The 487,587-nt window shown below is 42.8% G+C and overlaps 4 protein-coding genes across 14 annotated transcripts in view; 3 read left to right on the top strand and 1 right to left on the bottom strand.

Moving 5' to 3' along the window:
* Positions 1-1,208: 1,208 nt before the first annotated feature.
* LOC134336800 (LHFPL tetraspan subfamily member 7 protein) lies at positions 1,209-365,353 on the top strand. Of its 2 annotated transcripts, XM_063031273.1 has the most exons (3): positions 1,209-1,847; positions 214,636-214,774; positions 363,526-365,353. In XM_063031273.1, the coding sequence occupies exons 1-3, from the start codon at positions 1,539-1,541 to the stop codon at positions 363,750-363,752; spliced, it is 675 nt and encodes a 224-aa protein (XP_062887343.1). In that variant the 5' UTR covers positions 1,209-1,538; the 3' UTR covers positions 363,753-365,353. The 2 variants fall into 2 exon arrangements, with proteins under 2 accessions (XP_062887343.1, XP_062887342.1); XM_063031272.1 differs by lacking the exons at positions 214,636-214,774; positions 363,526-365,353 and adding an exon at positions 60,614-62,130.
* Positions 184,510-185,913, top strand: LOC134336889 (small ribosomal subunit protein bS6m-like). Its single transcript, XM_063031497.1, has 2 exons — positions 184,510-184,655; positions 185,688-185,913. Exons 1-2 carry the CDS (start codon positions 184,510-184,512, stop codon positions 185,911-185,913), a joined length of 372 nt encoding a protein of 123 aa, XP_062887567.1.
* Positions 365,354-378,397: 13,044 nt separating the features above from the next.
* Positions 378,398-487,587, bottom strand: part of LOC134336797 (spermatogenesis-associated protein 22) — a 113,107-nt gene continuing 3,917 nt past the window's right edge. Inside the window, exons 1-10 of one of the 10 annotated variants that reach the window (XM_063031262.1) lie at positions 477,162-487,587; positions 475,288-475,423; positions 430,983-431,062; positions 425,098-425,229; positions 424,507-424,645; positions 417,462-417,554; positions 407,181-407,478; positions 402,308-402,437; positions 385,782-385,879; positions 379,624-380,184 (exon numbers count right to left, since the gene is read on the bottom strand). The exon at positions 477,162-487,587 is cut by the window's right edge and continues 3,917 nt beyond it. In XM_063031262.1, the coding sequence (XP_062887332.1) occupies positions 379,993-380,184; positions 385,782-385,879; positions 402,308-402,437; positions 407,181-407,478; positions 417,462-417,554; positions 424,507-424,645; positions 425,098-425,229; positions 430,983-431,019 (1,119 nt within the window). In that variant the 5' untranslated portion in view covers positions 431,020-431,062; positions 475,288-475,423; positions 477,162-487,587 and the 3' untranslated portion in view covers positions 379,624-379,992. The other 9 variants (XM_063031263.1, XM_063031266.1, XM_063031264.1 and 6 more) reach the window with 9 other exon arrangements.
* The window catches only part of aspa (aspartoacylase), a 47,046-nt gene continuing 32,466 nt past the window's right edge, over positions 473,008-487,587 (top strand). Inside the window, exon 1 of the mRNA XM_063031271.1 lies at positions 473,008-473,438. Coding sequence (XP_062887341.1) covers positions 473,200-473,438 — 239 coding nt within the window. The 5' untranslated portion in view covers positions 473,008-473,199. The remainder of the gene's footprint in view (positions 473,439-487,587) is intronic.

Here is a 487,587-nt window from a genome sequence, read left to right as displayed (position 1 = left end):
ATGATTTCTTTAGGCAGTGGGTCTGTTGTCAGTAATGGTGATGAACCTTATAATAAGCATTTAAATATGTTTTGGAACTTACTTGCAAGGTTCTCTGGAGTGGGACATGATAGTCTATCAAAATTGGTACAGCTGTAATGGGCTGAATGGCCTTCAGTGGTTCATAAGCACAAATGATTCTGCAGATGCTGGAAATCCAGAGTAACATACACAAAATGCTGGAAGAACTCAATAGGTCAGACAGTATCTCTGGTGGGGGGGGGGGGGGGGAGAGAATTAAAGAGTTGACTTTTCCAAAGGGTATTTCTGTTTTTTGCACAATTTTTTTATCTATTCAATATACGTATACTGTAATTTATTTATTTATTATTATTATATTTTGTTTTTTTCTTCTATATTATGTATTGCATTGAACTGCTGCTGCTGTTAACAAATTTCACGTCACATGTCGGTGATAATAAACCCGATTCTGATTCTGACTTGTTGAGTTCCTCCAGCATTTTGTGTGTTGCTCTGGCTTTCTGTGCGTTCTGTGACATTGAATTTCAAAGCTCAGCCTCATCATTATGCTGTCATGCTCACTGTTATTTTGATTAAATTATGGCAAAGTTATCAGGAAAATATGGAGAAGCTCACTTCATCTGAATTTATAAATATTATCTATTGTGCCCACCTTTTAGCAGTCAACACACAAATTTACTTGCTGAACGATAAGGTAAACGATTTTCTTTGTCTGACCACACAGAACACTATACAGTACCATAAATTGTTAAATAAACACAGGAATTTCCCTCTTTTATTAAAATAAGTCGCTCCGAGGCATGGGAAAGAGAAGTTATTTAACAGATCTGCAGAGGAACAACCTGACTGTTATGAGGAAAAGATGGGGATTGGGATGAGATTCGTTGTGGAGCAGATGGACCCTACAGGCTCCTTAACGTAAAGTCTGCTTCCACAAGGAGTTTTGAATTTATATTACTGGATTTTAAGTTCGGGGCGCTTTCAACAAATCATTCGCGATACTCTGCCAACATTTTAAACTTTATCTTTCATCCATCCCTTTAACCCAAGCACTTGGCCTCCGTGAATCTTTTTCCGCCCCCACCCCCGAGCGACTCCGCCCTCGCCTGCCACTTCGGGATTGGTTCACATGGAGCAGCCACCTGCCTTCGCCTAGCGGCGCTGACAAGCAACGCAGCCACGGAGCAGGAAGCGTCAAAGCAATCTGCCGCTACAAAGTGAAAAGCTCCCCATTCTCGGTCGGCAAAGAGAGAGAGACAGAGTCGGCAGCTGCAGAGTAGCGGCACTGACAGCAGGCACACTTTGCTTCCCCACTGGACTGCAACTCGGAGGACTGAAATGAAACCTGTGGATAATTAATATATATTTTCAAACATTGCGCGCAGAGCCCCGGGTGCTTAATTCCTGATCATTTTAACAAACTGACCTCACTCGCTTTTCATGTGAAGACTTGGAGGCAGCGGGGTGAGGACGGGGGGCTGAAAGAGGACGCGGAAACCTCCCCGGCTGTCTTCCAGATGCATTCGCTGCTGGATCGCAAAAAGGACGCTGGTGCCGAGCTGGGGTTCGCCGAGGTGCAAGCGGGCGGACTGCTGCCCCAAGTCCAAAGGATGTGGTCGGGTGTGGGCTGCCTCTGGGTCCTGCTCTCCTCTTGCCTGGTAGCGGTGTGCAGCTTCAGCATAATCTCGCCCGCCTGGATCGTCAAGGAGCAAGGCAAGGACTCGGTGAGCTTCGGGCTGCTCTGGCATTGCTCGGAGGCCGTCTACAACTGTTACACTTTCGGCAGCCTCGGGAGCTTCGCTGACATCCCCTCGGGGTCCTGGCAGGTAAACCATTACGGAGGGGCTGCTGATGGGGGTCTGTCGGAAGACAGGGGAAAAGTTATATTCACCAGTTGCAATATGTGTGTTACTTGGAAAGTCAAACTGGCCTGTTGAAGACCTCTCCAACTGCAAACCTTTTAAGATGTTATATATTAATGTACGTAGGCACGTGGATATAATACTTAACCCAGGACAATTAGTAACAGTTTTACACTTAAACAGGGAAAGCCAAGCTCAAATGATTTATGTATGTTATATATTATGTTTGCACTTGCCCAGAAATGACAACTCGTCGACGGATTTATGGATGGTTTAATGTCACTGAGTTCGGAAAACATTAAAGGAGGGAGGAAATAACGTCCAATGTCTCCGGCGGCTAATTGAAAGATCTAATTCCCCAGCACAATATGCACTACACTACTAACTTCCCTGACAACCTCAATCCGCGTCGTTTGAGCACTCGGTTTAAAAAATAATTACGACCCCAGTCCCTAAAGGTTAAAAGTGGAAAAGAGATTGCTTTTGTTTGTCTTGGAGGGTCCATGGCCCCGGCCCTCATTTGACACCGTCTATCCTCAGTGGCAGCTGAACTATCACCCGGTGATGGATTTTCCCTGGAAGCCTACATTCTACTAACGTGTACCGATTGCAGTTAGCTCTAGAATGTAAGTGGGTCGCGAGTCTCGTGTGTCGTTACAACCAGTGTCCCAGTGAGGATTGTCAGTCTCTGTGGTTAGTAACAGTTCATATTATTGATTATCGCCCTTAAAGGACTTGGGTTCGCTTGCGCTCTTCTTTCTGTGCGGCCCGTTTCCCGGACAAAATTACAACAAACAAACGGAGTTGAAAGGGTTAACTGAAGGGTTAGTTTCTTCTCCTGAAGTGTGCCTTGCGCCGGGTAATTTTACTTGAAACAACAGGCGGCGCCGTCCTTCACCCCGATCGTTGACCGGTCACAACTGCAGCGGGAGCGCATCTCAGCTTTACGAATCCTACCCAAAACTGTGATACAAGGGTTGTACCGAAACATCAGCAGAATTTAATATTTCCAACCCCGAATCTGCTTCCTTTAGTATTGGTTTACGAAAATAATTGTTCAGAATTTTTATTATTTGTACAATTGGATCTCGATTGTAAGGTTTTGCCCCAAGGGTCATAATTATTTCTGAATTACCATTTTCTATAAATTATGAATAAAAGTAGGTATTTTTCTTCATTTAGCAACCCTTTACAGGCAACATAAAGAGGCCAGATCAATAGATCTGGCAAAGCTCAGAGCATAGTGATATGTGTCATGTTAAATCATATCATCACCTCACTTGGATTTGTAGGAATGATGCACGGTGCTTCGGGATCATCAGTCAACCATAAACAAAATAGAGGGTTTGGCAAATATGTTTGCAGGAAGATAATAGTTCCTTTAGCCAAAACGTGACTGGACTTCAAACGACTATTACTGTTCTCCATAAAAGTCACCAGATTAATTAGCTTGTGTGCTGAACATTTAAGAACTGCATCGCTTAAAAGGTTCTGTGGACCAGGGTTGTGTACTTAAATGTTACACGTATGCCAGGAATGATACATAATTGGATTGAATGGGATTGGATTTTATTATATTGGATTTTCTGCGTTATGAATGGGTTCATAGTTATCAGGAGCTGACAGGACTTGTTACAATGGCGGGTGTGAGTTATCCATCTGTATAATCTGTTTATCTGCCTTTTGGGTTATTTGTTTCTCCTTTGATTCTGCTCTGTTAACCCTTTGAGGTGCACTATAGCATCTTGTTTCCAGCTTTCCTGCAAATCTCCGTTTGAAAGCTTCCAATTTGGCATTTTGATCCTACCATTGAGCGAAAGTACAATGTCACGAAAGGCGTTCAGAGTGACAAAGCTAATCTGTCCTTCCTTGCTTTTCCTGGCCTTTGGTACAGTAAATCTGAACATCCTCATTCACCAGCGCTCCTGAATTCGATTGTTTTTCTTTATTTTTTTTAAATGCCTGCAGGAAAATGAATCTCAAAGTAGTATAAGGTAACATGTGCTTATTTTAATAATAAAGGTTACTTTAACTTTGACAGCCAACCAGGTAGGTGGGACCACATTTGATTGATTGCGTTCTTATCTCCCCTGATTTGGCCAGACAATCAATTGTTTCTCTCTCTGTATCCACTGACCCATCCCCTCCGATTTCTCATCTAGGTACTCCCTTCCTTCACATTTCTCAGAATCAGAATCAGGTTTATTATCACCGGCATGTGTCGTGAAATTTGTTAACTTAGCAGCAGCAGTACATAATACAGAAGAAAAAATAATAGTAATAAAAAATAAATAAATCAATTACAGTTTATGTATATTGAATAGATTAAAATCGTGCAAAAAACATTAATAATATATATTTAAAAAGTGAGGTAGTGTTCGAAGGTTCAATGTCCATTTAGGAATTGGATGGCCGAGGGGAAGAAACTGTTCCTGAATCACTGAGTGTGTGCCTTCAGGCTTCTGTACCTCCTACCTGATGGCAACAGTGAGAAAAGGGCATGCCCTGGGTGCTGGAGGTCCCTAGTAATGGACGCTGCCTTACTGAGACACCGCTGCTTAAAGTTGTCCCAGGTACTTTGTAGGCTGGTACCCAAGATGGAGCTGACTAGATTTACAACCCTCTGCAGCTTCTTTTGGTCCTGTGCAGTAGTTCCCCCCCCCCCCCCCGCCATACCAGACAGTGATGCAGTCTGTCAGAATGTTCTCCACAGTACATCTATAGAAGTTTTTGCGTGTATTTGTTGACATACCAAATCTCCTCAAACTCCTAATAAAGTATAGCCGCTGTCTTGCCTTCTTTATAACTGCACTGATATCTTGGGACCAGGTTAGGTCCTCAGAGATTTTGACACCCAGGAACTTGAAACTGCTCACTCTCTCCACTTCTGATCCCTCTGAGGATTGGTATTTGTTCCTTTGTCTTACCCTTCCTGAAGTCCACAGTCAGCTCTTTCATCTTACTGATGTTGAGTGCCAGGTTGTTGCTGTGGCACCACTCCACTAGTTGGCATATCTCACTCCTGTACACCCTCTCGTCACCATCTGAGATTCTACCAACAATGGTTGTATCATCAACAAATTTATAGATGGTATTTGAGCTATGCCTAGCCACACAGTCCTGGGTATATAGAGAGTAGAGCAGTGGGCTAAGCACACACCCCTGAGGTGCACCAGTGTTGGGCGTCAGTGAGGAGGATATGTTATCATCAATCCGTACAGATTGTGGTCTTCAGGTTAGGAAGTCGAGGATCCAATTGCAGGGGGAGGTACGGAGGCCCAGGTTCTGTAACTTCTCAATCAGAATTCTCATCTAGATACTCCCCTCCTTCACATTATTTAAAACGGTGTCAGTTTTCATACATTCACAGCAACATTCTTCATCCTTTCTTGTTCCCATCCACTCTGTATGAATTACTGGACTACTTGTCCACTGGAGGAACAGAAGTGTCCTTTGGCCACATATTGGGAAGACCATGCTTGCGACCTTCAGATCCTATCACACTGACCCTCAATGGCACTCTTGCCACCTTGATGAGCATTTCTAGGCCTTTATTAAATAACACCCTGATCCCTGCCTCTTCAACACCATCGGACTCTGCCCCTTCATCAGCTAATCTACTCCAGGAAACTACCTACTAGGTTTTTTTGTTATTTGTGACCTTCACTATCCCTGGCTGGATGTGTTCATTTTTCCCTTTGGGAATTTGACATCTTGAATGCTGCTGCCCATGTCCAGACTCACACAAGATTCCTGTTTCATGCATCATGTGCATGTTGACTTCTTGGGCTCTCACTCAAACCGTGAAATTTTAAAACTCTGTCTCTTGTTTATAAATCATCCCAAGCTGTTATTCCTTCATGTCCCTCTTTGATCTCTCCCAATCTATGGATCTCTAATCATTCTAATTAATTTCTGAGTTTAATCTCAGCCCTAATGGCGATGTTGCTTTAAACTCTGGATTCCCACCCTAAATCCTTTCTCCTTTCTACCGCTTTTTGGTCCTCTTTTAAATTATTTGGCCAAGTGTTCTGTCATGTGCTGTAATATCTCTGTCGGTTGCTGTTGACTATGATTTAATGCAGTTTATCTGAAGTAATTCAGCATATTTTTCTAATTTAAAGATGGCAGCTAAGTACAAGATTTTGTTTAAGTGAAGTATAATATTAATACAATAACATGAAAAGGTGTATTGGGGTGGAGTCAGGATCATCTTCCTACTCCCTCTACTTCTGTATTGACCATAAGGTGGCAGTGATAGTTGCTACAATTGGTCTGAATTGCACTGGATTAGAAATCAATTGGATAAGGTTTTTTTTGTGTGTGGTTCAGTTAAGGTAACCTAAACTGGAGTATAAAAATTGACTTTGATTCTGGTGGTCCGCTTGTACAGTAGCCAATCACCAACCCTGGCTTGCTTTGCACTTTGGTAACACACCACAGCCATCAGTTGAATTTGTACCTTTTAAACAGCTTTTGAAAATAAGAAGTAGTCCTAAAAAAAGTGGGGTTTAAAAAAAATCTTGTGATATTAATTGAGCTGTTGTTTTATCTACATTGCACAATATGCAATACATTTTTCTAACGTGCTGCTCCCTGCAAGAAATTAGGATCAATCAGTTGAACTTGGGTGGCTAGGCAGCACAGCGGTTAGCACAATGCTTTACAGTATGAGTGACAAGGGTTCAGTTCCCACCGCTGCCTGTATGTTCTCCTTGTGACTCTGTAGGTTTCCTCCGGGTGCTCCGGTTTCCTCCCACAGGCCGAAGACGTACTGGTTGGTAGGTTAATTGGTCATTGTAAATTGTCCCCTGATTATACTTCATTGTCGCCAAACAATTGATACTAGAACATACAATCACCACAGCGATATTTGATTCTGTGCTTCCCGCTCCCTGGATTACAAATCAATAGTAAATATTAAAAATTTAAATTATAAATCATAAATAGAAAATAGAAAAATGGAAAGTAAGGTATTGCAAAAAAACTGAGAGGGAGGTCTGGATATTTGGTGGGTATGGCCCAGATCCAGGTCAGGATCCGTTCAGCAGTCTTATCACAGTTGGAAAGAAGCTGTTCCCAAATCTGGCCGCACGAGTCTTCAAGCTCCTGAGCTTTCTCCCGGAGGGAAGAGGGATGAAAAGTGTGTTGGCTGGGTGGGTCGTGTCCTTGATTATCCTGGCAGCACTGCTCCGACAATGTGCGATGTAAAGTGAGTCCAAAGACGGAAGATTGGTTTGTGTGATGTGCTGGGCTGTGTTCACGATCTTCTGCAGCTTCTTCCAGTCTTGGACAGGACAACTTCCATACCAGGTTGTGATGCACCCTAGAAGAATGCTTTCTACGGTGCATCTATAAAAACTAGTGAGGGTTTTAGGGGACAGGCCAAATTTCTTTAGCTTTTTCAGGAAGTAAAGGCTCTGGTGGGCCTTCTTGGCAGTGGACTGCACTTGGTTAGGGTTATACCAGGGGTTGCTGGGCAAGGCAGCTTGAAGGGCTGGAAGAGCCTATTCTGTGCTGTATCTCAATAAATAAATCAATAAACTCAATAGAAAGTCACTTATTTAAAACATGCTGCATTATTTTTAGTGTGAAAACCCTACCTGAACTCATTGCACAATTCATTCATATTTACTTTTCAAATTTTTTAATATATAAGAGCTAGATGTAATGCAGAGGTTTTATGAGGCTTTGGTCAGACCACACTTGGAGTACCATGAGCAGTTTTGGGCCTTTTGTATAAAAGAAGGTGTGCTGGCATTGGAAAAGGTCCAGAGCAGGTACTCAAGACTGATATGAAAGGTGCACCAGATGCTGGTGGCTCTGGACCTTTACTCACTGGAGCTTAGAGGAATGAGGAAGAGAGCTTATTGAAATCTATAGAATATTGAAAGGCCTAGATAGAGTAGGTGTGGAAAGGATGTTTCCTATGGTAGGGGAACCTAGGACCAGCCTCAGAACAGAAGGATATCCATTTAATACGGAGATAAGGAGGAATTTCTTTAGCCAGAGGGTGGTGAATCTGTGGAATCCATTTCCACAGATGGTTGTGAAGGCCAAGTCATTGGGTATGTTTAAAGCAGAGGTTGATAGGTTCTTAATTAGTCAGGATGTCAAAGATTATGGGGAGAAGGCAAGAGAATGGGATTGAGAGCAATAATAAATCAGCCATGATGGGATGAATGGCCCAATTTCTGCTCCTACATCTTATGGTCGTAAGGTAGAAACATAACAGTTCTTTTATTGGTGATTGTGAATTACAAGTTGATCCACCTGCTGTGCAATCCTATCCCCTAACATTGATGCACTGAACTTTCACTGCTCCATTTGATTTCTCCCCCTCTGGAGTGAGGCCACTCATCAGCATTCGGGATGATTGGTGTCTTCCTTTGGATTTTGGGCTTTCCTTACATTTAATTTCCTAACTTACTTATCCCTTTAGGCTTCTTGTCAGAGCACATGGGATGTTAACCTTGAAGGCATCTTCAGGACAATTTTCAGAATCAGAAATAGAATCCGGTTTTTATTATTACTAACATATGTCATGAAATTTATTTTGTGACAGCAGTTTAGTGCATTTTGTGTGTGTTGCTTAAGTTATAGTTATTGGTATTTAGTTAGTACCAGTTATTTAGTTGTAATTTGCTTCGATCAACAGAGTTGTTAGTAGTCACTAGGACAACTACCTCCATGTGGAATAAGGTCTGAAGGGATAGTTTAGGGGACAGCACGGGGAGTTGGGGGTCAGGTTAAGGTTTAGGGGTGGGGATAAGGAGGAGTTAGAGGTCAAGCTGGCGTCCAGCCCGAACTCTGCACAGTAAAAGGCTAGCGATCCCTGTAGACAGATGTCAAGTTGGCAAGACTGTGGACAAAGACCAGTGATCCCTGTTGTCAGTGACCCAGGCTGGTGGGCTTTGTGGATGCGTGCTGGTGACCGCCCAGGTAGACGAGTTCTCCTCCAGGTTGGTGGGTCCAGGGATTGGAGGTCCAAGGGGGCAGGAGGCATGAGGGCCAGTGGAACCCCCAGGGCAGTGAGTCATGATGTCAGAGGTCCTTGTGAGTCTAGAGCTCAAGGCCTGAAGTTTGGGGGGGGGGGTCCCATCATTGGCAAGTCTTGAGGTCCATACCAAAGATCAGGGCTTGATAGTCAAAAGCCTGATCTGGAAGCCAGAGGACTAATGCCTGCAAGTCCATGAATTTGCTGGGAGGCAGCCTGTCCTGGGGTGGGAGGCTGCTGTGTATATGTCTGAGTGGGTGGGTGGGAGGGTAGAAAGGGACTCGTATTGCTGCTGTCGTCTTGTTTCGTTGTTGTGCTGTTGTTGCTGCTTGTGTTGTTCTGTTCCACGTTGTGGGTATGCTGTGTTGCTGCCGGAATGCATGCCGGCTGGCTGCAGCACCTCCTTGGGTTGTGTTTGTTGTGAACACAAATGCTACATTTCACGGTGTATGTTTTGATGGATAGTGCTGTGCTGAAGTCTTAGATATACAGCACGCCCAAGGCGTTTGCACAGTACTGTCGTAATTTTATGTATTGCATTGTACTGCAGTCACAAAAAAAGAAACAAATTTCATGACATATGTGAGTGATGATAAACCTGATTCTGATATGGGTCTCTATTGTGCACTGAGAGTGGGAAGGGGGCAGGGAGAGGGGAATCATTGTTGGGGAAAAGGAGAAGGGAGAGGGGAGGGAGCAGGAAGCAGCAGAGAGATGTTCTGTAATGATCAATTAACTAATTGTTTGGAATTGAATTGAATTGACTTTATTATGTACATCCTTTATATACAAGAGGAGTAAAATCTTTATGTTACATCTCCGTCTAAGTGTGCAATGTGTAATTTATAATAAATATTATGTACAACAGGATGGTCAATATATCATAAAAATACAGTTGTATCAGTGTGAATTAATCAGTCTGATGGCCTGGTGGAAGGAGCTGTCCCGGCTCCTGTTGGTCCTGGCTTTTATGCTGTGGTACTATTTCCCGATGGTAACAGCTGGAACAGTTTGTGGTTGGGGTGACTCGGGTCCCAAATGATCCTTCAGGCCCTTCTTACCCACCTGTCTTTGTAAATGTCCTGAATAGTGGGAAGTTCACATCTACAGATGCGCTGGGCTGTCCGCATCACTCTCTGCAGAGTATAGTTCCCATACCAGGTAGTGATGCGGCCAGTTAGGGTGCTCTCAATTGTACCCCAGTAGAAAGTTCTTAGGATTTGGGTCCCCTACCAAACTTCTTCAACTGCCTGAGGTCAAATGACCTTGCCTAGTGTCTCAGGGCTGGGTGTGTCTGCACTCTAGCCACCACCGCCCCCTCTCCTTCTCTGCCACCTGTCCCACACCCCTCCTGTGGTGCTCCACACTCGCCATTCCCAACATCCTTTGCTCCCACCAGATTTATATTCTCGCTCTAAGCTCCACGTTGACAAACACCATACCGTGATAAGGTCTTGGGCATCCTAGCTATATATTTATGTGCACGGTGCTGTACATGTGATACATAAATGAATCCAAATATAGCTAATTTTCCCCATCCTCCGTGCAGAATGTAAGCAGGAGGGCATTCCTAAAGTAAAGCAAAATGGTCCAACTAACTAAGACATGGGAGCTCGGGCACAGAGGCAGTAATGGGCAAACCTTTGATTACCTGACATTCTTATTCAGGTCCATAAAGCTGTGCTGTGGAATTAGCTTATCTTGATGCTAACCTGGTGCTGGCATCATGATAGTCTCTGTAATAGTCGCGAATGTGCAACTCTTTAGTGTTTCTATATTTGTGAATAAGCCATCCCTTCAACCGGAATCAGATTTAGCACCACAGAAGATGGCTGCTTTGCCTTTTATTTCTCTTCTTCCTTTTGTGCTTTTATACCTGATTAGATTGCTTGGCTCTCTCAGTCTAACAGGACATCTGGGATCGCAATACTGTACCAATTAGCCAAATGCTGAAGGAGACGAGGAACTGCAGCTTTCCGATTAGGAATGTTTTCACTTTCCTCTGCCTTTTCTTGGGCTCAGGTTTAATCACTGGCTGCCATCACCAAGCTGTGGAAGCCTGATTTCATCCTATCAATAATTGCTCAGTTGATGGTGCTTTCACCCCTGGAGCCTGTCAATTCTGTGTTCAAGTCCCAGTCCAGAGATTTGAGATGAGCAGATGCATGTGCATGGATAGTTTTTAAATGACAGATGTTTCTGAAGGGCGCTGTAAATGATGGCATCTCTTTACTACACAGGTATAAAAGATAATACACAGTAAAGAATTTTATGTATCTTATTTCATGGTTGAGAAAGATGCTGTAATGCACACATGGCAAATGTTGGCCAAGTTCATCTCCCACTTAATCTCAGGCATTGCACAATATGCATTATTTATTACAGTTCAAGATAACTGTAAGTAGGTCTTTATAGAAAGGATGTGGCTCTGCAGATGCTGGGTGTTCAGTTGTATTATTCGGAGCTGAACGATTTTCCTTGTGCCTGCAGTCAAGCAAGAAAAAAGCATGTGCGACTGAATCAGAGTGAATGTGTTAGTGACAGTTCACTGAGGCTTCATCCATTCGCACAGAAAACTTCTCGGTGGTTTAGCTGTTGTGTGACTTCACGGTTTATCTGCCAGCGTGACCTTGCAGTACCCTGTAGCAGCTAGAGTAACGCTATGAAAGTGCCAGCCATCACCGATCGGGGTTCAATTCCCGCTGCTGCCTGTAAGGAGTTTGTACAATCTCCCTGTAACCATTTCCTCTGTCATTCCAAAGACGTTTGGTTCGGGTTCATGAGTTGTGGGCAGGCGCATAAAGTGTGGTGCCACCTGCAGGCTTCCCGGCACAATCCTCATTGATTTGAGGCAAAACATGCCTTTCACTGTATATTTCAATGTGCATGTGACAAATAATGCTAAGCTTTGTATACAACTGAAGCTTGTTCAGCAAACAAAAATTTTGAAACTCGTTCAGCAAACATCCAATCCTTTCGGAGATAGATGGCTGATATGATCTCAGTCATACAGATGGAGAAACTTAGATTCTTGAGAACCAACACAATTAAAAAATTTTTGGCTATCTGGGATCCATTTCTTGACTACCTGGACGAGGCCGGGGCTGGATGAGCAATTTCCCCCAGCTGATTTCTCACGGCCCTCATTTGAGATTTAATGTTTAGTATTTTTGAACACTTTGTACAATAGGCATCCCTCTAATGTTATGTCCCTTTTTTTTTGCTTATTTCTTTTTTATACATGTCTGAGCTGGTATGTTTTTGTTGATTTCATTGTTTTTTTTGACAATTTTGAAAATGAAGTATTTTTTTTTAAATGTTATTTTAATAGCTTATAGTCTGTCTAGGTCAACACTTCTTATTCCTTCTAGGTAGCCTCCAACCAGATGGTTTCAACATTGATTTCTTCAAATTCTGGTAAAATACCACCTGTGCTCTGCCTTCTCTCTTCTTCATTGCCAGACCTGCCAATTTTCTCCAGCATTTTGTGTGTGTTGCTTTAATAGCTGATGGGTCTCTCCTACAGCACTGCCAAAACAAACCAAAATCCTATCTGACCAGTTAGGGCATTGTTGCTGAGATTCAGTTTGCTACTGTTAACCAATGGTTCGGAGTAAATGCAGCTGTCCAGAGTGGAACTGTACATAGGGCAACTTGATCTCACCCAAGTTGGCAATGGGCCTGTGGTTTGGGTGTAAGATGGTTTGACTGAGAAAAGGAAATAAGCTGTACTACTTGTTTTCATTCATTACATTGAAATTGGAATTCAAGTAGCACTATATAAACCCAAATGGAGATTTATTCTTCTAAGGGAAAACGTAATGGCTGAGTGCATTTACCATTAGATGGATTCCAGTTTCATCTGTACATTAACGATCCATTAATCATCAGAAATTGATGTTTGCTACACCCACTTTCTCTTGTGGATTTTACCCAAGCCATTGCATCTTATTGTAAAAAGATACATTTTGTTGATCTCTTCAAATCCGCTTTCTTGTTCTGATATGATTAACGTTAGCATGTGAAGGGTCTTCTAATTTTTTCAGCGCTCCAATGGTTGATTCCCTTGGTCTGTTCCTATGACTTGGTTGAAAGTCTTTCACATTTAGATCAGATGGATGGGGACTCAGTTCCCACTCTATGACTGCCTTCAGGAAGCCACATTGGCTCCGAGTCCAAAATATCAGATGTTCATTATTAATCTCTCCTGTGCTATTTATAATCTTATGCCATTTGTTTTGCTTTCATACCCAAAGTCCAAAGAAGAAAAAAATTTTGGTAAAATATGTATAGAAGAATATTGATTGCCAGCCATATTCTCCTCTAGATGTTTGAAATCAGTGGACTCCACATACAGAAGCAGGTATATCTGCCAGCCAATCCCACCACACCCACCACCCCTACCCTCCCACAGGAAGCCCAAAGATCAATTTATCCACCAAAATTAGTTTCTATAACCAAACCTTGGTCAGGTGAATGCACAAGACACTATCAAGCAGGAACATGTTTCTTCCCACAAACAAAAACATTACGTATTGATTATACACCCATGAACACATGTTCACCCCATAAAAATCAGGAGGAACCACTATAAATAGCTGTAAGTTTATACTCCTGCACCTGGTTGTAGTGTGGCAGTGAGGGAGAGTTGTGTTTTGTGGAATGCTGTTCTTCTGTTGACTTGTTGAATGGGGTTGGTGTTGAAGCTTCCTTGGCTCAATGCGATCAACACACACAAAATGCTGGAGGAACTCAACAGCCAGGCAGCATCTGTGGAAAAGAATACAGTTGTTGTTTCAGGCTGAGACTCTTATTGGGACTGGGGGAGAAAAAGATGAGGAGTCAGAGTAAGAAATTGGAGGGAGGGAAGCAAGAACTGCAAGGTGATCGGTGAAACCGGGAGGGGTGAAATAAGGAGCTAGAAAGTTGATTGGAAAGAGATACAGGGCTGGAGAAGGGGGAATGTGACAGGAGAGGACAGAAGGCAATAGTAAAAAGAAAAGGGGGAGGAGCACCAGAGGGAGGTGATAGGCAGATAGGGAGATGAGGTGAGAGGGGGAAATGGGAATGGTGAAGGGGGGGGGCATTAACAAATGTACGAGAATTTGATGTCTGTACCATCAGGTTGGAGGCTACCCAGATGGAATATAAGGTGTTGCTCCTCCAACCTGAGTGTGGCTTCAATGTGACAGTAGGGGAGACCATGGACTGACACATGGGAATGGAAAGTGGAATTAAAATGGATGACCACTGGGACTGACATGTTGGATTGTGAAGTGGGATTAAAATGCCACTTGGGACAGTCGGTATAGCTTTGTGAGTGGCAGGTCTTGCCTCATGAGCTAGAATTTTTCAAGGAGATGACAGAAGAAATTGAAGGTAGAGTAGTGGATGTGGTGTACGTTTTTTTTAGCAAGGCACTTGACAATGTTCCCTCTGGTAGGGTCATCTATTCTAGATAGTCATGAGGTATGGGATCCGTGGAAGCGTGGCTGTGCAGATCCAGAATTGTTTAAATATCTTACGTAAAACCTAAAAAAAATTCAGCATTGTAGACTTGTTCTGGTGTTAGATTTTCATCTGCGACGATCTTGGCAAACTCATCAATGAATTTCTCTGTTGCTTTGTGATCAGCAGACATTTGGAAAATTTAATATCGTGCCTTTTCTTAAATTTCGACAACCAGCCTGCTGAATATTCACACTTGCCTTCAATTTTCAGTTTATTGTGATAGATCTTTGCCTGTTTCATAATCAGCATACCATTAAGTGGCATATGGTTGCTCCAACATTGACGAATCCACTCCTTAAATACACAATCGAGATTTTCATATTTCATCTTATTCAGTGTTTTGATATCTTTCATTAACTTTTCATTATATACAGTACTGTACCAAAGTCTTAGGCTCATATAGTTAGGGTGCCTAAGAATTTTGTACAGTGCTGTAGTGCCTTTATGTATTACGCTGTGCTGCTGCCACAAAGAACAGATTTCATGATAAATGTGAGTGATGATAAGCCTGATTCTAATATGGGTCTCTGTTGTGGAGAGTGGGAAGGGGACATGGTTGTGGAAAGGGGAAGGGAGAGGGAAGGGAGCAGGAAGAGACGTCCTGTAATGATCAATAAACCAATTGTTCAGAATCAATTGACGTTGCTTGGTATTTCAGAGCTGGGTGTGCCTGCACCCATGCCAACCACCCCACCCTCGCACCTGGCACTCCTTTGCCACCTAACATACACTCCACCCATGGTGCTCACCTTTCCGAACATCCTTTGCTCTTTCCAGATTGCTCCACGTTGACAAATACAGTACTGTTCAAAGGTCTTAGGCACCCTATCTATATATACAAGTGTCTTAGACTTTTGCATAGTACTGTATGTGAAGTGACTTCTCAGAACTGTCTGTGGTGCGCAGAGACTTGCACATCACCTCGGAATCTTCCCAGTGCCTTGTGGAATTTTCCATTTGTGACGCCATGTCAGCACTCAAAAAAAAAACTTCGGATTTCGGAGACTTTCGGATGTTGGATTTTCAGATAATGGATACTCAACCTATACTACCTCAAAAGGCTGCTCCTATCTGAAGTAATTTAAAATTAAAGTAATCATATCTACAATTTTACGTCTACTAAGTGTAAAACTATTGTGTGAATTGTCTCCGTTAAAACCTATTAAGCAAAGGCAAAGATTCCCTACCCTGAAGGTTTCGGGTTATGTAGGACCTGTCACATTTATACTTTGAAATCATGTGGCATCAATAGAGCTTTTTAAAGGTCAAGTACAAGGCTTTCCACTAATTGAGAATATGTTCCTTAATGGTCTTTGTTTCCCTTTCTGAGTGGAAGCACCAATTTATTGTCAATTATCTACTGAGTGATGGCTCTTTATACCGCGGAGTGTGATCTATGAGAAACTGTAAAGATGTTTGCATCCTTCAGAGAAAGAATGTCATCATCTCAGAGGTCTGTGCTGCATTTGAGTCTTTCTGCCAACAGTTAAAAAAGGTTGTTCTAAGTCATGGACCCACAACCATCACTCAGTTGAAGTCACATTGAAAGAAGTCTGTCTGCCATTTCAATGCAGTTGTTCTCAGAAAGCAGAGGGATGCATTTTCAGTGCCATTACTTCACATTGAGTAACTAATAGGGAACAGTGAAGATGCTTCAGAAACAGCCCTGTGTATTCATTAAGATCAGAAGATATATGTGGAAATAGGCCATTCAGCCCATCAAATCTACTCTGCCATTCAATTATGGCTGATTTATTATCCCCCTCAACTCCATTCTCCTGCCTTCTCCCCATAGCCTTGATGCCCTCACTAATCAAGAACCTATCAACCTCTGCTTTGAATATACCCAATGACTTGCCTTCCACAGATTCACCAACCTCTGGCTAAAGAAGTTCCTCCTCATCTCCATTCTAAAGTATCCTCCTTCTACTCTGTGGCTGTGCCTTCTGGTCGTAGACTCATCCTCTCTGCGTCCAATCTATCTAGGTCTTTGAATATTCAATAGGTTTCAATAAGATCTCCCTTCAATGACCCAGAGCAATCAAACGCTCCTTTGTGTTTTTACTCTTCCCACTATATGTTTGACTCACTGGCCTTGAGACAATATAAACCAAGAAATGACCATTACCCTTTAAGGGTTGTCCCTGTCCAATGCAACTTAAAATTAAAATCATCCTATCTACAATTTTACATCTACTAAGTGTGAAACTATTGTGTAAGTTGAGAAGGTTTTTGTAGTGTCCTCTATGAAGGTGACATTTGCTCGGGTGATGAATTTCCCCAAATAACTGCAGGAGAGCCAATTTCCCCACAGAAAGATCCCACAGAGAGGAAGGTGATGAGTGACTAGATAATAATATTGTTGGCTCACCTGTCAAAGTATTGTGAGAACCGCAGGTCTCTACTGTCCCTCAAATTGTGCTTAGTATCTCATTTTCTCTAAGTACAAGCCTAAGAGGTGTAAATTAAAACCTCCAGGACTGAACCAGCAGTAAGAATGTAAGTATAGGAACAGGAGTAGATCTAAAAACAAAAAATCCAGGGCCACACACACAAATGCTGGAGGAACTCAGCAGCCCAGGTACGGTCTATGGAAATGAATAAACAGTTGATGTTTCAGGCTGAGACCCTTCAGGAATGGAAAGGAAGGGGGAAGATGCCAGAATAAAGAATTGGGAGAAGGGAAGGAGGGTAGCTAGAAGGTGACAGGTGAAGCCAGGTGGGTAGGAAAGCTAAAGGGATGAAGAAGAAGGAATCTTAAAAGAAAACAGAGTCGACTGTAGGAGAAAGGGAAGGAGGAGAGGAAATGGGGGGAGGTGATAGGCAGGTGAGAAAAGAGGCCAGAGTGAGGAATGGAAGGGGGAGGAGGAGGATCTTTTTTTACTGGAGGAGAAATGGATATTCATGCCATCAGGTTGGAGGCTACCCAGATGGATTATAAGGTGTTGCTTCTCCACCGTGAGGGTGCCTCATTGTGGCACGAAATGAGGACATAGACCGACATGTTGGAATGGGAGTGTGAATCGGAATTCGAACATTTGGCCACCAGGAAGTTACACTTTTGGTGGATGGAGCAGAGGTGCTCAATGAAGCCACCCCCCGGGAGTAGATCTAGCCCTTCCAGCTGCCTCACCATTCATTATGATTATGGCTGATCATCTGCCCCAGAGCCATTTTCTAGCACTCTCAACACTCAGAAATCCAGTGATTGCTCTTTTGAACGACTGAATCTTCAAGTACACTTTCCACACTGAGCCTGTGGAGGGCAGAGATCCATGTCCAGGTCCTTACTACAGGAGCACACAACGTGAGTGTGAATGTCATTCATAAATGTGTATACCTGTTAGAGTTCTGTCTGGATGACAGAGTGCTATAATGAAGCTTTACAAGGCATTGGTCAGACTGCACTTGGAGTATTGTGAGCAGTTTAGGCCCCTTGTCCAAGAAAGAATCTGCTGGCATTGGAGAGAGTCCAAAGGATGATCCTAGGAACGAAAGCATTAGCATATGAGGAGCATTTTCACGGCTATGGGCACATGCTCACTAGAGTTTAGAAGATTGGAGTTAGTGGGGGGGGGGAGGGGAGATCATTGAAACATACCAAATATTGAAAGCGTAAACACGAGGAATTCTGCAGATGCTGGAAATTCATTCTGACGTGTCTATCCACGGCCTCCTCTACTGTAAAGATGAAGCCACACTCAGGTTGGAGGAACAACACCTTATATTCCGCCTGGGTAGCCTCCAACCTGATGGCATGAACATTGACTTCTCTAACTTCCGCTAATGCCCCACCTCCCCCTCGTACCCCATCCGTTATTTATTTATATACACACATTCTTTCTCTCTCTCTCCTTTTTCTCCCTCTGCCCCCCTCACTATACCCCTTGCCCATCCTCTGGGTTTTTCCCCCCCTTCCCCTTTTCTTTCTCCCTGGGCCTCCTGTCCCATGATCCTCTCATATCCCTTTTGCCAATCACCTGTCCAGCTCTTGGCTCCATCCCCCCCAACCTCCTGTCTTCTCCTATCATTTTGGATCTCCCCCTCCCCCTCCTACTTTCAACTCTCTTACTAGCTCTTCCTTCAGTTAGTCCTGACGAAGAGTCTCGGCCTGAAACGTCAACTGTACCTCTTCCTAGAGATGCTGCCTGGCCTGCTGCATTCACCAGCAACTTTGATGTGTGTTGCCCAAATATTGAAAGGCCTTGATAGGGTGAACATGGAGAGAAGGCTTCCTATAGTGAGGGAGTCCAGGACCAGAAGACACAGCCTCAAAATACAAGTATGTCCCTTTAACACAAAAATAGGGAGGAATTTCTTTAGATAGAGGGTGAATCTGTGGAATTCATTGACCCAGATGACCGAGGAGGCTAAGTCATTGGGTATATTTAAGGCGGAGGTTGATAGCTTCTTGATTAGTAAGGGTGTCAAAGGTTACGGGGAGAAGGCAGGAGAATGGGGTTGAGAGGGATAATAAATCAGCCATGATGGAATGGTAGAGCTGACTTGATGGGCTGAATGGCCAAATTCTGCTCCTTTGTCATCTGTTCAAAGTAAACTTATTATCAAAGTATGTACAGTACTTTGCAAAAGTCTTAGCCACATGTAAAGAAAACTTCTGCAAAGCCAAGATCTTTTCAAAAATAATGAAATGAAAAGTTTCTAAATATCAAAAAAAGTTACTATAAAGATCAGTAAACAGTAAAAATAAAACTAAATCGAATCAATATTTGGTGTGACCATCTTTTGCCTTTAAAACTGCGTCAATTCTCTCAGGTAGACTGTCATGCAGTTTTATAAGAAAATCGACTGGTAGGTTGTTCTAAGCATCTTGGAGAGCTTGCCACAGTTCTTCTGAAGACTTTGGTTGTCTTGCTTGCTTCTGTCTCTCCAGATAATGCCAGACAGCCTAGATGATGTTGAGATCAGGTCTCGGTGGAGACTGTACCATTCCAGGATGCCTAAGATTTTTGCACAGTACTGTATATGTCACCATATAAAAGTTCAAGTTTAATTGTCATTGAACCGTACATGAATACAGCCAAAACAAAACAGTGTTCCTCTGGAAGCAAGGTGCAAAACACAGTACAACAGTCATACACAGCACAAGGCACATTTAGCACATATAATTACACCTTCCTGAAGTTCATTTTCTTGTGGTCATTCACTATAGAAATTGTCTTATGGGCAAATGAATCAGCAGTCTGAGTGACATCTTAGGGTACTATAATCCCGAGGGCACCATGTGTGGAAAAAGGCGCTTGAATCCCTTGAACTTGGAGAGCCAGTTACATATAATGTATTGAAAGGCAAGTGAGAAACTAAGTGTCAGTGTGTTTGAAGTGTCAGGTACCCCGTGACGGGGATAAAGAAACCAGCAGAAATAGAAACCACTTTGGTATAATCTGCTAATATTTATTAGTAACTACGCAATACAGTAATATCAGTGTAAATAAATCACACAGGTTAGCAATGATTATATATAAAAGTAAGTGTGGAATATATATGTATGAAAACCAAGCTTCTTTAAGTCTAGGGGTAAAAAGATACAGTCTTACGATGTTGAGTAAAGTTCAGTTCAGTTTAGTTCGTGGTATTTACTTGAACAGTGATAGAGAGAGAGTGAGTTGAGTCTTCATGTGAGCTGTTGCCGTCGGTCTTCTTGTCATCCTCCGAAATCCTTCACAAGTCACCGACTGTGACTTTTACCCAGGGGGACCGGTTTTCCTGTGGTGGAGCTATCACCCCAGCAAGGGTTGACACATAGACAACTCCCCACCCATCAACCCCTTCTCCTTCACTGGAATAGCAATTTGGAATCGATCCACCTAATCGATCCTCCAAAACCCACTTTCTCTGTGGGCACAACAATTCTCATTCAGTGTCCAGATCATGTGTCTGAGGTCCGTATCATCTGACCTCCTATTTATTTCTCTGTGCTGAGCATCACCTGTCATTCAAAGAGTCCCTCCTTCCTTTGTCTGCAAAGAAATGCAAGCAGGCAACAAGTCCTTGAAAGTAACATCAATAATGTCCTGTCGGTCACCATAACAACTTTCAAGCTGCTCGGTGCTGTCTCCAAACCAACTCAGTAGAAATCCAAAGTTACTTCCAATGCCTTAAGGTGACAGTCCAACCGTTAATCTTCGTCTCTCTCTCTCTCTCTTTTCAAAAACAACATATTGGTGGTAAATAACTCTCTCTCTGTCTCTCTTCAAACAGTTAATAGGGGCACTCCTGGATCCCCTCACAGAAGGGAACTCAATCTTTGACAGCATAGCTAGAGAAATATGTTTGAAGTATATTTATTATCAAAGTATGTATACTAATTCAACCTTGAGATACATCTCCTTTTAGGCAGCCACAAAACAAAGAAACCTAATAGAAACCATTTAAAAAAAAAAGACAGTGGAACATGCAATGTTCAAAAAAAGAACAAATTGCACAATGATAGAGAGGTAAGCCAATAACGTTCAGAACTAAAGTTCATAGAAGTGTGTACACAGCCACAAAGCCAGTTCATTGTTGTAGCTGGTCCAGGAGCCTGTTGGTTGAAGACAACAGCCTCATTTCAGAGCAGAGATGAGTGAATCTCGCCAAGCAGTGAACTGAACACTAGTCCGTCTCTTGCCGTGAGCCCCAACACGGGGATCTTTTCAATCTGACCTGGTGCTTAAATGCTCCATTCCCCATCTGCCCCCAGTCATTATATCTATGAAATGGCAGCTCATTCTGAGGATAATTCGTACAACATTGACCACAACTTGCAATTATAAACACTGGAAAATATTGTGTTGTTTAGGTGCTTAACAACTGTTAACAAAATCTGAACCAAAACCATTTGGGTTTTGAAAGATTTCTTGAAGGAGGAAGAAAAGGGAAAGAATTGGAGATGTTTGGGGGCAGAATTCTGGAGCTTCGGGGATTTGGCCACCGAGTGCCTGATGATAAAAGAACAATTAAAATTGGGATTACTCAAGAGGTCAAAACTGGAAGAATGTAGACATCTAGGGGGATGAATAGTGTTGCAAGAAGCATTCAGTCGTAAGGATGCATTGACATGTAGTCACCAATTGCCTGTACTGCACTATCTTACAGAAGACAAATGAATGCTATTAAAGGATTTTTTCCTGTTTTTGAAGTGCAATGAAAATGTCATAATGTTCATATAGAGGTCATGACCTTTGTGTTAAATGTGAACAAAAATGTAAAATTTTTCCGACCTGCAATCTGTTTGAGAGGCACTGTCTGGGTACAGAATCCCGTGCCTAACAAGTGTCTGCCATGACTGAATGGGAGCAAGTGTGAGGTCGGCTGTTAAATTTTTCATGAATGCCTTTAAATTCTGTAAAGTGGTGAGAAGGCCTGTATTGATGTGCTAATTCTTTGGGATTGCTTTTCTCCCTTTTCAAAATCTTTGCAACCACTTTTCCATGTACGCCATTGGATAAAGCACAGCCATTAGCAACCACTTTTGCCTGAGGCACCACAAATTGCCAAGAACTGTTGATAGCTCTGATTTATGTCGCACCATGACATCTTTGATGAAGTACTTTGTATCTGGCTGAATTCATTAGCGTGTTTTGCTTCACGTAATTGTCGCTTGTATGATCTGAAAAGGTGAAATCTCAAGAGAAAGTTAGAATTGCTGTGTTTCCATTCCCCACTCTAGCCTCTTATCTCTTCTCACCTGCATATCACCTCTTCCTAGGTCTGTGAGACGGACCGTCATGCACAAGTTCCTGGACAACGGGGGCAAGAACGTCCCCAATGTCGCCCTCACCCTGTTGGCCAGCTTCGTATGTGGCTGCATCAGGTTGTGTGTAGAACCCAGGTATGTGGACACCAAGTACCACTATGTGCCCAGGTTCTACCTGTCGCCCTGGCTACGAAGGATGGGTCTGGCCCCATTCCCGCGCAACGCCCCAGTCAGCTGGTCGTTGCCGGCATACCTGTCCTACGTAGAAAAGTTCTTCCAGGAGAACGCCTTTGACCACAGGCCCATCAGGCAGTAATGTCCTGCAGGCACTGCAGGAGAAGGACGTGATGGACACAGTGGGATGGTTCCCTGAGTAGACCGTCCAGTTCATCTGGCAAAATGCCTCATCACCAGATCTCACCAACAGGCACCAAGACCTCGCCTGGCTGGTGGTGAGAGGGGCCCTCCCAGTCAGAGCCCTCCTGTACGCCCGGAACGTCGTCTCTGCACCCCACTGCCCACAGGAGGACTGCAGTGAGGAGGAGTCTGTGACCCACCTCTTTGCACACTGTCAGTTTGCAGAGAGAGTGTGGAGGAGGATGGACAGGCTAGTGTCACGTTTCATCCCCAGCAGCTGCGTAACAGAGGACCCTCTGATCTACGAGCTGTTCCCGGGGACGCACACGGAGACAAACATCCGGTGCTGCTGGCAGATCATCAACTCAGTGAAAGACGGCTCTTTGGTCGGCCCGAAACTTGATGATCTACCAGCACATGGAGATGTCCGTGGGAGAATGCTGCCGACTGGCACATTCTCGGCTGCAGGAGTACGTGCTGAGGGACGCACTGAAACTCGGTGCAGCCACCGCAAGGGCCCGGTGGGGGAGGACCACAGTATAGGTTTCTCCACCCGTGGGAGTGGGAGGGGTCGGGGGGCAGGGAGTATACCCCTCAACAATGATATGGTAAGCTGAACTACTGGAGTGCCACATGGGTGGCTATAAATACGGATATGTACTGACTATAATGGAAATGTATGGAAAGGATGGAAAGTTATTGAATGGTTTATTGTATATATTTATTTTTGAATAAAATATATTTTGAAATTTAAAAAAAATCACCTCTTCCTAGGTTTCCCCCTCCCTTTTCTCCCATGGTTCACTTTCCCCTTCTATCAGATTCTCTCCTCTCCAGCTGTTTACCTATCACCCAGCTATCGTCCTTCCCCTCCCCACCACCTTTTTATTCTAGCATCTTCCCCCTTCCTTTCCAGTCCTGAATATGGGTCTCGGCTTGAAACGTTGACTGTTTATTCACTTCCATGTGTGCTGCCTGACCTACTGAGTTTCTCCAGCATTTTTGTGTGTGTGTGTGTTGCTTTGGATTTCTACCATCTGCGGAATCACTTATTTTTATAATGAGACTGGTGGCAGTGCTGTGCTAGGAACCAACAAATATTTAAGCACTAGAAATTCTGCAGATGCTGGAAATCCAAAGCCACGCACACAAAATGCTGGAGGAGCTCAGCAGGTCAGGCAGCATCTCTGGAAATGAATGAACTGTTGACGTTTCGGGGCTGAATATCCTCCTGATTCAAAGTAATTCCTGATTCCATTAGGAATAGGATGAGTAACTAACAGAGGCGGAGAGTAGGACTCACTGGTACAGAGGATTAAGAATGCAATTTAAGCCTTTTGGTGTTTTCTATTTTAGAAATTTTCACATTTTCAAATCATTAAATTGCCCGGGTATCATCTAAACACTTGCCCTGTCAAGATCCCTCAAGGACTGGTAAGTTTCAAGAAAGTCAACTTTCATTCTTCTAAACTACAGATGAGTATGGGCCCAATCTGCTTGACTTTCCTCATAAAACAACCAGTGATGTTGTGGGGATGGAACTGGACTCTCTGACGGTGGTGTCTGAAAAGAGGATGCTGTCCAAGTTGCATGCCATCTTGGACAATGTCTCCCATCCACTACATAATGTACTGGTTGGGCACTGGAGTACATTCAGCCAGAGACTCATTCCACCGAGATGCAGCACAGAGCGTCATAGGAAGTCATTCCTGCCTGTGGCCATCAAACTTTACAACTCCTCCCTTGGAGGGTCAGACACCCTGAGCCAATAGGCTGGTCCTGGACTTATTTCCTGGCATAATTTACATATTACTATTTAATTATTTATGGTTTTATTACTATTTAATTATTTATGGTGCAACTGTAATGAAAACCAATTTCCCCTGGGATCAATAAGGTATGACTATGACTATTATCCCAGGGATCACACCTTATCTGTACTGCCTCCATTATATCTATATTGGTCCCTAAACAAGAAGATCAAAATTGTGCACATTACTACAAATACGGTTTTATGGGAGCAAGAATTACTGTTAGATTTAATTTTGTTGATTGAGGGTTTCAACAGCAAATGTGACATGGGAACTTTTATGTTTTAGAACATAAAGCATAGAACAGAACAGCACAATATGCAAGGCTTTTTGGCCCATGGTGTTGAGCTGACCGTATAACCTATTCCAAATTCAAACTAATCCTTCCCTCCCATGTAGCCATCCATTTTCCTTTCATCCATGTGTCTGCCTAATGTTTTGCACTGAGATAAATGTAAATCTAACCTAGGATCAACAAAGATCAACCTTATTCATCATGTACATTCACATGTATTAGGAATTTGCTGTGGTGTGTTGGCGGACATGCAACAAAAACAGCAGCTTCAAACAATTATAAAAAATAACGAATGCTATAAAAATAAATTTGGGAATTAAAGTACGGATAGTGAATAAAATGTGCATAAATACAAAATATGCCAGCATGGATTTTCAATGTGAACAGCATTATAAAAAGTGGTTTAAAGTGTTTGCAGTTCAGTGATGGGGGTCATTGATAGAGGGGGTTGGGGAGTTCTAAAATTGATCAGATTAACTGCCTAGGGGAAGAAATTTTTAAGATGGTGTGAAGCTTTTTGTTTTAATAGCCATATACAGCAGTGCTTTCTAAAGGGAGCTTACGGAAAAGGCAGTTTTCCAAAAATGGCAATGAGTGTCATTCAACCACTCAGCGTGTTCTTCTGGTCTCGTTGTGGAATGCCATCGTGTATGCTGTTCTGAAAGTTCCATTTGTTCATTGTTTCTCACCAATTCGCGTTTTTTAACAAAAAAGATGTTGGCAAAATCGCTGTCTGAAGCACTTATTCTGTATTTTGTTCCAGGAGGTTCCAATACTTAAGATAAACTAGGTGTTACTAGGCACTCTTTCCATTTTTAACATCTTTAAAATGACACTTTTTTTTTCCAAAAGAAGGATTTGATTTATTTTCAGGTGTGAACATTATTTAAAAATATCTAAATGTTGTGGCATTTGGTAGTCTAATAGTTAAATTAGTGAGTTTGCTGTTAGAAGTCTGCACCCTTAATCTTAATTAAAATCCCAGTGTGGCAGCTGGGCATTAACGGAAGTTAATTTCTTAAAAAAGTAACTGGATAGTCTCAGTAACCATGAAATTACTGCAATTTAAAACCAATCTGGTTCACCAGAGTAGGAAATCTGCTATCTTTGCCTGACTTGGCCTGTAGGTGTCTACGAGTCTTCTTGGTTCAAGGACAATGGGGGATGAACAATTAATCCTGATATTTCCAATGATGTCCACATCCTGAGAGCAAATAAATATGTTGCTAATGTAACTCTCAGGCTCGGCCAGCACGTGTTCGTCTGGGGGAAAACAACTTCTGGCCCTGCCAAACTGAGAAATCTCGTTTGTGTGGATGCTGCGTGATGTGTTTCCCGGTTACAAATCCGCACCGCAAAAATATCAGACAGTACACCATATGCAATTAAATGATTGAACTTTATAAATCTTTATCTGGATAGAGGGTTAGTAAAGAAAATTAAGAAGTAAAAGGGCCCATTTTAAGGAAAAAGTCTATTGCACATGGTTGGAGCTCACTGTTCATTCATTTGTTCCCGTTGACCTCCAAGCGTAGCCGGCCTTTGGACCCTCGCTCCTCAGTCCACTCCGTCCGGTGGTCTTCCAACTCGCTCCATTCGCGTCCTCTCTCTCCATCACTCCCCGACGAAAGTCCACGAAAATCTCTCTTCCAGACTCACAAGGAAGAACAACATTTCTCCCATGGGATAACATACATTCCAAAGCCCAGTTCTCTCTAGTCATAACCCAAATGTTGCTGCTACAGAGAAACCATTACATTAGCCTTAGCAGTGAAACCTTACACTAAAACTAGTCACTATGACTGCATAGTACATTATCTGCAATACATTTTAAGTGGGCTGAGTTATTCAGAAGAGAAGAGGTCTTTACATAGGTACCTGAGCTGGTGAGGGGAAGTCTTCCTTCCATACTCAATGTTGACGAATGTTTTTTTCCACCAAACTTCTGGGGTATAACTCCAACTCCCCTATCTCCTTACTGCTAATTAGCTTTTTGGCCTGTGTGTGACTCCAGACCCAGAGTAAAGTGGTTGATTTTTTTTTTACAGCCTCCAAAAACAAATCCCTCAGTTGCAGAAGACATCCCACTGAGTGAGGGCAATGGCAATAGCTAGTCAATGCTGGCTTTGGCAGTGACACTTGCGTATAAAGTGAGTGTTTTTTATGAGTTTTTTTATAAAGAATGTAGTACAGCACATGCCATTTGGCCCACAATGTTGTGGTGAATCAATTAAATTAATAATCAAAAAAAAACAACAACAGGAATTCTGCAGATGCTGGAAATTCAAGCAACATACATCAAAGTTGCTGGTGAACGCAGCAGGCCAGGCAGATGCTGCCTGGCCTGCTGCGTTCACCAGCAACTTTGATGTATGTTGCTTAAATTAATAATCAAAATGGCTAACTAAACTAATCTCTTCTGCCTCCACAATGTCCATATCCTTCAGTTTTCCTCACATTCATGTGACTATCTAAATGTTTCTGAAAAGTTCCTAATGTATCCTCCTCTACCACCACTCCAGAACATTCTGTCCAGAGCAAGGCAGGTCAATCCAGGCACCCAACACTCTCTGTTCTTTTTTTAAGAAACAACTTGCCCCTCACTTGCCCTTTGAAATTGCCCCTCTCACCTTGAATGCATGCCCTCTGGTAATAGACATTTCAACACTTGGAAAAAGATGCTGCTTACTCTATCTATGATTCTCATTACCTTATAAACCTCTAACACGGGTTCCCAACTGTTTTTATGTCATGGACTAATGCCATTAAGCAAGTGGTCTGTGGGCCCCAGGTTGGGAACTCCTATTCCGAGATCAGCCTCTGCCACTTCAGAGAAAACAACCCAAGTTTGTCCAACTTCTTATGATAGCACAAACCCTCTAATCCAGGCAGCTTCCTGATAAAACTCTTCAGTACCGTCTACAAAACCTCAACACACTTCCAATAATGGGGCGAGCAGAACTCTATGCAATGCTCCAGAGGCCGCCTAACTAGAGTTTTATAAAGCTACAATGTTCAATAGGTGCATTTAATGTTAGAGAAATGTATGCAATATACATCCTGACATTCTTTTCCTTCACAAACATCCACGAAAACAGAGGAGTGCCCCAAAGAATGAATGACAGTTAAATGTTAGAACCCCAAAGCCCACTCCCCAGCAGCAAGGCAACAACTCCCCCCCCCCCCTCAACTGGCAAAAAAGCATTGACCCCCCCCCCCACGGAGAACTCAAGCATGCAGCAAAGCATCAATAAAGAACCAGATTTGCAGTACCCCAAAGACTACTCACTCACCTGGTAATTCGACACACCACAGGCTCTCTCTCTCTCCCCCAATAAGGGAAAATGAGGTGTCCTCATTTCACAGCAAGAGAGGAGACGTAACAAACAACTTGCTGATTTACAATGTTAAAAGTCTGTTGTGTTGCTTTCTGTAAGCTTGCGCCCAGAGAGTCGGCCCCAGAAAGGCGCAGCTGTCCGGACACACAACCCCTGGCAGCTAACCCGCTGCTCCCGATGTTCCGTGTTCTCCCGCAATGCCTGTCAGGCTTCCAGACTTTTAAAATTAATGCTTTGACTTATAAAGGCAAGCATGCCATATGCATTCTTAACCACCCCATCAACTTGTGCACTATGAACTTGGACCCCCAAGATCCCTCTGCTCCTCAACTCTGTTAAAGGTCTTGCCCTTAACAGTGTACTGTCTCTCTAAATTTGACCTACCAAAATGCAATGTTTCACATTTGGCTGGGTTAAACTCCATCTGCCATTTCTCTGCCCATATCTGCAACTGATCTCTATCCTGCTGCAACACACATAAATTGCTGGAGGAACTCACAGGCCAGGCAGCATCCAAGAAAAGAGTACAGTCGACGTTTCGGCCGACACCCTTTGGCAGGACTGGAGAAAAAAGCTGAGTAGAACTAAAAGGTTGGGGGAGGAGAGAGACAAACACAAGGTGATGGGTGAAACTTGGAGGGGAAAGGATGAAGTAAAGAGGTGGGAAGTTGATTGGTGAAAGAGACAGAAGGCCGTGGAAGAAAGAAAAGGGAGGAGGAGCACCAGAAGGAGACGATGAGCGAGCAAGGAGATAAGGTGAGAGAGGGAAAAGGGGATGGGAAATGGTGAAGTGGAGAGGAGATGGGGGGCATTACCAGAAGATTGAGAAATCGATGTTCATGCAATCAGGTTGGAGATTACCTGAGTGGAATATAAGGTGTTGTTCCTCCAATCTAAGTGTGGCCTCATCCCGACAGTAGGGGAGGCCGAGAATGGACATTTGGAATGGGAAGTGGAATTAAAATGGGTGTCCACTGGGAGATCCTGCTTTTTCTGGCGAGACGGAGCCTAGGAGCTTGGCAAAGCGGACCCCCAATTGGGTCTCACCGATATGCCGATGTATTATATCCCACTGTATTATCTGCCAGTCATCTATGCCATTTTACTAACCCACCAATCTACATTTTCATCCTGGTAATTTAAGTACACACACTATAAACTATCCCATCCATTGTGTTTATTACTTTGCTCTTGCCTGTTTTTACTGGCCCTGACATCTACCTTCCTCTGCATCCCTCCACTTGCCGATCTCGTGCTCTGGTTCCCATCCCCCTGCCAAATTAGTTCAAACCCTCCTGAGCAGCACCAGTGAACCTCCTGGCCAAGTTCTGCCCGTTCAGGTGTGACCCGTCCTTTGCTAATCGCAGCTTTGAATCTAGAAGAAGTGAGAAAACAGGCTGTATTTAAGTTGCAGAGAAGGAAGGGGAGTGGAGAAAAGAAAGGGAACAACACACATAAAAGTTGCTGGTGAACGCAGCAGGCCAAGCAGCATCTCTAGGAAGAGGTACAGTCGACGTTTCGGGCCGAGACTCTTCGTCAGGACTAACTGAAGGAAGAGCTAGTAAGAGATTTGAAAGTGGGAGGGGGAGGGGGAGATCTAAAATGACAGGTGAAGACAGGAGGGGGAGGGATGGAGCCAAGAGCTGGACAGGTGATAGGCAAAAGGGATATGAGAGGATCATGGGACAGGAGGCCCAGGGAGAAAGGAAAATGGGAAAGGGGGAAAACCACAGGATGGGCAAGAGGTATAGTGAGAGGGACAGAGGAAGAAAAAGGAGAGAGAGAAAAAGAATGTGTGTATATAAATAAATTTTAAAAAATAAAAGAAAGGGAACGTTTGTGTACAGATCGAGTTGACAGCCAGAGACTTTCCCCGGGGTGGAAATAACTAATATGAAGGGACATAATTTTAAAGTGATAGGACAGAAGTATGAGGGGGATGTCTGAGGTAAGTTTTTTAACTACAGAGAGTAGCAGATACATGGCACACCCTGTGGTCGAGGCAGATACATTCGGAACGCTGAAATGATTCTTGGATAGGCGCATGGATGATAGAAAAATAGAGGGCTATGTGGGAGGGAGATATGGATGTGGATTTGTGGATTGCTTAACTCTGGAGCTATTGCAGAAGAGGAGAAAATCACATTGAGGATGTTTCATTATTTATTATTTACTGTCTATCTGTTGTCAGGGAGCTGAGTTATTCTTTTCAGATGTTACTGTGCCTTGTCATGGACATGAAGTAGTGACTCACTAAGAGTGAAGTCCATAAGGAAATGGAGAATGTCAAGTAGCTAAAGACTTGGTAGAAAATCCAAAATTCCTGGGGGTAATTAACACCAGACAGAAGAGAGGGGTGATGATAAATTGTCTTTCATTGGTGAATAACTCTCAGGCTGGTTTCTCAAGGTGGAATGGATTATATCATGGTTCAGGATTGAGCGCTGGGGCCACTCTTCCAGCGAGGTTTTTACTTCAAAGGTTTCAAAGGGACATTTAATGTCAGAGAAATGTATACAATATACATCCTGAAATGCTTTTTCTTCGCAACCATCCACAAAAACAGAGGAGTGCCGCAAAGAATGAATGACAGTTAAATGTTCGAATCCCAAAGCCCCCCCCACCCAGCTCCCCTCCCTCCCACGCGTAAGCGGCAGCAACGATCCCCCCTCCTCCACCGGCAAAAAAAAGAATCAACACCCACCACTGAGCACTCAAGCGTGCAGCAAGAGCAAAAGCAAAGACACAGACCTGCAGTACTCCAAAGACTACAGTGCTCACCCTGCATTCGACATACCACAGGCTCTCTCTCTCTCCCTAATAAGGGAGAAAGAGATGTCTCCATTTCACATCGAGAGGGGAGAATGTTCCTTTAATTTAGCAGGATTTAATTTGTCACTGGGCCATCCAAAGCATTGAAGCATGGTAGCTCAGTGTTTAGTGTAATGCTTCACATGACTGGTGCTTGCTGCAAGAAGTTTGTACGTTCTCCCATGGGTTTACTCCGGGTGCTCCGGTTTCTTCCCACATTCCTAAGACAGAGTGGTTAGTGTTAGCGAGTTATGGATTTGTAACCTTGGCTCCGGAAGCAAGGCGACCCCAGCACGTCCTCGGACTGTGTTGGTCAGTCATGCAAAGGGCACGTTTCACAGTATGTTTCGACGTACGTGTGACAAATAAAGCTAATCTAATCTTATCATCGCACTGTTTAATTGTGTAAAATCTCTGCACTAATTAGATGCAGTTAACTCCTTTAAAATGATGCTCTAATCACTTATGCATTGTTAATTGAACCAAATGGCGATTAGCTATAACGGGCCTTTCCTGTATTTTCTCCAAGATTTGCAGATTCCCACACTCAACGAGGTTTAAATTATTCATCGATTCCTCTTAGTGTTGATGCGCAGGGAGACGTCTTAACCAAGGGGGCCCTACATCTCAAGACAAGACACACAGAGAGGGTGTGGGGCTAGATGTACCCTCAGATTTCCGTGTGACTGATGACATTATTATCCTCACTGTGCAATCGGATTCGATTACACTGCACGCTGTGCAAGCTGTCAAGGCTCTAACTTCATACAGTCGACTGCCTCGCAAGATAACCACTTACCCAATGAATGAGAGGACTGAAGTTGTGATATCATACCCCCAGAATGAGTAAGAGTGGCAGAAAGAGTAAAGCTGCAAATGTGGTTATTTGTTATTTAAACTTTGAAGTATCCTTACATTTACAAATGAACTTCAAAGTAACAGAACTGGGCTGTATACTGCTTTGGTTTCTTTTATTCCCCTTGAATCGACACAACACTAAATAGCTCTGTGGTTAAGTGTCCATAATCTAGCTCTGCTCACATTCTTGTTCATCATCTTGTAGTTCCACTTTGCACTATGTTTGGGTAGTATTTTGAAATCTTTTTGGTGACAGCACCTTCTTATATGAATGCTGTGCCTACTGATCCCCATTCTCAAAATCTTTCAACACCTCTCCCCCCCCCCTAACACCCACACCCACCTCATCTCCCACAACCCAATGCTTTTCGACCTAGGTTGGCTCAGCAACTTCAGGGCCTTAATTGTAATTAGTCATAGTCATACTTTATTGATCCCGGGGGAAATTGGTTTTTGTTACAGTTGCACCATAAATAATAAATAGTAATAGAACCATAAATAGTTAAATAGTAATATGTAAATTATGCCAAGAAATAAGACCAGGACCAGCCTATTGGCTCAGGGTGTCTGACCCTCCAAGGGAGGAGTTGTAAAGTTTGATGGCCACAGGCAGGAATGACTTCCTATGACGCTCTGTGTTGCATCTCAGTGGAATGAATCTCTGGCTGAATATCCTGTGCCCAACCAGTACTTCAAATTACTTCAAATTGACTTCAAATTGAAGACTTGGTGGCACTTGAGTTATACATGGCATTAGACAGCATGGTGGTGCAGCTGGTAGGCCTCAGATATTATTAATTATTCTATTATTTGGACATGCAATGCAGTAACAGGGCCCTGCAGTTCAATGAGACTGCATCACCAAATTACACCTATTAAGCCGTACCTCTTGGTCAGGCTGGATGGAGAGCGAGGTGTCTCCCAGTGGAGGTTGGTTGTAGGGGGTTCATAGCCCGTTCCTTAGTTAGAGCCTTCAGCATTTTGGGCATCGAGGGAGAGAGGAAGAGGAGAGCCATCCGCAGTAGCACCGATGTGGCAGAGAGGGCCTCAAGATGGCTGTGGCTCAGAAGAGGGGAGCCATGGAATCATGAGTAGCTAGCTATCTGGACACAAGCTGGGGTCTGATCAGCCCCGGCTGGGTCACCTGGAGGAGGTTGTATGATGTTGACAGACCTGAAACACCCAATGATTTCAGGAACATCACTGAAGGTGTGTCCAGAGGCATCAGTAGATGTATGTACACAGTGGAATGTAGGAGGAAACTGGAGGAAACCCAAATGGTTATAGGGAGAATGTACAAACTCCTTGCATTCCTCCCACATTTGACAGTGGTGGAATTAAACCTGGATCACTGGTGCTGTTCTTCATGTCTGTGGGTCATAAACTGCCTTAACTGTACAGAAACTCAGACCTATTCATGTAGGTAGACTTGGCCACATTCTTCCTACAGGTATGACAATATTTCCACCTCTCGACTTAGTTTTCTTTCAAGGTACTTTAAGAAAACCTATTTTGTTGATCAGGCTTTTGGTTAGCATTGGATATCTCCACTTATCTGCCACGGCATAATTTCTTGCGTGGCAGTGTTTCCCTGAAGTCCGGCAACTGTGGTTCATGGTTCAATCTCAGTCTCCGCTGCCTGTGTGGGTTTAACACCGTGACTATTCACGTTTCTTCAGTTTGTTCTGGTTTCCTCCCTCAACTCAAAGATGTGGAAGTTGACAGGTTAATTGTCCATTGCAAATTGCCTTTAGAGTACAAGCTGATGAGTAATTCTGGGGGAGAAGGGGAATGCAGCAAGAATGTGGTGAACTATTGGAACGGGTGCTTAGGAACAGGATTTAGGAGCATTTGGAGAATCGTAGTCTTATTAGGGATAATCAGCGTGGCTTTGTGAGGACCCTAATTGGAGTTGTTTGTTTTTTTGAAGATGTGACAAAATAGATTGAAGGTAGAGTGGTGGATGTGGTATATATGAAGGGCCGATTGGCCTACTCCTGCACCTATTTTCTATGTTTCTATGTTTCTATATGGATTTTAGTAAGCATTTGATAAGGTTCCCCATGATAGGCTCCATGAGGAAGTCATGAGGCGTGGGATTCATGAGAAGTTGGCCACACTGATTCAGAATTGGCTTGCCTGCAGAATGCAGTGAGTGGTAGTAAATGGAACGTGTTCTGCTGGAAGTTGGTGACTAGTGGTGTTCCACAAGAATCTATTCAGGGACTCCTGTTCTTCATGAATATTATAAATGACTTGGATGAGGAAGTGGAGGGGCTGGTTATTAAATTTGCAAACAACACAAAGTTGTGGGTGAGTACAGGGATCTTGGGCTCCAGATACATAGATCCCGTCAAAGTTGCCATGCAAGTTGATAGGGTGGTTAAGAATGTGTGTGATGTGCTGACCTTCATTAGCAGTGGGACTGAGTTCAAGAGCCGCTAGGTAACATTGCCGCTCTATAAAACTCTGGCTAGACCACACTTTCAGTATTGTTTAGTTCTGGTCACCTCATTAGAGAAAGGGTATGGAAGTTTGAGAGAGGATGCAGAGATGATGACTAAGATGCTGCCTGGGTTAAAGAGCATGTCTTATGAGGAAAAGTTGCATAAGCTAAGTCTTTAGTATTTTGATCAATGGAGGATCAGAGGCGACTTGATAAAGCTATATACAATTATGAGATGCACAGATAGAATGGACAGCCAGCACCCTTTTCCCAGGATGACAATGACCAATACCAGAGGACATCCATTTAAAGTGACTGGAGGAAAATTTAGGGGGGATGTCAGAGGTAGGCTATATTTTTTTTTGCGGAGATTGGTGGATGCCTGAAAGCACTGGCTTGGGTGGTGGTAGAGGCTGATACAATAGGGGTATCAAAAAAAAAAACTCAGCGAGGGACATGAATGTAAGCAAGGTGGCGTGTTGTGGGCTGTGTAGGAGGGAAGGGTTACAATGATCATGGAGTAGGTGTATATAGGTTAGCATATCATCATGTGTGTTGGCGTGTGACCGAATGGTTAAGGCGTTGGTCTAGTGGTCTGAGGGTCGCCAGTTTGAGCCTCAGCTGAGGCAGCGTGTTGTGTCCTTGAGCAAGGCACTTAACCACACATTGCTCTGTGACGACACCAGTGCCAAGCTGTATCGGCCCTAGTGCCCTTCCCTTGGACAACCATCGGTGGCGTGGAGAGAGGAGATTTGCAGCATGGGCAGCTGCCAGTCTTCCATACAACCTTGCCCAGGCCTGCGCCCTGGAAACCTTCCAAGGCGCAAATCCATGGCCTCACGAGACTGACGGATGCCTATATTATCATGGACAGAAGGGTCTGTACTGTTCTGTGCTGCTCTGTGTTCTAATAAAATGCTTATGTAGGATTAGTGTCAATGGGTGCTTCATGGTCAACGTGGACTTTGTGGACCCAAGGTCCTTTGCTGTGCTTTGTGATGCTGATTCTACGACTTCGTGATGCTGATTCTACAAGGCTACAGCCATGCGTTGGTTGCAGACTCATTAACCTGAGCAGTTTGCAGAGAGTTGTAAACTTAGTCAGCTCCATTATGGGCACTAGCTTCTGTAGTATCCAGGAAATCTTGAAGGAATGATGCCTCAAAGGTTCCCACAGCTCATGCCCTCTTCTCCTTGCTGCCGTCAGGGAGGAGGTACAGGAGCCTGAAGGCACACACTCAGTGGTTCAGGAACAGCTTCTTCCCCTCTGCCGTCTGATTTCTGAATGGACATTAAACCCATGGACACTACCTCACTACTTATTTATTTATATTTTTGCACAACTGATTTAATTTAACTATCTAATATATAGGCGGGAGGAGAAGATGGCAGCGCGACGCAGCACGCTCAGCTCTCCAGTGAAATGATATCATATCTGTTAAATAGGGGCTGTGGACAATTCTGATTTGATGAAGACAGACGTGAGAAACAGAGGAACATCTGGAGAAATTTCTGAAATGCTTGGTTTCGCTGCCGTTGTTACTGTGCGATTGAGAATCTTCCAGAGGGAAGGCCCCAAAATCCCCGGCTTTGCCTGCTGCTGGCGACCAAGGCTGAGGTCGAAGCGTTCGGATAGAGATGGTGCTCGGTACTCGGTGTCGGAGGCTCGAAGTTTTCGGACGACTCAGAGTCGGACTGTGGTCGGGCATGGCAGGGAGAGTTTTCTTCCTTCTCCCGTCTGCGTGAGATGTGGGACTTTCGAGAAACTTTGAACTTTTTTACTGTGACCATGGACTGTTCTTCATCAAGTTATGGTATTGTTGCACTGTTGTAACTGTATGTTATAATTATGTGGTTTTGTTAGTTTTTCAGTCTTGGTTTGGTCTGTCCTGTGTTTCTGTGATATCACGCTGGAGGAATATTGTATCATTTCTTAATACATGCATTACTAAATGACAATAAGAGGACTGCGTGTCCTCATAACCTAATCTAATCTAATATACTTACTGTAATTCAGTTTTTTTCTATCGTTATGTATTGCATTGTAATGCTGCCGCAAAGATAACATTTCAGGACATATGCCAGTGATATTAAACCTGCTGCAGATTTTGAGATAAAGAAAGCAAGTTTCCGTCCTTGAAGAACTTCAATGACTCAAACGGCTTTTTATAACATTTTATGGTTTCTGCTGCTGAAATTTGTCATTTCTTATGCAAATTCCAGATGTCCTTATTCATTAAATTCTCCCAGCTGCTGTGGTGGGATTTGATCTGCGGTCTTCAGATCAATGGCCCAGAACTTTGGCTGTTAATCCAATAACCTAACCGCTACACTGCCAAACCCCTCAGGAACTGACGTGGCAGCATTGCAAATGCCAGCCACAACAGCGAAAGAGTATTGTGGAACAAATTGTGTTATATTGGCGATGAAGTCGATCTTCAATCTTCTGGCTTGGCTGAAAGGTATAAGAGGCTTTCATTTCCTGTATAAATAACTGTGGGCTTCTGTGTGATGCATGTAGTGCTGTCAGCTTTTATGTTTAGTGCACAATAATTGCAGGGGAACTAGAGGTAAAATAAATTGGCTTGCAGTTTTATAACACGTCATGATTGAACCCTCTTACAAAACAGTTTGTGTGAGATGGTGATATCAGTAACCTAAGAAAGCCTGCAGGTGAATGAATATAAATTAGATGCACAGATGTAAATTCTGTAAATGGCACAGATGAAGGATGTACTAAGTGGAGGCACCACATGGCTTAAAGCCTCTACCCTGCTCTACAAAAGCTGTGAACATGCAATAGAAGACTAAACTTGTTAAGATTTATTTGAGATCAATATGCCGAGGTGAATTACCAGGGTGTTGCCTGGACTGGAGAGCAGGTCTAATGAGGAGAGGCTGCGTGAGCTAGGGCTCCCTCTTTGGAGTGAGGGAGGATGGGAGGTGCTTGATAGAGGTATATAAGATGGTAAGAGGCATAGAGTGGACAGCCATCAATTTTTCCCAGGGTGTAAGTGACTAATAGGAGAGGGCATAACTTTAAGGTGATTGGAGGAAAGAATGCAGGGGGAGGGTGGTGCAGGGAATGACAGAGGTAGGTCTAATGCCACAGAGTGATGGGTGCATGGAATGTGCTACCAGGGATGGTAATCAAGGCACATCCATTCAGAGACTGTCAGACTGGCAAATGAGTGAAAGTGAAAATGGACAGCTTAAGTTGGAGGGAAAGGTTAGATTGAACATGGAGTAGGTTAAAAGGTTGGCTCAACATCATGGGCTTAAGAGCTTGTACTGTGCTGTGTTGTTCTGTGTTATCATACCTATCATTCAGCTTGGTGACATAAAGTATTCTCTGAAAACAGGAGACATTCTTACTTGTGTCATCTATTTTATGAACCTTTGAAATAGGTTAGAGTTACTTTCATATTGCAAACTCCAAAATATTCTTGAGTGGGAGGGTTGTTGCAGGGGTCATGTCAATTGCAACACTTATTTTGTGGGTGGGAAATGAAATTCTCTGTTGAAAATAAGGTGTGACAGAATTCCTTCATCACACCATCAATCTATTTCAAAAATTCATACTTGGATGACACTTATTTCCATCTCTTGCTCCACTGAGAAGGGTTGATGTAAGTTCTTATGGAAAGAGGCCATTAAAAAACCATAAGTCAAAGGAGCCATTCGGCCCATTGAGTCTGCTCTGTCTTTCCATCATGGCTCATTTATTATCTTTCTCAACCCCATTCTTCTGCCTTCTCCTCGTAACCTTTGATGTCCCTACTAATCAAGAACCTATGAACCTCTACTTTAAATATACCCAATGAGGTGGCCTCTGAGGCCATCTGTGGCAATGAATTTCACATATTCACCACCCTCTGGCTAAAGTTATTCCTTCTCATCTCTGTTCTAAAGAGTTGTTCTTGTATCAGTCAGCTGGAGGTCCATTTATTGGGAAAGTTCTAGTCAACCATTTACAATTGTTTAGGTATACTGACCCAAAATATAGCCAATAAAAATGCTGAGCATTTTTTTTCAAACATTACCCAACCCAACCTCAGGGCTATGGATTAGATAGCGAGGCTTAATATATGTGGTCAGTTTTCTGATGCAGGTTCACAGATGACCAGGTCTAATGAATTCAATTCAGAGTTTGTTGCTGAACTTATGTGCTCATTTCTCCTATTTTATTTCCATTCAGGACGAGGCCATTTGGCCAATTGATTCTATGCTAGTTCGCAGCGGGTCTGCATCAGTCCCATCCCCCTCTTATTTCACTGCACAGTAACCTAATTTCTTGCACATGGCCATAAGTTACCTCCTGAATTTTCTGCTATCCATCTGTACAGTTAACCAACCAAGCAGAATGTGTTTCTGATGCCGGAGCACACAGATGTGACTTGCATAGTCATAGGTCCACCTTGCAAACTCCATACGGTCAGCGCCTGAGGACAGGATCAAACCTGGCTCACAAAATTCAAACACGAGGAAATCTGCAGATGCTGGAAATTCAGGCAACACACGCAAAAAATGCTGATGAACACAGCAGGCCAGGCAGCATCTATAGGAGGAGGTATAGTCGACATTTCGGGCCGAGACCCTTCGTCAGGACTAACTGAAAGAAGAGATAGTAAGAGATTTGAAAGGGGGAGGGGGAGGGGGAGATCTGACATGATAGGAGAAGACAGGAGGGGGAGGGATGGAGCTAAGAGCTGGAAAGTTGATTGGCAAAAGGGATACGAGGCTGGAGAAGGGAGAAGATCATGATCATGATCCTCTCCCTTCTCCAGCCTCGTATCCCTTTTGCCAATCAACTTTCCAGCTAATTCACATTATGTGAAAATTACTTTCACATAATTCAACACTGAACCGAGCGTCACTAGCTAAACCCCCGTCATTGGTTGCCAACGTGTTCATCCCTGCTGTTCGCCTTCCTGTCGCATTTTCTCTCAAGACACATTTGAGTACAGGAGATGAGATGTTATGTTGGAGTTGCGTAAGACATTGGTGAGACCTAATTTGCAGTTTTGGTCACCTACCAACAGGAAGGATGTAAATAAAGTTGAAAGAGTACAGAGAAAATTTACAAGACGTTGCCAGGACTGGAGGACCTGAGTTATAAGGAAAGATTGAGTAGGTTATGACTGTATACCTTGCAATGTAGAAGATTGAGGGAGATTTGATAGAGGAATACAACATTATGTATTGACAGGGCAAATGCAAGCAGGCTTTTTCCACTGAGCTTGGGTGAGATTGCAACTAGAAGTCGTGGGTTAAGGGTGAAAGATGAAATGTTTAACGGAAATTGAGGGGAAGCTTCTTCCCACAAAGGGTGCGGAACGAGCTGCCAGTGCAAGTGATGCATGTGAGCTTGATTCCAAAGTTTAAGAGAAGTTTGGATAGGCACTTGGATGGCAGGGGTATGGAGGGCTATGGTCCGGGCGCAGGTTGATGGGGGTTGGCAACTTAAATGGCTGTTCTTTTCTAAGGTTCTATGACAGTACTTCAAATCTCTCCCGTTAGCACTATTTCACTTACAGTGTCCTGTAACCCGTTCTCTCACATTGTCCATCACCTCCGCTGTACCTGTCCTGCCACATGCTTGGGGAGCTTTGCAGTGGCCAGATAGCATATCAAGCAATACCTCCTTGGGAAATGGGAGGAAACGGGTGTACTTGGAGAAACCCACACCATCACAGGGAGAACATGCAAGCAGCAGCAGGGGACATGTTTTTATGATTTGGGGGGTGGGAAGTTTAAAGAGGGGCAAGTTTTTTTTACATAAAGTTCAGTAGATGCCTGGAATAGATTACTAGGAGTATTAGTGGAAGCAGGCAGTTTGAAGGACTTCAAGAGGCATTTAGATAGTCACATGAATATGAAAGAACAGAAGGATAAGGATGGTATACAGAAGGAAGGTGTTTTGTATAGATTAGCATCAAAATCAACATGGGCTGAATGACCTGTCCAATGGCTGTACTGTTCTATTTTCATTCCTTCTCAGATCGTGTTTTATTCACCTGAAATATTTGTTTGACTTGTTATAATGTACACCTGGCCAGCTTCCCTCACTCAAACATTTATCAATCTGTTCCTTCTGGTACTCATGTCCAAGCTTTGTTCAAATCCTATTTTTCCATCACACTATAATTCTCTGTTCATCATTAGTTTCTGGTTCAGCAAGAAATTAATTTATCGTTTAGCTGAAGACCTGACGCAGACTGGGAGATCGTTTTGCTGAACACCTACACTCTGTCCGCAAGAGAAAGCAGGATCTCCCAGTGGCCACACATTTTAATTCCACGTCCCATTCCCATTCTGGTATGTCTATCCACGGTCTCCTCTACTGTAAAGATGAAGCCACACTCAGGTTGGAGGAACAACACCTTATATTCCGTCTGGGTAGCCTCCAAGCTGATGGCATGAACATTGACTTCTCAAACTTCCGCTAATGCCCCCACCTCCCCCTTGTACCCCATGGGGTATTTATTTATTTATATACGCACATTCTTTTTCTCTCACCTTTTTCTCCCTCTGTCTCCCTCACTATACCCCTTGCCCATCCTCTGGGTTTCCCCCCCTCCCCCTTTTCTTTCTCCCTAGACCTCCTGTCCCATGATCCTCTCATATCCCTTTTGCCAATCACCTGTCCAGCTCTTGGCTCCATCCCTCCCCCTCCTGTCTTCTCCTATCATTTCGGATCTCCCCCTTCCCCTCCCACTTTCAAATCTCTTACTATCTCTTCCTTCAGTTAGTCCTGACGAAGGGCCTCGGCCCGAAATGTCGACTGTACCTCTTCCTAGAGATGCTGCCTGGCCTGCTGCATTCACCAGCAACTTTGATGTGTGTTGCAATGAATTTAAAAAATCCTTCTCCTTGTTCTTAAATCCTCTGTGGCTTCTTCCTTCCCTATATCTGAGATACCTGAGTAACACACACAGAATCCTGGAGGAACTCAGCAGGTCAGGCAGCATCCATGGCAAAAAAAAAAATGCTGGATGAACTCAAACAACACACACAAAATGCTGGAGGAATTCAACAAACCGGGCAGCATCTATGGAAAAAGAGTATACAGTCAACGATTTGGGCCGAGACCCTTCATCAGGACTGCTGAGTTCCACCAGCATTTTGTGTGTGTTGCTTGGATTTCCAGCATCTGTCGAACTTTCTCTTGTTTGTGTCTGGAGGAACTCAGCAGACCAGGCAGTGAGCAAACAGCTTACGTTTCAGGCCGAGTCCCTTCTTCAGGGCTGAGCTGCTTTCATCCTGGCCTCTAGAATATTTTTGAGTTTAATCACTGCAATTTAACGGATGCGTGTTTGGCTTCCTGGGTCCTGAGCTTTAGGATTCCTTTCCTCTTCCCTTCTCTACTTTAGGGAGCTCAAAAACCATTTCTCTCACTGGGCTTTTGATCATCTGCCCTAAATATTGACAGTGAACCATATAAAGATGTTTCGTTTAACAGTGTGCTTGCAAAGTGCTTTGAGATGTGAGCAAACATACTGTATAAGTACATGGTGTGGATAAACAGGTTTACTTCAGAGTCATGAGTTTTCTGATTAAAATTTCACCGGAGCACCTGATTTGTGTTAATCCTGTCAGGCTTGTAACCTTTTTCAAGATGCCGCTGAGCTGCGGTCTCCATTGAGATCGTGGCTTGGACTAAGTTGCTTTTGAAGTTGGTTTTGGTGGCAGAGTGCGGAGTAAGAGATCAGGTCAGGGATTAGGGACTGTGATATGGAGGAGATAGAGGGCAGACCTCTGCACCACGATGAAGGGCAGTGACACGGACAGGTGATGAAGGATATCTGCAGCCCAGACTCCATTCTGCGCTCGAATCCATGTGAGCAAGAGGCACGAGGAAGCGAGTGGGCAGGTCCGTTGGTGAATCTGGAGTTTGGGGTCCTGCCACCAGCTTGCCTGTGGGTCGAAGGCTGATCAGTAGTCCAGCTTTGGAGTGAGAAGGCCCTGTCTTTCCGTGCGTTGTGGGAGGGAGGAAAGGGGCTTGTTTATGCTGTTGTTGTTTTGTTGCTTGTGTTCTGTGTTGTTCTGCCGAGCATTGTGAGCATGCTGTGTTGGCACTGGAATGTATGGCAACGCTCGTGGCTGCCCCCAGCATATCCCTAGGCTGTGATAGTTAATGCAAATGACACATTTCACTGTATATTTCGATGTACAAGTGCTAAATAAATCTGAATCTGTGCTCTGAGAGAATCACTCCACTGTATAAAGTGCAATCTTTCAGAATAGCTAAGGCACTGTGTACCTAACCAGGCAGGTGTGAAAGTGTCAATGAAGGGTATTGGATTCTTCTGATACCTTGGTCAACCATCACTCAGTGCAATTCTTTTTCATTCTCTTTCCCTTTCTCCTATGGTCCACTCTCCTCTCCTATCGGATTCCTTCTTCTCCAGCCCTTTTCCTTTCCCACCCACCTGGCTTCATCTTCTACCTATCCTCTTTCCCCTCCCCCCACCCCACCTTTTTATTCTGGCATCTTCCCCCTTCCTTTCCAGTCCTGAGGAAGAGTCTCAGCGCAAAACATCGACTGCTTATTTGTTTCCATAGATGCTGCCTGACCTGCTGAGTTCCTCCAGCATTTTGTGTGTTGCTCTGGATTTCCAGCATCTGCAAAATCTCTTGTTTATTTTTACTTCATTGTCTTGCTTGCAGAATGATCCTGCTCGATATCCCTATGTTATAAAAGTGGCTATTTTAAAGAAATTAACTAATTGTATTGTAAATAGTTTGGAAGGTGTGTAGCTCAGGTGGCTGATGGTTGGTTTGAATTGTTCTCCAATCTTGGCAATTTACTTGAAAACGTTTTGTCACTGTGAGGTGATACTGTCAATACGCTGGTGATGATAATGTGTCTTCTGAATGCCTGGCCTTTATATACTTTTCAATCAACAGGCATTCGGAGGACACACCACAATCAACAGCGCACTGACGATGTCTCCTCGCACGGTGACGAAATGTTTGCAAGTAACTTGCCAAGATTGGAGAACAGCTCAACCCAATCACTAATTACATTGTGCTTTGGGATATTGCAAAGGTTTGATAAGACTGAATATAAACTCTTTCTAAAATATGTCCAGTTTGCTCCTGTGTAATTCCAGTGAGAATTGTTTCCTAAATCATTGGTAATTTTGGTAAGAAAGACTGGATGTATTTAGAATATTCGTCTTCTCCAAAGAACAAAGGATGGTTTACCCTGTCACCAGTGGAAAAGCAAGCAAGCTGGTTTGGGGTAAAAACAGGAAGAATATGGGAGAAACACCAGGCAATCCATTTAAAAGGTGTCGAGATTGAACAAGACATTTGCCAAGAATATATAAAACGTTACAGCACAATACAGGCCCTTTGGCCCATGATATTGTGCTGGCCCTTTAACTTTCAAATCAATCTAACCATTCCCCCCTACAATAGCCCTCAATTTTTCTATCTCCCATGTGCCTTCCTAAGAATTCCTTAAATGCCCCTATATGGATAGCAAGAATGCACATTAGAATTAGGAAGATTATTGAACACAACTGTACAAGAGGAGAATAAAAAGTGTATTAGAAATACAAGCTCTCAGCACTGATGTACAGAAGTTTCTGATCTGATGGTGTTGACAGTTTATATGTGTGGAGACAGAGAAATGACAGCACTTTAGATTTATTTTGATCTCCTGCAGTCTCTGCAGGCAGACTCATTGAAAACTGAAGTGCTAAATTGTACACGGCAGACTGTAGACGGGTGTAGAGTTGTTAAGATTTTTCTGGCAGTCAGGAATATTGCAGTAAATCAGCATCCCTCAAAAATGTGACCAATTATTGTACCAACTTAGAACTGCCAGCATTGTTGTGGTGGGAATAGCTTCTTGCAGAGTGCTGTCAGTCAAACAATGCTCCACAGTGTAGCAGTGAGTAAAAACTAAGAAAAGTATTGGGGCCTGGGAGACTGACAAAGAGGTTTGCTTGACACTGGTCTGCACTAAGGTTGGGTTTGTAGTAGATTGTTTAGTTAAGATCACAAACATTGTGAATCATGTATAAAGGCATCCGTTAGTCTTGCGGGACCATGGATCTGCACCTGGAAAGTCTTCACTCTCCAGGGCACAGGCCTGGGCAAGGTTGTATGGAAGACCAGCAGTTGCCCATGCTGCAAGTCTCCCCTCGCCACAACACCGATGTTGTCCAAGGGAAGGACATTAGGACCCATACAGCTTGGCACCGGTGTCGTCGCAGAGCAATGTGTGATTAAGTGCCTTGCTCAAGGACACAAGGGCTGGGGCTCGAACTCACGACTTTCAGGTCACTAGTCCAATGCCTTAACCACTTGGCCACGTGCCCACATAAATCATGTATAATGGAGACATATTTCTGTGACCACCAAACCGCAGGAGGATGCTCCACAGTCTCTGACTGAGAATTTTTTGTGTGGTCAGAAAAAAAGCCTTGAGTAGGGTGGATGCTGTCCTGTGCATTTCTCTTGGAGTTAAGGTACAGTTCAAAGAAAGTTTATTATGAAAGTCCATATATGTCACCATATACAATCCTGAGATTCATTTTTTTTGTAGGCATTCACATAAATACAAGAAGTACAATAGAGTCAATGGAAGACTCTTCCCAACAGGACAGCCAACAACCGATGTGCAAATACAAATTGAGAGAAAAAGGAAGTAATAATAATAAATAAATAAACAAGCAATAAATATGAAGAAGGTGAGTTGCAGGGTCCTTGAAAGTGAGTCCATAGATTGTGGGAACATTTCAGTGATGGGCAAGTGAAGTTATCCCCTTTGGTTCAAGAGCCTGATGGTTGAGGGGTAATAACTGTTCCTGAACCTGGAAGTGTGGGTTTTGAGGCTAATGTACCTTCCTGGTTCAACTGACTTTATTTCTTACATCCTTCACATACATGAGGAGTAAAAATCTTTACGTTATGTCTCCGTCTAAATGTGCAATTTATAGTAATTTATAATAAATAGTATGTACAACAGGGCAGTCAATGTAACATAGAAATGCAGTTGTGTCAGCATGAATTAATCAGTCTGATGGCCTGGTGGAAGAAGCTGTCCCGGAGCCTGTTGGTCCTGGCTTTTATGCTGTGGTACCGTTTCCCGGATGGTAGCAGCTGAAACAGTTTGTGGTTGGGGTGACTAGGGTCCCCAATGATCCTTCAGGCCCCTTATACACACCTGTCTTTGTAAATGTCCTGAATAGCGGGAAGTTCACATCTACAGATGCACTGGGCTGTCCGCACCACTCTCTGCAGAGTCCTGCGATTGAGGGGAGTACAGTTCCCATACCGGGCAGTGATGCAGCCAGTCAAGATGCTCTCAATCGTGCCCCTGTAGAAAGTTCTTAGGATTTGGGGACTCATGCCACCCTCTTCAATCATCTGAGGTGAAAGAGGCGCTGTTGTATTTTTTTTTCACCACACAGCCAGTATGTACAGACCACGGAAGATCCTCGGTGATGTAGATGCCGAGGAACTTAAAGCTGTTCACCCTCTCAACCCCAGATCCATTGATGTCAATAGGGGTTAGCCTGTCTACGTTCCTCCTGTAGTCCACATCCAGCTCCTTTGTTTTTGCAACATTGAGGGAGAGGTTATTCCCTTGACACTGCTGTGTTGGGGTGATAACTTCCTCTCTGTAGGCTGTCTCTTATTTGAGATTAGGCGAATCAATGTAGTATCATCAGCAAATTTAATTGGCAGATTGGAGCTGTGGGTGGTGACACAGTCATGGGTATACAGAGAGTAAAGGAGGGGGCTTAGGGCACAGCCCTGAGGGGCTCCTGTGTTGAGAGTCAGAGGGGCAGAGGTGAAGGAGCCCACTCTTACTAGCAGCAGTGAGAAGAGAGCAGGACATGGAGGTGGGAGGTTCTTGATGATGGATGCTGTTTCCTGGTGACAGTGCACAGTGTAAGGTGTGTTCAGTGGTGGGGAGAACTCTTCCCATGATGGACTGAGCTGTATCCACAACCTTCGTAGGCTTTTCCGTTCAAGGGCAGTGGTGTTTCCATACCAAGCCCTTGTTGCCCCCAGTCAATATACTCTTCGCCCTGCATCTAGAGAAGTTTGTCAAAGTTTTAGATGATATGCTCAATCTTCTAAGAAAGTTGAGGCACTTCCATGCTTTCTTCATATGGACCCAGGACAGATCCTCTGAAATGATACTACGGAGGAATTATCATCTCCAGCTCTGATTTCCCCGATGAGTACTGGCTCATGGACCCCTGGTTTCAGAGTATGTGGAAGTGTTCATTGCGCCTCCAGATGGATGGAACAAATACTAGCTTGTTAGGCTTGCTGGACCATACATTGAAGGAGACTTGAGGCCTTGTTGCTAATCTGAGATCATTGTTTAGATCGGAGGTCCCAAATCCTTTTTATGCCATGGGCCTCAACCATCAACTGAGGGGTCCCTGGTTTAGATAATGTGATTGGGATAATAAAGGACATAGGCACTTCCAGTGCCCATTCAATAAAATGCTAAATCATTGAAAGTGAAACACACCCTGAGAATGAAAGGCTGAATGTATGAAGAGAGTTTACTGGCTATGACTCGGTAGTCATGGAGTTCAGAAGGTTGAGGGGGTCTGGGAAGGATGTTTCCAAAAATGATCCCGGGACTGAAAGGGTTAAAGGGTGAACACGAGAAATTGTTTGATGGCACTAGGCCTGTAGATTAGAAGAATGGGGGAGGGAGGAGTGGGATCTCATTGAGACCTACTGAATATTGAAAGGACTAGATAGATTGGAGGTGCAGAGGATGTTTCAAAATAGAGGGAGAGTCTGGGACCAGAGGGCATAGTCTCAATACAAGACATTCTCTTCATTTCTGTTGTGAAGGGAATTTCTTTAGGTATAGGGTAGTGAATCTGTAGAATTCATTGCCATGGATGCTGTGATGGTCAAGTCGAAGGGTATATTTAAGTCAGAGGCTGATAGGTTCTTGATTAGTGAGGGATAGGGGGAGAAGGCAGGAGAGTGTGGTTGACAGGAATAATAAATCAGCCATCATTGAATGATGGAGCAAACTCAAAGCATCAAGAAGCTAAGTTCTGCTTCTATGTCCTGTTTAAATTCACAAAACTCTTGTACAGAGTGGATCCAAGGGCACAGCCTCAGAATAAAAAGGATGTCCTGTAGAAGTGAATTTCTTCAACTGGAATATGGTGAACCTGTGGAATTTGTTGCCATGGAGGGCTGTGGAGGCCAAATCATTTGGATGCATGAGCGGCTTGATAGGTTCTTGATTGGTGATGGTGGGGGGTGGGGGTGGTTTGAGGGTTGTGGGAAGAAGGTGGGAGAATGGAGCTGAGAAAGAAATCAGCCACGGTTGAATGGGGCAGACTCAATGGGAGGAGAGGTCTAATTCTGCCCTATATGTTATGGTTGCCACTGCTGACCAACATTCAGTGACCCCCTCCATCAGAATTTCAGATGTGTTGGAGGAGGGGTTGGAAGGTCACTTCCCTATTGTCAATTGGGAACTTGCCACCACAAGCGATTCAAAACCCTTTGGAAGAATCTGTCCATCGTCTATTGCATAACACACAAAGTACTCCAGAGTTAGACATCTGCAGTCTCACGTGTGGCCATCATCCGTTGACTGGACCACAACACGTAGAGAAACCTGGCAAGAAGAAAGCTGCTGTTCAGAAAATGAATTATAGCAATATTTAAAAAAAATATTGCTGAGTGAGTACAAGAAAATTCTGTGGCCTCAGGCAATTAATGTGCATTATTGAAAGCATTGCAATTTCTGCTGAAAAGATCAGACACCTTGTCTCGAGTATAATTCATCTGCAGACCAGAGTGCAGAAAGGGATACGCCTTTAAGAAGCATTCTCTTCCTCGATAAGCAGGAATTGAGCGAGTAAATTTTAACAAGGTGGCATTTGTTCCTCTGTTTTCCCCCATACTATCTATCCCTCTGGCTGTAATTGTTTTCTGAAAGCTGCTGTACCCAACCTAGCAAACACAAGCAGTGGGCACCTCTGCTTATCGGAGGTCTATCTTCTGTTTTTTTGTTTAACTCCAGTCCCCTGGGTCACACTGTCAGTGAAGCATCCACTCATTCTGTCAGATTCACTGCACCGAGCCGCCGCCGGCCCCCTTTAGAAGTGGCCGCTGAGGATGGAGCAGGCTTTTTTTTTCCCCTCCCATCACAATTCTGCATTAGCCCGATTTTGGAAACAAAACTTACTGTGCCAGACGCCGTAGGAGCCCCAGCTGCTCCTTTCCGATCCAGTTTGGGGAAGAAAAGGAACAAATGAGCTCCCTTCCAGTCGCTTGTCCCTGTATTGACTTCATCCAGGTGGTCCTGAAGGACCCAGGTGCTGGGATGGGAAAATTGATCTCACTGTTTCAGATAGTCACTGGAGGATTTTCTTGGTACCTTCCTTAAATTTATCCAATTAAGAGTAATGATCTTTGTCAAGAATTGTAATTGTGAAAATCGCTCGCCAGCAGTGCTCGAATAATAATTTGATGAGTGACAGATTCTACGCCTCAGGGTAACTTGCTAGTCGCTGAGTGTGGTGGCCCTCAAACTGAATCATTGTAATGCTTAGCACTCTAAAGCTGGATTGCCATCATCTTCAGCAAGCCGCAATCATCTGAAGAGCTGCTTCACTTCACCTGAGATCATCATTAGGGCAGGTGAGAAGGAAGGGGCTCATCAGCTCATTTGTTCTCCCGCTGGCAGCAGAATGGCATCTCGGGATTACCCCGGGTATGTAATTAAAACCCAATCTAAATCCAATTAAACATGGCCAATCTGAACCCAACCCGTCAGGTCCTATTGGACACGGGTCAGGTTGCCAGCTTTGTAAACCTTTCTAGCTGTTGTACTTTATGTGGGATATGGGGGAATGCTGGCACAGGTTGGGCACCTCTTATCCGAAATTCCAAAATCCGAAAAATTTTTTGAGCACTGACATGATATCACAAATAGAAAATTCCACAGGGCAGTTGTCTTGGTGCACCACAGACATTTCTGAGAGGTGATCTCACGTATGTAATGAACGGAAGTTAATGAAAAATAGCAAAACACTGCATAAAGTAAAAAAATGAAGATCACAACTGTGTATTGAAAGAATAAACTCGTCAGCGTTGGAGGGAATGTATGCCGCTTAATGGTATGCTGAACACGAAACAAGCAAAGATCTGTTACGACAAACTGAAAATTGAAGGTAGTTGTGAATACTCAGCAGAATGGTTGCAGGAATTTAAGAAAAGGCATGGCGTTAAATTTTTAAACATTTAAAAAAAAATTTTAAATAAATCGTTTGCAGATCATGAAGCAGCAGAGAAATTCATTGATAAGTTTACAAAGATCATCGCCGATGAAAATCTAACACCAGAAGAAGTCTACAATGCTGATTGTTTTTACACCTTATATAAATCCTAAAAAAATGTAGAATACAAATACTGTACTGTAACCTTTTAATCAAAACAGGCAGAGACTGAAAGCCTGCTTTTGTTTGCTGTTATTCAACATCTGATACAGGCGTCCCAATGATGCTATTGTTACCTTGCACACATTATATTCTCATTATATTAAAGGCATGTCATATTTTTTTACTGTAAGTACATGTGTGATGAACAAATGTAAGACAAACACTGCTTACCAGTAGCACATAAATACAGAGTCAGAAATGATGATGATCCTAAGCTATCTCATTATATATTCTGAAATCTGAAACACTTCAGCATTTCAGATAAGGGGTACTCAACCTTTATATGTTTCTGCACTGAGTTGCCCTTAAACTGTGTACCTTCCTGGGCTATTTCAAACGGCAGTTAAAAGCCAACTGTGTGTGTGAAATCACATGTACACTCAGTGGTGAATAAGCACTTCTTGGGCCTCAAGCCAGGTACAGGTATTGATCATAACCGATGTTTCGCAGAGCAACTCTGCCATCTTCTTCAGGGGTGATGCCTGGGCGTGTCTGGTCTTGTGGTATGTATATCAAAAGCCTTTGGCTTGGCACAAAAGTTTGCAGAGCAGCATATATCAGGCAGCTGGGACACACGTTGGAAACACCCCAGGGAGCACAGGAGGTGTATCCGTTTGGGCTACCCGGAGAAATCGGCGGTAGCAGAACATTGCATTCGCTGTGGCCATAGGATTGACTACTGTGTCGTGCCAACGGCTTTCGGGACCGCCTAGTAAAGGAAGCCATTGAAATAAAACTAGAGGAAAAGAATTTTAACAGAAACAAAGATCTCCCTCTAAGTAAGAAGCGGAATTTGATTGTAAACAAGGTGGGAGTGCGGAAGCCTGATTGGATTTGAACTAACTAACCGGGACAGATGGAATACAGGGATCTAAATACCACCGGGCTAGATATGCCCAGGCATCATCCCCGAAGAAGATGGCAGAGTTTGTTATCGAAATGCCAGTTATAATCGATACCTGTACCCGGCTGGAAGTCTGAGAAGAGTTTATTTGTCATGTATGCCAGGAAAGCACTAGATCCTTTTTTCACTCAGTGGCCATTTCATTAGGTACACCTGTACACCTGATTATTAATGCAAATATCTAACCAGCCACTCACATGGCAGCAACTCAACACATAAAAGCATGCAGACATGGTCAAGAGGTTCAGTTGTTCAGTCCAAACATCAGAATGGGGAAGACATGTGATCTAGTGACTTTAACCATGGCATGTTTGGTGCCAGATGGGGTGGTCTGAGTATCTCAAAAAATGCAGAAATCTTCTGGGACTTCCACACACAACAGTCTCTAGAGTTTACAGAGAATGGTACAACAAACAAAAAACATCTAGTGAGCGGCAGTTCTCTGGACGAAAACCCCTTGTTAAAGAGAGAGGTCAGAGGAGAATGCCACACTGGTTCAAGCTGACAGGAAAATGACAGTAACTCAAATAACCACACAGTGGTGTGCAGAAGATCATCTCTGAATACATAACACGTCAAACCTCAGAGTGGATGGCCTACAGCAGAAAATCACGAATGTGTTCTCAGTGGCCGCATTTACCGAATAAAGAGGTCACAGATTGTGGATTGGACATGGCAAGGTCAGCTTTGAGAGTCTGATAGATTTTTATAGGAAAAACAAAATACTGGAAATACTCAGCCAGATCAGCAACATCTGTGGAGAAAGAAACAAATTTAATGCTTTGGATTTGTGCACTGGTCTCAGACTAGGCTAAAATAACTTAAATCTCTTATCAGTACAGCTGGAAGATTGCTAATATAAACCATTTGTATTAATTATGCTGGACACTCTGTCACCAGTGTGCTGTCATACCCACAGCAGCTTACCTTAACCGCTATCTATTACTGTTCTAAGCTTTTCATTCCAGATTTATTTAATTAAGTGGATTTTAATCTGCATAGTAGTGGTTAGATTTGAGTGCAATTTATTTGGACAAACCCATATTCAACCAGTTAAATACTAAGAATCTTTAAGTTGCAGTTTGCAAGACAATCATCAATTCCTTGCAAATCGATTTTTGGAAACCTTTGTACTGGGGATACATTCACAGTTATGATTCTGATGGAAAGTCAATGACCTGAAGCTCCCTCTTTTGATGCTGCTCGGCTTGTTGAACACTGCTGGCATTTTCTATATTTATTGCAGATTTTCAGCATTTGCCATGTTGGTAACTGTATTTGTTTACAATTGTCTTTGGCCACTGGCTAGTGGCTAGGATTACCTCACTGACTCACTCACTCTCTTGCTGGAGGAACTCAGCAGATCAGTCAGTGTCTCTGGAGATGAATAAAGAATCAACGTTTTAGGCTGAGACCCTTCGTGAGGATCAGGACCTGTTAAAGGCACTCAGCCCAAGACATTGACTCTTTACTCCTCTCCATAGATGCTGCCTGACCTGCTGAGTTCTCCAGCATTTTTTGTGTGGGTTACTCTAGATTTCCAGCATCTCTTGTGTTCATGGCCTGGACGTCAGTTTATGCTTGATGACTCTCCTGAGATATTTTGTTATGTTCTTGGCTTTGTATAAACAAGTTGTTGCTGTTTTTGGACTGACTGACCCAGTTCCTGCTTCAGTTAGCCTATCAAGCCTTAATTCATATTTAAATACACAGATTTGTCTTCATGAAAGAGTCATCAGGGAAGGCTGATGAGACCAAAAGGCAGTGTGCCAACTTGCATGTGTAATTTTCCAGATATTTAAAAAGTTGTAATGGGTTTAACTACAAAAGTTGAAGCAGATCTCCAATGGGTTGTTTAAAACAAAAGTCCTTCGGAAGATCTGTACTTTCACCGAGCCAGAATCCAGTGGTTATGATCATATTGGTTCAGAATGACCAGTGCTTTATGCCTTAATAGAATAGGATAGAGGTTTTAACAGTGTGATTAGCATATACCCACATTAGATTTTGCGGATGCTGGCAATCTGGAACGCACACACAAAATGATGGAGGAACTTCGGAAGGTCAGGCAGCATCTATGGAGAGAAATAAACAGTCAATGTTTCAGGCTGAGACCCTACGTTAGGACTGGAAAGCGCAACAAGGAAGAAACCAGAATGAGAAGGTGGTGGGAGGGGAAGAAGTACAGGCTTGTATTTCTTTCATCCTCCACCTTCTTATCCTGGCCCCTTCCCCCTTCCTTTTCTGTCCGAATAAATAGATTAAAATATGCTGTTGTTCCCTTGCTGTCTAACCTCACTGGACTATCTGCGCTCCTCCAATTATGGACTTACTGAGCAAAATCAATCCCATTAGCTTATTTTCCTCTAATTATCAAGGCCTTTAAAATCTCTACTTCCCTATTCCTCTCTTTTCCTTTAGGACGTTCCTCAGAATCTAATTTTGACAACCCTCTTATCAAGTATCCTAATATCAAGGATTATTCAGTTTTATGTATATAAGACTCTGAGTAATCTAGCTCAGGGGCAGGCAACCTTAAGCACAAATGATTTTCTAGCATGTGTTATTCATTAATTTGAGGTAAAACATAACTAGATGTATTTAAATGGATAATACCCATACTTCAAGTTTTTATGGCAATTATCTGGCCCACCATCTGCACACTAATATGCGATCTGGCCCACAGAGGCAAAAAGGTTGCCAACCCCGATCTGTGGTTTGATATTTAATGTTCTGTGTGTTTTTTGGCATTTTTGCTGTTTGCATGGTTCGTTTTTTTCCACATTGGGTGTATCTTTGTTTTGTGGCTGTCTGTGGGAAGGCAAATTTCACAGTTATATACTGCAAATATATTCTGATAATAAATGTACTTACATTTTATTCAAAGATTTATTTACTTTCAAAGTATGTATGCAGTATTCAACTCTGAGATTCTTCTTTTCCAGATAGCCAAAAAACAAAGAAAACCATGAAAGTCAGTTCAAAGAAAAGCAGCAAGTCCACACCCGCACTAAAAAAGAAAGGCAATGCGATCATCACCCCCCAAACCCTCACTCCCCCACACAAAATGCAACAAGAACATTGACACCCAAATACCCCTCCCTCAACAAAAAAAAACTGAGAAAGAACGGGCGGCAACACAGAATATAAAAACCATTAGACTGAAAAAGTCCATAGTCCAGATCCATAAATGTAGAACCTTGGTAATATCCTTCAACATCATTGAAAGAGAGAGACACCATTTGAATGCAAAGGCCCACCCTACAGGCATAGCGATTGGCCACATAGGCTCCTTCTTCTATGTAGTGTTTGTCTTATGATTTTCAATTTTGTCTTGTACTTTTATGACTATATTGATTTATCTTCATTTTTACAATCTACATAAAGCACTTTGAGCCTGCATCTTAATGTATGAAAGGTTCTATATAAATAAAGCTAAATAAATAAAGGCATCCGTTAGTCTTGTGAGACCATGGATCTGCGCCTGGAAAGTCTTCACTCTCCAGGGCACAGGCCTGGGCGAGGTTGTATGGAAGACCAGCAGTTGCCCATGCTGCAAGTCTCCCCTCTCCATGACACCAATGTTGTCCAAGGGAAGGGCATTAGGACCCATACAGCTTGGCACCAGTGTCGTCGCAGAGCAATGTGTGATTAAGTGCCTTGCTCAAGGATACAACTCGTTGTCTCGGCTGGGGCTCGAACTCACGACCTTCAGGTTGCTAGGCCAATGCCTTAACCACTTGGCCACGTGCCCACAAATAACAAGTTATTATTATTATTCGAGTGTGTGTGTGTATGTGTGTGTATATATATATATATACGCGTGCGTGTGCATATGGGGAATGGGGGTAGGAAGAACTCTTGTTGACCGAACTTTTATTATTATTTTATTAATGTCTTCTTTTGTAATACTGTTCTGTAAAGTTATACCCTTTGTTAAAGGAGTTTCAGAAATAGAAAAGTGTAATTGACAAAAGAATCCTGAAAAGGGGTTAATCAGGCAGATCTTTATGGAAACAAAAAAATCGCAGAATTGGATTTCTATGTACACAAAACCTATTGGTCCTATTATTGCCAGCTTATTCAATCAACATGATGTGATTTTTTTTTTGATCTTGACAACTGACCTTAAAACCTTCTCATAGAACATAGAATAGTACAGCACAGTACAGGCCCTTTGGCCCACAATGTTGTGCCGACCCTCAAACCCTGCCTCCCATATAAGCCCCCACCTTAGATTCCTCCATATACCTGTCTAGTAGTCTCTTAAACTTCACTAGTGTATCTGCCTCCACCACTGACTCAGGCAGTGCATTCCACGCACCAACCACTCTCTGAGTAAAAAACCTTCCTCTAATATCCCCCTTGAACTTCCCACCCCTTACCTTAAAGCCATGTCTTCTTGTATTGAGCAGTGGTGCCCTGGGGAAGAGGCGCTGGCTATCCACTCTATCTATTCCTCTTATTATCTTGTACACCTCTATCATGTCTCCTCTCATCCTCCTTCTCTCCAAAGAGTAAAGCCCTAGCTCCCTTAATCTCTGATCATAATGCATACTTTCTAAACCAGGCAGCATCCTGGTAAATCTCCTCTGTACCCTTTCCAATGCTTCCACATCCTTCCTATAGTGAGACGACCAGAACTGGACACAGTACTCCAAGTGTGGCCTAACCAGAGTTTTATAGAGCTGCATCATTACATCGCGACTCTTAAACTCTATCCCTCGACTTATGAAAGCTAACGCCCCATAAGCTTTCTTAACTACCCTATCCACCTGTGAGGCAACTTTCAGAGATCTGTGGACATGTACCCCGAGATCCCTCTGCTCCTCCACACTACCAAGTATCCTGCCATTTACTTTGTACTCTGCCTTGGAGTTTGTCCTTCCAAAGTGTACCACCTCACACTTCTCCGGGTTGAACTCCATCTGCCACTTCTCAGCCCACTTCTGCATCCTATCAATGTCTCTCTGCAATCTTCGACAATCCTCTACACTATCTACAACACCACCAACCTTTGTGTTGTCTGCAAACTTGCCAACCCACGCTTCTACCCCCACATCCAGGTTGTTAATAAAAATCACGAAAAGTAGAGGTCCCAGAACAGATCCTTGTGGGACACCACTAGTCACAATCCTCCAATCTGACTGTACTCCCTCCACCACCACCCTCTGCCTTCTGCAGGCAAGCCAATTCTGAATCCACCTGGCCAAACTTCCCTGGATCCCATGCCTTCTAACTTTCTGAATAAGCCTACCGTGTGGAACCTTGTCAAATGCCTTACTAAAATCCATATAGATCACATCCACTGCACTACCCTCATCTATATGCCTGGTCACCACCTCAAAGAACTCTATCAGGCTTGTTAGACACGATCTGCCCTTCACAAAGCCATGCTGACTGTCACTGATCAGACCATGATTCTCTAAATGCCCATAGATCCTATCTCTAAGAATCTTTTCCAACAGCTTTCCCACCACAGACGTAAGGCTCACTGGTCTATAATTACCCGGACTATCCTTACTACCTTTTTTGAACAAGGAAACAACATTCGCCTCCCTGCAATCCTCCGGTACCAATCCCGTGGACAACGAGGACATAAAGATCCTAGCCAGAGGCTCAGCAATCTCTTCTCTTGCCTCGTGGAGCAGCCTGGGGAATATTCCATCAGGCCACGTGGACTTATCTGTCCTAATGTATTTTAACAACTCCAACACCTCCTCTCCCTTAATATCAACATGCTCCCATCAACCTCACTCATATTGTCCTCACCATCATCAAGTTCCCTCTCATTGGTGAATACCGAAGAGAAGTATTCATTGAGGACCTCGCTCACTTCCACAGCCTCCAGGCATATCTTCCCACCTTTATCTCTAATCGGTCCTACCTTCACTCCTGTCATCCTTTTTTTCTTCACATAATTGAAGAATGCCTTGGGGTTTTCCTTTACCCTACTCGCCAAGGCCTTCTCATGCCCCCTTCTTGCTCTTCTCAGCCCCTTCTTAAGCTCCTTTCTTGCTTCCCTATATTCCTTAATAGACCCATCTGATCCTTGCTTCCTAAACCTCATGTATGCTGCCTTCTTCCACCTGACTAGATTTTCCACCTCACTTGTCACCCATGGTTCCTTCCCCCTACCATTCTTTATCTTCCTCACAGGGACAAATTTATCCCTTACATCCCGCAAGAGATCTCCATTAAACAATCAGTGAAAGATCAAGTGATGACTGTAAACTGTGACTACTTTGGATTCCGTTGGGCTCCTTGATATCTACCTTCATGCTTAAGTTATACATTCAGTGGCTACTTTATTTGGCACACCAGTACACTTGCTCCTTAGTGCAAATATCTAATCAGCTAATCACGTGGCATGGTCAAGTCTTTCAGTTGTGGTTCAGACCAAACATTAGAATGGGGAAGAAATGTGATCTGAGTGACTTTGACCGTGGAATGATTGTTGGTGCCAGACAAGATGGTTTGAATATCTCAGAAACTGCTCCTCTCCTGACGTTGTCACGCACTATAGTCTCCAGAGCTTAATAACAGTGATTATTAAGACTTAATAAAAACATCCAGTGTCTGGCAGTTGAATTGAATTGAATTGCCTTTATTTCTTACATCCTTCACATACACAAGGAGTAAAAATCGTTACATCACATCTCTGCCTGAATGTGCAAAGTGCAAATTATAGTAATTCTGTGGGTGAAAATGCCTTGTTAATGGGAAAAGTCAGAAGAGAATGGCCAGATTGTTTCAAGTAGACAGGAAGGTGACAGTAACTCAAACAATCACATGTTACCAAAGAGTTTTTAAAACACAAAATACCCTGCAGATGCTGGGGTCAAAGCAACATGCACAACATGCTGGAGGAACTCAGCAGGTCGGGCAGCATCCGTGGAAACGAACAGTCAACGTTTCAGGCCGAGATCCTTCGTCAGGACTGAAGAGGGAGGGGGCAGGGGCCCTATAAAGAAGGTGGGGGGAGGGTGGGAAGGAGAAGGCTGGTAGGTTCCAGGTGAAAAACCAGTAAGGGGAAAGTTCAAGGGGTGTTGGAGGGCAGGCAGGGAGGGGATAGGCAGGAAAGGTGAAGAAGAAATAGGGGAAAACACAATGGGTAGTAGAAGGAGGCAGAACCATGAGGGAGGTGATAGGCAGCTGGAGGAGGGGGCAGAGTGAAACTGGGATGGGGGAAGGGAGGGGGAGGGAATTACCGGAAACTGGAGAATTCAATGTTCATGCCCAGGGGCTGGAGACTACCCAGACGGTATATGAGGTGTTGCCCTTCCAACCGGAGTTTGGCCTCATCATGGTAGTAGAGGAGGCCATGTATGGACATATCCAAATGGGAAACTTGAGAGTTTTCAAGTTTCAGGTTTAATTATCATTCAGCCATACATGAATATAACCAAACAGAACAGCGACCCGCTGGGAAAACTTGCAGAATTCTGTTCTAACGTGATTATTTGAGTTACTGTTACTTTCCTATCAGCTTGAACCAATCTGGCCATTCTCCTGACCTCTCACAGTAGCTCAAATAACCAATGACAACAGAGGTAAGCAGAAGAGCATCTCTGAATGTACAAAGTGTGACAAATTTCAAATCACATGCCAGTGATAATAAACCTGATTCTGATTCTGAAAACGAACATACACCCAATGGCCACTTTATTAGGTACAGGACGTACCTAATAAAGTGGCTTCTGAGTGTGCATTGATGCCATTTTATGGAATATCTTTTTTTGGCATAAATTTAAGTTTGAAGAATTATTTCCTTATGGTAGTTGCCTGTCAAATTGTTCTCCTCTCATGTTAATTAGCTATTAATTAAATTGCACACATCTGGATATCAGCTTTTGAAGCCCGAAGCAAATGGAACAATCAAGTGTGTCATACATTCTATCTCCTAATCTGCAAATCAAAGCGTAATGTCCCATTCAATCCTGTTTATTCCTACTCAATAGAAACACATTATCATTAAAATAGATAGGTTTGAAGCATATCTAAGAGATAACTTCTAAATTCAGATGGGTTTTGTCTAAATAGGAATAGATTCTTTCTGCCGATTGGTAAATAGGTAACTAATTAACATAAATCATCACCAAGATAATTTAAGGAATAAAAGCTGGATTCTTTTACCTGCTCAACTATTCAGTACATCATGTAAATCTTTTAGCTCAGAGCCACTTTCCAGTACTAACTCCATTTCCCTTGATTCCCTCACAATCCAAAAAATCTTTCAATTGATTGGCCTATAAATATGGACTGGGGAATTATTTATAGGATATAGAATGCCCAGAATCCAGATGGGGTTTTAATGGAAATGTGTATACGTTTTTGAGAGAAAGTTAAAGCATGAACGGGGCTGAGAGTTGGCACTAGGAAGATAGCTGTCTTTGTGGCTTCCTTCCACATTCTACGTATCAAGACAAGTCAAGTTTATTGTCATTTAACTACATACATGTGTACCATCAGATGAGCTGATCATGGATTACAGGAGGAATGAAGACAGGCTCACTCTGATCATCAAAGTTGCTGGTGAACGCAGCAGGCCAGGCAGCATCTGTAGGAAGAGGTGCAGTCGACGTTTCAGGCCGAGACCCTTCGTCAGGACTAACTTCCTTCAGTTAGTCGACTGCTCCTCTTCCTACAGATGCTGCCTGGCCTGCTGCGTTCACCGGCAACTTTGATGTGTGTTGCTTGAATTTCCAGCATCTGCAGAATTCCTGTTGTTCACTCTGATCATTGCAGTTGAGAGGTTGAGTAGTTTTAAGTTCCTCGCTATACACGTCAACAAAGATTTCACCTGGACTGTACGCACAGGCTGTGTGGCAAAAAAAACCACAACAGCGTCTCTTCCACCTCAGGTGACTGAAGAAGTTTGGCACGAGCCCGCAAATCCTTAAGACCTTCTACAGGGGCACCATTGAGAGCTTCCTGACTGGCTGTATCACCGCCTGGTACGGGAACTGCACCAACCTTGACCGCTGGGCACTGCAGAGGGTGAGACGAACAGCCCTGCTCATCTGTGGACGTGAACTTCCCTCCACTGAGGACATTAACAGCAGCAGGTGCGTAAAGAAGGCCCGGAAGATCATCGGAGACACCAGTCACCCCAAGCATAAACTGTTTCAGCTGCTTCCGTCTGACAAATGGTACCACAGCATTAAAGCCAGGACCAGTAGGCTACGAGACAGCTTCTTTCTACAAGCCATTAGACTTATAAATTCACAGGTCTGTGCATTGTCACGGAGTCATAACGCAAAAGATTCTTACTCCCTTGCGTTATGGGATGGATGTAAGATTTAGATAAATTCAAATTCAAATGAGAGAACGTTTCTGTGAAGTATAAAGCATAGTAGCACACCTTACACACATACAACACACAATAACTTAGGGAAGTAAGGATAAAATCTACAGATGAATTTCATATAAAAAAAACAGAGTAAGGTGTGTAAATTAACTATTGTAAGGTACAGAATATATACTACATATGAATGGGTGAAAAATACACAGGCACTGGGTATTCTTATTTTATGGATATGTACCTGAAGAAAGGATTGATTTCCATTAAGATATAGGAGCAGAATTTGGCCATTTGGCCCAACGAGCTTGCTCCACCGTTTTATCATGGCTAATCCTCTCAGCCCCATTCATCTCCCTTCTCCCTGTATCCCTTCATGCTCTGACCGATCAATCACTGCCTTCAACATACATAAAGACTTGGCCTCCACAGCTGCCTGCGGCAAAGAATTCCACAGATTCATCATTCTCTGGCTAACGAAATTCCTCTTTCAATCTATGGATTTCAATGAATCACTCTCATTTCCAGTGTCTATTACTTCAGTTATAATAAGTTAGAATGAATAATTTGTACCAGACAAATGTGGGAGGGAGAAGTCATTTAGATGTGACAAATATCCAGTGAAGTACTTGAATTCTTGAAATTCCAGTATCACAATATACACTTCCATTTATATTTGCAATATTGATTCAGTCGGTGCTCTTCTAAATATCGCTGCAGTGATGTAGTTTGCATTTTGTGGCCCATCAGGATGAGAAATGTGATGAATAATCAAATTGTTTTTCTTTATTTGCAATCTAATTTCATCCTTCCTTTCCTGGTGGGTCTTGACAAAACCTTGCTTGCTTGACAGGATGATAGTTGTCCTCTGGAGGGAGGAGAAGATGGCGGCGCGATGCGGTGTGCGCAGCTGTTCCGATTGAATGTCGATATGTTTTAAGTAGGGGGCCGTGCACAATCCGGATTTGATGGAGACAGCCGTGAGAAGCACGGAGGAACATCTGGAGCAACTTCTGAAATGCCCGCTTCGCTGCCGCTGCTACTGTGCGATCGAGAATCTCCGGAGGGAAGGCCCCAAATCCTTGGCTTTGCTTATTGCCTGTTGCCGGGGCCGGGGTTGGAACGCTCAGCAGAGATGGTGCTCAGTGTCGGAGAGCTGGTCGGAGGCTCGGAGTTTTCGGACGGATTCTGAGTCAGACTGTGGTCGGATGCTTCCAGGATGCTGCATTGGCAAGTTGGCGGCACTGGAGGTTACCCGTCTGTGCAAGATGATGGGACTTTCGAGAGACTTTGAGACTTTTACCATGCCATGATCTGTTCTTAACAAATTACGGTATTGCTTTGCACTGTTGTAACTATATGTTATAATTATATGGTTTTTGTCAGTTTTTAAGTCGGTTTGTCATGTGTTTCTGTGATATCATTCTGGAAAAACATTGTATCATTTCTTAATGCATGCATTACTAAATGACAATAAAAGAGGACTGCGTGTCCTCATAATCTAATTTAATCTATTGCTTGTTCATTGCAATCACTATTCACATACTAACCTTGACAGTGGCTATTAATGGGACACTCCACTGCACTGAGCATCATGATCAATTCTGTCCTTGGACCAGTCCCATACCTGCATTTCTCAAGGAGGTTTGTGCATGTTCATCAAATGAGGATATTCCAATAGCGTAGCAGTTAGCGTGTTCTTTTACTGTGCCAGTTGTAAGATCGAGTTCTGATTTCCACTGCGTTCTGTAAGGAGTTTGTATGTTCTCCCCTTGACCGCCTAGGTTTCCTCCAGATGCTCTGGTTTCCTCCCGCTACTCAACAACTTTTGAATAGGGTTGCTGAGTTGTGGGCAGGCTATGTTGGCACCGAAACCATGGTAACACTTGCGGGCTGCCCAGCACAATCCTCGCTGATTGAATTTGACACAAGTGACACATCTCACTGTATGTTTCACATACATGTGTGCACAGAAGTTAGTGCTCAGGGCGTGGGAGTTCAATTCTAGTATCCTCTGTAAGCAAGTTTGTATATTCCTTCCTGTGTGAACTCCCATACTCCTCTGGGTGCTCCAGTTCCTCCCACAGTCCAAAGATGTACCAGTTGCTAGCTTAATTGGTTGTTATAAATGGTCTTGTGATTAGGACAGAGTTTAAAATTGGTGGGTTGCTGGGTGACCCATCTCTAAGGGCTGGAAAGGCTGCACTGCATCTCTAAGTTAAATAAATAAAATATGATAAATGAAGGGTAATTTAATATTTAAGAAAGCAGATTCGATGTCTGGAGACACAAGAGATTGCAGATGCTGGAATCTGGAGCAACACACAAGATGCTGTGAAGGGAAACAGACCGATTACACTTCAGGACCAAACGCTTCATCTGGGTTAGACATTTGTCTCAGGTTTAGCTGATACAACCCTTGCCCCAGAATCGGAAGTTTGTAAATTCAATTAATCAGGAATATGCGCACCTTATGACTGGCTCTTTGTGGAAGCTTACTGTGTGCAATTTGGCTGTTACATTTCAGATAAAGAGCAGACAGTAAACATAGATAAGCACTGAATTGGTTTATCAGGGTTTGTGATGTTTATATTTTTTCACTGTTTTTTAGAGATACAGCACGGAATATAGACCCTTCTTGCCCTCTGAGCTTTGCCACCCAGCAATCCCTGACAGCCCCGATTTAACCCTAACCTAATCACAGGCCAGTTTACAATGACCAATTAACCTACTAATCAATATGTCTTTGGACTGTGGGAGGAAACCAGAGCACCCGGAGAAAATCAACGCATTCCACGGGGAGAACTATTGTGTATTTAATATTTAAGTAATGTTTTAGTGATCATCTGTGTGTGTGTATATGTATATATATATATATATACACACACACACACACACACACACACACACACACACACACACACACACACACACATATATATATATATTTATTGTATATAATAATAATTCATTAAGGGTTAATGTGTAAATACATGAATTGCATATATCATACTTTCACCTGATATGTGTGGGCTTCACTTAAAGTAAACATGAACTTAGACCCGCATTCCTGGTCTCCTGTGGCTTCTTTTGAATTAGTTTAATGGTTTGAAGTTACAAAGCATAACATTGCTGATGAGATATTTTTAAAAAACGAACCTGAGATGGCTACCGACCTGGAAGCACAGTGAGACATTTGAACTAAAAGAAAACATGCAGAGATGGTTGAGTTACAAACACATGTTCTTTAGAAGAGAATACATGGTTGAGTTTTAAAAGAAAAAGGTAGTAAATGGAAGAATTCAGGGTTCATAAACAATGACAACGGGGCGGTTAATATTTTTTTAAAAAGCAGAAGTGGCTGGCTACATTGGAAAGATAAACGTGTTTGCTTACACAACAGGTGACGGGATTTTATATACTGAGTTAGCTGAAAAATATTTTGAAGGAAATGAAATAGCTAATGAGAGAAGTGTACCAAATTTGCTGAGTTTAAAAACATATAATTTGCATTGAAGTTTAAATGCTCCAACCAAACCAGCAGAACTGAGCTTTACTGATATTGTCAAAGTAATGCAGGAACATTTAGAACCAATACCATTGTTGATTGCAGAAAGCTTTAGCTTTCATAAGTGGAATCAAAAAGACGAGGAGTCCATTTCAGCGTATGTGGCTGAATTTGAAAGCATTGCCAGTTTGGTAATAGTCTTAATGATGCAATGAGAGATCGTTTAGCTTGTGGAATCTTACAAGAAAGCTTTCAGAAACAGCTCCTAACTGAAGCACAGCTTACATTTAAAAGAGCAATGAAATTGCTGTTTCAATGGAAACCATAGACAGTGATGTAATAGAGTTGTAGTGAGGAATGAAAGTGAGTGTGAATTAAATTGAAGCTGGCCTGGCTGAACAAATTGTATCACCGTTGTGGCAGAGGCTCACGTACACCAAACAAATGTAGATTTAAAGGCAAAACTTGAAGAAAATGCAACAAAATAGGACACATACAAAAAGCATGTCGGGCAGACAAAAACAAGTGGACTGTATAGGGAAAAGGAAAAGATTTAAAAAGTCAAGTTGCAGTTTCAAAAATCTGCATCCTGTTGATGAAAAATCTGATGAGAGTGACACAGGACAGTGTAGCCTTGAGATTTACAGTGTAAAAATTAATAATAGATGAACAATATTGCTTACACCAGAAGCGAACAGCAAATTAATTAAAAAAGAATTGGACATTGGCTCAGAAGTTTTATTCATTCCACAAAATGAGTTTGAATGGCATTTCAAAGATACTAACTGAAGCCTGCAGAAATCCAACTAATAATTTATACCAGAAGAAAGATGTGGGAATGACATTCGTAACTGTGAAATACAATAACCAACAAACCACATTGAATGTGGTAAAAACAGAGGGACTAGCATTATGGGAGTGTGACTACTTGAGACAACTAAACTTGATTGGAGAAGTTCCATCCACAATCTACATCCCCTGCAATGAAGCCAACTGAAGGTGAATTAAGAATGGTACTGGAACATGCCACAACTGTCTCCATGCCAAACACCATGAACCATTGGTCAAAGAGGACAAACAGGTATTGGTGATTCTGGTTGGAAAGCATATTGGGCCACGAAAGGACCATGAAGCTTAGAGCAAGCGTGAATGTGACGAAAGCAGTGGTCCTGCTACTGCAGTTTTCATAGGAAACGTATCTGAGAAAAGTTGTGGAATGTTAATCAGGCATTTACTTGCGAAATATGGCTTGGTTTTAAGCTGGAAGAGCATTCAAGGAACTTAGGAAGGTTGCAAAGTTCGGCTTTTGTGAGTATAAAGAACCAGCGTGCCTTATGGTTATTGCATGAACTTCAAGTGGGAGACAGAAAGCTGCTTGTAAAATTAGATGCAAAGACCAAAGCCCAGCTGGATGAATGGAAGGCCAAAAAGAAAGGAGTCAATGGGGATATGAAAACTGTGGATTTGTTGTGGATGAGGGGACCAAGTGGAGAGATCAGATTGTAAAGGGAGTAATAGAAGAATTAATAACTTTGGGAGTCTCCTCTTGGCAGCTCATGGAGTACGGCTCCATCTTTTGCAACTTACTTTCCACTGTTAGACTTGTTTAAAGTTTGAAGATTTATTACTTTTGCTGAAGGATTTATGATTTAATTACGATGGCTGATACTCGATCTGGAATCAAATTAAGAGGTGGCAAAACTCTTCCCGAAGTTGAACCAACAAAGAAATCAGAGGAAGTCTCTACTTCAGAAAGAATGCTCTCTTTAATAGAAGCTATTAATGCTAAGATCGGTACGGTGGACACCAAGATCGATAAACTGACGAGCGCTAATGAAAAGCTTGAAAAAAACATTTTCGCTGTTCAGGAATCTTTGAAGAGTCTGGATGTTCAATATCAAATGCTTAAACAGAGCACTCATAAAATTGAAATAAAACAGGAGTTAATGAGTCAAACTATTAAAGAACAAGAATTGAAGATGTCTTTTATGGAAAAGAAAATTAATGAGGTTACTGCGGAGTTATCAAGAATTAAGAAGAAAACGATCGATCTGGAAAGCAGAAATCACAGGATAAATTTACACATACTGGGTTTGCCTGAGTATACGGAAACCGGTGAGCCATTAAAGTTCTTTTCGAACATGTTATATTCACTTTTTAGTGAGATTCTTGAAGCCTATCCGATACTGGACAGAGCCCACTGAACTCGATGTCCTAAGCCTTCAGCCAAAATGATATTATGTCCTGTGATATTATGTTTGCATTATTTTACAACCAAAGAAACTACTCTTCGGGATGCAAGGAAAAAGGATAAATTAATTTATAACAAAGTAAAGATTTGTATACTGTGGTTGAAGATTTTACCCCAGAGATTTATGCTGAAAGAATTAAATATCGGGAAGTCATGGCTGAACTTTATAAGATTAACTGTTGTCCCTCTCTGCATTATCCGGCTCATCTGATAATTACTCCACCTAATACTCATCCAAAACGGATTGACTATTTCACAAGCAATTTGAATAGTTAATCCTTAGCTGGGAGTTTTTTGTAACGGCTTTGATGAAAGTCCGCTCCACGTTTTATGAATGCCAAGACATGGACTTGGTTGACCTACTTAGGTCTGTTGTTGTTTGCTTTAATAGTTAATATAGTTTTGGATTTTATATATATATATATATATATATATATATATATATATATATATACTTATTTTTTCTTTGATTTGTGAGTCTTTAACATTAGTTGTAGTATATTAGTTAGTTGGATTTATCTTTTTTTGAATACATGGTTTCATATTTTAAATGAATCTAAGATGGCCGTCGTTAGGTGTTAACTATTGTTAGACACAATATGAAAATATTTGGAATTTGTTTATTTCTTTATGTACCCTTTGTTATGTCTTTTTGGTGGTGGTGACGTATTACTTTGTGAGCAGGGGCTGCTAACTGAAGACGGAGTCAAGGGTCAGAGTAGCATGCTGTCGGCCTATTGGATGATTTCTGAGTTTTCGGGGGAGAAGGGTGGGTCTATTAGATTGTATTTTTATATAATTTATATTTTTATTATATTAGATTAGATTTTTTTCGACTGGGCAGTCCCGAGAGGTTTTTTTTCATTCTGATCGAGTCATGCTTTTTCCTTTCTTCGGATTTAGTTTGCGCCTGGGCATTAACTTACTTTATAAAATTTTAAATTAATCTTTAAATATGGATCTTAATAAAATTAATGTAATATCTTGGAATCTGAACGGTATGAACCAACCTATTAAGCGCAGAAAGGCTTTTAAGAAATTAAAAACACTTCATGTGGATATTATTTTTGTGCAGGAGGCTCATATCCGTAGGCAGGATGAAAATCGTTTTTTTTAAATTTTCGAAGGGACCCTTATTTCATTCTTTATCAGTAAATAAAATAAGAGGGATATCTATTTTTATTAATTCTAAAATCTCTTTTGTACATTTTAATACTGTTACTGATTTAATTGGAGGATATTTAATTGTTACTGGTCTGTTATGTGGTCAAAAGGTGGCTTTGGTGTGTGTTTATGCACCTAATATAGGTAGCCCTGAATTTTTTAAGAAGCTATTTTATGTGCTGCCAAATTTAAATAAATATAAGTTGGTTATGGGCGGCGACTTTAACTGCTGTCTGAATCTGTCGATTGACAGATCGTCCACCAATCCGTCGCTTCCCAATAAAGCTGCGACCTGTATTAATTCTTTTTTATTAGAATACGGTTTGGTTGATATTTGGAGATTTAGGCATCCTAAAGTTAAGGATTTTTCTTTTTTTCACATATATACCATAAATACTCAAGAATTAATTATTTTTTGCTGGACACATGTTTGGTGCCCTGTGTTGCTGATTGTGCGTATGATGTGATTGCGTTGTCAGATCGTGCACCCGTGAAACTAACTTTGAAGTTCTCTGATAATATTCTGAAGATACCTCAGTGGAAATTTAATGCTACATTGCTACAAGATTCAACCTTTTGTAAATTTTATTAAAGAGCAAATTTCTCTATTTTTTGAATTAAATACAACTGAGGGAATGTCAAGTTTGGTTATTTGGGATACGATGAAATCTTTTCTTAGGGGACAGATAATTTCATACTCAGTAGGTTTAAGAAAGAAAACCAATGCAGAACCTTTAGTGATTACTAATAGGATTAAAGAAATAGACAAAGCTTATTCAGTAATGCCTAGTGAAGATCTCTATGAGGAAAGGGTGGAACTCCAAACACAGCATGATTTGCTTTTGACTTTTCCCATTGAGCAGCAACTTCTTAAATCTAAAAGTCAATTTTATATATATGGGGACAGGTCAGGCAAATTATTGGCTGGTCAATTAAAAGCAAGTATGGCTAAAAGACAGATCCTGAAAATACGTAGACCTGATAGAACCGAAACGGTAGATCCTTATGAAATTAATAAGGTATTTATGGAATTCTACTACAACCTTTATAAATCTGAATTTTCAGACAATATTACTTTTATGAATAGATTTTTGCAAAAATTGAATATACCTAAAATTTCTATCTAAGACATTAAACAAGAGGAAATAGCAAAGGCTATATCCTCCTCCCAACCAGGTAAGGCTCCGGGACCAGATGGATATACAGTGGGATTTTATAAGACTTTCACTGAAATACTTACACCTCACTTATGTCAAATTTTCACTGATTCTATTTCCTCTGGGAATCTTCTGAAAACTTTTTATGAAGCATCAATCTCATTAATTCCTAAAAAAGAAAAAAGATTTATCTGAATGCGCTTCCTATAGACCCATCTCACTACTGAATGTGGATTTTAAAATTCTTTCTAAGATCTTGGCTAATAGACTTGAGAGTATTTTACCTCGTGTTATTTCCAGTGATCAAACTGGATTTATTAAAAATAGATATTCACATTTTAGCATTCAAAGATTATTAAACATTATTCACTCCTCTCCATTTAAAGAATCTAAATGTGGTGTTTCTCTTGATGCAGAGAAAGACTTTGATAGGGTGGAGTGGTTTTTACTTATTTGAGGTTTTGGAAAGATTTAATTTTGGTCTGGGATTTATTTCCTGGATCAAATTGATCTATCAAGCCCCTATGGCTGCGCTTATAACTAATAATCAAAGATGTCCTTACTTTAGATTATACAGAGGTACTCGGCAGGGATGTCCTCTTAGCCCTTTATTATTTAACTTGGCTTTAGAACCCCTTGCTATTGCTCTTAGAGATTCCAATACTGTTCAGGGTATTAAGAGAGGGGACAAAGTATACAAGGTTTTGTTGTATGCAGGTGACCTGTTAGTTTATATTTCAGATCCTTGGAAATCTATTCCTTTTATGTTATCTATATTTTCTGAATTCAGTAGTTTTTCTGGATATAAATTAAATTTACATAAAAGTCAGTTATTTCCCATTAATAATTACTGGGATCAATATCATCAAGTACTTTTTAGTATTGCTAAAAATTACTTATCTAGGTATTAAAATTACTAAAAATTTTAAGGATCTGTTATAATATTTTCTCCCATTAATTGATCACACCCAACAAATGCTTTCTAAATGGTCACCTATGACATTATCATTGATAGGTCGAATTAATGCTATTAAAATGATAGTTCTACCAAAATTCTTTTATATATTTCAGGCAGTCCCTTCCTTTGTTCCTAAAACGTTTTTTGACAGAATAGACTCTATAATCTTATCTTATATTTGGAATAATAAAAATCCTAGATTGAGTAAACCCTTATTGCAGAAATTTAAAAAGGACAGTGGTATGGCTTTGCCAAATTTTAGAATGTATTACTGGGCAATTAATATTCGATATATTACTTTTTGGATTCATTATTCAGACATACATAATTAGATTAGATTATGAGGACATACAGTCCACTTTTATTGTCATTTAGTAATGCATGCATTAAGAAATGATATAATATTCCTCCGGTGTGATATCACAAAAACACAGGACAGACTAAGACTGAAAAACTAAGAAAAACCACATAATTATAACATACAGTTACAACAGTGCAACAATACCATAAACTGATGAAGAACAGGCCATGGCACAGTAAAAAAGTTCAAAGTCTCTTGAATGTCCCACGTCTCATGCAGACGGGAGAAGGAAGAAAACTCTCCCTGCCATGCCCGACCAGTCGTCTGAAAACTTCGAGCCTCCGATCAGCTCTCCGACACCGAGTACCGAGCACCATCTCTATCCGAACGATTCGACCTCAGCCTCCGTCACCAGCAGCAGACAAAGCTGGGGATTCTGGGGCCTTCCTTCCGGAGATTCTCGATCGCCCAGTAACAGCGGCAGCGAACTGGCGTTTCAGGAATTTCTCCAGATGTTCCTCTGTGCTTTCACGTCTGTCTCCATCAAATCAGAATTGTCCACGGCCCCTATTTAACAGAAACAACATCATTTCACCGGATGAATGTCCTTCATGGTTGGATTTGGAGGAAAACTCGGCGAAGGGTTTCTCTTTGGCCTCTTTACTTGCAGCTCCTCTTCCCTTTTTGTTTTCTAAGATTAATAGACAAGACTTTAATCCCATTATTAACATACATTAAGGATTTGGTTTCAGTTCCGTAGATTTTTTGAGTTAAATAATTTTGTTCTTTCTAGTAATATCCATTTCAATTATTTTTTTAAAACCATCAACTTTGGATAAAGCCTTTTTAATTTGGAAAACCAGGGGAATGACAACTTTTTCAGATTTGTTTTCAGGGGATTGTTTAATGTCTTTTTCTCAGCAAGTGGATAAATATGATTTATCTAAATGTACATTTCTTTAGATATTTACAAATTAGGAATTTTTTACATGGTTTGCTGCCAAATTACCCTTCTGCTTATCCACCTAGTATGACAGATGCTCTCTTTCAGCTTAAACCACTTCAAAAAGGGTTGATAGCTATAATTTATAAACAGTTATTGAATTTATGAATGATATCTAACAATAAAATTAAACGTGCTTGGGAATTGGAATTTCAAGAGTCATTTTCAGATAATCAATGGAGTAAAATTTTTCATTTGGTTAATAACTCATCTATCTGTGCCTGCCATTCCTTGATGCAGCTCAGGGTAGTGCATCGGGCCAATACGTCAAAGGATAAACTAGCACGTATTTTTTCCAACATCAATCCTATTTGTGACAGATGTAATATTGAGGTGGCCACTTTAAATCATATGTTTTGGTCTTGCATAAAGCTAGATAATTTTTGGAGAGATGTTTTTAAAACGCTATCAAAAGGCTTGGATCTGGACCTACAACCTAATTTACTTAAGGCAATCTTTGGGATTATCCCATCGGAAGCAGGAAATATTCCTGTTTTTGCTCAACGTATGATAGTCTTTTCAACTTTATTGGCTAGGAGAGCCATTTTACTGAAGTGGAAGGAATCGAATCTACCTACTGTCTTTTATTGGCTTTCCTCCATTATGTCCTGTTTAAGTTTAGAGAAAATAAGAAGTCGGACATTTGATACATCCTTTAAATTTGAGCAAACCTGGCGACCTTTTATTCAATATTTTCATTTGATTTGATTTATTACTCTTCCAATTTTTTTTTTTGAAGTTTTAGATTTGATCAGAAAGTCTTTCCTTTTTTTTTGGTCGTATCCTCAGAATGGACTGCCCAGTCCCTTTTTATTTCTTTTCTCATATAGTTTAGTGGGGTTCTTTTTCTTCTTCATTTAAAAATTTAAAGTTTTTCTTCTCTCTCCATGAATTGATAAGAGGAGAATTAGCTGTCTTCTTTTTTATTATATACTACATATTAGCTTAATACTATGTATGATTTTGATGATGACTATTTCACTTTCTGTTTGTATTGTTATTGATTTATATATTTGAGATAATTCTCCTCTTGTTTGTATATATGTTCTTTTTAAATCAATAAAAAGATAATAAAGAAAAGAAAGAAGGATTAATAAGAGGTAACTCCAGTGAACTAAATGGACCTTCCCAAGATCAAAGTGCACAGTTCAGAAGAAGAAAAATGAGGGAAGATTTGGAGAGAAAGGGTGGGAATGAGAAAGAGAATGGTGTGAAAGAGAGAAGGAACATTAAAAAAGAAGCAAATCCAAAGAGAGAAGAGGAGAAGAAAGGTGTTCAGAGCTGTCAGAACAACCTCCTGCAGTCTCAGAGTCAACTCCTACAACCACTATGGAGGAGACCGTAGAACCTGAGATTGTTCTCACAGCCACAAGTCTCACCTGCCAAGCAGAGTGACCTCCCTTGTCAGGAAAGATGCTATCCCACAAGAGTAAGAAAGCCTCCACAGCGATTAAATCTTTAAGCCTGAATGGGGCAATTTAAAGTTTACTATGCTCTGGATGTCTGTATAGTTGTATTATGTAGTATACTGTATATACAGTTGAAATACACTTGTTAATGAGTTGGAGTTTATAGCTAAACTGGGAGGAGTGTTGTGCATTTAACATTTAAGTAATGTTTGAGTAATTTTGTATATACAGGGCCTATAAAAATATTCACCCCCCCCCGGGAATTTTCATGTTTTATTGTTTTACAACATTGAATCACAGCGGATTTAATTTGTCTTTTTTGACACTGATCAACAGAAAGACTCTTTCGTGTCAAAGTGAAAACAGATCTCTACAAAGTGACCTAAGTTAATTACAATCACAAACGAGGGAAAGTCTGCAAATGCTGGAAATCCGAGCAACACACACAAAATGCTGAAGGAATTCAGTAGGCCAGGCAGCATCTATGGAAAAAGAGTACAGTCGATGTTTCGGGCCGAGACCCTTCAGCAGGACTGGAGAAAAATGCTGAGGAGTAGAATGAAAAGGTGGGGGAGGGGAGAGAGAAACACAAGGTGATGGGTGAAACTTGGAGGGGGAGGGGTGAAGTAAAGAGCTGGGAAGTTGATTGGTGAAGGCCGTGGAAGAAAGAAAAGGGGAGGAGGAGCACTAGAGGGAGGCGATGGGCAGGCAAGGAGATAGGGTGAAAGAGGGAAAAGGGGATGGGAAATGGTGAAGTGGAAGGGAGGGCATTACCAGAAGTTTGAGAAATTGATGTTCATGCCATCAGGTTGGAGGCTACCCGAGTGGAATATAAGGTGTTGTTCCTCCAACCTAAGTATGGCCTCATCACGACAGTGGAGGAGGCCAAGGATGGCCATATTGGAATGGGAATAGGAAGTGGAACTAAAATGGATGGCCACTGGGAGATCCGGCTTTTTCTGGCGGATGGAACGTAGACGCTCAGCAAAGGAGTCTCCTAATCTACGTCAGGTCTCACCGATCTACACAGGCCGCACTAGGAGCACTGAACACAGTATATGACCCCAACAGACTCAGAGTTGAAGTGTCACCCCATCTGGAAGGACTGTTTAGGGCCCTGAAAGGTAGTGAGGGAGGAGGTGTAAGGGCAGGTGTAGCACTTGCTCTGCTTGTAAGGATAAGTGCCAGGAGGGAGATCAGTGGGGAAGGATGAATGGACAAGGGAGTCGCATAGGGAGAAATCCCTGCAGAAAATAGGGGGGAGGGAAAGATGTGCTTGGTGGTGGGATCCCATTGGAGGTGGCGGAAGTTTCGAAGAATTATGTGCTGGGCATGGAGGCTGGTTGGGTGGTAGGTGAGGACAAGAGGAACCCTATCCCTAGTAGGGTGGCGGAAGGATGCGGTAAGAGCAGACGTGCATGAAATGGAAGAGATGTGGTTCAGGGCAGTGTTGATGGTGGAGGAAGGGAAGCCCCTTTCTTTGAAAAAGGAGGGCATCTCCTTCATTCTGGAATGATGCAGCAGAGACAGAGGAACTGAGAGAAGGATGTGGCATGTTTACAAGTAACAGGGTGGGAAGAGGTAGAGTCCGGTGGCTGTGAGAGTCCATGGGTTTATAATAGACATCAGTGGATAAGCTGTCTCCAGGGATAGAGACAGAGAGATCGAGAAAGAGGATGGAGGTGTCAGAAATGGACCAGGTAAATTTAAGGGCAGGGTGGAAGTTTTAGGCAAGATGGATGAAATCGACAAGTTCAGCATGGGTGCAGGAAGCAGCACCAATGCAGTCATCGATGTAACGTAGGAAAAGTGTGGGACGATCTCCAGTGCAGGCTTGGAATGTAGACTGTTTCATGTAGCTGACAAACAGGCAGGCATAGCTGGGACCCATGCGAGCGCCCATGGCTACACCTTTGGTTTGAAGGAAGTGGAAAGAGCCAAAGGAGAAATTTTTTAGAGTGAGGACAAGTTCTCCTGGGCAGAGGAGAATGGTGGTGGAGGGGAATTGGTTAGGTCTGGTGTCCAGAAAGAAGTGGAGAGCTTTGAGGCCTTCCTGGTGGGGGGATGGAGGTGTATAGGGACTGGACATCCATAGTGAAAATAAGACGATGGGGGCCAGGGAACCTGAAGTCATTGAAAAGATTCAGAGCGTGTGAAGTGTCATGGATGTAGATTGGAAGGGACTGAACTAGGGAGGATAAAACGGAGTTGAGGTATGCCGATATGAGTTCAGTGGGGCAGGAAAAATCTGAAACAATGGGTCTACCTGGACAAGTGGGTTTGTGGATCTCGGGTAGGAGGTAGAAAAGGGAGGTGCAAGGTGCGGGAACTATGAGGTTGGTATTAATTACAAATATAAAGCACAAAATAATTGAATGCATAAGTATTCATCCACTTTCATATGTCACACCAAATCATCACTGGTGCAGTCAATTGGTTTTAGGAGCCACATAATTAATTAAATGGAGATCACCTGTGTGCAGTTGTGGAGTTTCAATTGACTGTAGTAAAAGTAGACCTGTATCTGGAAGGTCCAACTGCGGGTGAGTCAGTACCCCGGCAAAAACTACACCATGAAGACAAAAGAACACTCTGACCGAATCCACAGAAAGTTTATTCGAAAGCACAAATCAGGAGATGGATACAAGAAAATTTCCAAGTCGCTGAATAACCCTTGGAGTACAGTTAAGTCAATCATCAAGAAATGGAAAGAATATGGCACAGCTGTAAATCTGCCAAGGGCAGGCTGTCCTCAAAAACTGAGTGACCGTGCAAGAAGGGAACTAGTGAGGGAGACCACCAAGAGACCTGTGACAACTCTAGAGGAGATACAAGCTTTGGTGGCCTGAGATGGGAGAGACTGTACATACAACTGTTGCCCGGGTGCTTCACCAGTTGCAGCTTTATGGGAAAGTGGCAAAGAGAAAGCCACTGTTGGAAAAAAACTTGCATGAAATCTTGGCTAGATTTTGCCAGAAAGCATTGTGGGAGACTTTGAAGTCAGCTGGAAGAAGGTTCTATGGTCTGATAAAACCAAATTTGAGCTTTCTGGCCATCAGACTAAAATGCTATGTTTGGCGTAAGCCAAATACTGCACATCAACATAAACACACCATCCCTACCATGAAGCATGGTGGTGGTTGCATCAGGCTTATGAAGGTAGAGGGCAAAATGAATGCAGCAAAATACAGGGAAGTCCTGGAGGAAAACCTGATGCAGTCTGCAAGAGAACTGCAACTCGACAGTAGATTTGTCTTCCAGCAAAACAATGACCCCCAAGCACAAAGCCAAAGCTATACAGGAATGGCTTAAAAACAACAAAGTTAATGTCCTGGAGTGGCCAGGTCAGAGTCCAGACCTCAATCCAATTGAAAATTTGTAGCTGGACTTGAAAAGTGCTGTTCACTCACAATCCCCATGCAATCTAACAGAGCTTGAGCAGTTTTGTAAAGAAGAATGGGGGAAAATTACAATGTCCAGATGTTCAAAGCTGATAGAGACCTATCCACGCAGACTCAAGGCTGTAATTGCTGCCAAAGGTACAGCTACTAAATACTAATTTGAAGGTGGTGAATACTTTGCAATCAATTACTTTCTGTTGTATACTTGTAATTAATTTAGATCACTTTGTAGAGATCTGTTTTCACTTTGACACGAAAAAGTCTTTTCTGTTGATCAGTGTCACAAAAGCCAAATTAAATCCACTATGATTCAATGTTGTAAAACAATAAAACATAAAATCTTCCAAAGGGGTGAATACCTTTTAAAAGGCACTGTATATTTGTTGATTAAGCATTCTCTTTTTAAAAATAATTTATTATGGGTTATATGTATAAATATGTGAATTGCATACATCACACTACCATATGATACGTGATTGCCTCACTTAAAGCAAACACGAGTTAGACACGCATTCCCAGACTCCTGTGTCTTCCTTTGAATTTAATGATTTGAAGTTACAAAACATATGAAGGACGTACAGAGATTCCTTAAAGAAGACGCTGAGGTTAAACTCCTAACTCTGATGCCAAGTCCATGTGTATATTCAAAACAGAAGTTGATAGTTTCCTGATTGGTCAGGACATCAAGGGATATGGCGAGAAGGCAGGTGTATGGGGTTGTGTGGGATCCGGGATCAGCCATGATGGAAGAGCCAAGCAGACTCGATGGGCTGAATGGCCTAATTCTGCTCCTATGTCTTATGGAGTCCCACTATACTACTATGACATGCTCTCAAAGTTCAAAGCAGATGTTTAATCAAAATGCTTATGTTACCATATGCTACCTTGAGATTTTTCTTGCAGGCATTTACAGGGGGGAGAAGAAATATCATACAATTTTGCAAAAAAAAGTGTAAGTAGACAAAGAAACAATGTGGAAAGCAAAAAGCAAAATGTGCAAATTTTTAAAAAAGCACAGAGAGCATGAGTTGTGAAGAGACCTTGAAAGTGAGTTTGTAAACTGTAAAAACAATACACAGTTGTGTGTGCTGTTATCTGTGCCAGCTCAGGAGCATGATGGTTGTAGAGTAATAACTGTTCCTGAACCTAGTGGTGTGGGAACTAAGGCTCCTGTAGCTCCTGCCTAATATTAGGAGTGAGAAGAGAGCCTGGCCTGGATGGTGGAGGTCTTTGAAAATGGATGATGTTTCATTGCGACAGAGCTCCATTTAAATGCATTCAGTGGTGGAGAGGTCTTTGCTAATGAGGGACTGGGCTGTGTTCAAAGTAGCCTTTTTCATTCCTGGACAATGATGTTTTCATAGAAGGCTGTGATGTAACCAGTTAGGATACTCTCCACTGTGCATCTATACAACTTGGTCAAAGTTTCTGTCAAGGTTCTGTTGCTTTTAGATGCAATATGCAACAAAAATTGGCTAAAATCAGCCATATTAAAAGGATGTATGAATTTCACAGGAAACAATTTTTGAGGACTATGGGTAGAACGCAGGGGAGTAGGCTGAGCTGCATTACCTTGGTATTGAGCTGGCACCGATTCAATGGGCTGAACAGCCATCTTCCCTGTTGCTAAAGCTCTGTCATTCTGGAAGCCCGTTTCTTGGTTGGCGGAGTGGCACCTCTGTTGGCGCTACTCCACAACTCCAGCTGCCGAGGTTCATTCCTGGTCTCGAAGTGCTCTCTGCACAGAATTTGCACATTTTCCCTGTGACCAAGTAGATATCCCCTGGGTGCTCTAGTCTCTTCCCAGATCCATTAGATGGTGAGGAAGCTGGAGGTAGGTTAATCAGCCTCTGTAAATTTTCCCCTAGTGCAGGGGGTTGCAAGAGACTCCAGGAGGGAATATTGTATTTTGCGTTGCGGGTTTTGTTATGGGTTACGGTAATTTGTCATGCTGGCGCAGTAGAAACAAATTAGTATAGTCACATCTTCACCTTTTGTGCCATTAGTTTAGTTAGGAGGAGAACAAGTGAATTAATATTTTCTGTTGACTGCTTATATCGTTATTTCACTTGTATCCCTAATATTATTTAACTATTCCTATGCTAGTTTCGCTGATATCACTAATTTTGATCGCTTGGCTTTGCTAGTTTTGTAATAAAGGACCAAACATGCTTTATTTAAAACTTGGAGTTCAGTTATTCAGAAGTGCGTCATACAGTGTCAATTCCCTCACTCAGTTTCTCACTGGTTCTTGGTGTGTTCTTCCATGAACTGCTACAGGTATGTGAGAGAAGACAGAAGGGTATGTGGAGGAATGGAACTGATCGTATGGCTATGAGTTCCATAAACGGGATGGGCCAAATTACCTCCATCCATGTTATGAGAAAATGGAGAAGATGTTCTCCTTCCCACCTAAAGAGGTCAAGTGCATTCTGTAATATCCTGATAGAGATCAACGCCAAGCTGACTGTCATTGGCACAAATGACTGAGTGCATCGTTGACTAAACTTGCAGGGCATCTTGCAGCCAGCACTGATGTCATCTGTTTTAAAGACAGATAGGGCATTGCTCAATGCAGAGTTCCCTAACGATATGGTACTATAAGCCCGACACAATAAGTCTGCTGCCACAACATAACTGTGCCCCTTCCCAATCCAGTCAGCCTGATCAATTGTTGAGTGAGATTGGCAATTTTGTCACAAATGACAGGTTGTTTTGATGGAGTGAAGTTGTACCTAGTGGGTTGGCTTGTAAGCGCCCAAATTAATTTCACTTGCGACGGTGACATGCAGCAGACAGAGGAGATCTTTTTCTCATCAGTCAGCTGAACCCTCGCCCTAGCACAGTAAAGGTCAATTCATTGACCTATTGCAGAGGATGCTTCGTCATTATTTTCGTTATTTACAGTTGACCAGCTAAATAGACTTTAGAAAATTGGTAACATAAATAAGTGCTTTACAGCTGAAGACCTGGATTACTAACTACACTGAGAAATTCCAGGCTGTTTGGAATAACTATTTGAGAAGCAATCTAGCTCACTGTATAATCTGTACAACAGCACTTCCTAACATTACAGCAAAAACAATGCTCAGATGGACCATCATTGCATAATTATTGCACCATAATCAGTCTCTGGCTCAAATCTTGTCATTTTGTTGCTTTCTTCCTCCTCTATAAAGAATTACCAACCTTTCAATTTTTTTTTTGCTGTTCAATTCCTCAAGGAAGTAAACTTTATAAGTGCAACACTCTCAGGGCAAGAAAATTTCTCCTGAATTCTTTATTGGCCAATATCTTGTCTATAGGCCACTAGTTCCAGGCTTTTCATTGGTTGTAATACTGACCTGTAACCTGTTATATCCCCAAAAGTAACAGACAACTGAGTTCCTCTAGATGGTTGCTCCAGCTTCCAGTATCTGCTGTGGCTTGTCCCTCAAAGGTCACCCCTCTTTAATAAAACAAGGTGCCTACACTGCTTTGTCTTTCTCAATGGTTGTAACCTTCCACTTCAATCTGCAAGGATTGTATATGGTGACATACATTTACTTTGATAATAAATTTACTTTGCATATTAATTCTTTTTTTTTGCAGCTTCTCCAACTTAACCTTTCAAAATATGTTTGCCAGTAAGCTAGTGCATAGAAATGCATCCTTGTCAGTAATTTCAAATGCTCTGTAAAGGATTGCTCCAATATTCACTCACTTAGAGTAACAAAGTGAAACAGTCTGTATGTGTTTCAGCCACCTTTATCTACCCGTCTCCTGCATGTATATGTCCTATGGACACATACAGCAAGGGCCTTCTGTCCCTCCGCTCTTCTCAGAATCCTTACGTACTGTACGTTCCTGTGCTGTGGTACGCTCCTGAATTCTATTAGCCTCACACGTGTTCTGGTTCAAATTTAATTTGCTACTTTTTGGTCCAACTGATCAGATCAACTTATCTTCTGAAAGTTCAGAGGTACAATTTAATGTCAGAGTGTATACAGAGTGTATACAATACACACCCTGAAATGCTTTTTCTTCGCAACCATCCACGAAAACAGAGGAGTGCCCCAAAGAATGAAAGACAGTCAAATGTTAGAACCCCAAAGCTCCCCCCAGCTCCTCCCATCTGCGCGTAAGTAGCAGCAAGCAACAATCCCCCCTCCCCCCCCAGCGGCAAAAAAAGTTGCATCAGCATCCACCACCGAGCACTCAAGCGTGAGCAAAGCAACAGTAAACACACAGACTTGCAGTTACCCCAAAGACTACAGTGTTCACCCGGCATTTGACATACCACAGGCTCTCTCTCTCCCTAATAAGGGAGGAAGAAATGTCTCCGTTTCACAGCGAGTGGGGAGACATAACAAACAACTCGCTGGCTGACAATGTTAAAAGTCCGCCACATCGCTTCTTTCGAGCTCTATGCCCAAGGAGCTGGGCACACAGCCGTAGATATTCCGACTCCCCTGACGACAGAGGGGTCTCCTATTGTGACTGACCTTCGATCCACCTGTCTCCAGAGGCCCGAGATCCTAGGCTTCCAAAGCTGAGCCGAATACTTAGGCTGAGTCTTTGGCGTGCCGAACAACGGCCAGTCCTGAAACCCCGAGAACAGGTCCCGTTCCCGCAAAGAACCGTAGTCAGCACGTAACTCCAGCTCCAGAACCCTGAATGGGAAAAATAAAGGTATTAAAGATGGAAATAGAGCTGTTTCCGAAGATGCAAGCAAAGGAGTTGTCGTTTAGCGCCATCATCACCTCACTCTGCCTTCTATTCCTTCTAAAGCTTTCCTCCCCATTGTAAACCAGACAGTCAATTTTCCATCTTCTGCAAATCTTGTTGTCATGCCTTTGACAGTTAGGTCTGAATCGTTAAAGCTAAGGTCTGAGTACTGAGCCCATGGAATTCCAGTGGTGGCAAATACCATTATAGTCACTAATTCCTTTGTTTCCTACTACTGAGTCAGCCTTTAATCCAATTCACTATCTCCCCTGGATTCCATACACCTTTACTTTCATCAGTCTGTTGTGTTGGGCCTTGTCAAAAGGCTTGCTGAGATTCATAGCACATAAAACAAGAACAATCTAACCCTGTTTGTTATCTCCTCAAAATACTCAATTAATCAGACATTGCTTTCTTTTAATAGAGTAATACTGACTGTCTGTGATTAAGCTGTGCCTTTCTGAATACTTTGGCACATCAGTTGTCTAGTCCTTGTGATCCTAACAACTTGTACCATCGTTTCCAGTACTTGCTGCCTCTGATGTCTTCACTCTTCCCTTGTGCATTGTCTGTCACTGACTATCATCGTCTTTTCATTGTGTAGTTAGGTTCCCTTGAATCTGAAAGACTGATTCTGCGAATGCTGGAAATCCAGAGTAACTCTCACAAAATCCTGGAGGAACTCAGCAGGTCAGGCAGCATCTTTGTAATGAGTCAATGTTTTGAGTTGAGACTCTTCGTCAGGACAATTGTGGCCCGAAACGTTGACTCTGTATTTCTCTCCATAGATGTTGCCTGATCTGCTGCGTCTCTTAAATCTTGCATGCTTTTTTAAAAATAATACAGGGTTAGTACTTTCTGAGGTCTTTATTTATTTATTTTGGAGATACAGTCGAGTAAGGGCCTTTCTGGTCCAAGAGTCGGGACTGCTCAATTACACCCTTGTGACCAATTATTCCACTGACCCTTACACCTTTGGACTGTCGGAGGAAACCCACGCAGTCACAGGGAGCACGTACAAACTCCTGACAGACAGCGGTGGAAATGAGCCCGTGTTGCTGTTGCTGTAATCATGTTATATGAACCGGTATGCTACTGTGCTGCATTTTTGGGGCCATCGTGATATTTAGAGCATAGGACATTACAGTCTCTTTGGCTCATAATGTTGTACCACAACCTTAACCTTAACCTACTCCAAGAACAATCTAACCCTACCCTCCCACATAGCCCTCCTTTTAAAAGTAACACACGCAAAATGCTGGAGGAAGATAGGTGGCATTGTGGATAATGAAGTAGGTTTTTAAAGCTTGCAGAGAGATTTAGGCCAGTTAGAAGAGTGGGCTGAAAGATGGCAGATGGAGTTTAATGCTGAAAAATGTGAGATGCTTCATTTTGGTAGGACTAATCAAAATAGGACATACATGGTAAATGGTAGGGCATTGAAGAATGCTGTAGGACAGAGGGATCTAGGAATAATGGTGCATAGTTCCCTGAAGGTGGAATCTCATGTAGATAGGGTGGTGAAGAAAGCTTTTGGTATGCTGGCCTTTATTAATCAGAGCATTGAGTATAGCAGTTGGGATGTAATGTTGAAATTGTACAGGGCATTGGTGAGGCCAAATTTGGAGTATTGTGTTCAGTTCTGGTCACTGAATTATAGGAAAGATGTCAATAAAATTGAGAGAGTACAGAGGAGGTTTACTAAAATGTTGCCTGGGTTTCATCTCCTAATTTACAGAGAAAGGTTGAACAAGTTAGGTCTTTATTCTTTGAAGTGTAGAAGGTTGAGGGGGGACTTGATAGAGGTGTTTAAAATTATGAGGGGGATTGATAGAGTTGATGTGGTTAGACTTTTTCCATTGAGAGTGGGGAAGATTCAAACAAGAGGACATGAATTGAGAGTTAAAGGACAAAAGTTTAGGGGTTACATGAGGGGGAACTTCTTTACTCAGAGAGTGGTAGCTGTGTGGAACGAGCTTCCAGCAGAAGTGGTTGAGGCAGGTTCGATGTTGTCATTTAAGGCTAAATTGGATAGATATATGGACAGGAAAGGAATGGAGGGTTATGGGCTGAGTGCAGGTCGGTGGGACTAGGTGAGAGTAAGAGTTTGGCACGGACTAGAAGGGCCGAGATGGTCTGTTTCCGTGATGTAATTGTTATATGGTTATACGGAACTCGGCAGGTCAGGCAGCATCTGTGGAAATGAATAAACAATCGACCTTTTGGGCCGAGACCCTTCTTCGGGACTGGAAAGGAAGGGGGAAGATGACAGAATAAAAAGTGGGTTGGGGAGGGGGGAGCCCTCCATTTTTCTTTCATCCATGCCACCTATCAGAGTATTTTAAATGTCCCTATTGTATCGACCATTACGTATTTGTTGCTGTCACCTGAAGTTAGCTGCGCGTGAATCACAGGGCGCCGAGCATCCCAAAGTCAGCAAAGCCCATGGCAGATCAAAGCTCAGGGAACGCGTTGCTGTCGCCCCGCACATCTTTCATTTGCTGCGTTGCCGTTTTCATTCTGTGGCTGTGCTAAGGGGTTGTTCGTCATTCCTTAATTGACAGATGTATCCTAAATTAGTATATCAGTATCTATTAGCTTGAGCATCTTGAGATATATGCAAATGTGCTATCCTCCCTGAGGCCCCCATGCACTTATGCAGCTCGAAGGGCAAATAATATGGACATTCTGCCCTACATTAGCTTCGTTATATTGCTCCAATATCTTTGTGAGAACATCCCTGCAGACAATTTTTCCCTTGCAATATTTAATATTCTCATTTACTGTCTGAGCACATTTGATGAATTAATGCAAATTAGAACACAATTCAAAGGAGAGTGACTTACTGGAGCAGTATTAGAGAGGATCAGACTCCTTTTTATTCACCACTTTGCATTTAACACTCAAAGGTGACCTTTATCCTGTCTGTCTGCCCTGCGTGCATGTACAAAACCCAAAGGTGAAAGGTCAATGTTCCAACATGGTTAAAGGGGGGAAAGGGAAGGGAGCAGGTCACATGTTCCCCACAGCTGCAATTTCAATTTGTTCTGTGATTGGAACTGCCGAACCGAGGGTTGTTTCCTGCCTGGTTATTAATGATTTCAGGCACATGCTGTGTGCCCACTGTCCTCCCCCATTTACAGAAGGTAGCTCGTAACCAGACTCTGTCGGGATCAAGACACATTACTTACAGTATTTACTGAGTTACACAAAAGTGAAAAAGGCTGTTCCCATTTCGTTCAGCGCCAAGGGAGGTTCTTTATAGAAGAATAGAAATAAGATGAGGTTCATAAGGCTGAGGTCGTTATTCTACGTTGCTGTCATAAGCTGATTTGTGGGATTACTCCATAAGCTTTAATAAATATAAAAGGACTAGAAAATTATCTCATTGCCCTTTAATTAGTTATATGAAAACTGTTAATAATTCCCCTATGATTGCAATAGTATTTCTCATGCAGAATAATAATAAATATATATAGTGTTAATAACCTTTAAGGGAATGCAGCTAATTAAATGTCCAGTGATGTTCTTGGCTTTTAAGTTTTAAGTCCAAAAAGAAAATCCACTATCATAACGGCTGTTGGCATAATCAAAAAGCTATTTTGTATAAATTCATGACGAGACTATCCTTCAATCTAATTCATTCTTTCCCGAGACCATTAAACCGTGGTTGTAGAGTATTATAGTACTAGGAACCCTGATGCCTGGTCCAACAATCTGGATGCTTCAGTTCAAATCCCACCGTGGCATCTGAGGAATTTAAATTCAGTGATTCCTGAACTAAATTTAATCAGCAAAACCGAGCTCTGAAATGGATCTAATTTTTTAAAGAAGTGGGTTCTTGCAATTACCCCCAGGGCTCACTAATGGGCCTCAGTGAAGGAAATCTATTGCCCTTATGTGGCCTATCGTGTCCTCAGACCAAAACCAATGTGGTTGACTTAAACTACCCATTGAAATGGCCAAGCAAGCCTTGAGGCTAAAACAATCTGTCTTCTGTCAACCCTAGCTTCAGATATGATAGGCTTGTTTCCAGCCCAATTTATCTCTGAAAGCCTCTCCTAAATAACAAGCGACTAATGTCTAAATTGGGAAATCTGTCTCCGAATTAGTCGAGCAGCAGCCGAACCTGGCTGCATTCACGGAATCGTACTTTGCAGCCAAAATCCAAGATTCCCACCCCAGTTCCTGGGTATGTTGTGCTAGTGGGAAAGACCTTCAGATATATAATCAGCAGAGCAATAGCCCAGAAGATTCAAGTTTCATGTCCAACATGGGCAAGGAAGCCTGTTCTTACAGTTGTCTCTCTGCTGATGAATCAATATTGTACGATACATTGTGCACCAAAGGCACAGTATGTTCCCTAGCTGGAGGTCTCCAATATCTGTCACCAAGACAGCTTAGTAGTGCCACCTCTGGGTGAGTTCTGAAGGAGATAGTTGCCGGAATGGACCTGTGTTAGGTGATGAGTGAAGCAGTATAAGAGAAAAACTGCTGAGACCTCTTTCATTTCATTTCCCTGGTCCAGCCTCACCAACCATGATGAACACTACGTAGTCCTTGTAAAGTAGCCTACTTTCTGGAACTCCTGGATGAAGGGTCGTGGCCCGAAAGATCGACTGTTTACTCTTTTCCATAGATGCTGCCTGACCTGTTGAGGTCCTCCAGCAATTGTGTGTGAGGTTGCAGGAGCTTCTTGGTCAGTTCTGGGCAGTTGAGGTTCTCCTGTGGCTCCCACGTGTTGTCAACATCACAGAAGCCTTTCCACTTCAGCAGAAACACCACGCATCCCCTCATAACCCTGCAATCCAGCACCCTCTCCACCATGTACTTCTCCCCCTCATCTAAGGAAATGTCCTGCAATTTTCTCTTCTCCTTGCTCACTGTACTCTGGGTGCAACCTGTGCCCTGTGGGGGAAGAACCATGGGCTGACGGGTGAAAGGCGAAGGTATTTTTATATTGTTTTCCAGCGCTGACTCCTTTTGCTCTGTGAAACCTGCCAAAAAAAAAATTCCCCATTCCCCTTGTCCACTCACTGACCAGCTTCACACTTCTATTGTGTTATATGGCACAACTGTACTGAATGGAATAGACTACTACCACGTTGAGGAACAGTTATCACCCCTCAACCATCAGACTCTTGAACCAAAGGAGATAGCTTCACTCAACTTCACTCGCCTCATCACAGAACTGTTCCCACAACCTATAGATTCACTTTCAAGTACTCTTTATCTCATGTTCTTGATATTTATTGTTGAGTTATTTATTATTGTTATTATCTTTCATTTGTATTAACACAGTTTGTTGTTTTTTGCACATTGTTTGTTCTCTGCCCTGTTGGGTGCAGTCTCTCATTGATTCTATTATGATTCTTGAATTTAATACTTTATACTTTATTGTCGCCAAACAATTGAGACTAGAACATACAATCATCACAGCGATACTGTATTTGATTCTGCGCTTCCCACTCCCTGGATTACAAATCGATAGTAAATATTAAAAATTTAAATTATAAATCATAAATAGAAAATAGAAAAATGGAAAGTAAGGTAGTGCAAAAAAACCGAGAGGCAGGTCCGGATACTTGGAGGGTATGGCCCAGATCCGGGTCAGGATCCGTTCAGCAGTCTTATCACAGTTGGAAAGAAGCTGTTCCCAAATCTGGCCGCACGAGACTTCAAGCTCCTGAGCCTTCTCCCGGAGGGAAGAGGGACGAAAAGTGTGTTGGCTGGGTGGGTCGTGTCCTTGATTATCCTGGCAGCACTGCTCAGACAGCGTGCGGTGTAAAGTGAGGGACCAGGTGAGATCATACATTATGTGCACACCCAGAAACTTGATGTTGCTAACTCTGTCCACGGAGGAGCGGTGTATATGCAGAGAGGAGTGGAATTTACCGAGTATGCCTGCAAGAAAACGAATCTCAGGGTTGTACATGGGACGTGTATGTACTTTGATAATAAGTTTACTTTGAACTGTGAACTTTTTGAACTTCAGAGTAGTGGTGGCACAGTGGTACAGCTGATAGAGCTGCCGCCTTGCAGTGCCAGAGACCCGGGTTCGGTCCTGTAGGTGCTGTCTATGTGGAGTTTGCACACCCTCTTTGTGTCTGCTTGGATTTCACTCTTGTGGATACTCCGGTTTCCTCCCCACATCCTGGACATGCAGATTAGTAGGTAATTAGCCCCAAAGCTAACAACTTGAGTCCCCACAGGGTCAGAATGAAAGAGGTGATTGTGGACTTTAGGAAGGTTCAAGCTGACCACTCCTCCCTGCACGTACACAGCTCCTCCGTGGAGAGAGCTAGCAACGTCAAGTTTCTGGGTGTGCACATAATGTATGATCTCACCTGGTCCCTCAATACCACCTCTTTAGTCAATGAAGTATGGCAATGTCTCCACTTCCTGAACTGAGTGAGGTTCCCTTCATCCCTCAATTCTAACCAATTTTTGCAGGCGTACCATTGAGAGTGTCCTGACCAGCTGCATCACCACCTGGTACGGGAATTGGAAGGCTTCTGACCACAGGTTCCTACAAAGGGTTGTGAGGACTGCTGTGAGGATCATCGAGATCTCTCCTACCCATTAGAGATATTTATCAGGAGTGCTGCGTACGCAAGACCCTTCGCATTGTCAATGATTCCCTCCCAACCGTCCCTCAATCTCTTTGACCCCTGACCATCAGGCAGGAGATGCCATAGCATTAGGAGAAGGATGGTTAGGATGAGAAACAGGTTCTTGCCCTAGGCTGTGAGACTACTGAATTCCCTGCCTCCGCACAGGCCTCACCACGTATGAAGTGCCAGTTGTGTTATACTGTTTGCTTTTTGACCTGAGTTGTAAATGCACCGTGTTGTCCACCGTGGTCCAGAGGAACATTGTTTTCCTTTTGGAGGTATACATATATACAGTTGAATGGCAATAAACTTGAACTTGATAAATTGTCCATAGTACGTCAGTGAGTGGTTACTGACTTGTGGAGGGAGTTTATGAGAGTGTGAGAGAATTAAACAAATAGCATTGTTGTGTAATTATAAGCTATTGGAAGGACTTGGCACTCAAGCAGCATCTGTGGAGGTAAGAGATGTGTCAGTTCTTCATGTTAACATTCTACATCAGGACAGTTACAGATGCAGCTTCACCCTCTGAGTTTTGGTCCAGATTCAAAGACTCAAAGTGTGTATGCAGAATAAAACTCTGAGATGTGTCCTCCCACAGGCAGTCATGAAACAAAGAAACTCCATGGAACGTGTTCAAGAAAACAGCCAATGAGCAAAAAAGATCAAATTGTGCAAACAGCGAAAAACGAGCAAACAGCACAGGGAATATCAAACCTCAATCCAGGAGCCCTGTAGTGTCGGTTTAGTTCAGTTAAATGCCGTGCCGCTAGCTCACTGCAGGCCGCAGGGACAGTCTTCACCGAAGCGCCCCAGTCCAAATTGATCGCCCCGATCAAACTGCTCTAAAACAGCAAGAAAAGAGTAACCAGAATCCAGGAAAACATGCAACATGAACCTCAAAGTCCCCCCAAAGTGAGCCTACAGCCTCGCCGATCAATCTTTTGCAACGTGGATCCCAAGACTCCTGCACTTTCCTCCGACAGCACCTAGTGAGAGGGAGAGGAAGACCGGTCAAATGCCGGCAGACGGCACCCAACACCCTCCTGTCTTCCACTCTCACCCTTATCAACTTCAACCTTGTTCAAGGCTCAGTCGGGGAGAAGCAATGGAGTCGATCATGGGTTTGTGACCTCAACGTCTTAATCGGTGAGAAGCAATGGAGGTTGCATCTTCTGCAGTCACTTTTGTCTCCATTGATGTGTAGATGACTGGTTGAAGGTCAGAGCACATTTGGTGGGCCAAATAGCCTGTTTCTGTACTGTATTTACATTTCTATGCTTTGACTATACCTGGGAGCACAAAGCTAGCCATCAGCAGGAGCACAGCTATGTTCTACCAGGGTAATAATGCACTGAGTTTGAAAGGCAAATTGCAAGGCACTGTTATGACTGTACAGTACATTTAGTACCACTGAACATGGATGAATTTCTACATATTATCTACAATTGACTCCTAACATTGGGAGTGGAGTGAAAGTGGCATCATTGCCCATTAACGTCTCCCATCCTCTGGTCATGCCCTGTGGCAGCCGGTCTTTTATTAAGCAGACACAAAGTACTGCAGATGCTGCAACAAACTGCTAGAGGAACTCAGTCAGTGAAGCAGCGTCTCTAGAGGGAAATGGACAGTCATCAACTTGAGTTCCTTATATCAATGGCCACTAACCTCATTCCAGTTCAATGGTGACCCCAGCCATTATCAATAAGAGACTGCCTGCCTGGCGTCAGTGATTGCATAGCCAGGACTTGTGATGTGCACCAGCTGCTCGTACAACCATCCACCCCCTGCTCCCATGGACTCACGTGACTCTGATCAGGGGGCTAAGCAGGTGCTACACCTTGCCCAAGGGTGACCTGCAGGCTAGCAGAAGAAGGAGCACCTTGCACCACCTTTGGTAGAGACATATTGCCACCCACCACCCTAATTAAGTAAGTGCTGTAAATACTCAGCTGACCGGGCAGCATCTGTGGAGAGAGAAACAGAGTTAATGCTTCGGATAGACGATCTTTCATCAGAAATGGGATAGCTAATAATTCCTGCAGTAACAGATTTAGGCAGAGTAGGTCTGAATAGAGAAGGCATGGTTATTCTAACATGTCTTCCCTCACTATTAGTATCACTGATATCACTATCAGTATCAGAATGCTGATGATTCCTTTGAAGATATAAACTTTAGTGTTAATTCTGACACTTCTGTGCATCTCACAGAGCAATTGGAATTTGTGGATCCAACACAATTGCTAAAACAATGGCCGCCGCTGGAAAGGCAGTGAAATTCCATGAGGTGGGTCACAATCAGGAGTTACTATTCATAAGGTCTACAAGACCACTGTACTCTGCCCATGGCCCACAGGGAACCAAGCCACCATTGGAATCCTACCTCACCATACAGGCTGCATTCATCCAGGGAACCCTGCCACCTAGGCCATGCCCTCTTCGCATTGCTACCACTGGGTAGGAGGTACAGAAGCCTTAGGTCCCATACCACCGGTTTCAAGAACACTCATTACCCTATATTGGGGTAGGGTAATGAACCAGCATGGATAACTTCAATAACCACTACTCTGAACTGATTCCACAACCTATGGACTCACTTTCAAGGACTCTACAACTCATGTTCTCAATATTATTATCTTCTTGTGCACATTGGTTGTTTGTTGGTATTTATTTATGTATAATTTTTCAGAAATTCTATTGTATTTCTTTATTTTTCTGTAAATGCCTGCAGGAAAATGAACCTCAAGGTAGTACATGATAACACACTCAAAGGCCACTTTATTAGATACATGAGTGGAACCCGATGTGGTCTTCTGCTGCTGCACCCCTTCTACTTCAAGGTTCAATATATTGTGTGTTCAAAGATGCTCTTTTGCTCACCACTGTTGTAATGCATGATTACTTGAGTTCTTGTCATCTTGAAAGAGTCTTGACTATTCTCCTCTGACCTCTCTCATTAACAAGACATTCGCGCCCACTGAACTGCCGTTTACTAGGCGACTTTTTTTTTTGCTTCTCGCACCATTCTCTGTATGCTCTAGCGAATGTGCGTGAATATCCCAGGAGATCAGCCGTTTCTGAGATATTCAAACCATCCTACTGTGGCACCAACAATCATTCCTCAGACAAAGTCACTTAGATCACGTTTCTTTTGCATTCTGATGTTTGCTCTGAACAACAGCTGAACCTCTTGACCATGTCTGCATGCTTTTATGCATTGACCTGCTACCATATGATTGGCTGATTAGATATTTGCCTTAACGAGCAGGTGTACAGGTGTACCTTAGAAAGTGGCCACTGAGCGTCTATGTATTTTGATAATAAATTTACTTTGACATTTAGTACCTAGCTTGAGAACTGTGTGGAAGAAGAAGAGACCGCAAATGAGCCTTGTGTAACCGCACAGTCCAAGGCAGCAGCTGAGTCTGAAGATAAAGATAATATTAAAAGAAATGGTATGGGCAGTTATTGGTTCCCTTGATAAGGAGCCCTTAGAAACAATTCTCTAGGGTCTTCCCTGGATAGGAGCCAAGCACGAGATTTTCAGCTGTGTTTGGCAGTGCTTTTCATTCTAAACCTCAGTGTGACATCCTTTAATGAAAATGCAACGTGTTAATATTTCATTATAAACTCCAACCTGTTATTTCAGTCAGCTCTTTCGCCACCCCCCCACGCCCCCCCATCTGTCCTGTTATTACAGATTCTGACTGTTCATTTCATTAACAGTTCCCATCTGCTGACAATTCATTTACTTCCACCCTCCTTTCAAGACGAAATCTTGTTTTTGTGACAGTGCCTGAGTTGCTGATTGCAGATTCTCCCGGAGTTTTGCAGCTCATAGAGTCTGAATCACAGCAGTTTAGGTAGCCTTCTGTCAGTTCAGTCGATGAAGATATAATTCAACCCATACCCATTGCTTTAGGGACTTGGCTATAGGTCCATAAGATCTTCTCTGTTCAACCGTATGCTTGCAGAATTGTCAGTCTTGAGATCCAATACAGTTGTTTCTGTAAAAGGCCACGGTGTCCCATAAGGTGATTCAATACATTACAGAGTCATGCAAGATGGAAGCAGGCCCTTCAACTCAACTAGTATATGCTAACCAAGATGACCACCCAAACTAACTCTACTGTACCGGCACCTGAGTCCTAGCCTTCTAACCCAGGAATTCCCAACTTGAGGTCCGCGGACCCCTCAGTCGATGGTAGGAATCCATGACATAAAAAAGGTTGGGAACCCCTGCTCCAACCTTTCCTATCATGTACCTGTCCAACAGTCTTTTAAATATCACTAATCTACCTACCTTAATTATTTCTGGCAGCTCGTTCCACATGCAGGCCACCTTTTGGATGGAAAAAGTTGCCCCTCAGGTTTATTTTAAATCTCTTCTCTGTCAACTTAAACCTCTGTCTTCCGGTTCTTGATTACCATATCTTGTTTATTGACCCTGTCTGCATCTCTCACGCCAGCATGGTCCTTCCTCCAGCATGTCTCTTTAGTTCTTCCACATCCATACTCTTTCTTCATGGACTGTAACACTGCCCCTTCATATGATACGCTAATTCTCTTTTGTAGGTTATTCCTGACTCCATTACTTGTCCTAAGGAAATATTACGTTTCTTCATGTTTAGGCTTGGCACTAACAAATGGGACTGAGCCAGCATGTGCAGTTGCTATGTGAAGTTACTAGCTGGTGAAAGTATTTTCTAATCTTACAGAACTTGCTGTGCATAGGGGTAACTAGCGATTTTGGAAGGAAATTTAGAGGGGGTATGAGAACACTGCTTGAAAAGGTAGGGGACACAAACTGTTCTGACACTTAAAAAGGTACCTAAATGGGCACTTGAAGGTTTTATCCTTCCGAGTTGGAGTAAGAAGAAGTAAAGTAATTCCAGTTTTTTGACTGACGTGCATATGATGGCTTGGATGGCCTTCTGCAGTTCCTTAAACTTCTATGATGCAGTAATTGTGTTCCTTTGTGAAGTTGCTAGGACTTGCAGGGAGTTTACATCGAAGTAACACAATGAGGACATTTCTACAATGACTTGAATCAATTGTTCTTTCCTTGATAATAGCATGACTACTAACAGCGTGACATTTACGTACCTTGACAAAGCCAATGATTTTGATTAATTGACCAAATATTCAATTGAACTAATCGCACCCCACAACACCACATCAAATAAAACTCCAGTAATCCGGTACATTTGTATTATTGGACTGGCAGATTTTCTGGATAACCGGATATTATTCCTACCATTACCCTACTTTTACTTTTTAAAAAATGTTACACGTTAGTGTAATAAATTTTGAGCAAAGCGAGGGCATTTGGAAAGAGAGCTCTGGTGAGTCTTAAAAGGCTCATGGGAATGGGGCCCCACTGAGTTTAAAAGAATTCTGGGAAACAGGGCCTGGGCAAGTTTCAAGGGAGCTTGGAAGTGAGGTCATAGTATGCTTTTAGGGGGAAAAAAAAGCACAAGACACAGGCCACATAGCTTAATAAGGAATGTGGAAACAGTGTTACAGTCAGAATCAGATTTATTTTCACTAACACATGCCATGAAATTTCTTGTTTTATAGCAGCAGTACAGTGCCATACATAAAATATATGCTAATAAATATACTATAAATTAAAATAAGATGTACAGTGGATTCCAGTTATTTCATCAATTGGTTAATTGGAGCAGCTGCTTATTTGGGAAAATTTTTAAGGAACAAAAGCTAATTGAGAAAATACCAGGATTCCCTTTGTTTATTTGGGACACTCTGCAGCTCAATAGGGACAAAAGACTTTCGCTGAACAGTTTCTAACTAGCATCACTTGCGTGAACTTGTGTGGCTATCCGGCGCCTCACTGTGCTTAGAGCAAACAGTCTTTAAATAGCATTAGTTGTATGTGCTTGTGTTCAAAAAGCAGTGATTTTTGTCACTAATATTTGGCGAGAAATAAGCAGTAAGACAATTCAGAGCTGTTTTGCTCAAGGGGGTTTCAAGCGTTCAGACTTGGAGGTGCCAGAAACATCTGGAAGTGAAAATGAAACTATTTCACTACTTCAACAAGTTGGGAACTATGAAGAAATTGAAGGTATCGACATTGACAATCATCTTGAATGTTACAATGAAAATTAAGACTTGGAGGATACAGTTGTCGAAAGCATTGTATGAAAGCAGACCATTATCTGTACTAAGTGTCTATGATAATTCTGTTCATTTACATTTGATCAAAAGAACACAGAAGCATGTTTGTTGTCTGTTGTATCTGATGATGACAGTGAAACCTGTGTGGGAAGTTTTTAAAGCTGTTGTGCTGGGACATTTCCACTGTCTCAGCCTTGGAAGTCAGAGTCAAGTGTTATGAGTAGTCGTCATGTTCTTGATAACCATGGCTTCTTCTGTGCCTGATCATGCCTTCCGTTCTCTGTGAAGTGTTACAGAACCGCCTTCCTGGCCATTGGATCTCACTGTACATCTTGTCTGCCCAGTCCGCTGGAACCAACTTCACATACTAAGCCAGGCATTTTCACGAGGAGATGAGGCCCACCAGCTACCCTCACCTTCTGCCTTTCAAAACGGTATACCAGGGTGTGGCCGCTGTCGCATTCAAACGGCTACTTGGAGCCACAGCTGAGAGCGGAGTGTCTGATGGAGACCAAAGCTGAGTGAGCTGAGCCGGAATGAACACAACAAGCTTCTGCACCAGAGATACTACCTCTCCCTGCACAGCCCGTGCCTGGCAACAAGGTACAGGAGTGGAATCCTGTGTGGTCTGCTGCTGCTGTAGCCCGTCCTCTTCAAGGTTTGACATGTTGTGCATTCAATGATGTTCTTCTGTCACCTTCCTGTCAGCTTGAACCAGTCTGGCCATTCTCTTCTGACCTGTCATTAACAATGCATTTTTGCCCCCAGAATTGCTGCTCACTGGAGGTTTTTTTTTTGTTATTTGCACCATTCTCTGTAAACCCTAGAGAATACTGTGTGTGAAAATCCCAGGAGATCAACAGTTTCTGAGATACTCAAACCACCCCATCTGGCGTCAACAGTCATTCCATGGTCAAAGTCGCTTGGATCATATTTCTTCCCCATCCTTATATTTGGTCTGAACAACAACCGAACCTCTTGACTATGTCTGTATGCTTTTATCTGTGGATCTTCTGCTACATGATTGGCTGATTAGATACTTGCATTAATGAGCAGGTGTTCCTAATAAAGTGGCCAGTGACTATAATGTAGTGTTCAATAAATGAGAAGTCAAACAATTAAGTTGGCAGAGAAATATTTGATACAAGCATAGAGGAAAGGAAGAAACAACTTGACTGTGTCTTTCCTCAGAACCCTGCAGGTTATTGTCTGTGAAAATCGCAGGAGATCAGCTGTTTCTGAGATACTCAAACCACCCCATCTGGCACCAACAATCATTCCACAGTCAAAGTCACTTCGATCACATTTCTTTCCCTTTCTGATGTTTGATCTGAACAACAACGATGATCAGTGGCCCATTTATCAGTACACTTGCTCGTTAATGTGAATATCTAATCAACCAATCATGTGGCAGCAACTCAATGCATAAAAGCATGCAGACATGGTCAAGAGGTTCAGTTGTTGTTCAGACCAAACATCAGAAAATACATATCTGATAGCACAGGGGAAGAAGCTGTTCCTCAAATGTTGTGTGTGTCTCTTCAGGCTTCTGTACATCTTTGACGGTAGAAACGAGAAGAAAGCATATCTGGCTAGTGAGGGATCTTAATGTAGGACGCTGCCATTTTGAGGCATTACCATTTGAAGGTGTCCTCAATGTTGGGGCCACCAGTGAGGTTAAAGGAAGCAGGAGGGGCAGAACAAAGCAAATCAGATACCACACCATCAGGATTTCTAAAAAATTGGACAGCATATTAGCGGGTCTTTACTTCATTTGTTAGCTTCACAGATCCTTAAATGTAACCCACTGGTGCCATGTAAGGAAAATTAAAAAACCCATGTCAAAGCTGCACAGGTAAATTTACAAACACAAGAAGGTCTGCAGATGCTGAAGGTCCCAAGCAACATACACAAAATGCTAGAGGAACTCAGCAGGCCAGGCAGCATCTATGAAGAAGAGTAAACAGTCAACGTTTCAGGCTGAGACTCTTCTCAGGTAAATTTAGTTAATAAATGCTCCTTATAGCCCCATCCATAGGAGCCATAAAATATACCATTAACAAGAGTCATTTAGTTTCTATTTCATGCTTTTTAATGAAGGGAATCGTAAATAGTGGTCAGTGATGTATCTTTGGTATTTTGAGGAGTGAGGGTATATCATAAAGAGAATAGTTTATGTCCCTGCTCTATTAATGTGGCCGTAAACAAGAGCTAGTCTTGATCTGTGTGAAATCATTACTTTGAGGGCCATGTCATGACACTTCTTTCTCTATTAATTAAAAGCCATAAATTATATATAGTTTTATATGCCTGATATATCAAAGCTGTTATGGTGAGGAGATAAGTGAAGAGCTTTTACACCATTTCAGTATTAATTAAGGGGTTGTTCTTTTTTAAATAGCAGTTCCTTTATCCTCAATAGATCAAAAACCTTTACCATTAAAGATTAAAAAGATTGAAGATTTGCCACAGGTACATCAAAGCATACAGTGAAATGCATCATTTGCGTCAATGAGCAAAGTGTTGCGTGCTTCCAGCACCAACATAACATGCCCACAACTCACTAACCCAAGGTGCAAACATTCTGTTAATGCTGACATGTACTTTCATAGTAAGTTTACTTTGAACTTTAGGTGGAAACTGGAGAACCCAGAAGAAACCCATGGGGACACGGGGAACAAGCAAACCCCTCAAAGACAGTGGTGGGAATTTAACTTTGATCGCTGCTTGCTGGTGTTGTAAGGCATTGTGTTAACCACTACGCTACCCTGCCGTATGCTACAGCAAATGGATTCGTATAATGGATTCAGGTACTACTGCAGTTGTGCAAGGCCTTGGTGAGACCACACCTGGAGTATTGTGTGCAGTTTTGGTCCCCTAATCTGAGGAAAGACATTCTTGCCATAGAGGGAGTACAAAGAAGGTTCACCAGATTGATTCCTGGGATGGCAGGACTTTCATATGAAGAAAGACTGGATCAACTAGGCTTATACTCGCTGGAATTTAGAAGATTGAGGGGGGATCTTATTGAAACGTATAAAATTCTAAAGGGATTGGACAGGCTAGATGCAGGAAGATTGTTCCCGATGTTGGAGAAGTCCAGAACAGGGGGTCACAGTTTAAGGATAAAGGGGAAGCCTTTTAGGAACAAGATGAGGAAAAACTTCTTCACACAGAGAGTGGTGAATCTGTGGAATTCTCTGCCACAGGAAACAGTTGAGGCCAGTTCATTGGCTATATTTAAGAGGGAGTTAGATATGGCCCTTGTGGCTAAAGGGATCAGAGGGTATGGAGAAAAGGCAGGTACAGGGTTCTGAGTTGGATGATCAGCCATGATCATACTGAATGGCAGTGCAGGCTCGAAGGGCTGAATGGCCTACTCCTTCACCTATTTTCTATGTTTCTATATTCCTATAAAGAAAGGAGTGAACAATCAACGTTTTGGGCCGAGACCCTTAATCAGGTCCTGAAGAAGGGTCTCTACATGAAACGTCGACTGTTGATTCTTTTCCATGGATTCCTCCTGACCTGCTGAGTTCCTCTAGCATTTTGTGTATGCTGTTTTCGATTTCCAGCATCAGCAGATTCTCTCATGTTTGAGATTCATATATTTTTCACCATTAATTAAGAAAAGCAATTTAAATCTACAGTTAGAATGAACCTCTTTTTTTAAATAAACTTCTTTTTCTACTTGTGGTGTTTCCTGCCCAAAAGCAGTAGCAAGCTGACTTTAACAGTGACGGTAAAATCCAGTTCATGTGAGTAATTGGGTGACATGTTCCCGATGTTGGGGGAGTCCAGAACCAGAGGCCACAGTTTAAGAATAAGGGGAAGACAATTTAGAACGGAGTTGAGGAAAAACTTTTTCACACAGAGGGTTGTGGATCTGTGGAATGCTCTGCCTCAGAAGGCAGTGGAGGCCAATTCTCTGGATTCTTTCAGAAAAGAGTTAGATAGAGCTCTTAAAGATAGCAGAGTGAAGGGATATGGGGAGAAGGCAGGAAAAGGGTACTGATTGTGGATGATCAGCCATGATCACAGTGAATGGTGGTGCTGGCTCGAAGGTCTGAATGGCCTACTCCTGCACCTATTGTCTATTGACTTCAATACACGGTCTAGGCTGAGGGAATGTTGCATTGTTGAATGTCCCACTTGGGGATAGGAGGTTAAACTGAGGCCCCAGCTGTCATCTTGGAGCATCTGCAAATGAGCCCCACTCCCATTATGCTTTTATAAAGGAGGATAGTGGCGAGCATGCCAAAATTATCTCTCACTGCCGTAACTTAAAAAAAAAAATTGTGGGAGTTTGCAATGTGCATATTGCATATGAGATTCCCACATTTACAGTATGGATAGCGCTCGAAAATATGTTTTGGATCGTTAAAGAGTTTGGAATGTCCTGAGATAATCTGTAAAGTTGTAAGTAAAAGCCCACCTTCCTATCAGCAATAATCTTGATGAACTACCCCCCCCCCCCACATGACATCACATCTGTGCCTATATGTGCACAGTCAATAGGATCCTGACCTGTTGCCCCAAGACCTGGTATGAGACTAATGTCCAAGAATGGAAAAGCCTGCAAAAAGTGGTAGATACAGCCCAGTCCATCACGGGTAAAACCCTCCATACTGCTCAGCACATCCACAAGGAACACTGCAACAAGAAAGAAGATGCCATCATTCAGGGTTCCCACCATCCATGCCGTGCTGTATTCTCACTGCTGCCATTGACGAGGAGGTACAGGAGCCTTGGGTATAAGAGTCTTGGGTCCCACACCACCAGGTTGTGCAACAGTTATTACACTTCAACAATCACTCTCCTGAACTAGTGTGAATAACTTCACTCCCCTCAACACTGAACTGATTCCACAACCTATGGACTCATTTTCAAGGACTCGACTACTCATGTTTGCAGTATTTATTTATTTTCATAACTTGCTGATTTTGTATTTGCAAAGTTTGTCTTCTTCCACCCATTGGTTGTTTGCAGTCTTTGTGCATAGTTTATCGTTGATATATATGTATGTTTTTACATACCACCCCCGCTGTCTTACAGTAATTCAGATTGTGCAGTTCAGTCATTCAATCTGAATCCTACTTGGCTAAATAGTTTGATCATGTTCACTATAAGAAAGAATATTTCCCACTTACTTCTGCTTTAACTTTACATTTTTACACAAAGGCATCACAGGAAAATGGTAGTGTTGATTTTGATTTTTTTTTAAAGAGCAGCTTTTTCTGATACATGATACGTTCAGCTTTTGTTTTCACTGTAGGCCCATCCTCCCACCTCAAAGAGCCTGGACTCTTCCTCAGTGAATCAAAGTAAAGTTTCTGGGTCAAAGTAGTCCAGAATACACAGGAAGCGATCAGAGCTTGAAGGGTCAGTGCTGTCAGTGTCCATGTGGAAAGTCAACATGAAGCCTTCCTTTGAGACCACAAGTCCCGGTATCTTATTACAGAATCAACTTTCTAAATGTATTTATTTTTATTTAGAGATGTAGCACAGGACCTTCTGGCCCAGAAGCATACCAATTTAACCCTAGCCTAATCACAGTACAACTTACAATGACCAAATTCACCTATTTATATTAAATATATATTAAATTAAATAAGTAGTACAAAATTAGAAATTAAAAGAATGTAGTTGGTGTTCATGGGTTCAATATCCATTCAGAAATTGGATAGGAGAGAGGAAGAAGTTGTTTCTGATTCACTGAGTGTGTGTCTTCAGGCTCTTGTACCTCCTCCTTGATGGTAGGAATGAGAAGAGGGCATGTCCTGGCTGGTGGGGATCCTTGATGATGGATGCCACCCTTTTGAGTCATGACTCCTCGAAGATGTTCAGGATACTGGGCGGGGGGAGGGGCGCAGCTAGTGGCCATGACGGAGCTAAGTTCACAACTCTCTGCAGCTTACGTTTATCCTCCCCCCATACCCGACGGTGATGCAGCCAGATAGAATGTTCTCCGCAGTGCAACTGTAGAAATTTGCTACTGTTTTTGGAGACACACCAAATCGTCTCAAACTCCTAGTGAAATATAGCCAGTGTCGTGCCTTCTTTGTAGCTGCATTGATAAGTTGGGTCCAGGTATGATCCTCCGAGTTATTGAGAGTCTGATCCCTCTATGGAGGCTGGTGTGTGTTCCCTTGTCTTACTTACTCTTTCTGAAGTCCACAATAAGTTCTTTGGTCTTACTGACATAGAGCAGTGGTCCCCAGCCACCGGGCCGCGAGGAAACGATATGATTTGGTGATATGAAACGATATGAGTTAGCGGTACCTTTCCTCATTCCCTGTCACGCACTGTTGAACTTGAAATAACCTACCATATCATACCAAATAACACATAAAACCTAAAATAACACTAACATATAGTAAAAGCAGGAATGATATGATAAATACACAGTCTATATAAAGTAGAAATAATGTATGTACAGTGTAGTTTCTCTTAACAGAATCGGGAAGATTAAGCCAAAACTGACTTGTAGAAATAAAATCGGCACGTACATGCACGCGCACGTCACGTATGCGTACGTCACGCATGCGCACACAGGTGCCCACACAAGGCTTCATGGTCATGGTAGTCTTTCTCGAGGTAAACACAAGTGTCCCGTGAAAGTGGTGTCACCAGTCCGCGGTGCAAAAAAAGGTTGGGGACCCCGACATAGAGTGCAAGGTTTTACAATTCATTGTCCTCAACTAGGATTTGGGTCCAGATGCCCGTTTGCAACGTCTCGCGGCTTTCATCACTAAGCTACCCTCGATATTCAAAATGTGGTTTTTTTTGGTGCATTTGAAAAAAAAAAGATTATTTTAGTATCCAAGTTAAGCACTGTTGACACTAAACTAAACAGGTTGTTGGGGGTGAGCGAAGTATTTGGTAAACCATCACCAGGCAGCAACTCAGAACGTTATTGGTGACCTGGTTAATGACTGATATTAGGATTTGGAAGTACTCCAGTTGAGGTGAGATTGTCATTGTACCAAAAGTCAAAGAAAGACGAGAGCAATTAAAGAGGCCTTGAGCAGAAGACCCACTTGAACCATCTGTAGTCAAGATACTATGACTGATGTCCTCTTGACCTCCAAGAATTGTTTTGTACCGATACATCAAAGACCCAGTGTCGCTCATACTAATGTCAGTTCTGCTATGACTGAAATCCTTCCAACAACGGCTGTTTGTGGTGTTGCATTCTGTCCTTAGAGAGTGACAATGGGATTAAATTCAGGACCATTAATAAATCACTTAATGAATGTTGTGTTACTGAGCCAAAGAAGTTAACCCTAAAGATAACTTTTCACAATTATTATAAAGGTAATTAAAGGAGGTAGTTCTTATCCATACGTTGCATCTCTCATTAATATCTGACGTATTTGGTGTGGAGATCAGCAATGTTATTCGGATAATACTGGCACTATTCCAAACCGAGAGAGCATCCTCTCATCAGCCATTGCTGTGTGGTTTGTCGCAGTGCCCTCTCACAATAAACGAAAATTGCAGTGAACTGTTAGGACAGCCAAAAAGGTCATCGGCTGCAGTCTACCATCACTGCAGGGCTTGTATGGGTCCAGGACAAAGACGCGGGCAGGGAAAATCTTTGTGGACACTATCCAAGCTATAACCTGTGATTTCCAACAGTTCCCTTCTGAAAAGCAGTCGAGGGCTATTGAAGCAAAAACTTCTCGCCATTTTAAAAGCTCCCCCACCCAGGCAGTTAATCTGATCAACCATTCTAGTTACCCCGACCCCCTTTATCTATTACTTCAGTTTCTGCACTGCATTGTAAATATTTTAAACCACTTTTAGTTGTTTACATTGTGATATATGGTGGTATTTATGTACATTTTATTCCATATCTGTACTTCAAACTTTACTTATTCTGTATAATTGTTGAAGGTTGTTTGTTTGTTTACTTATTGATTGAGATACAGTGTGGAGCAGGTCTTTCCAGCCCTTCGAGCCACACCACCCAGCAGCCCACCAATTTTTAACACTAGCCTAATTTTGGGGCAATTTGCAATGACTAATTAACCTAGCAACCGGTACGTCTTTGGACCGTGGGAGGAAACTCACGCGGTCACGGGGAGAACGTACAAACTCCTTACAGGCAGCAGTGGGAATTGAACCTGGGTCACTGGTACTGTAAAGCATTGTGCTAAGCACTACGCTACCACCCCGCCCATTGGGTATATCTCACCAACCTGCTACAGTAATTTCCTAATTCATGGAAAAGCATATGGCAAATAAAGTTTATCCTTGATCCTTGTATCCTACAGTTGGTGTTAGAAACCACAGATGGGGCGGATTCTCATTTATGTGGCTTGTTAAGGAGGGATATCAGTAAAGATAATTCCCTATTTTTCCAGTACTGATATTAGATCTTCAACAGCTCTGTAACCCACAGGGGCTGTTCAACTGAACCACGATTTACCATCTCGTATGAAGAATGGCAATGCCAGTAGTTCAGCATTCTCTCTAGAAGGCACCGGCTCAGATTTAATAACAACACTATGGAGCAGATCAAACCATTCAATCTGCCTGGAGTGCTCCCCACAGGTATAACCTCCCATCCCAGCTTATCTAACCTGATTTACAGTACTGTGCAAAAGTCTGAAGCACATACGTATAGTAGGGTGCACAGTACTGTAGTAATTTTACGTATTACACTGAACTGCAATGCATAAACAAATTTCCTGAGATATGTGAGTGATGATAAATTTGGTTCTGATATGGGTCTCTATTGTGGAGGCAGGGAGAGGGGAATCACGGTTGGAAAACGGGGAAGGGAGAGGGGAGGGAGTGGGAAGTGCCCGAGACATTTTGTAATGGTCAGTTGTTTGGAATCAAATGACGTTGTCTGTTGTCTCAGGGCTGGGTGTGTCTGCACCCACCTCACCCCCATGCCTGGCACTCCTTCTCTGCCATCTGTCTGACACCCCTCCCATGGCACTCCACCCTCCTTTGCTCCCGCCAGATTTACAAACTCGCTCTCTGCTCCACATTGACAAATATAGTACTGTGCAAAAGTCCTAGACACCCCAGCTATACATACGTGCCCGAGACCTCTGCGCAGTGCTATAGGTGCACTGTATTCTACTCCACACTTAATGCACTTAACGACATCCTTTCAAAAACGTGTTTTTGCCCGCAATCAATTTATTGAAATCGGAAAGTGTTCCAGAATAAGTACCCAGCCCTAACCACCTGATTTTGATAGGGCTGCACAGTAGTGTAGCAGTTAGCGTAAGGCTGTCACAACACCAGTGATCCGCGATCAGAGTTCAATTCCCAGTGCTGTCTGTAAGGAATCTGTACATTCTTCCCGCGACTATGGAGGTTTCCTCTGGGTCCTACAGCTTTCTCCCACATCCCAAAGACATACCCGTTCTGGTTAGTAAGTTGTAGGCATAAGAAACTGGTGCTGGGAGCATGGTGATACCTGTGGGTGGCCCCTTGCACATATTCAGACCATGTTCGTTACAGATGCATTTTGTTGCATGTTTCAATGTACATGTGACAAATAAAGCTAATCTTTATCTTTATAATCTTTGAAACCACCAACACACATTTCTGTGCCTTTTTTTAAAAAAATAAATGGGTCTTTATTGCTATTGTGACTGTTGTGATAATGAATTGTCACAAGATTATCACAAAATTATAACCATTAGTCTCACTCTCTGTTTTTTCTGAGGAATAGTTTTGCGTGTGCCCTCTGGATGCAAACTCAGATAAGTTGACTTAATCTTTAATTGTTTGTATGATTCTGAACAGCCCTAAACTTCAAAAAGAGCACTCAGTTTATTTTAAGCCTGAGTGATTGCAGAGCTGTTTCAGTACTTCTGAGCAATTCTGCTTCCTCCCAGTATCTTAAAATAACTTCTGGATATTAATCTACTGCGCCTTGTAGCTTTTGGCATCTTATGTAAGTATTATTTATTCTCTCATTGCCTATATGGTAGGTATTCAGCAATTATTCATTGTTAATTCTTTCACTGACAGATACGTAACCTTCTACCTGATGAGATGTAGAACATCTGTAAAAGACATATCTATAAAGAGCACTGTCACAGGAAAGTAGCATCCACCATCAAGGACCATCTAGACTATGCTTTCTTCTCACTGCTCCCATTGGGAAGGAGGTACAGGAGCTTTAGGTCCCACACCACCAGGTTCTGGAACAGTAATTACCCTTCAACCGTCAGGCACCTGGACAACTCCACTCACTACGACACTGAGCAGATCACTGAACACTCTGCACTCACTTTCAAGGAGTCAGCAACTCAAGTTCTCAGTAGTATTTATTTATTGTATAGTACTGTGCAAAAGTTTTGGGCACCCTAGCTATATAAGACTTTTGCAAAGTACTGTAGTAATTTTATGTATTGCACTGTACTGCTGCCATAAAAAGAAAAACAAACTTGGTGACGTGTGTGAGTGCTGATAAACCTGATTCTGATGTGGGTCTCTATTGTGGACTGAGAGTGGGAAGGGGGCAGGGAGAGGGTTGGGAGAGGGGGAAAGGAGAGGGGAGGGAGAGAAAAGCACCACAGAGACATTCTGTAATGATGATTAAGCCAATTGTTTGGAATCAAATAACCTTGCCTCATGTGTCAGGGCTGGGTATGTCTGCACTCATGTCACCTCCTGCCCCGGCACTCCTTCTCTGCCACCTGTCCCACACCCTTCCTGCAGCACTCCACCCTCACCATTCTTCGCTCCCGCCAGATTTACAAACTCGCTCTCTGCTCCGCGTTGATCAATATAGTACTGTGCAAAAGTCTTGGGCACCCTAGCACCCCGCCTAAGACTTTCTTACAGTTTGTCTTCTTTTGCACATTAGTTATTTGTCAGTCTTTGTGCGTAGTTTTTCATTGATTCTATTGTAGTTTTGTTCACTGTAAATGCCTGCAAGAAAACAAATCTCATATAGTAACATATACTTTGATAAACAATTTACTTTGATCTTTGAAACATTCAGCAGAACAGGTAGCATCTGTAGAGGGGATAACAAATAGTTATTGATCTTAAATGTTACATTTTTTCTCTCTTCTCAAGGATGCTGCTTGAAAATATTCCCGATTTTTCCTGTTTCTATTCAGGGATTATAGTGCCGTCAGCTGTTTCTCCATTGTTAGCAGTTTTGCCTCTTGAGTTCAGATTGTGAGTTCCAGATTCACTCCAGAGACTTGACATTTCAGTGCAGTGCTGAGGGTGGGGGCGACACTGTGGATTAATTATACCTGCCTCACAGTGGTCAGTCTGAGCTCAGCCCAAAAACCAGGAGACAGAAGAACAGAATCGGACCATTCGGCCCCTTGACTCGGTTCTGCCATTCAATCACAGTTCATGCTTTTTCAACCTCATTCTCCGAACTTCTCCATGTAAGCCTTACCCTCCCCCCCCACCAATCAAAGTAGTATTTTTTCATTATCTGATTCATTCCTGTAAATATAACAATATCATGCTATCAATGTATTTAAGATTAAAGCATCAAATACAATACAGTGAAAAACAGGACACATGCATGAAGACCAAGGAAATTCTAGAGGAGATGCTGATATTGGTCTCATCTTCCCACGGAATTTGGAGGAATTTGCGGCATTGTTCGTATTTCTCCAGAATTTTGAAGTGTCTGTTGTAGGTTATCGAAGTGTCAGAAACCTACTTATCCCTTTATTAATGACAACAGAAAATAAGCTTCCTAGGTGATGATATTGAGAACTTCCTGTACGTTGCTGGCCCATTCTTTGCCTTCATTGCAGTAGTAGAGCTGGAGGGTTGTCTTCGTCATCGCGGCTATCCCTTGAGGTCGAGGATGATTGTCTTCATTCTGAAGAAGTGGCCCACAGAGTGAAGACGCCTGTGCGTGTATTTGTTTAATGTGTACTTGATGTTGCACTCCAAGAAGCACACGATACTTCACAAATCAACCAACTGATTCCAATGGCATGGAAACCACGATGATTGGAGCTGATGGATTTGTTGCAGCCTTCATCCGCCTTCACAGCCGTTGAGTTCGAAGTAACTTCGTCCGCCTGTTCCACCATTGAGGTCTTGGTTGGATTGTTCTTTGTCAGGGACCTCACCCTCGACCTTACCGCCATGGGTGACCCTACCAGGAGCATAGCTCCAGATGGCATTGCTCTCGGGATCACAGGACCACACAAGCATCTCCACCGTGACAAGGTGACAACCCACGGAGAAGGGTGCTGGAAGGACAGAACACGTTGTTGAGGCAAGAAGTTTGCAGAAGGACTCGAACAGCTTAGTGCAGTGGGTAAAGAAGGGGCATATGGAATGCAGACTAGGACACTGTGTGGTGATACACTTTATTGAGAAAAATAAAGGTATAGACAAACTGAGTCACAAAGTATGTACTTAAATTAAATACAGAACTAATTACAACACTAATGGTACTGCAGAACTATAAATCTGTATATTAGTTCCTACTATTTATTGACTGAGGAATTCATCTAGTGTGTGCAATGAGCAAACTCTGTGCAGAGCCGAGAGCTGTTAATGGACTGCCTTCATACATTGCTATAAAAGATTGCATCCTCCAAATCTCCATTTTCATTGTAACATTCAAGATGATTATCAATCTAGAAATTCTTTGTAGTTTCTAACTTGTTGAAGCAGTGAAATAGTTTCATTTTCGCCCCCGGTCATTTCTGGCATCCTCAAGCCTGAATGCTTGAAACTGCAGTGAGCAAAGCAGTTTGAAATTGTCTTGCTGCTTATTTCTTGCTAACTCTCAGTGACAAAAATCGCTACTTTCTCAGCACAAACACACACTACTGATGCTATTTAAAAACTGTTTGCTCAAAGCATGGTGTAGGGTCTGACAACCACACAGACTGCGTGACTGATGCTAGTTAGAACCTGTTTAGCAACAGTCTCCCGCCCCAATTAAGCAGTGTAGTGTCCCAAATAAATAAAGGGAATCCTGACAATTTTCTCGATAAGTTTTTGTTCTCTAAGAGTTCTCCCTAAGAGTTGTCCTAAATAAGCAGCTGCCCCAATTAACTGATGGCCAAAGTAGCTGGTATCCACTGTACATAAATAATATTGAGAACATGAGTTGTAGAGCCCTTGAAAGTGAGTCCAAAGGTTGTGGTCTCTACCACTACCCCAGGCAGCGTGCCCCTTGCACCTGCCACTTTTTAACTAAAAATCATGCCTCTGACATCCCCCTTTACTTTTCTCCAATCACCTTAATTATGCCCCCTCGTATTAACTTCTTCTGCTCTTCATACTTTATACTTTATTGTCGCCAAACAATTGATACTAGAACATACAGTCATCACAGCGATATTTGATTCTGCGCTTTCCGCTCCCTGGATTACAAATATTGAATATTAAAGATATTTAAAATAGTAAAAATTAGTAAATATTAAAAATTTTAATTATAAATCATAAATAGAAAATAGAAAAATGGAAAGTAAGGTAGTGCAAAAAAACCGAGATGCAGGTCCGGATATTTGGAGGGTACGGCCCAGATTTGGGTCAGGATCCGTTCAGCAGTCTTATCATAGTTGGAAAGAAGCTGTTCCCAAATCTGGCCGTACAAGTCTTCAAGCTCCTGAGCCTTCTCCCGGAGGGAAGGGGGACAAAAAGTGTGTTGGCTGGGTGGGTCGTGTCCTTGATTATCCTGTTATTACTTTCATGAAGTAACTTATGTGAAATAGTTCAAGGGCCACCATTAACACCACCATCCAGTGGACAGCAGGATGCAAATTAAGTATTAAAAGTGAACTGGGGGATCCCAGGTCTTCTGGAGAACACGGATAATTAACTCATCTCCTGTTTCAGATGTGCCAGCAACCCATGTTCGATTCCGCCACTGTCTGTAAGGAATTTGTATATTTTCCCCGTGACATTGTTGATTTTCTCTGGGCGCTACGGTTTCCTCCTACATTCCAAAGATGTACGGGTTAGTAGGTTAATTTGCCGCGTGGCTGGTGTGCGCTCGTTGGGCTGGAAGGGCCTGTTTCCGTGATACATCTCTGAATATATATATACATAAATAAACTGGTCAATTTCAACAAGTTAGCAACTCCAATTTCTCCTTTAATTATTTTTAAACAACAACAATTAGGATGTTGCTGTGACTGCCAACGTAGTACAAAATAGAACAAGTTTTGGGAGAAATTTGATTAAAACTCTGCAAATGTATTTCAGTTATTGTATGAGGGGGACGTTGCCTTCAGTTCTGATAAATGTGGCTCTAGAGATAGATTTAACATGCGGCTTTCCCCAGTCCTCGTTCCTCCTTCATCTACTTGCAGATCACAGTGCCTCAGTCAAGTGGCAGTAATCAGATTTCTCTGAGATCAGGCGATGTACTATTATTGCATAGCAGAAACTTGCGACATCTCCACTAACCGGTCGCTGTTCCATGCACCCGCTCGCTATCAAACGCTCGTGGATGACTGCCAGCTCTGCTCGTACGTACTTAACTTCCTGTCCAGCAGCGATGGCCTCAATCGGAAAATACACCCACTTCCAAACAATGAGGGTTATAAGTCCAAGGATTGTCAGCTTAGATTTGCAGTTGCTGGTTGCTCATGCTGAACAGAGGGCCGCTTGAGTTCAGATCTGTTTGCATCAACTTGTCTATTGAAATGACCAAGGTCAGAGGGGTGAAATCTCCATCTCCAGGGAATGGCTTCAGGACAGATGCAATACTGGGTTAGGGCTGGGTCACTGATCAGAAAGGAAGCCTCAGTCCATGTTTGTAAAATGTTCAAGAGGTAGAAAATACATTTTTTTGGTTGCCAGGATTAATTTCACAAAATATACTTTCTGAGTTCTGCTTCAGTGGAGGAAATATCAGGAGCTGAGTTCTGTATGCATGCTTCATGTGTGCAACTATGCTTGGATTCATCCCTGAGTTCTTGAAATCTTCTATTTCCAGGGCAGCACCCTATGTCCATGTAATTTCAACAAGCACATTCCAAGCACCAGCATCAGTAAATGTTCATGTTCCTTGGCTTGTGTGACCTTTCTTAAGCGGTATCCATAATTGTAAACCATAATCACAATGGCCCAGGTTTAAGAGGCATTTGGACAGATACTTAAGTGAGGCATGGAGGGTCCTACTGCATGTAGATTGGCATAGAGGCTGGCACAGACGTGATGGATTGAATGGCCCATTTCTGTGCTGTATGACTCTATGTAGTGGTTAGCGCAGTACAGTCGACCCGGGTTCAATTCCCGCCGCTGCCTGTAAGGAGTTTCTACGTTCTCCCCGTGACTGTGTGGGTTTCCTCCGGGTGCTCCAGTTTCCTCCCACAGGCCAAAGATGTATCAGTTGGCAGGTTAATTGGTCATTGTAAATTGTCCTGTGATTAGGCTAGCGATAAATTGGAGGATCGCTGCACGGCACAGCTCAAAGTGCCAGAAGGACCTATTCCACGCTGTATCTTAATAAAAGTAAAATATAAGACTATAAGTGCAAAAGACCAAGCAGAATTAGGCCATTCAGCCCATTGAGTCTGCTCCACCATTCCATCATGGCTGATTTATTATCCCTCTCAACCTCATATCTCTGAGACTTTATCTCATACCATTTTCTTATTAGCACTTCCAAGGAAGCTCACCAACTCCCCTACTTTCTCAGGAGGCTAAATGAAATTTGGCATGTTCTTGTTTGGACCTTACTGATTTTTATCCATTTGCCATAGGGAGCATCCTATCTAGATATGTGACGGCTTGGTATGGCAGCTGCTCTAAACATAACTGCAAGAAACTGCAGAGAGTTGTGGACACAGTTAAACATATCATGGAAATGCCCTTCTTCCCTATGAACTCTGCCTAAACTTCTCACTGCTTCAGTAAAGCAGCCAGCACAATCAAAGACCCACTTGGAGTACTGTGCTCAGTTCTGGTCACCTCACTGCAGGAAGGACGCGGAAGCCATGGAAAGGGTGCAGAGGAGATTTGCAAGGATGTTGCCTGGATTGGTGAGCGTGCCTTATGAGAATAGGTTGAGTGAACTCGGCCTTTTCTCCTTGGGTCGACAGAGGACGAGAGGTGACCTGGTAGAGGTGTACAAGATAATGAGAGGCATTGATCGTGTGGATAGTCAGAGGCTTTTTCCCAGGGTTGAAATGGCTAGTATGAGAGGGCACAGTTTTAAGGTGCTTGGAAGTAGGTACAGAGGAGATGTCAGGGGTAAGTTTTTTACGCAGAGAGTGGTGAGTGTGTGGAATGGGCTGCCGGCAGCGGTGGTGGAGGCGGAAGTGATAGGGTCTTTTAAGAGACTCCTGGATGGATACATGGAGCTTAGAAAAATAGAGGGCTATGGGTAAGCCTAGGTAGTTCTAAGGTAAGGACATGTTCAGCACAGCTTTGTGGGCTGAAGGGCCTGTACTGTGCTGTAGGTTTTTTATGTTTCTATGACTCTACCCACCTCAGGTATTCTCTTTCATCAGGCAGAAGGTATCATCATCATTATGTGCTGCGCCATGTGATACGGGTGATCGTGGTCTTCCATCTGTTTTTAATCTGAGAACTTCTAATAAGCTCTTCAAAACTTTTGCCTGTCCATCCCTTGATGTAGCTCATGAATGTTATGAGCTGTGAATCGCGACTTTTTCTTCCATCAGTTTTTCCCGTCACTGCAAGATGCTCGAGCTTCTCCTTCCTCGGTACATGTTCCAGAAATTCCAGCTGCTGTTCCCTGAAGACCCAAAAGGCTGAAAGCAGGTACTGTACCACCAGGCTCAATGGCAGCTTCTACCCTGCAGGTGTAAGACTACTGAATGGTTCCTTAGCACAATACAATCAACCTTTGACTTCACAATCTGCCTGCTTATGATTTTGTACCTTGTTGGTTTCTCTGTAGCTGTTAGACTTTATTCTGCATTCTGTCATTGTTTTACCTTGTTCTACCTCAGTGCACTGTTTAATGACCTGAAATGTATGAACAGTATGCAAGACACGCTTTTAGCGGTGTCTCTCAGTACATGTAACAATAATAAATCAATACCGTTACCAGTTCATCTGTTGCTCTTGGTTGTTTCATTTACAAAGTAATCCAGCAGCAAAGGGATATAGTCAGACCATTGGTGGCTATGGAAGCTGGATGTTTTGGTCATGTTTCACTGTATCTACCAAGGCTTTCTTACCCACAAAATATTTTACTGACCATTTTATTGAAAAAAATACTCAAAGTTTGGTGGGGCCAAAATAACAAGTGATGGTATTTTGATTAACACACCATAGGGGTAGCAGAATTGGTATGGCACAGAAGCTGTTCCGTACTTTGGTGGAATAATCCTGTCAGTTCCCCCTGTCTTTTACAACAAGCCGGTAAATTATTCTCACCAAGTGCCAGTTGAATTCTCGCCTGAAAGCCCTGCTTGACTTGTTTCCCACTGCCCCTTCAGGCAGTGAGTTCAAAACTGCAGTAAATTTCAAATAACATTAATTCTGCGTGTGTGTGTGTGTGTGTGTGCATATACATATATATAATAAAATTCCTCACATTCTCCTTCTGTGTTTTGCACATACCTTCTTGTCAGTGCTATCTGGTTCCTGCTATGTACCCTGTCCAAACCAGTCATGCTCTTGTACATCTTCATCAAATCTTCCCTCTCCAGGTTAAAACAAAAAGTCACCAGTGCACAAAACTGTGACACAAACCCTAGACTAACTTGCTGCATTATCTGATTAGAGGTGACAAGCAAATCCAGGAATGTTCCTGTAAATAATGGATTGCCCTGGATGTTGCTGAAGCTACTTGAAACCATAGTTTGTATGAATTCTGTGCAGAGTCCTAGCTAGAAACATCTTTTGCAATCTGTAGTGATTGTATTGGTGCTTATGAAAGGCATTGCCTTGAGCCACTGATTTTTTAAGTGTCGCTGCAGCTCTTAAATTGACTGTTCTTTGTGAGATTGCACACTGACTGTGATCAGATCAGATGGCAAGTGCAAGCTGAAGAGCTCTCCTTTATGAAATGTCCTCTTGATAACTGACCCATTGTGTGTCGCCCCTACGTGGTCGCAGGTGACAAGGCTAAGGTGGTCTAGTCGTCCTGTGGATGAGCTGACAGCTTGGCAGGGTCCGGCCGAGTGAGCAGAGGGCTGAGAAGGTGTAACTGGCAACAAGACGAGAAAAGATCGCAGCAGCACAGGCAAAATGCTGGAGGAACTCAGCCAGCCAGGCAGCATCTATGGAGAAGAGTAAACGGTCGACATTTCAGGCCGAGACCCTTTACCAGGCCTGATGGAGGGTCTCGACCCGAAACTTCGACTGTTTAATTCTTTTCCATAGATGCTGTGTGACCTGCTGAGTTCCTCCGGCATATTAGTGGGTGTACTGCTGTGGATTTCCAGCATCTGCAGACTTTTTTCTGTTTGGGGAAAAGATTGTACCTCAGAAACAAGCGTGAAAATACCGATCAGCAAGCATCAGAAATATCCAACAGAGCAGCTGCCATGTTTCCAAGGAACCGTACGGAAATTATTATCATACCCCTCCCCTCCTTGCTCAAAATGTATTTCTTGCTCTACATATCGGAAGTAATTCCCTCACTTTGAAATGACAAGGCACGGGTTTTTGGGGAACTGCTCTTTCATCAGATTCCTTAAACGAATATAGGTCTGTAGATGCTCAGCCCGCACTGACCTTTGTTCACAAGGATCATTTAAAGTTCAAAGTAAATTTATTGGCAAAGTACGTGTATGTCACCTGAGATTCATTTACTTGCAGGCATTCACAGTGGAAATAAGACCAATAGAATCAATAAAAAACTACACACGAGCAAAGACTGACAAGCAGACAAGGTACAAAAGAAGATGGACTGAACAAATATATATTTTAAAAAATGCATAAATTAGTAATACTGAGGACTTGAGTTATAGTCCTTGAAAGTGAGTCTATAGGTTGTGGAATCAATTCAGTGTTGGGGTGAGTGAAGTTATCCACACTGCAACATATCTAGAGCAGTGATTCTAGTTTTACACATACTCTGAGGGTGAGTCAGACAATTGCTTGAGTAAAGGGGTTTACAACCTTTTTGATGTCATGGACTAAAAGCTTTAAGTGAGGGAGTCTGTGGACCTCAGGTTTGGGAACCCGTGCTTTAGTGCATTTTCCCATCTCCATCCGGCCGACAAGCTCAGTCACAGGAAAAGGTTTTAGCCGGAACAGAGAGGAAGGTCGGGAATAGTTTACCTCCCGGCCCATATACTCTGCCTCGGCAGAGCAACTTGTGCTGCTTAAGGCAGACTTCCCACCCTACAAAAACTCATTTCCGGGAGGTAGCACCATCAATTTGTGGGAGACTTCCGGGAGAGGTGGGATGTCTGCAATAGAGTAGCTCCTTAGCAGCCAGCCAGCTAGTTTAAATAACGTTAGCTATGCTAATGAACGAATGACACCTGTTAAACTCACCCCAACATGTCTTTTACAGCCTTAACCCACCATGGGCAATAGAAAAGTCGCTGTTGCAAACAGTTCAGCGAGCAACACTGTCATTATTTTGACCCCTATTAGGCAGGGGTACACTTTAGGGTAGGCTGGGGTGACGTACGTTTTATATTTTTTTTGGAACACTCTGCCATTGCCTGCTCTCTCACTCTCTCTCGTGGTCTCTCTCTCTCTCATGGTCTCTCTCGCTCACTTTCTCTCTCAAAAAAATTGATTTCCGGGACATTTTATATAATTTGCTGGCATCAGGGAGCCACTATTAATATGCGGGAGACTCCCGGAACTTCCGGGAGAGGTGGGATGACTGTTAAGGGGAGCGTGGGCCCGCAGATATATGCGGAAGGAATCAGAGCTTTGTGGAGAAGACAATCAGCTGTCAAGGTTATGAGCTGGCCTCACTGGAAAAATCTCCATTCAGCGCACTCAGTCAGTTCTGGAAATAGCAGTGATAAATATACCAGGCCTCGGTGTGGCGAACAATCACATTTTCCACTGCTTTGTTCCTGCGCTGAGTGCCTTTTCACATGCCTGGAAAACCAGGAAAGGGGTTAGGAAATCCGCTTAGCAAAGAGAAGTGAAGGCTGAGTAAAGCAACCATCTGCCTGAGATGTAGGGACACACAGCGTTGTAAGGGAATGCCTTTGTGTGTGGATTTAAAGCTTCCTGCGTGTAGATTTGGAACAGTGATTCTAATTTTACATCCAGCTGGTTGAGTCAGACAATCATCTTTCTTCGTATGAAGGGTGCCTGCTTCATTTTTATGGCTTGTGGTTCTACATTTTGTGCATCTGCTGTGTGACCAGAGTTGCACGCTGGAAAGTTTGCATTTTTCAGTTGTGTGATGTACCGAGGATCATAAACTGCAAAAATTGTTAAAATACAGAAAAAGGCTATTTGACCCACTGAGTCCTCTGATGCTCTTTATGAAGCGATTCCAACTGCCGCTCCCTGCCATTTCCTGCATTTATCCTTTTCAAATCCCTGTTCAATATAACGCTCAAAAGTGAATTGTTTTCCACCAAGGTTAGGAGCTGCAGATCATTTAGACACTCTGCTCCAAATTCACTTAATCCCTCCAACCCATACCACTGTATCTTCTAGTCATCATTTTAAAATCTGTGCTCTGAGTCTTTGTCATATTTATCGACGTGAGTCCGACTAAACCTGTTGCGTGTGAGTGTCACAGATGATTAAAGTCAAAGGAACAGTTATTACTCTATACCCATCAGGCTCCTGAACCGGTGTGGATAACTGAAACACGCACTGAAACTCTGAACTTTCAGGGGCTGTACGATCCAAACTTTGCTTAAATGTTGAAATTGAGCTTGCAAGCACCAATTGTGCTGGCAGCTCTCCCAACACTCTCACAAGCCTCTGAGTGAAGCAGCTTCCCCTCATGTTTTCCCCTTAAAATTTTCTCCTTTCACCCTTTACCCATGACCTCTGGTTGTCTTCCCACCCAACCACAGCGGATAAAGCCTGCTTGCATTTTCACAATCTATACCCCTCGCAGTGTAGTACCGGGTGACAGATGCTTACTTTGATAATAAATTTATTTTGACTTTGACTTAGAAGTTAGGGAGCTTCTGTGTTGAGTCCGTATCTGATTGGGATATCCCCTGAACTCCATTTGGTTTAAGGAATTGGAGGGGCTGCAGGCTGCAGGTATTAGCTGCCTGTCTCTATGGAGGTTATACAGTATAAGCTAACTGCAACTTCATTGATAGCAAGCGCAGGGCGACTCTGTAGAAATGGACCATGATAGGCGATGGTGATCATTACTCTGTAAGTTTACCGGAGTGATACAATTAGTTCATTTGAATTATCAGTAATGTCAAAGTAATAGGAAGGCATAATAGCATAGTGGTTAGCGTAACACTCTACTTGGTCGGGGTTCAATTCCTCCTGCTGCTGCTTGTAAGGACTTTGTACGTTCTCCCTGTGACCTCTTGGGTTTCCTCCCACATTCCAAAGATGTATTGGTAAGTTGTGGGCGCACTATGCTGACACTGGAAACATGGCGACACTTACAGCTGCCCCCAGCACATCGTCGGACTGTGTTGGTTGTTGATACAGACGGCACATTCCGCTATATGCTTCGAGGTACATGTGACAACGAAAGCTAATCTTTAATCTTTTCAGTCGAAGAAAAGTGGTGCGTGCTTCACTGCAATGCACACAAAATACTTGAAGAACTCAACAAGTTGGACAGCTTCCATGGAAATGAATAAACAGTTGACGTTTCAGGCCGAGACCCTTCTTACAGGACTGGAAAGGAAGGGGGAAGACATCAGAATAGAAACATGGGGAAGGAGGGTGGCTGGAAGATGATAGGTAAAGCCAGGTGGGTGGGAAGCACATGGGAGGCCATGTGCTTTGGAGGCATCTGATAACAAAAAGAGCCAAGTAAGCAAGTTTCCTAGAAAAAAAGTGTATGCATTAAAAGTCCATATCTGTAGGAGGGATTGCATGTAAACTGTTTGAGGAACATTGACCTGAAACATTAACTGCTTTTCTTTCCACAGGTGCTGCCTAAGCGCTTCCAGCTTTTCCTGTTTTTATTTCGGAATTCTGGCATCTGCGAGTTTTGATTTTCATTGCATTCCATTTTATTATGAAAAGCTTGGTAGTTTTGACTGAATCAAAACCACTTAAAATTAAATTTGTTTTCTATGTTTCATGATCTTTCCTAATGGCTGGTGACTGAAGGCACTCTCTATTTGCTGTTATTTCAATATAGCCTTTAAGGACACAAATTAAAAGTTGTGTTTATTATCATGTGCACAATTGTGGGTGCACAGGTGCCGTGAAAGACTTACTTGCAACTATGTCACACATCCTCACATTAGCTATTGTTGCCAACACCACTGATGACCCTAACAGCAGCTCTCATTGAAAACGATGGAAAACATCAAATATCCTCGTTTTAGCCTGGTACAGCTGAGAACCATAACTGCATCTATGATGCTTACAGTCAGAGATGAAGTCTTAATGTGATTGAACAATCTACTGCTGCTCAAAACCGATGGAAACAGACCGGATGTGGCCGGCGGACTGCCCCTTTAAGAAGCTGCTGGCGCGTTTTTAAAAAAAAACAAGGTTTTTGACTCCCAATACCAACTACCTTGCAGGCAATCATTCATACAGTTGTGATTGAAAAGCTACAGAACCTGGGCCTCTATACCTCCCAAAGTAGCAGGATCCTTGACTTCCTCAGCGGAAGACCACAATCTGTGCAGATTGGAAATAACATCTGCACCTCGCTGACAATTAACACTGGTGAACCTCAAGGATGTGTGCTTAGCTCACTGCTCTACTTTCTCTACACCCATGACTGTGTAGCTAGCTACAGCCCAAATGCCATCTATAAATTTGCTGATGATACAACTATTGTTGGCAGAATTTCAGATAGTGACAAAAGCGCGTACAGGAGTGAGATATACCAGTTAGTTGAGTGCCATCACAGCAACAACCTTGCACTCAGTGTCAGTAAGGCCCAAAAACTGATTGTGGACTTTAAGGAGGGTGAGACGAGGAAATCCAAGCCAATCCTCAGAGGGATCAGAAGTGGGAAGAGTGGAAAGAGTGATTGACACCTGGGTGTCAATATCTCTGAGGACCTGGCCTGGACACCACATATTGATGCAGCTATAAAGGCAAGATTTCATTAGAAGTTTGAGGAGATTCGGTTTGTCAACTAAAACACTCAAAGCCTTCTACAAATATACCGTGGAGGGCATTCTAACTGGCTGTACCATCATCTAGTTCTGGGGGGGGGGGGGCTACTGCACAAGATCGAGATAAGTTGCAGAAACTTGTAAAATTAGTCAGCCCCATCGTGGGTACCTGCCTCCACAGTATCCAAGACATCATTAAGGTGGCGTCCATCATTAAGGACCCCCATAACCCAAATTTCCTATTTGTTACCATCAGGAAGGAGGTACAGAACCTGAAGGCACACACTCAATGATTCAGGAACAGCTTCTTCCCCTCTGCAATCCAATTTCGAAATGGACATTGAACCCATGAACACTGCCTCACTACTTTTTATTTTTGTTTTTTTGCACTACCTATTTCAACATAACTATTTAATAGACAGATATATACTTAATATAACTCTTCTTCTCTACATTTATTTATCATGTATTTAATGTTTGGCACAGCTTTGTGGGCCGAAGGGCCTGTATTGTGCTGTAGGTTTTCCATGTTTCTATGTTTCATTGTACTGCTGCCTTAAAGTTAACAAATTTGACGATATATACCTGATTCTGATTCGTCTGATTTGGTGCAGCATCCTCTCTCAGTATACAAGAATTACAGCAAACTATCAGGTTAGCAAAAGGTCACTGGCTGCAGTCTACCATCACTGGAGGACTGGTATGTGTTCAGGACAAAGAATCAGGCAGGACTATCACTGGAGACACTACCCACCCTGCAAGCTACCTTTTCCAAAAACTCCCTCCGGAAAACACAATAGAGCTATTAAAACAAAAACTTCACCCCACCTTAAATGTTTCTTCCTCCTGGCTGTTAATCTGATCGGCCATTCCAGTTAACCCCTCCCCTCACTGCTCTGTAACACATAAACCTCTTTTTTTTAGGAGATTATGCGGTTACTGGAAACCCAGAGCAGCACATTCAAAATGCTGGGGGAGCTCAGTTTCCCCAGTCCTGAAGAAAGGTCTGGCCCAAAAATGTCGATTGTTTATCCATTTCCATAGATGCTGCCTGACCCGTGAGTTCCTCCAGCATTTTGTGTGTGTCCCCTTCTTATAAACCTGTTTACATAGTAAATGCTTGTACATGCTGTTGTTTATGTGTTTATATACATATTATTCCATATCTATCTTTTAAACTTTAGTTTTATATAATTCTTTATAATCTTTTAATGTAACCTTTCTCAATTAAAACAAACACAAATTATACAAGAAGGAACATTGGAGCAAGCAAAAAACGAGAACTCTGTTGTAGAACAAAGCGATCTTTGTGTTGCTAGTTGAGTTGTGCTAGTGGGTTCAAGAGCTGAATGGTTGAATGGAAATTGCTGTCCTTGAACCTGGTGGTGGGGCACTTAAAACTCTGCATCTCCTGCCCGATGGGAGATGCCATGTACTGTGCTGTTGTTGTAAAAAAGCTGATTTTTATAGCATTTATCTGCTGTATATAAATGCCATCAGACAACAGTGAATTAAACTTGTCAATAAGGTGGGTAAATTCTGCCTGTGTTTTCCCTGCTACTGCTCAATAGAAATAATGCATGTTAGTTATATTAAACTGTCAATGAAAATTGTCTGCACTCACTCAGATAAAGTTCTAGTATTCAAAGTAAATTTATTATCAAAGTATATATACATTTTACACTACCCTTGGATTCATTTTCTTACAGGCATCCACTGTGCGATAAATAATTACAATAGAATCAATGAAGAGCTACTTTTAGACTGACAACCAATGTGCAAAATGAAGAGAAACTGTACAACTACACAAAAAGTAAATAAATAATATTGAGGTCATTAGTTGTACTGTCCGTGAAAGTGAGTCCATAATTTGTGGAATCAGATCAATGTTGAGGTGAGTGAAGTTATCCACATTGGTTCAGGAGCCTGTACAGTCCTTGAAAGTAAGGTTGTGGTATCAGTTCTCTGTTGAGGGGAGTGAAGTTATGCACACTGGTTTAAGAGCCCAATGGTTGAAGGGTAGGCAAAAAAAAAACAACCAAACTGCTGGAAGAACTCAGTGGGTTGAACAGCAACTGTGGGGAGGTGGGGGAGGAAACACTGACAATTCCTCCCCCCTCCCCTCCCCCAGCGAATGCTGCTCGACACGAGTAGCTTTTATTCTGCTCCATATTCCAGTGTTTGCAGTCTCTTGTGCCCGCAAAGTACCACAAGACTTCTGTTCCCTCTGAACTGTTGCCCGGTGCTGTCATAAGAAAATATAAGCAAGGTAAAAAATACAATATTACAAGATAATGGAGATTGAATCTGTACTTTGGTGGAATATAACAAGAATAATGGCAAAAACCAGCTGAGTTATTGGCTGCTGGAATGGAATGCTCTAATAAATCTCACTATACTACTTGAAGGAACCTTCGCAGGGACTGTGTGATTAGCTGCCCACTGCTCAACATTGATAAGGAATCTTTCCCTCTGTAATTTGGACTATCGGCAAGAGAGTACAGATTTTAATCTCAGGAATTCATTTTGCAGTTCACGGTTAATGGGAATTGGTGCAGTTAGTTTTAATGGGTGCTGAAATGGCTTGACATTTTTATATCTGTAAACATTTGTGTAGGTTTTCAGTTCTGGCCTTAAACCTAAATTGCGGTAGAATATCAGTGCATCTTTTCCAAGGGAGAGTACACAAGTTAAAGTTCTGTTATTTTTAGACGAGTTTGAGCAATGTATGAGGAAAATGTGTGCACACACCTAGTCAAAGATCATTACAGCACAGAAACAGGCCCCTCGGCCCATCTAGTCCGTGCCGAACCATTAATCTGCCTAGTCCCATCGACCTGCACCCAGACCATTGTCATCCATTCACTCCCATCCATGTACCTATCCAAATTTCTCTTAAATGTTGAAATTGAACCCGCATCCACCACTTCTGCTGGTGGCTCATTCCTTGAACATTTCACCTTTCACCCATAACCCATGACCTCTAGTATATTTAATATTTGAGTAATATTGTAAATATATTGTTTGAGTAAGCATTCTTTATTTGGTTAAATAATTCATTATGGGTTTGGTGTAGAAATACATGCATTGCCTATATCATGATGCTACCGCGTGATACATGCACACCTCGTTTAAAGTAAAAAAAAATGAACTAAGACTTGCATCGCTCGGTTCCCTTGCTCTCCTTTCAATTAGTTTTTATGATTTGGAGTTACAATACATAACAGTGGTGATGAGGTATTTTCAAAATGAACCTACCTGTTGAAGTGCAGCAAGATGTTCAAGTTTAAAAACTCGAAAGCTTGTATCCCTTCAGAAAGGAGAACAGCCAGGTTAAAGAAAAGGCAGAAAATGGACAAATTCATGGGTAATAAGTCGTGAGTACTGGGTGATAATCACTAGAAAAAAGAGCAGAAATGTTTGGCAACATCAGAAAGATTGACGTGTTTGATTACACAACAGATAACTGTATAATGTGCTAATTGAGCAGTTTTGCTGAGTACTTTGGGTGGAAAAGCATACAGTTAGTTTAGGAGTTTGTCTGCTCCAACCAAACCAGCCAAAGTGAGCATCACTGATATTGTGAAAGTAATGCAGGGACATTTAGAACCGAAGCCATTGTGGATTACAGAGTGCTGCAGGTTCCATAACTGGAATAAAAAGGAAGATGAGTCCATTTCAGTGTATGTGACTGAATTGAAGAGATTGAGTATTGTTAGTTCAATGATGGGCTTAATGATGCACTGAGAGATGGTTAAGTTTGTGGCATCTTCCAAGAAGGCATTCAAAAACGGCTCCTAACTGAAACATAACTAACATTTAAAAGAGCAGTTGAAATTGCTGCTTCAATGGAAACCCCAGAAAGAGACACAACTGAGCTGCAGGCAGGAATGAAAGTGAGTGTGAACAAAATTGCAATGTCTAAACAGAAACTGGCCTGGCCAAACAAATTGTGTTGTGGCAGGGGCTCACAAACACCAGATCAGTGCAGATTTAAAGGTAAAACTTGCAGCAGATGCAACAAAGTAGGACACATACAAAGTGCATGTCAGGCAGGCAAAAAAAAATTGACTACACAGGGAAGAGAAAAAACTAAAAAGTCAAGTTGCAATTTCAATCAGAGCAATAATCTGCATGCTGGTGATGAAAAATCTGATAATGATGAGAGTGACACAGGACTATTAACCTTGAGATTCACAATATGGAAACTAACAATAGACGAGCAATATGCTAACAACAAGTGAACAGCAAATTAACTAAAATGGAATTGGACACTGGCTTGGCTGTTTCAGTCATTCCACAGAATGAGTTTGAACAGTATTTCAAAGATACTAAACTGAAGCCTGCAGATATCCATCTGAGAATTTATAATGGAGAAAAGATAACTCCTAGAGGAATGACATTTGTAAGAGTAACATACAGCATCCAACAAGCTACATTGGGCTTGCATAGGGTAAAACCAGGAGAACCAACGTTGTGGGGGCATGATTGTCTGAGACAACTACAACTTGACTGGAGATACGTCCACTATTTGCGTGCCACATCCCCAGTAATAGAGTCAACTGAAAGCGAATTAAGAAATGATCCCACAACTGCCCCCATGAACTGCTGCCTAACGGGGCAAACAGGTGTTGGTGGCAACCTGAGTGCCTCTGGTTGGAAGGCACATTATAGACAATAGGTGCAGGAGTAGGCCATTCAGCCCTTCGAGCCAGCACCACCATTCACTGTGATCATGGCTGATCATCCACAATCAGTACCCTTTTCCTGCCTTCTCCCCATATCCCTTCACTCTGCTATCTTTAAGAGCTCTATCTAACTCTTTTTTGAAAGAATCCAGAGAATTGGCCTCCACTGCCTTCTGAGGCAGAGCATTCCACAGAACCACAACCCTCTGTGTGAAAAAGTTTTTCCTCAACTCCGTTCTAAATTGTCTACCCCTTATTCTTAAACTGTGGCCTGTGGTTCTGGACTCCCCCAACATCGGGAACATGTTTCCTGCCTCTGGCGTGTCCAATCCCTTAATAATCTTATACATTTCAATCAGATCCCCTCTCATCCTTCTAAATTCTAGTGTGTGCAACCCCAGTCACTCCAATCTTTCAACATATGACAGTCCCGCCATCCCAGGAATTAACCTTGTGAACCTACGCTGCACTCCCTCAATATTGGACCAAGGAAGGACAGTTCTGCTCAGAGGAAACGTGAAAGTGACCAAAGCAGTGGTCCAACTGTGACAGTTTTTGTAAGTAACATACCTGAGAAAGCCTCTGATAGGTTAATCAGGCTTGGTTTTAAGCTGGAAGAGAGTTCAAGGAACTTCAGGAAAGTTGCAAGCATTCATCTTTGTGAGTATAAAGAACCAGAATCTACTCTGTGACCAAAACTGCACATTAGGCCTCACTAACATCTTATAAAATTTGAACATAACATCCCAACTCCTGTACACAATACATTGATTTATGAAGGCTAATATGCCAAAAGTTTCCTTTTGACTTTATGACTTTGTATTGTCCTTATTGATTAGGTATTTTACATTTTTTGGGGGAGGGTTTTTGGAGAGAATAGTTCCATACCTCTTCATATTCCATTCTGTCTACTACCCAGCTTGTGCCCAACTCAAGCTACTGGTGATGGTATATCACTGTCTCAGCAATGCCTTCATCAGCTGATCTGGCCTGTCGTATTTACATCACACCACCTCTCAGTACAATATATTTGGTAAAGATGCAAGCTAGGTTACAATTTTCTTCAGCTTGAATGTTTAAGTTCTATTGTTTTCAAATTAAAATATTTTTGTGTGCTTGCTGTGAAGACGCCTTACCCCACCTTCCAAGCACAATTTTTGTTTGGCATTGTAGGTCACAGTCCTTTGAATCCAACTGCAAGCTGTTGTTTTTAGCCACACCACATCCACCATCCCCTGTGAGGAGAGGCGCCATTCTAATCAAAGTAATGGAATTGGAGAATGAATACTCACTTCAAAAGTGGCATGGCAACCTGTTGGACTATACGTACAAAAACATTGACTTCAAATATGTAATCTGCCGTACATGTCTATATAACTGTGAGCATATTTTCCTGAGGATATGAAGCACTAAAAAGACAGTTGCAATAAGAAAACAGATCTCTGCAGAAGTAAGTAGTGGGAAGTAGACCTCATCTCCCACAGCAATTCCATATTCAGCATCAGAAAGACTCCGCAGGCAGGAGCTGTAACTTTTGCAATAGCATGGGTCCTATTGCAAAAACCTCAACAATATAAACTGGATCCTAAAAATGTGTTTGCTTTGACTCTGAAAATCTTGTGGGAACTTGGGTATGTGAGGAATCTTGTCTGTTTTGGAATGCCCAAAGCTCAGTGGCTGTTTTTTAGTTTTGACAGCCTGACCTGAGTATTGTAAGTTCACATAGACACAAGTCGTTTTGGGAGTGGGAAGTTGGCACATCCCTTCAGCTGGTTTCCTGATCTTTATCTGTAACAGTAGCCTTCATCTGCTCCATTGGGCTTATCATTTAATTGTCCTCAACGCCACCAAATGTCAGAAGTTGTGTACATTGAGCAATGATGACCGAATTTCTTGGTATCTGTTTGATGATAAGAAAAATATGCTGCTGCCTCGTCCAAATGCAAAACCCATGCAGCTTGTTTTGTCTGCATCATTTTCTAAAATAAATATTCTGCAAATGATCGTGCAGGAGAAGGCATATAGGGCACACTTGCCTTATTGTTTGGAGCTCTGAGCAAGTAAGTCATGTTTTGGAGTTTTGTGTTCAATCCTGGTCACCCCTAGGGTTGCCAACTGTCCCGTATTAACCGGGACATCCCGTATATTGGGCTAAATTGGTTTGTCCCATACGGGACTGCCCTTGTTCCGTATTTCCCCCGCTAAGGTAGAGCGTTCCTATGAAACCGTTCGTAAGCCGAAATGGCGTAAAGCAAAGAAGCAATTACCGTTAATTTATACGGGAAAAATTTTTGAGCGGTCCCAGACCCAAAAAATACCCTACCAAATCATACCAATAACACATAAAATCTAAAATAACACTAAAATGTAGTAAAAGCAGGAATGATATGATAAATACACAGCCTATATAAAGTAGAAATAATGTATGTACAGTGTAGTTGGGAAGATTAAGTCAAAACCGATTTGTAGAAAAAAATCGGCACATACACGCATGCGCATGTCATGTATGCGCACGTCATTCACGCGCACATAGGTACCCGCGCAAGGCTTCATGGTCATGGTAGTCTTTCTCGGGGTAAACACAAGTGTCCCGTATTTGACTGCTACTTTTCTCCCTTATTTGGGAGTGAGAAAGTTGGCAACCCTAGCCACCCCATTCCAGGAAAGATGTGGAAAGGATACAGTGTAGGTTTTAGTTGGTGGGGTGAAGATGCGGCTCTGCCAGAGGAGGTGTAAGGTGCTTCTTCCCTCCGCTAGCCTGCAGGTTACTCTTGGGCGCCTGCTTAGCCCTACCGACCAGGGTCCCTATAGGAATGGGAGCAGGTGGTGGATGGTCGTATGAGCAGCTGGTGCATATCACAAGACCTGGTTATGCGACCACTGACGCCAGGCAGACAATCTCTAAAAGAGTATTAGTAATGGCTGGGGTCACCCATCTTGTAAAGACACTGCCTAGAAGAAGACAATGACAAGCCACTTCTGTAGAAAAAATTTGCCTGGAACAATCTTGGGTAATGGAAAGACCATGATTGCCCAAGTCGCACATCATGGCACTTAACGAACGAACAAACAGTGCAGGTTTACCTGGATGTTGCCTGGATTGGATGTTACCAGCTGTAAAGAGAGGTTGGACAAACTTGAGTTGTTTTCTCTGGAACTGAGGCGGTTGAGGGGAGACCTGATCAAAGTATATAAAATTATGAGAGGCATGGATAGATAGGATAGCTAGGATCTTTATCCCAGAATAGGACTGTCAAATACTGGAGGACATACGTTTAAGGCGAGAAGTGGAGAGTTTGAAGGAGACATGTGGGGAAAATTTGTTTTGCATTGTGTGGGGCAAATTTGTTTTACACTGTGTGGTAGCTCCCTGGAACAGGTGGTGATTGAAGCAGATATGATAGAGGTATTTAAGAAGTTTTGTTTGAGAGAGATATGAATACACAGAGGGATATGGATCATTACAGAGAGATAAGATTTAGTTTATCTGGCATTGTGTTTGGCACAAAACCCTTGGGCCAAAGAGCCCATGCTGTAGTGTTCGATGTTCTATATTCTGTTTATGAATTGAAATCCCTGCACTTGTAAGAGGCGAATCTCAATACTTCTGGGGAGGGTTCGGAGGTGAAGCTGAGGTACTCTATGCTTTGCCATGTCAACATTCATTTTGTCACACTGTGAACTCAATGGAGCGCAAGCCATTGTTTTATTACTGCAGTTGGGCTGCACTCGAGGTGACGGATGAATTAGTTGAAAGGATAGTAATGGCTTTTTTTAAAAAGTAAGGAGTGGTTGTCATAACGTGACACGTGAGGCGAATGCTTATTTCCCCAAGTCAGTCTTGTGCTGTGTTTCAGACTTCCAGCGATCAAGTCAATTTCCTTAAGATGAGTGCATTGCCCTCTTGAGCCCTGCCTGTGCCTTACTTGGAGGGTTTTGTCAGGAACTATTGCAATTGCTGTGATGCCAGAATCGGAGAGAATATTGCTCTTCTGCTCCGCCTTTCACATTGACCCAAGACACAGCCAATGAAGTGCAGCCTTTTTGTGATAAAATAGATTGAAGATGATAATCTCATGCTTTGATTAATGGCACTCCAAACGTTAAAGGGGTCCGAATGAGAATGTAGGCAAGGCCGCAGGAAAGGATAATATGAAGCTGTCCCTGCTGTTGTGTTCTGAGTACGCTGAAGTTTAAGCCAGAATTCAAACTGGAATTGAAACTCGAAAGACTCAAAGGGAAAGTGTTGGAGGAATGAAATAAACAGGAGAATGGATAGGTTGAGAAAAGATCATGGAAGGTTATATATCCTAATTCTCTGCTTGCCTGCTCTCTCCATTTCCCTACATTGGGCCCGAGCCATCTTCTGCTCCTTCCCCTTCTCTCTTCCTCCATTCCCCACTCTGCCCCCTCCCCGCTTACCTCATCTCTTCTACTCACCTCTCCCTGGTACCCCAGGTCCTTCCCCTTCCCCCATGGTCTACTCTCCTCTCCTATCAGATTCTTTCTTCAGACCTTAACCTTCTCCACCTATCACCTCCGATCTTCTCACTTCATTCCCCCACCTCTGCCACCCAGTTACCTTACCCCTCACCTGGCTTCACCTATCCCTCCCCCCCCCACCTTTTTATTCTGGCTTCTTCCCCCCACCCCCTTTCTTCTCAGCCCAAAACATCAACTGTTTATTCCTTTCCATGAATGCTGCCTGACCTGCTGAGTTACTCCATCATTTTGTGTGTTCTTTGTCGGGATGTATTTTTTTTGTCAATAGGTACCAAGTACTACAAATGCAAGGGAAAATTTCCACCCACAAGGACCAGCTGCCGTTCGCATGGTGTGCTTCAAGTCTGACACAATTTCCAATCTGAATTCCAGGCCCTGTGTAAGGAATAACAGATTGTAAATGACAGATTTACAGTAGCATAGTGTAATGTTATTACAATGCTAGCAACCTGGGTTCGATTCCACTGCTGTCTGTGAGGAGTTTGTATCTTCTCCCCGTGATTGCACAGGTTTCCTCCGGGTGCTCCAGTTTCCTCCCACATACCAAAGACGTGCAGGTTAGTAGGTTAGTTGGTCACATTGGTGTAACTTAGGAGCTGCAAGCTTGTTGCGATAGAAGGGTCTATTAACCATTCTGTACGTCAAAATAAAAATAAAATAAGCTGTATTTCTGTAATAAATGGAGACTTAGCAGTTTTGCACTGTAATTATGGAGACACCAAGAAATATTCTCATGCTTGCCTGGTCTGTGGGAAAAGATGATAGAAAGTAAATGCAAGATCAAAGCTCAAAACCTCTTGTCACCGTGACACAAAAACCACATTGAATTCGGGTCAGATGTATTGCTGGACATTTTTAACAAGTATTGATTTGACATTTAGGTAAAGATACTTGTTAACATTTCAATTCTGATGTATCATTTATGATCCCTGGCATTGTCCAGCGTTAGGGTTGTGCAGATAGTTGACGGTTTTTAACCTGTGAATTGGACTGGGACTCCACTGAGGAACTTCGATACAGAAACACAAGGGTTGCTTCTGCTTGCTTAATTATTTATTGTGATCCAGCACAGAACAGGCCCTTCCGACCCTTCAAGGGCAACCCCCAATTTAACCCTAGTCTAACCACGAGACCATTTACCGGAGCACCTGCAGGAAGCCCGCACGGTCACGGGGAGAATGTACAAACTCGTCACAGGCAGTGGCAGGAATTGAACCCGGGTCACCGGTACTGTAAAGCGTTGTGCTGACCACTACACTACTGCAGCTGAAGCTGAAGCAATGGGTCTTGTGTAACCATGCAAACCCCTGTTGCAGGGTGATTCCCTCCCCAGAGCTGACTGGGTTTAAACAGACCTGACTGCAGACAATGGCAACATGCACAAAATGCAGGAGGAACTCAGCAGGTCAGGCAGTATCCATGGAGTGATGTTTTGGGCTTCTATCCTGATGAAGGGTCTTGGCCTGAAATGTCGAATGTTAATTTCTCTCCATAGATGCTGCCTGACCTGCTGAGTTCCTCCAGTGTTTTGTGTGAGCTGCTCAAGATTTCCAGCATCTGCAGAATCTCTTGTGTTTATGGTTAGCAGACAATGACATTAAGCCTGCTTATTGACTTACAACTCCAAAATAATGACAACACATTAAGGAAAAGCAGGACTTCGAAGTACATGAATGCTGGACATTTATGTCCCAGCACATAGACACAATGAGAAGGAAAGCATCTTCACTTCCTTAGGAGGTTAAGGAGGTTTGGCGCATCATCGAACACGCTAACAGTTATGGACACTGCCCGATATATCACAGGTACGTTCCTTCCCACCACTGGTAATATCTACCAAAGCCACTCGCTCAAGCAGACAATCTATCATTAAAGATTCCCACAAGCCAGACTTCTCATCATTTTGCAGCCCTCATTTGGCCAGAGGTACAGATGCCTCAGGTCCCACGCCTCGAACACCTATTCTTCTACAACCATTTGGTTCTTGAACCAACTGGCAAAACCCTGTTCCCTACAATTTAAGAATACTATGACCACTTTGCATTAAAGTGAACTTTGTGTTGTAAAAAATGTGCATCGTTTTGTTTAATTAATATCTTTCTTGTGTAGGTGATGCTGGTGCAAGTTAGTTTTTCATTGCAGCTGCACATACATGTCCTTGTGGATATGATAGGAAACTCGACTTTAACATTGAAAAAGGTTTGAGATAGATTTGGGATGCAATGGAAGTTAAAATAAATGTGGGAAAATTGTGGGAATGTAGGGAAAAAGTGGAAAGCAATTGGCCCAGGCATACACACTGGACTGCACTGAGTGTATTAGCCCTACAATTATGGGGCATGCCAGTGCAGTGATTAAGTTACTGGACTGGGAATTTAGTAGATCTGGACTAATGATCTAGAGATGGGAGTTCAAGTCCCAGCACCGCAGCAGCTGGGGAATTTAAATCCAGTTAATGAAGTAAATCTTGGATAAACAAACTTGTTTATGTAATGCTGACCGCAGACCTGTTGAATAGTTTGGTGCACACCCATCCAGTTCTCTAATTTCCCCAGAAAGAGGAGCCTGCCGTCCTTGCTCTTTATTCTTAATATTGTTGAATATTGTTTTCTTGTTGCATGTCGTGCCAGCTCCCAATACATGTAAACGTATATGGCAAGTGATTACACTACCATTACTAGGGCGAATCAATCTGATCCTCAATCCTTGTCTGACTCAAATGCAGCTTCTGACCCACACACGGCAACACAGTTAACTCTTTGTGAACCTTTCAAGTAACAAGCCTCTATTGTTCAAGTGTAATTAGGAAAGGTATTCAATACTACGGGTCACTCATAACACGCTGGATGAACTCAGCAGGTCGGGCAGCATCCGTGGAAACAATGAGTTGACGTTTCGGGCCGGAACTCTTTGTCAGGACTCCTGACAAAGGGTTCCGGCCCGAAATGTTGACTCATCGTTTCCACGGATGCTGCCCGACCTGCTGAGTTCCTCCAGTGTGTTGTGAGTGTTGCTTTGATCCCAGCATCTGTAGATTATTTTGTGTTTTCAATACTATGGGTGATGGGTGTGAGGGTGGAGATATGTCTCTAGCAAAGGAGGTATAAGGCACTCCTTCCCTTCGCGAGCCTGCAGGTCACCCTTGGGCAAGGTGTAGCACCTGCTTTGCGCTCAATTAGTGTCACGTAAAGCCATGGGAGCAGGCGGTGGATGGTTGTATGAGCAGCTGGTACATAGCAGAAGTCCTGGTTTATGCAACCACTGACGCCAAGCAGTCAGCCTTTGAAGAGTATTGATAACAGCTGGGGTCACCCGTCTTGTAAAGTCACTGCCCAGAAGAAGGCAATGGCAAACCACTTCTGTAGAAAAATTTTCCGAGAACAATCGCAGTCTTGGAAAGACTGTGATCGCCTCTGTCATACCACACGGCACATAACGAACGAACAATGAAATACTGGCCTGACCAGTGATGACCGCTCCATAAGTGAAGCAAGTGATTCAAGCTTGAGGTTGGCCATTGTTTGCCCTTGGCATTGTTAGTGATTCCTCCCATCCCCCCAACAATCTCTTTGACACCCTACCATCAGACAGAAGTGCCGTAGCATTAGGACAAGGACTGTTAGGATGGTAAATAGTTCCATCTCCCAGGCCGTAAGACTACTGAACTCCCCGCCACCACCCAGTTCTCATCACATATGAAGAACCAGTAGTGTATGCTGTTTAGTTTTTGACTTGTGTCTTACATGCACCTTACGATTTTAAAATTTATTTGTGGTAATGTTACCTTGTGTGTGAGTTACGAGTACTGTGCTGTTTACCTTGGTCCGGAGGAACGTTGTTTCATTTGGTGGTTTCCGTGTATTCTGTTGAATGACAATAAACTTGAACTTTGCGCCGTTTCTCATCGGGAGAGACCAATTATAGCTGCCTCTTTAACTGAGCACCGGGAGGAACAAAGCGGTGCCAATTTTGCTGACAGTTGCATTGTTCCTTGCAGGAGATATTCAACCCTTGTGGCACTAAATGTTCAGTGACTGCTGTGATTATAGAACCAATCATTTTGATAAAAGCTTTGTTGATAAAGAACAAAGAACTTGTTGTGTGCCCTCTTCCTGTTGCCTTGGCTGTGAACGTGGAAGCTTTTAGAGAAGGAGCAGAGTATATTTGCCAGGATGCTAACTGGACTATGACCAAACATTTTAATTCTGATTTCCATTCCCATTCCAGCATGTCAGTCCATGGCCTCCTCTTCTGCCAAGATGAGGCCACCCTCAGAGTAGAGGAGCACAGACATCCCACCTCTCCCGGAAGATCCGGGAGTCTCCCGCATATTGATAGTGGCTCCCTGATGCCCGCAAATTATATACAATATCACGGAGATCAATATTTTGAGAGCGAGCGAGTGAAAAAGCGAGGAGAGAGAGTGAGCGAGAGAGCAACTACGAGAGAGAATGAGCGCAAGAGACCATGAGAGAGAGAGAGAGAGAGAGAGAGCGCGCGCGCGCGCGCGAGAGCGACCACGAGGGAGAGCAAGCAAGTGTGAGAGCGCACCATGGCAGAGTGTTCCAAAAAAAGAAAATATAAAATGTACGTCACCCCAGACTGCACTAAAGTGTACCCCTGCCTAATAGGGGTCAAAAATAATGACAGTGTTGCTCGCTGCACTGTTTGCAACAGTGACTTTTCTATTGCCCATGGTGGGTTAAGACAATAAAAGACATGTTGAGGTGAGTTTAACAGGTGTCATTCGTTCATTAGCATAGCTAACATTATTTAAACTAGCTGGCTGGCTGCTAAGTTGCTACTCTATTGCAGACATCCCACCTCTCCCAGAAGTTCCGGGAGTCTCCTGCAAATTGGTGGTGCTACCTCCCTGAAATGCGTTTTTGCAGGGTGGGATGTCTGGGAGCAATACCTTATATTTCATCTGGGTACCCTTCAACCGGATGGCAATGACATTAATTTCTCCTTCTGCTGAACAAAATTTCCCCCATTTCCTCTGTTCCTCACTCTGACCTTCATTCTCTCCTCACCTGCCTATTACTTCCCCCGGATCCCCTGCATCCTTTCCTCCTGTTGTCCACTCTCCTCTCCTATCACATTCTTTTTTTCCAGCCCTTGACCTTTCCCACCCACCTGGCTTCACCTTTCACCCCACAGCTAGCCTCCTTCCTCTCGCACCCCCCCCCACCTTTTTATTCAGGCATCTCTCCCCCACCTCCACCTTCCTTCTCAATCCTGAGGAAGGGTCTTGGCCCAAAATGTTTTCAGTATACTCTTTTCCATAGATGCTACTGACCTGCTGAGTTCCTCCAGCATTTTGTGTGTGTGTTGTTTTGGACTGAGGGGCATGTCTTATGTGGATAGGCTGAGTGAGTTAGGGCTTTACCCTTTGGAGCAAAAGAGGGTAATAGCGGTCTACAGGATGATTAGATTAGATTACGAGGTCATGCAGTCCTCTTTTTATTGTCATTTAGTAATGCATGCATTAAGAAATGATAGTGTTTTTCCAGAATGATATCACAAAAACACGTGACAAACCAACTTAAAAACTAACAAAAACCACATAATTATAACATATACAAACAACAGGAATTCTGCAGATGCTGGAAATTCAAGCAACATACATCAAAGTTGCTGGTGAACGCAGCAGGCCAAGCAGCATCTCTAGGAAGAGGCGCAGTCGACGTTTCAGGCCGAGACCCTTCGTCAGGACTCACGAAGTCCTGATGAAGGGTCTCGGCCTGAAACGTCGACTGCGCCTCTTCCTAGAGATGCTGCTTGGCCTGCTGCGTTCACCGGCAACTTTAATTATAACATATAGTTACAACAGTGCAAAGCAATACCGTAATTTGATAAAGAACAGGCCATGGCACGGTAAAAGTCTCAAAGTCTCTCGAAAGTCCCATCATCTCACGCAGACGGTGAACCTCCAGCGCCGCAAACTTGCTGATGCAGCATCTTGGAAGCATCCGACCACAGTCCGACTCCGAGTCCGTCCAAAAACTCCGAGCATCCGACCAGCTCTCCGACACCGAGCACCGAGCACCATCTCTGCCGAGCGCTTCGACCCCGGCTCCGGCAACAGGCAATAGGCAAAGCCGAGGATTTGGGGCCTTCGTCTCCGGAGATTCTCGATCACACAGTAGCAGCAGCAGCGAAGCAGGCATTTCAGAAGTTTCTCCAGGTGTTCCTCCGCACTCTCACGTCTGTCTCCATCAAATCCGGATTGTGCACGGCCCCCCAGTTACACATACAATATTCATTCGGAACGGCTGCGTGCACTGCATCTCGCTGCTATCTTCTCCTCCCTCCTGATGAGAGGCATAGATCGAGTGGACAGCCAGATACTTTTTCCCAGGGCAGAAACAGCTAACACCAGGGGACACCATTTCAAGGTGACTGAAGGAAGGTATATGGGGAGATATCAGAGGTAAAATTTTTACTTACACACAGAGTGGTGTGTGCGTGGTGCCCTGCCAGGGGTAGTGGTAAAGGCAGATACAATAGGGGCATTTAAGAAATTTGTAGAAAGGCAATGGATGAAAGAAAAATGGAGGGCTGTGTGAGAGGAAAGGGTTAGAACGATATGGGCTGAAGGGCCTGTACTGTGCTGATATGTACCTGTAATAGGTGGACACAAGACGGAGCAGAAGGAAATGACAAAATCGTGAGAGGACTGAAAGCTTGGGATTTTGTTTAGCTCTTTTCACACCTTCCGTGTGACACCCAACCAAGAGATTTGTTCTTTCAAGATTCAAGATTGTTTAATGTCATGTCCAGTACACAAGTGTAAAGGAGAATGAAATAGTTGTTACTCTGGATCCGATGCAGCACAAAAATAAACACAGTGAGATAAAGAACACAATATAAAAATTCACAATAAGTATGTAGCTTATTTTTTTAGATTATGAGAACACTCAGTCCTCCTTTATTGTCATTTAGAAATGCATACATGCATTAAGAAATGATACAATGTTTCTCCGGAGTGATATCACAGAAAAACAGGACAAACCAAAGACTAACACTGACAGAACCAAATAATTATAACATATAGTTACAGCAGTGCAAAGCAATACCATAATTAGATAAAGAACAGACCATGGGCACGGTAAATAAAGTCTCAAATCCCGATCGACTCCCAAATCCCCGATAGCAGGCGGCAAAGGGAGAAACTCCCTGCCATAAACCTCCAGGCATCGACAACTGCCGATGCATTGGAAGCACCCGACCACAGCTGACACTGAGTCCGTCCGTCCGAAAACGTCGAGCCTCCGACCAGCCTCTCCGATACAGCCTCCCGAGCGCCTTCGACCTTGCCCCGGCTGCCGAAACAAGCAAAGCCGAGGATTCGGGGCCTTCTGCCCCGGAGATTCCGGTTACCACACAGTAGCAGCGACAGCGAAGTGGGCATTTCAGAAGTTTCTCCAGATGTTCCTCCATACTCTCACATCTGTCTCCATCAGATCAGGATTGTGCATGGTCCCCTACTTGACAGATTACAGATATCATTCACCGGAGAGGCCACGCGTGCTGTGTCGCGTTGCCATCTTCTCCTCCTCCTCCTTATTTACTTAGATTGATAGTATATCCATACAGTGACGGTAGGCAAAGGAGTGTCTGTACTTAAGGTGACTCTGACAAGAAATAGTAGAGTAGTGAAGGTGGAGGGGTTGCGAGGGGGTGTGTTAGTGGGTGGAGGTGTTGATCAGCCTTAATGCTTGGGGAAAGTAACTGTTTTTGAGTCCGGTAGTCCTGGCACGGACGCTACGTAGCCTCCTCTCTGATGGGAGTGGGACAAACAGTCCATGAGCGGGGTGGCTGGGATCATTCATAACAAACAAGAGAAAATCTGCAGAGGCTGGAAATCCAAGCAACATGCGCAAAATGCTGGAGGAACCAGCAGGCCTGCAGCAACAATGGAAAAGAGTACAGCCGACGTTTCGGGCCGAGACCATAGGGCAGGACTGGGACCATTCATGATATTGCTGGCCTTTTTCCGGCACCGTTCTGGATATATTTTTTAAATTTCAAAATATACTTTATTCAAAAATAAAATTATATACAATAAACCATTCAATAACTTTCCATCCTTGACATACGTTTCCATTATGGTCTGTATTTATCCGTACTTATGGCCACCCACGTGGCACTCCAGTAGTTTAGCTTACCATATCATTGTTGAGGGGTATACTCCCCGCCCCCCGACCCCTCCCACTCCCACGGGTGGAGAAACCTATACTGTGGTCCTTCCCCACTGGGCCCTTGCGGTGGCTGCACCGAGTTTCAGTGCGTCCCTCAGCACGTACTCCTGCAGCCGAGAATGTGCCAGTCGGCAGGATTCTCCCACGGACATCTCCATGTGCTAATAGATCATCAAGTTTCGGGCCGACCAAAGAGCCGTCTTTCACTGAGTTGATGATCTGCCAGCAGCACCGGATGTTGGTCTCCATGTGCGTCCCCGGGAACAGCCCGTAGATCAGAGAGTCCTCTGTTACGCAGCTGCTGGGGATGAAACGTGACACTAGCACGTCCATCCTCCTCCACACCCTCTCTGCGAACTCACAGTGTGCAAAGAGGTGGGTCACAGACTCCTCCTCACTGCAGTCCTCCCGTGGGCAGTGGGGTGCGGAGACAACGTTCTGGGCGTACAGGAGGGATCTGACTGGGAGGGCCCCTCTCACCGCCAGCCAGGCGAGGTCCTGGTGCCTGTTGGTGAGATCTGTATATATGTCCTGCAAACTAATATGACACAGACAAAGGACCCAAAGCTCCAGTGAGTGAACGCCAGCTATTTGTGATTGCTGCAGCGTCTTTAATAGTGGGAGATTTACATACAGTAAGTGGTGAGCAAAATTTACATATTCAGATCCCACAGTAAATGTGGGAATCGGAATTTCAAGTAGAAAAATTGACAGGCCAAATGAGCGGATTAATAGACAGATGATTCATCTCCCATCCAAATTAAGGATCAAGGATCAACTTTATTCACCATATACATTTACATGTATCAGGAATTTGCTGAGGTGTGTTGGAGCAATGTGCAACAAAAACAGCATCCAACAATTATAAGAATAAAAAATTATTTTCAAGAAATCTAGTTAGAGGTTAAAGTACAGATATGAAATAAAATGTGCACAAATACCAGCAAGTAATTACAATGTAAACGGCATTATAAAAAATGGTTTAAAAGTGTTCACAGTGAAGTGCAGTGACTGAGGTAACAGAGTGAGTGGGAGTGGCTAACTGGAATGTTTGATCAGATGAACTGCTGGAGGAAGAAATTTTTAAGATGTCGTGAAGATTTTGTTTTCATAGCCCTATAGTATTTTCTAGAAGGGAGCTTTTGGAAAAGGGAGTTTGCTTTGTGGGTAGTGTCCGCAATGAATTTTCCTGCCCCCGTTTCTTTGTCCTGGGCATGTGCACTTTAACTGCATCCAATTTTCCCTGATAAGATCTTTTTCTTTGTTAGTGTTGGTATGATATTGTGTCTGACTTTAACTGTAGTGTCCAAAGACCATTCTTCCTCTTGGTGTACTGCTAAGTTGTGTTGGCCAGAAGTTCTGGGACTCAGACCGTAGACTGTTCAATGGGCAAAATCACACCCCAAGCAGCAGTCAGCTCTGTGAAGTTGGCCCTGAGAGATCCAGGGTTCCGGGAGATTAAATGCCGGCGAAGTTCAAGTCTTGGTGTATGCATAAGAATTTAAATTTGGACAGATATGTTTTACAACAGCCTTGAATTGAATCATGCTGGAGTTAACTTACCGGCTGAGCCTTCTGTCTGTGGCAGTCTCTTCCTTGCATGAACCTGGTCCATTAGAGTAGGCTGTGGTGATGAACCTGGTCCATTAGAGGAGGCTGTGGTGTCAATGTCTTTGAATGATAAGACCATAAGATGTAGGAGACTAATTAGCCCATTTGGCCCATTGAGTCTGCTCCACCACTTCATCAGGGCTGATCCATTTCTCTCTCAGCACCAATCTCCTGCCTTCTCCCTGTATCCCTTCATGCACTGACTAATCTAGAATCTATTAACCTCTGCCTTAAATATACCCAATCACTTGGCCTCCATAGCCACCTCTGGCAACAAATTCCATAGATTCACCACTTCTTGGCTAAAGAAATTCCTCCTCATCTGTTCTAAATGGATGTCCCTCTAATTTGAGGCTGTGTTCTCTGGCCTTAGACTCCCCCCACCATAGGAAACGTCCTATCCACATCCACTCTGTCAAGGCCTTTCAACATTCAATGTGATCCCCCCTCATTCTTCTGAATTGCAGCGAGTACAGGCCCAGAGCCATCAATTGCTCCTCGTGTTAACTCTTTCATTCCCGGAATCATTCTCATGAACCTCCTCTGAACCATCTCCAATGTCAGCCCATCTCTTCTTAGCTAAGGGGCCCAAAACTGCTCACTGTCCTCCAGGTTCAGTCTGACCAGTGCCTTATAAAGCCTCAGCATCACATCTTTGTTCTTATACTCTAGTCCTCTCGAAATGATTATTAACATTGCATTTGCTTTCTTCATCACAGACTCAATGTGTAAGTTAACCTTTAGGGTATTCTGCACAAGGACTCCCAAGTCCCTTTGCACCTTATATTTTTGAATTCTCTCTTCATTTAATCTATGCCTTTATTTCATCTTTCACTTCCCTACACTATATTCCACCTGCCATTTCTTTGCCCATTCTCCCAATCTGTCTAAGTCCTTCTGCAGACTCCCTGCTTCCTCAGCGCTACCTGCCCCTCCACCTGTCTTTGAATCATCCACAAACTTGGCAACAAAGCCAACAATTCCGTCATCTACAGTATTGATATATAACTTGAAAAGACTACTGCGGACATGAACTGAAGAGTCCTTGGAAGTCAGTCTGTAGATTGTGGAATCACTTTAGAGTTGAGGTGAGTGAAGTTTTTTGCACGCTGATTCAGGAGCCTGATGGTTGAAGGCTAACAACTCTTCCTGAACCTGGTGGTGTGGGGCCTAAATCTCCTGTACCTAAATGGCAGTAGCGAGACGAGAGCATGGAAACATAGAAAATAGGTGCAGGAGTAGGCTGCTCGGCCCTTCGAGCCTGCACCACCATTCAGTACGATCATGGCTGATTATCCAACTCAGAACCCTGTACCAGCCTTCCCTCCATACCCCCTGATCCCTTTATCCACAAGGGCCATATCTAACTCCCTCTTAAATATAGCCAATGAACTGGCCTCAACTGTTTCCTGTGGCAGAGAATTCCACAGATTCACTACTCTCTGTGTGAAGAAGTTTTTCCTAATCTCGGTCCTAAAAGGCTTCCCCTTTATCCTCAAACTGTGACCCCTCGTTCTGGACTTCCCCAACATCGGGAACAATCTTCCTGCATCTAGCCTGTCCAATCCCTTTAGGATTTTATACGTTTCAATAAGATCCCCCCTCAATCTTCTAAATTCCAACCAGTATAAGCCTTGTCGATCCAGTCTTTCATCATATGAAAGTCCTGCCATCCCAGGAATCAATATGGTGAAACTTCTTTGTACTCCCTCTATGGCAAGAATGTCTTTCCTCAGATTAGGGGACCAAAACTGCACACAGTACTCCAGGTGTGGTCTCACCAAGGCCTTGTACAACTGCAGTAGTACCTCCCTGCTCCTGTACTCGAATCCTCTTTCTATAAATGCCAGCATACCATTTGCCTTTTTCACCGCCTGCTGTACCTGCATGCCCACTTTCAATGACTGGTGTATAATGACACCCAGGTCTCATTGCACCTCCCCTTTTCCTAATCGGCCACCATTCAGATAATAATCTGTTTTCCTGTTTTTGCCACCAAAGTGGATAACCTCACATTTGTCCACATTAAATTGCATCTGCCATGAATTTGCCCACTCACCTAATCTATCCAAGTCACCCTACATCCTCTTCGCATCCTCCTCACAGCTAACACTGCCGCCCACCTTCGTGTCATCCGCAAACTTGGAGATGCTGCATTTAATTCCCTCGTCTAAGTCATTAGCATGGTCTGGATGGTGGGGGTTTCGTGGTGATAGATGCTGCTTTCCTGAGGCAGCACTCCTTGTAGATGTGCTCAATGGTGGGGAGGGCTCTTCCTGTGATAGACTGGGCCATATCCGTCACTTTCTGCAGACCTTTCTGCTCCTGGGCACAGTGTGTCTGTACCAGGTACTAATCCACAACAAATGAAATGCTCTCTCATATACAAAAGTATAAATCACTGTCCAATTAAAGGGATTAAAATCGTCTTGATGTTGGAACATAATGCAGTGGGAGAGTGGACACAGATTATCTATTCTTTGCCCGTTTTAAATCTCTCGTTTATTTTACTTGCAAGTAAATAAATTGTCTTGGTTTTGTAAACTGGAATCGAAAGGGCTGAAAATAAAGCTGGTTACTAAATCAACTTTAATCAACTCCCGGTTCCTTGTAAGTTTGTATGCGGAAGTGAGATTCTCCAGTGTCCCAGGAGTGGCCCCACGTCAGCCTGAGCTACTTGTCTGACTCCAAATCACATTTCTGGGACTCTAATTAGCTGCTAATGCTGACATCTTGCCATAGGCAGCCATTATCCATCATATCACCATGTCGGAATTCATCAAGGCACAGGTCATATGCCTCGGAAGCTGGCGTGTGTGCCTGGAGCAAACAGGATACGGCTCAGTAAATAGGAACTGACGTCCCTCCAAGACTGGCTCCCTCGCTGGCTGCCTTAATATAGCTTTCAGTGCATGGGAGTCTCGTTCCTGTGGTCCCAATCACCAGGACAACGCCAAGTACAATATGGAAGTTATGCAAAATTGTGTATGCCTTCCTGCTGTGACCTGACCAAATATTTTGCATTACCTTTCTTGTCTCTTTCACCCATCGGCCCACTGACTGCCAGGGCATTTTGGCTATTGGCTACAGGCTATCACCTTCTAGTAGTCTCCCTCCCCCCCCATGTTTTTATTCTGACGTCTTCCCCCTTCCTTTTCAGTCCTGATGAAGGGTCTCGGCCGGAAACGTCGGCTGTTTATTTATTTCCATGGATGCTGCCTGGCTTGCTGAGTTCCTCCAGCATTTTGTGTGTGTTACTCCAGAATTCCAGCATCTGCAGAATCTCTTGTGTTTATGGAAGTATGTTTTCCAATACCACCATGGCCTGTCTCTGTAACCACTTTCAGTCCTACAGCTACCCAAGATCTCTGGACTTCTCCAGTCCTGGTCTTTCGATCCTACCTGGCTTTAATCACCTTTCCTCCGACAACCATGCTTCCAAGACCCTAACTTGACTCCCCCTCCCTCCCACTCCCCCTTCCTCCCACCCTTCATCCCCTCCATCTTCCTCCCCTCCATCTTCCTCCTCTCCTCCTTCCTCCCCTGCCCTCCCCTACCTTCTCCCTTCCCTCCCTTCTCCTCCTCCCTCCCCTTCCTCTCTTCTTTCCTCCTCACCCCTCCTTCTTCCTCCCCCCTCCTTCTTCCTCCCCATCCCTTCCTCTCCCTCCCCCTCCCTTTTTCTCCCCTCTTCCCCTTCCTCCCCTTCCCCTTCCTCCCCCTTCCCCTTCCTCCCCCTTCCCCTTCCTCCCCTTCCCCTTCCTCCCCCTTCCCCTTCCTCCCCCTTCCCCCCCTTCCCCTTCCTCCCCCTTCCCCTTCCTACCCTTCTCCTTCCCCTCCCTCGCCTTCCCCTTCCTCCCCTTCCCCTTCCTTTCCTCTCCCTTTCCCTTCCTCCCCTTCTCCTTCCCCTCCTTCCCCTTCCCCTTCCTCCCCTTCCCCTTCCTCCCCTTCCCCTCCCTCTCTTCCCCTTCCTCCCCTTCCCCTCCCTCTCTTCCCCTTCCTCCCCTCTTCCCCTTCCTCCCCCTCTTCCCCTTCCTCCCCTCTCCCCTTTCTCTCCCTCTCTCTTCCTCCCCTTCTCTCCCTTCCTCCCCTTTTCCCTCTCACTCTTTGTCACTCCCCTCTTGCCTCTTTCCCTCTCCTTCTCCCACAGAAGAGTTCCTGAAAACTTGCCCCAGTGACCAAACTTTCTGCCATCCATCAGAATGCAATGCATAGTGTTCAAACTCAATAGGTGACATTCCTTGATATCCATTATGGTATTAAAGGTGCTACATAAATGCAAGTTGTAGTTAGTACTGGTTATTCAAAAAGTTTGGTTAGTCTGAATCCTAGCAACCTTTCCTTTCTCCCTCTGTGGTATCACCTCACCCCGTCATCCAACAATTTCTTCACAAAGCCCCCTAGGCTCCCTTTCTTTCCCGAAGTCAGTGTTATGAGGAGGACGATGGTTGTAGGCCTCAGGGTCACTTGCAGCCTTCTATATCGCCTTCTACCTGAGCTTGCGATGGCGGTACACAGTGGAGGAAGTGGGATGGGACCCAAGTCCAAGTCCAAGGAATAAAACTCACCCCTTTAGCATCCACCCACATTTTCTGTTTGGAAGATATTGAATAAGATTAAGATGGTAAATGATCTGGGCACATGATAGAAGCAAGTTTTTATTTTATTGAGATAAAGTGTGGAATAGGCTCTTCCAACCCTTTGAGGCGCCGTCTAGCAATCCCCCGATTTAACCCTAGCCTGACCACGGACCAATTAACTGACCGGTCGGTACGTCTTTAGACTGTGGGAGGAAACCGGACTACCCAGAGGAAACCCACGTGCAGAACATACATACTCCTTACAGGCAGTGGCAGGAATTGAACCCGGGTCACCTGTACCGTAAAGCGTTGTGCTAACCACTATGCCGCGTGCCGCCCCCAAGTTCCTTCCTTGTTAAGGTAGACTGTTGAATGACTTCATGCTGACAGGTTACCTAGGGGAACACAGGGGAATCTTAAATCACAGTAATAGATCCAGAAACGCAGACGGGTGTTCGGTGGCTAGCTTGTCACTTCACAGTGTCAGAGATCACGTCAGAGTTCATTTCTGTCATAGGGAGTTAGTCCATTCTCCCCGTGATTGTGTGGGTTTCCCCCGGGTGCTCTGGTTTCCTCCCACATTCCGAAGGCAGAAGGTTAAGTTAGCAAGTCATGGACTTGCTATGTTGGTGCTGGAAGCACGGCGACACTTGTGGGCTGCCCTCCCCGCCCCCGGCACAATCCTTGCTGACTTGATTTCACTGCGCTTTGACGTACAGGTGAAAATTAAGGCTGGTCTTTATTTTTATCTTTCTCCCCTCCACACTGGTATATTGTCTTCTCAGACTCAGATTCTTTTTTTTATATATATGTCACATGAACGTCGAAACAGGGTGAAGCGCATCATTGGCGTCCACGACCAACTCAACCAAAGGATGTGCTGGGGGCAGCCCACGAGTTCTGCCACACGTTCCGGTGCTAGCGTAGCACGTACACGGCGTTCTGCAGAACAACACAAGCAGCAGCGGCAAAACAAGCCCCCTTTCCCCTGTGCCTCCCACCCAGACAGGTCGCCCCTGACGAAAACCTTTTAGATTGCGTTGCTTCTCGTTCTGTGTTTGTTCTGTTCCCTGGCCAACGCCTTCCATGGTTACCACTGAGGGTGGGTCACTTCAGCACTGTGAGGTGAGGGAGCTCTGGTGCTGAGATGAAAATCTCTACAAAACGCAGTCTCTTGCTCCCAGTCATTGAAATGCCACTTACCACGGATGAGTGCCTCTTAATGACATTCACGCAGTCAGATGGACAAAGCGATTGAATCGTTGTGGACTCCAGCTGTCACTCTTGAGATCATTGCTTGGAGTGGTCTCAATAACTACAAGAGCTATTTGAATTTGTGTAGCATCTTTTACAGTAGTCAAAGATCCAAGCAACTTAGCAGCAGTGGTTACCAAGCAAGATTGGACTCTGGGCTTTAAAGAGATGTTTGAGGCAAGGGAGAATGTAGGCAGTGAGGCCTAGAAGCAGTCAGAGCTTGGGCCGATAGGAGACTCACTGCAGTGTTTGTTTTAATATTGTCACATTTGCTGAGGTGCAATGAAGAACTTCAGTTTGCCTGCCATCCAGTCAGGTAAGTATTGGCAGTGGTCAAGAGCATTTTTTAAAGAAATAAAACATTACCCGTATTTGTCCCATGCATATCGAAAGATACAGTGGTGCAAACTAGCATTCGAGCAACCAGTGCAGTCCGGAGATTATGCTGGGCGGACCGCAAGTGTTGCCAGGCTTCTGGCACCCACGTAGCGTGCCCGCAACGTCTTCGGAATGTGGGAGGAAATGGGTGTACCCGGAGGAAACCCCCATGGTCATGGGGAGAATGTACAAATTCCTTACAGACAGCGACAGGAATTCAACCCCCAATCTTCTGATCTTTGGCACTGAAAAGCATTCCCATAAGTCCATAAGACATTGGAGTAGAATGAAGCCATTTGTTCCATGGAGTCTGCTCCACTGTTTAATAATGGCTGATTTATTACCCCATTCTCCTGCCTTCTCCCCGTAACCTTCTGTTGCCTTTACTAATCAAGAATCTATCAACTTCTGCTTTAATTATACCCAATGACTTGTTCACAAATTCACTACTCTCTAGCTAAAGAAATTCCTCCACATCTCTGTAATAAAGGGCCGTGCTTGTATTCTGAGGCTGTGTGCTCGGGTTCTGGATTCTCCCACTACACAAAACATCCTCTCCATATCCACTCTATCTAGACCTTTCAACATTCGATAGGTTTCAATGAGATTCCTGTCTCGTTCTTCTAAACTCCAGCAAGTACAGGCCCTGAGCCATCAAACACTCCTTATAAATTAACCCTTTCATTCCCAGAATCATTCTCTGGACCCTCTCCAATGCCGGCACATCCTTTCTTAAATAAGGGGCCCAAACTGCTCACAATACTCCAAGCTACTGTGCTCCCGATGCGGCCTTCTATATGTTGGTGAGACCCGACGCAGGCTGGGAGACCGTTTCGCTGAACACCTACGCTCTGTCCGCCAGAGAAAGCAGGATCTCCCAGTGGCCACACATTTTAATTCCACGTCCCATTCCCATTCTGACATGTCTATCCACGGCCTCCTCTACTGTCAAGATGAAGCCACACTCAGGTTGGAGGAACAACACCTTATATTCCATCTGGGTAGCCTCCAACCTGATGGCATGAACATTGACTTCTCTAACTTCTGTTAATGCCCCACCTCCCCTTTGTACCCCATCCCTTATTTATTTATTTATTTATTTGTTTGTTTGTTTGTTTGTTTGTTTGTTTCTTATTTATTTGTTATTTTTTTCTTTCTCCCTTAGTTTTTCTCTCTTTTTTCTCCTTCTGTCCCTCTCACTATAACTCCTTGCCCATCCTCTGTATTCCACCCCCTTTCTTTCTCCCTAGGCCTCCTGTCCCATGATCCTCTCCCTTCTCCAGCCTCGTATCCCTTCTGCAAATCAACTGTCCAGATCTTGGCTCCATCCCTCTCCTTCCTGTCTTCTATCATTTCAGATCTCCCCCTCCCCCTCCCACTTTCAAATCTCTTACTAGCTCTTCTTTCAGTTAGTCCTGACGAAGGGTCTCAGCCTGAAACGTCGACTGTACCTCTTCCTAGAGATGCTGCCTGGCCTGCTGCGTTCACCAGCATTTTTTGTGTGTGAAGCTACTGTGCAAGCTGTTTTTATTAATTCTCTCTCATCAGATTGGGACATTACTGGTAGGGTTGGCATTTAATAGCCATTTGTTTTTTTGCCTTTGCGATGGTGATAATGGGGTGACCTGAAACAGCCTATCTGCTCGGAGGATAAACCAGAAGGCACTTTGTGGTAAAGCATATATATATGTTGTAACTGGGTTACCTGTCTGGACACGCCCCTCTGCTGACTGCTCCTGTGGCCCCTCCGACAGACCCCTGAATAAAGGCGATTGTGTCACTGCTCCTCCCTCAGTCCGGGACAGATACTCAGCATGGTGGAGGTCACATTTTACTGCTAATAAAAGCCTTTCAGTATTTACTCTACTTCCAGTCTTTTCCAGTCTTTTGGAGTAATTGATAGTGCATCATACTTCAAGATCAGTGGCATTGCCAATGGTCTGAATTCACATATAGGCTGGGCAGGGAAGGACAGAAGATTCTCTCACTGAAAGTAAACCAGATGTTTTTTTTTGCTGCAATCCAGTGATTACCCGACTAGCATTACTGATAACCAGATTTTCTGTTTTGAATGTCAGCTTTATTTAATTAACTGACATTAAATTCCCCAGCTGCCTTGGTGGGATTTGATCTTGCGTCCCTGTGGAATTTTCATCCAGAGCTTCAGATTACTGGTCCGTTGACTGCGGGTCCCCTGTCCACGACTGCCTCCTTCTTCCCTGTGCCCCCCAGCACTCGGCTTGAATGGGTAATGTTTCCTGACGTGATGCTACATTGGTCTCTGTGTGTTCCAGAGTTCATCTCTGCAAACACAAGCAGCTGGTGCCTTCTAGTCTAACTGCCACAGTGGAGCAATCTATTTGTTTATTTTATGCATGAGGAGATTTAGAAGCATCATTTTAAAATGATTAATCACTGTTGGACAGGCAATGACAAACTTCCATGATCTGTGATAAAATGTCAAGGTGGTAGCCACGTACAGCAGAGCTGAAGCTGTCGGCTTACTTACGTATCTTGTCTGCGGTCACTTCTTTGGTGCAGTGCCATCCCTGATGGTACTGAAGTTCGAAGGCCCTTAACAGCTGCTGATCATTGTCTCATCAGCTTAGGTTGGATTGAAACTCGTGTCCCAGAGGTGAGAGTTTATAGAGTTCTGCCAATCTTTGCCTTATCTTCACTGTTTTGTTCAGCCACACATGGTTGGAGAATCCAGTTTACTTGATGTAGATAATGAACTTACACCTCAGGCAGTGAGCTAACTGTTGCACCCATTGATTCTCTTCAGTCGCCTCCCTGTTTTCAACACTGTTTCAAATCCGTGAACCAATTCGGGCAGTGCTGTCACCCCTGCCTTCAGGATGCAAGTGCCCACCCTGAGCACGTGACCTCAATGCAGATTTGAGGGGGACAAAGAAACAGAGTCAACATTTCAAGTTGAAGACCTTTCATCAGAAAAGTCAGTTCGATCTGAATCTGTTCAGACTGATGGTGTCATGAAATGTTTCCAAATTACAACGCCAACTATTCTCTCTCCACAGATGCTGCTTGACCTTTATAGTCGCCAAACAATTGATACTAGAGTGTACAATCATTACAGCGATATCTGATTCTGCGCTTCGCGCTCCCTGGAGTACAAAACGATAGTAAATATTAAAAATTTAAATTGTAAATCATAAATAGAAAATAGAAAAATGGAAAGTAAGGTCGTGCAAAAAAACCGAGAGGCAGGTCCAGATATTTGGAGGGTACGGTCCAGATCCGGGTCAGGATCTGTTCAGCAGCCTTATCACAGTTGGAAAGAAGCTGTTCCCAAATCTGGCCGTACGAGTCTTCAAACTCCTGAGCCTTCTCCCGGAGGACCTGCTGAGTGTTTCCAGCATTTTCTGTCTTTGCTTAAGATTTCTAGCATCTGCATCGGTAATTTTTGTTGAGTTTACAATATAGGACTTGGAACATCACAGCACAATATAGGCCCTTCAGTCTGTGATCCTTTTAACCTAATCTCACCCTTCCCTCCTCCATAGCCCTTCAGTTTTCTTTCATCCATGTGTCTGTCTAAGAGCCTCTTAAATGTCCCTAATGTATCTGCCTCTACTATTACCTCTGACAGGGTGTTCCACACACTTACCACTCTCTGTGTTTAAAAAAAAAACCTAACCACCCCCCCCCCACGCTTTCCGCCAATAACCTTAAAAATATGCCCCCTCAGATGAGTCATTTCCACCCTGGGGAAACATCTCTGGTTGTGCACTTGATCTAAACTTCTTATCATCTTGTACACCCCTATCAAATGTCCTTCATCCTTCACTTCAATCAGCCTTTCCTCATACGACATACTCTCTAATCAAGACAGCATCCTGGTAAATCTCTTCTGCACCCTCCCTAAAGCTTCCACATACTTCCTATAATGAAGCAACCAGAACCGACCACAATATTCCAAATGTGGTCTAACTAGAGTTTATATATTTGCAACAATACCTCTGGGCTGTATGGAGCACCACAACATTGAGGGGGAAACCATTTTGATATTCAGTCAAGGCCTTATCTGTCTGTCCAGTTGACACCTTTTGAGTAATTGAGAAGAGTCCTTGCAATGAACATTTGTCCTTTAACACAGCTAGCACAATAAAACTCGATCTGTTTTCTCAAGCAAAGGAGAACAGGTCCCTCGGTGGAGTAGGTTGTCCCCTTGTTGAAACCATCAATAGTTATTCTCTAAGCAATAACCTAAAACAGATTGTCACATTGCTGTTTGTGGGAGGAAATAGTTACTCAGTTTTTCTAAATGATTGTAATTAAACCTAGTCATAATGGTTTTATCAAGGGTGAATTATTTAGTCAAATTGGCTCTTATTTTTAAGGACGTCATAGGGAGAGTTGATAGAGCAGAAACAGATAGATCTAGTGTACTTAGATTTCCAAAAGGCAATTGGCAAGGTTCCACTGAAGAAACTGGTGCAGAAATAAAGAGCCCATGGTATCAGAGGAAATGTGTTAGAAGAGATTGAAAGCTCGCTGTTTCATAGAATAAATAGGTTATTTTCAGGCAGGAAGGAGGTAACTAGTGGATACAGTGGCGATCAGATCTTGGTCTGCTGATATTAATGTCCTGGAGAAAGGAGCAGTATGTAAGGTTTTCAGATTTGCCGATGATATAGAAATAAGAGGGAAGGCATGTGATAATAAGGATTTTATTGATTCTGTTGCAGGATAGAGCTAGGTTGAGTGAGTGGGCAAATGGGATTTAATGTGGGGAAGTATAAGGTTGTGCATCGGTAAGAGAAATTAAAAAAGACAGCCCACAAGGGTCGCTATACATTCCAGCGGCAACATATGACAACAGAATATAACAGCAAGGATGCAATGTTGAGGCTTCATAAGGCACTGACAAGGCCTCGCTTGGAGTATTATGAGCAGTTTTGGTTCCCTTATCTAACAAAGGATGTGCTGACATTGGAAGTTCTCAAATTGATGGTAGGATTGAAAGGCTTGTCATATGAAGAGCATTTGATGACTCTGGGCCTCTACCCACTGAAATTCAGAAGAATCAGCGGTGACCTCATTGAAACCTATTGAATGTTGAAAAGGCCTTGACAGAGTGGATGTGGAGAGGATGTTTCCTATGGTGGCGGAGTCTAAGACCAAATGACACAGTGTCAGTATAGAGGAGAGTGCTGTTAGAACAGAGATGAGGAACGTCTTTAGCCAGAGAGTGATGACTCTGTAGAATCCGGTGCCACGGGTGGCTGTGGAGGCCAGGTCATTAGCTATACTTTAGGCAGAGGTTGATAGAATCTTGATTAGTCAGGGTACGAACTGTTACGAAGAGAAGGCAGGAGACTGGGGCTGAGAGGGAAAATGGATCAGCCATGATGAAATGGTGGAGCAGACTTGATGGACCAAATGGCCTAATTCTACTCCTATACAGACATCCCACCTCTCCCGGAAGTTCTAGGAGTCTCCTGCATATTGGTAGTGGCTCCCTGATGCCCGGAAATTATATACAGTATCCCGGAAATCGATTTTTTTGAGAGGGAGAGAGCGAGCGAGCATCCTGATTGGTCTCTCTTCGTGCTAAGTAGACCTATCAGTTTTCTCTGTGGGCGGGCTTTACAGTCAACCTCAAAAATAATGACAGTGTTGCTCGCTGCACTGTTTGCAACAGTGACTTTTCTATTGCCCATGGTGGGTTAAAATGTAAAAGACATGTTGAGGTGAGTTTAACAGGTGTCATCCGTTCATTGGCATAGCTAATGTTACTTAGACTAGCTGGCTGGCTGCTAAGGAGCTACTCTATTGATGTCCTACGTGATGAGGCCAAACTCCCTGCAGACTTGCTTAAAGTTGTAATAGAATAAGCATGATAATATAATATAACATAATATAAGTACATATTTTAATGTCATATTTTCTGCATATATCCAACTTGGTTTACAGATTAGACAAAATCACTAAACAAAGTATTACATACACTCTTGGAGGTCGACTGTGGGGGGGTGGATATGGGGTTGCAGGGGACGGGGGTACTACCTGCCTGAAATGAGTTTTTGCAGGGTGGGATATCTGCCTATATCTTAAGGTCTTATAGCATGCCTACTATACTCAGCAGACCAACACAGAACGCAACAAAACTGAACACAACTCACAAAAAAACAGTAGCAAACCACGCCCCTTTCCTCCCTTCCACATACTGACCTACACACAGTCCTCCTACCCCCGGGCCTCCAGTCGGCTTGCAGTCAACGGGCCCCTGACTTCCCCAGTGGACTTCAGACTCGTAGGCCCAGGGTCATCTGGCTTCGACTTCCGAACTTCTGATCCACCTTCAGGCTTCTGCGTTCGGTACCGTGGATGGAGGAATGAAGGACTGTGAAGAAATGGCACAAAAATAGAAGTGAAAGGCAGCTTAAGTCGGCCATGGTCACGTGAGATGGTGGCCTACTCTTGTTCCTGCTGCCGTGTGCGCTGGATGCAAATTAGCAGCAATGTTTCCCTTATGACCTCAGTGACAGCACTTCACAAGTACATCAACCTTGTTGGCTGTGAAGTATACTAGAACGTCCTGAGAAGCATATGAAAGATGCTGTGTAAACAAAGATTGTTAGGATTTTAATCTCCAGATGGATAAAATCATCAATGTTATAATGGTGTGAAGGTTACTTGGCTTGTACTGATGATAACAACATAGAACAAGCTGCCTTGGGTTAGAGGAGTAGACCAGTTTGCTGCCCTGTAAAATGGGCAGTCAGTCAAGAACTCATGACACACTCCACTGGAACAAAATAATTATATCTGAACGAAGCCTTGGTCTGGATGTTTGAATTGTTATAGCAGCTAGTGTGTATTGGAAGAAGAGAAGAACTTGTCGGTAGTGATCCAGCATAAGGACACGCATGTCCCTTTCATTACAGATTTCTGAATTTGCTCCCGATTTAGAAAATAGTCTATACCTTTATTTGTTCTACTAAAATGCATAACTGTACACTTCTCCTTGCTGTATTTCATCTACCACTTCTTTGCTCATTCTCCTAAAATGTCCAACTCCTTCTGCAGACTCCCTGCTTCCTCAACCATGCCTGCCCACCTCCTATCTTTGTGTCGTCTGCGAACTTGGCCAACACATGTTGGATCCTGGTGTCCTTGAGATCCCGTGCCCAATGTTTAGCGCCCAAAGACCATTACTATAATCACACGAAGGTTGATAGTGTGGAAGGTTGTCGCGGGTTACAATGGGACATTGATAGGGTGCAGAACCGGGCAGAGAAGTGGCCGATGCAATTCCATCTGGAAAAGTTTGAAATTACACGCTTTGGAAGGTCAAACTTGAAGACAAAGTTCCAGGTAGATGGTAGAGTCCTTAGCAACGTGGAGAAACAGGAGCGTCTCGGAGTCCACCTGGAGCCTTCAAAGCTGCCATACAAGTTCATAGGGTTGTTAAAAAGGCATATGGTGTGCTGGACTTCATTAGTCAGGGGATTGAGCTGAAGAGCTGTGAGATAATGTTGCAGCTTTATAAAACCCTGGTTAGACCACACTGAGAATATTGTGTTCGGTTCTGGCAGCTTCATTATAGGAAGGATGTGAAAGCTTTGGAAAGGGTGCAGAGGAGATTTACCAGGATGCTGCTTGGATTAGATAGCATGTCTTATGAAGAATGTTTGAACAAGATTGAGTTTTCCTCATTGAAGCAAAGGAGGGTGAGAGGTGACTTGATAGAGGTGTTTAAGATGGTAAGAGACATAGATCGGGTGAACAGCCAGAGACATTTTCCCCAGGGCAGAAATAGATAACGCAAGAGGGCACAAATGTAGGTTGATTTGAGGAATGTATAGGGGGGATTTCAGAGGTTTTTTTTTCTACACAAGATGGTAAATGCATAGAACACACTGCAAGGGGTGATGGGAGAGGCAGATACATTAGGGACATTTAAGAGACTCTCAGATAAGCACATGGATGATAGAAAAATTGAGGACTATGATGGGGGGAAGGTTTTAGATTGATCTTGGTGAGGGTTAAATGGTCGGCACAACATCATGGGCCAAAGTCCTGCATTGTGCTGTTCTATGTTCTAATAGCTGGCTGTACACAGGGATCATCCTGTGTACAGATTGACTGCACGGCCCCCCTATAAAGAGCACACTTCAAAGTGTGCCTCACCGACTAAAGTTTCTTGTTTGTTTCTGTGAGTGTGATGCGATTGCTGTGTTGTTGGCTGACATGCTAGATGTAATCCATCAACAATGGGTTAAAAATAATCTCCTCCTTCCTTCCTGGTGCGTTAAAGGTGTCTGCTAAGAGTGTTGGTTTTACCCAAAACGTTTGTGGGAAAGGGAAGACACTTGCAGGGCAAGTCAGTGGGGTCACTGTGACTCACCTTCCAGCAGGTAAGTATAGATCAGTTTTCAATGAAGACCTGACCTGTGCTGGTATCATCTCAGTTACAGCAAAATTTTAAGAGGTTTACTTTAAAGACACAAAAAAGGCAACAAGTATTAACTTGTCTCACTTTATTGTGGAAAGAAGCCATTCATTTGCTAAAATTAGACTCCCAGAAAACAAGAAGCATGTTATGTTTGATTCAAGGTCAGGTTTGATTTGTGTCTTGTAAACTGATGGTGTAAACAGCCCCTTTGTAAATCTTTGAAGAGCAGTCTGTTTAAGTTTTGGCTAGTACCAATGGCTGGTGACCTGTACACTGGAATCTTGCTTATTTTTAGCGGTGGTGCAAGCAGAAAAAAATTGTTTTACATGGCTCTTTTATCAATGCATATGCTGTTACCCATTGAAGATCTACGACATAGCTCCACGCGGTTCATCAACCTTGAAGGATATGTCTGGTTCTAAGGTCCAAGCAGGACGTGGACATTCTAGCAACACACACAAAATGCTGGAGGAACTCAGCAAGCCAGGCAGCATCTTTGGGAAAGAGTACAGTCAATGCTTCGGGTCCAAGCAACACATGCAAAATGCTGGACGTTGTTGGGCCTTCAGTGCATGAGTGGCTAATCATAACCTTCACCTTCTTCTGGTGCCCTTCCTCTTTCCCTTTCTCCCATGGTCCTATCAGATTCCTCCTCCAGCCCATTACCTTTTCCGTCTATCATTCACCAACTTCTCATTTCATCTCCTCTCCTGCACACCCCCCCCCCCACCTTCCTTCCCCCTCACCTGGCTTCACCTATCACCTGCTACCCTTGTACTCCTTCCCCTCCCCCACCTTCCTATTTTGACTTCTTCTCCCTTCCATTCCGGTCCTGATGAGGGGTCTCAGCCCCAAATGTTGACTGTTTATCCCTCTCCATCGATGCTACCTGACCTGCTGAGCTCCTCCACCATTTTGTGTGTGTGTTGCCTTTCTCTGCTTGAATGAGGTAACCTGTGGGGGAAATTAAACAATAGACATCCAGTCCTGATACAAATTCAACAGATACTTTTGTGACAAGCTTCCCATCTATAAAGGCCACATAGCAGATGTTGGGTCCTGGTGCTTTTGTGATCCAGAGGTTCTTTAGAAGTCAAGGGTGAGCCAGAAAACTTGTCTTACTTAGTGTTGCAAAAACGAAGATTGAGCGAAGAAAAAGAAGTGCCTGTCTCATACTCAGTTGAGAGGTGAGCAATATTCCAGTGCTAACAATTAACGTATAAAATAGCCAGATTCAAGTAGCCTAACACCCGTGACAGATATTTGAGAAGGTTCTAGAAAAATGTAGAAGCAACTGTATCGTAATTACTGGAGAATTCACAGAACAATTACATGTATATACTTTATACTTTATGGTCGCCAGACAATTGATACTAGAACGTACAATCATCACAGTGATATTTGATTCTGCGCTTCCCACTCCCTGGAGTACAAATCAATAGTGAATATTAAAAATTTAAATTATAAATCATAAATAGAAAATGGAAAGCAAGGTAGTGCAAAAAAAACTGAGAGGCAGGTCCGGATATTTGGAGGGTATGGCCCAGATCCGGGTTAGGATCTATATAGGTGATTATATAAAAATACAAGCAAGCATAGGAAAATTAAATTATATTTTCAAGAGGCGATGTCTCGCGAAGGTGGCATCCGTCATTAAGGACTCTCATCACCCAGGACATGCCTTGTTCTCATTGCTACCATCAGGGAAGAGGTACAGGAGCCTGAAGGCACACACTCAACGATTCTGGTACAGTTTCTTCTCCTTTGCCAGCAGGTTTCTGAATGGACATTAAACCCATGAACACTACCCCACAACTTCTTTTTTGTATTACTTATTTAACTATTTGATGTATATATTTACTGTCATTCACAGTTTTTATTATCACGTGTTGCATTGTGTTGCTGCCGCAAAAGACAACAAATTCCACAACGTACGCCGGTGATATTAAACCTGATTCTGATTCTGAAACATTACAATTCTGCACCCTTATGCACTCAGGTTACAAACCCCAAAATCCATTTGTATATAAAAAATAATAATTTTAAGTTCCCGCAGCGCATTCTTGACTTTTCGTGCCCTCCGCCATCTGTCTAGTCTGTGTGAACAATTATACTGATCCACCCAATCATCCCTTTCCCAGCATTGATATGGCAGATTCCATCAATTGCTTTTAAAGCTGCCCACTAGCTGTTAAATTCTGCACCAAATTTCTTTTTAAGCTGTCACAGTGTCACCTGAATACATGAGTCTATCAGGCTTGTTGCCCAGTAACCTTTATATGGAGCTATTAACTGGATAATACAGAAATGAATCTCCTTTCCGTGAAAACACTCACTGTTTCAGCCTCGATTTACTGTATTGACAATGGTGATGATAACTTACCCTTTGCCACGTATTCCTCAGCAGTCTGCGCTGCCAGTAATCAAGTCTCATCTAAGTCTGTTTTGAGCATCTGAAAGTGAGGAGCACTTGTGTGAAGGGGTTTCTTAAAATGTTTTTATTTTATTTAGCAATACTGTGTGGAGTAGGGCCTTCTGGACCTTCAAGCCACGCCACCCCAACAAACCTGAAACGTCGACTGCACCTCTTCCTACAGATGCTGCCTGGCCTGCTGCGTTCACCAGCAACTTTGATGTGTGTTGCTAACCTTAACCTAATTAAGGGACTAATTACAATGACCAGTTAACTACCTGGTACATCTTTGGACTGTGGGAGCAAAATGAGGACCCGGAGAAAATCCACGCTTTCCACGGGAGGGATGTCCTGAGACTGGTGCTGGAATTGAACTCTGGACTCTGGAATGCCCTGTCGTGCTAACCACTACTCTACCATGGCAACAATATTGAACCAATTCACCCATCACCTGTAAGCCTGTACTCCGCCTCCCTCTTATTCTGGCTTCTTCCTCCGTTCCTTCCGATGCTGACAAAGGGCTTTGGCCCGAACCGTCGACTGTTTATTTCTCTCTGTAGATGCTGCCTGATTTGCTGAGATCCTGTGTGTGCCGTTATCAGATAATTGCTATTGAAAATGACCCTTATTAATCATCTGTTAACCATACTGGTTGACTTGGGAATGTTGAAGCAATTTTCCTTTCCCTCGCTGCCTTAAAGCTTTCTGTGGTCTCCTCCCTTCTTATTTCGGTACTCTTAAGCTCTACAACCCTAAGGAGCAGAAGGCCCCGAAATCCTTGGCTTTGCATGTTTCAGCGGCCAGGGCAAGGTCGAAGGCGCTCGGCAGAGGATGGCGCTCGGGAGGCTGTATCGGAGCGGCTGGTCAGAGGCTCGAAGTTTTTGGATGGACGGACTGTGTCGGCTGTGGTCGGCTGCTTCCAAGGCATCGGCAAGTTGACGGTGCTTGGAGGTTTATGGCAGGGAGTTTCTCCCTTTTGCCGCCGCTATCGGGACTCGGGAGTCGATCGACTCGGGAACTGTGAGACTATTTTTACCGTGCCCATGGTTTGTTCTTCATCAAATTATGGTATTGTTTTGCACTGCTGTAACTATATGTTATAATTATGTGGTTCTGTCAGTGTTAGTCTTTGGTTTGTCCTATTTTCTGTGATATCACTCCGGAGAAACATTGTATCATTTCTTAATACATGTATGCATTTCTAAATGACAATAAAAGAGGACTGAGTGTTCTCTCAGTCTTCTTCCGGCCCTTTGCCCTAATCATTGCAGACACTGGAGACATTGGGCTGTTTGGCACTGAGTTATGCCAGGAAAAGGAAGATCATACAGGTTAACACGTGGCTGAAGAACTGGCCCAGGATGGAGGGCTTTAGATGTTTGGACCACTCAGCTCTCTTCCAGGGAAGGTGGGACCTGTACAGAGGGAATTGTTTGCACCTGAGCTGGAGGGGGACTAACATCCTAGTAGGAAAGTTAGCTAGTGCTGCATGGTGGGGGTTTAAATAGAGTTGCAGGGGGACGGGAACTGAGCACCAGAACAGATAGTGGAGTGGTTATGGAGAAAATGTCGGTACGCCTATATACAAAATCAGGAATCAAAAGAATGAGCATGGTGGGACTATGACCTGAGCTGCATATACTTCAAAGCAAGGAGTATTGTAGGAAAGGAGGATGAACTTAGGGCATGGACCAACACATGGAATTTTGACGTTGTGGCCATTCGTGAGACTTCGTTGCAGGAGGGGCAGGGCAGGCAGCTCAGTGTTCCAGGGTTCCATTAAATGTGATAGAGCAAGAGGGATTAAAGGGAAAGGGGTGGCATATTAGTCAGGGAAATATCACAGCTGTGCTTATTCAGGACAGACTGGAGAGCTTGTCTAGTGAGGCTTTATGGGTAGGACTGAGGAATAAGAAAGGTATGACCACGATAGTGGATTATAATATAGTCTAACCAACAGTCCACTGGATTTAGAGGAGCAAACTTTTAAAGAGATCAAAGACTGTTGCAAGAAACATAAGCTTGTGATAGTAGGTGATTTTAACTTTCCACATATTGACTGGAACTTCCATGCTGTATAAGGGCTGGATTGGAAAGGGATAGTCAAATGTGTTCAGGAAAGTTTGCTTAATCAGTACGTAGAAGATCCAACTAGACAGAGTGTGATACTAGATCTCCTGTGAGGGAATGGGACAGGGCAGGTGACAGAAGTTTATGTAGGGAGAACACTTTGCATCTAGTGATCATAATGCCATTAGTTTCAAGGTAGCTATGGAACAGGATGGGTCTGGTGCTCGGGTTGAGATTCTAAATTGGAGAAAGGCCAACTTTGATGCTATCCGAAAGGATCTGGCAGGTGTTAACAGGGACAGGTTGTTTTCTGGCAAAGATGTACTTGGTAAGTGGGAGGCCTTCGGAAGTGACATTTTGAGAGTGCAGAGTTTGTATGTTCCTGTCAGAATAAAAGGCAAGAATAACAGGTTTAAGAAACTTTTGTTTTCAAGAGATATGGAGGTCCTGTTTAGGAAAAAGAAGGAGCTGCATAGCAAGGTTGGCAGGTAGGAGCAAATGAGGTACTTGAGGTGCATAAGAAATGCAAGCGAGCAAGAACGAATCAAGGGGGTGAAAACAGGCCATGAGGTTGCCCTAGAAGACAAGGTGAAGGAGAATCCAAAGGGATCCTACGGTTATATTAAGAGCAAAAGGGTAGCAAGGGACAAAATTAATCCTCTGGAAGATCAGAATGGTAATCTGTGTGTAGAGCCAAAAGAGATGAGGGAGGTCGTAAATGGATTTTTTGCTTCAGTATTTACTCGGGAGATGGACAAAAAGTGTAGTTAAGTGAGGCAAAACAGCAGTGAGGTCATGGACCCTATACAGATTACAGAGGAGGAGGTGTTTACTTTTTTGAGACAAATTAGGGTGGATTAATCCCCGGGGCCTGACAAGGTGTTCCCTTGGACCCTGTGGGAGGCAAGTGCAGAAGTTGCAGGGGCCCAAGTAGAAATATGTAAAACATCCTTAGCCACGGGTCAGGTGCCAGAGAATTGGAGAATAGCTAAGGTTGTTCCGTTGTTTAAGAAAGGCACTGAGAATAAGACAGGAAATTAAGGGTGAGTGAGCCTGACAATGACAGTAGGAAAGTTATTGGAAGGTATTCTAAGGAACCAGATACGTAAGTGTTTGGATAGACAAGGACGGATTAGGGGAGTCAACATGGCTTTGTCTGTGGTAGGTCATGTCTAACTAATCTTATAGAGTCTTTTCGAGGAGGTTACCAGAAAAGATGATGAAGGCAAGGCAGTGGATGTTGTCTACATGGACCATAGGAAAGCCTTTGACACGGCCTCGCATGGAAGGTTGGCCAAGAAGGTTCAGTTCCTTGGCATTCAAGATGAGGTCGTAATTTGGATTAGACATTGCTGGAGAAGCCAGAGAGTGGTAGTAGATGGCTGCCATCTCTGACTGGTGGCCTGTGACTCGTGGAGTACAGCAGGGATTGGTGCTGGGTCCGTTGTTGATTGTCGTGTAGATCAATGATCTGGATGATAAGGTGGTAAACTGGATCAGCAAACTTGCAGACGACACCAAGATTGGGGATGTAGTGTCAAAGCTTGAAGCAGGGTCTGGACCAGCTAGAAAAGTGGACTGAAAATGGCAGATGGAATTTAATGCAGACAAGTGTGAGGTGTTGCACTTTGGGAGGACTAACCAAGGTAGGTCTTACACAGTGAACAGTTGTGCACTGAGGAGTGCAGTAGAACAGAGAGATCTGAGAATAGAGATCCATAATTCCTCAAAAGTGGCGTCACTGGTCAATAGGGTTGTTAAGAAAGCTTTTGGCACATCAGCCTTCATAAATCAATGTATTGAGAAATGGAGTTGGGATGTTATGTTGAAATTGTATAAGACGTTTGTGAGGCTAAATTTGGAGTATTGTGTGCAGTTTTGCTCACCTACCTACAGGAAAGATGTACTATAAATAAGATTGAATGAGTTCAGAGAAAATTTACAAGCATGTTGCTAGGACTTGAAGACCAGAGCTGTAGGGAAAGATTGAACAGGTTAGAATTTTATTTCCTAGAATGTAGAAGACTAAGTGGAGATTCGATAGAAGTATACAAAATTATGAGGGGTAGAGATAGGATAAATGCAAGCAGGCTTCTTCCACGAAGGTTGGGCGAGACTAGAACTGAGGTCATGGGTAAAGGTGAAAGGTGAAATATTTAAGGGGAACATGAGCAGGAACTTTTTCACTCGGAGGATGGCGAGAGTGTGGAACGATCCACCAGCGCAAGTGGTGGACGTGGGTTCAGTTTCAGCACTTAAGGGAATTTGGATAGATACATGGAGGGCTATGGTCCTTGTGCAGTTCAGTGAGGACTAGATGGGCTGAAGGTCCTGTGTCTGTACTGTAGTGTTCTATAACCTTGTGACTGTATGACTTCCCACCTAGTAAAATGCCTTTTCCAAAAGCTCCTGGAAAGCACTAGAGGGTTTAAAACAAAAAAAAAACACTTCATGCCATCTTAAAAGTTTCTTCCCCCAGGCAATTAATCTGATCAGTCATTCGAATTGACCTCCCCCCCACCCCACTCTATTACCTCAGTCACTGCACTGTAAACACTTTAAAGCATGTCTTATATTTCTGTTAACATTGCAAATACATTTATGTATTTATGCACATTTTATTCCATATCAGTACATCTAGCTTTATTCTATGTATTTTAATATTCTATACAATTGTTGAATGTTGTTGTTTTTTTGTTGCGCATTATGCCAACTCACCACAGCAAATTCCTAACACATACGTGTATATGGTGAATAAAAGCTGATCCTCAACCCTTGCATATTCCTTCATTCCTTCACTCCATCTTCCAGCTCCACTTCCAGGGAGTCCCATAGGTCTGGATCTCTCTCCCTTCATCTCACCTTGCATTCACCTTCCTCTCATCCTTTAAGGGGCTGCTCAGAATCTACCTCATTGTACACCTGACTGCGCCATCGCTCTGTGTGTCAAATTTTGTCTGATATGCATATTGAGAATTGCTTAATTTGTTTATTTAGAGATACAGCCTGGTAATAGACCCTTTGAGCCCGTGTGTCCAATTGCACCATGTGACCAATTTATCATTAGATACAGGAGCAGAATTAGGCCATTTGGCCCATCGAGTCTGCTCCACCATTTCATCATGGCTGATCCATTTTTTTTTAGATTATGAGGACACGCAGTCCTCTTTTATTGTCATTTAGTAATGCATGCATTAAGAAATGATACAATGTTCCTCCAGAATGATATCACAGAAACACAAGACAAACCAAGACTGAAAAACTGACAAAACCCACATAATTATAACATATAGTTACAACAGTGCAAAGCAATACCGTAATTTGATAAAGAACAGACCATGGGCACGGTAAAAAAAAGTCTCAAAGTCTCTCGAAAGTCCCATCATCTCACGCAGACGGTAGAAGGAAGAAAAACTCTCCCTGCCATGAGCTTCCAGCGCCGCAAACTTGCCAATGCAGCACCCGACCACAGCCGACTCTTGAGTCCGTCCAAAAACTTCGAGCCTCCGACCAGGCCTCCGACACCGAGCACCGAGCACCATCTCTGTCGAGCGCTTCGACCCCGGCCCCGGCAACAGGCAATAGGCAAAGCCGAGGATTTGGGGCCTTCCCCTCTGGAGATTCTCGATTGCACAGTAGCAGCGGCCATTTTTCCTGAGCCCCAAAAGTCCTGTCTTCACCCCCCCCCGTATCCCTTCATGTCCTGACCAGTATAGAATCTATCAACCTCTACCTTAAATATACATAAAGACTAGGCCTTCACAGCTGCCTGTGGCAAAGAATTCCACAGATTCACCACTCTCGGGCTAAAGAAATTCCTCTTCATCTCTGTTCTATAAGGATGCCCCTCTGTTCTGAGGCTGTGTCCTCTGGTCTTAGACACTTTCGCCGTAGGAAACATCCTCTCCACACCCATTCTATCAAGGGCTTTCACCATTCGATTTTCACCGTACTGGCGCCAAAGTAGACCGACAGTGCTTGACAGACGAACACAACTAGCAACAAAACAACAGTGAAACGAACCTCTCTTCCTTCCCTCCAACCCACAAAGACTTCAAGCATATACCTCTCCCAATACACATCTTGTGAGTGGTAGACTTCAAAGCCCAGATGAGTGGATGCCACAGCCGGTTGGTAGGCTGCAGGGTAATTCTTGTGGTTTTCCTCTCTTCCTCTGCCCACTGCCAGCTTGCTCCCATGGGGAGCTTGTGATCTTCACCCCCACCCCCCGTGAAAAGCCGGCCAAGGAAGTACAGTACAATCTTCACTCCACAAAGAACCGAGTTTGTTGTCGTGTGAACAGAATGTGATTGGGCGGGGTGGGGGCTCTTGATTGTGACGGTGTTGCTTATGCATGGCATGAGTAGATAGTATTTCCAGGCCACGTCATTGGGTATGTTTAAAGCGGAGGTTGATAGGTTCTGGATTAGTAAAAGTGTCAAAAGTTACGGGGAGAAAGAAGGGTAATGGGGTTGACAGGAATAATAAATCAGTCATGATCGAATGGCGGAGCAGACTCGATGGGCGAAAATGGTCTAATTCTGCTCCTATTGCTTGTCTGATGGTCTTTTTTATGGATGGGACAGAGTTTTAGAAAGAAAGTTTAGCTCTATTTGTCACAGGTACATCGAAACACGCAGTGAAATGCAACATTTATATCAAATATAAATGTTTGAGGGGAGGAGAAGATGGCAGCACGACGCAGTGCACACGGCCGCTCCGAATTGATATCGTATTTATAAGCAGGTACCGTGCACAATCCTGATTTGATGGAGACAGACATGAGAAGCACGGAGGAACATCTGGAGAAACTTCTGAAATGCCCGCTTCACTGCCGCTGCTACTGTGCAATGGAGAATCTCCGGAGGGGAAGGCCCCAAATCCTCGGCTTTGCCTATTGCCTGTTGCCGGGGCTGGGGTCGAAGTGCTCGGCAGAGATGGTGCTCGGTGCTCAGTGTCGGAGGCTCGAAGTTTTCGGACGGACTCAGAGTCGGCTGTGGTCAGGTGCTTCCAGGGTGCTACATCGGCAAGTTTGCGGCGCTGGAAGCTCGTGGCAGGGAGAGTTTTTCTTCCTTCTACCGTCTGCATGAGATGATGGGACTTTCGAGAGACTTTGAGACTTTTTTTTTACCATGCCCATGGTCTGTTCTTAATCAAATTACGGTATTGCTTTGCACTGTTGTAACTATATGTTATAATTATGTGGGTTTTGTCAGTTTTTCAGTCTTGGTTTGTCTTGTGTTTCTGTGATATCATTCTGGAGGAACATTGTATCATTTCTTAATGCATGCATTACTAAATGACAATAAAAGAGGATTGCGTGCCCTCATAATCTAATCTAAAGAATCAAATCTGCGAGGATTGCACTGGGCTGTCTGCAAGTGTTGCCGCGCCAACATAGCATGCCCACGACTTGCTAACCCGAGCCTCAACCTGTATGTCTTTGGAGTGTGGGAGGAAACCAAAGCACCCAGAGGAAACCAGGGCATCCGTGGGGTCACTGGAAGAAGGTAGAAACTCCTTGCAGGCAGTGGTGGAAGTTGAACCCCAACCGGGCGTCGCTCACATTGTAAAGCGGTGCACTATCTGCTGGGTACCGTGCCATCTGTAGTCTTCCTTTTAAAATCTGGAATAGAAAAAGAAACAAAGTCAGGGGTGAGAGATTTAAAAGGGAAAACAGGGGCAGCAGCTTCCCGCAAAAGTTGGAATGAGCTGTCGGTGGTTGAAACGGGCAACGTTCAAAAGCTATATAGACAAGTGTATCGACAGGAGAGATTTAGACAGCTCTGGGCTAAACACAGTGAATGGGACAAATTTAATGGGCATCACAGTCAGTATGGACGAGTCGGGTGCAAGGACCTGTTTCCAATGCTGAATGACTGCTACTCTAGGAAATTGATCTCTTTTTTGCCCGAATATCTTCTTTTGCAAAGTCCATGTTTCTCTATTCTTGCATAATTTATGTTCAAATTATGAAAATTAATCTCAGGGTAGTATATGGTGATGTATTTAGCACTGTGCAAAAGCCTTTTGCATATATCACTAGGATTCGTTTGTTTGTTATGCGCCATGTCATATAACATAGGCCATCATAGTCTTTCCATGACCATGGTTGTTCTTGGAAAATTTTTGTACAGAAGAGATTTGGCACTGTCTTCTTCTGAATAGTGTCTTTACAAGACGAGTGACCCCAGCCATTATCAATTCCCTTCAGAGATTGCCTATGGTCGCATACCCGGGACTTGTGATATGCACTGACCGTTCATATGACCATCCACCACCTGCTTCCATGGCTTCATGTGACCCTGACCCTGGGGGGGGGGGGGTGGAGGTGGCTGAGCAGATGCTATACCTTGCCCAAGGGTAACCTGCAGGCAGGTTAGTGAAAGGAAGCAATGCCTTACACCTCCTTTGGTAGAGACGTATCTCCACCCTGTCACTCAATAGCTAGGGTGCACAGTACTGTATATTAGAAAAACAAGGAAGTGGTTGGGAAACAGAAATAAGGGTATTTAGCTTTGTATTAGCTCAGTAGTATTAAGTGTTATTTGGTAACTGGAAAGACACAGTATACAGTACAGTATAAAAGTCTTAGGAACCCTAGCTATATATACATTCTTAAGACTTTTGCACACTCACAACACGCTGGAGGAACTCAGCAGGTCAGGCAGCATCCGTGGAAAAGATCGGTCGACGTTTCGGGCCAGAACCCTTCGTCAGGACTGAAGAGGGAAGGGGCAGGGGCCCTATAAAGAAGGTGGGGGGAGGGTGGGAAGGAGAAGGCCGGTAGGTTCCAGGTGAAAAACCAGTAAGGGGAAAGATAAAGGGGCGGTGGAGGGGAAGCAGGGAGGTGATAGGCAGGAAAGGTGAAGAAGGAATAGGGGAAAACACAATGCGTAGTAGAAGGAGGCGGAACCATGAGGGAGGTGATAGGCAGCTGGGGGAGGGGGCAGAGTGACATAGAGATAGGGGGAGGGAATTACCGGAAGCTGGAGAATTCTATGTTCATACCAAGGGGCTGGAGTCTACCTAGACGGTATATGAGACTTTTGCACAGTACAGTACATAATTTAATAATAAATTTACATTGAACTTTATTTATGTTCTGTGTGTTTCTCATTGTACATGTGCACACGGCAATAGACCTGACTTGCCCTTGGAATGTACACAATGCTGGAGGAACTCAGCAGGTCAGGCAACATCTTTGGAAAAGAGTACAATCGACGTTTCAGGCTGAGACCCTTCAGCAAGTCCTGCCGAAGGGTCCCGGCCTAAAACGTCGACTGTACTAATTTCCATGGATGCTGCCTGGAAATGCTGAGATCCTCCAGCATTTTGTGTGTGTTGCTCAGATTTCCAGCATCTGCAAATTTTCTCTTGTCTGTGGCTTGACTTGCATCTGCATTTTGGAGGCATTGGATGGGGGAGGACAAGACAATGCCTTCGAAGGCATGGGATGGGGCGGGGAGCATGGGGGTTGGGAAGAGAATCAGTCTTCTCACCCATTCAGGAAAAATGGCCAGGTATTTGAAAAGAGGTGTTGCCGTTTCTGAGAATCAAAAGCAGGTTTAATATCACTGGCAAATGTTGCAAAATGCCACAGCAGCAGTACGGTGCAATACGTAACAATAATAAAACTATAAATTATACTAAGAAATAGATATAAAAATTAAATAAATACTGCAAAAAGAAAGCAACAAAAAAATACTGAGGTAGTGTACATGGGTTCGTTGCCCATTCAGAGATCTGATGGTGGAGGTGAAGAAGCTGTTCCTGAAATATTGAATTCCTGGAATATTGAGTGTGTGTCTTCAGGTTCCTGTACCTCCTCCTCGATGGTAGCGATGAGACCAGGGTGATGGGGGTCCCTAAAGATGGATGTCACCCGTTTAGAGGCATTGCCTTTTGACGATGCCCTCAATACTGCGGAGACAAGTGCCCATGATGGAGCTGCCTGAATCTGTAACTTTCTGAAGTGGTTTTTCCTGATCCTGTGCGGTGCTTTCAGCCTTTTCAACAGCCGGTAAAGTGACATTTTTAATTTATCTGCTGCACTGATTTCCTCCCTCATTGGGAAACAGATCCAGCATTGTGCTATAAACTGTAATCCTCCACACCATCTGGTGCCACGCTGCGCAGGGAAAGATAATTGTATAAAACACTAAATAACATCACGCGGCAGATCTTCCGTTGCCCGGAAATTGCCGGCTGACCGCGCCGTCTGTTCCAGAGTGGCCGGCGGCGCAGTCTGTCACAGGGAGTCGGGCTCCCAGTGCTCCGGTGTGGCCCAGGACAGTGCTGGGCCTCACACAGACAGCCACTGACAGTGGTACCCACAGAACGCTTCTGACAGCTGGCGAGACCCCACCCCCAGACTCACTAGCTGTGAAAGCTGACTCTGCCGCTGAATGCTTGCTTGTGAATTTATTTGATGTTTCCGAGCATATGGGAATACTCGGGACATGTTTCCGAGATGGAGGGGAGGTGAACTACATTTCCTTATCTCAACGCCCCAGCACTCCTCACCTCGTTTTAATACATCTGCTGTCATCACCAACGAAAATAAAGATTAAAAGCTTTATTTGTCACATGTGCATCAAAACATTTAAGTGAAATGCAAACACGAGGAATTCTGCAGATGCTGGAATTTCAAGCGACACACATCAAAGTTGCTGGTGAACGCAGCAGGCCAGGCAGCATCTCTAGGAAGAGGTACAGTCAACGTTTTAGGCCGAGACCCTTCGTCAGGACTAACTGAAAGAAGAGATAGTAAGAGATTTGAAAGTGGGAGGGGGAGGGGGAGATCCGAAATGATAGGAGAAGACAGGAGGGGGAGGGATGGAGCCAAGAGCTGGACAGGTGATTGGCAAAAGGGATATGAGAGGATCATGGGACGGGGGGCCCAGGGAGAAGGAAAAGGGAAGGGGGAAGCCCAAAGGATGGGCAAGGAGTATAGTGAGAGGGACAGAGGGAGAAAAAGAATGTGTGTAAATAAATAAATAAATAATAGATGGGGTACGAGGGGGAGGTGGGGCATTAGCGGATGTTTGAAAAGTCAGTGTTCATGCCATCAGGTTGGAGGCTACCCAGACGGAATATAAGGTGTTGTTCCTCCAACCTGAGTGTGGCTTCATCTTGATGGTAGAGGAGACGTATCAGAATGGGAATGGGACGTGGAATTAAAACGTGTGGCCACTGGGAAATGTTTCCATCAACAACCTACACAGTCTGAGAATGTGCTGGGGGCAGCCTGTAAGTCACCATGTGTTTGGCGCCAACATGGCACGCCTTAACCCATCTATCTTTGGAATGTGTGAGGAAACCAGGGCACCTGGAGGAAAGTCAGACGGTCATGAGGAGAACATACAAACTCCTTCTAGGGAGCAGAGGGAATTGAACCACAGTCGCTAGCGCTGTGCTACCATACCGGTCACGCGTACTGATACGGACTCATTGCTTACTGGGTTCAGAGCACCGTGAGCACTTATCACCCAGACTGTCCTGAGTAGGTGGGGTGGGGGAGGGTGACCCGCGCCCCTCGAACTGCTGCGGCCCGTGTGTGGAGGGTGCTGAAGGCACTTTCACAGTGTCACTGGAGTGTTGGGCCCAGTGTCCGGCCATCTCTCTTCAGGGTGCTATGACACCCTGGACAGCTTCGGCTTTGCGCGGGACCGAGAACAGAACACACCCCCACCCCCCCTCCCCGGCTGGGTGCGTCCTGAGAGGAAGGTGGAAGGGTTCTCAGTGCATCAATGGCCAAGGGCCTTCCCTTAGGACGTGGGGATAATTCTCTGCCCAATAATATCCTCAGAGGCGGTGAGAGCTACAGTTTCACAGCAAAATAATAAAATATTTGCAAAATGCAGCGTTCTGAGAACTCTGCCAAATTACTTGTGCAAATCCTTAAAATAGCATCAGTCATTTCTGGAATTAACACATGGAGTTGAACCTTTTTTTGGAATAAAAGGGGAGGAATGGGTTTTATTGCTCGTTGGGCTCTATGTTGTTCTACTGGAGATTGTGGGCACGCTACGTCGGTGCTGAAATGTGTGGCCGTACTTGCGGGCTGCCCCCAGCACGCCCTTGAGTTTGTTGGTTGTTAATGCGTTTGACGCATTTTTTGATGTATGCGTGATAAAAAAGTAATTCTGAATCTGAGTCCGAACCTCCCTCGTAGTGATGGTTATTGAGGGGAATCTCTGTATCCAAATCTTGAGGCACGGCACCATATTAGTTACCAACCCAGTCGCCTGGAATGACGGAGACACAAGAGACCGCAGTGTTAGAGCTTGGAGCAGGAAAGATGCACAACAGCTGCGAGAGAATGGTGGGTCAAACAGCATCCGGAGAGGCAAAGGTTTTGGGCTGAGACCTTGCAGCCATCTTGTTCTTAGTCCTGATGCAGGGTCTCAACCCAAAACCTCAAACGTCCCTTTGATGCTAGTCGTTCTGCTCGATCTACTGAGTTCTCTCAGCTCAGATTCAGGCCCTTTGACTCTTCACGTCCATGCTCTGTAACAATCCCATTGATAACCACTATTGTCTATGGTCCAGATGCAGATCGATGGGACTAGGGAGAATAACAGAATAACTAGATGGGCCAAAAGGCATGTCCCTGCACTGCAGTACTCTGTGACCCTGACTATTTGGCCCGTGGTCACCTTCGCCTTTGGTAATTCCAGCAGTTTCTTTTCTGCTGCATTGTTGGTTTAGGTTCGAATCCCACCTCAGTAGCTTGGGAGCTTGTTGTCAATTTAAATGCAGTTTTTAAAGTATAAATAATGAAATTACAGGGTTATCATAAAAATATCCCTTCCTGCTCTAGCTACGCTTCCAGTCTGGGGACCTTAATGTGAACTGATGAATGATCCCAGATATGTAACATTGTGACTCTGTTTCTCTTTCCACACGTGCTACCTGACCTGCTGACTGTTTCCGGCATGTTTTTCTTTATATTTCCCATTTAAACATCTTAATTTCTCCCCCTTCTGATTTTTAGTTGTGCTTTTGTGCTCAGTTTTATGTGTTGTTGAACTGCACAGTCCAGGTAAAGGCAGTCACTAAGAGACCCAATCTCACTGCCCTTATGTGGCCAGAGAGAAAAAAAGAATTAATGTTCACAAAAAGAGGCTCCAGAAAACACCAAATTATTCATTCCTGTGAGTTATTTTACTTTTAGGCAACCCATGAAAGGCTCAATTAAGCAACAATCGAGAAGACAGCGAGATTTCACTAGTTTTCTCGGTTTGATAATTTAGTAGACGACACCTGAAATAAATTGACCCCAAATGTGTGCATTAATTTACAAAAACTGGAATATTGTTCAGCCTGCTGGAGCTATCAATCAGAACAACAGCCATGCTGGCAGGCATAATGTTATTAATAGCCTTTGACTGTACTTCGGAACATTTCAAATGATAATTTCATCTCTGATCTGCCATTTTGATATATTATTTACTCTAAAGACACGAGGAAATTATTCTTGCCTCAAAGCCATCTCCTGCGTGAGCGACTCCCCAAAGGATGCTAAGTTCTATTTAATTGAAGGCTGGTAGCTGGAGTATACAGGCCGTCACTGGCCTCTACCTTACAAATGCAGTTACGCATTTCTTTCCGAAAGCAACGCTTCCAACATCATAAAGAAGAGCACCTTCCTGCATTATTCAAGGCGATGTGGCCAATGCAGTGATAGCTAAATGTGTGCTGTTTGGACTGCTTACTCTTACAATCAATACTCCACCCTGCACGTTCATTTAACCCCAATTAATCTGTGCAGCCTGGTACTGGACCTCACACCTTAAGTGCATGAGAATTAGGGGAGCCAGCAGGGTATGTGTCAGCAGCATTGGCTGTGCATTTTAATACCTGACATTTATCTCGTACCATTGATCTTCACACAGGTGCAGGCAAGCTGGGAAGGTGGTGGGTAGTTAAGATTCTCCGTGGAGTTACCGCCCAGTGTTTCCACCTCGTAATAAGAAAGCAGCTAGGATTGTATTTCTCCTTCTCCCTCAGAAGAGTTCATAGAGGCCTGGAGCCTATAGGATTCAGTATTACTCTCTTGGTCTTTATTAGATTCTTAAAAATAAAAAGTGAAATAATCAAATCCTATAGGCTCTGAACCCCGCCAAGTGGCTGTGAAGCATTGGGCATGGGACTAGCAACCCCCTCCTCCCGTAAACACCCAGAGCTGCAGAAACGCCAGCGGGAGCTCCATGCTGATGTTTGACCTGAGAAACAACTGAGCCCCTTGACTAATATTCTATATGTGCTTGTATATGTAAGGACTGGGCCTCAAAGCGCGGTGTCGCCTAACGGGCGTTCGGGGGGCGGGGGGGTCAACAGATGATATCAGTAGGCTGGTGGGGGGAGGTCTGGACAATATACATACATATTATATGTCGTATTTTACTGATATTCTATATGGGTCTGTTGACTTGTATGTGCAAAGACTGGGTATCAAACCGCAGGAGTGGGGGGGGGTGGTGGGAGTGTCGTCGGGACTCTTCCATGAATGTGTTCTTGTGAGTGACTGTTGGTACTGTCTCACTTGGCTGTGTTCATGAGTATCCGTGAATGACAATTAAACTAGAATTGAATGTCTTCACGCTTTATGCATTGAGTTGCCACCATGTGATTGGCTGATTAGATATTTGTGTTAAGGAGCAAGTGTACAGGTGCACCCCGAACAAAGTGGCCGCTAGGTACAGATCTCTCCTGGTCGCATACTATCTGACTGGCAAATTTATTTCAGCTCTTTCAGTATTGCTGATAAATCCTCAAGTTCCCTGTCAAGCAGCACGATGGGAATCACTTCAACGAAAGGACCGCAACAATTCAGGCAGACAATCCATCACTATGTACGAAGGGCAATTAAAGATGAGCAATCGGAGATGGAGAATAAATGGTTTTACAGCGATGCCCACTTCTGTAAATAGACAACAAAAGCATTAAATTTGCATCTATCGGCCCTTCATGGCCTAAAAACTCTCCACACAAAAGAATAAATTAACTTCCTCCCCCTCTGTGATTCTTTTACCAATTACCTAAATTCAGCCAGGGTAAGGATTTTGCTTTTTGACGCAGTTGACAAGCTGAACAGACCTTGTGTTGAAAGCGAATTGTGCAGTTTTCTGATATTATGATGCAGATTTCCACATTTTGATAACAGTAAATGTAAAATTGCCCGTGAATGAGTGTAATTGTGAGGTGTCACCAGCGCTAAGGAGTGCTGTAATTTTAATAATAAGGCAAGAACAAGCCAAATCCGTCAGCTGTGTGGAAGTCATTTCAGAAAACATATGAAGTTACTTAAGGCATTCATTGGTATAGAGTCTGTACAGAGTCTGTTTCTACTTAGATATAAAAATATTAAAAATTGGTGAAGTATTTTTGTATTTTTTTAATGGAGTTCAATCTGAAAACCTGTTGATGTGGTCCAATTTGAGCAAATTTTCAGGCTGTATAATTTTGTTTTGGAGATCAGATTAGATTTGTGGGCAAGTGCTGGATATGTCGAACAGCACACGTAAAATGTTGGCGGACTTTCTGACCTCTCTCAGTATTTATTCACTTATTTAGCGATACCGCGCAGATCCGGCCTTTTGAGCCATACCACCACAGCGACCCCTGACAAACCCGATGACCCCTCACCTAATCACGGGGCAATTTACAATGACCGAGTAACCTAGCCGCTACCTGCTGTGTGAGGAAACCGGAGGACCGGGAGAAAACCCACACATCCCACTTGGAGAATATACAGGGACTCCTTACAGAATGGTGCCAGAAGTGAACTCTGACCTCCGGAACGCCCCACGTTGTAATGGCGTTGTGCTAACTGCCACGCCACCGTGGCACCCAGAAGTACCCCTGCCAGTCCCAGCTTTGCTTTGGAGCTGGGTTCATACACCCCTTCAGTCCTTTGAGTTTAATTTATGATTGATGGACAGGGTTGGTTTCTAACTGAAATGGTAAGCAACGACATTGACCAATTGTAAGTTATTCTTACTAATGGCCATTCCGCATTGTATTCATTCACAGAATTGTAGAACACTACAGCACAAAAACAGGCCCTTCAGCCCATCTAGTCCATGCCAAACTATTAATCTGCTTAGTCCCATCAATCTGCACCCAGCCCATAGCCCTCCACACCCTTCCCGTCCATGTATCTATCCACAACCAAGAGGAAACCTGCAGATGCTGGAAATCCAGGCAATACATACAAAATGTGGGAGGAACTCAGCAGGCCAGGCAGCATTTATGGAAATAAAGTATAGTTGATATTTCGGGCCAAGACCCCTTGAGTCCTGCCGAAGGGTCTCGGCTTGAGACGTTGACTTAACCTTTTTCCATAGATGCTGCCTGGCCTGCTGAGTTACTCTAGCATTTTGTGTGTATATATCCACGGCCTCCTCTACTGTAAAGATGAAGCCACACTCAGGTTGGAGGAACAACACCTTATATTCCGTCTGGGTAGCCTCCAACCTGATGGCATGAACATTGACTTCTCAAACTTCCGCTAGTGCCCCACCTCCCCCTCGTACCCCATACGTTATTTATTTATATACACACATTTTTCTCTCTCTCTCCTTTTTCTCCCTCTGTCCCTCTCACTATATCCCTTGCCCATCCTCTGGGTTCCCCCCCCCCTTTTCCTTCTCCCCGGACCTCCTATCCCATGATCCTCTCATATTCCTTTTGCCAATCACCTGTCCAGCTCTTGGCTCCATCCCTCCCCCTCCTGTCTTCTCCTATCATTTCGGATCACCCCCTCCCCCTCCCACTTTCAAATCTCTTACTAGCTCTTCCTTCAGTTAGTCCTGACGAAGGGTCTCAGCCTGAAACGTCGACTGTACCTCTTCCTAGAGATACTGCCTGGCCTACTGCGTTCACCAGCAACTTTGATGTGTGTTGCTTGAAGGAAAATGTGATGCTTTTAAATCAACACACACAAAATGCTGGAGGAACTTAGCAGGCCAGGTAGCATCTATGGTGGGTAATGAACAGTTGGCATTTCGGGTTTCCTTTCCATAGATGCTGCCTGACTTGCTGAGCTCCTCCAGCAGCTTGAATGTGTTACTCTGGAGTTCCAGCATCTGCAAAATCCCGTGTTTATGCTTTTTAAATAAGTTGTTCATGCTGCCACTTCAAATATTTTCTCCTATGATGGCACTTTGTAATTTTTGACCCCCATGCAGTTTAGGTCAGCCTTAGCTGGTATGGATTAAAAATCTTCTGAGTTTGATCATACTGCATTTAGGAACCTACGTATTTATTTATTTGTTCAGTGATACAGAGTGGAGTGGGCCCTTCCGGCCCTTTGAGCCACACAGCCCCCAGAACCCCGACAACGCTGATTAACACTAACCTAATCACATGGCCAAGTGGTTAAGGCATTGGACTAGTGACCTGAAGGTCGTGAGTTCGAGCCCCAGCCGAGGCAACGTGTTGTGTCCTTGAGCAAGGCACTTAATCACACATTGCTCTGCGACGACACCGGTGCCAAGCTGTATGGGTCCTAATGCCTGTCCCTTGGACAACATCGGTGTTGTGGAGAGGGGAGACTTGCAGCATGGGCAACTGCTGGTCTTCCCATACAACCTTGCCCAGGCCTGCGCCCTGGAGAGTGAAGACTAATGGATGCCTTCTTCTAATCACGGGACCATTTACAATGATCATCTAACCTACCCGCTATGTCTTTGGACTGCGGGAGAAAACGAGAACATTCAGGGGAAACCCCAGACAGGGAGGATGTGCAGCCTCCTTACAGAGGAGGCTGGGATTGAACTCGGAACTCTGGCGCCCCAAGCTGTAATAGCATCGTGCTAACCATAGCCCCACCGTGGCGTCCTTCTTCTTGAAACGAAAGCTCAAAACAGAGAACAAAAAAAAATCAGAGTTATATGGTTATTTCCTTTAAATTTGTTCATCCCTTTACAGCTAGCAGTGGTCAGTCCCACACAGAAAGTAATAAATAGTTTATTTTATAAATGACTTTCAGAAGGGAGGATTAGAGTTTGGCAGAGGTGTCATTAATGAAATGTCCCCAGGGTAATATTTCTAGTCTTTTGCTTCTCCTATATCTTAACTGCCTTTGTTCTCACTGTCTCTCTGTTGTCTTTCATCTGGGAGTTTGGGACAGCTTAGACAAAGGATAGCTGCGTGTCACCATGAGCGTCTTATGAAGCGCGGACTGGATGCAATATTGAGTCATTTATATTAGCCATTGTTATTTGCTCAAATAGTAGTGTGGTGTTTGGTCCCGGGGCATGTTTCTGGTCTCTAATGTGGTAAGGGGAAGCCACACTGAGGCTGATGGATTAAATGTCAAACGGTAAGTATCATTAGGGCAGCCAGGACAATACGCAGGCATTTCTGGATGAATTATGTGGTACTGGACCTTGTACCCATTTCTGGCCAGTGACAAAGAAAGTCGACGTTGATTTGCATGAGTTGCCTTTACAACTCCTCCCTTGGAGGATCAGACACCCTGAGCCAATAGGCTGGTCCTGGACTTATTTCCATCTGGCATAATTTACATATTATTATTTAATTATTTATGGTTTTATATTGCTATATTTATGCTCTATTCTTAGTTGGTGCAACTGTAACGAAACCCAATTTCCCTCGGGATCAATAAAGTATGTCTGTCTATCTATCTATCTATGAGGCAGCTCAGAGTTGAGTTGTGGAAGAAAGGCCAGCAGAATCCAAAGGCTTCCACCAAGGAAAGGAGGTACCTAAATCCCGACCCATTGAGGACGTACTTACAGTCTGCCCCCAGCACATCCTTAGGCTGTGAATGCAAACGATGTGTTTGTCAGTATGTCTCGATGTACATGTGATAAATAAATCTGAATCTGAATTAAAGCTCAGGATGCCTCAATATGTTTTATAGTCAATAGAATGCTTCTGGACTGCACACACACACACCTGGTGTGGGAACCATGATGACAATTTAAAATCAGCAGTATCTTGCAAACAACAATGTGTTAATGACCATCTCTTAGCTGGAGGCTGAAGCCCCCCGATGGGTCGAAGGGCCTGTTTCTAATTTACCTGGAAACAGCAACTCTGACAGCATAGCTCTAGGGACATCATAAAAGTGAGAAATTCTGCAGAAATCCGAAGCAACACACATGAGATGTTGGAGAAACTCAGCAGGTCAGGCAGCATCTATGGACATGAATAGACTATTGACGTCTCGAGCTGAGTCCTCTTTTCAGGACATCAGCCTTGGGTGGTCTATTCAAGTTTCAGGAATTGGCGGGAGGGTCCAAAGTTAAGCTGCTGGGAGCTACTGTTCCTATGTCACAGGGGGCAGGGGTTCCCATCCTTTTTTATGCCACGAACCCCAACCATTAACCGAGGGGTCCGTGCTCCTCAGGTTGGGAACCTCTGACTGACGTCCTCCCCTTGCACACCTTGGCGATCCTTTGCACTCAGCCGCGGTAGAACAAAATCTGCCTGGCTGGATCTGTGTGAGAATCGAGGGGAGTCAGGTACTATTCCAGGGAGTTCGGAATCGCCCCTGGGGCTGGGCAGGCAGGACAGGAAGCAGGGAGAAGTCAGGAGTGAGAGAGAAATTGCTGGCGATAGGGGCAGAAGAGAGGGTCAGGTCAGCTGCACAGGGTACAGAGGCGAGCACAGAGTCATGCTGCACAAAAACGGACCATCTTGAGGCAGCCTACGCTACTAATCACTTTATTTCCCCAACATTCCCATCAACTACTCGCCAACACGCTCAGGACAATTCCCCGTGGCTAGTTAGACTAGCGAATCCAGCTGGCAAGCCGAAGCCCAGCCTCTGAAAGTCCGAGCCTGCTGGAGGCTGCCCTGGGGTTAAAGGACCGTGTATGTGCAAGGGTGGGAGGGAGGAATGGGGCTAGTTTTGCCAGTGTTGTTTCGTTGCTCGTTGCGCTCTGTGTAGTTCTGCCGAGCCTGCTGGGCGCGCTATCTTGGTGCCCGAATGTGTGCTGACACTCGCGTATCCTCGGGGGTGCTGGTTTTCAATGCGGCCGACACTTTTCACTGTACGTCTCAGTGTGCACCTGATAAATAAACTTAGATCTTGAACCTAGCAGCCTGTACAACTTGGAGGATGGGAAGAAACTTGGTGATGGTGGACACCCACAGGGTGAAGATGTGAAGTCTTCACTGGTCAGAATCGAACCTGTCTACTGCTGTACTACTGTGCTGGTCCTTGGAATTGGGGAAGGTGCAGCGTACTGGCAGAAATTGGAGTGTGGGGTTAATTCCAGATCTGGCAAATTATTTAGTTGTTTAAATTCCTGGGGTGCCCTGGGGCATTTGAACTGATGTCTGTGGATACTTGGACCAGAAAAGTAACAAATCTAGCATATATCGGGCACCGCACCGTAATGCTCTTCGAGTCCGGGCCAGGGTCTGGAGGTTGGAGGCCTGAGAGCCCCAGGACAAGGACCGGAGACCCAGAGGCGGCCTGCCCTGGAGCTGGAGGACTGTGTGTGCGTGTGCGGGGTGGAGGGAAAAGGGCTTGTGTTGTTTTTGTTCTCTTGCTTCATTCTGTCGTGGCTGCTGCCTGTGTTGTTCTGCTGAACACTGTGAGCACAGAACCTTTGCGGGCTGCCCCCAGCACATCCTTGGGTGTGTGGGCTGCTAATGCACGCAGGGCATTTCACTGCATGCGATAGGTAAATCTGAAATCTACTTTTGGTCAGTTTTTCATCCAGCTCTGTCTTATTCTTACTAATAAGTCAATTGTATGGCCCTTTATCAAACATGAAGTACGTTAAGAGCAGCCTGATTTTTATAAACCTGCCTGTACATTGCCCACATTTATCCTTTCCTTTCCTCTCTCTCACATCGTATAACATTTGCCATCTACTCTCAGGTGACAGCCCCTTTGAAATTTACCTGCCTTTGATGTTTGGCTGATGAGCCTTTGGTTACTGTGTTTAAACTCTTCTTCCTGGGTGGGGAAATGGTCACAGATTGACCTGCTGCCTCTGGTACCTGCCCCCATGTCCATGGACGACAGAAACACTGTCTACTCGATGTTCCTCCTGAGATGCCTCCTGCAGAGTGCTGTTCTCTGAGGGAGTTGTCAGTTCCATCACGAGAAGATATGGTAACTTGGAGCTGCGATGATACACACTGTTAAGGTGGCCACTTTATTAGGAACAGGAGTGGAACCCGCTGTGATCTTCTGCTGCTGTAGCCCATCCACTTCAAGGTTCGACATATTGTAAATTCAGAGATGCTCTTCTGCACTGCACACCACCGTTGTAACATGTAGCTATTTGAGTTACTGTCGCCTTCCTGTTGCCTTCCCGTTCCGCTCTGAATTCTCTCTTTAACAAGGTGTTTTCGCCCACGGAACTGCCGCTCACTGGATGTTCTTTGTTTTTCGCACCATTTTCTGTAAACTCGAGAGACTGTTGTGTGTGTGTGTGAAGATCCCAGAAGATCAGCAGTTTCTGAGATGCTCAAAGCACCCTGTCTGGCACCAGCAATCATTCCGCCGTCAAAAAGTCACATTTCTTCTCCATTCTGATGTTTAGTTAACTGAACCTCTTGACCATGTCAGCATGCTTTTATGCATTGAGTCGCTGCCACGTGATTGGCTGATTAGATATTTGCATTAACAAGCAGGTGCACTGGTGTCCCTAATAAAATGGCCACTGAGTGTACCATCTAGGCTGAGAACCAAGCTTCCGCTTACCCAACAGAGTTCTATCAGCCTCTCAGACTTGTCGTTCATACGTATCCAGAATCAGGTTGTAAGATCAGAGGTTATCAGGACAGGCCCAAGCGCAGAATAAGTAGCTGATAAGTTTCATTACTGTTGGCAGGCACCCAGCATCAAAGCTCACAATAATCAACAAAACATTGATTGCCAGTGAGCTCAGCAATTAGAACCGTCAGCGTGGGTTTTTAATTTGATTTTTGCTGCCTCTTGTACTGTATTGGATCTGTATGCTGCCTTCAGGCAGAATCTATTTGTAAGTATTTATAAACTTGGTTGGTGTTTTCTACACCATTGCAGGAGATAAAAAGAAAGGAAGATTAGCTTTATCTGTCACACGTGCATCGAAACATCGGAGCGGAGAGTGAAATGCATCGTTTGCATCAGTGGGGATTGTTCTGGGCTGCCCCCAAAGTGCGGCCATGCTTCCAGCCCCAGCAGAGCATCCGAACAGCTCGCTAGCCATAACTGTACGTCTTTGGACTGTGGGGGGAAACTGGAGCACCCGGAGGAAATCAAGGCAATGAATGCTTGTTTTGTCTGTGATGGGCACATTGTCATGCCTGCCCTGTCTACCCTGGTCCACGTGGATGCCAGAGCTGAGTAAGCACACCAGCATCTCTACGTCCTCGGGGGGGGGGTGGGTAACGAAATTCAGCATGTACCCATGACCCTCATCAATATTAGTAGATGGACCATCGACAGCATCTTATGTGGATGCATCACACCAATAAGAAATAGATATAAAATTAAATTAAATGAGTAGTGCAAAAAGAGAGCAAAATAAAAAAGGAAAAAGCAAGATAGTATGTATGGGTTCATTTCTTATTCAGAAATCTGATGGTGGAGAGTGAAAAGCTGTTCCCGAAATGTTGAGTGTGTGCTCTCCGGTTTCTGAACCTCCCCCTTGATGGTAGCAACAAGAAGAGAGCATGTCCTGCATGATGGGGGTCCTTAATGCTACCTTTTTGAGGCATCTCCTTTTGAAGACAACTACTCTGCTTGAGACTGCAGAGAGTCATGGACACAGCTCAACTCATCACAATAAACAGCCGTAGACTCCATGGATTCTGTCTACGCTTCTCGCTGCCTCAGTAAATCAGCCAGCATAATCAAACACCCTTCCTTCTCCAGGAACTCTTCTTAACCCTTCCATTGGGTCAAAGATCTGAAAGCATGTACCACCAGATTCAAGGATAATTTTATTTTGCTGTTATAAGACTATTGAACAGACCTCTTGTACAATAAGACAACATCCTTGTAGATCTCCTCTGCACTCTCGCTATAGTATCCACATCCTTCCTGTAGTGAGGTGACCAGAACTGAACACAGTACTCCAAGAGGGGTCTGACCAAGGTCTTGTATAGCTGTAACATTACCTCACGGCTCTTGAGCTCAATCCCAGGGTTGATGAAGGCCAAAACACCGTAGCTTTCTTAACAACACTGTCAACCCGCACAGCAGCTTTGAGTGTCCTATGGACACAGACTCCAAGACCTCTCTGATCCTCCACACTGCCGAGAGTCTTACCATTAATACGATATTCTGTCCTCAAATTTGACCTACCAAAATGAACCACTAACGCACTCATGGAGCGAGAATGACAACGGGTTACTGGGATTAATCTTACCATTTGAGAGAGAGAGAGAGACAGGGAGATACAGGGACAGAGAGAGACACACACACTGTTTGAAGGAGGGTCAGTGTATTCATTGCATAATCTATCAGCCACAAACACAATCGATCCCATATGGTTCAACAATAATAAACCAATTTACCAAATAGATGGAGAAGCAAGTTTCAATTCCTTTAGCAACATAGTACTATCCACAGACTGAACCAACATGGGTCTTCCAACTTGTGACCCACTCCCCCCATCCCAGCTTTGGAGGCTGGGGTGCACGGTGTTCCTTAAATAAACGCAGTGAGCTGTGGGGAAATTTTCTGTTCACTTTCAGTACATGAGCCAAGAGTCTCTGGTATGTTTTGCTAGCACTACCACAACATCTAAAGGCCCAGGGGGATTTAACCAAGCAGAAGAGCATCAGGAATTGGATTAAAAGATGCACTGAAGGATTGGACAAAGACCAGAGGCAAGTGTGGGAAATGGAACAGTGATTGTATGCCTTGATTTCCCCTGGTGCAGTCAGTCCAGTAGGAATCCACTATCTGTTATGCCTCTAACGCTGCTTTACACACACTGGCTTCTAAATTGGATGGTTGCTGGGTTCCATGGAGGAGGCCCATTAACAAAACTCATTTAAAAACTAAAGCTGAGCCACCTCACCAGGGGAGCCCATCTTCACTCCCGGGTCTACACTGCTGTAATTGATTGCAACCAAAGTTGCAGTAGAATGTACAAGAAGCTGCAAGCAGAGAAGGTAGGTGTTCCTGTCTGAGAGGACATTGGCACCTTTGTTTAAGACCTCACTCGACAACGCTCCAGCAGATTGTCAGCCTCAATCTTGTGTCTACGTCCCCTGGAGTGGAAATTGAGCCCATAACTTTCAGAATCGAGGATAAGAGAACCACAAACAATGGTACCAGAGTAGTTTGGCCGTTTTTTCTCCTTAGATTGGCATCTAGGGAAGTCTTGCTTCCACACGGTTTTGTGGACCCTGAGGTGACTGATGATGACTTTGCAGGAACTTCAGCGTGTGGGAGATACCTGATGTGGTGGGGTGTGGTGGATAAAGTGGTCCTCTCCTGCTGTTTTGTTCAGGGCAGTAGTGTAGATTTGAGATTCTGAGTGTCATTCAGAATGCTACCGTATCAAGGATCAACTTTATCCGTCAAATACATCTACATTCATTAGCAATTGTAAATGCGGAGATTTTGCAGACGTTGGAAATCCACACACACAAAATGCTGGAGGAACTCAGCCAGTCAGGCAGCATCCATGGAAATGAATAGAAAGTTTATGATTTTGGACAAGACCCTTCATCAGTCATGAATAAGTTTCTCCAGTACTTTGTGTGTGCATTAGGAATTCGATGTGTGTTCGTCAGGGTCCTGATATGCAACAATAAACAAAAACATTAACAATGATAAAGAATAAAGTGTTATATCAAAAGTAACGTTAGAGGTTAAAGGATGGATATGGGCTAAAATGTGCACAAATACATAAATACCAGCATGTAATTACAATGTAAAATTCAAAGTAAGTGTATTATCACAGGTATAGCACACCCAACCATTGAGCACATCTAAACAAGGCGTTGTCGCAGGAAAGCAGCATCCATCATCGGGGCCCCACCACCGAGGACATCCTCTCCTCTTGCTGCTGCCGTCAGGAAGCCTCAGCACTCACACCAGCAGGTTCAGGAGCAGTTATGACCCATCAACTATCAAACTCCACTCATCTTCACTTGCCCCATCGTTGAAATGCTTCCACAACCAATGGACTCACTTTGAAGGTCTCTTCGTCTCATGTTCTCAATATTTATTTGATATTATTATTTCCTCTTTTTCTACTTGCGCAGTTTATTGTCTTCTACACACTGGTTGAACGCCCAAGTTGGGTGGTCTTTCATTGATTCTGTCCTGGTTATTATTTTATAGATTTATTGAGTATGCCCCCAAAAAACTGAATCTCAGGGAATTGTATATAGTGATATATGTACACTTTGATAATAGAATTTATTTTAAGCTTTGAACTTTGAACATATACTTTGCCATCTCTACCATGAGATAAATTTTCTTGCAGGCAAAGAAATGCAATAAAATCAATTTAAAAAAAGCACGTAAACAAAGTCTGACAAGCAACCAACGTTCAAAAGAAGATAATTTATACAAGTACAAAAATAAATAAATAAATAATACCGAGACCATGAGTTGTAGAGTCCTTGAAAGTGTGTCCATAGGTTGTGAAATCAGTTCAGAGAATATAAACAACATTCTTTGTTTATTAGGCATAAAACTAATTTATTTGAAACACATTAAAAAGTCCAGAATTCCTCTTAAAGCAGCAGTGGACCAGGCATTCAGAGAGCTTGCTGCAATTTTTCAAAGGGGGTTTGATTTGTCTCTTCTGGCCACAACTTCCCATGGTGTAACTTGGAACTGAGCAACTGCTTTGGGGGCCTGGTGTCGAGCATCCAAATAACTGTCAATTGCTGCAAGGACCAGCAATCACGAAAGGGGAAACATTGCAAGACTCTTTAAGAAAAGCAAATGTGGTTTGTAGGGCCATGGTTAAACCGTTTCTTGCCACGTGGCTCCCCAGTCCATACAAATTCAGCGCCCTCACACTTGGGAGAACGCTAGAAACCATTAGCCCTGTGGAAAAAGGGACTGATTGATTATCGTCTATTGGGGAATCTGTAAGGCAGATGTAATTATTGTTTCGCACCCTGTTCAGGATATCAACATCAAATGGAAATCTGATTTTGGCAGGATATAAAATTTGTTGTTGCAGATTGTAGACAGCCTTCTGGAAAGATTTGATTTATTTTTAAGTTATTATCGTGTGGGCACGCCATGTGAATATGCTGCACTCTTAATCTAGAGTGATGGGTGGAGTTTGGAAAAGATGGAGGATCTGGACAATTTAATAGTCACAAGGCACAGGACTACAGCTGCATACAATTACACTCAGTGGTGATTTTATTGGGCACCTCCTATACCTAATAAAGTGGCCACTGGGTGCGTGTTCGTCCACACAATGCTAGGGGAGCTCCGCAGACCAGGCAAGGTCTATGGAAAGAGTAAACAGTCGACGTTTCGGGCCGAGACCCTTCACCAGTCCTGATGAAGGGTCTTGGCCTGAAACGTTGACTGCTTACGCTTTTCCATAGATGCTGCCTGGCCTGCTGAGTTCCTCCAGCATTCTGTGCGTGCGTTGCTTTGGGTTTCCAGCGTCTGCAGATTTTATCGTGTGCGTGTATGTTTGTGGTCCTGTGCTGCTCTGGGCCCATCCACTTTGAGGTTCAACATTTTGTGCGTTCAGAGATGCTCTTCTGCACACCGCTCTGGGCCACAACTTGCTGATTAAAATAAAACTTCCTCCTGCTTTTATGCCATTGTGTACTTTATTCTCTTACTGCTGACCAGTGCAGTTTCTCCTAATGTACCCTGTTGGAACACTAAAACAAATATATCTGTAGCACACTGCCAGGCACTGTCAGTGCTTCCTTTACGAGTACATATCCAAATCCCTTCAGATTTGAAGGACATTCAATTAATTAGGCATTTAGAGCAGATTTTCAATAGATATTTTATTAGCTTTAGGAACACGGTGCGATCTTCTGCTGCTGTAGCACATCCACTTCAAGGTATAAAGTTTTGTAATGTTCTTTTGCACACCACCGTTGTAACGCATGGTTATTTGAGTTCCTGTCACCTTCCTGTCAGCCTGGCTATTCCCCTCTGACCTCTCACTGACAAGGTGTCTTTGCCCACAAACCGGTGCTCACTGGGTGTTTTTTGTTTCTCGCACCATTCTCTGTAAGCTCTAGAGCAGGCGTTCCCAAACTTTTTTATGCATTGGACCAATAGCATTCGGCCTGGGATTCATGGACCCCAGGCTGGGAACCCCTGCTCTAGAGACTGTTGTGTGGTGAAAATCCCAGGAAATTAGCAAATTCTGAGATACTCAGACCACCCTGTCTGGCACCAACAATCATTCCGCAAAGTCACTTAGATCACATTTCTTCCCCATTCTGATGTTCGGTCTGAACAACAACTGTCCCTTTTGACCATGCCTGCACGCTGTTATGCATTGCGGTGCTGCCACATGATTGACTGCCTACTGCTGACTGGTGATGTTTCTCCTAAAGTACTCTGTTGAAACTCTGAAACAGATACATCTGCAGCACACTATCATGGCTCTGCAAATGTTTCCTTTACAAATACATATCCAAATCCCTTCATAATTGTAGGATTTTCAATTAACAAGGCTTCTAGGATAGATTTTCAATTAAGTAAATCAGAAATGTATGGGCACGTGGCCAAGTGGTTAAGACGTTCGACTAGCGATCTGAAGGTCGTGAGTTCGAGCCCCAGCTGAGGCAGCGTGTTGTGTCCTTGAGCAAGGCACTTAATCACACATTGTTCTGCGACGACACTGGTGCCAAGCTGTATGGGTCCTAATGCCCTTCCCTTGAACAACATCGGTGGCGTGGAGAGGGGAGGCTTGCAGCATGGGCAACTGCCGGTCTTCCATACAACCTTGCCCAGGCCTGCGCCCTGGAGAGTGAAGACTTTCTAGGTGCAGATCCATGATCTCACAAGACTGACGGATGCCTTCCTAAATCAGAAATATTAAAGGAAGGGACGTGTTTACATTTAAAAACAATGGGTTTGGGCAAATTATATTATGCCTAGGAGAATAGGATTGAGAGGGAAATGGATTAGCCACGATGAAATGGTGGAGCAGACTCAATGGGCCGAATGGTCTAATTCTGCTCCTATATCTTATGGCCTTACGCATAGAACTGCTGGAAGACCATTCACTGTTGGAACTGGAAGAAGGGCATCTGGAAAAAATTAATTTCCTTTGCTCTAAACTATATCTGCTGCTCACTGCCTGAATTAATAACTGGAGCAATTTCTCCAGCAATTTACTTAAAAGTAATGCAATATTGCAAATAGACCTTATCATATTTTTCCTTATTCTGTTGTACCATGTAGTTGTTTTGACTCAATTGATTTTACTCAGTCTGAACTCTTCTATTTTCTCTCCTATTGATTTCCAGCGTTGTCGACCAACACCGTGTTCCTTTACAAGACTCTCCAGTGTAAAAAGCAATACCAACATCAGTTTGTTTTCATCTGTATGACACTTCTCTGTAGCAGAAGCATCCATGCAAGACTGATACCTCACTAGTATTAGATGTACAAACTACAATCTGTCACAAAGGCAAGTAAAGCGAAGGCTTCCATGTCCACTGTTGTATAGTTATAGGTGGAAAATGAACCGTTGTAGGGAAGTTTTAACATTGAATATTACAGCATGGAAGGCCAGTCAGCCCATCACACCTGTGTCAGATGTTCGAAAAAACTTTCCAAGTAAACCCACTCCCTCCTTTTCTGATTCGTGGCGTTGTGACGTAACGTTTAGCGTAACGCTATCACAGTGCGAGCTGTTAGGTCGGGAGCCAATTCCCACCGCTGTCTGCAAGGAGTTGGAACGTCCTCCCTGTGACTGCGTGGCTCTCCTTCAGTTGCTCTGGTTTCTTCCCACATTCCCAGGCTGTAGGTGTGCTCCCTCCTTCTTTTCTGATTCGCGACACGGCGGCGTAACGTTATTACAGTGCCGGCTGTAAGATCGGGTTTCGGTTCCCACCACTGTCTGTAAGCAGGTTGTGCGTTCTGCGCATGGGACACTTGGGTTCCTTCAAGTCCTCTGGCTTGCTCTCACGTTCCAAAGGCATACAGGCTAGGGTTGGTGAAATGTGGGCATGCATCAGAAGTGTGGCAACTCTTGATTTGATGCAAACAACGCATTTGGCATCTGTTTCACTGGAATGCTAATCTGATCTTAATCTTACTGACTCTTAGAGTGTTTCTTTTTCAAAGTATAGACTTAATTACATTTTGAATTATTGAATCTGCTTCTACTGTCTTTCCCAGATTGTAACAATTCGTTGTGTTTTCATCTTCTCTCTGCTTGTTGGAGATAAGGTGGATTTTGAACAATCATTTTGAAAGGACTACATCTATGCCTTGCAGTACCTTAATTAAAAGGACTTTTATCGTATGCAGAGTCTTTGGTTATTTATTTTTGATGTGAATCCTGTTTAGTCTCCCAACCATGATTTCAAGGTTCCATGCAAGTAATTCTTTAATGCTTAAGGAAATAGAATTTTGCATTAGGTTATCAGTGCCTCAAGGGGACCACAGTATCAGCCACCCATTGCATTCTGCCTCAAGATGTTTTGCTGTATTAAGGCTGGTTTCTAATATATGACCATGTCCCACTTTATCTCTATTATTAGTAGTAGTAGTAATAGCCTAGTTCCTGGAGTCGAGTATGACGTTCTCCTAATGGGCTGTCTATTAGTGGGTCCTCAGGTGGCTGAAGAGGTTCATTCAGGATCTACATACTCTGGTAGGGTGGGTTCTCTTAATGGAGGATGCCCGTGTGTAACTTTGTTTAACATGGGAAGGCTGATGCATCACACAGTCCTTGAAAGATGAGGGTCAGGCTTGGTGGCATGGAGTGCAAGACAACTAGGGATTCTTCACGGCTGCGGCCTTCCTCTGCCTTCACTGCTCTTGTGTGTTGTGGTGTGCCATCACCTTCTGCCAGCTCCACTGCTGAGGTCTTGGTTGGATCACTCTTTGCCTAGAGTCTCCCCCCTGACCTTACTGCCATGGAGCTAAGTGCTGGATGGCAAAACTCAAAACAGCATCACCATTGGGATTTCAGGAACTCACAATTCTCTCCACCAGAACAAGGTGACGACCCTTGCCAACCCTACAATCTTCTGATACATCTATTCTGCTTCTACTCTGAATTCTTCTGCATTGCCAAGTTGAATTACATTTGGTGGTTAAGCTTTTGGTTATAAAGACCTAAATTCTGTAATTCCCTCTGAAATCTTTACCAAGATTTGGGTAACCTGTTCAAATGTCCTCCCATATGACTGAGTTTATTTTATAATGTACCTCTGATGATGTGTTCAGTACGATCCAGGGTCACAGGCTTTTTTGTCAAGCTCAGTTTTCCAACTTAGCAAATGACACTTGTAGAGATCGAAGAATTGTTTTTGAGTAAGTTAAACTTCCTACCGATATTGATTGTTCAGCTTTTGTCATAAATGAGAGCCAATCATCACTTCTTGATGCAGAGGGATTATTCCAGAGGGATCTAAGAATAATGGTGCACAGTTCCCTGAAGATGGAATCCCATGTGGATAGGGTGATGAAGAAAGCTTTTGGTTTGCTGGCCTTTATTAATCAGAGCATTGAATATAGGAGTTGGGATGTAATGTTGAATTTGTATAAGGCATTGGTAAGGCCAAATCTGGAATATTATGTACAGTTCTGGTCACCGAATTATAGGAAGGATGTCAATAAAAATGAGAGAGTACAGAGGAGGTTTACTAAAATGTTGCCTGGGTTTCATCTCCTAAGTTACAGAGAAAGGTTGAACAAGTTAGGTCTTTATTCTTTGGAGTGTAGAAGGTTGAGGGGAGACTTGATAGAGGTGTTTAAAATTATGAGGGGGATTGATAGAGTTGACGTGTTTAGACTTTTTCCATTGAGAGTAGGGAAGATTCAAATAAGAGGGTATGGATTGAGAATTAGAGGACAAAAGTTTAGGGGTAACATGAGGGGGAACTTCTTTACTCAGAGAGTGGTAGCTGTGTGGAACAAGCTTCCAGCAGAAGTAGTTGAGGCAGGTTCTATGTTGTTGTTTAAAGTTAAATTGGATAGATATATGGACTGGAAAGGAATGGAGGGTTATGGGCTGAGTGCAGGTCGGTGGGAATAGAATAGGGTAAGAGTTCGGCACGGACTAGGAGGGCCGAGATGGCCTGTTTCTGTGCTGTAATTGTTATATGGTTATATAGATAGAAAGCAATAATCAGTCTGAAGTTAAAGGGACAGATTTTCAAACGAACAGCAGTGTCTATAGAACATGGGATGCTGCTCACAGCTTGGGACTGACTGGTGAAGAGATGCAGTGTCAGACAATGGTTTATGGGCTTGTTTCAAACTAGACAATGCTGGCTGTGTGATTTAGTTCAGTGAAGCTTGCAGACCAGATCGATACTATCATTTACCACATCAAATAGCTGAGCTGTTAATAGTCGTAAAGTTTGTGCGCTCAAAGAGTCAGAGGCCCTCCGTTGGTTGAGGCTGACCATAGATGTTGCGTCTCAGCTGTCTATGTGATATGTGAGCCAGGGCAGTACGATATGGAGAGCAAGCTGTACCCACGCAGGAGACTCCCCCTCTCCGTGCAGCTGAAGAGTCCAAAGGAGCGGACGAGACCGACACAGTTCAGTACCAGCAGTGTCGCAGGAGTTGTCGGTCAGCATTGAACTCAACATAGGCCTTAGAGACTCCAGCTCCAGATTTTTCCCTCGGGGTTTACTCCCGAAGCCTTCCCCAAGTGTGGGTATGGCCCCAAGGCAGCAGAGGTTTGAGCTCAGAGTTTTTCTTCTCCTAGAGGAGCTGCCCACCGTGGCTGACAAACCTCATCGTACCGAAGCGACTGGTTTTAAGGCACCGGTAACCCGCCTTTGCCCCTTCCCCTGTCAGTAGAAATGGTTCCGTTGGGCTTAGTAGCTAAGCCACACGTGAAGGCCCGGAGCTGGATTTGGTTGTCAGAGGCTATTTGAGATGCATTAGGAGCATCTAATAGGTAGTAAGAGCTTATCAACAGTACCACCCCCCCCCCCCCCCGGCTACGACAGCCATAAAGAATCGCTCAAAGAGGCAGCTTCACAGCATTAATTGTAGGAATCTGGGAACTTTGTCTCCAGAAGACTCCAGACCATTTGTGTAAAAAAAAGTCTCTGAAAACAATTATCACATGCATGTGAAGTCACCCAAGTTGCAGAAAAACAGTATAAATGCAGAGAGCAGTCAGGCTTGTTAGGAATAGATATGGAACAAGAAAAATGACAGAAAAATGGGATGAGCTCGAATCCATTACTGTGCATTAGATTTCTGTGATGGATGATTTGTTTGTCTGCAACTCATTGGTGTGTTTTTTTAGCTTACAGGAATTGTATCTGTGTTCTGGAAATCCTTTTGTGCTTTAGAAATCATTTGTAATTTGGAGATCTTTTATATGATAGAGATCCTCTGTGAGTTTTAAATATGTTTTAAGAATTTTGTCTGGATTTAAACATGTATTACTAAAAGTAAATGAACTGTGTTTGAACTACTTTGCCTGCTGGAAGACGTTAGGATATAGGAGCAGAATTAGGCCATTCGGCCCATCGAGTCTGCTCCACCATTTCATCACGGCTCATCCATTTCCCATCTCAGCAAGTCGGGTAGCATCTATGGAGGGGAATAAACGGTCAACGTTTCAGGCCGAGACCCTTTCATCAGTTTGAGGTGGAGCAGAGAGTGGACGTTGTATCTCAGCTAACTCTCAGCGAAAGCAAGCAACTGATAGCAACCTGTGTTCGTATAAGCACTGCTAATCACAAGGTCTATTGTGATGGTATTGGGTTTGCTGGAGGTTATACTGCAGCCACCTACTTTTCAACTACTAGTTCACTTCAGTGTGTTGGAGGCAGCCGTCTGTACGTAGAAAGGACACGCGATAGAAACGCTGCAGAGCCAGTAGCACCACTGCATGCCCAGATACGAACTCGCATTGATTCTGAAAACCATGCAGCGGCCTGAGGTGGTGGCTGCTGCCCTCCGGCAAATTGTAGAGGCGCTGCTGGAAAATGGAGCTGTAGTGAGGAACCTGGAAAACCTGGGAGAATGGACACTGCCATACTTCTATACTTTACACTTTATTGTCGCCAAACAATTGATACTAGAATGTACAATCATCACAGCGATATTTGATTCTGCGCTTCCCGCTCCCTGGATTACGAATATTAAATATTAAAAATATTAAAAATAGCAAAGATTAATAAATATTAAACATTTAAATTATAAATTATAAATACAAAATAGAAAAATCGAAAGTAAGGTAGTGCAAAAAACCAAGAGGCAGGTCCGGATACTTGGAGGATACAGCCCAGATCCAGGTCAGGATCCATTCAGCAGTCTTATCACAGTTGGAAAGAAGCTGTTCCCAAACCTGGCCGTACGACTCTTCAAGCTCCTGAGCCTTCTCCCGGAGGGAAGAGGGACGAAAAGTGTGTTGGCTGGGTGGGTCGTGTCCTTGATTATCCTGGCAGCACTGCTCCGACAATGTGTGGTGTAAAGTGAGTCCACAGACGGAAGATTGGTTTGTGTGATGTGCTGTGCTGTGTTCATGATCTTCTGCAGCTTCTTTCGGTCTTGGACAGGACAACTTCCATACCAGGTTGTGATGCACCCTAGAAGAATGGTTTCTACGGTGCATCTATAAAAATTAGTGAGGGTTTTGGGGGACAGGCCAAATTTCTTTAGCTTTCTCAGGAAGTAAAGGCACTGGTGGGCCTTCTTGGCAGTGGACTCTGCTTGGTTGGACCAAGTCAGGTCATTTGTGATATTGACCGGAGGAACTTAAAGCTTTTGACCTGTTCCACTTGCGCACCACCGATGTAAATTGGGTCGTGCGGTCCGCTATTCCTTCTGAAGTCAACAACCAATTCCTTCGTCTTGCTGACGTTGAGGGTAGGTTATTGTCTTCACACCATGCCACCAGGTTCATAATTTCCTCTCTGTACTCAAACTCATCATTACCCGAGATACTGCCTACAATTGTTGTGTCATCAGCAAACTAATATATTGAGTTTGATGGAAACTTGGCTACACAATCATGGGCGTACAGTGAGTACAGCAGGGGGCTGAGTACACAGCCTTGTGGGGCACCCACAAAATATCCAAACACAGTCTGCGGCACACCAGAGGCGGGAACTACCTGGTGGATTTTGAAGCATCTCCGACCATTCTCGCCACCATGTTGGATCACTTATACTGTGATATTGACGTGATCAGACCTACAATACTCAAGCAACGGCCTCCAAAGTCTGAGAAAAACAACCCAGGATTGATCCCACCCGACAACGGTGCTAAACTGCATTCGAAAAGAAAATGATCTTTTATTGTTTAATAGTTAAATATTTAAAAATGTGTATGGTCAAGCATTCTGGTTGAAACCTTTTGAAAGTATACCTGATTAAATGTGAGATTTCCAAAAACACTAGTTCACCTCTCTTTCTCCTCCATTGCGAGTTTAACTGCCAATACTCACTGTTTGTCCGATGGATCCCACCACTACCAAGGAGGAGATACTCCGGCATTTTGTGTGTTGTTCCACTTCAAACTTTTTTCCATTTATCTGAGAGACCCTGCCAACTAAATGACAGGATCATCGGAGTGAGGGAATGCAGTGACTATTCAGGTTGTGTGATTAAGTTTACATTGTGACAGTGCAAGTAGACAATGGTGTGCTCTTATATCCTGCCTTTAATACAGCAAAATACCCCCAAACTACTTTACTTAAGAGCTGATATCGAACCAAAGAAGGAGACATTAAGATGGTCGATCGTGTGTTTAATCAGATTTAAAGCAAAGTCTTAATAGGAAGGCTATAAGCAACAAGTATACTACCAACTAAGCTCTTAGATGCTGCTGGCTCTGATCAACGTTTTGTGCAATTCCAGCACTGTCTGTTTTGATCTCAGGTTATCAGCACTAACAGTTGTTCCTCTTTGCCGCAATTAAATTACGGCTTTCGAACTCAGTGCCAGCCACCCATTATCCTTCATGTATTTGGCAGTGTACAGAAGCAACCCGTTCATTCGTGGGCTACCTCGACTGTTTCTTTGGAAGCGACACTCTTTGAACAAGGCACCTTACTTTCAATCAATGTGCATTTTGTCTCACTGGATAGGAATGGACCGAGCCTCAAGTTTTCAAGGAAAATTATCTGGGTGCTGGGTTACGTTTAGCTATTTTCATTTTAGATCATAAGATATAGGAGCAGAAGTAGGCCATTTGGCCCGTCAAGTCTGCTCCACCATTTCATCATGGCTGATCCATTTCCCTATCAACCTCAATCTCCTATCTTCTCCCCATATCCCTTGATGTCCTTAAATACCCACTGACTTGGCCTCCACAGCCACCGGTGGCAACTAATTCCACAGATTCACCAGCGTCTGACTAAAGAAATTCCTCCTCATCTCTGTTCTCAAGAGACATCCCTCTATTCTGAGGCTGTGTCCTCTGGTCTCAGAAACATCTTCGCCACATCCACGCTATCAAGGCCTTTCGACGTTTGATAGGTTTCAATGAGACCCCCCCCCCACCTCATTCTTCTGAATTCCAATAAGGAGAGGCCCACATCCATCAAATGCTCCCCATATGGTAAAACTTTCAATCCTGGAATCATTTTTATGAACCTCCTCCAATGTCAGCACAAACTTTCTTAAATAAGGGACCCAAATCTGCTCACAATATTCCAAGTGAGGCATCACTTCATTATTATTATTATGATTATGAGGACACGCAGTCCTCTTTTATTGTCATTTAGTAATGCATGCATTAAGAAATGATACAATGTTTTTCCAGAATGATAATCACGAAAACACATGACAAACCAACTTAAAAACTAACAAAAACCACATAATTATAACATATAGTAACAATAGTGCAAAGCAATACCGTAATTTGATAAGAACAGACCACGGCACAGTAAAAGTCTCAAAGTCTCTCGAAAGTCCCAGGTGCAGCATCCTGGAAGCATCCGGCCACAGTCCGACTCCGAGTCTGTCCAAGAGCTCCGAGCCTCCAATCACCTCTTCAACACTGAGCACCATCTCTGCCGAACGTTTCAACCCCGGCCCCGGCAACAGGTGATACGCAAAGCCGAGGATTTGGGGCCTTCGTCTCCGGAGATTCTCGATCGCACAGTAGCAGCGGCAGTGAAGCGGGCATTTCAGAAGTTACTCCAGATGTTCCTCTGCCCTTCTCGCGGCTGTCTCCATCAAATCAGAATTGTGCACGGCCCCCTAGTTACACATAATCGATATTCATTCGGAAAGGCCACGCGCGCCGCCATCTTTTCCTCCCTCCTTTTGCATCACTTCAGGCTATAAATGACAAGTTCAACCATCAGGCTCCTAAACCAGTGTGGATAACTTCACTCACCTCAACACTGAACTGATCCCACAACCTACAGACTCACTTTCAACAACTCTACAACTTCTCGGTATTATTTATTTACTTGTTTACTTATTATTGTTGTTCGTTTGATTTGATTTTGCAGTTTTGAACTTTAAAATTGCAGAATTTGAAGGAGATATGTACTTGCAGCAAATAATCCAGGATAAATGATCTTTTTTAAGAAAAAGGGCACCTTTCCTCTCAGTTTCTTCAAATATCTTTTTAATTAATTCTGCAAACATTGGGGACAATAAAAAAAGGATTATTTCACTGACAGTTATTAACCTAATTGAGTGAACAAGAATACAAAAGGTAGTGGATTTGCCACAGACAATTATGGGTAAAGTCTTCCAGCCATTGTGCACATCTACATGAAAGGCTGTTGTAGGAAAGCAACATCCATCATCAGAGATCCCCACCACCCAGGTCACGCTCTCTTCTCGTTGCTGCCATCAGGTAGAAGGTACAAAAGCCTCTGGACTCGCACCACCAGGTTCAAGAACAGTCACTACCCCTCAACCATCAGGTTCTTGAACAAAAGGGGATAACTACACTCAGTTGCCCACCATTGAAATGTTTCCCACAACCAATATCTGATTTTGAGGATTCTTCCTCATCATCCCATGTTCTTGTTATTTATTGTTTGTTATTTGTTATTTATTTGTTATTAATGAAGTCAATGTTCGTTATGAACATTGACTACTCTAACTTCCATTACTGCCCCACCTCCCCTTTGTACCCCATCCGTTATTTATTTATTATTATATATTTTTTTCTCTCTCTCTTTTTCTCCCTCTGTCCCTCTCACTATATTCCTTGCCCATCCTCTGGGCTTCCCCCTCCCCATTTCTTTCTCCCTGGGCCTCTTGTCCCATGATCCTCTCATATCCCTTTTGCCAATCAACTGTCCAGCTCTTAACTCCATCCCTCCCCCTCCTGTCTTCTCCTATCATTTCGGATCTCCCCCTCCCCCTCCCCCTCCCACTTTCAAATCCCTTACTAGCTTTTCTTTCAGTTAGTCCTGACGAAGGGTCTCAGCCCAAAACGTCGACTGTACCTCTTCCTACAGATGCTGCCTGGCCTGCTGCATTCACCAGCAACTTTTAAGTGTGTTGCTTGAAATTCCAGCATCTGCAGATTTCCTCGTGTTCTTGTTATTTATGGCTATTTGTTGCACAGTTTGTTGTCTTCTGCACTCTGGCTGATGGTTCATTGATTGTTATAGTTGCTATTCTATAGGTTTGTTGTGTATGCCCTCGGGAAAGTGAGTTGTATATGGCAACATATATTCAAAGATTCAAAAAACTTTATTGTCATTTCAACCGTACATCAGCTCTGCAGGGCAGAATGAGACAGTGTTTCTCAGGAGCAGTGTAATCATAACATAACAAACGCAACACTAAATAATAAACATAACAATAAATAGTAAAACACAACAGCCACATGTCAGTTAAGATCAGTTATAAGCGTCCAGTGCATGTTAAAGGTGTCCAAAGCAGAGTCAGGTAGAGCAGCTATTTAGCAGTCTGACTGCCTGTGGGAGGAAGCTGTTTAGTAGCCTTGTGGTTTTAGTTTTGATGCTCCTGTAACGTTTGCCTGATGGCAGAAGAACAAACAGTTCATGGAGAGGGTGTGAGGGGTCTTTAATGATGTACCGTGTCTTCTGGAGGCATCGACTCTGAAAGAGGTCTTGGACAGAAGGTAGGGAGACCCCAATAACCTTCTCTGCTCCCCTAACCACCCTCTGCAAGGCTTTTTTGTCGACAGCACTGCAGCTGGAGTACCAGGTTGTGATGCAAAAGGTCAGCACACTCTCAACCACGCCTCTGTAGAATGTAGTTAAGATGTTAGTGGGGAGTGATGCTTGTTTAAGCTTCCTCAGAAAGTGCAATCTCTGCTGGGCCCGTTTCACAATCTCAGTGGTGTTCCTGGACCAGGTGAGATCGTCCGAGATCTGCACCCCAAGGAACTTGATGTTTTCCACTCTCTCCACTGTGGAGCCGCTGATGCTGAGGGGTGTATGCTTAGGCTGAGACCATCTGAAATCGACGATCATCTCCTTGGTTTTGGTGACATTAAGCATCAAGTCCCTGCACCAGCTCTCTAGGTGGTTGACCTCCTCCCTGTACATTTTCATCATATGTGCTTTGATAATAAAATTTACTTTGACTTTGACATGCAGCAAGCAGAGAGCTGGATGAAGTCAAGTGTACAAAAAGTGTTAGAATGGAGTTGGCCAGGACAGTGGTAGTCACAAAATGCTGGAGGAACTCAGCAAGCCAGGGGGCATGTATGGAGTGGAATAAATAGTTGATATTTTGGGTTGAGACCTTTCTTCATGTTGGTGGATCAGTTCTTGGATTAGAAGACCGCTTTCACTGCCTGTGAGAGTCTCACTGGGAAAGCAACTAATAGTCAGCAATGCACGAGAGCAGTGGTTTGAGAAGAGGTCCCTGTAACACTCTCACAGACAGGGAGACGATCTTGTGATCTGAGAACAGATCAACATGATGAAGGGTCTTGGCCTGAAACGTTGACTGTTTATTCCCCTCCACAGAGGCTGTCTGGCCTGCCCAGTTCCTCCAGCGTTTTGCTTGTGTTGCTCTGGATTTCCATCATCTGCAGAATCTCCTGTGTTTATGTGTGTCTAGAGGTAATAATAGGATGATGCAATTCAGCTTTAGATCATAATTTGCTCAGTGAAGTATCCATTTGATCGATCCTTTGATCAAGAGACAAGGTAAGACAAATCCTGATTAACTTCCGTGCCAAGGGAAGGCTGCGGAGGCTGACTTTTTTCAATCATTTAAACCTGATCAATAGCTTAATAATCACATAGGAGTCCTACATTGACAAAAGGACCAGTTTTATACTGAGGCAACATTTTATCTCTCACACATTGACGAGCTTTCCATTGAATTAAAGATTAACCTATATGAAGTGCCACAAAGCTTCCAGCATCACAGTAAAGATGCCAATTACAGCCATACATCTCCTTCTGTCATAGAGTGAAGCATTTGAGGAAGAATGTTGCGAAAGCCCTCGCTAAGAGCCACCGGACTCAGCAATGAGAAAACCACCTTTCACAGACTCTGTACATCCAGGGTCGAGATGACATGGGTCCCACCAAACTTGGGAGGTTGGGATGTCTCGCAGACCCAAACCCCGATCTGTGTGAATACCGTGTAAATGCTGCCCCCAGGCAATCACCTGTCGGCAAGAAATAGCAGCTCGTACACTGCATATGATTATAAAGTACTTTTACAGATTTTGGCTTTATCAGTTAGTAGGAAAAATTAAAGGAAAACAATTTTAAAAGGCCCATTACAGTTAACCCAGTCCAAACGTGCTCATAAGTTGGAGCTCATCTTGAATTTGTCTTTAACTTATGCGCTGGACCCATGGTCTGCGTGAAAGCACACACCACCATCCGAATGTTGCGCGAAATCCATCTCAAACGAACAGGCTCTCCCACGGGAGTATCGTTCCTTCCTCCTTGAAGTCATTCATCTGCACAAAACACCTTGTACAACAGGGACAGCGTTCTCGGCCATCTTCCCTCCTGTCTTCTCCCAGCTCCCACCAGAAAGACCTCGACCCACACTAGTGTCCCTCACAAAAATACCTCCGCCCGTCATTCCCTAGAACTGTCTCCCAATCCCACCATCCTGATTGGATGACACTACATTCCTTAGCATGAACACCACAGCCCCTTATCTTTAGCTCAAACCCAAACATCCAGAAAGCAGAACGGACCGCTCTTGCAGAACTGCTAAATTGAAATGCCTGCAGCATAGCAGTAAAAATCTTAACCAGGCCGTTATAGTTCCAGCTACTGTCAGTGGCCACTTTATTAGGTACACCTGTATACCTGCTCCTTAATGCAAATATCTTTGTGGCATGCAGACATGGTCAAGAGGTTCAGTTGTTGTTCAGACCAAACATAAGAATGAGGAAGTAATGTGATCCAAGTGACTTTGACTTGGAATGATTGTTGATGCCAGACAGGATGGTTTGAAAATCTCAGAAACTGCTGATCTCCTTGGATGTTCATGCACAATAGTCTCTAGATCAGGGGTTCCCAACCCCTCACTTAGTGGTATTGGTTCATGGCAGGAAAAAGGTTGGGAACCGCGGCTCTAGAATTTAGAGAAAATAGTGTGAGAACCAAAAAGCATCCCGTGAGCGGCAGTTCTGTGGGCAAAAAAACCCTTGTTAATGAGAGATGTCTGACCTATCGAGTTCCTCTGACAGTGTGAACGTTGACAAAAAAAAGTCTGTATGGTCTTCTGTCCTCTCCGATCAGATTCCCCCTTCTCCAGCCCCTTATCTCTTTCACCAATCAACCTCCCAGGTCTTCACCCCTCCCCCTCTCCCAGTTCCACCTACCACCCGCCACCTTGTACGTCTTCCTCCCCTCCCCCCATCCTCTTAGTCTGACCCCTTCCCCCTTCCTTTCCAGTCCTGACGAAGGGACTTGGCCCGAAACGTTGACTTTTTACTCTTTTCCATGGATGCTGCCTGACCTGTTGAGTCCCTCCAGCATTTTGTGTGGGTTGCTCCGGAGAGAACTTGACTGGTTCATATACCACAGATGAAGAAACTCCTACTCACCTCTGTCCTAGAACATCCTCTAATATCCTGACACTCTGCCTTTAATTTCTTGGCTCCTCTGGCTACTGGCATGTCAGAAGTGATGTCGTTGCTCTTAAATACAAGATATCCAGAGCAACACGTACAAGATGCTGGAGGAACTCAGCAGGTCAGGCAGCATCTATGGAAATGAATAAACAGTTGATATTTCAGGCCAAGTCCCTTCATTGTGTTCTCGGGTCACAAGGTTGCTTTCACTGTCCGTGCGAGTGTTACTGGGGCCTCTTCTCAAACCACTGCTCTTGCACAGACAGCTCTCTACCAGAACCGACTTACAGCTTGTTTTCAAACTGACAGTCGTGCACCTCCCAGCAAGGGTCTATCATTGTGCATGTAAGCTGTACACTACGCCAATGGTCCCCTCAGCCTATCCTGCCATTCCGCTTCTTGGGCTGATTAGCCATCGATTAGCTGTCAGCTCAAGTACTGTTCCATTTGCCTGTTCCCAAACACAAAATACAAAGAAGTAATGGTAGAGCTAATGTTTTTCACAGATAACTAGCTTGTTGTCACTACTTTTGCTGGACCCAGTGATGGGATAATTTCCAAGGATCAACTTTATTCAGAACATACATATGTTAGGGATTTGCTGTGGTATGTTGGTTAAGGTCCAACATGCGATAAAAACATCATTCAACGGTTACAAAGAATCATATAAAATACAAAGTTAGAGGTTAAAGTACAGAAATGGAACAGAATGTGTATAAATACCGACACGTGTTTAAAATGTAAACAGCATTATAAAAAGCGGTTTCCTCTTGAGTGCAATGTTTTCCTAAAGATGAAAACTTTCCTGCTCACCATCTCTGGAATCATTACCATACCTTCAGTATTGATTAGACCAAATATCATACACACATAAAGAGATTAGGCAACTTGTACGTGTATCATTAAATGACTTCAGCAACTCGCAGTGATTGGCACACGGGCAAACTCACCTTCCGATGAAACATGCCTGACGGCTGTAGAGGGAGCATCCTCACATCAGCCATTTCTGTCCGGTTTAGTGCAGCGTTCTCTCGCAATGCACGAAGACGACAGCGAACTGTTAGGTCAGCAGAAAGATCATTGGCCATCACTGCAGGACTTGTATGTGTCCGGGACAAAGAAGTGGGCATGAAAAATCACTGCAGGCATTACCCTCCCTGCAAACTCCCCTTACATACAGCTTCCTTCTGGAAAGCACTGTAGGCCTATTAGAACAGAAGTCCACACCATCTTAAAAGTTTCTTCTTCAGGCAGTTAATCTGATCCACCATTCTAGTTAGCCCCCGACCCCCTCTATCTATAACCTTGGTCACTGCACTGCATTGAATACACTTTAAACCACTTTTTATGATACTGTTTACATCGTAAATACATCGGTATGTGTGTACTTATGCAAATTTTATTCCATTCCTGTACTTCTAACTTATTTTTGTATAATTCTTTATTCTGTATAATTGTTGAATGTTGCTTTTCGTTGCGTGTCGCGCCAACACACCACAGCAAATTCCTAAACATGTAAATGTATATGGTGACTAAAGTTGATCCTTGATCCTTGAATGAAAAGGTACTCAGAAGGAAAAGCCTTTAGAGACGAAGGGCGAGGCAGAATCCATGAACCCAATTTATAGATAGAAAGTTAAACTTCAACGGAATAAGAAGCTCAAGGCAATACTGGTAAATCGGTGTGAGAAATAATCGAAGACAAGCCTTTGCATTTATACTGCCCCCTTTCACAGCTCCCAGTCATTCAGAGGTGCTTCAAAGTACGTTGGGTTCCATCTGTGGGGAAATCTCTTCTTTGGGTCCTTCTTTCTTAGCTTGGCAGGTTTCAAAGGTTCAAAAATTCGGATTCAAAATTGTGTTACGTCATTTACAGAACAAAGTAACTGTTACTCCAGATCCAATGCAGAACCAAAAAAACTCAACAGGATAAAGAACACAATAATCATTTTTTAAAACACAATAAAAATCAATACATTAAAAAGTTTATTTTATATATATAGATAGATTGATTATAAGTCCATAAAGTGACGCAAGGCACAGGAGTGTCTGTACATAAGATGACTGAAAGGAAATGATAAAGTGGTGGTGTCGGGGGTGTGGAGGGGTGGGTTAGTGGGTGGAGGTGTTGGTCAGCCTTACTGTTTGGGGAAGGTAACTGTTTTTGAGTCTGGTGGTCCTGACGTGGATGCTGCGTGGCCTCCTCCCTACTGGAGCGAGATAAGCAGTTCATGACGATCGTTCGTGATGTCACTGGCACTTTTCCAGCATTTTTGTCATACACGGTAAGTCATTGATGGTGAGTAGGCTGGTGCCAGTGATGTATTGGGCAGTTTTGTCCAACTCTTCTAGAACGTTCCTGTCCGCTGCAGTGCAGGTTCTGTGATGCAGCTTGTTGGGATGCTCTCCACTGCACATCTATAGAATGACGTGAGTATGGATGTGCATAGACAAACTGTCTTCAGCCTCCTCAGAAAGCAGAAGCGTTGGTGAACTTTCCTGTCTGTGTAGGATGTGTTCTGGGACAGTGACAGATTGTGTGAGATGTGCACTCACAGGAGTTTGAAACTCCCGGAGTTTCTTCTGCTGTGCCACCAATGTAAAGTTGGTGTGAGCAGTGCAAGTTCTCCTGAGGTCAATAACCATCTGCTTTCTCTTGTTAGCAAGGCACATGTTGAATAAATAAATGGCGATTGTCCAATGTTAATAAGAGTCAACAGCAGAAACCCAGGATGATTGTTTGCTGGGGAACTAATGCTAATCCAGCAGTCCAATCTCTGGTTTCGGCCAGCCCTCCCATTCTGAGCTAGCCTGCACCCTCTCCACTGAATGAGATGTAGTTCATAACATGAACCTCTGCCCATTGGCAAAGCTCTTCCCACTATTGAGCACAGCTACAAGGAATTCTGCCACAAAAAACGGAGCATCCCAAAGAGCCCCGGCATCTAGGACATGCTGTCTTCCCATTGCTGCCGTTGGGAAGGAGGTACAGCAGCCTGAAGTGCCACCCCACCACGTTCAGGGACAGTTATTACCCTTCAACCATCAGGCTCCTGAACCAGTGTGGACAACTTCATTCTCCTCAACACTAAACTGATTCCATAACCCAAGGACTCTACAACTCATGTTCTCAGTATTATTTTTTTTAATTGTATAGTTTCTGTTCTTTTTCACATTGGTTGTTTGTCAAAGTTTGTTTATGTATAGTGTTAAATCATAACGCCATAAATACAGGAGCAGAATTAGAGCATTTGGCCCATTGAGTCTGCTCTGCCATTTCAACATGATAGATCCATTTCCCTCTCAGCCCAATCCCCTGCCTTCTCCCATAAGCCTTCATGCCCTGACTAATCAAGAATCTATTAACTTCTGCCTTCAATATCCCCAATGACTTGGCCTCCACAGCGTCCCATGGCAACAAATTCCACAGATTCACCACCCTCTGGTAAAAGAAATTCCTCCTCATCTCTGATCTAAATAGACAGCCTTCGATTCTAAGGCTGTGTCCTCTGGTCCTAGACTCCTCCACCATAGGAAACATCCTCTCCACATCCACTCTATTTAGGCCTTTCAATATTTCATATGTTTCAATGCGTTTCCCCCTCATTCTTCTGAATTCCAGTGAGTACAGGCCCAGGGCCATCAAACTCTCCTCATATGATAAGCCTTTCAATCCCAGAATGATTTTCGTGAATCTCCTTTGAACCCTCTCCAATGTTAGCACATCCTTTCTTAGATAAGGGGCCCAAAACTGCTTACGATACTTCAAGTGAGGCCTCACCAGTGCCTTATAAAGTCTCAACATTACATCCTTGCTTTTATATTCTAGTCCTCTTGAAACGAATGCTAACTTTGCACCATGGACTCAACCTGCAAATTAACCTTTAGGGATTTAATTGATTCAATTGTATTTCATTATTTTTCCTGTGAACACCTGCAAGAAAATGAATCTCAGGGTAGTATATGGTCACCTATACACACTTCAATAATAAACCTAATTTGAACTTGATGCTTTGATGAACTTCTACTCTGCTCTCTTTATCTGTGAGATCGCCGGGTACAGTTTGGATTAGTTGATTAATGTCCACAGTAGCTTAGTGATCTGGTCAGGTATTAGTCAAGTCAAGTCAAGTCACTTTTTATTGTCATTTCAACCATAACTGCTGGTACAGTACACAGTAAAAATGAGACAACGTTTTCCAGGACCATGGTGCTACATGAAACAATACAAAAACTACACTAGACTACAGACTTATCCAGGACTGCATAAAGTGCACATAACAGTGCAGGCACTACAATAAATAAAAATAAATAATAAACAAGACAGTAAACACAGTAGAGGATACAGTAGATTGGTGTCAGTCCAGGCTCTGGGTATTAAGGAGTCTGATGGTTTGGGGGAAGAAACTGTTACATAGTCTGGTTGTGAGAGCCCGAATGCTTCGGTGCCTTTTTCCAGATGGCAGGAGGGAGAAGAGTTTATATGAGGGGTGTGTGGGGTCCGTCATAATGCTGTTTGCTTTGTGGGTGCAGCGTGTGGTGTAAATGTCTGTGATGGCGGGAAGAGAGACCCCGATGATCTTCTCAGCTGACCTCACTATCCGCTGCAGTGTCTTGCGATCCGAGATGGTGCAATTTCCGAACCAGGCCATGATGCAGCTGCTCAGGATGCTCTCAATACAACCTCTGTAGAATGTGGTGAGGATGGGGGGTGGCAGATGGACTTTTAGGAACAGACACACAGTCCTTGCCTGATTTCTGTGCACACACTCTGCAGATGGATTCAGTAGCTAGTAATCGGGAGCACTAACCACAATTTATCCCCTGAGCAGGGCTCAGTTGATGTCGAAGAGCTGACATTGAAGTCTGTATAAGGCGCTAACGTCACAGGCTAAAGGCCACCTCACGTGCTGTGGCGTTCAAAGTAAATGCTTTATGAATATCCCGCTCTGCATCCTCACGTTGTCGCAGTGACAACGCGGTGCCTGATTGGCTTCAGAGCATTCTGGGATTACCTGAGATGGTGAAAGGCTATTCCTTTGAGCAGGTTAATGAGGGCTTAGCCAAATTCTAAGCGGTAACCTGGTGTACAAAGCACAGAGCTGCGTTTGTGACACCAGGGATCGCTGCCAGCTTATGTTGATTTTGTGCAGTTATCCCAGTTGTGGAATAAATTTAATTGGAGTGTTAATCTTGTGATAAAAAGGAATAATGTCAACTATTAAAAAGTGCCATCACTAGTCTCAAAAAAGCACGAGCAGCCTTGAGTCATGTTCATTAGCTACACAAGATAATGACATGTACTACTCCAAGTCAGGATTAGGACTTGGAAATACATAGAATCTGGGATGAGAAATGTGTCCTTGGCTATAAATGAGCCTATTCCTTTACCAGGTATAAGTTTAGATGCTTTATTGAGCATAGTATAAACTTATGAGAAGTTAGATATCTTCTGCCTCTCTTATACAAGGAAAAGCTTTGTTGGTGGAGTCAGTAAAACCAGAAATGATTCGTGGCAGGAAAACATCGAGGAAGGAGTGGGTCAAGTGGAACACTGTACGGTCAAAAGGTTTATCTTCAGTGTTAATCAGCGGCATTTTTCAGGGTATGATGAGGAAAATATACTCAGTGGCTACTTTGTTAGGTTGAGGAGTGAATCCCAATGTGGCCTTTTGCTGCTGTAGCCTGTAAGGGTCAACATGTTGTGTGTTCAGAGATGCTCTTCTGCACACCACTGTTGTAATGCAAAGTTACTCGGGTCAGTCCACCTCCATCAAAATTGCACAAGATAGCAGTAAAGAAAAGGAGCTTCTGGCACCAACACAGCATGCTCATAGCTCAGTAAACCTAACTATCTGTTTATGGAATGTGGGAGGAAACCAGAGCACTCAGAGGAAACCCACGCGGTCACGGGGAGAACGCACAAACGTACAGCAGGAATCAAACCACAATCTTACAGCTGGCGATGTAGAGCGTTGGGCTATCACGCTGCCCTTTCATCATTGGTGAGATGGTAACTGCTTCCCCTCCCCCACCACACACACACAACCGGGAGCAAGCAGGAATCTCGCACTGCACGGGCTCAACTCATCCCAGTTGCCTGCAGGCTCTCAAAGCAACATTTGCCCATGCACCGGCCACCTCCGTCCCAAGACCTGAATGCTTTGGCCGCACTGCAGGACCTGTGCAGGGAAATGGACGGTCCACATTTCAGATCAGCTGGTCAAAAGAAGAGTCTCAACCTGAAACATTACCTGTCCATTTGAGTGTGTTTTTGCTCCAGATTTCAGCATCTGCCAGGTTGTTGCGTCTCCATGGTACTGCGAACACATCTGGTTCCAGTATGAGGTGTTAAGTCCTAATAAGCACATGCTGAGTACCTTTCACACAAGCTGGAAGCCAAGGGACCGTGGATGCTAGGGAAAACAGGAGCTTTTGAAACTGAAATCAATAGACCTTGGTTAAGTAAGGGCACGAGCCAGAAGAGAAAACTCCAGCAGGTGAATGGAATTGAAGTGCAGAACTGACACTATCTAATTGAAATGACATTTCACAGTGAGAAAATTCAATTATGTTTGCTCTGTCCCCTTACACCACTCTGACAGAGATTGTATTGTCAGTTTGTAAAGAGATCTTTCTTTATACGTTTGTTGCCATGGATGAACTTTCTAGACCAGAGCAATAGTGCATGTCTGACAAGCTCGTAAGTGGTTCCTGTCAGGCACCGAAAGAAACGCTGAAGCCGGTCCTGGTATTCTTATCTTGCTCTGATGCTGTGTGCAATCAGGTGGCGAATACAGGCTGGGACAATGATATTGTGTCTGCTCCACTTATCATCCATAAACCGCTACTGAGTCTGAATGAAGGGTCTCGGCCTGAAATGTTAACTCCTTTTTCCCTCTCACCTGCTGAGTTCCACCAGCCTTCTGTGTGTGCTCCTCTGGATTTCCAGCACCTGCAGATTCTCCTGATTTTATAACAAACTGCATATCATGTGTTTATAAGACCATAAGACAAAGGAGCAGAAGTCAGCCATTCGGCCCATCGAGTCTGCTCCGCCATTTTATCATGAGCTGATTCATTCTCCCATTTAATCCCACTCCCCCGCCTTCTCATCATAACCTTTGATGCCCTGGCTACTCAGATACCTATCAATCTCTGTCTTAAATACACCCAATGACTTGGCCTCCACTGCCGCCCGTGGCAATAAATTCCGCAGATTCACCACCCTCTGGCTAAAGAAATTTCTTTGCATCTCTGTTCTGAATGGGCGCCCTTCAATCCTTAAGTCATGCCCTCTTGTACTAGATTCCCCCACCATGGGAAACAATTTTGCCACATCCACTCTGTCCATGTCTTTCAACATTTGAAATGTTTCTATGAGGTCCCCCCTCATTCTTCTAAACTCCAAGGAATACAGTCCAAGAGCAGTCAAACGTTCCTCATATGTTAACCTTCTCATTCCCAGAATCATTCTAGTGAATCTTCTCTGTACCCTCTCCAAAGTCAGCACATCCTTTCTTAAAAAAGGAGCCCAAAACTGCACACAGTACTCTAAGTGAGGTTTTACCAGCGCCTTATAGAGCCTCAACATCACATCCCTGCTCCTATACTCTATTCCTCTAGAAATGAATGCCAACATTGCATTCGCCTTCTTCGCCACCGACTCAACCTGGAGGTTAACCTTAAGGGTATCCTGTACGAGGACTCCCAAGTCCTGTTGCATCTCAGAACTTTGAATTCTTTCCCCATTTAAATAATAGTCTGCCCATTTATTCCTTTTACCAAAGTGCATAACCATACACTTTCCAACATTGTATTTCATTTGCCACTTCTTTGCCCATTCTCACAATCTATCCAAGTCTCTCTGCAGACTCTGTTTCCACAGCACCACCGGCCCCTCCACCTATCTTATGCACAGGTGGTACACAAGCTCTTTAGCGTGTGCAGTACTGTGCAAAAATCTTAGGCACATATATATAGCTGGGGTGCCTAAGACTTTTGCACAGTACCATAGTAATTTTATGTATTGCACTGCACAAAAAAAAAATTCATGGCATATGTGAGTGACGTTAAACCTCATTCTGATATGGGTCTCTATTGTGTACTGAGAGCGGGAAGGGGGACAGGGAGAGGGGAATCATGGTTGGGAAAAGGATAAGAGAGAGGGGAGGGAGCAGAAAGCACCAGAGAGACATTCTGTAGTGATCAATAAACCAATCGTTTGGAATCAAATGACCTTGTCTGGTGTCTCAGGGCTGGGTGTGTCTGCACCCGTGCCACCTCCCGCACCTGGCACTCCTTCTCTGCCACCTGTCCCACAGCCCTCCCGTGGCGCTCCACCCTTGCCATTCCCAACGGCCTTTGCTCCCACCAGATTTACAAACTCGCTCTCTGCTCCACATTGACAAATACAGTTCTGTGCAAAAGTCTTAAGTGCCCTAGCTATATATAAATACGTGCCCAAGACTTTTGCACAGTACAGTAACTCTGTGAAACACAGCAAGTTTAAATTCCTGTACCTGTCCCCTCAGGTGCACTGGCAACTAACCTGATGGTCGAGCTCTCTTAGTGCCAGTTCATGACTCTCCACCTCTAGCAGCCTGGCATGATGCCTTGAACTCTCAAAGTTCAAAGAAAATTTAATATCAAATTACATATATATCACCGTGATTCATTTGCTTGCAGGCATTCACAGTAGAACTACTACTACTACGTCGACTCAGGCCTAGGGGACCAGCGTCAGGCACGATGACAGACTCTCCACTTCTCCCTCTCCCTCATCGGTGTGTTCAGTTCATCTACATTAGCCGCGCCGCTGTCTTCTAGGAGCGTGTTGACCATAGTCTTGGGAGGGCGCCCAGGGTTCATCCCCCCGTGCTTGGGCTCCCATATGATGACTAGGCTGGCAGGTAGCTCGGGGTGGCATAGACAGTGTCCCGCTAGTTGCAGTCTTCTCACCTCGATTTTAGTGGTGAGCATCGGTAGGTTGTTATAGAGCTCGACGTTCGTCATGTGCTGTTGCCAACTCATGTCAAGAGCCATCGGAGCATTTGTGTATAGCAACCATCTACAGACTTTCACATCGTCTTGGTGAGTGTCCACGTCTCGCATCTGTACGTGAGATGGACTCTATGACTGCTATGAAAATCCTCTTTTTAAGCCCTCTGGTCAGGTTCGACTTCCAGATTTCCTTCATGTCGTTCATAGCCCTCCACGCCAGCGCCTTCCGTATCTTTATGTCCTTCTCCGAACACAGTAGAACAAAGAAATACAAAATCATTGAAAAACTGCTCACAAAGACTGACAAGCAACCAATGTGCAAAAGAATAAAAACTGTGCAAATACAAAAAAATTGCTGAGAACATGAGCTGTAGAGCCCTTGAAAGTGAGCCTATAGGTTGTTCTCCACCAAAATACGTCAGGGTCAGATCTATTATCACTAATGTATGTTGTGAAATTTGTTGTTTTGTGGCAAAAGTACAAAGCAAGACAGAATTATGGCTGTGAATTGTCCAAGTTGACAACGAGGTGAAACAAAGCTTACAGAACTCTGGGCTTTACAAATAGAGGCTTACAGCACAAGAGCAAATAAGTCACGTTCCTAAAAATGCTTGTTCAGTCAGCACAGGAATATTACGTTCAGATCTGATTGCCACACTTTCCGAAAGATATGAAAGCTTTGGAGAGGAGATTTATTGGGGATGAGGGTCGAGAAGCACTGGGGTCATTCTCCTTGGAACAGATGAGGCTGCAAAGGGGTCTCCTTCATTCATACAGCACAGAAACAGGCCCCTTTGTCTGACTGCATCTGTGATATCTTCAGATCTCTATAATCCTATTTTCCAGCTTTCAAAATTGGAAAGTTTCAAGTGCTCATTTAAACAATGATTAAATGTCATCTGAGTATACCATTCTTCAGGCACTGTGACCCAGGTTTCAACTACACTCGGGGTGAAAAAACTTCTTTTTCTTAACCCCTCTAAATCTACTACCTACACCTAGGTTTGTCACTACCTATCCAGTCTATGCTCCTCCATAATTTTGCATTCTTTACTTGGGTCCTTTTTTGACCCTCTCTGTTTTAAGGAAAACAAATCTAATCTCTCCTCATAGCTGAAATGCTCTATTGCATCCAGGTGAATCACCAGTGCACCCTCCAGTTCAGTCATATCCCTCCCCTAGTGTGGTGTCCAGGACTGAACACAGTTCTCCAACGACTGTCTGTTTTCCATAGTTGAGCCGTGCCTCTATATTCCCCACTGCTGTGTAATGAAGGCAGTAGCACTAGTGATGAAGGAACTCTTTATGCCTTCCTAACCACCTTGTCAATGACTTACTGGAGATTGTCAGCCATGTACATCAAGGACCTTGTATTAAAACAGAACTTAGAACAGTACAGCACAGTACCAATGTTTTGGCCCATGATGTTGTACCAGTCTTTTAACCTAGTCTAAGATCAATCTAACCCTTCCTATATGGCCCTCCATATTTCATGCCCCTGCCTAAGAGTTTCTAAAAAGTTCCTAATGTATCTGTCTCTTCCACCACCCCTGGCAAGGCATTCTTGCATTTACCGCTCTCTGTATATTAAAAAAAAACTTACTTCTGACATCCCTCCTACACTTTTCTCTAATCACATTAAAATTATGGCCCTTGTATTAGCCATTTCCACCCCGGGGAAAAATCTCTGGTTGTCCACTCAATCTATGTCTCTTATCACCACGTATACTACTATCAAGTAGATGCACCCAGTCCATTCTGGCCAATTGTGACCTTTCTTATCAACATCAGTTTTCCTTCCAATGAAAGACATTAACTTACAGTCCATCCTTGTCCATCTCCATTATAATCATAAAACTTGGACTTCGATTCGAAGTTTTTAAAAAGCTATAGGTGTAGGGATGGAGTAGATAGAGAGATACATTTCCTATTGGCAGAGGAGGGTTGAGAACTGGATGACATACAATGAAGGTGATTGACAATAGAACTGAAAGTGACATGGGAATAAAAATCTTTTTTTTCTAGTGAGTAATCAGAGTGTAGAATGCTCTGGCGGGATAGTACTGGTTGTAATCAGGGTGTAGAATGCTCTGCTGGGGTAGTAGTGGTTGTAATCAGGGTGTAGAATGCTCTAGCGGTGTAGTAGTGGTTGTAATCAGGGTGTAGAATGCTCTGCTAGGGTAGTAGTGGTTGTAATCAGGGTGTAGAAAGCTCTGCTGGGGTAGTAGTGGTTGTAATCAGGGTGTAGAATGCTCTGCTGGGGTAGTAGTGGTTGTAATCAGGGTGTAGAAAGCTCTGCTGGGGTAGTAGTGGTTGTAATCAGGGTGTAGAATGCTCTAGCGGTGTAGTAGTGGTTGTAATCAGGGTGTAGAATGCTCTGCTAGGGTAGTAGTGGTTGTAATCAGGGTGTAGAAAGCTCTGCTGGGGTAGTAGTGGTTGTAATCAGGGTGTAGAATGCTCTGCTGGGGTAGTAGTGGTTGTAATCAGGGTGTAGAATGCTCTGCTGGGGTAGTAGTGGTTGTAATCAGGGTGTAGAAAGCTCTGCTGGGGTAGTAGTGGTTGTAATCAGGGTGTAGAAAGCTCTGCTGGGGTAGTAGTGGTTGTAGAGTCGTAAGAGAGCTGGTAAAGTATCACTAAAGAAAATTTGCAGGGCTTTGAGGATCTAACTGACAATACCCAATATTGTTGAAAACTAACAAAACAAACTGTAAAACATCCCCATAAAATTAACCAAAATAATAATCCAAAAATAAAGGCCCGAAGTCCAAATATGAGGCACGAAACCGAAGCAGGAAATGGTGAGGTTACTCAGCAGGTCAGGTAGTATCAATTGAGAGAGAGAAGCACAATGTTTCAGGTTAATGATGTTTCAAAGTTTAAAGTAGATTTTATTATCATCTACTTTAAACTTTGAAACATCATTAACTTTCTACACCCTGATTACAAGTACAGGCACGTCACCATGTACGACCCCTGAGATTCATTTTCCTGTGTGCATGCTTAGCAAATCTATAGAATAGTAACTATAATGGGATCAATGGACGATAAACCAGAGAAGACAGCAAACTGTGTAAATACAAATATAAATAATTAGCAATAAGTAATGAGATAATGAGATAAAGAGTCCTTAAAGTCGGATAATTGGTTGTGGGAACCTTTCAATGATGGGGCAAGTGAGTGTAGTTATCCCCTTCTATTCAAGAGCCTAGTAACTGTTCTTGAACCTGGTGGTGCGGGTCCTGAGCTCTTGTATCTTCTACCTGATGGCAGCAGTAATAAGAGAGCATGACATTGGTGGTGGGGATCTCTGATGATAGATGCTGCGACTCAGATAGACGTGCACAATGGTTGGGAGGGCTGGGTCCACTGCTTTTGTTGGATTTTCCATTCAAAAGCATCAGTGTTTCCATACTAGGCCATGATGCAGCCAGTCAATACACTCCTCACTACACATCTATAGAAGTTTTAAATGTTATGCCGAATCTCCGCAGACTCCTGAGGAAGTAGACGCACTGCTGTGCTTTCTTCACAATTGCACTTAGATTAGATTATGAGGACACGCAGTCCTCTTTTATTGTCATTTAGTAATGCATGCATTAAGAAATGATACAATGTTCCTCCAGAATGATATCACAGAAACACATGACAAACTAAGACTAAAAAAAAGTGACAAAAACCACATAATTATAACCATAGAAATCATAGAAATCATAGAAACTACAGCACAGAAACAGGCCTTTTGGCCCTTCTTGGCTGTGCTGAACCATTTTCTGCCTAGTCCCACTGACCTGCACACAGACCATATCCCTCCATACACCTCCCATCCATGTATCTGTCCAATTTATTCTTAAATGTTAAAAAAGAACCTGCATTTACCACCTCGTCTGGCAGCTCATTCCATACTCCCACCACTCTCTGTGTGAAGAAGCCCCCCCAATGTTCCCTTTAAACTTTTCCCCCCTCACCCTTAAACCATGTCCTCTGGTTTTTTTCTCCCCTTGCCTCAGTGGAAAAAGCCTGCTTGCATTCACTCTATCTATACCCATCATAATTTTATATACCTCTATCAAATCTCCCCTCATTCTTCTACGCTGCAGGGAATAAAGTCCTAACCTATTCAACCTTTCTCTGTAACTGAGTTTCTCAAGTCCCGGCAACATCCTTGTAAACCTTCTCTGCATTCTTTCAACCTTATTAATATCCTTCCTGTAATTTGGTGACCAAAACTGAACACAATACTCCAGATTCGGCCTCACCAATGCCTTATACAACCTCATCATAAGATTCCAGCTCTTATACTCAATACTTTGATTAATAAATGCCAATGTACCAAAAGCTCTCTTTACGACCCTATCTACTTGTGACGCCACTTTTAGGGAATTTTGTATCTGTATTCCCAGATCCCTCTGTTCTACTGCACTCCTCAGTGCCTTACCATTAACCCTGTATGTTCTACGTTGGTTTGTCCTTCCAACGTGCAATACCTCACACTTGTCTGCATTAAACTCCATCTGCCATTTTTCAACCCATTTTTCCAGCTGGTCCAAGTCCCTCTGCAGGCTCTGAAAACCTTCCTCACTGTCTACTACACCTCCAATCTTTGTATCATCAGCAAATTTGCTGATTCAATTTGCCACATTATCATCCAGATCATTGATATAGATGACAAATAACAATGGACCCAGCACTGATCCCTGTGGCACACCACTAGTCACAGGCCTCCACTCAGAGAAGCAATTCTCTACCACCACTCTCTGGCTTCTTCCATCGAGCCAATGTCTAATTCAATTTACCACCTCTCCATGTATACCTAGCAACTGAATTTTCCTAACTAACCTCCCATGCGGGACCTTGTCAAAGGCCTTACTGAAGTCCATGTAGACAATATCCACTGCCTTCCCTTCATCCACTTTCCCGGTAACCTCCTCGAAAAACTCCAATAGATTGGTCAAACATGACCTACCATGCACAAAGCCATGTTGACTCTCCCTAATAAGTCCCTGTCTATCCAAATGCTTGTAGATTCTGTCTCTTAGTACTCCCTCCAATAACCACCTACTACCCATGTTAAACTCACCAGCCTATAATATCCTGGATTACTTTTCGATCCTTTTTTAAACAACGGAACAACATGAGCCACTCTCCAATCCTCCGGCACCTCACCCATAGACAGCGACTTTTTAAATATTTCTGCCAGGTCCCCCGCAATTTCAACACTAGTCTCCTTCAAGGTCCGAGGGAACACTCTGTCAGGTCCCGGGGATTTATCCACTTTAATTTTCCTCAAGACAGCAAGCACCTCCTCCTTTTCAATCTGTACGGTTTCCATGATCTCACTGCTTGATTCCCTCAATTCCATAGACTTCATGCCAGTTTCCTTAGTAAGTACAGACGCAAAAAACCTATTTAAGATCTCCCCCGTTTCCTTTGGTTCCGCACATAGCTGACCACTCTGATCTTCAAGAGGACCAATTTTATCCCTTACAATCCTTTTGCTCTTAATATACCTGTAAAAGCTCTTTGGATTATCCTTCACTTTGACTGCCAAGGCAACCTCATGTCTTCTTTTAGCCCTCCTGATTACTTTCTTAAGTATTTTCTTGCACTTCTTATACTCCACAAGCACCTGATTTACTCCCTGTTTCCTATACATTTCATACAACTCCCTCTTCTTCTTTATCAGAGTTGCAATATCCCTTGAGAACCAAGGTTCCTTATTCCTATTCAATTTGCCTTTAATCCTGACAGGAACATACAAACTCTGCACTCTCAAAATTTCCTCTTTGAAGGCTTCCCACCTACCAATCACATCTTTGCCAGAGAACAACCTGTCCCAATCCACGCTTTTTAGATCCTTTCTCATTTCTTCAAATTTGGCCATCTTCCAGTTCAGAATGTCAATTCTAGGACCAGATCTATCCTTGTCCATGATCAAATTGAAACTAATGGTGTTATGATCACTGGAACCAAAGTGCTCCCCTACACAGACTTCCGTCACTTGTCCTAACTCGTTTCCTAACAGGAGATCCAATATTGCATCCCCTCTAGTTGGTCCCTCTATATATTGATTTAGAAAACTTTCCTGAACTTTATGTTTCCTGCAGTTGTCTGCTATCTCTCTGCAGATTTGCTCCTCCAATTCTCACTGTAACCGTAATTTAATAGAAGAACAGACCATGGGCACAGTAAAAAAAAGTCTCAAAGTCTCTCGAAAGTCCCATCATCTCACGCAGATGGTAGAAGGAAGAAAAACTCTCCCTGCCATGAACTTCCAGCGCCGCAAACTTGCCGATGCAGCACCCTGGAAGCACCCGACCACAGCCGACTCTTGAGTCCGTCCGAAAACTTCGAGCCTCCGACCAGCCCTCTGACACCGAGCGCCGAGCACCATCTCTGCTGAGCGCTTCAATCCTGGCCCCGGCAACAGGCAATAGGCAAAGCCGAGGATTTGGGGCCTTCCCCTCCGGAGATTCTGGATCGCGCAGTAGCAGCTGCAGCGAAGCAGGCATTTCAGAAGTTTCTCCAGATGTTCCTCCATGCTTCTCATGTCCGTCTCCATCAAATCAGGATTGTGCACGGTACCTACTTACAAAATACAATATCATTTCAGAGTGGCCGTGCGCGCTACATCACGCCGTCATCTTCTCCTCCCCTCCCCTTACATACTGGGTTCGTTCAGGACCGGTCCTCTGAAATAGTAACACCCAGGAGCTTAAAGTTGCTAACGCTTTCCACCTCTGATCCTCCGACGAGAACTAGCTCGCGGACCTCTCCCTTTCCTGAAGTCTATAATCAGTAAATTGCTGATGTCGTAGTGAAATTGAGCTGTAATATATATTTAAAAAATCATTGGATTTCGCTCTTGAGATGTCAGAATCAGGTTTATTCTCACTGACATACTGTAGGTTGTAAAATTTGTTCTGCAGCAGTGGTACAGTGCAGTACATAAAAATATTACTGTGAGTTACAATAAAAAAATCAATAACCAGTGCAAAAAGAAAGCAAGGTAATAAGGTATTGTTTATGGGTTTATGGACCATTCAGAAATCTGTTTGTGGAGGGGAAGGCGCTCAGGGTGCGTAACGTTTTGTAATATAAATGAGACCACTCTATCTGTGATAAATGCTGTAATATGAGACAGAGCCATGACAGAAAGGAGGAAACCTTTCAATTCAAAAAGGGATTGACTGTAATAGAAATAACAATGGACTTTAGCAGCAATCATTGGATTATAACGCAACTGAGGTTATTTTGCAGTCGGGCTCTAATATTCACTTGACTGAGTTGTAGTTGTGAGACGGAGGTATTTAAGGAGGCGACTTTGTGAAGCTCTCCCAGTCCGTTCCAACCTCCACGTGCAGCCTGCCCCACCAGGTTTATGAAGACCCAGCCTCCCCCCGGTAACTGGAAATACATCGCTGTTCATTCGTTGCCAATGTCCTGAAACACTGGAAGTCGCAAGGCAAGAGATCTGTGGGAGTGCCTTCACCACTTGGGCTGCAGCAACACCTTCCCACTGCAGTTAGGGATGGGCAATTAAGTACTGGCTTTGCCAGCAGTACCCACATCCCAACTCTCATTCAGAAGAGGTAGCTCTGATATTGGAAATTGCTACTGAAGGTCAAGCACGTCAACGATCAACTTCATTCACCATATATATTTACATGTGTTAGGAATTTGCTGTGGTGCGTTGGAGCGACATGTACCAAAAACAACAATACTCAACAATTATACGGAATAAAGAATTATATAAAAATAAAATAACAAGTATGGGATATGGAATAAAATGAGAATAAATGCAGGCATGTACAGTATTTGCAATATAGCCAGCATTACAAAAAGTGGTTCAAAGTATTTACAGCGACTGAAGTAATAGATAGAGTGGGGTGGCGGGGGCTGATTAGAATGGTTGATTAGATTAACTGCCTGGGGGAAGAAACTTTAAAAATGATGTTAAGCTTTAGTGCTTTAGTGCTTTAGTACTAAAGTAGTAGTAGTACTAGTACTACTACTTTAGTAGCTTTAATAGCCCTTTAGTGCTTTCCAGAAGCAAGCATTTGGAAAAGGTCTGAAGAAAATATGTAGTCTACTCATACTACATACAAGACATAATGGAGATTTCCTCGATCTGTGCCTGTTATCATCTTGTATACCTCTATCGTCACCTCTCATCCTCCTTCTTTCCAAAGAGAAAAGCCCTGGCTTGCTCCTTCTAAAGAATTTCTTATTGTCTATTTTATATATTCTTCACTACTTTGCTCTCATAATTTATTATCTGTCTTTATTACCATTATTCTCTTTCTTTCTTTTCTTTTTAAATCTTTTTATTAATTTTTCAAAATTATAAACTCAATAACAAAGTTGATACAAAGAGATTGGAAAAATGTTCATCAGCATATATAAAATGAATTTTAAGTAACATAGATATAAAAGACCTCCAAACTCATAATGAGATTAAACATTAAAAAAGAAATAAAAAGAAAAAAAAAACAAAAAAAACCCCAAAAGTAAAAGAGAAATAAAAAACAGGGCTAGACCAACAGCTTGTATCGGACACATTCAATAATGTCGTTAACTCCGCTCCTCTCATCATATAATTTAAGTTTAGAAAAAAGATTCGGAAAGGTCAGATTACATCATATGAAAATGTTGCATAAAAGGTTTCCAAGTTTCTTCAAATTTAACCGAAGGGTCAAAAATATCACTTCTAATTTTTTCTAAATTTAAACTTAATATGCTTTGAGAAAACCATTGGAATGTAGTTGGAGGATTAGTTTCCTTCCAGTTCAACAAAATAGATCTTCTCGCCATTAAAGTAACAAAAGCTATCATTCGACAGGCTGAAGAAGACAAAGATCTATGTTCTACCATTGGCAATCCAAAGATTGCCGTAATAGGATGGGGTTTTAAATCGAAGCATAGAACTGTTGAAATAATATCAAAAATGTCTTTCCAATATTTTTCCAAAAGAGGACAGGACCAAAACATATGAGTTAAAGAAGCCACTTCAGAGTGACATCTATCACAAGTAGGGTTTATATGGGAATAAAAACGAGCTAGTTTATCTTTGGACATATGAGCTCTGTGTATTACTTTAAATTGTATTAAAGTATGTTTAGCACATATAGAAGAAGTACTAACTAATTGAAAAATTTTATCCCATTTCTGTGTAGGTAGGGAAAGTTGAAGTTCCCTTTCCCATTCATTTTTATTACCATTATTCTCCCCCTTTGCTAGATTCTAAATCTATACCCGACATTACTCTCAGTTTTGTCCTTTGCTAGATTCTAAGTCTATCCCAGTCTTTGGTTCTTTAACTTCTGTCTCCCTGTTCAAAGTAAATTTATTATCAAAGTACATGTATGTCACCATATATAACCCTGAGATTCATTTTCTTGTGGGCATTCATAGTAAATCCAAGAATCAATGAGAGGCTACACCCAACAGGACAGAGAAACAATTAATGTGCAAAAAGACTGTGCAAATACAGAAAAAAGAAAATAATAAACAAATAGGCAATAAATATCAGGAACACGAGATGAAGAGTCATTGGAAATGAGTCCATAGGTTGTGGGAATAGTTCAGTGATGGGGCAAGTGGGATTATGCCTCTGGTTTAAGAGCCTGTTGGTTGAGGGGTAATAGCTGTTCCTGAACATGGTGGTGTGAGTCCTAAGGCTCCTGTACCTTCTTCCTGATGGCAGCAGCGAGAAGAGAACATGGTCGAGCTGGTGGGAGGGAACCAGAGGACCCAGCGAAAACCCACACAATCCATCCATCAGGACGTACCGACTCATTACAGATGGCGTTGGAATTGAACTTCAAACTCCGGAACTCCTGAGCTATAATAGTGCCATGTAACTGCTACGTAATCGTGGTGCCCAATCCAGTGGCAGCAACTCAATGCATAAAAGCATGCAAACATGGTCAAGAGGTTTAGGTATTGTTCAGAGCAGAATGGGTAAGATATGTGATCTAAGTGACTTTGACTGTGGAATGATTGTTGGTGCCAGACAGGGTGGTTTGAATATCTTAGAAACTCCTGATCGCCTGTGATTTTCATGTACAACAGTTTCTGTGGACTTCAGTTCAGAATGCTCTTTGTTTGTGTTTATTGTTTGTATGATTTGTTTTTTTCCTGCATATTGGGTGTTTGATGGTCTTTTTTTTAAATGGGGTCTTTTCGGTTTCTTTGTTCTGTGGCTGCCTGTTGAGAGATGAATCTTGAGTTTGTAATAAATGTACTTTGACCCTAGAGTTTACAGAGAATGTTACAAAAAACAAAAATCCAGTTAGCCGCAGTTCTGTAGGTCAAAACACCTTGTTAATGAGAGAGGTCAGAGGAGAATGGCCAGACTGGTTCAAGCTGACAGGAAGGTGACAGTCACTCAGATAACTATGCATTACATCAACGATGTGCAGACGAGCATTTGTAAACGCATAGCACATCGAACAGTGAAGTGAATGTCTACAGTAGCAAAAGACCATGAACATAAAACTCAGTGGCCACTTTATTAGGAATGGGAGGTACCTAATGAAAAGTCCACTGTGTGTATCTGTCCTGTGCACTATAGCCAATTCTTTCCTTATTTCTTCTTATCCTTCTAACCCATACATCTTTGGAATGTGGGAGGAAACTGGGGCACCAGGAGGAAACATCCATGTTCACGAAGAGAACGTACATGTGACTTTTAACCAATTTCCCCCAGGATCAATAAAGTATGACTATGACTATGACAATGACTCCTTACAGACAGTGGTGGGAATTGAACCCCTGTCACTGGCACTGTAAAGCGATTTGCTAACCGCTGTGCTACTGTGTTGCCCATATGTATATGTGCATGTATGTGTATCTGTCTGTGTATACGTGCGTGTATGTGCACACAACACTACTGCCACAACTGTCAAGACAGAGTGAAACTATGATCCATGCCAGTCCCTGTGTCGTGTGCCCAGTCCTTGCCTCCTGTGCCCAGGCCTTGCCTCCTGTGCCCAGTCCTTACCTCCTGTGCCCCGTCCCAGCCTACGGCGCCAACCTCTAATATGTATTTACTCCCTGACCCAATACAAAGCTGCCTATTTGTCTGTTTAACCACTTCTAATATTTCCAGATGTGAAAGAGACTGGTGACTGTTGGTAATTGTGCTCGTCTTGTAGGTTACTGGCCTAATCAGGAGAAATGGATGAGTGCTGAGTTCAAATCCCACCACTGCAGCTGGTTAATTAAATAAAACACATTCAGCTTATTAAGACAGACTGTTATTGATAAGCCACCTGGTTACTCGTGTTCCTGAGAGATGGAAATACGTCATCGTCATATAGTCTGGCCAAGAGGCAACTCCAGACCCACACTAGTGTAGTTGACTCTTCCTGCCCTTCAGAATGATCCAGAATGAGTCATAGATTACTACAGCACAGAAACAGGCCCTTCAGCCCATCTAGTATGTGCCAAACTCTTATTCTGACTTGTCCCACCTGGACTGGACCGTAGCTCTCCATGCCTCTCCCATCCAAATCCCTCTTAAATATTGAAATTGAACCCACATCTACCAATTCTGGCAACTTGTTCCACTCTTGCACCACCTTGTGATCCCCCTCAGGTTCCCTTTAAATATTTTACCTTTCATCCTTAATCTAGGACCTCTAGTTCTAGTCTCATCCAACCTCAGCGGAAAAAGACGGCTTGCTCTTGTCATAGTTGTGTATGCCTTTATCAAATCTCCCCTCATTCTCCTTTGTCCTGGGAAATAAAGTCTTAATCTGTTCAACCCCTCCTCAAGGCCCAGTGAGATCCTTGTCAATTTTCTCTCTACTCTTTCAATCTTATTGATATCACGAAGTTGGAAATGATTGATAAATTACTGACTTTACCTGTAACCCGGAATGAAAGAAAACAAAACTGTGAGGGCTGTCACGCCTGTGAGTTCCACTCTCCATCCTAGTTAACATTACTGGTGCAAAGAATGCAGAGGTAATGGATGTTCACGGGGACTTTGCCCAGTTATAATGGGACTATGACACCATCCATGGTTTACAGGTGAAATGTGTGGGTTAGGGGAGGTGCCAGGATCCATTGAATTTCTAGAAACAAGAGATTCTGCATGATTCTGGAAATCTTGAGCAACTCACACAAAATGCTGGAGGAACTCAGCAGGCCGGGCACTATCTGCGGAGGAGAATAAACTGCCGATATTTCAGGCCGAGACCCTTCATCAGGACTGGGAAGGAAGGGGGAAGAAGCCATTCCAAGTTCCTCCCTCCTCCCCTATCAGATTCCTTCTTCAGCCCTTTACCTCTTCCACTTATCACCTCCCACCTTCTTGCTTCATCCACCCTTCTCCCACCCACCGACCTTCCCCCTCACCTGGTCTCACCTAACACCTGCCAGCTTGTACACATCCCCCCATGCCAACTTCTTATTCTGGCTTCTGCCTTTCCAGTTCTGATGAACGATGTCAGCCCAAAACATCGACTGCTTATTCCTCTCTATAGCTGCTACCTGACTTTCTGAGTTCCCCCAGCACTTTGTGTATCTGTTGCACCATTGTAGTTTCTGACGAGAGTTTGCTAATTTTCATATCATTATTGTACAGTATGTGTTGACGCGTGGCCAAGTGGCTAAGGCGTCGGTCTAGTGATCTGAAGGTCGCTAGTTCGAGCCTCAGCTGAGGCAGTGTGTTGTGTCCTTGAGCAAGGCACTTAACCACACATTGCTCTGCGACGACACCGGTGTCAAGCTGTATCGACCCTAGTGCCCTTCCCTTGGACAACACCGGTGGGGTGGAGAGGGGAAACTTGCAGCATGGGCAACTGCTGGTCTTCCATACAACCTTGCCCAGGCCTGTGCCCTGGAAACCATGATCTCACGAGACTAACGGATGTCTATTACTGTACAATATACCTCATGTATGTAGGCAATAACAATAAACTTGAATTCAGCATATAGACTGGTCACAGGAGAATCGAAACAAGAAGTGTAACTGAAATCTTTGCTCCTCTCGATGTTTCAGACAAGTGCTGTGCTATGCTCTGGAGGCTGTGTTCTGCTGGCTACCAGCGCCCTGCTGGCGATCGTTACCATCTTCCTGCCGAGCGGTCAGTGTGAGAAGAGGATCTGCACACTAGCTGGTTACATGCAGACGACAGCGGGTGAGTGAATCTTCCAGAGTACCTCTCTTTGTGTCTCTTGGCCACCGCTCCGCCACAGTGGTATTTAAATCATGGAAGCTCCATGTGGGATTTAACAATCACTGTTCACACACAGTGGTTAATTAGATGGCTGATAATTAAATTTAAGGTTGTGTTTTCATGGCAACTTTTGCAGTAACTCATCAGCAGATAACATCAAATCTTCAAGCTAAGTCAAAGGAATATCAGCTGATACCTATCAAGGTTTGTAAAAACCATGAGACATGGGAGCAGAATTAGGCCCTTTGACCCGTCGAGCCTGATCCGCCATTTGATCATGACTGTTTTATTATCCCTCTCAATCCCATTCTCCTGCCTTTTCCCTGTTACCTTTGGCACCCTTAATAGGCAGGAACCTATCAACCTCGGCTTAATGATTTGACCTTCACATACGTCCCTAGTAATGAATACCATAGATTCACCACCCTCAATCTAAAGAAATTCCTCCTCACCTCTGTTCTAGAAGGATGTATTCTGAGAGTGTGCCCTCTAGTCCTAGACTCTCTCATTATTGGAAACATCCAATATAGAGGATATCAATACGATGTATAATATCTTACAGATGTTACATCCACAAATTCCCGAAGCGCACACCAAGCAGGAAAGAATCTTCAATAGTCAATAGTTGAGTTTATTGCCATTTATACAAGTCCGTGTGTGCAAAGGTGCAGTGAAAAACATACAGTATTGCAACAGTATCACGAGCACATGGCGTCATATAAACAGTATTCATAAGAAAAAACATAAATTATACCCAATGTTTACAAGAAAGATTATAAAATGTTTACACAAAAACACAAGGTTTATTTTTGTACAAAGTGACCAAAGTGATCATTGTGTTGCCGTACTGAAGCAATTATTGTGGTTATGCCGGATGGTTTGAGACCGAGTGGTTGAAGGGAAGTAGCTGATATTGAACTTGGTGGTGTGGAACTTCAGACTTTTATACCTCCTGCCCAAATGGTGGGATCTTTGATAATCGATGTTACCTTCATGAGAAGTGATGTGTTGTGATGTATTGGGCTGAGACAACTATCCTCTGCTTGTTAGATTTCAGTGCATTCAAATTGCTGTACCAGACCATGATACAACATCTCCAGTAAATGTGCTGAGTGTTATTGTACTCAAAGTTAATATTAATATTATCTCCATATCGAAAGCACAGATTCCTTGATGGAATACGTTTCCACAGGAGGTTCTTTACATGATTGTGTCTTCATGAAGGTTTGAGTGTAAATTCTATCAGAGCCATCCTAATCTATTCACCGTCCAATAGTTATGCAAGAATATGTCAGGGAGAGGAAATCTAGTCATAATCTACCTTCTCATCACAAAGCTACTGAGACCAACCATGGTTCACTTGTCTCATTGTTGGATTAGGGTGTGGAATTGTTTTTTTTTGTAGTTTAACTTTCCTATGCTTTTTTGTAGTGTTACTTAATGATCTAAATACATGTAATTGTTCAGTGAATTTTCCAGTGATTAAGTTGCAGTTGGCTTCTGAATTTTTCTTGAAGCCTCTTAGTTTCGAGTAGCAGATGTCATACCGCTTGAATAGCATTGTAAAGGTTTGGGTTGGCTCTGAAGGTTTTAGATGAAAATTACTCCATCTATCGAGTGAATGTGGGCAAAGATTAATGAGCTCCAAGCCTCTTGTGAGTGGTAAACTAGTTAGATGGTGACTGGAAAGGTTTTCTACTTTCAGGATTAATGTTTCCATCAATCAGAAGCCAATGGGCTGGGCAAAATTATGTAGTGTATTCACAGGCTCAGCTGCTGAGGGAGGTCCAGAAGTGTGCGCGAGAGAAGACAGCAAGCAGATTCACCACTTATTCTTGTGATCACTCAATACCTACGCCCAAATGCTGATGTATAATTAATGTGCTCCTCGGAATCTAAACTGGATACATCCCCAATCCAGCTGGGTCTTAGAGGGTCATAGAATCATAGAAAAGTACAGGCCCTTCGGCCCATCTAGTCTGTGCCAAACCATTTAAACTGCCTGCTCCCTTCGACCTGCACTGGGCCCATAGCTCTCCGTACCCCTACCATCCATGTACCTATCCAAACTTCTCTTAAACGTTGAAACTGAACTCGCATGCATCACTTGCACTGGCAGCTCATTCCACACTCCCATGACTCTCTGAGTGAAGAAGTTTCCCTTTATGTTCCCCTTAAACTTTTCATCTGTCGCCCAAAACCCATGGCTCTTTATAATTGCATCGATAGGCTGGGACCAAATTAGGTCCTCAGAGATCTTGACACCAGGAACTTGAAACTGCTCACTCTCTCCACTTCTGATCCCTCCATGAGGATTGGTGTGTGTTCCTTCGTCTTACTCTTCCTGAAATCCACTATCAGCTCGTTTGTCTTATTGACATTTATAGATTAGCTCAAAATTCTTGTTTCAATATATTTTAAATCTAGAAACTGAGATGGTAAAATGTGAAAATGCTGGGGGCTGAATGCTTTTTCAAGGCACTGTAATGAGGATACAAGAGTAAGGTGTATGCTGTTGCTACCTCAGGGAATGAGCTTGCGTCAAAAAGCAGGATGTGCTCTAACTAGGTCAGTATCAGTTTCTTCTTCTTCCAGCACCTAAAATGGAAGGAGAGCTAGCTGCCGGCATATAGGTGTATAAGGTGATGAGAGGCATTGATCGTGTGGATAATCAGAGGCTTTTTCCCAGGGCTGAAATGGCTAGCACAAGAGGGCACAGTTTTAAGGTGCTTGGAAGCAGTTACAGAGGAGATGTCAGGGGTGAGTTTTTTTACACAGAGAGTGGTGAGTGTGTGGAATGGGCTGCCAGTGACGGTGGTGGAGGCAGATACAATAGGTCTTTTAAGAGACTCCTGGATATGTACATGGAGCTTAGAAAAATAGAGGGCTATGGGTAACCCTAGGTAATTTCTAAAGTAAGGACATGTTCGGGACAGCATTGTGGGACGAAGAGCCTGTATTGTGCTGTAGTTTTTCTATGTTTCTCTGTTACTAGTTGTAGCCTGCCTCATCTCAGTGGAAAAAGTCTGCTTGCATTCAACCTTTCTATAACCCTCATAATTTTGTATACTTCTATCAAATCTCCCCTCAATCTTCTATGTTCCCAGAAATAAAATCCTAATCTATTCAATCTTTCCTTATAACTCTGGTCCTCCAGTTGCAACAAAATCCTTGTAAGTTTTATCTGTACTTTTTCAACCTCATTTACATCTTTCCTGTTAGGTGACCAAAACTGCACACAATACTCCAAATTAGGTCTCACCAACGTCTAATACAACTTCAACATAACATCCCATTTCCTGTACTCAGTGCATTGGTTTATGAAGGCCAATCTGCCAAAAGCTTTCTTTATGACTCTATCTACCTGTGACACCACTTTCAATGAATTATGGATCTACAATGGCACCTCCTTATTTTTTCTCCTTAACCAGGGTCTCATTATATCTTGAAAACGAACGCTCCCTAAACCTGGCTATCTTAACCTTTTATTCTGACAGGCACGTACAAGCAAGGTACTCTCAAAATTTCATTTTTGAAGGCCTTCCACTTACCAAGTACACCTTTAGCAGAAAACAACCTGTTCCTGACCACGCTTGCCAGATCCCAGATCCTCTCTGATATCATCAAAACTGGCCTTTCTCCAATTTAGAATCTCAACCCAGACTTATCTTTCCTCAGATGAATTCCTGTTGGCATTTTTCTAACCCAGCTAATGCATCTCTCTCCAGCAAGGCAAAGAAGGGACAGCCACAGAGTCATACAGAACAGAAGCAGGGCTGTCAGCCCATCACATCTATGCTGTCCATTTTGCCCATTCTCATCAATCCCACTTGTCATGCCTGAACATTGTGTTACGTTGGGTTCGGAATGAGGTGACTCTTGCAGGCTGCACCCGGCACATCCTTAAGTTATTCTGAAGAGACCTTACTTGTACTGAAAAGGTTACAAAGCACACAGACAATGGCAATTAGACAGTCTGGAGGTCGTTGGAATAGAAGAGGCCTGAGCTGGTGTTGGAGGTTGATCTGTGTGTAGGGGTAAGGGGATGGGGAAGGGTTTGATTCGCTGCTTTTGCTTGTTGTATGTTGGCTATGAGTTGTTCTGCTGGACATTGTGGGCGTGCTGTGTTGGTGCCAGAAATTATTTAGAGATTCAGCACGGAGTAGGCTTTTCTGGCCCTTCAAGCCACACCGATAGTAACGCCCGATTTAACCCTAGCCCCATCACGGGACAATTTACAATCAGCAATTATCTTACTAACTGGTACATCTCTGAACTGCAGGAGGAAACCCAAGGACCCAGAGAAAACCCACGTATTCCATGGGGAGGATGTGTAGGTTCCTCACCGATGATGTTGGAATTGAACTCCAAGTTCTGACACTCTGAGCTGTAATAGCGTTGCGCTACCTGCTACCCGTGAGCGGCCCCAGAACACCCTTGTGTGTGTTGGTCGTGAACACAAACGACACACTTCACTGTATGTTTCGGTGTGCGTATGTGAATCTGAATGCCTGTCTAAATGCCTCTTAAACATGGCAATTGTATCTGATTCCGGTGTCTCCTCGGGCACTGATTTCCAGATATCAACAGGTCTGTGTGCCAGCAAAGAAAAGATACCCCTCAAATTCCCATGCCGCGTCAGTCTCTGGTTCCCAGACAACTGGCTGCGGTGGTGGCTTCGGAGAGATTGTGAGCCACACTGGGTCCTCCTTTCACTTCATTCACAGCACATGAGTGTCTAAGGTCAAGGCAGGGTTTATGGTCAAGCCCTCATTGTGCCTTTGTAAACCACTGCAGTCTTCGTTCTGGAGGTACAGGCTGTTGTGGAGGAAGTTTCCATCCTGCAATGCTGAAGGAACAGCCAGTCAGGGTGGTGTGTGATTTAGAGCTGGTGGTGTTCCCCCACGACTCCTGTCCTTGCATTAAAGTCAAAATAGAGTTTATTGTCATATGCACAGGTGCAATGAAAAATTTACTTGCAGCACCACAGGCACGTTGCATCAGATTCATGACATACACAAGGAAATCATCAATTAAATATAACTTATATATGACATGAAAGAACATACATGCAGTGGCCACTTAATGTACATCTGCTCATAAATACAAATATCTAATCAGCCAATCATGTGGCAGCAACTCAATGCATAAAAACATGCAAATATGGTCAAGGGGTTCAGTTGTCATTCAGACCAAACATCGGAATGGGAGAGAGAGTTCACGGGACACTCAAAGCAGCTGTGCAGGTTGTCTGTGTAGTTCAGAAGGCATACGGTGTATTGGCCTTCGTTCAAGAGCTGAGAGATAATGTTACAGCTGTATAGGACCCTGGTCAGACGCCACTTGGAGTACTGTACTCAGCTCTGGTCACCTCACTACAGGAAGGATGTGGAAACTATAGAAATGGAGCAGAGGAGATTTACAAGGATATTGCCTGGATTGGAGAGCATGCCTTATGAGGATAGGTTGAGTGAACTTGGTCTTTTCTCCTTGGAGTGATGAAGGATGAGAGGTGACCTGATAGAGGTGTATAAGATGATGAGAGGCATTGATCGTGTGGATAGTCAGAGGCTTTTTCCCAGGGCTGAAATGGCTAACATGAGAGGGCATAGTTTTAAGGTGCTTGGAAGTAGGCACAGGGGAGATGTCAGGGGTAAGTTTTTCACACAGAGAGTGGTGAGTGCATGGAATGGATTGCCGGCGACTGTGGTGGAGGTGGGTACAATAGGGTATTTTAAGAGACTCCAGGATATGTACATGGAGCTTAGAAAACTAGAGGGCTATGGGCAACCCGAGGTAATTTCTAAAGCAAGTACATGTTCAGCACAGCATTGTGGGCCGAAGGGCCTGTATTGTGTTGTAGGTGTTCTATTTTCTATGTTTCTCTGTTTAAATGTGATCTAAGTGACTTTGACTGTGGAATGATTGTTGGTGCCAGATGAGGTGGTTTGAGTACCTCAGAAACTGCTGATCTCCTAGGGTTTCCACACACAACAGTCTCTAGAGTTTACAGAGAATGGTGTAAAAAACAAAAGAACATCCAGTGAGCGGCAGCTCTGTGGGAGAAAACACCTTGTTAATGGGAGAGGTCAGAGGAGAATGGCCAGACTGGTTCAAGCTGACAGGAAGGTGACAGTAACTCAAATAACCACACGTTACAACAGTGGTGTGCAGAAGAGCATCTCTGAATGCACATTAATGTCGAACTTTGGAGAGAATGGACTACAGCAGCAGAAGACCACGAACATACACTCAATGGCCACTTTATTAGGTACCCCCTGTGATTACTGAGTGTAACTAAAACAAAACACAATAAAGTCCATTGGAGTGCAAGGTGGCCAGAGTGTTGCTATACTGAGGTAGTGAATGTGGTTGTGCAGGTTGATTCAGGAACTAGTTGGTCAGAGGTCAGTAGCTGCCCATGAACCTGGTGGTGTGGGTCTTCAGGCTTCTGTACCCCTGCCTGGTGGTAGCTGCATGTCCCAGATGGTGGGGATCTTTGATCATGGGTATTTCCTACTTGAGTTCAAAGTAAGTATATGTTACATTTTTCTATCACAGATCTGAGATGGAAACTTTTAGATAGGCACATGGATGATAGAAAAATGGAGGGCTATGTAGAAGGGAAGGGTTAGAGGATCTTAGAATAGGTTAAAAGTTCAGCAGGGGCTTACTGTGTTGTAATGTTTTACTACCTTGAGATTCATTTTCTTGCAGGCATTAATGAGAAAATAAATTAGATTATGAGGACACGCAGTCCTCTTTTGTTGTCATTTAGTAAAGCATGCATTAAGAAATGATACAATGTTTTTCCAGAATGATATCACAGAAACACATGACAAACCAACTTAAAAACTGACAAAAACCACATAATTATAACATATAGTTACAACAGTGCAAAGCAATACCGTAATTTGATTAGAACAGACCATGGCATGGTAAAAGTCTCAAAGTTTCTCGAAAGTCCCATCATCTCACGCAGACGGTGAACCTCCAGCGCCGCAAACTTGCCAATGCAACACCCTGGAAGCACCTGACCACAGCCGATTTGAGTCCGTCCGAAAACTCCGAGCCTCCGACCAGCTCTCCGACACTGAGCACCGAGCACCATCTCTGCCGAGCACTTTGACCACGGCCCCGGCAACAGGCAATAGGCAAAACTGAGGATTTGGGGCCTTCCCCACTGGAGATTCTCCATTGCACAGTAGCAGCGATAGCGAAGCGGGCATTTCAGAAGTTTCTCCAGATGTTCCTCCGTGCTTCTTCACGCCTGTCTCCATCAAATCAGGATTGTGCACGGCATCCTACTTCACAGATACGATATCATTCGGAACGGCCGCACGCGCTACGTCACGCCGCCATCTTCTCCTCCCTCCTTGTAATACAGTCGAATTTATGAAAAAAACTATCCTTAAGCAAAATGTGACAAACAAAAGAAGACAAATGGTGCAAATTTTAAAAATTACTGAGAACATGAGTTGTAGAGTCCTTGAAAGTGAGCCTGTAGGTTGTGGAATCAGTTCAGCGTTGAGGTGAGTGAAGTTATCCGCGCTTGTTCGTGAGCCTGATATTTGAAGGGTTATAACTGTTTCTGGACCTGGTGGTGTGGGTCCTGAGGCTTCTGTACCTCCTGCCCGATGGTAGTGAGACGAGAGAGAGCATGGCCTGGATGATGGGGGTCCCTGATGATGGACGCTGCTTTCTTGTGACAGTGCTCCTCATTGTGTGGAGGGCTTCACCCGTGTTTGAGGTAGTGCTTATTGTAGACAGTACAGATGGTAGGGAGGGATGTTTCCATGATGTGTTAGGCTGAGCCCATTACTGTCTGCAGATTCCTACTCTGTATGAGAGGCAGTGGGGTTGGTTTCTATGCCCTTAACTGCAGGCATCAGATCAAATATACAAGTAAAGGTGATAAAATTAGGACTTTCAAAAAAAGAACTGGATCACCGCTGAGTGAACTTTTAAAATTTCAGGTGCACAGTTAGAGGATGCCCAAGTCCTGACCCAGGGTCGTTAGTTCAAACTCCACGTCTGTACCTGCAGAATTTAAACTGAAGTGGTTAAAAACAATAAATACATTCCTAAACAGCAGCCAGGAAGCTGCAGGATTTCATTAAGACGACGATTTGATTCGCTAACCACAATAACTAATCTGCTGAGGAACTCAGTGGGTCGAGCAGTGTCTGCGGTGACGGTGAGGAGGAATCGTTGACGCTTCAGGCCAAAACCCTGCGTCAGGACGAAAAGCGGAGAGGGGAGGTATAAAGTGGAGGAGGGTAGTGGTAAGATGAGGTCCTGAGTTCATCGGTGAACTGAGGAGGGGAGGAAGATGACAGGCAGGCTGTCTGTGGTTCAGGGAAATGCATCATCCTCCTGTCCTCTCCTCGTAACCCTTGACCTCCTTTTAACTAGTTAGCACAATTTCTTTTTCGACTCTTTTTGTTTATTTAGTGATACAATGCAGAGTAGCCTCAGTGCCCCAGCAAACCCTGACAAATCCTATTAACCCTAACCTAATCACGGGATAATTTACGACGATCAATTAACCCACCCGGTATGTCTTTGGACTATGGAAAGAAACCGAAGCATCTGGAGAAAATAGTCGGGAGAATGAGGAGATTATAGATCGTAGCTACAGGGAGGTAGTTACGCCAAAGGAGCAGAGGGCAGGAAATTGAGTCACTGTCAGGCGAGGGAAGAGGAAAGGGCAGGCAGAGCAGGGTTCCCCTGTGGCCATTCCCCTCAACAACAAGTATACCGCATTGGATACTGTTGGGGGGGATGACTTACCTGGGACTAGCTGCAGTAGCTGGATCTCTGGCACTGAGTCTGGCTCTGCAGTGCAGAAGGGAGGGGGGAAAAAGAGGAGGGCGGTAGTGATAGGGGACTCGATAGTTAGAGGTGCAGATAGAAGGTTCTGTGGTCGTGACAGAGAATCCAGGATGGTTTGTTGCCTCCCAGGTGCCAGGGTCAAGGATGTCTCTGATCAATTGCATGACATTCTGAAGTGGGAGGGTGACCAGCCAGATGTCGTGGTGCACATCGGTACCAATGACATAGCAAGGAAGAGTGAAGAGGTCCTGGACAGTGAGTATAGAGAGCTTGGTAGGAAGTTGAAAAGCAGGACCTCAAGGGTGGTAATCTCAGGATTGCTACCTGTGCTAGGTGCCAGTGAGGGTAGGAATAGGATGCTCTGGAGGAGGAACAAGTGGCTGAGGAACTGGTGTAGGGGGCAGGGTTTCAGATTTCAGGATCATTGGGACCTCTTCTGGGGCAGGTGGGACCTGTACAAGAGAGACGGGTTACACTTGAACCACAGGGGGACCAATATCCTTTCAGGGAGGTTTGTTAGTGCTGTTGGGGAGGCTTTAAACTAGATTTGCAGGGGGATGGAAACCAGAGTGCCAGAGCTGACAGTGTGGCTGGGGTGAAAATAAATGATGGAATGTTATGATGAGGTTGTATAAGGCATTGGTGAGGCTGAATCTGGAGTATTGTGTTCAGTTTTGGTCACCAAATTACAGGAAGGATATAAATAAGGTTGAAAGAGTGCAGAGAAGGTTTACAAGGATGTTGCCGGGACTTGAGAAACTCAGTTACAGAGAAAGGTTGAATAGGTTAGGACTTTATTCCCTGGAGCGTAGAAGAATGAGGGGAGATTTGATAGAGGTATATAAAATTATGATGGGTATAGATAGAGTGAATGCAAGCATTCCACTGAGGCAAGGGGAGAAAAAAACCAGAGGACATGGGTTAAGGGTGAGGGGGGAGAAGTTTAAAGGGAACATTAGGGGGGGCTTCTTCACACAGAGAGTGGTGGGAGTATGGAATGAGCTGCCAGACGAGGTGGTAAATGCGGGTTCTTTTTTAACATTTAAGAATAAATTGGACAGATACATGGATGGGAGGTGTATGGAGGGATATGGTCCGTGTGCAGGTCAGTGGGACTAGGCAGAAAATGGTTCGGCACAGCCAAGAAGGGCCAAAGGGCCTGTTTCTGTGCTGTAGTTTCTATGGTTCTAACTTCCCCTATACAGCTGTGTTTTCGCTCACCTCTCATAACTTCCCTGTAGTCATAGTCATACTTTATTGATCCCGAGGGAAACTGGGTTTCGTTACAGTTGCACCAACCAAGAATAGAGTATAGATATAGCAATATAAAACTATAAATAATTAAATTAAAATATGTAAATTATGCCAGGAAATAAGTCCAGGACCAGCCTATTGGCTCAGGGTGTCTGACCCTCCAAGGGAGGAGTTGTAAAGTTTGATGGCCACAGGCAGGAATGACTTCCTATGATGCTCTGTGCTGCATCTCGGTGGAATGAGTCTCTGGCTGAATGTACTCCTGTGCCCAACCAGTATATTATGTAGTGGATGGGAGACATTGTCTCCCCACGCCCTTCACGTACAGACTGCTTACGGACGGTGCTGGAATTGCACTCTGAACGACAGAACACCCTCACACTGTGCTGCCCGTTATGCTACAGCAGTGCTGCAGTCATTAAAAAATTAATTTTCCATTCTTGCATTCTGTGAAGTATCCTCTCTTAATAGCTTAAGTTAATTTTCCCCTTGGCTCACCCATAAAGTGTTTGCTTTCGAAGCTCTGTCCTGACTCCCATGATAATTGAACAAATCATGCTTACGAGGTGGCTCGGTTGTGTAGCAGTTAGCGGAATGCTTCCCAGTGATCAGTGATCAGGGTTCAATTCCCGTCGCAGCCTATAGGGAGTTTGTATGTGCTCGGGTTTCCTCCCATGTTCCAAAGCCCGGCTATAGGTTGACTGGGCGTTGTGAATTATCCCGTGATTAGGCTAGGAATAAACTGGGCGGTGCAGCTCGAAGGGCCAGAAGGGCCTAGTCTGCACGACAAATACATAAATAAACATACAGGTTCTGGTTAGTACGTTGTGGGCATGCCATGTTGGCGCTGGAAACTTGCTGATGCTTATGGCCTGCCCCCGGCACATGTTCAGCACAGACAGCAATCGGTGCATCACGTGCCGTCACATCGGTGCATGCTTTTCCTCCAGCTCATTATCATCAATAAAGTTTGATTTCTCACAGGGCATGAGTTGAGCCTGGGAACGCTGAACAACATCTGCCTGCCTGGTGAGATCTGTCTGAGTGAACCGTAACCGGGACTTGTGACGTGAACCAACTGCCCACACGACCATCCACCAGCTGCTCTCATGGCATCACGTGACCCTGATCGGGGTGGGTGGGGGACGGTGGCTGAGCAGTGGCCTAAGGTAAACTGCAGGATAGCAGGGGGAGGAAGTGCCTTATATCCTCTTTGGTAGAGACGTGTCTCCACCCCATCAGCCATACAGTATGTTTCAATCTATATGTCAAATAAAACTAACCTTTAATCTTTATATGATGGGCAGACACAAACCCAAGCAGACTTCATCCTCCCTGCTCATTATCTCTCCTGAAAATTCTACAGCTTGACGTTTGGATGAACGTCAAAATTATTAGGGAAAAGGACTTCATCGCCAAGCCAAGTGCAGGAATTGAGAGTCAAAAGAGTACCAGATATTGGAAATCTGAAGGGGAAAAAACAGAAGGCGATAGAAACGCTCAGCAGGTCAGGTAGCATCTGTGGACAGAAGGGCAGGGTTAATTGTGTGGACAAAGGCCCATCATCTGCATGAACCAATCCATCTGGCAGACAAGGCGAAAGGACCAGGCGCTGACGTGACCTGCTGTGTGTTTACAGCCTTTCTATTTTCATGTCAAATATAATCATGTAATATATATCTCTTGCATCCACACATGCCTCTGATCTATATAGATTTTGCGCCATTAGCAACTTCCATGTTAACATCAACAATAGGAACTGCCTTTGTAAGTGAGCTACACTGGATGTATTGAAATTCCAACAGATTTCACCACATACATCAGTGATAATAATTCATTAATTAATAATAACGTTAGTGATTCTGATTATTCTGCACCCATGATGGAGCTGTAATGTCCCTGAGTACCTCAGTTTCTGAAGATTCTTACGCTCTAAACTCTGTCCGATATGCTTACCCAAACTGTTGCTGTCAGACTACCAAATAATTCTGTGGAAGTATATCATGCAGAAACAGAGACAAATCTGTACGAGTTTATAAAAAGAGGGTAAAAGCACTCCTACTTGGCCCAGTGAAATTTTCTGTAACCTTTAACCCTCAGGGGTTAGAGGTTAGAGGTTGCATACCCAATCCATTTTCCCCATATCCAATTGCCATTAGATGAATTAGTTCTTCCAGATGTTTTATTTTACACTTTAATTCAAGCAATCAAATAGAAAGAATCCTTGCCAGTAAACTTACAATGCCGCTTAAATGAAATTATCGCTGCGCTTTCTGCGTGGGTCTGATTGGAGCTTGTGCCATGAGCCAGCTGGCTTATCCTTCACTGGGAAGATCTGCACAGCCCACACACAGCTCCTGAGCTGGGGAGAGTCTCTTGCTGACAGGCCGCGACCCACTGTGTCAGGGGAATCTACATGTCCTAATTGAAATGGATTTTTTAATATTTTATTTTAAAGAAAGCACTAGCTTTCCCGTATCTTTCTCGTCAGCAGTTATGACGGTCGCCGGAGATGGCTGTGTCCCAAGTTGTTCTTCTGAGCTCCCCTGATCACAGCTGCTGCCGTGAGTCGGATGGATGGTTGTAATCGGGAGGGGGTTGGCGTGATCTTTACTCTTCTACCGCAGGAGCAGCTGTGCCCTTGGCCTCCCTTTCTGAAGTTTCCATAAGGGACACACTTGGGGTGATGACCTCTGGCACCTTCGTCATCATCTGGCTTCAACTTCAACAGGGAGTGCCATCGGCAACTGACCCTGTGCCACGCCGTAGAAGAATCTTTGCAGCTTTGCTTTATTCCCTGCGACAGCGCAGAAGTGCAGTGCTGAAAGGTCAGAGTGAGATGTTTTTCATGGTAAGTGCAAGCACAATGCACTGAGAGAGATATTCTCTTAATGGTTCGATCCCCTTAACGGCCAATTGGAGCTTAACTTCATCACAGCCAGGCGTGGTTTGGCCAATGTGCTTTTTAATTTGGGCCCTGGCTAAGCATTGTTGGCATCAAGATAGATAGATATACTTTATTGATCCAGAGGGAAATTGGGTTTCGTTACAGCCACACCAACTAAGAATAGAGCGTAAATATAGCAATACAAAAAGTGTAGCAACAAAAAATACAAGATAAAGTTAGGTAAGTTATATCGACTTTAAATTAGAAGGCATTCTCCTAAAGCATAGCTCCTGGTTTGAGGAACGAGAATGCTGGCAGTGAGCAATTAGACAGTTGAGGTTGAGTCAACAATATCAACTCTTTATTCTTTCAAGAGAGGAATACAACAGAGTTGAATCATTTATCACAGGGACTGTCAGGACATTAAACAAGGTTCAAAGTAAATTTATTATCAAAGTATGTATATGTGACCATATACTACCCTGAGATTCATTTGCTTATGAGTACTCACAGTAGAACAAAGAAGTACAAGAGTCAATGAAAACTACTCACAAAGCCTGACTAGCAGCCAATGTGCAAAAAAAAGACAAATCGTGCAAGTGAAAAAGAAAATAAATAGAAAAATAATACTGAGAACATGAATTGTAGAGTCCTTGAAAGTAGCCCATAGGTTGCAGAATCATTCAGAGTTAAGGTGAGTGAAGTTACCCATGCTGGTTCAGCGGTCTGTTGGTTGAGGGGTCATGGCTGTTCTAGAACCTGGTGGTGTGGGACCTAAGGCTCCTGTACCTCCTGCCCAGTGGCAGTGTAATTTATGGGGCGTTCTGTAGGTAATGTAGTGATTTTAATTGTACAGGATAGGTAGATCTTGAGCTCATCGAGACTGAGACGAACCAATCAAATGTCTGCTTTTGCGGCAACACATGGACACTGGAGGAATTCAGGGGGTCTGGCAGTATCTATGGGGGGAAATAAACAGTCAATATATTGGGTTGATCCCTTCATCTGAGACCAAGCCCATTGAGATACAACACACAGAGAAATACAGAATACCATCATGTTGTTCCCGGTGAGGAAGGACATCATTATTGTTGTTTATTGATGTCACTACACACTTGTTAAGAAATCATTCTTTGCATGCTGATTGATTGGTTGTCCATTGTATCTTACGAAGAGAGATGAAACCTGTGTGGGAGAGTTTCGAAGTGGAAAAGCCATTGCACTGGCTCAATTCCACTCTCTCGGCCTCAGAGGTCTGGGTCTCGTGGTATGAGTAGTCATCACAACTGGGGTCTTCTCGGTTGTGGTGGATGGCGATGAGTTCTGTGGCTTGTCATGTCACCCGATCCGGGTATGGCCCAAGTGCGGAGCGAGAGACATTGAAGCGGGTCGATAGCTCACAAAACTTTAATGTGAACAGTGTTAAAGGGAAAATAGAACAATAAACGCTAGGCCAAACAGGGCCCTTAACTAAAACTCTCAAACGGGAAACGAAGCCTACACTGTGGCTGAAAAGAACATCTAATTATTAAATGAATATCACTAGTCTTCAGAGTCAGTTGACTCGATAGTCCAATTTCTCAGGCAAGGCCAATGCAAACAGGCAGCGAAGCGTTGCTGTGCTCTGTCCAAGTCTCGACAAGCACTACGATGACAAGTATGGAGTTAAATACTATCACGATTAGGTAATAATTAGCCGACATGTGCAAATTCATGAGCACAATTGCCGAATCCATAGTTGTGACAGGTTATGCCACTGGCTTCCCACAAAACATTGCAGAACTGCCTTCCTGGCCATTGGATCTCTGTGTCGTAGCTATCCCTTGAGGTCGAGGATGATTGTCTTCATTCTGAAGAAGTGGCCCACAGAGTGAAGACGCCTGTGCGTGTATTTGTTTAACGTGTACTTGATGTTGCACTCCAAGAAGCACACGATACTTCACAAACCAACCAACTGATTCCAATGGCATGGAAACCACGACGATTGGAGCTGATGGATTTGTTGCAGCCTTCATCCGCCTTCACAGCCGTTGAGTTCGAAGTAACTTCGTCCGCCTGTTCCACCGTTGAGGTCTTGGTTGGATTGTTCTTTGTCAGGGACCTCATCCTTGACCTTACCGCCGTGGGTGATCCTACCAGGAGAATAACTCCAGACAGCATCGCTCTCGGGGTCACTGGACCACACAAGCTTCTGCGCCGCGACAAGGTGACAGTCCACGGAGAAGATCTCTGTGTAGATCTCATCTGCATAGTCCACTGGAGCTGATCGCATGCTGGGACAGGCGTGTCCCAATCTCACCGGGGTAGGAGGCCTGCTGGCTACTCTCGCCTGCATTTAGTCTGCCTGTTGAAGCAGTGTACGGGGAGTGGCTGGTGTCACATGCAAACAGCTACCTGGAGCCATAGGTGAGAGTTGAGTGTCCGGTGGGGGTCCAAAGGTGAGTGAGCTGCCCCAGAATGGACACACCAACCCTTCACCAGAGGTGCTACCTCTCCAAGGAACCCCCCTCCCCCACAATACATCCCCTTTGTATGATACAATCTTGATAATTAGTGTTGCATCAACATTTACTATGGACCATAACAGAATTTCTCCTCTGTTTACCCTCTGTTACTGCTCTTACATTTTTATCATTCAAATGACCCAATGTTGTAAAGAGGCTAATCCAGTTGGGCGCCATGGTAACTTAGCGGTTAGCACGACGCTATTACAGCTCAGGGAGTTCTGGTGTTTGGAATTCACTTCCTATGTCATTCCATAAGGAGTCCCTGTACGTTTCCCTGTAGAATGCGTGGGTTTTCCCTGGGTGCTCTGGTTTTCTCCCACTGTCCAAACTCATACCAGGTAGGTTAATTGGTCATTGTAAATTGTCCCATGACTTGGAAGGGGTTAATTAGGTCCATGGTGCCGTGGCTCGAAGGGCTGGAAGAGCCTATTCTGCACTGTATCGCTAAATAAACAATAAAATATTTCCTATATTCTTCAATACAAAATATCACCATAATCCCAAAATCAAAGTCTTAGAATGGACTCCATCTTCCCCAGTGGACTTGCAGACCCAGGTCTTTGGCCATCGGGCCTTGACTTCTGGGCTACCGATCGACCTTTGGGCTTCGATCTTCAGTATCGGCCTCAGGACTCGCCAATGACAGGACTCCAAACTCCTGGCGTCAAATTCTGTACTCCCCTGAAACTAGGGGCCACTGGCCCTCGTGCTTCCTGCACGGACCTCCTCTGATCTCAGAAGCCGACGACCTGGGGGAGCTCGTTGACCTTCTAACGGTAGATAGGAGGATCTAGTTCTATGTGTATGACGCTTAATGCACCATGATTTCCAATCAGCCCATGGAAAAATGAGATATTTGTTTAAAGTGTTTACCTTCAATAACGTTGAAAATCGATTGCGTCACTTCCTGTCAGCTTGATCCAGGGTCTGTGTTTCTCCATGTGCTAAAGTGGAGAGGTCAGCTTTCAGACCACTGATGTAAGGACTCCTAAAGTTGCTATAGCCAGGGAGAGGTGGTCGGGGCAAGCTCCCACTATGTATTAAATGCTCCCATTGTGGCAGATTCACCACGCCTCTCGCTAAAGAAATTCCTCCTCATCTCTGCTCATCCACTCTGTCTAGGCCTTTCAAAACTCACTAACTTTCACTGAGATCCCCTTTGTGACGAGAGTCCTTGACCAGGATGGCTTGGCCCTGAATGCTGGAGTATCCGATGCAAGGATCGAGACACGGTATCAAACTGGATCAAGAATCTGAGCACAAAACAAATATTAGTAAGGCTTACAATTGAGCACCAAGCCTCAGTTCAGGTGCTCCTAAAATGTTCATCCTTGGCGCCAAACACATGATTGCCAGTTGGCGGGACTGCCCTGAATCTTTAAAGGGGTTGCAGCAGCTAGCCATTCTCCGGGGAGTTAGAGCATCTAAACCTCGGAAACTGGTGCAGATGGGTGTGTGCCATAACACCCTTCGTTTAAACTCAAGTGAGTACAGGACCAGAGCCCTGGGGTCATTCTCATAAATAGGAGCAGGAGTAGGCCATTGGATCCATTGAACCTGCTCCACCATTCAATAAGATCATGGCTGATTTGGCATCGGACTCAGCTCCACCCACTGACCTTTACCCTATCACCCTTAATTCCCCTATTAAAGGTTAAGCCTAAACAGTGGCAGACCCTGGGAGGCTGGAGAGATGTTTCTTGTTTACATTTCTACAAGAGAGAGGGGCTAGAGAGGATGGAGGGTGTTCGGGGACAGAGGTAGGGGAGAAGTGGTCATCATGAATTCTCGTTACAGTGTCATAGACACAAAAAGGATATTTCCAAGTGCATAAAAGTATCCAAGTAACAAATGGAAAAGCTTTAAAGCGAGAAATTCTGCAGATGCTGGAAATCCAAGCCAACGCACACAAGATACTGGAGGATCTCAGTAGGCCAGGCACCATCTACAGAAATGATTAAACAGTCAAAATTTCAGGCCAAGGCTCTTCTTCAGGACTGGAAGGGAATGGGGAAGACGCCAGAATATACCAGAAGGGGGAGAGGAAGGATAGCTAGAATGTGATAGGTGAAACCAGATGGGTAGGAAAGGTAAAGGGCTGGAGAAGAAGGAATCTGATAGAAGAGGAGAAGGGGACCCAGGGGGAGGTGATAGGCAGGTGAGAAGAGGTAAGAGGTCAGAGCTGGGGAATAGAAGAGCAGGGAGGGGAGAGAAACGTTTTGTTCCCAGAAAGAGAAATTGATATTCATGCCACTGGGTTGGAGGCTGCCCAGATGGATAGTAAGGTGTTGTTCCTCCACCCTGAGGGTGGCCTCATTGTGGCACAAGTGGAGGCCATGGACCAATCTGTCAGAATGGGAATGGGATTCAGAATTAAAATTCTTCTCCACTGGGAAGTTCCACTTTTGGCAGATGGAGCAGACATACTCGTAGGACTCGTCAGGTATAAAGTGTGACCCTTAATCTTCCAGTCAAATGACTCCTGGAGCTCAGCGAGCGAACTCTTTGCCTCATGCTTTCAGCAATCCAGGTTCAATGCCGACCAGGTGCTGGTGGTGGGGGACACTGCATCTTCTGAGCTTCCCTCCCCGAGGTTGCCCGATTTCCCAAAGACGTGCAGGTTGCTAGGTCGCTGGTCGCTGGCCGCTGTAAGTGAGGTGGTAGTTGGTGAGGGTTTGAAAGTGGGGAAAGTTGATGGGAATGGCCCCTCTCAACCCCATTCTCCGGATTGTAGCATTGAATTTTGTATCAATCAAAGCCTTTGTGTAGCTCCCCAACCGCCCCCCAACACACACACACGAGGACACTCGTTACACATATCTGCAGCAAGTCTGTCTTGCAATGCTGCAATAAGATGGAACACTGATCTGGAAAATGTTTCCGACTTAATGGTAATAATTAGCCTACAAGCTAATGTGAAGATTGAAAAGCAAACCCCTGCAACCCCTCTCTTGCGCGGCTCTTCAGCGAACTCATTTTACGGAATGGTCAATTGCTTCCATGCCTTTCCTAATCCCACTTTGACCCAGAAACTTCCTCTCTGCTTGGTGCCCAGCACCCTGGCAGAGATCAGTGAAACACTTAGCGACGCCAGCGAGGGTGGCGCTGCCCTGTGCCACCGCTCTCCGGTTCATGGCTGCTGTTTGCTTCCCCTCCAGTCGATTGTCATCAATAAAGGTTTCATTTCTCAAAGGGGATGAGATGACCCCTTGCAACACGGAACAACGTCTGCCTGCCGGGCGGTTCCTGTCTGAGTGAACCCCTTCATAGCGTGTAACTGAAAACAGCTTAACAGTACAACATAACTGCCCTAGTAATAGGGGTCATTAGTATTCAGGTAATAGGAGTCATTAATATTCAGGTAAATTGAAGTAACAGCTGAGGTTCATCTACCTTGGACACATTATTAGAAAAGCACAACTAGCAAAGCCACCACCTCACGGTACTCTACTCATACATATATAGATAGGGTGCCTAAGATTTTTGCCTGGTAGTGTAGTATTACACTGTTCTGCTGCCACAAAACACGAAATCAATCTCTCGACATGTGTGAGTGATGATATAGGCCTCTATTCAGGACTGCGAGTGGGAAGCGGGGGGCAGGGAGAGGGGAATTATGGTTGGGAAAAGAAGGAGAGAGCGGGAAGCACCAGAGAGACATTCTGTAATGATCAATAAACCAATCGTTTGGAATCAAATGACTTTGCCCGGTGTCTCAGGGCTGGGTGTGTCTGCACCTGTGTCAAGCCTGATTTATACTTCTGCGTTAACTCGACGCCGTAACCTACGCGCGTTGAGAGCATTTATACTTGTGCGTTGGTGTGTCTGCGTTGCTCTGCAATTCGCGCACGTCACGCATGCACGCACACCTGCCTGTGCAAGGCTTCATGGTCATGGTAGTCTTTCTCGGGGTAAACAAGAAGCGAGCGTCTTTTTTCGTCAAAGCGAAATGTGCCCTCCATAATTTCGGAGGTCTGTGAAGCTTTTGAAAAACATTGCAGCCAGAGTTCCTTCCCTGCTCTTCAGTCGCCCAATGGGAAGCTATTGCAGCGTAGGAGGAAATGCGATGCTACCAAACGGACCAATCACAGCTGTTGCGTTCTGCGTTGCCGCCACGCGCAGTTACATTTTGGGAGGGGAGCCAGTCGCAGCAACGCAGGCTCTGGTGTAAGGATCCGCATCAGCTTTGCATAGGGTTTGCGGCGACGCTGTATGTATGGCGTTGCGTTGATGCAGAAGTATAAATCAGGCTTTACCCCCTGCCCCTGGCACTCCTTCTCTGCCACCTGTTCCACACCCCTCATGTGGCGCTCCACCCTTGACATTCCCAACATCCTTTGCTCCCGCCAGTTTTGCAAACTTGCTCTCCACTCCACATTGACAAATACAGTCCTGTGCAAAGGGTTAGGGTTAGGGCACCTAAGACTTCTGCACAGTACCATAGGTTCAGTCACGACGTTGAATGCTGTCTGTGTGGAGTTTGCACGTTCTCCCTGTAACTCTATGAGTTTTCTCCAAGTGCTCCTGTTTCTTCGGATATCCCGATATCCCAAAGACATCTGGGTTAACCAGATCATTGTTGTTGTCGGTTTATTACGTGCACCGAGCTTGTGTGTGCTTTCCAGGTGGATCATTCCATAATACACTGAGATAGTGAAAAGAAAACTAAATACAGAATATAGTGTTACATTCACAGAGAAAGCATGGTGCAGGTGAACAAAGGAAATGCAAGGGCCACGACAAAATAGACTGGGAAATCAAGAGTTCAGCTTTAGTGTTTAAGAGGCTGGATTTTTGCAAGGAACTGGTAACGGTGGGACAGAAGCTGTCCTTGAGCCTGGTGGTATGTGCTTTCAGGCTTTCGTTTTTCTGCCCGCTGAAAGAGAAGAGAGAATGTCCAGATGTGGAGAATCCTAGTTATGTCAGCTGTTCTCCCAAGGCAACAGGAAGTGTTTCAGAGTGGGGGTGGCATTAAGGATCTACAGCCCAAGAGTGACTTGGTGTTGCTGTGTATGTTTATGCCACTTATTACAAGCTAAGGTTCTGGGGAGTCTACACCAGGTCCTTGAAGTCTAATGACATCCTAAAAGCTCCTTAATGCACTGTGAGATTGGTTAATGACCGCTAATGCTTCTAAATGTGGTGCTGATTGCAGGATGTCGAGTCTGTCAAGTTGTAGCTTGATGGACTCATTATTAAAGGAAATCCTTCCTGGACGTATTAGGAATTTGGCCATAAATATGCAGGAACCGTCTGGAGGTTTTCATTTCAGAGTCTTAGCTGCTGCAAAGTTCTGAAGACCGCACAGATCGAGTCTGGTCAATGGTTCTGTCCCTGGTTTGGCTCAGTGCAGATGAAGGGAGTTCTCAGCCCTCACCTCTTCACAATACATATTACGTGGCATTAAGTGCTGTTTAACCAATAGCCTGAGTCAAGTGCGTGGCGTTAGGAGAGGGGGAAGGAGTGGGAGGGGGCCAGAAGTGGCTCAGGGGAGCAGTGCAATGCATCCTTTGCATTAACAGCCAACACACCCAAGGACGTGCTGGGGGGCAGCCCACAAGTGTCACCGCACATTTTGGCGCCAACACCAGCAATCCCACAATGCTCGGCAAGCAGCAACAGCAACAAAACAGCAGCAAAGCAAGTCCCTTTTCCCTCTCCCAACCCACCCACCCCTCAGAAAAGTACAGTTTTGGAAAATGCATACTTTGAGCACATATCTAACTGCAGTGGCAGTTAATCTGAGGGGAGCACACGCAAAATGCCGGAGGCACTCAGCAGGCCAGGCAGCATCTATGGAAAAAACGTGCTGTCAACATTTTGGGCCAAGAGCCGAAGGCAGGACTGGTACTCTTTTCCATAGATGCTGCCTGGCCTGCTGAATTCCTCCAGCATTTTGTTTGTGTTGCTCAAGAATTCCATCATCTGTAGAATCACTTGTGACTCCAACTTGAGGGGAGTTGAGGGAAAATGTGTTATGTAAATACACTGTATTCATTCAGATGTTACCTCCCCTCAGCCTGGTGATGGTCTGAAGCCATCCTGTGGGTGCAGGCAGTACGCTGACATGGCTGGTAGAGCAGCTACCTCACAGCTTCTGCAGTTCAGGTTTAATCCTGACCTTTGGCGCTGTCTGCGTGGAGTTTGCACGTTCAGCACGTCACCACATGGGTTTCCTCCTGGTGCCTCGCTTTCCTCCCACATCCCACAGACCTGCTTGCTAATTGGCCTCCGTAAATTGGCCTGAGTGTGTCAGTGAGTGGTCGAATCTGGGGGAAGTTGGGGAGAATAAAATGCGTTTCGTGTAGGTAGAAGTTTGACAGCTGGTATAGACCAAGTGAGCCAAAGGGACTGTTTCCAGGCTGGGTGACATTAACTCGACGGGTCCTCTGTGGACTGTGACCTACCATGAAATCCTGAAGGATCTTAGGTGGGTAAATGGGTGAAAGAACAATGGAGATCTATGTGGGAGGGAAGGGTTAGATTGAGCTTAGAACAGGTTAAAAAGCTTGACACAACATTGTAGGTGGAATGGTCCGTGTAGTGTTGTATGCTCTGTGTTCAATTTATGCACGTTGATGAAACGGGCAGGGTGAATCAGGAAGGTCTTGCCAGCTGCTGTGGGGATTCCAGCATCTCTGGGTCAGTGAGACCGGCCGGGGGCCGATCTTCCCACGCCTGCTCCCCCTCCCCACACTCTTCTGTTTCCGTGACCCTTTCCCCGCACACTCCCTCCGTTCACTTCCGATTTTTCCGCAGTTTGGGTTCCAGACGCCTCTATGACTGCGAACACAGCCAATTAGTTATATCTGCATTAATTAATTATGAACTGGAATCCTCCTGCCTAAAGGTGCGGTGGGTACAGGATCAGTCACTGTTTACAGGGGACATGCACAGCAGGTCCGGCTGTAGAAATAGAAAGATAAATACTAAGTTAAGATGTTGACAAGCAGAAATGACCATTTCTGAGATAAATTCTCATTACTACCCGTCAGGGATGAGTTACAGGAGCCTGAAGACGCACATTGAATGATTCAGGAACAACTTCTTCTCCTCTGTCATCAGATTTCTGAATGATCCAAGAACATTGTCTTATTATTCCTTTCTTTTTCTTGCACTTTTTTTCGCCAATTTATCATAATTTTACATCTTTGCATTGTACTGCTGCTGCAAAACAACAAATTTCTTGGAATATTTATTTATTGGAACAGGCCTTTCTGGCCCTTCAAGCTGCACGACCCAGCAATCCCCCAGTTTAATCCTGGTCAATCAGTGGGCAATTTACAATGACCAGTTAACCTACCAACAGGTACGTCTTTGGACTGTGGGAGGAAACCAGAGCACCCGGAGGAAACCCACAAGGTCACGGGGTGAATGTACAAACTCCTTACAGGAGGCAGCGGGAATTGTACCCAGATCGCCTGTACTGTAAAGCGTTGTGCTAACCACTACACTACTGTGTCGCCTTAGGCAATGGTAATAAACTTCATTCTGATTCTGAAAGGAAAAGAAAGTGAAGAGGATTCAGTGTCAAACCCGGAAGTCTTCCTTTTTCAATCTTTTTATCAGTTTCATAATAACAAACATAACATAATAATGATACAAAGTTATTGGGAATACATTGTTATAATTGACATAGTTAAATATAAACCCAGTTGACACTTAAATGTTAAAACTCGCAATCATACAGGATACAGATGAACAATATAAAACAAAGAAAAATATCTAAAAAAAAAATGAAAAAGGAAAAACAATTATAACCCCCAAAAAAACTAATCTAAACAGTATTAATCAACTAAACTAAAAAAGACATGGACTGTTATGTAACATCATTAAAAAAAAGCATTAGTGTCGACGACTACATTCCTCTCAACAAATATTACAAAGAAATAAAATAAGTTTGGAAAAGGTCAAATTACATCATATGAAAACGTTGAATAAATGGCCTCCAGGTCTTTTCGAATTTAATAGAGGGATCATAAACAACACTTATAATTTTTTCCAAAATTTAAACACAGCATAGTTTGAGACAACCAATGAAATGTGGTGGGAGGATTAATCTCTTTCCAATTCCAACAAAATGGATCTTCTAGCCATTAATGTAAGAAATGCAATCATCGGACAAGCTGAAGAAGTTAAATGACTAAACCCCGGAAGTCTGTAGCATGCTCAGACTAAAGATGAGACATTGTTCCTCAAGTTTTGCATTGGGATGTGTTGGAACAGGCAGATAAGTCAGAGTGGGATGTGGAATTAAAGTGGTTTATTTATTAAAGTGATGGGTTTATTAATTTAGCTTAAGCAGAGGTGAGTACATTGTCACATCACTTTGTCAGAATTTAACATCCTGTCTCCCTATTTGTGTATAATAGCCAACATTAACATCTTGTCCTTGGCTTTCATTCATAAACCTGCCTTTTTTACATCAAGTTCCAACCCATTCAAGATAATCCACCCCTAATCTTCCTCTTCCTATCTGCGGTTTGCAGGTGGCAGAGTTGCAAATAATGTTAATTCCCTCTTGCCAGTCAGCTTGAATGTTTTGAAGGCTTTTGAACTGAACACTTCGTGTAGATCCAAGTCCATCTGAGCTGTGGGTGGCCACAGAACCGAGATACGTCTTTGATTTGGTCGTGGTTCGGCCCATTCCCAACAACTCTTTGATCTACTTCAAACTAGGGGAGAAATTTAAGCTGCCTTCTTCTGAGCCTCCGTATCTAAACATAAACTACTGTGAGCAGGTGAGCATGCCGAGGGGTCAGGTCGCAGGTTCAGATAGCCTGTCATGAAGTACGGGATCCCGTGCTTTTAAAAAGACAAGGGACAGATGTAAATAAACAAACAGATCGCTAAAGTACTGTAGACAGTTTTCATTGCCACACTTTGGGAAGGATGTGCAAGTCTTTTGTAGTTACCAGTGCTGGAGGGTTGTAGTCACTGAGAGAGACATTTATGGCTGCCGAGTTTCCTTTCAAGCATCATGGACTGAGGGAAGATTTAATTGGAAGTGTTTAAAATGCTGAATGGGCTATGGGCAGAGTAAATCAAGGATCAACTTTATTCATCATATACATTCAATGGCCACTTTATTAGGTACCTCTGGTAGCGGGTGAATGTTCGTGGTCTTCTGCCGTTGTATCCCATTCACTTCACGGTTCGACGTGTTGTGCATTCAGAGATGCTCTTCTGCACACCACTGTTGTAACGTGTGGTTATTTGAGTTACTGTCGCCTTCCTGTCAGCTTGAACCAGTCTGGCCATTCTCCTCTGACCTCTCTCATTAACAAGGCGTTTTAGCCCACAGAACTGCGTTTTTTTTTTGTTTTTCACACCATTTTCTCTGTTCTGCCCTTCCCTTTCTCCCTGTCCATTCATTGCCCTTACTACCTCTCTTCTCATTTCATTCACTCATTCTTCCCTCTTCCCTCCTTCTCCCTTTCTCAGCCTCTTCCCGCTGTCTTCCTACTCTGTTGTTAAGTCGAGACGGAAGAACAATGATCCATTTTACAAATAAACCAGAGCATCATACAAGGCTCTCGCTCTGAGATTGCCCGAGCATTGCTGCCCTGAGTGATGGAAGTGTTTCATTTGTCCTATTTATATGAGGATGACAGGATGATTAACTCACCGGTGACTTGCTGTCCTCTAATTTTCTGCGTTTAAATCATAAGATGTTTCTGCATCATGTCAATATTAGGATCTCGATTTTACTGCTGTGAAGCTTGTCCAACAAATGAGGTAGTGTTCCTCAAGACCAGAACTGTTTCTCAAAAGAGGGAATATTAAAATATTTTTAGCCTGACTTAAAAACATACGGCTCTTCTGTCATGCCTGTCAGCTCAGTCCAATTCAGTTCTTTATAAAAGGTGTCTGTACTCTGATGTCAGTGGTGTCACAAGGATTATATTCGTGTGGTATTGATGTGATCTGTGACAAGCATCTTTGACCCACTTTCTGTCAGCCAGCCGCATTGTGTTCCCCCATTCACTCTCTACCATGGGGGTTATAATCATAATTCATTCCAAAGTGTCATGTTTGCATGTGTGCTTTAGTACGGTGACAGCAGGGATGGGAAACTGTCTCACCACCTTCCCTTCCCCTACTTATTTGGGCTCTGAGTTCTGGTATGGCGTGTGGGGGGGGGGGGTTGCTACTGCACAGGATCGAAGTAAGCTACAGAGAGTTGTAGAATTAGTCAGCTCCATCGTGAGCATGAGCCTCCATGGTATCCAAGACATCTTCAAGAAGCGAAGGCTCAGAAAAGCGGCTTCTACCATCAAGGAACCCCAGCACCCAGGACATGTCCTTTTCTCACTGTTACCATCAGGTAGGAGGTACAGAAGCCTGAAGGCACACACTCAGCTTCTTCCCCTCTGCCATCCAGTTCCTAAATGGACATTGAACCCATGAACAATATCTCACTACTTTCTTAAAATTACTGTTTTTGCACTACTTATTGTAATTTAACTACTTAATATACATACAATAATTCAGTTTTTTTCTATATTTATCACATACTGCTACCACAAAGTAAATGAAATTCACAACATATACCGGTGATATTAAACCTGACTCTGATTCTGACATCCCTTCTACCATTCAAGTTCAAGTTTACTGTCATCTGACTGTACATACAGCTGTGTACATACATCTATTGATGCTTCTGGACACATCTTCAGTGATGTTCCTGGAATCATCGGGTGTTTCGGGTCTTTCAACATCATACAACCTCCTCCAGGTGACCCAGCGGGGGCTGATCAGACCCCAGCTTGTGTCCAGATGGCTAGCTACTTATGACTCCATGGCTCCCCTCTTCTGAGCCACAGCCTTCTTGAGGCCCTCTCTGCCGCATCGGTGCTACTGCGGATGGCTCTCCTCTTCCTCTCTCCCTCGATGCCCAAAATGCTGAAGGCTCTAACTAAGGAACGGGCTACAAATCCCGTACAACCAACCTCCACTGGGCAGCTTCCTATCAACCCCTCCCTTTGCCGTTGCCTCCAGAATTTGGTTAACATCTTCATCAAACTGCTTCCACAGTGAAGTCATGTTAGCTGCAGGCCATTTGATCTGCCTGCTGTTAGACTTGATGTTAGAGGGATTAGTTTGCAACACTTGGTATACAACCAAACAAAACAGCGTTTCTCCAGACCACAGTGCACCCACAATACATGTATCATACGCAGTACATAAACAAAATAATGCCACAGTAATATAATAAAACATCATTCAAAATTCATGTGAAATAGGCTGCACTGGTAAATTGTACAATAAACAGTAAACAGCTCGCTGTCCTAGTGACAATACCTCAGTAGTGGTCGGGTATGCATCAGTCTCACGATCTGAGGGAAGAAGCTGTTACCCAGTCCGGCAGTCCTAGTCCTGATGCTCCTGTACCTCCTTCCTGACGGTAGTGGGTCAAAGAGATTGTAGGATGGTAATAGGCTTAGGGGCGACAAATAACCACGCGTTACAACAGTGGTGTGCAGAAGAGCATCTCTGAACGCACAACATGTCAAACCTTGAAGTGGATGAGCTACATCAGGAGAAGACCACCTAATAAGGTAGCTAATAAAGTGGCCACTGAGTATATATGTCACTATCTACTACTCTGAGATTCATTTTCTTGTAGGCATTTACTGGAAAATACATACAAAAGAAGCTGTGAAGAACTGTACGTTCACAAAGACTGGCAAACAACAATAAGCAATGTGCAATAGAAGACAAACTGATAATAATACTGAGAATGTCATTTTTAAAGGGAAGTTGTGAACATGGGTTAAACCTGTTTTGAATTTTCAAGTAAAATACTGAATGGAGTTTGGAGGAAGACCTAGCGTGATCATCAGGAGCAATTTCAATCTCCCTCCACAATTGTTCCCAAACCAAAGAGTGAGATCGAGCCCCATCTCTACAATGCCGGCACTGTTTCCATCCCTGCCCTTGTTGGAAGCCCCCCGTTCTATGATATCATATTTGTAAGTAGGATGCCGTGCACAATTCTGATTTGATGGGGACAGAGGTGAGAAGTGCAGAGGAACATCTGGAGAAAACTTCTGAAAGGCCCGGTTCGCTGCCACTGTTACTGTGCGATCGAGAATCTCCGGAGGGAAGGCCCCAAAATCCCCAGCTTTGCCTGCTGCTGGCAACCGAGGCTGGGGTCGAAGCGTTCAGCAGAGAGGGTGCTCGGTACTCGGTGTCAGAGGGCTGATCGGAGGCTCGAAGTTTTCGGATGGCTCAGAATCGGACTGTGGTAGGGCACGGCAGGGAGAGTTTTCTTCCTTCTCCCGTCTGCGTGAGATGTGGGACATTCGAGAGACTTTGAACTTTTTTACTGTGACCATGGTCTGTTCTTCATCAAGTTATGGTATTGTTGCACTGTTGTAACTATGTGTTATAATTATGTGGTTTTTGTTAGTTTTTCAGTCTTGGTCTGTCCTCTGTTTCTGTGATATCACACCGGAGGAATATTGTATCATTTCTTAATGCATGCATTACTAAATGACAATAAAAGAGGATTGTGTGTCCTCATAATCTAATCTATCTGCCATCTGAAAGTGTGAAGAGAAGCCCCTGACAGGGGAGGCTTCTGTCCACCCCTATTGTTGCCACTTCCTCATAGACTGAGGTCACCCAAAGACCAGGCGATGGACACTCAACAGACTACAGAACCTTAAATAATGGTTTTGATGACCTCCTGACTAAAAGTGAGGAGGATGTATTATCCCACTCTCATATCCTCATTAATATATTATTGGCATATTCACTTCGATCGTTTCCAAAATGCATTAATTTTCCGTGAACTATCAATAAACTTGTCTCAAAGCAACGTTAACAAATTAAAAGCATCAGTTATAATAACTGGCGCATTCCCTTAAAAGTAAGTGCAGAATCATATTTCCTGATTTGACAAAATTTCATTTTAAACATTCCTTACTCTAATGTTTTATAAAGCTTTTAAAGGATGCTATAAAAGAGGCAGGCAAGGTCCTATTTAATGCTTGATGCGTGTTTCCAATTCGACCTTTCGGCATCAGGAAGGAGGTGATGACTCCTGAGCTACTGAGGGAGGTCGTGCTGACTGTGCCATAAGGTTTTGAAGGAAAGCCTTGCCAATCTGCCCCCTCCCCACCCCCAACACAGTAGTGCAAAGGGGCCATCTGGACCTTTGTGCTTGCTCTAACATTCATCAGGAGCTTGGCTGAACTTCTGTCTCAGCACCGTTCCCTTGCACCCTCCTCCCTTCCCGTGATTCCCTTAATGTCCAGAAATCTACAATATCCTGGTCCAGGCTGTTCGCAATCTTTTTTACCCAAGGGACTCTAGGTTGGGAGCCCCTGTCCTAAACAGACAAAGTCTCTACTTTGAACGATCTTACTGAGTCTACGACTGAACTTCACGGTTTTCCAGTGCGGAGGCTTCCAAGCATTCCCCACTTTCTGAGTGAAGAAACTTCTCATCTGAAGCCTAAGCGACCTGTGCCTTGTGAATAGGACAGAGAAGAGTACAGCACAGTACGGGCCCTTTGTCCCAGGATGTTCTGCCGATCTTTTAACCCACTGCACGGTCAATCTCACTTTTCCCTCCTACAGAGCTCATAACCCTCCATTATCTTTTCCAACCAATACTTTGACCTCTGGTCTTAGATCAGCATATAGTGGCTACAGTTACATGCTATCTATAAAATTCACTGCGTTACTCAATGACGCTCCATCTCACAAACTCGTGACCTCCACCATTAAGAAGGAACAGGTCAACAGGTGCATCAGACAGTCAGCACCCCCAGGTACCCGGTGCCTTGAATCAGGCAGAGGACACTTGCCTATGTATACATTGGGAGGCTGAGATCCAAGTTGCCCTCGACTCACTTGCACAAGAGAATGAGTCTTGCACTTCACACCTGCAGGACAAAGGTGTTCTACCCACTTGTCTGTGCTGTAAAATGTTGTCCTCTGATCACAAAGTCTAATAAAGAAATGCTGGAAAATGTAGACTGTTTCTACATTCGGAAGCCACCCTCAATAAAGTCAGATATCAAAGATAAAATTTACAATAATCTTCAAACATTAGTATAGCCTTTAACCAGTCAAGGAAAAGAGCACTTGAAGACATCAGACACGTCAAAGTTCAAAGTAAGTTTATTATCAAAGTACATGTATGTCACCATTTCTACCCTGAGACTCATTTTCTTGCAGGCATTGACAGTAACTGCAAAGAAACACAATAGAATTAATGAAAGATCTCCCCCAACAGGACGGACAAACAACCAATGTGCAAAAGACAACAAACCGTGCAAATTCGAGAAGAAAGTTTAAAAAAAGAAATAATAAGAAAAAAAATAAATAAACAATAAATGTCAGGAACATAAGATGGACAGTTCTTCAAAGTGAAGAACTTAGGTTGTGGGAACAGTTCAGCGATGGGGTGTGTGAAGCTGAGAGAAGTTATCCCCTTTTGTTTAAGAGCTTGATGGTTGAGGGGTAATAACTGTTCCTGAACCTGGTGGTGTGAGTCCTGGTGCTCCTGTGTTTTCTTCCTGATGGCAGCAGTGAGAACAGGGCACGGCCTGGATGGTGGGCCTCCTTGATGATGGATGCTGCTTTCCTGCGACAGCGCTCTTTCTAGATGTGCTCAATGGTGGAGAGGCCTTTATCCGTGATGGACCACTTTCTGTAGGCTTTTCTGTTCAAGGGCATTGGTGTTTCCATAAGCAACCAGTCAATATACTCTCCACCACACATCTGTAGAGGTTTGTCAAAGTTTTATGCCAAATCTTGGCAAACTTCTAAGAAAGTAGAGGCGCTGCCTTGCGTTCTTTGTAAGGGTGGTTACCTGCTGGACACAGGGCAGTGCTCGTCAGCACTCCTGCATCGTTATGGACCCTCATCACCCAGAACATGTCCTCTTCTCATTGCGACCATCAAGGAGGAGATACAGGAGCCTGAAGACACACACTAAGTGTTTCAGGAACAGCTTCTTCCCCTCCACCATCAGAACTCTGAATGAAAAATGAATCCATGAACTGTACCTCACTTTCTTCCTCATTTCTTGACCCACTTATTTAATATTCTTTATAGATACTTATAGTAATTTATAGTATTTTTATTATCTATTGCAATGTACTGCTGATGCAAAACAACAAATTTCATGACATATGTCAGCGATATTAAACAAGATTCTGATTCTGAAATAGTGTAAGGAGAGCAAAAATAGTGAGGTAGTGTTCATGGGTTCATTGTCCGTTCGGAAATTTAAAGGGGGAAGGGAAGAAGCTGTTCCTAAAACACTGAGTGTATGTGCTCTGGCTCCCGTACTTTCTGTCTAATGGTAGCGTTGAGAAGAGGACATGTCCTGGTTGTTGGGGGTCCATAATGATGGATGCCACCTTTTTGAGACATTGCCTGTTGAAGATAGAAACATAGAAAACCTGCAGCACAATACAGGCCCTTCGGCCCACAATGCTGTGCCGAACATGTACTTACTTTAGAAATTACCAAGGGTTACCCATAGCCCTCTATTTTTCTGAGCTCCATGTACCTATCTTAAAAGACCCTATCGTATCTGCCTCCACCACCGTTGCCGGCAGCCCATTCCAGGCACTCACCACTCTTTGCGTAAAAAACTTATCCCGACATCTCCTCTGTATCTGCTTCCAAGCAAATTAAACCTGTGCCCTCTTGTGTTAGCCATTCAGCCCTGGGAAAAAGCCTTTGACTATCCACACGATCAATGCCTCTCATCATCTTATACACCTCTATCAGGTCACCTCTGATCCTCCGTTGCTCCAAGGAGAAAAAGCTGAGTTCACTCAACCTATTCTCATAAGGCATGCTCCCCAATCCAGGCAGCATCCTTGTAAATCTCCTCTACACCCTTTTTATAGTTTCCACATCAGATGTTCTCGATGCTGGGGAGGCTAGTGCCCATGATGGAGCTGCTGAGTCAACAGCTCTCTGCAGCTTTTTGCAATCCTGCAGTGGCCTCTCCATACCAGACAGTGATGTGTGTGTGTATATATAGGATGTGATAGGTGTTTATTCAGAGTTACTGTACAAAGAAAACTCAAGCGTGAGGAAGTAAATGGATGGTAAGACAACGACTCATGAAATCAGGACCCTGTACCTTCTTTTTAAAAAAAACACATTTAAATTCTCAATACTCTCAGCTGTGGTGGGGCCATAATGTGAGGTGGAATGAAAAGCCCTTTTGTCGTCTGCAGAAATTTGGCCGAGAGGGAAGGTAAATCACAGCAAGCCCTTTCTTGCAGTCTTGTCCCGGCTTCTCTCTTGATCAGCCTCCCGTACGCTGGAGCTTCCTTTGAAATAGTCAATAAATTGGTAAACAGATGTGTGGAACGTGCCTATGGAACACAAACTTGCAAAATTCTTTCTGTATTTATGACTCTCCCTGCTTTCCCTTGGAACTGTTCAGTTGCAGGACCTTTGCACATCGGTTGTCCGCCAGTCTTTGTGTCGTGCAGCTTTTCGTTGATGCTACTGAGTTTCTCTGTATTTACTGTGAATGCCCGCAAGAAAATGAATCTCAGGGTTGTGTACGGTGACATGTATGTACTTTGATAATAAGTTTACTCTGAACTGTGAACTTAACTCTTCCTCCTGGGAAAGAAAGTTTGCCTTCATCTCAGCACCTTGCTACCCTGAACATGATCCCAAGCACAGAACCAAGCAGGAATATTTATAAAGTTCAACTTGTCATATTTAAAAAAAAACTATCCTGGTGTTACTTCTAGTATCAAAGAGCAAGTGTAGTTTATAGTTTGAGGTTGAGGGATATTTAGATTAGGGGGCACGTGAGAGTGTGTTTGTGTGAAAAGTAGTGTGGGTGATTGTGATTGATGGTGTAAGTGAGCATGGGGAAGTGTCCGAGTGTGTGTGAGAGAGAGTGTGAGTGCACAGAGGTAGGTGTAAGTGCGTGCGAGCCTGCTTGTGTGCACGTGTGTGTTTGGGCCGTGCGTGCCAGGGTAGTGATTTCCTGATTTCTGAAGAGCTTGTCAAGGATTTATGGAGGACTTGGGAATAGTGTCAGTTGCTTAGTCCCCGGAGACCCATCTGTTGACATTTGTGGAACTGTATTCCAGACGGTCTTGCCTTCGGGGTAACAGGGAGAGAGAAAAAGCAGAGAAGGTTACAGTCTGCCACAAGTCTATGCAGGCGTTGACAGCTTTTACAGAGAAAAGCAGGAGAATTTATTATATATATAGATAATCCATTAAAACCTCGCATCTGCCCACATTGCCTGTCGAGCTGTTCTATTATAAATGGTCATATCACTGTTCGTGATAAAAACCTCCCATGTAAAGCTGGTACACAGTAGTGATGACCTTCTCCAAGTGAAGATACGGTAGACTGTGTCTGAAAGTGCAGCTGCGGTCTGGTGTGATTACACTGGCAATGCCCTCTATAACCGTGACAACGGCATCTTTGAAGGAAATGTGAAAAATAAGACAGGAATATAGGACAGAATTACAAATCCTCAGCCCAGCGCAAAATTATCCTGGCCTCAAATTCACTGCATTCATTGAAAGAACACAAGAGGTCTTGACTCCCTCTGATCAGTGCCGAGTGAAGACGATTATCATTTCTCCAAGCTGTTTATTAACTTCATAAGGCAGAAAATCATTTTCAGCTGAGTTGAATCTCTATAGTTGGCCAGTGAAGAATGCAAGTTGGCAAAAATCTTTGTTAGAATCCCTGGTTAGTAGACTGGGTGGCAAAGGATAAAGTCATAGACCACTGCAGCTCAGAAAGATGCCATTTGGCCCATCCCGTCCATGCTGACCTGCTATTCTACCTTGTCCCATCGACCTGCACATGGAACAGCCCTCCATACCCTTGCCACCCCCATACTTATTCAAATTTCTCTTTAATGTGGAAATCACATCCACATCCACCACTTCCGCTGGCAGCCCGTTCCACGCTCTCACTACCCTCCGAGTGAGGAAGTTTCCCCTCAAGTTCCCCTTAAATATTTCACCTTTCACCCCTAACCGATGACCTCTAGTTTTAGTTACGCCACCCACCCCCCCCCCCACTTGCATTTACCCTATCTGGTGCTTCAGCGTTATAAAACTCTAGTTAGGCTGCATCTGGAATACTATAGGAAGGATGTCAAGGCTTCAAGAGAGAGCATAGAAGAGGCTTACATGGACCCTGCCTGGCATGCAGTATAACAAGAGGTTGGACAAGCTTGAGTTGTTTTCTCTGGAGTGGCAGAGGTTGAGGGGAGATCGGTTTGAGGTTTATAAGATTATGAGAGAGGCGTTGGCAGAGTAGACACACAGTATCTTTTTCCCAGGGTTGAAATGTCCAACACTTAAGGTGAGAGGGGATCATTTCAAAGATGACGTGAGGGGCAAGTTTTTGTTTTACACAGAGCATGGTGGCTGCCTGGGGTAGAGGCAGATACATTAGGGACTTTTAGGAGAGACTTAGATGCGCCAATTTACCATGCTCACAATTCCCTGACCCTAGCCCTTTGGTTTGGTCTTTGGTATGTGGGGGGAATCCAGAGCACCCGGAGGAAACCTTCACAGTCAGGGGGAGAATGAACAAACTCCTTACGGACAGTGGTGGGAATTGAACCCAGGCGCTGTAAAACATTCCGGTAATCGCTGTGCTACCGTTCCACCCTGATGCTACTGTGTAACGTTCAACTTCATGCTCTGTCTTCAAAATTCTTCTGAAAACTCTGACAGCCGTTACCACCTCGCCGGCAGCTTATCTAACTATGCAGCCTCTTTAGTGGCTGAGGTTCAGAAACATTTAAAAACGATTGAAAGCAAAATTGCTAATTAATATGCAAATGAGTTCAAAACCTAAAATCAGCTAAAAACACAAGATAATTAAACAAAGCTAAAGTACATGTAGAAAGAAAGTTTGCTTTAATCAAAAAGCTAAAAAGTTGTAGATGCTGGAAAGGAAATCTGAAATAAAATTGGAAAATACTAGAAAAATGCAACAGGTCAGGCAGCATTTGTAGAGAGAGGGATCTTTAATAGGACTGTGATGTTGACTCTGTTTCTTTCTCCATAAAATTAACCTAATATGCTGAGTATTCCCAGAATTTTCTGTTTGCATTACCTTCTGCATTCCTGGCTTCGCAGGGGCCTTCAAATCTCTGTGGAAATGCCTAGTATCATGGATCTTGGGCCTGGTCTAATCTAATGCATGGGCCAAGAGGCGATTTCTCCAGATTAAATGCCATTTTTACATAATTCATTACTTTTTTAATCATTGTTGAATGGTGCCTTTTTGTTGTATGTCAGGCCGATACACCACAGCAAACTCCTAAACCCTCCTAATCCTAATCCTGTACAGGGTGAATAAATTGGTCTTTGGGCATCTGATGATGCCGTGGAATTCCTGTATTTTTTGTCATTTCATCAGTAAATGGGAAGCAGAATCTATTTGGAACTGATGGAATTTTCCAGAAAGATCAAGGCCTTTTTCACCAGCCTTTCACAGACACCAGAGAGCACACCACATGAGATTAAGTATTCATGTGATGCGCTAATCTCGGCATTTTATGAAATCTCACATAATAAGAACACACTGTAATGAAGATTTAGGTATCAGGATGCCTCAATACCAGACATCCTGTGTTCTGGAATTTCAATATCTAATACATTCTTAAAGACAAAGAATAGCTTTGTTTGTCGCATGTACGTTGAAGCATACAGTGAAATGCGCCATTTTGCGTCAAATCGAATCAGCAAGGATTGTACTGGGGGAGCTCTCAGGTATCGCTGCACTTCTGGTGCCAACAATAGCATGCTCACTACTTACTAACCCTAACCCTGTTTGTACGTCTTTGGAATGTGGGGGGAGAACGGAGCACCCGGAAGAAACCCTCGCGGTCACGGGGAAGAACGTGCAAATTCCTTACAGGCGCGGCGGAATTCAGACTCCGATCAGTGATCACTGGCGCTAAGTTATTGCGCTAACCGCTACACTACCCAGGATAAATTGGGGATTATTACCCTTCTATTTCTACCCTACTTGTTTTGGTGTTATTGGGTTGTACAAGAACTTCTGAACTACTTGGACAACGTCATGAGGTGCTGAGTAGCAGGCCATGTTGCCCCTGTACAAACTTTTATTGAAGGTGCTGTACTGTTGCGTAGCTCGTGGTGTTTGAATAATATTCAGCAAAGTCAAATTTATCTGATGTGCAGGTGGAGCAGTCTTCTGGGGTATTGGTGTTGTGACTGACATCTGGGGAGATTAGATGTTGTATTGGCAATGATCTATACGTTTTACCTTACACAGTCGTACTCGTGCGTGGTGCTGAGGGAGTGCCACGTTGTCAGAAGATACTTTGGATGAGACTTTAAAATGTGGCTCTGACAGTTCTCTCAAAAGCCAAGCACTACTCAAGTCTCAGGGTGGTTATTCCCAGTTTGCCTGTATCCCTTCATCCACATCACGAAAACAAATTTACCAGGATGCTACCCAGACTAGAGGTTCGTTTGTTCGTTATGTGCCATGTCGTATAACGTGGGCGATCATGGTCTTTCCTTGACCATGATTCATCTTGGCAAACTTTTCTACAGAAGTGGTTTGCCATTGCCTGTTTCTGAGTAGCGTCTTTACAAGACGGGTGACCTCAGCCATTATCATTGCTCTTCAGATACTGCCTACCTGGTATCAGTGGTCACATAACTGATGGTTGCTCATATGACCATCCACCACCTGCTTTATGTGACCCTAGTTGGGGGAGGAGGGGATGCTAAGCACGCACTACACCTTCCCCAACGGTGACCTGCAGGCTAGTGGCGGGAAGGAGCACCTTACACCTCCTTTGGTGGAGATGTATCTCTATGATTTGCTATAAGAAGTTGGGCAGTCTTGGATTGTTTTCTCTGGAGCATCAGAGGCTCAGGGAAAACCTGATAGAAGTTTATAACAGTATGAAAATAGTTTGAGTGTCAAAGTATTAATTTTGAATCTGACTGTCCTTTTGTTGTTTCGGCAAGTTTATTTTGCGTGGAAGGTATTGCCGAGTGCTCAGGGACAGAGCCCTGGGAGCTCGGCATGCTCTCATCTACCCAGCTGTAATTTCAAGCAACACATTGCACTATTTGATATTTAACCTAAGGTGCTACAGTGCTCCTGAGCTGGCCCTCACAATGCGGCTACGCACGTTGAACAGTTGATGGGGTGGAGTGGAGGGTGTGGGGGGGGGGTGGCGGGGTGAGTACTACATCAGGATGTCCCCCACAATCCAGGAAGTACAGTGATCCATTTCTAAGCTCCTCCTGCAAAGTCAAAAGTCAAATTAAATTTATGATCAAAGTGCATATATGTCACCATATACTACCCTGAGGTTCATTTTCCCACGGCATTTACCAAGAAATACAATGGAATTTACGATAACTGTACATAAACAAAGGTTACAAACAACCAATGTGCAAAAAAATACAAATTGTGCAAATAAAGATATATATATAGAGAGAGAAAGAGCGTGTGTGTGTGAGTGAGTGAGTGAGTGTGGGGGGCGAGAGGGAGAGAAAGAAAAAAAACATGAGTTACACAGTCCTTGAAAATGAGTCTGTGGGTTGTGGTTTGAGATCAGATTTGAAGTGAGTGAAGTTATCTATGCTGGTTCAGGAGCCTGGTGGTAGAGGCAGACATCCCGCCCTGCAAAAACTCATTTCAGGGAGGTAGCGCCATCAATTTGTGGGAGACTCCCGGAACTTCTGGGAGAGGTGGGATGTCTGCAATAGAGTAGCTCCTTAGCAGCTAGCCAGCTAGTTTAAATAACATTAGCTATGCTAATGAATGAATGACACCTGTTAAACTCACCTCAACATGTCTTTTACAGTCTTAACCCACCATGGGCAATAGAAAAGTCACTGTTGCAAACAGTTCAGCGAGCAACACTGTCATTATTTTTGACCCCTATCAGGCAGGGGTACACTTTAGGGTAGTCTGGGGTGAAGTACGTTTTATATATATTTTTTGGAACACTCTCCCATGGCGCTCTCTCTCTCTCTCTCGTGGTTGCTCTCGTGCTCTCTTGCACTCGCTCTCTCTCTCTCATGGGCGCTCGCGCGCTCTCACTCTCTCCCTCGTCGCTCTTGCGCGCTCTCTCTCTCTCTCTCGTGGTTGCTCTCTCTTGCTTTCTCTCTCTCGCTCGTTCTCAAAAAGTCGATTTCCGGGACATTGTATATAATTTGCGGGCATCAGGGAGCCACTATTAATATGCGGGAGACTCGTGGAACTTCCGGGAGAGGTGGGATGTCTGTAGAGGGATAATGAGATGTTTCGGAACATGCTGTCTCCTGTACCTCCTGTCCGATGGTAGTGGTGAGAAGGGAGCATGGTCTGGATGGTGAAGCTGCTGGACGCTCCTTCCTTGTGCCAGCACTCAAAAGCACCATTCAACATACTGCTTCACACTGACTCTGCTTCCCTTTCTGAGCCTTTAGGAGAGTTCACTGACATCTCCCAAAGACCAGTACCGACAGTTCTTTTCCAGAGGTTTTGATTCCATTTTTAATCTTAAAATGGCAGCTGTTTACTCTGCTCCTCCAGAGCTGGGTATTTTTTTTTTCCCTGGCATGACTACAGTCAGGAAACTTAAATCAGCACTAATACTGCAGAGGGAATTAGATTTCAATAATCCTGCCGGTTTAACTCTGACATCAGCAAATACTGTCAGCTGTAAGAAAGCAAGGGAAAGCACAGAGAGTGTATAAAAACAAGAGAAACTGAAAAGAAGTAGGTCCTTGGACACTCAAAAACCTTCTGCCATTTGATAAATTGTGGTTCCCCTCCCTCATCAACTTCCGTAGCTCTTCCCATATTCTCTGTTCCCTCAATCTACTGATCTCAGTTTCAAATGAACTCAATGACCAAGCATTAAAATCAACACCAATATCCTTCAGATTCCAGATTCTCTAATCTGGCGAATTTGTGCTACAATCCTCCAAAGCAAATACATCCTTCCTTGTGCTAATCCAAAGAGAAAGGTCCTCCATCATCTAGGTCATGTGCTGTAGGATTCTCAGAAGCCTTAGGTCCCACACCACCAGGTCCAGGAACAATTATGACCCTACCAGATAAGGTGTGGTGAGATGCTTCCACTGGCGATGACCTGTCCGTGCTCCAACTTTAGTCAAAGACACAAAAAAGTGCGCACATAAGCGATTCTGTAGATGCTCAAAATTCAGAGCAAATGCACAAAATGCTGGAAGGGAAAAAGTAGGTCAGGCAGTGTTGATGGAGAGGAATAAACAGTCAATGTTATGGGCTGAGACACTTCATCAGGACTGGAAAGGAAGGGGAAGAAGCCAGAATAGGAAGGTGAGGGGAGGGGAGGGGAGGGAGTACAAGTTGGGAGGTGTTAGGTGAAGCCGGGTGAGGGGGAAGGGGATGAATTAAGAAGCTGAGGGGTGATAGGTGGAAGAGGTAAAGGACTGCCGAAGAAAGAATCTGATAGGACAGGAGAATGGACAATTTGAGAAAGGGAAAGGAGGATGTGCACCTGAGGGAGCTGAAGGGCAGCTGAGCAAAAGAGAAAGGGTAAACGTGGAGCCAGAATGGAGAATGGAAAAAGGGGGAGGTGGAAAATTACCAGAAGTTAGGTAAATCAATGGTCGTGCCATCAGGTTGGAAGCTACCAACCTGATGAGGTGTTGCTCTTCCATCCTGAGAGGAGCCTCATCTTGACTGTAGAGGAGGCCATGGACTGACATGTCGGAATGGGAATGGGAGGTAGAATTAAAGTCGGTGGCCACCAGGAAATGCAGCCTTTTGTAACGGATGGAGTGAAGGTGCCCGACGAAGTGGTCCCTCAATCTACATCTGGTCTCAAAGTAAACTATTTTCTTTCACAAACAAGAGAAAACCTGCAGATGCTGTACACACAAAATGCTGGAGGAACTCAGCAGGCCAGGCAGCGTCTAGGAAAAAGGTACAGTCGATGTTTTGGACCAGAACAGTGACTGTAGTGTTTTCTTAGATGCTGCTTGGCCTGCTGGGTTTCTCCAGCATTTTGTGTGCGAAACTATTTTCTTTCTTTGCTTATAAATATGCACCAGTAAAAACTGTCTCTCTCTATTTATTCTCCTAAAACCCTTCATTTTTGATCACTCTTTAACATCTGTCATCACTTCCTATCCCAATTCCTCCAGCCTAACCTCAGAACCAAAGGGCCCTTTACATTCACCATCTAGTAAATCAACGAGGCTTTGATGTTCGGAGAATTTGAGCCGGTTCTGGAACTATTAAAGTTCAAAGGTCAAAATAAGTGTGTTATCAAAGTATGTATATGTTACCTTACGTTACTTGAGATTCGTTCTCTGACAGGCATTTACAGGAAAATAAACAAAATAGAACTTATACAAAACTAGATGTAAACAAAGACTGAAGAAACAACCCGTGTGAAAAGAAGGCAAATTGTGCAAATAAAAAAGATAAATAATACTTGAGAACATGAGTTGAAGAATCCTTAAAAGCGAGTCCATAGGTTGTGAAATCAGTTCAGAGTTGAGGTGAGTGAAGTTATCTGCACTGGTTCAGGAGTCTGATGGTTGAAGGGTAATACCTGTTCTTGATCCTGGTGGTGTGGGACCTAAGGTTCCCGAACCTCCTTCCTGATGGCTGAGGGTAATCACCGTTCCTGAACCTGCTGGCATGAGTTCTGGGGTTCTTGTATCTTCTTCCTGATGGCAGCAGCGAGAAGAGAGCCTGGAATGGGTGATGGGGGTCCTTGATGATGGATGCTGCTTTCTTGTGACAACGCTCCATGCATATCTTCTCAATAGTAGAGAGGGCTTTGCCTGTGATGGAGTGGGCTTATAAACTATTGTTGTAACTACCGTAAGTAATGTTTCACTGGAGAGGCGGATTGCTGTAAAGTGAAATGATAAGGTTTGCATTCACGCATCTCCAGGGTGCGCATTGTCAGCAGAAACATTTTGTTTTTGCGATGGTCATGCCAAAGTATCTATTGCATTTAGAAGGCTGCAATAATGAAATGGCTTTTAATGGAAGCCACTTCAAGGCAAGCAGGTTAATTAGATTCCACTGTTAAATGGATCCAAATGCAATGATGGCTTTCCATTCAACAATTAAGATAAACCATCTTATTCTGACGTTGCACCCAGCTGGAGCCAGTGATGCATTATCGGCGAAGCACTTAGCTGAGTTTGAAAACCCACATTTCTACCAAGGAATAGCACTGGATATTATAGAGCAGGGGTTCCCAACCTGGGGTCTGTGGACCCCTTGGTTAATGGGGTCTATGGCATAAAAGAGGTTGGGAACCTCTGTATAGAGGTTGTACAACAGAGAAAGGCGATTTACTATCACAGGAGCAGTGTTACATACTCTGCTTCCAATCTGCCTTTGTACTAAGCTACCATCTTAACCCTTCATTGTTTGAATCGTCATGCTGGAAATTTGGCTTTCTCTTTCTCCAAACTGGCAAATCAGTCCCAGAGATTGCCAACTAAGCCACCAGACTGACTAAAATTACTGTAAAAAATATATTTGGAAGTGCCGCAGAGATCTTCTTCTAAGAATTGCCATTTGCATCTGGATGAACAAGACGCCAATTTTGAAGGAAGAAGAATCTAAGGAGGTATATGTTTCAGATTCATTTATTTACCAGGTGTACATCAAAACAGAGTGAATTGTGCTGTTTGTGTTATCAATCAACACAGCCTAAGGATGTACTGGGGGGAACCGGCAAGTGTCACCACACATTCTGTCGCCAATATAGCATGTCCACGACGCTCAACAGAACAACGCGGAACACACCAAGCAACAAAACTACCGAAGCAGGGGCACTAATGGATTGTGTGTAATCATGTTTAGCCTTTACAGATTAACCTTATCGGTCACATGTATATCAAAAGAGTGAAATGGGTCATTTGTGTCAAATCAAACTGGGGGGCAGAATTGCTTCCGGCCACAACTCACTTGCCCTAACCTCAACAGTCTTTTTGGAATGCAGGAGGAAAACAGAGCACTGAGAGGAAACTCGTGAGGTCATGGGGAAAATGCACAATCTCCTTACAGATCGCAACAGGAATTGAACCTTGATCTTACAGCTGGTGTTGTAAAGCATTACGCCAACCATCCCGCCCAAGATGTAGCATTCGATAATTATCCTCAGGCTTTTGTTCTTTCTCCTCCTGGTATCTGCCATCAGTTGTACGCTGGCTCCTCGTGAACAATACCGTCAGACCCCTTCCCTCACTCTTCCCCTATCAGAGTCACACAGTCATTAGCCCACAAGTGCATCACTGTTTTCTTTCGAAAGCAGTAAGTAAATCTGAATGTGAACTCATGCACCCCTTTAATCTAGTGTCAAAAAAATTGTCCTATTTTACAATAGTGAATCATGAATACATGAAACTGTCACACTCCCAATGTTCGATCTTAACCCATCATGATCTGGAACATTTCCATCAATTCTCTCCTCAACTTGGGGAATGTATCCTTAGATTCTTCAGTCTAATGTTATAGCTGAAGTCTCACATCTTTGGTACCATTCAACATACTCTGTTATCTTTATGGTTTTCACATTCTGTGTTTTCACCCATTTCTTTCCGTTAGATCGGTTAGCCTAATATCGGTGGTGGGGAAACTGCTAGAGTCATTTATCAAAGATGTGATAACAGCACATTTGGAAAGCAGTGAAATCATCGGACAAAGTCAGCATGGATTTGTGAAAGGAAAATCATGCCTGACGAATCTCAGAATTTTTTGAGGATGTAACTAGTAGAGTGGATAGGGGAGAACCAGTGGATGTGGTATATTTGGATTTTCAAAAGGCTTTTGACAAGGTCCCACACAGGAGATTAGTGTGAAAACCTAAAGCACACAGTATTGGGGGTAAGGTATTGATGTGGATAGAGAATTGGTTGGCAGACAGGAAGCAAAGCGTGGGAACAAATGGGACCTTTTCAGAATGGCAGGCGGTGACTAGTGGGGTACCGCAAGGCTCAGTGCTGGGACCCCAGTTGTTTACAATATATATTAATGACTTGGATGACGGAATTAAATGCAGCATCTCCAAGTTTGCGGATGACACGAAGCTGGGCGGCAGTGTTAGCTGTGAGGAGGATGCTAAAAGGATGCAGGGTGATTGGATAGGTTGGGTGAGTGGGCAAATTCATGGCAGATGCAATTTAATGTGGATAAATGTGAGGTTATCCACTTAGGTAGCAAAAACAGGAAAACAGATTCTTATCTGAATGGTGCCCAATTAGGAAAAGGGGAGGTGCAACGAGACCTGGGTGTCATTATACACCAGTCATTGAAAGTGGGCATGCAGGTACAGCAGGCGGTGGAAAAGGCGAATGGTATGCTGGCATTTATAACAAGAGGATTCGAGTACAGGAGCAGGGAGGTACTACTGCAGTTGTACAAGGCCTTGGTGAGACCACACCTGGAGTATTGTGTGCAGTTTTGGTCCCCTAATCTGAGGAAAGACATCCTTGCCATAGAGGGAGTTCAAAGGAGGTTCACTAGATTGATTCCTGGGATGGCAGGACTTTCATATGATGAAAGACTGGATGAACTAGGCTTATACCCGTTGGAATTTAGAAGATTGAGGGGGGGATCTGATTGAAATGTATAAAATCCTAAAGGGATTGGACAGGCTAGATGCAGGAAGATTGTTTCCGATGTTGGGGAAGTCCAGAACGAGGGGTCACAGTTTGAGGATAAAGGGGAAGCCTTTTAGGACCGAGATTAGGAAAAACTTCTTCACACAGAGAGTGGTGAATCTGTGGAATTCTCTGCCACAGGAAACAGTTGAGGCCAGTTCATTGGCTATATTTAAGAGGGAGTTAGATATGGCCCTTGTGGCTAAACGGATCAGGGGGTATGGAGGGAAGGCTGGTACAGGGTTCTGAGTTGGATGATCAGCCATGATCATACTGAATGGCGGTGCAGGCTCGAACGGACGAATGGCCTACTCCTGCACCTATTTTCTATGTTTCTATGTTATGTTGTGCGAGGGGAGTGGGGTTTGGGTCAATGTTGTTGTTCCATTTTGTGCAGGGGGAGTGGGGTTTGTGTCGATGTTGTTCCATTTTGTGCGGGGGAGTGGAGTTTGGGGTTGATGATGGGGATGCTGTTCTTTTTTGTGCAGGGGATGGGTTTGATGTTTCTCTTTGAATGACTTTCATATTCTTTCTTTGTTTCATGGCTATCTGGAGAAGACGAATCTCAGAGTTGTATACGGATACATACTTTGATAATAAACGGACCTTTGAACCTTTATAACCTTCTTGAAGAGCTGAATGTAGTACTCCTGTTGTGGCTCCACCATTGTCTGGTTCAGGTTTAAAATAACTTCTGAACTTCTCTACTTCACCCATCTGGTTCTAAATCCTGGAATCCCTTTGTTTTTTTTTACTGCCTGTTATGCCGCTGGTGTTTAGGGCAGCAATGAAGGTCCTTCATCTCTGGCGGTGTTCAGGCCTTCCTTCATGGTGTCAGTAGCTCAGTTTTCACTGCTGTCAGTCATGCAACTCCTGGGTGGGCACTCAGGAACACCGGCGCACTCAGATGTAGAAGGATTCTTCATTGCTATTTCCGTAACAATTTTATTTTACCCAGTCAGGGTTGTTAGCCCTGAGCTGAACCCCCAAAACTAGAGAACTGGTGGACTACTCTTAGTCTGGCCTCTACCCTTTGACCTGTTTGGCATGGGGGACCCTACCAAAGCATAAAGCCCTGACTCCAGCCAACATCGCTGTCCGGGTCATTGAGGTACACAAGCCTCCAAACCATGACAAGGATGTGATCCTCTTGGAGGAGGCATTTCTACAGCAGTAGGGTTTTTACGGGATGCGGTTGTAGGCCCCACACCCAACCCAGCTCCTTTTGCAGCCAAGCTTGGAACCATCCATAGCGGAGTTGAGAGCCAATTACTTCATGTTTTTTCGCTAAGCAAACACTAATGGTGTCGCCCTCTTAGTTAAAACATAATATGACTGCAGTATTGAAATTAGCCCTTTTGGAATCACTGTTGCAATTTTTTTTGCTTTGTCAAGACCCTGAAATTGAAAAATCATTAAGTAATTTTCATTTTTGTCTGTGAATAGAAGATTTTTTATAGTTTCCCTGAAAGGCTATAATTTATTATGTTCCACTCCATGACTCTCACAAATGACTTTCTTCAACCTATTAAGCGGCTGGCAATTAAATACTGCTGGTACAATTGAATTTTTTTGTATATTTAAGTGAATTACCATCGTGCAGTGACTTATGAGAGATTAATAATGATGGAGAAAAGTCTTGTTTGACCTGTAAACACCTAATGGACGAAAGTGACAAATCCCAGCTCCTCATTAATCTAGGAATGTTGCAAATAAGCAATAGACGTCACCTTCACTGCCTCATTTGTTCTGTTAGCTTTCACTTTTACTGAAGCATCATTGAAATCAATCAAATGATAGATCCTGCACATGCTTATTTTACTTCTTAAAATGAAGTCAGCAAAAAAAAAGATGGAATTACAGTGATTAATAAATCTTCTTAACTATTTAAAGTAATTGTCGGAGCAATGGGCCAGTTTGATGAGATAATCAAATGCATCGACTGTGCACAAATTGACTTTTACCATGAAAAATAGTTTGGGAACATCATGCTGGTGATTGCGGCGAACTTACTCAAGATTGTTTTCAAATGCCAGGAAGCTACGTAAATGTAGCCATTCTGACTACACTGGGCAATCTCCAGATTAATAGCTTTATTTCATATATATCTTATATCCAAGAGATCTTGCCATCAGGTTTCCCTGTGAAGCAGCCCGCAAGTGTCGTCACACCCGCAGCATGAACGCGGAATGCATGCAGCTCATCAACCCCAACCATATGTCTTTGGAATGTGGGAGGACACAGAGCACCCAGAGGAAACCCACGCAGTGACAGAGAGAATGTACAAAATCCTCATAGACAGTGGCGGAATCAAATCCTTATCTTACAGCCAGTGCATTAAAGCAACAGTTAACCGCTACAATAACCACGGTGACTTGATGCTGTCCTTCTATGCTATAACAATTCTATGACTTCTGTGTAACCCAGACACGTTCGTACTTCAACTAGTGCTTGGTTCTAAGCAATACCTGAAGTAACAACACACCTGGTAAATGGGAGAGCAACACACATCAAAGTTGCTGGTGAACGCAGCAGGCCAAGCAGCATCTATAGGAAGAGGCGCAGTCAGGACGAAGGGTCTCGGCCTGAAACGTCGACTGCGCCTCTTCCTATAGATGCTGCCTGGCCTGCTGCGTTCACCAGCAACTTTGATGTGTGTTGCTTGAATTTCCAGCATCTGCAGAATTCCTGTTGTTTGGTAAATGGGAGATCTAGTTTACCTTATTAAAGTTGTCAATGTCAAAACATTCTCCCTTCCCAGCATCTTCTTTCCCTTCATCAACCCTTTTCTGGAGCTAGAAAACCCAATGCAGTTTGATCTCTTTACCCAAGGAGTTAGGCCATAAGACCGTAAGATATAGGAGCAGAATTTGGCCCATCGAGTCTGCTCCGCCATTTCATCATGGCTGAACCACTTTCCCTCTCAGCCCCAATCTTTTGCCTTCTCTCCATATCCCTTCATGCCCTGATCAATCAAGAATCTAAATATTAAATCTAATATTAAATTCGTTAGATAAACCCTTTTAGAAACGAAATTGAGTGTATTAGCCACTTATCACCTATATTCCGGTCGTGATTAACAACACCCTCCCCCCCCCCGAACAGAGTCGCCAAAAATGATTTGCGGGGGCGGGGGGGGGGGTGAATCGGCAGGTATATCACACATGCGCACTGGTGCTTCATGGTCATTGTAGTCTTTCTCGGGGTAAACCCATCCTACGTATTTGACTGCTACTCTCGTCCATTGGCAACCCTACCTCCCCGGCCCCCGGTCGGCCGGTCCGCAAGAATATTGTCAATATTAAACCGGTCTGCAGTGCAAAACAGGTTAGGGACCCCTGCCTTATAAGATCTCAACATTACATCCTTGTTTTTAGTGCATGATGGAATCATCAGATTGGATTGTGGGAAAAAAGCATTGTCCTAACAAGAGAGATGGGGTAGGTTTGTCTTGGTTCACTGTGGAGTTTAAGTCAATTTTTGTCTTCACATCTATCTTTGTAGAATCTCTATCATACCAGTGTCACACACTGGGAGCCTCATATCACCAGGCATGATTGATGAGGTCTTCACCCAATGATCTCCAACTTGCCTTGCAATTGTTTGAGAAATTAACAAGCAAAAATACAGAGCAAAAGTTTAGGGGTAACTTGAAGGGGAACTTCTTTACTCAGAGAGTGGTAGCTGTGTGGAACGAGCTTCCAGCAGAAGTGGTTGAGGCAGGTTCGATGTTGTCGTTTAAAGTTAAATTGGACAGCTATATGGACAGGAAAGGAATGGAGGGTTATGGGCTGAGTGCAGGTCGGTGGGACTAGGTGAGAATAAGAGTTCGGCACGGACTAGAAAGGCCGAGATGGCCTGTTTCCGTGCTGTAATGGTTATATGGTTATATAGCATAAGAAATTAGTATGGGAGTGAACTTGCCCTGCCATTTAATGTGATGGCAAATCTTGGATCTTAACTCCACTTTTCCCCCCCGATCCTTATTTTCCAATGGTCTGTTGACCTCAGCCTTGAGCAGATTGAACGATAGCCATCCATCATCCCCAGGGAAAGGAATTCCCAGGAATCACAGAAAAGAAATTTTGTCTTATCTCAACACTAAATAGCCAAGCTCTTACCTTAAAACTGTCTACCCCATCCAGAAGAGATGGTCTCTCAGTATCTATCCTAATCAATTCCCTTCACAATCTTCTACTACTCATTGAGATCAGTTCTATTAATTCTCATTCTTATAGGATCATACAGATTCAGCTCTGAAATGGGCCCTTCAGCCCTTCTAACCCATTCTGCCTCGTCCCATCAATCTGCACCTGGACCATGACCCTCCATACCCCTCTCATCCATTTACATATGCAAACCTCATAGATGTTGCCTTCAAACCCACAGCTTCCACTTCCGCTGGCAGCTCTCTCTACACTCGTATCGCGCTCTGAGTGAAGGTGTTTCCCCCTCAGGTTCCCCTTTCATCCTTAACCCGTGATCTCTTGTTCTACGATCAACCAACCTCAGAGGAAAAGGCCTGCTTGCATTTACCCTCGTAATTTTGTGTACTTCTATCAAATCTCCTAAACTCCTGGGATTAAAATCCTAACCTATTCAACCTTTCCCTGTAATTCAGGTCCTCGGGTCCCTTCTTCTTCTAAACTAGGGGTTCCAAATCTTTTTTATGCCATGGACCTCTGCCATTAACCAAAGGGTCTGTGGACCCTCAGTTGGGAACCCCTGTTCTAAATCATTCTTACTTCATTTCTTAAAGACAAGGCACTTCATCCCAACTAATCAAGCTGAAGATTTTTTCCCACAGGCACATGTATTCCATCTAAGTTATGGAGTGAAAAAGTTCCCACATTACTCCACTTCTGTGTAAAAGTTGAAGAAGAAATGTGTAGCTGCTTCAGTTATTCAGGATGATTCTCTTGGCTTGCTGTTTTCTGCCAGACTGTGCCTTTTGGCCAGTTCCTTTGGCAGTAATCTCTTGGAGTTTAGCCAATGCATGTTTCATTCTGTGCTGTGAGGGAGATCATAATCTACTTGAATTTGGTCACAGTGGGAGTGTCTAAATACAAGAAATTTGACATCCAGCAACAGATGGAACAGACCTGTAGCAGCTGCTGAAGGGGACCTCTGGAGACACAAGCTAAGTAGGTGACCACTTTGTTTCTGTGATGCTCCCAGTGCGATATTCCCAAAATAAATTATACAAGGATTTCTTTCTGCAAGTGCTACAACTATAACTTGCCATGCACAGGGGTACATGTGAAGTCTGCATATTTTGCAATGCTAATATCTAATCAGCTAACCAGGGCGGCAACAACTCAATGCCTAGGATCCTAGCACCAGATTGCAAGGCCTCAATGGTAGAGGTAGCTGACCTCCACTTCTGACCCAGTAAAGCACTCACTATCATTGTTACTCATCATATAAAGGAGGGGAGTTAGAAGTAACTTTAAATCGAAGTACGTATACATCTGCTCGTTATAACAGATATCTAATCAGCCAATCATATGGCAGCAACTCAATGCATAAAAGCTTGCAGACATGGTCAAGAGGTTCAGCTGGTGTTCAGACCAAACATCAGAAAGGGGAAGAAATGTGATCTAAGTGACTTAGATTGTTGGTTCTAAACAGGATGATTTGAGTATCTCAGAAACTGCTAGTTTGGGATTTTCACATGCAACAGTCTCCAGAGTTTATAGAGAATAGTGCAAAACAAAACAAAAAAAAAAAGAATCCAGTGAGTAGCAGTTCTGTGGACAAATATGTCCTGTTAATGAGAGCAGTTATAGGAGAACAACCAGACTGGTTCAAGCTGACAGGAAGGCAAGAGTAACTCAAATAACCACGTGTTACAACAGTGGTGTGCAGAAGAGCACCTCTGAATGAACAACACGCCAAACCTTGAAGCGGACGGGCTACAGCAGCAGAAGACCACGAACATACGCTCAGTGGCCACTTTATTAGCTACAAGAGGTACCTAATAAAGTGGTCTCTGTATGTATATAAAAATAACTATTAAATCTGGCTGTAGATTTATAGAATTTGATATTACTTAAGGCATATCGGAAATGGCATTCCCAGCAAACTTTTTTTCTTTTGCACTTACATCATTTTACATTTACAAAGCTTTTTATAGTTATGAACCTTCTGGTTTGATGTTCATTTTTAAGGTTAATGCCATAGTTTATATAACAAGGAGATGAATGCACTAAAACCAATTATTGAATGTAATGCGATGCATTTATAACCCAACCCGTGATAATGTTAAGCTCTTGGCTCATCTTAAACCCATCATCAGTAATATCCATTTCTTGGACTCACTTTGGGAACTAATAAAGTGGCAAAGGAACTCTCCAGAGCCACACCTTCTCTCACCATGGAGCAGTTTGATTCCTGTCCAGTTGGACAACACCGTCTCAGTGCAGCTGCCATGGCGATGGCTTAAGCCGTTATCGGCACTCCACGGCCTTTGCCAGCCTGCAGCCTGTGAGAAATCCCACTGGCAATTTCCTCATGATTCCCATGGTTTGCCTCAGAGCTGAAATTGATTTTCCAGCGTTGTGCAGACTCAAATGGGACCCAACACTCTTAGTTGCTAGGCAGGAAAGAATGTAGAAGCCAACACTTGCACCACAGTGGATAAGACATTCACCCCATAGCCAACATGTAATTAAAGAGTTACTTTAACATTACGTAGTTGTTGTGGGATCATTAATTCGGATTGAAATGACAGTGACAGGTATATTGAAACCAGTCAATGATTTTTAGAAAGTATTGTGCAAGGACGCTGTGCTGCTTGATGAAGTTTTTAATTGTTCTGCACAGATCAAAAGAGAACCTGATAGCTGGAATATTGAAATTTTAAAGCGGAAAATGCTTGAGGTCAAACTTTCAGCATAGACATGGTACAGTGGCAAGGTACACAGTGAACCTCAGAGTAGGATATGGCGATCTTGTAGGCGAGTGTTCAGCTCGTTCCTCCGCGAGGTTTACTTGTCTCTGCGCTGAACTGAGGCTGTGGCCTGCAACTAATGAAACGGCTGCAGTGATGACCGGCTTCGTGGCTGTGGACTCACTTTCGTGAACTTCAGTTCTGAATATTAGTTGCTTACTTTTATTGTTTGCTTGTTTGATGTGTTTTTCTTCTGCACATTGGCTGTTTGACGGTCCTAAGAGGTTCCATTGGATTTCTTTGTTTGGTAGCTGCCAGTAGAAAGATGAATATCAAGGTTGTATATAGCATACATACTTTGATAATAAAGGTAGTTTGAACTTTGAACTTTGTACCTTGATAATAGATTTACATAGACTTTATACTCTCTTTTAGAGGCTTGTGGCCCAGCTGCACTGTTTGGCTTGCATAGAAAAGGGGCACCGAGTTTATATTAAAGACCCAATTTTAATGATTGTACCACATTAGTTACGAATGGAGACGGTGGCAGTGACTCAAATAGCCATGCTTTACAACAGTAGTGTGCAGAAAAGCACCTCTGAACACACAACGCATCAAATCTTTAGTCATACATACGAAATACACTCAGTGACCTTTATGACTTTATTAGGTACACCTGTACACCTGCTCGTGAATGCAAATATCTAATCCTGTGGCAGCAACTCAATGCATAGAAGCATGTGGACATGGTCAAGAGGTTCTGTTGTTGTTCAAACCAAACATCAGAATGGGGAAGAAACGTAATCCAACCAACTTTGACTGTGGAATAGTTGGTACCAGATTGGGTGATTTCACTGTCTCAGAAACTGCTGGTCTCCTTGGGTTTTCACACACGATGATCTCAAGAGTTTACAGAGAATGGGGAGAAAAACAAAACAAAAACATCCAGTGAGCGGCTGTTCTGTAGGTGAAACACCTGATTAATGAAAGGTCAGAGGAGAATGGCCGGACTGGTTCAAACTGACAGGAAGGCAACAGTAACTCAAAGAACCACACGTTACAACAGCGGTGTGCATTTTTGAATACACAACACGTCCAAACTTGAAATGGGTGGGCTACAGCAGTGGAAGACCATGAACATAGACAAGGTGGCAACTTTATTAGGTACAGAAATTACCTAATAGCCACTGAAGGTATATGCAAAAATATTGGTTGCTACTTACTTACCACACATTTGTTTAATTGACTTCACCACTACACCTTCATAACAACGTAAGAAATAAGAGCAGGAGTAGACCTGCCCCGCCATTCAATAAGATCATGGCTGAGGAAGTTAGATATGGCCCTTGTGGCTAAAGGGATCGGGGGGTATGGGGGGAAGGCTGGTACAGGGTTCGGAGTTGGATGATCAGCCATGATCATACTGAATGGCGGTGCAGGCTCGAAGGGCCGAATGGCCTACTCCTGCACCTATTTTCTATGTTTCTATGATCTGGCCATGGACTCACCTCCACCTACCTGCCTTTTCCCCATAACCCTTAATTCCCCTACTATGCAAAAACCTATCTAACCTTGTCTTAAATATATTTACTGAGGTAGCCTCCACTGCTTCATTGGGCAGAGAATTCCACAGATTTGCCACTCTCTGGGAAAAGTAGCTACTCTTCATCTCAATCCTAAATCTACTCCCCTGAATCTTGAGGCTATGTGTAGTGTCACCTACCAGTGGAAACAACTTTCCTGCCTCTATCTTATCTATCCCTTACATAATTTTATATGTTTTTATTATATCTCCTCTCCTTCTTCTGAATTCCAGTGAGTACAGTCCCAGGCGACTCAATCTCTTCTCATAGTCTAACCCCCTCATCTCTGGAATCCACCTGGTGAACCTCCTCTGCACCACCTCCAAAGCCAGTATATCCTTCCTCAAGAAAGGAGACCGGAATTGCACGCAGTGCTTTCCTTGCTCACTAAATGCACAACATGACTGGGCACTGAGACACACAGAGCAGAAACACAGCATCTTCGGCCACCTGAGTTAGCTCAGAGCAGATGGGGAGCAATCAGCGATACTATAATTGGACACAGGGAACTGGAATAGCAAACCTATTCACCTGTGAGTTCATTCAGCTGTTCGCCATCCAATATGCCTTTTCCCGAGAGATAAAGGTTCACTTCTGCCGGCCGGTGGTGTAGTGGCATCTGCACCGGACTTGGAGGCGAGTGGTTCTGGTTTCAATCCAGCCAGCTCCTTGCACACTTTCCATCCGTGCGAGGTTGAGCATCGAGCTGCAACTCAGCCTCGTATTAAAAAAAAAATCAAAGGATGCTGCCTGGTGCGCCTCAAGGTGTGGAGAGGGATTAACACTATTTATCACATGTACATCTGGGGAACGTCGACTCAGACCATGAGAGGCCTGCGTCGGCCATTTTCATGCCTTACAAGGTGCAGATTGGAAGTCTGTGTGGGGCGCCACTCCTCGCATAGACTAGAGCAATGTGTGGTTAAGTGCCTTGCTCAAGGGCACAAACACGCTGCCGCAGCTGAGGCTCGAACTAGCAACCTTCAGATCACTAGCTGGACGCCTTAACTACTTGGTCACGTGCCCAACCCGTGTACATCAATACATCAAAACATGCAGTGAACTGAATCATTTTGCATCAAATGAAACCAGCAAGGATTGAGCTGGGCAGCCCACAAGTGTCACCACACTTCCGGCGTCAACATAGTGTGCCCACACGTACTAATCCTAACCCATGTGTCCAGTTAACCTACTGACCTGTACGTCTTTGGACTGTGGGAGCAAACCAGAGCACCTGGAGGAAACTCAGTCACAGGGGAGAGTGTACAAACTCTTTGCCCTCAGCAGCGGGAACAGAACCCCGATCGACGATCACTGGCACAGTAAAGCGACATGCCAACCGCTTCACTGCGGAGCTTGTGGGTGTGTTTAACGTTGGGTTTGACTGCGAAGCCTCCCTCATCCTCTGACTTCCTTCCAGCACTGTCAGGGGAGGGCCAACACATAAATAGTCATCTGCAGCCCCCAAAAGGACCCTTAGGACAGGGGTCCCCAATCTTTTTTGCACTGCGGACCTGTTTAATATTGACAATATTCTTGCGGACCGGCCGACCGGGGGGGTGGGGGGGGAGGTGTGAAGGGTGGGGGTAGGGTTGCCAACGGACAAGAGTAGCAGTCAAATATGTTGTGTTTATGCAGAGAAAGACTACAATGACCATGAAGCCTTGCGCGGGCACCAGTGCGCATGTGTGACCGCGCCGATTATTTTCCCCCCACAATTCGCTTTTGGCAATCCTGCCCTGGGGGGGTGTTAACCACGACCAGAATATAGGTGATGTGGCTAATACACTCAATTTCGTTTCTAAAAGGGTTTATCTAACGAATTTAATATTAAACACACAGTGCATATTTTCCTCGCATGAATATAGTGATAAGTCAATTATCAGGGGAGGACAGGGGAGCTTGAAGTCAGTGTTGAACGAACTTCCAGCAGAAGTGGTAGAGGCAGGTTCGATATTATCATTTAACGAAAAATTGGATAGGTATACGGACAGGAAAGGAATGGAGGGTTATGGGCTGAGTGCAGGTCGGTGGGACTAGGTGAGAGTAGCGTTCGGCACGGACTAGAAGGGCAGAGATGGCCTGTTTCCATGCTGTAATTGTTATATAGTTATGTAAGTCAATAGCGTCATAACATTTTAAGTAAAGTTTGGATATTAAACACACAGCATGTATTTTCCCTGTATGAACATATAAAATCATTGCAACACACCAACATCGCTGAATCAGTGGGAGCCCTGGGCTGAATACTTGTTTTCCTGCAACAAGACGGTCCTAGCGAGGGGTGATGGGAGACAGTGATACTCGAAGGGGGTTCCTTGTGTCCAGTCTATTCCGCAATTTAGTTTTCGTTGCATTCATTGCAGAGATATGTTGGAAATGGAAGCAACGTTTTTAGTGTTTTCGTGGCTATCTCAGGATATTCAGCCTTGGCTTTGATCCGGAATGCCGGCAGAGATGTTATGTCAAACATACTTTTCAGCCCGCTGTCATTTGCAAGCTCGAGGAGTTGATCTCCTTCCCGCGCTGACATGGATGACATGCGGGTAATGACCTCGCGTGCGTTCAAGCTCAACACAGCGTGACATGGAATGAGGAAAGGTGCAGCTGACTCATATCGCCAAATCATATCGTTTCCTCGCGGCCCGGTGGTTGGGGACTGCTGTCTTAGGACTTTACCTGCCTAGTAGTAATAGGGAGGAGGATATTGAAAGTCATCCAAATCCCCCACAGATACATGCCTTTGCACAGTTTTAGTATGCTATCCTGGGGGCAGCAATGTCAAGATGTTATTTTTAAAAGAGTGTATTAAAAACTGCAGGGATACTAACCCTACCATGGATCAGTTTTGTGATTGGCATTCCTTAACAGAATGTCACTTTGGTAGACAGCAACCAATGAATAAACATGTGTTCATATTGAAGTGTGGAGGAAATTTATTCCTTCAAAGGTTAATACATTAGCGGGCAGCCCATCAATCACTTCCATGAGTTCAGTAGTGTTACATCCCATTCAAAGCATGTCCTGATCATCGTCACTGCTCAGGTCTGGAGATGTGGACCAGCAGAAGATTAATGAAAGTGTAGGCTTCTTCCTGCTGCCAAGCAAACCTATAGGATGCCCAGTAAATTTCACAGAATCCTATTAGTTTTGGTAATCCCATAATATTTTTCATTACATTGTTTAAGTTAACGTTCGAAGTGGTTGTTAAGTGTGTCTCGATGTGTGTGCATGTGCATCTGTATGTATTCCTGTGTGTGTGAATTGTGATTTAACAAAGTTTCTTTTGAAACTAAAAACTGGGTTTTCAGTTTGGTGCGGCGGAGGGTGAGGGGAGATCTGACAGGGGTTTATAAGATTATGAGAGGCGTCGATAGAGAAGGCAGTGAATATCTGTTTCCCGGGATCTAACACCAGTGGGCGTGCTTGGAAGATGAGAGGGGGTAGGTTCCAGCAGGGTGTGAGGGGGAGGTTTTATATTCAAAGTGGTGGATGCCTGGACTGTGCTGCCTGGTGTGGTGGTACAGGCAAATACATTAGAGGATTTTAAGAGACGTTTAGATAGACACATGAATGTGAGGGAGATCAGAATCAGGTTTATTATCACCGGCATGTGACATGAAATTTGTTAACTTAGCAGCAGCATAATCTAGCAGAGACAGAAAAGAAAATAATAAATAAGATAAAGCATAATAATAAATAAAGAAGTAAATCTATTATGTATATTGGATAGATTTTTTTAAATGTGCAAAATCAGAAATACTGTATATTTTTTAAAAAGTGAGGTTGTGTCCAAAGCTTCAATGTCCATTTAGGAATCAGATGTCAGAGGGGAAGAAGCTGTTCCTGAATCACTGAGTGTGTGCCTTCAGGCTTCTGTGCCTCCTACCTGATGGTAACAGTGAGAAAAGGGCATGTCCCGGGTGCTGGAGGTCCTTGATAATGGACGCTGCCTTTCTTAGATACCGCTTCCTAAAGATGTCCCGGGTACTTTGTAGGTTAGTACCCAAGATGGAGCTGACTAGAGTTACAAACCTCTGCAGCTTCTTTCGGTCCTGTGCAGTAGCCCCTCTATACCAGACAGTGATGCAGCCTGTCAGAATGCTCTCCACAGTACAACTATAGAAGTTTTTGAGTGTATTTGTTGACATGTCAAATCTCTTCAAACTCTTAATAAAGTATAGCCGCTGTCTTGCGTCCTTTATAACTACATCGATATGTTGGGGCCAAATTAGATCCTCAGAGATCTTGACACACAGGAACTTGAAGCTGCTCCCTCTCTCCACTTCTGATCCCTCTATGAGGATTGGTATGTGTTCCTTCGTCTTACCCTTCCTGAAGTCCACAATCAGCTCTTTCGTCTTACTGATGTTGAGTGCCAGGTTGTTGCTATGGCACCACTCCACTAGTTGGCATATCTCACTCCTGTAGTCCCTTTCGTCAGCACCTGAGATTCTACCAACAATGGTTGTATCATCAGCAAATTTGTAGATGGTATTTGAGCTATGCCTAGCCACACAGTCAAGTGTATATAGAGAGTAGAACAGTTGGCTAAGCACACACCCCTGAGGTGCGCCACTGTTGATCGTCAGCGAGGAGGATGTGTTATCACCAACCCCCTAACGACTTCCTCGGTTAGGAACTCGAGGATCCAATTGCAGAGGGAGGTACAGAGGCCCAGGTTCTTTTCTTGATCAGGATTGTGGGAATGATGGTACAGGTGTCCCCCCGCTTTTCAAACATTTGCTTTATGACACCTTGCTGTTATGAAAGACCTACATTAGTTACCTGTCTTCGCTAACAGAAGGTGTTTTCACTGTTATGAAAAAAGGCAGCACGTGCCCCAAGCAGCCAAGCTCCTCCCCCGGAACTGCATTCTAGCCGGCATTGTTTAAACACATGCCTGTGAGCATCTGTGCTTTATGTCGATTTATTTTGAGCATCCATTTGCAAGATGAGTTGAACCTCTACGGTATCAGAAAAGCCTAAAAGAGCTCGTAAGGGTGTTACACGTAGCGTAAAACCAGACATAATTAAGCGTTTCGATCGTGGTGAACGAAGTAAGGACAAAGTGAGTTTGGCTTGTGGAAGTTGACGAAGATAATGTTGAAGAGGTTTTGGCATCCCATGACCAAGAACTGATAGATGTAGAGCTGATGCAATTGGAAGAGGAAAGAATAACAATCGAAACCGAATGCAATAGCGAACGGACCGAAAGTGAAGTCGTCCAGGAACTGAACGTGAAGCAACTGGGTGAGATTTTCACTGCAATGATTGCAGAAAAGTATGACTTTAATTTTGAAAGGGTACATAGGTCTAGGGCATATTTGCAGGATGGTTTGAGTGCTTACAAAGAACTGTATGATAGAAAAATGCGCGAGGCTAAGCAGTCAAGCATACTGCCATTTTTCAAGCCTTCCACATCAGCCACAGCAGACAACGAACCTCGACCTTCGACATCGAGGCAGGCAGAGATAGAAGAAGATGACCTGCCTGCCCTGATGGAAACAGACGACGATGAGATGACACCTCAGTGTCCCACCACCCCAACCTCCGGGCTGCGGACAGATACATTGCCGCGAAGCATGCAGTGGTGCATCAGTAGCCGGGATGCACCCTGCACACCTTTAAGAAAAAAAGCCAAAATAAACAAACTAATTAATTAGGTGCCACTCGGCACCTAATTAATTAGCTTGTTTATTTCGGTTTTTTTCTTAAAGATGTGCTGGGTGTGTCCTGGCTACCGCTGCACCACTGCTTGCTTCGCGGATCGGTATCGGTCCGCGGCCTGGAGGTTGGGGACCACTGCACCACCCCAGCCTCCGACAACTCAGCCTAACATACCATCATCAGTTGCTCAATGCTGTCTTCCCAATTCCGGTAAGTGATACTACACTGTACATACATTATTTCTACTTTATATAGGCTGTGTATTTTTATGTGTTATTTGGTATGATTTGGCAGCTTCATAGCTTAAGAGTTTCTACCGAGAGCGCTTGCGTGAGATTTTCGCTACGGTGGACAGTGCGGCAATGATTGTAGAAAAGTATTTCTACTTTATATAGGCTGTGTATTTATCATATCATTCCTGCTTTTACTGTATGTTACTGTTATTTTAAGTTTTATGTGTTATTTGGCATGATTTGGTAGGTTATTTTTTGGATCTGCGAACGCTCACAAATTTTTCCCATATAAATAAATGGTGATTGCTTCTTTGCTTTACGACATTTCAGCACAAAAGGTTTCATAGGAACGTTTTACCTTAGCGGGGGAAATACGGACAAGGGCAGTCACTTTACGACATTCCGGCTAACAAACCATTTCATAGGAACACTCTACCTTCGGATGGCGGGGGAAATCTGTATTAAATGCTGAGCTATAGTCGATATACAGCATCCTGATGTAGATGTTTGTGTTGTCCAGGTGGTCTAAAGCCGTATGGAGAATCACTGAGATTGCGTCTGCCGTTGACCTATTGTGGCGATAGGCAAATTGCAATGGGTCCAGGTCCTTGCTGAGGCAGGAGTTCAGTCTAGTCATGACCAAATTCTCAAAGCATTTCATCACTGTCGATGTGAGTGCTACCGGGCGATAGTCGTTAAGGCAGCCCACATTATACTTCTTTGGCACTGGTATAATTGTTGCCTTTTTGAAGTGAGAACTTCTGCCCGTAGCAGTGAGAGGTTGAAAATGCCCTGAATACTCCCGCAAACACGAGGAATTCTGCAGATGCTGGAAATTCAAGCAACACATATCAAAGTTGCTGGTGAGCGCAGCAGGCCAGGCAGCATCTCTAGGAAGAGGTACAGTCGACATTTCGGGCTGAGACCCTCTATCGGGAGACGAAGGGTCTCAGCCCGAAACTTCGACTGTACCTCTTCCTTGAATACTCCTGCCAGTTGGTTGGCACAGGCTTTCAGAGGACATTGTATAAGTAGGAGGGGTTAGTTGTTTGGGTGTTTTCGATTTGCTTTTTAGCTGGAGGGCCGAGTGGCCTTCTCCTGTGCAGGACTGTTCTGTGCTCATTGTTCCATGTCTTAAATGAACAATACGGTGTGTGTATTAAAAACACAGCAATGATGAATGTACTTTTAGCTTAATGCTTCAAATATTTTTTATCTGCAGGATTCAGATTTGAGGAATTGTTAACCAGACCTAATCAAATTAACTTTATTTTGATGATAAAATTTCTTAGATTAAATCAGGTTAATACCTACTTGCTATATTAATTTCTCTCTACCCGATGAATCAGACCAACCACTAGGCTTTAGTTGATTAGTGCTGCCAGCAGGGTGAAGTTTATAAGAGCCTGGCGATAAATACTGTAAAGATGGATGGAGGGATTACAGATCAGATTCCTGGGTGTCGTAGTACATGGCTCACATTCTCTCCATAATCTCCCCCCCCCCCCACCAATACCTTCCCCTCAGACTATCTTGGACTCTGGGTAAAAGCTACACCAAGGAGTTTCAATGTAGTTCGAGCTGTAAATCTTAGTGATGTTGCTTTCTTAAGGTAACTTTTAGCTTAGTGGAGGAAGTGGGAAGACAGTAGCATCTGTTAGCAGCAGACTTCCAAGAATTATGCATCAAACAGAATAAAATACCCAATTCAAGTCAGAAAAACTTGAAAATACTTGACATGTTGCATCATAAATCTAAGTACACCCCCTCACTCTGATTATAAAAACCAAATCCTTCCTGAGGGAGTCAATTTTACTTCTCGTATTTAACAACCCCCGAAAGAGAACATTTGGCTCACCAATGTCTTCCCTGTCACCCGTTCTCCAGCACATGCCCACAATTCCCCCCAGTTACACCCAAAGGCCTCTTTATTAGGTACCTCCTGCACCTAATTAAGTGGCCACTGAGCATATATTTGTGGTCTTCTGCTGCTGTAGCCCGTCCATTTCAAGGTTTGACACGTTGTGTATTCAGAGATGCACTTCTGCGCACCACTGTTGTAAAGTGTGGTTATTTGAGTTACTGTCGCCGTCCTGTCAGCTTGAACTAGTCTGGCCGTTCTCCTCCGACCCCTCTCATTAACAAGGCATTTTCGCCCACAGAACTGCCGCCCACTGGATGTTTTTAATGTTCTTTGCACCATTCTTTATAAGCTCTTGGAGACTGTTGTGCATGAAAATCCCAGGAGATCAGCAGTTTCTGAGATACTCAAACAAACCTGTCTGGCACCAATCAATCCACAGTCGAAGTCACTTAGATCACATTTCTTCCCCTTTCTGACATTTGGTCTGAACGAAAACAGAACCTCTTGATCAGGTCTCCATGCTTTTATGCATTAAGGAGCAGATGTACAGGATGTACGAGTAAAGTGGCTACTGGGTGGATGTTCTCCACACACCTTTAGAATGTGGAGGAAACCAGAGCACCAGGAGGAAACAAGGAGTGTGTAGACTCCATTCGGGCAGGACTCAAGGTCAACTTTGGACCCGGGTCTCTGGAGCCCTGTGACAGCAGAACTTTATCAATGTGGTGCCCATCAATATTACTGCTTGAACACTCCGGTTCTTATTTTTGGTTCACCTCAGAGACGTTTATTCAGTTATTATCATTGCTTGGTATCGTTGTTCCCATCAGGGAAGCGGTATCCACGCCAGGACTAGTAGAGTTAGAAACAGTTACTTCTCCAAGCCATCAGGTTGATCAACACCTCCACCCATTAACCCACCCCACCACCACTACACTCACATCATCCACTCCTCTCCGCACCCTTCGTCTCCCGCCCATGCATTGTCGCTTCACGTTTACACTCCGCTGCTCATTTCGACACTGACACAGTCACTGTCCCACTGTGCTTTCACATGCCCTGCTGCTACCTCGAAGAGTTCCTCTTGACAAGAGTCACCTTGTCACTTATCATTCCCTGTCGGAATCACATTATGTTCAGATAGATTATGTACTTACAGTCAGTAACTAAGCTTACGTATATATGGCCACACTCAACACTTACTTGTACATTGTGTTATAAAAGATTGCTTTTATGTTTACATTTATTGTCTTCTTTGTGCTTGTTCTGATTTCTTATGCTGCTTCAGATCCAAAGTATCAAACATTTTGTTCTCCTTTACACTCGTGTACTGAATTTGACAATAAACAATCATGAATCTTGGGAATTGAGTATCTGACTGCGAGGACTGCTGAGGGGATCATAGGGGTCTCTCTTCCACCCTTCGAAGATACTTATTAGGAGTTCTGCATACACAGAGTCCTTAGCATTGTCAATGATCCCTGCCATCCATCTGTCCAACAATCTCTTTGACCCCTTACCAGGCAGTAGGTACCATAGCATTAGGACACGAACTGTCAGGATGAGAAACAGTTTCTTCTCCCCGGGCTGTAAAACTACTGAACTCCCTGCCTGCACCCACAGCTCATCAGTTATGAAGTACCAGTAGCGTTGTACTGTTCACTTTTTAGCTTGTGTTGTAAATGCACCTTTTTTTGTGTGGTAATATTACTTTGGGTGTTTTGTGTGTGAGTTATATGTACTGTGTTGTGCACCTTGGTCTGGAGGAACATTGTTTCATTTGGTGGTGTACATGTCTATAGGTAAATGACAAACTGAACTTGAATCTTGAATCTTGAATCTTGCTTAAAAAAACTTTTTGCAGATGCATTGAATTCAATGACAGTGAACAATACGTGCAAGTTTACAGCTGCCCATTGTTGCCTGCATTTCCCCCTCTCAATCTTTGGGCATTCAATCACATCACTGACTAGCAAATTCTACAAGTGCAATTGGTCAATAATATAAGCTGCATTCTCAAGACTGTGTTCTTAAAGAAAAATGCACTATTGGAATCTATTGCTTATTTATTTGTTGTTATTATTATGTTTCTGTGTTTTGTATTTGCACAGTTTGCTGTCTTTTGCACACTGGGTGTTTGTCTTGTGTGCGGTTTTTTATTGGTTCTTTTGTGTTTCTTTGTACTTACTATGAATGCCCGCAAGAAAATGAATCTCAGGGTAGTATGTGGTGACCTATAGGTATTTTGATAATAAATTTACTTTGAAACTTTGGAAGTTAGACCGTAAAGCCATAAGCTATTGGAGCAGAATTAGGCCATTCGGCCCATCAAGACTTCTCTGCCATTTCATCATGGCTGATCCATTTCCCTCTCAGCCCCATTTTCCTGCCTTCTCTCCATAATATTTCAGGCCCTGACCTAATCAAGAACCTCTGTCTTAAATGCATCCAGTGAGCTGGCCTCCACAGATGCCTGTGGCAACAAATTTCAGTTTGATGGTATATGTACAGAACAAAACAAATCAAGCACTGTTTGGTGTGTAGCCAGCGATATGGAGACATTTAGTTAATGTATAGGTAATTGTTCAATGAAATAACAGAACTATTCTGGGTGTATGTAGAGTGATACGAGATGGGTTACTGTCAAAAATAACATGCAGAAGTTGACTTACAGGTAGTTCTCAAGAACTGGAACTCTTATGTAACTGGGTACTGCTCTCTGTAAACCTGTGAGAGTCATAATTGGGGTAGACAGTCCTTTTCCCAATGTGAAGATGTCAAATACGAGAGAGCATAGGTTTAAGGTGGAAGTTGGGGGTGAGGGGGGAAGAGTTTAAAGGAGATTTGCTGGGCAATGTTTTTTCAACACAATGGAATATTGGGTGCCTCGAACCCACTGCTAGGGGAGATGCCAGAAACAGATAGGATAGGAACATTTCAAAGGCATTTAGGTAGACACACAATCACGTAGGGAATATCAAGATAACAAATTTCACCGCCTACGTTGGTGATATTAGACCTGATTCTGCAACGGACCATTTGAAGACAGGTGGGAACAGGTTAGGTTGGCAATGTGGTCGGCACTGATGTGATGTCTATAGGGTCTGTTCTTGTGCTGTACTGTTCGATATTCTATGAAGAGTTTTAGTGAGATGCAAGATAAATAAGTCTTCAGAGGGTGTTTCTTTAGTCGTTAAGAGAAAGAAACAAAAGTAGTCACAACAATACTCAAGTAGTCAATGTGAAGCTCTCCTTACAGCTGTGATCTCTGGAGTACCCAACAAATATAAATGGATGACATGACTGTGAAACTTTACAGCCGGTCTCTATACTCAATAGAAAGCATTGCCAATGGCTTTCCACATCTGGTGGAGCCCAAGATTTGGTTTGGCCGCTGACTAAGGCTAATGCTTGAAACATCCTCTCTCAGAAGGGGCGATGAGTAGGGTCAACAAATCCTACAGCACGCTAAGCACTGTGGTTCATTTGAAGAGAAGGAAGTCAGTTCTGTTGCCTTTATGAGCAGGAAAGCACAATATGTAGCACAATGTGATAGGTGACACATCGACAAATGATCATGGAAAGCACTGTTTGTCTGAGGTAATCAATTGAATATCAATTTCCAGCTGGTTAAAAAAATCCCTCCCCCTCTCCTCTTCTATTACCCACTCTGGCCTCTTCCCACCTGCCTATCACCTCCCCCTCAGTCCCCACCTCCTTCCCTTTCTCCTATGATCCACTCTCCACTCTTATCAGATTCCTTCCTCTCCAGCCCTTTAATTTGCCTACCCACCTGGCTTCACCTATCATCTTCTAGATCTACCCCTGCCCCCCGCTCCACCTTTTTATTCTGGCACTTCCCCACTTCCTTTCCAGTCCTGGAGAAGGGTCTCGGCCGGAAACGTGGACTGTTTGTTCATTTCCACGGGCGCTGCCTGGCCTGCTGAGTTCCTCCAGCATTGTGTGCGGGCGTGTGCGTGTGTGTGCGTGCGCGTGCATGTGTGTCCGTGTGTGTGTATGTGTGTGCACGCGCACGCATTTTGGATTTCCAGCAAGTTTATATTTGGAGATAATCAGTGTTTCACTACTGCCGTAGAGCAGAGCTCCAAGTAAGTTGTCTGTAGGACTGGGTGACAGCCTGTGAACAATATGGCAGTGGCTTAATTCATATTAGGTTATTTGGATAGGATACAGCACCAGTGAGAGTTAAATTAAGGATTAATTTTCATCTGATTTATTCTAATTATTCAAATCTCAGAATCCTTTATTGAAAGAGAAGAGCTTGATCTGTTTGTGGAATGTGGTCCTCACAAGACTTTTGAGTATATTCAGGTGTTTGATATCCACCAGCTATTATGTGTCATGTTAAACACAATATTACTTCCTTAATTCAGGCCCCTGCATTGTTCATCCATATATAATCCTTGAAGATGAATTACATTTTTGGCAAATACCATCATGTTTCACATTCTCCAGAGGTTGGCAATAATCCTTAGTGAGACAAGAGAAGATTAGCTTCTTTAGACAGAGTATTTTCATGGCACAAAGTGATAAAGAGAAGGCAAACACAGAGACAACGCCTGCACCTGGCCAGCGCTGAACCTGATCTATTCAGCAGACTACAAGAACAGTGTTTTACAGTTAAATGATTTTAAGCTGCATTTCTTGGTGTCATTATCCATTCAGAATTACACAGTGAGAATCGGTCATACGATCACTCAGAGGACAGATTATTTGAGTGTTTAGTTTTATTTTTGCTGTGCTCTATACGAAACCCTTGTTTTATTCAAACTAATTCTGCTGGGAACTGATTACACATCTGGCCTTGAAATCTAGCCTTAGCTTCGATAGTGTCATAGAGAAGTACAGCACAGACACTGGCCCTTTGGCCCATCTAGTCTGTGCTGAACCATTAAAACTGCCTACACCCATTGACCTGCACCTGGACCATGGCCCTTCATACCCCTGCCATCCAAGTACCTCTCCAAACTTCGCTTAAATGTTGAAATCAAGCTCACATGCACCACTTGTGCTGGCATTTCATTCCACACTCTCATAACCCTCTGAGTGAAGAGGTTTCCCCTCATGTTCCCCTTAACTTCTCACCTTTCACCCACAACCTCTGGTTGTAGTCCCACCCATCCTCAGAGCAAAGAGCCTACTAGCATTTGTCCTATCTATACCCCTCATAATTTTGTATACCTCCATCAAATCTCCTCTCAATCTTCTAGGTTCTAAAGTATACAGTCCTAACCTATTCAATCTTCCCTTATAACTCAGATCCTCCAGATCTGGCAACACCCTTGTGAGTTTTCTCTGTACTTGGTCAACCTTGTTTACATCTTCCCTGTACGTAGGTGACCAAAACTGCACACAATACTCCAAATTAGTCCTCACCAAAGTCTTACACAACTTCAACATAACATCCCATCTCCTGTACTCAGTACTATTGATTGATGAAGGCCAATGTGCCAAAAGCTTTCTTTATGACCCTATCCGACTGTGGTGCCACTTTCGATGAATTATGGGCCTGATCCCTTTGTTCTACCTCACTCCTCAGTGCCCTCTAGACTCACCTTGTTGGACTTGCTCTGTTGAGCACCATTGAGCGGAAATGGCTTTCCACAAGCTGTAAGATCTCCCTTATCGCTTAGCCAGAAGACAGGAACTAAACATTGATCTGTTGTGGCTTAAGACTCAGATATGGGAATACTCCCCTCAACACTGAACTGATTCAACCACTTTTGGACTCACTTTCAAGGACTCTGCAACTCATGTTCTCAGTCCAATTTATTTATTAATGTATTTGCGCCATTTCTCTTATTTTGCACATTGGTTGTTTGTTAGACTTTGTGCGTAATTTTTCATTAATTCTTTTGTATTTCTTTATACTACTGTGAATACCTACAAGAAAATGTTCAGGGCTGCATATGCTGACATATAGATACTTTGATAATAAATTTACTTTGAACTTTTTACTTTCTGCTCCCAGCTCCACGTTAGGTCAAATTGTCCATATCTTGCACAATTTTAATTATTCCCTGTACTGAACAGAAGTAGTGGAAAATGTCCGCAAATGGGCCCAACTAGTGCCATCCTCCGCTGACTATCCTTGCTAGAATTACTTGGAAGAAGCAGAAACCCAAAAGAAATGTATCATGTACATTTGGAATTGGAATTGGTTCATTATTGTCACATGTACCAAGATATAGTGAAAAATTTGTCTTGCACACTATTCATACAGATCAGATTACTATTCCCATTCTGGTTCCTTTCTCAGCCCTTCCCTTCTTCTCACCTGCCTCTGGTTCTCCTCCTCCTCCTCTTTCTTTCATGGTCCACTGTCCTCTCCTATCAGATTCCCCCAGCCCTTTACCCCTTCTACTTATCCTTCCCCAGCTTCTGACTTCATCCCCCTCCCTTCCTCCACCCAGCCGTCTTCTCCTCCACCCAGCCGTCTTCCCCTCCACCCAGCCGTCTTCTCCTCCACCTGTCACCTGCCAGCTTGTACTCCTTCCCTCCCCCATCTTCTTATTCTGGCTTCTGCCCCCTTTCTGGTTCTAATGAAGGGTCTCAGCCTGAAAGATTGACTGGTTATTCCCCTCCATAGATGCTGCCTGACTTGCTGAGTTCATCCAGCATTTTGTGTATATTGCTCAAGATGTCTAGCATCTGTAGAATCTCTTGTGCTTCTGACGGTGAATTGGGGTAGAACAAAGTAAAACAGTCACAATGCAGAATGAAGTGTAACAGCTACAGAGAAAGTGCAATGCAGGCAAACGATAAGGTTCAAGATGATAAGGTAGATTGTGAGGTCAGGTATCCAACTTAGTGTAATATAGATCTCTTTAATAGTCTTAAAACAGCAGGCTAGAAGCTGCACAAACACGACAAGATCTGCAAAGACTGGAAATCCAAAGCATCACACACAAAATGCTGGAGGAACTCAGTGGGCCAGGCAAAGAGTAAACAGTTGACATTTCAGGCTGAGACCCTTCTTCAGGACTGGAAAGGAGGAGGAGTAGTCAGGATAAGAAGGTGGGGGAGGGGAGGGAGAAGCACAAGGTGGTAGGTGATAGGTGAAGCCGGGAAAGGGGGCGGGTCTGAAGTGAAGAGCTGGGAAGTTGATTGGTGAAAGGGATAAAGGACTGGAGAAGGGGGAATCTGATAGGAGAAGACAGAAGACCAGGAAGAAAGGGAATGGGGAGGAGCACCAGAGGGAGGTGATGGAAACAGCAATGGGGAATGGTGAGGGAGAGTTGGGGGGGTGGGGGCAATTACCGGAAGTTTGAGAAGTCAATGTTCATGCCATCAGGTTGGAGGCTACCCAGACTGAATATAAGGAGATGCGCCTCCAAACTGAGTGTGGCCTCATCGCAGCAGTAGAGGAGGCCATGGACTGACATGTCGGAATGGGAATGGGAATTAACTACGACTCAGGCCTAAGGGGCCGGCGTTGGGCACGATGACGGACTCTCCACTTCTCCCTCTCCCTCGTCAGTGTGTTCAGTTCATCTACATGGGAATTAAAGTGGGTGGCTACCTGAACTTCTGGTAATTGCCCCACAGACGGAGGACAACCACCACTATATATATATATATATAATATGTATATATATATGTATGTTTTTAAAATGGTTAAACAAGTAGAGCAAAAAAAATAGTGAGGTAGTGTTCATGGGTTTAATGTCCATTCAGAAATTAGATAGCAGAGGGGAAGAAGCTGTTCCTGTACCTCCTTCCTGATGGTAACAATAAGAAGAGTGCAAAAAGATTGCGAACAGTGTGAAAAGCAAGAAAGCGTGCAGTGAGCAGCGGATCTGTGAGCGAAATGCTTTGTTAATGAGAGCAGTCTGAGGAGGATGGCCAGACCGGTTCAAGCTGACAGGAAGGCGACAGTAACTCAAATAATCAGGTGTTGCAACGGTGGTGTGCAGAAGAGCATCTCTGAACGCACAACACATCGAACATTGAAGTGGATGGGCTACAGCAGCAGAAGATCACACCAGTTCCACTTCTGTATCTAATAAAGTGGCCACCAAGTGTATATTAGTGCATCTCAATGATTTAAGGTTGAGGTTCAGGTCTGAATGTAGTGAAGCCTTCCTTTAATCTCCCTCGGGACCCAAAACACTTTTCATTGCAGTAACGGGGACATGTATTATCCCTGTTTTAAATTATTGCACTCAATGTAAAACAAAGCAGGCTGGTTTGTGTGCAGTGATTTGATTCTAGACTGGGAGCTGGTGCCGCTATCTGCCACATACTAAACACCAGGATTACCAGTCTATTGGGAAAACTCATTCTGCCCATGTCAAAATAGATTTTGATTGCTCTCTCATTTTCCCGAATTTATGTTGATGTAATCTAATGCCGTGAATGGCACTCCAGTGCGCTCAGAATTAATTTTCTTTTCCTCTTGAGCTCATTTTAATGGTGACTGTTGGAGGAGTTTATGAAGAAAAAGTGGATATAGAGGTTAGAAGAGCAGAGTGGTTAAATTACTCGATTAATTGAAGGCATCAGAAGCCATGAATCTGAATCTAGTGACAACAGATGAGGGATTCAAAGTCAAAGTCAATTTATTATTAAAGTACGTAAATGTCACCATATACTACCCTGAGATTCATTTTCTTGCAGGCATTTACAGGAAAATGAAGAAATACGATAGAATTTATGAAAATTATACATAAATGTGCAAATAAAAAGAATCATGTGGATAAATAAAATTATTGTAAAAAATCGATTTAATCTGGAATAAAATTCTAGTCTCTCTAACAGTGACTGTGGAACTATTGGATTACATTAAAAAAACAAATGATTCCTTAATGTCCTTCAGGGAATGAAATCTGCCATCCTTCTCCAATCTAAATCTAGACCACATTAATGTGGTTGCTTCTATCTGCCCTCAGAAGTCAAACAAATATGTCAGTTCAGCTTCAGTGGAAAGGATTCGAGAGGATATGCAAGCCTCCCTGGGGAGGTAAAATCACATTCCCACTGATTCTTGGAAATATCTGGTCCGTGAACCTTCAAAGTGGAGAAGAAGCCTTTGGATGTTATAATGAGGACAGAACTGTAATGAGGCAACTGTAACGAAAACCAATTTCCCTCGGGATCAATAAAGTATGACTATGACTATGACTATAAAAGCTCGGCATGAATGAAAGGAGGAGGCCACTACCTCACAAGCCACCTTGCAAACCACCTCACAATTCACGACCCACCTCACAATCCACCTCACGACCCACCTCACAATCCACCTTATGACCCATCTCACAATCCACCTCACGACCCACCATGCAATCCACCTCACAACCCACCTCACGACCCACCTCACGACCCACCCCACAATCCACCTCACGACCCACCTGGCAAACCATCTCACAACACAGCTTACAAGCCACCTCGCAAACCGCCTGACAACCCATCTCACAAGCCGTGTCTCGGGAACCTGTGGAAGAGCCTGCAGGCCCCGCAGAACCACTTTGGAAGCAAGTCATCCCTGATCGCAAGGAATTGTCTGAGAAAGAAAGGAGGAATTGAGACAATTACTCAAAAATTGCTCATATTTTTTGTAGCAGCTTGGTTAAGATTCAAGATTCAAGTTTATTTATCACCTGTACATCAAAATATACAGTGAAATACGTCGTTTGCATTAACAACCAACACACCCGGGGGTGTGCTGGGGGCAGCCCACAAGTGCACCACACTTTCCAGCACCAACACAACATGCCCACAGTGCTCGGCAGAACAACACAGAACACAACAAGCATTAAAACAACAGCAGCAAAACAAGCCCCCCTCCTGTTCTTCCCTCCCACCAATGTACATGCACAGTCCTCTAACCCCAGGACACGCCATCTTATTTGGCCTCCTGCCTCTATTGAACTCGGACTGAGGGTCACAGACATTGGGCTTCGACTTTCCCAGGACCACAGAGTTTCACAGACTTGGGTCTCTGGCCAACGAGCCTCATCTTCTGGATTTCTGATTTGATCCTCAGCGTTGAACCCCAGGATCTGCCAATCACCGAATATCAAACCTCCAGCTCCGGACTCACTGACGATGGAACCCTGAAGACCTCAAAGTCCGGTCTCCACAATTCACGGACCCAGGGATTCCTCGGACCTCATTCCTCCTGCCTGCATCCAACTTCGACTCGAGAACCTGTCAACAAATTGCTGACTCGGGTTGGGGGGGGGGGGAGACACCAGCTCTCACCCACGTTGGTCTGCCAGCCAACATCTAGCCGAATATCTCGACCTGGTCCATGAATGTCCCACATCTGCATCGCTGCCCTTAGAATGTAGGACAGACGCTGACCTCTCAGATTCCTGCCCTAACTCCCCCCTCTGTCCCCAAAACCATCTCTATGAACCTGAAAAAACATAACTCAATGAACAGAGGTCGCAGCTCAGCTCCATGTTGGAGGAGAATTAGAGTGGAATTCAGCAGGAACCCTGAGGCAGGATTAAGATCTGAATTTTACCATTGGTCGTCCAAATAGGGAATGTAAAATAAAATACTAGAACACAAACTGCATCAAATAATCCACAATGCAGGAACAGCTCAAAGACCTTTTCAAGCTTCCCTGATCCAAGCAGCTGGGCGATTATTAAAGGCGAAGAAACATGACAGAGTCAGCAGATGCTTATCGATGAACGGGGAGTGTGGGGAGGCGGGGGGCAAAGGTGAGCACATAGCTGGACGCAGAACGAAGTTAACTCTTTCCAGAATGGAAAGAGACCAGCAGATAGTAGATGGGCAGGGGAGATCTCCATCCATCTCAGGGATTTATCAAGAATATCGGCTCTGCAAAGCCAGGGAAGCATCATTCACATGTGTAATGTCCAAGTGAAATAAAACAACTGTTAGCAATACATAGCAGGGAGAACAGCCTGAGAGAGGAGTTGAACACGTTTGTCATTACAATCCAAGCTGTCACAGCCGAACTCCTTGCATCTCCAGGTCCCTGAAGTCTTTGCGAGGTTTGTCGGATGATGCTGAGGATGTTCTACGAGTTTGCGGTGGCCAGTGCGATCATGTTTGCTGTTGTGTGCTGGGGCAGCAGGCTGAGGGTGGCAGACACCAACAGAATCAACAAACTCATTCGTAAGGCCAGTGATGTTGTGGGGATGGAACTGGACTCTCTGACGGTGGTGTCTGAAAAGAGGATGCTGTCCAAGTTGCATGCCATCTTGGACAATGTCTCCCATCCACTACATAATGTACTGGTTGGGCACAGGAGTACATTCAGCCAGAGACTCATTCCACCGACATGCAACACAGAGCGTCATAGGAAGTCATTCCTGCCTGTGGCCATCAAACTTTACAACTCCTCCCTTGGAGGGTCAGACACCCTGTGCCAAAAGGCTGGTCCTGGACTTACTTCCTGGCATAATTTAGATATTATTATTTAATTTTTTATGGTTTTATATTGCTATATTTATACGCTATTCTTGGTTGGTGCAACTGTAACGAAACCCAATTTCCCTCAGGATCAATAAAGTATGACTATGACTATGTAAGCAGGATCTTTCTGTCAGAGTGTCTCAAGTGGGAACTATTGATTCCATAGCAGATTTCCACTTTCCAGCCCTTGGAGGTGCTCTGTAACAGGCTTTCGAAGCATTTTGATCCCAACAGGGGGTGTCAAAGCCCTCCACGTGCTTTGGCTTTTTTCTGCCTGCCCATGAGATGTGGCCATCCTGAACTTCACTTCCCTCAGTACTGGAGCAGCCGCAGTTCGGTGATTAGCTTGCACACACCAGTAATCCCTGCAAGGTCACTGTTTAGACGTAGGTTCTCTTTCCCTCTGGCTCAACTCAATTTTAAATTCAGATTTATTCTCTCTGTGGAAGGGGAAAGATCATTTTTATGCTCAGAGTGGAAGGGATGGCAAATGGCCAGCGTCATCGACCTGACTCCTTGAGATTATTTGCAGAGGAGAAACGGTTATGAGCAGGAAGTTCGGAGTCCGGGGCTGAAGAGGCTGGATGGACGGCTACTAATTTATTTACTTCTGCAAACACCAGGAAATCTGCAGATGCTGGAATTTCAAGCAACACACATAAAAAATGCTGGTGAACACAGCAGGCCAGGCAGCATCTATAGGAAGAGGTACAGTCGACGTTTCGGGCCGAGACCCTTCATCGACTGTACCTCTTCCTATAGATGCTGCCTGGCCTGCTGCGTTCACCAGCATTTTTTTTTATGTGTGTTGCAATTTATTTATTGTGATACAGCACAGATAAATCCTTCCAGTCCTTTGAGCCATACCCGGTAACCCACCTGTTTAACCTTAGCCTAACCAGGGGATAATTTACAACGGCTAATCAACCTACCAACCAGTGCGTCTTTGGAATGTGGGAGGAAACCGGAGCACCCGGAGGAAACCCACACGGTCACGGGGAGAACGTACAAACTCCTTACAGACAGAGGCAGGAATTGAACCCCGATCGCTGATACTGTAAAGTAGCGTGCCAACCACCAGGCCAGTGAGCCACCCCTAATGGTGGAGCATCTCAAACTGGGGATGATTGCAACCGATGTGAGACAGCAACACTAACCCAAGTGACAGGGAGAGGCTGGGTAGGCTAGGACGTCCCATGGAAAAGTACAGCACAGCGCAGGCCCTTCGGCCCATAACGCTATGCCAACCTTTTAACCTTGCTCCAGAGAGCGATACTTTATACTTTACTGTCGCCAAATAATAGATACTAGAACATACAATCATCACAGCAATATTTGATTCTGCGCTTCCCACTCCCCCGAATTACAAATATTAAATATTAAAAATATTAAAAATAGTAAATATTAAAAATTTAAATTGTAAATCATAAATAGAAAATAGAAAAATGGAAAGTAAGGTCGTGCAAAAAAACCGAGAGGCAGGTCCAGATATTTGGAAGGTATGGCCCAGATCCGGGTCAGGATCCGTTCAGCAGTCTTATCACAGTTGGAAAGAAGCTGTTCCCAAATCTGGCTGTACGAGTCTTTCAGCTCCTGAGCCTTCTCCCGGAGGGAAGAGGGAACGAAGAGTATGTTGGCTGGGTGGGTCGTGTCCTTGATTATCCTGGCAGCACTGCTCCGACAGCACGCGGTGTAAAGTGAGTCCAAGGACAGAAGATTGATATCTTTCAGCCTTGCTGACGTTCACTGTTAAGGTCCATGCAGACATTTTCCCAAATTAAATTGTGCCAAATTAGCACATCCTTTCCAAAGAGAAAAAGTAAAATAGATGGGTATAGTAACTACAAATGAAATACTGTAATAATTTCTATTTCATAAAATATGGTAACTGAGGAGTTCAAAGTCCAAAGTAAACTTATTATCAAAGCACATATATGTCACTATCTACAACCCTGAAATTCATTTTCTTGTGGGCATACTCAATAAATCCAATACCTATAATTGAAACAATGAAAGACCCCACCAACAGGGCGGACACCCAGAGCGCAAAAGATAACAAACTGCGCAAACACAAAAATAAAGAAATAATAATAAATAAGCAATAAATATCGATGACATTAGATGAAGTGTCTTTGAAAGTGAGTCCACAAGTTGTGGGAACAGTTCAGTGATGGGGCAAGTGAAGTTGAGTGGAGTTATACACGCTGACAGTTGAAGGGTAGTAACTGTTCCTGATCCTCGTGGTGTGGTCCTGAGGCTCCTGTACATCCTTCCTCATGGCAGCAGTGAGAAGAGAGCATGATCTGGGTGGTGAGGTGTCCCTGATGATGGATATTGCTTTCCTGCAACAACGCTCCATGTAGATGTGCTCAGTGGTCAGGACGGCTGGACCCGAGATGTACTGGGTCGTATCCATTACTTTTCGCAGGATTTTCCATTCAAGGGCATTGGTGTTTCCATACCAGGCTGTGTTACAGCCAGTTAATACACTCTCCACCACACGACCGAAGGCCGGCTGGTGGCGTAGTGGCATCAGTATCAGACTTCGAGGCCAATGGTCCTGGGTTCAAATCCAGCCGGCCCCTTGCATGCTTTCTCAAATTGTGCTGGGCTAGCAACTGGGCCCCGTAAAAAAACAAATACTAAGGAAGTGGCAAAATGCTGCCCAATGTGCCGCAAGGCGTGAAAAGGAACAACAACACACCAAAAGATTTTGTCAAGGTTATAGATGTCTTGTATGGTCACGTGGCCAGGTGGTTAAGGGGTTCGTCTAGTGATCTGAAGGTCGCTAGTTCGAGCCTCAGCTGTGGCAGCGTGTTTGTGCCCTTGAGCAAGGCACTTAACCACACATTGCTCTAGTCTATGCGAGGAGTGGCGCCCCACACAGACTGCCAATCTGCGCCTTGTAAGGCATGAAAATGTCCGACGCAGGCCTCTCATGGTCTGAGTCGATGTTCCCTCCCCTCCCGTCCCTCCATAGATATCACGCCAAATCTTTGCAAACCTCTTTAGAAGTAGAGGCACTGCCGTGCTCTCTTCATGATTGCACTTACGCGCTGGGTGCAGAACGGGCCCTCCGAAATGATAACACCGAGGAATTTAAAGCTGCTGACCCTCTCCACCTCTGATCATCTGACGAGGACTGGCTCATGGACCTCTGGGTTCCTCCTCCTGATGTCAGTAATCAGCTCCTTGGTCTCGCTGACATTGAGTGAGAGGTTGTTGTTGTGGCACCCCTCAGCCAGAGTTTCACTCTCACTCCTACATGACTTTGCCACATGCTGGTGCTAGACTTGTGCCTGGGGCTTCTCAACACTGAGTTCCTTTGCAGCCAATGCCCACAGGAGATTTTCTCCTAAATGTGACTATTTTAAAAGTTCAAAGCACATTTATTACCAAAGTATGCAACCTTGAGATTTGTCTTCTTGCAGACAGCCACAAAACAAAGAAACACAATAGAACCCATTAAAAAAAACCCACACAGCAAAGACCATCAAACACCCAATGTGCAAAAAAAAAGGGAAAAAGTTGTACAAACAATAAAAAAGTAAACGGATAACACATAGAGACTGAAACGCAGAGTCTCCCAAAGTAAGTGCACAGCCATGGAGCCAGCTCAGCGCTGAGGCCGGTACCGATCTTCGTAGGTCACAGCTGCAGGGTCTGTTCAGCGCTGAAGTGAGGAAACCTTGCAGAGTAGTGAGCTTAATGCTGGCTCATCCTTCGCCCTTGGACTTGACTCCTTGGCTCCTGCAAGGAGGAGGAGAAGATGGCGGCGCGACGACAGCGCGCGCGGCCACTTCGGTGGTGATGTCTGTTATCTGTCAAGTAGGGGACTGTGCACAATTCTGATTTGATGGAGACGAACGTGACAGTACGGAGGAACATCTGGAAAACTTCTGAAATGCCCGCTTTGCTGCCGCTGCTACTGTGTGGTAACCGGAATCTCCGGAGCAGAAGGCCCTGAAATCCTCGGCTTAGCTTGTTTCAGCGGCTGGGGCAAGGTCAAAGGCGCTCGGCAGAGGATGGCGCTCAGGAGGCTGTATTGGAGAGGCTGGTCGGAAGCTCGAAGTTTTCGGACGGATGGACTCAGTGTCGGCTGGGGTCGGCTGCTTCCAAGGCATCGGCAAGTTGACGGTGCATGGAGCTTTATGGCAGGGAGTTTCTCCCTTTTGCCGCCTGCTATCGGGGACTCGGGAGTTGATCGACTCGGGGACTTTTGAGACTTTATTTACTGTGCCCATGGTTTGTTCTTCATCAAATTATGGTGTTGCTTTGCACTGCTGTAACTATATGTTATAATTATGTGGTTCTGTCAGTGTTAGTCTTTGGTTTGTCCTGTTTTCTGTGACATCATGCCGGAGAAACGTTGTATCATTTCTTAATGCATGTATGCATTTCTAAATGACAATAAAAGAGGACTGAGTGTTCTCATAATGTAATCTAATCTAATGTAATCTTTCAATCTGGCTCGGCACTTAAATTAGCTAAACATTGATTCTTTTACCCAAACTATGAGACTTTGTCAGTTCTTACAAGCACAAAAGCCAGATGGAGGTGCAGATTAAAACTAAGTAGTCATAACTTTCATGGGTTCAGCTGGTAAGTGTGGATCTCTGCCACAAAGTTCTGGAAGGGTGTTGTTTATGCCTGTAGTCTGCGCTGAGCTGGTGGATCACAGTTGGCAGAGCAATAACGATGGTGGGATTGTGCCTCATTTCTCACCAGGGTGAAGTCAGCTTGATTTCCGGCTTCAGATCTCTGTCCAAAATAGAGAGCCCAGGGGTGAATGCTGGGTGAGGGTTGGGTGCCAGTCTCACAGTTGTGTCACCAGTACTGTCTCTCTATCCACACACAGGCTGCGATGGCATATTGGTTGTTATATGAGCTATGTATGTTATCTGACAAATGATCTCAGAGCCTGGAAATTTAACTTCAAGTAACCAACTAAATTTGCTGCGTGTGAACTGATTGAACTGTTGTCAAAATGCCTCTGGTTCAACAACAGCAGAACAAGCCCCTTTTCTCCCTCCCACACATCCATGCACACGGACAGTCCGACAGCTCCAGGACAGGTTTCTGGGCCTCCAGTTTTCAGGCTTTGGCCAGAGGGGTTTCAACTTCCAGACTTCTGATCGACTTCTAGGCTTTATCTTCGGTGTGGGCCCCCGGACTAGCTGATGGCAGGACTTTGAACTCCAGACATGGATTTCAATCTCCTGGTGAACTCAGGGTTGACAAACATTCTTCAAGGAATAAAAAAATCTCTCGTTCTTAAGACAGCACGCAAAATGCTGGAGGGGCTCAGCGTGTCGGGAAGCACCTACGGAGGGAAACGGACAATCATGCATGTTGCGTCAAATTTCAGATCTCTGCTGTGTCTCCCTGAGTTATGAACCCTGTCTGTTTTATACCCTGTCACTATGGCTGACTCACACCTGCCTCAGGGCTAGTTTAGTATTGCCAGTGACACCCACATCGCTCGAAATGAATACCGAAAGATAATTGAAGGTTGGACACTTTGAGATACCAAAAGGGTGCCCATGCCCGGTGAACAGATGGCACTGTAAGTGGGTTCCTTCAGGACGGTGACAGGTGGAGGAGGGAAATAAAGCGATCAACAATCTCAAGAAGAACCAGACCAAGAGAGTTGTAGTAATAGGATGGGCTTTGTGATCCGGGCTTGTCAGTAGTGGCAAGTCGAATATTGAGATTCTTGGTAGAGCAAAGCACCATGTCAAACCTACACGTGTTAAAGGCTGATAAATGCTCTTTCAGGCAATAATGACAGCAGATGTCACCTGTCATCTCTCCCTACTAGAGTCAACTGATTTAAACCTTTCGGATTTGACAGAGATGTTTAGCACCAGAAAGGAAACAGATATTCAAATGGCCATGTCAGGATTCACTGAGGTACAAGAAAGTGAATAAAGTCTTTGTAAAATGAATTTGTTTAAATCACAGACATAAAAGGATTTGATTCCACAGTTTGGTCCCTGCAGACACAAATTGTCAACTTCCCCACCCGGGACTGTGTAGATTTTGCAGAAATGCTGGAAAGGGCAGCACGAGTAATCTGTGATGTAGGTAGAGTTAGTCATGAATTCGAACAAAATCATAAAATCATAAGCACAAGGGATTCTGCAGAGGGTGGAAATCCAGAGTGAGTAACTAACACACACACACACACACACACACACACACACACACACACACAGCTGGAGGAACTCAGCAGATCAGGCAGCATCTAAGGAAAGGAACAAAAGAATCGACATTTTGGGCTGAGATACTGCATCAGTCCTGCTGATGTCCTACAGCATTTGGTGTGCGTTATTCTATGTAAGGGGTGTGCCTGTCTATTGTGTGCATAGCAGGTGTGTGAAATTTAAGGAAAGCTATCTAATCGCATTCCAATCAAATTCAGCTTTATTTACTCGCCAGTCCAGTATTACAGCAGCAAGGTTATGTGAAGTAGCATATTACACCAGTGGTGATGTTTTACACCACACAAACACACTGTGTAAACTCCAGTTCACTTCCCACACATTGTTCCATATCCCTGTGAGAGATATCCCCCCGCCAATTCTTCTAAATTCCAGTGAGTGCAAGCCCAGAGCCATCAAACGCTCCCTGTGTGATAGTTCTCTCAATCTGGAATCATTTTCATGAACTTCCTTCGAACCCTGTCCAAAGTCAACACATCCTTTCTTCGATAAGGGGCCCAAGACTGCTCTTAATACTCGTGGTGTTAACGTTTGAACATCTGATGGAGAGATGAGTCACAATTAGATCTAATTAATAGAACACATCATAAGTATTACCTGTTACATAAACAATAGCAAAAATGTCAGAATATTACCAATATTCATTTTTATTTGTAGATACATTACAGTAACAGGCCCTTCCGGCCCAATGAGCTCACAATGCCCAATTACACCCATGTGACAAATTAACCTACTAACCTGTGCATCTTTGGAATGTGGGAGGAAACCAGAGCACCTGGAGGAAACCCTCGCGGTCACAGGGAGAACGTGCAAAATGCTTACAGACGGTGACGGGAATTGAACCCACGAAACTGGCACTGTAATAGTGTTACACTACTGTGCCACTCCGGATAGATCCTGCAGGATTCCAGGAAGGGATTTCTTTAAGTCCCTGGTGACACGAGGCACTGGTGATTGATTTTACCCCCCTCTTAACTTAGACTTTGCCGCTGGCTTGTCGGATGAAGAGCGTTTGATGACTTTGGGCCTGTATTCACCAGAATTCAGAAGAATGAGGGGTGACCTCATTGAAACCTATCGAATGGTGAAAGACCTTGATAGAGTGGATGTGGAGAGGATGTTTCCTATGGTGGGAGAGTCTAAGACCAGAGCGCACAGCTTTGGAATAGAGGGCTGCCCTTTTAGAACGGAGATGAGGAGGAATTTTTTTAGCCAGAGAGTGGTGAATCTGTGGAATCCATTGTCACAGGCAGCTGTGGAGGCCAAGTCTTTATGTATGTTTAAGGCAGAGATTGATAGATTCTTGATTGCTCAGGGCATGAAGGGATATGGGGAGAGGGCAGGAGACTGGAGCTGAGAGGAAAATTGGATCAGCCATGATGAAATGGCGGAGCAGACTCGATGGGCCAAATGGCCATATATCTTATGGTCTATTGGCCTTAGGTTGCCTGCGGGGCTGGCAACCACTGCATGATACGGCAAGCCCTCAGCAGTGGTCTCCAGCTGAATTTCCCGGGAGAAATGCAAAAGGTTGTTACAGGATGCTAGTTAGGCCACACTTGCAGCAATGGTAAGTTCATTTTTTGGTCAGCCTGTGGTGGGAAAGAAGCTTTAAAGTGGAAAGAGTGCAGATAAGATTTACAAGGATGTTGCCAGGGCTTGAGGGACTCTGTTATGGGGAAATATTAGACAGCTTTGGACTTTATTCCTTGGAGTGTAGGAGAATGAGAGGTGATCTTATAGAGATGTATGAAGTCATGGGGGCATAGGTAGAGTGAATGCATTCAGCCTTTTTCCCAGAGTTGGGGAATCAAGAAACTAGCAGACACAGATTTAAGGTGAAATAGTGAAGAGTTAATAGGAACTGAGGGGCAACAAAGGTTGATATCTATGTGGAATGAACTGCCAGAGGAAGTGGTTGAAGCAGGTACAAAAGCTACTTCTAGAGAGTATCTTGTCAGATACATGGATTGGAAAAGTCGAGAAGGTTATGGGGTAATCGCTGGCAAATGGGACTAGCTTGTATGGGGCACCTTGGTCAGCGTTCACCTGTTGGGCTGAATGGCCTGTTTCCATGCTGTATAACTCTATTACTCTCATTAGTTGTGTGATAATGACAGTTCAGTGTGAGCTGAGAGAACCTGCACTACCCACCACACCTCCCCCTGGTGTAACAGGCTCGCAAAATGGCCGAGACATGATTTGGGTTTTAGTTGGAAACATCTGCACAGAGAATATTTGATTTTCCTCTTTGTGATGTCTAACAAGAAATATAACTTGATCCCAGATGCTTCCGAGCTAATAGAGTGTTGCCGATGTGTAACCATTATTGTTAATGGTTAAGTCGCTATTGGCAACAGTGCCTCGGCCAATGAGTTGGAGCCAGAGTAAGGTAAGGAACTGCTTGGTAGAGACAGAAGCCCCCACTTCAACTTGGTCAGGCCCTGGTAACCATAAAGCTTTCCTGACCCACCCCAGCTCACGCGGTCACGGGAGAATGTACAGACAGCGGCGTCAAATAAACCGCGGCCACTGGCGCTGTAATAACTTTACGCAAACTGCGCCACTGCCGTGCTGCCCTTTTCTGCCACATTTTTTTTGAATGAGAAGGATTAAACTTGCAAAGATAAATACACTTTCTCTTGCCTCTTCCTCCAGAAAAATGCTCCTTGTAATACCAGAGGCAAACTATGTACAGATATTAATTTTTATTTAATACCCAACGCAACACGGAATGATTTTTACTGACTGCTGCGAAAAAGAACTATTTAAACAGAATCCATACTAATCAGAATGAAAGCTCATAGCAACATTGAGGGAATGCTTCCACAAAAACCATCCTGCCATTTATCATAAGCTGCTTAGGTAAACAGATTTATTCATCAGAAATGGTTTGAGTAATACTGAAATGAGTTCAAAGATTCAAAGTACATTTATTATCAAATGTAACCCTAAGATTCGTCTTCCCACAGACAGCCACTAGACAAACAAAACCATGGAACCTGTTCAGAGAAAAATATCAACCTCCACCCCCCAACGCACAAAAAAATCACACAAATGACAAAACAAAGAGCAGAAAAACACAGAATACAAAACACCAACCCACAGAGTCATCATCGAAAGAGTCCAGGCATATTCAATTCAGTTCAATCCAGCGCCGCGTCATTGGTTATCTGCAGGCTGCCCCAATCAAAATCACACGAAATAGCCAACAAAAAAAAGCAGTGACCAGAAACCAGGAACACATCATAACGTGAACTACAGAGTCCAGTCCACAAACCACATCAATTCACCTTGCCCAAGGTCTAAGAAAGCTGGCCCATGGCGTAGTGGCATCCTCACTGGACTTCGAGCCGAGCGGTCCTGGGTTTTCCATCCGTGCTGGGTTGAGCGTCGAACTAGCAACCCAGCCTCGTAAAAAAAAACAGATAAAAATGCTAAAGAAACAGCACAGAGCGTGGAAAGGAACAACAATACCCAAGACGCCGCCATCATCCTCCAACAGCATTGAACGCAGGGACGTTCCGCCGGGAAGTTTATTCTCTATTGAACCCGCAAACACCAGGAATTCTTCAGATGCTGGTAATTCAAGCAGCACACATCAAAGTTGCTGGTGAACATCCTGACGAAGGGTCTCGGCCTGAAACGTCGACTGTACCTCTTCCTAGAGATGCTGCCTGGCCTGCTGCGTTCACCAGCAACTTTGATGTGTGTTGCCTGTCTCTATTGAGCCATCAGGTCTGATTATATGATTCATCTGTCCATAGTCATTTGGATTAACGTTGTGTGTCAAAGGAATGTTTATCACTGTTACGACCTCAGACCAGTTATCTACTCAAGTGAATATCAAAGGCCACCCACCCTAGCCCAGACTTCTCTCTGTGCCCAGGCCAGCTCTGTCAAGAAAAACACCACCAACAATTGATTAACAGATCACTTTGTTTGCAGTGGTGTATCAAACGCGATTTGTCTGCCTGAACTTTCCCCCACAGCCACAGTGACTTCAAACAGTAATTGATTGGCTCCGAAATGCTTTGGAATGACACTAGAGGCACAGTGTAAACACAAGTTTGTATTCTTTTTCAACCGATGGCTTGTTTCAGTTTCTGGCTCGGAGGAGTTCTGACAAAACAGCTGTCGGCCGTCTGGTTTCTGCAGCAAAGAGTTCCACCCACCACTGGGACAAGTTCAAAGAACGGAAGTTCAAAGCAAGAGGGAAAATATGTCCAGAAGATCGGGAAACGTAGGAGCAGAATTAGGCCATTCAGCCCATCGAGTCTGTTCCATCATGGCTGATTCATTATCCCTCTTTAACCCATTCTCCTGCATTCTTCCTACAACCTTTGATGCCCTGTCTAATCAAGAACCTATCAGCCTCCACTTTAAATATACCCAATGACTTGCAGTCTACAACCGCTTGTGGCAATGAATTCCACAGATTCACCACCCTCTGGCTAAAGAAATTCCTCCTCATCTCTATTGTAAAGGGATATCCTTTTATTCCGAAGCTGTGCCCCTTGGTTCTAGACTCACTATTAGAAAGAGTAAGGTCTTTCTGCACAGGAGGTAATAGAATTGTGGAGTAATTAAACAATCCCTTTGTCTTCAATTAGATGCTCATTGAGAGAGGCCAGAAGTGGCAGGTTCAGCTGCAGATCTTCCGCATGGCTGTGGTGGGCTACGTAGGACTGGGGCTGAGAGAGGTACAGACAGGCACCCGAAAGACGTGACGGAAAGTCTGATTCAACAGCTGTCAATAACCTGATATTCTACTCAATACGTTGAGAAATGGACCGATCTGTTATGAAAAGGACCTAATGAGGAGGCATTTCTTTAGCCAGAGGGTGGTGAATCTGTGGAATTCATTACCACTTGCTTAGTAGGGGAATCAAGGTAAAAGAGCGAAAGCAGGAGAATAGGGTTGAGAGGGGTATGATCGAGCGTTGGAGCAGACTAGATGGGCGTGGTAGCCTAATTCTGCTCCTACATCTCCTGGTCTTACGGTCTAATTCAATGATACAATGGTGCTCAAATGTAACACCTCCTGCCTCGATTTTTCTCACGTCTATGAACTCAGCTATTCTTGTGTCCTGAGCACAGGATCCCTTCTGATCTTTCTATCACGGCTGTAGATGCTCTGACCAGGATCTGTTTGCTTGACCAAACACTGCCTCCTGGGTCAGCTCTGCCATTCCCCTCCACTACAATTCTTCTGCAATGGCTCTTCAGAGTCCACCGAAAGATTTAGGCCAATAAATTTAGTCAGAAGTGGCGTGTTGATACAGCTGATAAAGCCGTTGCCTCTCAGCACCAAAACTCAAGGTTCAAGCCCGAACCCAGGTGCTTTCTGCACATTTTCCTCGCGATGGCGTGCTTTCCTCTGAGTGCTCTGGTTTCCTCCCACAACCCAAAGACCTACTCATTGGTAGGGTGACTCGTGTTGTACTGGATAAACACAAGAGATTCTGCAGATGCTGGAAATCTGGAGTAATACACACAAAATGCTGGAGGAACCCAGTGGAAAGGCATAAAGAGTCAATGTTGCAGGCTGAGACCCTTCATCAGTTGTAAATTGCCCTCTGGTGAGTGGGAAAATCTCCGGGAAATTAATGGGAATATGCGGAAAATAAAAAAGAGCGGGATTAATGTTGGAACAGTGCAGATGGATTGGTTGATGGTCAGCATTGTCTTGATGGGTTGAAAGGCCTGTTTCTGTGCAGTATCGATCTATGACTCCGACACTTTGCTTCTTGACAGAACATAGTTCCCTCCTCCTTTAGAAGCTGTCTTACATCCGGTGGAGTATTAGAGATGATTATACATCATCTTCAGAAGAGAAATATGCCCGCGAGCTTTTGGAGTGACCGCGTTAGCTACACAGCGACTAACTGCTTCTTTTAGCTGCTGATCTCTGGCTCTGATTGAAGTGAGGACCTGGTCGAAACTGCACCATTCTCGTCAGTCCCTGGCCTTTTCCGCCATGAGCCCAGCCCACTCTGCACTCAAGTCTCAAGTGCAGTAAGATCGCAGTGATCTCCAGGCCTGCCCATTAACCATCCTCCCAGGATGATGTCATTGACAAATTGTTCAGCCGTCTTGCCAGCCTCCAGAGGCTACGCACTCTGTCCATTCAATCTTACAGGGTTCACTAAGGTTACCGAGTCCATTTTCATCTGGGAAGTTCAGTAGATGAGGAACACATGTTCCACACAATTAGCATTAAGAAAATAAAGGCTGCAGGCTGAGGTTAAGTGGCCAGTAACACTTAATCCATGAACTTCTGAATACAGCTGGTAAGGTATCTTCTGTTACCAAAGTTCGAAGTTTAAAGTAAATTACTTGAATCAAAATACGCATGTCACCATATACTACCTTGAGATTCATCTTCTTGCAGGCATTTATAGGAAAATAAAGAAGTACAATAGAATTTATGAAAATCTATGCATAACAAGACTGACAAACATCCAATGTGCAAAAGAGGACAAATCCTGCTTACAATAAATAAATAAAAGCAAATTAATAATAGTGAGAAGATGAGTTGTAGAGAACTTGAAAGTGGGTCCATAGGTTGTGGAATCAGTTCAGAGTTGAGGTGAGTGAAGTTATCCACGCTGGTTCAGGAGCCTGATGATTGAAGGGTGATAACTGTTCCTGAACCTGGTGATATGGAACCTAAGACTTCTGTACCTCCTACGCGAAGGCAGTAGCAAGAAGAGAGCGTGGCCTGGATGATGGGGTCCTTGATGATGGATGCTGCTTTCTTGTGACAACTCTCTGACCAAGGATGTCTCACACTCAGGAGTTGTTAGCTGGTGTGTTTACTTCATCTCTTACAACTTTTTTTTGCCATTTTTAGCCTCCACACTCAATTCAGAAATTATTTTAACAATTATTCCCTAGCCCTGCAGGAAATTTGAGCATGTCAAAAAGAAGAATGGGATAACTGAGTAATCAAACATTGTCTTGTTTCAGACTGCTTTTTTTCTGAGTCAGGTATAGTACAGTTGGTCACAGATAAGGTTCCCTGAACCCTGTTCCATCAGCCTCTGACTCACAGTGCAGGAAAGCGCCTGTACCCCTCCCCTCCCGCCCCTCCACCACCTCCTCCCCTGCATTTATTCCTCTGCTGGCCCCCTGTCCAGATTGTGTGGAGTTTACGTGCTCTCCAGACCAGGTGGGTTTCCTCCTACGTTCAAAAGCTGTGCAGTTTGTTAGCTCCCCCATTCAGAAAGCCAGGAGGCAGAGGATCCAAGGAAACATGACTCTTCGACCCCTCAAGAAAGCCATGCAGAGTACAGCCTATTTTATCATGTACCCCCAAACCTCATCCTTAATATCTTTCCAACCACTGACATTGGGCTAACTGGCCTATAATTTCCTTCTGCCTCCCTCCCTTCTTAAAGATTAGAGTGACATTTGCAATTTTCCAGACCTCCGGAACCATTCCAGAATCTAGTGATTATTGAAACATCATTACTAATGCCTCCCCAATCTCTTCAGCTACCTCTTTCAGAACCCTGGGGTGTAGTCCTTCTGGTCCAGGTGACTTGTCTACATTGTCTACTTGGCCACAGTTTAAGAATAAGGGGTAGGCCATTTAGAACGGAGTTGAGGAAAAACTTTTTCACCTAGAGGGTGGTGGATATATGGAATGCTCTGCCCCAGAAGGCTGTGGAGGCCAACTCTCTGGATGCTTTCAGGAAAGAGTTAGATAGGGCTCTTAAAAATAGCGGAATCAAAGGATATGGGGAGAAGGCAGGAACTGGGTACTGATTGTGGATGATCAGCCATGATCACAGTGAATGGCGGTGCTGGCTCGAAGGGTCGAATGGCCTACTCCTGCACCTATTGTCTATTGTCTATTCAGATCTTAAAGCTTCCCAAGCACCTTCTCCTTAGTAATAGCAATTATACTCATTTCTGCCCCCTGATACTCTCGAATTTCTGGCATACTGCTGGTGTCTTCCACAGGGAAGACTGGCACAAAAAATACTTACTAAGTTTGTCTGCCATTTCTTCGAACCCCCTATTTCTACCTCTCCAGCATCATTTTCCAGTGATCCAATATCCACTCTCGCCTCTCTTTTATTCTTTATGTATTTGGGGGGAAAACATTTCCTCCGGGTGTTCTGGTTTCCTCCCACATTTCAAAGATGTACGGGTTAGGGTTAGTGAGTTGTGGGCATGCTCTGTTGGGCCAGAGGCACGGCGACACTTGTTGGCTGCCCAGCACCATCCTCACTGATTTGATTTGACAGAAACAACACACTTTGCTCTATGTTTTGATGGACATGTGACAATTAAAGATAAAATATAAACATGAGATTCTGCAGATGCTGGAAATGTGTTTGCTCCACAAGTAAAGCTAATCTTTTCTTCCTTTTTTTTTTAACTTTGCTGTCTTTTTGCTTCTTAATTGTTTCAGTAAGCTCACACAAAACATCATGTGATTCACATGATAATCAGAATGCCAGGTCCTAGGAACTCTGAGTGAAGCTCCTTGCTGAGTGAAGTTCTTTTAAGAAGTGTCACCACCTCTGCAAATTTTAATAGATATTGTACTTAGAGAAATGAAAAGCATTGCTGGGAGCCGCATCATCACAATCAAACCTTGTCGCACTCTGCATTACTAAAGCACTCTGTCTGGGAACATTAGGTGTGAGGAGTCTTGCTAATCTCGACTCATTCAACCGGAGATATGCTCTTCAGCGTTAACTCCGAGATAAAAGCTTTGAATCTGCAAAATGCTCTTGGTAGTTACCTGAAAATCACAGGCCCATTTTCCACAGGTTTCGGTCTATAATCAAGCTCTGACCAACTTTTGAAAATTGCTCTTTGGAGGACTATCTGGAGAGGACTCCGAGTAAATTGGTTTTCAGTCCTGACTCTATTATCCTAGGTCTCCACTTTAAATCCATGACTCATCTGGAGTTCATGTTTTTAAAGTAACATCACCATGTTCAGCTCGGTTGCTCTGAAACCCACATGTCCTCGAGTTTCCACATTGGCTGTCAGGAGGATCATGGCAGTCTCTGTGTGTGTATGTGAATGAGTCAGTGCCTCTTTCTGAATGTTTCTATAAAAATAAGATTATCTTTATTTGTCACGTGTACACCAAAACATACCGTGAAGTCAAACCAGCGAGGATCGTGCTGGGCAGACCGCAAATGTTAACAAACTCGGGATGGCAGTACAGCGTGCCCACACAAATCACTATTAAGCCTAACTCTACGTCTTTGGAATGCGAGAGGAAACCAGGCATCTGCAGAAAACTGGCGCTGTAAAGTGATTGTGCTAACCACTGCGCTACCGTGCCGCCCTTTATAGTTTTCAAAGTTCAAAGTAAACTTATTACCAAAGTAGGTGTATGTCACCATATACTACCCTGCAGGTAACTTTCTTGCAGGCATTCACCGTAGAACAAAGGAATACAGCAGGGCCAATAAAAGACCATGCACAGGTGCTAACAATCAGTGTGCAAAAGAAGACAAACTCGACAAATACAAAATAATAATAAATAGATAAATACTGAGAGCATGAGTTGTTGAGTGATTGAGAGTGAGGCAGTTCAGCATCGGAGTAAGTGAAGTTATCTGTGCTGGTCCAGGAGCCTGAAGGAGTACGGTGGGGGTGGGGGTGGGGGGGTGGTGGTGTGGGAGAGGGACAGTGGTATTAAAATAAGGCCATAAGACATACTTCAGGAACATAACTAGGCCAACTGGCCCATCGAGTCTGCCCTGCTATTCTGTCATGGCTGATTTATTCTCCCTCTCAACCTCATTCTCCTGCCTTCTCCCCGTAACCTTTGACGCCCCGACTAATCAAGAAGCTATCAACTTCCGCAGCCATTTGCGGCAATGAATTCCATGGATTCACCATGCTCTGCCTAAAGAAAATTCTCCTCATCTCTGTTCTAAAGGGATATCCTTGTATTCTGAGGCTGTGCCCTCTGGTCCTAGACTCCCCCAGTATTGGAAACATCCTCCCCTCGTCCAATTTATCTAGGCTTTCCAATAATTGGTAGGTTTCAGTGAGATTCCCCCACCTCACTCTCATTCTTCTAAACTCCAGCGAGTACAGGCCCAGAGGCATCAAACACTCCCCATATAGAACTGAAATCCGGAGGAAAACACACAGAGGATGCAGAGGGGGATCACAAAGCCAAGGAAAGAGGACTGGGTCGAGACAACAGAGACTTATGGAGAAGAGGAGTTCGGTGGGTAATACCGTTCCGGCTGACCGGAAGTGCACTGAGAGCGGTAAGCGTAAAGGAGTTGGGTGCTTACTGTTCTGGTTAACAACGGACGGTGCAATCCGGGGTATATTACGATCGAGGAATGTGTTTGCAGACTGGATATTGAGCTTTTTACATTTGGACTTCGGCCACATTCCACCGTGATACAACACTTGGCGGCACGGGAGGTCGCTCCTGCCTGTGGCCATCGAACGTGCAGCTCCTCCCGTGGAGGGTCAGACACCCTGAGCCAATAGACTGGTCCTGGACTTATTTTCCATCTGGCATAGTTTGCATTTTGTGTTTGATTGTTGGGGGGTTTTGTATTGCTATATTTACGCTCTGTTCTTGGTTGGTGCGGCTGTAACAAAACCAAATTTCCCTCGGGATTAATAAAGTGTATCTATCTATCTATCTATCTAATCCTTTCTTTTCCAGGATCTTTCTCATGAACCTCCTCTGGACCCTCGCCACTGCCAGCTAAGGGGGACAAAATTGCTCACAATTCTGCAAGTAGGGTCTGACCAATGCCAATGCTTCTAACGCCTCAGCATTACACGGTCTAGGCCTCTCGGAATGAACACTCGCATCGCATTTGCCTCACTCACCACTGATATCAGCCATGATCACGTTGAATGGTGGAGCAGGTTCAAAGGCCGAATGGTCTACTTCAGCTCCTGATTTTCATATTCCTTCCCCTCGGTATCAGGCTGCATTCAGCTCAATATTCCAATGTCTAAAGCATTAGGGTGCCTTCAGCCTACTCCATGTGAGGCTATAGGAAAGGGATGAAATTAAATGTTTGCAGTACCAAGATAATAAGAACACAACCAGGCTGAACGATCCTACCAGTGTATGCCAACATTCATTCTCCCTCTCCTTGTCCTTCTACCCGTCATTTAAATCTACCAGTGTCCTCTATTGCCTTCTGGCTAAGGAAGCGTCTTCTGAATTCTATACCAGGAAATGTTAAGAAACATGTATTTCTGAGTGAACTGTACCAGATCGATTGCGAGATTGTGGCAAGTGTGTAGGTGTTGCGCTGGGAATCGATCTGGCCCGCTACGCGCAGAGGGCTCTTACTTTCTCGTGCAGGCTTTCGAGCGCGCGTGCTTTTGTCTCGGCGGGCCCAGTTTGTCGCTGTAGGTTGCCCATCGTGTAATGTTACTAACAGGGCTCAGTAAAAACGTTCAATCCCACACCTCCGTTGTCATCCTTGCTCCATGCGTACGTAACACTGAGCACCTCATTAATTACCTACCCGTGAACCCGTTCTGTAAGATGATTAGTCCGTTGATGTAAGATTACAGTGGAGTAGAAACCATACAGATCAGTGACAGTGACAACTATAAACTCTGTCAAGAAAAGAACACTGAAACAGTTCAGCATTCCATCTCCTTCTCCAGCAAAGTTATTGAAACATCGTTGTCTGTGACTCTGTGCAATTTAAAAGTCCATTCAGCAGGTGTGTACTATGAACTGTAGTAGATATTGTTGGTTTTGATAATACAGGGATCCAATATAGACTCAGTGGCCACTTTATTAGGTACCTCCGCTATATAATAAAGAGGGTATCAAGTGTATGTTCATGGTCTTCTACTGCTGTAGCCCATCCACTTCAAGGTTCGACATGTTGTGCATTTAGAGATGTTCTTCTGCACACCACTGTTGTAACGTGTGGTTATTTGAGTTACTGTCGCCTTCTTGTCAGCTTGAACCAGTCTGGCCAATCTCCTCTGATCTCTCTCATTGACAAGGAATTTTCACCCATAGAACTACTACTCAGCGGATTTTATTTTTGTTTTTTGCACCATTCTCTGTAAACTCTAGAGACTGTTATGCATGAAAAACACCAGGAGATCAGCAGTTTCTGAGTTACTCAAACCACCCCATCTGGCACCAAATATTATTCCATGGTCAGAGTCACTTAAATCATATTTCTTCCTCATTCGATTGTTTTGTGTGAACAATGGAACCTCCTGACCATGTCTGTATGCTTTTATGCATTGAGTCACTGCTACATAATTGGCTGATTAGAAATTTACATTAACAAGCAAGTGTACAGTGTACAAATAAAGTGGCCACTGAACATAAATTCATACGGCTGAGAGATCAACATTGGTAAAAAGTTTGACACTTAAGAGAACAAATGCTCACGAACCTCCATTACTATTGTATCTATTTGATGCTTCGATCGAACAGACCCATTCAACTTAATCAACCATGAGCATAAAACCTTTTCTTAAACACAAGTAAATCAATAGTAGTATTGTCCACAGTTCATCAATGAACTTCAGTGTGCCTTTTCTATGGCATAAAAAAGCCTCACAATTGGCTGTCCAATTTATTAGTACAGCTGAGGACTTCTCAAGATGCCGAATGAAGAAGAGATGTGCCCAGACCTGATCCTGGTGAGGACGTGGATATGATGTGCCCAGACCTGATCCTGGTGAGGACGTGGATATGATGTGCCCAGACCTGATCCTGGTGAGGACGTGGATATGATGTGCCCAGACCTGATCCTGGTGAGGACGTGGATATGATGTGCCCAGACCTGATCCTGGTGAGGGCGTGGATATGATGTGCCCAGACCTGATCCTGGTGAGGATGTGGATATGATGTGCCCAGACCTGATCCTGGTGTGGACGTGGATATGATGTGCCCCATCATGGCCACAGTCAAGCGTCGGTATCTTCCACCTCAGAATCAGAATCAGGTTTGTCATGTGGTATAAGTCATGAAATTTGTTGTTTTGTGGGAGTAGCACATCGCAAGACAAAAAGAATTATTGTACGTTATAACAAATAAATAGCTAGTGTAAAAGTCGAATATTGAGGTAGTGTTCATGGGTTTGTGGACCATTCAGAAATCTGATGGTGGAGGAGAAGAAGCTGTTCCTAAAACATTGAGTGTACATCTATAGGCACCTGGACCTTCTCCCTGATGGTAGTAATGAGAAGAGGGCATGTCCTGGATAGTGAGGGTCCTCAATGCCTTCTTGAGGCACAGTCTTTTGAAGCTGTCCTCAGTGGTGGGGAGACTAGTGCCGATGATGAGCTGGCTGAAGTTACAACCTTGTGCAACCTCTTTTGATCCTCTGCATTGAATCCTCCAGTTGGTGATGCAACTAGTCAGAATGGTGGCCACCAGTGCCCATGGTCAGTTGTGGTTCTGTTTGACGGTGGGGGTGGGGGAGGGGTGGTTCTTCCTCTCTTTAAGAGAGGGGTTCCCAACCTTTTTTATGCCATGGACCAATACCATTACACAAGGAGTCCATGTTGGGAGCCCTGCTTTAAGGGGAAGGAAAGCCAAGGACCTCGGCAGTGGGGTGAATGATATTGTTATTCTCTGCACCAAAAGGTCTTTCCATCTGCAGTGGGTTTGCCAAGTCGTTGTGGAGAGGAGGTTGGCGTAGTTCATGATTTTTTTCCCATCTTGTGAGAGGTGTTGCGATCAAGAGCCACACTGATGAGTGCCAGTGGCCATTCAGCAGGAGTGGAGTGTAGAATGGTACAGCACGGTCACTGGCCTTTCAGCCCACTATGTCAGTGCTGACCATGATGTCCTAGTCTCTAGCCCTTTATTCCCTGTCTAAAAATGCCTCTTAAATGATATGCTTTTACTGCCCTCTTCCCCCAGAGGGAAGCTAAACATCCTGGTCTCCATTTACATCAGGGGTTCCCAACCTTTATTATTCTGTGGACCAATACCGTGAAGCAAGGGATCCATGGACCACAGGTTGGGAACCCCTGATCTACATGGTGGCATTTAGCTGTTCACACTTGACCTTTGTTGTGTGTTGGCAGGTCATGAGGCAGAGCAGTATTCTGAAATGTACAAAGCCCAGTGTTCTGGTGTGAGGCGTAACTTGCCATGTTGGAAAAGTAGGTTTCCGGACCAAACCCACTCTTGCTTTTCCTCAGTGGTTGCTTTTCGGTAGATCTTCTGGTAACAGTTAGGAGTGGAATTCACTCCGGTCTGTATTAACTCCCAAATACAGTAAAACTCCAACAACTTGTGATCTGCGCACTTGGAAATCCCAGTGGTTTGGCATTTGGCTTATCAGGTAACATTTGCTATGCTCCAATCTGACTTACCAAAGCCCTTATCTGGGCACCCCTTCCATAATTACTGGGGTCTAGTTCTATCTGTTTGGTCCCTTCCAGTCACTGGATTCCAGTTCAGATTTCATGATCTCTTCCTCGCACTGAGATCCGGTTCTGGTTTAATGGTCCATTCCACTCACTGAGATCCGGTTCTGGTTGAATGGTCCATTCCACTCACTGAGATCCGGTTCTGGTTGAATGATCCATTCCACTCACTGAGATCCAGTTCTGGTTGAATGATCCCTTCCACTCACTGGGATTCAGTTCTGGTTGAATGATCCATTCCACTCACTGAGATCCGGTTCCGGTTTTATGGTCCCTTCCACTCACCGGGGCCTGGATCATGTTTCTGTGGTCCCTTCCACTCACTGGAATCCGGTTCCTGCTCTTCATTCTACTCACCTGGGCCTGAGCCCACTAGATTATCAAAGTCTTATTGTGATTAGCATTACAAATTTGACTGGCAAATGTGGGCATAGCAACACTGAACCAAAATCTGAAAACTGGAAGTAAGTTTCTTCACCAGGTGCCGTACATAAGGTTATAATGAGGTACAAGTCATTGTGCTAAGTCTGTGGATCCAGTGCTGGCTTCACCTCGGGACACAAAAGATTGTTGGTCATCTTCACTTTTAAGAATAATATTCAGCAGCAACAAGAAATTTACTGGAGGAGCTCAATGGGTCAGCCAGCACCTGTGGGGGCAGGGGGAAATGCTGATGTTTTGGGTCGAATTGTTATTTGCGCAGAACACATCACAGAACTCTTACTGTAATTGAATAGTTAACTGTAAGACTGTGTGATTCAAACTGGTCACAGGTCAAACTGCAGGCTGATTGAGGAGATACTGACATTAAATACTATGCCTGAGGTAATTTCATTAGGATTTGACCAAAGGCTTGAAGAAGCATCCTCTGTTGAATACAGATCAGCAAAATGTTTAACGAAGGCCTCAGTATAAAACCTGCTTCATATTGTCTCACGGTGTTAAATATGGAGTCATAGAGATTCACAGAGGGCCATTCATCACTGCACCTTACATATTGTAAGCAGTTTTGGGCCCCATATCTGTGCTGGCATTGGAGAGGGTTCAGAGAACGTTTACCAGAATGGTCCTGGGAATTAAAGGGTTAATGTATGATGCCTCTGGGTTTGTACTCTCTGGAGTTTAGAAGAAATGGGGGTGGGGGGGCAGATCTCATTGCAATCTACCAAATATTGAAAGGCTTGGATAGAGTGGACTATAGTGGGGGAGTCGAAGACCAGAGGGCACACCTTCAGTCTAGAGGGGCATTGCTTTAGAGTATAGATGAGGAGGAATTTCTTTAGGCAAAGGGTGATGAATCCGTGGAATTCGTAGCCATGGACGGCTGTGGAAGCCAAGTCATTGGGTATATTTAAAGTGGGGGTTTATAGGTTCTTGATTCGTCAGGGCTTCAAAGGTTACAAGGAGAAGACAGGAAAATGGGATTGAGGGAGGTAATAAATCAGCCATGTTGGAATGGCCTAATTCTGCTCCTATGTCTCATTGGCTTATAAATTTAGTCAGAGGTGGCATGTTGATGCAGTTGATAGAGCTGCTGTTCCCCAGTGCTAAAGATCAGTGTTCAATCCTGACCCTGATTGCACGTTTACAGACTTGATGGGCCAAATGGCCCATCCTGCTGCTATACTTTTTATGTCCATGACAGCCAAAGAAATATCTATTTTGATTATTTCCACTTCCCTGCTCTCTTACAAGTTTCAACTCTCCAAGTGCTCATCTAGGTACTTTTTAAATGTGCTGAGGGTTTCTGCATCCTCCACTTTCAGGCAGTGAGTTCCTGATCCCCATTGCCCTTTAGACAAAACTTTGTTCCTCATCTTCCCTCTAATCCTTGCAAATTAGTTAAATCTGTGTTGCTACCTATCAACCCTTCTGCCAAAGGAAGCAGGTCCTTTAAAGCTTCTTGTAAATTTGTATACCTCAAGTAAATCCCCCCTCAGGTAAATCAAACAGTATTTTTTCCAATTTTGTCACCTTGCATGCTGAAGATTCAGAATTAGATTATACTCCTGTTCGACAGGTTCCAGCAGCTCCCCAATGCCTCTTATGTGGCTATTTTGCCTGCTAGTCCAGGCAGATACCAAGTGTTGGCAATCTATTAAGAGCATACACTTTGAAAGCATAATTAATATTTATGTTAGTTTCTAGTCTGAAAGGATACAGCCTTTTCCACAGCCGCAAGTAATGGTTTTGTTTTTACAGAATTCCATTTAGTGCCTAATGACACAGAGCAGATTAATATCATGGTAGGTCTGGAAAATGGATTTCAATGGTCATTCTGACTGTGACTGAACACAGAAAAATGAAGCCCATTGATGGGAAATAGGATTTCCCAGCTCCTTGTAAAGCATGGTGCAACTTGATTATATGTACATGGTGATAAATATTTCAGATTGTATTGTAAGCTAATGTAATGGGTGGAAATGTGCATAATTCACAACCACTGACATTGAGTTGGGGTTCACTCGAAGAGGCTGGTCTGATGTGTTGACATAATTACATGAAGTTGCTTTTTACCGTACTTTATATTCAGTGACTGAAAGACAATAAACACTTTGTTACGGTTTTCCTTAAACTTAAAATGCCTCTGCTGTTTTATTTACAATATGCACAGGTACATTTCCAATGGTGGTTCGTATACACACATTCCAGCATTTAGACCTCCTGTCCCATGATCCTCTCGTATCCCCTTTGCCAATCACCTGTCCAGCTCTTGGCTCCATCCCTCCCCCTCCTGTCTTCTCCTATCATTTTGGATCTCCCCCTCCCACTTTTAAATCTCTTACTAGCTCTTTTTTCAGTTAGTCCTGATGAATGGTCTCGGCCTGAAACGTCGACTGTACCTCTTCCTAGAGATGCTGCCTGGCCTGCTGCGTTCACCAGCAACTTTCATGTGTGTTGCTTGAAATTCCAGCATCTGCAGAATTCCTCGTGTTTGCGTTCTAGCATTTGATGGTTCCGGGCCTACACTCTAGAGTTTAGAAGAAACTCATTGAAAACTATCGAATATCGAATGACCTAGATAGAGTGAATCTGGAGAGGATGATTCCTAAAGTGGGGGCATCCGGGACAAAAAGAACACAGCCAAAGAATAGAAGGACATCCCTTTGTTCAAAATCAATGCATTCAGAATGACGGGGTACTGTAGACTGCTATACAGATGAGTGAAGGTTTTATGGAATGAGCCGCCAGAGGAAGTGGTAAAGGCCTGATACAATTGTAAAGTTTACAAGGTTCTTGATAGGGAGTAGAGGGATATGGGCCTCACCGTCAAACCTGCAGATAACTGGCTGATCTCTACCTTGCTGAGGCCCAGCGACAACTGTCGGACACCTCCTCTTACTCGAACAGGATCCCACTAAGGATGCAATGGGCTCAGTGGAGATGGGCATCACAGTTGGCATGGACGAGACGGGACACAGGGTCCGGTTCTATGCTCTGCACCTCTATAAAAGCTTGTACTTACATTCAGCGGCCACTTTACGAGGTGCACCTATACACCGCTCATTAATGCAAATTTCTAATCAGCCAGTCATGTGGCTTTGACTGTTGGTTAGCTGATCCTTTTCATATTTATACCTTTTTTTTAGGGAGCGTATACCGGAAGTCATGGGGGTAGTTTTAGCGCTTGCTTCTTTCTGGCGGGTCTGCTTTAGATTTTGCCTTGGGGTCTTGGGGTGGGGGGTGGCGGGCGGGGCTTCACGTTTTAGTTTGTTTTTCTTTGGGCTATATACATTATTGAAGTACTGGTTGCGTCCTTTTCCCCGGTATCTTTTGTATGTTCTGTTTCCTCTCCGGGTTTGTGGGTCGCGCCTATTGTCAATCCTCCTTGTCGTGGGTTGACTTTAGGATTTATGGAGTCTATTATTAATTTTGTCTCCTGGAATACTAATGGTCTTAATCATCCTATTAAAAGAAAAAAAGTTTTTAAAGTGTTCCGGAGACTTAAAGCACAAATTTTATTTTTACAAGAGACCCATGTACGGAGGGGGGACAGACTACGTTTTTTCAAATTCTGGAAGGAACAACAATTTCATTCGAACTCCAATGCTAAGATTCGAGGCGTCTCTATTTTTATAGATTCCTCAGTTACTTTTATACAACAGGATATTATCTCTGATCCGAATGGTAGATTTTTATTGGTTAGTGGTTTACTATTTAATAAAAAAGTAGTTTTGGTTAATGTTTATGCTCCTAATATGGATTGTCCGGAATTTTATAAATCATTGTTTGATCAGTTTCCGAATTTGAACGAGTTTTCATTGATTTGGGGCGGAGATCTTAATACCTGTTTATCTCCAGCTTTGGACCGTTCGGCTCCTTTACGGACTTTACCTAATAAATCTGCAAATTTGATTAATTTTTTCCTTTCTGATTCTGGGTCGACGGATATTTGGCGTTTTCTGCATCCTCAGGAAAAAGATTTTTCCTTTTTTTCACATGTTCATCATTCCTATTCAAGAATTGATTATTTTTTTATTGATTCTCGTCTCATTCCTTCAGTGATTAAATGTGATTATGATTCTATAACCATTTCGGATCATGCTCCACTTAAGCTTTCTATTAAAATTATGGCCAATATACCAAACAATAGACAATGGCGTTTTAATTCGCTGTTGCTTCAGGACTCGGACTTTGTTAATTTTATGAATGAACAGATTGAGCTTTTTTTTATAATTAACCATACAGAAGATATTTTGGTTAACACTCTTTGGGACACTTTTAAAGCCTATATTCGGGGTCAGATTATTTCGTATTCCATTGCTTTGAGGAAGAAACAGAAGCAGGAGGAGATGGCAATTGTGGACAAGATTAAAGAAATTGATAAGAAATATGTTATGGCTCCTTCTGAGGAGCTATACAAACAAAGAACTGAACTTCAAATGGAACACAGTTTACTACTCTCGTCCTCGATTGTAAACCAATTAAAGAAAACAAGAAGTGATTTTTATGTTCACAGTGATAAAATTGGCAAGCTGCTGGCTAATCAATTGAAATCTAATTATGTTAAATCTCAAATCAATCAGATTTATAACCAAAATGATCGATTGATATTGGATCATGTGGGGATTAATCAAACCTTTTGTGATTTTTATTCTTCTTTATATCAATCAGAGTCTCCTCGAGATTCTAAATATATGAATGATTTTTTAGATAAGTTAGACTTTCCTCAGATTTCACAGGATATGTCTTCTTTATTAGATACTTCCATTACAATGGATGAGATTAAGAATGTTATTTTTTCTATGAATCTGGGGAAAGCTCCTGGCCCTGATGGGTTTACCGTTGAATTTTATAAATGTTTTGCTTCTTTATTGATTCCTTGGCTCTATAAGGTTTTTGAGGCTTCTTTGAAACTTGGTAAACTTCCGGAATCTTTTAATAGAGCATCAATTTCTTTAATACTAAAGAAGGATAAAGACCCTGCTCAATGTGCATCTTATAGACCAATATCTTTATTAAATGTTGATTCTAAAGTTTTTTCTAAGTTATTAGCAAATAGACTAGAAAAAGTACTTCCTTCTATTATTTCGGAAGACCAAACGGGTTTTATTAAAGGTCGTTACTCTTTTTATAATATTCGTACATTGTTAAATATCGTTTATACTCCCTCACAAAATGTTCCTGAGTGTGTTATTTCTTTAGATGCCGAGAAAGCTTTTGATAGAGTAGAATGGCCTTATTTATTTAAGGTGCTTGAAATGTTTAATTTTAGCCTGAAATTTATATCCTGGATTAAACTGTTATATCACTCCCCTGTAGCCTCGGTTCGTACTAACTCTTTAAACTCACCTTTTTTTCCTCTCTTTCGTGGTACTCGACAAGGCTGTCCTCTTAGTCCCCTATTATTTGATATTGCATTAGAACCTCTTGCAATTGCTATTCGAGAATCTTCAAATATTACTGGGATAACTCGGGGATTAAAGTCCCATAAATTATCACTCTATGCTGATGATTTACTTTTATATATTTCTAATCCTGAGAGATCTATTCCTGCTGTTTTAGAGTTATTAGCACAATTTGGTCTTTTCTCAGGTTATAAATTAAATCTTAGTAAGAGTGAACTTTTTCCGATTAATAAACATCTTCCCTTATATTATAAATTTCCATTTAAATTGATTAATAATTACCTTTCATATCTTGGGATTAAAATTACTTGTAAACATAAAGATTTATTTAAGACTAACTTTTTACCATTAATAGACCATATTACTCAACTTTCATCTAAATGGTTTCCTTTATATTTAACTTTGATTGGTCGTATTAATGCAGTTAAGATGTTTTTTTTGCCAAAATTTTTATATGTGTTTCAGGCATTACCAATTTTCGTTCCTAAATCTTTTTTTGATAAAGTCGACTCTAAAATTTCTTCATTTATTTGGCAGAATAAGAATCCGAGACTGGGTAAAATACATTTACAGAAAGCTAAGAGAGATGGAGGTTTAGCATTACCTAACTTTAGATTTTATTATTGGGCTATTAATATTCGACATATGAAATTTTGGTTACTTGACCGGGATATACTATCTATTCCTAAATGGGTAGCATTGGAATTACAATCTGTTCAGGGTTATACACTTGGTTCTATTTTAGGTTCATCTCTTCCTTTTGATTCGAAACGCCTTAAGCAGGTCTCTAACCCGATCGTTAAATATGCTTTGCGTATTTGGTTTCAATTCAGAAAATTTTTTGATCTTAATCAATTCGGGTTAGCGATTCCTATTTTAGGTAACATATTTTTTCCTCCCTCTTTTACGGATCGCGCTTTTCAAACTTGGAAGACTAAGGGTATTTTACGGTTTTTGGATTTATTTTTAGATGGTTCCCTTATGTCTTTTGAACAATTATCTAATAAATATAACCTATCAAGAATACATTTTTTTAGATATTTACAAGTTAGAAATTTTCTAAGTACTATACTTCCTTCCTTTCCAATGCTTCCTCCTATATATATTTTAGATTCGATAATTAACCTTAATCCATGTCAGAAAGGTGCATCGGCTATGATTTATAATATTATTATGAAACTCAGGAAAGCTCCATTTGATAAGATTAGGGTAGATTGGGAACAGGAATTGGGGCTTACCATTTCTGTGGATGATTGGGGGCAGATTTTACAATTAGTTAATACTTCCTCTATTTGTGCTAAACATTCCCTAATTCAATTTAAAGTGGTGCATAGAGCACATATGTCCAAAGATAAGTTAGCGCGTTTTTACTCGCATATTAATCCTTTCTGTGATAGATGTCCGGGGCAGATAGCCTCTTTAACTCATATGTTTTGGTCTTGCCCTACTTTGGAAACTTTTTGGAGAGATATTTTCAATATTATTTCTAAGGTATTAAATATAGATATCTCTCCTCACCCTATTACTGCTATCTTTGGACTACCTAAAATTTCTAGTAATCTTTCCCCTTCAGCCCGTAGAATGATTGCATTTCTTACTTTAATGGCGAAAAGATGTATTTTACAACATTGGAAAGAGCTTAATGCTCCAACTACCTTTTTTTGGTTTTCTCAGACGATTTTATGTTTGAATCTGGAGAAAATTAGAAGTAACCTTTATGATTCTTCATTTAAATTTGAACAGATTTGGGGACCTTTTATTCGATATTTTCATTTAATGTAATATTTACCCTTCTTGTTTTTTTTTCACTGTTTTAATGGAGGTCGGGATTGAGGACGTGATTTTAAGTTTAACTCTGTTTGGTTTCAAGTTAGCCCATTGCTTTGCTTTGCTTTTAGTTAGTTGCACGGTGGGTTTTTTTTTGGGGTTTTTTTTTCTTTTTTTTCCATTGATATATATAAAATCTAGTATACTATTATGTTATCTTGGTTTCTTATGCTTAAATTACATTGTTTGTAGTATTTTCTTTTTGGTATTGTTATCTTTTGGAATTTTATTATACTTTAACATTGTATTAATGTTTATATGGCTTACCTTTTTTGTATACTTACTCAATAAAAAGATTTAAAAAGAAAAAGGAGAAAGAAAGACTGTTGGTTGATTGGCGACAGACAGGGTGGTTAGAGTATCTCAGAAACTGCTGATCTCCTGGGATTTTCACAGAGAACGGTGCGATAAACGGGGAAAAAAATCCAGTGGGCGGCATCCTGGGGACAAAAATGCCTTGTTAATGAGAGAGGTCAGAGGGGAAAGGCCAGAGTGGTTCAAGCTGACAGGAAGGTGACAGTAACTCAAATAACTACGCATTCCATCAGTGATGTGCAGAAGTGCATCTCTGTACACACAACACATCGAACCTTGAAGTGGATGGGCTACAGCAGCAGAAGACCACGAATAGACACCCAGTGCCCACTTTATTTGGTGTAATCGGTTCCCCATGCAGTTGTGGGAAAGCTACTTCAGAGACTTCCTCAGGCAGTGTGATAAAAAATGAACACAGTGGTGGGCACTTCCCCTGAGCTCAGCCTGCTTGTTCTGACCAAGACAAGCAAAGACTCTTGCCTCCCTCCAGGGAAAGTCAGACAAGACCTGGATCTAAATGGCTCCAATGGAGAATTTACTGGCTGTCACTCAGCGATGTCCTGCTACAGCAAACCCATTAAAAGAAAATGCTGTCATTTCACTTTTATCGTGGAAACCATTAATTCTCCTCAGAAAATAGATAAAAAGCACCCAGTGCAATACTAACCCTGAAAAAATGGCATTACTTGAATGACCCACTGTAAGAAGAATGTTAACCCTTTAGTTATTCAAATCGCAGCTAAAGCAATTCTGTGGTAAAAGCATTAATGTCACAGCTAGCTTCTCTCACTGACACAGAGAAGGAAACAGCGTTGGGCTCTGTTTGATCAGAGTCAGCTATAAATCACCGACATATGTTGTGAAATTTGTTGTTTTGCAGCGGCAGTACAGTACAATATATAATAATAAAAAATATGAATTACAATAAGAAATAAATACAGCACCACTACTTTATCATTTCCTGTCAGAGTCACCTTATGTACAGACACTCCTGCGCGTAGTGTCACTTTATGAACATACAATGTATATAAGCTATCTTATGTATTTACATTTATTGTTTTTTTTTATTATTGTGTTCTTTATCTTGTGTTTTTCTCGTGCTGCATCGGATCCACAGTAACGATTATTTTCTCCTTTACACTGGAAGAAACTTTAAATAATCTTGAATCTTGAATATATATAAAAAAATCAATTAAGTAGTGCTTAAAGCAATGCTGCTTTACTGAAGTACCCATGGCGGTGACTGTGGCTTTCATCTGTACTTGTCCTAAACGGGAATATCTGATGATTCCCATCAGAGCTGCGTGCAAGGAGTCACCACTTTCCAGCGCCATCTTGGACCAATCTCTGAAGTCCTTTATTTTTGCATATAATTTATATAAGTTATAAAATCTGGAACAATAGAAGGGGTGGTACGTCAGCTGGATACTGACTATAAATTTCAGCATGTCAATTTACCAGAATTGACAGACATCCCAAGGTGTCTATAATGTGGAACTTGTTTAAAATTCCTTTCAAGATGAATGTGGATTCTTAAACAGAATAGAGAAGAGACAGAAATCTCCACAAGCTTAATCTGGGACATAAAGAGCTTTCGACCCTTTAGTTAATATAAAATGGTGGAGAAACAGTGTTCAACAGGATGAATCTTATCACAAATCCAATTAACTGTCATCTTCACAGCCTGGATAGACCTGCATTTGGAATGCATTTGCATGATTTATACAAGTGCGACTGTCCGTGTTCAGCAGCCACTATGTTTTATTTATGAAGAGTCTGGCAGAGACAAGAACCTCTGATGTAGAAGCTTCTACAGATATTAAGCTAGTGTTCAAGTATACTTGAAAAAAAAATGAATAGCTGTAGCTTCAGAAAGTCTGAGCTTTTAAAGGGACGATAAGATCCAAAAAGTGTTTAAGTGTTCAGCTTCATGCAAATGTCTTCTTTCTGCCTCTTGTGTAGTTGGTTATCTCCAGTCAGTTAATCCCTTCTTCCCCCATTTCTATCAAACTGCTTGTGTCAGCAGATGAAGAGTTTCTGGAGCTGATTCCCTCTCACACTGCCTTGGGGTGTGCTGTGTAAAGGAAACTCTAACGCTGCTGATCGGTGTCCTTGCCCATCCCCCCACCTCCCCATTAGACCATAAATTGTAGGAGCAGAATTAGGACATTCAACCCATTGAATCTACTCTGCTATTCAGTCACGGCTGATATTTTTCCACCCCACTCTCCTGCCGCATCCTCGTAGCCCTTAACCTCTTTACCAATCAAGAACCTATCAACCTCTGTCACAAGTGCACCCGATAACTTTGCCTCCACAGCTGTCTGTGGCAACAAATTCCACAGATTCCCCGCCTTTGGGCTGAAGAAATTCCTCCTCATCTCAGTTTTAAAGCAACTTCCCTTGATTCCGAGGCTGTGCCCTCTAGTCCATGATTCTCCTACAAGTGGACACATCCTCTCCATGTTCACTCCATCCAGATTTTTCTCACCTCAGGAGCAGGTGGTCAGACAGCATTTGGAATATTGTAACAACTCTGGGCCGTGTGTCTAGGGAAAGAGTCCAGATTCCAGTACACTTATTATCAAGGAATGTATCAATTATACAACCTTGAGATCTGCCTGCTCACCGGTAGCCACAAAGCAAGAAACCCGAAAGAACCCAATTAAAGAAAAAGAGAATAAAAATAAAAAATAAAAGACCAACACTCGATAGGCAAGGGAAAGAGAAAAAATATATAAATTTGATAGATGTGCTGGACTTGTAGAAGATCCAGAGGAGGTTCATAAGATTGATCCAGGAAACAGAAGGCTTAACATATGAGGAGTGTTTGGTGGATCTTAACGTTTAATGTTCAGAAGGATGAGGGGTGGAAATCTTATTTAAGCTTACCGAATTCTCAAAGGCCTGGATAGAGTGGATGCGGAGAACTCAAATTCTTACTGGGATTTGAACTTGAATTTTCAGTACTATTAGTCTGCACATATCACTAGTTCTCTTCCCCTCACCTGCCTATCACATCTCTCTGGTGCCCCTCCTCCTTCCCTTATTTCCACAGGCCACTGTCTTCTCCTATCAGATTCTTTCTTCTTCAGCCCTTTTACTTCTTCCACCTATTACCTCCCACCTTCTTACTTCATTCCTCCCACATTCTAAAGAGAGAAGATGAGCAAGTAAGTTAGTAGGTCACATGGGTGTAACTGGACAGTGTGGGCTCATTGGGCCAGAAGAGTCCAAATAAATAAAAACATTGGAGTTGTTCCAACCACAATTGGCATGAATGAGAGAGTTAATGTATTCAAAGGGTGCATTTCAGAAGGCGAAGTAGCTGTGTCTGCAGTGCCTCAGCTGTGCTCTGGCTAATCTGAGCACTTTATTGTGGAGATCAAGGGAAGTTAGGGTCTTCAGGAGGGAAAGAAGGTTAAAGTGCAGGAGGAATCACTCTAAGCACAAAAGAAAAGTGTTGATGTTGCTAGAACAATCCTACAATTTCCAAATAAAAACCAAGGCAGGTTGTACAGTGGAAAAGAAATATCAACTGAGTAAGCCGAGTTTTTAACAGATGAGTTCAACAATTGAATAACTAGCAGATCCAATTATAGGAGGGAAGCCCAAAATATAGTTTGATTCCAGGCTGAATGAGTAGTAGAGTCTCAGGCTTGAAGGATAAATTGTCTTAGCTTGTCTTTTGTTTTATTTTATAATTCATGTTTCCTAATAGGTAGATCAGATTTTCTATTCCTGATCCCTTCCCAGGGTGAAATTGCACGCAGTGTGCCTCCTAGTGACACCACTTGCAACTGTATCTCAACCACCTTCTGATCTCCACAAAAATGCTGGAGGAACTTGGCAAGCCAGGCAGCGTCTATGGAGGGGAACAGACAGTTGACGTTTTGGGCCGAAGTCCCAATAAAGGGTCTTGGTCCAAAGTGTCAATTGTTTATTCCCTTCCACCGATGCTGCCTGGTACCTAGTGTCCATGAGCTTTGCAGCGATCTGCTCCGCTGCATGGGCCTGCTCTGGGCTTCAAGTCTATGGACTCAATTTTGTTCTGAATGTTGTTGCTTACTTTATTGTTTGCATGATTTGTTCTTTCTCTCTCTCTCTGCATTGGATGTTGGTCTTTTTATAAATATTGGGTTATTTCGAGTTTGTTGTTTTGTAAGCAGATGAATCTCAAGGTTGTATAATTTATAAATACTTTGATAATAAATGTACTTTGAACTTTGAAACCCTTTATCAGGATTTCATCCCCAAGAGTTGACGGTTTGTTCCCCTTTATAGATGCTGCCAGGCTTGCTGAGTTCCTCCAGTTTTTTTTGTGTGCATTGCTCAAGATCTGCAGAATCTCTTGTATTTATCTTCTGATCCCCAACCAAAAAATATTCACTCGAACTCAGCCACAGTTCATTGCAATCGTTCAAACTCAGTATCTCCAGGCTCGTAATTCAAAGCATTGATTACTATGTGCATTAATTAATTTTGTAATTGATTTACAATGGAGGCTCTTTTGTTCAGGCACAAGTTTCATTGCTGAATGCCTTCGATCCATATATTTCTCTGGTGAAGGATCCAAGAGAAATGTACAGCACAACCAGAAATTTAAGCCTGGCCAACATATGATAGGGCGTGGGTAGAAATACTCAGTGGATTACAACACGAAGCCTAAAACGCTTGATGTAGTGCAAAAAAAAACATCAAATTGTAAGGGGGCAGAAAGACCATTATCTGCATCCTGCTGTTATACAAAGAGGGAAGGCTTAGTGATGCTTTAAAGAGATTGCTGGTGCTTAAGCAGGCTACTCAGTGGAGTACAAAAGAGGTTTGAAATGCAAAGTGTTTTTTTTACTCTAAACAGAGAGCAGACTGGGATTAGAAGTGATCTTTAAGGAGGAATGTGCTGGAGGAGGCCAAGGTGCCAAGGGCCAAGCCAGTGAAAGTTGGTGAGCTGCCATTTTGTCTGTTCTTGCGATGCCAGGAAATGCTTTAACGTCTACATTTAAATTTCCTGCTGAAGAGGTTATGCAGATCAAACAGCAAACCACTTGAACAGGACTGCGAGCTGATAATAGATTAGTACACTCAGTGGCCAATGCACAATTGGCTAACTAGATATTTACATTAACGAGTAGGTATATGGGTGTACCTAATAAAGTGGCCCACTGCGTTTATTTCAGATCCGTTGAGGTAGCAAAGACCCCACCCACCACCTTCCCCCTCACCTGGTTTCACCTATCACCTTCCAGTTTGTGCTCCTTCCCTCCCTCCACGTTATGGCTTCTCCCCTCTCCCACACACCCATTTACCCCCCCACCCCCCCAGATCTGGCTTAACCTATCACCTTCCCCTCCCTCCACCTTCTTATCCTGGCTTCCTCCCCCTGCCTTTGCAGTCCCAGGCCCCAATCATCGACTCTTTATTCCTCTCCATAGATGCTGCCTGACCTGCTGGGGTCCTCCAGCACGTTGTGTCTGTTGATCTGAATTTCCAGCATCTCTTGTGCTTATGAGTACTGAGGAGGTGCTGATGTGTGGTAGGTGCAGTCTTTCAAGTCTTCCAGGTAGATATGAATCGACCCCAAGCCATGTTTGATAGATGGCCAAGAGGTGTCAATACTTATTCCCCGGTCAACATCACTAAAACAGATTATCATGTTACTATCCCACCGCCTTTTGTGGAGCTCGTTCTGTGCAAAGTTACGGCTCCGTTTCCTATGGGAACTACTGTGACTACACTTCACCGTGCCACGGTAGTGTAGCGGTTAGCACAGCGCTATTACAGCTTGGGCTTTGGGGTTAGGGTTCAATCCCGGCACCATCTGTAAGGAGTTTGTACGTTCTCCCCTGTGACCGTGTGGGTTTCCTCCGGGTGCCCTGGTTTCCTCCCACAGCCTAAAGGCGTACCAGTTAGCAGGTTAATTGGTCATTGTAAGTGTCCTGTGATCAGGCTATGTTTAAATAGTTGGGTTACTGGGGTGGCACGGTTTATTGGGCCTGTTCCGCGCTGTATCGCTGAGTAAATAAATAAATGGTATTTCTTTGCCTTTAAAGATCTTTCACATCCTGAAAAGGGATGTGAGTGGTGCTATATAAATCTTTATTGTCTGCATAGACAGGTTACTTAGATTTAGAAACATAGAAAAACCTACAGCACAATACAGGCCCTTCAGCCCACAATGCTGTGCCGAACATGTACTTACTTTAGAAATTACCTAGGGTTACCCAGAGCCCTCAACTTTTCTAAGCTCCTTGTATCTGTCCAGGAGTCTCTTAAAAGACCCTATCGTATCTGCCTCCACCACTGTTGCCGGCAGCCCATTCCACCGCCTCACCACTCTCTGAGTAAAAAGACTTACCCCTGATATCTCCTCTGTACCTACCTCCAAGCACCTTAAAACTGTGCCCTCTCATGTTAGCCATTTCAGCCCTGGGAAAAAGCCTCTGACTATCCACACAATCAATGCCTCTCATCATCTTATACACCTCTATCAGGTCACCTCTCATCCTCCATCACTCCAAGGAGAAAAGACCGAGTTCGCTCAACCTATTCTCATAAGGCATGCTCCCCAATCCAAGCAACATCCTTGTAAATCTCCTCTGCACCCTTTCTATGGTTTCCACGTCTTTCCTGTAGTGAGGCGACCAGAATTGAGCACAATACTCCAAGTGGGGTCTGACCAGGATCCTATATAGCTGCAACATTACCTCTCGGCTCTGGAACTCAATCCCACGGTTGATGGAGGCCAATGCACTGTACGCCTTCTTATCCACAGAGTCAACCTGCGCAGCAGCTTTGAGTGTCCTATGGACTCGGACCCCAAGATCTGTCTGATCCTCCACACTGCCAAGAGTCTTACCATTAATACTATATTCTGCCACCATATTTGACCTCCCAAAATGAGCTACCTCACACTTACCTGGGCTGAACTCCATCTGCCACTTCTCAGCCCAGTTTTGCATCCTATCGATGTCCTGATGTAACCTCTGACAGCCCTCCACACTATCCACAACACCCCCAATATTTGTGTCATCAGCAAATATACTAATGCATCCCTCCACTTCATCCAGGTCATTTATAAAAATCACGAAGAGAAGGGGGTCCCGGAACAGATCCCTGAGGCACACCACTGGTCACCGACCTCCACGCAGAATATGACCCGTCTACAACAGCTCTTTGCCTTCCGTGGGCAAGATTTGGTAAACGCAGATTTTTTTATTTTTTATTTTTCATTTAGAGATACAGCCCAATGAGCCGCCCAATTACACCCATGTGACCAATTATCTACTAACCCGTCACCTTTTGCAATTTGGGAGAAAACCAGAGTGCCCGGAGGAACCCAGCTCCAGGGAGAATGTACAAGCTCTTTACAGACAGAGGCAGGAGTCGAACACTAACCGCTGTGCTCTAATGCCACCCCCCAAATACTAATAGAGTTATAGAAAAGCACAACACAGAAACAGGCCATTCGGCCCATCTAGCCTATGCTGAACCATTTAAACTGCCTCGTCCCATTGACCAATAGCGATAGATGGTATCCTATAGCATGGACATTCAGCAGGGGAAGGGTTAATTCAAGTCTCCGTGTGACATGAATGCAATTCTATGAATGACACATAATGGGAGACATTAATCTTGACTGCACATTGTGGTAACACTGATGTGCAGAAAAGCTACTTTCCATCGAAACCACTGAACAATCATTAGGAGCTGAGGAACCAGTAACAACACAATGGGCTGACCCCAGGGGCCAGTTGTGCTCGGAAGGTCCACGGAGGCAAATAGACCATGGTCAAAGCTGGGCCACGTTATGTGAGAAATCAGGCGTCTGATTATGTTTGCGATGTGAGATGAGACGTGACGGATCATCACCTTTGACATCGATGGGTCGGAATGATCGACATTCCGAGCCCCTCTTCAGAATCCGGTCCTCGAATCCCACACCCGTTCCACCAGTCGGGCACATTGGGCTCTTTTGTTTATGCCTCCCTTCACAAACTGTCAGGCCAGACAGATTTGGATTCCTGTTTGCTCAGTTTCAAGTTCACCGCAAATGCCGTCGGTTACATGGTCTGCATGTCACTGGAGGCAAATTGGCAGGGGGTGGTGCAGCCTCACACAATATGCCTGTGTTTGCAGTTTTTATCGGCAATTCAATTAGTCATTTTCCATTGGAGTCTTTTGAATTTGTCTATTCAAACTTAATTAAAATCATTCATCATCTTAAGCCCTCCTTCTCCCCCCCCTCCCACCCCACCCCATTGTCACTGCCCATTCATGTGCCTGGCTGGTATCAGTGCAGGGTGGGGAATGGCGGGGTGGGGGTGGGGGGGGGATGGTCTGATGAATGGCCCGTTTCAGAACAGCGGCAGTGCTCATTATCAGACCTCAGCGGGACGCTGTCTCCCACGGAGGGACAATGAAGCATGTTTCCATAGTAGCGACAGATAAGTGGATGTCAAAGCTTATTTTATCCCTGTTCAAGGGTTGCAATTAACCATTAAATGCAATGGTTTGCAATGCTCGATAATGTCTCTTCTCTAGCCCCATTCCCCCCCCCCCATGTGGGGCAGTCGCACTTGGAATAATTCTAAGTGCTTTAATACTTGCCCATGGTGGAAGGTGGGGGTCCCAGGTGTAAGTGGTCAACCCATTGATATTTGATTGGGCCTCAGGTGTACAAGGTCCTCCCACTGACCTTTGACTGGAGTCTCAGGTGTACAAGGTCCTCCCACTGACCTTTGACTGGAGTCTCAGGTGTACAAGGTCCTCCCACTGACCTTTGACTGGAGTCTCAGGTGTACAAGGTCCTCCCACTGACCTTTGACTGGAGTCTCAGGTGTACAGGGTCCTCCCACTGACCTTTGATTGGGCCTCAGGTGTACAGGGTCCTCCCGCTGACCTTTGACTGGGATAACGACTGCCAGACTTTGGTGGATCAGGCCTTGCTTTTTACACAGAGTGCTACAGCGGAGCGCAAATTGGCCGCCTGGCCGTTTCACCTTCTGATGGCAGCCATGCACTCCCAGGTTGTCACAGCTGGGGGTGGTAGTGGGGATAAGCTCCCACTACCTATTAAATCGTCCAAGAAGTCCACAACCATGTTGTAGGGTTTGGAGGCTTGCGTGCCTCAGTGACCCAGAGAGCTGGGTTGGCTGGAGTCAGGGCCTTGAGTTCCGGCTGTTGGTTGGGTCGCCCGAGCCAAACAGGTCAAAGGCGGGTTACTGGCACCTTAAAACCAGTCGCTTCGGGCAGACGGTGGGCAGTTCCTCTCGGAGAAGGATAACTCTGACTCAAACCTCCGCTGCCTGGTCTCTGCCATTCCTTTGGATTCACCTGCTGCATGGAGATGGGAGTCTGCTACACGGGCGGCAGCTTGCTCTCCATACCGTGCTGCTGTGGCTGGTGTATCATGTAGACAATGTGGTTGACCCCGATCAACAGAGGGCCTCATACACACAGTGGCCATATATTATGACACCTGTACACCTGTTCATTACTTCATCCGTCTTCATTATGTATAGATTTTCATTAATTTTTCTGTAGTTTATGGTGATATGTACACCTTTTGACAATGTTTATTTTGCCTTTGACTTGTATGGGGTGCAGTTCTGATTGCCATAATATAGGAGGAATATAGTTGCACTGGAGAGAGTGCAGAGAAGGTTCACCTAGATATTGTCTGGGGGACTTCAGCTGTGGGGAGAGATTGGATGGGCTGGGTTTGTTTTCGCTTGAGCAAAGGAGGCAGAAGAATGACCTGAAGGAGGTATACAAATTTATGAGAGACATAGATAAGGTAGATAGAGTCTTTTTACCATGGTGGGGGTATCAAAAACAGGAGAACCTGGGTTTAAGGTGAGAGGATGAAGGCGATACAGAAGAGTGATTGATACCCAGAACTTGCTGTCAGAGAAGTTGGTGGAATCAGATACGTTTAAGAGACATTTAGACAGGCACTTAAGTAAGCAAGGCATAGAGGATACAGTGTAATGTGGGCAAATGGAATTACTGTAGATAGGTCAGGAGGTCTGCATGGCTCAGTGACTTATTGACTGTTACATGTAAATTATATGCACAAAATAAACTCAAACCATTTAACGGAAAATCCAACAAAAATAGTGCATACGGCTCAGTCCATCATGGGTAAAGCCCTCCCCACCATTGAGCACATCTACATGGAGCATTGTCACAGGAAAGCAGCATCCACCATCAGGGACCCCCACCCCACCTCAGGACACGCTCTCCTCTCACTGATAACATCAGGAAGAAAGTGCATAAGCCACAGGAGTCACACCACCAGGTTCAGAAATAGTTATTACACCTTAACCATCAGGCTCCTGAATCAAATGGGATAACTTCACTCAACTTCACTTGCCTGATCACCAAAATGTTCCCACGACCTATGGAACACACATAAAAGTTGCTGGTGAACGCAGCAGGCCAGGCAGCATCTCTAGGAAGAGGTACAGTCGACGTTTCGGGCCGAGACCCTTCGTTAGTCCTGACGAGGGGTCTCGGCCCGAAATGTTGACTGTACCTCTTCCCAGAGATGCTGCCCGGCCTGCTGCGTTCCACCAGCAACTTTTATGTGTGTTGCTTGAAATTCCAGCAACTGCAGATTTCCTCGTGTTTGCCATGACCTATGGACTCACTTTCAAGGACTCTTCATCTTATGTTCTTGATATCTATTGCTTATTTATTTGTTAATATTATTATTTTGTTTTAGCATTTGCACGGTGTGTTGTCTGTTGTACACTGGTTGAGCACCCAGTTGGCGTGGTCTTCATTGTCTTTCATTTATTCTGTTATGGTTATGGGATGTATTGAGTATGCCCACAAGAAAATGAATCTCTGTGTTGTATATGGTGACATATATGCACTTAGATAGTAAATTTACTCTAAACTTTGAACTTTATTATTGGAAGGACAATTAACCAATCTGGCCGGTTAAGGTGTTGTTATAGTAAGCATACTAAAACAACTCTTTTGCATTTCGTTTTCAAAAGAGAGAAACATTGTGCAGGGAAGATTCAGAATATCAAATAGGGAACAAAATGCAAATGTCTCCTGGCAGTTTATAGATTCAGGTGTTTGCCCTCATCCTGTTCAGCGTTAAATCAGGCATCTGTGACACAAGTCTTGCACCTTTGGGAATCGAGGATTAAGAATCAGCTTTATTTGCCATATATATTTACATGGATTAGGGGCTTGCTGTGATGTGTTGGCCAGGGCACAACATGCAACAAAAACAGCAACATTCAACAATAATGAAGAATAAATAATTATACATATATGAAAAAATAAAGAATAATCTATAAATAAGAATTTATAGTGTGCCTTGAGGTACAACTGAAGCAGTAGATGAGTTGCAGTGAGTGAGCCCTGTGGATTTCAGGTCATCCAGCCTGATAAAGTAATTTGTTACCAGCAAATAGCTAGTAATTAAATAGATGAGGAGAAAATAGACTTTACAATTAGAGCAATAGGATTGCAAACGCTTTCAGTGCTTGCCACTCTGTTCCAGGTACCTCTGCTTTACATTCACCAACGTTCCACATAATGCTAAAAGACATTTGGGAGTGCATGAAAGGAACAGCACCAGCACATGTCAGGGGAATATTGGAATAACAAAGCTATTGGGAGTCTCACTCCTTACACCTCACACCCACATCCTCAAGGGATATATTTGAAGCTATTTCTGGTTTCACATATCCAATTATAGCTCCAGCCATCACACAAATCACTGGACTATAGATCAAAGCACGTCCTCTTTTTTAAAAAAGCAGCATTCAGTTCACAATCTTCAACTAACACCCAGGCTGTAGGGTCCTTATTCAATGTAACAAATAACAGTTCATTTTTACATTGGGTGATGAGTCATTCATTTGATAGGTTATCCATAAAATAAACTTTCCAAATGACAAGGACCTGTTGCTGGAGGGTGAAGAACGGGCAGGGGCCAAAGCACAAACAAAATGAGCAAAAATAACGGCACTTACTTCATTGACCTTTCAAGCAAGGAGATTTCTCAGTGATAACCTTGTTAGCTGCAATAAATTCAGTGAACATCCGTGTGATACAGCTGGCTATTATTAAAGCCACTGTATTCATCCTAAATGCTTTAGGGTGAGATAATACAAGGAAGCAATCTAAATGAGAATTGGGTACTTGGCTTAGAATATAAGTTTGCTATCGAAGTCCAAACTGTTTGACCTGCTCTGAATTTCCATGGTAGTGTAGCGGTTAGCACGACACTATTACCTCTATTACATTGGCGTTCAATTCTGACATCTCCGGGTCCTCCGGTTTCTTCCCACTGTCCAAAGATGCACTGGTTAGAAGGTTAATTGGTCATTCCAGATTGTCCCGTGATTAGGCTGGGATTGAACTGGGGGGCTACAGGGCTTTCTGTGCACGGTATCTCTAAACATAATAAATAAAATTTCCAGTCTTCCATAAAATTCCTCCTTATATTACAGGCAATCTGGGTAGTATTGTCTGCAGTCTGCACCATGGTTTAAAATCTGGAGACACAAGAGATGCTCGGATCTGGAACAGTAAACAATCTGATGAAGGAACTCAGTGATTTGAGCAGCGACTGTGGGTTTGAAGAAGTGGTTGATGTCCTTCTCTCCCACAGCTGCAGTCCAGTCTGCTGAGCTCCTCCAGCAGATTGCTTGATGGTCTAAAATCCATCTTGGCCAACATATTATTCTCACTCTCTGCTGCCAGTTGGATTAATATTATCTGCATTTACATTTGACTGACTAAAGGGTAAATCAAGTTGGGTTGGGTGGCAATCCAGTCTAAACTGGTGTTATATCACACAGCCACAGGAGAGCAGCTCCTACACTTCAACCTCATAGGAACTGTACCAGAGGCAGCATCAGAAGACCATTCAATATGGGAGCAGAATTAGGCCATTTGGCTCATTGAGTCTGCTTTGGCATTTCATCATGGCTGCTCTATTTCCCCCTCAGTCCCAATTTCCTGCATTCTCCCCGTATCCTTATGGTATCTGGTGCTCTCAGTGTTTCTGTACATTAGTGAGACACGACACAGATTGTAGGACCCACCTCTTTCCAAGGTCAAAGCCTCCTCTGGATCTTTTAAAGAACTGTCCGTGGTCCTGCAAACACTGATGTCAATAGATTTCTTTTTCAGCCCTTTTTCACCCCTTCCATCTATCCCCTCCCAGCTTCTTCCTTCATCCCCACTCATCTGGTCTCACCTATTACCTGCCAGTTTGTACTCCTTTCCCTGCCTTCTTATTCTGACTTCTGCACCCTTCCTTTCCAATCCTAATGAAGGGTGACAGCTCAAAACATCAACTGTTTATTCCCCTCCATAGATGCTGCCTGACTTGCCGAGCTCCTCCAGCATTTTGTGTGTGTTACTCAAGAGGTAGGCATGCTATTTGGATAGAGGGGGAGTGTTTGTGGAAGAATATTAAGATAGGATTGAGAATTTCAAATCAGAGAGGAATTTTAAAATCTGGACATACCCAGGTCAATGTGGGTCAGCAAGTTTAAGTTCAAGTTTATTGCCATTCAGCTATATACATGTATACCACCGAATGAAACAAAGTTCTTCCGGACCAAGGTGCACAACACAGTACATATAACACACACACAGTACATAAGGTAATTTTATCACAGATGAATTAACAAATAATAAGGTGCTTTTACAATATAAGTTAAAAAAGTAAATAGTGTAACACTAATGACTCTTCATTCATGAACAATTCTGAATGGTAAACTGGTAAATTGGTTTGTTAATGTCACATGTATCAAAGTACAATGAAAAAAATTTGTCTTGCACACCGTCCATTCAGATCAATTCATTACAACAGGGTGTCGAGGTGGTTCAAGGTAGAAGGTAAAACATCAACAGAGTGCAGGGTAAAGTGTTGCATTCACCACAGAGGAGAGATAAGGCTTTGCTTTGAAAGGCGATGCCTCTGATAGAGCTGCAGTGAGTGTCCGTTTGGATTATCTTGATTCCTGGACTTGAGGCACTCTGGAATTTGTAACTGTAGAGTTTGACAGCTTTTATTTGTAATATATTTGGCAGCAGCAGAGAAGTGGTGGGTAGTTTATTTTAAGAAGTTTAACATGCAGTGGTACTGTGAGGGAGTGAGACACAGATCGACAGTAGCTATGAGTAATGTGAAGAGCGACCTTTCCTTTCATAGTCCTTTCTTTTTAGTGCCAGTGGAACCATAAATCAATCACTTCACTATAATATACTGTTACATAAACAGTGCACTGGGAAGCTCTCACCACAATCCTCATTCCCCAATCATCGATCAGACCTTTTTTCCTCTTATCTGAAACTGGAATTTATGGCCATGTTGACATTTTGGACACCAGTATAACCCTCAGACCACTTAAGCAAGCCAGTTATAGCTAGGATCACCTATTTCCACCTCTTTAACTATGTCCAACACCAACCCTGCTTCTACTTATCTGCTCACACCACCCAGTGACCTATCACCGGGCTTTCTGGCCTACATTGGTTCTCAGTTAATTAAATCCCAGCTTTAAAATTCTCTATAAAATCCAACTACTATTTGCAACTTCCTCCAGCTCTATAAACTTTCTAGATAATTCCTCAAATCCTATCTTTTTGCTGCTGACAAAATTTAAATATCCCCATTGTTGCTGATAAGTCTTCAATTGCTTGGGACCAGATCTCTGGAAATGCCTTCCTGTACCTTTTCATTTCTCATTTCCTCTATTTCTTTTACTTACAACTTTGTCCTGTGGTGTTTCTTATCTGCCTCATTCTAAGTCCCTTAAGTGTTTTCAATCTAAATGTTTTTTTTAAATGTTGGGTTTAGCTGCATGCGGTTACTGAAAGCCTCCTCTGGATCGTTTAAAGAACTGTCCGTGGTCCTGAAAACACTGCTATTACTTACTGCTGCACAGGAAGCTGCTGGTAATGTAGTTTTCTTACAGCTCTAATGAGCCTGCTTCAGTTCTAACCTCAACTGCTGACTGTATGGAGCTCATACATTCTCCCCGTGCCTACGTGACTTTGCAGTGGATGCTTGAGTTTCCTCCCACAACGATAATCTTCTTAGTAATACACACAAGAGATTATGCAGATGCCAAAAATACAGAGTAACGCACACGGAATGCCGGAGGAACTCAGTAGGTCAGGCCGTGGCTATGGATGGGAATAAACAGTTGATATTTTAGGCCAAGACCCTTCGTCAGGACTGGGAAGGAAGAAATGAGAAGGTGGGGCAGGGGAGGGGAAGGAGTACAAGCTGGCAGGTGATAGGTGAAGCCACATGAGGGGCGAAGGTGGTTGGGTGGGGGATGGGAGATGATAAGCAGAAGAAGCAAAAAATCAAAGAAGTGAATTGGAGAGGAGAATGGACCATGGAAGAAAGGGAGAGAAGAGAGGGAGGTAATTGGTAGTTGAGGAGGAGAAAAGTGATTTTCTTTTAGAAGACGGTTTGGCGATTGTGAACAACTCTGGCATATTTGGGTAGCAGAAAAATCAGCAGATATTACTAGGCATGAGAGTGAATAAGTTGCAGAGAAATAAGTGGGTTAATGGAATTGCTCCAAGTGCTGGTATAGACTCGAAGGACTGAATGGCCCCTCCAATGTCATATGAATTCTGGGACTAAGCGGAGTGTCACACAGAGAACTGTAATTATTTAGAGGAATCACCTTCCACTGATGTGGTGAAATACAACCTTGCATGAGCTCAGTGCAGGGATCTAATTACTAATCAGGGTAAAAGACATGCTGGTGAGTAGATTCGGTCCATTAACCAGGTATGTATCAAATGATGACTTCTGTATTGCTTCAGCTCCAGAGCTGTCATTAATTATTATAATTGCCTGTGACTAATTGCGACGAATGAGGTTTTCAAAGCAAGGGCTTGATCAACATTCCACCAGAGAAACCCAATGGAAGGGAGATTGTGATGGGCTGCAGTGAAGAAACACATCGCTGGCTGCCAGACAGGGGCGGGGGAAGTAATTGCTTAATTAAAGAGAAACCATCTCTGGTAAAAACTGAAAGACATGGAAAATGCTAGAAACACAATGCGGACCCGTTAAGAGTCTGGATGAAGAATGCTGACGAGGATTGGGTGGAGAGTCTTCCTCAGCCTTGCCCTGTTGAGTGTCAAAAGTTTCTCTGGGCCTGAGGTGACAGGTTCCTTCGCAGTCGCAACTTATGCTGATTCATCACAACCTTCCATGATTGTGCTTTTTTAAAATAAATGAGTGGAATGAGAAGGAAGGGTCTCAGCCCAAAACATCAACTGTTTATTCTCCTCCATAGATGCTGCCTGACTTGCTGAGTTCCTCTAGCGTTTTGCATGTGCTGCTCAGGTTAATATAGCAAACAGGCTCCCCCCGTCTGGAAACTTGGTTAACTTGTTGCTTTTAAATGCAAGAGATTCTCCAAAAGCTGGGAATCCAGAATGGCACACATAAAATGCTGGAGGAATTCAACAGGTCAGGCAGCATCCATGGAAAGGAAAAAAGAGTTGACGTTTCGGGCCAAGACCCTTCATCGGGACTGGAAAGGAAGGATGAAGGACCTGCTACTTCGGATGCCATGCAATCTGCTGGCTGTCTCCAGAACTCTTCTCAAAGTACAGTCTGTTAGTAGCACCACAAATCCCCGAAAAGCAATCTTACTGGGCTACAAACACAAAATGCTGGCCAGCGTTTAGTGTATATTGCTCTGGGTTTCCAGCATTTGCAGAACCTCCTATGTTTAAAATCTTACTGGGCTCTTCCTTTCTCCTCACTTCCCTGAAAAACTTGGTGGTATATCTATTTCGCCAAGTGATGACATACTGTTATTAAATTTAGAATTAAAGCCACCTATTTGTTTACACAATAATGAAGTTTAGCATGAACTTTTATTCACTGCTTGTTTATGCCCTTCATTCGATGTACTGCGCAGTTGCTAATCCCTTTAATGTGGATGCTAAGGAGAACAAAGCTTCATGGATTTTTAGCGACAGACACAAAATGCTGGATGTTTTGTTAGGCAGCATCTATGGAGGGGAACAAACAGTCGATGTAACGGGCTGAGACCCCCTATTTCATTTCCCCCTATACACCCACATCCCCCCCCCAATCAGGCCTCACCTATCACTTGCCAGCTTGTACCTATCCCCTCCCCCATCTTCTTATTCTGCAAGAGAGCTTCCAATTTCTTCTGTGCTCCCCCACCCCACCCCCCTACTTCTACCCTGTTGGTTAGACTGGTGATTTTTCAATGGCTTAAACAAAGCATCAAGGAATCATGCCTCTTGCTGCTGAATCTCTTACAGTGAACCAGCTACCCATAGTTTGTAAGACATAGGTAGAGTAGACGCGACAGGCCAAATGCCCAATTCTGCTCCTATGGCTTAATGGTCCTATGATGTTTGCAGATTCCTCCTGTACCCATGTGGAGTTCCTTAAGGTTCTCTGGCTTCCTCTCACATCCCAAATGTGTGCAGGCTGGTGGGTTATTTGACCTCTATAAATACAAATTACTGTGGGTGGAATTTTTAAAAAGGGAATAATGTTCGAGTAGTGTAACTGGGTGGCCACTGTTCAGCATGAACTCAATGGGCTGAATGGCCTGTTTCTGTATTGTACCTCTTTCTCACTCAATGAACATAGGAGTTGGAAAAATCCATTTCATTCCTCAAGCCACCATTCAATAAGATTGTGACTCACCTCCATAGTTTTCTCAATTTCATTACCCAAACTTTCTTAATACATTTGGTTTACAAAGTTCTATCAATCCAAGATTTAAAAGTAACAATAGGCCAAGTGTCAATATCCATCTGTGGTACATAAGAGAGAAATACAATGGAACAGAGTGGTAGGCTTGAGTATCTGTTACTATTTCTACCTTGTGCCTTTCAAATGAAATACGCTCAGTGGCCATTTTATTAGGTACACCTGTACACCTGCTTGTTAATGCAAATATCTAATCAGTCAATCACGTTGCAGCAACTCAATGCAAGAAATAATGCGGACATGGTCAAGAGGTTCATTTGACTCTTTGAGTAGATGGGCTACAGCAGCAGAAGACCAGAAACATGTACTCAGTGGCCACTCTGTTAGGTATAGGAGGTACCTAATAGAGTGGCTCTGTGTGTTCTTTTTCTTTTGTGTTACTGGAAGAATTGAGTTTATGCATCGCTGGTCATACAGCATTGCTTCAGGCTTGTTTATGTGAGGGGTAGATCACAATTAGACATCAGCCTACACGTCATCTGGGAAAAGGGACAGGATCAATTTGTTTTTATTGAGCTATATCTACTCAAATACTCTAATGACCCAATGAAGTCTGAATAATGCTTTCACAAAAAAAAACAGCATTTCTTCGTGCTTGGGCAGCGAGACACTAAAGGATCACTAATGTAGCAATTTAGAAGCAATTTGTAGGCATAAGTGAGCAGTGTGGGGATTGTAGGAAAAGGGACAAAGGGTTGCCATATCTGAGGATTTTCCAGAGGAGTATATACCAAACAATTATCTTGGTCAATAAACACAAGAGATTCTGCAGATGTTGGAAATCCAGAGCAGCACTATTTCTGTGGTCTTCAATTGATTATACATTTACAATTGAATGCTTACCAAATCTCCTTCACCATGCCTTCTGTCGCCCCAGAACAGTCCTAACCAAACTGAAAAATTACATTATCTGTGAGAGGTGATTGCAGCATAAGATGGGTTTCCTAGCCTTCCTCTTTGACCTCTGTCCAGGCTTCCACATAGATAACTACTCCAGAGATTTCCAAGGCCTTGCCTCAATTCCCATCTTTCTGGGATAAAAGCTTCCACTTCTGTTTTATAAGCAAAATTTTGCAGATTTTGGGATGAAAAATGATTTGATAGAGAAGCACATGATGATAAGGTCAAGCAGAGTCTATGGAGAGGAAAACACTTGTTCTTGGCGTATAACATTGACTCTTCATTCCTCTCCATAGATGCAGCCTGACCTGCTGAGTTCCTCCAGCAAGGACCATGGCATAAAAAAGGTTGGGAACCCCTGTTCTATTTTAAGGCGGTATTTTCTGGTCCTAGGCACCCACACTACAGGAAGCATCGTGCCATGTCTGCTGTATCTAGGCTTTTCCATATTTAGTAGGTTTCCACGAGATCATTCTTCTGAACTCCAGTGAATACAGGCCCAAAACAAATAAACTCTCTCATACATTTGCCCTTTCATCCCCATGGGAGGGATGTGCTCATGATATATTGGGTTGAGTCTAAACTTGGGTGTAGCATGAATCTTAATTCCTTTTAGTCCTCGTCTCTCTTGCATCTCAAGTATGCTGAAGACTGAAGGGGATAAAATTGGGTGTCTCCAATCACTAGCAGCCTGTTTGATATAAAACCATCTCTAGTGTCATTTCATTTATTCCAACATCACTGAATAACAGCAGAATAATGGTGCAGCCATGGATACAGCATGCATGCTCTCCACATCTCCCGTTTCCTGCAGCGTGCTGAACTTCATTCAGCTGATACAGACCCTGGACTCACGATCTTCGCCTTGAAAGACTGCCAGCACTTTCAGAGAGTATTGATCATCAGACATACTGATCTGTCATGTTTTTTTTAATTGGTTATGGACGTAACAGCTTTAATCAATATATCATTTACAACTAGATATGCAGAAAAGGGAATAATTTGCTTTAGACATGCAAGTAATCATTAGAAGGGGAAATATATTTGTTTGCCTATCTATCTATCTAGTCGATCTATGTATTGGAATAGGCCCTTAAGGCCCATTCAGTTGTGTTGCCCAGCAACCCCCAGTTTTACCCTAACCTAATCTTGAGACAATTTACAATGACCACTTCATCTACTGGTACATCTTTGGACTGTGGGAGGAAACCGGAGCACCCGGAGGAAATCCATGCGGTCACGTGGAAAACATGCAGACTCCTTACAGACATGTGGTGAGCTGTTTGCATAATGTGGAGCGAGGCAAGAGTTCCAACAAAACCACTTTGGGCTGACAATAACTTATTTTTAGCTGAACAGAGGAATATTGCTGGGCCGTTTCTCAGTGTAACCTGGTTGTTTTCAATGCAATGGAATACCCACAGAGGAAATGGATGAACCGCAAAAGGACCAGGTGTTGAAATGTTTTAAGAGTAAGAGAGCCTTGTAGGGAGTGCTGGGGAGAAAGAAAGCAGACTATTGAAATCTCACCAAGACATTAATTAATTTTTGACCTTGAGCATCTGATAGCCTAATTAATTCTGGATGCAATTGAAATTCTGTGTTATCATGGAGAGCAGTAATTAGCACACAGTGCCACCAAAAGTCAGTTACCTATCAAAGCCTCCTCGCTAAATCTGAGGTCTCACAGAACATGAATCAGAACCGGGTTTATTATCACTGATATATGTCGTAAAATTTGTTGTTTTGTGGCAGCAGTACAGTGCCATACATAATTTATTCAATAAATTATAATAAATGTACCACTCCGTGCCAATTTATTAGGTGCACCTGCTCGTTAATGCAGACATCTAATCAGCCAATCATGTGGCAGCAACTCAATGCATATAAGCATGCAGTCATGGTCAAAAGAAAATGCATCCAGTGCGTGGCAGTTATGTAGGCAAAAATGTCTTGTTAATGAGAGAAATCAGAGGAGAAAGGCCAATCTGGTTCAATCTGGCAGGAAGGTGACTGTAACTCGAATAACCACACATTACAACAGAGGTGTGCACCCTATAAGACTAATTTTACAGACTCTTTCTTCAACAGTATGCCTCCATTTTCTCAAAGCTTTTCCAATTCCCTTTCAAACCATGCGAGGGAAGTTCTGGACGCTTGCTTGGATGCAGAAGTCCAAACTTTTTGGCACTGGATAGCAGGCCTAGTCCGTTGAATCAGAAACAGGTTTATTATAATTGACACATGTCATGAAATGTTTTGTTTGGCCGCAGCAGTACAGTGCAATATATTAAAATTGTTATAAGTTACAATAAGAAATATGTAAGTAACAAACAGAGCGAAAAGAGTGCAACATAGTGAGATAGTGTTCATGGACCATACAGGAATCTGGTGGCATCGGGGAAGAAGCTGTTCCTGAAACATTGCGTGCCATCTTGAGGCTCCTGCGCTTTCTCCCTAATGGTAGTAATGAAAAGAGGGCACGTCCTGGACAGTGAGGGTCCTTCATGATGGATGATGGAATGGCAGAGAACATCTAGAGGGAGAAGGTAAGCACAGGGTAGTGTTAGGCTGTTAAGTAGTTGGTGCTTGCTATTTAGGTAGCCAACATGATCTCAAAGACCCCACCCACCCCCGGGCACTCATTCTTCGTCCCCTCTCCCATCAGGCAAAAGATACAAAAGCCTGAAAGCATGGACCTCCAGGCTTAAGGACAGCTTCTGCCTGACTGTTGAATGGTTCCTGAAAATGCGAAGACAGATTCTTGACCTCACAATCTATCTCATTACGTTCTTACCCCCTTCACCTGCACTGTGCTTTCTCTCTAGCTGTTGCACTTTATTCTGCATTCTGTTATTCTTTAACCTGGACTACCTCAATGCACCGTGTAATGATTTGATTATCATGAACAGTATACAAAACACTATTTTCACAGTATCTCAATTCACATGACAATATAAACCAATTCCAATAATATTTTCACACAGCTCAGGGAATCAGCCAGCTGATGGCTGGCTTCTTGGAGGTAGTTGGAGGTGTGGGATCCATTCAAGGTAAGAATGGGTCCTGCCAAAGGTAGGTAGTGAGGGGAAGTTTAAAACCTATATGCGGTCTTTGCAAAAGTCTTAGACACATATATATATAATAAGGGTGCCCATTCTCCTAATCTATCTTAGCATAGTACTGTATTTGTCAATATGGACCAGAGAGTGACTGCAGGAGGGGCATGGGACAGGTGGAAGAGAGGAAGTGCCTGGGGTGGGGGGGGGTGGCATGAGTGCAGTCACACTCAGCAGCCCTGAGACACCGGGCAAGGTCATTTGATTACAAACAACTGATTTATTAACTATTACAGAATGTCTCTCTGGTGCTTCCCACTCCCAGTCCGCAAGAGAGACCCATTACGGCAGGGGTCCCCAACCTTTTTTGCACTGCGGACCGGTTTAATATTGACAATATTCTTGCGGACCGGCTGACCGGGGTGGGGGGGGGTGTAGGGTTGCCAACGGACAAGAGTAGCAGTCAAATATGTTGCGTTTACCCAGAGAAAGACTACAATGACCATGAAGCCTTGCGCGGGCACCAGTGCGCATGCGTGATCTGCGCATGTGTGTACCTGCCGATATTTTTCCCCTGCTAATCGTTTTTAGCGATTCTGTTCGGTGGGGGGGGGGGAGGGGGTAGTGGTGATGTTAATCACGACTGGAATATAGGTGATAAGTGGCTAATACACTCAATTTCGTTTCTCAAAGGCTTTATCTAACGAATTTAATAGTAAACACACAGCGCACATTTTCCTCGCATGAATACAGTGATCAGGCAATTATCAGGGGAGGACAGGGGAGCTTGAAGTAAGTGTTGAACGAACTTCCAGTAGAAGTGGCAGAAGCAGGTTCGATATTATCATTTAATGAAAAATTGGATAGGTAAATGGACAGGAAAGGGATGGAGTGTTATGAGCTGAGTGCAGGTCGGCAGGACTAGGTGAGAGTAGCGTTCGGCACGGACTGGCGGGGCCGAGATGGCCTGTTTCCGTGCTGTAATTGTTATATGGTTATATAAGTAAGTCAACAGCATCATAACATTTTAAGTAACGTTTGGATATAAAACACACAGCACGTATTTTCCCCCTATGAACATATAAAATCATTGCAACACACCAATATCGCTGAATCAGTGGGAGCCCTGGGCTTGTTTCCCTGCAACAAGACGGTCCCATCGAGGGGTGATGGGAGACGGTGATACTCGAAGGGGGTTCCTTATGTCCAGTCTAATCCGCAATTTAGTTTTTGTTGCATTCATCGCGGAAAACTCCGCTTCGCAGAGATATGTTGGAAATGGAAGCAACGTTTTCAGTGCTTTCGTGGCTATCTCAGGACATTTAGCCTTGACTTTGGTCCAGAATGCCGGCAGAGATATTATGTCGAACATACTTTTCAGCCCGTCATCATTTGCAAGCTGGAGGAGTTGATCTCCTTCCTGCGCTGACATGGATCACGCGCAGGTAATGACCTCGCATGCGTAATGGCTCAACAGTGGGCGTGACAGGGAATGAGGAAAGGTGCAGCTGACTCATATCGCCAAATCATATCGTTTCCTCGTGGCCCAGTAGCACATGCTTTGCGGCCTGGTACCGGTCCACGGCCCGGTGGTTGGGGACCGCTGCATTACAGAATCAGGTTTATCATCACTCTCCAATGTCAGGAAATTTGTTGTTTTGCAGAAGCAGTACATGCAATGTGTAATATAACCACAGTAACATGCAAAAGCCTTAGGCACCCTAGCTGTGTCTGTGGTGAGGAAAGCAAATGTGATATTAGCATTCATTTTAAGAGGACTAGAATATAAAAGCAAGGATGTGATGTTGAGGCTTTATAAAGCACTGGTGAAGCCTCACTTAGAGTATTATGAGCAGTTTTGGACCCTTTATCTTAGAAAGGACTTTCTGAAACTGGAGAGGGTTCAAAGGAGGTTCACGAAAATGTTTCCTGGATTGAACAGCTAGTCATACGAAAAGCATTCTGCGGCTGTATTCACTAGAATTCAGAAGAATGAGGGGTGACCTAATGGAAATCTATTGAATGGTGAAAGGCCTTTATCAAGGAGTGGATGTGGAGAGGATGTTTCCAGTTGTGGGAGAGTCTAAGACCAGAGGACACAGTCTGAGAATAAAGGGACGTCCTTTTAGAACAGAGATGAGGAGGTGTTTCTTTAGCCAGAGAGTGGAGAATCTGTGGAATTTGTTGCCACAGGCAGGTGTGGAGACCAAGTCTTTATGTATATTTAAGGCAGAGTTGATAAATTCTTGATTTGTCAGGGCATAAAGGGACACGGGAAGAGTGTCCCTTAGGTTATCGGGGCTAAGAGGAAAAATGGATCAGCCATGATGAAATGGTGGAGCAGACTCGATGGGCCAAATGACCTAATTCTGCTCCTATACCTTCTTGTGAATTCTGTGCTGCCCAACAATACACAGACCAGAAGTGATATTTTCAAGTCCAAGAAATATAAGCAGGTTTAATGATTTGGCATAATTCATCCAATATATTTGCAGGTTCAACAAGGCACACATTTCATTAATGCTATACCATGACAAGTCCCTAAATAGGAAATGTAAATAAAATCATTTCATTTCCAGTGGATTTTATTAAGTGAAACTATTAAGAAAACAAATATGTTCCATCTGACTAGTTACCATTGCCTTGATCCATTTAATAGCATAATTCATTTTTTAAAAAAAGATAATATTTCCACTCTGTTGTGACAATAAAGGCACTTTGCCAGAATATTGCCATTATGTCAGTCTCAGGCCCCATGAGAGAAACAATTATTGAAACTACTGTTTGTAGATCAGAAGCACCTTGCATACAAAGCAGATGAGTTACAATGAAAATTAATTTTCCTAGTCATTACCATGCGTGAATAAACAGGTTTAAAAGCTTGACTTTTGGATAAACAAGGCAGACCGGGACCTATTGCAGTAGATTGAGCCTTAGACACTGCAAATCCAACCCTGTACCAACAACCCCCACCCTTCCCACTGACCTGAAGTTGATTCGCTCGTGCTGTGATTTAACATGCTGCCAAATCGCTGATGATTAGGACAGAACTCCACATGAGATTTCGTTTGCAGGGAATTGAAAACTGAGGCGAAAAAGAAATTGCAGGTCAAAAGTTCTGCCCATTTCTAGATCGGCTTCTTGGAACATAAATTTGCATTATGACCAAAGGAAGGAACAATCATACAAGACACTATCAGAACTGACTCTTTTTCTAAAATTCAATAATGCCATCTTTTAAAAGGAAATAATCTCATTGATTGTTTCATGCTGACTGAATAATGTACTCAGTGGATGTCATTTCAGTGTGGGTTGTGGCCTGACTCCTTTTGACTTGGAGGTTATTTGCAAAAGTATCAGACTGTGTGCAGATTAATCGGCTGCAATCACGGGCTTTGTCAAAAGAGGCCTCATAACCAGGTGACAGTGCAGTCTGTCTAACGAACGCTGGCATTCGACCCTGCGCAAGCCTTTGACTCTGACTGTGTCAGTGGGGATGGATATTGTCCACCTCAATCCTCTTCTCTACCTGTTCCCCACCCTCCACCTCCACCAGCATTTCAATTTCTGCTAGTGAGAAATGAAGATAGATGTACACAAACACACACCCGGTGTAGCTAGCGGGGCTACAGCCTCACAGTTCCTGCGTCCCCGGCTCGATCCTGTGCCGACTGCGGGGTGCGTGTTCTTTTCCTCTGTGGCCAGCTGGGTTTCTGCTGGTCACTCTAACTTCCTCCCACGTCCACGAGATGTACAGGCTCAGAGGTTAACTGGTGACTGTGAATTGCCTCTCATATGTAGGCATGTGGCAGGATTTAGGGAAGCAGGCTGGGAAGACGATGGAAGTGTGTGGGAAGAATAAAAAGGGCCAGGGTAGGATCAGTTTCCTACTTGGGGTCCATGGACCCCTCGGTTAATAGCAGGGGTCTCGGGCATAAAAGAAGGTTGGGAACCCCTGGATTAGTGTGAAAATAAGTACTTAATGTTCAGCATGGACTCACCAGGCTGACGAGCCTATGTCCATACTATATCTTTCCAGGTCTCCATGTTCCAAGACTAAAGTGCAGGGACGAGGTCCTGGAGAATGTGGTTAACATTATCAAGCTTTGCAAAAATGCCACCTTTTGGCTAATAGAAATGCAAGTTCTAATGAAGGGTCTTGCCTTGAAACATCCACTGTTTATTCCCCTCCAAAGATGCTGCCTGACTTCCTGAGTTCTTCCAGCATTGTGTGAGTCGCTCAAGATTTCCAGCATCTGCAGAATCGCTTGTGTTTATTACAAGTTCTTTTATCTGTTACTGGCAGGGCTGGAGTCCTTTTGCATGATAAATAATTATGATTGAAATATTTTAAGAAGGCTTCTTTTAGTAATTAAAATTCACAGCAAATGGACGAAAAACATCTCAGCCCTTAAGCAGAATGAATCATAGGATTGTGCTGACAATTATGCAGGAAGGTTAAAAGACACACTTCCCGCATTGCTTCACAACAGCAGTTCGCATCAGTGGCTGCCACGTCCCCAAGGTGAGCCGTGTCCCAGAGAGATCATCGCAGATTCTTAATGTCAGGATTCTTAGCAGAATGGAGGAACAGAGGAATCTTGATTCCACGTCCATGGATCCCTCTGAAATACTGTGCACGTTGATAGGGTGGCTAAGAAGGCTTATGGTGTGTTGGCCTTCACTGGTCAGGGGATTGAATTCAAGTGCTGTGAGGTGATGTTGCTATAAAACTCTTGTTAGACCACACATTTGATCACCTCATTACAAAACACTGTCATAGCCCCTGTAAATTGCTTCATAAAAGTTTAAATGATTATATTTTTTCACACCATAGTTACATACTGTATGTGGCAGCAGGGGTAGTGTGGTGATTAGCGGAACATTATTACAGCACCAGTGATCCAGGTTCAATTTCACCACTGTCTGTAGGAAGTCTGTACACTCTTCCCAAGACTAGGAAAGTCTGTACACTCTTCCCAAGACTAGGAAGTCTGTACGCTCTTCCCACAACTAGGAAGTCCGTACGCTCTTCCCGTGACTAGGAAGTCCGTATGCTCTTCCCATGACTAGGAAGTCCGTACACTCTTCCCGTGACTAGGAAGCTTGTATGCTCTTCCCATGACTACATGGGCTTCTTCCAGGTGCTCCATTTTCCTCCCACATTCCAAAGTTATATGGGTTAGTAGGCTAATTTTTCAGAAGAGTGTTTTTTTCAGGACGATGTGGGCTTGTTGGGATGGAGGGCCAGCTATTGTGTATTTCTAAATAAAATAAAAATAAATAAAAGTTAAAATGATTGTATATTTTTCACAAAAGTCAGATGCATTACATGCTTGACAATATATCCATTATTGTCAGTCTCTCTCTTACACACAAATACACGCAGAGGTTTCCTTAGTATTCAGTAATTCCATTTTTAATATTAATATCAAAACCAACCGATTTTTGCTGAGGAATCAAATTATATTCAACAGCATCAGGAGTCAAAGGCCAAAATATAATCAAGGAAAGATTGATTTCTGTTCTATACTGTACCAATTTAATCTTACTGCTTTGCAAATCATAATGTTTGAAGAGTGTAACTGTGTAGTAGAGGCAGAATTCTGTAAAACTGGAGTTCAGCTATGTTACCATGGCATTGTCAAGTTTGCTTATTGTATTTTGCCGATGTAGTGTGTAATGGAATCTAACATGTGTATAAGGAATGGTGGCAAAGTAGATAGATAATCTAACGTCCTGAGAACGAGTCCAAATCCCGCCATTATAGTTAAAGAATTTAAATTCAGTTTATTTATTAAATCTGGCAATCCCACAAATGTTGACTGTGGAACCATTGGACTGCTGTAAAAATATAAACTAATAGTTTATTAGTGTCCTTCCTTTAGAAAACGTGCCATCATTACTTGGTGTGCCTTATATGTGACTTCAGGGCTATAGTTACATGTTCAGCTCTTAACTGCCCTCTGAAAGTGGCTGAGAAAGCTGCTCAGTTCAAGGGCAATTAGAAATGGGTAATAAATCCCAGCCAGGCTGGCGATGTGAATGATTAAGGAAGAAATTAAGACTGGAGTGAAAACAAGCCACTGCAAAGGCCAAAGGTCAGTGTAACTTCCACTGATGCCGATATTCTGGGGCCTCGTGCAATAAAAATTGAAGGCTCATTCAATCAAAGCAAAAACCATCATACATTCTGTGTGTGCACCAGCACTGCCATACATGCCTAGAAATTCATCTCCAGTTCTAATACTTTAAGCTCTGCCGTGAAAATTCATTCCACTGAGGTTTCTATCAGACATTTAGAACTATCAATACAATGAACTTTTAAACAGTGCTTTCCTGTAATGAACACTTTTATAGCTGAAATGTAATATACTGTACCTTCTATTTTTTTAATGTAAAAACTGTTCTATTAAATAGTACATAACTTTCATGCTAAAAGCCATAAAGCAAAATATAATATTATTAGAATGGTTAAGTATAAAAAGATTTACTCTCCTCCAAATGTAACGAGATTATGTTTTATTCCCAAACCACTTCCCACATTGTAAATTTTGTTTCAAATAATTCTACAAATGTATGCAATCTAAATAAAATTCCTGTATTTGAAAAGTAACACACAAGAGCAGAATTAGAACATTCACTCCATCTAGTCTGCTCCATCATTCCAAATGGCTGATTTATTACCCCCTCAACACCATTCTCCTGCCTTGTAACCTTTTTCATCCTCACTAATCAAGAAACTATCAACTTCCACTTTAAATATAGCCAATATCTTGTCCTCCACAGCTGTCCATGGCAATGAATTCCACAGATTTACCATACACTGACTAAAGAAATTCCTTCTCTTCTCTGTTTTGAAGGGACGTCCTTTTTTTCTGAGGTTGTGCCCTCTGATCCTAAACTCCCCCACTGTAGGAAACATCTTCTCCATGTCCGTTCTATCTATACCTTTCAATATTTGATAGATTTCAATAAGATTCCTACTCATTCTCCTAAACTTTAGCGAGTACAAGCCTGGAGCCATCGAATGCTCCTCATATGCTAGCCCTTTCATTCCTAGGATCATTCTTGTGAATCTCCCCGGACGCAATGACAGCACATCCTTTCTTACATAAGGGGCCCAAAACAACTCACAATACCTCAAGTGCATTCTGACCAATGGCTTATAAAGGCTTAGCATTACATCTTTGCTTTTATATTCTAGTCCTCTTGAAATAAATGCTAACCTTGTATTTGCTTTCTTTACCACTGACTCAACCGGCAATTTAACCTTTAGGGAATTCTGCTTAAGCTGTCCCAAGTCCCTCTGCACCTATGAATTTCTGAATTTTCTCTCCCTGTTTAGAAAATAAACAGGGAGGAGGAGATAGCAGCGCACCATGTGTGCGCAGCCCTCTGGTGAAAATGCTATTGTATCCGTTAAATAGGGGCCGTGGACAATTCTGATTTGGTGGAGACAGACGTGAAAGCACAGAGGAACTTCTGGAGAAATTTCTGAAATGCAGGTTCGCTGCTATTGTTACTGCGCGATCGAGAATCTTCCGGAGGGAAGGCCTCAAAATCCCCGGCTTTGCCTGCTGTTGGCGACCGAGATTGAGGTCGATTCGTTCGGATAGAGATGGTGCTCGGTACTCGGTGTCGGAGAGCTGATCGGAGGCTCGAAGTTTCCGGACGGCTCAGAGTCGGACTGTGGTCGGGCACGGCAGGGAGAGTTTTTCTTCCTTCTCCCGTCTGCGTGAGATGTGGGACTTTCGAGAAACTTTGAACTTTTTTTTACTGTGCCATGGACTGTTCTTCATCAAGTTATGGTATCGTTGCACTGTTGTAACTATATGTTATAATTATGTGGTTTTATTAGTTTTTCCAGTCTTGATCTGTCCTGTGTTTTGTGATATCACACTGGAGGAAATATTGTATCATTTCTTAATGCATGCATTACTAAATGACAATAGAAGAGTCTTCATAATCTAAATAATGGAGAACTTTATTCCTTCTACCAAGGTACCTGACCATACACTTCCCTATACTACATTACATCTGCCATTTCTTTGCCTTTTCTCCCAATCCAAGTCCTTCTGCAGAATCTCTGTTTCCTTAACACTACCTGCCCCTTCACCTATCTTAATATCATCTGCAAACTTGTCACAAAACCATCAATTCCATCTTCCAAATTCGTTGACATATAATGTGAAAAGAAGCAGTCCCAATGCCAACCCCTGTGGAACACAATTAGTCACTGGCAGCCAACCAGAAAAAGCTCTCTTTATTTCTACTCTGTGCCTCCTGTCAGTCAGCCAGTCTTCTATCCATGCTGGTGTCTTTCCTGATACAGCATGGGCTCTTATCTTGTGAAGCAGCCTCACGTGTGGCAGTTTGTCAAAGCTTCTGAAAATCCAAGTAAACAACATATACTGACTCTCCTTTGTCCAGCCTGCTAAAAGTACCATATCTAAAATAAGTCCAAGTACAGCACTTACTGAAAATGAATTCCTGAAGTGCTGAAAGCACATTGACCTTTTGCTGAAAGGTTATTGTCCTGAAAAATATATATGGTCCATTGAGAAATTCTACCTTGCTGAGCATTTTTGGTATTTCTGATTTCACTTCAAATTTTCAGCAAACTCTGCTTCCTTCCAGTTCAGTAATTGTAGGAAGGAAGCTACCCAGTAAAGAATGAACTTTAGGTTATCCTGTTTCCCATCTCTTGGTCCATACCTGGGAGGAGACCATTTGGTCTCATTGAGTCTAGGCCAGCTTTAAGTGCTTATCCAGCCACATTTTAAATGATATGAGAGCCAGAGAGTAACACAGCATGGAAACACAGCGATGTGAGGACGGTGCAGACCGAGAATAGAATGACGTCCCTTTAGAGCAGAATTTCTTTAGCCAGAGGGTGGTGAATCAGTGGAATTCATTGCTGCAGTCTACTGTGGAGGCCAGGTCATTGGGTATATTTAAAGCAGAGATTGGTAGGTTCTTGATTAGCAAGGGTGTCAAAGTTTAGAGGTAGAAGGCAGAGAATGCGGTTGAGAGGGAAAATAAGTCATAACTAGTCTATTTGCCCGCTTTCTGCCTCCATGCCTTTCAGATGAGTCTGTGGTGGCCAGTGCTATCATGTTTGCTGTTGTGTGCTGGGGCAGCAGGCTGAGGGTAGCAGACACCAACAGAATCAACAAACTCATTCGTGAAGCCAGTGATGTTGTGGGGATGGAACTGGACTCTCTGACGGTGGTGTCTGAAAAGAGGATGCTGTCCAAGTTGCATGCCATCTTGGACAATGTCTCCCATCCACTACATAATGTACTGGTTGGGCACAGGAGTACATTCAGCCAGAGACTCATTCCACCGACATGCAACACAGAGCGTCATAGGAAGTCATTCCTGCCTGTGGCCATCAAACTTTACAACTCCTCCCTTGGAGGGTCAGACACCCTGAGCCAATAGGCTAGTCCTGGACTTACTTCCATCTGGCATAATTTACATATTACTATTTAACTATTTCTGGTTCTATTACTATTTATGGTGCAACTGTAACGAAAACCAGTTTCCCTCGAGATCAATAAAGTATGACTATGACTATGACTATGACAGTGAGTTCCGGACCCCACACAATACAGTGTGAATTTTTTTTCTCATTTCCTCTTGAACCTTAGCAGCTAACTTACCTACCCAACAGTACTGACTTCTCTGTTAAGGGAAATAAGATCTTTTTTAAACCATGTTAGACCTCTCATAATTTTACATATATTAATTAAATCCATCATTTATACTCAGGGGTCACTTTATTGGGTGCACCTGCACATCTGCTCGTTAATGCAAATATCTAATTAACCAATCATAGGGCAGCCACTCAATGTATAAAAGCATGCAGACATGGTCAAGAGTTCAGTTCAGACATCAGAATGAGGGAAAAGATGTAATCTAAATGACACTGGCTGTGGAATGATTGTTGGTGCCAGATAGGGTGGTTTGAGTACCTCAGAAACTGCTGATCTCCTGGGATTTTCACGTACAACAGTCTCTAGACTTTACAGAGAGTGGTGTGAAAAACAGAAAAAATTCCTGTGAGCAGCAGCTCTGTGAGCGAAAATGCCTTGTTAATGAGAGAGGTCAGAGGAGAATGGCCGGACTGGTTCAAGCTGACAGCAAGGTGGTAACAACTCAAATGCCCATGTGTTACAACAGTGGTGTGCAGAAGAGCCTCTCTGAACGCACAACACGTCGAACTTTGAAGGGGATGGGCTACAGCAGCGGAAGACCATGAACATGCGCTCATTGGTCATTTTATTAGGTACCTCCTGCCACCCTCTTCAGCATCGTATTGTGCTGTGACACTGTATCAGCATCTCCCATACCATTGAATGATAATTCTAGATGATAGCCTATTTACTCTTAAAACATACTGTTCACATTTAGGCTTACAGTGTGCATGGTGCCAAACCCTGAATCATGGATTAAGTACTGGAGTTGACTTTATTGTAAAAGACACCTTCCCTCAGGACTAAAGTCTGCAATGGCAAACTTGCTGCTTACTCTTGTGCACTATAAAGTCCTAAACACTGTTATAGGGCAGGAATGAGAAAGAATCTCAATTAATCGTGAATTACTTATATCACATTGAAATAGCTTGTAATCCACTTCATCCATGCCCACTTCATCCTCTGTAGGCGGTGTCAACAAGAGATTTGTTTTTGCAAGATGTAAAGTACTTTCTTGGAATGTTTTGGCCGAATGGATCCTCCATCTTGTGACAGATTACAATAGCCTGTTTAGTTTGGAAATTTGGTTGATCACTGAGCTTGGCAAAATGTTTGCAGGCATTTCGGCTCCAATCGAGAAGCCATCATCAGAGCGCAGTTGGGGGTGTTGTCTCCTCAGAATGCCAGCTTCAGGGTCCGGACAGATTTTGATTAGATGCCATGTTCTGGTTGTCTGTTTAGGCTATGCTTTCTGGTACATACTGTGACACTGTGGGAGAGGGGAGGGCATGGTTGACAGCCCGCCCCTGCATTTCTAATGACTAGCACGGTTTATTGTTCCCGTGTTAAAATGCTTTTGTGGGATTATGGGGGTTCATGCATCCATTTCATTTATTGTTACATTTTAGCTTGCGTTATACAGTTATTTGCCTGTGTATTTGTGGGTCACCCTGACTGTAACCAGGATGTGTGATGGTCACCTCCCCCGTCTTTTGGGTTCACCCTCCGGGTCATGGTGCCTGGTCCGTTTTGTGTCTATCACAATAAAGCGGCTGTTAACGAGCTTCCTCGTCTGTCATTATGGACCAAATGCTCGCCACAATATTGTACATGATCTGCTTTGCCATGAGCGCTGTGAGTATTCAGTTCTACGATATTGAGCCTGAACCATATGGGATCGATTGCAAGGACGTGGCACGTGTACATGTGGCCAATTGATCGTGCAGTGAATTGATTGGGCCTCCCACACGCGGACGGCTCTCTCCTTTCATGCAGACTTTCAAGTGCACATGTTTTTCCGTCTCGGTGGGCCCGGTTCATTTTTCCAGTTACCAGCGTGTACCATTACTAACATGACTCTATAAAACATTTAATCATACCTACTCCGGTGTCATTTTTGTTCCACGTGTACATAACAGTCATTGCTCTGTAGTCACAAGCTGCATATCAAAGAACTGTAAGCTACAAAGCACCAAAAAGCTTTGGGCACTTGGGATAATGGGAAGTTGGTGATTGTCTGGTTTGTAGCTTGGGTTCTCTCACCCTCTCATCTCCTGTTCCTTAAGTTGGTTAAAGCACGTAGCAGAAGCAGGAGAACAAGTTGGCCATCCAGTCTTTCTTCCATTCAATAAAATCACGGCTGATGCCATAACTATGGATGTAATGCTAGGACTGTATTAGACATTGCTCAGAGCACATCTAGAGTATTGTGAGAACTTTTGGGCTCCATATCTAAGGATGGGCTGGCATTGGAGAGGATCCAGAGGAAGTTTACAAGAATTATCCTGGGAATGAAAGAATTAATGTGTGAAGATTGTATGATAACTCTGGGGTCTGTACCCTCTGGAGTTTAAAAGAATGAGTGAAGATCTCAGTGAAACCTTTCAGATATTGAAAGGCCTGGATAACGTGGACATGGAGAGGACGTTTCCTCTAGTGGGAGAGTCTAGGACCAGAGGACACAGCCTCAGAACTGATCGACGTCCCGTTAGAACAGATATGAAGAGGAATTTCTTTAACCAGAGGGTGGCGAATCTATGGAATTCATTGTCACAGATGGCTGTGGAGGTTAAGTCATTGGGTATATTTAAATCAGAATTAGAATCAGAATCAGGTTTATGATCATCAGCATGTGATGTGAAATTTGTTAACTTAGCAGCAGCAGTTCAATGCAATACATAATATAGAAGAGAAAAAATAATAATAATTAATAAATAAGTCAGTAAATCAATTACAGTATACATATATTGAACAGATTTTAAAATGTGCAAAAATCAAAAACACAGAATATTGAAAAAGTGAGGTAGTGTCTAAGGGTTCAATATCCATTTAAGAATCGGATGGCAGAAGGGAAGAAGCTGTTCCTGAATCGCTGAGTGTGTGCCTTCAGGCTTCTGTACCTCCTACCTGATGGTAACAGTGAGAAAAGGGCATGCCCTGGGTGCTGAAGGCCCTTAATAATGGACGCTGCCTTTCTGAGACATCGCCCCCTAATGGTGTCCTGGGTACTTTGTAGGCTAGTACCCAAGATGGAGCTGACTAGAGTTACAACCTTCTGCAGCTTCTTTTGGTCCTGTGCAGTAGCCCCCCCCCCCCCCATACCAGGCAGTGATGCAGCCTGTCAGAATGCTCTCCACGGTACAACTATAGAAGATTTTGAATGTTTTTGTTGACATGCCAAATCTCTTCAAACTCCTAATGAAGTACAGCTGTTGTCTTGCCTTCCTTATAACTACGTCGATATGTTGGGACCAGGTTAGATCCTTAGAGATCATGACACCCAGGAACATGAAACTGCTCACTCTCTCCACTTCTGATCCCTCTATGAAGATTGGTATGTGTTCCTTCGTCTTACCCTTCCTGAAGTCCACAATCAGCTCTTTCGTCTTATTGACATTGAGTGCCAGGTTGTTGCTGTGGCACCATTCCACTAGTTGGTATATCTCACTCCTGTACGCCTTCTCGTCACCACCTGAGATTCTACTAACAATGGTTGTATCGTCAGCAAATTTATAGATGGTATTTGAGCTGTGCCTAGCCACAGAGTCGTGTGTACATGGAGAGTAGAACAGTGGGCTAAGCATACACCCCTGAGGAAAGCAGAGATGTTAGTTTCTTGCCAGTCACCAAAGGTTATGGGCAAAGGGCAGGTGAATGGGGTTGTGAGGGGAAATAAATCAGCTAAGATCAAATGCCAGAGCAGACACAATGGGTTGACAGGTCCAACCTGACAGTGAAACTTCGTTGTCACCTATGGAGGAGATAGCATTCAAGCCCTGCCACAACTGTCAAGCATCCTTCACTGATTCAAGCTTGGTCCGGATTTGCCACTTTGCACGTGAGATGGTTTTCTGGAGATCATACCATATATCTTACTTGGTCTCCAGACCCAAATGCCTCCGATCTGGCCTTCAACAGGTTGCGAATCTCATGGTTCATCCAGGACTTCTGGGTTGGGAAGACTCTGAATGATTTTGTGGGGACACACTCATCTACGACTGTTTTTATAAAGTCCATGACAACCATCGTGTGTTTGTTCAGATCCTCTAATGAGTCGTTGAACACAGCCCAGTCTACAGACTCGAAACAACCAGGACCCATAAACAACCAGGCATTATGTTCGGACCCTTAAACAACCAGGAATTATGTTCCGATCTTTAAACAACCAGGAATTACGTTCCGACCCTTAAACAAACAGGAATTATGTTCCAACCCTTAAACAAACAGGAATTATGTTCCAACCCTTAAACAACCAGGAATTACGTTCCGACCCTTAAACAAACAGGAATTATGTTCTGACCCTTAAACAACCAGGAATTATGTTCCAACCTTTAAACAACCAGGAATTACGTTCCGACCCTTAAACAACCAAGAATTATGCTTTGCATCACACAGCCTACTTCAGCAAATTTCTCTAGAAGAGGCACAAATACCAAAACAATTTAGCAACCACTCTGATTTCTAATCCACCGTTTTCAAAGTTTGGCAAAAGCGTAACATTTGCAGCTAATAAAGTCATAGCTAGTGCTGAAATAATCAAGACATCTGTTCAATAATTTAGTTAATGAGTTCATTTTGAAGGCCTAGAGGAATGGGGAATCTCTACAGCAGCCAGTGACTGGAAGCTTACTCTTTTGTTTTATTTTCACTGGAAAATTACATGTCCTCAAAAGACATCATCAGTAAATCATTACCAGCAAGGATCTTGAGCATCAATTGTGGATGAATGGACCATCAATCACTTGTCTGGTAGGACCCAATGAAGATTTACACACCAACATTGCCAGGTTTTAAGCACACCTAGATAGCGTTTCAGGGTTGTCAGCAATAGTGTGTACAATATGCATACATTGAGTAAACCTACACAGGCTTGGCAACAATACAGACAGGATGTCATGGTAACACACAGACTCTGGTGTTCTTTCACAGTGGAGAATTTCCATGCTCCAAAACACTGCCAGGACTGTTCTTAGGCTTGGAACACTGGGCCAGTATAAAACGCTGAATATTGCTCTCACTGCATCAGATAGCCAGCATCCCATTATGGTAATGAGAAATTGGTGCAAAGTCCCATCACTACAACACACTAGAATGGAAAACACAATTAATTATGAATAAGAAATAGCTTGTTGGAATCTGGCTCAAAGCAGACAGCTGAAGAGTATGGAACTGTCTGGTGCGCTTATGTTTCATTATTCAGTTTAGGCTAAACAGTTCTGCTGCATCATGAATCAAATTTCATAGTAACTTTATTATCAAAGTACATATTGTGTATATCACCATGTACTACAGCAAGATTCACTTTCTTGTGACCATTCACTCCATTTGCCCACTTTTTCTCCAGTGACCTATTCCCTGTCACATTCAGATTCAGATTTATTTATCACATGTACATCGAAACTACAAATTAAATGCATCCCTTACGTTAACAACCAACACCCCGAGGCATGTGCTGAGGGCATCCTGCAAATGTCGACACACATTCCAGTGCCGACAATGCGTGCCTGCAATGTTGTGCAGAATAACAGAAGCAGCAACACCAACAACGGTCAAACAAAACCCTCCCCCGCCCATTCAGACAGGCCTCCAGTTTCAGGACAGGCTACCTCCAGGCCTCCAGTCCTTGGCCCCGGACTCTCAGACATCAGGCCTCTAACTTTGGAATTCACCCCAAGACTCACCGGTCACAGGTTTATCCTTTGGGTCTCGACTTGTGAACTCATATAAACCTCTAACCCTTGTGACCCCTTGTGACTCTGGGCCTCTACCTGCACTCTTTGACCTTTAGACTTTTGCCATGGTCTGAACTTCAACCTTCAGCTTTGCCCTCTGGACGTTGCTGACATCTGGATATTGACCTCAGGACTTGCCGATCACGGGTTTGACATCTGGGCTTTGACTTTCAAACTCACATGACCTCTGACCCCAGTGACCTGGGGGGGGGGGAATTCACCAGCCCTCGTGACTCCTGCCCTTAGCCGTGCCCATGGATTTTCCCCAGATTCTCTTACCGCTCACCCACATGAGGGTAGCTTACAGTGATCAATTAGTCAATCAACCAGTGAGGGTGGGAGATATCAGACGGACCCCGAGCACCCAGGGGAAGTCCATACAACCACAGGGAGAATGCGGAAATAGCAGACAGACCGAACGTGAGATCAGCATTGATCTAGGGTTGTTGGAGCTGGGATGTGCTCAGTGCTTTCCCTGTGACGGACTGGTCCACATCCACTGCTTTTTGTAGGATTTCCTACTGAAGGGCATTGGTGTTTCCATACCAGGCTGTGCCGCAGCCATTGTGGTGACAGGGGCTACACTGTTGTCCGTGTGTGTAAGTAAACAAAGTGTGATTGAGAAATGAGTGCAGGTTTTCAGGGTCCATTGAATTGGTGATGACACTGTAACTGAATCCTGGGCAACATTCGTGCTTAGGCTTTGTCCTGGTGGAACGCGGGGTTAACAGATGTTAAGGGACTAGATGTGATTGGTAGGTGGGAAGACTTCAAAGGGGAAATTTTGAGAGTGCAGAGTTTGTATGTTCCTGTCAGAATTAAAGGCAAATTGAATAGGAATAAGGAACCTTGGTTCTCAAGGGATATTGCAACTCTGATAAAGAAGAAGAGAGAGTTGTATGACATGTATAGGAAACAGGGAGTAAATCAGGTGCTTGAGGAGTATAAGAAGTGCAAGAAAATACTTAAGAAAGAAATCAGGAGGGCTAAAGGAAGACATGAGGTTGCCTTGGCAGTCAAAGTGAAGGATAATCCAAAGAGCTTTTACAGGTGTATTAAGAGCAAAAGAATCGTAAGGGATAAAATTGGTCCTCTTGAAGATCAGAGTGGTCGGCTATTTGCGGAACCAAAGGAAATGGGGAAGATCTTAAATAGGTTTTTTGCGTCTGTATTTACTAAGGAAACTGGCATGAAGTCTATGGATTAAGGGAAACAAGTAGTGAGATCATGGAAACTGTACAGATCGAAAAGGAGGAGGTGCTTGCTGTCTTGAGGAAAATTAAAGTGGATAAATCCCCGGGACCTGACAGGGTGTCCCTCGGACCTTGAAGGAGACTAGTGTTGAAATTGCAGGGGCCCTGGCTGAAATATTTAAAATGTCGCTGTCTACAGGTGAGGTGCCGGAGGATTGGAGAGTGGCTCATGTTGTTCCGTTGTTTAAAAAAGGATCGAAAAGTAATCCGGGAAATTATAGGCCAGTAAGTTTAACGTCGGTAGTAGGTAAATTATTGGAGGGAGTACTAAGACAGAATCTACAAGCATTTGGATAGACAGGGACTTATTAGGGAGAGTCAACATGGCTTTGTGCGTGGTAGGTCATGTTTGACCAATCTATTGGAGTTTTTCGAGGAGGTTACCAGGAAAGTGGTTGAAGGGAAGGCAGTGGATATTGTCTACATGGACTTCAGTAAGGCCTTTGACAAGGTCCCGCATGGGAGGTTAGTTAGGAAAATTCAGTCGCTAGGTATACATGGAGAGGTGGTAAATTGGATTAGATATTGGCTCGATGGAAGAAGCCAGAGAGTGGTGGTAGAGAATTGCTTCTCTGAGTGGAGGCCTGTGACTAGTGGTGTGCCACAGGGATCAGTGCTGGGTCCATTGTTATTTGTCATCTATATCAATGATCTGGATGATAATGTGGTAAATTGGATCAGCAAGTTTGCTGATGATACAAAGACTGGAGGTGTAGTAGACAGTGAGGAAGGTTTTCAGAGCCTGCAGAGGGACTTGGACCAGCTGGAAAAATGGGCTGAAAAATGGCAGATGGAGTTTAATACTGACAAGTGTGAGGTATTGCACGTTGGAAGGACAAACCAACGTAGAACATACAGGGTAAATGGTAAGGCACTGAGGAGTGCAGTGGAACAGAGGGATCTGGGAATACAGATACAAAATTCCCTAAAAGTGGCATCACAGGTAGATGGGGTCGTAAAGAGAGCTTTTGGTACATTGGCCTTTATTAATCAAAGTATTGAGTATAAGAGCTGGAATGTTATGATGAGGTTGTATAAGGCATTGGTGAGGCCGAATCTGGAGTATTGTGTTCAGTTTTGGTCACCAAATTACAGGAAGGATATAAATAAGGTTGAAAGAGTGCAGAGAAGGTTTACAAGGATGTTGCCGGGACTTGAGAAACTCAGTTACAGAGAAAGGTTGAATAGGTTAGGACTTTATTCCCTGGAGCGTAGAAGAATGAGGGGAGATTTGATAGAGGTATATAAAATTATGATGGGTATAGATAGAGTGAATGCAAGCAGGCTTTTTCCACTGAGGCAAGGGGAGAAAAAAACCAGAGGACATGGGTTAAGGGTGAGGGGGGTAAAGTTTAAAGGGAACATTAGGGAGGGCTTCTTCACACAGAGAGTGTTGGGAGTATGGAATGAGCTGCCAGACGAGGTGGTAAATGCGGGTTCTTTTTTAACAGATAAGAATAAATTGGACAGATACATGGATGGGAGGTGTATGGAGGGATATGGTCCGTGTACAGGTCAGTGGGACTAGGCAGAAAATGGTTCGGCACAGCCAAGAAGAGCCAAAAGGCCTGTTTCTGTGCTGTAGTTTCTATGGTTTCTATGACTAAGTCGGCTCCCTGTCAGGAGCTGCCCTGCTGCGGTTAGTGTGTCATAGCCAGTCCAGAGCTCAGCTTAACACTGTCACAGCAGCTGAGGGAACACTCACAGGATCACCGAAGTTCAGTAGCAAGGAGCGGATTTGCCAAGGCTTTCTGAGGCATTGGGTCAGACCACATTTGGAGAACTTTGAGCAGTTTTGAGCACCATTTTGAAGGAACAATATACTAGCGTTGTAGCAGGTCCAGAGGAGGTTCATGAGAATGTTGGTGGAAACAAACGAATGAGGCACATTTGATGACTCTGTGCCTGTAGTCACTAGAGCTTAGAAGGATGGGGGTGGGAGGGAGAGGGATACAATTGAAAGCTATCGAATATTGAAAGGTCTAGATAGAGTGGAAGTGAATAGGTTGTTTCCTGTAGTGGGGATTCTGGGACCAGAGAGGACAGCCTCAGAATATAAGGAAGTCCCTTTAGAACAAGAATAAGGAGGAATTTCTTTAGCCAGTGGTGAATCTGTGGAATTCATTGCCACAAACGGCTGTGGAGACCAAGTCATTGGGTATATTTAAAGCTGATAGGCACTTAATAAGTAAGCGTGTCTAAGATTATGAGGAGAAGGCAGGAGAATGAGGTTAGGAGGGAAAATAAATCAGCCATCATTGAATGCTAGAGAAACGATGGGCTGAAAGGCTTAAATCTGCTACCATGTTATGATCTTCTGACGTACCTAGATACCGATCCCAAGGAGGGAATGGTGGGCCCTTTAAAAAAATGCACTTTGGCTTGATTTGTTTAACAGGAAAGGAAACCCAATAGATTTTGTTACGTGCATGCTAGACAATAAAGACAAAGCAAGAGCCTGCGGATGCTGGAGAACCTCAGTGTGTCAATCAGGATCTGTGGTGGCCGGAGAAAGGAGATTTTGTTGATGTTATGGGTCCAAAAGCTACATCAGGCCTGAGAGTGGAGTGGGGAGATGGCTGGTTTCAAGAGAGAGGGATGAGTGGTGAGCTGAGGGGAGAAGGATGTGGACAGGCAGATCGAGGAAGAGGGGTGCAGTTAGGAGGTACAGGCAGTGGATGGTCAATTTTGGAAAGGGGAGATTAAGAAGGACAGAAGCAGATGTAGCTAAGCATGGAAGGGGAGAGTGAAGGTGGAAATAGCTGGGAGGGTGATGAGTGGAAACACAAAGGCTACAGGTGCTGGAATCTGTTAAGTAAAGAATGTGAACCATAAGGGGAGAGGTGTAGGGCAGATGGAACCAGAACCAGATGAGGGGAGTGGGTGGGTAGCAGGCTGAGGGAACCAAGAGGGAAGGGGATGAGCATGAGTGATGGGATGGAAGGGATACAGGAAGCAGGTCAAAAATGGGAGGACTGGAAGAAGGGTGGGCAACTTTGGAGATGAAGGTAAAGGAATCCATTTAAATTCATTGCCTCATACATCAAAGTTGCTGGTGAACGCAGCAGGCCAAGCAGCATCTGTAGGAAGAGGTGCAGTCGACGTTTCAGGCCGAGACCCTTCGTCAGGTCTCGGCCTGAAACGTCGACTGCACCTCTTCCTACAGATCCTGCTTGGCCTGCTGCGTTCACCAGCAACTTTGATGTATGTTGCTTGAATTTCCAGCATCTGCAGAATTCCTGTTGTTTGCGTTTAAATTCATTGCCTCTCAATTTCATCTGGTGCCTAAATATTTCAAAGGCAGTGCATGTACCAAGCAACTAGGTTCAGGAACAGTTATTACCCCTCAACCATCAGGCTCCTAAATCAGAGCAAATAAATTCAGTCACCTTTACTTGCTCCCATCACTGAACTGTTCCCACAACCTACGGACTCACTTTCAAGGACTCTTCGTCTCGTGTTCTTGATATTTATTGCTTATATATTTATTATTATTATTATTATTTCTTTTTTTATGAATTTGTGCAGTTTGTTGACTTTTGCATACCTGTTGTCTGTCCTATTGGTGTGGTCTTTCAATGATTCTATTACAGTTATTGGACTTATAGAGTATGCCCACAAGAAAATGAATCTCAGGGTTGTATATGGTGACGTGTATGTACTTTGATAATACATTTACTTTGAACTTTATTATAACACCTTTCACAACTGTAGCATATTAAGATCTTTTACCACCAATGAAATGCTTCAGTGTAGGAAAGGTTGGAGCCAACTGCACACAGCAAGCACCCACACACTGCAATTATTAGAGTGTCTGTTTCAGTGACACTTCAGACTCATTAGTTTGGCTCTAATCAGAATCAGAATCAGGTTTATAATTACCGGCATGTGTCGTGAAATTTGTTAACTTAGCAGCAGCAGCAGTACATAATATAGAAAAAACAAATAAATTATGTTATATGTATGTTGAATAGATTTTAAATAGTGCAAAAAACAGAAATAATATATATTTAAAAAGTGAGGTAGTGTTCATGGGTTCAGTATCCATTTGGGAATTGGATGTCAGAGGGGAAGAAGCTGTTCCTGAATCGCTGAGTGTGTGCCTTCAGGCTTCTGTATCTCCTTCCCTGATGGTAACAGTGAGAACAGGGCATGCCCTGGGTGCTGGGGTCCTTAATAATGGACGCTGCCTTTCTGAAACACCGCTCCCTAAAGATGTCCTGGGTACTTTGTAGGCTAGTACCCAAGATGGAGCTGACTAAATTCACGACCCTCTGCAGCTTCTTTCAGTCCTGTGCAGTAGCCACCACCCCCCCCCCCCGCCGCCTCCATACCAGACAGTGATGCAGCCTGTCAGAATGCTCTCCACGGTACATCTATAGAAGTTTTTGAGTCCTTTTGTTGACGTACCAAATCTCTTCAAACCCTTAATGAAGTATAGTCGTTGTCTTGCCTTCTTTATAACTACATCGATATGTTGGGACCAGGAATTCCCGTTCAACAGAACAATCCATTAACTCTGAATGAGAGTTTGAGTGCTGAGTGGTCTTATATTTGATTTGGAGTTTTGTAATATTTCCTCTGTGGCAATTAACAGATGATACTCAAGTTTAATTAATTTCTGCTCGAAGTATTTCTTTTCTTTTAGAGAAGGCTTACAAGTTATTTTGTCCTTGGGCTATCCCTGGGGATGGCTTGCTTTCATTCCAAGATTGTGGGTTCTAAAGTTGACTGTTGTAGGACACCCAGTGGGGAAGGAGATGCATGCTGGACAGGGGAATGGTTTGGGAGGTGGTTCACTTCTTCTGCTTCACTGAGACCCACTGATGACCAGTCCACCGTCGTAAGACCTGGCCGTCAACCATTTTAGTTGTGGGATCATCTATTATCTGGTGGTGGCCCAAGGCCCGAGGTTTAGATTAATTTGTCACATGCACATTGAAAACACTGAAACATACAGTGAAATGCGTTGTTTGTGTCAACAACCAACACAGTCCAAGCATGTGCTGGGGCAGGCCACTGTGTTGCCATGCTTCTGGTGCCAAAGTAGCATGCCCACAGCTTACAACTCTAGCCCGTACAGTTCCAGTGATCCTGGTTCAGTCCCGCCGCTCTCTGTAAGGAGTTTATACGTTCTCCATGACCACATAGCTTTTGGCTGGGTGCTCCAGTTTCCTCGCATATTCCAAAGTCGTACACGTTTAGGATAATTAGCCACATGGCATCATTGGACAGTGTGGGCTCATTGCTGTATCTCTAAGTCAATAGAAAAATTCTGCCCAGAAACAAATAAAAATACCTTACTCCCACAAGGAAGCTGATGCCCGATTCAGAAATCACCTAGCTCCCAGCGGTAAGTTCAGGAAAAAATCCAACTAATAACCAAAGACGTTTGAAAGTTTCTCATTTTTACAGTTGCTGTCTTTCTCTGCCAAACAGGCACTATTTTCTCAGGATTATTAAGCGTATTGCTTACTTGTGGATTCTGCTGACTAGTTAGATGGCTCTGAACAATTATTTAATCAAAGGTTGTGATCTGCTTTTAGCTAACTGAGCAATTGCAGATTGAAACACTCCTAGATTGCTAAGCTCCATCATCATAAGTGGTAGTGAAGTGCTTTTATTGTTCATCTGTCTATGTGGCCCCTCTGACACAAAGGCATCCAAAACAAAAACACAAGGTTAAGTGCATCTGTGACAACTTGTGTGGGAAACAGGAATGTAACTATTTCAGTGCCTGGTGGTTTATTATTATCAATAATGGTTACTGAACCTGGGTAGCCTCTCAATCCACGGGGCAGGGGAGGCACGGTTGAGCACTCAATATCACCCAGTTCAAAGTCCAAACTTTGAAGTAAAGTTATTACCAATGTGCATATATGCCACCATAGACTACCCTGAGATTCATTTTCTTGCAGGTATTCATAGTAGACCAAAGAAATATAATAGAAAAGATGTTAAACTACACACAAAGACTGACAAACAACGTGTGGAAGGAGACAAAATGCACAAATACCAAAAAAAAGCAAATAATAATACTGAGAACGTGAATTATAGAGTCCCTGAAAGTGTGTCTGTAGGTTGTGGGATCAGTTCAGAGTTGAAGTGAGTGAAGTTATCCATTCTGGCTCAGGAGCCTAACACGAGGAAATCTGCAGATGCTGGAGTTTCAAGCAACACACATCAAAGTTGCTGCCCAGGCAGCATCTCTAGGAAGAGGTACAGTCGATGTTTCGGGCCGAGACCCTTCGTCAGCACTAACTGAAAGAAGAGATAGTAAGAGATTTGAAAGTGGGAGGAAAGAGGCTCAGGAGCCTGATGGTTCTAGGGTAATAACTGTTATTGAAGCTGGTGGTGTGAGACCTCAGGCTCCTGGACGTCTTTCCTGATGGCAGCAGTGAAAAGAGACCATGGTCTAGACAGCGGAGTCCTTGATGATGGATGCTACTTTCTTTTGTCAACACTCCAACAGTGAGCTATCAGAATCATAGAAATATAGATCAGGGGTCCCCAACCTTTTTTGCACTGCAGACCAGTTTAATATTGACAATATTCTTGCGGACTGGCCAACCGGGGGAGGTTGTTCAAGTAGGGTTAACCTCACCTCAACATGTCTTTTACAGTTAGGGTTGCCAACTTTCTCACTCCCAAATAAGGGACAAAAGTAGCAGTCAAATCCCGGGACACTTTATCCCAGGAAAGACTACCATGACCATGAAGTCTTGTGCGGGCACCTGTGTGCACATGCGTGATGTGCGCATCTGATGTGCGCGTGCGCGTACGTGCTGATTTTTTTTCCCACAAATCGGTTTTGCCTTCATCTTCCCGACTATACTGTACATACATTATTTCTACTTTATATAGGCTGTGTATTTATCATATCATTCCTGCTTTTACTATATGTTAGTGTTATTTATTTTCGGTTTTATGTGTTATGTGGTATGATTTGTTAGATTATTTTTTGGGTCTGCAAACGCTCAAAAATTTTTCCCATATAAATTAATGGTAATCGCTTCTTCGCTTCACGCCATTTCGGCACGAAAGGTTTCATAGGAACGCTCTACCTTAGCGGGGGAAATAGGGTCAAACCAATTTAGCCCAATATACGGGATGTCCCGGTAAATGCGGGACAGTTGGCAACTGTTCAAGTTCAACAGTGTGTGACAGGGAATGAGGAAAGGTGCAGCTGACTCATATCGTTTCCTCACGGCCCGGTAGCACATGCTTTGCGTCCCGGTACCAGTCCGTGGCCCAGTGGTTGGGGACCCCTGATATAGAGCATGGAAACAGCCCTTTCTATCCAACTCATCCACGCCAACCAAGCTCCTTAACTGAGCTGGTCCAATTTGCCTCTTAATCTCCCCGATCCATGTACCCATCCTGCTGAATGTCTTTTAAATGGTATAACTGTGCCAGCCTCTATCACTTCTTGTTCCATATACTCACCACCCTCTGTGTGGAAAAAGTTGTTCCTCAGGTCCATTTTAAATCTTTCCCCTCTCATTTTAAATTTAGTTCCTCTAGTTTTGAACTCGCCCTCTCTGGGGAAAAGATTGTGGCTCTTTTCCTTGTCTGTGCCCCCTGCCCAAAAACTTTCCATTAACTCAGCCCTTAGCTTCCTGTCCTCCAAGGAAAACCTGCTTCAAGTCTGTCTACTTACGAACTTTCTGCCCATTACACTAGTAGGTCTTCCATCTCTACTTGGCAGTGTTCAGGGCCTCCTTCACCGTGCTCTCGGTTTTCACTACCGTCAGCCGTGCAAGTCCTGGGTGGTGACTCAGGGGCACCGTCGTACACAGATGTAGAAGGATACTTCATTGCTGTTTCGGTAACAGTTTTGTTTGACCAGTCAGCGTTGTTAGCCTTGAGCTGAACATAAGAACATAAGAAATAGGAGCAGGAGTCGGCCATCTGGCCCATCAAGCCTGCCCCACCACTCAATAAGATCATGGCTGATCTGTCGGTAAACTCAGCTCCACCTACCTGCCTTTTCCTCATAACCCTTAATTCCCTTACTATGTAAAAACCTATCTAACTGTTTCTTAAATATATTTAACGAAGAAGCCTCAACTGCTTCCCTGGGCAGAGAATTCCACAGGTCCACCACTCTCTGGGAAAAACAGTTTTTCCTCATCTCCATCCTAAATCTTCTCCTCTGAATCTTGAGGCAATGTCCCCTAGTTCTAGTCTCACCTACCAATGGAAACAACTTTCCTATTTCTATCTTATCTATCCCTTTCAAAATTTTGTATGTTTCTATAAGATCCCCTCTCATCCTATCTATCCCTTTCAAAATTTTGTATGTTTCTATAAGATCCCCTCTCATCCTATCTATCCCTTTCAAAATTTTGTATGTTTCTATAAGATCCCCTCTCATCATATCTATCCCTTTCAAAATTTTGTATGTTTCTATAAGATCCCCTCTCATTCTTCTGAACCCTGAATTGGAGGACAGGTGGACCTCTCTTAGTCTGGCCTCTGCCCTTTGACTTGTTCGGCATGGGTAATCCTACCCAGAGTCAAAGCATAACGCCTTCACTCCAGCCAACATAGCTCTCCGGGTCATTGAGGCATGCAAGTCTCCAAACCACAACGAGGTTGTGATCCTCTTGGAGGTATCTGGCTACTGTTTATAACTCAAACCCTCCGGTCCAAGTAACATCCTCGAACCTTTACTGCATCCCTTTTGATTTAAAGACATCCTGTGCACAAGCAGGGCCACTGAGACTGTACGCAGTACTCCAAAGGTAGCCTTGTGCAGCCATTGCCCGTCCACAACGTGCCCTCTTCCCATTACTATCATCAGGGAGGAGGGACAGGAGCCCGAAGACACACACTAAATGTTTTGGAACAGCTTCTTGCCATCAGATTTCTGAATGTTATATATATGATATTGTAGAAAAGTCTGAGACACATATACACATACAGGTATATATGTTATATGTGTATGAGTGTTTGTGTGTATCTGTGTATATATAGAGCTGACACATAACATTGCACTAATAACTCCAATATTTATGGTAACAAATGGATAAACCTGGACTACAATTGATTTCACATTTATTTTAAAATCGTTGCCTTATTAAAAAGTGTCCCCGACATTATCAGAGGTCTAAATGGAGAATGGAAAGGGTCTATTTCACTTGCACACTGGTCAGTGACTGGGAGATTTAGGGAGAAGTTGAGAGGTGATAGTTTCCGAAAGTTGCCTCCTAGAAGGGTGGTGGGAGAGAGCCCTCACGATTTTTGTTAAGTACCTAGGTGAGTGTTTGAAGACCTGTAACCTGCAGGCTATGGACTAAATGCTAGGAATTCATCTTAATAGAATTATGGAGACATACTGCATGGGAACAGACCTTTTCTCCCACTGAGTATATAAGACATAGGGACAGAATTAGGCCATTCAGCCCATTGAAACTGCTCCACCATTCAATCATGGCTGATTTATTTTTCTTCTCAACCCCTTTCTCTTGCCTTCTGCTTGAAACCTTAGGCATCCTTACTAATCAAGAACCCCCACTTTAAGTATACCAGATGACATGGTCTCCACAGCCATTCACGGCAATAGTAAGTTGTACTGTGTATTGTTAACTCCACTTAGCCAGACAAGATCAGCGGCCCTTCCACATGGAACTACCTTTCAGCTTGATGATCTTGAGGAGTAAGGACCCAAGGAGTATGGCTAAGGATAAATAAGATATGGCTAAGTGAAGTTTTAGAATCAGAATCAGGTTTAATATCACTAGCATATGTCATGAAATTTGTTGCTTTGCAGCAGCAGTACAGTGCAATACATGCAAAGTTAATATAAATTACAATTTTATATATAAAACATTAGATTAAGTAAATAGTGCAAAAAGAGAGAGCAAAAATATTGAGGTAGTTTTCATGGTGTGTTTCATTGCCTATTCAGAAATCTGATGGTGGAGGGGAAGAAACTGTTCCCAAAACATTGAGTGTGTGTCTTCAGGCTCCTGTACCTCCTCCCTGATGGTCGTAATAAGAAGACAGCATGTCCTGGGTGATGGGGGCAAAACCATTTTCACAAAGTTAAAACATTGTCCCAGAAATATGTAAATATGGAACAAAAGTTAATACAACTATAACCCAATGCACTACATATTTGGTAAATGATGACATGAAATACCACATATTCTGTCTGGGTAGCTTCCAATCTTTGGCATGCCCATTGATTTCTCCAGTAATTTCTCCCCCTCCCTCTTCCCCTACTCTGGGTCTCCTCTTACCCCTTTCCTTCTCCTCACCTGCCTATCACCTCCCCCTGGTGTCCCTCCTTCCCCTTCTCCCATGGTCCACTCTCCTCTCCTATCAGAATCCTTCTTCTTCAGCCCTTTACCTTTTCCACCTATCACCTCCCAGCTTCTCACTTCATCCTTCCTCCCAAACCTACCTGGCTTCACCAATCACCTTCTAGCTTGTACTCCTTCCCCTCCCCCCACATTCTTATTCTAGTTTCTTCCCCCTTCCTTTCCAGTCCTGATGAAGGGTCTCGGCCCAAAATGTCAACTGTTTATTCCTTTCCATAGACATTGTCTGACCTGGTGAGTTCCTCCAGCATTTTGAGTGCATTCCTCTGGATTTCCAGCATCTGCAGAACCTCTTGTGTTGAACATTCAGCAAATGCAGATCATTATGTTTTTTGGGTGCAATTTAAACCATTAAGATCTTAATAGAACCCTGCATCTTTCGAATAGGGTTTGCAAAATATCTCACTCATGTACCTAATTTCCAAAAATTCCTGATGTAGGAAACTTCCTTGCTGTTAATTTTGTGCATCACGATTATTGGACCTGTCCAGAATTGTTTAAAGAAATTCTTACCTCAAGTTGAGGACATGAACAACACAAGAACATTAAAGTCGCCAAATTAACTAATTCTTGTGTTTCTTTGCAGTGTTCATCATGGCGTCTGGGCTTCTTGTCTATCCTTTTGGACTGAACTCCGCCATTGTGCAGAAATATTGCGGGGATTCGAGCATCTACCACGCGGCAGACTGTCAGATTGGATGGGGTTACATGCTGGGGATCGTTGGAGTCATGCTCGCTGTCTTTCTGCCTTTCTTCTCCAAATATGCACCAAAAGAATCCACTTTACCAACTCCAATACCTGCAATTTTATAGTACTTGTTACTAAAAAGGGACAATTGTACCATGGTTATGAAATATCCTGTTTTTACACTTTCAGAAATGAACAGAAGATAATGAAAGCACTTCTTTAAGCTATGAAACAGCTAAATTCGATTTGCGACCCAAGTGCATTATGTGAAATGTCTTCCTGATTTCCTCAAAATACACAGCAAGCTGCGAAAATTAGCAATTTATGAAAAAAGCTGTCAGGAAATCAGTTACGAGGAAGTCTTGTGTCCTGTGAGTTACTGTTACACGCTTATAACTAGACTTTAAACAATTTTCCTGTCAATTTCAGTTCATTTGTAGTTCTCACGAGGATTGACAGTAGTTTCCAGGATAATGGTCAGATAAAAGAGGGTTCAATTGGTTGAGGAATTCCAGTTATTGTGAACAAAGTAAGAAGAATGAGATCAGAGGAGATATGCAGTAACAGAATGACCACACGGTGTGTTCTGCACAACAGAGGCTCATGCTGATCAGTACAGGTATAAAAAACGGAACAGATTAGAAAATCGATAACAACCGTGATATTGCACGGTTCTTTCAATCGGGATATTTTCTGTCTGAGCCTCTAAACGTCAAAAACTTTTTAAAAAGTTTTTCAGCTAGAGTATGGAACTATCGGGAAATGCCTTCTCTGGGAGGTCAAAATTACCGTTAATATTTAGTCAGAATAAAGCCAGAGAGATTGCAGATAACTCCAGTTTTAAAGGGACGCTTATCAAATAACTAGAGATCTCGTCAATCCACATTATGTAAGAACAAAATTTTAGTGAGACACCTCACACTAAAATCTCTGTCAGATTGGAGATAAAAATTAAACTGTGGACCGATAATTCCATTTAGAAATGCTTCTGACTGAGATTGGAAGATGGCATCTGTGATGAGGACCTGCACGCTGCTAAGATCTCTGAGTACATTTTACACTCATGCAGTCCTATACACTCAAGCCACTATATTTACATTTTAAATAAAGAACTCCACATATCAACTGTCTGTATGAAGATACATCAGAATATGCAGAATAGCCATAATGAAAATTTCAGAGTAAACATCTGTATTAATACAAAATAATCTTTATCTGTCATTACCTAATATAGTGATCCCCTCTTACCATAATGTGTAACTACTTCCTTATTAACCCTTTCACTGCATATAACCATTGCAATGCCACCTGCTGTGACCAACCATCTCATAAACTCCAAGCTGGTGTTCAGGGACTCTAGATGCCAAATGGAAATTAGCCAAGGATATCTCATTTTCCCTCCATCTAGGGAGCTCTTACACTTTCTGTAAATATTCAGTTGATGTAATGACATTGCTTATATAAAATTACCTTAAACTTCTATACTTCCACATATTAGTTAAACTTCTATATTTCCACATATTACTTCTGATTTTAGATTTATCATATTTCTTTGAGTCGAGTATGATATTCTCCTTCGGGGTTGTCTATTGTAGAGGCCAATCACGTATTGTGGTGCAGCATTGAGCTATACAGCGTGGAAGTAGGCTCATCATAAACCCAAGACACTCTGCAGTTGCTGGAAATCCAGAGTAACACACACAAAATGCTGGAGGAGCTCAGCAGATCAGGCAGCATACATGGAAATGAATAAACAGTTGATGTTTCAGGCTGACACCTTTCATCAAGACTGGGCTGAAACATCAACTGTTTATTCCCTTCCATAAATGCTGTCTGATCTGTTGAGTTCCTCCAGCATTTTGTTGGTGTTACCATGGAAACAGACCCATCGGCCCAACTCATCCTCATTGCCTAACTGATCTAGTCTTATTTCTTAATTTCTGTTGACATAATTTTATCAAAATTATTGTTTCTCATTTAAAATATTATCTCTTAGATGTGATGTTTGATCAAAATCGTAAAAGCTTAAGACATTCATAATCTGTTCTTAAAGCAACACCTCATGGTGCTGGTCTAATCTCGAAACAGATAATAAACCTCCCATTAAATCTGGGCTACTTGAATACTAAATAAATTGCTATCTTAAATTTAGAGCTGCCATCTTCCACCTCACAACACTGAATTTTTGAAAATGATCAACAAAAGTCTACAGCTTTTAATAATGACAAAAGGCAGAACCAGAAGAACTGCTGCAAATTTATCAGTAAAGCAGCCACATAAAACTGTTCTATTCTCATAACCAATAGCAATTAATACCTTCACTGTTACTTCCAAATACTGCCTGATTGCATCAGAATTTTCACACCAGAAAATGATTTAGACAGTTTTTCTAACAAATAATGCTAAACAGCCTATTTAATGTGATTCATCTTGCTGGATTGCTGCTATGTTTAGTACACTAGGATGGTTTCACTAATTTGCAATTAAAATATCAAAAGGCACAGAGTCCTCTTTGACCCTATCATGGGTAAATGTTGCATTCTGATTTGGATTTGGGTTGAAAAAGATTTAAAGACTGATTGAAATCCATCTGACTGCTGGTAATGCATTCAAACACAGTTGTTTGGTAGGAAAGCAACATTATTGAAAGCCAAAAATAGTTTTTGTATTTCAAAACTATGAAGACACCATCGTAAGCATGCATACAAGTTCCCGACATAAGGTGTATAATTGTCAGGCATATATACATCCATAAAGAATGCATGACTAAAATTGTATTAACCATCTATTTAAGTACTGTGTTGGCAATAGGGATCAACTACGTCCATAATGCCTCCCCTGCACTTACAAATTTCAAAGCCACTTTGGATCAATAGAAATACAAATTGAATCTTAATTGATCATTCTGATTTTTACAATAAACTAACTGAGCCCTACAATCACTGACACTTTTAATTTTATCATGTTGCGCCCCAAAACATAGTGCTAATTCAAACTTGGAGAAATCATGATTTGATTTCTTTATCCAAGTCACTAATTGTACCACTTTGCACTCGATAAAAGGATCAGTTTAGATGCCATGGGAAAGATTTCCACTTCATGTGGTAAAACTGCCAGAACATTGTTTATACAGGGGTTTACAAAACATTTTGTCTTTTCCTTGTGTTTCTAGAATAAAGAAAGACAACCTAGAAACAGGTCCTTTGACCCACCCTTCAACAATGAGTCCACGCAGAACACTGAGTTCACCCTTCAACGTACTGAGTCCATACTGACCTCTGGGCCCATATTGACCTCTGAGTCCACCCTTCAACCCACTGAGACCATCCTTCAATGCACTGAGTCCATACTGACCACTGGGTCCATACTGACCAGAGTCCACCTTTGCACTACCGAGTCCACCCTAGCTACTGAGTCCATCCTCCGACCTACTCCATCCATACTGACCTTTGGCCTACTAAGTCCGCCCTGACCACTGAGACCATACTGACACCGAGTCCGTCCTTCGACCCCCTGAGTCTGTATTGACCATGGCATCCATCCTTTGACCCACTGTCCATACTGGCCCACTGAGTCCATCCTTCAACAGTAAGTCCTTCATTTGATCCACTGAGTCCCGACTGACTAGAGTCCATCCTTCAACCCACTGTGTTCATACTGGCCATCAATTAATTTACTTTTTTTTTAAATTGCCCCCACATTCTCATCAATTTCTACCCTCTGAATCCTTCCACCCACTGACACACTATAGGTAACTTACAGCAGTCAGTTAGCCTCCAACCTTTACCTCTTTGGGTTTGAACACAGAACAATACAGCACAGTACAGTCCCTTTGGCCTACAATGTGTGCTGACCTTTTAACCTACTCTAAGATCAATCCAACACTTCCTTCCTACATAACCCTCCATTTTTCTGTCATCCATGCACATTTAGGAGGAAATGGGAGCACTCAGATAAAATCCACACAAACGTGATAACATGAAAGCTCCACATAGACAACTCTTGAGGTCAGGACTGAGCCAGGGTCTCTGGGACTTTGAGGTAGCAACTCTCCTAGCTGCGATACACACAAAATGTTGGAGGAACTCAGCAGATCAGGCAGCATCTATGGAGGGGAAATACGCAATTGATATTTCAGGCCGAGATCCTTCATCAGGACTAATTGTGCCACTCAGAATGTATGGCTTCACAGAGTTAGCCTGCCTTCTCAATTCACTGTAGTCAGGCACTGGACCGATTTGCCCTTGTACTGTCATACACATTGTCTCCGATTCTAACACGTACACCTCTTTAACCACAGCGGCGGGGCAGAAAACCCTGCAGGGATTTCCACAGTGATCAGCACATTCATCTCACTGGAATAATCATACAGCAGTAGGTCTTCACTACCCTCACCCTCTCCTCTCCGACCAACTGTGACATGTTCATCTCTGGCCAGATAGTTCAACAGAAGCTGATGAGATTGTGTGTTCATTGTTATGAGAACGGCCTGGGTTTGTTTCAAGGACATAAGCACAGGGGAGTGGATCCAATTGCCATATTGTAATTCTTTTTAGATCCAAGGAAGGAGTCCAACATTTTCTTTCACAGTTAAATGTATTATATATTATGTGAATGGAAAGCAAATATAACAAGTTTCTTACTGTCACAAGAATGTTATCCAAATCTTCAGGAGCACCTGATGAAGGGTCTCGGCCTGAAACATTGACTCTTCATAGATGCTGCCTGACTTGCTGAGTTCCTCCAGCATTTTGTGTGTGTTACTCCTTCAAGAACACCTATATTATCAATTTCAATTGATGTACTCAATATGGAAGAAATAACAGACTTCACTTCTTTGTCTTACCATACATGTTCCATATTCTGACCAAGCCAATGTGTGCCTTTTATTAACTAACAGCCAGAACAGTCAATGAACAAGGTAACCAGGTTTTTGACTTAACAGGTCATACAATAGAAACTTTTGTTTATTCTGTACAAATGAATGCATTTTATGTTTGGAATTATGGTCTTTTGTGTGTGAACTGATTTCTAAATGTTGTGAAAAGTGGCTGTTTCTTTTTTTCAACAGAAAATTCTGTAGGTGAAAAATAGAGTGGTGATTAAATACCAGTGTTTGTGCTTCCAAAACATTTTTAGGGGGGTGGGGGGGGGGCAGTGGATTGCAGATAATTACCCTGCAATCAATATGAATTTTTAAAGAGTTAACCAAATTATCAATTTAAGGCAAAATAAAATCAAAAACTTTGTTAAAAGACCAACTCAATGATAGTTTGAACAACAATAAGTCAATTGTTAGCTGTGTAAAAGTAATATTTGTCTGTTATTTAGTGTCGTGGGCAAAATCAGATGTGGATATCATTTCACCATACAAACCTTGCAAATATCAAAATATGGATAAAAATCCTACATGTGTAAATCTATCTAAAACAATTTACCACTATAATTGAAGGCATTTCACCTGAATACGTAAATTGTTGCACACTCAAATATGTATCTTTTTCATCAGGCCCCTAGGAAGTTTTCGGTCTTGAGAAGAATTATGCATTAAAGAAAGCCAACAGTTCAGTAAAGCTAAAAAGAATTGTTGCCACAATGAATCATGTGCAAATTTGCTTTATCTTCTAGTTACAAACTGCTCTAAGTAACGACCATTTGAAAACAAGTTTAAGTAAGGACTACTGGCTTCCCTTAACAGTTCATAGACTAACCCCTTAAAATGGAGTATATTAGCTATGCTGGAAGGCAGTAAGATTAATTATTTAGCCACTGTTGTACCTTTTTACTTGACTAAGGTGAAGTAAGTTCTTAGCTGTTTTGCTTTCTTCCCTTTGGGAAAGCCACTAACCCTTCTTAGTGAAATAATTTTGAATGACTACTTCTGAATCCCTATCAATATTGGTTACAAAATTTCCCTGCATACATTAGGTATAGTGTTAATGGAATGATTCTAAGCATAAAGGGGTTAAAATATAATGACAGTAGCTCATTTTTTATAAACAAAATATACTTGGATAAAGCAATCTCAAAATTTTACTTCAAATTCAGTTAAGCTGGTAAAATATAAAACCCTATATTTGCAAATCGAAAACGTGCTCAAGAGATGAATAATATCTGAAATAACCACCAGCTAGGGATAACAAGGTGAGGTGTGAGGGAAGGGGTGGAAGTTGTCAAAATATAATTGGATGCTAGGCTGTTAGCTGAGGAAAAGAACACCTTCCTGCTGGCAAATAACTTTTTTGTGATGCTGGATATTTCTTGTGGTTTCAGTGGCACTCTAAAGAATAGTGTGATGTGCTATCATTTACCTGGAGATGATCCATCACTTTTAATTTAATTTCTCAGTGAATTTAATGTTAAAATGTTGAAAAATAACATTACATTAAGCGTGAAGTTACATTCTTAAGTGACTCATTACATAAGTGTGATACCTGATTGTGATAACTTGTATACATGTCTTAATATTTTCAGCATTTATTTTTAAATGTAATAAAATTTAATGTATCTCACCCTAAATCTAAGCTACCTCCCAGCACTCACATTCAATTAGAATACTAATAAGGTTCTTCTTTAATCAGATGTTAACCAACTCATTGGTTTGATGTGTGATTTATGCATAATACTGTTGATAGCATTTGAGCTATTCAAGGATTTAGGGTTGATGCATCAACAAATAAGTACCAATGCTTGATACCAGATGTCATATAGGAAATTGTATGCTACATAAATAGTTGCTATAATAATGTAAGTTGGCCAGAGATAAAATGCTATTTGATCCTAGTGTACTGCATCCTTGAAAATTTCCTATAATGTATTAATAGATTATAGGATTATGAACTTCTGTTTAAAGTTGTTTGAGAGCAGCTGAGGAAGTTACATAAAGTGAAAAGATCGACAGTTTGATTCTTAGCTTGTACTGATGAGAGTGATATCATAATGGAAGGGACAAGATAAATTTATCCCAAAGAAGAAGTAGTATTCTAAAGGGAGGATGAGGCAACCGTGGCTTTTACTGGGGATGAGAGGGATAATAATGATGGAATGGCAGAGCATACATCATGGTCCAAATGGCCTAATTCTGCTCCTATATTTTATGATCTTATTGTGGTTTATAATAGAGCTGCTACAAATAGATTATGTGTTAAAAAGAGGAGTAATCAGTCAAGGTTCCTCTCCACTTATTTCACTCATCTTGTTAGCTAGCTAGAAAATGTCAACAATCAAGAGGTAGAATTAATTATAATTACCACTCCTGTCATGGTTGAGTGGATTCACTAAGAAAGTGAAAGGTAAAACAGGAGGTTATTAAAGGAAACCATTGATTTTATTAATACAGGTGCTTGACTTCTGGAGGAACTCAAGCCATGATACGAGATTTTAATAAATTTATTACAGCATAAACAGGTGGCACAGTAGCATAGTGGTTAGCACAATGCTTTACAGTACCAGCGACCCAAGTTCAATTCCCACTGCTGCCTGTAATAAGTTTGCACATTCGCCCTGTGATCACATGGGTTTCCTCCAGGTGCTCCAGTTTCCTCCCGCAATCCAAAGACCTACCGGTTGGTAGATTAATTGGTCATTGTAATTTGTCTCGTGATTAGGCTAGGGTTAAATTGGAGCTTCCTGGGCTACATGGCTCAAAGGGCCAGAAGGGCCTATTCTGTGCTGTACCTCAATTAATAAAAACAAATAAATAAACAAACACTATACACAGAACTGAAATAAAGCAGCAGATGCTGCAAATTTGAATTAAAAACAGTTATAAACAGAGGGTCAGACAGCATCTGTGAAATAAGACAGCATTTTGGGTCAAGGACTGTTAATCAGAATTGTACATAACACCCATACTTGAAATAGATGGCAGATCATGAGGAAACATTTGAAATGCAGCCAAATAGCATTCAGTGTGATAGCAACAATGGGTGATAATTTTCGGAGAATCACATTCTTGTTTTGACTGCTATTTAATTTTGTGCTTCAGATTGTAAAAATAAAACAGACTGTTGGATATGTCCCAAGATATCAACCATTTTCATTGATAATTACAAATCAGTATGCTTCCCTTAATTTCTACTCTGATCTAACTCTGGGCTATGAAATCATCTCATCTCTCTCAAGCTCTACATTGTCTTCCACCAGTTTAAGACAACCATAGTATAAATCATCTTTCCAATAACACACCCTGCAAGGACTCCAAATGGAAAAAGAATAGTAGTCAAGGAAAATGCCTCTAAATCCAACCAAAATGAAACTTGCATTATTATTCAACCTCCAACAGCTTGAAATAACAGAAAATATTAACTGCATAATCCTCATTGTAAGGATAAACTAGGGCTATTTTCTCCGGAGCAGCAGAGGCCAGGGGAAGACCTGACAGAAGTTTCTAAAATGATGACAGCCATAGATAGACAGCCAGTAACTTTATCCTCAGGGTTGAAATGCTAGTACATTTAAGGTGAGAGGTGAAAGTGGATATGCATGGCAATTTTTTTTCCAGACTAGTGGATGCCTGGAGTGTACTGCTAAGGGTGATGGTGGAGTCAGATATGATAAAGGTGTTTAAGAGGCTCTCAGAAAGGGACATGAAAATGCAGAGAATGGAGCCATATGGGCCATGTGCAGGCAGAAGAGATTAAGTGTCGTTTGGCACAACATTGTGGGCTGAAGGGCCTTTTCCTGTGCTGTAGTGTTCTACGTAATCCTCTGGAGATTAAGATGTTTCTGTATAAAATAAATATATAAAATAAAATACTGCAATTATTAGATATCAGAAATAAGTGAAAAATGGAAATGCTCAGGAGGTCAAAAGTGATTAAAGGATGACAACCTGAAACATTAACTCCACAGATGCTGACTGACCTGGCAACTATTTCCTACCTTTTGTCTGTTTTTATTATTATATACACCAATAAGTAATTTACATACAAAACACAATATATTAAATTTCAGCATCCAAAATTATAAGCTTCTTTTGGAGCCTAAACCTTAAAGAACTAATTCCCATCTCTTCCCTGTCTAAAAATGGATTAAATTCATGCGATGTGTGATACAAGCATAGATATAGTTCAATCTAAAACATTTTATATGAGACTTTGCTGTTAAGTTTCTTTATGGAGCTCAAGGCATTCAGCCATTCCTGGTGTGGTATGACGCCAGTGTAATGCTGCAAAAAAAATTATTATTTGATCTATCCTTCCAATGGGCAATGAAGTGCTTCAGAGACTTTTCTTTCAAACACATATCCAGAAGTCCACACACAGACATGGGTAAACCACTCTATTATGGATCACTCTGGTGTTTGTTGTAAACTCAGTTGTATACAGTGATTTTGTTGTAAATAAATAAGCAAACTAATTGTTAGGATTTATTCACAGTCTAAATGTATAATTTTTATGTTGTCAAGTACACAATGGATTTTAAAGTACATTCCCAGAATAGTTTGTGTTTTTAAGTTGACTTGTCTGCACCTTCCACAATGTTAATAGATTTATGTAACTTACTTGTTATTGAATAAAATTGTGTTTTAACGAGGCTTAAAAATTTCATTCAAGTATCACAAATGTACTTTAAAAATCAAATCCAGATAACCAATGTAAAAATACAGTAAGTCAGCTATTTGTGATGATCGAGCAATCTAGTAAGACATATCTTGGTGACAAAATAAGTCATCATTAGTTAATTGAGCATAAATATCAAGGGGCAGCTCAGTAGCATAGTGGTTAGCACAATGGTTTACAGTGACAGTGATTTGGATTCAATTCCTGCCGTCACCTGTAAGGAGTTTGTACGTTCTCCCCGAGACTATGTGGGTTTCCTCCGGGTGCTCTGGTTTGCTCCCACAGTCCAAGACACACTGGCTGGCAGGTTAATTGGTCATTATAAATTGTCCCATGATTAAGACTAGGGTTAAATCAGGGTTTCCTGGGCAATGTGGCTTGAAGGGGTTGTTCCACACTATATCTCAATAGATTAATAAAAATATATTCAAGTCTTTTGCATACAGTGCTGCTAGAAAGTTTGTGAACCCTGTAGAATTTTCTCTATTCCTGAATAAATATGACCTAAAGTGTGCAGGTCTTCACACAAGTCCCAAAACTAGATAAAGAGAACCCAAATAAATAAATAACCCAAAAACATTATACTTATTCATTTATTTATTGAGAAAAATGATCCAATATTACATGCAATGGTTGGAAAAAGTATGTGAACCTTTGCTTTCAGTAACTGGTGTGACCACTCCTCCCCCCCCCCCCCACTCTTGTACAGCAATAACTTCAACTAAACATTTCCAGTATTGTTGATCAGTCCTGCACATCAGTTTGGAGGAATTTTAGGCCATTCCTCCTTACAAAACTGCTTCTGCTCTAGGATGTTGGTGGGCCTCCTCGCATGAATTGTTTGCTTCAGGTCCTTCCACAACATTGCTAAAGGATTAAGGTCAGGACTTTGACTCAGCCATTCCAAACCATGAATTTCCTTCTTTTTAAACCATTCTGTTGATTTACTCTCATCTTTCAGATCATTGTCTTGTTGCATTATCCAACTTCTATTAAGCTTCAGGAGATGGATTGCTATCCTGACATTTATTTAATTGGGTTCTCTTTATCTAGTTTTGGGACTTGTGTGAAGATCTGGTCGTATTTATGTAGAAATAGAGGAAGTTCCAGCAGCACCATATATATCTGAACCTTTGCATACACTTATTGGCAAAAGCTGGAAGACGATAAACAAGGTGGATAGTCCTTTAGATCATTGAGAAATTTCTTGATTACTAAGAGATGACAACAATTACTAAATAAATACTCAGGTTGGTAGAAAAAATTGCCTTTGCTACTTAAATGTCTGCATCATACTATTTGTTGACTCTTCTGAAATACCTACAAACGAGTTGCAGTATCAAGTCTAATGAAGCATCAGTTAGTTGCGGCAGGGGCACCAGCTTCTAATGATCAACTACAAGTACATAAGCCATGTACTTCAGCAGGAGGTTAATAGATTTCAAGAGATAAATGGGACCAATTTGTATGAGTATAGAGCAAAATGTCGTAGAGCCAAATGGCCTACACCTACTCCTACTTTCTATATTTCTGTTACTAGTCCAATATCCTTTACAAGTAAAATGGGTGTACATTCAAGTTATTCCATGAATAAATATCAGTGGAAAATTAACTACTCTCCTTTCAGGGAACATAATTACCTGAATTTTACCAAAGGGAACAACATCTCAATTTACTTCTGGCTCAAAAATAATGTGGCAAATAGTGAAGGAAAGAATATTAGAGGCATTGATATTACATACAGTATGTTTACAAGATGATGTCAGAGATAGGGAAACATAACCATGTGAAGAAATGTGTAATTCATGAACTGTTCCTATTGTGACAGGATAATTTAAGAGGCAATTAAATCTATATTTTTAAATTGTGAAGACATTTGATAGTGAGTGGGGATAACAAACTTGTGGGAAAGTGTTTACTTAAAATTATACAAAGTGAGAAAGTCAAACTTTGGGAAACTTGAAGCGAAAATGGCTGATTGGTTACACATTGTCTTCTTGTCCTGAATTTCAGTTACATGAAGCCACTAATTGAAGATACTTAGCATACTTGCGTGAAGACACATTTTGTGTCCCAGTGATATTACTCAAAGGATTGTTGCAGCTTGGACTATTTGTTACAAAAAAGGCAGAGATCGTTGATGCTTTTTGGAATAGATAAGCGCTGATGAAGAGGAAAATTTGCATGAAAAGGAAGAGTTGGCCAACGGAATTAGTCGCAGACTGCTCCAGCAAAGTTCCTATTTCAAAGTAACTTTATTATCAAAGGACATATATGTCACTATATACAACCCTGAGATTCATTTCCTTATGGATATTCATGATGTACAAAGAAATACCAGAGAAATAATGAAAAAACACACACAACATGGACAAACATCCAAAATAATGATAATAAATAAATAGGCAATAAATATTGAGAACATGATGTGAAGAGTCCTTGAAAGTGAGTTCATAGGTTATGGGTGTAGTTCAGTGTTGGAGTGAAGGAAGTTGAGTGGAGCTTTCTCCTCTGGTTCAAGAGCCTATTGGATGAGGAGTAATAACTGTTCATGAATCTCATGGTATGGGTCCTGAGATTTCTGTATCTTCTTCCTGATCGCAGCAGCAAGAAGTGAGCATGGCTTGGATAGTAGAGGTCTTTGATGATGGATGCTGCTTTCTTGTGACACTGCTCCTTGTAGATGTGCTCAGCAGTGGGGAGGGCTTTACCTATGACAGACTGGGCTGTATCCACTACTTTTAGTAGACTTTTCTATAAAAGGGCATTGGTGTTTCCATACCAGGTCAATCAGTGTACTCTTCACTACACATCTATAGAAGTCTGTCAAAGTTTTAGATAACATGCTGAATTTTTGCAACTTCTTAGAAAGTAAAGGCACTGCTATGTTTTCTTTGTATTGCCAGTTACATGCTAGGGTCAGGACAGATTCTGTGAAATTATAACATTGACGAATTTGAAGTTGCTGACTCTCTCCATCTCTGATTCCCCAATGAAGATTGGCTCATGGACCTCCAGTAGTCAATAATCAACTCTGTGGTCTTTCTGACAATGAGTGAATGGTTGTTACTGTGACACTACTCAGCCAGATTTTCAATCTCCCTCCTATATGCTGATTCAATACCACCTTTGATTCAGCCTACAACAGTGGTGTCATCAACAAACTTAAATATGGCATTGGAGTGGAGCCTCACCGTCATAAGTATAAAGCAAGCACAGGGGGGTAAGTGCACATGGTGCACCTGTACTGATGAACACTGTGGAGGAGAGGTTGTTGTCAATCGAACTGACTGAGATCTGTAAGTGAAGAAATCAAGGATGAGGTTTTACAAGGAAATATTGAGGCCTAGGTCTTGGAGCTTATTGATTAATTAGTTCTGAGGGGTCACAGAACTGTAGTCAATGAAGAGCATCCTGATGCATGCATCTTCACTGTCCAGATTTTCCAGGGTTGAGTAAAGGGTCAATGAAATGGCATCTACTGTTGACCTGTTGTGACATTAGGCAAATTGGAACAGATCCAAGTCACTCCTCAGGCAGTAATTGATATGTTTCATCGCCAACCTCTCACAGAACTTCATTACAGTGGATGTAAGTGTTACTGGATGACAGTCATTAAGGCTTCTTGGGTACCAGTATAATTAGGGAAATAACTAAATGGACCAACTTTCTACTTATACTATGAATCTAAGTTTCTTTAGGCTGTGGCCGAAACATAACTTTGTTAAATAATACATTTCTCGTTCTCCCAATGTGCAGTTAGTTATTTACTAATAATAATAATAAATGCACTGCAGTGTCGTGGTTAGCACAACGCTTTACGGTACCAGTGACCTGGGTTCAATTCCAGCCGCTGCCTGTTAGGAGTTTGTATGTTCTCCTCATGAACACATGGGTTTCTTCCAGGTGCTCCAGCTTCCTCCTACGGTCCAAAGGCATAGGTTAATTGGTCATTGTAAACTGTCCCATGATTAAGGTAGGGTTAAATCGGGGGTAAAGTGGTTAAGGCGTTTGTCTAGTGACTTGAAGGTCTCTAGTTCGAGCCTTGGCTGAGGCAGTGTGTGCGTCCTTGAGCAAGGCACTTAACCACACATTGCTCTGCAATGACACCGGTGCCAAACTGTATGGGTCCTAATGCCCTTCCCTTGGACAACATCAATGGCATGGACAGGGGAGACTTGCAGCATGGGCAACTGCTGGTCTGCCATACAACCTTGCCCAGGCCTGTGCCCTGGAAACTTTCCAAGGCACAGATCCATGGTCTCATGAGACTAGCGGATGCCTATAAATTGGGGAATTGCTGGGAGGCGCCGCTCGAAGGGCTAGAGGGGGTTATTCTGCGCTGTATCCCAAAAACTAAAATCTCTATTACACTAGGGGGTACAGGGTGACCGTGAGAAAAAATAAATTAAATGCACCAATATCATAATTCAAAAGATGCCACAAACAAAAGATAATTATGCCAATCAAAGCACAAGTTATCTATTTTCAGTAATCCGTCAGTGTCCAATGTCTATTATTACAACTAGGTTTGAGGCTTAAACTACTGTCAGATTAAATTAATTTACTTGTTGAGTTTTAAACTGTTTTAGGCAGGTTCATTCACAGAAGGGCAATGTATTGACAGATTATCAAATGAGATGAAATGACCCCAAAATATCAATAAATCTGAGAGATAGTAATGAACTTTCACTAAAAAGTGAGCCTTTTAAGCAAATCCTCTTAAAGTAAATGAAACACATCATAAGCATGACTGATTTACCATAAAATTATGTGAAAGAAATTACTGATAATACCTCTCTGGAGAAATGAATTGCTGAACATGAAACACTAGTCTAGAGATGCTGCAAGTTGTACAATTATGGAGAAAGCATGACATAAAATCATGTTACAGAGTCTGTATTATTTGAATCATACGTACATAATCACATCTCATTTCCAGAAATGTGTTTCATTTAAACTGAGTTATAATATGCATTTAACATCTGAACATAGTGTGTCATCTTTAATAGAACTGTCCCATTTATATTGCAGAACAATTCAATGATCCAAGAGACACAAAAAATACCAACCATGGTTTAACACATGGTTACAGTAATTTTTTTGAAAACACTTATGTTCTGACTACCATCAATCTAAATTTTACATTAAAGCATATTTAAAGCTGAATAGTAGAAATTAATGGTAGAAATGCATTTGGTGGTTAGCTACCTTAATGGGGATATATAGAGGATATGCATATGAGAGATCATTTTTCTCAAAATTAGTTATTGATCAAGATTAAGGGTATTTAGTAGGTTTAGATATTATGGTATAAATTGGGAGATTGTGTTTATTATGGAAAAAGCAGAACTTCATCCTTAGGAAGAAAATACTGAAAACTGCTATTATCAGGAAGCATCAAAGATTTTTCAAAACTATCCTACTCAAAAACCTTGTGAATTGCGATCATCTCCTGCATGATTTCCCCCAATTACCATTCACGAATTATAACCTAATCTCAGGTCATTCTTCTTTTGATAATGCAGAAGAATTACAATACTTCAGGTCTAATCTATTTTAACAGTGTCATTTTGAATGATGCAAAAGATAATTATTGCTACAGCTTTTCTTTCAACCAAAACAGTTTGTTCAACATGTCAGCAATCCTAGCTCTGTCCTGACAATTCACTTTCCCTTGACCAATGGATCTCAAAGGACATGTTACCACACCATCATTTGGATTATCTATACAACATTGATTAAATAAATTCTAGATTCCCCTTCCTACTTGAGTCTCTCTTGTCATCCCAGTAGAATTACTTAAGTCTTTATATTGGGAAATCAAAGGAAGTAACTGCCATTTAACCCAAGACAAATCAGTTAGTTTAAAATTTTAGTTGATCTTGATCTGAAGTTTAAAAACAGGTAAGTTGAACCACTAATACTGAATTTACTTTTTTCTATTATTACTTTGTAGCTCAGAAGACATTTGTTTAGTAACAACAAAGGCTCATAAATTTAGCAGAAAAGTAGGTTTCAATGAAAATGGTCTAAAACGTGTAGAACATCTGAAAATGCTTAATTTGTTTTGGTGTTTTTGTTTGAACATGTTTTTACGGGACACATATATAAAATAGAAAATTGTGCCTGAACAATAATTATTGCTCAATAGTCCAAACATAATAATATCATAGGATAAATTCCCTTATGTGATAATCATAGACTTAAAAGCCTATTTACAGTATCTGGCAACGTCAATAACACAAGTTGTGACATGAAACAGCACATATTATAAGTATGAGTATTACATATACATATATATGTAGCAGAAAAAGATCCCAAAATTTAGATAATAAAACTTGAAATTTATTAGATTCTCTGAACAACTTCTTTAAACTTTCAATTAATGGAATAAAATCTTTGAAATTATACTCCTAAGTATACCACTTCAGCAAATGCTTTGGAAATATACAGGCAAACAAAAATAGTATTCTGTTAAGTAACAGGTCTCTAAATTAAGGCTGATTGGATGTGTACAAGAGGCATCACATCTAGCATACTGAATCAACATTTCTGTTGAAGTGCCCTGTAATGGAATCAAACAACCACTTAAAATCCACTAAAAACAAATGGTTCAGTATACATAAATTCAATTTCAAAACAGAGGTTTAAACACTCTATGGAGCCTGGTTATTCACAACATATTTATTCAATCTACAGTTGCAATTTTAAAATTAAGATTTTTAAACAGTGTGAAATCTATATTCCTTTTGCAAACATTTAAGTCTCCCAACTTAGAGAAACGTATTATGAAACATACTCAGACTTCATTTAGAGCCTTAACAAACTGTGTCATCTCAGCATCTGCTACACTGACAAACTCAGTGAAGGTTTTCTGTTCTACAGCAGTAGTTGGCCTGACAGAGACACATTTAAAAAGGTTTCTTTTCTTGTCATAGGTGCCCATGCATCTGTGTATCTGTCCTCTGATTAATCTTGGAAGTATGCGGTCCTATTTAAAATAGTAAATACAAGACTTGACAATATTAACCATCATATTAGCATTCAATGGGAAGGCACTGAATTACTAGTAGCATTAATGTTAATAGCAAAAGAACCAAAAGTCAAAATAGAAATAACTCTAAAGTGCGAATTTATTAGAAAGCAAATTGAGGTTAAACAAAATTTTGATTAAGTTGTTAGTAGCCAGTTATAAAATGATAAAACCATCATGCAGATTTTAAGAGTAATATAAAATACCATAACATTTAAGTGGAGCACTCTAATATCTTGAAGTCATTAGTGTACCTACAGGCTTTAGTCATCTGCCGAAAAGGAGTGCTTGAAGATCAAGACTTCATACCCAGCACAATAGTCATGGTCTACATCCACTATGCTTGTGACCCATAGCTTCCTGCAACTGAACGCACGAGAGATATCCCAAAGTTCTTGACAAAGTCCTTAAAGTCCACTAACAGAATAAGCAAACCAAAGTCAGTGTCCTCTTCCAGGTTGAAGTTCCCAGCAACAAAGTCCTAAATACTCTCAGTTTTCTCCTTGGATAAGCAGGCCATACTGTTTACATGGCTGACACCAGATTCCTGAGAGTGGCACTCTAGTCCAAGCTCAATCAAAGGAGGAGATCAGGAGGGGTTGGAGTAAAATATTCAGAAAGCCAATCTGAAAAGGTACAACATCCCTACTCACTTTCATATGCTCAAAATGGAGAAAAACACAAATTGTTGCCACAATTCATTCATTAGGGCACATAGAAGCCTAACATAAATAGAAAGAGGTTCACAACACCAGTCAAACTATCTGCCACTACTTCCCAACCTATGCCATTATCTGTGGGTACTACATTGGTCTCAACTGCTACCTAAGAGCCTACAGAATTTGAATGGAAGCATCACCAACTCCAAGGAACTGTTAAGTAGAATTTGAATATCTTCATTAAGGATGACTGTGCTCAGAGAAACAAGAAGGTTGCGGAGGTCCCCAACTACATTGCTTTGATGTACGTGTTTAGCATGCTCCCCACCCCGATCATGAAAAAAAAGGTCAAGTTTACATTCCTGTGCAATTTATTGGGGAATCAACAGGTGGATCCTGTGCCAGATTAAACCTGGCACAGGATCCAATTATTTTCAATAGAGAATACAGCAGTATGTATTTGCTTCATTTTTAGATATTTAAAAGCATTTTAGCTAATTTCACTGATTTTCTTTTTTTATATCATTGTGATAGTTTTTACATGTTTTAAATTTTTACAAGAAATATTTATACACACTGCTGACTTTGACAGCTGGTAAAGCTGGGGACAAGGCAGGCCAGTAATAACAGCTATCAAAGGAATTTCAGGATCTGAGTTTCCACTGTTAGCTTGTGAACTTGAAGTCATTCAAGGACTTGTCACTTCATAATGCCTCCAACATGCAAACTGGTCCTTTGTGCCCAGAGCAAGTGTGCTGGGAGTGCAGTGATTGCAGGTGGCAGACCTGATTGTGCTATTGAACCAAGGCCAATTACTACAATTGCACTAAACTTTAGAAAAAGCAACTTATCAGGCAACACTTTTTTTTCGAAATTGCATCTAGTCCCATGGTTGTGAGAAGTATTCTTCTGGAATCATTTTCATTGATTATAATCAAAATAAAACAAGCTAAAGCTTATTGAAATATCAGAAATCATTATGCTAAGAAACATTATGATTTTGCCTGTTTTATCTATTCTTTATCATTGATAAGTGAGCTGAAGAAGAACAAATGCTTTTTTCGTTAAGGGAAAAAATTGTATAATTTTTCTATTAATGATGGTGAGTCAACTGATAATAAGATTATATAAATTTAAGATTTCAACTGTGTCAGGAGTGAGACTTTCAGAAATTCCTTGAACAGAATCACTGAATGTTCAGAGCTCACAACTGCACTGTGATTGATGACACAACAAATTGAAATGAGAAATGGTGACATCTTAATTTACCATGGTAAATGCCGACAGAAAACAGAATCTAAATTAGTGATAAATGAAAGTAAGATTTATGGGAAAAAATGCATCACTGTAAGATTTTTAATAATATATGAACAAGACTATTAGTAAATGTCAAAGATATTACTTGAAAATCCTTTTACATGTTCTAATAACATTTTTGTTTATAGTATTTTAATGAAGGCGCTGGGTTAATGCCTCTACTAAAATTCTGTAAAGAATAATGGCATTGGGTATATTACAAGTCATTATTCTTTATGGTTTTTTTATGTGTTCAGCAACTATTAATGCCAAGTCAGTTACTTTTTGAACTATTTTTAACGTTATTTTCTCTTTTCCTTCAACACAAAACACAAATAAGCTATGACAACTTTTACCCAACAGATGCTTTTTGATTAGAAAATATCTCTTCACATCTCTTATGTAAGCTAGAACGAAATTTAAAAATGGTTTTCAAAAACCTGTATCAGGTCTGCATAACCAGATTACAATAACCTGCAATCAGTTTGGTAGAAGGATTGCATTTATGTAAAACATAAATACTCTTTCATTTAGACTTAAAGAACATTATTGAGTATACGCTCTCAATTATCAGGGAGAGAATTTTACCTTATTATTTATATAATTTGTAAGTTAATAATACTGCATGGATTTTGCTTGGCATCATTTGTTATACTGATACTTGTCTACAGAGAAAATGTAGACAATAGTAAAATTAACTCTTCAATTTCTACTTTTATTGGTTTTTATAAAGTTAGTATTTAATTATATCTCTTGATAAATCAAATCTCTCAAGGACAAAGGATGCTAAAGCAAAAAATGCCCAATCAAATGGCCATTTCATTTTCACAATGAATGGACGAATGTGTTAGTTCCCAGTACCAGTGAAGTGATCAGAATTTATTGAAATTATATAAACTCTACATAGCCTTGAACTGCTGTATTAAGTTGGAAAAATTGCTGACTGGAACTTCATGGGTCTGATGTTGGAAATGGTTAAGAAAAAAAAATTACAGCCCATTATCACTATTCCCTACATCAATGAAAACAAACCTCATCATCAAAATAATATGGTAAATCAAACAAAATTACAGGCAGTAAGAAATATCTAACATTTAAAAAAAAATTTTTGCAGCAGTACAGCGCAAAACACAAAAATACTACATTACAACAAGAATAAATAAAATAAATAAATTTTATTTATTTTGGATCAATGAAATAATCACTTTCATCCATAATTTTATAGAGTTTTTCAAGGACCTCACCAGGAAAATTGATGAAGGCAAGGCAGTGGATATTATCTACATGTACTTTAGCAAGGCCTTTGGCTAAGTCCCCCACGAGAGGCTGGTCAAAAAGGTTCATTAGCCTGGTATTAAAGATGAGGTAGTAAATTGTATTAGACATTGGCTTTGCAGAAGAAGCTAGAGAGTGATTGTAGATGGCTGCCATCTCTGACTGGTGGCCTGTGACTAATGGTGTGCAGCAGGGATCGGTGCTGGATCCGTTGTTGTTTATTATCTATATCAAGGATCTTGATAATAATGTGGTAAACTGGATCAACAAGTTTGCAGATTGGGGTGTAGAAGATAGCGAGGAAGACTGAAAGCTTCAACCACGATCTGGACCAGCAGGAAAAATGGACTGAGAAATGGCAGATGGAATTTAATGCAGACGAGTGTGAAGTATTGCACATTGGGAGGACCAACCAGGGTAGGTCTTACATGGTGAGAGATATGGTACTGAGGGATGGATGCAGCAGAACAGAGGGTTCTGGGAATGCAGATCCATAATTACTTAAAAGTGGCATTACAGTAGATAGGGTTGTAAAGAAAGCTTTTGGCACACTGGCCTTCATAAGAGTACTGAGTACAAGGGTCAGAATGTTATGTTGAAATTGTATAGTTGAGGCCTAATTTGCAGAATTGTGTGCAGCCTTGGTGACCTACCTACAGGAGAGATTCAAAGAATGCAGAGAAAATCTACAAGGATGTTGCCGGGGTATGAGGACCTGAGTTATAGGGAATGGTTGAACAGGTTAGCACTTCATTTCCTATAACATAAAAGATTGGGGGGAGATTTGATAGAGTAATTCAAAAATTATGAGGGTATAGATAGGGTAAATGAAAGTAGGTTTTTTCCACTGAAGTTGGGTGAAGCTACAACTAGAGTCATGGGTTAAGGGTGAAAGGTGAAATGTTTAAGGGGAACATGAGGGGGAATTTCTTCACTCACAGGATGGTGAAAGTGTGGAACGAGCTGCCTGTGCAAGTGGTGTTTGCGATTTTGATTTTAATATTTAAGAGGAATTTGAATAGGTACATAGATGAGAAAAGTATGGAGGGCTATAGTCTGGCTGCGGGTCAATGGAACAAGGCAGATTAATGGTTTGGCACAGTTTAGATGGGCCGAAATGCCTGTTTCTGTGCTGCTGTCTTTTATGACTCTGTAGCTCTATGATGTATTTGGATGGAAAGCATAATGACTCCGAGTTTTCCCATCAGTAGAATGCTCCACCATGTGGCCTAGTTGAAAAATTGCAATTACACATTCAACACGCACCACTCCCTTTATTTAAAATCACAACAAAATTATGGATGAAGGTGATTACTTGATTGATCCAGAATAAAGATTAATTATTTTTATACATTCTTATTGTAACTTATAGTATTTTCTGTATATTGTACAGTACTGCTGTGGTAAAACAACAAACTTCATGATATACCTCTGTAATAATAAAGCAGATTTTCATTCTAGTGCATGGATTGGAAAGGTTTACAAGGTTGTAGCCAAATGCTGGCAAATGGGACTGGCTTGGATGGGCATCTTGGTCAGCATAGTCCAGTTGGACCAAAGGGCCTGTTGCCATGTGGTATGACTATGACTTTCCCTCTATTACCACACCTCAATATTTACCACTAGTTGTGAGGGGGATAACTTCTTGGTATCTGTACTAGAAGTAGCTTTTTCTACTTAGTTCTAAACTACTGAATTACCAATATTCTCCCTAAATGGCTAACATTCACTGTTTGTCTACTAGCACTTGTTTGGAGCACCCTAGGACATTTGTAAACTGAGGCCACAGATACATTTTTTTCTCATTGTGAACACTCTATAACAGGGGTTCCCAACCTGGGGTCCACAGATCCCACAGTTAATGGTAGGGGCCCACGGCATAAAAAAGGTTGGGAATTCCCGCTCTATAGGCAACATCTTAGTTTTTCTCCCTACGTTTCTACTGATCCCACTTTTTTTTCTAATATACCCATTGCTCTTATTTTACCTGTATTTTAATTTTATTTTGACATCACCACTTTGCTTTTTTTCTTCCTTGGATACAATTTAATTTGTCTTATTTCACATGTCCCTCCCCATGTCACTACTTTGAAAAAGGACTCAAACTATTAATCTACGTGTCCTTCCTGTTCCTCAGTTACTTTAACTGATTTACTTCATAAACATTCAGTGGTTCCACTATTTTACTTTTTTGTGGTTAAGACCATTTGAGCTATACAGATATAGAAAACATTTGGGAGCACTTGGATACTAATGTACCAGAAGTGATTTATGATCATGAAGACATTTCACTTTTAATTTAAAATTATAAGGTGCTATACTTACTGTTTCATAGAACACACATGGAACTGAATCTTTTCTATCTCTCAGAAGGAAATTTTTAGCACTGTATTCTCCAGATATGACTGCAGAATCTAAGGTAGCTATGAACAGAAATGATTATTCAGATGTAAATGATTAGACATTTACTATGCTAAAAACCAGTTACTCATTATGAATTTATTCATTAATGATTGATATTGCTTCTTCCAAGGAAGCCATATCTAACAACATGTATTTAAAATCTTCATTTGTAATAAACATACAAAGTTAAAATGAGATGTACTTATACCCCAAGAAACAAGACAGGGTAGAAAATATTGATTCCATTTATAGTTGTTTGAATTAATGAAGTGCATAAAACAGGTAAACAGGAGCTCAATAGGAAGAACAGATTGTTCAGCATTGGAAATCAAAGGTAAATTATTTGGCCATAAGACTCAACATTTTCTGAGGCAGATTTTGTAGTGAGAAACTGACAGCTCTCACATAATGGAGTGAATTTTATCACAGCCTCTAGAGCGCACACAAGAATTTTATTCACCAGGATGTCCGTGTCGCTAACAAAGCAGCAATTATTGGCCCAAATAGTCCTTCCAGGTGAGGCAACACTTCACCTGTGAGTCGACTGGGGTGATATACTGCGTCCGGTGCTCCCGATGTGGCCTTTTATATATTGGCGAGACCCGACGCAGACTGGGAGACCGCTTTGCTGAACATCTACGCTCTGTCCGCCAGAGAAAGCAGGATCTCCCAGTGGCCACACATTTTAATTCCACATCCCATTCCCATTCTGACATGTCTATCCACAGCCTCCTCTACTGTAAAGATGAAGCCACACTCAAGTTGGAGGAACAACACCTTATATTCCGTCTGGGTAGCCTCCAACCTGATAGCATGAACATCGACTTCTCTAACTTCCGCTGATGCCTCACCTCCCCCTCATACCCCATCTGTTACTTATTTTTATACACACATTCTTTCTCTCACTCTCCTTTTTCTCCCTCTGTCCCTCTGAATATACCCCTTGCCCATCCTCTGGGTTCCCCCCCCCCGTCTTTCTTCCCGGACCTCCTGTCCCATGATCCTCTCGTATCCCTTTTGCCTATCACCTGTCCAGCTCTTGGCTCCATCCCTCCCCCTCCTGTCTTCTCCTATCATTTTGGATCTCCCCCTCCCCCTTCAACTTTCAAATCCCTTACTCACTCTTCCTTCAGTTAGTCCTGACGAAGGGTCTCGGCCTGAAACGTCGACTGCACATCTTCCTAGAGATGCTGCCTGGCCTGCTGCATTCACCAGCAACTTTTATGTGTGTTGCTTGAATTTCCAGCATCTGCAGAATTCCTGTTATTATTGCCCATTTCTCACTTCCTTCAAACTAGTGGTGGAGAGCCACCTTTTTGAAGTGATGCATTCCAACTGGTGGAGGTATTCCCATTGTTGCTATTGAGTATGGCGTTTTAGTATTTTAAACAAGTGACAGCGAAGGAACAGAGATGTATTTCCAAATCAGTATGGCACATGATTTGGAAAGTAACACAAAGATTGTTGCAAACGCATGCACCCGCTGCCAAGTCCTTTTTGATAAGTGAATGCAAATTTGGGAGGTGTTGTAAGAGAAGTCTAATTAAGTAATTGCAGTGCATTTTCTAGATGGTACATACTGCAACCACAGTATTGGGGGTGGCAGAGGGTCGTATCACTCCTTGCCCCTCTTATATTTCTCATCCACAAGTTATCCTTCAGTTGATAAAGTACTCCAGGTTCACATTTGGAATTCTTAGCACCAAATATATGCTGTCTTTCAATTCCTGACAGTTTGGAGATACATCAACCTTGGCAAACTCATGTGTTCATGCTGCACTCACAGAGAAAGACAAACTCCTTGCTTTCAAAGAAATAAGCCTCTGCGATGAACAAATTCAGTAATGTATTGCAAAGTGCAATACACAACAGTAACAGCCAATGTCAGCTGGAGGAACCAAGTACTCAAAGTATTTCAGGGTGATTTTGACATTCACAAGCAGAGTGGTCTAGGCAAAGGCATGCAGCTGGATTGCTGTTTACCAAAAGTGAGAGAAGTGTGTTATGGTTGTCTTTGAAAATCTCCTCCATTGGACAGACTGAGTAAGTGGTTTGCTCCCAAGTGGTTCTTTGGACATAGATCTTTGCACCAAACTAATAATGAGAAATATTCCCACAAATCACACAACTCCAAAATGATGTTCTACTGACCCAAATAAGCTCTCTTATTAGTGAGATACTTAACCACAAAACTAAATGATTGACCTGAAGTCTTTCCTAGATGATACTTCAGCCCCAAGGGACACATATGCTTAAAAACTGGATTGCACCATCCCTTTGCTTTTTCATAAAGCCATCTAATTTCAATTTAGAATATTATTTTGATTTAATGATATGTGTATTGTACATGTTCCATGATTTTCTATTTTGGGTCTTCTTTGCATTTGACATACCAACACTTGGAAGTTCCTGACATTTGCAATGCATTAAACAACATGGAACACATACCTGGACATACTTTCTGTTATATTTATTGCATCACAATTGCCTACACTGTCTACTCATATGAAACCATCACAGTGAATTCAAGTAACCCAAATCACTTTAACAAGGTCTTTCTGAGCAGTTCCCAGGTCATCACTGTAAATCAACTTGGGCACGCTCCCTTTAATGTCAGGGGTCTACGCCAACACTGGAAATCACCTATGGCAAGTTCCATTTAATTATTTTTACATAATTCCTCCTCTGGAGTGACCCCAAACACCTTCTGAAAGTCATAATTCTTGACCTACCTGTGCCCACCCACTGATCTGCTAACCCAACACATGTAGCCTTCACAATCTCCCAAGTAGTCTCTTCCAATTCCCATGCCACTGACACTCTCCATCCACTCAATGTGTCCTGAACCAGCAAGCCCTCACTATCACCAGAATCCTTGCAAAATCTATCAAGTAAAATCCTTGCCAGTAAAATCACCACCAGATCTACTACTTAACACAGGAAATAAGATTACATAGCATTCATTATGAGAAACAGCACTGCAGGGAACTGTTCCTTTCCAAGGCTCTTCCAGAATCAAGACACAGGGAGGGACAGATAGAAGCAGCAAATTTATATTTAATTAGCACCTTTCAGATCCTCAGGTGGTCCTAAATAATTCACAACCAACTAATTGCTTACTACTTGTAGCAAATGTTGTTAAATATTCTTGCAAATGTGGCAGTCAATTTGTACACAGAAAGGTCCCTTAATCACCAAGAGATTTGACAGCTTGAAAACTAACTCACTGTTCTTTAAGAATATTCTACTTCATTGTCACTGGTACCTAATAAAGTGACTACATCCAGTTGGAGTAGTTTGGACTTTTTATAATTATTCTCAAGAGTAATATTATTCAGAAGCTAAAACATTCTAGGCAAATTTGAAACAAAAATAATAAGACAAAACTCTGATATAATTCAAGATGATCCTTTAGGTATAACTTAGGTTACACTGTTCTCATCCGTAAACCATTGTTGCACATGGAAAACTTAGCTTCTTGCTGTAATTGCAACCATCTTCAGAAAAGAGAAAATCCATTTGAAGTAACACCTGAGGGCTGATGTCTGTCATAGGAAAAGTCATTAGCAGGACATTCCTCAATTTTCTCCTCCCCAGAAGCCAGACAGTCATTCCCTGAATCATGGTGAATTCCTGCTTACTACACGACAACTCCAGAAGAAATGAAGGGAGCAGCATCAATCACTATACATGGTGATTCGGAAGCCTTTGAATCTGTTAATGGAGAGCAAGCATGTAGCATCCTTCCGAGAAAAGAAAGCCCATCTTCATCTTATATCACCATCTGATTCATGATGACCAAGAGGCCATAAAAGACCTAATCTCAAATTTCAAAGTAAATTTATTATCAAAGTACATACAGGTATATGACACCATTTACTACATCTAAGAAAGTAGAGGCACTGCCATGCCCTCTATGTAACGGCACTCACATTCTAGACCCAAGACAGATCCTCTGAAATGATAACAGCTCAGAATTTCAAGTTGCTGACCCTCTCAACCTCTGATCCCCTGATGAGGACCGGCAGTGATCCATGACCCCATATACAGCCTACAGCAGGTACTTCAAAGTACTGGAGAGAAGTCATCTCCACAAAATTTTGTATTTTACACTGCACCATCAGCACCTGATATTGAATTTAACAAATTTTCAGAAAACTGTTTTTATCCTTTCCATGGGTGTGGCAGTTTGATTTTGATTCATTATTTTCTTCTATTGACAACCCAACATAGTTATCCCTTCCATTCTCTCCAACCTCACTCTCTCTGCAATTTAAGCACATTTTTCATACTTTAAGTTCTGATGAAAGATCCTTGACCTGAAATGATGGCTGCTCCTTTCCCCACTGATGCTGCTCAGCCTGGTTTTGTTCTTAAAACAGACACTCTATTTTGAGCTTTATCATGGTAAGAGATTAACAAATGTTAAAGGTTTTAAAAAAGAATAACAGTTGAATCAGTTTATAGAAATTTCTAGACCCTGAATATTCAAAATGGAGGAAAAACTTTTGTAATGGCATTGTGATCCTTAAGTCCATTCTTTGAGCATACACAGAAGCCCAGTATAAACAGATTTTACCCACCCTGTCAAATTCCTCTTGTTCCGCATGTGGCAGATTCTGCAGGTCCAACTATGACCTCATTAGCCACCTGAACCCCGAGTGGAAGTAAATCAACCTTAATCCCCAGGGTTGTCTAAGAAGAGGGAACACTACCTTCTGCCATTGATAATATAGTATTATAAAGAGTCATATCAAATCTGATTCACTGATTTGTATTTGCTCATAAAAATTGTAACCATCTGTAAACTTGTCAAATTATTAGCAGCCTCAAGACTTTTATTCACTCAGTAAACATGCACTTTTATTTAGCATTTCTCTGGCAAATATAATTTCTCCTTTTTAAACATTTTGAAATCAGCATGGTTAATAATGCTATTACCATTTTATTTAATTCCATTCATCTATCTTTATTATGCAAAACTGAAGTTTCTGATGAGAATGAACCTAATTAAATTCTAATGAAATATGGGTAGTGTCATTATTAAATGAAAAAATATACAAATTGTTTTTTTCCATATTCATTTTACTCCTACATCATATCTTTGGTCTCAATCCAGATTAGATTATCAGAAGTAGGATATTCAAGAAAGTAAGCATTTACAGAGCTGGTTTGAATTCTGAATCTATTCACATGTTTATAGGACAGGCATAAGGGTAACGGCCAGGACTGGAAATACGATAATGGGAAGGCTCAAGCAGACAACACTGACCAGGGAGGCATTCATTGCAAAGTGCCATTACGGCAAAATCTGCAAAAACATCAAAGGCCTCAAGATACACAAAAGCAGGTCCAGTTGTGGAACGAAGGTGACACAAGTGTAATGCACAGACTCAACATCAGTTGACACATTGGAGAAATCCAGCCAGGAAGCATCCCACAGAGCTGAAGATCTTTCTGTACCTGAGCCACCCAGTGCTAAAGAAGGGACCGAGTAAGTGCCCCATCAGACACCCTAATCCATTCATCAAGAAGAGAGAGAATTGGATGGCCTAGATCATCAGACAATGTATCTTGGAAGCAGTTCGATGATGACCTGGATTGTATCTTGGAAGCTACAATGGCAGGACCTATCTACAGGGAAATTGACTCCCTCACAGCCATTGTGTTCAACTTTGCTAAAGAACAATTCGGCCCAGTGGGAAAAAAAGGGAATTTTAAACCATCATGGCAACCAAACAGGATAGAAAGGGAGATTCACCACCTGAGATGCAAAATAAAGATCCTGAACAAACAATTCAAAAACAGTTCACCTAATGAAAATAGTTCATGAGAGAAGGCCCTAAAGTACCAGTCTTTAGTCCAGGAGTGGAGGGATAAAGGATGGCAGATGTGGCTATTCCCTGTAGAGATCGGTTGTAGAGGGTTCCCGGCAAGGTCAGCATGGAAGTTGCTATCTGTGCTGGCATTGATGAAAAGAGCAAGAACCAAGCAGCTCGCAGGATGGGGAAGGAAGCATCTTGCTGGATATGGAGTTAAGCTGAAAGTTAGGAGCAGATGGGCAGTGACTTGGCCACCACTGTTGACCTGCCAGCTGGAGAGTGTAGTGGCTAAGGGCAGAAACACTCTATGAAGTTTGCGCACCATCAGATGACACCTGCCCCTGGCCAAAGCCTATGGTTACCTCATCAGGTAAATGAAGAGAACACCTCAGTATATGATGCAAGTGCAAGTTGCTGTACTACTTTTGGTCTCATAGTTATTATTCCAGTTTAAAATTTGATGCCAAGCTGATTTTCCAAAACCACATTCTCTCTATCCCATCGTCTTCCATCTCAATAACATTGACAATCTTTGATCTAGCTCATACATATGTGTGTGTGTGTGTGTGTGTGTGTGTGTGTGTGTGTGTGTGTGTGTGTATGTATGTATATATATGAAGCAGTCGTTTGAGTTATCTGACAGTTATCTTTAAATATTTTAATTGAAAAACAAAGAGAGGACATGTTGGAAATCAGAAACAAAAAAAATGAGGGCTATAGTATCATCAGAGGAGAGAAAAACAGAATTAGTGTTTGAAATCTTTCAGTATTTTTGTCTGTTGCTAAATATTTCACATCAGTTTGTTTTCCTCTCCATAAGTGCTGTCTGACCTCCGACTGCCTTCAGAGGTTTTGTTCACTGTTCCGCTGATCTTCCTCAAAAATGAAAATCATATTTAGTTTTCTCTATGGCCTCACTGCTTCTTATCTCTACTTTTTTGTCAGGAATACTGTACACCTTTTAAAAAAATGCCATGGATATGAAAGTCAGCTCTACAATAATTCAATGCTTCCCAAGAGGTTGTTAAGTGCACCTGTCCAAAACGGTGTTGGTAGGAGTGACGATAGCATTGTGTATGAAGATAAGTCCCACCTCTAGACCATTGTATTATACAGTATTATATAGTTAAATGGCTTAAATTCAGAACAGTCATCCATAAACCACTTTTTCATCATTAGCAGAAGAAATATATTCTCTTGCAATCAATTATTCCATAGTCTGCCGTATCTCTGGTTTTCCCAGATGTTTAATTCTGATTTGATGTATATAAAAGTTTATGCCTTTAAAGAGCCAACTTGGTCAAGCTAGAAAACAAGACTTCGTGTCTGCTAAGCAGTAGAAAGGGCATGTAATAGTCAGATGTAAAACATCCCCCAATTTTCAAACAAGATTAAAATTCTGTAGACCTGAAGCACACAGCTGAGAATGGTGATGGATACAAGAAAAGAAACTTCAAGAATATCCCAATTAATAATGATAGCATGGAAGCATGGGTGACAAAGAAAAGGCTGAAGAATTTGCAATCATAGACAACCAAAAGTACTAAGAAGATGATCCACCTTGTCTTTTCCCTGAGGCCCCACCATCATCAGAGAATCAGATATCAGCCATTTTGATTCATTCCATATGATATTAATAAAGTTTTGTGGGCACTGCATTCAACAAAGGCTTTGGAGCCAGGTAACATTCTAACTCCAGATATTAAGACTTGCAATCCATAACCAACTACATACTTAACCAAAAATTTAAAGTGCATTTACAACAGCTAATACATGCAAAATTATGCAAGTCCTGCCCTTGTAAAAGTAGGCCAATTCCAATCCACTTTTATTTATTATTAATTTATTTCGTGTATTCTCAATCATCAAAGTGATAAACTGTGAAGTGTCAATAACAGAGCCATAAAATGGCACTTATTCAACAATATCCTGCACACAAATGTTAAATGTTGGGTTTTCAGGGCCACTTGCCTCTTAATCTCATTAGAACAATTGAACAAAAATGGATGAAAGAGCTAAATTCTAAAGATGAAACAAGAATCATTGTCCTTGGCCTCCAATGAATGTTTGGCTGTGTGCCTTCAAGTAGCTCAACTTCATGCAGAACAAAGGACAGCATTTGATAAAACCCCATCTATTTCCCTAAATATTCACTCCCTACATCACTGGGGCATAGAAGTTGTGACTAACCCTTTATCAAAATGTGCTGCAGTTAATTGCCAAGGCTTCTACAAGACTACCTCAAATATCCACAACTGCTACCAAGGTGGAATAGATATGGGAACACCACAAACTGGGGTTCCCCTCCAAATCACAGAACATCCTGCCATGTATAAGCATACCTTCCTTTGAACCAAGTCTAAACCCTGGACCTCCCTGCCTAAAAGCACTTCACCAGAAAGAATATAGAGACACAAAAAAAAATCTCAACACCACCTTTCAAAATCAATTAGCAATTGGCAATAAATTTTCTTCCCACATGTAGTTGGGAGCAGTTTTTCATTTGGAATATGGATCCAAAAACTACCTAATATTCTTGAACATTAACTACAAAATGATGCTGGTACTCAATGAGCATTACAGTTATTAATCTGAACCTGTGAATCACAGTTGATTTCAAATTTTTGAATATTGATGTTTCTAAACAACACAGCTGCTTGTCCTCATAGCAATCTATTTAGTCTTGAAATCTTTTATTATCAGGGAGTTTCTGCATTCCAGACTTTAGTCTAGATAATTGCGCCATCTACTGTTGGTAACAAATCTGATTTACTCAGGTTATTTTTCAACTTGAAGAGAACAGTTCACCATTTATAACCTATAATTATTTTATTACAGCTTTACATGAACACTTATATAAGTGCTGATTTCAAAATTAAGTGGAAAAATTAGAGACTGGCCCATTATACCCTGATGAACATCAATTCTTGCCAAACTATCTGAAACTTTAAAGCACCGTGGTAGTGCAGTGGTTGGCAGCTCTAAGCTAATACAGTTCAGGGTACCAGAGTTTGGAGTTCAATCCTGGAGTCCTCTGTGAGGAGTCTCTGCATGTCCTCCCCTTGGAATGTGTGGATTTTCTCATGAACTTCTGGCTTCCTCGCATAGACCAAAGCCCTACAAGTAGGTTAATCAGTCATTGTAAATTGTCCCATGATTAGATTAGTGTTAAATTGAGGCTGTCGGGGGCTGCTGGGCACTGTGGCTCAAAAGGCCTGAAGGCCCTATTCCACACCCTATTAATTAAATAAATAAATTCTACTCTAAATAAATAAAAAATTTAGAGAAGCAATAATTTTGACTTAATTTTACTAGCTACAAATCTCTGTGGAAATGTTTTAACTTACCAGTATTTTTCCATCCACTTTCAAGATAACAATTTGCATTATAGTGCAATTCCATACTCAGTGCCAGCCTGAAAATAGCCTAATTTAGATATCAAACTGCATTGAATATCAACAAATCAAAGAATTGTGGCATAATGTCAATGACATTAATTTCCTCCGTTGCTATCCATTCACACGCTTTCAGGTAAGAGCCACAAGCTTACCAAATGTGAAAATACAGCCTTGTTTCTTCATCTGACATTAGCATTAAACATCACGCTATGAAAGCTGACTTCAACTTAATCAATGGTAAACATAAATAACACAAAACAACATTATAATAGCTACCGCTATCAAAGCTGCCACAATTTAATTTTCATGATGAACCATGATGAGGCTATTAACAGTGTGAGATTTCTATCTACAGCTTAAAAATCACAAAAATAAATTTCAACCAGAAAGGCCAGGTGAAAAAAATAGCACAAATCTAAAAATCAAAATTTCAGAAGGATTGAAAATCCTTTTGTTCCATTCAATATCAGGCAGCAGTACATGTTTTTCATTTATTGCAAAAAAAAGGCTGTGATGAACATTATCCAGTTTGAAAGCTTGTTTCCATTGTTATACACTACCAAAGGTTTCAGAGGTTCCAAATGTGTTTTTAAACATGAAATATATTTCTTGCAATTAGTCTGGGAGGGGAGGAGAACAGGTCCTTTATCGTTATTCCCTCCCCATCATCACAGGGTTTTCCATGTTAATCATCTATCCAAGTTCCTTGTCTGTGTATTCAAACTTCCAACCATTCACGTACACTTACTTTCTAAATGGATAGTACCGTAGTCTGCAGTCAGCAGAAAGCCAACATAAAACAGACTTTGCCAGAAACTTATAGAGTGCCTATAAACAGTAGTCACCCTCCTTTCAAGTTTTCATGTTTTATTGTTTTACATTGAATCACGGTAGATTTAATTGGATTTTTTTGACTGATCAACAAAAAAAAGATTTTCATGTCAAAAGTGAAAACAGATCTCTAAAAAGTGATCTAAATTGCTTTACTTTACTTAATACTTTATTGTCACCAAACAATTAATACTAGAACATACAATCATCACAGCGATACTGTATTTGATTCTGCACTTCGCGTTCCCTGGAGTACAAATCGATAGTAAATATTAAAAATTTAAATTATAAATCATAAATAGAAAATAGAAAAGGGAAAGTTATGTAGTGCAAAAAAAACCAAGAGGCAGGTCCGGATATTTGGAGGGTATGGCCCAGATCCGGGTCAGGATCCGTTCGGCAATCTTATCACAGTTGGAAAGAAGCTGTTCCTAAATCTGGCCATACGAGTCTTCAAGCTCCTGAGCCTTCTCCCAGAGGGAAGAGGGACGAAAACTCTGTTGGCTGGGTGGGTCGTGTCCTTGATTATCCTGGCAGCACTGCTCCGATAGCGTGCAGTGTAAAGTGAGTCCAAGGATGGAAGATTGGTTTGTGTGATGTGCTGGGCTGTGTTCACGATCTTCTGCAGCTTCTTCCGGTCTTGGACAGGACAACTTCCATACCAGGTTGTGATACACCCTAGAAGAACAGTTTCTACGGTGCATCTATAAAAATTAGTGAGGGTTTTAGGGGACACGCCAAATATCTTTAGCTTTCTCAGGAAGTAAAGGCGCTGGTGGGCCTTCTTGGCAGTGGGTTCTGCTTGGTTGGACCAAGTCAGGTCATTTGTAATATTGACCCCGAGAAACTTAAAGCTTTTGACCTGTTCCATTTACGCACCACCGATGTAAATGGGGTCGTGCGGTCCGCTACTCCTTCTGAAGTCAACAACCAATTCCTTTGTCTTGCTGACGTTGAGGGATAGGTTATTGTCATCGCACCATGCCACCAGGTTCTAATTTCCTCTCTGTACTCAAACTCATCATTACCCGAGATATGGACCTACAATTGTTGTGTCATCAGCAAACTTATATATTGAGTTTGATGGAAACTTGGCTACATAATCATGGATGTACAGTGAGTACAGCAGGGGGCTGAGTGCACAGCCTTGTGGGGCACCGGTGCTCAGAGTGATTGTAGAGGAGAGCTTATCCCCTATTTTTACAGCCTGGGTCCTGTCTGTGAGGAAGTTGAAGATCCAGCTGCAGATCTGAGTGCTAAGGCCCAGGTTCCGGAGCTTAGGAATCAGTTTATTTGGAATGATGGTATTAAAGGCAGAGCTGTAGTCAATGAAAAGGAGCCTTACATATGCGTCTTTATTCTCCAGGTGTTCTAAGGAGGAATGTAGGGACAGAGAGGTGGCATCTGCTATTGACCTGTTGCTCCGGTAGGCGAATTACAAATATAAAACACAAAATAATTGATTGCATTAACTATTCACCCCCTTTAATATGACACACCAAATCATCACTAGTACAGAAGATGATTTAGAAGTCACATAATTAGTTAAGTGGAGATCACCGAGTGCAGTCAAGATGTTTCAATTGATTGTGGTAAAAATGCACCTGTATCTGGAAGGTCCAACTGCTGATGAGTCAGTATCCTGGCAAAAACTACACCATGAAGACAAAATAACATTACAAACAACTCTGCAAAAAGGTTATTGAAAAGCATCAAAGTCAGGAGATGGATACAAGAAAATTTCCAAGTCACTGAATATCCCTTGGAGTACAGTTAAGTTAATCATCAAGAAGTGGAAAGACTATGGCACAGCTGTAAATCTGCCCAGAGCAGGCCATCCTCAAAGACTGAGTGACTGTGCAGAAGGGGACTAGTGAAGGAGGCCACCAAGAGACCTACGATAGCTCTCGAGGAGTTACAAGCTTCGGTGGCTGAGTTGGGAGAGACTGCATACAACAACAATTGCTGAGGTGCTTCACCAGTCACAGATTTATGGGAGAGTGGCAAAGAGAAAGCCACTGTTGAAAAAAGCTCACATGAAATCTTGGCTACAGTTTGCCAGAAAGCATGTGGGAGATTCTGAAGTCAGCTGGAAGAAGGTTCCATAGTCTGATGAAAACAAAATTGAGTTTTTTGGCCATTAGGCCAAATGCTATGTTTGGCGTAAGCACACAATACAGTCCGCCCTCCGCTTCTGCGGGTTCCGCATCTGTGGATTCAACCAACCTTGGATTGAAAATACTTGAAAAAAAATTACAGTAAGTTCCAAAAAGCAAAACTTGAATTTGCCGTGTGCAGAGCACTACGCTTAATCCACAAGAATGAAGTGATGTGTAGGCATACCCTGGTGTAGCCTCCTGCCATTTCACAGATCCTCAGTCTCTCTCCAGCACTCATTGTTTGAGCATTGTTTGCCTCGCGTCTCGTTGGTTCGCTACTTGTGTTGTGTTGGAAAAATGGTTCCTAAAAAGCAATTAAGTGGTCAAAGCAATTCCTCAAAGGCTAAGAGTGCTATCTTTAGCCGAGAAAATAAAAATCTTAGATCTTTTGAAAAGTGGCATATCACTTGCCAAAGTGGGCAGTAAGGTTGGTAAGAACAAATCAAGCATTCGCACAATAAAGTAGAAAGAAGCTGAAGTTCATGGAAGTGTTAGTGCTACCCCATAACAGCAAAAATGGTCTCTCTGGTTCGTGATAAAGTGCTTGCAAAGACTGAGAAAGCATTAAGTGTGTGGCTAGAGGACATGTCACAGAAGCATATCCCTGTTGATGGCAAAATTATGCATGAAACAGCACTTAGCCTCTATGAGCACTACAGTGAGGCGGTTGAGGAGAGCGAGAGGAAGGAGTTTAAGGCTAGTAAGGGATGGCTGGCTAGCTATGTAAAGCGCTACAGCCTCAAGAACTTAAAGATCATGGGAGAATCGGCATCGGCTGACGTCGAGGCAGCATCAGCGTTCCCAGAGGGGCTCAAGAAACTCATAGAAGAGAAAGGTTACAGATCCTGACATTAGTATTATTGAGCCTCCTCCAAAGTGTCATTATTCCCTAAACAATACAGTGTAACAACTACTTACATAGCATTTACATTGTATTAGGTATTATAAGTAATCTAGAGATGATTTAAAGTATACGGGAGGATGTGCTTAGGTTATATGCAAATACTACACCATTTTATATAAGGGACCTGAGCATCCGCGGATTTTGATATCCATGGGGGGTCCTGGAACCAATCCCCCACAGATACCGAGGGACAACTGTACTCCAAATTGGACCTCACTAAAATCTTATACAACTTCAACATAACATCCCAACTACTTTGATCAATGAAGGCCAATGTGCCAGAAGCTTTCTTTGCAACCCTATCTACCTGTGATGACACTCTTAATTAATTATGGGTGTATTGCCAGATCCCTTTATTCTACCACACTGCTCAGTGCCCTAATGCTCACTGTGCAAGACCTACCCTGGTTGGTCCTCCCAAAGTACAACACCTCACACTTGTCTGCATTTTTTAGCCCATGTTTTCAGCTGATCCAGATCTCACTGCAAACTTTGAAAGTCTACTTCGCTGTCCACACCACCACTAATCTTGGTGCCGGCCACAAATTTGCCGATCCAGTTAACCATATCATCTAGATTGCTGATATAGATCAGTGGTCCCCAACCTCTGGGCCACGGACCAATACCAGGCCACGGCCCGGAGGTTGGGAACCACTGATATAGATGGCAAACAACAACTGACCTGGCATCGATCCCTGCAGTATTTCACTAGTCAAAAGCCTCCAGTCAGAGAGGCAACCGTCTATTATTACTCTCTGGCTTCTCCCACAAAGCCAATATCTAATCCAATTTACTACCTCATCTTGAATATCAAGTGACTGAACCTTCATGACCAACCTCCCATGTCAAATGCCTTGCTGAATTTCATGTAGACAACATTCAGTGCCTTGCTCTTCATCAACTTTCCTGGTAACTTCCTTGAAAAACTCTTAAGATTTGTTAGACATGACCTATAGTACCATGCACAAAACCATGTTCACTATCCCTAATCAATCCTTGTCTATCCAAATACTTATACTTGCAGTCCCTTAGAATACTTTCCAATAACTTTCCCATGATTGATGTCATGCTCACCAGCTTATAATTTCCTGGCTTATTCTTAGAGCCTTTCTTAAACCATGGAACAACATTAGCTATCCTTCAATCCTCTGGTACCTCCCCATCACTAAGGATGACTTAAGTACCTCTGCTAGGGCCCTGGCAATTTCTGCACTTGCCTCCTGCAGGGTCCGAGGGAACACCTTGTCAGGCCTTGGCAATTTGTTCAACCTAATTTGCCTCAAGAGATCAAACACCTCCTCCTCTGTAATTTGTATAGGGTCCATGACCTTGCTGCTGTTTTGCTTACTTCTATAGACTCCGTGTCCATCTCCCGAATAAATACAGATGCAAAAAAAAATCCATCTAAGATCTCCCCCATCTCTTTTGGCTCCAGCATAGATTACCACTCTGATCTTCCAGAGGACCAATTTTGTCCCTTGTAATCCTTTTGCTCTTTACGTACTTGTAGAAGCCCTTGTCTGCTAGAGCAATCTCATGCCTTCTTTTGGCCCTCCTGATTTCTTTCTTAAGTGTTTTCTTGCATTTCTTATACTCAAATACCTCATTTGTTCCTGCCTCCCTATACCTGCTATATACCTTTTTCTTCTTAACTAGGGCCTCAGTGAAGTTTCCCTACACCTGTTATCCTTGCTTTTTATTCTGACAGGCACAAACAAGCTTTGTACTCTCGAATTTTCACTTTGGATGTCCTCCCACTAACCAAATACACATTTACCAGAAAACAGCCTGTCCCAATCACACTTGCCAGATCCCTTCTCATACCATCAAAATTGGCCCTTCTCCAATTTAGAATCTCAACCCGTGGACCACATCTGTCCTTGAAACTAATGGCATTATGATCACTAGGTGCAAAGTGTTCCCCTACACAATTTCTGTCACCTACCCTGTCTCTTTCCCTAACAGGAGATCAAGTATTGCACATTCTATCATTGGGACTTCCAGGTACTGATTTAGGAAACTCTCCTTAACATTTGATGAACTCTATTCCATCTAGTCCTTTTACAGTATGGATGTCCCAACCAATAATGTGGAAAGTTCAAATCACCTACTCTCACATCCTTATGTTTTTTGCAACAGTTTGCGATCTCTCTACAAATTTGTTCTTCTAAATCCCACGGACTGTTAGGTGGTCTATAAGAAAGCCCCATTAAGGTGGTCATACCTTTCATATTCCTCAGTTTCACCAGTAAAACCTCACTAGACAAGTTCTCCAGTCTAGCCTGACATTGCCAGACTGCTGTGACATTTTCTCTGACTAGTAACAACATCCCTCCCCCTTTAATCCCTCCCATTCTAGCACATCTAATACAATGGAACCCTGGAATATTGAGCTGCCAGTCCTGCCCCTCCTGCAACCAAGTCTCACTAATGGTTAAAATACCATAACTCCATGCGTGATCCATGCCCTGAGCTCGTCTGCCTTTCCTACAATACTTCTTGCACTGAAATATACACAACTCAGAACATTAGTCCCACCATGCTCATCCTTTTAACAATAGTTTTCAGAGTTACAAAGAAGTGGGAAAGAACAGAAGAAACAAAGATCTAAAATAGGGATAAATTGTGATTATGCCAACTGAAAGAGGGTGGTGAAGATTAGTGAATAATTCAAAAATGTTTTGTGAATAGTGTAACAGGAAGGGGAGAACAATCATCTGAAATTGCTGCAAGACTGGAAAAATAATAAAGTGCAAAGACTGGAACAATCAATTATCAGGATGTTTTGAATATAATGTTGTATCCAGAAGCAGTTTTGTTCCTCAAACCTATGTTGATGTATAATGAAGAACTTGAAGAAGCGGCAGCAACTAGAAACTCCTGGTTACCCTTATAGACTGAGCAAAAGTATCCGACAATCACAATCTGTGTGAGAGCATCTTGCATTTCATTCACTCTAATTGTAATAGATATTTAGACGAAACAAGTTATTTTCTTTCTATAGACTTAAACTGACCTGTTGAGTATTTCTCAGTCTGTTTTCCACCATGCCCCAGCATCACTCAAATGATAAAATCTTGATTCAATTGCAAAATGCTGCCTGACTTAAAAGATCATTACAATAAGTAGTTTGTGCATTTTACAAGTCTGATCACATTGCTTTATTGTATATTTACTTGCCTATCACTAATTTCTGAATAATGAATAGAAACAATATAGAAAATTGCAAATTGGATCTTTTCACTTGGCATTAAAAAAATCAAACAAAGCATAATATTAATATAGAAAATATTCTTGCATTTAAAATGAGTGAAACATAGGTAAGTGCACCTACCGAAGACCTCAAATAGCAGTGCAAGCCTATCACTGTATTGAGTCCAGTGTTTCATGCCTTCTATAGTTGCAGTCATAACACGTAATGTATTATCTGGTTGTGTAAATTTCATCTGAGTAGGTTTTGACCTCTGCTTATAAAAAAAAACAAATGCTCAGCTTATTCTATTAGTTATAATACAAACATTGATGAGGAGAAAAGTAGTACTTAATTACTGGTTTCAACATGGTAAATCATCCCAACATAGCATATCAAATCAAGTTTAATTATCATTCAAACCATACATAGATACAGCTGAACAAGACAGCACTCCTCTGGAGCCAAGGAGTAAAATATTCAAAATAGCAAGCAAACATTCAAAAATAGCAAGTAACGTATTTCAAAATATCGAGCAAAAAAGCATATACACTCAAAAAAAAAAGCATATATAGTCCAAGACCCTGAGTAACAACATCCAGCAAATGATGGTACAGTCTCCCGGCAGTGTACAGATACACGCAATCCAGCCTGTCATTCCACCACTTGAACACGAGAGGACAGCACCAGTGGGAGAGGCCAGGCCCCAGTCAAGCTCAACCATGCTGTAGCACTTCTGTGTTTGTTGCAGCAGCAGGCAAGCCCAAGGTTTTAAGTCTGGTTCTCGCTACAACTGAGGCTACATGGATCACATGTCAACTGTCCCTCCGCCAGACAAGGGTAACAGGGTTTCAGTAACTTACATTATCACCATCCAACAGTGTCTTGCGATCACAAGTGAAATATCTGAGACAATTTCCCACAGTTATACTGCACCAACTCCCATACTTCCAAGTAGCAACATGATCTGCAGCCAAGTCAGCTCCTCTGACACACCGGCAGACTCCTCTGATATCCTGATCAGCTGCGACACCTCGGCCAGCCTTTTTAACACCTTGGCCAGCTGCGCCACCGACACCAGTCCAGCTACTCCGATCAACAAGCCGCTCACTGATGAAGTAACCCTGCAATCCCCCATGTTCTTGGAGTAGAATTGTCTTTGGATTGTAAAAAAACAAATTTTACAAAGAAAAAAAGCACCTTTGGTTGGGTCCCGATAGGGCACTGTATTTGGACACGCCACCATCTTACTAGAAGAACGTCAGAATTTTATCAAAGAAAATGGGACTCTTGAGCCACATAATAATAAAAGTAAGAGCAACAGTTGGAGATGTAGAGTTTTAGGGAGGGAATACCAAAGCTGAGTCAAGGTAATTGAAAGCACTGGAGGGACAATGGAAAATGAGACACAGGGAGGCCAGGATTGAATGAAAAAAGTGTCCTTCTTGCATATTTGAAGGACTGTAGGACCATACAAAGAAGAAGAAGGATGAGTTCATGAGGGATTTGAAAGAAGGGATGTGGACTTTAAAACTGAGGCACTGTTTATGCAGCTGCACTTGTAGATAAACGTTAAAGACTAAAGGATATTTTTCTATCACTGTTCAGCCTGTAAAGTTTCTTTGATGAAGCACTCTTCTCACTCAGACTGCTTCACCGAAATCTTAATGCCATCTGCATAACCAGTTAATTATCAGGAAGATAGTAGCTTGTGGCATTTTCTTCTCGGGTTTCACCATTATCTCTTAGCTATAATATTCTGTTTTGTCTTACTCCATTAAAATGGCAAACAAGGGAATTGCAACTGGTAATCTCATTACTGTTACTCAGCACTGATTACTTTAAATGAGGTGTGGAGTTTCCCAATGTTTTTTATAACCCTCTGGCTATCAAGAAAGACCTCTTCTGCAAGTCAAAAACTCATCATTTTGGGGGGTTTGTCATTATCAATCAAAACTTACAAGTCTTTTTGTTTAACACAGGTGTAGCTTCCATATAATTCTCTATCCAATGACTAAATGTAGCAGTACTTTTAAATTGAAGCAGTTTTTTAAACAAAGAAATCAACTGACCCAAATGAAGAGTGGTGAATTGATGCAGTACCTTCAAAGATAATAGAAGGTAGGCAGTGCCTTCAGTTTTTAAAATGAGCACACGAATCATTAAAGGGTCGATGTGGAAAGGCACAATCACCACAAGCAGTTCATTAACTACCAATATTTTAGAAATTGTTAATGAGCACTCAGGATGCAATCAACATCTGCAGAGATAGGGATTTTTGTTGACAACACACATCAAAGTTGCTGGTGAACGCAGCAGGCCAGGTAGCATCTCTAGGAAGAGGTACAGTCGACGTTTCAGGCCGAGACCCTTCGTCAGGACTAACTGAAGGAAGAGCTAGTAAGAGATTTGAAAGTGGGAGGGAGAGGGGGAGATCCCTGAGGAAGGGTCTCAGCCCGAACCGTCCACTGTACCTCTTCCTAGAGATGCTGCCTGGCCTGCTGCGTTCACCAGCAACTTTGATGTGTGTTGCTTGAATTTCCAGCATCTGCAGAATTCCTCATGTTTGGGATTTTTGTTGATACTGTTTGCTTCTGGCAATGGGATTGGTAATCTCCTTGAGGACAATGAAAAATTAGAGTTGGCTACTCATTCTGCTCAGCATTCTGTGTGGAGGAATGAGTAGTGAACTTCCAAGAATCACTAGATTCTGGAATGGTTCCAGAAGACTGGAAAATCACAAATGTCACTCCACTCTTTAAGAAGCGAAATAGGCAAAGGCAGGAAATGATAAGCCAGTTAGGCTGAACTCTGTGGTTAGAGTCCATCATTAAGGATGAAATTTCAGGGTATTTGGAAGCACATGATAAAATAGGTCGAAGTCAGCATGGTTTCAAGGGGAAATCTTGCCTGACAAATCAATTGAAATTCTTTGAGGAAATGACAAGCAGGATAGACAAAGAAGATGTTTACTTGGATTTTCAGAGGGCTTTTAACAAAGAGCCACACAAGGCTGATGAACAAGGTAGGACCCCATGGTACTTCAAGAAAGATAGCAGCATGGACAGAAGCTTAGAGACAAAGAGTGGAAATGAAGGGCACCTTTTCAGCTGGCTGCCTCTGATTAGTGGTGTTCCACAGAGGTTGAAGTTAGGTCCACTACTTTACATGTTATGTGTTAATGATTTCGATGATGGAACTGATAGTTTTGTGGATGATACAAAGATAGGTGGAGATACAGACAGAGCTGAGGAAGCAGGGAGTCTACAGAATGACTTGGACAGAATAGAAGGATAGACAAAGAAGTGGCAAATGGAATAAAGTGTAGGGAAGTGCATGGGCATGCACATTGGTAGAAGGAATAAAGGTGTAGACTATTTTCTAAGCATGGTGAATTCAGAAATGGGAGGTGTAAAGAGACTTGGGAGTCCTAGTGCAGGGTGAGTCGGAGGTATGGAAGGCAAATGCAAAGTAAGCATTCATTTTCAAGATTAAAATATAAAAGCAAAGATGTAATGTCGAGGCTTTATAAGGGATTGATCAAATTGCATTTACGAGTATTGTGAGCAGTTTTTGGTCCCATATCTAAGAAAGGATGTGCTGGCATTGGAGGGAGTCCAAAGGAGAGTTACAAAAATGACGGGAAAATAAATCAGCCGTAACTGAATGGAGGAGCAGACTCAATGGGCTGAGTGGCATAATTTCCTTAAGAGGAAATCCTGCCTGACAAATCTGTTGAAATCCTTTGAGGAAATTACAGGCAGGATAGACAAAGAAGATGTTTAGAGTGGATGATGGATAAAGCTGGGGAAGAAATTCTACAATAGGGGGCTACTGTTAAGATAGGAGCCTATCAACTTTTAGAGTTGTGATCAGGGAAAGAGGCATCCATCATTAAGGATCCTCACCATCCAGTACATGCCCTCTTCACATGATTACCATCGAGCCATCTTTTGGCCATAATTCACTCTGGATACCAGGAAGTCCCGGTAATTTTCATAAATTACTGGAGGCTCTGGATCAAGTCTGGAGATTTCCCATTTATGCTGACCAGACTCTGAATTAAAACTACATAAAAGTGAACATTTTGTTTTCTAAATTTAATACCAAAATGAACATCAAATTATGCTTAAATCTAAATGCTTCATGATGTCAAAAATGGGTTACAAAATGGAAGACATATCATGGAGGACAAAATGAAAGAATGAAATTATTTTTAAAAACACAATGAGATTTAAAGTGAATGTAAACAAAAATGTTTAAATATTCAAATTCATACCAAAAAAAATACTTTTTAAATTACTAAAACAGCATTGAAAAAGCAAAACTGAATCTCACGTGCTGGAAGCATGAATATTCTTGTCATTGTATGAAGTTTGTGAAATACTCCTTGGAAAATTTGAGAAATTAAGTATTTCATCAGTTGCAAAATTAAGAACTAAAATGGTGCAGTAATCAGAAAAAAATAGGATGGAAGGCCTAACTTAAAGTTACGTATAAACTGAAGAAACCATTTTGGAAATGAAAGATGTACTTTTGCACATTCATCTTTTAACAATGTAATCTGTAACCAAAAACTGCAAATCTGCAAAACAATATCCCAAAAGACATACAACTTTAAAGATTTCATCCTCATCTGTATCAACACCCATTAGGAGGTGCACAAGAGCCACATGGGAATATATGCATTCTCCCCCTCCCCCAGAGTTTCTGCACCAAAATAATGCCAGATCATTATTCAACATTAAATCTCACTTGAAATGTGAAAATGTCCTATAACAGAATCAGAATCGTGTTTATTATCACTGGCATACAGTATGCCATGAAATGTGTTGTTTGTGCAGCAATACTGTGCAACACATAAAAAAAATTACTAGAAGTTTCAATAAAAAATAAATAGTGCAAAAGAATATAACCTAATTTTTAATTTGTATTCTGATCAAGCAGAACAAAATATCTAAACTACATATTCAATATAGACAAAAATCACTTTAAGCAAAATTTATGAGGAACGTACCTGATCCACACCGTCATCGGGATCATTTATAAAGTGATTTTTAGTACACTCATTTTGTTGACCACAATATCTATAACTTGCTGTATTCTGAGGCAAATTCTTGAACTTCTGATGTATTTGTTGATAAGATTTTGTCTGTGCTTTGTAAGGATCAGATGAGACATGTGATCTGAAAGTATCTGCCATTTTCATTTGTGAATAATTAGTGCCAGTAGTAGATGCAAATTCCTTTATGTCATTTATTGCAGGCTTAGGATTTTCTTTCCAAGTGTTTCCCAGCTGTTGTTTAACACCCGTGCTAAAATTAGAACATAATATAAAAATTAAATATGTAATTTGCAATAAAATGTGGTCAACTTTGAATGAAACCATGCTTTTTAGAAAATTTCAGTAAAATCTCAATACAATCATTGTGTGTTCTTGCAGATAAAAATCAATGGGACTTTGCTTTACTGTACACAGAATACTAAACAAACAAACAGTGGAACCATTGACCAGCTGAAAGATTACATAATGCAACCAAACAGCCAAAAATAAAGCAGAAGCAAAACAGGCAAAGCTCAAGCATTAGGTCCACAGTGTGCTTAAGTGACAAATAAAATAAGCCTAGTCTGATAAGGAAATGTGAAAATATCTAAATCTCCCTCAAGTATCATACTCCCAGCACTATGATAAAAACAGTAAATATGTACACACGAGATTCCACAGATGCTGGAAATCCAGACCAACAGACAAAAAATGCTGAAGGAACTCTTTTTCTCCTTCCTGGGCATAACTTCCTTGCATCACCATGTCCTATGCTACTCCTTCAAGTGCAACAGAGTAACTTACATCAACAGAATCTTCCAATGTTGGATATGACCACACCAAACAACTGGATTACAAATTCTGTACGTTTTCAAACTTGGCACAGTGTAGCTTATACTAACTCAACCGTGTGAGGTCCTAAAATCTGAGGGGAAATTTGACTGACTTGATCACTTGTTTCTAAACAGCACATTTACCTCAAGGGGTGCATCCTTAGCTGACATGTATGCACAATCACATTGCAAAATGATTATTGCACCAAAGAGAAATACATTGTGGAATAATTAATCATGGAAAACAGAATGACAGTTAAGCATTCCACTTTTCCGGGAAAATTCCATGAGGTTAGTATTCAAATTATACAAAGTTTTAACACCTGTTGTTGGTCAAGGGGGCATAGTGACATATACGTAGCCAAAGTTACCTGGCAAGCAGGAAAACTGTCCACAAAATATTTTTGTATTCTGAATAAACTATACACACTTTCTTGTTTCCTTTTTACACAACAAATTGTTTGCAAACATTTAGTTTTCTGCTTTACATGCCTTTAAGCAAATTTCATAAGAAATGTTCAGAAGTATCATAAGATCTTGTTGGAAATCTTTTATATGTATATATAAAAAAACACTGGCCAGCTTTTAGCTGTACTTTTTGTCCAATCTGCCAACTATTCTTTCTGAAGAACAAGGTCTTTGAGAAGAGATCAAATAGAATGGTACCCCAAATAAAGCATATCATTTAAGTGAGGAGGCGAGAAGTAGGGATTGTTCTCCTTATGGCAGATAAAGTTAAGGGAGCATTTAACAAAAATTATCACAATTATGATAAATAAGTAGTTCTGTTTTCAAAGGATTTGTAAACAGAGGGCATGATGTTGCAATAATTAACAAAAGAAGTGTATGAGGCTAGTTTTGATTTACAAAGTGAAGTGACACATTTACAGATGGACAAAAGCAAAAGCCAATTCAACAGTCACTTTTAAGGGAATTGGATATGCTTGAAGAAAGAAAGACGTAAAACTTGAGACTAAATGAATAGGTTATTTAAAGAGGCAGCACTGCCTTAATGGGCTGAATGGCTTCTTTGTGTTGTAGGAGTCCACAATTTCTCTGTTACATAAATATAAAGCTTGCTGACTGGAATTGGTAATTAATTTTAGTTCACAGTTTAGCTATATTAAAGCAATGTGTAATGTTTACTGCATTTACAGCCCTCTCCAGCTGAGTTGATACGAGATATTATAATTAAACTGAGGGTTTGGGGTTAACTGCTTAGGGCAACAATATTGAAAGAGGCAACCAAATAATTTGAGCACAAATTCAAAATTAAGTTGTGAACAGCAACCCAGGAAATAAATCCTTCTGCGGTCAATGAATTGCCATTGAGCATTTTAATAATCATACTAAGCATCATAGAACAGGAATGGAATAGAACACTGGTATGGAAGTTGTCCTGTCCAAGACCGGAAGAAGCTGCAGACGATCATGAACATGGCGCAGCATATCACACAAACCAATCTTCTGTCCATGGACTCACTTTACACCGCACGCTGTCGGAGCAGTGCTGCCAGGATAATCAAGGCACGACCCACCCAGCCAACGCACTTTTCGTCCCTCTTCCCTCCGGGAGAAGACTCAGGAGCTTGAAGACTCGTACAGCCAGATTTGGGAACAGCTTCTTTCCAACTGTGATAAGACTGCTGAACAGATCCTGACCCGGACCTGGGCCGTACCCTCCAAATATCCGGACCTGCCTCTCGGTTTTTTTGCACTACCTTACTTCCCATTTTTCTATTTTCTATTTATGAATTATAATTTAAATTTTTAATATTTACTAATTTTAAATATTTTAAATATTTTAAATATTTAATATTTGTAATCCAGGGAGTGTGAAGCGCAGAATCAAATATTGCTGTGATGATTGTACATTCTAGCACCAATTGTTTGGCGACAATAAAGTATAAAGTACACTTCAAACAGATTTTCTTTATTTTATTCTCCCTTTTTATGGCTGCAGATACTTATGAAAATGGAAAATGAACAGTACCAACAAAGACAATGTAGCTGTAATTAAGCCATTATTCACCTTATGTTAGTATATGGGAAGAAGCCATCCAGCCCTTCTACACTTTCCTCTTCAATCAGATAATGACTAGACTGTAACTTACCTCCATTTAACCAACTTGGTTCTGTATCTATTAATAACTTTGATGAACAAAAACTAACCCTAGTTTTGCAATTTGAATTGCCTTAGTCTTAAGATAATACAGTGAATACAACTGGATATGTACAGTATCTTACTGCGTTCAGCATGTAAAACAGCCCTATTTTCCTCGAGACTTTGTCTTTCAAAGACCGTGATCATTCTGGGGTAAAGTTCTACATGTACTTGGCAAATAACAATTATTTTATGCATTAACACAAGAAATTCTGCAAATCATAAACACAAAAGATTCTGCAGATGTTGGAAATCCAGAGCAACACACTCAAAATGCTGGAGGAACTGAGCAGGTCAGATAGCATCTATGGAAATGAATAAACAGTTGAAGCTTTGGGCCAAGATCTTTCATCAGGACTGAAAAGGTAGGGGGAAGAAACCAGAATAAGAAGGTGGGGGAGGGGAAGAAATAGAAGCATGATGTAGATTGCCGGACTGCTTTGTCGAGCACCTTTGCTCCATCCGCAAAAAGCAGATTTCCCGATGGCTGACCATTTTAATTCACATTCCAATATGTCACTCCATGGCCTCCTCTACTGCCACGATGAGGCCACTCTCAGGTTGGAGAAGCAATACCTTATATTCTGTCTGGGTATCCTCCAATCTGATGGCACGAACATTGATTTCTCCAACTTCTCCCTTGTTTCTTCTTCTATTCCCCACTCTGACTCCCTCCTTACCTTTTCTCCTCACCTCCTCCTTCCCTTTCTTTCACAGTCCACTCTCCTCTCCCTGATTCTCTCTTTTCCAGCACTTCATGTTTTCCACTTGGTCCCCTCCCATCTTCTTCATCCTCAGTGCTCCACCCATTAGGTTTCACCAATCACCTTCAAGCTTGTACTCCTTCCTCTCCCCAACCTTCTTATTCTAGCTTCTTCCCCCTTCCTTTCCAATCTTGATTAAGGGTTTCGGCCCGAAACATTGACTGTTGATTAATTTCCATAGATTCTGTAGATGCTGGAAATCCAGAGTAAGTATCCAATCTGCATGACTATCAGGTGGCTCTCTCTTGGAGCCAAATCTGATCCAGATACCAACAAAGCAGAAAGTGCTGAAAGAATTTAGGCAGCATCTATGGAGAGATAAAGAGTCAATATGTTAGGTAATTGATCTTCTTCACCAAGCTTCCCCCCAATAGTTTTGTTTTAGTTTCAGATTTCCAATGTTTTCAGTTCTCTCAATTAGATATTCTTACACCACTGAAATTGCACACAGTCAAATTTCCAAAGAAGGCAACAGGTAACCAAGTACAATGGGGTATCCAGATATTTTTCTTGTCATCTGTCTAGGGATGCAAAAATTAACACAATGTCACTACTAGCTACTCAGTTAAAACAAACTAACCAATAAGAATGAATTAGGTTGCATTTACACAAAAGCTTTGTGATCTCAATTTGTCTTAAGTACCTCAAGCACAAGTAAATCACTTTAAAATACCATCACAGTCGAAAAGTAGGAAAATAACTATAGATCGAAACCAGACTATTTGAGAACTCATTGGTTTAGTATCACAAGAGTACAGATATATTGGGATTGGCCTTGGAAAATCTAATTAAGACAGAAAAACTGAATTTTTAAAAATCATATAGAAATATATATGTGTTACAGCAACATTCATGCTTATTTTATCATATGCAAACTTCTATCTCAGATTTCAAATGAAATTCACCATCTACACAGTAAACTTAACCACTTCAGACGAGTTTCAGCATAGGATCTTATAAATGATGGAACAACACCTTGGCTACATGAAGCCTCAGAACACTGCTTCATGTCAGAAAGATCTCTGAAGCCTGAGAAGTCTCATTCCTGTCGAACGATGTTCAATGTGGATAATGATTTTTTAAAAGTAAATTATATTAACAGGTGTCAGCTACACTCTATAATTAACTTACAGGTTTCCCCCGCCATCCGAAGGTAGAGCGTTCCAATGAAACGGTTCGTAAGCCAGAATGTCATAAAGCGAAGAAGTAATTACCATTAATTTATATGGGAAAAATTTGTGAGCGTTCGCAGACCCAGAAATAACCTACCAAATCATGCCAAATAACACATAAAACCTAACATAACAGTAACATATAGTAAAAGCAGGAATGATATGATGAATACACAGCCTATGTAAAGTAGAAATACTTTTTCACAATCATTGCCTGCACTGTTCTCCGTAGCAAAAATCTCACGCAAGCGCCGTAGGCAGAAACACAGCACAAGCACTCTCCAGTAACCTTTAAGCTATGAAGCTGCCAAATCATCCCAAATAACACGTAAAAATACACAGCCTATATAAAGTAGAAATAATGTATGTACAGTGTAGTATCACTTACGGGAATCGGGAAGACAGCGCTGAGCACACTGATGATGGTGTGTTAGGCTGAGTTGTCGAAGGTTGGGGTGGTGCAGTGGCCCCCACCCTCCGGGCAGTGAACCGATACCGATCCACGAAACATGCAGGGGTACAGCCGTAGCCGGAACGCACTCAGCACATCTTTAAGAAAGGAGCCAAAATAAACAAACTAATTAATTAGGTGCCGCCCAGCGCATATATGTCGGCCCAGATCAGAGGCGACAATCGCCTCTGATCTGGGCCGACATTTACATGCCGGGCAGCATCTAATTAATTAGGTTGTTTATTTCAGCTTTTTTGCTTAAAGATGTGCTGAGTGCCTCCCGGCTACCGCTGCATTCTTCGCGGATCGGCATTTGTCCGCGGCCCAGGGGTTGGGACCACTGGGGTGGAACACTGGGGTGTCATCTCATCATCGATCAGGGCAGGCAGGTCATCTTCTGTGGCGAAGGTCGAGGTTCATCATCTGCTGTGGCTGATGTGAAACGCTTGCTTGACTGCTTAGCCTCACACATTTTTAGATCATACAGTTCTTTGTAAGCACTCAAACCATCTTGCAAGTATGCCCTAAACTGACATACCCTTTCAAAATTAAAGTCGTACTTTATCATTGCAGCGAAAATCTCATACAGTTGCTTCACGTTCAGTTCCTGGATGACTTCACTTTCGGTCCGTTCGCTATTGCATTCGGTTTCAATTGTTATTCTTTCCTCTTCCAATTGCATCAGCTCTTCATCTATCAGTTCTTGGTCATGGGATGCCAAAATCTCTTCAACATCATCTTCATCAACTTCCACAAGCCAAACTCACGTTGTCCTTACTTGGTTCACCACGATTGAAACGCTTAATTATGTCTAGTTTTACGCTAAGTGCAACACCCTTACGAGCTCTTTTAGGCTTTTCCGATAGCTTAGAACTCATCTTGCTAACGGATACTCACAGGCATGTGTTTGAGCAATGCTGGCGAGAATGCCATTCCGAATCCAGGGGAGAGTGGCTGCTCGGGGCACGCGCTGCTTTTTTCGCGCGCTGCCTTTTTTCGTAACAGTGAAAGCACCTTCTGTTAGCGAAAACAGGTAACTAATGTTGGTCTTTCGTAACAGTGAGGTTTCGTAAAGCGAACGTTCGAAAAGCAGGGGACACCTGTACTTCCAACTGGTTTTATTGCTTTGCCCTGTGGTGTTGGATCCACTTGAAAATTGCTTGTGCTCCTGCCTTTGTTGTTGATGAGGTATTTGCTGTTGAAACTGACTACAAGAGACCATTTTGTGTGATTACCACCTTACTTATGATATTCTCTTATCAACTGAGTTAATCCCCCATTATTAATTAATAAATAACAAACAAGAGAAAATATACAGATACTGGAAATCCAAGCAACACACACAAAATACTGGAGCAATTCAGCAGGCCAGGCAACATCAATAGAAAAGCATAAACAGTTGACATTTCGGGCCGAGAGTGATGAAGGATCTTGGCCCGAAACGTTGACTGTTTACTCTTCTCCACAGAGACTATCTGGTGTGCTGAGTTCCTCCAGCATTTTGTGTGTGTTGCATTAATTAATAAATCATATGATTGGCAACTTGCTGTCTTCCGTAACCACCTTTGCACAGGAAAACTGAAGTACTTTCATGTGAAGTTATTATCAAAAATCATCCAATTCATGTTTTCCAAAGCACCAATATACCTCAAGTTTCAATAATTATTATAGGTTTTCATGCCTCATGGCACCATCCTAATCCAACATATCAGGTAATGAAGTTTTTTTATATATCAATATTACGAGGTAATCTAAATTCTAATTAGAACAGAAAATATAAAACTCTGTCGTAATGCCAAGAAAAAGCATGTTCACCACCTGTTGTAAAAAAAACTATTTGTTCCACTCTTTTACTATCACATAATGTTACATTTTTCATTTCAATTTGCACTTATATAGAACATCAGTGACGACACTTGTTATATACTAACGGGTACATAATGACCTTTATGAAGGACGAACAACCTGCTATTCTGGTCAGCAATGTCCAATGCTTTAAATGCCTTACAATCTCTTAATGTTGCAAGCAATTTTAACATCAGTTTGCTAATGATATTAAGATGAATGCAAGTGTGTCTAAAGCAGAATGCAGAAGATTCTCAGGAAGCTATAGGCAGATTAAATAAATGGGCAAGACATCTGTGGAAGATGTGAGGTCATAAAATAAATAGAAACAGTATTTTTTAAACTGCAAGATGGTGTCCAGATGTTGGAATCTGAGCAAAATAAAAGTTGCATCTGGACCCACCACTAGTGATATCTGCCCTTTCCTCCCCTTTCCGTTTTCTGCAGGAGTCTCCATGACACCCTAGTCTCTTCATCATTCCCTGGTTTACTCATCCCTACCCATCCTGTCTTCTCCTATCATTTCAGATCTCCCCCTCCCCCTCCCGCTTTCAAATCTCTTACTATCTCTTCTTTCAGTTAGTCCTGACAAAGGGTCTCGGCCCGAAACGTCGACTGTACCTCTTCCTAGAGATGCTGCCTGGCCTGCTGCGTTCACCAGCAACCGCTACGTGTGTTGCCTGAATTTCCAGCATCTGCAGATTTCCTCCTGTTTGCGCTCCTCACCCTCTGGTACTTTCCCCTGAAATTGTAGGAGGTCAACATTTACTCACCTCCTCCCTCACTACCACCCAGGGATCCAAATGGTCCTTCCAAGTGAGACACAGAAATTCATGTGTACTTGTTTCAATCTTGTCTATAACATCCAGTGTTTTCATTGTGGCCTCCTCTACATCGGAGAGGCCAGTCATATTCTGCTGGCCACCTACTCTTTCTCTGCAAAGTGACTATTTTGTTTCTGGATGCATGTCACTTCCCTCTCTGCTCGCAGACTGATGTCTATCCTTGGCCTTCTCCATTTCCATAGTGAGGGCAAACACACAACTAGACGAACAAAACCTCACATTCTACTTGGGTAACCGAATGGTACGAACATTTGGTTTTCCACTTTCAAGAACACACACTCTCAGCTCTCCTTTTCCACTTAGATTCTCTCTTACCCATTTACATCTGTTCATCACCCTCACTTTTCAATCCGAGTTTCTTCTTCCCTGCCCTACCCTTCCTATTCCCTCCCCCACTTGGTTCCATCTGCCCATCTTTCCACCCCTATCTGGTTCCAATTATCACCTTCCAGCTTCTGTCTCCACCTTCTTCTCTTGTCCCTCCCAACTGGCTCCATGTGCCCATTGCTTTTTGTTTGATCCTTATCTGATTCCACCTCTTACCCACCAGCCAGTCCATTATCCCACACCTCATCCAGTCCTACCTAGTATCTATGAGACTGTTTCTCTCCTCCCTCTTGGCTCTCTATACTGGTTATCTTCTCTCCACAATCTCAGTCCTGGTGTAGGGTCACCTTGAGTCAGCAGATGCTGCTTCACCTGCCAAGTTTCTCCAGCAATTTATTTTTTGCACTAAAAGCTACCATGCAGACAGAGCAGGCATCTTTAGAGGTAAAGACACGCTGGTCTTTATTGCAAGAGGGTAGGGGTATGTCTTGCTGCATTTAAAAAGAACCCTGGTAAAAATGCAACTCAAATACTGTCAGGTCTCTGTACCTCATGGAGAATATACTAGTAAAACAATGTGATCAATTATGTTTCCCTATGTAGAACTGCAGGTCACAGTGTCAAAGTAAAGAGCCAATTTTTCTTGATGGAATTGAGAGAAATTTCTTCATCGAGGATCGCCCACACAAAATGCTAGAGGCACTTAGCAAATCAGACTGCATCAAAGGAAAGGAATAAACGGTTGATGTTTTAGGCCGAGACTCTTCGTTAGGCGGGAACGGGGGCAGAAGCCAAAATAACAAGGTGGAGAAGAGAAAGTACAAGCTGGCAGGTGATAGGTTAGACGAGGTGAGGGGGAGGTGGGATTAAGAAAGAAGCTGGGAAGGGATAAGTGGATGAGGTATACGGCTGAAAAAAGAATTACTAGGAGAGGACGATAGACCATGGAAGAAAGAGGTGGATGAGTTACACCAGAGTGATTTGATGGGCAGGCGAGGAGAAGAAAAGGGATGAGAGGGCAACCAGGATGAAGAATGTGAAAAGAGAAAGAGGGGGTGGAGAGAAAATAAGGGAAATTAGAGAAATCGATGTTCATACCAGCAGGTCAGAGGCCACCCAGACGAAATATGAGGTGCTGCAAGGGAAAGATGTGTTTTAAGATGTAGAATTCTGTTGGAGAGGACAGAAGTTACAGAGAGTGATTTGTTGGATATGGAGGTTCATTGAGTGGCAAGTAAGGTTAAGGGGAACTAACTGTAATTGTGGGAGGATAGGGTGAGAACACGTGCAGGAAATGGAGAAGATGTGGATGAGGGCAGTATCAGCTGTTTACTGATTCTATGGAATTCAGTGTCTGAGAGGGCTGCAAAGTCTCAGTCACTGAGTATATTTAATGGTATATAGTAAGTGCAGAATAGTGGTATTGATGTAAAATATTTGCAATGATCTTACTGAATGTCAGACAGGCACAGTAAGTTGAGTAGGCTGAATATAATGATAACATGATTATCATTTCAATAAGGCAAATTAAAATCAACACTGCCCAAGCCTTAGTTTCAAATGAACCTTTGATTTTGAACCTTATTAAAATTCCTAAGAGGAAAAACATGTTGTCATCAGCTCCTTGGAGGAGAAAGTCTAAAATCAGTGCCAAAACACCTGACTCTAAAGATAATTGTCAATAACCAACAGAAGATAGTGGAGTCCATTTCCAGCATTTGGACTATTTTCTGATCACTCTCTTCAAAGGGCCAGAATGATCTTTTATCTCTATAAATAGGGTGTTCAACACCAAATTTTCTACCCGCATCTGATACAGTCAACTTAATACAGTGAAAACTTAATTCACTTACTTCCAGCTGCTTTGCCCTACAGCATTAGATCCATAGGAAAACTTCCTGTATGCCTGAGCTTGTTCACGTTGTGGCACGTGTTGCTGAGGTTGGCTAAAAGGAGTATTTTAAGTAATTAACACTTAGTTTGTTAGGATATAAAAATACAGAAGAGAATAAAGTCTTTAAATAGTTCATTTTATTTCCCACTATCAGTGAAATGTATCAAAAGCTGAAACAGAGGACACATGAAATAAATCTGAAAAAATAATCGTCAGTTTCAGTAGGTCAGATTGTGATTGGCTCACTGCCATTCAGCACACCTTTGATTTATGTCTGCATGCTTTAGCTCTGGAGTCAGAGATATTCTGGATGTCAGATACCAGTTTATCTAACCTCCTGTGCCATTGGAATAACCACCAAGCCCAGAATGTATTCATTATGCCAACAATGACTTGTGGTGAAAGTAGTACTTTAATCATTTGAGAGTAGCTATCAAGCTTTATTCAAATGGTAGGCACAGCAAAACATTTTTGGAGGGGATGATGAAGGCAGGGGTTGGAGTTAGGGTCGGGGAAGGATAGAACTTTGACGGAGGGGACAGTGAAGACATGGCAATTTTAGCTCATTTTGTTCTTGGTTTTAGAACATAGAACATAGAATAGTACAGCACAGTATATGCCCTTCGGCCCACAATGTTGTGCCGACCCTCAAACCCTGCCTCCCATATAAGCCCCCACAAATTCCTCCATATACCTGTCTAGTAGTCTCTTAAATTTCACTAGTGTATCTGCCTCCACCACTGACTCAGGCAGGTATTCCATGCACCAACCACTCTCTGAGTTTTTAAAAAAAAAAGCACCTTCCTCTAATATCCCCCTTGAACTTCCCACCCCTTACCTTAAAGCCATGTCCTCTTGTATTGAGCAGTGGTGCCCTGGGGAAGAGGCACTGGCTATCCACTCTATCTATTCCTCTTATTATCTTGTACACCTCTATCATGTCTCCTCTCATTCTCCTCCTCTCCAAAGAGTAAAGCCTTAGCTCCCTTAATCTCTGATCATAATGCATACTCTCTAAACCAGGCAGCATCCTGGTAAATCTCCTCTGTACCCTTTGCAATGTTTCCACATCCTTCCTATAGTGAGGTGACCAGAACTGGACACAGTACTCCAAGTGTGGCCTAACCAGAGTTTTATAGCGCTGCATCATTACATCGCAACTCTTAAACTCTATCCCTCGACTTATGAAAGCTAATACCCCATAAGCTTTCTTAACTACCCTATCCACCTGTGAGGCAACTTTCAGGGATCTGTGGACATGTACCCCCAGATCCCTCTGCTTTTCCATACTACCATGTATCCTGCTATTTACTTTGTACTCTGCCTTGGAATTTGTCCTTCCAAAGTGTAACACCTCACACTTCTCCGGGTTGAACTCCATCTGCCACTTCTCAGCCCACTTCTGCGTCCTATCAATGTCTCTCTGCAATCTTTGACAATCCTCTACACTATCTACAACACCACCAACCTTTACGTCGTCTGCAAATTTGCCAACCCACCCTTCTACCCCTACATCCAGGTCGTTAATAAAAATCACGAAAAGTAGAGGTCCCAGAACAGATCCTTGTGGGACACCACTAGTCACAATCCTCCAATCTGAATGTACTCCCTCCACCACCACCCTCTGCCTTCTGCAGGCAAGCCAATTCTGAATCCACCTGGCCAAACTTCCCCGGATCCCATGCCTTCTGACTTTCTGAATAACCCTACCGTGTGGAAAATTTACTATATTATTGCTTTTAACTACCGTAAGTTTTTAGCTTCATCTCCACCATATCTGTTCACAGGATGTGACATTCCTTTCCAGGAAATCATAGATGTCCTCCTTCTTCAAAAAAGAAGATCCTACCATCAAACACACTCTTCACAGCACCCCCCCCCCCACCTACACTCCCCACTTCCCACAGGGATCATTCCCTCTGTGATTCCCTTATCCTTGGCCATTCATCCCTCCCCACCAATCTCCCTCCTGGCACTTATCCCTTCAAGCAAAAGAAAAACTACACCTGCCCATTTACCTCCTCTCTCACCTCCATTCAGGGCCCCAAATAGTCCTTCCAGGTTAGACAACACTTCACCTGCAGAGCTGTTAGGATTGCCTACTGTATCCAGTGCTCCCAATGCAGCCTTCTCTACAGTGATGTGACTCCATGTAGAATGGATGTCTATTTTGTTGAGCACATTCAGCCCATCCACAAAAAACAGGAATTCCCAGTGGCCAACCATTTTAATTCCAATTCCCATCCTGTCATTTTGGTCCATGACCTCTTTTACTGCCACAACGAGGACATTCTCAGTTTGGAGGAGAAATACCTCATATTCCATCTAACCAACTTACCGTAACTTTCACCCTCTTCTTCAATTACCCACTCCTACCACTCAACCCAACTCTTCTCCTCGCCTACCTATGAACCCTCCCTCCCACCATGCCACAGAGCCCGTCCTTCTTCTCTTTTTCCGATGGTCCACTCTCCTCTCCCATCAGATTCCTTCTTCTGTAGCCCTTTATCTTTTCTACCTATCATCTCTCCACTTCTTATTTCATCCCCTTCCCTACCTACCTGGCTTCACCTATCACCTGATAGCGGGTCAGGTCGCCTGGGCAAGGGTGTATTATGTTGAAAGACTCGAAACACCTGACCACCCCAGGTAACATCACTGATGATGTGCCCTAACTTAGCATCATGCAGATGTTTCTGTAAGAATAGCTTGTATTTATTTCCTCCACCCAACCCCTACCTTCCCATTCTGGCTTCTTTCCCCTTCCTTTACATTCATGATGAAGGGTCTCAGCCTGAAACGTTGACTGTTTATTCATTTCTATAGATATCCCAGGTTCAACTACCTCAGATCTACTTTCTAGCTTCCTCTGAGTTACACTAAAGCACACCCCACTTCCTCATCTGCATTTTGAAGATTTTCTTCCACTTCTAGGCTAACTATGCACAACTAAGGCTACGTCCACACTATGCCGGATAATTTTGAAAACGCCGGTTTCGAGTAAAAACAACAGGCGTCCACACTAAGCGTTTTTCAAAATATCTCTGTCCACATTAGAGGGATACTTGGGCGAATCTCCTCCTACTGGGCACGCGCAGGACACACAGAAAACAAGCGAAGAGGAAACGGTATATTTGGTGCGCGTTTGTCCAGTTACAGAGTAGAAAAACTTAAAAGGAATTGCTCTTGGCTCTCACGCAGGAGGACTTAAAACTAAAAAAAAAACAAATACTGGAGCGTATGGAGGCAACCGACAGGGAGTTCACGGACAGTATGACCCGCTGACGACGAACATTGAAAAACTGACTAACTCTGTTGCATTAATAAGGCACCTTGTTAAATGTATAAAGCATGTCTGCATCAGTGTTATCTTGTATTTCCATACAATGTTACATTAGGCTGTTACACATCTATTGTCAGAGAAGTACTTGCATAAATAGGTAAACCACCTTGGTTCTTGGTTCTTGATCCTCCAAAATATTCCGCATGAAATTTAAACTGGAGGTTGGCGGAGGGTGTTTTCTGTCCTTACCTTCATACAAGCGAGGACAGAAAACGGGGCAAAGTGAGTATACTTATTTATTCAGTAAGTTTATGGGTCAAAGTATTTGGTGAGTACATTTCTAACTCTTCTAGCTTCAGTCTCGTTGCCGTCTGTTCTGAAATTGTTAGGTTCTGCGAAGTATAGAATCAAATATCGCTGTGATGATTGTACGCTCTAGTATCAATTGTTTGGCAACAATAAAGTAGCAATAATAGGAAGAAGAAGAAGAAAACAATGAAATGCCGCGCTGCCACTATCTGTTCCAACACGTCATGACAGCGGTTTTAAAAAGCTCCGGTTACCCCGTATACACTGCAACGGATATTAGGCGTTTTCAGATTTATTCACTCTGGAGACCGTTTCTGAAAATCTCCGTTTTTGGGAGATGAAAACGCCGTTTTAGTGTGGACAGAGGGTCAAAACGAGGCGAAAAAGCTTCATTTTCAAAATTATCCGGCGTAGTGTGGACGCAGTGTAATTTGGCAGAAATGGCATCAGAAATTCTTATGCTTTTCTAGATAGTTCCATATGTGAGCACAGCTTACATACAGAGCACCTGAATCAATCTAATATTGAATAAGAACAGGTTAGCATCTGATTTTTGATTAAATTCCTTTGCATCACACACAACTAAGTTGTATTACAGGAAGTAATTTCTAGGTTGTCAGCTTTCGAAAGACTACCTTAGATAAACTATAAAAAAGTGTGATGATTACTTTGCACAAAGCATTACCTAGTTAAAATAAGCAAGTTGAATTGCTTTTGCATTTGCTTCCTTTCACATTGTTGTTGGAAAATTCACTTCTGTATTCATTGGATGAAAGGACACTGCACAAACTTACTATACTTGACCACTCAACCCCAAATTGGATCATAGTGTCATTCTATTATTTAAAAAAGAGAAAGATACTTCTGGAAAATGCAGACAAAATGTAGTACATACTGCCAGAGAACTAAACTGGTAAAAGTACAGAACTTTTTAGTGGCAGATTAATTAATACAGGATTAAATAAAAGCTCTGATGAATTATGACAATTGATTTACTATCCAGAACTTTCCATTTCAAATATCCAGTGTATATACATTTTCTCAAATTCCACTAAGCTATTGCAAAGATAGCCTTTGGGGTTTCACAATTTTTGTCACTTGACTAACTCCAGGACAAAGTATTTGTATGTTTTCTCCAATAGCATATTTATATAACCCCTGATTGTTATTTTGTCTTATCAGCTAATTGCAGCCAGGCCAAAGGCCTCAAAGACAGGCACGCTCCTGCAAAATTTTGAAGACTATTAACAACAAAAGTCACTTGGCTGGATTTATTCTACAGAATTCTATACCACAAGTAACCCTCAAAATAAGTGTCAGGAAGACTATTGTATATGAGTCTAAAAACAATGTGTGGCAATTTACATAATTAAGTCAGGTTTGGGAAAATTGGGTCTACACCTAAAATCTTCCTTTTTTGCATTTTTTTTTGTACTTCAGTACTTTTCTGCATTACCCCATTCTGTATTTTTACAAAAGAATGTTTCCTCTCTGCGACAATAACTGAAACCCCCCAGAATAAGGAAAAGTTACAAACATGGAGATAAAACAATACGTAAGTAGTACTTTGGGTCTTTAGTGCAAACATATCTTCAACATGAAGCAGCAGAAGCGGCAGTCATTGAGCACAAGCTCCAGACTGAGTCTAATATGAAGATAAAGATACTATCTCTATCTGTAAAATCATATATTACCTTTTGTGGATCAAGATTGTTACAAGGACCTTTGTTTCATTAATCTAATGATGAATAAAACATGATACAAAAGACTTGCTAGCTAAAGGAAATAAACTGATGCCAATATTGTTGTGAACATTACAGAGGTTAAAGTACAGTGTTGTGCAAATTCAGCCCAAGTAACAACAATGCACAAACAACATTTGATAATGAAATCAAGAAAGGCAAAAGAAGTCAAATCACTGGCAAGGGATCCAAATTGAGGTTGTGATTCAAGATGACGGCTTCTGAATTTCTGACGTTCATCCGAAGGAAGTTATGAATCAGTGAAGACAGATAATATAAAACCAATGTGACAATACAGAAGCAGGAATCAGAACTCATAGAGAGGAGAGCTGGGGGTTTAGACCACTAGAATAAACTAATGTCCAGTTTTAGATGGCATGGACAAGAGCCTGCATAAAGGTTGAGAAAGTTGAAAAAAAGGGGCCAAAGATAAATCTTTGGGTATCTGTATGACATAGTTGTAGGTGGGATTGGAAGAAAATTGCATTGCCAGTAACAATGATCAAACAAATACAAATTTTGATTAAAGGATTTGAAATACTAACTCTGTTTCTCACTCGAAAGATGCTACCTGATCTACTCACTGCCTGCAGAATAGAAGACAGGCCCATCGTCCCACAATGTTATGTTGACTTCTAACCTACTCTAATATGAATCTAATGCTTGCCCCCTCATAGCCCTCTATTTTTATTTCATTCATGTACCTGAGTCTCTTAGAAGTCCCTAATGTATTTATCCACTGTACCTAGAAGCGCATTCCACGCACCCACCACTCCCTGTCTAAAAACCTACCTCTGATATCCCTTCTTCTTTCCTCCAATCACCCTAAAATTATGCCCTCTAGTATACCTATTTCTGCTTTAGGAAAAAAGTGTTGGCTGTCCACTCTATCAGTGTCTCTTATCATCTTATGCACCTCTATCAAATCACTCTCATTTCATCCCAAAATCTGCAAAGCTTTGCTTATAAAATAGAAGTGAAAGTTTCTATCCCAGAAAGATGGGAATTGAGGGAAAAGTGTAGAGTAGTCATCGATGTTGGAGGTTGGACAGAGATCAAAGAGGAAAGCTATGATACCTGTCTCATGCAGCAATCACCTATCACTGAGAATGCCATTTTTGAGTTTGGTTAGGGCAGTTCTGGGGCAGTAGAAGACATGGCGAAGGAGATTCAAAACAAAAAGCACTCAATTGTAAAAGTGTAACCAAATGCAGACCATAGAAAGCAGCTAAGTGAACACATCACACTCATTATGAATCACTGCTTGATTTTTTTCTCTCAACCATCAGAAGGCACTTGGAAAGAACATCAGGCAGTATACAAAGAATAAAATCCCCTATCTGTAATTAAGCAAATTATGTTTTCATATTCTACAGGAAAAAATGCAGCAGTCACAAAATCATGCTAACAGGCTGGTTAGTCTGCTTCACATCCACAGATGGATACAGCAATCGAATTAATCTAATGTTTCATGCTTTAATTGAAAACAGAAATAAATCAAAACAAGCTGAAATCAACTGTAAGTCTTTAAAATCAAGTTTTCTTTCTCTCAATTTTACTACTGATCATGTTCTTCGAAAATTTTGATTTAAAACAGATTTCATATCTAAAGCAATTCGAACTCATAGATATCGTCAAACTTAAAACATCTTAATTATTGTATAATCTACCTGGTTTTCATAGTTTTTACTGAACTACTGGTATTGTCCAAATAGCTCCTCTTACTGGGATACTGGAACTGGGCCTCATAATTGTTCTGCATTGTTATCTGATTGCTTTGTGGTCTGCTTTGTATCAATCCTCTGTTGCCTTTAAGATTAACAAATAAACATGTCAAACCTTTAAGATGTGAAATGGAAAATTAATTCTTGCTCATTTTTTAAGCTATATCTGTTTAATTAGCGTAGCTTTGTGGCAACTTTTGTTTGGCAACAATGAAACATATTTACCATTCAATAAAGATTGGTTAGATTTAAACAACCAAACCATCACAGTGTGAAAATATGTCCTGATTCTTACGGTGATTTTTCAAATTTAGCAGTAACTGACTAAGCGGGAACTTAGAAAGAAAACAGAAGTAATACCAAGATGCCATTCTAAGTACCTCCACATTTCCCAAAAAACATGCTCAGAGAAACATTGATAAGGTTTTGTAAGCCAACAAAATAATGGACAGTTATTATCCCATTGAAGACATTTACATTAAGACAAGAAGAGCATAATAGTATGGTGAAAGCTTGGGTGGGAATCAACTCAGTTACCTGCAGGTGGTGAATCAAAACTCTCCAATGTAGGAAAATTGCTATTGGAGCTTGATTCATGTTCCATAGGATTTGAAGTTAATGGCAATCGGGTTCTTTTCCTTTGGTTGAATAGTAATACAGGAAAGCATCCTGAAAAGTACCATTTAAATAAATTAATGTAATCTCTATAATCATATTTACAAGTTATTAAAATAGAAATAACAGAGACTTGTCAAACATGGCTAAGATTTGCTTTCATTATACCCTAGTCTTTTAACAAAAATATCAAACTAAAATAGTTTATGAATATTTGAAATGAATGAATGACATAGATTGGAGATGGGCATTGGGAAACAGTAAGGTTCTTACTAAACAAAATGAATGGAGCAAAGAAATCTCAGAAGAAACTCATTATTGCAACACAGTTATTTGAATTGTTAAGGCAAAGAAACTTTGAACAGATTTAACCTATTATTTTTCTTACATTTATTCCATGGTAATTTTTTATTCCATGGTGATTTTTTAAACAGTAATAATTACAATAAATACTTTTAAAAGGTTGAAAATTGCATATTCATAATCCGGTTTAGATCAGTTTCTCTTTATGCTCCAAAATTAGCAGACACTGAAAATCCTCAACACTTTAACCTTTCAGCATTTCAAAATACACAACTTTTTAAAGAGGAACTCCTGGTTTCAAATAAATGTTTAAAAAATGTTAATATTCTACAGAGGCTGGAAATAGGAAGTAAAAACAGAAAATGCTAAACTGATAGCATCTGTGGAAAGAAAAAGGGAGCCAACATTTCAGTCTTGTCCCTTCAACTAACTTTAAATACAGTAATATTAAATGTTAAGGGAAAACCAACAATATTTAGTTTGCAATGCATTACTTTGTATAATATTTATCACACAAATATGCCACTTAAGCTAAAAAGCCTTTGCTTGTTAATATTCCACGAGACTAGTGTCACACTTCATCAAATCTCATGAATTTATCCCTCCTATATTTTTCATTTTCCCCACTCCTGTGTGTTTTTCTATTTTCTCCTAATGTGCATATACTCTTCACCTCAAATACTCCTGGTAGTAGTGAGTTCCATATTCCACCCACCCTGTGTAGGTAAACATAAGTTTTTGAATTCCCATTTTTCGTTGGTGGCCATCTTATATTTATAACTACTTAATCTGGTCTCTCCCAAAAACACAATGCAGTCCATAAACGTATTCATAATCTTTGAGATCACCATCATGTCAAGCTATTTTCTAGAGCACAAGTCTATTTGATCTTCCTTCAAGGAATAACACTGTATTTTGAATATCAAAGGTCTATCATTTCTTTGTGGAGTCTCCTGTCTCCAAAGAAATTTATGATGCAGAAAGGGGCAATCTGGCCCATCATGTTCATGCTCACCTCTTTAACATAGAGACTAGAGATGTTTATTTCTGTGTGATCAGGAATACGAGTTAAGCAGGTCTGTACACAAACACAAGAGAGTCTGCAGATGCTGGATATCCAGAGAACACATACAAAATGCTGCAGAAACTCAGATGGCATCTATGGAAATTAATAACCAGTCAACATTACAGGCCAGGACCCTTCATCAGGACTGGAAAGGAAGGGAAAAGGGCAATTGGTCCGCACCCTCAACAATTTCTCTTTTGGATACTCCTACATCTCCAAACTCAAGATGTAGCCATTGGCACCCACATGGGCCCCAGCTATGTCTGCCTTTTCATTAGCTATATGGAATAGTCCACGTTCCAAGCCTTCCCTGGTAATGCTCCCCAACTTCTCCTGTGTTATATTGATTACTGCATTGGTGCTGCTTCATGCATCCATGCTGAGCTCATCAATTTCATCAACTTTGCCTCCAACTTCCACCCTGCCTTTAAATTCTGATTTCTGACAGGTCTCTCCCCTTTCTGATCTGTCTCCACCTCTAGAGACAAACTGTCTACCAGTATCTTTTATAAACCTACTGATTCTCATGGCTGTCTTAACTATAGCTCTTCCCACCCTGTCTCCTGTAAAAATGCCATTCCTTTTTCTCAGTTCCTTCATCTCCACCACATCCATTTCCAGGAAGAGGCTTTCCTTTTCAAGACATCAGAGATATCCTCCTTCTTCAAGGAAAGGAGTTTTCCTTTCCTCCACCATCGATGCTGCCCTCACCCGCATGTCCTCCATTTCCCAGACATCTGTACTCACCCAATCTTCCCGCCTCATTAACAGTGATAGAGTTCCTCTTGACCTCACCTACCACCCCATGAGCCTCCTCTACAACTTCCACCATATTCAGCTGAACCCTACCACCAAACACACCTTTACTTCCACCAGACCCCCAACTCTCTGCTTTCCGCAGGGTTTGCTCCCTCCATGATACCCTTGTTCATTCGTCCCTCCCCACAAATCTACCTCCTGCATTCATCCCTGCAAGCAGCTTAATTGCTACACCTACCCAACATTCTCCTCCCTCACCTCCATTCAAGATTCCAAATAGTCCACCCAGGTGACTCTTGGAGTCGTTCTCTGAATCAGGTGCTCCAAATATGGCCTCCTCAACAATGGTGTGACCCTATGTGGATTGAAGGATTTTGTCTAGCACCTCTGCTCCATCTGCAAAAAAATACAGGATTTCCGGGTGGCCAACCGTTTTATTTCCTATCCCCATTCTTGTTCTGATATGTTGGTCCATGGCCTCCTCTTCTGCCACAATGAGGCCACTCTCAGGTTGGAGGAGCAACACCTCATATACCATCTAGGTTGCCCTCCAACCTGGTGGCATGAACAACGATTTCTCCAACTTCTGGTAATTTTTCCCCCTCTCCTTCCTCTCTTCTACTTCTCCACTCTGACAGCACTCTTACCTCTTCTCATCACATGCCTATCACCATCAAAAAAAAACAATTAAAATGTCGAAAAACTGAAGGCACTGGGAAACCAGAAAAAAACAAAAAATGCTAGAAACACTCAGCAGATCAGCAACGGAAAGACTTAGAGTTAATGTTATAAGTCAAACCCCTCCAGGATGATTGCCATTAGTTATACATTGGGACTCATCAAATTACAAACAAATCAGATAATTTGTTTTTCTTGTTTGTGTCAGAAGTAGCCAGTTGAAAGTATAGTAATCTAAAGTCAAAGTCGAGTTTATTGTTATATGCACAAGTACAAAGATGCAATGAAAAACTTACTTGCAGCAGCATCACAGGCACATAGCATCATATAAGCAGCATTCACAAGAAAAACATAAATTATGTACAACTTTAATAAGAAAAAATATAATTAGAACAAGAAAAAACGTCGGTTTGAGTGCAAAGCAATCATAGTGATTATGGTGTTACTGTAGTGGCAATTTGGGGTTTTGCTGATTGGTTCAAGAAACAAATGGTTGAAGAAAAGTAGCTGTTCAAGAACTTGGTTGTGTGGGACTTCAGGCTTCTGTAACTGCTGCCCAATGATAGTTGCAAAAAGATGACATGGCCCAGGTGGTGGAGATGAATAATGAATGTAGCCTTCTTGAGGCAGTGCCTCCTGTAGATACTAATGGTGGAGAGGGATGTGCCCATGACGTATTGGACAGTGTTCATTACACTTTACAGCTTCTTTCATCCCTGCACATTCAAATTGCTGTACCAGACCATGGTGCAATCTAGTCAGGATACTTTCAACAGTACATCTGCAGAGGTTTGTTAGTGCTTGGTGAAAAACTGAACCTTATTAACCTCTTAAGGAAGTAAAGATATTGGCATGCATTCCTTGTGATTGCACCAGTCTGTTCAGCCCAGAAAGGAACATCTGATATCTTACTGCCCAAGAATTTAAAGCTGCTGATTCTCTCCACTGCTGAACCCCCAATGGCACATATTCACCTTCCATCCCCTTCATGAATTTAACTGTCAGCTCTTTAGTTTTGCTGATGCTGAGTAAGAGGTTGCTGTTGCAGAACCACTCAATCAGGTGTCCTGATCACTCTGGTAAGCCAACTCATCACCACCTGTGATTTATCTAAAAACAGTAGTGTTGTCAAATTTGAGGATGGCATTGGAATTGTGCACAGCCACACAGTCACGTGTATATAGAGTCAAGCAGAGGGCTAAATACACAGCCTTGAGGTACACTAGTCTTGATCCTCACTGATGGAGGCCTAATGATGAGCAAGTTGAGTATCTAGTTGCAGAGGGAGGTAGTGGCCCAGGTCTTGAAGCTCAAAGAAAAGTTTGAATGGGACAATCACGTTGAATGTTGAACTGTAGTCGATGAACAGGCTTGACATACGTGTTCATTTTGTCAGGTAGTCCACAGCAGAGTGAAGAGCCACTGAAATCACATCTGTTGTGGTAGTGGTAGGCAAATTGGAGTGGATTCAAGTCAACTCTGATGTAACACTGATTCACACCATATCAACTTTTCGAAGCACTTCATTATACTTGATGTAAGCACCACCAGGTATTAATCATTGCGACAGGTCTTCATGCTCTTCTTGAGCACTAGTAGAGTAGATGCCTTTTTAAAGCAGGCGGGAACCTCAAACCACAGTAGCAAGAGATTAAGTATGTCCGTAAATATTCTCACCAGCTGATCCACACAGATCTTTAGTATTTTGCCAGGTATGCTATCCGGAGCAGATGTCTTTCACAGATTCACCCTCCTGAAGAATGCCTGCATCATCCAGAGATGTGTGTGTGATCGTTCTCCCCATCAAAGTGTGCAAAAAAGGCATTGAGCTCATTCAGGAGTGATGGGCTGTTGCCACTTGTGCAACCCAATCTTGCCTTGTAAGGAATTATATTGTGCAACCACTGCCACAGCTGTCAAGTATCCATTCCAGTTTAGTCTGAAAATTGCCTCTTTGTGCTCACAATGGCTTTCCTGTACACTTGGTCATACTATACGAGTCTGGGTCATCACATACATCTAAACATCACAGATCTAACTCTCAGCGGATTACAAATGGTCTGGTTCATCCAGGACTTTTGGTGTTCCAACATTTACAGGGAATCTCATACATAAAAAATTATAAAGCATTGGCTTATATTTCCAGTATTAAAAAAATATTGTGCTCTTAATTGTTGTTTGTATTTTTCAAGTAAAATAAGTACATTTGGTTTTATAAGAACAAAATTATTTTAAATCTTACAAGTGTAGCATGTGCATGTTACTAATATCATTTCTGAGTTCAGGTGCAAAAATAGTCAATTATTACAGTACATCAGTAACAAAGTCTCCAGTACACTGTATCAAAATGTGACAGATCGTGGCTTACTACTGGGACTGGTTATATAACTGTTACAGATTTTTATCAGGAAGACAGGACAAAGTTATTTAGACAATATGGCAAGATTTTCCCCATTCACTCGAAATACATTACTGAGAATTTTATTCCACAAGCAACTTCCCAGCCTGTACTTGTGAAAAGAGGTGAGTGTCAGCAATTCAAAAATGAAAGAATAAGCCTGGTAGCAATCGGACGATAAGGGTTCAATTCCCACCACTGTAAAAGGAGCCTGTATGTTCTCCGTGACTATTTGGATATCCTTTGGGCTCTCCAGTTTCCTCCCACATTCCAAAGATGTATGGGTTAAGGTTAGGTTTAGTAAGTTGTGGGCATGCTATGTTGGTGCTGGAACCATAGCAACACTGGCAGGCTATCCCTAGCACATCCTCAGACTGTGTTGGTCGTTGATGCAAACAACTCATTTCATTGTACATCTCGATATTTCAATACACACATGACAAATAAAGCTAACCGTTTTTAAAAAATCAACCAATCAAAATATGATTTGTCACGGTAGATTAGACAAAATGTGATTGTAAAGTTCTAAGCAATACATTGAAGATTGTAAAGAACACACATAAGATTGTTTCTGTAAGTTGAAAATTTGACAAATAAAAGTACCTGCTTGTGTTGAATTTTCAATAATATTTCTCTTCATGATTAAATCTCTGTGTCATAGGCTTCGGTGTTATATAGGTGACCTACAGGATAGAAAACTAATAATGATGGAAGCTATAGTGAAAATCAAGGCTTGATACATTATTTCAGAATTGATTAAGGCATAATACAAAATAACGCATGATTGTTAACTTAATGTTTAGAAGCTCCTTTGGACTTGGATAAAAGACAAGGGTGCTGCATTAACATACTTTATCAACGTTCTGTATGTTCATAAATAAAATATAATGAAATCATTTCAGATTCAGACTGATTTATCACATGAACATCAAAACATAGAGTGAAATGTGTTGTTTGTATTGACAACCAACACACCTCAGGATGTGCAAGGGACAGCCAGCAATATCCCAACATAGCATGCCCACCACGTTCAGCAGAATGACACAGAACACAACATATAAAGCCACAAAGCAACAATAGCAAAACAAGCCCCGTTCCCCCCACCCACCTGTACGCATACACAGTTCTCTAACACTAGGACAGGCCATCTTTGGCCTCCAAACTTGTAGATTCACAGATATTAACCCTTCACCTTCCTCAGTAGAATTGCAAAGATTTCTAGACTAGTGGCTCTGGCCATTTGGCCTCAACTTCCGGACTTCCAAACGGCCTTCGAGTTTGATCTTCGATATTGACCCCTAGACTCACAGATGACAGAAACCTGAATACTAGGCCTCAAATTTGTTCCCTAGATTACAGTAATATATTTCCTTAACATCGTACAAGGAGTAAACTGTGCCCTCATTCAAAAGGTAACCACAAGGTTATAAAGTAACTCCTGCCACCTAAGCACTTTAAAGCCAGTTAAAGTTTTGGGAACTTTATGCCCATCAAAGTCAAAGTCAAATGACTATGCCCATCAGAGCTAAGATCAAACTGACACAAGACAAGAAACCAATTCTTCAGCACATACCTTCTGATCACTGAACATGAAAAGCCAATAAAACAAGTCATTGGAAAATCAGTCTAAACCTGACAGGGTTCACAACCTGATAATAGCCTCCTGAAGTCAGACAAACAAATTTCACCATTTTACTTCTGTTAGTCCAAATTCTACCTGGAGTATCTGTAACTCTATACCGTAACCAAATTATATCCAATGTTGCAGAAGGTTTTCGTATAATGGTCTGACATGTAAAGTGAACACCAGGTGCAAAGACTTCCTGCTCCATCAGTTTCATTTTGGCTAGTTCACCTTCAATAAGGTTGACAATTTGGTGTCAGGGCACAAAACTCCAGTAGTTTAAGCCACAGGTTGCTTAAGTCTACAGTTGTGGTCCCAAAGCTACTCTTCTTGGCTTCAAAAATGTCACTAAACTCTGCATACTCACAACCTTTATTCTATTGTATTGCCAGTACTTAATGGGCCTTGTAGACTTTGTATTCATTAGCATGGACTAGGATAAGGAGTAAACCTGGGTTTTAAATTGGAAGCCAATTGGTGGTGTCATTTGATAATCAGTTTAATATCATCTCATGTACCAAGATACAGTGAAAAGCTTTTGATTGCATGCCATCCAGACAAATCAATCCACATACAAGTACATTGAGATAGTACGGAAAGGAAAATCATAATGCAGAATATAGTATTACAGATGCTGAGAGAGTGCAGTGCAGTTAGACAAATAAAGTGCAAAGGAGATCAAGAGTTCATTTTTAGCTTTAAAGCTTCATTCAAGAGTCTGATAATAATGGGACAGAACTTGTCCTTGAGTCTACATACCATACTTGAGGAATTCATGGGAACTGAGGCCAAACCAAGCCAAGTAATAACTGGGGAAGCTCTTACTCTAAAACAGGGATGGACATTGCTTCAGAAAGATATGTATATATAATAAACTATTTTTTTCTCATGAACACACGTGGGCTTGACTGGCAGACCCAAACCAGCTGAATGGACAACCTAAATTTCACACAGTACATTTTATAAACCTAAAAGCACAGATTCTCTTCCAAGTTCTCTTCCAAATAAAAAAAAGATAAAATGTCCAGTGGTGGTACCTCACCCTTTTTATAAATATTTGTTTGTTTTTTTTTTAAGTTGCTGAGGCAAACCACGCCATCCTAATTTCCCCCATACGCCAAGAGAAAGAAACGGTACCTGGCACGCGACCGGGAGAGGCGGGAACGGGACGGTCCCGGTGACGTCATCGCGTTTCCACAGGTGCCAGCGTGAGTTTGACGTCACCGAGTATAATGTCATTCAACTCGGAGCCCCGCAGGGCTGTGGTCAGGTACACCCGACAGCACGCATTGCAAGCGTACATTTGCTTAACATAGGAAGGTGGGAAATCATTTTTAAATTTCTCAAATAAAATTAATAATTACGTAGCAGAAATTATTTATACATAAAGAAAATGAGATCTGAAGGGAGAAAAACAGTAACCAGTTCGGAATTTTCTATAGATCTATTAGTACCTGTGCAGATAATAACTTAAAAGCAAAGGTACCTGCTGTTTGCGGTGCAGTAAAGATTTCTAATTGATGATATGGTCATTTTTAAGAATGTTTTCACTGCTTGGAAACTGGGTTTTGCTAACAATGTCAGCAGATATTGTCCATTGTTATTTGCCTTTAGGAAGGTGAGCACAATTTTGAACTGCTGGAATCCTTCTAATGAAGGTACTCTCAAAATGAAGGTTGTCAGTGTCATTATATAGTCCCAGGGCTAATGAAGGAAGAGAAGTATGTCTCCCTGTCAGGATGGTGTGTCAAGGGGACATGTAAATGATGGTGTTTCCGTGCACTGGAAGCCCGTGTCCTTGGAGAGAGAGCTAATGGATTCGGAAACTGCAGTGAAAGTACAGTAGTCTAGTCTATATTTTGTAGGCAGTACATACAACAGCTAAAGTAACCAGAAGACAGAGGAAATAAAAGTTTCGGGTGATGGATGGAGCCCACTATTGTTTTATTCACCTGTGGCATTGACCATTGGAGCTACATTCAAAGTTCAAAATAAATTTAATATCAAAGTACATATATGTCACCTTATACTACCCTGAGATCTTGTGGGCGTACTCAATAAATCTATAGAATAATAACCAATACAGAATCAATGAAAGACCACCCAAGTTGGATGTTCAGCCAGAATGCAGAAGATAACAAACTGAAAGAAATAAATAATACGAAAAGAAAGAAATAATAATAATAAATAAATAAGCAATCAATACAGAGAGCATAAGATAATAAATAAGCAATAAACATTGAGAACATGAGATGAAGAGTCCTTGAGAGTGAGTCGATGGGTTGTGGGAACATTTCGATGATGGGGCAAGTGAAGTTGAGTGAAGTTATCCCCTTTGGTTCAAGAGCCTGTTGGTTAAGGGGTAATAACTGTTCTTGAACCTGGTGGTTTGAGTCCTGAGGATCCTGTACCTCCTTCCTGAAGGCAGCAGCAAGAAGAGAGCGTGACCTGGGTGGTGAGGTGCCTTGATAATGGATGCTGCTTTCCTGCGACGGGGTTTCATGTCAATGTGCTCAATGGTGGGCACCATTCACCAAGCAAGTAGAGAGTATTACCTCACTTTCCTGACTGGTGTGTTGTAAATATTAAAAAAGAATTTGTGATGCCAGAAGTAAATCATGCAACTCAGGATACCCAATTTCTCACCTCTTACAGGCTATCAAATCTCTCACCTCCTTATTTTAGCCACAGTACTTATTTAAACACTTAACTATGATTCTGTTCAATAGTGTCACGGTGGATGGTTGGGTAATTCTCTGATGGTTATCCATTACGAATCAAGTGAGCAGATAATTGGTGAATAGGTGCCATTTGATTGCATGGTCAATAGTACTTTACATTTCTGATGGCTGAGTTTAGACTGATTGTGGTGCAATTAAAAGGATTCAATTGGTTCTGTTTTTCTTTGACAATGGCAAGTTAAGGACCTTTGAGAAACACATAGGTAGGAACATGGATGACAGAAAAATGGAGGGCTATGTAGGATTGATCTTGGAGTAGGTTAAAAGGTCAACACAACATCAGGGGCTGATGAGCCCGTACTATGCTGTAATGTTCTATGTGTTATGATCTTCCCTTGTATTTTATTGGACAAGGTTTTAACTCTGTAATTTCTAATTGCTTTATACTGTCCTACGTAAATGAATCTGCCTACGTTAATGGCATTAAGGGCAACAATGAAAGTCCTCCATCTCTGGCAGTGTTCAGGGCTTCCTTCATCGTGTCAGTAGCTTCCTCTCAGTTTTATCTACCATCAGTCATGCAAGTCCCAGGTGGAGACTCAGTAATACCGTTGCACTCAGATGTAGAAGGATTCTTCATTGCTGTTTCCATAATGATTTTATTTTACTAGTCAGGGTTGTCAGCCCTGAGCTGAACCCATGAACCTGGAGATCCGGTGGACCACTCTTAGTCTGGCCTCGACCCTTTGAGCTGCTTGACAGGGTGACCCTACCAAGAGACAAAGCATAAAGCCCTGACTCCAGCCGACATAGCTTTCCAGGTCATTGAGGCACACAGACCTCCAAACCACAACAAGGTTGTGGTCCTCTTGGAAGTTATGCTATCCTATGAAAGGGTCCATTAATTTAACACTCCAGAACATAACAGAAATATTGCAAGATGTGGCAAGCAAGAGTTGGTGGTGTAAATTTGACTGGAGATGAAACTAGAACCGAAAGAAGGAACCATTTGGTGTTGAGGTTGGAGTCAGTTTAACTTGAAATACTTCATCTGCAACTGGTTTCCATGAACTTATACTGATGTGCTACTCAGAACCTGGTATGGATATCACTGGGGAAATGATAAAAATTCACTTCTTCGTGTAATCCGTACAAAATAAAAGAATATATTTTCAGAAGCCACTTATTTAGATATACCTGTATGCCTGATCATTCACGCAAATATCTAACCAATCAATCATGTGGCAGCAGCTCAGTGCATAAAAGCATGCAGACCTAGTCAGGAGGTTCAGTTGTTGTTCAGACTAAACATCAGAGTGGGGAAGAAATGTGATCTAAGTGACTTTGATCGTTGAATGATTGCTGGTGCCATACAGACTTTTTGAGCATCTCAGTAACTGCTGATTTCCTGGGATTTTCACAGATAACAATCCCTAGAGTTCACAGAAATTGATGTGATAAACAAAAAAAAAAAATCCAGTAAGCAGCAGTTCTGTGGGCTAAAATGAGAGAGGTCAAAGGAGAATGGCCAGACTGGTTCAAGCGGACAGGAAGGTGACATTAATGCAAATAACCACACATTACAACAGTGGTGTGCAGAAGAGCATCTCTGAATGCACAACACGTCGAACCTTAAAGAGGTTGGGCTGCAGCAGCAGAAGACCATGAGCCTGAGCACCAAGCTAACCCAGCCACAAACTAATAAACTCAGTGGCTACTTTATTAGGTACAGGATATAACTGATAAAGTAGCCACTGAGTTTATCACTTTGTGGTGGGTTAGCTTGGTACTCAAGTTTAATGCCTAAAAATTAACAGTCTTATGTTGCCCAGACCAAACATCTCTTAACTTATTGCACAAAAAATGCACCAATTAAAAAAAAATCCAGGATATCGCCTCAGAGAAGCAAAAAATGTTTAATTCATTTGCCTGTCAAGTTCAATATAAATCAAAAGATTTAAACAACAAACTTCCAGGTTCCAGATGGGTAAAGACAACCAAGAAGCCTATTAACTCATTAAATAGCGGTATTCTATTAAAATACTTGTGCTTCAGGAAAATTCAAATGGAACTCAACCACAATATTTCCAACATTTTTTTTTAGCAATGCCCTTTTGAAAATTAAGTGAGAAAAGCGTCATCATAAGTGAGGTGATATTAAAATGACCACAAGATGGAAGCAAGAAAGCATACCTTGGTATTTAAACTGTACTGTTCAGCCAACTTAATTTGAAATAACTAATACTGCGATCCAGCTATAATCCGATTCTTTTTCCTTCAATACAACACACTTGAAAATATCACGGTCATGTCAGACCACATCTTAAATTGGCCGGATCAGTATTAAGCTAAGCTTCTTAGGCTGTTTCAGATTTTTGCTAATAACCCATGCAGTGAAGTAGTGGCCAGATTAAAATAAATTAATCTAATACCATGATTAGTACTGAAGGGTGAAGAATGACTCCTATAAGAAATCAAATTATCTGCACATCTCTGTCATTAGCATTGCTACTGTGGCGTAGTGGTTAGCACGATGCTATTACAGCTCGGGGCGTTGGAGCTTGGAGTTCAATTCTGGAGCTGTCTGTAGGGGTATTTTCCCCATGACCATGTGAGTTTCCTCCGAGTGCTTTTATCTGACAGTCCAAAGATGTATCAAGGATGTATTGGTTAGTAGGTTCATTGGTCATTGTAAATTGTCCCATGATTAGGCTAGGGTTAAATAAGTGAGCTGCTGGACAGTGTGGCTCATTGGGCAGGAAGACCCTGTTCCACACTTTCTCTAAATAAATAAACAAATACATAAATACATAACTCGACAGATTTGATTCTAAAGAAAATGTTGAAGGATTAAGGTTAAAAAAAATCAAATGAGAACAAGCAAGAGATACACTATGCTGTGACAAAGGCTTGTTAGGTTGGCTCATCAGTGCCAAGTAACAAGGTTCGTTTTAGTCTATAACACAGAGTCAACGCTCATGCAGGTGAATGGCAGAGACATAAAGGGTTAACCAGTACTAGAGTTCCAGTGCTGCCTTGCAGCTGGGTTTTGCACCACTTCAAAATACTACAGCTCTGTTGATATGAGGAAAGAGATAAAGTCATTTGAAGAATGACTGGTGACGCTCAGAGTACAGAACTTAATTCTTCAGTCAAGAAGTTAGTGCAAAAAAAGAAGAGTCAAAGTCGATATACATCAGAAAATATCTGCCACCACAGAGGATAGAAGCACAGGACTGAGGGTGCAGGGAGGAGAGTGTTATTAAATAGAAGTACCTATCACCCATTCCCTGGCACCTCTGTGTGTTAGACTTATAACCTGTAGCTGATTGCAGGGTATGGATTTATGTGAGACCTAGGTACTATGATCAGCGTTCATTCATGCACAACAGCCACTGTTTCATTATATATAAAAGATCATATAGGTTTTTTTTGCAATCAAGCAAAAGAAGAAAAAAGAACACCAAAACAGTCTCAAAAGTGAAATATATAGAAATATATGTTGCATTACAATGCTGTTCAGGCAAATTTGATCATAGTTGGTCACCAAAGAATCTACGCCATTTATTCAATCTATTTGGGCCATAACAATCCAGGATTTGATTTTTTAAAAAGTTCAAAGATCTGCCATCTGTGTTGCTAATCAGCCAAATTAAATTAACTGTTTCACAGTTTTTTTCCCGCTAAAGAACATATACGATCTTAAATCAGCAGGTTTGCCACTTCACAGAAACAAACGCTGTGGCTGAATGCATATCTGGGAACTCTCCAGTAACAACTGGGTTTCTGAGGTAATCATGCAACTCCTGGTCACCGTAAGTCACCTCAGCCCCCTTGAGCCCCTGTGGGATATGCCACATGCAAATGCAAAAATTAGAGCCTATGGCTTGTTGTCTGAGTGGTCTCTGAATCAGCCCATTGGGAAAGATCCCAAAGTCAAAAAAGTACACTTATTTAATTTCTCTATATATTTATTTTCTAATTTTACTTATTTGTACTCTGTCCGTATTACATCCCTACTTAACCAGGAGGCCAGATGTCTGTCTCTTTTTAGCGTTCACTCGATCAGCATCATCATGTGCTGTGTCACATGACATGGGCGAACATGGTCCCTGGGCATGATTGTTCGTGGCAAATTTTTCTACAGAAGTGGTTTGCCATTGCCTTCTTCTGGGCAGTGTCTTTACAAGACAGGTGACCCCAGCCATTCTCAGTACTCTTCAGAGATTGTCCGTCCGGCGTCAGTGATCACATAAACAGGACTTGTGACATGCACCAGCTGTTCATACGACCATCCACCACCTGCTCCAGTGGCTTCATATGACCCTGATCAGGGGGCTAAGCAGGTGCTACACCTTGCCCAAGGGTGACCTGCAGGCTAGCGGAGGGAAGGAGTGCCTTACACCTCCTTTGGTCGAGATGTAACTCCACCTTGCCACCTGGCATTTAGATACATAAATTTGCATTTATACATTTATATATATATGTACCTTTTAGTATAGAAATAGAACATTAGAGCACAGTATAGACCCTTCTGCCCACTATGTTATGTTGACCTTTAACCTATCTAAGATCCCTCTAACCCTTTCCTCCTACGTATCTCTGTTTGTCAATTAGCCATGTGCCTAATTGAACATGGTGTCCCAAAATGCATTGTAGGAATGTGATCAAACAAAATGTATCTTTGAAGTATGTTAGTCATTGGGGTCAAAGCAGAAATTTCAAAGCAGTGTGATAAAGGAAGAGGTAGTGAAGAAAAGAAAAAAGAAGAGTTTTAAGAAGGGAAATGCAGAGTTTAAGGCACTAGTCAAAAACATCAAAGGCAACTAAATTCAAGTGTAACACACAGTAAGGTTTCACTGCTAATGTAATGGCTTCTTTGTAACGTTCCACTGCTGAGGTAATTGTTTCTCTGTAGCAGCAATGTTTGGGTTATGACTAGAGGTAACGGGGCATTCTAGCCAATGTTCTTCCTTGTGTGTCTGGGTGCTGGGAATTTGTGGTCTTTTGCCGGGGAGAGATGAGGAGAAAAGACGCGAATGGAGAGAGCTGGGAGACCTCGGACAGAGTGACTTGGAGCGAGGGTCTGAAGGTCAGTGACGATCGGAGGAGGTCGATGGTGGACGAACACCCTCATCAGTGAGCTCCAACATTGAGCATTAGACTGGTTTGTGAGAATGGGCCCTTTCTCTTTTCTTGTTTTCTTTACTAACCAGATAGTCAAATTAAAAATTATAAAACTCAGTCATTTAATTGCATATTGTATACTGTTTGTTATTTCATGGTACTGATTTGTAACAGGGGACACCGCGCAGCATCCACCCAAATGAGATTTTTTAAGTTTGGCCGGGCCGGGGGTCTATCACCCCCTATATTAAGCCGCTAGCTGAAGCGGGAGTTACACAAGGGTGAACAAAGCAGCAGAAGCAGAGAACCACCAACTGATGAGGGCAGAAGGAGGACAGGGAATTAGGAAGGGCAAGGTCAAGATAAAAGCAAAAGTAAAAAAAATTCTAATTGCTTTATTTAAATACATAACAATATAGATGAAGGACAGTGATGGCTTGGAACTGGATGCAAGTGAAGGCATGGGCAATCAAGTTTTGGATGATCTCATATTTATAGAGTGTAGAATGCAATGCCATCTGTTACATTACAAATGCTGTATGAACGAATTCTTAACCTAACTGAGACTGAGAAGAGGGTTTACACAGCTGCGGAACTGAGGGAACGCAGACTAGTGCAGTAACAAAGAAGGCAGACTGGCGGTCTCGGTGATAATGAGATAATTAATCAAAATTGTAACAGGTGTGATTCAGTCTCACACAGTGTGAGCAAGATAAATGGCACAGGACACTGAATTTAGCGTTTCCGATCATTAATGGATATTTCCTATTGATCTGTTGTAAAGGCAATGGTACAAATTAAGTCCTTAACAAATGACACGTACCAGGTACAAGAGCCTCAGGACTCACACCACCAGGTTCAAGAACAGTTACTACCCCTCAAAAATCAGGCTCTTGAACAAAAGGTGATAACTTCACTCAACTTCACTTGTCCCCATCATTGAAATTTCCCCACAACCTATGGACTCAATTTCAAGGACTCTTCACCTTATGTTCTCATTAATTATTGCTATTTATTTACAAACACATTTGCACAGCTTGTTGGCTCCTACACTCCAGCTGAACACCCTAGACGGACGGTCTTTCATTGATCCTGTTATCGATTTGTTGCGTATGCCCACAAGAAAATGAATCTCAGGAATGTATATGGTGACATACTTGTACTTTGATAATAACACTTACTTTTAACTTTGAGCTTTGATACTATGATGTCAAAAACACTTAGTGGTTCTGACTGGAGCATAGGCACATTCATTTGTATCAGTGCCTGGATCAAATGGTTCTGCTGTCCCCCTTCTTACTCCTTACAGGATCTTGTTATAGCCACATTTAATAAACTTACTGTTGTTCGATCTGGTGATACTGATGCAAAGATTCTTCAGGAGTTGAGAGTGAGGAATAAAACTTGGTGATTATGTCTGTTTTATCAAGTGTTACAAGAACAAAAAAAAAGAAGACAGAAAATTAAGCCATGATCACACCTGCTACAGGAAAACAGAGAAGTTTCTAGAATATACAGAATCAGTTGTACTACAATTACTAGATCATTTACTGAACAATAGCATGCATGGAGGGGGGGTGAGTGATAAGTTTGTGGCCTAAGTAGAAGGAGATGAGTTATACAGCTCTTGTTACATGCCAGTGTAGTTCAACTCTTTGAGTGAAAATGCAGAAAGTTTGAAGTTAATAACTCATCTCCTTCTACCTTAGGCCACGAACTTATCAATCACCCCCGCTGTGGACCGCTTTCTGGAGGTCCAAGTCATCGTATGTTCGACGACCGCTGGATTAAGTGTGTAAATGTAGGAAAACTAAATGTGTTAGGTTTTCTAAAATTGACTCCTTCTACCTTAGGCCATGAACTTATCAATCACCCCTCGTAGATGATTATATACAAATTGTTATGAAGCATAAGAAAGCTAAACTGCGAGGAAAATGCAAGAAAAATAACAATTCTGCACCCTAATCCAGCACCATTTTGGGTTCAGACAAAGAATTGTGGAATCTGATAAAGCTGCAACACAAAATCTGACCATTTGCTCAGCATGCTATGTCGGGTTTACCTACAATTTCGCTAAATATTTATATGATAATAATACACAGCCTCCAAAGCTCAAGCTATTAAATTTGAATGTCAGAAGCAGAGTCAGTGAACAATATTTTCTGTGCAATAGGTTAGTCCTATTCCTCTACCTATCCCATATCCCTGAAGTCTTCTCCTCCTCCACAAACAACCAGTAAGGCTTTTTATCAAGGCTTCTTGTCTTGTTTTTTATTACAGCAGGAAAGACATCTTACTGCATTTCTATAGGGATGAAGATTTTCTTATTGGGGTATGTCAAACTAGGAGTTACAGTCTCAAAGTAAGGATTGGCCAAACCGGGCTGAGATGAGAAGAAATTTCTTCACCGAGAAGGTCGTAATTTTTCAGAACCTTCTATTCCAGAGGCCTGTGGAGCCTCAATCACACAGTATGTTTAACCCCGAGTTTAATGCATTATTGAATTTGAGGGGTCTCAGGATGTATTGTTAGTATAGAAAATAGCATTGAGGTAAAATATTCAAGATTCAAGAATGCTTAAAGTCATTTTCAGTACACAAGTGTAAAGGAGAAGAAAAGAATTGTTACTCTGCAGCACAAAAACACAGAGATAAGGAACACAACAATAAATACAAACACAGTACATAGAATAGTCTATATACATAGATTGATTGTACACCCATAAAGTGACGCTAGGTAGAGAAGTGTCTATATGTAAGGTGACTGACAGGAAATGATAAAATAGTGGTAGTGGGAGGGTTAGTGGTTGAGCTATTGATCAGCCTTACTGCTTGTGGAAAGTAACTTTTTTTTGAGTCTGGTAGTCCTGGCGTGGATGCTACATAGCCTTCTCCCCGATGTGAGTGGGACAAACAGTCTATGTGGACAGGAAGAATAAAATTGCCATCCATCTATCCCCTCCCAAGCTTCTTCCTTCATCCTCCCTCGCCCAACCAGGCACCTACCTTTCCCGAGCAACACACACAAAATGCCAGAGGAACTCAGCAGGTCAGGCAGCATCTATGGAAAAGAGTAAACACTCGACGTTTCTGGACAAGACCCTTCTTCAGGATTGGAGAAGAAGAGGGAAGACACCAGGATAAGAAGGTGAGGGGAGGGAAAGGAGGATAGCTAGAAGGTGATAGGTGAAGCCAGGTTGGTTGGAAATCTGATTCTTGTTAACTGGCACTATCTATCTGGATTAACACAATGACAGCAGTTTAATTCTTCCTTTCCCCGCCTTTCCTTTCATAGAGCAGTTCAACATGAATGGCAGTGCCCTGCTCTGATGTTTCCACAGCTTTGTACCTTCATGTATTTCCAATGTTAGCTAAAAGGACACAGCTCTGTCCTTCATTTTGATGATAAAGCAGTCAATGCTGCAACAGCTCAAGAAGAGATCTTTCCTTGCCACCCACCTAATGACGACTTTAAACAGATGACTTGTCCTGTTCTTTCCCCATTAGTTATGGATAAGTTTCATCACTGGATGTCAGGCTATTATAACACCCATTCAAGGTCTTTTCAATCTAATCAAGCAAGGAGAAATCTCACTCCCCTTCTAGATAAATGCTCTCACCCACTGCAAGTGTATGATAAACAAAAGAGATCTGCAGATGCTGGAAATCTTGATTAGCACACACGAAACATCGAAGGAACTCATCAGGTCAGGCAGCATCTATGGAGGGAAATAAAGGGCCTAGACCCTTCATCAGGAGTGGAAAGGAAGGGACCAGAAGTTAGAATATTGAGAGGGAAGGTAAGACAAATATTTAAATTCTGATTCCCATTCCTGTTCATGCTGGCCCATGGTCTTCTTTTGTGCCGAGATGAGGCCACCCTCAGTGGAGGAGCAACACCTTATATTCTATCTGGGTAGCCTCCAACCTGATGGCATGAACATCGATTTCTCCTTCCCTCCTTCTTTTCTTTCTCCCGTGGTCTACTCTCCTCTCCTATCAGTTTCTTTCTTTTTCAGCCCTTGATCTTTCCCACCCTTAGGATTTCCAGCATCTGCAGAATTTCTTGTCGTTCTTGAAAATGGTAACAATTCCAGCATCTCTGATATCTGTGTCTTGCTCTTCTCTTCCCAGATGGGAAAGCTGTGGCCCTGAGCTCACAGCAGGAGTTCCTCTCCACCATATTTCAGTTTACCATTTACATTGATGATTTGGAAGAGGGGACTGAGTGTAGCGTAGCAAAATTTGCTGACGACATTAAACTGAGTGGAAAAGCAAATTGTACAGAGGATGTGGAGAGTCTGCAGAGGGATATAGATAGGTTAAGTGAGTGGGACAAGGTCTGGCAGATGGAATACAACGTTGGTAAATGCAAGATCATCCACTTTGGAAGGAATAATAGAACAGCAGATTATTATTTAAATGATGAAAGATTGCAGCATGCTGTTGTGCAGAGGGACTTGGGAGTGCTTGTTCATGAATTGCAAAATGTTGGCTTGCAGGTACAACAGGTTATTAAGAAGGCAAACGGAATGTTGGCCTTTATTGCTAGAGGGATTGAATTCAAGAGTAGGGAGGTCATGCTGCAACTATACAGGGTACTGGTAAGGCCACACCTGGAGTTCTGGTCTCCATACTTGAGGAAGGATATATTGGCTTTGGAGGCAGTGCAGAGGAGGTTCACCAGGTTGATTCCAGAGATGAAGGGGTTAACCTATGAGGGGAGGTTGTGTTGCCTGGGACTATACTCTCTGGAATTCAGAAGAATGAGAGGGGATCTTATAGAAACATACAAAATTTTGAAAGAGATAGATAAGATAAAAGTAGAAAAGTTGTTTCCATTGGTAGGTGAGACTAGAACAAGGGGATATGGCCTCAAGATTCAGGGGAGAAGATTTAGGGATTTAGGACGGAGATGAGGAGAAATTGTTTTTCCCAGAGTGGTGAATCTGTGGAATTCTCTGCCCAGGGAAGCTGTTGAGGCTTCTTCACTATATATATATTTAAGATACAGTTAGATAGATTTTTACATAGTCGGGAATTAAAGGGTTATGGAGAAAAGGCAGGTAGTTGATGCTGAGTTTACGGACAGATCAGCCATGATCTTATTGAATGACAGGGCAGGCTTAATGGGCCGGATGGCCTACTCCTGCTCCTAGTTCTTATGTTCTTATGTTCTTATTTCATAAGGGATTTAATCTACTCTAGCAGCACAGCTGTTTTTCAGTTGTTGGATGCCTTTCTGAACTTTTTGACAGATCACTTAATATGCTGTAAAATGGAGTTAAGCATTCTCAGATCAGAAATGGAATTTCAGTTGGGGAGATCTTCAAAATATTCCTTCAAGTGTGTACTAATAGAGCCTCTGTCCTTGTTAAACTCTCTCACATTCTTGGCTATCAGGATTCTTAGCTGTTCAAACTGTAGTCATATGCATTCTGATAAGCTCTTCGGGCTTGTGCAGGGAGCTGGACAGCATGAGTCTCCAGGATTCTTAGCTGTTCAAACTGTAGTCATATGCATTCTGATAAGCTCTTCGGGCTTGTGCAGGGAGCTGGACAGCATGAGTCTCCAAAGTTTTTAGAGCTCCTGAATTGGTTAATTGTTGTTTAATAAAAGTCGTTAATTATTTAAGGTTCTTTGTGTTTTCTCTCGTGTGATTTGCTCTTTGTAACACAGTTTTCCTTGTGCTTTCTGTTTAAACTTGCTAAATTTATTTTCATAGGCTCAGGGATTCCATGTTACTGGATTATTTAAGCGCTAATCGCAGGGGGTTTGGGACTGTTATGTCTCGCGGTTTGCTCAGCTGAATCACCAGTGTTCTGTTGGAATTAATATAAATAAACTCTGGTTGAGAATCTGTCTTTCCTCTGCACTTGGGTTTCAACATTGCCAGTGCACATCGTGACAGACGCCGTCCGTAAGGAGTTTGTACATTCTCCCTGTAACCACATGGGTTCCCTCCAGGTGCTCCAGTTTCCTCCCACCTTCCCAAGATGTACAGTAAGGGTTAGGGTTAATATGTTATGTGGGTGCCAGAAGTGTGGCAACACTTGTGGTCTGGCCACAGCACAATCCTCGCTAATTTAATTTGAGGCAAATGAGGCATTTCACTGTATTGACGTTGTAATGTACATGTGACAAATAAAACTAATCTTTAATCTTTAAAATGATTGATTAAATCCTCCCGGGAGGGGGGAGTAGATGGCGACGCGATGACAGCGTGCGCAGCCACTTCGGTGATGAATATCGGTTATCTGTCAAGCAGGGGACCATGCACAACCCTGATTTGATGGAGACAGACATGAGAGCACAGCGGAACATCTGGAAAACTTCTGAAATGACTGCTTTGCTACCACTGCTACTGTGTGGTAACCGGAATCTCCGGAGCTGAAGGCCCGGAAATCATCAGCTTTGCGTGTTTCAGCGTCTGGGGAGAGGTCGAAGGCGCTCGGCAGAGGATGGCGCTCGGGGGGCTGTGTCGGAGAGGCTGCTAGGAAGCTCGGAGTTTTCAGACGGATGAACTCAGGGTCGGCTGGGGTCGGCTGCTTCCAAGGTATTGGCAAGCTGACGGTACCTGCAGGTTTATGGCAGGGAGTTTCTCCCTTTTGCCGCCTGCTATCGGGGACTTGGGAGTCGATCGACTCGGGACTTTGAGAACTTTTTTTTACTGTGCCTATGGTCTGTTCTTTATCAAATTATGGTATTGCTTTGCACTGCTGTAACTATATGCTATAATTATGTGGTTCTGTCAGTGTTAGTCTTTGGTCTGTCTCGTTTCCTGTGATATCACTCCGGAGAAACATTGTATCATTTCTTAATGCATGCATGCATTTCTAAATGACAATAAAAGAGGACTGAGTGTCCTCATAATCTAATCTTCCTCAATCCATTCAGACAGAGGTCAAATGGTCCATATATTTTTCTGAAGGAGGCTAGTTCATTTTAATGGATATATGGTGGGTCATAACACAATCCCAGTTCCTCATTAATTCTCCTTCCTATTCTCTTCATATTCCTATCAACCTCCCCACCCTCACCAGATTCTACCACACATCTGCACATTAAAGTCAATTTACAGTGACCTGTTTATCTCCCGACCTTCATACCTATGTGATGTGGGAGCAAACCACAGCCACTCAGAGAAAACACAGGCGCTCCCAGGGAGACTGTGAAAACTCCACATTGACAACACCAGAGGTCGAAATTGATCCCAGATCTCTGAGCTATGGGGCAGCAGATCTAGTTGCACTACTGTGCCATACCATCACACCACATTTGAATCAAGTCAATGACTGCAAACGCCACGCAATCTGTAGAAAACAGCTATCCACAGGATAAATTCAATGAATTGCTTGGGGAATGTGTGTGTGTGTGTGTGTGTGTGTGTGTGTGTGTGTGTGTGTGTTTTCTGTCCTCCATTTATTCCTTCTGTTCTCTCAAAAAGATATTTTTTTCCAGTTCCCATGGTTACAACTCCTCTACCCTGCTGTCAAGAACAAATGTTGTGAATTAACTTTCTATTGAGGGTCCCACGTTGAAAGCTAATCCTGCTATCTTACAAATAGACCCTGTGTTTTATATATGAGAGTTAAAGCAGCTCTGTGCAGCTGGTGGAATTAAATTCAGGTAATTCAATAAAAATGGAACAAAGAGATGGTGCCAGTAATGATGTCGAGGAAGTCGAGGAAGCACATTCACCAATGTTCATCAAGTGACCAGCAGTGGAGAGGGTAAGCAGTTTCAAGTTCCTGGTCGTCAGCATCTCTGAAGATCTAGACCCATCATATTGATCAACACCTCCGCCCACTAACACAGCCTACCACCTACTTTGTCATTTCCTCTCAATGTCACCTAATGCACAGACATTCCTGTGCCTAGCATGATCTTATGGACATACCATCAGTTTTCCCTTATTAGGGAGAGAGAGAGCCTGTGGTATGTTGAATTATTGGATGAACAAGTAGTCTTTGGGGTACTGCAAGTCTGTGTCTTTACTGATGCTTTACTGCACACTTGGGTGTTTGGTGGGGGGGGCGCCGATGCTTTTTGCTGGTGGGGGAGGCGGGGGGCTCATTCCTTTGCTGCTGCTTATGCATGGGAGGGGGGAGTTTTGGGGTCCTAACATTTAACTGTCATTCTTTCTTCAGGGCACTTCTCTGTTTTCGTGGATGTTTGTGAAGGAAAAGAATTTCAGGATGTATATTGTATACATTTCTCTGACATTAAGTGTACCTATTGAAACCTACATTTATTGTGTTTTTTATTATTATTGTGTTCTTTATCTTATTGTGCTATTTTGTGTTGCATCGGAGCCAGAGTAACAATTATTTCACTCTCCTTTACACTTCTGTTCCGGAAATGACTGTAAACAATCTTGAATTACAAAGACGGCATTTCTGCAGCAATATTTTATTAGGAGTTTGAGGATATTTGGTATGTCACCAAAGACTCTAGCAAATTTCTACAGATGTGGAGAGCGTTCTAACTCTAGGATGGAGGGGCCACTGCCTAGGATTGGGAAGTCCTTCGGAGGGGTAGATTAAGAGCAAAAGGATTGTAAGGGATAAAATTGGTCCTCTTGAAGATCAGAGTGGTCGGCTATGTGCGGATCCAAAGGAAATGGGGGAGATCTTAAGTAGGTTTTTTGCGTCTGTATTTACTAAGGAAACTGGCATGAAGTCTATGGAATTAAGGGAAACAAGTAGTGAGATCATGGAAACTGTACAGATTGAAAAGGAGGAGGTGCTTGTTGTCTTGAGGAAAATTAAAGTGGATAAATCCCCGGGACCTGACAGGGTGTTCCCTCGGACCTTGAAGGAGACTAGTGTTGAAATTGCAGGGGCCCTGGCAGAAATATTTAAAATGTCGCTGTCTACAGGTGAGGTGCCGGAGGATTGGAGAGTGGCTCATGTTGTTCCGTTGTTTAAAAAAGGATCGAAAAGTAATCCAGGAAATTATAGGCCGGTAAGTTTAATGTTGGTAGTAGGTAAGTTATTGGAAGGAGTACTAAGAGACAGAATCTACAAGCATTTGGATAGACAGGGACTTATTAGGGAGAGTCAACATGGCTTTGTGCATGGTAGGTCATGTTTGACCAATCTATTGGAGTTTCTCAAGGACGTTACCAGGAAAGTGGATGAGGGGAAGGCAGTGGATATTGTCTATATGGACTTCAGTAAGGCCTTTGACAAGGTCCCGCATGGGAAGTTAGTTAGGAAAATTCAGTCACTAGGTATACATGGAGAGGTGGTAAATTGGATTAGACATTGGCTCAATGGAAGAAGCCAAAGAGTGGTAGTAGAGAATTGCTTCTCCGAGTGGAGGCCTGTGACTAGTGGTGTGCCACAGGGATCATGCCGGGTCCATTGTTATTTGTCACCTATATCAATGATCTGGATGATAATGTGGTAAATTGGATCAGCAAATTTGCTGATGATACAAAGATTGGAGGTGTAGTAGACAGTGAGGAAGGTTTTCAGAGCCTGCAGAGGGACTTGGACCAACTGGAAAAATGGGCTGAAAAATGACAGATGGAGTTTAATACAGACAAGTGTGAGGTATTGCACGTTGGAAGGACAAACCAAGGTAGAACATACAGGGTAAATGGTAAGGCACTGAGGAGTGCAGTAGAACAGAGGGATCTGGGAATACAGATACAAAATTCCCTGAAAGTGGCGTCACAGGTAGATACGGTCGTAAAGAGACCTTTTGGTACATTGGCCTTTATTAATCGAAGTATTGAGTATAAGAGCTGGAATGTTATGATGAGGTTGTATAAGGCATTGGTGAGGCCGAATCTGGAGTATTGTGTTGAGTTTTGGTCACCAAATTACAGGAAGGATATAAGTAAGGTTGAAAGAGTGCAGAGAAGGTTTACAAGGATGTTCCCGGGACTTGAGAAACTCAGTTACAGAGAAAGGTTGAATAGGTTAGGACTTTATTCCCTGGAGCGTAGAAGGATGAGGGGAGATTTGATAGAGGTATATAAAATTATGATGGGTATAGATAGAGTGAATGCAAACAGGCTTTTTCCACTGAGGCAAGGGGAGAATAAAACCAGAGGACATGGGTTAAGGGTGAGGGGGGAAAAGTTTAAAGGGAACATTAGGGGGGGCTTCTTCGCACAGAGAATGGTGGGAGTATGGAATGAGCTGCCAGACGAGGTGGTAAATGTAGGTTCTTTTTTAACATTTAAGAATAAATTGGACAGATACATGGATGGGAGGTGTATGGAGGGATATGGTCCATGTGCAGGTCAGTGGGACTAGGCAGAAAATGGTTCAGCACAGCCAAGAAGGGCCAAAAGGCCTGTTTCTGTGCTGTAGTTTTTCTATGGTTTCTATGGGTGCAAGCTTAGCCAGCTCCATCATAGGCACCAGCCTCCTCAACATCTAGGGCGTCTTCAAAAGATGATGCCTCAAAAAAGTGGCATTCATCTTTGAGGACATCCATCATCTAAGACATGCCCTCTTCTCGTTGCTGCCATCAAGGAGAAGGTTTAGGAGCCTGAAGATATACACGCAACGTTTCAAGACCAGCTTCTTGCCCCCACCATCAGATTTCTGAATGGACAAATAATTCATGAACACTACCCCGCTATTTTTCCTCTATTTTTACACTACTTATTTAATTATATATACACACATTTGTCGTTGGTAGTCTTTTTATTATTACGTATTGCAATGTACTGCTGCCGCAAAACAACAAATTTCACGACATCCGCCAGTGATGTAAAAATCTGATTCTGACGTATTCCCACAGCTGGTTCTGTTCGAAAGAAAACCACTGTAACTAATCTTATACTTCTTCCTAGCTGCAAGTTTTCCAATCCTGGTAGGAGCATCATAAATCCACCTACTCCCTCTCTGGTGCAATTGCATCTCCCCTGTAATGTGGTGATCAGAACTGTATGGGTTACTCAAATTATGGTCCAGCTAGTGTTCCAGTGTTTGGTGCTTTCTGATGTTGACTTGAATTATAGAAGCCTGCAGTGAATAGTGAGACAAGTGTCTAGACACTTATTGCTACCTTAAATCTTCTGCACTACCAACTGATGTCAGACATAAGGAATAGAAAGAGGAGTGTAGGCCACTTTGGCTTTTGAGTCTGTTCCACCATTCACCCAAATCATGCCTGCCTGATGATCTCAAATCCATTTTCATGCATTATCTTCATCTTCCTTGGTTCCTCTGATAGTCAGTACTCTATTTTGAATAGAGTGTTTTGGAATTAACTCAGTGACTGAGCTTCTGGTGGAGAATTCTGAAGGTTCTCCACCTTCTGCTCTTTACTACTTTATGCACTGCCTCCAAAACCACAGTAAAAGAACTTGCACAGACTCAGGAAACGGTACATCAGCCTTCATGTGGTGACAATGTGGCCTCCCAGATTCAAAATGGAGTTAAATAATGACCTTTGAAAGGGTCATAGAACACAGCAACACAGAAACAGGCCCTTCAGCCCATCTAGTCTGTGCCAAATTATTCATCTGCCTAATCCTATCGATAGTATAGTATAGTATAGTCATACTTTATTGATCCCAGGAGAAATGGTTTTCGTTACAGTTGCACCATAAATAATTAAATAGTAATAAAACCACAAATAGTTAAATAGTAATATGTAAATTATGCCAGGGAATAAGTCCAGGACCAGTCTATTGGCTCAGGGTGTCTGACCCTCCAAGAGAGGAGTTGTAAAGTTTGATGGCCACAGGTAGGAATGACTTCCTATGACGCTCTGTGTTGCATCTCGGTGGAATGAGTCTCTGGCTGAATGTACTCCTGTGCCCAACCAGTACATTATGTAGTGGATGGGAGACATTGTCCAAGGTGGCATGCAACTTGGACAGCATCCTCTTTTCAGACATCACCATCAGACAGTCCAGTTTCATCCCCACGACATCACTGGCTTCACGAATGAGTTTGTTGATTCTGTTGGTGTCTGCTACCCTCAGCCTGCTGCCCCAGCACACAACAGCAAACATGATCGCACTGGCCACCACGGACTCGTAGAACATCCTCAGCATCGTCCGGCAGATGTTAAAGGACCTCAGTCTCCTCAGGAAATAGAGACGGCTCTGACCCTTCTTGTAGACAGCCTCAGTGTTCTTTGACCAGTCCAGTTTATTGTCAATTCATATCCCCAGTGATCTGCACCCAGACTATAGCCTCTCCATACCACAACCATCCCTGTACCTATCCAAATTTCTCTTAAATGTTGAACTCAAACCCTCATCCACCTCTTCCTCTGGCAGCACATTCTACTCTCACCACCCTCCGAATGAAGAAGTTTCCCCTAAACATTTCACCTTTCACTCTTAACCCATGACCCCTAGTTCTCGTCTCACCCAACCTCAGTGGAAAAAGTCTGCTTATGTATACCCTATCTTTACCCACCCCCCGCCCCCATATTTTTGTATGCCTCTATCAAATCTTGCTTCAATCTTCTGTGCTCTAGAGAATAAAGTCCTAACCTATTCAACCTTTTCCTTTCACTCAGATCCTCAAGTCCTGGCAACATCCTTGTAAATTTTCGCTGCACTCTTTCAGTCTTATTGATATCTATATTGTAGGTAGTTGACTGAACCTGCACACAATAGTCCAAATTAGGCCTCACCAATGCCTTACACAACTTCAACATAACATCCCATCTCCTGTACTCAATACTTTGATTTATGAAGGCCAATATGTCAAATGCTTTCTTTACATCCTTTTTTTTAAAGAAAAAGCTTCCTTATCTGATTTTTTAATTTGGATTTCCAACATTTATGGGATTTTCCTTTGATAATTTCAAAATAATTTGACTACTTCAACCTAGAAACTCTCCAGACAGGCTTTTGGCTTCTTTACATTTTAGGTTACTACCTTCTTTTACCATTCATTATCAGTCACTCTTTTCACCTGCCTTCCACCCAACCACAGGAACTTTCCCTCTGTCCTCTCTTACCCTTCCCACTTTCTCTGCATTTAAAATCATAACCTTCCCCAGTTTTGATAAAAGGTCAATGTCCTCAAATACTTAACACAAGAGGCTCTGCTGAAGCTGGAAATCTTGAGCAACACATACACACACACACACACACACACACACACACACACACACACATACAGCTGTAGGAACTCAGCAGGTCAGGCAGCTTCTATGGCGAGAAAGAAATAGCCAATGATTTAGACCAAGACCCTTCATCAGAAATGACTTACTAATTCTGACTTCTGCCCCTTTCCTTTCCATCCTGATGAATAGTCATCATCCTGTTCTCATGGACATGTAGAATGCCTTGGGGTTTTCTTTAATACAACTGGCCAAGGCCTTCTCATATACCCATCTAGAGCTCCTAAATCCCTTCTTAAGCTCCTTCCTGGCTACCTTATAACTCACCCCTGTCTGATTTTTGCTTCCTATTCCTTAAGCAAGCTTCCTTCTTCCTCTTGACTAGATGTTCCACCTCTCTCAACAACCATGGTTCCTTCACCCTACCATCCTTTCCCTGCCTTATTGGGCCAAACCTATCCAGAACCCCATGCAACTGCTCCCTAAACAGCCTCCATATTTCCACTGTGAATTTCCTTGAGAGAACCTGTTCCTAATTTATGCTCCCAAGTTCCTGCCTAGTACCATTATTTAACCCTAACCCAATTAAATACCCTCCCATACTCTCTACCCTTATCCTTGTCCACGGCAATACTAAGGGTCAGGGATTTGTGGTCACTGTCTCCTAAATGCTCAGCTGCTAAGAGATCTGTCACCTGACTGGGTTCACTACCTAGTACTAGATCCTGTATGGCCTCTCGTCTAGTTGGCCTAAGGACACACTGCGCCAGGAATCCTTCCTGGCCACACCTAACATATTCTGCCCATCTAAACCTTTTGCTCTAAAGAGGTACTATCAATATTAAAGAAGATGAAATCTCCCATGACAACAACCTTGCTACTTTTCTATCTTTCGATTATCTGTCTACTTATCCATTCTTCAGTGTCCCTGTTTCTGTGGTGGGGGTTGGGGGGGTGTGGCTATAGAATACTCCCAATAGAGTGATTGCTCCCTTCCTGTTTCTGACTTAAACCCACACTGACTCAGTAAACAATCCCTCCAGGATGTTCCCCCTTTCTGCAGCTGTGAAACTATCCCTGATTTGCAATGCCATTTCCCACCCCCACATTCTACTTCCCTTCCTGTCCCTTTTGAAACATCTAAGCCCTAGAACATCAAGCAGCCAACTGAATGCAGTTAAATGTCCTTGTGACAGCCAAGTCCCGGCAATGGCCACAATATTGTAATTCCTTGCTTTGTGTTCATCACCCCTGTTCCTAATACTTCTCACATTAAAGAAAGTACATTTCAACCCATTCAACTGACTGCAATTATGCCCCGTCTACTGCCTACCCGCCTGCACACTGTCTCTGAATATTTAATCTACCTTTACTATAATTGTCACATCATCTGCCCTAACACTCTGGTTCCATCTCCCCTGCCAACCTATATAAATCCTCCCCTACAGTTCTAGAAAACCTGACCTCAAGGACATAGGTCCTTCTCGAGTTCAGGTGTAAAGGTCATACCTCCTCCAGAAGTGATCCCAATGATCCACAAATCTGAAATCCTTCCCCCTGCACCAACTCTTCAGCCACACATTCATCTTTATATGCCTTTTTATTGAATAGATTACATGACTGCAATTAATTTTTACTGACCTTCCACAGCAAGCTATTGACAAACTTCAACTCATTCAGAACACCGCTGCTAGACTTTTAACCAAAACCAGGATGAAAGAATCGGAATCAGGCTTATTATCACTGGCATGTGTCATGAAATTTGTTAACTAAGCAGCAGCAGTTCAATACAATACATAACATAGAAGAAGAAAAAATAATAAGCAATCAATCAATTGCAGAATACGTATATTGAGTAGATTTTAAATAATGCAAAAACGGAAATAACATATATTAAAGAAGTGTGGTAGTGTTCACAGGTTCAATGTCCATTTAGGAATTGGATGGCAGAGGGGAAGGAGCAGTTCCTGAATCGCTGAGTGTGTGCCTTCAGGCTTCTGGACCTCCTACCTGATAGTAACAGTGCGTGCCCTGGGTGTTGGGAGTCCTTAATGATGGACGCTGCCTTTCTGAGGAATATCACTCCTGTTGTAGCTACTCTGCATTGGCTTCCTGTATCTTTTAGAACTGATTTTAAAGTTTTCTTTCTTGTTTTTAAAGCTCTCACCGGTCTTGAACTGCAGTAGTGCATCACAAAATCACTTTTATTTTTAAATCCTGCTGGAGCTCTCAGGTCTTCTTTTGCCAGTCTCTTAAGCTTAAATTTAAACATTCTCCCTCAAAGGATAATTGGCAGGTCAGCTTCGTTGAACTACACTCCGAAACTGTGGAATTCAATACCTAAAACCACAAGGCATGCAGACTCAGTTGACACTTTTAAACTCCAGCTCAAAAACCTATTTATTTAACCTTGCTTTTACATCTTTTTAACTTTTATTTTCATGTTTGCACTTTATCCCATTTTAAAGTACCTTGAACCACATCCTAATGGGAAAAGAGCTCTATAAATAGGTTATTTATATTATTACTATTATCTGGTGTATAATCCTATTCTTACCCTCACTGGCACGTGGCAAATGCAGAAAGTCAGAGATTACTACCCTTGGGTTTTTTCCCTAACTCCCTGTGTTTGCTCTTCAGGACCTTACCCCTTCTCTGATAAGATGAAGGTAGGAAGATTAAATGAAGGTCCAAGGCTGAAGAATGTAGTAAGGGTATTAGTGAAGTGTATTAAATAAGGAAACAGGCACAAGGGAGGAATATTTGGGGGAAAGGGAGAGGCACACACAAGCTATATCAAAACAGCAAAACTGTCACTGTTTGCCAACCCACTTTATCAGCTGAAACTAGGTTTGCTGGTAAGGATATAAGAGCAGAAGAGAAAGAGGCCTTTCAGCCACTTGTGCTCAATCTGCCAGTAGCATCATTGCTAAACTTATCTAAACTTACTTCTCTAACCTGCACTCAGTGGCCACTTCATTGGGTACACCTGCTCATCAATGCAAATATCTATTCAGCCAATCTTGTGGAGGAACTCAATGCATAAAAAACATGTAGGCACAGTCACGAGGTTTAGACCAGACATCAGGATGAGGAAGAAATGTGGACTAGGTGACTTTGACATTGGAATGATTGTTGGTGCCAGACGGGGTGGTTTGAGGGTCTCAGAAACTGCTGATCTCCTGGGATTTTCATGCACAGCAGTTTACAGAGAATGGTACTGAGTATATATCCCATACTTCCCTTAATATCTGAAAAAATATCTTTCTTTACTTAGCCACTATTCTTAGCCCTCTCAGGAAGAAAGTTTCAAAGCTTCAGTACTATCTGAGCAACGAACTGACTTCACATCTCTGGAAATTGAAATGAAACTGCAATCCCTAGTTCTATAGTTGTGCAGCAGAAAATATACTGATTGGTTGCATCACAGCCTGGTATGGAAACACCAGTGCCCTCGAATAGAAAATCCTACAAAAAATAGTGGATAAGGCACAGTCCATCACGGGTAAAGCCTTCTGTACCATTGAGCACATCTACATGAATCGCTGTCACAGGAATGCAGTGTCCATCATCAGGGACACCCCCACCCCCCATCCCACGCATGACATGCTCTCTTCTCACTGTTACCATCAGGAAGAAGGTACAAGAGCCTTAAGACTCACTCCATCAGGTTCAGGAACGGTTACAACCCCTCAACCATTAGGCTCTTGAACCAAAGGGGATAACTTGACTCAACTTCACTCGCCCCATCATTGAAATGTTGCCACAACCAATGGACTCACTTTTATGGGCTCTTCATCTCATGTTCTCGATGTTTATTGCTTATTTATTATCAGTATTATTATTTACTTCTTTTTATATTTGCACAGTTTGTTGTCTTTTGCACACTGGTTGAATGCCCAAGTTGGAGTGTTCTTTCATTTATTGTGTTATGATTATTATTCTATGGATTTATTGAATCTCTGGGTTGCATATGGTGACATATATGTACTTTTATAATAAATTTACTTTGAACTTTGAGATACAACAGTGAAGAGAAACATTGTCTCAACATCTACTCTCCAGAGGGTTGTAAGAATATTTTGACTTCTGCTACAAAGTAATGTACATTTTGTTTCCGTTCTCTGTAGAACTCCTTTGTTGGTTATCCTGTCCATATATGATATGCACAGCATTCTTCTGAGGAACCACATCTCTGCTGCATTGATTCTTTTTTCCATTGCATTTGTGGTGGTCCATGACTCGCAGCCATACATCAATAAAGGAAGAACGTAGCAGCTGGGAGTTCTAAGGTAGATGTCAATTGCTATTTTCTTGTTCGTTAGGATGTTTCTCATTTCTGTAAATGCTGTTCTTGCCATTGCTATTCTTGCTTTTATGTCTGTTTCGCATTTGCCATCAGATGTTACCCATGATCCAAGGTACTTAAAGTTGTGAACTTGTTTCAGGATTTCATTTCCCAATACGATCCTACAGTTTGGGATATCAGGTTTCTTTGATATGACCATTACTTCAGTTTTCTTTTTGTTTAAGGTTAGGCCAAGTCGTTCGCTCTCTGTGTTGATGGTAGATGCTAGTTTCTGTAAATTTACTTCACTGTTTGCTGTCAGTACTGTATCATCTGCGTAGCGGAAGTTGTTGATATTGTATCCTCCTATATTTATTCCAGGTAGGTCTTGTATGGTTCTCATGATGTTTTCTCTGTACAGGGAGAACAGGTCTGGTGATAGAACACAACCCTGTCTGACTCCTCACTTTATTGGCTGTTATTCACCAATCTCGTTGTCTATCCATACGGCTGCACTTTGTTGCCAGTAGAGATTCCTGATTATTCTTAGATCTTTTCCGTTGATGTTAATATCTTTAAGCATTTTCATGATGACTTGGTGTTTCACTGTGTCAAAGGCTTTTATGTAGTCAATGAAACAGAAGGATTGGTCTTGTTGTACTTCGATTGACCTTTCGATAATATTCCTGAGAATATAAGTGGCGTTTGATGTTCAACAAAGCCGCACTGTTCTTTACTGATCTCTGGTTTAATTTTATTTAAAATTATATGCATATCATATACAGACAGGATAACCAATGAAGAAGTTCTACAGAGAACAAAAACAAAATGTACATTACTTAAAAAATCAGAAAACAGCAATCAAAATTCTTTGGACACATCGTGCGAAGAGAGACATTAGACCATTTAGTTACAACTGGAAAGTTGGAAGGGAAAAGAAGCAGAGGCAGACAGAGAATGAAAATGATAGATGGAATAACATCATGGTTAGAAACAGGGGAGGCAACAACTACAATTCGGAGGGTCAGGGACCGTGATGGATGGAGAGACATGATCTCCCACGCCGAATGGCAAGACACCTTCTTTAGCTCCACCTTTATGAGTAAGTTCAATTAATTACAAGTTGTTGAAAGGGGAGCATTTTGGAGCTCTTCTGATAAACTACTGCATTGATTCAAGTCTTTATAAATGGAGTCAGTGACAGGTATCATGCATTGTTTTCTGTGTGTAAAAGGTTCCTAACCATGTTCAGTATGTCTGCAGTCAAGAAGTTACCTGGAATTGATCTAATTTCACCAATGCGAATTATGAAATCATTGATTTTGATGGCATTGTAATACACTTGATGAACAATTAGTATTTTAAATGTTTTTACATGTGTTTTATGCTTATTTCTGGATTTAGAGTAATATACACTCAATGGCCACTATATTAGGTAACTCCTGTGCCTAATAAAGTGACCTCTGACTGTATATTCGTGGTCTTCTGCTGCTGTAGCCCATCCACTTTAAAATTCGACAAGTTGTGCCTTCGCAGATGCTCTTCTGCATACCACTGTTTTAATGCATGGTTATTTAAGTTACTGTCGCCTTCCTGTCAGCTCAAACCAGTCTGGCCATTCTCCTCTGACATCTCTAATCAACAAGATGTTTTCACCCACAGAACTGCCACTCACAGGATGATTTTTTTGTTTCTTGCACTGTTCTCTGTAAACTCTAGAGACTGTTCTGTATGAAAAATCCCGGGAGATTTTCCTGGGATAGAGCTTTGACCGGTGGCCAATCCAGACATCGAAAGTTTGCAGAGGATGAGACTTCGATCAGGTCCACTGCCCAAGGATAAAAGGCAGGAGTGGTTCACGCAGAATAATAGAGCTTTGACCAGAACCCAATAGGCATCTGGGATTGATTAGTAAAAGCAAATTAACTGAAGCAACGGCCATCGTCCGTCGACAGAGTGGACATAGAGTGGTGAGCTTAAGGCCTTAGCTCTTCGAGGCTTCCCATGAAGAATGGCTTCACTCAGAGAAAGCAAAGGAAAGATTAAGTTTTTTTTTCTCCTTCCCTTCTTTATATCTGCTCAGCTAAGGCAGTAGAGATACCAGGCAGGATAGTGAAATGCTCCTCTTGCGGGATGTGGGAAGGTAAGGATACAAATGTGAAAAGTTCATCCAGCTTCAGCTTCTAACAAACTGCGTTAAGAAGTTGGAGCTGGAACTGGATGAACTCCTGGATCATTTGGGGTGCTGAAGGGGGGATAGAGAAGGCATATAGAGAGGTAGTTGCACCCAGGGTGCAAAACAAGGGAGACTGGGTGACAGTCAGGAAGGGGAAAGGGGTTAAGGAGCCAGTGCAGTGTACCCCTGTGACCATCCCCCTCAACGACAGGTATAACAATTTGAATACTGTCAGCGTCGATGACCTAACAGAGGAAAGTCACAGTGGTTGGGTCTCCAGCACTGAGTCTGCTTCTGTGACTCAGAAGGGAAGCGGGGGGAGAAGAGCCACACTGTGGTGATGGGTGATTCGTTCGTTAAGGGAATAGACAGGAGGTTCTGTGGGCAAGAATGAGATTCCTGGAGGATATGTTGTCTCCTGGGTGCCAGGATCAAGTGCTTAGCATTCTTAAGTCAGAGGGTAAACAGCCAGAAGTCGTGGTCCATGTAGGTACCAATGACATGGGTAGGATGAGTGATGCGGTTCTGCATAGGGAGTTTAGGGAGTTACGTACTAAGTTAAAGGGCAGGACCTCTTCAGGGTTGTGATCTCAGAATTGCCACGTGCTAGTGAGGCTAGAACTAGGAAGATTATACAGTTTAATACGTGGCTAAGGAGTTGGTGTAGGAGCGGGAGGCAAAAGATTTTTGGATCATTGGACTGTCTTCCAGGGAAGGTGGGACCTGTACGGAAGGGACGGTTTGCACCTGATCTGGAGGAGGACTAATATGCTGGAGGGAAGATTTGATAATGCTGCACGGTGGTGTTTAAATTAGAGTTGCAGAGGGATGGGAACCAGCCAGAACAGTGGAGAGGTTGTGGAGGCAGATGTTGGTAAGATCTCAGACAAAGTTAGGAATCAAAAGTATGAGCATGATGCAACAAAATCGAAAAGGGTGAATACAGGACTGAAAGGGTTGTATCTGATGCATGCAGTATATGGAATAAGGTAGATGAACTTGCAGCACATTGCAAATTGGCAGGTATGACATTGTAGGCATCATGGAATCATGGCTGAAAGATCATAACTGGGAGTTTAATGTCCAAATATACACATTGTATTGAAGGGATAGGCAGGAAGGCAGACGGGGTGGTGTTGCTCCTTCGGTAAAAAAATGAAATCAAATCATTAGAAAGAGGTGACACAGGATCAGAATGTGTTGAATCATTGTGGATGGAGCAAAATGAATTGCAAGGGTAAAAAGACCTTGATGGGAGTGGTATACAGACACCAAACAGTAGTAAAGATGTGGCCTCCAAATTACTACGGTAATGCATGTCAAAAGGGCAATGTTACAATAGTCATGGGGGACTTCAACATGCAGGTAGATTGGGAAAATCAGGTTGGTGCTGAATTACAAGAGAGAGGAGTCGAGAGTGCCTATGAGGTGACTTTTTAGAGCAGCTCATGGTTGAGCCCACTGGAGGGTCAGCTGTTCTGGGTTGGGTGTCACACAATGAACCAGAATTGATTAGAGAGCTTAAGGTAGAAGAACCCTTGGGGTCACTTAGATCACATTTCTTCCTCCTTCAGGTGTTTGGTTGGAAGACCAGCTGAACCTCCTGATCATGTCTGCATGTTTTTATGCATTTGAGATGCTGCCACATGATTGGCTGATAAGGTATTTACACGTACGAACAGGTGTACCAGTGTACCGAATAAACGGCCACTGAGTGTAATTTCGTTCTTTTGAGGGCATATATAGTTCCATTTCATACGAAGCAAATAATTTCCCATGTTAATATGTACCATGCATTGCAGGTTAGCAATGAGAAAAACTGAATTATTTTTACAATAAACAAGTGGGAAGTGAATCATTGCAGATGCAGAACCTTGTCCAGCATTTAAATGCCGGCTGGTCAGAAATTTAATTAACCTAGTTCCTTAAGGAAAAGCAAATACCAAAACAGCTACTGTAATTATGAGATGGAAATATCGATGCAGCAACAAAGAAGGCATGGCAGCAGCTATATTTCATCAGGAATTTGAGGAGATTTGACTTGTCACCTAAAACACTTGCAAATTTCTACGGATGTACTATGGAGAGTATTCTGACTGGCCGCATTACCATCTGCTATGGGGCAGGTAATACTGCGCAGGATCGAAGTAAGCTGCAGAGAGTTGCAAAATTAGTCAGCTCCATCATGGGCAATAGCCTCCGTAGTATTCAGGACTTTGTCAAGGAGCGATGCCTCAGAAAGTCAGCATCTATCATTAAGGACCTACATCACCCAGGACACACATTCTTCTCATTGCTACCATCAGGAAGAAGGTACAGAAACTTCACGGCACACACTCAACGATTCAGGAACAGCGTCTTCCTCTCTGCCATGGATATTGAACCCAAGAACACTATCTCCTTACTTTTTTTTCTTTTTTTTCACTTATTTAATTTAACTATAAGAAACATAGAAAGTCTACAGCACAATACAGGCACCTCGGCCCACAAAGCTGTGCCGAACATGTCCTTACTTTAGAAATTGTCTAGGGTTACTCATAGCCCTGTATTTTGCGAAGCTCCATGTACCAATCCAGGAGTCTGTTAAAAGACCCTATTGTATCCGCCTCCACCACCGTCACTGGCAGCCCATTCCACGCACTCACTACTCTCCGTGTAAAAACCTACCCCTGACATCTCCTCTGTACCTACTTCCAAGCACCTTAAAACTGTGCCCTCTCGTGTTAGCCATTTCAGCCCTGGGAAAAAGCCTCTTGACTATCCACACGATCAATGCCTCTTATCATCTTATACACGTCACCTCTCATCCTCTGTCGCTCCAAGGAGAAAGGGCCGAGTTCACTCAACCTAATCTCATAAGGTATGGTCCCCAATCCAGGCAACATCTTTGTAAATCTCCTTGGCACCCTTTCTATGGATTCCACATCCTTCCTGTAGTGATTATGATTATGATTATGAGGACACACAGTCCCCTTTTCATTGTCATTTAGTAATGCATGCATTAAGAAATGATAAAAATGTTTTTCCAGAATGATATCACAGAAACACAAGACAAACCAAGACTGAAAAACTGACAAAAACCACATAATTATAACATATAGTTACAACAGTGCAAAGCAATACCGTAATTTGATAAGAACAGACCATGGCACAGTAAAAGTCTCAGAGTCTCTCAAAGTCCCATCATCTCACGCGGACAGTAAACCCCCAGCACCGCCAACTTGCTGATGCAGCATCCCGGAAGCATCCGACCACAGTCCGACCCGAGTCCGTCTGAAAAACTCCGAGCCTCCGACCACCTCCCGACACCGAGCACCGAGCACCATCTCTGCCGAGCGTTTCGACCCCGGCCCCAGCAACAGGCGATACGGAAAGCCGAGGATTTAGGGCCTACGTCTCCAGAGATTCTCGATTGCACAGTAGCAGCGGCAGCGAAGTAGGCATTTAAGAAGTTGCTCCAGATGTTTCTCTGTGCTTTCACAGCTGTCCCCATCAAATCCAGATTGATGCACGGCCCCTAGTTACACATATCGATATTCATTCGGAACAGCCACGCGTGCTGCGTCACGCTGCCATCTTCTCCTCCCTCCAACGATCTCTTCTTTCATTTTGTCCTGACGAAGGGTCTAGGCCTGAAACGTTGACTGATGCTGTCTGGCCTGCTGCGTTCCACTAACATTTTGTGTGTGTTCCTACAATCACCAAGATCCTTTTCTATAGTGAATACTGAAGCTCCTTTAGTACTTCATTAAGTACCTCTGCTATCTCCTCCGGTTCCATACACACTTTTCCACTGTCACACTTGATTGGTCCAATTCTCTCATGTCTTATCCTCTTGTTCTTCACATACTTGTAGAATGCCTTGGGGTTTCCTTAATCCTGTCCACCAAGGCCTTCTCATGGCCCCTTCTGGCTCTCCTAATTTCATTCTTAAGCTCCTTCCTGCTAGCCTTATAATCTTCAAGATCTCTATCATTACCTAGTTTTTTGAACCTTTTATAAGCTTTCCTTTTCTTCTTGAGTAGATTTACAACAGACTTTGTACACTACGGTTCCTGTACCCTACCATCCTTTCCCTGTCTCATTGGAACATACCTATGCAGAACTACACACAAATTTCCCCTGAACATTTGCCACATTTCTACTGTACATTTCCCTGAGAACATCTGTTCCCAATTTATGCTTCCAAGTTCCTGCCTGATAGCCTCATACTCCAATTAAACTTTTTGAATAGATATTAGATTAGATTAGATTCAAATTTATTGTCATTGTGCCGAGTACAGATACAAAGCCAATGAAATGCAGTTAGCATCTGACCAGAAATGCAAAGAATACTGTTATTTACAAAATAACTGTGAATAAAAAGTAAGTGCTACAGCACACAAATATAAAAGTACTGGGACAGTACAATATGGGTGCAATACTGCTTAGCGCTGTGATGTGAGGTTCAGCAGGGTCACAGCCTCAGGGAATCAGCTCTTCCTGTGCCTGCTGGTGCGGGAGTGGAGGCTCCTGTAGCACCTACCGGATGGGAGGAGAGTAAAAAGTCCACGGTTAGGATGAGATGCATCCTTGATAATGCTTTTCGCCCTGCCCAGGCAGCGTTTATAGTAGACATTCTCAATGGTGGGCAATTGGGTGCCAATAATCTGCTGGGCAGTTTGAAGCTGTGGACACTACCTTACTACTTTTTTTCTATTTTTTTATATATACAATATATACTTAATGTAATTCTCTATCATTATGTATTGCAATGCACTGCTGCCACAAAGACCACACATTTCACAACATATGCCAGTGATATTAAACCTGATTCTGATTCTGACATTCTTTACAGAACATTTTATTAAACAGCCTGCAATGCCAGTCTGATATACAGGTGAGTGCAGATGTTTATGACTTTAATCACCTGGGGTAGCAAGTCAGCTGTTCCACCACAAACCTGAAATGGAAATGTTTTGCCTCTTGGGATCAGATTGAGAGATCACAGTCACCTGTGAAAGGATTGTGAAAATAATCCAAGAAAGAGGAAAGATTCAGATAATCTTTGGGGATGTTCAGGTAATTTGCATATGGATATCATGACATAATAATGTTGGTTTTGAAGCAAAAGAGTTATTTTAGAATTGTTGTCTATTTGTATCTTGCAGGAAGTTAATGTTTGTAAGCTTCTATTTCTTACATGTCTCGGTGGTGAAGAGCTGCCGTCTTGAAACTACTTTTGGTGAGAGTACTGCTACAAGGCTATTGGGTTGGAAGTTCCAGGATTTAATGACGAAACTGCAACACATTTTCAAATCAGGATGGTGTTTGAGTTGGAGGGGATCTCATGGTAGTGTAGCGGTTAGCACAATCACTTGACGGCGTCAGCAATCACCGGTGAGGGTTTGATTCCCATCACTGCCGGTAAGGAATCTGTACGTCCACCCTGTGACTGATGGGTTTCCTCCGGGTGCTCACGCTTCCTCTCGCAGCCCAAAGACGCGCTGTTAGGGTCAGAGCCAGTGAGCTGTGTTTATGTTGACATCAGAAGCGTGGCAGACTTGCGGGCTGCCCCCAGCACAATCGTCGCTCGTTTGATTTGACGTAAGTGATGCGCTTCACTGTGTGTTTCGATGTTTCAATGCACGTGTGACAAATAAAGCTAATCATTATATTTGTAGGAAGCTAGTGTTTGTAAGCCTCCATCGTTTACACGTCTGGCTGGTGATCGCTGCCGTCTTGAAACTGATTTTGGTGAAAGTGCAGTGCTGTTGGGTTGGAAGCTCCAGGATTTAATGATAAAAACTGAAATACGTTTCCAAGTCAGGATGTTGTGTGATTTGGAGGAGATCTCTCATATTACCATGCACCTGCTCCCTTACCTTCCTTTTTCATGTCAAGATTGTATGTTTGGCAGGTGTTGCTGGAGCAGACAACACAAATAATTGTTGCACATTTTGAAGCCACAGTGTGATGGTGATAGAGGGTAAGATTGGTAGATGGGGAACCACTCTGGGGCATGGATGATATTGAAATTCACGGATGTTGCTGGAACTGCACTCATCCAGACAAGCAGAGAGCATTGTTCTCTCTAAGCTGCCACGCAGTAACCGAAATGCCCCCGTGCACATAGATTTGTTGCTGTGCATCTGGAATTGGAAGCAACTAGAAAATGTTTATGAAATGTGAAAGATTTTCTTCGTGATACTGTATTTCATTATCCCCGTCAATTAATAAATAAATCAAAAGTATGTGATTTTTGAATTTTTATTCTAAATATTCATAGTATGCATATTACAAAAAAGCATTTAAAGTGCCACGCAGCCTCCAGGCCAAGTAGACAATTCCTGCTCAGAGTAATGGTTGGTCCGCACAGCTGACCATCAGGTAGGAGGTACAGAAGCCTGAAGGCACACACTCAGCGGTTCAGGAACAGCTTCTTCCCCTCTGCCATTCGATTCCTAAAAGGACATTGAAGCTTTGGACACTACCTCACTTTTTAAAATATACAGTATTTTTGTTTTTGCATTTTTTATATCTATTCAATATATGTAATTGATTTACTTGTTTATTTATTATTGTTTATTTTATTTATTATTTTTTTCTCTCGCTCTCTCTCTGCTAGATTAAGTATTGCAGTGAACTGCTGCTGCTAAGTTAAGAAATTTCATGTCACATGCCGGTGACAATAAACCTGATTCTGTAAAATAAATTAGAAGGAACGTTGGCAGAGAGTATTCCATCGTTCACCTAATTTGTGTGTTGCCAATGGTGGAAAAGCTTTTCAGTGGAAAACTTTTAAACCTTTTGGGATGAGTTATACTGTACATCTGACCTGCTTTTGTGGTCAAGTGTTTATGTGGCTGGTGCAATTGAATTTCTGCTCAATGGCAACCTCAATGATCTTGCTATTGGGGGCTCAGTGATGTTGGTGCCACCGAATATCAATCGCTGTCAATGTTCCCTCTATTTTGTAATGACCCATGTGTGCAAAAATCTTATGCTGAGCAATTTTTTACCCCAGTGGCAACAACATGTCCACACTGAACTTTTAAGTGGAAGTAAACCTGATGCTATTCTAAGGATAATAAACTACCAAGTTCAGTTTGTTGTTCGTTGTTTAAAAGAAGCAAAATAATACACATCAATGACTCTTACTTCTCATACACTATATGATAGCATGTAATAATATCAATCTTTCACATGTTATTAAAGTTATTTGAAATAGACAATAGACAATAGGTGCAGGAGTAGGCCATTCAGCCCTTCAAGCCAGCACCACCATTCACTGTGATCATGGCTGATCATCCACAATCAGTACCCTTTTCCTGCCTTCTCCACATATCCTTTCACTCCGCTATCTTTAAGAGCTCTATCTAACTCTTTTTTGAAAGAATCCAATGGTCAAACAAAACTTATTAAAGTACAAAGTTACTTGACAAAATATCCTGATAGATATTTTAGTTGGAAATCATTGCATACAGCACAAATTTTGTTTCTTAATTACATAAGAGACATAAAGTTGAACAAGATATTTAAGTTGCTTAGTCATTTTTTCTCCCTCCTGCGCTTGGCATTTACCCACTCTTTGTAAACTCTGTCAAGACTAATAAATGCTCCTTCCAACAGACAGCTTTGAATTCTCATCAGCATACCCAAATGACACTCACTTACACAGTTTCTCAGTTTCTTTTTGATTAGCCATTCCTCTTTAAATAAATTAGCAGTTCTTTTGCGCTTCATGCCCTTTACTTCTTTGGAATTTGACATAGTGAATCAATAGTCTCTTCAATAAAAACAGTATAAATAAGCCATTTCTGAAATCTTCACACAAATCATCACAGACTCCATGTTGTCAACACTGTCCGCATCGTCAACTGGAAAAGGAAATGTGATTGTGTACGATCGTGAAATATACTAACCATGACAACGAGGTAGAGGGAGGCAACCTTCTGTGCGCAGTTTAAATTGCTTTGTGCATTAGTAGCTAAAGGTCTGTGTGTGTGTGGACATGTGCATGACTCATATGGATTGCTAGCCTTTCAGTCCATCATCAGCAAAGCAGTGCAAGGGTTTGTATTACTGTCAATCGTCATTGTTGCCCAAATGATTACGAACTTGCAGCGTCATTATAATCTTGATTGTTGGTGTAGGCCTTGAGGCTGATTTATAGTTGTGCGTACGGACTACACCGTAGGCCTGGTTTATACTTCTGCGTAGCCCTACACCGTAGCGAGCATGCGTAGTTGTCTCTGCGTTGCTCTGCAATTCACCGCCAAAACGCTAGTTGGCGGTGGGGTTTCTATGCCACTGTGTTGAGTTTCTTCGTGAAAGACATGGGCGAGGAAATGCATTTCAAATATTTTCGGATGTCGGCAGGTAGATTTGACGATTTGGTTCATCATCTCCAACCATTTATTTCGCATCAGTGTACAGACATGGCGGAGAAAAGCAACTGGAAATGCTTATGAGGAAATGCGGGGCTACCAAGTGGACCAATCACAGTTGTTGCGGTCTGCGTCGCTGTGACGTGTGAGTTACATTTTTGGGGAGGTGCATGTCACCCTACGGCGTAGGGTACGCGATACCTACGGCGTACATTTGACGCACAAGTATAAATCAGCCTTTAGCTCCCACACAGCCAGGTTCAGGAACAGTTATTACCTTACACCCATTGAACTGGCATGAATAACTTCACTCACCGCTGCTCAGAACTGATTCTGCAACCTACAGACTCGCTTTCAAGGACCCTTGTTCTCATGTTATCAGAATTATTTTTATTTACATAATTTGTCTTCTTTTGTACATTGGTTGCTTGTCAGTCTTTGTTTATGTATAGTTTTTAGTCAATTCTATTGTATTTCTTTATTTTCCTGTAAATGCCTGCAAGAAAGTGAAACTCAAGGAAGTATGTGTGGTGACATAAGTATTTTGATAATAAATGTACTTTAAACTTTGGTCCAAAGAGCTGAATTCCAAATGTGAGCTGTGAATAACTGTCCCTAAAATCAAAGCAACATTTAAATAAATGGCTTCTTCCCCCTTTCCTTTCCAGTCCTGATGAAAGGTCTTGGCCCGAAACATCAATCATTATATATCTCCAAATGCTGAGTTCCTCCAGAATTTTTTTATGTGTTGCTTCAGATAAATGTGGTAGCAAGAAGTCCTGTTAAGTGGAAATCATTGGAAAAGTTTCCACTGACAGATTCATATCTAATAAAGAGGTGCTTGCCGGAGCCTCTGTAGGCAGGACACCATCCTCGTCTCAGCTGTCTCCAGCAGCTGCATCAGTGACTTTCCTCCATCATATGTTAGAGCTACAGATGTCTGCTGATGTTTATTCTCCGTTTGGCTGCACTCCCAACTCCTTCGACAATAAAGCAATTATGCAGCAAACAAGAAGATATTGACAACATTCAAGCCTGGGCTAATAATTGGCAACTGGCAAGCCTATAGACACACAAGTCCTCTCCAGTAAGTGAGAGTCCGATCAGCTCACCTTGACAATCAACAGCAGAACCATAGTCAGATTCACCACAATCTAACTGTCAACATTAACCAAAACCCTAACTGGATCAGCTACAGTGCTGTGCAAAAGTCTTAGGCACGTAGCTGAGGTGCCTAAGAGTTTTGCGCCGGACTGTGTTTATCAACATGGAGTGGAGAGAGGTTCTGTAAATCTGGTGGGAGCAAAGGATGTTGTGAATGGTGAGGGTGGAGGGTAGAATGGTGGAGAGGTGTGGGAAAGGTGACAGAGGAAGAGTGCCGGGGGCAGAGAGTAGCGCGGGTGCAGACACATCCAGCCCTGAGACACCAGGCAAGGTAATCGTACAGCCAGATTTGGGAACAGCTTCTTTCCAACTGTGATAAGACTGCTGAACGGATCCTGACCCGGATCTGGGCCGTACCCGCTAAATATCCGGACCTGCCTCTCGGTTTTTTTGCACTACCTTACTTTCCATTTTTCTATTTTCTATTTATGATTTATAATTTAAATTTTTACTATTTACTATCGATTTGTACTCCAGGGGGCGTGAAGCGCAGAATCAAATATCGCTGTGATGATTGTACGCTCTAGTATCAATTGTTTGGCGACAATAAAGTAAAGTAATATGTTTCCAAACAATTGGTTTATTGATCATTACAAAATATCTCTCTTGTACTTTCCACTCCCTGCCCCTTCCCACTCTCAGTCCACAATATAGACCCACATCAGAATCCGTTTTATCGTCATTCACATATGTCATGAAATTTGTTTCTTTTTTTGCGGCAGCAGTACAATGCAGTACATAAAATTACTACAGTGCTGTGCAAAGATCTGGGGCATCTTTGCTATATATACTATATATGTGCCCAAGATCTTTTCATGGTACTGTACTTAAATACTGTGGCTGCAAAAGCAGGTCAGGGCCAAGTATTCTGCATTGAGTCGCTCTCCTAAAGACGTTCCATCCTCTGCAAGACAAAAGTCAGGATTGCAATGGAAGCTCTTCACTTGTCTAAATGGTTGGATTTCCGGCAACACAATGCAGTCTGATTGACTATCACCCAATTGACCATCGCAAAAGTACACCTTATACCCCATTTGCAAACTGTGACTGCAACTCCAACAAATTACAGAAGGCATGGAAACAGACCCTGCAGCCCAACTGGTCTATGCTAACCAAGATGCTCCAATCAAGCTTGTCCCGTTTGCCAATACTTGGCCTATAATACTTTAAACTTGTTCTATACATGTACCTATCCAACTGTGTCTTAAACGCTTTACTACCAACCTCAACCACTTCCTCTGGCAGCTCATTCCATATACATACTGCCAGTTGTGAAAAGAAGTTGCCCCTCAAATTCCCATTAAATCTTTACCTTTTCACTATGTGCTCTAGTTCTTGATGCTGCAACCGTGGGAATAAGACTTGAGTGCATTCACCCTATCTATCCATTTGACGTCATCGCCTTAGTTATGTTCTCTACCACCCAGGACGTCTTGGTCATTCACTTTGTGGGTATGACATGGGTACAAGTATGTTCGGCTCCAGATTGCACACCAGCCTAACATGGAAGCATGTCTCCATTCCTTTATTGTTATTGGAGCATGATTCTGGGACATCCCACCTTACAAGTGTAGCTTCTCCATTGAGTATGCAGTAGGCAACTCACCCCCACCTGCTCAAGGACGGTTAGGAATTAGCAATAAATTATCTTTCCACTGTAGCCCATGCTATTAATGTATGGGAAATATTCTAAATACAACCACTGCATCTCTACAAAATTACACACACCTTTATCCAAAGTTACCTGAAAATGGTCAACTGAAATAGATGTTATTTCTTACAGCAAACACTTTGATTTGCTGCCCTATTTTAATTGACAAAAAATATCCATTTTCAAGAAATGCTTAATCGTCACAACCACGGATTCAGCAGCTCGGCAGATACCGCAATTGCGCTCATGAATATGCACGTGGCAGCTAATAATTATTTCATTGTGATGGTATTTAACTCCATTCTTTTTGTCGTAGTGCTTGTCGAGACTTGAGCAAAACATGGCAATGTTTCGCTGCCTGCTTGCATTCTGCCTTGCCTGAGAAAATGGACTGTCGAGTCAACTGACTCTGAAGACTAGCAGTATTCCTTTTATACTTAGTTATTTCTTTCAGCTGCAGTGTGGGCTTTGTTTTCCATTTGAGAGTTTTAGTTTGGCCTAGCATTTATTGTTTTCCTTCTAATCCTGTTCGCATTAAAGTCCATGAATTATTGAGATGGAGGACCTTTATTGCTGCCCTAAAAGCCAGTGGCATAACTGTCAGTAAGTAAGTCTTCTAAATTGCAAACGTTACTCTGCTGTTTAAGAAGAATGGGAGGCAGCAGAAAGGAAACTATAGACCTGTTAGCCTGACATCAGTGGTTGGGAGGTTGTTGGAATTGATTGTTAGGGATGAGATTACAGAGTATCTGGAGGCACAAGATAGGCCAAAGCCAGCATGGTTTCCTGAAAGGAAGATCCTGCCTGACAAACCTACTGCAATTCTTTGAGGAAATTACAAGCAGGGAGATAGATGTGGTGTACTTGGATTTTCAGAAGGCCTTTGACAAGGTGCCGCACATGAGGCTGCTTAGCAAGATAAGAGCCCATGGAATTACAGGGAAGTTACTAGCATGGGTGGAGCAGTAGCTGGTCGGCAGAAAACAGAGAGTAAGAATAAAGGGATCCTATTCTGGCTGGCTGCCGGTTACCAGTGGATTTCCACAGGGGTCAGTGTTGGGACTGCTGCTTTTTACGATGTATGTCAATGTTTTGGACTATGGGATTAATGGATTTGTGGCTAAATTTGCTGATGATACAAAGATCGGTGGAGGAGCGGGTAGTGTTGTGGAAACAGAGAGCCTACACAGAGATTTAGATAGTTTAGGGGAATGGGCAAAGAAGTGGCAAATAAAATACAATGTTGGAAAGTGCATGGTCATACACTTTGGTGGAAAAAATAAACGGGCAAAATATTATTTAGATGGGGAGAGAATTCAAAATGCAGATGCAAAGGGACTTGGGAGTCCTTGTGCAAGATACCCTAAAGGTTAACCTCCAGGTTGAGTCGGTGGTGAAGAAGGCGAATGCAATGTTGGCATTCATTTCTAGAGGTATAGAATATAAAAGCAGGGATGTGATGTTGAGGCTCTGTAAGGCACTTGTGCGACCACACTTGATGTGTTGTGTGAGTTTTGCGCTCCTTATTTTAGAAAGGATGTACTGACATTGGAGAGGGTTCAGAGAAGATTCACGAAAATAATTCCAGGAAATGAAAGGATTACCGTCTGAGGAACATCTGGCAGTTCTTGGGCTGTATTCCCTGGAGTTCAGGAGAATGAGGGAGGATCTCATAGAAACATTCCAAATGTTAAAAGGCCTGTACAGATTAGATATGGCAAAGTTATTTCCCATGTTAGGGGATTCTAGGACAAGAGGGCACGGCTTCAGGATTGAAGGATGTCCATTTAGAACTGAGATGTGGAGAAATTACTTTAGTCAGAGGGTGGTAAATCTGTGGAATTTGTTGCCACGAGCTGCTGTGGAGGCCAAGTCATTGGGTCTATTTAAAGCAGAGATAGATGGGTTCTTGATTGGCCAGGGCATCAAAGGATATGGGGAGAAGGCAAGGGGAGTGGGGATGACTGGAAGAATTGGATTAGCCCATGATTGCATGGCGGAGCAGACTCGATGGGCCAAATGGCCTGCTCCTGCTCCTATATCTTATGGTCTTATGGTCTTCCGCTCTGACATCAGGTTTCAGAATGGACAATGAACAGTACCTACCTACCTTTGTTCTCTTTTTGCATTACTTATTTAATTGTATGTATACATACTCCTTATTGTAATTTATAATTTGTTTTTATATATTGTATTGTAATGCTGCCACAAAACAACAAATTTCACATGTCAGCGTTTTAAAATCTGATTCTGATAAAGGGGAGTCCCCCTCCTCCCAGGGGTTCCCAAACGACGCCATTCCCATCTCCCTCTCCTTCCCGATTCTACCTTTGGGACATGAGATAAGTTTATCCGAAAGCAAATTAGAACCAATGAACTCAATCAGACTTCATTACACGAGTAACAGCCTTGTTAATCCGAATATAAACAGCAGATCTATTCATATTCATTACCAGGGCGGGTCAGAAACGCCCATATGTTTAATAAGATCGCTCTGTCAGTACTGAACGCCTCACTGTCCTAGCGTCCACTCGGCGTTATTCAGTATCTCTTCAAAAAGAGAAGCATGCTATCTTTCGGAAGTTAAGCCCAATCGACAAGCCTCACTAGAACGACTCAAGTTTCATTTTCGATCAAACTTTATTTTTCAAAGTTTTCTTACTGCTGAAGTTATTTTGGACACAAACTATGGCCTCCGCAGGAGTTGCCTGTCTGCCTGCTGTACGCAGGATCGCTGTCTTCGGAGGAACTCACGGCAATGAACTGTCCGGGGTATTTTTGGTCAGACATTGGCTGAGGGACAAATCTGAGATCCAGCGTGGTACGTGTGAGGTTCAACCCTTCCTGACCAACCCGACGGCTGTAATGAGGTGTACCCGCTACGTGGACTGTGATTTGAACCGAGCCTTTACTGCGGAAAACCTGAGGTAAGTGGGTTTAGTGAAGAAAAGCTCAGTCACAGGGAGGCACCGGAGTTAGGGAACTCCCGGAAGAACTGAATGGCCAGGGAGCGCCTTCGCAAGACAGACTATTTGCCTTCAACATTAGTTCAAAAAAAAACTCCAGATATTGAAAATCCGAAAATCAGAAATACCGGAAATGTCTTTTAAGTCTGGCAAGAAAAGTCATCGAGCTGAAACTTTGACTCTGTTACTGTCTCTCTCTCCTCAGAGGCTGTCTGAACTGCTGGCCATTCCCAGCAGGTATACCTGTCGCTTGCAAAGTATCTCCCACAGGAGATAATGCCCGTACAGGCTATGGTTCTAAGGTTGATTCCTGGATTCATTAAGTTGATTCTTGGAATGTGACAATGAAATTAGGCAAAATAGCCCTTTATTTCTGAAATTTAGGTAATCTCTCTGGGAACCTGATGGGTTGGTGGGTATTTAGGTTTAGATGTCACATGAAATGACTGAACTTTCAGAAATGAAATGTCCGTTTTGCTCAACTTTATTTTTCATTGTAAAACTACCACAGAGTCTCAGGGTAAGGGGTTGTCTATATAAAACCAAGCTGAGGATGAGTTGCTTCTCTCTGGTGTTATAAATCCTTGGCATTCTCTATCCCAGGGAATTATAAAGGCTGAAGTGTGGTAAATTTGAGGCTGATTGTGAGGGTTGACAGGAAAGTGGAAGTTGAGGCCAAAGATCTGATGAACAATGATCTTATTGAATGGCAGATCACGTCTGAGGGGCTGAATGGCTTACTACTGCTCCTGTTTTGTGTGCTTCGTACAGGGCGTGGATGGAGCCCATTGTTTACTGTGCTTCCAAAAAATGGTGTTGAATTTGAATAAACTGTTTCCTTTCAATTATTTGCTGCCCATTATGCCACTGGTGTTCGGGGCAGCAACGAATGTCTTTCATCTCTGTCTGTCCTTGGTCAACTTCTCTATTGTGTCCAGGTGTGGTTCACGGTCCTCATTTCTGCCTCTATGGTACAGGACTCAGTTTTCACTACTGTCAGCCTTGCAAATCCCGTGGGGAGACTCAGGAATACCATCACACACAAATATAGAAGGATTCTTAATATGTAGTTTCCATAACAATTTTTTTGACCAATCAGGGTTGTTAACCTTGAGCTGAACCCCCAAACCTGGAATACCTGTGGACCATAGAGTCACAGAAAACTGCAGCACAGAAACAGGCCCTTTGGCCCATCTAGCCCATGCTAAACCATTTAAACTGCCTCGTCCCATCGACATAGAACATAGAAATCTACAGCACATTACAGGCCTTTTGACCCACAATGTTATGCCGACCATGTAACCTACTCTAGAAACTGCCTAGAATTTCCCTACTGCATCGCTCTCTATTTTTCTAAGCTCCATGTACCTACGCAAGAGTCTCTTAAAATACCCTATTGTATCTGCCTCTCCCACTGTCACTGGCAGGGCAATCCACGCCCCCACCACTGTGTGAAAAACTTACCTCTAACATTCCCCTTGTACCTACTTCCAAGCACCTTAATACTATGGCCCTCATTTTAGCCAGTTTAACCCTAGGAAAAAGCCTCTGGCTATCCACATGATCAATGCCTTTCATCATCTTATACACCTTTATCAGGTCACCTCTCATCCTCCGTAACTCCAAGGAGAAAAGGCCAAGTTCACTCAACCTATTCTCATAAGGCATGCTCCCCAATCCAGGCAGCATCCTCGTAAGTCTCCTCCGGGCTCTCTATAGTATCCACATCCTTCCTGTAATGAGGTGACTAGAACTGAACACAGTACTCCAAGTGGGGTCTAACTAAGGTCTTGATTAGCTTTAACATTACCTCACGGCTCTTGAACTCAATCCCATGGTTGATGAAGGCCGTCACACCATACGCCTTCTTAACAACGCTGTCAACCTGCACAGCAGCTTTGAGTGTCCGATGGACACGGACTCCAAGATCTCGCTGATCCTCCACACTGCCAAGAAAGAATCTTACCATTAAAATTATATTCTGTCTTCAAATTTGACCTTCCTAAATGAACCACTTCACACTTATCTGGGTTGAACTCCATCTGCCACTTCTCAGCCTAGTTCTGCATCCTATCAATGTCCCGCTGTAACCTCTGACGAGACCTCCAGACTATCCACAATACCCCTAACTTTTGTGTTATCAGCAAACTTACTAACCCACCCTTCTACTTCCTCATCCAGGTCATTTGTAAAAATCACAAAGAGGAGGGGTCCCAGAACAGATCCCTGCAGAACACCACTGGCCCATCCATGCGGAATATGAACCATTTACAACCACCCTTTGCCTTCTGTGGGCAAGCCAATTCTGGATCCACAAAGCAAGGTCTCCTTGGATCCCTTGTCTCATTACTTTCTGAATGAGCCTTTCATGGGGAACCTTATCAATGCCTAACCACTCTTAGTCTGGCCTCTACCCTTTGACCTGTTTGGTTTGGTTGATACTACCAAGAGCCAAAGCATAAAGCCCTGACTCCAGTCAGCATAGCTCACCAGATCATTGAGGCATGCACGTCTCCAAATCACAACAAGGTTGTGGTCCTCTAGGAGGTGTTTCCCTTTAGGGATACTAATCTGCCTGTTGTAACCTGCCAGGAATAGTGAGGGGAGCTTGCTGATTGGCAATTACTAGTAAATTTCTGGCTCTTGGTTGGAAGAAACAAACAGGACACCACTGGCTTATTTTCACATCTTTCAATACCTTTGACCCTTGGAGATGTTACTTGCAAGCAGCCCAATCAAAACATGGCTAAACATACAAGTAAACATCAAAGTTCAAAGTAAATTTATTATCAAAGTGTATGTCACCAAATACCACCCTGGGATTCATTTTCTTGCAGGCATTCACAGTAGAACAAATGTAGCCCCCGGTAAGCCTCAGGCTCGCTCAGCTCGCTTTCGTCTAGGGGGAGCAGCCTTTGGCCCCACCAAACTGGGTAACCAAATTTGTGTGGATGCTGTGTGGTGTACCCCACACCGCCAAATAACAGACAATACACCATATGCGATTAAATGATTACACTTTATAGATCTTACTGGAACTATGTAATTAATAGAGATAAAATATAAAAGGAAAGTAAAAGGCGCCAAACTTATCAAAGTTCAACCACTTCATGCACAACAGTTGGAGCTTAAGTAACGGAGTCTTCTTTCCACTATTCGATCCCCTCCGACCTCCTCGACCCGCCGCCTGGGACCAACCATGGTGGTGGACCAGACGCTCCACACGAGTCTGTCTTTGGCTTCTCTCCTCGCTGAACACCTTGGACTCCCGCTCAGGGTTGGTCCCGCCGCCCAGTTTACAGCATCGGGTCTCCTCTCTTTGTCCCCCTTTGTCTTCTGCGCCAAAACCCCGTGAAACAATAGCTTACAGACACACAAGAAAGAATAACATCTATCCCAATTGGTTCATTTTTCCTCTTATCAATAATATAACCCAAACAAGCAGAGAGAGAGAGAGAATGAATTCCTTACATCGCAGTTAATTTTACAGAAAAGCCATTTTAATTATAACATAACAAAGAAGCCATTTTGTTAGCCTTCGCAGTAACATAAAAGAAGAAACCCATTACACACAAAAAAAGAAACAAATGGAAAAACTACACACAGAGACTGCCAACTAATGTGCAAAGGAAGACAAACTGTGCAAGTAAATAAACAAAAAAAACTCGTAGATAGATAACTTACTGAGAAGATGAGTTGTAGAGTCCTTGAAAGTGAGTCCATAGGTTGTGGAATCACATCAGAGTTGAGGTGAGAAAAATTACCCACACCGGTTCAGGAGCCTGATGGTTGAGGAGTAATAACTGTTCCTAAACCTGGTATTGTAGGACCTGAGCCTCCTGTATCTGCTTCCCGATGGCAGCAGTAAGAAGAAAACATGGCTTGGATGGTGGGGGCCCTTGATGATAGATGCTATGTCAAAAATGTGGGAAACTACAGGGACCATTCCCCCTGTAATTCCCTAATCCAGATGTTCCTCTCCACCAGCCACTTCCCCCTTTGTGGCACCTTTCCTGGCAGCTGTGGAAAATGCAGCACCTCCCCTTTAACCTCTTCCCTTCCACCAGACAGGGACCCAAAAAGTCATTCTAGATAAAGCAGAAATTCATTAGCGCTTCTAATTTGGTATCTTGTTTTTGGTGATGTGGTTGCTCCTGCACCAGAGAAACCAAATAGAGATTGGACAACTGCTTTGTGGGGCATCTGTATTCCGTCCACCAGCAATACAGAGGTTCCAACCACCTAATTCTATCTCCCAATGCCACTCCAACTGTTCTGTCTGTCAACCCAAACAATACCAAACGTAAGCTTAAAGAGCAGAATCCCATTTTTCTTCCGGTATGATGTAGCCCTCAAGATATACTACTGATTGTAACTACTTCACATCTCCACTTTTTCTGCTCCCAACAAATGTGTGCTTCAGTATGATTCTTTCTTTCTGTTCCAGCCTCCTGTTTTAAAAGTAATTGTTACCTTGACAACTTTGGTCTGTAACCTATCGCAAAGAAGCGAACGAGGATGAGAAGGGACTTGATAGTGGTGTGCAAGAAGATAGAGTGGACAACCAGAGACATTTCTCCAGGGCAAAAATGGCTAATACGAAAGAGCATAATTTTAAGATGATTTGTGGAAAGCATAGCGGTAGAGAGTTGTCAGTGCATGGAACGCACTGCCAGGCCTGGTGGTAGAGGCAGATTCATTTGGGACATTTTGGAGACTCTTGGGTACATTGATGAAAATTATGAGGTCCGTGCGTGAGTTCAAAGTAAATTTGTTATCAAAGTACATACATGTCACCGAAGATTCACAGTACATTCATTATCAAAGTATGTATGCAGTATACAACCCTGAGACTTCTCTTCCCACGGACGGCTACGAAACAAGGAAAAACAGGGAACCCGTTCAAAGAAAGCATGAAATGCCCAGCGTTTGGGAATGTTCGGTTCAATTTAGCACAGTGTCATTCACAGACTGCAGGGTGCAGAGCCAGCCTGCCCTGAACAAAAGCATAATTTAAAAAAGGAGCAAACAGAAATATATCGTAACATGAGCTGCCTTGTCCAATCCGCAAACCAAAATCCGTTAAACCTTGCCCAAGCCCCAAGGTTCCGGCACCAACCTGCGGTAGCATCAACAAGAGGGAGAGAGAGAGACGGTTCGAAGTCACATGCCTTCCTCCGGCTGGAGTGAGCGAGAGCGAGATAGGGACTGGTCACAGGCTGGCATCTTCCTCCAGCAACAGTGAGCGAGATAGGGACTGGTCACAGGCTGGCATCTTCCTCCAACAGCAGTGAGCGAGATGGGGACTGGTCACAGGCTGGCATCTTCCTCCAGCAACAGTGAGCGAGATAGGGACTGGTCACAGGCTGGCATCTTCAACAACAGTGAGCGAGATAGGGACTGGTCACACGCTGGCATCTTCCTCCAGCAACAGTGAGCGAGATGGGGACTGGTCACAGGCTGGCATCTTCCTCCAGCAACAGTGAGCGAGATGGGGACTGGTCACAGGCTGGCATCTTCCTCCAGCAACAGTGAGCGAGATAGGGACTGGTCACAGGCTGGCATCTTCCTCCAACAGCAGTGAGTGAGATAGGGACTGGTCACACGCTGCCATCTTCCTCCAACAGCAGTGAGTGAGATAGGGACTGGTCACAGGCTGTCATCTTCCTCCAGCAACAGTGAGCGAGATGGGGACTGGTCACAGGCTGGCATCTTCCTCCAGCAACAGTGAGCGAGATGGGGACTGGTCACAGGCTGGCATCTTCCTCCAGCAACAGTGAGCGAGATAGGGACTGGTCACAGGCTGGCATCTTCCTCCAACAGCAGTGAGCGAGATAGGGACTGGTCACAGGCTGGCATCTTCCTCCAGCAACAGTGAGCGAGATGGGGACTGGTCACAGGCTGGCATCTTCCTCCAGCAACAGTGAGCGAGATGGGGACTGGTCACAGGCTGGCATCTTCCTCCAACAGCAGTGAGCGAGAGAGACCTGTCAAACGCAGGCCGACGGTGCTGAGCATCTGTTTACCTTCTGCTCTTGTCCTTGTTATTTTCAATCTTCCTTGACACTTTAATTGACTGGAAATGGAGTTGGTCATGGGCTGCAGGCTTCTTGGGCCTCCAGGCCAGACACTTCGCTCAAAACCTCACCGACTTCCCTCAGAAACAACAAAGCGCCAGATCGCTCAATCGGTCCGTAAAAACAGTATCGAAGTGTAAACCGCAGGTTTCAATAGTAGTAGAATCGTATTTGAAGAAGAAGTAGTAATAGATGTAAAAGAAGTAGTTTTGTGAACTGTGTGAAGGATGTCACCTTTGGTCACGTATGCTACCCTGAGAGTCATTTTCTTGCAGGCATTCATAGTAAATATAAAGAAACAATAGAATCAATGAAAAACTGAACACAAAGACTGACAAGTAACCAAAAGACAACAAATTGTGCAAATACGTAAACAAAAACCAAATAATAAATAATATTGAAAACATGAGTTGTAGAGTCCTTGAAAGTGATTCTAGGTTGTGGACTCTACAGCTCGTGCTTTCAATATTATTTATTTATAATTATTAATTTCAATTTGTAATATGAAAAAGTAAAGGAGGGAAAGTTTATGATCTTCAATAGGTTAAAAGGTTGGCAAAAGATCGTGGGGCAAAGGGCCTGTACTCTGTTCTATGATCTAAATATTCCCCCTATTTTCTCCATCTTCATCTTCTCTGGAACTTACTGTCACATAATTATTTTCTCACTTTTCAAATCCATGACCTGAAATATTGACTGTGTTTCTCTCTCCACTGATACTGCTTGAATAGTATATCATAAACAACTTCCAGTAACTTTTCCCCCTCTTGCTTCCCTCTTCTTCAATTCCCCACTCTGGCCCCCCTCTTACCTCACCCACCTATTACTGCCCCTCCTCCTTCCCCTTCTCTCATGGTCCACCCTCCTCTCCTATCAGATTCCATCATCTTCAGCACTTTTCCACCTATCAGCTCCCAGCTTTACACTTTATCCTCCCCTCCACCAACCACTTACTTTCTCCCTCACCTGGAACCTATCACCTTCTAGCTTGTACACCTTCCCCTCCCCCACCTTATTCTGGTGTCTCCCCCTTTCCTTTCCAGTCCTGATGAAAGGTCTTGCCCTGAAATGTTCACTGTTTATTCATTTCCATTGATGCTGCCTGACCTGCTGAGTTCCTCCAGCATTTCAGTGTAGACCGAAGGGCCTGTCCCTGTGCTGTATGGTAACAGCGTTTTCAGTTTTTGTTTAGGAACTCCAGCATCTGCAATTTTTAGTTCAAGTTGTCTATCTTTGTGCCCGCCTGCTTCTGTGCAGTAAAGATGTCCTGTTTCCAGTGGTTAGTGAGAATGTAAAGCTCTTCAAATGTAGAGTATTTAGAATATGGATTCTCTGCTATGGGCCACATCATTGACTTCAGCTTCATAAACCATCTTGGGGGCCAGGGGGAGGATACCAACAGTTATTTGAAAGCTGGGGTCAAACAAAATAAGACCGTACAGTTTTTCAAGCCTCTGCCACCACTGAAGAGGATCATTGTCTTGACTCCACTTTGCTAACAATCTCTCCTTAAACTTTAATAGTACAAAACCCATCTTAGTGTTGGATAAAATGAATGAGCCATCACCCACTGCTCTCTAGGCTAGAGAACTTTAAAACTTAACAACAAATAAACCCCCCCCCGCCAATTCAGTTTGAAGCCGACTACCCTTGACACTGAGACTGACTCCGCTCAATATCTTTATCAGAGTGTTCCCTCTGAGGTGTCTACACACGCACATCTTTTGCTACTAGTGCACAAAAGCAATTCAAACTGCGCACAAAAGGTTGTCACCCTCTAGCTCGTTGGCATGTTAGTTATATTTCACAATCATACGCAATCGCATTTCCTTTTCCAGTTTCTGATTCGGGCGGCGTTGGTGATGCGGAGTTTGTGGTGATTTGTCTGCAGATTTTAGAACTATTTATGCTATTTTTATTGAAGAAATTGTTCAGTGCGCACATGTTGTTGTCACTGGGCAAAAAGATGGCACAGCACAAGATTTTTGTGCAGACTGGTCATTACAAATTAGAGGGGACATTGAATAGGGGAGAGGTCGAAGGTGAAAGAGCAGCTACCAAAGCAGTTCACGTCATGTAAAATTCACACCACTGATTAGACAAGAGGCCTATTTCTCAACTGCAATGTTCTTTAAATCCATGTATCTTTCAACATTATTCCATAACTGAGAGGAGAAAAGGAAGCATCTGCTTCCTGTTATACTTATTTATTGAGATACAGCGTGGGCTAGGCCCATTTGAGACACACCGCCCAGCAATCTCCGATTTAACCCTAGTCTAATCACAGGACAATTTACAATGACCAATTAACCTAGCAACTGGTATGTCTTTGGACTATGGGAGTAAACTGGACACCCAAATGGTCACGAGGAGGACATACGAATTTCTTACAGGCAGCAATGGGAATTGAACCCAGGTCGCAGGTACTGTAAAGCATTGTGCTAACCACTACACTATTGTGCTGCCCTGTACAAGGCCTGCCAACTTTTCATTCCTGCCAACTGGGCTGCAAAAAGGATGGACTCTACAACAAGCTCCTGGCATTTGTCAGGCAGCTCTGTGTGTCTTTGAATATAGGGAGAGGGGAAAATCAGGAAAGGATGTTTTATTTTACTTTATTGATGTTTTTTGACAAGGCTAAGCAGTTAAGTCTTCTCCCTAAGTCCATCACCCCTACTGGGGCGGATCCACCAACAGCTCTATTATCTTGTTCTGAAGGGTGATCAGCCCTGTGGTTTCCACTTTTACCACACAACTTCATAGGTCTTCTCGGCGAAGATCCTTCCTCTCCCAGGGATGGGTCTTTGGAGCTTCTGATAGTGTTTCTGTAGCTCTGGGTTTGTACAGGATGGGGTTATTAGCCCCATGCCCAACCCTCTTCCTCTCACAACCAGGCTGGGGACTGGCCATGGTGTAATTCAAGTCTCCTAGTGAACGATAAGTAAGTTTATAGAGGGGCCGGAGCTGCCGCGGTCAGAGATTGAAGGACCGAAGCTGTCACGGTAAGAGTAGTTAAGATTCAGAATATGAAGATGAAATTGTTGACCATTAAACTTTCTGACCAAGTTGGTTTTTGCGAACAACCATTGTCCTAGAAGGGGCTGAAATGAATAAGTGAGCAGAATGGATAAATCTTTTTGGGATAAAATCCATAGAATGCTAACTATAAGGCACTGACTGGAAAATCGGGTAACATTCAGTGAAATATATCATAAAGAATAACACATATAGTTTAGCATCTACCGGCTACAATTCAGCAGCAGGAATTTTCTGTTAAATAGCTTGAATTGAGGCTTTCAGTGAATGCTGTCCTTGATCACTTCCAAGACCCATTAGATAAAGTAGGTAGCAGGAATCTCTGACAGTCTGGCAATTTGTTTGATAAAAGGCCAAGTGTTTAATTCCACCACAAACCATCGGAGATAGGGTGGGTAAAAAGATAGCTTTAAAAGTAATTGAGAAAGTGCTGATGAGGAGAATTAGTGTCAGTCGGCTGAGGTGTTAAATGGAGTCCTTTAGGAGATGTTGTTTGAATGCTGTTGCTTTGCATTACCACAGTAGGAAGAATAGTAGAGACAGAGAATACAATGAAAGACCCATTGCAGGAATTTGATCTATAATGCCTTTGAGTAAGGAAATAACCAATTGAATTTAATGGCCTAATTTCATGATAAAGTGATGGTGCTTATAGCTGATTTTCTGAAATAAAAACAAAATTAATTGATCTTCAGTTTCTTTTTTCAAATATGCTCTCTCACAGTTAGAGTATTTTCTGTTTTTATTTCAGATTTCCATCACCTGCAGCATTTTACACTTTCTCATCTCCCACTATCAATTGCTGTAAGATGTTAGATCTGGGTGATACCCAAGACCCAGCAATAATGATGTCATTACGCCAGCCTAGCAACCAATCAGATTGAACTATCTTCACAGACAGCAAGCTAGAAAGTAAAAAAAACACAATTTTCAATTAATATTTAACACAAAATGAAAATGACTTGACGGAATAATAAAGAAACAGATGTGAAATGTGCATGCGATTATTTGGAAGCTTAATATTGAAATTTAATTTTAAATGTTTTCTTTATAAAAGTCAGAATGTTGAAGTAATTACCTGGGGTAACAGCGATCTGCACAACAGCAGATGTTGGATCTGGAGGAATGGAAAAATGCTGGAGGAATTCAGCCAATCGAGGGTGCTCCGCAGATTCTGCTAGAGGTTCAAAGTAAATTTACTATCGAAGTACATATATGTCACCATATACAACCCTGAGATCCATTTTCTTGTGGGCATTCACAGTAAATACAAAGAAACAGAGTAGAATCAATGAAAGTTGCACATCACAAAGACGGATGAAAGACTAATGTGCTAAAGAAAATAATCTGCAAATATTAAAGAGAAAAAATAAATAAACAATTAAATAAGCAATGAACATTCAGAAAGTGAGCTGTAGAATCCTTAAAAGTGAGTTCATGGTTTGTGGGAGCAGTTCAGTGTTGGGGTGAGTAAAACTGAGTGAAGTTATCCCCTCCGGTTCAAGAGTCTGTTGGTTGAGGGGAAGTAACTGTTCCTGAATCCAGTGATGTGGGACCTGAGGCTCCTGCTCTTCCTCCCTGATGGCAGCAGTGAGAAGAGAGCGTGGCCTGGATGCTGGGGGTCCTTGATGATCGATGCTGATTCCCTTCAACGGCGATCTATACAGATGCAACGCACACACCAGATACTGGAGGAACTCAGCAGGCCAGGCAGCATCTATGGAAAACAGTACTTTCTAACTCTAACCCTCATCTTTTTTTTTTCTCCAGTCCCGCTGAAGGGTCTCAGCACGAAACGTCAACTACAGTTCTTTCCATGGATGTTTCCTGGCCTGCTGAGTTCCTCCAGCATTGTGGGTGTGTGTTGCTTGGATTTCCAGCATCTGCAGATTTTCTCTTGTCTGTACAGATGTGCTGAATGGTGGGGAGGGCTTTATCCCTGATGGACTGGGCTGTATCCACTACACTTTGTAGGGTTTTCCATTCAAAGGTATTAGTGTTTCCATATCAGGCTGTGATGCAACCAGTCAGTGTACTTTCCATCACTACAGAATCATGTCAAAGTTCTAAATGACATGCCCAATTTTAGTAAACTAAGAAACTAGAGGCGCTAGTGCGCCTTATGCACTGGACCTAGGACAGATCTTCTGAAATGATAATGCCAAGGAATTTAAAGTTGCTAACGTTCCCCACCTCTGACTCCCTGATGAGGACTGGCACACGGACCTCCAGTCTCTTCCTCTTGTAGTCGATGATCAGCTCTTTAGCTTTGCTGACATTGAGTGAGAGGCCGTTCTTGTGGCGCTGCTCAGCCAGATTTGCAATCTCCCTAGTTTCCATTTTAACAATGAACACATTAAGGCTCACTTTTATTTCTCACTGCACAATCCTGAGCCAGTGTTCCAAGTAAAATACCCTTAGTGACCACTTTATTAGATACCTCCTGTATATGATAAAGTCACTTCTGAGTATACGTTTATGGTCTTCTGCTGCTGTAGCCCATCCACTTCAGGGTTCAACATGTTTTGCATTCAGAGATGCTCTTCTGCACACCTCTGTTGTAACTCTTGGTTATCTGAGTTATTGTCGCTGTCCTGACAGCTTGAACTTATCTGGCCATTCTTCTCAGACCTCTTTCATTAACCAGGTGTTTTCACCCACAAAACTTCTGCTCACTGTACGTCTTTTTGTTTCTTGTACCATTCTCTGTAAACTCCAGGGACTGCTGTACATGAAAATCCTGGGAGCTCAGCAGTTTCTCAGATACTCAAACCATCCCATGTGGCACCAATAATCATCCCACGGTCAAAGTCACTTAGATCACATTTCTACCTCATTCTGAAGTTCAGTCTGAACAACAGCTGAACCTCTTGAGCATGCCTACGTGCTCTTATGCATTGAGATGCTGCTGCATAACTGGCTGATTAGATATTTGCATTAACAAGCAGGTGTGCCAAATAACGTGGCTACCATATAGTGTTCAATAAATGAGAAGTCAAACAATTAAGTTGGCAGAGAAATACTTGTAACAAGCATAGAGCAAAGTAAGAAGTAATTTGACCTGAGTCTTTCCTCAAAGGCTTGCAGGTTATTCATTTTCAAAGTTTTTAATTAGTTTCTACTTCCCAATCTGCTCTTGGTTCATATGCATGTTTTGATGGTGAGTGCCAGGTTCAGAGTAAATGGATTATCAAAGTACGTTTATGTCATCCTGTACTACCTTGAGATTTACTTTCTTGCAGGCATTCAAGGTAGCACAAAGAAATAGAGTAGAATCAATGAAAAACTGCACACAAGCAAGGACTGACAATGTGTAAAAGAGCGATTAGGCCAGGGTTAAATAGGGGTTGCTAGCGGCATGGCTCACAGGGCTGGAAGAGCCTATTCTGTGCTGTATCTCAATGACTAAATAAATAATAAAGACAAACTCTGCAAATAAATAAATGGATAATAGATAACACTGAGAACATGAGGTGCAGAGTCCTTAAAAGTGAGTCCATAGGTTGTGGAATCAGTCCAGTGTTGAGGTGAGTGAAGTTACCCGCTGTGGTTCAGGAGCCTGCTGGTTGAAGAGTAATAGCGGTTCCTGAACCTGGTGGTCTGACTGCTTGCATAACCCGGCGCGAGGGTGCTTGCACTAGCGGACACTTCCAGCTGCCGACACTGCCCTGAGGGCTGGTTCCATGGCTTTCTTCCAACCTGCACTCCAACTGCACTGGCCGGACACGTGCGTCGAGAGCCGCGCAGCGACCAAGATAGTAGTTGGGAAGGAAACCTCTCATCGTCGGTATAGAGGCAGAAAGACTTTGTGTGAGCTGCACCTGTGCCTCTGGCGTTAACCAGTTAACGCCGTGTCACAGGATGGTGTCCAATCTCTTGCAAAGTCGCGTGCTTTCAGCCTCAGAGTGAGGATTTTGATCTCCCGGCACCACTCAGCTTCCTCTGAGAGTACAGGGTGGACTTCTTCGGTCTCCTTCTCGTCTTCTGCCTGGTTGTTCATTCACCATCTCGCCGTGTCTTGAAGACCTCCCAGTTGTGGTCCTCTCAGCATCTCGGCGTTGTAGTTCAGCAGACGCCACCCTGGCATATTTCCCCTGTGCACCCACCCCACTCACAAGGAGGAGAAGGACCTCTGCCTCACTCCTGATCAGGCACTCTGTGCAAGGTGGCCTCCTGTTGTAGGCTGAGTGAAGGGCACTGAGGAACCTCTTCATCAGTCCACCATTCCACACTTAGCCCTTAAGGGGGAAGTGAAGGGGTTAAAAGGTCAGTTCTGAGGTGAGAGTGAAAAGTGGTGTGAGGCAGGGAGTTGTATCTGGTGCATACAGATCGAAAAGCCCTAGACAGAGTGGACATGGAAAGGATGTTTCCTATAGTAGGGAAGTCTAGGACCAGAGAGCACAGCCTCAGAATAGAGGGGCGTCCATCTAGGACAGAGATGAGGAGGAATTTCTTTAGCCAGGGTGTGGTGAATCTGTGGAATTCATTGCCACAGATAGATGTGGAAGCTAAGTAATTGGGTTTATTTAAAGCAGATGTTGATCAGTTCTTGATTAGCAAGGGTGTCAAAGGTTACAGAGAGAAGGCAGAAGAATGGTGTTGAGAGGGGTAATATATCAACCACAATGGACCTCCTCTGTCTTATGGTCGCATGTGTGACTGAGTAAGCATAGAGACGTGGTCGTAGACATTCCATGCAGAAACGGGCCTTTCAGCCCAATTTGTCCATGCTGACAAGGGCGACATGACAGCATAGCAACTAGCGCAATTGCTTTGGGGCATCGGCGATCACTGATTGGGATTTGATTTCTGCCACTGTCTGTAAGGGGTTTGGACGTTCTCTCTATGATTGCAAAGGTTTCCTCTTGATGCTCTGGTTTCCTCCCTCATTCCAGCGGCTTATGGTTAGGGTTAGTAATTTGTGGGCATGCTATATTGACATCGGAAGTGTGGTAACACTTACGGACTGCCCACAGCACAATTGTCGGTCTGCGTGT

This window comes from Mobula hypostoma, chromosome 23 (assembly GCF_963921235.1).
Source record: "Mobula hypostoma chromosome 23, sMobHyp1.1, whole genome shotgun sequence".
Classification (NCBI taxonomy): domain Eukaryota; kingdom Metazoa; phylum Chordata; class Chondrichthyes; order Myliobatiformes; family Myliobatidae; genus Mobula; species Mobula hypostoma.
The sequence above is the reverse complement of the archived record's forward strand: the minus strand, read 5'-3'. Positions and strand labels throughout refer to the sequence as shown.

What these genes read in the sequence shown, in the direction of transcription:
- LOC134336800 (XM_063031272.1), top strand. Translation starts at nt 1,539, where the DNA reads ATGCATTCGCTGCTGGATCGCAAAAAGGACGCTGGTGCCGAGCTGGGG. An exon ending in TCCCCTCGGGGTCCTGGCAG is followed by an intron (nt 1,848 to 60,613) that starts GTAAACCATTAC and finishes TGTTTTAAGTAG; the next exon opens with GGGGCCGTGCACAATCCGGA.
- LOC134336889 (XM_063031497.1), top strand. Translation starts at nt 184,510, where the DNA reads ATGCCCAGATACGAACTCGCATTGATTCTGAAAACCATGCAGCGGCCT. An exon ending in CTGGGAGAATGGACACTGCC is followed by an intron (nt 184,656 to 185,687) that starts ATACTTCTATAC and finishes CTTGTGGGGCAC; the next exon opens with CCACAAAATATCCAAACACA.